This window comes from Cavia porcellus, unplaced genomic scaffold (assembly GCF_034190915.1).
Source record: "Cavia porcellus strain 051 isolate PalLab524CR breed Dunkin Hartley unplaced genomic scaffold, mCavPor4.1 scaffold_13, whole genome shotgun sequence".
NCBI lineage: Eukaryota > Metazoa > Chordata > Mammalia > Rodentia > Caviidae > Cavia > Cavia porcellus.
Window position 1 is genome coordinate 49,057,089 of NW_026947496.1, and position 576,716 is coordinate 49,633,804.

At 40.8% G+C, this 576,716-nt stretch overlaps 4 protein-coding genes, 3 non-coding genes and 1 pseudogene across 17 annotated transcripts; 5 read left to right on the top strand and 3 right to left on the bottom strand.

Moving 5' to 3' along the window:
- The first annotated feature begins 109,737 nt into the window (after window positions 1–109,737).
- Window positions 109,738–180,249, top strand: Aldh1l1 (aldehyde dehydrogenase 1 family member L1). The gene is made up of 24 exons (XM_003473433.5): window positions 109,738–109,887; window positions 111,197–111,313; window positions 125,103–125,255; window positions 127,180–127,414; window positions 128,566–128,731; window positions 130,711–130,812; window positions 131,919–132,008; window positions 132,990–133,127; window positions 142,521–142,646; window positions 147,137–147,228; window positions 155,952–156,099; window positions 156,930–157,049; window positions 158,189–158,316; window positions 160,282–160,432; window positions 161,734–161,804; window positions 164,207–164,312; window positions 165,426–165,513; window positions 169,728–169,821; window positions 172,274–172,373; window positions 173,722–173,820; window positions 174,516–174,681; window positions 176,696–176,801; window positions 178,158–178,357; window positions 179,933–180,249. The coding sequence occupies exons 3-24, from the start codon at window positions 125,129–125,131 to the stop codon at window positions 179,986–179,988; spliced, it is 2,709 nt and encodes a 902-aa protein (XP_003473481.1). The 5' UTR covers window positions 109,738–109,887; window positions 111,197–111,313; window positions 125,103–125,128; the 3' UTR covers window positions 179,989–180,249.
- Window positions 135,642–135,778, top strand: LOC111757928 (small nucleolar RNA SNORA2/SNORA34 family). The gene has a single exon (XR_002792175.1). It is a non-coding gene; the product is annotated as a small nucleolar RNA SNORA2/SNORA34 family (small nucleolar RNA).
- Window positions 180,250–192,629: 12,380 nt separating the features above from the next.
- On the top strand, window positions 192,630–241,514 carry Slc41a3 (solute carrier family 41 member 3). 4 transcript variants are annotated; one of them, XM_005005251.3, is made up of 11 exons: window positions 192,683–192,824; window positions 202,715–203,016; window positions 216,041–216,148; window positions 225,841–225,912; window positions 228,773–228,917; window positions 229,142–229,288; window positions 231,433–231,577; window positions 232,561–232,640; window positions 234,893–235,027; window positions 239,066–239,214; window positions 240,740–241,514. In XM_005005251.3, the coding sequence occupies exons 2-11, from the start codon at window positions 202,747–202,749 to the stop codon at window positions 240,947–240,949; spliced, it is 1,461 nt and encodes a 486-aa protein (XP_005005308.1). In that variant the 5' UTR covers window positions 192,683–192,824; window positions 202,715–202,746; the 3' UTR covers window positions 240,950–241,514. The 4 variants fall into 4 exon arrangements, with proteins under 4 accessions (XP_063116281.1, XP_005005309.1, XP_005005308.1 ...); XM_005005252.4 differs by lacking the exon at window positions 202,715–203,016 and having other exon boundaries at window positions 192,631–192,824; XM_063260212.1 differs by lacking the exon at window positions 225,841–225,912.
- Window positions 241,515–247,810: 6,296 nt separating this feature from the next.
- Window positions 247,811–369,415, top strand: Slc25a26 (solute carrier family 25 member 26). 5 transcript variants are annotated; one of them, XR_010051271.1, is made up of 11 exons: window positions 247,811–247,954; window positions 256,513–256,669; window positions 262,267–262,376; window positions 280,534–280,638; window positions 282,698–282,745; window positions 335,434–335,478; window positions 357,060–357,129; window positions 363,382–363,446; window positions 364,564–364,637; window positions 367,920–368,222; window positions 368,815–369,415. XR_010051271.1 is itself a non-coding variant. In XM_063260214.1 (10 exons), the coding sequence occupies exons 1-10, from the start codon at window positions 247,922–247,924 to the stop codon at window positions 368,930–368,932; spliced, it is 825 nt and encodes a 274-aa protein (XP_063116284.1). In that variant the 5' UTR covers window positions 247,811–247,921; the 3' UTR covers window positions 368,933–369,415. The 5 variants fall into 5 exon arrangements, 3 of the variants coding, with proteins under 3 accessions (XP_063116284.1, XP_063116285.1, XP_063116286.1); XR_010051270.1 differs by lacking the exon at window positions 363,382–363,446; XM_063260214.1 differs by lacking the exon at window positions 367,920–368,222.
- On the bottom strand, window positions 248,057–253,517 carry LOC106028434 (serine/threonine-protein phosphatase 2A catalytic subunit beta isoform-like; annotated as a pseudogene).
- LOC111757903 (U6 spliceosomal RNA) lies at window positions 268,264–268,370 on the bottom strand. The gene has a single exon (XR_002792154.1). It is a non-coding gene; the product is annotated as a U6 spliceosomal RNA (small nuclear RNA).
- LOC111757912 (U6 spliceosomal RNA) lies at window positions 297,623–297,725 on the top strand. Its single transcript, XR_002792162.1, has one exon. It is a non-coding gene; the product is annotated as a U6 spliceosomal RNA (small nuclear RNA).
- Window positions 369,416–369,902: 487 nt separating the features above from the next.
- Window positions 369,903–477,311, bottom strand: Lrig1 (leucine rich repeats and immunoglobulin like domains 1). Of its 4 annotated transcripts, XM_003473434.5 has the most exons (19): window positions 476,529–477,310; window positions 438,239–438,310; window positions 427,907–427,981; window positions 398,203–398,340; window positions 396,116–396,259; window positions 394,339–394,482; window positions 392,221–392,364; window positions 390,782–390,925; window positions 388,591–388,671; window positions 383,124–383,195; window positions 382,259–382,330; window positions 378,809–378,972; window positions 375,860–376,180; window positions 375,015–375,296; window positions 373,886–374,305; window positions 373,357–373,482; window positions 372,378–372,524; window positions 371,533–371,811; window positions 369,903–371,433 (listed from the first exon to the last, which is right to left on the bottom strand). In XM_003473434.5, the coding sequence occupies exons 1-19, from the start codon at window positions 476,744–476,746 to the stop codon at window positions 371,207–371,209; spliced, it is 3,270 nt and encodes a 1,089-aa protein (XP_003473482.1). In that variant the 5' UTR covers window positions 476,747–477,310; the 3' UTR covers window positions 369,903–371,206. The 4 variants fall into 4 exon arrangements, with proteins under 4 accessions (XP_003473482.1, XP_013011788.1, XP_013011789.1 ...); XM_013156334.3 differs by lacking the exon at window positions 388,591–388,671 and having other exon boundaries at window positions 476,529–477,311; XM_013156335.3 differs by lacking the exon at window positions 372,378–372,524 and having other exon boundaries at window positions 476,529–477,311.
- Window positions 477,312–576,716: the final 99,405 nt, after the last annotated feature.

Here is a 576,716-nt window from a genome sequence, read left to right on the forward strand (position 1 = left end):
GCATTCATAGATCACTCCTCCCAGCCACAGCAGATATATACTGGTGAATGTGGAACATTGACGTATTCTAGGCCACTGGAGAGTTCCAGTAAAATTTAAAGGATTCAAGTCACACAAGTATAATTTCTAACCACAACAGAACAAACTTAGAAATTCATAACTGCAAGTCTGAAATTCATAACTGCAAATTCCCAAGTGTCTAAGAAGTAAATAACACAATTTTAAATAACACTTATTTAAGGCCAAAAGGAAATTATAAAATCTTTTAAACTGAATGAAAATATAACATAGTAAAAGTTATGGGATGTTAGCAAAGTAGCAAGAGAGGAAATTTTTAGCAGTAAATGCTTATATTGGAATAGAAAACAGTCTCAAATCAATGTCCTCAGTTTTTACCTTAAGAAACTTATAAATAGAAGAGCAAATTAAACTCAAAGGAAGCTGAAGAAAGAAAGTAATAAAGATCGGATAAAAATAAAATAAAATAAAAAATAGCATGTAGGTAAAACATTTTTCACAATTTCTTGTTTACTTTGTAAGCTCATCTTTCCCCAGCTCCTGAGAGTTGTCATGTTTCATCTCTCAGCTTCTCCTTTTCTGGAAACAAGCCTGCAGACCAGCAAAGAGCTGATTTGAAGGAAGCTGGGATGCTCTGACCCCACCCCCAAATCTGGAATGTCTCTACAGTTAGCAAAATAAGGTCTGGAATCTTCAGACTTCATTCCTTGTTAGCACAAAATTGTAACATGTTATGCTCTGTTTTGCTCCTAATAGAAAAGCTTTCTGTTTGATTTATGGAGAAGCCCTGAGGATGGAAACATTGCACCAGGATGGGGCAGAAAGGAAAGTTCTGGAACATGAAGAGCATGTCCACAGCATTAACTAATTTAACCACAGAACAATATTCTGAGTGGGCTATATTAATAGTCCCTTTGTACAGATGAGGAAATTGAGACCCAAGAAGGCCGAGGAAGTAAAGCCTCACAGGTTTCAGCAAAGTCGGTCCATGATGTGATACTGTGTGAGGCTTGTCTCTATGACTTATCGTCCTTCGCAGGAGCTCTTTCTTTGTCCTTTCATACTCAGCAAGGTGCAGCCTATAGTGCTTCTCCATCCATCCTTGCCCCCAGTCTAGCAGCTAGTTGGTTCCTAGACACATTAAAGATGGAGAATGTTTCACACATTTTCTATAAGGACCACATGTATTTCCTTGAGATTTTGGAAGAACAAAAACCTACTGGATTTATTAATCCACCCATAGAGTCCTACATTAGTCCCCCAAACAGTTGGGGGCTAATCTTAGCCTCCATGCTGCTCAGGTCCTGAGGGATAAGTCACTGCCAGCTACTCAACAAGTGAAGCTCATCAGGTGCAAAGATAGCACAGAGCTCAGAACCTGGATCCAGCTGCAGGTGGGCTGTTGAGGACAGAGGGCAGAGTATTTGAACAGGGGAAGGGGAACCAGAAAGATGGAGACACTCTGAAGTGTAGAGATCTCATGGGACACTGAAGGATTAGGGGAGTTAGGTGAGGCTGACTACTGTGGGGCTGATAGGAAAGAGGCTACAACTGCCAGGTTGCCTTGTGGACACCTGGTAGCCCCCATAAGGATCTGTGCCCACAGTGGGATGAGATGTGAGGGGCACAGCACAGTCTTGTCAGGCACTAGCCTGAGACTGAGTTGTTACAGTAAATACTACAAAGTACCATAGGAAGGGGAACTAAACAGCAGGAATTTATTGCCTCCATTCTGCAGGCTTGTTTCTCCGGAGGCCTCTTTCCTTGTCTTGCAGATGCCATCAAGTCTGTGTCTCTTTCATGCACACAGCCTTCCCTCCGTGGGTGCCTGCATCCTAATCTCTCCTCTTTAGGACACCAGTCATATTGGATGAGGGCCCACCATAGGACCTTATTTTTTTTAAAGTAGGGAAATCTATTGGGGAATAAGAATGGGGAATGGGAATAGCTCCTGAGAGACAACAAAGGTCTGAATCAGTTGCCAAAGAGCTCACTTCTCTGAGCTTTATAGAGCAAAGTCACAAAATAGGTATAACATGGGTAAAAACTATAATCAAGCTGATGTGGTGGCACATGCCTGTATTCCCAATTTAGCAGGTTGAGGCAGGAGGATCATTGCAAATTCGAGACCAGCCTGGGCTACAAAGTGAGTTCAAGGCCAGCCTGACTGCATAGTGAAACCCTGTCTCCAAAAAAAAAAAAAAAAAAACCAACAACAACAACAACAAAAACTATAATCAACTATAATAAGATTACAAGTACAGCTGCTAGAACATTACCCTTGATTGATAACCTATAGTTTTAGTCTTGTTTTTAGTCTTATTGTCTTTAGTGTTAGTCTTACGGGGCAGGAGAAGATGGCCTACCTCTGAGATAATGGTTTATTTATATGGGAAATCTCAAAATTGTGCCAATAATTTTATCTCTTAGGGAAGTATGCAAATCTGGCCTTTGTGACTTTAATCTTCAGACACACCTCTAGCCACAGTTCTGATGTGTTCTCCTTGTCTATGTTGATTCCCTTGGGGACCTCGCCCTGTCTGACTGCCTATAATATTTCTACCTAACTTAGTAGTCTGTAATATTCCACACTCTGAAGCGGCATCCCTCACTTTGGTTAGGGTGGAATGGACAAAGTTTCCATTTAGCTGCTTCAAGCTAAAGGGTCAGTGTAGGGGAGACCATGGTCAGAGGCCTTCTCCAGAGGGCTGATCAAATGAGCTTTGAGTAGTCATATTTCTATTTATTAGCTATGAACTCCCTTCGCAAGGTCACTTTAGTGTATCCCAGTAAAGGGAGTCTGGCACATTTGTTGGTTCCATCCATACGATCACTTGGATTTTGGCAGACTGAATAAATAAATGTTCCAATAAATTAAATCATGTACGAGCAAAACATGAGCAAATAGAATGGAAAAGCAGATTGGGGAAGGGGCCATGTCAGGCATTGTTTTTAAGAGGTTGGAACAGAAATTGTAACGAGCTGACCCTTAGAACTGCCAGTGATTGGAGCCCCTTTTGCATCTAGCTTTTATTACTAGAGTATTGTTTTTATACATCTTTTGGTTATACTTTTCTGATGGGTATTTAAGACCAAATTAAAGACATGTGTTAATTAAAATTAGCTTCTTGTTGTCTACCAAAGTCATTTAAGTCTCCTCAGGCATTATTTTGGGAACCATGTACAGAGCCTCTCAGCTCCTCTGTCAGTGTCAGCTGCCAGGATGGGTCATAGTTTTGTTTAACCATGTTACTTTCTGTGAAATCATGGAGGCTTATCTTTCTGTGGTGACCCTCTTTTTGGGCACAGTGTGCACTCACTGACTCCTGTCCTCTGGGCCCCATCAGTCTCAGGAGGTTGGGTGACTCACCAAAGTTGTAGGATGCTATAGAAAAGATTCCCTAGTGTCCTGGGTCCTCTGACCTCAGTGTGCCAAAGCAAAAATACTGGCTATTCTCTTAGCTGTTACCCTTCTAGTTCTGGTTGTTGAACACCCAGAAGAGAAGATCAATCATTTTAGTATTCCAGTGGGAGCAGTGAGTTTAACTACTATAATTTTATCTGTATATCAAGCACTTTCAAATATAAAGTATAGTCAGTGGATTGTTATTTCCTGCCAATCATGGTTGTTTGAGAATTTGAATCCCCACAGAATGTTAAAAGACAACAATTATAAAATTTTATGGAGAAAACTTGAAATCAAGAGCCACATACTGTATTTCAGCTTGACAACCATGATATTATCTTTGAAACACATTTAAATGTCTGTCTTAGTATAGAATAGTCTTTTCAGTGAATCATCTCCATCTAGTACACAAAGAAACTTTTATATAATTTGTTGTCCTTGAATAGAATGTCATTGAAGAAGCATGTGACAATATCAGGACTGCTCAGTACCTGAGGATTTCTAAGTGTAGTGACACAGACTGTCATTTGACTGGTGGTCTCATGCTGGATTTATGTGCACCTCTTATCACAAGTAGATGGAACACAAGCAAATATTTGAGTCTAAAAAAAGATTATCACCTTAAACAATTCTGGTTTTACATATTAGACGACCTGGGAATCCAGAAGACATAAATACATTTAGTACACATGAGATTAGCAATAATCAGTGTCATAGTTACATACTATCTTTGTTTTTAAATTAGTTTTGTACCATGAGCATCTTTTAATAAGAAAACTTTATTGTTTTAGCCACAGAAAACTTAAAGTTCTGATGATACCAATATAAACATATTATAACAATATGTTTAGCAAAGTTTGTTAAGATGTATCTCCCATAAGACTATGGAAATTCCTGGGGTTCCATTAGTGAATAAAAACGTGAATAAATATTTCCAGGCGGACTCACCATGGGGTGATTAGAATTTTCTAAAGCCTAAGGGGTCCCCATTTGATTATTGTAATAAATTTTTAAATGACTAGTGAAAGGTTATTGTACACAGATAATAATATGCATTGCATTTATAAAACTAGTGTTGATATCATTTTGGTCAGCTGAAAACCCAAGTGGAAGCATGTCTTTAATTCTAATGATGCTTATCTATAAGCCAACTGAAATTGTAGTCATAAACATTTTAAAAACCCCAAAACACAAAAAGAAGAAAAATTGTTGAACTCAAACAAAACAGCAGCAGATGCTGTAACCACTCACAAATTGAACAGATAGACACACGTATGATAATTGCTAATAGAGCAGAGTCCATTCAGATGTACTTGGCAAAGTTGAATTACAATAATTTTTTACAGTTTTTAGGTTTGTAACTACAGCTAGACTATACAGAAGTTTTTGTAAGTCAATTAACAGATCTCTTATAATACAAATCAGAGAATAAAAACCTTTTACACCCATGAAAGCAAAGACAGTCTTTAAGATGGGCCCTCGGCTGATGGCTTATCTGATTGGAATACTCAGCTATTCCAGGCTTCTCATTGCTGTGTTGATAGCCACAGTTGTTTGATGGCCTCCTGTGACTTTTCTCTCAAAAGGGGGCAGACTGTTAAAGGTAATTTTAACTATTTCCAGGGGGATTGTGCTCGGGCCAGGTTGGGTGTGGAAAGAGACTGGGTAACTCTCTTTAGCACTAAGTGTATATTCCAAACAGTTGAGGAAGAAGGCCTGCCATATCTCAGATCTGCCTGCTGTGTATGTTTACCTATGATAGTTTCTTCCCATTTTGAAAAGAAAGGGAAAAAGATGTCCCCATCACTCTTGCTCTGTGTCCAGTCTAAGGCCTCCCTTACACTTCACTCTGTCCAGTGCCAGTGGTGGAGAACTGCAGGTGTGAGGAAGTGGCCAGAGCTGGGTTACACTCTTCCTGTGCACCCGGCCCCCTCCCTCCTGATTCTGTGACCCTTGGACCTTACTTCACTATAGGCTTTCCTTTTCAGAGCCTCGGTTAGCATATCTGACAATAGTGACTGGCCTGGCATGATGTTCTGGAGAAAAATCATGGAAGGAGGCAGTACCCAGACACTGGGGCTGAGCCTATCCTTCAATACCTGTTTCTGTTTAAAGCTGTTATTAAACACATAGAGTGCCCGAGGAATGCTTTGTTCTATCAATGGATTTATCTGTGCTATAAAAACCAGTTAGCATCATTCTTGAGGGGAGAGGGAGGTGAAATGAATTAATATCCTGTTCTGCCTAAAACTGAAAGGCAGATATATTTGGACCAAACCTTTTACATTTATTCTTTGAGAGTTTGATTGAAAGGATTTTCAGTGTCCAAACGGGACACTGTAGCCAGTAAAGCCTTGGAGGCGGAACCAAGAGGCTCTATCTGGAGGTCATCTTCCTGCCCCTAGGAATTTACCTATGGCGCAAAATGAATACCAATGGGCTACCTGTGCATCACTAATGCCCCGGAGGCTCCACCCCAAACCTAAGCTACATGTGTGCCCCCACTCCATATGTCCAACAGAGGCATTGCCAGACCCCAGAGAGAATGCCGGACCCCAGTGGGTCAGAGGGTCTCTCCCTGCATTCTTAAAATAAAGGTCTTTTATATTTCATACTTCTTATCTTTTCAGCCACGCCACAATTCTATCACTGATGATTAAATCTAGACTAGCTTTTTGAAATATGGCTCAAAGATAAGTGAAGGTCAGTTTCACTCTGGAAAGGTCCCAGGGTGGGAAAACTCACCATTCTGGAAACTTGGTCCTGAATCCAGCAGCCACAGAGGACAGAGAATTGCCTTGGACCAAACACTGCTGGAAACTGTTTTATTTCTCAGGGGCAGGACAGTGGAAAAGGGAGAGAAGAGTGACTAAGTATGGCACAAGAACTAAATCCTAACCCTCTCCACGGCAGAGAAACAATTAAGATAAGAACTTTCCCAGGGTGGGTCTCTAATCCTTAGCAAAATATGCCTCCAGAGACAAAAACTATGATTGACTCTAACTGCATTGCCAAGCAGAAAATTAAATGAATAATCAAAGAACCTGAATGACTGCTGTTTAAACTTCTGAGAGTGAAAGAGAAAACGAAAGGACAGATTGGAAGTGTTCCAACTATATTGCTTAGGGCTTACTTTCTAATAAATTAATCAACAAGTCCTGAAATCCCAGCCTGCAAAAAAGATCTGTCATCTCCAGGGACAGATAGAAACAAGTAATAGTCCAGAAAAAATCCTGGCCCTGGGCCCCAGGAGAAAGAGGTCTCTGGAATATTTTAGGATCTCTATCTAGTCACCTAGGCAATTTCTCTCCATTACAATACTGACTAGTCTCTATTAAACTCATTCTGAAAATATGTATCTCCGGGTATCTATAACACATTTAAGAAGCTTACAGTTTAGTCTGTGCTCTTTGTCCAGCAATCACAAATTACATGTTAGTAAAGGCACATTTATCAGGTTTTCCTCTCCCACACATACATGACAGAAAAGAAAGGCTGACTCAAATTTTTTTCACCTTTAGCATATGTAAGGCAGAAGTGTAAATCACTCCTCTAATAGGTGTTCTTGTGTGTTAAAAGCAAACAGTTTTTGTAGTTTGCCTGCGCTTGATCTCCTAGGGGGAGTCCACTTTTGTTTAGAAGGTAGTCTAGTGAGCCAAGGAGTTCCAAAAGCTAATTCCCAGTACACTGGCTTGAAAGGAATTCATTCACATGGAGGTAAGGGTGGGTTTCTTTCTTAACTTAGACCTTCATTGTGGCAAAATTTTCTCAAGAGATCTAGATTATTGTTTTCACTTGTTTCATGACACCATAATGTATCAAGACATATCCGAAGAGGATGTCTATCTTACTAGCAGAGAGAAAAATCTACATCTGTACCTGAATTCTTAATGGAAGTTTAAAAGAGGGCTGTAACAGTGCTGTCTCAGGTCACTCTGGGACGCAGGATACCTAAGGAGATCACTGACAGGGTTTTACCTCTCACCTTAATAAGAAGTACAGGCCAGGATGATAAATAAATGGAGATTTCCTACTGGTTACCCAGTCAGGCTGTCAAAGACTCAGCTTCCACTGAGGAGCATTTGAGTACCTACCGGGAAGATTCCCCAGAAATGGCCCTTCAGTTGCTCTCCCCAGTTTTTATGGGTTCCACGCAATCAGAGATTCATCTCTGGAAAGGAATCCAGGTCCCTCTCTGGCCAACATTCCCACTGGCTTCAGTGAGGAATTAGCCAGAAGGTGCCGAGGAAATCTGTTCCCTGCTTTGAGAGTAGCAGCTGCTATAAGAGAGATTAACTAGCTGGCAGAGTAACCACTGTTTCTTAGAGCTCCATAAGGGACAGATAAAGATTGTGCACAGTGTATTTCTTAGATATAATCCATTTTCCAGTATGTTACAAATTCATATTTTTGGCTAGTATCAAGTCTTCTGGGGGAGCACCAATGTTACCTATCCACAGCACTACTGTCTAAAATAAGGCAATAAGCCATCTTGTAACCATCACACATGGCAAGCAAGAAGTACAAGTAAATTCAGCAACTAGTAAGCCTAAATGCAGCATAAAAACAGGAGTACAAGACCCTGCCTGCAAAAATAAAATGTCCTATAGGGATTTTACTTTAATTTCAGCAGTATTTTAAGACTCCAACTCAGTCACATTTGAGGTGGGATAAGTCTTCAATGTACTATTCAGGCCATAACACACCTTGAAGGTGGCCTCCACAGCGCCTATTGCCAGTGTGACCTCAGTTCATCCTGCCAGACCCTCTCAACAACCCTGAGGAGGTAAAGTAGGAGTCATCGTCCATTTTGCATAACAAAAAGCTAGTTTGCAACTTGACGGACTTGTCCTAGATCTTGGACCATTAGCTGGATGTGGATAACACCATTTCCCAAATTTCATATAAGGTAGTAGCTGTAGGAGTGGTTATGAATCTGTTCAGCAAAAAGTTCAATTTGGCAAATTAAGCACACAATTAAATTACTATATTAAAAAAAATTCCAGGGTTGAGACTATGTCTCAGTGGTAGAGTGCTTGGCCAGCATGCTTGAAGCCCTGGGTTCCATCTCCAGCACCATAAACAAATAAACAAGCAAAACCCTCAAAATCTAACAGCATAAAATAACCATTTATTATTCTCATTGGTTTATGGTCTCCTATATTTATAGAATAGCAGTCATAATACATCTGCTCTGCAATTACTGAAGTCCTACTGAGTTGAAGGCTGCAAGTACCTTGCCACTAGACGTGTCCTTACCCACATTTCTGGTGCCCTCCATGTGGCTTCTTGGCATGGGCTAACTTGAATTTCCTTGTAACTAGCTGCGTTCCATGCAGTCCATGTATGTCTTGGCAAAGCAAGGGGAAGCACACAGAAGTAACATGGTACAGCCTAGAAATGAGGTTCTCTTCCACGGTACTCAGGGTACTCTTGCTAAGTTGCTAAGATCCACCCAACTTCAAGAGGAGAGAGATGATGAATCTACTCCCTTATGGGCACAGCATAGAGTTCTACTGGAGAAGGAGCTTTGTGGGTGAGACATTAGGTGGGCATCTCAGGATATGACACTCATACAATTCTCTTTCCTCAGACTCTCATTTGTTTACTCTAGGGAATCTGGGGTAATGCAGAACACTAATGGCTAATATTCACACAGTATTTGCTCTATATCAGACAAATATCATAGCCTAACAAAGTAAGTGCAGTAGTTTTTTTTTTCCCAGTGTTTATTTTTAGCCAATGTTCTAACTTATTTAAAGGCCTCAATTATTGTACTTAATCAACGATAAGCTTTCGGAAAATCACAAGACCTGACTAGGTCAGCAACCAGCAGAGTCAGTCTGAATGGGACAAGTCCTTTACTTTTCTAAATACTGGTGTTCACATCTATAAGATGAGACTTTTGCACAAGAATATTTTAGGAATGATCCAGGGTGGCCTGCAATTCTTGGGCTCCATTACTTTATGTTCAGAATAAGCTTCTGGTGCTTGTAGGAGATCCTAGCTCAAAAAAAGCCAAATTGGATGTTCCAAGATAGTTAACACTGCTTCCCTTCCCAGCAAATAAACAAACCAACCTTTCAGCCAAAGGTACTGCTTTGAAAGTAGCTGGGCCCAAAGTATTTCTTTCATTTTTATCTCTTTAATGCATATATGGTGTGTACTACCATTCGAATCAGATAGTGTTTCAAATCCTTTTTGAATACCATTTGCAACAAGAAGAGGGAAGAATCTCATGCAGTGAAACCATTTTTGAATGAGACAAGCACTGCCCAGGGTTTTAGACTTGGAGTCTGATGTAGATCATTACCAAAACTTGGGAGTATTTAGACTTTCTCAAGAGGCTCACTAAGTTTCTTGTGGAGTGAATCTTACCACCCAGGAGATTTGCAAACCTAGCCTTCAGATCACAGTGGGACCACAAAAAGCTTTAATTTTATTGTCTTTGCAGGAATTTGTAGCAAGTAGCCCTCTAGCAAATTATGTCAGCGGAATTCTCAGACCATGCTACGTGCAGGCTGAGAAGTGTGGAAGGTAAGCACATGGAACATGGCATGGGTCACATCATGTTCTCAATGACATCACAGCATGATGGTGGCTAAGAGTTTTTAAAAACTCTAAGAGAACAATACCCTTTGTCCAAGAACAGATGGCCTGACTATTGCAACTGGAGTGACAAATAAGATTGTTGAAATTTTACCACAAAAAACCCAAATAAACAGAAATCAAAGAGCTGCCAATCAAGCGTGAGCTTTTCCAGTGAACAAATTGCTGGGACCCAATGCAGCTCCTAAGGTTCTTGGGGTTAAGGACCAGTGAGAGGATGAGAAAAATAAAGAAAAAGACAAAGCTGGGGTCAGGTGGAGCTCTTACTCTCCTGATGGGAAGAAAGGAACTGCTCAACCAGTGCAGCATGTTTATTTATAAGAAGAGTATCAGTTCCAACCCCACTGCCTAGCAACTTGTTTGCCTGGCTGGTCTGGGCCCCCTGTCTTCTCAGTGCTGGAACAACTTGTTTACATAGTTTGTTTTGGTTTCTTTGCTTTTTCTGGGCTGGACTTACTTCAGTCCCACACATGGGATCAATCTCCAGCTTCAACAGCTCTGCTTCCAACACATCCATCTCTTTTGTTGTTGCCCAAGATGGGTGGTCAGTTGAAGCTGGAGGAGCTGTGTTGGAGAGCCGTGTAGATCTTTTACCTTAAGTGCAGTCCAAAGATTTTGTCTCTGCATTCTGCAATTGAAACCCTGTGCAATCCATTAATCTGTTACTGTAGTCAGCTACCAGTGTAGCTGGCAACTACCAAAAGGTATTAGTGATATGAGTTTCTTTTTTAACATATTACTTTAACATTGAGGTGCAAATTTTCTGCAGGATGTTCAAGACCAAGCTAAAGTGAGATCTGTTTTGAATACAATCATTTTTCTTTTTACCTATCAAGGTCAGTTAGGTCTCCTCAGGAATGCCTTGGAACCAGCTATAGTACCTCTTAGTTCTTCTGTTGGTGTCAGCCGTTCAGATGAGTCACGGACATTGCTTGACCAAGTTGCTTTCTGTGAAAGCCTGGGAGATCTTTTCTCCTGGTGACTCTCCTTAAGCACACCACATACTGATGATCATTTTCCTCAGTAGTCTCACAATCCTCTTGATCAGAAAACCAGGGACTCGCTGAGTATAAAATGACATAGCAGAGGTTCTCTCATGTCCTGGGTGCTCATTGACCTTGGAGGGCTAGTGCCACAATACTGGCTGTCCTCTTAGCCTATCTGTCTCTCCAATTGTTGGTTTCTATACCTTGATGGTTGAACATCCAGAAGAAAAGACTGATAATAGTACAATGTAGTAGAGGCATTATCATCTTATCTAAATATCAAACATCTTACAACATAAAACAGAACCATTATTTTTCAACAACCATGGCTGTTTTAACATTTGAATACCTGTAGAATACTAACAAATAGTTACATATTTTACATAGAAAATAAGAAATCAAACTATATATACTACAACATTGTAGCATAAAATCCATGATGACATTTTGTAACACACTTGAATTTTCATTTTGACCTTTTTGGTTAATCATCCCTATCTAATACATAAAAGATTTTACCTAACTGGTTGACATTTAGTGGGATGTAGATTTCATAAGCATTTGTTGAAGGCAGAAGTCTGACTCTCAACCAAAATTTTGTCACCATAAACAATCCCTATTTTACATTTTGGAAAACTAGTATATCTGGAAGCATGAACATATGAATACACCATGAGGTTAACAACAATTATTTGCCATAACCGTATGAAAACCTTTGGATGGGCATTTTTAAAATCAAAAACCTTTTGTATTATTTCTTTTAATGATGACCAATGTGAACATATTACAATAATGTTTATATAACTTTAGTTGGGGATGTCTCACATAAGGCTATGGAGATCATTGGGGCCTCCAATCAATGAACAACAGCTGGTCAAATGTTACCAGGTGGCCATTTTCTTATTCATCAGTTGAAGTCCTGTCCAATAATTCCAACACCAAGAGATTTTTGTTCAAGCATTTTATAATAATTTTTTCCTAAGAAAACTCCAATCATAACATTTAACATTATTTTTGAACAATGAGAGACACTCAAGTTATGATAAGCTACAATGTACATTACATTTACACAACTGACTTTAGCCTCATTTTGACTAACTGGGAACCCAGGTGGAAGCATGTTTTGTAATTCTATAACTCAAATAAATCTTGATTAAATGATCTATAAATGCAAGAGAAAAGGAAAAAGGAAAATTGCTGAGCTCAAAATAAAAGAACAGCTGTTCACAAACAGACAAATGGACAAATAGACAAACATAGATAGACAATCTGTACAGATTCAAACAGATGTGAAACAAATGCAGAGTTGTCAGTGTCCACAAGGACTCTCCAAGTTCCTGGGGGCTATCTCATGGCCCTTTGCTGAACTAGCTCACTTCTTATATCCCGTACCCTCAAGGATGGAACACCTGTCACGTCCAGCACCCCATTCCCTCAGAGCATTTCTCAGGCACCCTGTGCCACTTGGGCACTCCTGTATGGGCACTTGTGCTATTGGCTCCACACATGTGAACAATCACTAGCTCAGTGACTCCACCAACAGCTTAACAGACTGGACAAACAGGCAGATAGATTCATAAGCAGACTGATGAACATCTTACACAATCAGAGAGTACTCAAATATATTTTAGCCAAATTGAATTACACAAATTTCCTTACAATTGTAGAATTTATAATTTTGAATAGACTAGTCAGATTTGCTGTAGGTCAATTAGTAGAGATCTCTTATCAAAGAATTTGAAAAAGACAAAATCTTATCTGTAATTATCATATGGTTTTGGACTTAACATATACTCCTATCATCTATTTGGACCTTTTTTATTTTATTTTTTTGTTACCATCTTGGTTGAATTAAGGTTGGTTCTAGCTTCATCCTTTTCTATCGGTTGTGACATGGTCTCCAAGGCATCACTGTCATAGGACTGAACATCTGCTTCTTGAGAGGTGGAATCAACTCCTTCTCTGGGTATAGGTCCATGATATATATGGACAGCATGCTCTGGCACCCAGATAGGCTGTTCAGCATTCTCTGGAAATATATAAGCATACCTTCTACCCCAGGTGAGTAGTTGACTGGGACCTCTCCATTGTCCAGTATGAAGATCCTTCCAAAGGACCCTTCCTAACCCTCTTTTCTTTACCTGATTAAATTGTCTTTCTGCTGCTGTGATACCACCCTTAGTAGAATTTTAAAAATTAATAGTATATACAGCCAAATGAAGTCTATTAAGAGGTGTAAATGTAGGAAAAGCCTCACCTTTTTGCTTTTGTAATTGAATCTTGAGTGTACAGTATGCATGCTGAACAATTCCTTGACCCTGAGGGCTATAAGGAATTCCTGTAGTAAGGGAAATGTGAAAAGTTTTATAAATCATTTGGAAGGCAGCACTTGTATAAGCCAGGCCATTGTCAGTCTTAAGTGACTGTGGGAGACCTAGGGCACTAAAGACATCCAAACAGTGAACAATGACATGTTAGCCACTTCACCAGTGGGAGCAGAAGCAAAGATAAATCCCGAGAAAGTGTCCACTGAAACATGGACCCAGCATAGGGAGCCAAATTCAGAAATGTGGGCGATATCCACCAGCCAGAGATGATTGACGTGTAACCCTCGGGGATTAACCCCCACAGAAAGTGAAGGAAGATGTATTACACATGAGGAGCATTGTTTAACAACTTGTCTAGCCTGTTCTCAGGTCAAATAGAACTGTTTGCACAAGGCAGAAGCGTTCTGATGGAACATGTCATGGGAGGCAGAGCCTGTTGAATGGCATCTGCGAGAGCAACAGTGACAGTAGCCAGCAGTCTGTCTTTTGCATTGTTTCCCTCGGTGAGAGGTCCTGGTATTTGGGAATGGGAGCATAAATGGCCAATAAAACAGGGAACATGGCATGATTGAATGGCAAGTTGGAGTGTGTGCAATAAGCGAAAAAGATCTTCTTGACTAGTGTGTATTGTAGCAGTTTCAATGTGGCGCATCACACCACAAACATAGGCACTGTCTGAAAAAAGGTTAATTGGAGTGGATGGATGATCTTTCAAGGCCCACATGACAGCTTGTAATTCAGTTTTTTGTGCAGAAGAGAAACCCATATCCTGTATTCGGGAAGAGGAAGGCCATCACATAACCTCCTTTGCCTGATGATGACCCGTCTGTGAAAACAGAGAGAGCTCCTACTATGGGGACTGAACTTATTTTTGAAGGGAAAACAAAGGATATGAGGGAAGCAAATTGAATTAATTTATCTGGAGGATAATGATAATCAGTATTCCCAGGGAAGTTAGCCAGTGCAGATTGCCAAGAGGATGAAAATTGCCATAGCCACTGTTGTTGGACAGAAGAAAAAGAAACAGCGATAGTTTGTACCTCACAACCAAAACGCTGAATAGCACGTGTTTGCCCACGTGCAATCAGTCCTGCCATAGTCTCATAGAAGGGAGTAATGGTTTTGTGTGGGGGATGTGGCATATGAAACCATTGTAAAGGCCCTTGAGACTGCCAAAGCAACCCAATGGGCATAATTGAGTAGGGAAGATAATTAAAAACACGGGCATACCTGGGTCAACTCTAGAAAGCTGGGCACTAGAGAGAGCCAGATTAACCTTATCCAAGGCAACTTTAGCTTCTGATGAGAGTGTCCTTGGAGATGTTAGGGCTGGGTCCCCTTGAGGGTGTCAAAGAGAGGACCTAAATCATGGGTTGTTAGCTTAAGAGCTGGGTGGAGCCAATTAATATTACCAAGTAAAGTCTGAAAATCAGATAAGGTTGCAAGCTGATTAGTTTGAATCTGAATAGTTTGAGGCATAATATGTCTTTGCTGGATGATGTAATCCAAATATGAGAAAGATGCCATGATTTGTGCCTTCTCAGGGGCCACAACTAGGCTGGCACTGTGAAGGGCATTGCCCAATTGGATAAATACTTTGTGCAAAGTGGATAAAGATATGAGCCAATAGTATGTCATCCATGTATTGAGTAAGATAAACAGATGGATAAGCCTGACAGACTGACAAAATAGCTGCAACCACGAACTCAACATAAAGTTGGACTATTTGCCATTCCCTGTGGCAAACAAGACCTTTAGAAAGGGCGCATAGGGGCCTGATGATTAATAGAAGGTAGACTAAAAGCAAAATGTTTCTTATCCTGAGGATGAAGGGGAATAGTAAAAACACAATCTTTTAAATCAATCACCATGAGAGAAAAATGCAAAGGAATAGCTACAGGACTAGGCAATCCTGGTTGAAGAGTTCCCGTAGGTTCCATGGTTTTATTAACATCCTGCGAATCTTTTAATAGTCTCCATTTTCCTGACTTCTTTTTTATTATGAAAATTGGGTTATTCCAAGGGCTCTTACAGGGTTCTAGATCTCCTGCCATCATTTGTTCCTTAACCAGTGAATGAGATGCTACAAACTTCTCCTGAGTAGGGGCCACTGATCAACCCAAACAGGGTCATCAGATATCCAAGTTATCTTGGATGCCATCCATGGGGTCAGAGAAGAGATCAAGGCCCCCCCTAGAAATCTGAAGCTGAATATCCTATGCCAAAATGGTTCCTCTTTGGGTTTATTGTAAGGGGTTCTCTCCTTCTTTGATTATATTTACCAAGCCCTTGAGAGGGGAGAAACCATGTTGTAACATCTGATGAGTCACCAGAGAGTTAGAGCTGACCAGAAATGCCCCGATATCCTGTGACACATCATGACCCCACAGGTTAACTGGTTTAGGGGGGAGGACATAAGGTGAGAAATGTCAACAAGGATCCTCTGCATCCCTCCAGGTTAACAATCTAGCACTTCTACTAGGGTAAGGAACACTGTAGATCTGCAGTTGCCACATCCAGAGGCCAAGCCATTGGCCAGTGCCTTTGGGCAATAACAGAAACATCTGCTCCTGTGTTTACGAGCCCTTTAAATGCCTTTCCTTCAGTGATCACTTCCATCTCAGGGCGATCTTGCTTAATCTGTTGAATCCAATAAGTATTAGAAGACTCAAAACCTTTGGAACCCCTTTGCTTATTTATAGATTTTTCCAATTTCTGTCAAAGGAAGAATAACCAACTGGGCAATATGGGAATCTGGTATGATTTGATCAATATTTTGAGTAGTTTGAACCATAACCTTAATTTCCCCTGTGTAATCAGCATCAATGACACCTGGCAAAACCTGAAGATATTTTAATGTGAGACTGCTGCGACCTAGTACCAGACACCACTGTTCCTTGAGGCAGAGGCCCATAGACTCCAGTAGGAGTAGCTGGGGGCCCCACTTCAGGAGTTAGCATGAATTCAGAGGAAGAACTGAGGTCCAAGCCTCTGCTATCTTTTGTCGCTCGCCAGAAGTCTAAGATGTGCTTGGCAGCAGAGTGAGGCTGGGGAGGAATTGAGGAAAGTGCCCCCATTGTTTGGTGAGGCCGAGGCAGGCCCCATTAGAAGTTTCCTGAAATGGACCGGCCTTCCACATCTATTTTTGATCTACAGTTACTTTTCCAATGATATTCTCCTCCACATCTTGCACAGATCTGAGATTTTATGGAAGAGACAGACACTGGCTGTACTGCCCCATAGGTGCAGCAACAGAACAATTTCAAGCAAGATGTCCTTCCCCTCTGCAATGAGAACAAATAACCCTTTTCCTTAGGCTGTGGGTTTATGAACTGAGTGGCAGTTGCTGCCAAAGCACCCTCTGTACATATAAGGGGCCAACATCTGCACAAATCCAAATCACATCTCAGACAGCGTAGCTTGCTCTTTGTGGCCTCCTAAGACTTCTTTACACCATTTATTTGCATTTTCAAAAGCCAATTGTTGAACTATTAATTTATTCGCTTCTTTGTCACTTACAATTCTCTCACTAGCTTGCAATAAACTTGCAGCAAAATCCTGAAATGATTCCTCTGGACCCCGATGAATAGAAGTCAAATCCAGGGCAGTCTCACCCCTTGAAGGGAGCTCCCTCCAAGCTCTCGTGGCTGCTATTCTAACTTGGTCATACACCTGCATATCAAAAGCAAGCTGACTGCCTGTAGCAGCAAAGACACCTCCCCAATCAACATATCTTTTGCAATAGCTATGTTCTGAGCAATATTGTGTGTGACTTGGTCTGTTCACAATTCAAAAAAATTTCCTTTCTACGACAAATAATCCCTCAGACTTAAACATGTTTTAGCTATGCCTTTCCAATCATTTGGGGCCATAACTTGCTGTCTTAGGAGCTCTATGAAACACAAGGTAAATGGGGTTGTAGAACCATAGGTAGAGGTAGCGTTTTTCAATTCTTTTAATGACTTAAATGGCACAGCTTCATGATGGCATATTACTTGCCCCAGATTATTGGGACTCATAGTTCACAGAAAGACAAGTCTCAAAAATTTTCTCTCATATGTGGAAACTTATAAGAAAAAAAAAAAGGCCTAAAAGAAGGTGGATTGCCAGGGACCAGGAAAGGGGAGAGAAGGGAAGAGGATAAAAGATATGAGGGTGAATGGACACGATCAATGTATATAACATATGGATGTATGGAAATCAAAAACTTCTTGAAACAGAACAGGAGAAAATATTTCAAATCATTTATCTGCAAAAGGGTTACTGACAAATCAATCACAAAAATACCACTTGAGATTTAAAAATAGAGTAAGCCACTCTTGGTAAATGCATGCCTGTAATCCTAGCACATGGGAGGGTGAGGCAGGAAGATCATAAGTTTAAGACCAGCCTGGGCAACTTAATGACTTGGTGAAACCTGTCTCAAAATAAAGGCTAAGGAGGTGGCTTAGTATGAAAGCCCTGGGTTCAATTCCTTGTACCACAAAAAAACAAATAAATAAATAAATAAATAGGTTAATAAGGAATAAAAATTAACAAAGGAGTTAAAGAGACATTGTTGCTCCAAAGATACAAAGAACAAGAAAAGGTCCTCAACACCATTAATTGCTTAGGAAAACACAAGTCAAAGCCGCAGTGCCTCACGTCCACTAAGATGGTTACTGTCAACTCCAAAAAACAGCAAGTGTTGGTGAGGACATGAAGCAACCATAACCCTAGAGTACTGTTAGTTGTTGGTGGAAATGTCAATTAGCTAGCTGCTGTGAAGGTCTGATGGGTCCTTGAAATGTTAAACATAAAATTATTATATGATCCAGCAATTCTATTTCCAGGTATGCACCCAAGAACCAAAAATCTGGACTTGAATTTTTTACCCACCCATATCATAGCAACACTATTTACAAGAGATATGTGACAAAAGCAACCCAGATGTCCTTGCACAGCTGAATCCTGAAACACAAGTCTATCCATACTATGCAATATTATCCAGCCATGAAAGAAAATTCTGAACAAGCCACAGCACATATATGCATTGAGGACATTGTGCCAAGTGAAATAAGCCAGACAGCAAAATGCACAGACCATATGAATTCACTATCTAGAGCAGTCAAATTCTGAGAACAAAAACAGAAAATGACAGAATCATAGCTGTTAGGGCTGGGAGATGGGAGAAAGAACCAAGAGGGAGTTGTTTAGGGGTATAGAGGCTTATTTTGGCAAGTTGAGAGTTCTAAAGATTTGTTTGCACAACAAGAAAAAATCTGAGGCCTTTTTTTTTCTTTTAAGTTTCCACATATGAGAGAAAATTTGTGAGACTTGTCTTTCTGTGATTGGCTTACTTTGGTTAACGTGGTGTCTTCCAGTTTTGTTTTCCCACAAATGACAAGATTCATTCATCTTTATTACTGAATAATACTTCATTGTATATTTATACCATACTTTTTCATTCATCTGTTGACAAAGTAAAGAGACAGGTCCATAGCATTTAATAACAGCTCTGAATGTAGATGGTTTTAACTTTCTGGATTGGAATATTATTGTCCTTTCTTTCATTTTCAGTCTCTGTATGTCTTTATGGTTAATACATTTATTGGAGATAATGTAATGTTGGGTCCTGTTTTTATTAAGTACATTCAGCCAGTTTGTGTCTTTTAATGGAAGAGTTAAGACCACCTACATTCACAGCTGTCATGAAAGGTATGGACTTGCTCTTTCATCTTACAGATTTTTTTCTAGTTGGTCTGAACATTTCCTGTTACTTTCTTCTTGTTTCATTCATCTTTGTGGTTTTATGGATGCTTTGGGGGGTTGATAATGTGGTAGTCCCTATCAGGTGATGGAGGTCTCCAAGGCATTATTGATACTGGCTTTGTTGACTTGAAAGCAGTTCTGATACTTGTACAGAATGTGGGCAGCACCAGCCATAGTTTCTGGAGCTTCTTAGGCTGCTCACCCTAGGGATACAGGGCTTGCTCAAGCCGTGCCCAAATGTCTCTAAAGGTGGATGGCGAGTAGTGGAACCAGAGTTTTGTACTGAGAGTGAGTGGGTAGGAACTGCCTGCTTTGCCACCCTTAATCTTGGTGCCCTTAATCCTGGCACCACATGAAACCACCTGACTTGTTATGCCCCCAGTCTCAGAGGACAGGCTCTGCAATCCTCTGATTCCAGATGGTGGTGTCCTCCACTCCTTTGTTTTTCATTTTGTGTTCCCCACAGCGTAGAATTTCCAGCAAGTTTATGTCAGAGTCCCACCCTGAGCCAAGACTATCATTGAGGCAGTGCAAGGAATGGTGGTGGGGTCCCAGATATGAGAATATGTAGGATTTTCTCATCCCTAATGCAGTACAGATTCAGACAAAAGGTCTGTTTTCAAAATGGCTTCTGGCTGCAGCAGTCTGGAGTTTATTAGCAGATGGTAGTGGACTTCTCTAAACGCAGCCCATTGTGCAGACTCTAGGTTTTATCTGTTTAGGCTGTATGTCTCCAAGGTTCCAACTTCTGAGCCAGCAAAGCCCAGTGAGACTGTTTCACCTTTACCCTTGCAGAGGGAAGAATCCCCCTTCCCTGGCCTTGGGACCATGCTTCAGGTGATAGTTGTGTTTTGTTTTCTCTTACTCTGCTGTTGCATTCCAATGTTTTCCTTTGATTACTCACCTCACATGTAGATGCACATCTGTTCCTTCCATTCTGTTGTATGGAGGAGCCAGCAAGTGTTAGATGATCAACCTGCCATTTTACCACATCAACTTGATCTTACTGCTTTATAGTTGAGGAAAACAAGGCATGGAAAAGTGAATTGACCAATCGTATATTAAAATGCTAATAAGCAGAAGGACCAGGATGTGAATTCAGTCTCTTGTAAGCCTGCATCTGCCATCTTGACTTCTGTATTTGTTGCCCAAGGATAGTGATGAGGGGCTTGCCCAGCTAGAAGTTACACAGTAAAGCTGTACTACATGTTTAATTTAAGAACAAACTGGAATGTGAACCCAAAAATGGATCCAAATGTATGTAAAACTTAGTTAATATATGTGATGGAAAACAGTATTTTAAATAATGGAGCAAGAATAAAGACTGGTCTTTGACCAACACACATCATTTGGAATTAAAAACTGATATCCTATACCATCTTATATAGTAATAAAGTCTCCATTAACTAAGCATAAAAGTAAATAAAACCATTAAAATACTATACATTGAAAAGATTGATTTTTAATATATACATAAAATAGAGGCCTTTATAGCAATACATTCAGAAACTGTAAAAGAAGACAACTAGATTTAACTAACAAAACTTTGAAAATTAAATTTAGGATTAGTCCTCACAAAGTCATTGTCACATAACACAATGTCCTGAGATTGACCCTTAGCACTGCAAAAATAAATTACCAACCAGGAAATAAACATATTTGTATCTCTCTATATATACGTAGTTTTTAGAAACCTGCAAGAAATGAACATCCTCCCAAGTAACAGGCAACAACAATAGTCACCTTTTTTTTTTTTTTTTTTTTTGCACTGGGAATTGAACTCATGACCTCACACTTGCCAGGCAAGTGCTGTGCAAATAGTCAGGTTTTACTATTTTAGAGTGCTGTTTGCATTCCTGGACTAATTTGCGTTCTCAGATCAAGTTTTTGAAGTAGGTTTAATGTTTTTTGAACTTAAGAGATAACAAATCGGAAGCTTATAGAGTACATTAGTCATTCCATTATTATAAGAAATTCCGGAGATGATCAACTTTTAAAGATAAAAAGGTTTTTTGGTTTCTTTTTTGACTCATGGTGTCAGAGGTTTCGGCCCAGGATCTTTGGCCCCTTGCTTTGCACTTTAGCAAAGGAACAGCACATCATGGTGGTACATTTGTGAGGGAAAGTTCTTACTCATGGCTGGGGAGCAAACAAAATGGAGAGACCAGCGTTTCACAATTCTCTCTGAGGGCCTGCCTCCAATGACCTAACAGCCTCTCCCATCAGGCCCCATCTTTTAGTTTCCACTACCTCCCAAGAGGGAGAAGCTGAGTATCAATCTTTTAACACAGGGACCTTTGGGGGAAACCTTCCATGTCTAACCTATAACAGAGTGTAACTGAACTCCCAAAGTCATCCAGCCAGGATCCCAAAATCCAAGCATTAGCCGTCAACACTAGTGCCCCTGTGCTGTAGGTTTCTCATGAATAGATAAAGGCAGGAATCTAAATCGCTAAAACTATAATCTTGACATTTAATATAAATTTAATGTAAACTTAAGAAAAGTTAGCACACATACAAACACGAAGATCTTTTAAGTACCCTCAGACTGAGAAACTTGAAAGACGAGTTATATCTCATGTTGGTGGCACCGTAACATATTAAAAAAATATTACTCAGCAATACTTGTCAAAGCCCTGTAAGAAGAACTTTGTTTAATGACTGTTGTGATAGATGAAGGACCATGACAAGGGAATTGTGCAGTGGGGAGAGAGCCTGAGCTCAACTCTGAATATAGCTTGGGTAAGTGGGAATTTACAGGCAAGGAGCAGAGTGGGGCAGGATCAGTGGATGGAAAATGACTAAGAAGAAACATTAGAAATAAGAGAGATTCTAGCTACGCTGTCCTAAGATTCTTACTTAAAACAAGCCAGTGTGATTATACATCCCTGCGAGTTCATGAAGGGTGAGGAGATCAATCAGATATCTTCAAGGGTCGGATGATGCAGAAGTGTGACATTCCAGCCTAAACTGCATTTTATTAGGGAGTATATAGATGAGCCTTGGCTTGAACCTCTGGGTAAGGCGTGGCAAACAGAAAATCTTTGTCAGGGAAGAGATACAGAGAGCCCTTCCCATCCCCATCATGGTCTGTGAAGTTTATATTTGTCATCTCATGGAAAAGTTATTGGAATTCTAGCAAGTCTATTCCAATCTACTACTTCCAGTGCAACCCATGGTGAGACTTAAGACATATTTATAATTGGGGGAGCCAAGGGTCCTGAGTCCAGCCAGGATGGAAATTTATTGGAATAAAGGCCTTGACCCAGGGCCTAACTCCGGTTTTATTATTTCGTGTAGCTAGAGGATGAGCGACTGTGAGAATGGCAGGAATTACGTGAATACTGTGATCTGGACTAGCTAGGAGGCCTGAGAGCACCTCTGCAATATGCAGAGAGAAGGATATGCAGAGAGACCAATCTGCATAACACAACTGCGGTAGGATTTAATGTGTAGGGGGCCAATGCTTCAGTTCTGATCTGCAAACTCTGCTGCTCTGGGATGTTATAGCCTCTTATCTTGAGGCTTGACCCCAGTTGACAGTCTTGGAGCCATGGTCTCATCCTGCCCACCCAGCTCAACCATATTTGCGGGAGTCACTGAATGGGGAAACCATAACTGCCTCACGTCAAAGATTATGCGTCAGCACCTCAGCTATCCTTATTTACATTACTTTGAGCCAATTGAAGGGAAAAGGAAATTTCTTAGCCAACTCTGTACATATCAGCACATAGAGAAAGGGGCAGGTTTAGCCAAAGTGGAGGTAATTGCTCTTTATTCAAGGACAGTTATCCAGATGGTCCTCCACAAAGATGCCATTACTATGGTTGGCAGACATGTAAACATGTCTGCCTTTCTGGATCAGAAGAAGAGTGATGGGGGGGGGAGGGAGAAGGTGCTGCTTTGAATATTGGCATTGGACATTCAGTTGTGGATGGCTTCTAGCCAAACCAACTCCAAGACTAATCTTACAGCAGTACACAGAGATTGGGTTAAGGACTCAGTTTTTGCCACTTGCTAGAACCTGGAAAGACTTACTTGTGAAAGGAGTTAACAACAGTTAACAATAATTCTGTTGGACTGTAATATTATGTCACTCTTAGATATCAAAACCATGATCTAACGTGTCAGTTTTCTGTCACTGTGAGAAAATACCTGAGAAAATCAATGTGAACAAGGATTTATATGGGCTCATGGTTTCAGACCATTGTCACTTGGCTGTGGTGTTTCTGGACATGTGGTGAGGCAGAAATAACATCATTGTGGGGAGATGTAATGGAGCACAACGGTTTAATGGATGAAGGAGGGCCCAGGGACAAAATATACATACAAAGGCACATCCCATTGGTTACTTCTTCCAATTTGGCTCCACCTCCTTATATTTCCACCACCTCCCAAAAGTGCCATTACACTAGGGACTGAGCCTTTAGCATATAGCGTTTGGAAGACATTTAAGGTGCAAAATATACCATCTTCTATTTAGGATTGGAGTGCAAATGTATGTACATGTATGTATGATGTGCACATAATATGTATATTAATATGTGCACATATGTATATGTACGCATGTATTGTGTTTCCATATGTATCTATAAGAAATATGCATATATTTCTCTATATGGTTTTGTATATGTATCTGAATATATATGAGTCTAGGTATGTGTATCTATGTATGTGCTTATTTGTGTACATGGATGCATGATATATATGAGTCTAGGTATGTGTATCTATGTATGTGCTTATTGTGTACATTTGTGTACATGTCTGTTGTATATGCATGTGTATTTGTGTATGCATCTATGTGCTATTACCTGTGTGTGTATATGTCTGTGTATCTGTATGTATATATGTGTAAATGTGTATGAATGTGTGTATGTGTGTAGATGTGTGTACATCTCTGTGAGTTATGTATTTATGTGTATCTTTGTGTATGAATGATACCTGTGTATGGGTGGGTGTATATCTCTGTATGTTGTGTGTATGTGCATGTATACTTGTGTAGGAGAAGAGTACTAGAGAAGCACTGGAAGCTCTAGAAGAAAAGCACTGAGAAAGAGGTTTCCTCCCAGGGGTAGGACAAAGAGAACAGAAATGTTTGGAGTGAGAGAAGGAGCTGAGTCTTCTCTAGAAAGGCCCTGATGAAGCCCCAAGCCAGATTGCTGTACTCAGCAACAAGGTTGGGTCAGAACGGGGGGGGGGGGGAGGCAAAGGCAACAAAGGGTCAGCTCATGGGCAGAGAGAGGTGCTTGGTTAAAAAGTGACTCGGGCACCCTTTGTACTGGAAGTTTTGCTCTTCCTTCTGCCCCAATATTGACTGGTGTGTGGCTTAATTATTGATGTTCCAAACTTCCTTACAAACCAGTTCTAATTAATAAATGTAGAAGAAATGAGCTACAAAGATGTCTACTAGAAGACTACAGTAATCCTTGCTGCAAGCTAAAGCACTAATGAACATTAAAATTAATGGGCAAGGGCCAGGGATATAGCTCAGCAGCACAGGGCCTGCCTGGCAAGCTTGAAGGCCTGAGTTTAATTCCCAGTATAAAAAAATTAATGGGAAAAAGTTTAAGCAGATTCCAGACCTCTGCAGAGTCTCAAAATATGTAGTAATATTTAGTAATCTCAAAGGAGAAAATAGTACACTTAAAGTGAAGAGTTCTGGCGGGCTCCACCTTAACTAAGAAATCAAGGTTAACATCACCAGACACAATGCCTAGTGACATCATGTACCTACTGATAAGACCATTGAGGTCACTCACATCTGTGGAATTGCCACAGAATTTCTGCACATTCCTGATGCTGGTTTATTCACAAGCAACAGTCAGACATACAAGAAGAGACAGTTCACAGAGTAACAGACTCACCCTCTTTAAAAGTATTATCAGGGCTGAGTCCCTGCAGAATGTGGAAGAAATGAAGGAGACCTGAGAACAGAACATTTATAGAAGTTTCAACAGGTCCAGAAGAGAGAAGGGCATTGGTGGGCACCTGATCACAGCAAATTAAATCTGTCATCAGCTCCCAGGACTGTGTCAAAAGAAGCTCTCAACTATTTTTAGTTTTTTTTTTTTTTAAACTTAAGCTTATTGGTACAATTCAGGTATACATAATGACTACATTCACTATAGGGAATTTGTATCTGTACCATGACATACCTTGATTCCTCCCACCCATTCCCAGCTCCCTTTTTCAAGCTCCTTTCCCTCCCCATTAACAAGGAAGGAAAGGAAAGGGGAAAAAAAATGAGAAAATCAGGATAAAATGAAAACCGAGCTTTGTGAACAAAGCACTCAGCTTGACGATGCATTAGGACTACAAAAGAGGTGACAGAAGGGACAACTAAGCATTGGCCGTGGAGGAGATCTCTGTACTACATTTATAAATCTTTTGTGTAACTAGTGATCTCTACAAGAAACATTTTTAAAAAGTGAGTGCACTTCTAGAGATAGATAAGGAGCAGTGCATGTGTGAATCTGTGTGTGCTCAGTGATCCTTACTGGGATCTGGCCTCAGGTGATGCAGACACACAGCGGCTCATGTGGTGTATGATTGCTTCTGTATGATTCTCCAAAGGGGACCCTGAAGGGCAGGCATGAGCGCCTGGCTAGCTCACCTAAGATCTGACTTATCCCAGAAAGTGTAGTTTCTATGATCAGGTGAAGTGAGGGTTTAGCCAAAGGTCTTATCCCTGTGGACATGTTCTACCCCGTGAACATTTTCCAGATCCCAAGAAGATATCTTTAAAGTAACCTGGCAAAAATGAACCTCCAAACTCCACCCACCCCCCAAATCTGCTCTTACATTCTACTCAACTAAACGAATGGCCCCAAAGCTAGAATCCATCTTGCAGTCTGTTCCCTTAACTCTGCCCTGTTGTTTCTGCCTCCACAATCTATCTGTAAACACACCTGCCCCATATTTCCCCCATTGTCTATTATCCATCCAGCAGACATAAATCTTTAAAACCTCGATTGCATTAGCCCTCCTCTGGTATAGGACTTAGCAACAGTTCGGCCCTTGCCTCCTCACCAGTGTCTGCTCTCTTCCTGCCCATCCCATCACTGTGTAACCACCCACAGGTTCCACCTATACCGTTTTCTGTGCTTCCACTGTGCACCCACCTCATCCTTCCTCACACCTAGACTCATATCCAGGGCATATTTTCAGAGATGTCTCCCCTGCTGGCTCCCTCCCGGTTCTCTTGTGTTCCCCCATCTAATCTTGTTTCCACCATAGCATCCATTGCTGCCTGGCATGATCTTTTCCACTGATTCATATATTTTTTCACCATCTAAAACATCCAGTCCATGAGAACAAGACCTTATCTGTGTCCTGTTTCTATATCCTGAATCTAAAACAGGGCCCGGCACACAGCAGGTGCTCAGCAAACACTTACATAGTTAATTAGCTAAATATCTGCTTTGTTTCCTTAATGCTAGTGCCTCCCTGAGCCACAGAAGTAGGTAGGTGTGACACTCCCAGAGATATTAGGGAATGGAAAGAGATCAATAGGAATATGGTAAAGCAGTGAACCCACTGGAAGGTAAGAGAAGTCATAGATCTAGGCAAGAAATTCTCGAAAAGAACTCCAGTTTCACAAGAAATTTTACAAGAATCACCAAATGGGATTATATCAAATTAAAAATCTACACAGCAAAGGAAACAGCAGAGTAAAGAGACAGTCTGCAGAATGCGAAAAACTTTGCTAGCTATTTCTTGGATAGAGGAATAATATCAAGAATACATAAAGAACTCCAAAAAATTAGATCACCCAAAACAAAAGACACTATCAAAAAAAAATGAGCAAGTGAAATGAATGGACACTTCTCAGAAGAAATACAAATAGCCAACAAACATGATAAAAACGTTCAGCAGCTCAACAGCTGCTAGAGAAATGCAAATTAAGACAACACTATGAATTTGTCCTACAACAGAAAGAATGAAGAAATAAAATAATAAATGCTGGCATGACTGTGGTGAAAAATGAACCCTTCTACATGTTGGTGGGAATGGAAAGGACTACAACCATTATGGAAATCAATATAGAGATTTCTCAAGGAATGAAAATTAGAAATTTCATTTATCCCAGCTATTCCCTTTCTGGGTATCTTCCCAAAAGAGCAAAAGACATTATATTGTAGCAATACATACATATTAATGTTTACAGCAGGACAATTTATAATAGTCAAATCCTGGAAGCACCCTCTATGTTCATCAACAAACTAATAGATAAAGAAAATGTAGTATCTATATACAATGGAATACTGCTTGGCTATAAAGAAGGGTAACTTTGAGACGTGTGTAGGAAAATGAATACACTGGAAAACATAATGTTAAGTAAAATAAATCAGGAACACAAGTTTAAGTATAGTATCTCTCATTTGAGTAAGGTAAAGTGTAAGTAAACAGCAAAGTAAGATTTGATAGATGGAAACAGGGAGATAAATCTTTTGCAAATGGCACGAGGTCAAGAGTTCTAGGACAAGGAGAAGTGGGGAATAAGAAGTAAAAAGATTTAAGATGTGTCACGTACGTGTACCAAATATCCACAGTGACTGTAAATATTATGTATCAAATGTAAGCTATAAATAATAACACTGAAAATGGGGAGCAGGGATCTAGAGATTGAAGCAGGGAGGTGGGTAGGAAGAGGTATACAAAGAACCAAGACATGTTATGTACATGAACCTCTCTCTTAAGAATATAAACTTCATGTGTTGCAAACATGTTATAATAAAATGAAATGTTAAAAGAGTCTTTAGGAGATACTTCATGTATACTACAATGAGGACACCTGGAAGCCCCTGATCCTTCAGCAGCAGCAGAACTCTTCCCAACTGTTAGGAATGCATCAGAGTCAGGTCAGAGACCTCAGCTAGCATTCTTGGGAAGCTAGGCACAGTGAGCCATTAACTAACTCTGGGCCTGGCTGGGCAGTAGATAATTCACTGTATATCCTGACAGGTCTGAAGCAAGAGAAATGAACCAAACAGTGCGGCAGAGAGAGGGCAGTGAGCATAGGAGAGAGGCTCACCCTGGGTGACAAGAATAGATGTTCTGTCTGTTAGCTTTTAGGTCATTTAGGGCATGAAGGGAGTAAATTAGGAAGGAATTTCATCATTGAGGCATCAATCTCCTTTTGTGGAATTCAGAAGTTGTCTTATTGCTGCAATGGCTGGGACAGTGAAACATTTCTTTCATGGCTGGGACCTGTGGGTTCCTCTTGATCAGTTTCCCATGCACAGACCCTCCTAGTGATGCAGTCTGAAGGGGGAAATACAGGCTTTGTAGCAATCTGGAGTTTGTTTTGGCTCTGGACCAGGAAGTGTCCTTATTACTGTAGCTCCAGCAAACTCATAAAAGGAATTGGGGAGGAAATGGACAGATAGGGACTAAAAGAGAGAAGAAAACACATACAACAACTTGCTGGCAAGGATCCACCTGTCCTACCAGAATGAAATCCCTGATGGATGACAGGAGTTGAGCTGCGGTCCCAGGAAGGGCAGGACCTCTTCAAAGCATTCCCTCCTTGATACTCTGGTAGCCCTGGGACTCCAGCCATCTTGCCTGCCAGCCAGAGCTGAAAGGCCTTCTGTCTCCCCCCAGGCTGGGATTGAGAGCCAGTCCCAAGATAATGGAGTAAGCTGAGGGTTCTCTTCAGAACCTTTCCCTCCCTGGGAGAAGAGAGCCTTGATAGGGAGGTGGCCTGATCAGATTCACACAGCCAGCAAGTGGATCCTGTGTCTCCTTGGGCTGGGAACCCAGGGTTCTTTCCGTAGTCCCCTGCCACCAGCTACAGGTCCATCCCATGCCTCCTAGAGGGGTGTATGGGAGCTGCACAGCCACATGAGGGGGGAACTAATGTTATTGGAAACGTAGATGATATTGAAAAGTCAGAAGGAGAATTTTTAATGTGGGAAAATACAATAAAGAATGTTCAAACAACATACTTTAAAAATCTCAAAGCAATGAATAATTTTGTAAAGAAATGTCCAGTATTCAAAGTAACTCAAAATATAAAGATAGCACAGGAGAAATCTCACATTTAAGTCTCAAAGTATTAGTGTTATGGCTTGAATCTTAAATGTCTCCTAAAGGCTATGTGTTGAAGGCTTAGTCACCATGGTACTGTCTGGAGGTGGTGGAACCTTTAGGAGGTGGTGGCTAGTGGAAGTCAGGTCACTGGGGATATGATCTTGTAAGGATGTTGGATTCATCCTACTCTTCCTGCCATAATGTTTTGTCTCACACAGGCCCACGGGGATGGGGCCAAGTAACCACAGACTATAACTGTTAACCAAAATAAACTTTTCCTTCTATTAGTATATTATGTTAGGTATTTTGTCACAGTTATGGAAAGTTGACTAACACAATTAGCAAAGTAAATGTAATAGAATATGAGAAGAATTCACTATCACAAAAATTTAAAAATCTAACCAAAGAATGTAGGCATGGATCATTACATAAAATCCATCTGAGCAGTTCATTAAATTATTGGGCAAAGGAAGAAATAATCACCTGAAAGATTTCCAGTAAATATATCATAAAATATAATACCATATTTAGAATAAAAAGCATTTTCTGATTATGAATGAATGAAAATACTCATAGTAAAACAAAGGGGATTTTATAATAAATAAGAATCACTACCATACTTTGTGGGAAATACTCAAATGAAGTATTGATGTCTTTGGGAATTGAGTGGAAACCATAGATTATGGCCACAGACATGAACATGTGAACATGTATTTGAAATTTTGTACAAATTTTGAAGGGAATTATGGACTGTTTGAAGCCTGTTGTGGCCCTTTGAGGCATCTGAATGCCCTAACATAAGGACCCTCAGTTACAGGCATGTAGATTAGAGAAACAGTAGGTATACATACAGTTCTAGATTTAAGTCCCAGGTCTGTCATCCAGCCTTGTAACTGGGCAAAGTTTACTTCCCCTAAACTTTATGCCTTAGTTTCCTTTCCAGAGGCTCCCAATGGAACCCACTTCACAGGAGGATGAAATAAGTATGTGAAGTTCCTGGGAATATAATAAGTTTGATAAAGTTTAACAATTGGCTGATATTCAAAATAGTAACATTCTTTTCAGAATAAAGTAAACATTCTTAGCTCATCTGTGATTATAACTGCATAAAAAATCCTATTCAATAAAGTGCCCTAGAACATGATTTAAGCTATAAACATTAATACAGAAATGTATATTCTTGCAGGAATCATTTTTAACCTAGAAGGCATTAGAAAAACTGTAAGAACTAACCAGCATTCACTACATTCAACATACTTTCTCTATAAGGGTAGTAATAATAAGATATAAAGGGGGGGCAAATTCGACTCCAATACACCAAAAATTTAGAAATGAACTTAAAAATAAGCATGGATTCTGACCAGGGAAATTGGGGAGTAAAAATAAATGGGATTTATCCAGGTTGGAAAGGAAGAAATAATTCTGTCCCTATTTACAAATTATTTAGCTTCTACATAGAAAAGGAATTCACTAAAAATTACTTAAAATAAACAAGTAAGTTCAGCAATTTTGTAAAATACAAAATGAATACACAAAAATCAGTTGTATTTCTGTGTTTGCAATGAAAAATGTATAAATGAAATTATGAAAACAATTGTTTACCAGGAATAAATGGTTACAAATAACTTTAATAGGCGAAGTATATAAGAACATGGAAAAGCAAAAGTTTCTACTACTAGACTATCACAACACAATACACAGTGCTTCTGTTATCAGATGTGTAGAAATTTCCCTCCATATAATTATTAAGCCATTCTCTAGCAGATTTTCCAGGAGACATCTACTAGCTGTTTTCTAATTCAGTTCAATTTTGATGCTACAAGTCTGGAGATAGTGTCATATTGTATACTTTAAAGGCTCACAAGACAGCTGCCACTTCAGATTACAAGCAGAAGTCTGGGCAACTCTTACTTCTGAATGACTACAAGCAAGGGTTATCAAGATACCCCTCATGGGTTTTATTAGAGCCATTTTCTAGAATAGTGCACAGAATTCAGGGAAATACACTTGCTGATTTATTGTAAAGAACATTACAAAAGATACAGGTGAATAATCCCACGCAAAGAGTGAGGTATGCATAGGGTGAGGTATGTGAGATAGGGCATAGAACTGCTATGCCATCTCCAGGAATGTTGGCATCCAGAATTTTCATCTGTTCAGTTACCTATAACTCCCCAAATCAAATCCTTTTGGATATTTGTGGAGTTTCATTACATAGACATCATTGATTAAATGATTAGTCATAGGTGATTAGTCTAACTTTTAGCCCCTCATTCTCCTCATAGGTTATAAATGTTCTAACTTTAAACTATGTAGAAGAAAACATAGGGATAAATTTTTCATGACTGTAGATTCGATGGTGGATTTTAGATATAACACCAAAAGCTTAAGCAACAACAAAAATAGATTAATTGAACTTTATCAAAATTTAAAAATTTGTATTTCAACGAACACTTCAAAAAATAAACACCAAATGTGTGAAAGTATTTGCAAATCCTGTATCTGATGATGAATTTATATCTAGAATAGAGGAAGGACACAACTCAATAATAAAGATAGCCCAATCAAATGCAACCAAAGAATATAAATAAATGTTTCACCAAAGAAGATATGCAAATTTCCAGTAAGCACATGAAAAGATGCTCAACAGCTCAATATCTTCCAGAATTCTTAACACATGCCTGTCATACCATTACTCAGAAGGCTGAGGCAGGAGGATTGCCTGCAAGTTTGAGGCCACTTATGAGAGCCTGTCTCAAAAAGTGTGGCAGGGAGAGCTTGGGGGCTCAGTGGTAGATGACTTGTTAGAATAAATTTGGATTCAACCTTGGTGTTTAAAAACAACAACAAAAATACCCCAAACCAGACAAACTAAAGACCAACAGATTTTCAACATCTTTAGTCATTAGGGAACTACAAATCAAGATCACTGTGATATATCCACTGGAATGGCTGTAAGCAAAAAGCCAGGTAGTAACCAGCATTATCCAGAATTTAAAGAAATCGAGATTCTCACCAACAAGTGGGGATGTAAAGTGGAGCAGTCACTATGGAAAACAGTATAGCAGTTCTCTAAGAAGTTAAATATAAGTATTACTATTTGATCCAGCAATTCTATTTCCAAAAATTGAAATAGATTTATACAAAACATGAATGTAAATATTTGTAACAGCCTGGTTTATAATAGCCAAGAGGTGAAAACAAATACAATACTCATCAGATGACAAATGGATAAGCAATATGCAGTAGCTTTATATTTGGCCATAAAAAGGAATGAAGTAATGGTATATGTTTTATACATGGTTAAATCTTAGGAAAATCATGCTAAGTTAAAGAAGACAGACACCAAAAGTGACATATAAATCTGTTTATATAAAATATCCAGACGAGGAAGATAAATAGATTGTTGTCTTGGGCTAAGGAAGCTAATAGATTGGATGTGATAAAGTATTAGCTTGGGGTATAAGTTTTCTTATTTAAGAAGATGAAAATGTTCTATATTTGAATGTGGTGATGGTTGCACAACTTTGTGAATATACTCAAAAGAATTGGATTGCATGCTGCTTTAAATGAGTGAGTTGTACAGTATATCAATTGAATCTTAATAAATGTGTTACCAAAAAAATGAAGTAAATGTGCAAAAGTGTAACGAAAACAGTAATAACAAAAGTCAGTGAAGACTATTAAAAAAGAATTAAGTAAATAGTGATTTTTAGTTTCTTGGAAAAGAAGAGTCAACATTTTAAAGATAGCAATTTCTTTCAAATTCATCCATAAGTTCAAGTCCATTCAAAGTTCTAATGGAAGTTATTTGGAATTTGATAAATTTATTCTAAGTTTCATTGAAAGAAATAAATGTTTAAGAATAGTATATACTTTTTATAAATAAAGCAATGAGTGTTGTCTACTTGGATATAAAAACATATTATAAAGGTACAGTGATGAAAATAATCCTGCAGACTGCATGTGAAGACCAACAGTATAAGAGAGAGGAAAGAAACAAGAACTGGCCTCCTGTATATGGTCATGGTGATAAATGTAGCGTTCCAAATTAGTGAGATGGATTATTTGGTAAATAATTGGGCTTATCGGCCCCAATTGTATAGGTCACATTTGTTCCACATGCCATGCATCAAGATAAATTTTAAAAGAAATAAATGTTAAGTTGTGAAAAATAAAACCTTAAGAGAATTAGAAGAAGACATAACAAACTAATTGATAAACTTGGTATTGGAAGTCAATTTTCCGCCAGTTGAAGAGAAGTTAGGTAGGTTTGTTCGCACAAAAACAAAATTTCCACATGACTGGAGGCCTCCAATTTAAATAATGGAATGAAAAAAGGTTTAAATATTTGAATATCTGAGAATACTTTAAGGTCTGGGGTATAAAATATTTTAAAACTCAATAAGAAATAGTTAAATCTACATGGTGCTTAAAAATCATAGATGTAAAAAAACACACAAGTTCAGTTTAGCCTGAGGACATCTTTGTTTGCCATCAGAGATTTTTAAATATAGAAATGTAAACATCTTCAGCAGGGAAGGTACTCTTAAATTTACAATAGGGTGCAGGGTAGTGAATGCTGAATGGATGATCACTGGAGAGGGAACTCAGCAGACATGCTGCAGAGATATGATGACTGTTAGATGCCACTTGACATGCTGCAGAGATATGATGACTGTTAGATGCCACTCTTAGGCATCAGGTTCTCTTCTAGGTCAAAATGAATCCAGGTTCTGGGTGATGACTCAATTTAAAATTTTGTTTTTTTACTTTATGGTGGTGTGACAATATATACTCAATGGAATCCATACTTAGAAATTTTAATTTGGTTGTTTCCTCATGCTAGTGATATTTAGTATGATCCTCTCTGGAGCTGCTCAGCCACAGGAGCTGCAGCTTGCCATCAGCCACCCTGTCACAGGAGCAAACCAATGTTCTATGGTGCACTGTATGCAATAAATTGCATGAGATACGCAACTCAGTAGGCGTTGTGTTATATGATTCTGCCCAACACTAGGCTAATGTGTTTGAGCATGTTTAAGGTAACTAGATTAAGATACGCATTAAATACATTAGGTGTATTAAATGCATTTTCAGCTTAATGATGTTTATAGTGGGTTCACTAAGACAGAACGGTCATAAATTGAGCACCATCTGTATTTTTGAACACAGATTTATCTAGTTATTATCGCTGGGACTTGGAGGGATTAACTAATTTAACATACATAACCCAGGTAGTAGGTGGTAGAATTGGGATTTGGACCCAGCCAGCTTCCTCCAGGAGCTGGCTTTTAACTATTTTCTTAAAGCTGCCATCTGGACTTCCCTCCACCTTGTTTTTCATGCCAGACTTTGAATTTTTTTTTTTGTCTTTTTCATTTTTATCGGTACCAGGGATCGAACTCACGACTGTCTGCTTGCAAGGCAGATGCTTATACCGCTGAGCTAAACCCCCAGCCCCGTTTCTCATGCCAGAAACGAGTGCTTGCTTGAACTCCTGCTTCTCTCCTGCCGCACAGCTAGGTCTGTCCACTGACGGCAGATACCTACAGTACACACCTGACTACACACTGGGTACCCTGCTCGCCCTCTCCAGGCTGCCTGAAGAGCTCTCCAGCTGGTCTCTCCTTCTTCCCTGCCTCCATATTCTGCTTTCCACATAGCAGCCAACAGTGATTTCTTTACAGCACAGATCACATCTGATTACTCCCAGCCTGAAGCCTCCCAGACGCTTCTCACTGCATTTGAAGTCCAGTGCTGCTCTTTGCAATTACACAGCTCCCTTTTAATGTCCAGCCTTAGCGCCACTCAGGCCTTGCACTTCGTTCTGGTCACCTAGGACAGCACAGATGCTTTCCTCCATTCTCCTGCCACCTTATTCCTCCTCACTCTTAGATTGTCAGTTAATGTTTATTTGAAGATACTTTCCCTCAGTATTCTAGGAATGAACCCAGGATGTGGGGCACAGGGACACACTTGATACCTGTCACATCCCAGTGGTTCTCAGTACGACTGTTAGACTTGCTTCCAGCTCTGCTTGCATCCCCCTCAGAGCCCTATTTCTCCCACTGCCAGCTGCCAAGTTCTGTGGAGCACCCAGGCCCATAGTTAGCTTCCTTCTCAGAGGTGTAATTTTACCATCCAGTCCACCATGGTGCTTCATCAACATATCCAATCCCTCAAGGCTCTGAAAATGATGTTTTGTTCATAATTATTTACCAGTAAATCCTGAACTGAGCTGACCTTGTGTAGAGGCAAAACTCTACTCAAATTGACTAAAACTTTCTAGTTGTAATGTATCCTCTTTGGTATGAATATTCATCATAGTTACCTAAAGAATCTTAATATGTTTGATTGTGAGTGCTGCCTCAAGCCCTGGACAGAGTGTTATACAAAATGTGTCTATGGAGTTACCTTCTGAAACATGACTCAGTGTAACGTTTTGACCTCCTGTTTCCCTCTTCCAATGTTGCCTTCTCTCGTCTGCTGTGGTCTACTCCAGCTTTGTCTTTGTGGATTTATACAGAATGCTTCACCTTCTAAGGGTATGGGAGGGAGGAGCTATGCAAATGATTTCAATCTGCTATATTTTATAGGACTGTGTTACTTTAAAAATTTAAAAAGAAGAGTGAGAGATGGAAAGAGGGAGGGAAAGAGGAAAAAAGAGAGAGGGAAAGAGAGAAGAAGCATTTTGATTCATAAATACTCTTGGGAACAGTCCATCCCAATGCCTTGTGGGGGGATCACAGTTTACATTCTAGTGAGTGGGAGGTGGTCATTCTGTGCCTGCAGATATGGCATCCCAATCAGGACCTGTTTATGAGCATCCATCCTGGAATAATAATCTGATTCTAACCAACCAAAATGAGAAATGCATTATTAAACAAAAAAAAGGCACTGTATTTTTCAAAAGTATTATCATAAACAAAGAAAGGCAGAGGAAATGTTCCAGATGACCAAATGTAATACCTAATCTTGAACCTGATCTCACCTTGAAGATAAAAAATACTATACAAAGATATTATTGGACCAATATAAAAAATTGGTATGCTGATAGTAACTGGAGAAAAGAATATGTCAGTGTAAAAGCTACTAAAATCAGAAACCACCCAACGAATACATATTAAAATACCTTATTTTCAGTCAATACACACTGGAAAATATATATAAGGGTAAAGGGCTATAACTGTGCAACTTAACTTCAAATGATTCAGAACAAAACATTATACTATATATGGTGTGTGTATGTGCACACAAGTATTTACAGTATTCTCTTTTATCTATGGGAGATATTCTCCAAGAACCCCAGTAGTACCTGCCTGCACTTGTGGGTAGTACTGAACCCTGTATATACTATGCTTTTCCCATACATACATATCTATGATAAAATTTACAAGTTTGGCACAGTAAGAGACTAACAATAACTAAAGACAAAACAGAACAAGTATAACAATATATTGTAACAAAAGTTATATGATTGTGGTCTTTCTCAAAATATCATATTATAGAGGCTGGGGATTTAGCTCAGTGGCATAAGCACCTGCCTTGCAAGCAGGCGGTCGTGAGTTTGATCCCCGGTACCAATAAAAATGAAAAAGACAAAAGAAAAAAAACATATTATGTTACACTTGCCTTCTTTTGATGACATGAGATGATACAGGGTCCATGCAGTGAGATGAAGTGAGATGAATGATATGCCATCCTGATTAGTAAGATGGCATTTTGGGCTGTCCTGCCACTCCTACATGGGGTGTGAATCATTAATTCATTCAGTACATCCTAATTCTATACTTACCCCCCCCCATTTAGTCACTGATGGTAAATCTTAGTTGCTAACTCAAATATAGGGAGACTGAATGTTAGAGTACTACCTAAAGATTACATAAATACAAACACTGTGATATTGAGTTAGTTGATCTGTTAATCTAGGCCAGTAAGTGACTATTCATTTAAAAACCCTGAACTAAGTGGAAAAATACATATCTAATTATAAGAAGAGATTCATTAGATTGGCTTACATGATTAAAGGTGGACAGTCCCACAAAGGCCATCTGCCAACTGGAGGGCCAGGACAGCCAGTAGCTTCAGCGCGGTGAGGCCTTACCCTCAGAACAAGACAGACCTCCAAAGTAGCCCTAATCTCCAAGGTTGAAGACCTGGAGTGGCTACCAGCACCTGTAGAAGGCTGAAGGAACAAGAGCCTGATGGCCATGAGGGATGGCAGCCGCCAAAAAGGAGCCCACTCAAGAAGAATAGGGTTTGTGCACATGCGGGAGCTTCCCCTCCTTCCACTTCTTTTTCTTCTTCTTTTTCCTTTCCTATTCTACCATTCTTCCCTGTCTTTCATTTGTTTATTTTTGTGGTACTGGGGATTGAACCAAGGATCTTCACACTGAGCTACATCCACACCCTTTTAGATATTTATTTATTGATTGGTTGACTGATTGATTGAGACAAGAGCTTGTTAAGTTACTGTGTTGCCTGAACTTGCTGTCTACTGCCTCATCTTTCCAGGGTGTTGGAGCCACAGGCATGTGCCAGCACACCGGGCAACAACTTCTGTTTTTTATCTCATTCAGGCCTCTAACCTATCATATAGTACCACTGGTGCTCAAGAAGGGTCATCTCCATTCAGTTTGCTAACCCACATGCCAGTTGTCTCTAGAAATATTCCAATAGACACTCAAAAATGTGCTTTACCAGTTTTCTACATGTTTCTCAATCCAGGCAACTTGACAACTAAGATTCCCTGTCAAGGTGACTGATGGTATAATAGTGTGGATGTGCTGGACAAGGGCATCATCCATGCCGCAGGTGGGATGGAGCAGTGTGAGCCAAACTTCCGTCTGGCTACTCAGAATGGTGGGTAGTTTAAAACTTATGAATTGACTATTTCTGGAATTTTTCACTTAATATATTCAGGCCATGTTTGACTGTAGATCACTCAAACTGCCAAGCAAAACTCCAAGTAAGGGAGATGTTTTTTATGCAGTAATTATATATACATTGTTAAGGCAGGGAATAAGGAAAGTGTGCAGAAGGTTAACAATAGATGTCTGTGGGTGAAAAATAAAGGGTGTTGTTTAAACTACATATTCTTTTTCAATTTTTCTATAAATTTGAAATCATTTCCATTTAATCTTAGCTTCTTGTTTTATCATCAATATTTCCTTCTGCAGATTCCATGGTTTTCTAGAATTTTAATGAGATTACTTTGTAAATGCTTTCCATAGTTTACATCTTGTTTTCGTTGTAGGTGATTTCAGCAAATAAGCTCTTTTCTGTAAAAGGAGTTTCCTGCCAGCTTCTTAATGTGGCCTTTGGTGAGCATGTAGTCTCTGTCTCTGCGGATCCAGAATCTTTTCAGAGAGCCTCCCTTCCCCATTTATTCATACTTGAACGAGGCAAGAAGCATCTGGGCCTAGTGCTCGTACAAACAGAGTAACTGGGAGCTCTGGGTTCTCCTCCCTGTATGTCTTCAGCACGTTGCTTGAGTCCATTTCTTGCCAACTTCTTGGCAGCATGGAAAATCTAATGTCCTGAGTCTCTGCTGTTCTTATAATGAGTATAGTGTCTTTCTACAAATGACTTGGTTTATTCTAGCTTGTAACATTGTCTGGGGCTTTCCTTGCTGTTAGGACAGCTATCACCCAGAATGCAGTGCTCCTGGCTCTCATGGACACCATCAGTATGTCACTTGTCATCTCTCAGAGGGCTCTTCTTGGATTTCCAAGGTAGTGCTAGAGCTGGATTGTGGTGTGGGGAAGAAGAAAGGCATAGAACAGTGGAATTTCTGCATGCAACTGGCACACACTGAGCCCAAGGAAGCCTGTCATGGACCATTGAGCAATATTTCTGATTTACAGCACTGTCAGAACTTCACTATGTTTCACAAGAATTATTCCTTCAGTGTTTGGGTAAGGGACATTGTGTCTGGGATTTCTGAAGTTTGCTCTCATAGTTAGTATTAAACTGTCTTTCTTTAAAGAAAAAGCAGTCCCTGGATTCCAGAGAAGAGGAAGGAAGGGAAAGAAAAAGGGAAGAAGGAAGAAAGGGAAAGAGAGAGGGAGGGAAAGCAAGACAAGGAGGTTTGGAGGAAAGAAAACAGCAGGCAGAGGCTGCTGAAAAGAGAAAAAAAATGCCTAACGAGGTTTTAAATTTTTGTCTGTGACCAGACTCCTCTCTAGTGATGTCCTCACCCCAACTTGCTGGCGTGCTCTCTCAGTTGAGCTTCCCATCATACCAGGGTTCACGTGACATTCAGGGATTTTTTCTGGTCTGTTTTAACCCCACAGTGTAGCAGATTGTTAATAATGGACAAAATCGTTGCCAGGCTATTAGTAATTGACTCTCTGTCCCCCAGGAGTGGGGTGCAAGGAGAAGCAGAGAGATTTTCTATCCTCCCATGGCAGGAGTTCCGTGACTGTTAATCAAGGAGACCTTAGCAGGAAGAGCAGGGTTGGGCTGAGGGTGGGACGGGCCCAAGGAATCTGTCATTTTCTGGAGGCATGGGTGGACCAGACTCTGGGCTGAGTTCTGTGGTTGGCAAGGCTTGCAGCGTTTTAGGGGAGAGGACAGCAGGTAGAGACAAAATCTGCATGAGACTTGGGTCAGTCCAAGGCCTGACAGGGATGGTCCCTGGAAAAGGCACCTGAAAAGAATATAAGGAAGGAACGGGTGGTCTGCTGAGTACAGGCAGCAGGCAAGGCCCAGTGAGGAAGGAGTCCTAGAATCACCATCTGGCCTGATGGACAAAGGAGAGGAATCCATCTTTGAAAATGATTCCTTACGATCAGAATGAGGGGAGGACGGTCCCCGACTTGTGTGTCCTGTTCTCCTGCTCTCCACTGTCAGAGCATCCCCACATCCAGCATCACTGCAGCTTAGCACTCATAGGGCAGAGGTTAGTCAGGATTGGAGCCCAGGAGTATCCATGCCTATTGAATGCTTGCTATACGTCAGGCACTATTCTGTGTGTTTCACATTATTATTCTCTCAATGCTCACACATTGCTATTATCCAAGGGCTACTTTAGATACCATTTCATAGAAAAGGAAGTTGAGGCATGGTCAGATCCCTATGAGTTGGCCACCATTATCATCTTTGCTGTGCACCTGGAAGAACCAAGGCACAAAGAGGTTTAGACCTTGTGTGGGAAGTGTAAACTGGGATTTGAATCTAGAGAATGTCCCCCTAGTCCTTGTCCTTGGGCAAGCCTGGCTCAGGAGTTATTCCCAGGGGATCTACCTCCAAAGATCTTGCATATGTGGTGTCCTTATTTTTACCTTCCACTTTAATGCCCCAGTTTCTACAGACCGATTGTTCTGCCTCCTGCACTTGCTCAAGCCTCCTGGTCTTGTCCAGACTTCTTTTCAGTTCTCTCTGATCCCTCATCTCTTCTCACTTGTCCTCACATGCACCCTCAGCCAACCCCTTCTATGGATGCCCTTTGATTATGGCAGTGTCTCCCAAATCTCAGCCATTTCTTTACCAGATTATGCTTTTTCCCCATGTACTTAAATCAACTGTATTATTATGTACTTAACCTTGTTCTTCAAATCAACCTCCTTCTTGAGTATATTTGAAAAGAAATCTTATATCTCTCCTATAAATGGAAAACCAATACTTTTCTAATCAACCTTAAATAAATAGAAAACTATTCACATGTAAAAGACTCACTCAGAATCCCCCTATAACTAGGAACTTTCCATCGTAGTACTATTTCAATTTATACATTTATTTGTGCGGGTGTACAGTCTTTCAGTGATGAATAGAAGCAAAGAAAATAAATAGCCCAAGATGAAGAAAAATACTGAGACAAGTGCATATCATGTCTCTGAAAGGATTCTACTTCAAGTGTAAACAAAAGTCAAAGGCCTCTTCTCATAAGTTGCAGTTTAAATAGACATCTCCAAGTTGGTCATTACCTGCAGTAATATGGGCAGCTTCTCTTGTTCATCTTTTTATTTACTGATGGGTTGCCTTCTCCCTCACTATGACAAATACCTGGGATATTAAAGTTATAAAGAGAAAATGTTTATCTTGGTTCATGGTGTTAGAGGTTGTAGTCTGTGGTCTGTTGCTTTGGGTGAGGCAGTACCTCATGGTAGGAGTTCATGAGGGAAGTGGAGGAGACAGAGATGGGCTCCAGGGCCCCGTACCCCTTCAAGGGCATGCGCCACTCACCTAACTTCCTCCCACTGAGCCCCACTTCCTGAGGTTCCACAGATATATTTCAAACTATATCAAACTCCATTAAGCAAGGGGTTTTGTTTTCTTGAATTTTTTTGGTTGTTTTTGTTTTTGTTTTGATTTTACAGCTACTAGATAAACTTTTACTGCCTGGCTGAACATACACATTTCATCTTTTCCTATATTCTTGAGAAGTCAGGAAGGCACTAGTTAGAGCTACAACAGATTCTATTGTTAATGCAAAGATGAGATTATATTTATCAGAATGACATTTTAAATGTTTTTTGTTTGTTTTTTGGGTTTTTTGTGGTCAAATCCATTCACCTTTTCCCTTACTGTTTCAGCCTTTGGTTTCATGTCTAATAAGCTCTCCCTTCCCCCTAAGATTACATAAATATTCACGGAAATATGCTTCTAATGTTTTTATGGCTTCATGTTACATTTGAATCTTTAATCCATCTAGAATAAGAAACAGAAATCTAACTTTATCTCATTTCAAGAGGCTGGCCATTTGCCCAAACTATTTATTAAAAAAAGCCTATACTTGCTCACTGATTTGAAAGGTCATCTTTTCATCTGTTAAACGTTTGTACAGTTTTAGATTGACACGGAGATTTCCTATTGTGTTTCATTGAATTCTTGCATCAGGATTCACAGTTTAAAAGATCTTAGCATTATCATCTGATAAGGCAAATCTCACTCCATGCCCACTTTGTTTACTTTTCAAATACTTCTTAAGAAAAAATGGACATCTTTATATTAATGTCTTTCTGTCTGGGGCCATGTTATATCTCTCCATTTACTAAATGGTTTATATGTTTCAGGTAAGAGTTGAGGGTTTCTGACTTTAGGTCTTCTGTGTATTACCTTGTTTAGTTTATTCTTAGGAATTTCTAATTTCTTATTGAATTGTGAATGGGATCTTTTTTTCCCCCAATATATTTTGTTACAGCTATTTTGGGGCATTTGGCAAGCCGCAAGGTTTTGTATATTTATTTTATAACTGGCTACTTACTGAATTCTCTTTTCAATTGGAATAGCTTCTCTCCCACTGTGGCTTTCTTTGGATGTTTTACTTCTGTACACTCCTGTGGCACTGGCATTGTGGGAGGAGGCTGGCCCTCTTCACATGGCCTTTATACTGCAGCTTGGGGAAGAGACACTTTGCCTTCCATGAGCATTCAGGAGACCATCTCCAAGCAAAATATTTTTTCCATGAAGGAGCTTGTTTTACGTCAGTTAGTATTTTGGTCGAGAATTACAAAATGTACTTCACAACAAGTTAAAAACACAGCTTTTTAACACCAGACCTTTTCCAACAAGATCAACAACAAATGTGTTACTTTTCTCACACCTTGGACATGTAGGAAAATGTGTACTCAGGGAGCTGGCCTGACGCCCGCCTGGGGAAGGTGCCAGGCTAGATGAATGCTTCGGGCAGAGGCTCGGCTTGCTCTTGTTTGCTGGACTTTGAATAGCTGCTAAGAGTCTCTCCAGAGCTCATGGGCACCCCATGTCCATGGAGCCCAAGCCAGGGCAGCTGGCAGTCTTCACCCAGTGGGACGGCTCATTGTGCAGTGCAGAGAGAGTTGTTTGAGTCTGCCACTATATGCAACTGCTACATGTTTTGTTTGCATCATCTCACTTAGGAGCAATGTAATCTGATGAGGAAAGTGCCACTTGCAGAAGAGGAACTGTAGATGACACATGTTTAAAGCAGTTTCCTCCATGTTTCATGGACATTCAAGGACAGAACTTGTATTTTTATCTCAGTATCTGTATTGCTGAGAACCTATACTCTCAAAAGCAAATGAAAGTGAGGAAAGGAAGCAGCATCAAAGTATTATCACTTTGAAGCCCCTTCAAAACCCTCCTCCAGGAGCCCCAAGGCACTTTGGACCACTTTGAGAGCCAGTTAGTACTTTCAACTCCTGAGAATCTGATCTAGGAACAGAATTTCTGTGTTGGAAGGGTGGGTTCACATGAGCCAGTTAATCAGGACAATGCAAGGAGGATGAAGGTGATGATTAGGGAGAATCAATTCGTGTTTTCAAAGTGACTGCTGTGTGTGGATAAGGTTCTTGGTGCTGGCTCCACCCTACTTTCTGCAGCCTGATGAGGGAGATGCCAACATCATAGTTTCCCACTGAGACAGAGAAAGGAAAAGACTTGCCCAAGATCACATAGCTGGTGGATGGCTTTAGGAGGCTGAGCAGGCAGAGAGACCGGCTAGGTAACTCTCAGTGACTTTCCAACCCTGGGTAGGCAAGGAGGCAGAGATGCTTAGCTAATGTTTTGGCCTGGTGTTTAATGGATCAAGCAGGGCCTGTTAGGGCTCATTCTTTTCTACTCCTTCTTCTATCACTCGGTGAACATTTAAGCATCTGCTCTTTACTCTGCAGGTTAATCCAGGAGGCAAGTCTTAACTAATGTTTGAACAATTATGCAACACTGGTCTGTGCAAAGTGCATTCATCTCTCCTGCTTTTGAAAGAGGGCTTCTGAAGTCTAGACATCCAGTTTTCCTCTGCCCCATCCGATGCCCAGACTACTAACCTTTCTCCCTGCTGTTTCTTCTGCTGAGATTTCTTGCCATGCTCTCCTTTTACTCCCCAGCTCCACATAGATGTCCTTAGAAACACACAGCAGTGCACTTCAACTTTACTTTGGCCAAGGTCAGTAGGATGTAGAATGAAGTCACTTTTTCCCTCTGGTCATTCTCTACCTTTAGGATACAGTTGTACAGCAGCGTCTCTCACTACTTGTCCTAGTCATGTTGGTTATCTGCATCAACCACACTCAGCTTTCCCATGCTGCTGTTCTCTCTTCTCTTTGGGACTTGGCAAGGTTTCATCCATCTCAGTGAGATACACACTGGTATCTCAAGGTGAGGAAGGCATCACGCTCTATCACTGCACATGACAGATCATCTTACCAACCTGGTGTCTACCCAGCCTGACTCCCTCCAACTCCATGGGCCGCTCTGACCACGGGCCAAGCACAGGTGAGATACAGGCCCCATTCTGGGGAAGGCACAGCTCAGTGGGCAAACAAGATCCTCTCAAGGCACAGAAGGACACACACAGTGTCGAGTCAAGTGGCAGGGGACCCAGAGATTTTGGAGGAGTATGAACCTGAGCTAAGGGACATGTGGACCAGGTCCTCCTCAGAGGCAGCTGCTATGTTGTCAAAGGGAGAAGATAAAGTATCAGACAGAAGAAGACATGACTCCTGTGTCTCTTTGAGTCCTAGTTTCCTCATCTGTAAAATAGGAGTGATAGTCCTACCAGGTAGAAGACCAGTAGCCAAAGGACTCAATCTACTTGTGTTGCCCAAAGGCTGCCTGGCTACCTTGATTCCTGCCCCTTTCAGCCTGCAGCGTCATGACTCTTTTTCCCAGCCCCAGCCACAGGGCCTGGGGGAGCGAGTGAGCAGCTTCAGACTTCTTAAGGCCCTAAGTCCCGGGCTACATCTCTAGTCCTCTGTAAAGGGTAAATCCAGCCAGCCGCAGGTGTCTCTCCAGGCAAACTTGGGTGGAGGCCTGGGCCAGGCTGCTCAGCAAACAGCTCATGTACTCTTTGTATTTCAGCTGCTGGGGCCTGTGCCATGGTACACTGGAGAACACACAGCTTGAAGCCCGAGAAGCCCTTCTTTCTTCCTTTTTAATCACTAACTCTGCACTTTGTCCCCCCTTCCCTTGCTTTCAGGAATGTTATGAATGGAATGTATGAATTCCAGCCTGAGTGCACAGCCAGGAATGTACGCCCTGGTGACCTCCTCACTCAGAGCTGCCTCATGGCTCCCAGCTTGTGATCTGGTGATCTAACCCTTTTGTTTGGTACAAACACTTGGAGGAATTCAGCCTGACATCTGCCATGAGAGATTCAGAAGGTGGGCACCTGACAGGTGGTGAGGAGTGTGAGACCAAAAGCACACCTGCTTCCAGGACACCTCTGGGTCATACTCATACTTGTGCCCAGGGGATTTCCCACACAAGTACCCATAGTGCAGGACACACACACAGCAGAGTCTTCACATAAGAACACTAAAGCTGGAACGTATACACACTGGTGTAAGCACACATACGCCAGGCTCTTCACCAACATCTAACTACAATACAGGGCAGCTGTATACACAAAGAAATGTCTGCATACCAAATGCTTACTCACTAGGAACCCTTTACACACACAACATAGCAGTGTACAAACAAAACACAGTAGGTTGTACATCTGCACCAAGGGGTCATATACATACATGCCATAGTCCATACACATAGGCACACACAGTGGAATGTACACATACAAGAGACCCCCCCCCCGCCAATACAACTTCCATCTGCTTGGTAGACAGGTGGATCCATAGATGACCTGAGGTACTGGACACAGTATGCCAGTCTCTGGTTCCCTAAACAGGCCCCAGAGAGGAATATTTTTTATTCCCTCTGAAGTAGTTCCCCAGGCCTAGCTTCATAGGACTGAGCCCCCTATTCCCATGGTGGTGGGCTAGGAAGATATGCACAAAGATGTTGGGAGGGATGGGCAGGTTGGCTCTCTCCTCAGGTACTTGTGTTTGTTCATTGCTGTTTGTTTAAAGACTGCAAGATGTTGCCTGGAGAACTGAAGTGCCAGTAAGGCCCTGGGCATGACCCATAAGGGCTGTCACTTCTCACTCTAGCTCCTGGTTAAGGATGGCTGTTGGCCAGCCCTGGTGTCTATGCCAACTCTAGCACTTCCACAGATTACTCCCTCTAAACACTGTGCTCTCCTGTGGAACAAAGGGTAAACATAAACATACAGGTTTCGTGGGAACCATGTCCTCTTACCAAATCTTGCATCCGTCAGTAAAGATTTCTTTACTGAGTCTCTCCAACAGGCCAGGCACTGAGCCCCTCATATTTTATTTTGGAAAAAATTAGGCCTTCCCTTTCACCAAGCAGTAATTCCTGGAGCTGAGTCCATCTGCCCCTTTTGACTAGTCTGTGAGCCACAACTACCACTCTTTTCCTGCCCTTCTTTATGGTCACCTGATTTGTCTTTTTCAGGCTCTTTCACTATTTGTGTTAAGTCCTAGAATAATTTGCTACAGGAAACCCAGGAGCTAATACCAGGGAGTGTATCATTCAGGATTTACTAGAGAAGCAGATATAACACAAGATATACAAATGAACAAGAAATTACAAAACTGGCTTAAAATGGTCAGCCACAAAGTCAGATGATGGGACATGCAGAGGATGTCTGCACGCTGGAGGTTGAAAGGTCCAGCACAAGGGCTGCGGCTTCCTGCAGTGTCGTGTGTAAGTCTGTATCAGGAGGCTGATGGGTCTATGATGCAACACTGAAGAATCTACAATAGAAGGATGAAGAGTCTGCAATGAAGGATGGAGAGTCTTATGATGAAGGCTGAGGAGTCCCAGGCAGAAGCAGAACTGTATGTGCCATAAGCCAGTAGATAATGTCAGAAGGCCAAGCTGGAGCTCCTCAGAAGAAGCAGCAATCAGTCCGTCCTCCTTTGCCCTTTACTGTGTGCAGGCTGCTCCCCTGGGGTGGGTGTAGCACTCACACCATCTGCCTTCCCCCTTCTTGCACAGGCTGAGGATGTTACAATTAGGGACCCTGGCGCCCTGCTGAATCACTTAGTTAAACTTCTGACCTTCTCAAATTGACACAATGAACAATATCCTAGAATCATAAAGGCTTGCCGTCTATACCCCAGAATGTAGAGCTGCTGAGTCACTTAGATAAGCTTCTGGACTTCTCAAATTGACACAAGGTGTAAACCATAACTGAGAGCTTGCTCCCATACTGCTTAGTTCAGGGTAGCTTAAAAGTGCCAGAGAGATTGGCAGCAACCCAGTACACTAAATCCTTGGACACAGAACTTTTAGTTTGTGTGTATATTTTAAGTGGAAAGAGGCTGAGTATGCAAGTGTAGGGGGACAAACCAATTGAAATGACAATGTGCACAAACTTCAGGTTCCTTATAAATGAATATAGCTTGAAATGTCTCCGAGGCTGAAATTGTGAAGCTCAAGGAAATCACTTCATACATCTGTTCATTATGGCCCCCCACCCGGAGAGACACTGCTGCTGTTCCAGCTGGTAGATACAATTGAGTGGTATGTGTGTGAAAAGAATTCCATTTGTGGAGCTCAGATAAGATAAGAGCCTTAATGTATGTCATTCTTCCTAGATGCATCTCTTAGATGTTCAGCTCTAGAATGCATCAGGCCCTTCTGTTTTTCATTTCAGCATCATCTTTGTCTTTTCTTATTGTATGCTAAGTGACCTCAGACATGGTTCCTTTAGCCCCTAAATCATTTCCACCTTGGGTTCATTGAGTCAGATTTAAAACATCTGTATTTCTGGTCACTAGTATCTATACTTCCATGTTTCAGTTGGCCACTCTTGATTTGTTTTAATAAGAAGATAGTGCACTGAGACCTTCAAAGGATGGCATACCTATTATACGGATGCACAGAATGATGCTGTGGGATGGCCAGCCGCGCTCACTTGCCAGTGGAGTGCAGAAGTGCAAGTTGGGCACTAGGGAAAGCAGCTTAGGAGTGTCAGACTGAGTGTGCCAGAACACAGGTTCTGAAAGAGTAGATACAAGTATGAGTCTGTTCTCTCTTGAAAAGTAGGAAATCATAGGAAGCTGGACGAAGGGAGAGAATTCTGGTATATTATCTGTAGCTTATTGTGGCCCAGGGCCTTGTGCAATCTGGGTAAGTACAAACCCGCATTCTGCTCTTTTGCTGATTCTTCATTCCTGGACTTTCTGCTCCCACAGGCTGCCCCTGCATGGCACACTCCAGTTTACAAAGTTCATCTCTAATATCTCTTCTTAGGAAGATATTAAGGCCTCCATATTCAGATGTTCAATATCCAAGAATTCAACTAACAAAAGATTCAACTAACTATTGAGAATACCTAAGGAGAAAAAATATGTTTGTACTAAACAGGTATACACTGTTTATTCTTGTCATAATTCCCTAAACAATGCAGTATAGCAACTATTTACATGAAATTTATACTCTATTAGGTATTGTAAGTCATCTAGAGGTTGTTTAAAGTATATGGGTAGGTTCTATGCAAATATGATACTTTGTTATATAAGGAACTTGAATGCCTGTGAGTTTTGGTATCCAAGGTGGGAGGGGCTGTCCTGAAACTCTGTGGATAGTGATTGATGACTGTTATAGAGTATTATCATCTGTGTCTTACAGCTGAGAAAACTTGATACCAAAAGATATAAGGGGCTTGCCACGATCAAATACAGTATTGGATTTAGTAAAGGCATTGGAGTTAACTGAAATAAGATGTTGTAAATAAGAGCCAAACCTTACTGGGATGGTCTCAGTTCATTTTGCCTCCTTTGGAGGCAGCTCAGACGGAAAACCACTCCAGGCCTCTGGCTTCTCCTCCTCCTCTGCCTAGCACTAGGGGCCAGGAGGATTCTTTTAAAGATGAGAGATCCTTCACTGCCAGAGAGTTTTAGGAGCCCCAGCTGCATCCCTTCTAATCCTCTCTATTGATAATGACTCTGCTTTCCAGAAAAATCTGCTCTTTTACCCCTGTACTTGTAGTTTTTCATTCCTGGGGATGGAGGCTAAGAAGAAAGAGCTATCTGTGAGGTAAGATGTATCTCAACTTCTCCAGTTCATGAGGAGACTTTTCTTTTCCTTTCCTCTGTCCAAAGATTTGGGAAGATGGTGAGAACACAGAGTCAGAGCATACACATCCTGGGTGGATTCTAGCTCTCCTTGACCTTTGAGAAGGGCCCAGGATGGATATGCATCTTAGTTATTTTTCTCAACAAACAAAATACCCAATACCTAACGTTAAAAGGGGAAAGCTTTGTTTCGCTCACAGTTTGCAGAGGTTTCAATTTGTAATTGGCTAGCTCCAAGACAGAGTGACACATGGCAGAGGGGCAAAAGCTTATGGTAGCAAAAGACATCAAAAGCAGCAAGAGAGAGTGAGATGAGCCTCTTTGTGTCCCTTACATCGTACCCAGTCTACTGGGATTAGGGTAGTGCCAATCCAGTCTGTGGACTGATTCAGCCATCCCAACACCCTTAATCACAACATTGCAGTTCAAATTATTCACACATTCTAAATTCAGTCACCTCCACAAAGGTCCTATGACTGCACGAGGCTTTCAAGGGACATCAAGACACAGACCACAAAAACATAGATATGTTAGGTCTTGAGCCAACCTATTGTAGTTATATAGAGCTGGGAAAAACAGATGCATTAGAATTGCTTTTGGGACAGCACTGTGTTTCTTTGAAAGGAATAATCCTTTTGGGGCTAGGAATCTGCAAGGACTTACTCAGATCCTGAAAGTTGATTCATAAGGATCTTCTAAAGAGAACGAGTTCTCAGAGCATCTCATGGTACATTCTAGTGTGAAACTTGAGAAACCAGAGTAAAATTGAATTGCTCTGCATGAAAGGGGAGTTATAGATGTGAGAAGGAGGAATAGGAGAGCATACTGCCTAAAAGGAATTGAAAAGATCTAATAGTACTAAGGAGATACTTTCAGGCCATCTAAAATTGAAGGCAAAGTGTTCTATATAAACCAATTTCCTTAATCTACAAAACCATCTTCACTCATGCTTCCAACATTTATAGATGACTTTGTTATGTTGAGTTATTCAGTGTAGGTCTGGGCATGAGTGAGTGCCAGCTTTGGAATTTTGTTTAGGGTATGGTAAAGCCTTACAGATCAGTCCACTGCATGAAGTTCAGGCAAGGTTAAATCTTAGGCTGATGTGTTTAGCTGACTTATGCATGCTTTTGTCCTGGTCACACTTTGAAGGAAATTCTATTTCTATTTGCTTTGAGACTTGAATAAATTCCCCTAACCCATTTGAGTCTCAGTTGGAGAGTGTGTTAGTTTCCTATGGCTGTGCTATAATTTGGATATGAAATATCTCCCAAAGGGCCATGTATGGTACATTGTATGGTACCATGTATGGTACATCCCAAAGGCTTGGTGTATGGTACATTTGGGAGATGGTGGAACCTTTAAGAACTAGGGTCTAGTGAGAGGAAGTTTGGTCTTTGGTACCCTTGAAGGAGATACTGGGATCCTGACCTCATCTATCTTGCTTTCTGCTGCCTGGCTTTCATTTGTTGATCATTTTGCTCTGTTATGTACTGCCCACCTTGATGTCCAGCCTCACTATAGTTCCAAAGGCAATAGAGCCAAGTGATCATGAACTGAAACCTCTGAAATGGTAACCAGAATAACCTTTTTTTCCTTAGAAGTATTTTTGGTCATATATTTTGTCACAGTTGACAGAATGCTGAATAATAGGCTCAATAACAAGTCACCAGAAACTTAGCAACTTCAAACAACATAAATTTTTTTCTCTTACAGTTCTGGAGGTTGGATGTATGCACTGAGTCTTCCAGAGCTGAAATCAAGTTGTTGGCAGAGTTTATTATCATCAGTCTCCTGGCCTTTTATAGCTTTTAGAGGCCTCCTGCCTTCCTTGGTGAGTGGCCTCTTCCATGTGCAAATCCAACAATGCCCATCAATTCTTTCTCATATTCTTTTCTCATATTCATTTTTCATATCCAGAGGTCCTGGTAAAAATCTTGGGCCCATGCAGACAACTTAGGATAATTTCCCTATGCTAAGATCACTTGATTAGTAAATATAATGCTATCGAGAGCCTTCATCTCCCTTTGCCATATAACATAACCTACTCATAAATTCAGGGGATTAGGACACAGACATCTTTCAAGGGCAGCTGTTTTTTACAACGCAGGAAGGAGAAGTAAATTAACAACCAAATATTTCTCAAGCAAGGGAAAGTGCAGCCACAGCTCAGAGGGCAGACTCACTGACATTGCACAGAGATTTAAAAAAAAAGGTGGACTGCATCCACTGACTGGTGATGGCCAAAGGCCAGTTAGGAATGACGATACTGTCAGCGGTGACATCGGTGAAGACTCACCTTGACACTAGGAAAGACAACAGTTGGGACACAGACTCAGGCAAAGATATAAGGAAATTATAAATGAACTGGGATTTGGGTTAAATTAAAATAGGAAATGGAGATTAATTTGAGTGACAAATCACATTTAAAATTATAGGGCTAGAAATTGTCCTCACTGCATATAGTTAAGGGTTTAGTTTTTAGAGAAAATTTGTAATTTAAATGTGATCATCTTCTAGCTGCTTTTATTTTGCATTGTCCTGTGTTTTACCTCTGAGATAATCCTGAGTAGTCTTCAAGGCCATCCTTCAAGGGACCCCTGATTAGCCCCAAGGCTGCTCTACTCAACAGCAAGTCCTGAATTTGGGAACATTCAACTTGGGGAACTAGAGGGCTCACTTTCCCTGAAAGGACTATAGAAGGCTGAATTTTGCAGGCCTTTTCTGCTGGATCCTATGCCTGAGAGATTCCATTTTATGAAGGGCTGGTCTGAACCCTTTCTAAAGACTTGTGGCATAGATGGGCCAGACAGGAAGGGTCTGGGGAGGAGAGAGGCCCCCAAAGGAACGCAGATACTTTAGGCCTTGCTGTGGACCCTGTAGATCTTGTGCCCTGCTACAACCTGCCAGAGATAGTGACTCAAGAGGCAGTAGAAAGCTCTGGATATGCTGAGTGTGCACTGGCCTGGGCTCTGAGATGATGCAATTCTGCTGTCTTTTGTGTAACTGAGATGAAATGGTACTAGGGAGGGGCACACATGAGCTTTCCATCATCTGCACATTTAACTGGATCAAAATCAATTATACACAAGAAGAGAGCCTGTGTAATGAGGGGAAGCAGTAAAAGCCCTGTGAACCCAGCAGGGATAGAAGCAAGGAGCAAGGAAGGAGCAGGAACAGAAAGAGGAGCTAAAAGGAGTAGGAAGTGGAGGAAGAATAGGATAAGTGGGTGGAAGAAGACGATGAGCAGAGGGAGGAGGAGGGGAAAAAGTAAGACAGAAGGAGAGGAGCCAGAGAAGGAGGAACAGGTAGAGGAGAAGGGGGAGGGGGATGTAGTGCCCTGGCTAGGTGCTTTGCCCTTTTTAACAACAGCCCCATGGGCAGGGGCCAGGATGGAAACTTGGCACCTCCTGTCCCATAGTAGGTCTCTGTCCTAGATCTCTGCTCTTATCCTGAGGCTTACTTTAGGGTATAAAAATAGGTATGGCTCATGCGACAAGGTCTTGAAATCCATGGCTGAGCTAAACAAACAGTGATCTGATCCAACAGTAGAGGAAAACTCAGTGGTGTTGATTTTTCAAGGCCTGTTGCTGTCAGTGTGATAACTTCAAGCATCTTTTCCATGGGACATTTGACCAATCTTCACTCTTCTCTGCCCTGATCTTAGAACTTGAGTCCTGGCAGAAGACCATGGACCCTGCAAGAAAATTTCAGAACAATCTATTTAGGATCCTTATAGCACCACACTGCTCCCTGCTGGTCAGATCTGTGGGATCTCGCTGAAGGTCATTAGACAGGTGTCTGGTCACCCAGCCTCTGACCTGTCTCGGAAAAGCTTTTTACCTCTCAGCAGATGATGCAGAGATATGCCAGTTAAAGACTCATCTTTTCTTATTTCTCTATTCTTCAGCCTTTGTAGATGTTTACTTTGAGTCGATGAGAAGAGGTAACAGTAATGAGCTGCATAATGATATTTCACATATGTGACTGTGGTCCTGTCACCAGCCTGGGTCTGTGAGGTCCCCAAGGCTGAAACAAGGAAACTTTCCCACCCTTTGAAAAGTTTGTAGTTCAATGACTCCTGTCATGGAAGAAGAGTTTTCAGGATGTGTTATTAAAAGGGGCATGAGCAGGGTTTATTTTAGGATACACTCAGGAGTGGAGTGCAGGTGCTCGGAGTAGATGAAACATTACGAGCTGAAGCAGGAGACAGGAGACAGTTAAGGGATGCCTTCAAGATGGGTGATACGGGATGTCAGGATATAGTGCAAGCCGTCAACGTGTGTTTGAAGTTGAGATATACTGCCCACCAATGCTGCTATTTCCTGAGGATGAAGCACGATTTACACATAGAAAGGACAGTTAAGAGCCGTGATTTATAGGTTTATAGTAAAGGACAATTAGGAATATTTTGTTGAGTGAGTTTCCTGGAAGGGAAAAGACTTGGGTTACTGTTGTGTCTTGAAGCTACACTTTTCCTTAAAAGTACAATGTAAAAATCTTAATTTTCTTGTCTCCTTTCTACTTTATTTAGTTTTTATTTCTTCTATCCTATCTCTTCTGTCTTACCTCAGTCCCATAAGATTATAATAGAGCTGAAAAATTGTATTCTTACTGATACTGGACTTGTCATGACATAGCATCATGCATCATTCTTGGATGTTTGTGGTGCCACTGGTGTAAACAAGCCTATCTTGATGCCAGTCATATCAAAGTATAGTGCATACACTTATGGACAGTGTGTGGTACTTGATCATGATGATACATGACTGTATTATTAGTTTATGTGTTTACTATTCTATACCTTTTATCATTTATTTTAGAGTGTACTCCTACTTTTTAAAAATTTACTATAAGGAGACGGGGATTTAGCTCCATGGCTCAAGCGCTTTCCTGGTAACCATGAAGTTGTGAGTTTGATCCCCAATACCAAAAAAAAAATGTTTACTGTAAAATGGTTATGTGTTCTTCTGGCAACAGCCTCCTACAACTCAACTTTACCACATCTCTTGACGGCATCAAGAGCTCGTATTGAGTGATTGGCCTACACCATCTAGGTTTCAGTAAGTGCACCTTGTGATATTCATACAAGGATGAAGTCCTTGCCATGGAACCTGTGACTGCATTCTCATGGCCTCTGAGTGAGGTGAGAAGGGATCAGCTCCCAGGAAAGATCTGTGGCTGCTGAGAAAATCAAGCACAGTTCCCTCCTTCTGTACTTTGGTTTCTTTTGGTGTTCTTTATGAGAAATTGGGCATTGGTCCTGACTTTGTTGTCTCATTTAGTTTCCCTTCTAGGCCTCAGTTTCATTATCCATAAAATGAAACTCTTAGGCTGGGAAATCTGTGTATTCCACTAGCCTAACATGGTTTCAAATTCTGAGACTAAAAGCAAACAAAAACTTTCCTTATCCCAAAGAAAAGATGCCCAAGTGGTGGCATTTCCATCCATAGGGAGGCAGTTGGGGCACAGGGTTTCTTGAGGCCTCCATTTCCTTTTGATACACTTTAATTTAAAAATATAGATATATTTATAGATTTTTTTGGCTAGTTACACAGGAAATTACTCTCAGCTTTTCCAGTAATCAATAAAAATTCTTGGCCTGTAGTCTCAGCACATGGGACACTGGGCTAGGAGGATGATCACGAGGCCAACCTGGACTACATAGTTAATTCAAGGCCATCCTGAACTACACAGTGAGACTCTGTCCCAGAAAATAAATGTAGATTATGTCATTTATCATTCATCAGATTGACAATAATGAAAAAGTTGATGAGTAATGAGAGTTGCTGAGGGTATAGGAAGAGGAAATTAGGTATTTGTTCACTGAGGATGTGTGTGTAAAGTGGCATAGCAACCTTAAAGGAAATTTGGGAACACCCATCAAATTTAAAGTGTGGGTGGGTGCTTTGCCCTGAGAAATTGTACTTCTGCGAATCTGTCCAGCAGAATAGCTTTCATGTGGGATGTTGAAAATGGTCCACAACGATCGTCCAAGTGCTCTTAGTTACTGGAAAGTGAATTGAGTTCTGTCCAGAGTGAGGGGAGCTAGCTTATGGTGCAGATGGGGACAGATGAGTCATGTCTGCTGTGGGTTACACCCCTCTGCAATGTGACTTTGCTGCTCTGAATGTCAGGGGCTGGGATCGATTTCTCCACACACTTGAGTTGGGACAAGCACAGAAGGACGCACAGAATGCCAGTGTGGCCTTGTGTAAGTCTCAGGGCTTGATCCTTACAGGGGCTTGTGGCTTCTTCCTTCACTGAGAGCCCAGTGCCCACCATGATATACAAAGACAAGGACAGCTTCATTAACCAGTGGACGTTTGGTACCTTTTAGCTATTGTGAATAGTGCTGCTATGAACGTGTGTTTATCTGAGTACATGTGTTTAATTCCCTTGGGTATATGACTACAGGTGAAGTTGGTGAGACATACAATATGCTATGCTTAACTTTTGTAGAGGCCACTGAAGACATTCAGCCCCATTATTCCCATCAACAGTGCATAAGGCATCCAATTTCTCCATATTTTTTCAGCACTTGTAATTTTTCATAAAAATCAAGCCTGCTATGGTTGAACTGTTGTGTCTGTCTAAAATTCATGTTAAATCTTGATCCCAGTGTTATGGTATTAGGAGGCAGAGCCATTGGGAGATGATTAGGTCTTGGGAGTGGATTCCTTGTGAATGGGATTGGTGCCTTTGTAAGAAGCTCTAGAGAGCTGCCTTGCCCTTTCCACAATGGATAGACATGAGAAATGAGCGGCTGTGCATACGTGTCCTTTACCAGACTCCAGATCTGCTGCCACTTTGATCTTGGGTTTCTAAACCACTAGAATTGTGAGAAATAAATTTCTGTTGCTTATATGTCACTTAGATTATGGTATTTTTTATAGCAGCTTGAGCAGACAAAATAATAGCGATACCTAAAAGTGGTACTTCATCATGGTTTTAACTTGGCATTTTCCTAATGTAACTATTGGCCATTTATATATATTTTTGGAAAAATTTTATTTGCCCATTTTGTGTTGAGCTATAAACATTATTTATATGTTTTGGCTACTAACCCTTATCATACATATGATTTACAAATATTTTCTCCTACACATTGTTTTTACCTTTTCTTGAGAGTGTCCCTTGGTGCCCCCAAATTTTTTAATTTTAATAAAACTAAGTTTATGTATTTTTTATTTTGTTGCTTGTGTTTTTGATGTCACAAAAAAGAATGCATAACTCAAGTTTTCTTTTAAGAGCCTTATGTGTTTGTCTTCTATATTTAGATTTTTGTACATGGTTAAGATTATTCTTTCTCTGTTAGATGGTATTAGCACTCTGCTGAAAATCATTTTTCCACAAATAGAAGTTTATTTTTAGGCTCTCAGTTCTGTTCTACTGATTTGTGTGTCCATCCTCATGAGAGTATCAGCACACTGTTTTGATGACTGTTGCTTTGTGGTGTGCTTTGATGTCAGGAAGGGTGAGTCCTTCAACCTTTTTTTTTTTAGGATTATTTTTTATATTCTGGGCCCCCTGCAATTCCATATGAATTTCAAAGTCAGCTTTGCCATTTCTGTATGCAAGATAATTAGAATTTTGACTGGATTTGATTAAATCTGTAAGAGTACTTTAGGTAATGTTGACATCTAAATAATACCTTCCATACATGGACATGATATGCCTATTTATGTATTCTTTCATTTCCTTCAGCAATGTTGGTAGTTTTCATCTTACAAATCTTTCACTTCTTTGGTTAAATCTGATTATTTTATTCTTTTATATGCTATTGTAAGTATAATTATTTTTGTAATTTCTTTTTCAAATTTTTCATTGTTAGTGTACAAAAATAGAATATTTTGCTCTTGTATAGCCTGCACCTCAGCTGAGTTTGCTTATTAACTATTGTAATTTTTCTGGTGAGGTTTTTTGGAATTTTCCAAATACGGGATTATGTCATCTGTTAACAGAGATGGTTTTATGTTTTCCTTTGCTACTTAGATGTTATTTATTTCTTTTTCTTGCTTAATTGTTCTGGCTAGAACTTCTAGTACAACATTGAACAAAGCAAGCATTCAAGGTCGGGTCCTTTTCCCAATCTTAGAAGGAAAGTTTTAAAGTCTTTTTGTTTTTGCATATCATCTTAACTGAGTTTTTCATTTTATACTTATATGGGGGAAATTTTTTTCCAGTTTCTGAGTGTCCTTTTTACTATGAGTGTTAGGTTTCGTTTGACTCTTCACCTGCATTTGTTAAAATGACCACATGATTTCCCTTTCATTCCATTAATGTATTATATTGATTGATTTTTTTTTGTTGTTGAACTGTATTTACATTCCCTAGTAATTTAATAGATAAATATAGCAAAATATCAATCTTCTATTTTCTGAGTGTTTTACTTACTTCCTCATTGCTGGGACAAAATTTATAACACCCACAAGTTAAAAGAGGAAAGATTTATTGTAGCGCACAGTTTGTAGAGATTTCAGTCATAATCAGCTGGCTGTAAGGCAGGATGACATGGTGAAGCAGCACAGCAGAGGAGAAAGAGTTCATAGAATGTAGGCAGGAGGCAGTGAAGCAGCAAACCTACTTTCTCTTTTTATTACCTTCAGACTACAAGCCTGTTGATCGGTGCAACCTGCACCCAGAGTGGGCCTTCCAATCGTTCCCACCCAGAACTATGCTAAACCAATCAGTGAATTAATCTAGTTATCACACAGCCATCGTCCAGTACAGTAAGCCCCTGATCTACGAATGAGCTCCATTCTGAGATGTTTGTAATTTGGATTTGTTCGTAAGCTGACAAAATGAGTCTTATGTAATACACCGGTGAGAGTTGACAACTCAAATGTTCATAAATCAGGGACCTACTGTTTCACACACCCATTGATGCAGCCACCTCCTCAAAACCACGTATATGAACAGTTGAGAATTTGGGGGCAGATCTAGCTATAAGCCATAACATTAATTGAATATAATGCTGAGAAAAGTCATCTTTATCTCAAAATTACCCTCTGTAACTCACATTATCTTAGGCTCCTTTGAATCCTCCTCCTTAACACCTGCAAATATCATTGCATTGGTGTCCTATGCCTTTTTGAAGCAATATCTCTTGCTGAATGTTCACAGTGGCTGTGTTCTTGGGTATTTCCCTTAAAAATAGCTCATCAGACAAGAGTATTCCAGGTCCTTCTTGTCTCAAACAAAGAATTGGATGAGACAAGCCAAAAACAGTGCCAAAAATTTATTTTAAAGCTGAGGGACAAAGGAGTTAAAAAAACCAAAAAAATCAGGGGGGGGGGTGAATAAAAGTGCACCCTGTGTCTAGAAGAGTCAGGCCAGGGAGCTCCTCCTGTCCTCTGATCTTTATGTTGTCCACATCTCGGGGAGCTCAGGAGAAGTTACACATATGAGCCGTGGCTTTTCCTGGGATCTTGTAATTGACAGGTCCCACCTACTTCTCCAGCCAGCTTTCCCATGCCCTGTCTCCAGTGTCAGCAATACCTAGATCTCCTTTACCATATGCATTTCTTGAAACTTTGCTTCTCTCTGAATGCTAGCATGTGAAAATGCCTGCAAGGCAAGTGCTTCAGCTTTAGTACAGAACGGATAAGAGTCTCTAGTATAGTGTAATCTGGTAATGCCATGTTTTCTCAATTATTCTTCCACTAATAGATATTTCCAGGTTTGTTCATTTTTGCCACAGCAAACAATCTTGCAATATTGATGTCTATATCAATAACTTTTATCTCTAATTGCCGTAGACACTCAACAGATGTTGCTCAGTTGCTGCCTCACACTTTCACCAGCACTAATACATAGTGTTCTTTCCCCTGCATTTCCACGCGCAATAGCTCTTTTAAAATAAAATTGCATTGTTATTTTCTTTTTATATTTTCTTGTTTGCATATACGCTTAACCTAAATCTTTTTATGTTTGGTGGTCATTTGCATTTACATGTCTGTAAATCTTCTATTCATATGCTTTACCCATTTTTATATGAGATTGTTCATCCTTATTAACTTTCTGTCTTAGAAATGCAGGTTTTTTTGTCTAATATAAATTTTTTACTCTAGGGGAAATGAGCTTCCGTTTAAAAAAAAATTTGTAACATCACTTGCTAAAATCCAACCAACCAATCAACCAACCAACAAAAGAATTCTTGGTTTCTAGCAGTGATTGAAAGGTTCTTTCTTGCTCCCCAGGGTGTTCATGTAGCACATGCTTTTTTCAAGGAAAAGAGATTTGTCTTGGAAGATATTCTCATATTCACACACTCTCTCTCTTCTTTTAAAATTTTTATTAGATGCTAAGGCTTGAATTCAGGGCCTTGTAAGTACTAAGTATATACTGTACCTCTGAGCTGGGCCCCTAGCCCGAATTATTTTCCTTTTTGTATTTATGTAATTAGTATATTTGGAATTTATTTTTATATATAGTAGGAGAGTCCAATGTGATTGTTTTGCAGGTGGAGAGCCAGTTGTACCAGTACATTCATTAAACATTTCTTCATGTTCCCACCAAGTTGAACCATAAATTCTATATGCTTATATATGTATTGATTCTTTATTGTGTTTCACATATGTGATTCTCTTTCTACACTGTGACGTACTGTGGTTTTATCCTGTGCTTTGGTTCTTAGACAGATCCTCTTATTGCTGCTGATCTTTTTCATAATGTTTTTTTTTTTGGTAGTGGTACTGGGGATCAAACCCACTGGCTTGCACATTCTAGACAAGTGCTCTACCACTGAGCTATGTCACCAGCCCCTTTATAACATTTTGTTGTTGTTTTGTTCTTCTTGGGGGTTATTTCTCCATATAAACTTTAAGATCATATTATCCAATGAGGGAGGAAAACGATGCAAACAGAAACAATACAAAATGATAGGTGCCAATGAAAATGCAGGAGACAGTATAAATGATATTAAAAAACTATTTTCAGAAGTAATAGCAGAAAATTTCCCACACATGGAAAAAGAATCTGATATATAGAAAAGTGAGGCATACAGCACTCCAAATAGCTATAACCAAAATAAATCTACATGCAGTCAGTCATTCAGGAACCCACAGTGAAGTTTACAGTGACTGGAAAGCTGCATTCAGCAACGTGCCCATACCCAGGAACTGTCTCTGAGACTTGTAGGCACAGGAGTCTGCACTTAGGGACCTGCAGTCATCCAGGAACCTTTGCTGAGGTCTGCAGGGATTGGGAGTCTGCACCCAGTGCCCTACCCACATCCAGGAACTATCTCTGAGGCTCACGGGAACTGAGAGTCTGTGCCTAGTGACCTGCAACCATCCAGGAACCCTTGATGAGGCCTGAGTGAACTGAGAGTCCACCCCCAGTGACCTGCCTACATCTGGGAACCATCTCTGAAACCCTCAGGCACCTAGAGTCTGTGCCCAGTGACCTGCAGTAATCTGGGAACCCTCAGTGAGGCCTTCGGGAAGTAGGAGTCTGCCCCCAGTAACCTGCCCACACCCCAGAACCATCTATGAACCCTACAGGGACTGGGAGTCCACACCCAGCGACTCATAGTCATCTGGAAATCCTCAGTGAGACCCGCAGAGACTGGGATTCCATGCCCAGCAACATGTCCACACCCAGGAACCGTCTCTGCAGCCCATGGGGCCTGGGAGTCCATGTACAGTGATGAACAGTGGTCTAGCAACTCTTTGTGAAGCCCACAGGGACAGCAAGTCCGCACGCTGTGACACAACCACAACTAGGAGCCACCTCTGAGGCCCATGAGGACTAGAAGTCTGCATCTAGTGACTCAGAGTCATCCAGGAACCCACAGTGAGGCCTATAGTGGCCCAGTACCACAATGAGGGACTGGAAAGCTGCACCCAGTGACCTGCTCATACCCAGAAGCTATAGGTGAGGCTCTTGGGGACTGAGAAGCTGCATCCAGCAACCCACCCACATCCAGTAAACATCTTTGAAGCCCACAGGGACCAGGAGTCTGCCCTTGGCAGCCCTCAGTGAGGCCTGCTGCCAGCACAGGAAGTGACTAGGACTTGACATTTGGCTTATTTGGAGAAACACAGGAAAATGCCAAAACAAAAGAACAAAATGCAATCTCAAACTTCCAGCCCATCCAGATCAAGTACAGGAGACATAGACATAGATTAAATTGGAAATTACACACCTGCAATTTCTGAAATGATAGACACAGAAACAAAGAAACAACTTCAGGAAGCTGAAAAGGAAATAATATTAGAAGTAATCTCTCAGGTAAAAACAAAAATGATAAACATAGTGAAAGAATTTGTGAGTATATTCAAAGAAGCCATAGGTTAAAAAAAATAGAGGAGCATAGGAAAATGATGGAAATCTTCAGTGAACAATACCAGAAACAATTAGACTACATGAAACAAATTCAAGGAGATGTCCAGAATATGAAAAATTCCATTGAAAGCTGGAAAAATGGCATAAATCAAATCAAAGACAAAAATAAAAACTCTCAGACCTTGGAGACAGGATTGCAGCTAGTGATCATGAAAACAAAGATCTCTTAAAAATAAAAAAGAATCAGGAAATAACAACTCAACAGTTGCAGAAGGATACAAAGAGAAACAATATAGGATTGATAGGTATCCAAAAAAAAGGAGGCAACACAAGTGACATAAAAAGATTATTTGCAGAAGCAATAGCAATTTCCCAAACATGGAAAAAGAACCTGACAAACAGATAATGAGGCATATAAAACTCTAGTTATGCATAACCAAAATAAATCTACACCTCAACATATAAAAATCGAGATCTCAAAAATTAAGCATAAATATTAAGAATATTAAAAGCTGCTAGAGAAAAGAAACAGATCACCTATCAAAGAAAGCCCATCAGAATCACAGAATACTTCTCAACACAAACCATCAAGTTAAGAAAAACATGGAGTGAAATATTTCATGTACTGAAAGAAAACAACTTCCAAGCCAGACTGATGTACCCAGCAAAACTATCTTTCAAAATCAATGGAGAGATAAGATACTTCAATGATGAAAAACAACTGAAGAAATTCATGACCACCATTATACAAAAAATACTGAAAGACATTGTAGAAAGAAATAAAAATGACCACAATCCCAAGAACAACAACAGAAAGAAACCAGCAAGCAAGACATACAATTAAGTAGAGGAGGTAAGTAGGAAACAGCAGAATGGTAACATGGCAAAGATAAGTCAATACACATCAATTATCACCATTAATGTAAATGACCCCAATTCACCAATCAAAAGAAACAGACTGGCAGAGTGCATTAAGAAACAAAATCCAAGAATATACTGTATACAAGAAACACATTTAACTAAAAAAGAAACTCATAGACTGAAAGTCAAAAAATGGAAAACAATACTCCATGTTGACAGGAATCCAGAAAAAAGCAGACGTAAGCTATTCTGTTTACAAACAATGTGAACTTGAAACCAAGAATGAGCAAAAGAGATAAAAGAAGATCACTACGTACTTTTTAGGGGAAAACTTCAAGAGGAAAAGCTAACAATCATGAATGTATATGTACCAAATATGGAAGCACCCAACTATATAAGACAAATATTAATAGACATGAAATATCAAATAAGCAATAATATAATTATAACAGGGACCTTAACAGCCCATTGTCACCAAGAGACAGATCAACTAGACAAAAAATCATCAAAGAAATAACAGAAGTAAATCAAACTTAGGGACAAATGGACTTAGTGGATGTATACAGAGTTTCACCCAACAATATCAAAATACACATTCTTCTCAGCTGCACATGGAACATTCTCTAAAATAGACCATATAATAGTCCATAGAACATGCCTAAGTAAATGCAAAGGAACAAAAATCATCCCATGTACATTATCTGGCCACAGTGCAATGAAATTAGAGATTAATGACTAAACTACAAAAGCTCCATAAACATGTAGAAATTAAATAACACCTTGCTGAACAACCAATGGGTCATAGATGAAATTAAAGAAATTAAACAGTATCTACAATTAAATGAAAATGCAGATGCAAGATACCAGAACCTATGTGACACAATGAAAGTAATCCTAAGAGGGAAATACATAGCAATGAATTGCCACATCAGGAAAACAGAATGAGCATAAGTAAACAACTGAAGTGGCATCTCTAGCTTATAGAAAAATAAAAGCAAGTCAAGACCAAAGCTCAGAGGAGGAAATAATTATAAAGATCAGAGCAGAAAATAATACAAATGAGACTAAGAAAATAAAAGACCTCCTCTCCCTGGTAAGTGGCTGTGGTGTGGCCAGCTGCGGCCCTTCCAGGGGGAGAATCACCAGTGTCTCCTGAGATCTGTGCCATGGTGGAATTTAGGACGCTGGGAAACCAAGCAAGCACCTCCCCTTCCTGGTAAGTGGCTGTGGTGTAGCAGACTGTGGCCCTTCCAGGGGGAGAACTACCAATGTCTCCTAAGATCTGCGCCATGTTGGAACTTAGGATGCTGGGAAACCAAGCAAGCACCTCCCCTCCCTGGTAAGCAGCGGTGGTGTGGCCGGCTGCGGCCCTTCCAGGGGGAGAATCACCAGTGTCTCCTGAGCTCTGTGCCATGGTGGAACTTAGGACGCTGGGAAACCAAGCAAGCAGCTCCCCTCCCTGGTAAGTGGCTGCAGTGTGGCAGACTACAGCCCCTCCAGGGGGAGAACCACCAGTGGCTTCTGAGATCCACACCATGTTGGAACTTAGGACGCTGGGAAACCAAGCAACCAGCCTGCCTCTCTGCTAAGCAATAGTGAACCTACCGGTGCACGGCCTAGAGTCAAATATCCCACTTCCCCTACCCCGCTTCCCCTGTCCCTCCCGTTAGCAAATGGGAACCAGAAATCTGAGCATATCTTGGGAGGTTGACCATAGCAAATAAGGGGGATTTCCTTCTACCATCTCTTTGAAGGCAAATATTTTTATTACTGTTTTGCTCTATTCTGATTAATGGTACTGCTCTATTCAATATTCTGTTTTGATAAGTTCTATAATGTTCTGTATTTCATTTTATTTTGATACACATGATTGAAAGAACAACTATTGTAAAGATAAAGAAATACACTGTGATACCTATTACTGTTTTCCCTGTAACCTGCTGTGAAGTTCTGTACCAATTTCACTACATGGTCTCAGTTGGCTTTATTCTGTCTTGTTCTGTTGTATTTTACTACTTTCAAAATAAATTTAAAAAAATAAAACAAAAAATTAATGCATTGAGGAGTTGATTCTTTGGAAAAATAAACAAAATTGATACACCCTAGCCAACCTTACCAACAAAAAGAAAGAAAAAACTCAAATTCACACACTGAGGAATGAAAATGGTGAAATTACTATAGATCCTGCAGAAATTCAGACCATCAATATTTACTTTGAATTATTTACTCTCATAGGCTGAAAAACACATAATAAATGGACAGATTCCTTGAAATGTATGAATTACCAAAGCTGAATAAAGAAGACATAAAAAATTTGAATAACTCAATATCAGCTACTGAAATGAATATGTAATTAAAAACTTACCAACAAAGAAAAGACCAGGTCCTGATGGATTCACAGCTGAATTCTACAAGAATTTTAGAGAAGATTTAATGCCAGTACTCCTCAAACTCTATAAATTGAAAGTGAAGCAATTCTCCCTGAGTCATTCCTGGAGGCAAGAATTACTCTGATACCTAAATCAAAAAAGAGCCAACCAAAAAGAACTACAGGCCAGTCTCTCTAATGAACATAGATGAAAAAATTCTCAATAAAATACTGGCAAGGAGAATATAACATCATCAGGAAGATTATACATCATGACCAAGTGGGATTTATCCCAGGAATGCAGCGATGGTTCAACATACACAAATCAATAAATGTAACATATACCCTATCAACAGAGATAAACACAAAAATCACATGATCATCTCAATAGATGCAGAAAAGGCTTATAAAAAGCTTATAAAAAGCAGATAAAGTCCAACACTTGTTCATGATAAAAAAAAAAAACCTTAAAGAAAATTGAAATAGATGGTGTCTACCTCAATCTGATAAAGGTTGATCTGAAAAACCAACAGCCAACATCATACTAAATGGACAAATACTGAAAGCTTCCACTCTAAAATCAGGAACAAAACAAGGACATCCACTATCACCACTCCTATTCAGTATAGTTCTGGAAACATCAGCCATAGCAATTAGACAAGAGAGAGAAAAAAGGAATAAGAAAAGGAAAGGAAGAAGTTAAATTACCGCTATTTGCAGATGACATGACATTCTATATAGAAGATCCCAAAAACTCAATCAAAGACTACTTGAGCTAATAAGCAAATTCAGCAGTGTAGCTGGATACAAGGTCAACACTCAAAAATCAAAATACAAACAAACTTACTGAGAGAGAAATTATGGAAAAACACCTATCACAGTACCATCCAAAAAAATGAAATACTTAGGACTCAACCTAACAAAGAATGTAAATGACCTATATGCTGAAAATTATAATAATCTTAAAAAAAGGAGATTGAAGAGGATGTCAGAAAATGGAAAGCTATCCCTTACTCTTACCTAGGAAAAACTAACATAGTAAAAATGGCCATTCTCCCAAAACTGTTATACAGATTTAAGGCAATCCCAATCAAAATACCATTGACATACCTCACAGATCTAGAAAATCACCCCTAAAATTCATTTGAAAACAGAAGAGACCTAGAATAGCAAAGGCAATCCTGGGAAACAAAGGCAAGCCACCAGGCATCAGAGTAAACCAGTCCTGACTTGAAAGTATACTGACTTCCGGGAGAACAGGGTGGACAGATAACAGCAACTACTGGAGGCTCTCTGAAAGACTTGGCTCAGAAGCCAGGAATGGTGCGGACTAAGGAGATATAAGCAGGTGGAGATATGCTCTGCTGACTCAGGAACGAACTGGGCTGAGAGAAACCAACTTGGAATACAGTCCTGGTGCTAAAACAGGAACAGAAAAGCCTCGGTGTGGAGGCTGGACCCCGCGCCATTGGAAGCCGCGATTTGGGTTTCCCGCCGCGCTGCAGCTGGCTGCCTCTACATCGGCTCGGCAAGGAGAGAGATGCGCAGAAGCTCTGAGAACGGCAATCTGCGAACGGAGTCGAAAACAGGACAGGCAGGGAGGCGTGCACTGACTTGTGGTGAGGTGAGTGAGACAAACTGACACTCTACCACAGTTTGACTCCAGCAGAGGACTTTCTGGGCCCAAGCAGTCCTGCGGGAACAGGGCACGGTGGTGACTCCAGCCACACATCCCCCTCTCGGGCGGGATTGGTGAAAAGTGCCTGGCCTACTTGACGCTGCCGGCGGACCTGGTAGGCTGTCCCAACCCAGATCCCAGAGCCTGACAGTGGCCGGGAGGGGAGACGCGTAGGCTGCCTGGTCCGTAACTCCCTGGTGCACAGCGGTGAGCGGGAACACCTAACTGGCGCAATTCGATCAGGCTGTGGCTGACTGGGAGAGAAGCTGGGCCTCTTATATAAGCTTGCATATATAAGGAACAGAGAATATGGGAAGAGGCAGCAACAAGAAAGGCTCCTCGGCCCCCAATTCTGAGAAACAGGCAATAGCGGACAGCGCACCAATAGACATAAAGCACCATATAGAGAGCCTCATAGACCAATTCAGGAATGAAGTTATCAGCGACCTGAAGCTAGAAGTATGCAGAATAGTTAGAGAAATGCTAAGCACCACCCAAGAAAAAATAGATGGTGGAATGGAAGAACAGAAAAAGAGGGGAGAATTGTTTGATGGAGAAAACAGAGAAAGCATAGAATACGTGAAGCAGGTTCAAAGGGACTACCAAGATACTAAGAAGTCTATCCAAGACTGGCATAACAGCTTGAAAGAAACTAAGGACAAACTATCTGAACTGGAGGGCAGATTTGTAATATGGGAGAATGAAATGAAAAACTTCTTAAAAATAACAAAGAAACAAACAGCTATAATACAAAGACAAGAAGATGATAAGAGGATCCATAACTTAAGGATTAAGAACATAAAAGAAGAAGTAGGGACACAAACAAGTGAACTACAAAAGCTACTCACAGAAATAATCCAGGAGAATTTTCCTAATTTAGCAAAAGGTAAAGATACTCAGATGTATGAGGCATACAGGACCCCAGCTACCTACAACCCAAACAGAGCAACACCCAGGCATATAATAATAAAAATTCCAGAAATTCAATACAAGAACAGAATATTAAAAGCTGTCAGAGACAAGAAACAGACCACTTACAAGGGAACACCCATCAGAATTACAGCAGATTTCTCTGCACAAACCATCAAATCACGAAGAGCGTTGGGGGAAATAATTCAAGCTTTGAAAGATAATAATCTCCAGCCAAGATTGAGATATCCTGCACAACTGTCCCTGGAAATTGATGGAAAAACAAGGTGCTTCCAGGATAAAGAGGAACTGGGGGAATTTGCAACCACCAGTTCAACTCTACAGAGAGTATTGCAGGATATTCTAAAAAAAGAAAAATACAAAGAATCCAGAAATAGTGGCGGGGAGGCCACAACGAATGGAGCAGAGAACAAAATGAAGAAGACAAACTGACAGCTACTGACAGAAAAAGAGCTCAACAGAAATGAGGCAGAGAAGATTGGACGATAGGAACAGCTATTTTGGAGAAAATGACATCTTAATAGGTAATACTGATTTAGTATCATCTTGTTTTGAAGTCTCATCTAGCTTTTGCCCTTCTGTCTCCAATGGTCTAAATAGGCTGTATCTTATTGGATTTTATTATGTACGATAGTATAAGCAAAAACCTTTTAAAGACAAGGAGATTATACAGAAACCATTGTTCATTTTCTGTTAGTCGATTCTAAATACTCTGCAATGCTGTCATTCTCTTAAATGGTTTTACATTGTTTTGATATACTTAATGCTACAGTATACGAAGTTGTACTCAAGGATTTCAAGGAAAGAGACAATATGGTAACTACTTTTAGGTCAGGATTATCTGGTGGTGAAACACTATTCTGCTTAAGTGGTTATGTTTTGATCTGCGCTGTTTCGTTGTTATGCTCTCTTTTATCTCAATCTCCACTCCATTATTTACTTTTTTATCTTTATCCTTTTAATTAAAGGGAAAAAATAGCAGGATATATTATAGTAACCCACTTTGACTTTCCATTACCTTGATTTAAAGCCCTGTATTACTCTCACCATCTGGTTTTTAACTGATGTTCCCCTATTCTGCTTTGCTGGATAGTATCAGGTTCGAAAGTTTAGGCATCAGCTGTGAAGATAATGAGATTCATTATAACGCCCATTCTCGTTGACTTTTATCTACTTTTGAAGACCTACAATGTCTCCAATGTTTTGGTTTTGTTGGTTTTATTCTTTACTGTTTTGTTCAATTGTATTATAACTAACGATACAGGCAATTCTATCAGAGATAGCGGGAGGCATTATGGTAACCATTGTTGATCACCTTGTATTATGTTTTTACATTATCTATTATGTCCATCCTTTTGACTTGACCGATTCTGTTCTGTTATGTCACATTTGATTTTACTCTCTTCCAAAAAAGTAATAAGAACCGTGGGAGCAATGAAACCCAAAATGTGTAATAGTCATGGTACAAAAGAGAGGAAAACAAAGTGCTCTAAACTATATAACTGCATGTATATTTAAGTGTATAAGATAGAAAATGATATCACAGAGTTTTATTGGATCATTGACCAGAACTGTTTGCAGTATCATTGATGGAATGTCCACTTTACAAGCTTTAATTTTGTGACTTGAACAATTATTTCTAAGATGACAATATGTAATCCATTAACTAGTGATTTCCTACTGTTCATTTTTTTTTCTGTAAATCTGTATAACTTGTACCCTTTCTCTGCTTTTTTTTTCTTTTCTCCTTAAATAAAATAAAAAAAAAAAAGAAAGTATACTACAAAGCTACTGTGATAAAATCAACAGGGTACCTGCAAAAAAATTAGACTCGATGATCAGTGGAACAGATCAGAAAATGCAGACAGAACTACAAAGATCCTCAGCCACCTTATCTTCGACAAAGGAGCTAAACATGTTCACTGGAAGAATAGCCTCTTTAATAAATGGTGCTGGAAAAACTGACTTTCTAGACTAAAACTAGACTCATATCTATCACCATGCACTAAACTAAAGTAAAAATGAATTGAAAATCTAAGTATTAAAATGGAAACACTAAATCGGAAGACAAGGTAGGTAGAAATCTTGAAGATACAGGGGTAGGCCAAGAGTTAATGAATGAAACACAAACTGCATGGGAAGTACTTCACAGAATCAACAACTGGAATCTCCTCTTATTATGAAGTGTTTGCACATCAAAAGAATCACCAATAGAGTGAAAAGAAAACTCACAGAATGGGGAAAATTTTAGTCAATTGTCAGTCTGACAAAGGATTTATATTGAGAATATATAAAGAATTGAAAAACCCAGGCCTCCCAAATTTAAAGACCAAATCCAAAAATAGGCATCTGAGATGAGCACACAATTCTCAGATGAAGAAATACAAATGGCAAATAAATATATGAAAAAATGTTCAACATCATTGGTCATTTGAGATATGTAAATTAAAACAACACTGAGATTTCATCTCACTTTGGAGAGAATAGCTAACATCAAGAAATTAACCAATAACATATGCTTACAGGGCTGTGGGGAAAAAGGAACACTCCTCCACTGTTGGTGGGAGTGTAGACTGGTATAACTACTGCGGAAATCAGTGTGGATATTCCTCAAAAAACTAGTATTAGAGGTCCCATTCAACTCAGCTATCCCTCTCCTGGGTATTTTCCTCCCAAAATTGAAAATATCATGCCATAGTGATGTATGTGTACCCATGTTTATAGCTGCACAATTTCTAATAGCCAAATCTTGGAAACAACCCAAATTCCCATCAACTGAGGAATGGATAAAAAAGATGTGATCTTTTTATACAATTGAGTATTACTCAGCACTAAAGAAGGATAAACTTGAGGTTTTATAGGTAAATGGATGCAACTAGAGACTATATTCATAAGTGAAATAAACCAGACTTGCATGTATAAATATCGTATTGTTTCTGTAGTGTAATAAAAGAGTAAATATGATCCAAAATGTACAATGGATGTTATAAAAATGAAAGAGTGCTAAAAAAGGAAAAAAGAGTGCTCAAAAAAATAGGGAAAAGGAGAAAAAGAAAGCAAAAGATTATGTATATATATACATATATAGTGTTGTAAATATAGACAAGATAACTGTACTTCTAATCTCTCTTCATCAAGAACCGTTGTGTTTTCATTGTCTGATTGTTTGATTTTTTATGACTAAATCTTGTAATCTGAACAACTACTTTTAAGATAATTTTGAAATATATGAACTGGTGTTAGTTTCCTATTTTTAAAAAATTTTGTATAATTTTTTATCCTTTTTTGTTTGTTTATTTTTAAAATCAGGAAAAATGGGACCAGGGATTTAGCTGGTGTAAGGTGTAAGCAAGCACGAGTTCAATCCCTGGTTTAAAAAAATTAAAAAGTATTTTACGGGAAAGAGTTGTTTTATTTAATGTATCATATTCACTCATCTTAAAATATTTTACTAGAAGTTTGCTGGTTGGCATGCCATAGGTTCTCCACCTCTGGGCTAGGATCCTGAGGGGCTGGCTACAAGGCTACTATACTTGTTTTCCTGTTGTTACAGGCAACTGAGTTAGATAAAAATATTATAGACAGTCAGACAGGGCTGAGCCCTTGAAGGAACCAATGCAGAAGATCAGATATGTGCAACTGTGGGGGAGGCAAGATATCTCTAGCTATGAGCCAGATCTCAAGACAAAAGATCAAACTAATGCACCCACATCCTAAGGATAAACATCAGGGATTGATACTCTAAGTAGGTCTCTATCACCCCGAAGGAGCCAGGAGTCACCTAACCTAATCCCCTACAGGAAGAGTCCCTGCTCTTTAAGCACCACCGCTTGCTACCTGGCTTACTTCCTCATTTATCCTTGATTTAATCAATTTTACTTGAGCAATTATGATCATAATCTTATTGTTTGGCCATAGTTTGTTTTGTATATCTATGAAATGCTTCTACTAATCATCTGTGAAAGACAGATTTTCCTCTTTGTTCTGTGTAACCTTTCTCACTATTTCATGATTAGTAGATTTTAGTGTATCTTTTTATTCTGATAAGACCAGTTATCATATTAGATATCATTTCAGCCCATCACTAGTATTATAATCCCTGTTTTAAACTTGTCTCCAGCTGGGGTGATGGATGCCTGTAATCCCAGCACTCAGGAGGCTGAGGCAGGAGGATCGTCATGATACCGAGGCCAGTCTGAACTACATAGTGAGTTCATGGCCAGTCTATACAACATAGCGTGACCCTGTCTCAAAAGAGAAAGAAAAAATGTGGGGGCTTAACCTCTCTGGGGTGATTTCTTTCCCTTTTTGCAGCATATGATCTATCTGAATATCCCCTAGAAGGTTCAAAGATTCTTTGTTTTTCATCTGAAGTGCAGCAAGTGGTCAAGGTGAATTGGACATCTCACCATGACAGGTTAAAAGTAGAAAGGCCTGGGGCTGGGGATTTAGCTTAACAGCATAAGTGCCTGCCTTGCAAGTGTGTGGTCCTGAGTTCGATCTCCGGTACCCATAAAAAAGAAAAAGACAAAAAAAAAAAAAAAGTACAAAGGCCAAAGTTTGAAACATGTTTGTAAACCTACTAGCAAAGTTGGCCTACCCATTCTTTACATTATTGGATATCTCTAACTGAAAAAGTGACCTGCACTCCAGTAGTCCCTTCTGCCCATGGCACCTCTCTCTTGGCAACTTGAGAAATAGGAGATCAGGGTGGAGCCCTTCCAGGGCTACCCTGGCTGTCAGAAATGATATCTCTTACATTAAATCCCATCAGTGCTTTGGCAATTTGTTTAAGGCAGAAGTTACATGAATTTTTGAAAGGACCTAACCCAAGTTTCATGTGTCACATCCATGTTCATCTCCAAGAATACGATAATAAAACATAGTACTACCATGACTCATGAATTTTTTGTTTGTGAACAGTTTGATTATTAAACAGAACTGTTGGGCAAAATTTTGTTTCTGTTCACAACTCTGCATCAGGTGATTAATGTGACTGTGGCCTTCTTTTTCATACAAACATAAACATGGCCATCTTTTTCAGAATCGTGGGATGAATTAAATTCATGAATCAGGGTACTACTCTACTGAGTTTTCTCTAATCCCCTTTCTTATACTTTTACATTACAAGAAATCAACACATTCAGTGGTCACAGGTTGCTATAAAAATCCTTTATGCAAAGTGATAGAGCATTATGGATGCTGAATCTGTATGTACAGTATTGTAGATACCCGTGACAAATAATATAGACTCCTGGGAAAGGAAGTATTACAAGGTCCATCAGATAGAGACAACCACTCCCCATAATAAGTAAGAAATTTTTCAGATACCTTATCTTCATTTTGGGTCCATGTTTATAATACTAGCAATCAGCAGTGGTCAAAAGGGAAACCTCTACACATAGTAATACCTGCTGGGTGCAAAGCCCAGCACACCATTCATAAAATCTGTGCCATAAACAAAACTCACAGCAAGATTCTGCAGAATTACCACAGTTAGCACAGGCAGGTAAGCCAATCTTATCTGTGTTCGCTCTTCTCTGTGCTCCACTATATATGAGAAAATGAGGAGAAATACAAAGCTTCAATAAAAATGAAGTATATAAGCTCCCACCCTATCATACAAGAAACAGAAAAATGAATGCAACAGCAATTTTCAAGACACTGAACAAAACAGAGTGAAAGTCAGAGGTGAGAAATATATGAGATGGACCCTACTGTGAATCATAATAATCAGGTGGTTGCAGCTGAGCAGGCGGTCCAGACAACTCTGCTCTTAGAAGACGTAGTTCAGAGTTTGGGGAAATCATGATGTGCTGCAATTTGTAAAACAGTGTTGGAAAAAGAGTGCTTTTCTGAGTATTTATGAATACTCATGTGAGAAAACTACCTGTTGGGCTTGTATTTAGATTCCTCTTCAAAACATGTGGTCATAGAGAGTTAGATTAGGGTGTGTGAATGTGGAAAAGAGTGTGATATTGGTATTAGTAATGTAGATAATGGAAGCACCACCCTGGGTGTGGGTGGCTCCAATCTATAGGCTTATAGATTGAATGAAATACAAAGAGAGAGGAAAGGCAGGCTGCTGTCGCTGCTGCTTGCTGTCTCCTGTCATACCATGAACTATTTATCCTCTGTGAAGCCTCTCTGCCAAACTGCCCTGCCTTGGAACAAACTGACTGTGAACTTAAACCTCTACAAACTGTGAACTACAATAAACTTTTCCTTGTAACTTTGGATGTCATCTCAGCAATGAGAAAAGTAACTAAGATAGATTTTGGTACCAGGAGTAAGGTCCTTGCTGTGACTGTATCTGACTGTGTGGTGCAGGAGCCTTTATAACTGGCTCGTGGTAAGAGTTTGGAATGGTTTGGAGATCCCAGCTGAAGAAGCAGCCCTGGCTTTCCTTAAATTTCACTTAATAGGAGATTCTGGTTAGAGTTCCGAAGACCAGAATCCTGATAGAAATGCTGTAAGTAAAGACCAGGTTCAGGATGTTTCAGGTAGGAACAAGGTTTGCACTGCCTATTGACCCCAGAGTCTATCAGTTAGGGTTTTGTAGAAAGCTTGTATGCATTTTACTTGTGTTCAGAGACTTTTCCTGAGCCTGAAATTAAAGGCAACAGGCTAATTAATCTGGCAGGACAAATTTCAAGGCAGTCTAATATTGAGGCAGTGGAATGGCTACTGTGGGGTTTTTTTAGCTATATCTATATTGAAAATCAAGAGCAAAGAACTCAGCAGTATGATTTAAAACATTGTGAGTTTGGCCAGAAAGGAAGCTCCAGTAAAGCTGTCAACTGCATAGATACAGTAGAGGAAAACTTCTGTTGCTGAAAAGGAACAGGACAATAGAAAAGATGGCCTGAAGAGATCACAAGAAATAGCAGGATTCCAGGCTTTGTAGCCTGAGAAGAGAGCCCCAGAGGATCGTGTTCAAGAGTGGTGGCAGCAGAGAGAAGCTTTTCCTTAGGATTGGGCTCAGAGTGGTCAGCAATCCAGGCACTGGGTTCCCCACAACTAAGACAGAAGGAAACCTGGCTACTTCTCCAGCTGGCAACAGACCATGGTGTCATCCTCATGGTGCTGGTTTTAGGTTCATACAGAATTCAAGAATTGTGGAATCAAGAAAGCTTCAACCTAGTTTTCAGAAGAAGAACCGGGAGACCAGCAAGTGTGGTCCTGAGAAGGTAGTGTGTGAAACTGTGAGTATGAAGCTGAAGATGCAGTGGAGACCCCAGAAGGGTGGAGAAACCAGGAACACAGTTTGCCTGAGGAAAGCTAGAACGAGTGAGCAAAGCTAGCCCAAGAGAGAAGTGTGGGAGGTGCAACCATCTGTAGTGCCATCAGGGGTGAAGCAAACGCTTTGGACTTTGCCAAGACTGCCTCAGATGCTGGACAATTAATGTTTGCCCTGTTGGACTGTAGACTAGCTTTGATCCCATTCGTTTCTATTCCCCTTTTGGAATGGGAATGTTTGTCTCATGCCGTTGTATGTTAGACATATTTAATTTTCTTTTTTTTTTTTTTTTTTGTACCAAAGATCGAACTCACAACCTCACACATGTAAGGCAAGCGATTATGCCACTGAGGTAAATCCCCAGCTCTTAATTTTGTTTTCATTTGTACAGGAGTTTGCTGCTAACAGTTTGTCTGGAATCTCAGAGGTGGCTTCAGACTTGTCTTTTCAGCAGTGCAGAAGCTGTTAGGACTTTGTCAGCTTTTGGAGGTGAACTAAATGCCTCTTACATAAAGGGATGTGCATAGTCTTTGGGGGACAAGCAGTGAAATGTTATAGTTTGTATCTAGATGTGCTCCCCACAGCCTCCTGTGATCATAGATGGGACTTTTCAAAGGTGGTTGTAATTAGGGCATGTGTTCCTGGAATTAAGTGTATGATGCTGGGATCAAGGGTGTATGATTGCTAAATTAGTCAATTAATTGTTTTGGTGTAGTTCTGAATGTGGATAATGAGAAAGCACAAAGTGTGATTGTGACTTGCTCTAAGGTATGTAGCCTGGATAAACTATAAGGGACAGTACAAAGGCTGATGGGGTGGCTTGCTGCTTGCTACCTTCTGCTTGCCCTGAAATGTATCTCTTTAGCCATGCCACCCTGTCTTGGAGCAGCCACCTATGAACTGAAACTCTATAAACTGAGCTACAATAAACCTTTCCTCCTTTAACTGTAGGCATCGGGTAGTTTGTCTCAGCAACGAGAAAAGTAAGACAGGGACCAAAGGATGGATAGAGGGGAAAGGGAGAGCAAGGAAAGGGGAAGAACAGAGAATTAAGGATATGTACACATATCAACACCTTGTGATGAATGTGATCACTGAGTACAGCAAACATGTGCTAATTAAAAAGTAAAAAATAAATGTGTGCATTCAGTTATTGTTTTCTTATTTACTTCTCTGTATTTTGAGGCTTCTATTTTGATCAATTAGTCGTGTGGCGGGAGACGTTTCTTGGTTTCAGATCAGTAATAAACTCTTTTGTATACTATTCTTTGTGTCTCACTAACCTGTGTTCCAGCTTCCGGTGTTGCAGATGAGAAGGTAGAAGCGATTCCCATTTATTTTCCCCCATAAGAAGTTTATACTTCCTGTGTTAGTTTTCTACCAGTGTTACAAAATACCGGTGATGATCAATCTCAAAAGAGAAGTTTATTATGGTTCACAGTTTCAGAAGCTTCACTCTGTGGTTGATTGGCCCATGGTGGTTGCTTTTGGGAACAGGCAGAATATCGCAGGAGGAGTATGTGGCAAAGCAAAGTACCTCACCTCATGGTAGCCAGGAAGCAAAAAGAGAGACAAGAATCTCAAAGGGTCCCAATATCCCCTTTGAGAACAAATCCTAACTTCTTTCCACTAGGTCTCACCTCCTAACGTTTCTGCTGCCTTCTGGTAGTGGTAGAGGCTGGAGACCAAGTCTTCAATACATAGCCTTTGGGAGATACTTATGATCTAAATTGTAATGCTTCCTGAAGCCTCATTAATATTTGTCTTTAATCCTGGCATTCTTGAATCCCTCTAGTATATCTGCATCTGCCCACCCAGCAATTTAATGAACTCTTTTAATTTATGGACTCAGAATAGTTTTTAAGGAATAGCAATGGCCTTCCATCACTTATATATGAGACGCTTTGTCTTTCTTTGACTCCTTCTGTTCCTCTTTTACTCACAGGCTAGCTTCTCAGAGTCAAGCAATAGTCAGATGATTGGCTTAACAGCTGACACTCCCAGAGGCTAGTCCCCCCCCCCTCGGCAAAATGATTTTTAGTTGTAGTAATAATTTTAGATTGTAGTCATGATTTTCTTAATTTTTTATTTACTTTTGGAACAGTTTAAAATGAACAAAATTCAATGTTAAACATAGTTTTCAAACTCAGTAAAATATTCGATACATGAACTAAAATTTGTCTTTACCAAACAAAAACATTATATCTTGTGCTTTGTAAGACTGTTTTACTGTTCAGTGTTTATACATAGATCAAAATTCTGATGAGTCATGTGATATAACAATTGAAAGAAGTCAAGTTTCATTTTTTTCTTTATAATCACTATGCTACCATTGTTTGAATTACACTGTGTAAATGCAAGAATATATGGTTTCACAGCAGCAAGAGACAAGAGCCTCATGCAAAGGAGCTGGAGCAATTCCAACCTGTTAAAAACTGAAAAAGAAGCGTGCCAAATGCATTGTGTGTAGCTGAGGCTGAATGTGTTTGGGATCACTGCATAACAGGGAGATTTTTAAATTCACTTCCATGTAGTATTGAAAGTTTTCATAAACTAGTAAAACTGTACTGTTTTTGAAGCATTGATATAAATCATTTTAAAAATCAGTAACTATCCTCCAGTTTTGGTTCTTCCATATAAAGGTCCATATAAAGGTCCCTTTTCACAGTGACAGAAAAGATAAACACTAGGCTTTAAATTCTGAGAGAATTGAAGTTGTAGTTAGCCGTCACTTCAAACCTGAAGAGACAGGTACAGAACAGCATATTATAAGTTTAATTGTACCCCTCCAAAAGTTGTGCTAAAGGCCTAACTCACAGCATCTCAAAATGTGACCTTATTTGGAGGTAAAATGGTAGATATAATTAATTATGATGAAGTTGTATTGGTGTGGAAGTGACCCTTTAATCCATTATGGTTGACATGTGTGTAAGAAAAGAAACACAGAGATGAAGACACATAAGGAAAGAGTCCCATGTGACAGTGGATGCAGAACTTGGAGTGATGCACCACCAGCTAAAGACCACCAAAGACTATAAGCTACCACCATAAGCTAGGTAAAGCTCGCAGATTTCAGAGGAAGCATGTCCCTGCTTATACCTTGATTTACAGATATCTAGCATTTAAACTTGTGAGTTTGTGTTACTTTTATTACTACAACCATCCCATACACAAAGAAACACAGCCAAGTCAGCTTTCCCCAGGCACAGGCTGCTGGAGCTGCAGACCTGCAGAAACATCTACATGGCATGTTGATAAGTTTTTGGAGGCTGAGTGGAGTCTGAGAGTGGAAATCTCTGGGCAAAGTCTCAGTATTTTCCTAGATTTTATCTCCAAGTTACTGATTGTTATGGTGAAAAGCCACAAAATATTACATTGTGCCTGTGACAGAGGTAAGGAATAAGTAACCATTTATAAATACATTCCATATATCCTCCATGATAGTAGCCAACTCTTCGGAAAAGGATGTTGTCAGATGTTTAACTGCCCTATAGGTGATGATCCAGTTCTAACTCTCTTTAGGCTATATCGCCTAAGCCTGGGAGATAAAAAGGGAGGGGGCTTAAAAAAAGTTGTGAAGGTTATAGCCTAAGGTCACTGAGATTTAATCATAAGAATATAAAATGTTTCCTTGTGTCCTTGTCATCAAACTAAGGGGTGGGGTGTTGGCCAGAGTTATATATGAGATTGATATGCAGAGCAAGGGATTTTTGGAACCACAAGCCCAAAACCTCCTGGAATGCATAGTGAGAGGCTACAGGGTCACCAGTCCAAGAAGATCAAACCACATTCCTTTAAAGAATGAATGCTCCAGCGTTTCCCCATATTCCAATTTATCACTTAGATTGGCCCTGTGGCCCAGTTATGTAACATCACCTGGACCTTCCCATCCCTGGTTCTATCAGTAAAAAGCCCCAGAAGCTTCAGTTTGGGGACTGTATGAGACTCTGTTATGCTGAGTCGCATACAGTCCAAACTGTTAAGGGCAGTGCCTCTGGCCCTTCTTGGAGTTTGAAGTAGACACGGACCCTGAGTAGTCACTCACCCTTTGCACTGTGACATGGCTGTGAACAAGGACAATAAGACTCCAGGGTAACATCTGGACTGTAGCTCTAGCAAGGCTCAGAATCTATGTAAGAAGGAGCTTTTAGGGAAATTCAAATATAACTAGAATAAAAACCAAGAACACTAAAAGAATTTGAAAACTCTGGTACCCTTAACTAGAGCAAACATTAAGACTAGTCCAACTGCAAACCAGAATAACATAAAATGTCACGCTAAAATTCTATTCACCTTCATTCAGATTACCCAGCCCATCATGTCTGTTATGGCTTGTCTCTAGATGTCCCAACAAAGCAGACTCATGGAGGTCATAGGTGGGTTTTTTTGGAGGTGGGTGGCTCTAGGATATGCAAATGTGGATTAAGGGTATGATACTGGAATTAAGGATGTGTGGTACTGGATTAGTCCACTATTAGTTCTCGGTGGGTGGCACCACCAAAATGGTTGTGGTCTTGACAAATTAAAAGGCAAAGGGAGGCTTGCTGCGCTTGCTGCCTCCTACCTGCTCTCCCATAAGGTTTTCTCCTCTGTGATGCCCCTCTGTCACGCCACCCTGCCTTAGAGTCAGTGGCTGTGGACTGAAACCTCTACAAACTGCACTGAAATAAACCTTTCCTTCTCTAACTTGTGGGTATTGAGTATTTTTGTCTCAGCACCAAAAAAAGTAACTAAGACACTGGCTTTCAACAACAACAACATAAATCATGAAATATGTTTGAAGAGAAAAAGAAAACACCACAGTCTAAAGGACAAAAAAAAAGATTAGAACCAGACCCAGATGTGACACAGATGTTCAATTAGAGAGTTGGAAATACATTCGAATAAGGTGTCAGGGTCTCTACTGAAAAAAAAATATATAACATATAAGAAAAAGTATGCAGAGAAATGGAGATTTTAAAAATAAAATGCTTGAAATTTTAATCCTGATAGCAGAAATGACAAATGCCTTCAATGGAGTCATAAACTGGACATGACCCATAGGTCAGTAGACACTTCCTGTACTGAAGTACAAAAGGGAAAAAAAGCAGAACAAAGTATTTAACATCTGTGGACAATTACAACAGGTGTAATATGTCATGAGATATTAGAAGAAAGGGAAACAGAACAGGAGAAATACTTGAAGGAACAGTAGCTGAAACTTTGCAAAATTAATGACAGATAGTAAACTACAGATTCAGGAAGCTCAGAAACACCAAGCAGCGTAAGTACCAAAGAATGTATGTGTGTGCCTGTCATACTTAAAATTATAGAGAACCAAAGACAAGGAAAACTTCGAAAGAATCCAAAGGAAAATAAACAACCAAAAGGGGAGAAAGAATTATAACAGATCTCATCATAAACCACACAAAAAGAAGACAGTGAAGTGAGATATTTAAAATAGTGAAGGAAAATTCACTCACCTCGAATTTTATATCAAGCAAAATTATCTTTTAAAGGTAAATTAACATTTTTCCCAGAAAGAACTCATTACCAGCAGATCTGTCCTGCAAGCAATGTTAAAGGAAGTTCTTCAGAGAGAAGGAAAATGATGAAGGTGAGAAACACTGACCTATGAGAAAAACAGGAAAATATTAAATGAAGTTAAACTAAAAATTGTGTTTTTCTTATTCTTCATTGATATAGTAAGTAAACATTCAAAGTACTCATAATCATCTCCTGTATGAGTACAGCATATGAATAAGTGACAGGAGTGGCAGAAATTCTATAAGGGACAGAAGGAAGGAATCAGGAATACTTTGTTGTAAAGTTGTACTACTTGGGAAGCAAAATACTGTTATTTGAAAATACACTTACAGGCATATAGTTCGTATAGTTTGAAAATACACTTAAGGGGGTACAGTTCAGAGGTACAGTGCTTGCCTAACATGAGCAAGACCTTGGGTTTATTCTCTAGCACTGAAACACACATACAGAACAAAAAATATAAATTGTTAATGTATATTGCAAGTTCTAGGACAATGGCTAGTTCTAAAATATGTCGAGAGAAAACGGACTCATACAATATCAGTCACCGGAAGCAGAAAGAAGCTTAAAGAAACAACATGAAATAGAGAACAGCTACATAGTCATATTACTCCAACTACATTAATAATAACTCTAAACGAGAATGGAATAAATGTACAAAAACCTGACATTGTCAGAGTAGATCAAAACAGCCAAATTATATGCTGATTATAAGAAATCCTCATAAAAGTATGTATAGGTGAAAAGAATGGAGAAGGGAATACGGCACAGTAAGGAACCACTTACAGCTTCAAAGTCACAGCAAGACTTTACTCCAAAGTGCCAGGCAACAGGTCTGTGCTGAGGAGAAATGCGTATGCATACTCACCAAAAAGCACACAGAAGAATGCCCCTGGCAGTCATCCCTGCTCAGCCCCAAACAATGCTGTCAGCAGCAGAGGGTGTGAAGACATTGTGGCTCACACTTACAAATGAAAACATAGCCCTAAGAAGGCACCGCATAGATGCTCAAGTCATGCTACAGGAAGAAGCCACACACAAAAGAACAGTTCAGCGTGGTGCAGGCGCTGGCAGAACTAACCTGAGGTGCCACAAAGTCAGGAAAGAGACAACTTGGGCAGGACTCAGCGGGCTTCTGAGAAATGTCACACTGGATTTCTCTGTCTGGGCAAGAGCTCTATAAGGGATGCGCTCATGGCAAGCTGCAGGTCTGCACGAATTCTGCATACCTACTACACGTCATATAGTTTGGGGTTCCTGGACGGACAGGGCCGCTTCCTTGGAGTCACCCGTTTGGAGTTGCGGACGGAGGTTTGGCCACAGCGCCGAGGTCGCGGGCTCCCGGCCCTGCAGGCAGGCGGCGAGGCCATGCTGGGCGGAGCCGGGTCCATGAGCAGGCGAAGCCGCCAGCCGGGCGCCCCTCCCCGGCCCCCTGCGTTTCCGGGGCTCGGTGTTCCCATTCGCGGCGAAACAAAGCTCCTTGTCCTCATTCCTGAGAAGACGGCCCCGCCAGAACTGAAGACGCCCTCGCCATACAGATTAGACCAGCGGCGCGCCGAGTTCTGCTTCGGCGCTCCTGCGCTCAGCCCAAGTTTCACTCCCGCCGGGGGGAACCCGTGGGTGGCGGGAGAGGGGTGCTTTGCAAAGCCCCAGCTGGAAGCAGCTTCAGAGATTCAGGGTGTGATGCGAAGAGGGAGGCGTGGCATGGCTTGGCTTTACAGTTAGCTTGTTTGAGGGGACAGGTCACAAATACCCTACACGTTTAGCAAGTCAAGATGACTAAATTTAAAAGCTGGCTTTAAAAAACTTGCTCCGCCATTCTTTCTGCAGTACTCTGTCCTTGTGCGCCCCCTGCGGGCATGGGTATAGGTGTGCCTCAGGTGTGTGTTACATGTTCACACCAACGCAAAAGAACAGGAAATGAGAGTATAGGAGTACATTCTACTTGTGCTTTTCTCACACAGAAGCAAACATGTGCTGCATGTTCTGTACCTTACCCCTACCGGGTTTTTTTTTTTTTTTTTTTTTTTTTTTTTGCAAGGGGTGGAGAAAAAGGATAACATGGCCTGGAAATCTTGGCCTGTCAGTAATTAGAGAGGTCTCCAATCCTCCATTCTTTGGACAGTTGGTAGTACTCCTGTGTGTACTGGTGGTTGTAATCAAAACTCTCTGGCTTGTGTGTCTGCCATTTTGTATTCCTTGAGGTGTATATGTACAGAAAGCCCCCACAATCCTCCCACTCCATCATGACCAGGTACTCACCTTCATTTAGCTGGACAGTTGTTGCAGATCTTGTGGTCCTGATTTCCTGGCTGTCCTATCCTCTGCACCTATGGGAGACTCCACTTAAGGCAGGACAGGATATGCCCCCATTTACTGACTGAGACAGCCCCTTGGATGGGGCCCATTGTAAGCCTTTAGTTCTCAAGTACTAAACCATATAATGCTTGGAGGAATTCCTCCAGTCCCAATAATTCCAAGTAGCAGTGTGATTCTTTGGATATCCTTGGGCAATGAGGCCCATAAAACAAGATGAGGACCCTGGCCCTGTGCATTGACTGTCAGGGATTCTAGAGATGGTAGTCTGATGTGAGATGTCTACAAGATGCCAGAGACTCAGACCAAGTGTGAAGACATACATGTTGGAGGGGCATAGGAGATGCCCACACCTGCAGGCTGTCTGACCTTTAGCCTCTCTGGTTGATATGGGAGGCCCCTGTTTGACACCCATGTGTGATGCCTTTGTCTTATTCTGTATGAGAAATTAATATCCTTGGCCAGGTTAATATCCTCAGCTGGTAGGTTGTATGATTCAGATGCATGTATATGACTCAAGTATGAAGTCTATTTTCTAACCTACATGTGAATTTCTGTTCTTAGGTCCATGATTGAAGCTGTCTGACAGTCTATTCATTACATCAACATCTGGTACACATTTATCAAATGCTATGGTAAGTTGTACTGTTAATCCCAAGTAGTTAGTGGGGCAAAGCCTCCCTGTCCTATTGATGTGGTCTTACTAATGGAATTCAAACAGTATCAGGAGTTTAAGGACTATCAGTATTTGCATTAGTGCTCTTTCCTGCCTTCCAGGAGAATAGTGCGTTCAGGAATGGCTGATGCTTCAGTCTGGCTTCTGGAATTAAGATGTTATGAACATAGATTCAGCTGAGCTGAGAGAGACATTATTATGAGAAAGAGCAAACCGAGGTTGCTCTATGTTTGGGGCCACTCGTTACTGTAGTGTAGCAGTTAAAGCTAACTGGTGTGGGTACTATCTCCATGCCACACAGTGTGTTATGCATAGAATATACAGCAGTGACCTGACAGACATAGTGTCTGCTCTCAAGGAAGTCAAAGGAATAAATAGTCCCCTGATATGAAAGTTCAGGGAGAAGCTGGTTTAGGGCAACGAAGATCAGGAATTTTGTTTTTCTTTGTATTGCTCTGAGGATTGGTTGCAGGGCCTTCACACTGAGCAACCTGCCCAGACCTTTTTATTTTTATTTTGCCCAGCCAGGCTGGGCTCAAACTTGTTGTCCTACTTCCTCAGTCTCCCAGAGTTAGTATTATGGGCAGTCACTGCCATATGTAGCTAGGAGTGCTGTTTTCAATCTGCTAAGACTGACATGACCATAGGATGTCTACATGGAATTGTCAAGCATATGGTTGGATATAAGAATCTATAGCTCATAAGGCTTAGAGTAAAAATTTGGACCATTTGAAATACAGGTTTTCAGTTAGGAGTCAGGCAGTGAGGAAAGGAAGTAGTTTACACAGCCCGAAAACATAAGCCTTTTGGAAATCCACTAAAGTCCTGGCAGGGTGTGTGGGGAGTTGCAGAAGTCTTGCCATAAAGCATGGAAGGGAATTTAGGCTATTTTTTTTCAGCTAATGAAAAAGAAAGGTCACCAATAATTGGAGAGCTGAGCACACTCAGATTGTAGATCTTTGAAATCATATCTTACTCCCCTGAGAGTACTGTTTCCAAAATTGGGTCTGCATATCACCAGTGGTACACAAGCTGATTTTAGAGAACATTACAAAACACGTGTTATGTTATAGTTGTGTTTTCCTTTCTCAATTACCTCTGCTTATGGCATGTGATACTGGCTTTCCAGCATTTTCAGTGATGATATGTGCACAAAAATTTGAACAATGATAGTGATTTGATTTAAAGAAAAGTTTCAATAATGTATATAATTGTTGTACCAATTTCCCATAAAGATAGGGTACAAATTTACCACAAAGAAGGTGTGACTCAAGTTTGGGAAACCCTGCTAAATGTAATCTTTACTTGCCTAGCATGTGCAAGACCCAGGTTCCATCCTCAGCCCTGAAAAAAATAAATAAAGACAAATCCTACCACAGTACTTAAGGGAGGGAGGTGCAGTGAAGTTAAGCCATCTTGCCAAGGCTCCAACTGGTCAACTGCGCTGGTGGGATTCAAAGCTAAGCCTATGATGATGATCCCTACACACTGAGGCCAGCAAGGAAGAACTTGCCAATTGAGTCAGCAGTAGGATGTGATAGAGAACTCCAGGCTCCCTCTAGTGCCCAGTATCACTGAGCCCAAATGTCTCCCACTTGGAGGGGTTGCCCTACTCCTTAGGATAGAATGTCTTCTCATCCAGCAGCTCATTTTCCAGCAAGATCAGTAAGTACTTTGAGAGCTTTTTGGAAATGGCTGCGACCTGGATGATTTTAATAGTGAATAAAGGGCCAAAGTGTAAATGAGCCATCTGAGAGGACTTGAAAATCAGACCTTCAAGGAGGAAATATTTGAGTTTGGGAGGGGAAGGGAGAAAGTAGTATTGGGAATGCAGGGAATGTTGAACTGTGTCCCTCCTACCTTTTTTTTTTTCATATTTTTTATTTTGAGGCAGTTGTTTAGTCTTAGTTCAAACTCGGGATATTCCTACCTCAGCTGGGAATACAAGACTGCACCACCGTGGCCAGCTTGGTAGGAATTTTGATAGCTTGGAAAAGACTAGAATCAGAATGAAGAGATTTATGAAAAAAAAAAAAAAAAACCATGGTCAAAATGTTTGAATTAAGAGTTTTTCTGTCAATATGTTGAATGAAAAATTATTCAGGAGTAAGATCTAGCCAAGGTTTTATGAAAGCCTAATACTCATCATGGAGATTCCGAGCCATTGAAATATTTTAAGTTCAGTTGCAGATCATTGTAATAAATGAACATCACAATATAAAGAGAGTAATCTGAATTTTTTGATTTCTTAGTCCATATAAAAAATGTTTACATTAAACAATAAGTCTCTTTAGTGTGTAATAATAGCATTGTACCTAGAAAAATTCAACATGACTCTGTCTCATTTTAAAAAATAATGAACGTGTAAGAATTGTGCATATTTCTGCATATACAGGGTGATATTTCAATGCAATTCCTCCCCTCCCTGTATGCACCTACCCATGCTCCAACCAAGTGCAATCTTACCTTTGTCCTACCTCACCCCTTGGATCTGGACTGATCTTAATGACCTGCCTCAACCACAGAATCATGCTAGAAGTAACATTCTGAGGCCAGGTGTATAAGACCATGAGAATCACGACCTAAATGACCTTCTCTTCAAGCACAAAGGAGAAAAACAACAAGCTGTGCTCCTTTGGCAGCATGCAGGCACGCTGGCACATTGCAAATTTTAGGGAAGAATCAACACAGCTGATCCGGTTGTTTACCTGTGCATACTCTATAGCTACCAGGAGGCAAATGTATCTTGTACCTCCCTAATTGCTTGCTCCCATGTCTAAGTAAATGGAAGCTAGGTTAGCCAAACACTCAGCAGGTCTTTATCCATTATACATGAGAAACCCCTGGCACCCTGTCTCAAAATTATCTCTGTCTCTTTGTCTTTCATCCCCATTCACTCCCCAGTAAGGGATAAACTGGTTCCTACCATTAGATGAGTAAGAAACTTTGAAGCTTCCGCTTGCATCTCTGGACAGGCTCATTTTATTTTTTCTTGGAATGCTCCCTCTTTGAGACTAGCTGTCATGCTGTGAGAGGCTGAAGCCATGGAGCCTGCTGAGGTTCCAGGTGACAGCTGGCATTAACTTCCAGCTCTGAAGCTGAGCTGTGTCAGATGTTGAGCCCAGCTGGATCTTGAGATGATTTACATTCCGAGTTAATGACCATATAAGAAACCTAAGGAAAAGTGATTGAAACCAGTGAATCCATAGGTCTATTAGATAATAAATGAGTTATTGCCATGAATCACTGCATTTTAGGAGTGGATTTAAAAGCAGTGATAGATATCTTCTGCTTAGAAGGAGATACCTCACTTTCTCTGGATCCAGTGGCAAACCCCAATTTCACTGGCCAAGAATTGATGTCCATGGACTAAAGAAGTATAGTCTTCTTTAAAAGAGAAGCAGCAAGTATTCTGGAATTATAGTAAGAATAAACAGTGTAAACACAATGATAAGTGATAAATATAATAAAAATCTTTTTACAGTAAAAAAACTACAATATCTGGAAAGAACATTTACTCCTTGGATACTCTAGTTCTTGGTACAATCCCCCAGGGAGGCTGTGAGAGGTTTTATAATGAGCTCATTGGCAGACATTGTGTATTGGGAAATTTCCAGCAAAATTCCAAATAGGCAGACTGCTTTTGCCAGAGGAGGGGAAATGTTCTTCTAAACTGTTAAAAACTCTACTGTGCATGTGCTGTGGTTAGGGTAAAACGGTGAGGCAAGCAGTTAGTGTGGTTGGATTATAAATTAATACATCCTCCTAAGTATGTGCCAAAGCTAAATAAATAAATAAAGTCAGCTGCAAGTGAGAGAAGTGACTCAGTTCTCCTAAGAACAGCTGACAGGGGGCCACCCTGCCAAGCTTTGCTGCTTGCAGTGCCCTCCCTGAGACCTCCCAGGATAGTCAGGCACCCTCAGAACCATGTTCCTGACATAGATTTGCTTGTCTCTCTCTGAACATTCTTTCCTCTAAAAATACATTATTTACATTCATACATTATTTACACCATTACATTCACTAGTGACGTTGGCTACTGTAATGGATTCTTAACCTTTGGGTGAGAGAGTGTGACTAAGGCTACAAATTTTCACTCCCGGGAAACCTCCATTGTGCACAGTACACGCAAATCATTACACATCACTAGTTTTGACTCTATGAATCTTGTCCCTATACCTCAAATTGAGAAAAACTTATAATTTACAAGTGTGCTGGACAAGGGGAGAGGATACATGGGTAAGACAAGGGTAAAAGAAGGGATTTTTAGGATGGAGAAGACTCAGCATGCCTTTGTAGTGACAGATAATAAGCAGATAGGGATGAAGTGGAGAGAGGGCAGGGAATGATGGGAGGAGGCTTGTGAGAGACTGAGAGAGGGTAGGGTCTTGGATGCTAGGGGAGCCCCAGGGAAGGGGAAGGGTGTCTCTTCTTTTTTGTTAAAGGGAAGGAGAAAAAGAGGACCATCTGGGACCTGTGCAGCCCAGGCACAGTCAGCCTCAGGCATTTACATCCTCCATGGGCAAGCACACATAAAGGATAGTATTACAGCAGGGGGCACACCCATCCCACAGATGTCACTGATCATCCACTGTGTGGGAAGCACTTCTTTAGGAGCTGATTCCTGCTCTTGTGGCATTTAACAGGAAGTAGAATTACATTAATAATCTGGACACTTTCAGACATTTCTTGGTGCTTGGAGAACTATATCAGGGGGATAGAATAGAGGACAAGAAGAAACGCTTCACAAAGCCGTGGTCCAGAAAGCCCTTCCCGAGCAGCTGTTTTGCACACTGAGACCTGGGTGAAGTGAGGAGCCAACAGGAGAGCACGGAGTACAGAGGAAACAGCAGAATGAAGCCCTGGAGAGCCGTGGGCTTGGCATCTCATTCCCCACAGAAGGCTTGCTGCCTGCCACAACACAGAACAGATGCTGACAGCCACCACTGAATGAATAAGTATGGAATGGAGGACATGTGCTCTTTGCCATCCTGGACCCAAGCCCTGCATGTGCCTTGATTTTCACTTACCCCGTTCACTCCCTCATTCACCATGTATCAGCTGCATTTGCCTCCTAACTGTTCTTGGAGTTTTTGAGGCCTACTCCTGCCCCCAAGCCGGTGTGGTTTGCCCTTCCTTTGGGGTATGCTTCCCTAGGTGTTCTCTTCCCACAGGTGAACCCATCTTCAGGGGTGCTCCTCCTCAGGCATATGCTTCCCCAGGGGACACTTGTCTTCCTCGCCTTTTTAGGACTCTGCTTAGCTACCCCTGCATTTTTTACTTTCTTCACTGCCTTTTAAAAAACACTATCTCCCTCATCTATCCTATTTTAATTTTCTCTACCTATGGACCTTTGTATGAAATAAATGCTCTGAACCCTTTCCACACACTTTATTTTTTCTTTTTATTTTTTTGAGACAGTCTTGCTAAGTTACCCAGGTTAGACTCTAACTTGTGACACACCTGCCTCAGCCTCCTACTGGTGTGTTTTAAAAGCTATGTTTTTGGTATATCCCTGGCATATCACAGGTACTCAGTATGCCTTATCAAGACTGGTTGGATATGAGTACAAGCATCCCCTTGATGAACTTCTGTACACGGGAACCTCCTCTCTTTCACAGTGAGTACTTATTTCAGTGTTTCTCAAATTTGGTAGCCCATCTGTCACAGCCTGAAGACCTCAATAATGGAAGTTTCTCCCTGGTGCATGTATTAGTGAGAAATCCCTGGACAAACTACAAAGTCCTGTGTACATCAGTGTTGGAGACCACTATGAAGCAGCTCTGAGCAGGATTTAAATTTTACTAATTGGCTCTCTATGTTTATCTGTGAGTCTGACCTAGCCCTCAGCCCCTTGCCTGGCGATGGGAGCTGATTCATAGAAAGGAAACCTCTATGAATCCTGCTCCTGGCTGAGGCCTGTAGTGGCCTGTGAGGCCAGAGATACCTCAAAAGGCATGAGAAGGCCATAGCTGAAGACACCTTGGCTCCAACACTAATTAAGTAAATAGAGTCAGCAGCTAAAGGAATTTCACTCTCACAGTCTCAATCCTACCATAAGTGGTATATCGGAGATAAGGTGGTTCTCCTAAATTGGCTTAATTTACTATTTGGAGAAGTCTTTGAAGTGACTCCCAAGGCCCTGATCATTTCTGGTGCTTTCCTCAGTTTCCCTTCCTTTTGTCCTTGGTCCTAATAAAAGTGGGCTGATCCAGAGAACTCTTTGTCTTAGCCCTCAGAGTCACGAGCGTAACTAAGGGGTTTTGACCTCCTGGAGCCCTGTTTTAAACAGTCATACAAATTGTCTCTTTTTATTTATCCTCCACCGTATACTCATTTGGAAGATTGGGAATGTAGGTCAGGACCCGATACACAAGCGTTCCATTGAAGGGCAACTTCATTGGGGTTTATACCATCTGACCAGTAATGAAATTCACAAATCCACAGTACCAAGTCCATGGCAAACCTACAAATTCTGGAAGCCAGGAGCACCCTCACACCCAGCACAGGAAATCAGGTGCTATAATCAAACTTCCTTTTATTCTTCCTGTTATGGTTTGTATCTGGATGTCCCCTCAAAGCCTTATGCAGTCATAGAAGACAGGCATTTTGAAGACAACTTTTTCTAGAGTTAGTGATTGGTTCATTGTCTAGTGCTGGGGTTGGGAGTGTGACTGCTACACCCACCCTAGCATTTGATACAAGAGAGGCCCTTCCTTTTGCTCTTGTTGCTTTTGCTGTCTTCCACCACCATGAACAGTTACCATTCTGCCATGCCACCCTGCCTTGGAACAGCTGATTATGAGCTGAAACCTCTACAAACTGTGAGGTAAATAGACCTTTCTTCCTTTAACTTTGGGTGTCAGATATATTGCCTCAGCATTGAGAGAAAAGTAACTAAGACACATCCTTTGAGTCCTGCCTACTACAAATGGTGTGCTGGTATTATAGATATCAGGTAAGTCAACAGACATTCATTTCTGGAGCCTACAGTGGAGAAGGAATCATAAAACCAATCAGCTCACAAATGCAATTCATTGGAGACATGGTCCTGCATGTATCTCCTTCTAATTTCTTTTGCTCTCCAATGAGCTTCCTTTGTCCCTGAGAAGAGTAGAACTCAGCAATGCTGTCTTCACAATCAGATATTTTATATTTCACTTATGGATTAATGTTGTAATTTTTAGCTAATTCCTTAAAATTATTATATACTTTTTTCATTTCTTTGCCATTTTGAGTTTTTGGAAAGTATCTAGTATGGTTTGGGTGCCTGGCCCTAAAGTATGTTTGTGAAAGGCTTGGTTCCCGGGATGGTACTATTAGGAGTACTGTGGACCTTTACAAGGAACAGCCTTGTGGGAGGTCCTTAGGTCATAAGGGGATATGCTCTTGAAGGAGACTATGGGACCCTGACCCCTCAGAGTCTGGTTTTTGATTCTGTAAGCCATTTGCGGTGCCATGATGTGCCACCTTTGTAGAGGCCCAAAGAAAAGGGGCTGCCTGATCTTGGACTGAAACCTCTAGAACTATAAACTACATAAACTTTTCTATTTATAGTTAATTCTCTCTAATATTTCATTATGTGATATAAAGGAGGTTGACTAATATACTTGCTCTAATTTTATATTCCAAACCTTCCACTAAATTTCATTTTCCAATTATCTAATGAAATTCCTAGAATCTTTCTTGTTCTCTGATTATTTGAGAAAGTAGTTAAATACAATGTTGCAACTCTAAATTAGAATTGAAAGTTTTAATCTCAACTTTGATAAATTCTGTCTTATTAACAGTGTTCCCTCTAAACTCTGAGTGCTGAGCATACTGCCCACATGACTAATTGTGTAACAGGAGAATTGTTATTCTTGGGTGAAATTAATTCCTAATTTGACATAGTTGTTCAAAATAAGCTTGCTACTTCCTCTCATATCAGGAAGCAAGGAACTTTACTTGGATGTAACTACACTCAGAAGCCTCATTGGAGAGGCTCTTCTGGCCAAAGATGGGACCACTGAATGATAAGAAATAAAGAAAATTAACTGTAATGAATTGAAGACATATGTAAAATTTCATGAATTTCTAATAGTGTTAGCTTTGTGTACTACAGTGAAATACTTGAGGCAATTAACATATAAAGAGAAAAGATTTATTTAACTCACAATTCGAAGGTTCATGGTCTAAAATTGGATAGGTAAGAGGTATTGTTTTGGTCTCTCCTGAGGATTGCAGTTTGTAGCAGGAATGTGTGTCTAAGTGAGCTGTCACGTCTTGAGCCAAAGGTGTATGTGTGTGAGAGAGACAGAGACAGAGACAGATTGAAGAGGTGTCCCCAATGATGTAAAGACTCCCATCAGGTTCCTCCTGTTAAAGGTCCACAGAACCTCCCAATAGCACAACTGTGGGGACTAATATCTGAGCCTTTGTGAAACACTTCCAGTATTCCAGCTGTAGTAATTAGGGTCTTAAATTGGTACCTACCACCTTTGCCATATGCTATTGAAAATTGGATCGTGGATCTAGGCAACCAGCACCAGAGGCCACTAACTTCAAGATGAAAGACAACCAGAGTTATGTGCTCTGCATGAAAGTAATATTTTCGCCACCTCCTAAGAAGTAATAAAAATACACACACACACACACACACACACACACCCTGAATCTTCCCTTAGCCTCTAGCTCTAGCTATCAATTCACAGAAGCATACAAGGAGACATAATTAAATGACAACAAAGCTCTACAGGGAAATCAACTTTGCTTCCTAAATAAATAATTTTCAAAGTGGTGCAATGTGTAAGGCATATGTGTATCTATGTATGAGAAAAAGAGAGAAGGTTAAAAAAGTCTTAACAGTTATATTAATAAACTGCAGCATGTAGACATGATTTGGGCTTACAAATGTATTATATGTAACAGTTGGGATTTGGCACATACAGATGTTTGAAGATAGGTAAGACATTATTAATATTCAAGTGTGAAGATATAATGATACTGTGTTCCTTTTTGTTCAGTCCTGGGCATTGAGCCTACGGCCTTTCCACTGAGCTACACCAGCACCCATTTTATTTTTTATTTTGAGAGAGGGTTTCTATTTTATTTTATTTTATTTTATTTTATTTTATTTTATTTTATTTTAAAGAGATTAAGACAAAAGAGGACATAACAAAGCAGATCAGATCAGAAAAATGTAAGCAACACAGCATTTTACCACAAGACAACCCATAATTAACAGTAACTACCATAATGTCTCTTTCTTTGAAATAGTTGAGCATAACTTCATATATGATATATCAAACATAACAAAATAGTATAAAACCATTCAAGAGAATGAAAGTATTACAGGGCATTCAGAACCAAATAACAGAGAATGAACAATGTCTACTATCTCATTTTCCATAGAAAATTTGTTTATACTATCACACATAATAAAATCCAATAAGATATAATATGATAGAACCAATGGAAACAGAAAAACAAAAGCATGGTAGGACTTCCAAGTAAAATGATATTAAATCAGCACTGGCTATTATACTGTCTTGTTTTCTTCAAAATAGCTCTTCATGCTATCACAGATAATAAAATCAAACAAACCAGGATAAAACCATTCCAACTAATGAATGCAATCATTATAAGGCTTCAAAGCAATGATTCATGATTACTATAAACTCTTACCATTTCTTACACTAGGGAGACCATATGGTATTGATACATGTGAGTTTGATTTATTTCACTTATGAGTATGTTCTCAAGGTGCATCCATTTATTTATAAATATCTCAATGTGATCATTATTTATAGATGAGTAGTACTCCATTGTATAAAATAACACAACTTTTTTATCCATTCCTCAGTTGATAGACACTTAGGCTGTTTAAACCAAGATCTGGCTATTACAAATTGTGCTGCTATAAACATAGGTGCACATATATCACTGTGGTATGATGTTTTTAGTTCTTCTGGGAATATGTCTAGAAGTGGAATAGCTAGGTCGAGTGGGACTTCCAATCCCAGCTTTTTGAGGAATCTCCAGACTGACCTCCACAGTGGTTGTACCAGTCTACACTCCCACCAACAGTGCAGGAGAGTTCCTTTTTCCCCACAGCCTCTCCAGCATTTGTTGTTAGTAGTTTTCTTGATCTTGGCCATTCTTTCTGGAGTGAGATGGAATCTCAGTGTTGTTTTAATTTGCATTTCTCTAATGACCAATGATGTTGAACATTTTTTCATGTATTTATTTGTCATTTGTATTTCTCCATCTGAGAACTGTGTATTCATCTGAGATGCCCATTTATGAATTGGGTCTTGGAATTTTGAGGCTCTTATTTTTTTTTTAATTCTTTATATATTTTAGACAGAAGTCCTTTGTAAGATTTTTTCCCAGTTTGTGGGTTTTCTTTTCACAATGCTGGAGATTTCTTTTGACATGCAGAAACTCTTTAATAAGATGTGATCCTCGTTATTGATTCTGGGAGGTATTTCTCACACGGTTTGATTCCTGTTCATGAATTCTCTACCTGCCCTATGTCTTCAAGATTTTTACCTAATTTGTCTTAGTGTTTCTGTTTTAATATTCAGATCTTTGATCCATTTAGATTTTAGTTTAGTAAATGGTGATAGACATGGGTCTAGTTTTAGTTCTCAGCACCATTTTTTAAAGAGACTGTCATTCTTCCAGTGAACATGTTTGGCCCCTTTATCAGAGATAAGGTGGTTGAGTGTTTTGGTAGTTGTGGTTGTGGCTTCTAATCTGTCCCATTGATCTTCATATCTGTTTTTATTCCAGTACCATATTGATTTTATTACAGTAGATCTGAGGTACAACTTCAAGTCAGGGATTGTGATGCCTCCTGCATTACCTTTGCTGCTTAGAATTTTCTTTGCCATTTTAGGTCTCTTCTGGTTCCAGATTAATTTTAGGAGTGATTTCTCTAGATCGATGAGGTATGTTGATGGTATTTTTATTGGGATTGCATTGAATGTATATAACAGTTTTGGGAGAATGGCCATTTTTACAATATTTATTCTTCCTATCCATGAACATGGGATGTCTTTCCATTTTCTGAGATCCTCTGCAATTTCTTTTTTCAGGGTATTATAATTTTCTCTGTATAGATCTTTTACTTCTTTTGTGAGATTAATTCCTAAGTATTTCATTTTTTTGGTTGCTAGTGTGAAGGGTGTGGCTTCTCTTATTTCTTTCTCAGTGATTTTGTCTTTAGTGTAAAGAAATGCTATTGATTTTTGAGTATTGATTTTGTATCCAGCTACATTGCTGAATTTATTTGTTATGTCTAGGAGTCTTTCAATGGAGTTTTGGGGGTCTTCTATGTAGAGTATCATGTCATCTGCAAATAATGATAATTTAACTTCTTTTTTTTTCTATCTTTACCCCTTTTATTTCTCTCTCTTGTCTAATTGCTCTGGCTAGTATTTCCAGTAATATATTAAATTGGAGTGGTGAAAAGGGACATCCTTGTCTTTTGCCTGATTTTAAGGTAAAGGCCTTCAGTTTTTGGCTATTTAATATGATGCTGGCTGTTTGTTTGTCACAGATGGCCTTTATTATATTTAGATAAAGACCATCTATTCCAATTTTGTGTAAGGTTCTTATCATGAATGAATGTTGGACCTTATCAAAAGCTTTTTCTGCATCTATAGAAATGATCGTGTATGGTAGATTACATTTATTGATTTATATATGTTGAACCATCGCTGCATGCCGGGGATGAATCCCACTTGGTTATGGTGTATAATCTTCTTGATGATTTGCTACATCCTGTTTGCCAATATTTTATTGAGGATTTTTGCATCTATGTTCATTAGGAAGATTGGCCTGTAGTTCTCTTTTTTAGTTGGGTCTTTCTTAGGTTTTGGTACTAGAGCTGTATTTGCTTCCAGGAATGACTTAGGAAGAATTGCTTCCCTTTCTATTTCATTGAAGATTTTGAGTAGTGTCAGCATTAAGTCTTCTTTGTATTTCTTGTAGAATTCTGCACTGAATCCGTCTGGGCCTGGGCTCTTCTTTGTAGGTAAGAACTTAATTACATTTTCAATTTCATTAATAGAAATTGGGTTATTCAGCAATTTTACATCTTCTTGACCCAGCTTTGGTAGTTCATATGTTTCTAGGAATCTGTCCATTTCTTCTGTGTTATCTAACCTATGAGAGTACAGGTTTTTGAAATAGGTGCTGATGATCTTCTGTATTTCCACAGAGTCTGTAGTGATTTCACCTTTTTCATTCCTTATTGCATGAATTTAAGCTTTTTTTTCCTTTTTTAAAAATAAGACTGGCTTGGGGCTTATCAATTTTATTTATTCTTTCAAAGAACCAACTCTTTGATTCATTGATTCTTTGGGTTGTTTTCTTAGTCTCTATTGCATTAATTTCTGCTCTGATTTTTATAATTTCCTCCCTTCTTATGACTTTGGACTTGACTTGCTCTTCTTTTTCTAGATGTTGAGGTGTAGCATCAGGTTGTTTATTTGTATTCATTCTGTTTTTCTGATGTGGGAACTCAGTGCAATAAATTTTCCTCTGAGGAAAGCTTTCATTGCATCCCACAGATTCTGGTAAGTTGTATGTGTATTTTTGTTCGCTTGTAGGTATTGTTTAATTTCTTCTTTAATTTCCCCTGTGACCCACTGATTGCTCAAGTGTATTATTCAATTTCCATGTGTTTCTGAGGTTTTTGCAGTTTCTTTTATCATTAATTTCTAGTTTCATGGCACTATGATCTGATGACATCCATGGGATAATTTCAATTCTTTTGTATTTATTTAAATATGTTCTGTGAGCTAGTATATGGTCTATTTTAGAGAATGTTCCATGTACTGCTGAGAAGAATGTATATTCTGATGTTGTTGGATGGAACACTCTGTATATGTCTATCAAGTCCATTTGCTCACAAGTGTGATTCATTCTGTTATTTCTTTGCTGATTTTCTGTCTGGTTGATCTGTCCCTTGATGTCAATGGTGTGTTAAGGTCTCCTGCTATAATTGTGTTATTGCTAATTTAATTTTTTATTTCTATTAATATGTGCTTTGTATAACTGGGTGTTTTGGAATTTGGTGCATATGTATTTAAGATAGCTATCTCTTCCTCTTGAAGTTTTCCCCTAACCAGTATGTAGTGACCTTCTTTATCCCTTGGGATCATTCTTAGTTTGAAGTTCATATTGTCTGCAAACAGAATAGCTACCCCCACTTTTTTTTTTTAGTTCCTGTTGCATGTAAGATTATTTCCCATCCTTTGACTTTCAGGCTGTGAGTTTCCTTTTGGGTTAGATGGGTTTCTTGCAGACAGCATATGGTTGGATGTTGTTTCTTGATCCATTCTGCCAATCTGTTTCATTTAATTGGTGAATTGAGACCATTTACATTAATGGTTATAACTGTTACATATTGGTGTATTGTTGACATGTTATCTTTCTGCTGTTGCATCTTTATCTTTCCATTCTGTTTAATTGTCTACCTTGCTTAGTGTTTTTTTCCTATGTTTATCTAGACTATCTTCTTTGCAGGGTTGGCTTGGTGATCATGAAGTTCTTCAGCTGTTCTTTGTCATGGAATGATCTTATTTCTCCATTTTGAAGGACAGTTTAGCAGTGTACATCAGTCTAGGTTGGAAATCATTTTCCTTTAGGATCTGAAATACTTCTCTCCATGTTCTTCTTGACCTCATTGTGTTAAGTCTGCTGTGATTCTGATAGGCTTTCCTTTATAAGTAATCTGTCTCTTCTCTCTAACAACTTTTAATATTCTATTTTTCTGTTGGATTTCTGGGATGGTGATTATTATATGTCTGGGTGTAGTTTTAATTTGGTTATGGCTATTTGGAGTTCTATATGCTTCACTAATCCTAATATTAGTTTCCATTCTCATGTTTGGGAAATTTTCAACTATTACTTCTGTAAATAGCCTCTTGATATCATTTGTGTTGTCCCCTTCTTTTTCATTTTTCCCTATCAATCTTACATTGTTTTTCTTTAAATCATCTTGCAGCTGTTGAATTGTTATTTCATGATTCCTTGTTATTTTTAAAAGATCTTTCCTTTCCTGTTCACTGGCTGCAATCTTGTCTTCGAGGTCTGAAATTCTATCTTCACTTTCATTGACGTGGTTTTGACAACTTTCAGTGGAATTTTTGATTTCCTGTATACCTCTTTGAATCTTCTTTATGTTTTCTGTTTCTTATATTGTTCATCCAGGGATTCTATTTCTTTGTTTTGTGTTCCTCTAATTTTTTTAACTGTGTCTTCTTTAAATGTGTTCAGCATCTCTTTCATTACTTTTATTATTTTATTATTTCTTCTTTTACCTGGGAGATTATTTCTAGTTTGAATTCCTTTAAAGCTTCCTGGAGTTGCATCTTTATTTCATTTGCTATTATTTCAGGTGTATTGCATATATTTTCTTCTATGTACATGGCTCCTAGGCTTTCTTGGGATGGACTGGTGGTTTGAGATTGCTTTTTGGTCTTTCATTTTGTCATTTTCCTATATTTCCATGTTTCAAGTGTTGTTCCAAGGCTTCCCCTGGGTGTGTTGGGAATCATCTCCTATTCCCTGGGCTCCTGGGACTGAATGGAGGTTGCTGAGTGTCGTGCAGTCAGGCCCTCAGGCCCTCCCGTGCCACCTCCAGTGTTCCAGGAAGCTGGGCGGGCACCTAACCACTGTAGATGATGGTCCAAAGCCCTCCCTGGGCAAGGACCAATGCCCTGGAACTCACTTCATGTGCCCTCAACTACCCTGATTGAAGAAAGTTGCTGGTCATAATCTAGTTGGGCCGCATAACCTCCCAAGGCTAGTCTAGTGTGGCTGGAAGCTGGGCGGGTCCTTGACCACTGGGAGCTATAATCTTAAACTCTCCCACGGCTGGGGATGGCATGCAGGACTCACCTCAGCCGGCAGCTGAGTTTCCCCGAGACAGGATTTCTCTAAGTCACTGAGTTACCTGGGCTAGGGTTCAACCTATGATCCTCTTGCCTTTGTTTCTCAGAATTCTGGGAATACAGTCATGTACCACTACACCTGGCAAGTGGTTGTTTCTTGAAAATGATTTTAGCCTTCAGAGACACTTACCAAACTATTACAGATGGGATGGCATGATGTCTAGGTTTGCTTGAACGTAATCTAATGCAAATGAATTCCATAGCTTGGGATAAATTTTGGTAGTGGCATCAAAGATGTCAGTTAACTTTGATTTGAAAATGGTCTGGTTTGATTTGAAAATGGCTCTGGACAGTTGTGCTACATGACTAAAATTTATCCTTGTTTTGATAACAAAAACACTTATATAAAAACACATATGTGTTTCAATAAAATTGTCTTATGTGAAAAGAAATTATTTAGATTCCCCATCTGTCAACTTCTAAAGACATCTGTGATGGTTTAAAAGTGAGAAGAGTATTGCTATACAGTAACACAATTCCAGTTTTATAAAATGAGCAATAGTAACCTCAGCTGCCTCCAGGAGATCCAAAGTGGGTGGGTAGGTTATTAACTTTTTCTCTATATATCTTTGGATTGTGTCACATTTTATACTCCGCACATACTAATTTTTAACATTTAGCCTTTTAATATTTTTATATGCAAATATTATGTTAGTTTCCCATTATTGTGGTGAATACCTGATATAATAAACTTTATAAGGGAAAAGATTGAATATTCTGTCCTCACAGTTTTGGAAGTTTCAGTCCATGATCAGTTGCCCCTGTTGTAATGCAAATGATGCAAATGATGGCAGAGCAAAACCATTCACCACATGACTGGAAAACTGAGGAGAGGAAAAAAGAAGCTGTGCTTCTACAACACCCTTCAAGGGCACACTCCCTAGGACCTGAAGACCTCCTGGTAGGATTCACCTCTTAAAGGTTGTGTCACCTCCCAAAAGCACCAAATTGGGAACTATGCCTTTAGCACGTGGGACTTCTGGGAGCATTGCAAATCTGAACTATAGCATAGGGCTTAAGGATATTTTCATTATCAAAGTTTTCTGGCTTTGTTTTCCTATAACCATTTTGACCTTTCTTACTATAGATTGGCTTCATCTGATCTCAAACATCCTATAAATAGAAAAATACAGCATTTACTCTCTGAACTTAGCTTCTTACATTTAATGTGACATTCTTGCATGTACTTTCTTTTTGTTGATAAGTTATAATCAGCTGTATAAATACATCACAGCTGTGGATTTCTCCTCTTGGTGGATACTTAAGTTGTATTCAGTCCTTGGTTATGATGAATGAGGCTTCTATGAACACTTTGCACACTTTTGTTGTGTATATGTCTTTATTTCTCTTGGGGAAAAAAGACTTGAGAGTGGAATGGCTGGGTAATAGAATATATAATTATTTTTTAACAATATAGTTAAAAATAAAGCAAAAGCTACAAGAATTACAAAGGGTGGTTTTGGCCCAGGTACAGGCAAATATTAATTAGAAAGAATGATAAGTACAAAAATATGTGGCCTTCCTGTCATCACCCTCAAATGAGCCCTCTCCCAACCACCTACTTGTGATCCCTCAGAACTGTTATCACTTAGAATTGCTGCACTTCCCAAGCCACTAATTTAGACCCACATGTTCTCATTCAGGCTGTGGATCGTCTGCTCCAACAAGGCCACTCAGCACGATCACTATAATTACTCCCAAATCTTCATTTTCCTTGTCCAGTTTAGATTTTGCTGTCCACAGCCCTTAGACTTTTTTTACTGAAATCATCTAGGCAAATCGCCAGCCTTAAATAAGCCTATGAATCTGTTTACCTTTCTTCAATGCTTGCCCTGTGAGTTTTTGATGCTGCTAGGAAAGCCTCTCAAAACAGTGAAGTTGGTTTCTATTGCAAATTTATGGCCACCCATCTCAAGTAAGCCTCCAGCACTGCCCAATATCTTTGCTTATTTGTCTTGTTCCTAAATTCCATAATGACTACTTAGGCTTCCTTGAATTTCCTCTCTTTTCTCTATCCCACTTCAGCAGGCAGTCTTATGTTATTCTTTAGGGAGCAAAAGAAAATTATGGGATGAGATGTACCATCTTGTACCAACAGGAAACAATATGTAAAGGAAAGCCAGCATCAATCCATTCCTCCACTCACCCACCCACTCATCATTCCACCAATATATCCACCTATCTATCTACACATGCATCCATATGTTCAACTTCCTATCCATTCATACATCCATCCATTGGTGCACCATCCCCTCACTGACCCCTCTAATCTGTCTTCCATCCATCCACCCACCTACCACTCATTCATCCATCTATCCCTTCATTCATACATCTCATTATCTGTTTGTCTTTTCTACTGTTCTCCTGTTGGGAGACTCCTATTTTAGAAGTCTACAAACAGGAGCAGAGCACAGAAGGATGAGAATTGGAACCATGAGTAAGCAGGCTCATGACTTACATGGAGACCACCAGCATTGATTGCTGCAGAGAGGTCAAGATGGAGAAGAACATGTGTATATTAGACCTCACTGTGTCTCATCTTCCTCTTGTCCTTGAGCCTTTGGGATGGTGTTGACTCCCTGCCATTGCTAACCTAAATTGCCTAACCCTTTCTTGTTTACCCTGTTTAGCTCTTCCAACACTGTTGTAATTAGTGCCTCATGTGAAATTCCCTCCATTGCACAACTTGAAGTGAACTCTCTCCTGACTGGGCAGCACCAAGTTAATTTCTGCTTGCTCTGTCCATTTTCTGCTCATCCGATGACACTTGCTTCTCAGAAGTCTGACCTGGAAGACCTGTGTCCATGACCTCGGTTTCTGATGTCCAGATTGTTTTCGCCATTAGGAAGTCCTGAGGGGAGACCAGGGGAGGGAGATGTGTTAGTTAGCTCTCCATATCTGAGATAATTAACTTCTAGAGAGTAAAGGTTTATTTGGGTTCTAAGTTGTGGAGGTTTTGGTCCATGATCAGTTGACCCCATTCTTTTGGGGTGTACTGTAATGAGGTACACGTGACAGAGGGAGCACATGGTGAAGCAAATTACTTACATCACCATTAGGGAGAAAAAGGAAGCAGATGGGATTAGCGTCCCATAATCTCCTTTGCAGATATGTCCTCAATGTTGTAAGGACTTCTCATAAGGTCCCACTTCCCAGAGTTTCCACTACTTGTAACAGCATAAAGCTGGGAGCCAAACCTTTAACAATGGACATTAGAAGGACATTAAAGGTCTAAACTTTAGCAGAAGTAAAAGGAAATGGGGTATTCTCTGGCCCCCCTGTGGCCGCTGTGCCCCTTGACTGTGATCCCTATACAATCTTCTCCTCCTCCAGATTCTTCTAAATGACTCGTGCCCATACCATTCAGGATATCATGTCTCTACTGTCACTGGTCATAGGTTGTGGCTACATTACGTGTCCTAGAGACACTCATTCTGCTCTCTCATCTCCTACTTAACGAGGCTCCCTACCTCTTATTTGCTCCTGAATGATTTCCTTAGGCTCAGTCTCTGTTTTTGCTGTTGCTGATGCTGCTGGTGACAGCAAGCTGCCAAATGTTAGGAAACTTCAACAAAATCCAATGGCTCTTTTATGAGTTTTGAGGCTAAATAGCCTTTCTTGATAGAAGTAAGGTGTAGCTGATAGAAATTAAATTTTACTATTTTGATAAATAATACACATAAAATAAAGTGTCCAATTACATGTCATTAGATACATTCACATCATTGTGTGGCCATTACCCCCATTATTTCCAGAAATTTTCATCTTCCAAAACTGAAACTCTGTCTCCTTTAATACTAATCCTCATTCCTCTTCCCAGGCCCCTGCACCCACCATTCTTCTTTCAGTCTCCATATTATTCCAAGAACCTCATATGAGTAGTCATAATTCTGTTGTTTTTGTGACTGTTTTGTTTTACATAATATGTTTCATTCAGTATAATTTCACTTCCTAGAATTAATCTTAGGTTCCTTTTAGAACTGAATATATTCCATGAAACTGGTTAAAAAATGTTCTTACTTTGTAAGATAAAAAAATTTAGAGCCTAATATCCATTAATAAAATGCTTGTGAAATTGTCCTGGCCCTGCAATGATAAGATCTGGTCACCACTGGATCACAATGCAAATCCATTTTCATTTCTCCAGCTCTTATCATTCTCCACTCCGCTGTGTGCTGAATTATGCTTCTCGTTGTTCCTCAGAAACAATTCATGTCCCCACCTCTACCCACTCATGCATCTATTCTTACTATTGTTTCCATCTAGAATGTCCGATTGTTATGATTGATACGTTGTTCAAACTGATAAGTTTAAGCAAGTCAGCAGGGAGTCAGGGGCCTTACTTTGTAAACATCCCCAACCTGTGCAAGAGGAGGGCACAGAGATTTTGTGATTACACTCTCCCGGCCTGGTGGGCAACCTGTTTACAATGTAAAGGAGGAAAAAAGGCTTGTTCCCCTCCTTTTTGCTCTTGTTGCTTTTGCCATCTTCTTCCACCTTGAAGTGTTGCCCCATGCCACCTGCCTTGGAGCCAGCTAATTATGGCCTGAAACCTCCACAAACTGTGAGCTACATAAATCTTTCCTTCCTTAATTTTGGGTGTCGAGTATTTTGTCCCAGCAGTGAAAGAAAAGTAACCAAGACACTGATTTTTTCCTAATTACATCAGTCTCATTCCCAATAATCCCAGTGAGCCACAGCCTCCTTGTTTTATGTACTGTAGTATTGGGAATTCACCTCAGGGCCTTCACGCTGAACTACATCCAGAGGCGTTTTTACGTTTTTATTTTGGGAAAGGATCTCTAAGTTGTCTGGGCTGAATTTGAATTTAGGGTCATCCTGCCTCATACTCCCAGAGTGCCGAGATTACAAGCATGGGCCACCATACCTTGCTCCAAGCCCTCTTTCTCAACAGCTCTCCTCTGAAAGCTTCTGCTGTGTCTATACTTTTATCTTCCCCTCTAGGACTTAAGTACCTAAAGGGAAGAAAGTGCAAGTGACCCTCCTGAAGTCTCATTTATTCCTGGCAATGAACCCCTGAGATGAGTAGGATGCACATACAAAACAGCAATCCAACATATAAAGACATCGAGCTTCCCCTGAGGCTGGGAAGCCTGGCATAAGAATGATTATGAACTTTGTGATCGTAACTTGAGAAATACTGTTATACATGTACTTTCAAGTCTTTGCATGGGTTCTAGTGTAAGGAATAGAGCTGCATTGCAGATAACTCCTGTTTTTAGTCGTATTTGCCTATATACATATGGGACCCTTTAAAAGAGAAAAATAGAGGAAAACTACCTTAAATTCTAGGTTCCTACTGGGGAGAAATTCTAACAAGTGGGGTGTCAGGTGACATTATATGTGCTTCAACGTAGGTTACAAACATCTGAACAGGGATTCTCAGCAGCTGAGCAAAGTGCAAACTGGCCCCAAATTAAGAAACAAGTTTCAGTTCCTTGACCTGTCTTCTTTGATTTTCCAAAGGCCATAGACCCAGCTAAGTTAATGTTTCTTTTGCAGTATACACAAGGCACCCAGTTATTGAGTTCCCAAAGAACATGCTGAATCATGGTTATACAACAGAAAGAGATCCATCTCTTCAGCTATCTGCTCATCATCTATAAAGCCTTAGGTTACACCAACGCACTCAACTGGCTCTGGATTGGAGCAGTATTCCTTGATCTCTTTACCCATAATCCAGGGCTGGGCAAGACACATTACCTTTCTTGGAGGCAACTCAGCCACCAGTGAGGGTCCTGTAGAAACTTCTGGTGAACAAATCTGTTCATTTTTATTTGCCAAAGATGTCTCTCTTGCATCCCTGAGACAAACTTACAAGTTCAAAATAAAACTGCCTCCCCCCTGAAGAGGGGGGAGAAAATATCATATTGACAGTTGGCAAAAGAAGATTATAGAGTGAGTCATTCAGAGAGTATCATACAGTCCTGGGCACAGAAGAGCTGGCTTCTGCCAGTCTCTGACTTCAAACTTCAGTTTTTCTGTCACTTCTACCACATTTAATTTGTTAGAAGCAAGTAACTACATCCATCCACCCAAAGATCAAGAGGCAAAGAGTAATACCACTTCTTTTTTAAAAAAAATTTTTTTTAAAGAGAATAAAACAAAAGAGAACACAACAAAGCAAATCAGAACAGAACAATGCAAGCAACTTAGCACTTCACAACAAGACAATTGGACATCAATAATAGCTACCATAATGTCTTCTTTCTTCGAAATAGTTGAGTATACCTTCACAAACATTAATATCAAACATAACAAAATAGTATAACCATTAAAAGAAAGAAAACATTACAGGACTTCAAAACCAAATAATAGGAAATGAATAGTGGCTACTATAATATCTCATTTTCCTCAAAGAATTTGTTTATAACATCACACATAATAAAATCAAATAAAATATAATAGGCTAGAACCAATCAAAACAAAAGAACAAAAGCATGGTAGGACTTCAAAACAAGGTGATAGTAAATAAGCAATGGCTTCTATAATGTCTTGTTTTCTTCAAAATAGCTATTCATACCATCACACATAATAAAATAAACAAAACAGAATAAAACTATTCAAACCAATGAATGAAAGCATTATAAGAACTTCAAAGCAATATAATAGGAAGCCAGGATTACCATAAAATAACTCATTATATTCAATATAGCTGTCCCTACAATCAGACAGCATAAAATCTAACAAAATAAGACAGAACAAAGCCAAACCTAACAAAATTCTGTAAACAATGTAAGAGTTCAAGATCAGACAATAAGAAATTGACAGTAGTTACCACCTTTCCCTCCCAGGTGTTTTCTCCCCTTTGCTCTTACATGAACTGTTTTGCTTTTGGATTCCATTAACTCCTTCTGTTTCTTATGATAGGGTTCATGTGTGTGAGTTTGAACTGTTTCAGCCATGAACATGATCTCCAGTTGCGTCCATTTCCTACAGGAGCCTTGAGATAATTCTACTTTATAGCTGGATAGCTTTCTACTGCATGAAAATACCATATCTTTCTTATCCATTCTGCAGTTGATGGGCAAGTTACTCTTGTTTATTGTTGGAATTTTTTTTTGGTCTCCTGTCACATGGAGAAATTGTTTTCTCTCCTTTGATTTTCAGTCTATGAACTTCCTTTTCAGTTAGATGTGTTTCTTGTATACAGTATATCGCTGGATCTTGTTTCTTGATCCATTCTCCCTGTTTCTTTTTATTGCTGAACTGAGGCCTCTACATTAATGGTTACAACCAGAATACATTGGTTTGTCTCTGCCCTATTATCCACCTGATGTTGGCCTTCCACTTTTCCCCTTCATTCAATTGTCTGGCTTGTTTGGTGATCCTCCTCTGCTGCTGTTCCTGGCACCATGGTCATCTTTATCTCTCTCTAGAATATCCTGTAGCACTCTCAGTAGGGTTGGCTTGGTGGTCATGAATTCCTTCAGTTGTTTATCATAGAAGTATCTTATTTTTTCATCAATTTTGAGAGATAGTTTTACTGGGTAGGTCAACCTGGGTTGGAAGTTGTTTTCTTTCAGGATTTGAAACACTTCACTCCAAACTCTTCTTGACTTGATGGTTTGTGTTGACAAGTCTGCTGGGATTCTGATAGGTTTTTCTGTATAGATGATCTGTGTCTTTTCTCTAACAGCTTTTAATATTCTGTTCTTGTGCTGAATTTCTGAAATCTTGATTATTATATGTCTGGGTGTAGATTTACTTTGGGTACGGCTAATTGGAGTCCTATTTGCCTCACTTATTTGCATGTCAGATCCTTTCCCATGTTTGGGAAGTTTTCTTCTCTTACTTCTGTGAATATCCTTTTAATTTCATTTATGTTGACCCCACTTCTTCATTGATACCTATCACTCTCCAATTATGCTTCTTTGCATAATTTAAATTATGCTTCTTTGCATCATCTTGCAGCTGTCGAGTTGTTATTTCCTGATTCCATATTATTTTTAAGAAATCTTTCCTTTCATGATCATTAGCTGCAATACTGTCTTCAAGGTTTGAAAGAATATCTTCAGTCTCTTTCAAGCAGTTTTGCCAGCTTTCGATTGAATTTTTAATTTCCTACATCTTACTTTGAACCTGTTTCATGCATTGCAATTCTTTTCTACATTCATTCAAGGTTTCCATCATTTTCCTATGATCCTCTTTATTGTTTATGTCTTCTTTAGACCTGCTGAACAATTGTTTCAGTACGTCTGTGATTTCTTCTTTTACCTGAGACATTATTTCTGATTTGACTGCTTTTACAATCTCATGAAGTTGTTTCCTTCCTTCAGTTACTATCCTCTCAGAGATTTCAGGTATGTCCATGACCATATCTCCCAGACTTATTCTGTGTGGGCTAGAGGCCTGAGTTTGCCTGTTGCTCCTTTGTCTTGACATTCTCCTGGGTTCCTCCCAGCAAGCTGGTTGTGGTATCCCAGGCATTTCCCATGCTGGCTGCCCCTAGGCAATATAGAGGATGAGACAGCCACCTGGGTTCCTCTAATTCCAGATTTATAGGGAGGTGGCAGGGTGTGGAGCGGGCTTCTCTAGAGCTATGCTGCTACACTGGGGCTTCACTGACAATTAGGGGTGCATGTAGGTGGGGCTGCCTCTCTCAGCCTGTGTGTCTACACTGGGACTCCCACGATGGTGGCAGCCACACAGGGATGTGTTTGTCTGATTCTAGTGGGTGATGGCTATCTGAGGGAACCAAGGGCCTCAAATGGTGGCTTATGGATGCACAGGGCTTACCTGACTGTGCGTCCCTGCTCCTGCTGGCTGCCTGCAGAAAGGAGCCTTTCAGTCGCAGATCCCTGAAGGTGAAGGTGGATCTGCAGTTTCTTTCTGCCCACACTGGCCGCCTGTAGGATGTGGCCTTTTAGTGGTGGCACACAGCAGGCAGAGGTGGTCTGTCTGTCTCTCTTGGCCCATACTGGGTGTGTGGAGGAAAGGGCCTTCAGGTGGCGGCGCCTGACAGGCAGAGGTGGATCTTCTTCTAGTTCTCTCTGCCCATGCTTAGTAATACCACTTCTTAAAGGGAAGAGTGTCAAGAGTTTTTAAACTACCACAGTCCACCTACAAGCCATGAATTATTTACATTTTTCTCACAACCAATAATATGCTCATGCTGCCTAATAGCTACTAAAGGCCACATCCCACAGAATCAGCTCAGTGCCCACAATCTCTACATCTAAACCAGGTTCCAATGTGGATGATACTCCTTGTGTATGTTTCCTTATCTAAATCCTAGATGCTTTCAGTATAAAGTCTTGTGAATTCATGAGATAGGTAATTGTGCTTCCCCACAGCACTCACCTAATATACAATATAATTGTATTGTGAGACTAGCACAGAATAGCTGGTCTAGATGTTCCTGGCCAAAGAGTACAGGGGTAAGAGGCAGGCAGCAGCCACTCGTAAATAGCAATTGTGAAATCCTGCTGTCCAGGTGCTGGAAGTTCCTTAACTGGGAATCATTCCAACTCTGGCACAAAAAGGGATTCTCTATGCTCTAGGTTCTGCCCTTTGGACTCTGTTCTACTCTCCAAGCTGTCCTTTTTTTAAATTCCTGTAAAATGAATCTGGTATCTGCATGTGTGTAGTTTCTTAGCCTACTTCCTTCCAGTAGAATTTGGGGGAGTCTGGAGGTCTCTTCTTTTTGTACAGTCTCTTCCCTTTCCATTCCAACCTGGTACTCTTTGCCAATATAATTATTTTTAAAACGTGTATCTTCTGTGAATCTCATTAAAGTCCACCTCAGACAACTGTCAGACTTATAAATATCTTTGTTAGTCTTTTCCTCTCTTGGACTTTTGATGAGACCACTGGTGACAACTTTCTTGGTTGTCCTATTTTTAGCTTTTTAGAAGCCCTATTTTTAGCTGAATGTCTTCTTCTTTTTTCTTTTTGAAGACATAAAGATTTTATATATCTACCCCCAGATTCATTATTAGATCCTCTTTTCCTGGTATGAGTCCAAATTTGATCTTTGCCTGGAAACCCTTTGTTAATTTTAGCATCATTTGATATCTGGAGGAGCTGAGAATTTTCAGAACTATCAAGTTCTGGTTCTTTTTTATATAACAGAATTTCTTTTGGTTTGTCTCTCTTCCCTCAAATTTAAGTATAAGTAGCAAGAAGTCAGGAGGAACCTTTAACACTCTGCCTGGAAATCTTAGCCAGATCATCCAGTTCATTTGGTACATTTTCTATCTTCCACATTTCTGCAGGAAGTTTTGTGTTTAATCTCTCATGTCCTGCTTGGTGCCCCTAGTGGATGAGTTCCTTTGTGACTTCCTGACATACCTTTTTGATATACCCAGCCACCAGTCTCTTGTTTAGGTAGCTCCTGTCACCTGTCCTCTGCTACCTGTATTCTGACATGGAGGTTCAGATCATACCATTTTCCTACTCCAGATCCCTGGAATTCACTCACTTAGCAAACAAATTATATTGAGCACTTTCTTTATACAAAGTACTACATGGGGTTGGGGAATTCTCAGGAAGCTAAGATAGTCTTTGCCTGCATGCTCCATTGGGGGATATACGTAAATCAAATTATCCAAGAGGTAGTAATAAAACTGTAATGGACAGAGAGTTCATGAAGGAAACTTAGATGCATTTCTGCACTATAAATGGAGGGATCTGTGCTTGAGGGGCTGCAGTGAGAACGGGCTTCTCTGAAGATACGATTTTAGTAGGGACTTTGTGAAGTATGAGAAAGGTAAACAATATGTAGAAAGTTCGTAAATCAGGGTCAGTGCACATGAGGGACATATACATTGTAGCATGAAAGATCTGGGGGCTGAGAGAATAGGGAGGCAGTGCCTGGAACAGGCTGGAGGACTCAGCAGAGATAATTCACTTAGATCCTGCTGTCCATGCTAGCAAATGGATAAAATATGTACATTATGTCACCATAGCTGTATACTATCACAGTGTACTGGGGATACAAGAGTGAATGTATTTTGTAAATTTTCCAGCCTCACATAACTTACAGTCTAATGGAAGAGATAGGAATAAGAGAATATCCAATATATGCAATTAGTGCTGTGAAGGAGGTAAAACAAGGTGATGTGATAGGATTGTGGCTGAGAGACACAGATGATCCCATAATCTGGCCCTAGATTGTGTGATTTGGATCAGCTTGTCTGCTGTGCATCAGATATTTGAGGTATGATAGCTGATTCAGGAGCTGCCCTGTAACAGCTGAGGCTGGAGCAAGCCACATACACTGCAAAGAGGGCCAGGTGGCTAAAGCTCAGGTGGAGAGAGCCATTAAGAGAATGAGGCTTGGAAGAACAGGGGTAGGAAGGGCCTTCCAAGTTAAGGGAGTCACTCGGACAAAGACTTGCAGTCAAGGCCCAGCGTGTGTATTTATCATTCTCTATATTTTTTCTCCTTTCACTGGCCCAGAGAGGACAGATGTCTGATCAAATTCTCCAGGGGAGGGGTCAGTGCACCTGGAATAGGTGAAAGGGTGACTGGAGAAGGGGAGTCATCTGGAGGAAGGGCACTGCACAGGCAGAAATCTAGGACTATTACATAAATTGCTCTTGGATAGTGGATGAATGAAAACTTCCAGGTATGCAGAATTACTAGCACTACTTCAAAACCCTGAGTGGTCTTAGTATCCTGCACCCTCTTCCCCAAATTCCACTGCCTTTGGAGAGTGAACTCGGGACTTCCTGCATGGTAGGCAAGCGCTCTACCTTGGGCTACTCTACCAGCTCTGGCTTGGGGATTCTTGAAGGCGTCACAGCAAGTCCACTAGCCAGGTCTCAGTGAATGCAGGGCTGCAGAACAGGGTGGGCGAGGCGCCTAGCCTCGATTAACCAGCCAAGGCTACCTTCCCCACCCCCATCCAGTGTGACTTTCACTTGCCCTGTGCCCCTCCCCTGCGGGCACTGGCCCGGGCGTGGCCCGCGCCCTCAAGGGGGCGGGCTCCACCTCCTTGTTGCCCGGGACTGCTCTGCGCCTCCTCCAGACCCAGGAGTGCAGCTCACGGAGATTCAGTTCGCCGGCAGCACCTGCACCTCCTGCACCTGGTGAGTCCCACCGTGCCCTGCGAGCAGCTGGACTCCTTTGGGAGGAAGGCTGTCCCAGTAGGAGCCTGCGGGGCACTGGGCGAACTTCCCACGGCGAGGGTTCCCAGCCGGGCCCGCGAGTCTCGCCACGGAGACACTGGGCTTGGAATCTGGGTCCAGGGTTCGTGAAGCAGTCTAAACGACCCAGACACCAAGACGACCTGGATAGGATTAGATCAGGCTAGTGGGGCCCTTTTCTGAGCCTGCACTGTTCTGTGTTATGGGTGTTGGTGGCACAGTTTACAAAAGAGAAACCTGAAACTCAGAGAAAAAGGGACCTGCGAAAGGCAGGGGGGACCATCTGTGGCAGAAGGACAAGCTGTTCCCTGTCCCGTTTTTGCTTACTTTGCAAAGCCCCTCACTCCTTTCTCTGGACTGGCAAATGTCTCCACTGATTGGTCAAATAGGGGGGCCTGGCCTCCTGGTGATTGGAGAGGTCATCCCAGAGCTGCTCAGGGGCCTGGCAGGCATCCAGAGCTCTCAGCGCCCTACCCTGCCTCCCTACTGTGTTGGAGGAGCCCCCCACCGGCACCCCGCATCCTGCAGCTTGCTTTTCTGGTCCTGCTACTGAAAGACAGCCTCCCCTCTTCAGGAGCAGGCGAGCGATTTCGCCAGACACCTCTTTGCCATCTCAGTGGGAAGAATCTGCCCCCTGAACAGGCAAAAACAAAATTTAACAAGTGATCTGGGGGTTAAGAGGCCTGAGTCCTACCTAGCAACTCTTGATCTTGTTCTTCCCTACTTCCCTGCATCTCCCTAATCTAGGGTATCTTCAGCTCTGAACCCTGATTTCTTGTCTGTAAAATTGGAAAGGGTGAAAGTTTATAGTGTCCATCTCCCAAGGTTGCTTGAGAACTACATGGCTGGCATCTGGCTGTCAGAAAGTGGTCTCTGGCCTTCCTACTAGCATTAACTCTTAAAGACAATGATGGAGAGACAACACTGTGGTATCCCTGATAAAGACAAGGAAATTGAAGGCCAGAGATGGTAGATTCACCAGGGACTGAAGTGAAATCTACAGTCTCAGGGACCTGGCCACTCTGCCTTAATTTGTCTCTTCTGCCCAGGTGTGGGAGTCACTTTGGGCAGAGTAAGACCCCAAGGTTGCTGGCTCAGAGAAGGACAAAAGTATCCTCCCTTCCAGGTGCCAGGCCAAACAGATTGATTGCTAGACAGGGGTCACCTTTTAGGTCCTCCAGAGGGATTGGTACACCTTGTGGCTGAATGCCCAGTCACCTTTGCTCTGCCATTAAAGCTGCATTCCTCTTAGGGCTCCAGGACCACACAGCACAACAGATCACCTCCAGAGGCTGTTCCTGCAGCAGCCGCCAGAGAGAAGGGGCTGGAAACTGGACCCCAGGAGCCAGATTTGGGCTGAGTTTTTAAGGTAGGAGGCCTGTGAGGCCCCGGCAGCTACAGCAGTCTCTCGGCAGCCCCAAGCACCACCAGTGAGCCTCTCCAACACAGGAAGGAGGCAAGGCTGGGTGGCCTTTCCCCTGGCCCTTCACCTCCCAGCACCTGCGCCCTCGGGGACCAAAGACCAGCACTGAGGCCCCTCTTACCATTCTTGTCCCTGCCCCAGGACTGTGACAATGGCCTGCTAGGGGCTATATTGACACCCTGACTCTGCTTCTCTGCAGTCAAAGGGTTTGGGGGTGGAGGGGTCGGTGAGAGGAAACCTTTATTTTTCTGCAAATAATAGATATTCAATATATAAAATTAAGAAATGAATAAGTAAAAGAATATCCTAGTAAGAGCAATCATCAGAAAACCCTGAACCCTGAAACGTCTATCCAGTGACTTTTAACATTTCAAGTGAGTCCTTCTAGGCTTTTGTACTGAAAATAAATATACACAGGCAGGCACACGCATGCACACTTAGGCCTTAAAAACTTACAGTGTTTTGTTACCTGTTGCAGTGCTTTGGCTTATATATTCTCAAATAGAGAGTACATTGTCATTGGTAACTGGAATGTACCGTAACATAAAAATGTATGTGCTAGTCCACACATAATTTAGAAGTAAAGTGAAATTGCTGAGTCCGAAGAAATGAACCATTTTTAGAATTTTTATATTTACTGTCAAATTTTCCTCCAAAGAGTTTACTCCAGTTTACTGTCCATTTTCCTGTAACCTAGCTTATATAGATGTTTACATTATTTTCAGAATCTGAAAATTTTATAGGTGAAGTGGAGCTCCTTGTTTTATCTTGTATTTCTTTCATTGTTTATGATTGAACAGTTTTTACTTACATATTGACTAAGTTTTTTCTTTAGGCAAGTTGTTTCAGAGACATGGAAAATCTTCGTGTATGAAAATTTATCACATATTTTAATGTACATTTCACTTTTAAATATTTATTTTTAATATGGCTGGACTATGTTTTGGAGTAAGAGGTAAGCTAAAGAACTAGGTTTATCTCTTTAAATGGATTATTTTTAGAGGAGTTTTATGTTCACAGGGAACTAGTACAGAGTTCCCTTATATTTGGTATGTCTCTCCATCCCTTACCCTATTGTTAATATCTCATGTTAGCTAGAACATTTACTATACTGGATGAACCAGTATCAATACATAATTAAAATCCATATTTCACAGTGGGGTTCACTCTTGGTACTGCATACTGTGCACATTTGGGCAAATGTATGAAGACATGTATCCACTGTTATGTCATAAAGAAAAGTGCCATTGTCCTAAATTCTCTATGTTCCACCTATTCATCTTTCCCTTCAATCCTTGTCAACCACTATTAGTTTTTACTGTCACCCAGTTTAGCCTTTTGCAGAAGAATGTCATATAATTGTAATGACAGTATTTTGCCTTTGGGGTATAACACTAATTTTGTCATCCAAGTACAGATACATGGGTCTGTCAGATCCACATATATTCTTTACAATATGTCTATTGATGAATTGTTAATTTTAATTTTATGAATTTTAACAATGAGTACTTAACAGAAAGAAAATCACAAAACTAAATTACTGAAGGGCTGGGGATTTAGCTCAACTGTGTAAGCGCCTGCCTGGCAAGTGCAAGGTCATGAATTTGATCCCCGGTACCAAAATAAAACAAAACAAAACAAAAATAAAGTACTGAATTTTTAATATTTTGAATATTTATAAAAAACATTAAAATTTTCAACATTAACTGCTTTGTGATGTACTAAGTCTAAAAAAGAACAACAGAAATAAATTCATATATGAACTACAATGAAAATACCAATAGCACTTTACACAAAAATAACCTTTACTTCAGTTAAAGCAGTCTGCACAAATGATAATAGCATGTTCCATGCACACGTCACTTACACAGACAGCACATGTGTTTTAGAACTTTCCTGTGTGGCAGGCAATTCTTGTCGCCTCTTTTCCTGTTTTTCAGAAACTTCCTACTATATTGTAGCAGGAAAATAAAACAAAATATCAAATATTCAGTGAGTACTTAGAATAGACATCAACACTTACACATTAGCTGTTTACTTGCTCACAAAACCTAAAATATAACGTCAAAAATAAAAACTATATAACTACAATATAAACACAAACGAGTCTTCCATAAAAACAAGCTTTGCTTCAACTGTCACACCCAAGGCATTCTTCACACATGACTATTGCATGTTCCATACACAAGTATCACTTACAATGGTAGCATTTATGTTTGTTTTCCTGTGCTTTCTTGTAGGACACAGTTGACATCTTTTCTGTTTTCCTGTTACAGTAGATCTTTGTGATTCTGTTCCTACCTGTTTGCCAGTCAGTTCACCAGTGTGCTTCACAGGTTTTTGCATAGTTCCCGGGGCAGAAACATTTTGTTTTTTTCTCCGCTGTATGAGCTCTAAGAAAATTTCTCCATATTTTGTGCTTGTTATTTTCTTCGTAAGCTATCAAAATATTTATGCCACACACATTTAGGATCAAATAAAACACACCCATTGGCCAGTTGCTTTGTGTTTCAAGTGACAACATAGTTGCTGCATAACTCATCCGCATCTACCCCACTTTTGATTTTGTTGTAGAAAGATTTCATCTCAAGCTTCCATTTTGTAGAGGTCTCACTATCAATATTTCCATCAGGGAGGAATGTTGACATCAGTAGTACCAGTTTGTTTATCTTTGTCCTATATGAGACCTATGTTACATCTTTTTGAAATCCAAAGATTGTGCTATACAATTCTGTGTTTTGCAACTTTTCATTTGGAAATTCTGCTTCATTCCTGTATAGAGTTTCTGTGCTAGTCAACTTGTGCTCTGTTAGCTAATGTAACCAACTGGAAACTGGTAAACCAATTTTTGAATGTCAAATTCCAGTTAGCTTGAGGATAGGAGCAACAAGTCTGTTCACACTACATTTGGTTTATTACTATACAAGTAAGGACCTTATGACTGAGTTCTAAATTGAAAGTGTAATAAGTCTTTGTATCTACAAGGTCATAAATTTTTATGCTGTCTTTTGATGATCACTTTTTAGTAAGTCTTTTACCTTCCTATGATTACTGTGAAAAATCCCTCCTAAGTATAGCAGATTTATGAATGCTTTCAGTTCAGCTAGTGAAATGTCATAATAAGTACATTTTTGAATATGGGTATTGATGCATACAGAATGTTTTACTTGTGTTTCAGCCTTTTGTGTATTTCACTACATCTTGTAGCATTTCATCAGTTACAGTTTTCAACACTGAATGGTAGTGCTGGCTGGCACTCTATCCAATATCACCCCTACCAAGAGCCTCACTATATTTTGGACCTAGTTCTACCATTTGGTTACAATGTTATTTCACAACATTTCAATTACTTAAATAGGTACTCGCATTGCTGTTTTCTTTGTCATCTGAAGAAATGCAAGATCTGTATTCCCTATATCCATATCAGTTGATTTTTTGCCCCATTTCACTGTCACAGAAACTTTGGCTCACATGGCCAGTGTCAAAGTTGTCACCATCATCATAATACACTCACACCACTCTTCTGTTAGGAAACCATTTATTTTACCTTAATGGGTCATCATTTTCTATGCATGAGACCTCCTCCAAAACTTAATCTGGCTTTTCATGTGCATTGTACCGAATAGGATTATTTTTACCAGAAAAATTGAAAGAAAACTTTTTTCTTTTTAAAAAATCTTGAAGTGGTGTGGCTCTTTTGGACTGCTCTGATGTTCAGGTAAAAAAGTTATATGAAGCATAAGGTGGGTATAAATCCCATTTTGCCACTTTTGTATGCATTGACACACCTTACTGTTCATCATACTAAGTGGGTAAAGGTTTGTTTCTTGTATCCCTCAGGAAAAGGTACTGAGATGCACAGCTGGCTACTTATGCTAAACTACAAATTTACATTAGAAAAGTAAGAGATGAGCTCACTGGACCCAGTCTTATGTTTTCAGTATGTCTGTTTTGTAGACCTTAATTATCTACTGATTTGAGTAAATACCTTTAAGAGGATTGCTGGATCTTATGGTAAAAATATGCTGGGGGCTGGGGATTTAGCTCAGCAGCATAAGCGCCTGCCTTGCAAGCAGGCAGTCGTGAGTTCGATCCCTGGTACTGATAAAAATGAAAAAGACAAAAAAAAAAAAATATATATATATATATATATATATATATATATATATATATATGCTTAGTGTTGCAACAGCCTGCCAAAGTGTCTCCCCAAGTGGCTGTACCATTTTCCTGACAGCATGAATGAGAGTTCCTATTGTTCCCCATCCTCACCAACAGTTGATACAGTTAATGTTGTGATTTGGCTGTTCTAATAGGTGTGTAGTGGTATTTTATTGTTGTTTTAATTTGTGTTTTTCTAATGACATGACATCTTTACTTGCCATTTATGTCTTTGATATGTCTGCTAATGTCTTTAGCTTATTTTAATTGAATTTTAAATTTTTTATTGTTGAATTTTAAGAGTAGGTTGTTCTTTCATACATATATCTGTTATTAGTATTTTCTCCTATTTTACAGCTTATTTTTTTAGTCTTTTGTCAGTGTCTTGCAGAGCCACACATTTTAACTTTAGTGAAATCTAGCTTATTAATGCTGTTTCCATGGCTCTTTTAGTGATATATTTTTAAAAGTTATTGCCACATACAAAGTCATCTAGGTTTCTGTAATCTTCAACAAGTTTTATACTTTTATGTTTAAGATTAGGCCTGTGATCCATTTTGACTTAAGTTTTGTAAAAATTGTAAGGTGTCTGACTAAAAGAGTTCCAAAATACTGCATGAACAGTTGAGTGGATTTGAAAGACTTGCCTAGCATACAAGAGGCCCTGGGTTTCATCTCTAGCACCACAAAGCAAAGAAAAAAAAAGGAAAATATAGGACCAAGATCTTTAGCTGATATGACGATTAGGCATTTATAATAATGTCTTACTGTTGGAAACTTTGTAAAGTGTTTTTTATTGCTATTATAATATTCTACAATTACATATATATAAAATAAATACCCCGATCTCACATGGCTGAGGTCACTAAGTGAAAGGCTAAGATAAAAGTGACAGTCCCCAGGAAACCTTTAGCAAATCATTCAGGTGAGAGAGCAGACTAACATGTTTACTAAACAGCTTTAATAATAATCAAGAAAAAAGCATGTATAAAAAAACCAATGCATAAAAAGACCAGCAAGATAGTATTGGCTATAACTAACACAAGAAACACACAGCCTCAGGCTCTCTGGACCTCACCCATCTCTCCGGAGTGTAGAAGCTGCTCGGCCCCACGCTACAAAGGCTCCTGGTACACTTTTTCCCCATTTAAGCCAACTCCCTATACACCCACAGCTTCTGGCTCTGCCTTCAGCTTCTAGAAGCAGCTTGAATATTAACTTCTTCAAGCTGCTGCCAAAGGTACTGGATAATAAAAATAGCTGTGCGGTAAATTAACTCTCACTGGAGCCAACTTTAACCAGTAAGTGGTGGGGGCTCGGGATCATAGGATATGAAATACATATGAATGCACTTGTCCCCTTTGAAAAAGTTAACTGCTCTCTTCTAAATGTTATGTATAAAGAATAGAGACTTGGCTTTGAATGGTGGCATACACTTATGGTCCCAGCTACTTAGGAACTGAGATGGGAGAATAATTTGAGCCCATGAATTTGAAAGACGCCTGGACAGCATACTAAGATCTTATCTCAAAACAGGAGTGGGGAGGAGCAGGAGGAGAGAGGAAGAGAGAGAGAAAGACAGACAGAGAGAGAGAGAGAGAGAGAGAGATAGACAGAGAGGCACAGGGCAGGGAGTGGAAGGGAAGGGAAAGGAAGGAGCTTTTATTTAACCTTCAAACTAATCAGTAAGGAAGAAGCCCCCAAACAATGGAGTTAACAAAATTGCTAGATTCTTTGGATAATAATGAGCTAGCAGGGAGTCAGCTGTGCTCTGAAGTTGACAAATCAAAAAGTAAAAACATAAATATATTATTTTAATTATGATGGTTATTGCCAAAAATGCAATAAGTACTTCTTTCTGAATAATTAGACTAAGATGCCTGTATTTGTGTTGTATTATTCTACACTGGAAAATTTTTAGTGTCCTGATACTATTCTTATTCTTCTTCAGATACATAGTACTTTTAATTATAGAAGGAGACTTACAGCCTCTCTCATGACTTGACGTGGAGGAGAGATTTTTTGCCTTATTTTGCCTCACTTTATATTCCTTTATGTTGCTTCAGTTTTATATTTATGAGTAAAGTAGTTTGGGGAACTGTGCACAGTGGCTACACTGGAATGAACAGAGAGCCTGTGACTACTTTTCCTCTTGTGAATAGCTCAGCGTAGTGATCAAGGATTTATTTCAGTGTACAAGGTGTGATCAAAACATGTTGAATGTTTAAAATTTTTAAGAAAACGATTACAGGAAAGGACACATGAGCATTAGTCTCAAAATACTATCCCTTGTCTCAGACACGCTTGCTCCACCGTTCTTGTCAATTTCTGAAGCAGTTCTGTAAGTCCTCTTTTTTGAGCATCTTTCGTTGCATTGTCGTGGCTGCCTCAATTCCTGATTCAGTTCATAAAACATTTACCTTCGTGGTCATTTTTGTCTTTGGGAAAGAGCTAGAAGTTGCAAGGTGCCAGATCTGGTGAATAATGTAGATAAAGACGCACTGTAAGCTTTTATAAGCCTGCCTTTCTATTGTACCACACTTGGCAGCAGCATTAACTGTATTTTTTTTAATCACACCTCCTAAAGATGTTCACAAAAGAAGACTTCCAGAGCTGCTTCACAGCACAGCAAAAATGATGGGATAAATGCACTCAAAGTGAGAGGGAGTGTTTCGAGAGGAATTCATGGCACAAATGCTCCTTTTCTGTCTGCAGTTTTACAGTCATGGGCAATTGCTTCCCAGGCTCTGCATGTCACTTTGCCGCTTTGTCAGACCCCGTTCCCATGTAACTAGGGCAGAAGGTCCTAGGGATGTAATGGAAAACATTTTAGAGCTTTCAGTGGTACAAACAGCCTGCTGGAGCACTGTTCTAGGGGTAAGAAGGGTCAGGCTACTCTATAAATTGTGACACCCCCACTCCAGGAAGGGGACCATTGCATTCATACCCAACAATCATGTCAATATCTGTTTGCATCTCTCCAAAAGGAAACCTAGCAATTCAGGTTAGCTTTGAACTGCCTCTTCCTGAGCTATCCTCAAAGACTGCCAGAAATCCTTAGACATATTTGAGCAGACCACATTGGTTGTTATGTGGAGAGCGTTCAGATGCCCTCATTGTAAGTTGGTTTTAGCCACCAAATTGTAATGCTACCTTATTTTCCACTTATATCTTCATAGCCCTGACCAGCTTTGTGTCCTTACCAGTTTCAGAAGTGTTGTTCATGTACCGTATGAATATTGGTTGGTGGCTTTAAGGTGGACACTGGGGAAAATCCAGTTTTCTGTGTGGCATCCCAGCCTTCTGGTGGCACTGCTATTTGTTTTTTTAAGTTCATTTTAATTATTTGCATAGCTTATAAAAATGTCCAGCACCAAAGACAATTTTGAGTCAAATCTGTCAATGACAAGAATTTTTTTAAAAAGGAAAACAAATCACACTGTTCTTCTTTTCCACCCTTATACTGCATGTTCTCTTTATTTGCTTCATAAATAAAAAATCACTGTGTGGTAGCAACCAATCCAATCTTTTGGAGACCATTAGGTAGTATAGCCAGGGTAAAAAGCCTGATACTTAAGAAAGTAAAATGTCTGTATCACAAGCAGTCTTCTAATTTTGGTTTCTATTTTTTTTTTAATCTACCCAAGACACTGCTCGCCTTGTAGGTGGCATTCATAAGCTTCTGTTCTTTCAGAGTAAATGTTTTCTACTCATATATATTGCTGTTGGATCAGTATGTGAAGTGGTTTGAAGCAAGAGTTTCCCAAAGGAGCACCTGATTCCACTGGATGTTTTTTGCATAGGGTGTAGTCACCTGCGATTCAGATTTCAGTGTTCTAACTATTTTATACTTTGACAATTTTTAACCCAATAGTTGATATATGTTGACTTTTCTTTTGTAAGTTGTGCAAAGTACCATTTTGTTAGTTACTTTTCTCCCATTGCTGAGACAAAAATACCTGATGCCCAAAATGAAGGAAGGAAAGGTTTATTTAGCTTATAGTTTGTGGAGGATTCATTCCATACTCAGCTGGCTCCAAGGCAGGGTGGTATGGCACTGGGGAAAATGCTTCAAGTGGAAGAAGACAGAAAACCAACAAGAGCAAAATGAGGGGAGAGCAAGCCTCTTTTTTTTCCTTATATTGTAAACAGGCTACATCCCTTGTTGGATGCAACACTCACACCACTAATCCTAGTACTAGACAATGAATCAATCACAAATGCTAGATTCAGCCACCTTTGAAAGACCTGTTGCCCCATGACTGCAAGGGGCTTCAGGGGAACATCCAGATACAAACCACAACAACTATCCTTTGGGATGCTGGACAGAAGCATCCTACAGCTTGCACGCTCACTGAATAGTCTCTATTTTCTTGAGCATTTGCATCCTGAATTCTGAGTTTAAAACTGTCCCTTCACCTCTGTCTCCTCTTAATAGGGAAGGGTAGCAACCTTGATTGTGTGATATAGATGTTTAAAGATATCATTTCACTTATGCTTGATATAGAAGTATAGAAATGTATTGAAGATACAGAAGAGAAAGCATGGCTAACTCTGGCTTAGGACATCAGGGAAGGCAATACAGTGGAAGGAGTGTTTGACCATGTCCCTAATATTCAACATGTATGACAACATGTATTCAACATGTTGGCCCTCTCAGCAAGGGCCAACCACAGCATTTCTGACAGAGAGAACAGTGGAGGCAAAGGCTTGGAGTCATGAAACATGCCTGGTATGAGCAATACAGCCTTATTCAGTATTCCAGGACCCCCTCAGGTAGTAAAATCTGCAGATGCTCGAGACTCTTACATAAAACAATTTAATACCTGCGTATAACTCATGCATATTCTTTTGTACACTTTTATCTCTCTATTGCTTATAATACCTAATACAATTGTGACCATGGAAAAGTGGTTTCTGTCAGAGACTTATTAAGAACACCCCCAACAACAATAATGGAAAGTGATTCTGGAGGGACAAGGCTCTGAGCTACCTGCAAGCAAGAAGTAAAGACTTTGTATGTGACCCTGACCTTGCCTAGTTGCTACTGTAATTGGTCTGTTAAAAGCTACTGGCCCGCAGTCTCTAATAGCATAAAGGACCTGCGTCCAGAATGTGTTGAGAGGCTGGAAACTCACATGGGTACAGGGTGGCTTACAAGTCACTTGACTCTGAGGCTGAGTTCCCTCACTGTATCTTGGAAGGATTTTGATCCTTTCACGGTGCTGTTTTTTTCCTTTTCTAGAGCAGTGGCAGCCTGACATAGTACGAAACCTTCAGCAGCTCTGAGTTCTCAATAGGAGTGAGCAGTCAGCCAGATATCCTGGGGACCTGAGAAGGATGGATGGCAATAGTCACCAGTCTGGATGCTCTCAAGGTCCATTCCATATCCACTCTACACACAAGTGCCACAGATTCCATGACCTGTCCTCTGGAGAGGCCCATTTCACAGGCACTAAAGCTCCAAGCAGTGTTGAAACCCCTACATCAACATCCCTACCTCTGAAAAATGTGTCTTCTGATACAGCCCAATAGCAGCTCTTCATCCTGCAAAGGCCAAAAAATGTAAATGAAGTTAGGTGTATTAGTCAGGTTTCTACTGTGACAAAATACCGGAGAAAAATTAACTTAAAGGAGAGGCTTATTTTAGCTCACGGCTTGAGGATTCACTGCATGGCCAGCTTGTTCCATTATTTCAGGCTTATGTCCAAGCTGATATGATGGTGGGGAGCAGGTTATGGGAGAAAGCTGCTCACCTGATGGCAGCCTGGTAACAGTGAGCTTGCTTTATAACAGTCTGTCCTTACAGACCCATTCAGCTAGGAATTTATAAGTGGATCAAGCCATTCATGAGGTCAGAACCCTCATGATACAACCAGCTCCAGAAGGCCCATCTCTGAGCACAACTACATCTCTGAATGCAAGCTTCTGAGACATAAGCTTTTGGGGGATGTTCAAGATCCAAACCATAGCATCAAACAGGCCAAGTGTTTGCTACATGCCTGGGAGGATTATCACTCCATAAACTTCCAGGGCTGTGATCACCACTGATACCACCAGCAAAACCACATGAGGAAAGCTGAGGAGCACAGACATCTTGTAGGGAACAGATATTATGGTTCAGGAACTGGTGCAAACCCCTGAGGACACTGTGTTCTAAATACCTGCTCCTTTGGGTACCTAGAGAAATGTATGAGGTATAATCAAAAAATACACTAAATGATTAAAATGTAAAAGTGTATTACAATAAAAGTCACCCTCTTCAGCTTTAAACACACTTTATTTCACTTGCTGAAATAGTTTGAAAGTCTTCTTTTGTGAGTTTTTTTAGTTGCATTGTTGTGGCTGCCTTGATATCCTGAATTAATTCAAACTATTTATCTCTTATGGTCATTTTGGCTTTAAGGAAGAGCCAGGTGTCATACAGCATCAAATCCAGTGAATAAGGTGGACTAGGACAGAAGAATGTTTTTACAAGCCTGACCTTCCGTTGAGTGTCACTTAGCAGCAGCATTCACCTTGTTTTTTTGGTCACATCTCACTGACAAAGGAGACTTACAGAAGAGGACTTTCAGAGCTGCTTCAGAAAGTGGCAAGAACAGTAGTATTGTGTGTTTGAAGTGAAATGATAGATATTTTTAGGGGAATTAAAGACAATGTGTCTTTTACTATAAGAAAGTTTTAAAATTTAAGCATTCACTGTATTTTTATCATTTCTTCTATAATTTTTGAATAGTTTTAAAAAAAGAAAAATTAAAACAGAATCATGCATATGTTACATGCTGAATATTTTTGCCTCACCCCTAGCCCCTTCAACTTTGTTGAAATCTTAATCCCTAATGCAAGCATATTTGAGGGTGGGGTTTAGGGATATATATTCAGGGTTAAAATAGGTAATTGAGGGTGGGTTCCCCATGATGGAACTCATGGCCATGTAAGAAGAGAACAGAAATAAAGAGTGCCCAAAGGGAAAGACCATGTGAAGACACTGAGAAGTCAGACAGCAGTCCACAAACCAGGAAGTGGACCTGACCAGATGTTGAATCTTTGGCAGTCTCATTTTGGACTGCCCATCCTCCAGACTGTGCCTGATGCAATTATCTGTTGTTTAAGATATTCAATCTATGTTACACTAGCCTGAGCTGACCAAGAGACTGCATTCCCAGCTTTAGATATTCTGTTATTTTTCATTTTTGTTATCTTTATACTTCAACTTGGGAAGGTTCTATTGATATTTATTCCAGCTCACTCTTTTCCTTAGTGATGCTCAGTCTATTGATGAACCTGTCAAAGGCATTCTTCACATTCGTTATGTTTTTTTTCATTCTTAGAACAAATTCTTGACTTTTGTCTTAGTATTTCCATCACTCTGGTTATGTGACCCCACCTATTCTTGAATATTGCCTATTTATTCTATGAAAGCCCTTACTATATTCACCATAGTTGTTTTCAATTATCCATTCTGCAATGCATCTCTACCATTTCTGACTAAAGTTACAATGTTTGTTTTGTTTTCAAACAGTGTCTGTTTTGAATTGGGTAAAAGATAATTCACTATAATAAAATAAAGCAAGTTGAAAGTTATGTGAGATATAAAATGAACATCTGATAAAAGTCAAGGCTTTTAATGATTATCAAATCAGGAGTAGAAGATAACTTTTAAAATATGCAAGTCTGTTTTAAAACATGGGCAAATATTGTAACAATAGTTTCCTCCTGAGGTCAGAAATAAGACCTCTTCATCATCTGTGTGCAACATTGTAGAGGTTGCATTAACAAAAGAAATAAAAGGCATCAGGATTGGAAAGAGATAACTAGAACTAGTGTCATGACAGACCACTTACAGAATCACAACAGTTGACAAGAGGATTAAAATTTATACATAAATTAAGTCTGGTTAATATGAGGCTAATACACAAAATTGCTTGCATTTCTATATGCTGGTAACAAAAATAAAACTCAATTTTTAAAAATGAAGAACTTTCTTGAGGTATAAAATAGACAAATTTATAGAACCAGAAAATAGATTAGAGGTTACCAGAAAGGTAGTGGTGGTGGAAAATAGGGAGTTGTTGCTTTATGAACAGTTGCTGTTTGAGTCCATAAAAAAAATGTTAAAACAGATTGTGATGTTTGCACACACTGTGTGTGTAAACAGTGCCACTGAACTGTAAATTAAAATGAGTTAATTTACAACTTTCATATGTTTTTACCACTATAACAAAAAATTTTGAGTGATAGTAAATACAAAGATAGTCAAACTACACAAAGAAACAGAATAAAGGTTAGTGATAGTATATATAGGGTTCTTTTTGGTGGAGAAAGAAAGCCCTTTTCAGTTACTAGTGCTGAGTTAATTTGATATCCACATGGAAAAAATATTCCTGAGCTTCTGTCTGTACACAGATGTCTCTTCCAGAGGCTTGTGCATCTCCATGTGAAAAGCAACACAAAGATTTTAGAACACAGAGAATATCATCATGAGCTTGGAGTGAACAGAGATTTCTTAAATGGAGTACAAGAATCACTACTCATAAAAACAGTTTGATAAAAAGAAACCAAATAAACTTTAGGAAGACTTTTCATTAAAAGACAAAGTATAGAATTGGAGAAGATGTTTTCAGTATCTGGCAAAAGGACACATAGTTTTCTTGTTCATTTAAAAACAAAACACCTCCCAAAAAACTTCCTGCAAATAAAAAAGACTACCCCTATCAAAATACTCAACGGACTAAAATGGATGTGATATTATAAAATATAGGTTACATTGTATATGGCCTGACACAGACCTCGTGAAACATGCTTGGAAATTCCCTCATCTATATACCTATGATTTGCACTATTTTCTCTATGTGTGAAGTATGCTCTTTGTCAATAAAGTTTTCCCAAAAATATGTACATTATGGTAAATGAACAGTTTAAAGAATTTAAATAATCAATAGATTAGGGTTTGCAGATATGAATGAGATAAAGGAATAACCAAACTTTGGAGAAATTCACATTGCCTAGCTATGCTCCATTCCAAATGTCCTCTTCCTCTTTAGTCCACCCCAGCAGCACTCCACCCCCTTCCATCAGGCACCCGTGGCTACTGAGGCTGAGATGGGCAGCGCTCTGGACTGTGTTTCCCTTTTGCCCCTTTTGTGGCACCCTGGCTGAGGAATAAGCCAGATTTACAGACTGGAGGCCATTAAGGGAACATGCCATCTTTCGCTTTAATAAATGAAGAAACAGATTTGATGTCATTTGACCTAGGTCACAGAATTGATTATTTATAAAAATATGCTCAGCTGTATGCCAATTTGGAGGGATTTAAGAATAAATTCCCTAATGCTACAGTCACTGTCTGATTCACCTGTCGTGGAGTCTGAGATTTCATGTGTACAGACCCTTTGGGCTAAGTGTGCGGCTCCCATCCCATCATGCCTTCACAGTGGCTGTCTCCCTGCAGTAGCCACATAGGTAGCCAGGGCAGGGCAAGCCAGGTACTGTGAGCTGCCCTCTCTTAAACAAATTCTGGCTTCCTTGAGGCCTATGAGCTCTGCCTAACCCTAGGACCTGATTTCTTCCCCAGGTTCCTGTGAAACTCCCTCTGCTGCCATGAAGATTGCTGTGATCGGGCAGAGCCTGTTTGGCCAGGAAGTTTACTGCCACCTAAGGAAGGAAGGTCATAAGATAGTGGGCGTGTTCACCATCCCAGACAAGGATGGGAAGGCTGACCCCCTGGGTGAGTGAGTGGCTCAGGGTCATGTGAGTGAAGAAGTCTTCAGGATTTTGTTGGGGAGTAATGGCTAGAAAGCATCTTTCCAGCCTGGCGGTCAATTTGGTACTGGTTCATCCTAAATTCTGCACCAGTACCAAATTGACTGCCAAGCTCTTCTGGAATAAAGTGGAGATACCCAGCCCATTTGATTGTGAGGTGGAGTTTATATCCTAAGGAACAACGGTGGAAAAATCCCAGCATGATCCAAAGTCTCCCTCTGAGTTTCTCTGACCCAGCACCCAGACTCTGGAAGGGCTCCCAGGGCAGGGTCACCTGAGTCCAGCACTGTCGAAGGTGGACATCCACCATGTTACCATTAAAGGGATGGGAGGCCCTATTAAAACTCAGAGTGCTCAGCCTACTCTGAAAGTGTCTTAACTCAGGGATTAGGAGTGGATTCTGAGACCTTTTATTTCTGACAAGTTCCTGGGTGATCCTGGTGCTCCTGGTTTCAGGAGGAACATCTTTTGAGTATCACAGGCCAGCATTATTGCCTTTGAGCTGGGAACCCCAGGTTCCCAGGAAGCTAGGGTCTTGGCCAGATGAACAAATTCTCCAGAGTTACTCATTGTCCTTCTCCACCATGACAGAGGCAGGTAGTAGGGCAGGGCTTAAGGACAGAAGACCAGGGTTAGGAGAGCTGGCTTAAAGAAATGGCTAGAAATAGGGAGGTGGCTCATAAGGAATAGTGGGCCTCCCTAGACTGAGCAACAGCCAAGTCCTTGAACTCCTTTTGAGCACAGCTGATGCCAGCCTGGGCTGTGACCCTACCACAGTCTGAGACATGCACACTGACCCTAGACAACCAGTGACACTAGTTGCTGCTCCTGGACCCAGCTCCAGCCTGGTTGAGGCTACCGCTTGATCCTGATCTCTCACCAGGAAGTATCTTACAGAAGTAGTATTTCAATGACCGCAGCAGAATGCCTTTTACCAGTGCAGTCCAGTCTGCTTATGTCATCTCACCCTCCCTTACAGCCACCAATAATCAGACACAGTGCAGAGGAAGGCTGGAGGAAGACTGGAAAGGAGGATTTGGCTAGACCAGGGGAGGGGGCAGGTATACCACATGTTCTCATGGAGAATTGAGTGCCAAGAAGAGTTCATTAGATACTGAAGAATGCAAGGCCAAGAAGACCCTGAAGTACTGGGGGAAAGGGGTTAGCAGCTGACAGAAGCAGCTGCAATTCTGAGCCTGAGACTAAAAGAAGCATCTGTAAGTGCAAAAATGGAAAACTTGGGGTCTGTAATCAGACCTGGGGGGATTCATTGCTCGCCCTGGGCAAGATGAAGGGTCCTGCAGGCTGAGACTGGGCTGTGAGGTACAGACACCTGGGCATGTGTGTGCGCTGAGGCTAGATGTGCAGATACCCAAAACAGCTCAGCCTCTGCACTAGGCAGGGGCCATGACATGTGAGGTGGAGAATTGAGGCTAGGGTGATAGAGGACAGGAACCCCACAGAAAGGACCAAGGCCCTTCCCTCTTTTCTCCCCATATTCTTTCTTTCCTCCAAACAAGGAAGAGCTGATCAAGCAGAAATCCAAGTGTCAGAGTTCCAGGCTCCATCAGACAGCCATGGAAGGGCAGAAAGCCAGTTACTTAGGGGTAGGCATAGTGAAGCCTCAGGAGAGGGGTTGCTGAAGATCTGCTGTCAGGTCCAGCAGTATCTGGAAAAGGGAGCACACCGAGGTCGTCGTGATTAGCAGAAGGCAATGCCTGGGGAGGAGAAGTCCAAAATAGTCACCCTGCCTATCTCCTTTGTTGCTGGCTGGGCAGATGAAAGGCAAGCATAAAGAGTTGGTCCAGAGTCACTTTACTGGGTAGATAGAAATGCTCATGTGTGGATGAGTAGCCGAGAGGGGCTGTTTTTTATGCACTGTCTTACAGGCCTGGAAGCTGAGAAGGATGGAGTTCCTGTGTTTAAGTTCCCCCGATGGCGGGCACGAGGACAGGCTCTACCGGATGTGGTGGCCAAGTACCAGGCTTTGGGTGCTGAGCTCAACGTCCTGCCTTTCTGCAGCCAGTTCATCCCCATGGAGGTCATTGATGCCCCCCTTCACGGCTCCATCATCTACCACCCATCTCTGCTCCCCAGGCACCGCGGAGCTTCAGCCATCAACTGGTAAGATGGGGCAAAAACACTGCAGGCCTGTGTCCTTACAAAACCCCGCGATCTTTCTGAACTGTCATCCTCCTTTACCCTAAGCTATGTCTCAGGGATATGCCTGTCCTGCATGTCAGATGTCATCCATAATACAGATTGGAATGTTCAGAGAGAGTGCTATACAAGACTGGAGACAGGCATAAGAGAGCACTATTCATGTCCTCACAGCTGGAACAGAAAGGGCTACCAGCTTGTACAAGGGCACCTAGGGGGCTACAGAGATGTGCCACCACCCAGCTGGCTGCCTAGAGTCCTGAGCCAAGCTCCACCCACTGTGTTACTCTCAGCTGCACCCTGCACAGAAAGAGAGAGAGATGGAGTGAAAGCAGGGCATGATGGTGCATGCCTGAAATCCCAGCACTTTGGGAGGCTGAGGCAGAAAGATCTCAAGATTGAATCTACCAGGAAATTTAGCAAGACCCCATCTCAAAATTTAATTTGTTTCAAAAGATCTGGGGCTGTAGCTCAGGGCAAAGGTGCTGGGTTCAATCCGCAATAACACATACACATGAGCACACAAAAGATGAAGTGCAGGGGGCTGGGGATTTAGCTCAGCGGCATAAGCACCTGCATTGCAAGCAGGCAGTCGTGAGTTCGATCCCTGGTACCGATAAAAAGGAAAAAGAAAAAAAAAAAAGATGAAGTGCAGGATTACCTACACAAGACAGTTCAAGATAATGAGAAAGGTGAAGAAGACAATAAATGGGCTGGTATGTCAGATGAGTGGCCAGAGAGGCAAGCCATTTGAGCTGCAAATAATAACAATAATAATGCATTTGTATCTCTTCTGGAAACCAGCTTCCCCTATCTTTGATAATATTACTTCATTTCTCTAGGCCTCCATTTCCTTATTTGAAAAATGAGCATACAACGCTTGTTACGTGTGTCATAAGTTACATAAGGCATCAAGAGCTTTAAGCATGGTATCTAGCACATAACTGATATTAGTAAAATATTTCCCTTCATTTGCCCTTCTATGGAACAGGTATGAGTCCTTGGGAACAGAAGAGAACCTGCTGGAGGGTGACAGGGGCCATGAGGCTCCACCTAGGGCTTCCTTTTTGGTGGTCATTCCCCTGAGACTCAGAGTTTCCCTCTTGTACTTCTAGGACCCTCATTCATGGAGATAAGAAAGGGGGCTTTACCATCTTCTGGGCTGATGAAGGTCTGGACACTGGGGACCTTCTGCTTCAGAAGGAATGTGAGGTGCTACCAGATGACACCGTCAGCACTTTGTATAACCGATTCCTCTTCCCTGAAGGCATCAAAGGGATGGTAAGGGCTGGGAGCCATCCATGCCTGCCCTTTCCCCTGATACCCATGCTCACAGGGCCTCTCTATTCTTAGGCACTCTGTCACCTCTGCTTGCCTTTCTTATAAGAAAGCACTTGTTTCGAGCTGACTAGGACTCCTGGATTCTGTAGAAAGAGTGCTTTTACTTTAGGGTTCTACAGGACAAATAATATATTGAATTAAGAGAAACTCTTGGTCACGACTGACAGACTTAACTCTGAAAGCTTTTGCCAGGAGGGTATATTTTTGACTCATTTAATAGATAATAATAAAAGGCAGGAGGGTGTCAATCATGGATGAATCCAAAGCTACATCACCAAGTTTTTATTGTTTTTTCTTCATATTTTAATTCAACTTTTCTGTTCAATTAGTTTCATCTTCAGATTGGCTGTTCCAAATGAGAGGAAAGCTAGTTACTGCTAGCTCGAAGCTTCTAATTCTAGATTCCTAGTGTGGAGAACACACCACAGACAGAACCCATCTGCTTCTGCCCTCGAATTCACGAATGAACAACTAGACAAGACTTTTACTGACTAGTTTGGAATCATGTGGGTTATCCTGATCCAATCACTGCCCAGGGTGATGGGGTCCTCTGATTGGCTGCCACATGTTTTTTGCTGTGGCTAATTGGAGAAAGAAGGTCAATGCAATGGTAGCCCATGGGCTGTTTTCAATGGGAGAGGTTCTGTTTCCAGAGGCAACAGGGCAGGACTATGGAAAGGAAAAGGATGGTTGATGCTGGGGAGTTGTACTTGATATGGCAGGCAGGCTGATCCTGAAATGGTAGAGGAGGCTCTAGAAGTTGTGTGCCTGCATGGGCTGCTGTTGCTTCAGAAGAGTAGGCTGATTGGAGGTGGCCAAAGGCAGGTGATATTTCAGACTTCAAGTATGGGAGGTTTTCAAAAGGAGCACATTTAAACATGGCAATAAGCAAGCATGACAGTTATGTACACATGTCATTACAAGCCAGATGTCATATGTCCCCTAGCTCCTCAGGTCTTATTCAAATCATCTGCCTTTTACATTGTAGTTGTATTAAACTGGATGCATCTGACTATTTTCCCCCATAGAATGGCCTGCTTTCAAAAGTAGTAAGTAAGCATTTAGTATGACAGAAAGAGAGAATATTATTTGCACATCCCACATTAAACAACTCAAATATCTGTGAGAGCTGTACTATCCAATAGAACAGTCACTTGTCATACACTTACAACAATTTCGATTAATTAAAATTAATTATAATTTTAAATTTGGAGCCTGGGGATGTATCCAGTGGGAAAACACTTTCCTCAGTGGGTTTCTATCCCCACCACACACATGCATGCACACACACACACACACACACACACACACACACTCACAATTTCAGTTCATTTTTCTTCAGTAGCTACATTTCAAGTCCCAGTAACTATGCATAGTTCCTGACCACCATAATAGACTGTATAAATATAAAACATGTCCATCACTCCAGAATGTTCCATTGGGCAGCCCTGCTTTAGGCATTTCAGATACTCCAACTCTGTCCCATTCTTGGCACCTCTGCCTCTTCTCTCACAGTGAGTCCTTGGCTCTCCCTTCCCTGAATCCTCCCCTGACCATTTTCCTTTTCCCTTTCCTCTCCGACCTCTACCACACCCACTTTGGGGCTTAGGATCCATTCTCTTTACAAGACTGAGAAGGCTTTAGACAGCACCATGAGAATTCTCTGTGTGTGTGATCCTGTACAGCACTTTGTAGTTTAACCTTGTAATATCACAGAAACTGTAAAATCTTCTATGTGATAGAAAACCATGCATGTTAGAGGTAGTGGGTATATGCGTGTTGTGCAGAGTAGGTTAGATTTGCATGAACTCCACTTGTTCAAGTGGCACATAGTTCTCAGGAGACTGATGTGTCCCAGGCAGGGTTTGGAGGGAAGGGGGGTACCCTGCTAGGGGTGCTAACCAGTAGAGTATCCACAGGTGGAGGCTGTGAGGCTCATCGCAGAGGGCAAAGCCCCCAGACTCCGTCAGCCTGAGGAAGGAGCCACCTATGAGGGAATTCAGAAGAAAGAAACAGCCAAGGTGAGTGTCAGGGCCCCCACCCACCCTGTTTTTTCTCTTGTTGAGACAAAATAGCTGGTGCTCAAAATGAAGCAAGGAGAGGTTTATTTATCTTACAGTTTTTGAGGTTTCAGTCCATATTCAGCTGGTTCCAAGGCAGGGTGAGGGGCAACCATTCATGGCAGCCACAAACAGCAAAAGCAAAAAGGGTAAAAGATGAAAAAACATGCCTTCTTCCCTCTCTTACATTGTACGCTGGCTCCACCCCAGGTGCAACACTCACACCACCAATCCCAATGCTGGACAACGAACCAATCACAATTGGTAGATTCAGCCACCTCCATGACTGCATGAGGCTTGGGGGCCACCTAGATACAAACCATAACACACCTCAAATCCGTGTGTGCCTGAGCTGAGGGCCCAGAGGCAGCCTAGTGAAACTGAGCCAGGGTTCATCCTGAGCCAGAAAGGTTGTAAGTGCTTAAGGCCACAAGAGACAGCAGTCCAGTTGAGGTTGCAGGAGCAGAGTAGGGGAAGGAGGAGGCATGTTAGAACATAAAGTACAAGTAACAGGGGTCCTTCTGGGTTGTTCAGCATTTCTCTTTAGGTCAGATAAAGCTCCCAAGGAGAAGAACCTGGGCCAGAATGAAATATCAGCCTTAAGGCTATCGTGTTCAAGAGACTTGGATGAGACTTGGGAGACCGTTTGTTACTTTGAACAAGAGTCAGAAAGGGAACCTTGAAGGGAGGTCTGATGGCTGCCTCTCTACTTCAGGATTGTGGGGTACTATATGGAGGTTTATGTGGACCTCATACATGAGGAGAAACTAGAGGTTGAACCCTATTGGATGGTCTGGAGCACACTGTGCTTGGGACTCTGTGTAGAACATTGGCTATCTGACAATAACACAACAGTCTTCTCCCAAAGCCATTTTGTAGTCTGCTCAGCCTGTGAGAGACTGAGGATCAGAGAACATCCAGAACCAGGGGCACTAGCTCAGCGATTCAGACTGCTGTCCAGGGAAAAGGCCAGGTCTGCTTACAGATGTGCAGTCCATTCTCCAGAGGTGATAGGGGTGGCAGCCTGTGGAGAAACCAGCTGAACACACATATCCTGCTCCCCACAGATCAACTGGGACCAGCCAGCTGAGGCCATTCACAACTGGATCCGTGGGAATGACAAGGTGCCGGGTGCTTGGACAGAGGCGTGTGGACAGGTGAGTTCACACACTGCCGGAATTCAGTTAGACTGAACTGGTGGTGTGTCCCACTGGCTATACAACTGTCAAATATGTTTGAAGTCTTAGCTATTGTCCATATCCCATCTCCATCTAAATACCCCTAGCCCCTCAGCTCCTCCCAAGGACTAAGACCTGTCCACAGATTAACAGCTAAAGGGTAGGTTTCTTGCATCACTGGAGGCCTCCAGGTACTTGCTGCATCACTGCAATCCAGGTATATTGGGCGTATGGTATATTGAGTCCTCGCCAGAGGCTTGCACAGATCCCAGGCCCAGCTCTGACTTGGGCTTGTCCCCAGCCAGGGCAGGGGAAGCATACTCAGGACCAGAGACTGAGTAGTGGCAGGCTGCATGATGAAGATGGGGACCCTTGGGGTCCTGGGCTCTATAGATGGATCAAGGAGTGACAGGACCATGTGTGAGGTCCTTGCCGAAACTTCAAGGGCAGCCCATCTTCCAGACAACCCAAGGTTGTCCAAACTCCTGATTCCTAGCTGTGTGCTCAGACTGTGCCAGAAGTCTGTGTGCTTCCCTCAACAATGCAGAATGCTCTGTATTGGAGAATGCATCTCCTGACCCCAGTGACCAGCACTTGGTGGCATCCCTATAGCCAATGACCTCATTCCAAATATGTGTTTGGAGTGTGTTTTCCTCTGGTGTCAGTACACCTGGAGTCTGAGGCTATGCCCATTGCCATGGGTCTTAAGAGTAAATACAGAAGTAGTCCTGCTATCATGCCTTCCCAAAGGCCATCTCACCTCCTTCAGGTCTTGTTTGTACTTTGTTTGTGCCCTAAAGAGGAGCAAGGTATTAAGGACCACTCAGTTTTGCATGGCTCTCAGATCACAGGTACCCCCAGCACCCTCTTCATCTTCTTAGCTCTGCATAGCCCTGTCTGAGCAGCTGGCAGCAGGGGCCTTTCTTATCCACCATCTCGTGTTTTTCTTTCTCTTGTTAGAAGCTAACATTTTTCAACTCGACACTGAACACTTCAGGCCTGGTGCCAGAAGGAGAAGATCTGCTCATCCCAGGTGCTCGACGGCCAGGTGTGGTCACCAAAGCAGGACTTATCCTCTTCGGAAATGATGACAAAATGGTAACAGCACTGCTATTGGTCACTTCTGTACACTGTCTCTCCACTCTTGCTCTGGCTGCGTTTTCTGGCTGCTTTCTTGAAGTATTGCCACAGTGCCATGCCACCCTGCCATGGAGCCAACTAATTATGGACTGAAACCTCCACAAACAGTGAAATAAATAACATCTTTCCTTCCTTCATTTTGGATGTCAGGTATTTTGCCCCAGTAATGAGAAAAGTAACCAGGACACACTGTGTGTAGGCTCATGGCACCAACTTTCCTGTCTCTGAACTTGGGCCCCACAGAGAAGCTCCAGGCTACTCTGGCAAAATCAGGAAGAATCAAAATCCAGGAGGAAACAAATGAGTTTTTTTGTGAACATTTTGCCATTAAAATTCATTACAGGGCTTAGAATCTGAGATTTGGCCTCTATTTTATAGATGTAAGTGTAGTGACTGGGTATAAATAATGTAAAAACACAGTCTGATGTAGATAACAGTAAGGTAGTTCATATCCCGAAGGTAACAAAGCTTAGTATCTAGAATATTCCTATTGGTATTTTTACCTTAGAGGCAGACCTGTATGAAAAGCCAACTCTTTATGTGAGGGGTGCTTGAAAGAGTACATTAAAATAGCATAATGTCAATACACAAAGTCAATCTTAAGGACACACCTTTGGAATAGCCAGTGAGACTGGGGTCATGACTTACCATGACTGTAGGCCAAGATGCTATAGGTGCACTTGGAGGGTGCCGGTAGAGGCTGGTATAGTGTTTGGAGCTTCCGTTTGTTTATTTATTTATAGAACATATTTGCAGTACATAATGATTACATTCCGAGGACTTGGTACATGTACATAACACATCTTCATTCTTTTTCTTCCATTCCACTCCCTGCATCACTCTCTTGATCCCCTTCCCATTTGAGAAAGATCTATCTCCTTACTTCTGATATCTGCTTTTTGTTTTGCTCTTTATTTATATTTTGGGTTTCTCATAAAAGAGAATCCACATGATATTTAAATTTGTGTGTATGATGCATTTCACCTAACATTATGGTCTCATTGTCCTGCAAGTAACTCACATTTATCCTTCTTTATGGCCAAGTAACTACCACATTTAATTTATCTGCTCATCTGTTGATGGACATACAAATGGCTTCCAAGATTTAGTTATTATGAATTGTGCTGCTGTAAATACGGGTGTGCATATATCACTATAATATATCTTAAACTCTTTTAGAAAGATACCTAGGAAAAGACTAGCTGGGCTGAATGGAATTTCTATTTTTTGCTTATTCAGTTTCCATAATGGTTATACTAGTTGACATTTCTACTGACAATGTAGAAGGGTTCCTTTTTCACCACAGCCTCACTAGTATTTGTTATTATTTGATTTCTTGACAATAGCCCTTCTTTCTCTGATCCGGCCTGCAGATCAACAAGTTCAGAACTCCTGGAGGGGAAACAGGGATTAAATAAAAGACATGGGGGAGACAAAAAGAGACGAAGGCAAGTTGATGTTAACCCAATCAAGCCTCCGGTTTATTGAGAAAATAATCACACCTTTTATAGGCTAAGGGCGGGAGCTGGGACAGGAAGAGGTTAAACAGATGAATACAACAGGGTTACCATCACATCCGGATAAGTGACGTAAGCAGAAGGGGATTATGGTTAATGTAGGCAGACGCAGTGCCCATAGGAGAGAGAGAGAGAGACATCTAGGCAGCAATGCCTGTCACTCGGCTCCCTACATTTCTCAGGTAAGATGAAATCTCAGTGTTGTTTGAATTTGCATTTCTCTAATGGCCAGCAATGCTGAACATTTTTTCATGGATTTATTGACCAATTGCACTTCTGAGAAGTGTCTTTTCACACCACTTGCCCATTGGGTCTTTTATTTGGGGGCCTTTTTAAAGTTTTTTTTAAATATATTTTAGGTATTAGTCCTCTGTAATACTGGCAAAAAATTTTTTTTCTATTCTGTAGATTGTCTCTTAACTGTTAGTTTTTTTTTTTTTTTGCTCTACAAAATCTTTTAAATTTGATACATTTCAATTTGTTGAATCCTGTGCAAATGGGGTTGTATTAAAAAGTCCTTGTCTACACTTCAAGAGTTTTTCCTATTTTAACTACCGGCGGGTTGTTTCTGTTTTAATATTTAGATCTTTGAAACAGTTTTATTTCAGTTTAGTACATGGTGAGAGATATGAGTCTAGATTTAATCTTCTGCATGTGGATAGTCAGTTCTTCCAGTGTGTGTTTTTGGCCCCTTCGCAAAGATCAAATAATTGATGTGCTTGGGATTGTTTCTGCATCCTTTAGTCAGTTCCATAAATCCACGTCTTCTTTTTTTATCCATTCCATGCTGTTTTTACCACTGTAGTTTTGTAGTATAATTTAAAATTTGGGATTGTGATGCCTCCCACTTTGTTTTTATAGTTGTAGATCCAGTCTGTTTCTATATGAACTTTCCTTTCTGTTTCTATATGAACTTTAGGGTAGTTTTCTCCATTTCTGTAAAGACTGCTATTAATTGGACCTGAACCAAGGCTGACAGTTTTCTGAAGCTGTTGGTTTCAAACAGAAACCTAAATCAGTATCTTTCTGTGATTTATTGGCTATTTCAGAACTTTAAAAATGCAAAGGCCAATTCATTAGAAAGAAACAACTCACCCCCCGCTGAGCCCACCACCACTGGTGGGGTAGAGACACACACTCCACTGTGAGGCTATGATTCCTGAGAGAAGAAGCCACACCCACAGGGTTCCACAACCATGGGGGGGGGGGATCAATGAGCAGCCACCCTGGGAACCTTGGATTGGGGGAACCCAAGTGCCTGTCCCAGTCCCCTGCACCTCAGGATGGGCAGCCAGGATAGGAAACAGCTGGGACTCATCGACTCATTGATTTGGAGGAGCCTGGGAAAATGTCATGATGAAGAAGTAGCATGCAATATTAGACCTCCAGCCCACCCAGAACAAGTCCAGGAGACATAGATACAACAGAAATTAGAAGAGACACACCTGAAATTTCTGAGATGATGGAAACAGAAGTAAAGAAACAATTTAGTGATTGTGTTGTTTGATTGACTTTGAATGCCTGTGTCTTGTCTGAGCATCTAGTTAGAGGATAACAGTGTGCATTATAATGACTGTGGCTGATTTCTTACTGTGTTGTTTTTGAAATCCAGTATTGTTCTCATTGTTTTGTTTTGTTTTATTCTTTATTTTAAAAAAGAATGCTGTTGATATTTTGATTGGGATTGTGTTAACTCTGTATACTGGCTTTGGATGTATGCCCATTTTGATTATATTGGTAGTATTTATCCATAAGCAGTACTATAGTTTTATTGTAGAGGTCTTTCACTTCTTTGGGCTAGTACCTAAATATTTAATTTTTCTTAGTGCTGTGAATGATATTTTCATCCTAATTTCTTTTTTGGTGAATTCATTATTGATGTCAAGAATGTTAATTTTTGTGTGTTGATTTTGTATCCTGCTATGTTGTTGGATTTGGTTACTAATTCTGTAGTCTTTTGGTAGAATTTTTGGGTCTTTTCTATAGAGTACCATATCATGCACAAATAATGACAATTGGACTTTTACCTTTGCTCTACATATCCCTTATTTTTCTCTCTCTTGCCAGTTTGCTCTAGCTAATGTTTTGAATGGTAATGGTGATAGTGGAAATCCTTGTCTTGTTCTTGATTTTAAAGGGAAAGCTTTCATTTTTTTAACCCTTTACTGGGATGTTGGCTATGTGTTTGTCTAAATGGCTTTTATCAGATTGAGATAGGTCTTTCTGTACCTATACAGTGTTTTAATCATGAATAATTATTGAATTTTGTCAAAGGTCTTTTTTTGTATCTGTTGTGATAACCATGTGATTTTTATACTTACTTCTGCTTTTATGATATATTACATTATTGATTTGTGGATGTTGAACCATCCTTGATTCCCTGCAATAAAACTCTACTTATTCATAGTATATAATCTTTCTGATGATTTATTGCATTCTGTTTGCTAGTATCTTGTTGAGGATTTTTGCATCTATATTCATTATGGAAACTGGCCTATTGTTCTATCTTTTGGTTGAATCCTTTTCTGGTTTTGGCATCAGGGTAATACTAACTTTCAGAAATAGCTGTGGGAGTATTCTTTCCCTTTCAGTTTTATTAAAGAGTTTGAGGCACATTGGTATTAGATTTTCCCTGAAGTTCTTGTAAAATATGTCAGTAAATCCATGTGGAGCTGGGCCTTTCTCAGTTAGCAGGTTATTTATTACTGCTTTAATTTCATTGCATGTTATTAGATTATTTGAAGTTTTTGTATCTTCTTGGTTTAGCTTTGCATTCATATGCATCTAGGAATTTATCAATTTCTTTTGAATTCTCCAATTTATTCGTATATAGTTTTCCAAAGTAGTTGCTAATAATCTTCTAGATTTTGGCAGAGTTCATTGTGAATTCACCTTTCTAATTCCTTTTTTTTTTGTCTTTTTCATTTTTATCGGTACCAGGGATCGAACTCACGACTGCCTGCTTGCAAGGCAGGCGCTTATGCCACTGAGCTAAATCCCCAGCCCTCTAATTCCTAATAGCATCAATTTGGGTCTTCATTTTTTCTTAGTTAAGATTGTTTAAGGGTTTATCTATTATTTTGAATAATTAGCTTTTTCATACATGGATTCTTTGGGGGTTTTTTGTTTGTTTGTTTGGTCTCTGTCTCACGGATTTTTATGATTTCTTTCCTTGTATTACGTTTGAGTTTGGATTATTCTTGTTTTTCTAGGAACTTGAGGTGTACTGTTAGGTTATTTATTGGGGCTTACTCTGTTTTCATGAAATGGGCATTCACAGTTGTAAACTTCCCTCTTAGAACTGCTGTTATTGTGTCTCATGAGTTCTGATATGTTGTAGTGGCATTATTGTTTAGTTTTAAGAAATGCCTTATTTCTTTCTTGATTTCCTCTCTTATTCATTATCCCAGAGTTTATTATTTAATTACAATGTGTTTGCATTATTTCTGTGTTTTCTTTTGCCATTGATTTTTAGTTTAGTTTCTTTGCATTATGACCTGATAATATGCATGGTATAATTTCAGTTCTTTTGCATTTACTTATGCATGCTTCCTTGGCTATGTTGTCTTTTTTTAAGAAAAGTTACATGTGCTGCTGAGAAGGATGCTGTTGGGTAGAATGCTTGTAGATATCTATTAAATCCATTTGCTTCATGGTTTGGTTCAATCTGATAGGTCTTTCTTGATTTTTATTTGTGACTGTAGGGCATTAGGGGCTCACCACTATAATTGTGTTTATGTTTATTTGATCTTTTATGCCCAGAAGTATTTATTTTATGAAGTTGAATGCAGCTTTTAAGAATTGGATTTTACTATGATATGTTATGGAGAGGTTCTTTTCCCACCATGATTATTTGAGATTCTACATGTCTCACTTATGTACATGTTAATTTCTTTTCCCATATTTGAAAAGTTTTCTATTTCAGTAAATATGTTTTTTGTGTGTGTCCTTTTTTTTTTTTAACCAAAAAAAGGTAACTGATTTTTCACTAATTCCAGTTAATCTTGGGTTAGTTCTCCTTGCATCATAAAGCAGATGTTGCATTCATTTTTCATGTTCTCTTATTTTAAAGATTTTTCATGTTCTCTCTCATTCACTGCTCATCAACAACAGCCCTGTCTTCTAATTCTAATGCTCTGTCCTCACACTAGCTTCTTTTGGTGCCCATACTTTCAATAAAAATTTCAATTTCCTGAATTTCTGTTTGATATCCTTTTATGGCCTCTAATTTTTTTCTGTGCTAACCATTCATGTTTTGGGTCATTTCATTTAGCTCAGCTCGCTTTTTAGTAGTGTCTTCTATAGACTCATTTTATCATATTACCCGTTCAGTTATGTCTTTTTGAGTTCATCAAGCTCCTTATTGATCTATTTTTGTTACTTCCTCTGTTATCCTTTTGAAAAATTAGGCTATGTGACTTTTGGGCTTTTGATTTTTTTCCCTTTTGATTCTTCATGGAACAACTCTGAGAAAGGAGTTTTGGAGGGATTTTCTTGCTCTGTCTTCTCAAGTTTCTGTTTGTTGTTTGTTATTTGTGCTGAGGCTTGCAAGTTGATTATAGTGAAAAGCTTTGTTGATAGCATGTAGACCTCTTTTGTTAATGTCTGCTTTTCAGCAATGTTCTTTAGGTATGATTATTGGCCTTTGCCTCTGTTCCAGAATCCAGCCACCTTTGCTGATTCTGGAGGAGAAGCTGCAGTGTACTTGGCCCAGTACCCAGTTCTCTGGGAATGTGCCACAGTATCGTTAATGACACAAAGACAGTCTAGATACTGACACACAGAGAAAACCAATTAATAGCAACAACTATGTCATCTTGGCTATAATATTAAAATTGGCAACAGTACTAGCATCAAAGTCAAACTGGATATTAATATACTATATGAAGCAACAATGTACCATCTGTAACCATAGAAAAGAAATCCTTAATCATAGTACAAACACTAAGATAAACCAAATATTGACCTACAGTAAATATCTACTAAATGGAATGACTTTAACCTCATCTAACAATAGAATAGAATTTAACAGTAATAGCATAGAGTTAACTAGTTATCTAAAGATTTATAAATGTAATAGTTATACCAGTAAAAGTAGAGGGGATGGGGAGCTAAAGAATGCAAAATGTAAAATTTTAAAAATCAGTGTAATGTAATCAATGGAGGATGAGAAGGAGGAAAGAAAACTGAGATAGGGGATCCTGTTGTGGAATAAAAGAAAATTAATAGTATTAGAACGATTCTGTTCTGTTATGTCACATTTGGTTTTACTCTCTTCCAAAAAAGCAACAAGAACCGTGGGAGCAATGAAACCCAAAATGTGTAATAGTCACTGTACAAAAGAGAGGAAAAGAAAGTGCTCTAAACTATATAACTGCATGTATATTTAAAAGTATAAGATAGAAAATGATATCACAGAGTTTTATTGGATCATTGAACAGAACTGTTTGCAGTATCATTGGTGGAATGTCCACTCTACAAGCTTTAATTTTGTGACTTGAACAATTATTTCTAAGATGGCAATATGTAATCCATTAACTAGTGATTTCCTACTGCGCATTTTTTTATTCTGTAAATCTGTATAACTTGTACCCCTTCACTGTTTTTTTTTTCTTTCTTTTCTTTTCTCCTTAAATAAAAATTAAAAAAAAAAAAAAAAAAAGAAAATAATCAGAAAAGAACAAATAAGAGAAAGGAAAGTCAGAGCAAAATACAGGAGAAATGAAAGGTAAGAAAGAAAAAGTTAAAAGGAAAAAAACACCAAGCGTCCTCCTGAAAATATATAAATAAATAAATAAATAAATAAATAAAAGAAATAATAAACATTTTAAAGTTAAAAAGATTAAGTTTCTAAAAATTCCTTTTTTTTTTTTTTTTTGGAGGATCAAACTCATGACCTCTCATGCATGCCAGGTAGGCACTTATGCCACTGAACTAACTCCGCAGCCCTCCCCTGTGCTTTTGAATGAACAGTTTCTTTCAAGAATTTGCAGTCCTCTTCTAACTTTAGGACAGAGATTCCTCTGTCCATTCACTGCAGAGTGTGATAACCATCCAAGCTGAGGCATATCCTTATTTACATTGGTAGATAGAAAAACCAATTAGCCCTCTACTCCCTGCTGGATATAGGCTGTTGTGGGGGTCAAGCAGACTGTTGGACCTAATGTCAACACTTGCTTGATCTAGTTTCTCACTATAGAAGACAGGGCCTACTTCTGGACCAAGCTTAAACTTCTCAAGGGAAGTCTCTGTCTAACTCTCACTCTCTCCATAATGGTATCCCTGAGTTGCCTCTAAACTAATCACTTTGGATGGGTAACCCTGGAATTCCCAAAACTACTAGCTAGGTCTGTCCTTTCTCCTTGTGTCTGTTGGCTCTCCAGGCTTGCCTTCTATTCCTAAGCTTTGGCCTTATCCAGGATCAGATTGTTTGGTTACTTCCCCACACTAGTCAAAATGTAGAGCTGACTTGGAACTGGTAGATGATCATGGCTAGACAGGAATTTTCCATGTTATCTCTTGATATGCAGCAGCTTGCTGCATCATCTACTTTTCTGTCTCCAGATGTTGGTTTTGTCCATGATTAAGTTGCTCAGTTGGCTCATCAACTGCTACCCATTCATGGAGAAACAAAACACGGAGCTGGCTCAGAGTTGGCACATGGCCACACCCAGGGTTGCAGAATCCACAGGTGTGGAGTTGGTCAGGAGTCAGCAGCACAGCTTCATGGGGTACTGCTCTATTTGGTCTGTTGGGGGCTTGGAACCTCTTTTTATATATATATATAGCATAGTTTTTTGGTTTTATATTACCAATACTCCAATTTTTAAATTTTGGTTATACTTTCCCACATGGTATTTAAGACCAAGTTAAAGTAAGATCTGGGTTAATTATAGTCAATCTTTCTTTCCATGTATGTTTGTTAAAGTCCATTAAGGCTCCTTAGGGGTTATTTTTGGTGCCATACGCGAAACCTCGTACCACCTCCAAAGCATTTTCAAAGACAGTAGGATGGAGTCAACAGTCGGATGGAGGTGAAGAACCTTGCTTCCTAACTGTCAGGGCATGTGTAGAGTGTGCCATTCATAGAGTACTATTCTTATCAAACAGAGACAGCAGTCTACCATGAGTTCATAGGAAACTGCCACTTTCTTATATGTTCCTAACTCTTAACAAAGATATTTATTGAATAACTACTTATGAGCAAGCAGTTCCCAAATGGTTCCTGTGATTATGTTACTAACTTCAATAAAGCTGAGGCAAATGTAAGAATATTTTACAGCCACTTTCTACAACCATTAATTACAGTTCACATCAGGCATCCAGGCTGACCCTACATCTAAGGCTGGATGTAAGGCTGTCCAGGGCCCTATCTGAAGTGCTGTCCCTAAAGGTGTAAACTAGAGGGCTTGCTAGACTCTTTCTCTGGTCTTTTTATCTTCCCACTTCTGTGTCCCAGACAAGCATCTCCATGGGTTTTCTAGGAGCTGTTGGGTGACTGTTTTCTTAGTTGACTTTCAATGTAGCTCTTCAATTACTTTTTTTATAAGCAAGCATGCTTTTTATAGAAGTAATAAATTTATTATACTTAAAAGCACAGTTAGGGTGGATGACAAAACTGAGAATCAAAGAAGGGCATAAGCTTTGTCATTTTCTCTGCATCCCTAAGAATAGTGTCCTTCTGGCTGTTAGCTCCTCTTGTCTGGGATTCTCTACTCCCTCCTGGTCATGAGGACTGATATCAAAACATGGAATGCCAAGCATGGTACCCTGGTTGAACCACTCTTCTTCTACCTCAGCCTGACACAGAAATGTGAAATCCTTCCTTTTTCAGCTACTTGTGAAGAACATGCAGCTGGAGGATGGCAAGATGATCCCAGCCTCACAGTTCTTCAAGGGAGCAGCCAGTAGTGCCCTCGAGCTGACAGAGGCAGAGCTGGCCATTGCAGAGGCTGTGCGGGTAAGAGGCACTTCTGGGATGCTGTCTGTTGGCCAGGTTGGGCATCGCACATATGCTTTGTAAGTCACAGGACAGGACAAAAGTGGTCCTGCCCTGTTTTGGGGCTTTCTGATGTCCCTGTGCCCTGCCTTCCTTTGTACCCACAACCTGGGATTTCATAAACTGGGTGTCTGACGCTTCTAGCAATTCATTTTTAGTAGTAAACAAATGAAAAAAAAAACCCTCCTGGATTAGTGAGTCAGAGACCTGTCCCATGGCTGTGAAGAGAATGTATGCACTGGAACTTGCTCATAGAAGCTGCCCAGAAGGAGTATCCTGAGCTAGGAGTGGGATCAGGCATACCTGAGAGCCCATCTGCCTTTGCTGTCATGTGATTCTGAAGGTATTTCCCTCTCTGTGATTCAGTCTTTTTAACCTGAATTTCAGTTGGCAGTCACTTCCCAGAGTTTCTTCTTGACTCTTCCTACACCCTCCATCTTCCTCCTCCCCTTGGAGTCATGCGTGATATTGAATCTAATTAAATGGATAATGTTTGGTGCATTTTCAGCCTTTCAGCCTTTTAAATAATCATATATGATGCATTACATCCAGTAAACCCATCCCAAGTGGAAATTCATCAAATGTGCCTAACCTGCTGAACATCCTGGCTTAGTGTATAACACATTGTAAGATGCCAGATATTCCTCTTTGTGTTGGGGACTGATCAGGAACATCATGAGAGAGGCCCAGACTGTGTATTCCAGCCTGCAGGAGATCTAAATTAAAAATTCTATGTATGATTTCTACTGAATGAGTATCACCTTCACTCCATTGTGAAATAGAAAACCTGCAAGTCAAATCTTATAAATTAGAAACCATCTTACTTCCTGTAGAAATAGAGTCCTTCCCAGATGCCAGGCACTGACAATACAACTTGAAACTTCTCACAGGGAAGAGGACCCACCTTAGCCAAGCAGATGAATGAAATAAGTTTGATAAGGTATTCTTAGTAGAATGATGGGGTGGTAAGAAGACTGCAGGTCTTGAGGCTGGAGGTCAGCATTAGAAAGGTGGGCCAGGGAAGGTTCCCCTGAGGGGACTTGGAGCTGAGACCTGGGTGGAGAAAAAATATGTGAGGGGAGCCCTTCATGACAGAAGGAACAGCAAAAGCCAAGGGGTTGGGAGGGTAGGCACTTCCTCATGTTTGGGGAACCATATCTCAGGAGGATATGGAAGCCAGAGTCAGGCCTCAGCTTGTGACTCTGCGTGTCATGACACTGAGTGGGGGTGGGGGGCTCTGCAAGGGCCAGACATGAGGTGCTATGTGATCCTAAAGATACAGAGTATCAGCAACTTCCTTACTGGAAAGCTGAACAATTTTAATATCCATTCTAAAACATTCTTTTTGGGTTGGAGGATGTAGTTTAGTGGTTTGGGTCATGCTAACCTAAGTCCTGTCCATATATTGTTTTCTAATTGATTTGGGGGGGAAGAGTTTTTTTTTCCACTCCTGTTTTGTGTTGTATGAGGCTAAAGCTGCCAACCCCTTTCCCTCCTATATTCTAAAGCTAGTCAGAAACAATAAAGTCAGTCTGCAGAGAAACTGAGAAGACAGATACTAAACATTTTGCTAGCTAGAGATGTAGCTCAGTGCTGTAACATTTACCTAGTAACAGGGGCCCTGAGTTCCATACCTAACACCACAAAAAACATTCAGAAATCCAGTCTTTCCAAAAATGTTTCCAGAAAGCTTCTGTGGCCCTGACTGTGCCTGCTGTGAGGTTACTAAGCCAGCTGGACAAACAGTTCTTTGGAGCTTACAATCATAGGGCACTAGGACTGGGCAGGGAGAATCCATCTGTTTGTAGACCCAAGGACTCTGAGATAAAAGATGTTTCTGTTAAAAAGTTGCTGTGGAACCCTGTGTCTGTGTTTTGGGACTAACAAATTCCACCCTGCAGGATGTTGTACTTAGTAGAGGAGACAACACATGTGAGAACCTTAGGAACTCGGCCCATGTTGCAAACTCTGTACATATTGGAATGAAATTTAAGACTCATAATGAGCAAAGGAGATACAGTGGGCCACCTATAACCTATTGGGTCCCAAGGCCAGAGATCAATGACTATGGATTGACAATGTTTTCTCTCAAAAGTATATATGTGTTGGGCATGTACAGACTTTTTTGTCATTATTCCCTATCAACTACTTACATAACACACTGTATTGGTGTGATAAGTAATCTAGAAATGATTCAAAATACACAAAAGGATACACTTAGGTTGTGTCAGATACCATGCCATTTTATATAAGAGGCTTGATTATCACCAGTTTTTGCATTTTGAGAGTCCTGAGAGTTAATCACCTGTGGACACTGAGGGACAGCTATACTTCTTGAATGTGTAACTATAAAGATCTCAAGACACTTCAGGAATAGTAGCAGCTTCAGTTTTTAAAACTCTGCAGAGTAGGTACTTCTTGTTACTTTTGTGTCCTAGCCAAAGAAACTGACATCTGAGAGGTCGGGCCACAGATGATGAGGGACAATAAGCAAGTGGACTTAATGATTGCCTTCGTTACCCTGCAGGATTGCCCTCACTGCCACGGATCAGACTGTTGTCATGGTGACTCTCAGAGCTCAGAGGGCTGTGTAAGGATGTATGGTCTGCTGATAGGGAGGGTAGCAGGAGACAGCCAAGAGAAGGAGTGAGACACCTACAGCTTCCTGCAGAGGGGCTCACCTGTAACCATACAGCAGAACCCGCCATGTGCCTGTTGTGGCAGAGGGAGGCAGTAGGTAGCATTCTACTCTTTTACTGTCCTGATTCCAGGATCGACATGGAATCCATATGCAGCTTTGGGCAGATGAGGAAAAAAGCTCAAGGGGCTGCCAGCATTTCCACGCTTGTTAGCAGTGGAACTCAACCTGAAGGAGATTGTACCTTGGGTGTATTTGGTGATTCATTCACTGTAGCCTCTCAGAGGTTCCCCTTGCATCTAATAAAGGTCTGTGTATCTCATTCATGCCATCTAGAAGCTATTTCAGGACTAGTGACTTCAGACTCAGATGTCTGAGAAGGGGAGTCCCCGCCTGCAGTGATCAGGGATGGTTTCAGGAAAGAGATAACAAAGTAATTGTTATTACTGAAGCATACCCGGAATTTAAACATGAGCTGGTGGGTAGGAAGGCAAAACCAGCAGGTAAGACAGTCTGGATAGAGAGACAGGCAGAACTCCTGTGTCCACAACAGGTGGCCAAGCGCGGTGCTGGTAGTCACCTGAGGAATGGGAAGGCCAGATCTGTGGCATTTTTCCAGAAAAAAAGAAGCTAGCCATGGAGAGTATTGGTAGTGTGTTAGTAAACTTCCATCTCTGTGCCAAAACACTCAAGAAAGTCATTTTAAAAGGAAAGGGGTTTATTTTGGGTCATAGTTTCAGAGATTTCTGTTCCTGGTTTCTTGGCTCTGTTGCTTTTGAGACTGTGGCAGATCAAACATCATGGCAGAGAACACATGGAAAAGCAAAGATGCTTACCTCGTGCCAGATAAGCAGCAAAAAGGGAGAAAGAGCAAGGGGCCACGGTCTCAATGTTGCCTTCAAGTGCTCATCCCCAGTGATCTAACTTTCTTCTACCGCTCCCCATCCTTAACGTTTCCACATCCTGCAGTAGCGAGAATCTGGCAAGCCTTTAGCATATGAGTCCTTGGGAAACCAGTACACTAGGGGTCTCAAGGACTGGGCCTAGAGTAGTACTTTAGGCCCGCAGCCTGGCCTCACATTCCATCCAGGACAGTGATTGACCAGAGCCTAGAAATCAGCTGGAAGGTACTAGCCTCCTGGCTCCTTCCCTGCCATTCCTAGCTTGTGAGCCTCCTAGCATGAACAGTCATCCCTTCATGACCTGCTGGGTGGCCAAAATTATTGGATGAGTGGGCAGATGCTGACTGCTGAGCATTCACTGGCCTCTCCACACTCATCCACAAGGCCAGTAGGCTGGCGCATGCTTTCTTTCACAGGCCTCAGAGAGTGGGACACTGACCATTTTGCATCTCAAGAAGTACAAAAGCTAGGCCCCTGAGCCAGTCATATTTGGTTCACCTTCACCTCATCCCCATGCTCCAAAACTCACGTCTGTGTCATGCTAGGGACACCAAAATCAGGAGGCCAAGCCAAGCATGAGGTAGATGCTCAGGAGTAGCTGAACCCTGCCCTCCTGGTCCCTAGGCATCTTCCCACTGCCTACACAGCCACAGGGACCCTTGAGAATATGCAGTTGAGGCGAAGTGGGTGTGAGGGCAGCAGCCTGGTTTTCAGAGTGGCTTGGGCTACTGTGCCTTCTGTCTTCCCCCAAAAGTGACCATTTCAGTACTATCCCTTCCCCCGCATCTTGAAGTGGGCAGAAAGGTGAGCCTGCACTCAGCCATCACTGAGTTTATCTGGGGGCTACTGTCATGGAGCAGCACCTGCTCCCAGGTGCCCCAGCTGTGTTCTCACAGAGCCTTGTTTTCCAGAGTGCTTGGAAGAGGATCCTCCCAAATGTCCCGGATGTGGAAGACTCCACGGATTTCTTCAAGTCAGGGGCTGCGTCAGTGGATGTTGTGAGGTAAGGCTAGAGTAAGAGGGGTCCTGTCCCAGGAATCTGTGCTGGGTTATAAATGGTACACAACTTGACTACCAGGGAACAACCATTGTTGTGCTGATGGCTAATGTCAGCCTCGGACCCAGAAAGGGTCTCTCTGCAGCCCCTCAAAGCCTATGGGAGCTGAGACAGCCAGGCAGGAATATCCATCCCAAGATGATTTCTCATTGCCACATGTCATCAGGTTAGGAGGGCTGGCTCTGCTCATAAATGGTTTTTCCAATATGGTAGCCTCAAGGCTTGGATTTCTATGTGGTAGCTCATAGTGCCAGCATCATAGTTAGCTATAAATTCATCATTGGATTCCACTAATGAGTCGGGATCCAGTCACCTCCCAAAAGCCCCACCCATGAGTACATGAGACTTTGAGGGGACATCTAGATATAAACCGTATCTGGATGTTTATGTTAGTTTACTGAGATGTATACACTCAATAAACTTCTTTTCCTTAAACATTACTCAGATTCACATATTTTGTTGTAACAACAGAAAACAGACTAATGTAGTCTTCTTAAAAGTATTAGGTTGCACGGTCCATAAATGCAGGTATCTTTTCATTTATTTAGGCCTTCTATAATTTTTTTTCAGCAATGTTTTGTAATTTCCAGTTCTTAAATAACTTTAAGTACCTTACTTAAATTTATTACCATTTTTATGCTACTATAAGTCAAATGACTTTCTTAATTTTCTTTTAGAAATTCAGACTTTTTCTGTTAGTGCTGGGAATCAAACTCAGTCTCCCACGTATGCTTAGCATGTACTGTACCACTAAGCACAGCTCAGCCCTAAATTTCCTTTTTGGATTGTTCCTTGCTAGTGTACAGAGTCAGAACCAAGTTTTGCATGTTGTTTTGTATCCTGCAACTTTACTGAATTCTTTTATTAGCTTAACATGTCATCTGTAAAAGATAGGACTTTACTTTTTCCTTTACAATTTGGCAGCCCATAATTTCTCGTTGTTGCCTAATCACCTTAGCTATTATTTCTAATATCATGTTGAATAAAAGTGGTGAAAGCAGGCATCCTTATCTTGCTGCCAATCCCACAGAAAGGCTTTCAGTCTTTCACTATTGAGCATGATAAATGCGGGTTTTCATATATGATGTTTATTATATTAAGGATGCTCATTTCTATTCTTAGATTATTCATTTTTATCAAGAACAACTGTTGGATTTTGTCAGATTCTTTTTCTGCATCAATTAGAAAGATCTTCATTCTATTAATATGATGTAGTACAGTGATTTTTTTTATAAATACACCATCCTTGCGTCCTGGAATTAATCCTACTTGGTCATGGTACATAATTCCTTTAATGTATTGCTATTAATTTACTAGTATTTTGTTGAAGAGTTTTACATTTATGTTTATCTGTAGTTTTCTTTTTATTGTAGTGGTTTCTTGTTTCAGTATCAAGTGAATGCTAGCCTCAACAGCTGAGTTGAAAAGTATTCCCTGCTCTTCAAATTTTTTGAAAAGTGTGAAAAATTTTGGTGGCAATTTTCCTTTAAATGTTTGGTAGAATTAGACAGACAAACCGTTCATCCTTGGGCTTTACTGTGTCAGGAGAATTTTAATTTAGTTTTCTTATTAGTTATATATGTATTCATATTTTCTTCACAAGTCAGTTTTGGTAGATAATGTGTTTCTATAAGTTTGTCCATTTTGTCTAGGTTATCAAACTTTTTCCCTTATTGTTTGTTGTAATATTCTCATAATTATTTTTAGTTTTTATAAAATTTTTATGATGCTTTTCTTTCTGATTCTAGTAATATGACTCTTTTCTGTTTTTTTCTGTACTTCAGATACTCCAAATATTTATTAATTTTGTTGATATTTTCAAGGAATCAAATATGAGTTTTGTTAATGTCCATTTTATTTTTTTAGTCTTTTCCATATATTTCTATTCTAATTTTTACTATTTTCCTTTTTGCTAACTTTGAGTTTAGATTGATCTTTTGTATTTTCAGTTCCTTAAGGTGGATAGTTGTGTAACTGACTTAAAGACTTTATTCTTTTGGAAGGTACTTAAAATTTCTCTTTAGTATTACTTTTGCTGCATCTATATCATAATGTTGTGTTTTTGTTTTCCTTTGACTGAAGGAATTGTTCTAATATCCTTTGTGATTTTTTGACCTGTTACTGAAGAGTGAGCTACTAAGCAGACTGTGGTGGCACCTTCCTGTAATCTCAGCTACTTGGGAGGCCAAGGCAGGAGGATTTCAAAGTTGAAGCCAGCCTTCCATTCAGTGAGACCCTGTTTCAGAATTTTAATAAATGGGCTGGAGTTGTATCTTACTGTTAAATGCTTACTTACCTACCATGTTGCAAGACCTTTCCCAGTGCAGGGAAAAGGAAAGACTAAACTAGATTTTCTTTTTCTCTTTTACTCTTTTTCTCTCTCTTTTTTAAAATTTTACGTATTTATTTATTTTGGCACTAGAAATCAACTTGGAACCTCGTGCTTGATAAGGACTGTGCTGCTAAGCTAACTCCCTGGCCCCACTATATATTTGTAGTTATTTCTTAGTTATTACCTTGATATTACAATTAACATTTTATACTTATAGCAACCTAGTTTGGGTAGTACCATTATGGCTTTAGCAGGACTGAAATATTAGGATTAGAATCCTCTACATCTCCATTCCTTCTCCTTTATAGTGTTGTTATCACAGGTAATGTCTTTCTACATTAATATAGATTGAAAATTATTTTAAACAATAACCATTATAGCTGATAGAAAAAAGAGCAGTTATAGACTATAGTAAAATTACAATTGTATTATTGGGTATTTGCTTATATAGTTGCCTTTCCCTGTGTTCTTTTTTCTTATGTCTTCAACTTGCTATCAAAGATCCTTTTATTTCAGCCTGAAAGTCTCCCATGAGCTTTTTTTTTTTTTTTTTTGTACTGGATATTGAACTCCTGACTGCACGCTTACAGGGCAGGAGCTTATGCTGCTGAGCTAAATTCCCGGCCACCCTATGAACAGTTTTTGTAGAGCATGGCTATTAGTAATGAACTCCCACAACATTTGTATGTCTGTTTTTAATTTTTCCTTCATTCTTCAGAGGTAGTTTTTTTGGAGAGGTTGGAAATTTGTTTATTTGTTTGTTTGTTTTTACAGGGGGCAGATAATTAGAAAATGAATCCAGGACTTTTTCACTAAGCTACATCCTCAGCCTTTCTAACTTTTTATTTTGAGACAAAGTCTCATTAAGTCACTACATTATCCAGGCTGGGCAATGTATTTTTGCAGGTCTCCTGCCTCAACCTGAAAAAATAGTTTTGACAAGTATAAAATTCTTTTTTTTTTTCTTTTATAACTTTAAATATGTCTTCCTACTTTCTGGCCTCTAGGGCATTTTAATGGAAATCAGCTCTTAACCTTATTAAGGATTCCTTACATGTCATGTAATTCTCTCTTCCTGCTTTCCAAACCATCTCTGAGTTTCAGCAAGGTGATTGTAATATGTGTCAATATTCCTTTTGAGTTTATCCTGCATCAGTTCATCGGGCTTATTGGATGTGCATATTCATGTGTCTCCTCAGATTGGGGACTTTTAGACCTTCATTTCTTCAGATTTTTCTTCCGGTATTTTCTTTCCTGGAGCTGCTAAAATGAATATCTTGGTGTGTTCTGTGAAGTTTTGTTCATTTTTGTTTCATTCTTTTATCTTTCTGCTTTTTGGACTAGGTAACTTCAGGTTTACTGATCTTTTCTTCTGACTGTTCATATTTGCTGCTGAATGTCTCTAGTGAGTGTTTCAGTTACTGTAGCTGTCAGCACAGAATTTCTGTTTGGTTTTTGTTATAAGGTTCCTCTATTGGTATTCTAATTTTGTTCATACATAAATTTCTTGATTTCCTTTAGTTCTTTGTTCATGGTTTTCTTTAGCTCATTGAACATATTTGAGCCAGTTGATTGAATATCTTTGATTAATAATTCTAATACCTTTTCCTCCTTGGGGATACCTTCTTTCAAATTCTGTTTTTCCTAAAAATGGGCTCTATTTTTCTATTTTCCTCACTTGTTGCTCAAATTTGTTTTTGTTGTTCAGAACTGGACATCCAGAATTTATGCTATGATAATTCTGAAAATCCAATTCTCCCATTTTTTAGAATTGCTCAGTTTTGAAGTTTAGGACTGTCTGTTTGTGATGTATTCCTTGTCATGTGTGGTCACTGATGGTTTTGTTACATTGTTTTTGATATGACAGAGATCTCCCTAAATATCTGACTCTCAAAGGGGAAGAGGAAGAAGGAATTAAATCTCCGAGAAAAGAGAGATTTAAATTGAAATATACAGTGAATATTTAAATTTATAAAAATTTATAATTTTCTTAAAGTACAAGACAAACTGCCATCAGTCGCTGTCAAAATACTCTGCATTGCTTCAAACACACTTGTCTTATTGCTGTTGGCAGTTTATGAAGCAGTTATGGAAGACCTCTTTTGTGAGTGTCTTTATGATGTGTGATCAAAAATACAGTGAATACTGCTGACGAGTGCCCTCCCAGAGAAAGGCAGACTCGTAAGAACATTAAAATATGTTCCCAAACACTTTATTCACCAGATCTGGTACCATGTGACTTCTGGCTCAAAATGACTATGAAAGGTAAACATTTTGAATTGAATCAGAACATCCAGGTAGCCAAGACACATACTCATGCAGAGGACTTCCTGAACTGCTTCAAAAAGTAGCAAGAATGATAAGCTTATTCAAAGCAAAGGGGAGTGTTTTGTGGCAGATGAATGGCAATAGTTTTTTTTTTTAGCATTTATACCGTGTCTTTCATTACATCTCATAGCTTCACTTTAGACTTTGTGCCAGCCTCTCAGCCATTAAATGCAGTATCTGTGTTCAGAACATAGCTGTAGCATTTGGAGAACAAGGTTCTCATTGTTCAGCCTGGCTTCAGCAAGCTGCACCAGGAATGTGCCCAGCATTTTCACTCTCTTCCTGTGGCGCTGGGAAGCGGGTGATTGACACCTCCGGAAAGGCTGAAATTCACTGAACTTACCAACACTTACCAGCCTCTTTAGCATGCTTCCCACGGTTGCTACAACCATTTAATTATAATAAACTGAGTGCAGTGGCGTACCCATGTCATTTTAGCATTCTGGGAGGCTGAGACAGGATGATTGTAAATTGGAGTCCTATCTAGGCAACACTGTGAGACCCTGTCACAAAATTAAAAAGGTAAAGGTCTGGGTAACCCAGCAGAAAAGTGCTTCTGCTTCTATCACCCAGAGTTGCAAACAAACTAACTAAATTAAACTCTCTAAAGTGTTAGATTAAGGTAGCTCTTATTCATTCAATAGTTGTTTGAGAGGAATATATTTTTAGAACTTCCTGCTTTGCTGTCTTCTACCGAGGTGCTTCAGTCAGAGCTTACTAGAGAAACAAACTAAAATGCAAGATATACAAATGCATGAGAATCTCGAGATTGGCTCATACTGACCAACCACAGAATCAGGTGTGGAAAAGTAGAAAAGCTCTGTCTGAGCCATGGAGATCTGAAGGATCCAGTCAAAGGCCTGGAGCTTAGTGTAGTGTCTTGTGTGAGTTTGTGTCAGAAGGCCAAAGGTCTGTGCTGGAGGATAAAGGGTCTGCAGTGGAAACCAGGAGACGATGTCCAAGGTAGAGTTGAAGTCCAAAGCTACTCCAAAGTAACAGAAGCCCGAATCACTTCTTTGTTTTCCTTTTACACCACTCAGGTGATGAGCCTGCCCAGGGTGGGTCTTCTGTCTTCTTCACACCAAGAATCATGCTGACCCAATTTAGCTGAGAATTTTTTACTCACATTGACACCATCAATTAACTATCACAATCTACCTCTTGTCAATTTGACAAGACACATTTCTTGAAACTGTAGTCTCAAGGTACAGAGGCAAGATCATGATTATACCCAACATTTTATAACTATTCTGTGTACAAACAAATGCACTAGTTCTCTCCCCAGAATAGAAGACAAGTTTTCTTTGAGTGATGTTTACTCCTAACTTTCATAGCTTGAACATTATAGATAGGTTTAACAGTACTTAAGAATCAATATTAAGTCTATCAACATAATATTACAGAGAAGTGTATTGGGAGAAAACTATTATACTTACAATCCTCATTTCTATAGCTGATCACAGGGCCATAGCTGGTGTTTAGAACTACTGTCTCTACTGTCTATTCTGTATCATCTTTGCCTTCAGCAAGCATATCAGAAGATCTTGGTTCTTTCCCTTGTGAGGTGACTCATACCTTCATTCCTGAAGGTTCTGGACCACTTGTCATCCTGCCTGGATTGGTTTGTTGTAGTTTCCTATTGACTTTAATAACAAGGCATGATAATAGAAGATGCCCAAAGGGATCTCCTGCACTCCAAGTATATTCTTCCTTTCCTCCACTTTGGAATAATAGTACAATTTTCCCTTGACAGTCTGGGTCAATCACTTCTGAAAACATTATAACTCCCTTTTTAGCTTGTTGACTCAAAGACATGAGAAAACCAAAATGACCAGGAGAAAATCTTGCTTCTAGTTTAGTGTATCACTGTTGTGCTTCATGGTACAAACATTACCACCTTCTGGAGCTAAGACTTCTAAGCCAGCATAGCATGAGATCTTGGAAACAATAATCAAACACTTTGCTAGTGGATCATCAGGGGCAATGGTGAGTAGTAACATTTCCACTTCCACCCTTCATTCCTGGATCCGTGAATCCTGGCTGTGGTGGATACCAATTCAAATCATCTGTAGCCTTTTGAAGAACTTTGGATGGTGAGTAGCATGGTAAGACCAGTGATTTCAATGAGCATGATCCTGTTGCCGAACTTTGGATGGTGAGTAGCATGGTAAGACCAGTGATTTCAATGAGCATGATCCTGTTGCAAAAATCACTTCTTTGGTCCTGAAATGTGTTCTTTGGTCAGTGGCAATGCTGCATGAAATTTCATGATGGAGGATGAGGCATTCTGTGAGTTTGCAGATGCTAGTTTTGGCAGAAGCATTCCATGAAGGGAAGACAAATCCATATCCAGAATCAGTGCCTATGCCAGTAGGAGCAAAATGCTGTCGTTTCCATGGTGGATGTGGTCCAATATAATCAATCTGCCACCAGGCTGCAGGCTGGTCACCCCAGGGAATAGTGGCAAATCATATTCTCAGTGTTGGTCTTTGTTCTTGGTATATTAGACATCAGCAGTGACCTATAACCAAATCTGCCTTGGTGAGTGAGAATCCATGTTGTTGAGCCCATGCATAACCTCCATCCCTGCCACCACAGACATTCTGTTGTGTACAATTAACTTTTAAGAAATGCCAAACTTCTTTACCAAGTTGTATGATCTGCATCTCTACAAGCAGTTCAGGAAAGTTCCAGTTTCTCATTTGTTCTGCATCTTACCAGTGTTTGGTATGGGTATTGATCACCGTCACCATTTCTCAGACAAAATGCTGACATACAAGACATAAACTTTGAAGTGATTTAGCTTGGTTCATGAATGCCTCTGTTTGCAAACAACTCAGTTCTCAAACAAAGTGTTTAACAAAAGTTTGCTTCCATACAGAAACTGTGTATCAGGTGACAGCATCTTCTCCACACAAACACAAGCATAAACACAGCCATCTTCCCCTAAATCATAAAACAAATTCAGTTTGTAAACCAAGACACCAGTGTATTTGTCTCACATTTTCAAAAGTTTCAATTCATAGTGGGCCAAAGATGCAAACACCCTCAGTGACCACTTCTTCCTAATTAATAGTACATCCAGCTATGAACTCATCAATATATTAGTCCTCATGATCCAGTCACTTCCAAATACATGAGACTTTTGAGCACATTTTCAATCTAACCCTTAACAATATAGGAGCTTCTGTTTCTGACTGTGTCTCTATCTCTTTCTCTGTTTGTCTTTATCTGTGTCTCTGTTTTTCTATGTGTCTCTCCCTCTTCCTCTCTTCTGTGATGCTGGGAATCAAACCTAGGACCTCATGCATGCCGAGGATATAGTGTACTCTTGAGCTTCATCCTCAGGCCAGGCTGTTTCATTCTAAACCTCCTAATAAATATGTAACTGCATCTCACTGGGTCTTTAATTTGCATTTCCCTAATAGGTAATGACCTTGAGTATCTTGTTACATTCTTATTTGCTGTCTGTGTTTCTTATTTGGTAAAATGTCTATTCAGTCTTTCGCCTATTTCTAACTGGATCCATTTTCTAGGTTAGAGTTTGGAAAGTTATTTATATATTCTGAACATGAAGTATTTCATCAGATATGTGATTTTGAAATATTTTCTCCCAATCTATGGCTTATCTTTTCATTTTTAAGTGTCTTCTAACATTTTTATTACCTTTCTATTAGTTTTATTAATAGGTGGGTTGTTTCATTGTACTTATTACAAAACAGTAGAGGGTTATTATCATTCCTATTCTATAAATGAAGAAACTAAGATGTAGAGGTTTTAGCTTTTTACCCAGTGTCACAGATTGGTAAGTAATAAGAGAATTTGAAACCTTCTGAGTCCACAGTCTGGGCTCCTAATTCCAATTCTGGGTGGACGACCACATTTGGAATATTGGGATCAAGGCATTGATATGAGTAACTGTGTTCAAAACCACTTCCTCTGCCATTGGACCCACTCGAGTCTCTAAAGACTCTGCCCAAGCTGCCCATGCTCCATCTCTTCTTTCCAGATTGGTTGAGGAAGTGAAGGAGCTGTGTGATGGCCTGGAGTTAGAAAATGAAGATGTTTACATGGCAACCATGTTCGGTGACTTCATCCAGCTCCTAGTGAGGAAGCTGAGAGGGGAGGATGAAGAGGGCGAGTGTGTCATTGACTACGTGAGTCTTGGGCCCCTCTGGATGGGCATGGCATCTGTGGACCCACAGTGATACATAGGGGAGGCTGGACATCCTGGGATCTCCCTGGCGCCCTGGGTAGTCCAAGGTATCAGCAGAAGGTAAACTCAGTAGTGGATATTGATGTCTAGTGCTGAGTCATGAGTCACATTTTGTGTCTCAAGACATAAGACCAAAAGCAAAATGAAACTTTTAGTCTAGTAAGGAAAACAGTTGATCCTATACCTTCAAATTGTATTAGTGAAAGTGTGACAATTAATCCCAAATATAGTTTTTAAAGAAACTCTTTAAAAAAATCTCACTTCACCTGGTATCTTGTTAGACTATCAGCTCCCAACAGAATGAGCTTTGAGATAACTCATTTGGTTGGTGATTTGAAACAGAAGCTGATAACATGCAGGTGGCCAGGGTGGACCCTCGATTGCCCTAGAGATAGTGAATAGGCAAACAATTGATTAACAGATTGGTGGTAGTGGTGGGGCATTCTCAGGAAATCCTGTGTTCAGTATGCAATTGTGGTTTCGAGAAAGGAATGGTGGCGTGGGGGCAGTGTTTCTTGTGGCTCAAAGGACCTTGCCACTTGCAGCACTTCCTACATGCTGAGAATCCCCCAGCCCCATGAAGGGCACTGTATAAGCCTGAGGACTCTGGTCCAGGGAGTACATACCTTTTGTGCTCTCTCCTTATTAACAGCTGTCCCTTAGCACAGTTCCCAAAGCCTCAGCCCCTCATGCACGTGTGTCCCAGTGTGCATAGTTGTCACTGCTCCCGTGTGTGAAAGCCCCACACTGCAGCTGTACCTTCCCTCTCAGGTGGAGAAGGCAGTGAACAAGCTGACTGTCCGAATGCCACACCAGCTCTTCATTGGGGGCACTTTTGTGGATGCTGAGGGTTCCAAAACCTACGATACCATCAACCCAACAGATGGAAGTGTGAGTGTTGGCCCAGAGGCCCCGTCTTGCCTTTTCCCCTCACCTCCTCCTCCCCAACCTGGGTCTCAGCCAAGGCCTCTGGTGGATATGCAGTTTTACAGAGACAGGAATAGAGTGGGAAGATGAGATGGGGGTGTGGGGAAGGCAGGAGGACTACAGAGGGACTTGAATCTGCTACAGACACTGAAAACAGGGTTAAAGCTCTCAGAAGAAATGAGCCATTGACTCTCCTCCCATGCAATAGTGATTCCAGGATGCTAATATTCACATGCCCACCGCCAGGAAATTCTTTACATGGAATCCTGGGTTTTTCAGACTTTCTCGCCTGTGACTCTCTTAATGTCATGACCCAATACATGACTACATCTCACGAGACAAGACTTGCTCTTATGGATGCATACTGATGATCTTCAGTCCTGCCCTGTCCTGTACTGTCTCTCAATCTGTTTCAGAAAACAGAGCACATTCAGAATAGATCATTTGAAAGGGATTTGAAGGAATAGCAGTGTCCAAAGGGATAGACAGGGAACAAGGGCAGATAAGACAGTGTGAGGCCCTGGGACTGGAACATCAGGAACACAGCATGAATGGGGCTGCCTGGAAGGAATGTGGTCCTTGGATGGGAACGCAGTGCTGTTCATGGTGACCAGGAAGGAGATGCCAGCCTTGCTCCTCCCACCCCAACCCCTGCCAGCTCCCCTTGCCAGCTCCAGGGCCCTTGCACTGCAGTGTAAGGGGTACTGTCAGGGCAGAAATGGGGCAGAGGGACAGGGGCAGATCAGAGACTGGCACATGGTCCAGTCACTTCCAGTGTCTCGTCTGTTTCCCTTTAGAGCCTTCTGGCCGGACTCTACAAGTTACTGAATCACGCTCAGCTGACCCTTAGCCTTGTAGGCCTAGCCTGGCTCTCTCACTCCTGTTGGGCTCTGTGGGAAGTGCTCTGAAGGAGGAACACAAACAGACCTTTCCCCTTCATGCATAAGCTCTCCAAGGCCCTTCTTGACCAAGTGTCCCCTTTAAGCCTGCTCATGTGCTTGGGAGTTCTGCCTCCCTGAGGCCTCAGGAGGAGCTACTGGAGCTATGGGGTGTCTCTGTAAACCAACCCCAGGGAGGACTATCATGCTCTGCTCCTACCACAGGTCATCTGCCAGGTGTCCCTGGCTCAGGTCAGTGATGTCGACAAGGCAGTGGCTGCAGCAAAAGACGCCTTTGAGAATGGGCTGTGGAGCAAGATCAGTGCACGGGACCGGGGCCGGCTCCTGTACAGGTAAACGCTCAGCACCCACCTGTAACCATTAAGGCCTTCAACTTGGGACCTGGGGGATCCTTTTCCACAAAAGTCTTGTTTCCTGGGGTCCTGGGAAAGTCAGAGAGAAATGGGCCCTGGGGAAATCATCACCCTAGCCAGACTGACTAGGATGGAAGATCCTATCCTGAGACTCAGAAAATTCTTCTTGGAGGAAGGAACTTAAGCAGGATGGACATCTGCCGACAAAAGTGGCCTTAGGAGAAAGGTGCCAGGTGGAGGTGGGAAGGTGAAGAGAAAGCCTGTGATTCATGTAGGATATAAGCTGGGATTGCCTGGGAAACACAGCTCACAAGATCAGTCCCAACCAGGCAGGCTGGAAAGGCTCCCACAGTATGAAGCTGCTTATGATGTGGTTTCACCTTGACTTGTCACTGGCAGAAGATAGAGCACTTGGTTTGGCCTTGTAGTCAAAATGGCTTTTGTGTCCATTCCAGAAGCTTCAAATGACAGGGTCACCCCACAGCAGAGAACCAGAGAGGAACCTGCATGGCTTGCAAAACTGAATTGAAAATGTGGGATTAGTACAGGCAAAGACTAAGAAATGGAGCGTTCTCAGCCTGCTGAAGTCTCCAGGCCTCTTGGAGAACCAATCAGTTGTGGGGAGGCACTGGCTAGTGACAAATGGTTCCCAGAGCTGGAGATCAGGCAAAACTACAACTTTAACACCCAGGAATCTTGTGGGAGCCTTCCAGGTACACAGTGAGCTTGTTCACAGAGTATCCCCCCCCCCAAGATACTCTGCTGCCATCTGGTGGCATATGTCTTCATAATGCCTACCAACCACAATGACAGTGCAGTGGGCTCTGTGTGGCTCCACGTGGAGACTGGGTGGGAAAGTGATTAAAGAGCCTTCGAGTGCCCAAGTGTTTGAGTCCCTGTCCTAGGAAAGTTCCTGGTGCCCTGGGAGGAGGTGTGCCCAGGGCTGGCCCTGCTGCATCTTAGCAAGACAGAGGCTGGGTTAAAATGCCTTGGGGAGAAAAGTGGGGCAGGATCTCCTAGGGCCGTGGCTGCAGAGTACCCCTGGTACAATGCAGTATGGCTCCCAGAGATCCTGAAGCAAGAGGTCTGACTTACCGGAGCATCTGGGTAAGGCTAGAGGAGAAGGGAAGGAAGGATGAGAGTTCTAGAGCACTAGAATAAACTGGGGACAGGACCTCGGGGCAGATCAACCAGACAGAATTATGGCTAAACCCCCAGTGTGTTAAGCAGCTGTAGGGCACCTTTGAGGGTTCTGGTGGCTGTGGAGAAGAGGAGACCTTAGATATATTAGGTTGCATGATATCTGTGTGCAGTGGGTAGAAACAGGCCAGCCAGTTTTGGTAACATAATTGACTCTGGACCCACATTCCTGTCTGCAAGATTAAGGCTGCTCTAGATCTCTGATCCCCACCTGTCCCCTTCTAACTTGCCCCCTTAATAGTTAGAACTTCCCAGCAGTGAGGTGGGAACCGTAACTTCCAAGCTGCCCTTAGCAGTTTGTCTTTCAGAAGCCTGGGAGGACAACAGGACAGCAGAGAGACAGGTTCACAGTAGACTGCATAAAGGCACACATGCTTTCTTGTAGTTGAAGCTGTCCAAAGGATAGCCTCTTGAAATGGAGATTTTTCTCTGTCTGCAGCAAGTGCAGTGTAATTTGGCAGGGGGAGGGGCATTATAAAGTAGTCAGTCCACAAATATTTCAGGAAAGGAAGCCAGAAGGGGAAGAGAAAGTTGAGAGGGAGAGAGGGACTGGATGATGCCAATTCAGTAAAGTGAATGTTATTAGCCCATGTACAGATGAAGAAACCGAGCTCAGTTTGTCTTGAATGTGGTGGACCTGGGAGTGGCGTGGTGGGTGGGACCACTGATTCTATGAAGAAGGAACTTGGAAGACTGTGCCAGGCCTTGAACCCAACTCCTACTCCTTCTCTTGTCCTTCTGCAGACTGGCAGATCTCATGGAGGAGCACCAGGAAGAGCTAGCCACCATTGAGGCCCTGGATGCAGGTGCTGTCTACACACTAGCTCTGAAGACTCATGTGGGCATGTCTATCCAGACCTTTCGCTACTTTGCTGGCTGGTGCGACAAGATCCAGGTGAGGCCTGGGCTTAGCCCATAGTGACAGTGCTTACGTGGGCAGGCTCGTAGAGAGGAACCTCCAAGGGTCATGGACCTGCCTGCACACTGTGAATCATGATAGATAGCTTAAAACAACACTCACCTGTTAGTTCAAGTTTCTGCAGGTGGAAATTCCAGGGGACTCAATAACAGGGTTTCACCAATATATTAGCCAGCTTTACATTGTTATGTGAAATACTTGATATAACCAACTTATAAAGAGAAAAGCCATATTTTGGCTTATGGTTTTGGTTCTAATCCATAGTTGGTGTGGTTGCTTCGGGACCTCTGGTAAGGTAACACGGCAAACCAGGAAACGAAAAGAGAGTTGGAGGAGCCACGATCCCACAGTCTCCTTCAAGGGGCACACGCCCACTCCTCCCACCCCCCAGCTCCTAAAGCTTCTGCCACTTTCCAATAGCATTGCCCTTAGGACCAAGCCTTTTTAACACATGAGCCTTTGGAGAGCATTCCGGATCCAAACTATAGCAGCAAGGGAAGGTGTGAGCTGCTCTGGGACATATCATGAGGATCTGGGACAGAGCTTACTTCTGTTAGCAATCTCTGTCGGGAAAGTTTATCCAGACCAAGTTCAATTCTCTGTGGCTTCAAGGCCCAGATCCTTGATGGCTGCTGCCAGAGGTCCTTTGAGTTTCTTTAACACCCTTTACCACTCACTGGAGAAAGTATTTTGCTTCCCTGGGAGCTGTGGTTTCTATTCTAGGCCTCATTGCCTATCCCAAGGTCCACTGGAACACATATCACTGAAGGAGGGGCTCACAGTGCTTCTGGCATGCCTGAGCTGCTCTCCTGTCCACCAGGGGCTGAAGAGGACAAGATATGGCATGACCAGAGGGCTGCCTGCCCCTCATTCTGCCGTCCTGTCACATCCCACTGGAGCGTCCACTCCCTGGACATCCTGTGTTAATTCAGCTGCTTACAGCTGCAGGGCCATCCTAATCTCTGAGCAGACACTCATCTTTTCTTTGCCCAGAAATCAAAGATAAAGGCTCTTCCCTACCAGGACCAGCTTCCTGCCTCAGGGCTGCGTTTGCTAGGCTCAAAGTGGAGCCAGAACTTTACCCATTCTGGCTGTCTGCCCTGTCATTTCTCAGAATGTGTAAACTGATACCTTTGGCCTCCTATCCAGCTGTGTAGTTGAGGAGTTAGTACTTGAATAAGACCTTGTTTCTTCTGGGCCCCAGCGGGATCATCTTCCCAAAGGGAAAGGGGGAAGAGCCACCCCCACTCCCAGTAATGCCCCTGTGCTTCTTCCAGGGCTGCACCATCCCTATCAACCAAGCCAGACCCAACCGCAACCTGACCTTGACCAAGAAAGAGCCTGTTGGGTGAGTCCCTTTCCAGGGCAAGGTATAGCTGTGTGGATACTTTTCAAGCATGTATGTACTCTAATCACATGCCAGCCCATGGAGAGCTCATTAACACTCCTCCCACTTAGTTTGCTTGTTATCTTATATGTAAATTATCTCTAGTAAAACCTTCACTGACACACTCAGCAGAGTGTTTAATTAGTTTTCTAGGCATCTCTTGATCCAGTCAAGTTGACAACTGAGATTCACCATTAAAGTCAAACCACAGATACCAGAATAAGCCAAGCAGGAAAAATACAAATGTAACCCAAACAGACATCTGAGTAGGGCCTGGGAAAATGCACATTACAACCAAAAATTAAGCACCTCCTCTCCAGAAGGCCCCACTGCAGAGGTACAGAGAAGAGCCTACCCATCTACTATGGGGGAGGCAGGTCCACCCTGCTAGAGGCAACTTGGCAGTGAGCATTTAGGATCAGCATCTGAAGTTTCAGTAGCTTATCCACACATATGCACGAATATGAGCTCACCCAGGAACCTGTACACTGGCCCCAACATCCACCAGAGCTGAAAGGCTCTACTGAGGAAAATTGCTTCATCTGCCATTCTCCCAGAGCACTGTGCTGAGCACAGAGGAGGAACAGATTCATGGGGCAAGGCTGAGCTGCAGGGGAGGAGCGGGGAGGAGCCCTCAGATCCACAGGATGGCTTGTCTCACTGGATGAGCAGAACCCACAAGGTCTTCCCCTGAGAAAGGCCACTGATAAAAATAGGTGGGGCAGCAAGGTTAGTGAAAGATCAGTTTTTGGGGCAGCTTGAGGGGGATGTATCCACCTGGTCCTGGGTCCCACACCTCTACTAACAAGGTAGGCTCTGTAGACTCCCACTCCAGAGCTGCTCTATCTTTCTCCTGATTGACAGATGTTTGAGTCTGTTCAAGCTGCTACAACAGAAAACTACAAATAGAGTGACTCAATCAGTAGAAAATTATTGGCTCACAGTTTTGGCAGGTGAAGTCTGAGATCAAGTTGTCGATTAGGTTGTTTTGAGAACTCGGGGAGAATGTCTTTCAGGCCTGATATCTAGGATATGCTAGTTTTCTATTACTATAACAAAATATGTTAGTTTTCTATTACTATAACAAAATACTCAGATAATTACTACAACAAAGTACTCAGATAATCAACTTAATAAGGGAGGCTTATTTTGGCTCATGTCTTCAGACATTTGAATCCATAGTTGCTTGGCCTTATTGCGTGGAGCCTGTGTTGGCATAATATACAGCATGTGGCAAAGGAGGCCTCTGTGTCATGCTAGTTGCCATGCAAAGAAAGGCAATACGAATCCAAGTTCCAGTATCTCTTTGAAAGGCACTACTCCCCTGATGACCTGACGTCCTCCCACAAGACCCCACATCTTAAAGATTCAATCATCTCTCCAGAGTCAGAGGCTCACAACCAAACTGTACTTACGTGAGGATTGTGCTCATATGAGACTTGATGGGACATACAAGAGCAAGGCTATAACATGGTGATTTTCTGGCCTTCTTTGTCATTCCTTGGTTCACAGAAGTGTCACCCCAATCTCTAGTTTCATACCCACTTGGTGTTCCGTACAGAGTCTTCACATGACTTTCTTCCATAAGGACAGCAGTCATGTTGGATTAGGGGCCTTCCCACTCCACTGTGACTTTGCCTTTGTTTGTTTCTCTCCATCAACCCTATTTCCAAACAAAGTCACAGTTTTCAGTCTGGATGTTAAGACTCCAACACATGAATTTGTTAAGGGACTCTGATGTGTTTTCTTGTTTGGAGCTCTCTGAAGCCCACATCTCACTCTGACCAGTCACCACACCCCACTTCCCTGGGAATGTTCAATAACCCCATACTCTTCTCCCTGCTGCCTGCCCTGTCCCTCTGGGCCTGCTGAGTGTATAGGATTAGGCATGCCTGCACCAGCTCCAGCCCAGCCCTTGCAGGATATACAACATTCATACCTAGACAGTGTACCTGCTGGCCCTCAGGTCTGTGATCCCAGAATCCTGCATATGAGACACATGTGCCCTCTGTGTCCCAAGGTGGCACTAACACTGGGCACTATTGCTTCATGTATACAAATCCCATCAGGGCTCCCACAGTGGTCTTGTCTTCTCCTCCCATGGACTGACCTCATCAGAAACTGACCAGTGTCCTACACCACTGTTCCAGTTAGAGAGAGAGTTACTGTTGGACTCAAGCACACTCCTTCATCAGGGATGGAAAGGGCAGGATGATCCATCTCCGACAAGACTGTTGGTGCCTTGTCAGGATTCTGGCTTTGAGAGCAGAGGCCAGGACCTGAGAGAAGAGAAAAGAAAGTAAGTCTGTTGTGGGAATGTGGGCTGAGGAGAGGGACAAAGGCCTGTTTCTTTCATCTGACAGGGTCTGTGGCATTGTCATTCCCTGGAATTATCCCTTGATGATGCTGTCCTGGAAGACAGCTGCCTGCCTAGCTGCTGGGAACACTGTGGTGATCAAGCCTGCCCAGGTGAGTAGGGGTCCATTGGGCAGGGTCTGCAGGCATTCTCTGAACAGGAAAGCAGGATGGAGTGGGATTTGTGGCCCCTCCAGCCCTTCCCAGGGAGGCTGCTTTATCATGGGATATGGCAGTGGTCAACTATGCAGACCATGGGTGAGAACCCCCCATAACCTGTTTCCTCATCTGTTGCTGATAACCTTCCCTCCACTGCCTGCCTCCCAGGGTCATAGGAGAAACTGCAGGGAAGATGTCCATATATTGTAGATACTCTCCAGTTTCTGTGAAGCGCTCTCGCCCAAGGGTATTAACAAAATCACTAACAATAGTTGACATTTCCAGCACTGTAATACATATAACAAATTATCTAGTAATTTCCATAGCTTGACTTATTTAAGCATTGGAATAAACTCGCACGAAGACCTTAACCTAATTGCTTCATTGTAGAATGCGGGGGAGGACACTGACAGATTAAGGTCATTGTGTCCAGTAGGATCGTTCTTACTTGTCCATTGACCTTAGGTTCCCTCCACCCTGCAAAAAGGAAAGAACACCCTGACAAGGTCTAAGACCTTCTGAGCCAGCTCCCATAGATTCAGCCCTCAGCAGTGGGTTTGTGAGGGCTGGGGGGTGACCTAACCTTGACCAGGAAAGATATCTGGGCTAGAAATGTTCAGAAGCCAGAAGAAGGAATGTGGGGGCACAGGGCAGGGGATGAAGGGCCAGAACATGACCTCCCTTTTGGTTTGCAGAAGTGAAACAATAATCAAAGTTTCAGATTCAGGGACAGCCGAGTGCACTGGAACTTCAGGAGGGCACCTGGTGCCAAGGCAGTAGCCACCTCACCAGATGCTCTCATCTCTATTCTAATGCTGGGAGTTCTCAGAGGAGAGGCTGGTGTGAGCTGGGGCCTTCCGAGGCTTGGGCCCTGCTAGGAAGAGAAGCTAGGACAGCCCTTCCTCCAGTTGGAGCTGGGCGGGAAGCTAAGTGGGTTGGCGATCCCTCCTATGGTTGGTCTTCCTGATGCCCTAATCCATCCCTGCTTCCACTGGGGCTAAAGAGAGAGGAAGGCACGGCCTGCATCTATATTCCTCTTTACTCAGACTTCTCTTTGTCCCTTCTCAGGTGACACCACTCACAGCCTTGAAGTTTGCAGAGCTGACAGTGAAGGCTGGCATTCCCAAGGGTGTGGTCAACATCCTCCCAGGATCTGGTGAGAGCTGCAGCTGGGCACAGGGCTGAGGCTCCAGAGAAGTATAGATGCATGTAGTCAGGCGGGCCCGCTGGTTAATGTGAGCTCCACAACAGCTTGGTGGATCCCCTCCTCTTCTTTTGGTACTCCCATTATGCATACATCGGCACAATTAATGGTGTTCTATTTTTCTCAGGAGCTGCATTTCAATTTTTTGCTATTTGCCTTTACTTTTCTATTTTTGTGTCTCTCAAACTGTCTTCAAATTCACTAATTCTTCTGTCAGTTTATATCTTCTACCAAACCCTTTATTTTTCACATTATTGTACTTTTTTAATTCCAAAATTTCTATCTGGCTATTTAAAAAGTCTATCTCTCTATTGGTACTATCTACTTGATGAGACTGTCATTGTAGCTTTGTTTAAATAGAGTTTCCTTTATAATATTTTATAATGGCTGCTTAAAGTCTTTATCTGTTAATATAACATCTAGACCCACTATCAGGCAGTTTGTATTATGTTGCCTGCTTTTTATTCCTTTAATGATGACTTACACTTTCTTCTTTATTTTCATGTCTTGTATTCCTTTTTTAAAAACTGAGTAACAGGCAATATATTGCAATAAATCTGAATACTGATTTTCTTTCTCCTCTTTCAGGCTTGCTTTTGTTACTGCAATTATTTTTTATTTGTTTAGTGACTTGGTTAGACATTTTAATGACATTTATGCCCCCTGCAGTGTGTAGCTTCTTACGCCACTCTTCAGAGGGCAAATCCTTGGCATACACACAGTCACCATAGGATGGCAGCAGTTTTAGCAGGACTCTGACTGTTTGCCCTGGTTTCTGGTCAACTTTCTGCCAACTTCAGTTATCACATCTTGCTGTTCAGTTGCAGTAATTATGAGCCAGTTGCTCTGTTATTTCTAACAATGCTCTAAGTCATAAATTACTGTAAAATTTGGGCCTCTTTGCAAGGTATAGGTTCAACGTCAACCTTCAAGGTTGGTTCTTACCCCAAAAGGATTCCTCCTTCCCTGCTCTGTAATAAACTGTCTGACCTACAGTTTATTTAACTATTCTCATAGAGCTAATAGCCTCCTCTGAATTACTCACCCAAATTGCCACTGTTTTGTAGAGTAGGGGTTAATATCAAGATACAAATTTCGAGAGGTTATGATCTAACTCATAACAGCCTGTAAAAACAAAATCTGCTTTCTACCTGGGGCAGTAGCACATGCCTATAACTTCAACTACTCAGGAAGCTGAGTCAGGATGATCACAAGTTCAAGGCCAGCCTGGGGAATTTAGGGAATACCTTATAACAAAAAGGTCTACATCAGGAAAAAAATGTGTATAAATATTTTAATTCTAAATTTACCGTGAGATTAATGCAAGTTGCTTTGGGGCTCTAAAATATGACAGGTGCTCAAAGTGGACATTTATTAGTATATACAAAATTTTGGTGGACAATGTGTGTATACCTTTCATAAATATTTCTTGTTGTTGTCGTTGGGAAGAAACTTTAATGTCCCAGATAACTGCTGCCTCCCAGACCACCCAGTACCAAGTTTCCACACTGGACTGGTACATTTTCTACAGACTGTGCACCTGCACTGACAAATTATTATCCAAAGTCCATAGTTTACATGAGAATTCACTCTTGTTGCTCTATATACTATGGATTTGGACAAATATATAATGACATGTTTGCATATTATGGTATCAGGCTGTATTTTTACTGTCGTAAATGTGCTTTGTCCTTTCTTCCTACTAACCCCTGGAAACCACCTATCATTTTTTATTGTCACATAGTTTTGCCCTTTTCAGAGAGTCATATAGTTGGAATCATACAATTCAGATTGGCTTCTTTCTCTTTGCAATATACATTTAAATTTCCTTCATGTCGCTTCATGGCTTAATGACTCATTTATTTTTAGTGCTGAAAAATAATCCACTGATTGGTTATGCCAGAGTTTATCCATTTACTTACTGATGGACATCTTGGTTGCTTATGAGTTTTGGCAGCTATGAATAACCTGCCATAAGCAATGTGCAGATTTTTATATAAACAAGTTTTCAGCTCACGGGAATAAATCCAAAGCGCACAGTTGGTGAATATATAGTGAAAGTATTAGTTTTATAAAAAATTGCCTAATTGTCTTCCAAAATAGCTGCACCATTTTGCATTTCCACCAACAATACCCATGAGTTCCTTTGTTCTACATCCTTGCCAGCACTTGTTACCAGTGTTCTGTGTTTTGGCCATTCTAATAAGTATGAAGTAATGCCTCGTTGTTGTTTTAAGTTGCATTTCCCTAATGACAAATGATACTGAGCACTTTTGATATGCTTACTTGCCGTCTGTTTATCTTCTTTGGTAAGGCGTCTATTCATATCTTTTGCCTTTTTTTGGTCTTTTTCCTTTTTATCGGTACTGGGGATCGAACTCATGACTGCCTGCTTGCAAGGCAGGCGCTTATGCCACTGAGCTAAATCCCTTTTGCCTTATTTTTAATGGGTGGTTTTCTTGTTACTGAGTTTTAAGAGTTCTTTATTTTATATGTCTTGGACAGAAGTCCTTTATAAGTATTTATATCTTTACAAATATTTTCCCCCATAAATAGAGGTTTAATAGGAGTGGTAGATTAGAATTAGTAACAAAATAATTGGTAGAACATCAACTTGATACAATGGGAGGATGCAAGGATCTCATTCCAGACATACCAAACCAGAAAATAATCTTTCAGGTACACCTGAGCATGTGAGTTTTATAAGTCTGCAGGCAGAGAGGAGCAGTGGAAATGGGCAGATGGTTGCTCCCCCGGGTGATTCACAGAATGGGGAAGGAAAGTGTCAAGTCTTAAACAAACTGGCTGCAGGGAGAGATTGTTTACTGGAATGGAGTGCCCTGGAGGAGGAACAGAGCTAAGGGAAGATTAAGAGTCCAGTTTCAAACATGTTGAATTTGAGAACCTATAAGCCATCCAAGTGCAGGTGCCGAATGGGCAGAGAATGATAAATAGATCAAGATTCTAGAGAAGCTTGGTCAGAGATGTAGATTTAGGAGATGACATACCTGAAGATGACATTTGAAGACCTGGCTGAGATCAGCTGAGGAAGCCCTCTGAACTGAGGAGAGGAGATGAATGCCCAGAATGGACCTAGGGATGCAGGGTATTTTAAGGTTAAGTAAGCACAGGAGATGGAAAAAGAACAGTTGGAGAAGAAGCAAACTAGGAGAACAAGAGTCAGAAAGCCACTAAGGAAGAAGCCTTAAGAGGGGAGAGTTTATGTGAAGTTTAGATGCAGTGATTTCTGGGACGCTCACCTTGAAGTCTCACTGAAAGAGACCTGATACATGCAGAGGAACTGGCCATCCTGAGAGCAGGATGAAGGTCCATCAATGGAATGGGAGGGCACGAAGGTATGGGACAGGAGTCAGAGCATCCCAAGCAGGAAGAGTCCATGTATCAAGGCTCTCCATGGCCAGCTGCACCCAGGGCCTGGGCCTTTTGGAATATATAATGTTCAGGACACCACATTCTCCCTTGAACTCAACTAGACATCCTTGAATGCCTGCTAAACCCCTTGAAGAGCCAGTGAGCTCAGCATTTTTCAGATACTTACTTGCCATCTGTATATCTTCTTTGGTGAGGTCTGCTTAGCTTATAGTGTTTCCCCAATAGGTAGAAAGCCACATGGCAGTGTACAGGTTTGGAAGGGCTATCATACAAAGTACCACAGACTGGGGACTTAAGCATGAGAAAGTTTTTGTTATAGTCCGGGAGGCTGGAAGTCCAAGGTGCTGGTAGAGTTGCTTTTTTGTAAGGCTTATTTCCTTGGCTTGTGCATACTGTCTTCTCCTCGTGTCCTCCCATGGTCATCCCTCTGTTTTTACCTAAGCATCTTAATCTCCTTTCCTTTTCAGCACACCAGTTATACTAGGACAGGGTACCCTAATGAGCTCATTTTAACTTAATTATGCTGTTAAAGACTCTGTCTTCAAATAGAGTCATGGTCTGAAGTACTGGGAGGTCCAGACTTCAAAATTTGAATTTGAGAGGACACAGTTCACCCCTCACAGGGACCAAGACCCAGTGAGCTTCAAGTACAAGGACACTAAACATGCAAGGAGCTCAGCAGAGAGCTGAACGGGAGGGACTGGTGGCAGGGCTTGTGCATTCTCTGAAACCATTAGGGCCACCCTGACCTCCCCACCCACTTGCACCTGCAGGCTCGCTGGTCGGCCAGAGACTCTCAGACCATCCTGATGTGAGGAAAATTGGGTTCACAGGCTCCACCGAAGTGGGAAAGCACATCATGAAGAGGTAAGTGGATGGGGGTAGGAAGAGGGAGAGAGGCCACAGTGTCTGGACACAGACAATGCTATCACATGAGATAGGTTCAGCTTCTCAAACTTTAGTGTGCACAGCTATCCACAGTGGCCATGTTCAGTTCAAATGCTCGCTCAGTGTGTCTGTTTTCCCCAGACCCTTAGGGAGACTTAGAGGCTGCACTGAAGAACCCACTGCGGGTCCCACAGAGCTCACAGTCCCTATACTGTTGTGTACTTAAAGTGGGGCCCATCTGAATTGAGATGTGCTATGGGTGTAATTTCAAAAACAACACACACAGAAAGGTAAAATATTCATAATCTCTAGTATAGGTGACAAGTTGAAATTGCAGTATTTTTGATCAGTTATATGAAATATTATTACAAGCTGGCTCTCTATCTATGCCTGCAGGTTCCACATCCACACATTCAAACAACTACAGATTGGGAATATTCCGCGGAAAAATGTATTAAACATATAAGGCTTTCTTTCTTGTTATTATTCCCTAACCAATACAGTATAGAAGATTTTTACATAAAATTTACATTGTACAGTCATATGTGAGTACTTGACTGCTTTGAAACTCACTGCACTTGGTACTCAGAACATTTTGATGCAAAAATTTAGTCCCAATACTCATGGTGATTTGTTTGGTATTTTACTCACAAGCTGAAACTTAGTGTCAATTGCTCATAACATGCAACCTTTTCCAAGCAAAACGATTTATTTGATACTTGTCATTTTTTTTTGTCTTTTTTTTCATTTTTATCGGTACCAGGGATCGAACTCAGGACTGCCTGCTTGCAAGGCAGGCGCTTATGCCACTGAGCTCAATCCCCAGCGATACTTGTACCTATTGCACCTCCCAGAACCAATGAGTATCAGGGGTACCACTGTATTAGTTATTATAAGTAAATGAAAGACGATTTCAAATGTATGGGAGGATATATGCTGACCATATGCAACTATAGTATTATGTCATTTTATTTAAAGAGACTTAAGCATCCAAGTTAAGCATCCAAGAATTTTCGTAACCACAGGGTTCCTGTAACCATTTCTAAAGATCCCAAGGGACAATTATGTTTGGATTAAAATTACCCAGTTTCTTTTCCATTTTCTTTTGATGAGGCTACCAATAAAAATTTTCCATTACACACATGTATAGTATTTGAGGCTTTTACTGTACGTCCAAGGACAGAACCCATTTGGAATATCCATTTAATTCTCATCCCTTAGACTTCATCCTTGAACTAACTGGGGGCTGCTTATTCCTGAGTCTGTTACTAATTCATGATATGACCTGGGCCAAACCCAGGCCTCAGTTTCCCCACAAGCTTCATGAAGGTCATTTCCTAGGCTCAGTGATTCTGGCCTATACTTCTGATGAGCTTGGAGAGTTAGGCAGGCCTACACCACAAGGTGGCTACTGTAGCCCTAGGAAAGCTGTCTCCATCTTCACCCTTGTTCCACTGCAGCTTAATTTCTAGGGCTGAGTTTCAGCATCTGCTCTGCGCTTAGAGTGATGGATGCAAACAAGAGAGCTAGGAGCTGCGCTGAGCACTCTAGGCTGCAGGCTCCCTGACACCTTCCTCTAAGCACACATGACTGCTTGTCTCTGTTTCTGCTTTAAGAGTCACCTAAAGGTCACCATGTGACATTCTAGGACAGTCCAGCTCTGTGTGACAGTTCCATAGAGACTGCTCTTGTATTAAGATCTTCTCTTATGTCTCCCAAAGCAGAGTCTGGTACCCTTTAGTAGCCCTGGTCCAGTCCCCACCTGAAGGGGTTGCAGTCCCTGATCCCACCCATGCCCCCCATAGCTCCACCTGCTACTGCAGCCTGGCTCCTATGCTAATGTACTATTACCTCATTTAACCCCTTTTTGCTTCAGAATCCACCACAAATGTGAGCCTTCAGGGCCAGAAAAGGCTGATGTTGCGGGCTGTGCAGATGGGGGCTGCTCCAATTCATTTTGAGCAGCCTACAATAGGACAGGCCTGCTGCAGAGCAAGCCTCAGGTAGCTGTGGGAGAGAAGGCTGACAGACAGATGAAGGGGTGTGGAAATGGGCAGTAACTCATAAGGGTGTCATAAGAACCACATGAGCTGCCATGAGGCTTGAATTCTAGTTGGTGAGGTCAGATGTAGATACATAGTGAAGCAAAGAGGAGCTGGTAGATACATAGGAAGGTCAAGTGGTTGTGTATGAAGCTATCAGAGAGGCACCCCTGGGAAGAAAACATTGTAGCAGGGGCCTGAGGGAAGTAAGAAATCCAAGGTGCAAGCATCTTAAGGGAAAACAGACCAGAAGATGAGGACAGGGGCAGTGAGAGCTAGCCTCATCTTTCCGTGTCAGTGGAATAAAAAAGTGGCTGAGGGTGGGGTTGGAGTGAAGTCTTGTTCTCCAGTCTTGTTCTTTGTGGTGTAGTACGCTTTGTTCCTTTCAGCTGTGCCATAAGTAACGTGAAGAAGGTTTCCCTGGAGCTGGGTGGGAAGTCACCCCTCATCATCTTTGCTGACTGTGACCTCAACAAGGCTGTGCAGATGGTAAAAGTTGGGCCTTGGGATGGAGTGGAAGGTTGGATGGGGACAAATGGAGGGATATGGACAGCCAAGGGTTCCAAGGACGGGGGAGATGGGAGAACCTTTCTCTGACAACAAAGTTCCATCATTAGTTTAGCCTCAATGGACGTGAGCTCATTATGTCACCATAAACATAGCATAGCAGGAAGGGGACTTAAGTGTTTCAAAACAAATTCTCCAAGAGGTTTCATAGCCATCACGACCATTGGAAGCAGATGCATAAGTTGAACATAGGATCCAGGTTCTATCTGGAGAAAGTGTGGTTTCCTTTTCTATCTGAAAGGAAAGAACCTGAGCATGACCCTGAGCATGACCCTGAGCATGACCCTGCTGATGGTGGTGACTTCTATGCTGGAAACCATGTGCACAGACACTTGGCTTCACCACTGACTCACTGAATGACCATGGGCAAGTTGCTTCATCCTGCTGGGCTTGTGTGCTCCTACTTGTGTGAGGGGGCCAGGATGCCACCCACTTCCTACTGCTGCTGCAGGGATTGACATCTGCAGGGCTTAGAACAGTGACTGTGCGTGGCACCTACCCAGGAAATGTGGGGTCTCTTCTTTCCATTAATGTTGTCATTTCTGTGCCTTGGTCTTCTCTCCCCTGCTCTCCTGCAAGAGCAGATATGAACAGCCACTTTCAACCAGATGCTCAAATAAGCACCTCCACTAGCCCCTAAGTCCCACTAAGGCCAATGCTATTGGCCTCTAAGTAGGCCTGAACCCTGTTACAAGATGACAATACCAGCTTCAGGGGAGGTGGGCTAGCCCTGGTCTTCCTTCCTCCCATGGCCTCTCTCAGAGGGCTGGCCAGATTTCTGGAAGCCTGTTCTGAGAGTGTTTGTTCTGAACTCCTAGCAGGGATCCCCAGGCCTGACTGCCCTTCCCTGGCCTTACTCAAGCGAAGCTTGTCATTGCCTCTGCCCAACTCTCAATGCAGTCACCCTTCTTCTACCTCCCACACACACTGCCTAGCATCTCTCCAGTCAGCTCCCAGGTGCGCTAAAGTTCACTCTCTTGTCCTCTCTCATCTACTGTGTGGACAGTGGCCTCATCCTTCAGCAATGGGACTGAGGGTCCAATTTTATCTCCTTCTCATGGCATGACTTGCCTTCGTGTCCAACTTCCCATACTGTCACCTCTGAGGATTGAATAGGACACCTGCACCAATGCTAGCTGAGCCTGCCTGCAGGAAGACAACAGGACACAGGCACACCTCCCCTTCCAATGAGATGGGTGACAACTCTGCTAGAGCTACAGCAGGAGCCCTGGAGGGCTTTTAACCCAATATTTTTGTCCATTCTCTGAAGGGGATGAGCTCTGTCTTCTTCAACAAAGGGGAGAACTGCATTGCAGCAGGGCGTCTCTTTGTAGAGAACTCTATCCATGACCAGTTCGTGCAGAAAGTGGTAAGTCCTGCCCCAAGGTCTCAGAGCTGTCATTCAATAGGATCATAGCCTGGGGAGATGGAGGGGGGTCAGAGGAGGAGAAGTATAGCTGAGTGTAGTGGGCCTAGGCCATTCTCTGATTGGGCACCAGCTACCGGAGTCAGGGAACTTGTAGGGGTACTGAGTCTTCACTAGTTTGCATCAGTTCATCAAGAAACTGGAACCCCCATGGCATAAATTGACATAACCAAAAATTGTTGTCATAATTGAAAAGGGCCTGTAAGCCAGAGGTGTGGCTCAGTGGTAGAGCACTTGCCTGATGCACACATGATCCTAGAGTCCCTAGGACAAATAGTTCCTGAAGATCTGTGTAGCTGGAGGCAGGACTAATATCAGCTACCCCCACCATGGTCACGGACACCTGCTCCTCTCTTCTGGTTAGCCTCACCCCTGCACACCTCTACCCCACTGCCCATCTGTCATTAGGCTTGGAGCTCCCTCCAGAGACTTTTATACCTTTCCACATATAAGACATCTGGGGTTTCAGCTTAGAATGTGGATTTGGATCTAGAATTGAAAAACTTTAAGAGTTGGAATATACTATCTTCAGAGATCTGTAGTAGATACAAAAATGCAAATGTAGGAGATGGACCAGGTGATGTCACAACAGAAACAGGTGGCATCTGAGCTAGACCTGACTGAAGTATCTTCTGCAGGTGGAAGAGGTGAAGAAGATGAAGATTGGCAATCCTCTTGACAGAGACACCAACCACGGGCCACAGAACCACCAAGCCCACCTAACAAAGCTGCTGGAATATTGCCAGCGTGGCACAAAAGAGGGGGCCACGCTGGTCTATGGTGGGAATCAAGTACCTCGGCCAGGTCGGTCAGAGCATTCCCAGCTCACTTGGGTAAACTGAGGCAACCAGTACCATGGCCTCTGATTGCTGGCCCAACTCTTGCTGGAAATTACTAATAGCCGGGTACCTCACATCTCCAGGCCATAGGCCCCAAATGGATGCTTAGCTGGGCTGGGCCTTGGCTCTTTGGATACCTGCTAGATCCAGATGTGGGACTAGTGAAGGAGGAACTGTAAACACTATTTGGGGCTGGGTTTAATCTGTACTGTATGGACTTTGATTTGCCATTGTTATAAGTGTCCTTATAATTCTCTCTTCCCATGGCTTCTGTGACACATGAGCTCAGGATTGTCTCTTTGGTTGTTACTTTTCAGCTGTGGCTCTTTGGCAGAAACTCCATTTGCATCTGCCCCTTTGATGCGTATGTGTCCCCAGGTCCATCCCCAGGTCTGTCCTTAGCTTTTTGTGTCTCCGAAGGCAAATCTGTTGCCTGGAGAGCTTCATCCCCTGCACTGGCTCATGTCCTATCTATACGTAAGTCTCAAACTTCCACCCCATCCCAGGCTCCTGAGCACACAGCCAGCTGTCAGATCAACACCACCATCTGCTGTCTTCAGGAACTTCAAATGTAGGAGTCATCATAGTAGCCAATGTGACTCCAGAGACACACACACCTGCTTCTCTAGACTCCTCTCTGGTCAAGTCACCTGTGCCAGGGAGCAGGAGCCACAGGATGGGCCCTGTGGGCTCCTTCCGCTTGCACTGCCTGCGCCATGGGAATGGGTGGCCTATCTGTCTTCTCTATCCGCTCCTACATGCCTCATCATAAACCTTGAACAATTTCTCAGTTAATTGGTGGCATGGAGAGGGCAGGAAAGAAATAGAAATCCCAGCATCTTTTCTCATGACTATTTTTTGACTATTTTTATGACTTTTAAATTAATTTTTATGACTATTTTAAATTAATTTCTGGTTCTGTTAAATGTGGGTGTGTTCCAGAACCTTGCTTCTGCATCCCCACCACTTTGCACTGGCTTTCTGTATTTGGCTTCGTGGAAGCCATCAGAGCAGTCTCCTGAGCTCAAAAACTCCAACTAACCCTTTACTTACACAATTGCAAGCATGCCGGTTATCTCTCTCCAGTCTTCAAACACTTCAGCAAGGACCCCTCCTTCTGCAGTGGCAAATTCACACTTTTTGTCTGTGTACCCAAATGCTTCTCATGTTCTCTTGCCCTCTGTGCCCCCAGACAGGAATTCCTGAAGCCAGGGACGGCATCACTAGGGTTCTAGCAGGGCTTGTGGGTCTGTGGAAGAAAGTATAATGAAGACACAGAGCAGGGCAAGAGACAGTGTAATCCCCAGAAACCAGGAACAAGACCTCCATCACCTAACCTAAAGGAACTCAAGGAGGGCAGAGAGTTTCTGAAACCCAGTGAAGAGCACACTCAACTGGAAGGCAGAAGACAGGGAAGCCTGGGCCTAATGTCAGGACCCAGAGCAACCTAGGGTACAGAGGAAGTGGGGAGGGGCAGGTGGAGAAATAGGCCACCTTGTATTTATGCAATCCAGTGCTCTAGTGCCTGATAGCCAGCAGTGCATAATTGTTGAGTGAATATTTGGCATTCCTTATAAACCATTAAGCATTTCTACACAATTCACATCTTAAAAATTGTAATTAATGTTAAAACATTATTTATAAATCTACTAAAATACATAGGCCAGAGATATAGCTCAGTGACACAAGCACTTGCCTGGAAAGTACAAGGTAATGAGTTTGATCTCCAGTACCCACCTCCCCCCAAATACAGTCATATGCTGCATTTAGTTCAAAGGGTTGTGAGGGTCACATAATATGGTAGGAAGTCCACTCACAGATGTTGGCATTCATCGATCGCATAGATGCCACAACATTCCATTTCCAGAGTGAGACAGCTGCACAGTGGCTGGTGTGACCCCGGCCCTGGCCATGAGCAGGATGCTGGACCAGTCAGGTACTGCACCCGCCTGCATGCCACAAGCTTGTCTCCCCTGCAGGTTTCTTCTTTGAGCCAACTGTTTTCACGGACGTGGAGGACCACATGTTCATAGCCAAGGAAGAGTCCTTTGGGCCCATCATGATCATCTCTCGGTTTGCTGATGGGTAGGAAATCTGCTTACATTCCTCGAGGGGCTGATTCTTTTCTGTGCATTACTGGGGGTTTTGTATGAGCTTTAGGAGGTGGCCATGGACATCCAAGAAAATTCGGACAGGGAAGAATCTAGGAACACAGCCTGTGCTGGAGGCTTCCTTAGCCACTGAGGGCCCGATCCCTTGTGAGGTGCCCTTGGTGATGAGGAAGGCTTCCGGTCTCACTTTAAGCAACAGTCATTTTCCTGCTGTCCCGTCCTCTCCTGTCCCTGTGTGCCTCCCTGAATGTGTCTGTTAGCTTCTGTTCTGGCGGCATATTGCCCTGCACTAAGCCATCCCTAAACTGAGTGGCTGAGAATAGCAACAGTAATCTGTTCTCCTGTGAATCTGCAGTTTGGTCAGGGTTGGGTGGATGAACCCATCACTGCCCTGTGCCATTTCTAAACGGCTGTGCCCATCTTGGCTCAGGGCCTCCCTGCAGGCTGTCTTTGGCCTGGCACCCGACTCCAGAGACCAGTTAGAGACTGCAAGGCCCCTCACCATCTGCCCTCAGAACCTGCAGAGCGTCTCTTCCACCACATCCTAGCAGCCCTTCGGGGCTGACCCGAGTTAGTGGGAAGGAATAGCCCCGCATTTGCAGTGGCAGGTGCAGCAGCAGTTCGAACGCCCTCTGCCATCCCCAGCTTCTTCTCTGGCTGTGGTTGTTCAGGCTGAGCAAATTGCAGAATGGCACCTCATCCTGAGCTTTACTGCCACACCACTGAAATTGTCAGTATCGGCTGATTTCATTACAACAGCAGCCATTACTGCCACCTACAGATAGTCAACAGGTTTTCAGTCTCCGCTGTCCGGTGAATGCCCAACCTGAGGGCTCACCTTTGCCTTCCCATGTGTGGTGGGCTCTGTCCCAGTAACCCCAGGGTCCTGGGCGGTCAACTCTTTGAAATTCTGTCCCTGCTTGTTCACGTCCTTCCCTTTCCCCTCCCTTCCTTTTCCTCCTTTTTTCCTCCCTCTCTCCTTTCATTTTTGAGATGAGGTCTTGCTGTTCTTCCCAGACTGATCTTCAAATCTTGGGCTCAAGCAAACCTCTTCCCTCAGCCTACTGAGTAGCTGGACTGTAAGTGTACGTCACCACACCCAGCTCTCCTCCTCACTGACATTCTCTGTCCTTCTCTATTCTGCCCTCTGTCTCCTCAGATCTATTTTAGCCCTAGCACTTTTTCACCTTTTTAGACCTTGTGTGGCAAGGAACTTGGAGTGGGCTTGGCTCAGCTTTGGGGGAAGAGACGCTGGTCTTTCTTCATCTTGTGTCCAGGGCTGAGCCCTCTCTGAAACTTCTCTCAGGGAGTTCTTGGGTTTTCTCCACAGGGATGTGGACACAGTGCTGTCTCGGGCCAATGCTACAGAATTTGGCCTTGCCTCTGGAGTCTTCACCCGGGATATAAACAAGGCCCTGTATGTAAGCGACAAGCTTGAAGCAGGCACTGTGTTTGTCAACACATACAACAAGACTGATGTGGCTGCTCCCTTTGGAGGATTCAAGCAATCTGGATTTGGCAAAGATTTGGGTAACCTAATCCTGCCTGCAGGGTTGCTTTTAAATATTCATTCAATGAACTTCTGTCACTGAGTGCCAGGCCCTTCCCAGGTGCTGGGTGTCACCCTGAACAGTGTGACTAGGTGATTACTTCTTACTTGGCAGAGATAAGCAATAGTTTAGTTGGTGAATGAGATATTGTGAAACAAGACTGCTAAGGAGAGGGCAGGAAACATAACCTGGGACTAGACTCTACTGAGGGGACCCATGTATGGAGGAGACATTGCTCCAAGACCTGCATGATGAGGTGGAGTCAGCCATAAACCTGGAGGTCCAGGGATGTGTTTAAAGCAGAGGGAACCAATTTTGGTCTCGGAGCTGCAGAGAGGGCTGAGTAGTTGGTGTGTGTGAGGGCAGGGAGGACAGGAGGCCTGAAAGGCAGCAGTGCCCTCATGGGGAGCCCTAGAGGCCATGGTCAGGACCCAGTTTTAGCCTCAAAAGAAAAGGGAGCTGCAGGTACTAATGAATGTTCTCAGTCGTCCAGGGTAGGGATGATATCACTAAGGGGCTCCAGCTCACACAGGCCAAGCCCGTGCCCCACATACTGGGAGGAGCGAGCATGGCTCAGCATCGATCATTCTTTCCCTGGGCTGCTCATTCTACTGTCTCCCACCTGCCACTGTGGAAGCTGACAGCTGGGGACTAGAGTCGGACGGGCAAGGCTGGCAAGGTCTGAGGCAAGCCAAGTGCTAAGGGGCCATGGCTTCTCTCCTCAGACTCCTGTGCCTCTCAGGATTGCAGGGAGGATCAAACTGAGACTGGAATCCTAGGGTGCTGTTTGAAAGCTCCCATCTTTCAGGCCCTGCAGGAGCCCCAGGTGCCTCAATTTCCCACTTCAAGCCCAACACATGTGCACAGTCACCTGTGTCAGGGCACATACATGCAGATCAGATGTGCCCACTGTCCTCGTTGGCTGCCTCCTCTGCCTCTTTCCATGACACCTTCCTGAATAAGAATCCACAAAGCCCATCACCATCCAGGAATTGCTGTGGATGCCCAAGGATAAGATCATGGTCACATTGGACCCTTTTCCCAGAGATACAGAGTAATGCACAGCAGCAGCTTTTGGGGGAGCACCACTCCTGGGGGCAGCTACAACTGATGGGGAGCTCTCAGGCAGCTCAGGACCACACACATTGTCGTGGGACTGAGATGCACCAGCCACAAAGTAATGTCAAGTTTCAGAGTCCTCCAGAGACCCGCAGAGCCTCCCCTTCCCCAGCCAAGGCTTGATCTGGAGGTAACAGTGGCAGCAATGGGGAGGAAGTGAGCCACCAGGAAATACAAAGACAGTCTCTCTCAGCTTCCCTCCCCCACTTTCCCCTAGCACAGTGGATCAGGAGCTGCACTAGGTTCTAGAACAGTTATTCCAGATTGAGTTTGCAGCCATACCTGCACTTGAATCCTGGCCCTGCATACCTAAGCATCACTTTCTCAGTCGTGAGTAGAGTGAGCCATCGTCACCCCCATGCGGTTGTTTCTGGGACACCATGAGATAGTACATGCATTGCATCTAAAACAATGTGCTGCCCCATTTATCTTACAGGAGAGGCAGCCCTGAATGAATACCTGCGGATCAAGACAGTCACTTTCGAGTACTGAAGAAGGATCTCTGCAAGAAAGAAGACCAAGTCTCCATGGTGTTCCTCATCCTGCACAACCCCGACCTGCCTCCTTAGGGAAGACCAAGGTGTCCCCTACTATCTGAGGTGCACAGCCTCCCCCCACCCTCCAGCAGCCACTAAAGCCCACCCACCTGTTGCCCCATCTGCACCATTTGGGAGATACTATGAGAAATCAGAAGTGGCCCATGCAGACAGAGGAATGGGCCACAGGGAAAATAAAGGTTCTGAGTAGAGGCAACCTCCTCCATGTGTCTCCACTCTGTCTAGAGTACTCCTGAGAGCCCCGTAGTCACCCTGAGCCCTCAGCAAAAGCCGTGTTGCGTGGACTTGGGAGAGCCAGACTACCTATGAGCTCATGGAAGGAAATGCATGTAATCACTCAGGCCTCCACAAAGCAGGTATTGAAACATAGCAATGCCCTCCATGGAGCCTGGCACCAGTCTGGGTTCTAGGGCTCTGAGTAGCCATACAGAGCAGCAATTGTCATTCTCCACTGAGCTTTAAGAAGGTCTTTGAAGCCAGGCAAAGTGGTACATGCCTGTAATGCTTGCATTTTGTAAAGCTAAGGCAGGAGGGTCACAAATTCAAGTACTACCTAGGCAACTTAGTGAGACCCCCATCTCAAAATAAGAGGGATGACCCCCAGGAAATATAGGAAGACACACATTTGGGGGGTAGAAAGCCTGGACTATGTTGCAGCTCAGTGACTGCAGAATTCCCTGCCTGGTATCTCAGACCTGAGGCAGTGCTCTTACATTTGTCCTGTTCCTTGAGGCTCCCTCTTAGCTCTTGCAGAGCCTCTGTCTTTCTTATACCCTCGTCCATGGGAGCCAAGGCCTCCCTCCTGCATCCCCATGCTGTAGGTCCCAAACACTGCAATGCAACCCATCCACTGTTACCTCACTTTCTCCCACATATTTACTCTGCTGTGCATTGCTATGATGAGGCTGCAACTTCTCATAAGATATGTGTGTGTGTGTGTGTGTGTGTGTGTGTGTGTGTGTGTGTGTATGCTGGGGATCAAATCTAAGAATACTCCATAACTGAGCTACATCCTTAGCCCCTCTTATTTTGAGATGGGGTCTCATTAAGTTGCCTAGGTAGTACTTGAATTTGTGGTCCTTCACCTGTAGCTTAGAAGTGCCAGGATTACAGTGCCAGCTTCATAGATCTTCTTAAAGGTCAATTAAATATGACATTTCCATTCTGTGTGGCTTCTCAGAGCCCCAAAATCCAAACCCATGCCACAGGGGCATCATGTAATCTGTTTCCCACCTACCTCTGAGCAGGGGCCAGATCACCCCACTGAGGGTTCCAGGCTTGTCCAGGCTCAGTTCATTTTGCTCACAGAGGGTAATAAATGAACCTTTCAGGCTCTTTACTACCTCAGAGTTGATATATCCTGGGATGGCTGATGATAGATACAGCTTCTTTGCTGGAAGGAAGTCTTTTCTTTTGCTTCTGCATAAGTGGACTTGCCTTAGCATGGAACAGTGCACCTCAGTTGTTCCTTTCCTAGACTCTGGTCGTTGAGCCTCAAACACACCAGAACTGACATCCAAAGGAACGTAGCTTCCCTAGGCACTGGGCAAGTCCTATCACTCTCTTCCCAGCCAGAGGTAGAAGCCTATCAGAATCCCCATGGGGCCAACCCCAGCTTCCTGTAAGCATCCCTTCATGGCAGAAGAGTGGACAAAAGCCTTAATACAAGCCCATTCAGACCCAAACAGAGGAGAGAAGATGCTTCCTCAGACAAATGAACAAAGAGCTTGGTCTTAGCTGGGATGCCCCACTGCAGTTGTACTTGGGATCTCTGGTTTAGATGCACAAAATCATACTTCTAGATTCTAATCTCTTCCCCTTCAAGAATTTCCTGGAGACTATAAAATGTAGGAATGTTAGTTATGACCTATTTTCATTTTCTTTGTTCCCTGCTTAAGTCATAGGACCATCACATTTTACCTGGGCATGTGGCTGCCCAGGAGAAAGACAAGATTTCCAAGCCTCATTTACCTCCAAGTGGCATGAAGCCAAGTTCCAGTCAACAGAAAGTGAGTGGACACGATCAGTGCACCTTCTGACACAAATGCTTCAGAAGGGCCTCATGCTGTTGCCCTGGGCTAGCTGGAAGCAGGCTCAGTGGACATGGCAGAGAACATCTTCTAACCCTGCTGGTATGGGCAGCACCATGGGGTGTGGGGGATAAAGGAAGCTTTAATCCCCAACATCACAGTGGTGCATCTCTTCCAGAGGTGACTTACTATCAGACTGTCAATATGATAGGTAATTTTATCACTGATTTTTTGTGATTTTAAAATGAATTCATGTTTCACCATGTTAAGAGAGGGTTTAAGGTAGTTTAAAAATGAAATACAAAAGCTGGGCATAGTAGTATTCACTTATAGTTCTGTTGTTTGGGAGATTGAGGTGGAAGTATTGCTGGAGCTCAGATGTTCGGGTCCAACCTAAGCACCATAGTGAGACCCTGCCTCTTGCAAGTACAAAAATGTGCATACACACACATACACATACCCACCATGCACATACACACATGTGAATTGGAGCCCAAGGCAAAGTGGTAGTGAGATGAAATCAGGAGAGAGGTAATTATCAGAACTACTAACTGTGGGCTGCAGGTGTAGCTTAATGGTGGAACACTTGCCTATCACACATGAGGCCCTGTGTCAGTTCCCAGAACCACAAAAAAAAAAAAAAAAAAAAAAAAAAAATTGTGGGAAAAATATACTTAGCATAAAATTGACCATATTAACCTTTTTTGTTTGTTTGAATTTTTTTTTTTTTAGACAGAGTCTTGCTATGTAGTTTAGGCTGGCCTTGAACTCACTATGTAGCCCAGGCTTGCCTTGAACTTGTGGCAATCCTCCAGCCTCTACTTCCTGAGTGCTGGAATTACAAACATGTGACCCATGCCAGGATCTTATTTTTACATATGCAGTCCTGATGTCATTAAATACCACTAAAGTCATCTCCCCAGTTTATCGTCTTGTAAATTTCAAACACAAGCATAGAATTTTAGTGTTCATGGCAAATGAGGTGAGCCTCAGCAATGGACAGCTGAGATTTCACTTTCAGCTCAGGAAGTAAAAGACATTTTACAAGTTAAAATCTCCCATCCTTTTACTATATGACTTTTAGTGTGATACAGAAGGGATGGGATATTTAGCTCAGTTATTAGAGTGCTTTCCTAGCATGCATGAGTCCCTGGGTTCGGCCTCTATCACCTTACAAAAATAACTTTTATAATTCCTCCAATGATCTAATTCGAGGTTATTGTTTTACATAAGGATTAATATATTCCATAAATATATTTAATGCATGCACCACATGTTCTGTGGTCCTGTATTGACATTTCTTTGTCTTCTTCATATACTGTTATCCTCCAAACATGAACATAACCCAGGCCGCTGGGCCTTTTGCAGGGCATTGGGAAGAAAAATCCATATCCTGTGAGGGAACTGGGCTTTCTCACATACCCTGAAATTGGCTGGCTTCAAATCCTTTTTCCTTTGCCAGCTCCTTCTCAGTGTGCAGTCAGCTAAACCTATCTTTAGTGTCAGGGTCAATTTCCTTAGGTCTTTCGGATCAGGTGCTGAGGGGAGTTCCCAGCTGTTCCTGAGGAGTGCAGCAAGCCAGGCCCACAGGAGCAATGGAAGCTGGGTGCACATGAGCTGGGACAAGGCTCTGCTAGGTCCAGGAAGCTGCTCCTGACATTCCCACCTGCCTCCAGAGGCCACTGTAAAATCCAAGCTGGAGGAAGCCATAAGTCCTACCGGCTATTGCCTTTAGGCAGTTTGGGAGTGGAAGTCTTGTGGTGGAGGGTTTTCTAATTAGGCAGGGGTGCACCTAGACTTCTATGTCTGACACTGCCAGACACTGGTAGACAAGCCTGTTTTTCATCTGAAAAGAGCAATCGAAATGCATGTTTTGCCTGCTTCTTAGGCCTGTCATCATGATGTAATGTAGATATGAGCATGTGTTCAAAGTCCAAGTAAAGTGCAAGTTACTGGCACCATTGAACCATGAAATGTATGCTCATCCTCATGGTTTTGTCAATTACAGGTTGGTTCCTAATGATAGTGTTGCCTTCCTTCCTGATGGCTCTAAGTCAGAATGTATTAAGGCTTCATCATTGGGGCCTGGGGTTGGGTGAGACAGTGAACTGCACCAATTAGGATCCACTGATTTTGCAGGATTCACAGTAATGTTGAACACCTCCCTGTGTATGAGAATTGCATTGCAGCTGGACAGGCTGTGGGGATGACTCTATATCAGCTCTGGGTTATCCAGGATGCCAAGTGGGGAACACCAAGGGGCAGCCCCAAGGGCCCTTGAGATGTCTTTGGAATCATCAAAACTAACATTCCTTGGTATTTTACTGTTTTGTATGTAAATTTTATATTATAAATTTAATATCAAAGAACAGATAATTCACAGAGCAGTTTTTGTTTGTTTGTTTGTTTGTTTGTTTTTGGTGCTGAAGATTGAACCCAGGGCCATATGCATGCTAAGCATATGCTGCACCGGTGAGCTACATTCAACCCCAACTAGTATTTTCATCATAATGGAATTAACCAGAGATGTTCCTTCCTTAAACCCATGTTCATTAATTCTTTTATTCACCAGTTAGCTTGTTCAGGAGAGGTACCCCGATGTCATAGAAAGTAAAGTCTTTAGACTCAAGCAGAGTTTGAATCCTTGCTGACCACTGAAGGCAGTATGGCCTTGGGCAAGTCCAGTAACTGTTCTGTACCTCCTCTATGACAAGGGCACACATGTCTCCTAGAAGCATCCCTTACCTGGATATATTTAAATATTCCTGCTCCCCTCCTTCAAGTGGGATATCTCTGAAGCTCCCTGAAGGACTGAGCTCCAGGCACCCACAGTGGTAACTTCCTTGAATGTGAAATGTTATTGGCTGTCTTTTCTTTCTTTCTTTGTCTTACTACTTCATTCCTTGACCAATGTTGTCTCCCAAGAAAACTACTTACTACTTACTATTACTGTTCTCTCTCATTGTCTCCTGTCTCCTTCATTTGTTTTCTTACTCTATCCATATTGTCCAACCTAAAGCAAGAATCTGATGTGTATCTGCCTTTCAATCATTGTGACAAAATACTTGAGATGAACGACTTAAAAGAAAGGGCTATGCTTTCCGAGGATTTCATCCTTGGTCACTTGGCTTCAAGCCCTTGGGCTTGTGATGAGATAGCACACCACAGTGGGGGGCACATGTAGAGCAAAGCTGCTCATCTCACGGTGGCCAGGAAACAAAGAGTAAGGAAATACCTCATTTGAAAGTATGCCCCCAAAGACTAACTCCTTTCTAGTAGGCCCATGCCTCTGAAAAGTTTTGCCCCTTCCTAAAGTGCCACAGGCTGGCTACCAAACCTTCAACACATGGACATGTAGAGGTATATTAGGCACTTTTTGCTCAGAGGCAAAATGCTCTGTATCCACAATTTAAAAAGAGGTGTTTATTTTGGCTCACAGTTTTGGTGGATTCAGTCCCTGTCAGCTGGTTCCAAGGCAGAAACAGCATGGAAGAAGGAAAGCTGTCTACCACATGGTGGCCAGGAAGCAGAGAAAAAAAGGGAAGACCCTGGGATGAGAATACATCTTGCCAGGGAAGGATCCAGTGTGGCTGACTAGAGGAGGAATTGTATCAGATTACTCAGAGAAGATTCATTGAACACAAGGTACTTTGAAGTGGGGGAGGGGTTTATACCCTGACATAGAATATTAATTTGAAAGATGATACATGCAGATCAAGCCAAGTATTAGATAGTTAAAAGGGTGAAATGTTCCTGCTACAGCTGATCTGCACCACTCCAAGGCCCTCACTTCTCCAGGGGACGGCTGTCATGAGCCCATCCCACATAGCCCAAGGGAATAAATGAGCACTGCATAGGCTAGACTTCTGCATGTTCTGGCATCTTGTCATTATCATCCCCCTCTAACACTTGACTCTGCATATAGACCCATTTGCCTCAGCATCCACCTTCAAACAGTGGAGAATGCTGAATCTCTGTAGAATCCTCCCCAGTGCTTTCCTCCGGCACCTACCACTAGCTCTGGTCAGAGAGAGGAGTTTGGGTAGAGAGTCTCTAAGCCAAGTCAGGATAATGTGGCAGACTCTGCCTCCTGACTGACGGAAGTATTCCTGAGATCTGCTCAGGTTAGCAGTGCAATGGGAAAGACGGGACAGTGATGAGGCTGCCTGCAGTCACACCAAGAGAACTGTGTGGATGCTCAGGCTTTATGGCATAGCGGTCACGTGGTTCAAGTGTCTGGGTGCTGTCTGGTTTTTTTTTTTTTTTTTTTTTGGTTACTGTACTTTTTTTCCTTTTCTTTATTTGCTTTGATTTACTTACTCTCTCCCTCCCTCCCTTTCTTCCCTCCCTCCCTTATTTCCCTCCCTCCTCTTCTCCCTATTCCTTTTCTTTGATACTAGCTATTGTGACAATACTATTTGCTTACTTTTTTATTGTTTCTCTCACTTTTAAATTTCTTCTTTTGAGGTTTTTTTCACTTATATTCTGCTCTCCCAGTCATTCTCATCTTCTCTCATGTTAACTTTTTATTCTCTGCTCGTTTATTTCTTTGTGTGCTCCTCTCTATTTTACCTAGCATCTTGTCTTCCCTTGTCTCCTCTTTACCATACAGGAGCACAAATATATGAACAGATCTTTACAACCTCATGACTTTCCTAAATCCCAAATCACACATCTCTCCACATACATCCTGCCCCTGTTCCCACAAATATCTTCTTAAAATTCTTATCACTAATCCTTAATTGTAACTATTGTAAACACAACCTGGCCATCTATCTATTTTACTAGATATTATTTATTCTATTTCTTCTATCGGCTTAATACTCCTCTTCCCCCAGCCTTCTATATCTTTGCTTCCCTTCTACTTCCACATTGCAGACTGCTGACAACAATGTAGGAAGGCATATATGCTATATTCTGAAAAACGATATTGAAGAAAACATCAGAAAATGAAAAGATATCCTTATTCCTGGACAGACAGAACCAATATTGTCCAAAGGACCATCCTCCTGAAAATGATGCATAGATTCAACACAATCCCAATCAAAATACCAACAGCATTCTTCACAGAAGAAAACAATCCTACATAGAAAAAAATTCTAAAATTCACGTGGATCTAGAAGAGACTCAAAATAGCAAAATCCTAGGCAACAAGCATGAAGCCGGAGACATCACAATAATTGAATTCAAGTTATACTACAAAACCACAGTAACAAAAGCAGCATGACACATACACAAAAACAGAAATATGAACCAATGGGACAAAATAGAGGATGCAGAAGCAACCCCAGATTCATTTAGCTATTTTATCTTTGATAAAAGGACCAAAAACATATTTTGGAGGAAGGTATTCTATTTAGCAAATGGTGCTGGAAAAACTGGCTATCCATATGCAGAAGACCGAAACTGGGCCAATATCTAAACTGAATATTAAAACAGAAACACTTAACTTACTGGCTGATAAAATAGATAAAACTGTTGAAGTTGTAGGTGTGGGCAAGGACTTTCTGAACAGAACTCCAGTTGCACAAGAAACAACAGAAAGAATCAACAAATGAGATTATGTAAAATTTTGAAACTTCTGCTCAGCAATGAAACAATCTGTGGAGTGAAGTGACAACCTACAGAATGGGAAAAATTGTGCCAGCTATTCATCATACAGAAAACTAATATTTAGGAAATATAAAGAACTAAAAAATTATAATCCTCAAAGTAAAAGACCCAATCAAAAGATGAGCAACTGAAATAAATAGACACTTCTCAGAAGAAGTGCAAATGGCCAATAAATATATGAAAACAATATACAATTTTGGTCATTAGAGAAATGCAAATTAAAACAACATTGAAATTTCATCTTATACCAGAAGGAACGGCTATCATCAAGAAATCAAATAATAACAAGTGTTGACATGGCTTTTTGTGGAAAAAATAACTCTTATACATTGTTGATGGAAATGTAAACTAGTATGATCATTGTGGAAATCAGTATGGAGATTTTTCAAAAAGCTAAAAATAAAAATTCCATTTGACTCAGATATTTCCCTTCCCAAAAGAGCTGAAGATATCACATTATAGTGATACATGTATCCCATTGTTTATAGGAGCACAGTTCATAATAGCTAAATCTTGGGAATAGCTAATATATCCATCAACAGATGAACAGCTAAATAAAATGTGGTATTTATACACAGTGGAATAGTACCAAGCTATAAAGAAAGTATAAATTTGAGACTTTTGTAGGAAAATGGATGCACCTTGAAGACATAAGATTATGTTAATAAATCAGACACACAAACATAAACATTGTATATTTTTTCTCATTTGAGTTATCCATATATAAACAAAAAGCAAACTAAAAGATTGATAAAAGGAAACAGAAGGATAGATCTTTTACAAAGGGGAAGAAGACAAAAATACCAAGCATAGGGAAAGGGAGAAAAGGGGAAAGGAACATAAAAATATTTAAAATGCATCAGGTACATGTATCATCTATCCACAGTGAATGTAATCAATATTGCAAATATTGCAAACATGAACAAAATAATAACAGTAATCATGGAAATAGGGAAAGGGCAACCAGAGAAGGTGAGAGGGATATGAGTAGGGAGGAGAAGGGGAATAAAAAGAATCATGTTAAGTGTGTATATCCACTACCTAAAATGAATGTAACTATCAGGTACTGAAAACATACTAATAAAATAAAATCTATTTTTTAAAAATTTTATTTAAAGAAAGACTAAACAAAACAGAAAATAGGTAGAAATAATACATACATTCAGAGAAAAAAAATAAACAGTAAGAAATCACTAGTTGATGTTTACATATTGTCGTTTTACAAAGAGTTGTTCAAGATACAAAAATGGAACATGTAAAGTGGGAATTCAAACAGAGAGACTGCAAACAGTTCTGTTCAACTGTCCAACAAAAACTTAGTAACATGGTTGTCAATCCTATACACTTAAACATACATGCAGTTATCCATATCTTCATTTATGTTTAGATTAAACAAAATAAAGCAGGTTAAAATCATTCTGAACAAAGAATAATAGTATTGCTGGATTTCACATCATGACACTCTGTGATCAGCACTGCGTACTGTAGTGTCTTTTTTTAAAAATTTGATTTAAAGAAAGACTGAACAAAACAGAAAATGGGTAGAAAAAATACATAATTTCAAAGAAAAAATAAACTAAGAAATCACTAATTGATGATTACAGATTGTCTTCTTACAAACAGTTATTCAAGATACTAAAGTGGAGCATATAAAGTGGGGTTTCAAACAGTGAGACTGCAACCAGTTAAACTATGCAACAAAACTTAGAAATATGGTTATCAGTCCTATACACAAACATACATACAGTTATTCATATCTTCAATTATATTGAGATTGAACAAACCCAAGCAGTCTAATATCACTCTGAACAAAGAAAAATACTATTGCTGGGTTTCACATTATGACACTCCAGAATCATCACTGGGTATTTTAGTGTTTCTTTTAATAAAATTAAATCTATAAAAAGTAAATTAAGCATAAAAAAAGAGAACGTATCTTTCCATGTCATGCCCCCAGTGAACTCCCCTTCCAACCAGACCCTACCTCCAACATGAGATGGGGGACATTTTGGATCTAAACCATAACAGTATCTTGTAACATGTTGGGAATCCAAGGATGAATGAAAGTCTCTTGCCTTGGGGAATTCATAGCCTGAAAAGCAGTAACATCTAACTTTCTATAATAGTTCCCCCTTGTTTCAAGACTGCCCATGAATTTCTGAAACCTCAGATAATACAGAACCTTAGAGAAAATGCTTTTCTTATACACACCTATGACAAAATTTAATTTATGAATTAGCCACAGTAAAAGATTAACAACAGTAGTTAATAAAATAGAAAAAATATAACACTCTATAATAGAGTTGTTTAAAACTTACAAACTATTTCTGGAAATTTCCAATTAGTCTTTTTTGGATTGGTATTCACTATGGAAAGTGAGACAGAAGAAAATGATAGATTCTTGCATAGTACATAGCAAGCGTACTAGGAGGGTGAGAGAAAAGAGGTCCACAAAAGTGTGTTTTACTTCCTGGGGATGATGGTTCTGGTCAATCTTGAAGGAAGCGCGATGCCGCTGTGAAGGAAAACACCTCACCAGCACCTGTTGCCTCTGAAGGGAAAGCTGGAGTGGCAGCTCAGGGGCTGGACTATTTGTTGTATAAAGAAGCTAAGGGCCCTAAACTTCAAAGTCTCTTGTGTGGTCAGTCTCGTGGATCAGGCCATGCTCTATCACTCCTTCAGCAGCCATCACAGCCAAGCTATGTGAGGCGAGGGCAGGACTTGGTCTTTGTATAGGAGCCCCGCTTCCTGGAAATAGAGAGGCAGAAGGAAAGAAGGCTAGGTTCAGGCAGCCCTGAGGTAGGGATGCTGCCACCAAACTGAAGATCATTTGAAGAAGATGAGGATAGGCCAAAAATGCAAGGTGGACATTGTATAGGCAGAGAACTGGGACAGATGTGAGGAAAGGTGTGAGCTGGGTCAGGCCTGCACGGATGCCCACATCAGTCTCTCTGCCTGGCCCTCCTTTCCCCCTCCCTCACCTCCCATAGGTTTATCCAGGTACCTGGAATTATTTCTCTACCAATAGTTTGCAGCAAGCATATATGGAACACTCGCTGTGTACGAGGCACTGTGCAGAAACTCTGCATGGATTGCTCCATATGAAGCAGGCACTCAGGTTATAACCACTCTATGAGTAAGAAACTTGATAACTTAGCGTCAAGTCATGGTGAAAATATAAATCCCCCAAGACTCCATAACAAAATACCAAAGACTTGGTGGCTTAGACATAAACACTTGTCTTTTTGCAATTCAGGAGGCTGGAAGTCTGCCATAGTTTGGGTCTGAAATGTCCTTGCCAAAACCTATCAGTTAAATGTCTTATCTCCAGATTGGAACTTTTGGAAGATAGTAGAACTTCTAAGGGATGGACTTAGTGGAAGGACTTTTGGTCACTCTTAAGGGATGGTCTCTTTTTTGTGGCCCAGCCATGAAGTGCATTGTTTTGCTTTTACTATGTGCTCTTATTATGACTGCTGCTTTACTATGGGCTCAAAGAGAATGAATCAACCAATCATGGATTGAAACCTCCAGAACTGTGATCCAGAATTAATCTTTTCTCTTTATAACTGATTATCTCAGGTATTTTATTACAACAGTAGAAAGTTGACTAACAGAGAGTCCAAGATCAAGGTGCCCAGATGATTGTTTCTGCTAAGGTTTCCCTTCCTGTCTCACAGACATTCATTTTCTTGCTCTGTGTTCCTCTGGGCACACACACAGAGAATTCTCTCATCCTTGACGTTCAGGGTTACGGCTTTGACACTTCGTATGGCCTGTGAGTGAGAGGGAGAGTAGCGCCCCGGCTAGTTTTCAGGAGCTGTTACACACTGCCTGTCAATTTACCAAGATCTCAAGAACTGAGCCCCTGCCTCAGTTTTGCTGTTTAGTTCAGTTGGTTGCCCTCTTTTGTGGTGTCATTCGTCTCCTGCTGGGGTCAACTGTTACCATTTATCATTGCACTTCTGCCAGTTTATTTTTCTTGCATTAGAGTTAAGAAATTGAGATGTATCCTGTACCCATACCTAACTCTATTGAAACTAGACATGGCCTCACGCTGTCTCACAAACTGTATGCTTAAATATGTAAAAGTTATAAATAAAACTAACAAACTGTTAAAAGTTTGCTCTGTTCTCTGGCTTTGACTAGGGTGCCTTCATAGCACTCTGGCAGACCATGTTCACATGCAGAGTTCTTGGACCCCTGGGAGCTCTGTGAGGCCCTGTAAACAGCTACCTAGCTTTGCCCAGACTGTTAGTGATTGAAACTGTTGATCTGGCACAACATCCTAGAAACGGAGTTTGGAGTCATTGGGAAATCTGAGGCCTTGGACAGCTGGCTGGAACACAAAGTCTAAGGCAAGGATCTGGCTCCCATTGGGCATGACCCCTGGTTCCATGGGGGAGAGCAGAGCTGAAAGAGAGCCAGAGAGGACCCCTGGAAGCCCAGGGGCCTGCGGAAATGTGTAGGCAATACTGATACCAGGTGCAGATAAAAAAGGCTGCAGGTTCAGGTACAAAGAATTAGGCAAGCACATGTATATGTGTCCTAACCGGGAGAATATCTGCGTTTGACATGCAAAGTTGTCTTTTGTTGAAATAATGGAATGGAATGTTTTCCTAGGTCTTCTGAAAACGACCTTTGAGTCAGTCAGAGAAAACTGAAGAGGCCTGGTAATTGTTTTCTTAGGTGTGATGATAGCATTACAGCATGTTTAAAAAACCTACCTCATGGTAACTATACTCAAGTATGTAAAGGAAAATATTTCTGCTTAGACTATTTAAAATTATTCCAGGAATAAAGCAATGGTATGTCTGGGGTAAAGGACTCAGATTTCAAAAAGCGGGAGCAGCATTACGCGAACCTTTCCGAAAGCCGGCGTAGGGGCGTGGCTGGTTGCGGCGGCCCCGCCCCGTCGTGCGGCCCCGCCCCCAAGGTTCAGACGGGCGCCGCCCCCGAGGTCCGGGCCCTGAGGCCCCGCGGAGGGGCGGCGCCCGGCCGGGGCGGGGCTGGGTTCTGTGGCCCGGTCCTTCCCGCTTCCTTCTCGCGGCGGGGCGCTCAGCTCGCGGCCGGCCGGCGGGCGCTCTGTAGCTGCTGTTTCCATGACGCCCTCCCGAAGGAGCACCGGGTAAGCGCGGCCCAGAGCCGGACTGGCTGCCCTGGGTTATAGAGCGGAGAGGAAACGGGATGGGGGCTGGGGTGCGCGTGCCCTAAGAAGCTCCCTGAGCGGGAGGTCTGCGGAAGGTGTTTGGGTGCCCCCATGGCGGGGTCCCGCCGGCGCTGGGTTGGGGACCCAGAGGGCGTTCGGGTTGGGCGAGGCGCGCCGGGGGCACAGGCGAGAGGTGAACAGGAAATGGGGTAAACCGCAGGGTCCGGGGGGTGCGGGGGCGGCACACCTGGGGATCAGAGGTGGTTTCCTAGCGCAGACCAGGGCAAGACGGGTGTGTGTAGGGGTTCTGCTTCCTAGGGACCCGTCAGGCTGGCTTCCCGTACCCAGGTATCAGATTTATGCCTGTCTCCATCCTCTTCCTTCAGTCATTTTCAAAGCCAGAGCACTTAGGCCTGAATTACTTGTAGATATGCGTTGCCTCCCCTGCAGCCTCCCGTAGCTCCCTAGCACCCCGTAAATACTCGCTGCGGTAATGAAGGTCCCTGCTAGACCCCTCGACACGCAGGGCAACTGTCCTGCAGTGCCTCTCTCGTGCAGTGATACTGGAGAGCCGGCGAGGGTATGTCTTCAGAAGCCCACTCTGTTAATTAATATTTTAAACCTGTATTTCTCAGACTGCTTCCCTTTACCTCATGTAAAAATGCAGATTTTTCAGCCTGTCCCAGACCTTGTACACCCTGTGAGTCTTGCCACGCTTGTCAGTAACCAGCCTCCACGTTATTTTGAGGCTGGCATCATTTAAAATCCATTGATGTGTAAAACACTAGAGCAACGAGGAGTCTGAACTGGGAGTTGGGACAAGCCAGATGGCCAGTGATGAAAATACCAGCGTTCTGCCTTATTTGAGGGTGACACAGTCCAAGTACCCCAATGAATGCCAAAAGCCTTGACTAGTACGTATCCCAATAGGTATTGTTTGCTATGCATGCACACCCATGATAAAGTTTAATTTATAAGCTAGGCAAAAGAAGAGATTAGCAACAACTACTAATAAAATAGAACAGTTTTAACAATGTGCTGTAATTAAATTGTGAGAATCACTACTCTTGATTTTGGGATGGTAGGGAAAAAAAGGGTACCTTTAAAATAAACACTGCCATATTATGGTAATTGTAGAGATGCTGGATGGTGAGTGTATCACGTTGCTCAGGACTTAAAATGTCTGAGTTCTTTCTGGAATTTCTCATTATTGAAACCTTAGTGAAATCAGATAAGGTAGGACTTCTGTACTCCACTGACTTGTCACAACCTTCTACAATAGGTCATACTAACCCTATCGGCAGATGAGACAGTAGAGCTATAACTTCTCCAGGGTCACACATTCGAAGAGCAGGCACTGATATTCTAACCCCTAGGTCCAGCTCTAGTATGTTTCCACTAGGGTGGTCATGCCATTGCTGGATGTGGTGGCACATGCCTATAATTCCAGCATCAGGGGTGGCTTTGGCAGGAGGATCATTTCAAGGCTACCCTGAGTAACTTAATGGGATTTTGTTTCTTGTTTCATTAAAAGAAAAAAAGAAAATTAAAAAGGGCTGGAGATGTAGCTCAGTGCAAAGGCCCTGGGTTTAATCCCCAGTAGTACTGCAAAAACAAGTAACATTTGAACACATTCTCTCTACAGAACACTCCACAATTTCCCATAAAGTGGTGGGGCAGCTACTACAGCCCTTATTCAGCAAGGGGCACAGAGTGGGTGAGAATGAGATGTTCACCACGGGCTTGCCCTGGACCCAGGTGACTTTTCTTGTGTCCAGGGGTTTCCCTAATCAGGCCAGTCTTTGGGCACTTGCATTCATGCATATGGGTTGAGGATGATGAAGCCTGAATAGTCACTGTCAAGATGCCATAGGCAGAAGCAGACAAGAGACCTGGAATGAGGCTGTCTGTTCCTTTCTTGGGACCATCCTGAGGTGAGAAGAGGTGTTTACAGTTCATTGTAATTTGCAGGTCCCCTGTCCTAGCTCCTGGGTATTTCTCTTGCTGAGTTTGGTTTCCTCCTTGTATTGTTTCTCCAGTAATTTTTCTGTTTCCTGCAGATTTGTAGGTGTTTGTTTTTTGCATTCTCATCCTGTATCTTACCTGTTGGTTCCAAATTTTCTCTTAGATTTGCTTGCTTTCAAATTTTCTTGCAAGGCTTTGTCCCATAGGGTAATTAAACTTTGATGCACTTGCAAATTCCCCTGACCCTGGTCTCTCGTGGTCATTGTTCTTAATGTATTTTGTTTTATTTGTTCCCCTACCCTAGACTTTAGAGGTTTCAAGGTTGGAATTCCTGCTTTGGGGTCTCATTGCACACTGCTTGTGTGCCCAGGATGTCCTAGCCCAGTCCTGCCAACAGAGGGAGCCTGTTCATAGGACTCCGCGATCTGGGTTCCTTGACAGAGCCCTTCTCTCTAACTGTGTAGCACTGGGTTCAGCGTGGTAACCTATTACTGCACAACAACATTTTGACATTTTATTGAGGGCCTACTTTAAAAAAAAAGTCCATCCTTTTTATTTACACAGATAATAAAACACACATTTCTCAAATTTCCCAGACATTTACAACTGGTTGCTTTTTTTCTTTTACTATAAATGATGCTTTATTTTTCCCAGATGTTTAAGAATTCATTATGTGTAAGTAAAACTCTTCTGAACATTTAATTAGAACCATAAATGTAATATATCTAGCTGGTGTTTTTCAGTATGTACACAATAATTATAGTGAATGCATTATTAATTAGTTCATTTTCACTAAAACTAGTTACAAAAACTCAAATACCACAGTTCTGAAAACATATGTGGTTGGCCCTGTATATCTGCAGGTTTTGCATCCATAGATTCAGCCAACCTCAGATCAAAAATATTAGACCAAACACCAAGAGAAATAGTGTGTCTGTATGGAGCATGTAGACTTTTCCCTTTATGATTAACTGAACAATACGTTTTAACTGTATAACATTGGCATCATTAGGTATTGTAATTAATCTAGAGATGATCTAAAACAGTATAATGAATCTAGGGCACATATGTTACGGTATTTTTTATTTTTATTTTAAGACAAAAGATGTTATTGTATAAGTTGTTTTTCTAAATTAAATTTTCTAAACTAAATTTTGAATCTCAGGATTCAAGATTAATTGTAGTGTTGGTACTTTGCACTGTTTAATTTGGGTTACAGTTGGGTACTCATCTCTAGCAGGTTTGCCATCACTGCTCTAAACCATAAGGGAGGCTGTTCACACATTCTGAGCAAATCCTACAGCATTTTAGGTCAGGAGGATGTTAGTGTCCACAGGGACTAATGTCTTATAGATCCCCAGGTATGATTGTATTCATTGTCTTTATGACTGTTAGTCTATGCTAGTGTTATTTTTCTTAATTTTGCTACTATTTTTCACCTTTTTAGAGTTTTATGATTCTTCCCAAACTTAAGAGAAGAGGCAATAGCTAGCCAAAAGTGATAGCATATACCTATAATCTCTGCACTCCAGGAAGCTGAGACAGGAGCTGAGACTCTCTGGGAAGCTGGCACAAATTTGAGCCCAGCCTTGGAAAAACTTAGCAAAACTTAGTGACTTAGCAAAACTTGTGTCCAAAAAAAAAACCCCAAAAGGCAGTAAGTGCCTCCGAACAGCTTAAGGCATCTCAGTTATCCTAGGGTGACTCTGGGCTTGGGGGTATGAAGGTAAGACCTGGCTGTGTCATTCAGGGTAAACTCCAACCTGTGTGTTTTCAAGCTGATCCTAAGTTTTGGCTGATACACCATGAGACTTTTGGATTTAAAATTCGATTGTTTTTCTTGCACCTTGGAATCTGTTGGCAGTGAGAGAGTCCTCTAGTATGGCTGGTGACAACCACCTCCTTGTCCTAACCTAATTCTTTAGTATATTTAGAAACTCATTTGTGTCTTATCTGAATCACAATACATTTATGGGGCCATCCAGAGGGTTGTTTCTTTTTTTAACTTTTATTTTTGAAAAAAATTTTTTGAGACAGTTTTTGCTATGTTGCCAAGTTAACCACTGAACTCCTGGGCTCAAATGACCCTCCTGCTGTAATGGCTGGGATGTAGGCGTGTTCTTAGAAAACAGTTGGGGCTCTCTTTTTTTTGAAGGGATGCCCCTTTTTAATTGGTTATCTTGTCTGACCGTGTGTACTCATCAGCTGCTGACACTTCTGCCTGGTTGTTCTATGACTGTCAGGGCTGGTTGAGTTTTCCCGTTCTGCTGGCCTGGTTTCTACTTTTCCAGCATTGTTTTTGCTCAACTACTTGCTCCTGCTTTATAGCCACTGACTTATCTCCTTGTGAAGTGACATAGATATAACACAATCAACAAAATACTGTCCCTGGCAATGAAGTCCGATCCATCTTACTAAAATCAGTAAAGCAAGTTTTCAGTAATTGGCTATATTTTTTCTTTTATTGATTTGGTGTGCTTTTTTAGTTAAAGCATTTTTTATAGACTTTATATGTCAATAAACCATTTATGATGGTTTACCCATTTATGCATCATAAATGGTTAACCCATTTATGATAAAACTTGAAACTTTTTCAATTTTTTTTTAAATTTTTACAATGAAATTCATATATGTTACCTCGAAAAATTAAGGGACAAGAATTTGAAGAGAAAACATTTTATTATGTTCTATTGGTATGGGTGTTCCAAAAGGCTTTAAAAAGTTATTTTTAACTTCTGTCTTTCCCTTTTCTTTTTTTTATGGGTTAGACATGGAAACTAGATCTTTGTGAATGCTAGGCAAGGTTGGTACTGCTGAGCTACACCAGCTCAACTATTTTTCTTTTGATAGTCTAATGAACTCATAACCTTTTACAAACTTAGCTTGTAATAATTACAGTTTGTATTTATTATTTGATGTTGAAGTTGACACTGTTGTTCGGTGGTGATCTGTTTAAATCTTTTCCTTTGTCTTTTTAGCTGCTTTTCTATCACCCTAGAAGCATCTTATTTTCTGGCAACAAAAACATGCTCCAGAATCATTTTAATTTTTTTCTTGCTTCAAATTACTGGGTTCATTATTGTCTAGGGATTCTGGTTCTGAGTAGTAGTATAGACAAAAATCTGGGTCCCCGAGACATAAGGGGCATCTCCCAAGTGGAAAAAGGCCCATGCTTTGTACTATTTTTAGAAGTGTCCATGTCAGGGCTGGAAAATATATTGTGCATTTTTTTTTAAGGTTAGGATTCACATTGATTTTTAGCCATTTTGATATACCCCCCTTTCATTTGAGCACATGGTGTTGTGAGTAACTAACCTTTTTGTCCCACGTTGGCAGTCCCTGTTCTCTCTTCTGTCCACCTTAGAGAAGATCTGGTTGGGCTACTCAGAAGCTAGAGCTACAGAGCTAGAACTTAGCAGTTAACTTTCAACGCCTCACAGAGCAGTATAAGACAACAGAGATTCACCATTTCTCAATGTTCTGTGGGTTTCTGGAACATATCTTTAGCTCCAGATGCTTGGAGCGTCTCGTGCTTTAGCCATACCTTACAGGAAACACACACTCCTTGCTTGGCCTATGAGGCCCTGTTTATTTGGCCTTGCTTCCTGTCCTGCCATTTCTGTCACTTTCCATGTGTTGACACCTAAGCCTCTGCCTGTCCTTCCTGGGAAGCAAACATGACCCTACCACTCTCTACTGACCCCTTGCCCAGACCTTGGTACTTGTTCTCTCTACCTGAAGGGTTTTTTCCCAGATTTATCCACAATTGGCATCATTTTTATCAGTGAGGAGTTAGTGAAATTGTCACCCTCTATTTTAGGGCTTTCTTTAATCGTGCATTCAAACCATCCCTTCCACCTTTCCCAAAGTAGTTAATTTTTTTTCATACTTGTATTATTTTGTACATGTATTTGTTTACTTATTTCTGTTACTGCCTCTGGAATGTAAAATTCTGAGGGTAAGACCTTTTTGTCTGACTTTTCCCAGAATTTTTAATACCTAGAGTGTGGACAACATGAAACAAAGAAATGGAATATAGTTTGTTGGATCAATGACAAATCAGGTATTCTCAGTATGCAGAGATGATAGTAGATCACAACTGGTTTTGCTTGTAAATGTAAATTATTTAAAAGATAAAAAGCATACAGTCATTGGAAGAAAGTGTAAACAATGTAAATGTGTATAAAATAGAAAGGAAGTAGGTGTGGTAGCATGTACCTGTAATCCTAGTACACTGGGAGGCTAAGGCAGGAGGATCACAAGTTTGAGTTTAGCCTGGGCAATTTAGTAATAATAAGGGCTGAGAGTGTAGCTCAGTGAAAAAGCCCTGAGTTCAATCCCTAGTACTGTCAAAATAAATTCATTAACTTAAAAATCTCAAAGGATTTTATCTTGGTACCTTGTGCCTCTTTCTCTACATCCCTTTGTGTGATGTTTACTGGCTGAGTAGATGCTGGTGCCTTTTATGGGAAGAGGCTGGGAGAGACATAACTAGGAAGATCGAGAGTCATCTGGGAGGCTGAGGCAAGAGAATCAAATATTTTGGGTCTACCCTGGCAGCTTAACAACTTTGTGAGACCCTTTCTCAAGAAGTAGTTTAAGTGGAGGTGTAGGTTTGTGTGAATGTCCTGGGTTCAATCCCCAGTTCTGAATGAGAGCCTCTCTGTTGGACTAGGGGTGTTTCAGGTACATCATAGCACCTGAGTAGGAAGTTGGCCCTCCAAATCTACATGTCAGATGAGGTCACAGCTGGAGGTATAAATCTGGGAGCTGATAGCATACCCTTGTCACTTAAGGCCACAGGCCTGATGCAATCAAGGAATAGGCTATGGTCAGGAGAGAGGAGTACCAGTCTGGAGTGCCAGTGTTGGTACATAAGGGCGAAGTAGTGCCAAGAAAAGCTGGAGCAGGAGCTCCCAGTGAGGTAGGAAAGTGAAGTAGTACCTATAAGCCCAGGAGGTCCTCGGGCTGAGATATGGGATTTCTAGGGAATATGAATTTCAGATAAATGGCAAGTCTCGATTTAGCATTTATATGTGCTAAGTGGTAGTTAAGTCTGATAGTCTGACTACTCTAAGCCAGAGGAAAGGGTCTTAAGACCACTTGTGTAAGAAGAGCACTATTCCTGTAACCTTTATACTGCTGTGCTGGTAGGAAGTAGCACCAAAAGAGCATTCTAATGTAGGGAGGAAGGTGGATTTTTTTTTTTACAATACTGGATATTAATCCAAGGTTCTCTATCATTGAGCTCATCCATGGCCTTTTTTAACTTGAAATTTTGAGACAGAGTCTGGCTGAGTTGCTGGATAGGACTTCACATTACAGTCCTCCTGGCTCAGCCTCTCTCATTGCTGGAATTACAGGCATATGTTGTGATGCCAAGTGTAGGCAGAATGTTTTATGGGGCCCTAGCAGGACGGTCCCACTAGATTTACAAGCTGGGGTGATCTAAGTGGGCCTGATTTCAAAAGTGGGGTCACAGTGCTTGTTCTTAAGAAAGGACCTGCAGTCATGTAAGCAGTCTTGACTTTGACAAGTAAGTGAGAAGAAGCAGGGGCCAAAGTCAGGTACAAGTGAAGACTGGGCAGAGCTCCTCACAACTAGGTGATGAGTGAGGAGGTGACAGTTGGGGAGGGCCACTTGGGGAAGTCTTGCATTTGGCTGAGAAATCCAGTGCATCAAGTTCTGGAGGTGCATCAGATGTGGCAAGTGAGTGACAGCTGGCCTGATCCAGAGCAGTTTGTGTTGAGAGGAGAGACCAGAGCCTGCCTGGACACTTGAGCACAGAAGGGTGGCAAAGACACACAGTAGGGAAGAGTCTTTGTATAGTTTTTCCCTGAAGGGGAAAAGGACACTCAAGGTCAAGGCCTGGATTTAGAGACAAATCCTTCCACTCACTCCAGCTCTTGTGAAATGATCCCATGATCCCCACATGTGGATGGCAGAAACGAAGGGAGTAGGAAAAGAGGGACCAGGAGAGGGAGTTGCTCTCTTGGTCCTCTGTAACCTCTGCTGTTTCTCCATAAAGGGGACAGAAATAATATAATCTTCCTGGTATCTTATGAGGATTGAAGAAATACCACATATGGTATCTATCACTAGCTGTGACTAATATTTCCTGAAGACATTTGCCTCTGCAGTGGCCCAGGTGCTCCAGCCCCACCCGCTAAGGGCCTTTCTGTCCAAGGGTCCAGGCAGCCCCATAGATAAGCAGCGAGAGTGCACGAGGGCTGTTGACAGCTCTGGGTGGTACTGGTCCTCCTGCTAACTGTGGGGTGGGATCATCTTCTCTCTCTCTCCATTATCTCCCACCTCCACAGCTGGCCCCCAGTGTGGGACTGACTCAGCTTGCCAGGATGCTGGGATGATTGTGACACAAAGTTTTGAAAAGAGATTAGTAAGGCTGGAGGCTTGAGAATGAAAAAAACCACTGGGAAGGTGGAGCAGAGCTCCTCCAGGAGGAATGACTGAATGCCATGCAGCTCTTGTTTGTAGAGCTTGGGTAGCATAGATTCTGTGCAGTGGGCCTGGTGAGAGGAGGGCAGCTGTTCTCAGCCCCGAGTTGTGGGTTGCCTGAGCCCAGTAGGAAGGTGGAGTTCCACAGTAAGAAGTGTGTCTAACGTTGGTCTTCATTGTTTATTACATCTGTGTGCCAAGCTGACCCTTTCTGGGTCCAGTGCTCCATGCTGCCTGGATGGGTGGTTGGGGACTGTCCCTGCCTTGCAGGGTGCCCACTTAAGCCATGTGGCCTCTCACCACACAGAAACATGAGGGTGGGAGTTGGCTCTAATGTCTTCAGCTCCTGGCTGCTGCAATTAACACACTTAGAAGCAGGCCCCATGCTGAGTTCTTCCTCATCTCCTGCTTATGCAAACTCTCCAGAGGAGTGAGAGCTTAGGACCTTCTCAGAAGACACTCCCTGAGCAAGTGCCCACCTCTGGATATGAGCCCTATACACTGAGGCCTTCTAGGTTCCCAGGCTTGTTGAACATTCTTCAAACCTGTGCAAGAAATGTCTTTCCTCAGCTTTTCCTGTTGAGCCTTTTCATTAATCTGTTGTTTACCTAGTTGTTGGTCACTGTGGAAGCCAGGAAGTACCAGTGATTGTGTCTCCCAGGACACAGACTTTTGCACTAAGCGATCGTCAACTCAGGTGCAGTTTTCAGGGATCTCTATCTGCAGTCAGTAAAGATGGTTCTTTGGGAGTGGGAAAGAGGTCTAACTCTATCCCAAGTCCTCTGTCCTACTGTTTCTCCCCCTAGTTATGCGTTAACTTTTCAAAGCCATAGGTAGTACAGCCGAGGCATGTTAGAATGTCACCAGTGTTACAGACATTATAATGTTGCAGTTCTTCCTGAGATTCAGAAATTTTTGAGTAGCCATTCCTTGGATTACTGTAAGCCTTTAAGCCTCTGATTAATTCCCAGAGTTCTGGAAAAGGTAAGGCTATCATTCTTTATACCTAGCTATATATTGTAGCACTTGTATTGAGTGAGCATGTTAGGCAAATGCTGTAACAGTGAGCTACACCCCTGCAGACTGGTTTTGCCCAGGCTGAGTTCAAACATTTAATTTTCTTGCCTCAGCCTCCCTAGTGGCAGAGATTAGATTACAGGTGTGCACCATTGCATCCAGCTTTTATTCTCCATTTTTGGAGACTCCTGTCCAGCCATATTAGTGTTCTCTGGCACAGGTTGTGCTTTTCTTTCTCACATGTGTATATGAAATTACAAACTTCTGTAGGGTACAGGAGACCATATAGGGAGGCCTCCAGTAAGGGAATGTGGATTGGTTGACATGGCACTAGCTTCTGCCTTTGCAGGAGGCCCAAGGGGGTCAGGGAGTTGGTGCGTGCTGGGAGTTGTAAGTTCTGCAGTCCAACCTTGTTGCTTTGTATCTCCCAGGTTAGGGCTACCAGGGACTGAGCTGTGTGCAGATGGAAGGGACAGAGACCCGACAGAGGAGGCTGGAAGGCTACGACAGGTCAGAGGAACCGGGGACAGCTCCCTCCCTCAGCACAGAAAGACTCCCTGAGACCTCAAAAGATGGATGTCTGGAAGTCCCTGAGAGCCAGGTGGCCCCCAAACCATTGGAGGCAGAGCCCAGCGGAGAGACTGCCTTGATCATTGGCCTTCAGGTGTTGGTGCCTTTCGTATTTGCAGGTCTCGGACTGTCCTGGGCTGGCATACTTTTGAACCATTTTCAGGTAAGAGGAACTCAGTGGGGTTGGGGGCTACTGTCCAATGCCAGCCTAACATGTAGGCAGCTGTACCTTGGGTCCAGCCTGAAAGACAAGGGGAAATTCTCAGTAAATACAATTTTTTTTCTATATTGGACAAAATTCTTCTAATTACAAATGACAGACACTGTATTAACCCAAGTTAAGTTAAAAAAGACAGTTTGGCAGCTCATACAATTTTGGATTTTAGGCATGGCGTAATTCTATTGTACATATATACCAAAATTTATTTGATCATTTCTTTTCTGAAGTATTTTTAAGTTTAACAACTGTATTAGTCTACTCAGGCTACTCTGACAAACTACCACACACTGGGACATAATCAACAGAAAGGTATTTACTCAGAGGTCCTGACACCCTTCATCAAAGTGTACCCTTTCCAAAGGAAACAGTGTCATCTCGCAAGATTGTCTTTGTGATCTAATCCTATCTGCTTTGCTTCTGTTGATCAGAAGCAGGATACCATTTCTGGCCCACACTGTGAGGGGATCAGTTGCATAAAAATGTCAATAACAAGAGGTAGAGAGGGGGCAGTGGTGGGTGTTGTCAAAGGATGTTACCCACTGTGTTCATTATAATGTGATTTGTATTACTTACGAATGAGCAAGATTGAGTGCCTTTTAGAGTTTTTGCCATATGGAATGGTTTGACCCCTCAGAAACGGTTTTCTTTTTTCTTTTTTAAGTAGTAAAAATGCAACAGGACAAGACAGAACAAAGCCAATTGAGACAATGCAGTGAAATTGGTACAGGATTTCACAGTAGGATACTGGAATAGTAGTAATATGTACTATGGTATATCTTTTTAACTTCACAATAGTTGTCCAGTCAATTAGGTATAGCAAAATCAAACCAAAAATAGAACATATAAAACCAATTGAGAATATTGAATAGAGCAAAAGAAACATAACGAAACAGTAAAAACAGGTTGTTGCCTTCAAACAGAAGATAGAAGGAAATCCCCCATATTTGCTGTGCATATGGTCATCCTCCCAAGAGATGCTGAGACATCTATCCCCAGTAGCTATGGGGAGAAGCGGCAGGTGGAGGAAGGGTGCTTGATTTTCAGCCCAAGTGGCAGTAGGCTCACAGCTAATGGTTCTCCTCCAGGCCCATGCTGCAGGTGCTTACCAAGAGGGTGGGTGAATAAGTTGCCTAAGTCCCTCCATGGCCGGATCTCAGGAGTTCTGATTCTCCTCCTGGCCCATGTTGCAGGCACTTACCAAGAGGGCAGGTGAATAAGTTGCCTAAGTCCCTCCATGGCAGAAATGGTTTTCAAGGGAACAAATAGGAGTGGCTGTTGATTCCACTTTGGAGCGATCCTAGGACCTTTAGGAAAAGGGACCCATTTGAAGTGGATCACTTTGCAAGTGAAAGCATAAATGGGCATGAGTAAAATTTGTCCATAAGGAATACATATCCTCCAGAACCCAAGAAACATCCAGGGATGTGGGACATGTATTAATGTTGTGGATACAGAGAAAGTGAATCGTTCCTGCTTTACAGTCAGGATTGGAGTGGTACCCAGTTCAGTAGGTAAGTTTCAGAAGTTTAACCCTGGTTGCAAGGGTTCACTGCCAATGGAGTGATGACTTGCTCTCTTCCTGTGGATCCTCCATGAGCTATCTGTATACCATTTATGAAAGGGTCCAGTGAACCTCCCTGGAGGAGGTTGTCATCAAGGTATGTCCTGCCTGTGCTTCTGGAGAAAGGTGCGTGTGGTTAGGATCTTGTCTGCAAAAATTGTGTTTGATGACAGCAGAAGTCAGTTCCCCATGGAGAATCTGGAAAGGAATGATATCCCTTTGCAAGTGAAGGTTACCCATGGCTGAGAGACTGTTGAATGGCACAGACCAGAACATATTAACCATATCTACAACAGCAGAACATTAACAGTTGTTGACTGGCAGTAATTTCAGTACGTGTTTTTAGGAGTGGGGGGCCTCATAATGGATAGAACCACTTTAAGGTTGTGGTCATCCACTGTGAGGCCTTTTTCATTTTTTCCTGATTTAGGAGCAGGCCAAATTGGACTATTTTAAGGAGAAACAATAGGAAAATAATTCTTCCTTAAGTTTTGGAAAGTAAGTTTCACTCTTTGAAGGTCCTATTTTAATTGATAAGCTGAGTTCAGTGTTTTAACTGGGAAATAGGTAAGATCCAAGGGGTCTCATCTGTCTAATCAATCTTTAAGTTCAGCTAGGTGTCGTAGTGCCAGGAGCACCTGCCAGACACAGGCTGCACACTATATTATAGCCAGGAAAAATGGTTCTTGTGGCAGCGAGAAAGCTATAGAGTGAGAGGAGATGATAGTATTCAAAGAGAGACAAAAAATATGAACAGAGCTAGCTCAAGTTCAAGTCCACAGCAATGGGCAAGTCTGTCTCAGGAGGTCTTTGCCATGTCAGGAACCAGTTAGCAAAAAGAACATCATTAGAGCTGACCAGGTACCTTGGGTCATGTTTGGCTCATCTGTTCATAATGTCAGGTTGTTATGATCACTTCTTTTTGCCCTTCTGGGAGGGAGAGTTATGGGGATGGAACAGCAACCAGCACTGGAAGTGAGCAACAGCAGTTTCTTAGTTCTGCCTCTCAGCCTGAAGAGGAGGACACCACACCCTACACTGGGTTGCATAGGAGGCCACACTCAAGAGTGAAGTGTGCACAAGTTAGGGAACAAGTATCAGGAGCTGGCCAGTCTCTCAATCCCCTGGACAAGTGAATGGTGAAAGACAACAGACAAAAGCAATGTGGTATACAGGGGTCCATGAATGTCAGAGTTTTCATGACTAAAACCCTGACTTCTCCCAAAATGAACACTATTTATTGAGTAACACATTATGGGGCGTGCAGATAATTGGAAGCAATAGTTAAGGCAAAAATGAGCAGGGTCTTAAGAAAGCAAACCAAAGACATTCCAAACAGTAAATCTTTGTTTAATGAGAGTGCTGTTTTATCTCTAAGTTTGGTAGTTACTGCATTGGAAATCCAAATGAGAGTCAGTGTCCTCAGGCAGTATATCTTGCCTGTGTCTCAGTGTCACAGGGCACTATAGGCCACTACTATGACTATCTTACTTTTGTGTGCTAGCCCCTGGCTCTACAGGGAGTGTCATGCTGGCCTGGGACAGACTCATAAGTTAATATAAAAAAGCCAGTTGATTAATTGTAAAGCCTTCTCAGCGCCACCTCAGTGTGATCTTCAGACAAGACTGTGTAGGAACAGAGCTGTGAGTCGTGGTTCCTGCAGGAGGATGTGATTGGCCTGTTTGAGTCGTTATGCAGGGTAGCAGAAACTGAGGTCTGATATGCAGAGACACAGGCACAGTGCCTGAGCCCCTTGATAAGGAGTGCTGTTTTGGTAGGGACCTTATCCATGGCAGCAGAATGGAGACAAGAGCTTGCATTTAGGTCACTTGAAGTTCTTCGGGTTCCCCTAGATGGCAGGACACAACACATCATCCTAGTTGCTTTCAGCCTTATGACACTAATGAACAATAGTTGCCAAAATGCCTTTGTTGTCTTCAAAAATAACTGCAGATAGCACCTTCGGACATACTAAAAATTGAACAGAAAAGGATAACATAGAAACAAAAACAAAACAACAAATGCAGTGAAGAACCTCAAAACAAGCCAGTAGTAAATACATAATGGCTTCCATAGCATGTCTTGCTTTGCTGCTCATGCCATCAGAGTTAACATAGACAAAACAAAAGAGAATAAATCTAATCCTCCAAAAGAAAAAAAAAAAAACCAATGAAAATGATATGGTTTCTGGTGGGGGAATCTCCTTCCTGTAGGTCCTGGTTCTCTCCCTCTACAGCTTGTGAATGGCACTGACTCATAGACAGAGGCTTGCGTCTGCTATCCCCATGCCTGCAGCAGCCCGCACATGGAGCTGGTATCCAGGGGGGCATCTCCTCCCATGGGGCCTGGTTCTCTCTCTCTGTAGCCTCGAGTGGCACTGACTCACGGAGAGAGGCTTTGGAAAGGATATATCATTGGAAGTATTCAGCAGCCAGAGAAGCTGGCTGGCCTCAAGGGCTTCTATCCTAAACCAGGTGATTCCGTGAACCCAGTTGACTCCTATAGCACTTTTCTCAAAAAATACCCCACCATGTCAGCCTGTGTCTCAAGCATGGCTCATCCACTCAGGAAGCTGAGGCAGGAAGATGACGAATTGGAGGCCATCCTTATCTACATAGTGAATTTGGAGCCAACCTCAGCTTTATAGTCTCTGACTCAGAAAAAAAAGATGCAGGAAGGAGGGAACCATTTCTCTCAGCCTCTTAACTGCTTCCAGCCTATATTTGAATGAACTGATCCAAACCACAGGTAATGAATGGGCTGCAGCCGGGGTTGGCAGGGCTCATCAGTACAGGGAAGGTGGCAGATCATGCTGGGGTTGGGGTTCAAGCTCCTCCAGGGCTAACTCACGCTGGAATTTTGCACAGAACTTCTTTGTGGCCTACCTTTTCTTATCTGTAAAAACCCGATACTGTACTTTCTGTGAATAAACAGCTTGGGGATATTTTGAGAGTCCAGAGATTGGCTGAGTATGAAAGGGCTATGAGAAATACAGTTTGCTTCACAAAGGGAACTGCAAAGTGTGCCTGCCTACCTTCCGTTCTCCTGCCCTCCTTCCCTCCTGTCCAGCTCCTTTTTTTCTTTCCTTCCTTACTCCCTTCTTTTTCCTCCTCCTTTTTCCTCCTTTTCCCATCCTTTCTCCTTCCCCTCTCTTTTTTCTTCCTCTCTCCCTTTCTTTTTTCTTTCCTGGGTTACTGAGTGCTTGCTTGCAGTTAAGCTTGCTGTGCTCCCATCATTCAGTAGGTTTTCTTTAGAGTGATTATCATCATAATTCCATTTTCATAGTCCTGATTATCTACCATCCTGGAAAACTAAACATGTCTGTTTGTCACCCTGATGCTTAGACAGGATCTAGCTGATTATACTGTGAGTACTAAGGTAAGGTGTTGAGTAAATCAAGGAGTGATTTGCTCTGCTCTGAAGATTGCAGCTTGCAGTGAGGCAGCCAGACCTTCTTCTCAGGATGGGAGAGAGACATGCTTGCAGTCATGTTGTGGAACCTGCTGCAGAGGTTCCAAGAAAAATGTAACACAAGACTGTGTGGCAGAGAGAGAGAGAGACAGACAGACACAGGTCAGAGGAATGTGTCTTTCCAAATTGTGATGGGCTCTACATCTCTGTTAGGTTGTAAAGTGACAGCTGCTGTAGATGTTCAAGTATGTAACCTCCTTACACTGTTTATGTGGGTTTTTCCTAAGGAGAACATGCTTTGGTTTGGGTGGGAGATGGATTAGAGGCTATCATGATGGAGATGGTGTCCATACACTAGAACAGATGTGGGAGAATTTGCACACTAGTAAGTCAGACGTGGAGTTAAGCAGATGTTGGATGGTCAGAGTAAGGCTTGTGTTTTGATGGAACATTCATTGAGATAGGAAGCTTGATGGAGGTGAGCTTGGAGGAATTGATGCTGAAAGACTGGTTGTGTTTGAGGTATACTTGTCCCTCTCCATAAGAGATTCAGAATAATAGTCTGAAGCAGAGGGAAAGTCGTAGCCAGAGGGAAACTTTTTGAAAGTTGTTGGGTATGAGTGGGACGATCAGAAATGAGCAGAGATACATTTCCCATAGGTCCCAGTTGTTCATTGCTATGTGGCAAAAGCACAACAAATTGTGGTAGCTTGTTGAAAGCCTGTTGTTCAGTTTGATCATGAATCTGAAACTTGGATGAGTCTCCATAAGATAGCAGCCAAGAGGCAGCTGAGGAGTGGTAGATTGCTGCTGGCTGTTGGCTGGGACTACAGCTGGGGCTGTCAGCCACACCACCTGCACGTAGTCTTTCCGTGTGACCATCCCAAGAGAGGGGAAGTGGGAGCTGTCAGTTTCTTAGGATCCAGAAAGTGCTTGACACAGTGGCTATTCCCCTACACTGGTCAAATAGTCATGAAATGAAGCGGGGATGGGGAGACAGAGATGCCAACTCCCAGTGGGGAAAGTGTGAAAGCTTGGGTCCTAGGAGAGGGTTAAAAATATGTGAGATCAGTGAGTATGAATATGTGAAAAGTGTGACTGAAGCATGGTGAGAGGGACATCAGGGGCTTAGAGGGAACCAGTTAGTGGAAGAGCTTTCCTGGTTACAGAGAGAGACAGAGAGAATAAGGTTGGGGAGTGGATGATGCCTGGGGCTCCAGGTGAAGGTGGTTTGGAATTGAACATGGGACAGACTCCCTAATGGTGGGGAATGAGGCAAGATGCCTGAGAGGTTGCTAGTTTGGGAACATGAGCAGGAGTGAGTCCTAGATCGCATGGGTAGCCCTGGATGAGTAAATGTGTGTCTGACAGTCAGCTTCAGGTTGCCTCTGATGGCTGTGACCTCAGTTCATGCTCCATCTAGCTGTTGGACCTGGGTGTTCTTTTGGATGGATGCACAGAGGATGTGCCAAGCAGTAGAATCGCTGAGAATCCATGGTGGCTTCCTGCCCAGCCTCATCCCCTTCTCTGGTGGTTAGTCAGGCAGAGTCTGCCCTTTCTAGCTGGAGAAAGTAAGGTCACTTTGGAAGCACACTGACAAGGCCTCTAGGCCTTTGAAGGGCAACAGAGCTACATTTCTTCTGTGAACAAACAAATTCTTTCTATGCCCATCAGCCCCCCGGACAGTGGTTGAAGTGGCCACAGATGTGGGTGGCTTCCTTTTTGGTGGCTTGCAGAGTCCTTAACCTTGAGGATTAAAACTCTTGTAGTATAGCCCAAGGAATGAGGCCTTTTGACTGAGATCCCTGCAGCCAAGGACAGAGTATCACATGTGTGGAGGAGGCAGGAGACCTTCGCGTGAGCACTCACCAGGGCCTGGCCCACATGGGCTCTGTCTCTGTCCAGCCTGACCAGCGTGACCAGGCTGCTGGACACAGTCAAGGTCACCGCAGAGGAACAGTGAGCCTTTCTGGCAGAGTGAGCTCCCAGCTGACATGCAGCCACTGTGAGGGAACCTGACCTGCACGGAGTAGTCAGCAAGAGCTGGCGGTCTCCAGATGAGGCTGTGAGCCACACTGGCCTTTGTCCCTTACTTGTTTGCTCCGGCCCTTGGCCGAGAGGCCTCCAGGGAACCTGCATCAGGCTCAGGTCACCTGGAAACTTCCTGGGAATCCTCTTTTTTTGTGCGGGAGAGGAAAGAGGACAGCAGGCACCAAGCTCGGACTTCTTGCTTCTGGAGATGTGGATGACATCTTGATCATGGTGGTCACCCAGCTGAACCTGGAGTTTCGATTTCAGGGCAAGAAGCTGCGAGGTTTCAGCTGTGAGCTCACCCGGTCCCCGCATGGGGTCTTCCCTGAGACGGTCTTCACCACGATGTGCCAAGTCACGGTGCCCATACTGCTCTCTGGCTTGGGCATGATGGCTGCCGGCCTGATAATGAACATTGTCCAAGTGCGTTCTGGGCATCAGAGAGGTAGCGGGAACAGGGTGGAGGCAGAATCAGGGACTCCTGGCACCACAGATGGTGTAGGCCAGGGATACATGGGGCTTACCTTGGTGGCCTCACTTCTCAGTGTCCTCTCAGTGGATTTTGGTGGGAGGGTCCACTGAGCACCTCATGTCCAAGTCACAGAGCCATGAGGATTCTGATAGTGATCTTCCCTAAGGAGCGTCTGTATAATTCCGGTTGGTCTAGGAGCTGAGCCTCCTTTCTGCAGGGAATGTAGGCTTCTCGGGTGGGGGTCTACACTCAGTGCATGGGATATTTAGTCTCTTTCTGCCTACAATTTCACCATCTGTAAAGTAGTGATCATAGCTGTCTCACAGATTTATGAAATAAATGACTGGGTGCATGTGTGTTGTCCCCATGGAGTGGGGTGACAGGCACAGGCAAAACTGGGGCAAGCCCCATGAGATTCTTGGGGAAGGACAAGGCTCAGAGCCTGGCAGAGATGCCTAGGCAAATGAGGAGTGTGGTGTTCACCATCTGGAAATGGAGTTTGCTGAAAGACTTTTGCGCTTCGTGTTCTGCGTGTATTCTGAGTTTAGTCCCGATAACATGTTTGGATGACTGAGGGGTTTTGCTCTCTGTGTACTCCCAACATTTATCCAGAATTAGTGTATTATTTTCCTTTAGAACAAAGAACAGATGTAAGTGATGGAGGAAGGATGCTTGTAAAATTTGCAGTCAGCATTTTGTTTCATATCAGACTATTTTCTTTGTACATATAAACCTGAATGTGTTGGGTTGTGTTTTTTACCCATTTATTGTGTGTGTGTGTGTGTGTGTGTGCTGGGGATAGAAACCAGAGTATTGTGTTTGTGTGTATGTACTGTTACCACTGAACTACATCCTCTGCCCAAGCACTGCTTTTTAGTCTGTAAATTTGACTTTAACCACAAGGACATCCAAGATGATGTCCCCTGTTCCTCAGTATCCACAGCATCTCCTAGTAGTGGCTGCCCACTGTCTCTTTGTATGCCTCTGAGCTGGAGCGGGATGGTCCGTATCACTCAATCCGCCTGACCTCAGAGTGTTGACTTGCGACTCCTCTGGCAGCTTCCTCCTATACACCCCAGGATATGGGACATGAGGCCCTCTTGGTGCTGGGGCTACTCACTGTTGCAGAGCTTGTGCTTCTTTGGCTTGTAACGTAGATACCCATCTCTTATTGATGGCTTTAGCTCTGTAGGTACCATGAGAGGTTGTTACCCCTTTCCCTAAGACCACCCTGCTGATACTCCTGCCCCAACTCTTCCCTTCTTGACCTTTTTCACAGTGTCCTAGTGTGGGACTGGTTTTTAAACTCCTCCATTTCTAACCCATCCACAGCCCCTCCTGGCAAGGACCTTAGATTGCAGCTCAGGAACACGCCCTCTTCTTGGTGCCTCTTTTGCTGTAGCCTGGAGGGTGTTTGTCATTTGGGAGAACTGGGCAGGGAGTGGATACAGTGAGTAGGAGGAGAGAACACTTCCTTCATCCTCCAGGAGGGCAGAGATATGCAGAGGGAGCAGCACAGACTTAATTAGACCCTAAAGGCTACTGTAGCAATTTCCAAGGTGTCATGGAAGAAGCAAGCATTCCAGGCCAAGGACTGTGTGTGCAAAGATAAGGATAAATGAGAGTGTGCATTATGAATATTGAGGACCATTGGGTGACCTCTGTTGTGGGCACATGCCCCATGTGACCCCAGTCTAAGTCCTGAGCATGCTGTACCCCTAACAGTTCTTACACACCCTCCCTATTTTTATTTTTTTATTTTTCCTTTTTTATCGGTACCGGGGATCAAACTCATGACTGCCTGCTTACAAGGCAGGTGCTTATGCCGCTGAGCTAAATCCCCAGCCCCACACCCTCCCTATTTTCACCTCTCCTTTGCCTTCCAGTGCTATGGCTAGTTGTGGTCCTAGTGAGGCATGATGCTGCTTGCCACATTCTTGCTTATGTTTCTGGGGCATATATGGACTTGTGTGGGGGGTGGAATTGGCAGTGTATGGTTATAAATGGTTGAGTGACCTGGTCATAGTTGTGTGACAAAACTCACCAGTGTCAAAGATGCTTGGAGGAGGAACTTTGGGGCAGTAAGGAGAACAGGGAGGTTGTGGATATAATTTATAGAGTCCCCTGAATGCTAGAACCAAAGTATTGTGGATTTCAGTCCCCCAGTAACTGCACAAATGTCTTTTAAAGTGTGGCTGTAGAGGGCAGTGGTGGAATTTTAGAATTATGACAACTTGAGTGTCAAATTGGACATGAAACATTTAAGTCATGGCTGGCAGAGCAAGAAGGACCCTGGAATTGCAGGAGGTAGAGCTGCCAGAAGGACCTCTGTGGGAAAAGCCAAAGTTTACAGATCTTAAGTTTGAGGTAACCATGTGACATTAATTATGCAGGCCACAGTGGACGAGGCAGGAGTGACATTGGGGCACTGCCATATGCCCAGGACATCTGTTGATAGATTTGTTTGTGGCTGGAAATAATAGAAAACTCACATCCAAACAACTGGGAACAAGGAAACTTCTTATTGCTACAGAGCACATTGGAGATAGGGCACCTCCAGAACTGTCACTTTCCTGGATGAACAAGGACTTGGCGTTTTTCCACTTTATCATTTGTATTAGTCTGTTAGGGCTGCTGTAGCGAAGCACCACAGACCAACTGGCTTAAATAATGAAAGCTATGATTACAATTATTAATGCATATAGGTACTGGAAGTCTGAGATCAAAGTATCTGCAGGGTTGGTTTTTTGAGTTTTAAACTACTATCTTCTCCCTGTGTTCTGACATGGTTGTGCTCAGTGAGATAAAAATCTCTTCTTGTAAGGACACTGGTCATGTTGGATAAGGGCCCAACTGTAGGACTCCATTATAACTTACTCATTTCTTTAACTGTCTCTAAAAACATAATTACGTTTTGAGGTACCAGGGCTTAGGGGTTTGACATTACAAATTTTGGAGAAAGGATACAGTTTAGCCAGTGCTAGTTTGTTGACTTGGTACAGAATAACATCTTTCATGGATATGTGATACCCGGTATGACCAGGCATGAATTTGTAAGTCTCGTGGCCAGAATCATTTCACAACTTCTTTCCTATGGCAGCTGGCCTCCAGCAGGCCGGATGGGACCACAGGGAGTCTAGATTCGTGGCGATGTGGAGAAGGTGATGGTGGCTGTTGGGGAAATAATGCCAAGTGTGCAATGGGAGGTAACTCATACCTTGGAAGGGAGAGGGTGTGAAAGAAAAGAAAGCAGAAGATGAAGCATTAGAACATCCAGTCTTAAAAGATCAAGAGGAGGGAAAGGAGCCCACATTGGAGGCCAAGATGGAATCATTAGAGAGGTCAGCATAGAACTAGGAGGGCAGAGGGAGAGGGTTCAGAGGTCAGCCTTTTGTAGGAGCTTCATCCATGTTGGGAGAAAGGACAGTGCCTTCCCACAGAGGAATCAGTACTAGAGTTGTGGGGTTCATCATCCGAAAGTTACTGCTATCCTTAGGGACAGCGACATGGCCAACCTTGGCCAGCACAGCATGGAGTTTTGAGAAGTGAGAATGGAACATGTTCAGAAGTTGGTGGCACTGGGAAAGAGCCCAGGCAGGGGAGGTAAAGATGAGAACAAGTTTTTTCTGACTGGCATTGGTGGGTACTTAGTCTAGTGTGTGTGTGGGGACAGCATGCATTCGGTGCAAGGGGAAGACATAATAGCCTGCAAGAAGTGTGCACATAAATGGCCCTAATCTGGTCTAGCCTATTTCATAAATGCTCTTAATTTGCAGAGGAAGTAGATGAGGGCCTGGGTGGGCTAGCCAGCCCTAGCCCAGTGGGACATGTACTTGGTGATGGTCACCATGCCATATGCTACAGGATGTCAAGACTGATAGGACAGCTGCAAATAGGCCTGGGGCCAGATGCTGCCAGGAGCACAGGGAGGGCATTGGCGCAGTGCTGATAAGGGCTACACCGCCTTCTTGGAGACACTGTTTGCTTCTGAAGTTTTGAGACCTTAGGACTCTTATCAGAGCGGTGTCTTCAAAGCTTTGTAGATAATGTAGAGAGAGAAGTTGAAGAAGGAGCCAAAAGTGGGGTACCTTCCTTGATCAAAGAGCGGAAAGGGGCTTTTAAAGGATCTGACTAAAACCCCTCTATCCAATCCATGCCTGTGAGGTCCGGAGCTGCTTGGAGATGGCTCTCCTGCTCCCTCTAGAGGTGAAGTGGATTTGGGCTTGAAATCTGCACCTCCTGTGTCCTTGCTGCCGAAGTAGGAATTTGTCTTTAGACCCAGAATTCTAAGACCCGAGTAGCTGCTTGTGTAGGGGACACATATATCTGTAGATACCAGGAAAAAAAAATAAATTAATCAGCTAAGTTGGGATATTGAAATTTGATTCTGGGAGACTGAGATAGAAGAACAGAAAGTTCTAGCGCAGCAAGGGCAAATTAGCAGCATAGCCAGACTCTGTCACAAAATCTTTAAGAATGAGCTGGGCATGGTGGCACATGCCTGTAATTCCAGCACTCAAGAGTCTGAAGCAGAAGAGTCACTGCAAGTTCTAGGCCATCCTGAACTAAATAGTGAGACACTTTCTCAAAAAACAAAACAAAAGAGAACTGTGTGGTTGGAGCTCAGTACAAAGTCCCAGTGTGTGCATACACACACACACGGTTAATTCCAGAGAACAGTCTGGTTATATGTTAAACAGATAAGAATTGTTTTAAACTCTGTACATAAATTTTTTTATTTTCCAGTTTTCTTGAAACTTGCATCCCTTTTGTTCTTTTTAGCTTTTCTTTTTTTCTGTTTTATGGAGACATAAAGTCTCTATTAAACAGATTTTTCTGTTTTGAAAAATTCAGAGTTCAGTATGTTGCTCCTAATTGATAACTTATACTCTGTCTTAGTGCCAGGAAGCAGAAGGAGGCAGGGCCTGGGGCAGCCTAGAAATCATTCTCTGACAAAGGCTCTGCCACTCCACTGTCCCAACTGGTCTTACCAGGTGTTACCAGGTCTCCTAATCTATGTGAAATTTCTTAACTCTGAAATTGATGACTCATTTGTACTTCTATAAAACTTTGTATTGTGCAAAAAATTTCCATACTATTTGAACAACTACTGTAGCATGTTTGAATGCTGGATAGGACCTGTGCGCCTCTAGCCAGGAACCACCCCCAGTGTTCTGGATTCCTGAGAACAGAGGCATAGAAGGACTTGCTTGAGATCATGAGTGCTGATTTGATAGTATGAAAAATTTCATGGCTTTCTTGTTATTTTGTGTTTAAAGTTATTTGAGATACTATTTAGTCTTCATTTAATTTAATTTAATTTAATGTATTTATTTTTGGTACCAGGGATTGAACCAATGACTGCATGCTTGCACTTATACCACTGAGCTAAATCCCTGGCCCTGGTCTTGTTCATTTTATAAGGATTCTGAAGACTTTTCCAGACCTGTGAAGATTCTGTGTGTACATTTATCTCCTCCTTTCTCTTCCAGCACTGGCCTGTGTTTGTGGAGGTTAAAGGCCTTTTGACATTGGTTCCACCCCTAGTGGGCCTGAAGGGGAACCTGGAGATGACGCTGGCGTCACGGCTCTCCACAGCTGTAAGTTGACAGCAGGCATTTCAAGCCACCTGTTGTGGGAGATGACATAGTCCCAACACCTGTCTGTCTTCAGTAGCTCATAGATAGATGGACTAGAGCCTTCAAGAAGATAAGTGTTTGTTACCTCATGGAGCTGTTCCTGGTCACCTGCCTCTGTCTGTCACCCTGTTTTTCCATGGTCAGATAGAACTGTGAATGAGGGAGCAGGCCTGGGAACCCTTCATTTCTCCTTTAACCCCAGGGTTGCTTGGTTCATTGTGTTCCTGTGACCCCAACTCTACAGGTTGCCTGCTCCTGTATACCTTTCTGTACCCTGGGCCCAGGTCCCCCACATGTGATCATTTCATGGCTTCCTTGTTATTTCATCATTTTGTTACTTAAAGGTATTTGAGGTACTCCCTCAGGAGCCTCTATGAGTAGTGCTCTAAGGGAGCATTTTGTAGAGAAGACGAGAAGGGTTTAAATGGCCCAAATCACTGACCTCCCTTAGCAAGCTGTCCCAATGGGACTGTACTCTGGGCTGTGTAGTCAGCACAATTCCTAGCCTTGCTGCTTTTTCTCATCCCTTCTCAGTTATCCCCAGGGATTGGAATTCTTTTCCTCTTGTTATGCAGAATGGTTTCTTGCTTTCTCTGGTGCCCATGTTGTATACTGTGTGTGAAAAAAAAGACTGGCCAGCAGAGTCATACTGTGTTTCAGTGCCTAGGAAGAGAGCCTGGTAGCTAAGGTGCAGATTGCTGGGGAAGGGGTTTGGCTGGGTATGAAGCTGGAGAGTTAGGGTGTGGGCAGCTTCACAGTGGCCCCAGGTTACCCAGGCTCCCATCCCTTTATATGGGAAAAAGAGTTACTTTACATGGGAAAAGGATCTTTGCAAATATGATTAAATGGAGGACCTTGGGATGAGTGGTTCTCTTGAATTACCCAGATAAACCCAGTATAATCACAGGAGTCCTTCCAAAGGGATGCAGAGGGACATTTTGGGCAGAAAAGGAAAAGATGGTATAATAGAAGCAGAATCAGAGAAAAAGGTGCTATGGAATTCACTGGCTTTAGTGGAGGAGAAGCCACAAGCCAAGAGACACAGTTGTGTGTGCTGCACAAAGCCAGAAAATAGATTCTACCCTGAGCTTCCAGGGCTCAATAAGACTCATTTCAGTCCCCTCACCAACGTGACTATGAGAAGAGAAATTTCGGTGGCTTTAAGCAGATATGTTAGAACAGCAAGAAGAAAGCAACACAAGGGGCTGGAGATTTAGCTCAGCGGCATAAGCGCCTGCCTTGCAAGCAGGCAGTCATGAGTTCGATCCCTGGTACCGATAAAAAGGAAAAGGACCAAAAAAAAGAAAAGAAAGCAACACAGTGGGTCAGAGCATATGAGAGCCTTATAGGTCATTGCAACATTTTAAGCATCTAGGTCCATGATTTAGACCCACAACCACACATACGTGCACTTATATGTGTACACACATATACGTATGTACATGTGCGCATTATTATTTTGGGCTGTGCTTAGGATGAAAAACATCTTAAATATAATCTCTTTCAGGGAGATTTTAAGAGCTACATTTCTATTTAATGATGTTTAACTGTATTTTAAACCTTCTAAACCATGATCATATCTTAGTGTTATAATCCTTTTAAAATATATGAAGCATGGCGGGCAAAAGACTGTTAATGTAATTGATTATAATTGTCTAAGGAGAACAGTTTATAATAGTCTAAGGAGAACAGACACATTATCACAGGAGAAGCTTCAAAAACCATTCAGTACTTTAGCATTTTAAAAATTACTATATGAAGATATAAGTTCATGCAATAAAAATCCACAAAATTCTAACAAAAAAGTACATGTGTATAATTGTGATCTGAGTGGAGATACAGACCGTTTCTCTCTCCCCAGAAAATTCTCATTTCCTTTTGAAGTCTAGTCTTCTTTTGTCTGCATCCTGCCTACTTCTGATTTAGCTTTTACTCTATAGATTTGTCTTCAACACTCATTCATGATTTAAAAACCACTCTTACCATGAATTCAGGGTCATTCTGGAATACATAATGAATTTTATAAATTCTCATTAAAAATGTATGAGATGTCCAGTGTTTTCTGAATCTTTGTCAGTATTTGGCATCATTACTATTTTGTATGTTATGAATTTTAATGTAGCATTATACATGCATGCAATACATATCTGATACATATACATATCTGATCACATATCTGATCTTGGTCTTAATTTGCATTTCCCTGAGGAATGTGATATTGACCTTCTCTTTATGTGCTTATTGGCCAGCCATTCATGTATCATATTCCGTAAAGTGTCCATTTGTGTATTTTCTCATTCCAGACTGGTTTTTTTTCCCTTTTGTTTTGATTTGCAGTACTAGAGATTGAATCCAAGGCTTTCACCGTAAACCATATTCCCAGATCTCTGTTTCTTTTATTGTATTTTTAAATTTTGAGACAGGGTCTCACTAAATTGCTGAGTTTCCTAGGCGGGGCTCAGTTTGCATTTTGCATTCCTCCTGCCTCAGCTTTCCAGATTACTGGGTTACAGGCATGCGCCTGGCTTGAGTTGGAGTTTTACCTCTTAAATTTTGAGAGTTCTTTATCAGATAATGTGGTTTGAAAATTTTTTCTTCCAATCTATGGCTTATAGCTTCACCCTCTTAACAGGACCATTAAAAAATTTAATTGTGGTGAAATACACATAATGTTAAATTTATTATTGTAACAATGATTTGAAAAATTTTTTCCCATTTCACAAGTTAATTTTTCACTTTATTGTATTCTTACATGTACAGAAGTTTTTAATTTTTCATACAGTTCATTTATTTCTACTTCTATTGCATTATATTCATATTGTTATAGAAATATTGACATTTTAGCAAATATAAACACTCATTGTTTAGCAACATAGTTCTGTTCCTGCCACCAGGTCATTAAATGAATTGGTCACTAAATGAGGAATTGTGTATAGAATGCATATTATAATATTCAGTACAAAGAATCAGTCAAAGGAGACTCCAACTTGATGAGTTTGCTTGTATTTGCTTAACTCTTACATGCAGTACTATAATGAAAAACAGAGTGTAAATCTACAGTATTATACTGTACAGTACAATCAGCAAAAATTGCAGTACTGTATAAGATGCACTATTCAAAAAAAGACATTGAAGCTCTATAAACAAGATGTACAGAACCATATGGAAGAAAAAGGTGTTGTAAGTGTGCACAACACGCGTTGGCCATAAGTCTGGCATAAGTCTGAATAGTCATTAGACACGCAGGTCTTTAAGTAAGGAGTGTCTGTAGTAGGTATTCTATTCTGTGAATGTGGTGTGTTTTTCTATTTGCTTGTGTACTTAACTTCTCCAGCAGTACTTTGTAAAAGTAATTGTAAAAGTCTTTTGCCTCTTTAATTCCTGAGTATTTTATTCATTTTGAGGCTATCATTAATGGAATTGTTTTAATTCTTTTTTGAATTGTTCATTGTTAATGAGTAGAAATGTAACTGATTTTGTATCCTGCAACTTTGCTGAGTTTGTTAGTTCCACTGGTGCACACTCATGTGTGTAATCTTAAGAGTTTTCATCCTAATAGTTCAGTTCCAAACAGTATGGCTACTTCCAGCTTGCATAGCTTTCATTTTTTTTTTTTTTGCCTCCTCATTCTAGCTAGGACTTCTATGTAGAATTGAAGTCGCAGCTGGGAATTTGGCTTAGCGGCATAAGCACTTGCCTCGCTGGTGCAAGGTCCTGAGTTCCCCAGTACCAGAATTGAAATGGTAAAAGCAGACATACTTCTCTTGTTCCTTGCCTTCATGTAAAAGTCCCCATCTTTAACCTTTAATACAGTGTTAACTGTGGGATTTTTCCATGGGATCTTCATGATGGTGAGGTAGTTTCCTTCTATTCCTACTTGGTTGGGTGTTATTATCTTAGAATAATTTTGTTAGATGCTTTTTCCTCATTAGTTGAAATGATCATGTGTTTTCTTTAATTCATTTTAATAAGGTGGCATTTTACATTGACTTTCTTATGTTGAACTAAGTCATACCAAGAGTAAATCCTATTGGTCATGGTGTGAAGTCTTTCTGATATACTGTTATATTCAGTTTGTCAGTGTTTTATTGATGATTTTTGTATCGATGTTCCTTAGCAACATGGGTCTTACTTTATCTGTCTGGTTTTGGTATCAGTAACACTGGCCTCAAATAATGAATTTGGAGGTGTTCCTTTCTCTTCAGTTTTTGGGAGAGTTTGTCAAGGGTGGCTATTACTTCTTTTTTTAAGCATTGATAGAATTTCTCAGTATAGCCTGCCTGGTCCTGAGGTTTCTTTGTTGAGAGGTTTATGATTCCTGATTCAATTTCTTACTAGTTATCGACTGGCTCATAATTTTGTATTTCTTCATACTTAAGTATGAAGAACTAAACACACATCAATTGTGTGTTTCTGAGAATTTACCCATTTCAATTAAATTATCTGACTTGTTGACATGTTATTCTTGGTTCTCTCACATATTCCTTTTTATCTGTAGACTTGGTAGCAGTGCTTACATTTTTATTTCTGATTATAGTCTTTTGAATCTTGTCTATTTTTCTTTGTTTATCTGAAGATTTGTAAATGCTAATTCTTCGTTTCACTGATTTTTTTCCCTATTATCTTTCTAATACCACCCTGCTGTAGTCTTTTTATCGTTTTTCCTTCTGCTAACTTTGTGTGATTCTTTTTCTAGTTTAACTGTGAATTTATGTGATTGATTTGGTTTTTCTTATTTTTAGTATAATCGTTTAAAGCTATAAATTTCCCTTTTAAAATTTCACTGCAGCCTATAAGTTGTGATATGTTGGTTTTTGTTTTAATTTGTTTCAAGATATTTTGTTTTTCCTTGTGATTTCTTCATCCTGTTAGTTCCTCAACAATGTGTTTTTTAATTTCTATGTATTTGGAGATTTTTCCCATTGTTCTTCTACAACTAATTTCTAGTTTCATTTTCTGCTGACTGGAAAGTATCAAGCCTGTCATAGTAGCATGTGCTTATAATTCCAGGACTCTAGGTGAGGTAAAAGATCTCAAATTTGACTTCACTGAGCTCAGTGATTTAGTGAGACACTGTCTCAAAATTAAGAAAACATAAATAAGTTATGGGGGTTAGCTCAGGGCTGAAGCCCTGGATTCAAGCCCCAGTAATGAAAAAAAAATATCAAACTAATTAAATATATTAACACTGATTTTTGGTTTAATATATGATCTGTTCTAGAAAATATTCTGCATTCAGTTGATACAAATACTTTACTATTTTTGGATAAAATATTCTTTATGTCTGTTAGGTCTAGTTGGTCTATAATGTGAACGAAATCCTGTGTTTCTTTACTTATCTTCTGTCTAGTTTTTCAGGAGTATTAAAGTCTTCAGCTAGAATTGTCTGTTTCTTCCTTCTGTTCTGTCAGTATTTGCTCCATATTATTTAAAAGCTGTGATGTTTAGTGTATGTATATTTGTAATTTGTAATTATTCCATCTTAGGGACTTGACCCATGTGTTATTCTGTAATTTTCTTTGTCTAATAATGGTTTTTGAGTTAAAATCTGTATTGTCACATGGTATTAAGACCACCACTGCTCTCTTTGATCACTATTTTTATGGAGTATTTTTTTTCTATCCTTTTACTTTCAACTTTTGTATGTCATTAGATGTAAACCGAGTCTCTTATAGACAGCCTCTAGTTAGATTCTTGTTTTTTGTTTTTTAATTCATTTTGCCAATCTATGTCTTTTGATTGGGAAATTTAGACCATTTGCATATAAATTAGTTACTAACAAGAATTTTTATTGCTATTTTTTTTCTGTGTCTTATGCCCTTTTTTTTGGTCTCATATTTCTTCCCTACTGCCTGGCTTTGTGATTAGTTGGTTTTTTTCCTAGTCATGTTTTTATTTCTTTCTCTATATCTCTTTGTTGATAGGCTATAAATATTTTCTTTGTGATTATCCAGGGAATTAATATAAAATCCTAAATTTATATTTTAAAGTGATGCCCATTTAACTTAAATTGCATTTAAAAATGTTACTCTGTTATAGCTGTTCTCTCCTTCTGCTTTGTTATTGATGTCCCAAATTATATCTTGTTGCTGGTTAAAATAGGTTTATAGATTTATAATTATTTTATACTTTTGTTTTTCAAATCTTGTAATACAGTGTGATTATGAACAAAATTATAATAATAGCTTTTATGTATTTACCTTTTCTTTTTTGTTTGTTTGTTTGTTTTGGTTTGGTTTGGGTTTTTTTTCATTACTGTTTATTTGCAGGACTGATCTAGAGAGCTTGCAATGAACCTCATCCCTAGGCCCCTTTTAAAATTTTGAGACAAGGTCTCACTGAGTGGCTCAGGCTTGTCTTGAAATTCTGATCCTTCTGCTTCTGCCTCCTAGAATGTGCCACATGCCCAGCTGAACTTCCTATTTTTATTTGGCTTGAAGTTCTCCGCTGTCATCCTTTCATTTCATTCAACTCAAAGGACTCTCAGCATTCCATATAAGGCATTCAGTAATGCTGAACTCCACAGCTTTTGTTTATAGGGAAGCGTCTTAATTTCTTACTTTTGCAGGATATTTTGCCAGGTGCAGAATTCTTAGTTGACTTTTTTTTTTTCCTTCTAGTGCTTTAACTTGGCCTTTAAATTTCTGCTGAAAATCCTTCAGTAATCTTAAGAATGTCTTGTATGTGATGAATCTATTGTCTCCAGAGAGTCTTAAAATTCTGTTTATCACTGTGAACAATTTGTTTGTGTCTCGGTGTGAGATTCTCTGGTTTTATCCTTCTTTGGGTTCATTCATTGTCTTATATTTCCCTAGCTGTCTCTTTCCTCTGTCTGGGGCAGTTTTTGCCATTATTCCTTCACACAGGCTCCTTGCCCTTTTAACTTCTGGGCTTTGCCCTCCCTCACATCTGTAAGTCCCCAAGCTCCCAGCCTTTTGGTCCTTGCTTCGTCTCTTGGTTTGCCTCCTTTTCCTGTTCATCCATTACTTAGTAATGTGCTTGTGGGTACCAGTGACAAATTTGATGAGCGCTTTCATTCAGAGTAAAATGCCATGAGGTTTGTAGTCAGAGATCTGAATATTTATTTTAGCCATTTTAAAATTGATACAAACAGAATACCTTGAGGAAGGCAAGTGTGCTTAGATTCATAGGTGGAGACAGCAGTCCCTGTCTACTAGTATCCAGGACCCAGGTCAAGCCAGTTAATAGCAAATGTGAGTTAAAACAGCAAACAAGTGCAGTGAACACACAGTCCTGCTGTGGGACATAAGAGAGAAATGAGTCTGTGGCCTCACAGGATCTGCCATAGTTTCCTGTTCCATCTCATCACCTTATTCCTAAGAGGACTCTGAGGTAAGATCCTTCCATCTGCCTGAAGCAGTGTGCGGAGGCCTGGCACCAGTTATGTGATGTTTTGGGCCTGGGCCCTTCTTTGTAGGTAGGGGATAAAAGTGATCATCACATTTGTTAGTAATAGACACATCCTTATGTTTTTTTCCCCTTCAAATTCAGAAACTTAACTGACAAAGTAAAAAGGAGCTAGAAAGAGTCTGGTGTGGTGGTGCATGTCTATAATCCCAGCATTTAGCAGACTGAGGTAGGAAGATTACCATAAACTCGAGACCAGCCTGGGCTACACAGAAAGTTCAAGCCCAGCCTGCATTGCATAGAAGGCCCTGATCCGAAAAACAAAAGTAAAAAGAGCTTCGAGAAAAATATGTATGTATTGAACCATTTGTTGTTTTGATGGCTTTTACCATGCTGTTAGAAGACAACTACCACTTTTAAGGGAGGAAGTCTGATTGTCAGGTTCCTGGCTAAGATCCCCAACTGCCTGTGTGAGGGATATGGCGAAAATAAGAAACAGAGACAGATTTAGTAATGCATGATGAGAAGCTGGGAGGTCAGTGCTTCAGGACGGACAGAAGCCCAGATACTCCATTTATTGAGTGTGTACAATGCAGTGGGTGTATACAATGACAGGAGGGACTAGCGACATCCTGGAAGATTTCAGGTCTGCAGAAAATTCAGAGATTGATGACACTGCAGGCAACCGATAATCCTGGAATGAATCAAGAGGATGGAGATGATCTTTATGCTAAAAATGATCTTATTCTGGAGTGTTCATTTTCATCTTTGTAGTTTTAGTTTAATCTTGGTGGGAGAGGATGGCCCATCCTGAGAGTTGATGGGAATTCTCAGTAGAGTGATACTATGATCCCAGCCCTCCATTTATCCCTTAGGGAAGTATGCAAAATTAGAATTCTTGGTCCCCAACATCTGATTACATTTTTTATACTTTGAGAGAAGAAACATACAATGCATTTCTTAAACAGCTTGATTTTGCAAAGGATGTACAGAGCCAAGTCATTCAGGTAGGGTCAGCTAGAAAGGAGAAAAGGGAATTGTAGGTAATGGGGAGTGCGGTGGATTGCAAACTGATGTCAATTTAAACACCAACTAAATTGAATCAGTGTGATACTGAGTGTTGATGGCCCACCTGAGAACTTTTGCCAGCCTAAAAGGGAGACCTGAAGAGGAAGAGTGCTGTTTTTTGGTGCTATTGGTTCTTTTGTTGCCATTGTCTCTCCTTAAGAAGCTTGCTGAGCTTCTTTCCTGATACAAATTTGGGTGTTCTCATTGTTAAAGGAACTTGGGACCTTGTTGAGAATGGCTGTAGTTCACTTTAGGGGAGCTCTGATCTTACTTTGAGCATCACTTCGTGGCTCTGGAGGGGAAGATGGTGTGCTGTTCAATATCTGGAAGAAGCTTGTCTTGCTGGCTTCCTGATATGAACTTGGCTGTTCTCGTCATCAGAGGAGCTTGGGACCTCATTGTCACTGGGGATGGCTATGGTACTGGTTGTTTCTTTGAGCATTGTTTCCTGGCTCCAGTACAGAATCCTTAACCTACTGGCACAGATCCTTCCTCCCACTGGCACAGACTTTCTAGTTTCCACTGCTGACCTTTGAGCCTTCCCAGTGCAAATCTGTGAAACAGACCTACATGAGTCATTGTTGTGGGCTCTAGGCCTCCAGTTGTACTTATGGGGATGGGCATTGTCATACACTCTGGGTCTTCAGCTCAGGCAGGATGTTGCCAAGGGATCCAGGCCCTGGGCTGGATTCCTTGAGTATTAGTGTATGGACAGATTTCCTGAACTCTTTCTTTTGTATTTAACTCTTGGGTGACAGTTACAAAATAATACTATAAATTATATGTCCTGTATTGTATTGTATTGTATTGTTCTTCTTAAAAACCCCTGACTAAAACAGGGACTGTGGCCCAGTTTCTGCATGTGTGTATCTTTCACAATAAGAAGCCTTAACTTGAGCCCATGTGTGAGCCTGAGAGTTGAACATGGCCTTGAAACCATGGGCAACACATCTGTTCTGCATATGTGCTCACACATGCACATAGAGGGAAGGTCCTTGACACCATTTCCATTCTCAAGGGGACTATGTCTTTACCTTTGTCCTCCAGTCCCCTCAAAATACAGAGCTGCTGTCTAGAAAGCCGAGCAGCCTAATTTGTTCTGAAGTCAGTGAAATGGTATTTCGTGCTTTCTCTCTTGAGAGGCCTTTGCTTTAGGATAGACTGAACTGCTCTGAGTCCAGTCAGACTTACCTTCTGTCCCTTTTTCTGCATCTTAGGCCAACACCGGACAAATTGATGACCCCCAGGAGAAACACAGAATCATCAGCAGTAACCTCGCCCTCATTCAGGTGAATCTCCACTTTGTCACGCTGACACAGCCTCTCCCTCTTTTTGAATCTGCAGCGAGGACCATTCCAGGTAGGAGAGTGGAGGGCTACATGAGTCCTTTGTCTCAGTACTCTGGACTGAACTTTGAAGACATATGATTGTCTGTCCACTTGGCCCCATTCCTGCAGCTGCTTGGGACTCAGCCCTCCTCCAGGGCACTGCACCATCCACCTGAAGGAGATGCCTCTGATGGGACTAAAGATTCTCTCTGCTTGTCTTCTTTCCAAACTAAATTCTTGAAAGAGCCACCTGTACTGGGTTGTTCTCTCTGCAGATACTAAAAGGTTTCTTCTTTTCCCAGTTTTGTCTCAAATGGGTCTTTCCAAAGTCACTGATATTCTATCAATTGATACATCCTGAGTTTTTTCCCATGTGACTTTATTTAACCTATCTGGGGTACATTGGTGGATCTTCCCTGCTTGCCAGTTCCTTGTCAGCCTTTGGGAGATCCTCTTAGCCCTTTGAGTGCTTCATGTTCCTCTCAAACTTATACCTCCTTTTGGGGCTAAGTTCTCATTAAGGGAGAAATGAGCTGCCTGGGAGAACGAAGGCAGGAAGAAGTGAGATTATCTCAAGGGCAAGAAGGAAGGCTGGATGTGGACCCAACTCTAGCAGGTGCTCTATCCTAAAACTTTCTGGGCTTTTTAGGGTGGGAGCAGCCTGTAGTATCAGCAGAAAAGTGGGTTGCTGAAATCAAACAGCCGTTATCTGTCAGCAGCCTTGGGCCAGGCTGTGTGTCCCTGACCATCAGCGACTCTCACCATAACCCTCCTGGATTTAGAGCCCTACATCTAACTGGTATCTTCATCTGCCTGTCTCACAGTCATGCCCAAAATAGCATAGCCAAATTTGACCTCATTATTTTCCCTCTTGAAGTCATCTCTTCTAACTAAAAGCCTCCACTCTGTCCACTGTGACAGTGGACAATTCACTCTAGAAGTCACCTGCTAAAGGACCTCATTCTCTGTAAAATGGGTTGTAGTGAGGTTATGCTAGCATCTATTGAGTACAGGGCTGGAAATAATTTGGGTCCCCCTAACAGCCCATTATGTAAACAAAGGTCCCCAGCATATGGCACTGTTGGGAAGTTGCAGCATAGATCTTTCAGGTGTGCTCTTGGAAGGAAGTGTCAAACCCCAGGCTCCTCCTCACTGTTTTTTGCTTCCTGGCCATGAAATGAGCACTTTCACTTTGCCATGTGCTCCTGCTGTGATGTCCTGCCACAGGGCCAAAGCAATGTGGCCAGTTCGTCATGGTCTAGAATCTCCGAAACTCCAAGCCAAAGTAGACCTTTTTTCTTTATTAACTCATTATTTCTGCCATTTTATTATGGTCAATGGAAAGCTGACTAATGCATGACTATCTCCCATGATTGTCAGCTATGCTTATGACCAGTCCATCCCACTAGTGTCCTCAGCTACTCCCTGCACCCCTCATTGTCACATCGAGCCTCTCTGAGGACTCCACCTCAGAGTCTTGGCTGAATTCAGCCCTGTTCCACCTTCTCCCCTGATTGAAGACTGTAAATCTCTGTGCCCTTCCAACTGCTTCCAGCTTTGTGTGGCCTCCCTAGTGACCTTCCCTGAGTTGATGGCACCTCCTGCCTGGTGCTCCCTCTTATCCTAGTGTGCTACCCTTGTCTCATTCAGCAGCTTCATCTCCAGCCTGCCCCACTCTCCCCACCATGGGCTAAGCAGGGATGTATGTGCACACACCTTGGGTTGTACTTTCCCTGTGTGTGTGTGTGTGTGTGTGTGTGTGTGTGTGTGTGTGTGACTAGTATGAAGTGAAAACCCATTTCTTCCCCAAACATAGCTATTCAGTTTCTGCCACCTGTTTATTCAGTATTCACCCACTCCATAGTGATTTGAAATGCTACCTGTATCATCTTAAAATCTCATATATTATAACTATGTTTTCATATATCAAATTTAAAAGTTTCACATATTCATGGTTGTGTTTTTGGGCTTTCTTCTGTTCTGATGTGTCTATTTCGGTCAGTGCCACACTGCTATTATTACTGTAGATTTAACATAATTTTGGTGGCGAATGTGTCAGAACAACTTATTTGGCATTCTTTATCTACATCATCTTGGCTCTTCTTGCATGTTTACTCATTTTTGTGACATTTAAAGCACTTCGTCAAGTGTCGTGAAAAATCCTGTGGAGACTTTAATTGGAATTACAGAAATTGATTTTGAAACATTTTTCATCTTTAAAAAACTAGTTCTTCTCACCCAAGAACATGGCTAGCTCTTTTTTCTGTCAGCCTTTTTCAGTAACATACACATTCCCATTTAGACACGTTAAGTCAGAAGTTCCAGTGCTGGTGTTCAGATCTGGGCACCTGATGGTGAGGCTCTGCGTGGCCACAGGACTGAGTGCTCTGCAGGCTGGAGAGGGACGGCAGTCTGATAGGATTGTGAGTCAGAGAATCAGAGGACACCAGTGTATAGGGCAGGTGCCAGGAAGGGACAGTCAGAAGACCAAGGCTGAGTGTGTGGGCAGAGGCCTCCAAAGTTGTGAGAGTGGTATCATGAGCAGTGCCCAGGTTCTTCTTGATTGAGGCCAGGATCACAGAGGAGGCTTTTGATTCTGCAGTGGAAGGTAGCATCTAGCAAGGGACTGGAGGGAAGCAGTTTGAAGGGAGGTGCTGGGGGTGTCTTCCAGGAGTGGAGGGCTGTCATCAGATGAGACATGAAGGACAGGAGCCTGTGATGAGCTGCCGCGTCTCCTTACACAAGGAGAGGTACAGCAGAGGGCAGGATTGGCAGTGGGCAGAAGGACCCTATCTTATGTGACTCATTTCTGTCTCAACAGGTGCAGGCCACTGTCGTGGGACTTCTGGCTGCAGTGGCTGTCCTGCTGTTGGGTGCTCTGTCTAGAGAGGAGTTGGATTTGGCCAAGGTGGCATTGCTGTGTGCCAGCAGCGTCCTCACTGCCTTCCTTGCAGCCTTTGCTCTGGGTGAGCAGCGCCCTGTGTGTATACCAGCATCCACCTAGACCCTGGTGTTTTTGTTTGGAAAATCCCTGTTCTGAGTACCCTGTGTCTCAGCTTCTGGAGATATGAGCAGTGGGCACTACCTCCTGGTCCCCTCTCCCAAAACACAGACCCCTAGGCTACTGGGCCTTCTCAGGGCCAATTCCCTACTCTGGACTTACTCTCCTCTCCCTCATCTCTGTTTGCAGGAATGCTGATGGTCTGTATAGTGGTTGGTGCTCGAAAGGTGGGGGTCAACCCAGACAACATCGCCACACCCATTGCAGCCAGCCTGGGTGACCTCATCACACTCTCCATTCTGGCGTTGGTTAGCAGCTTCTTCTATAGACACAAAGGTAGGGAGGGCTTCAGGGAGGAGGGGGTCCCACATTGGTCATCAGCAAGGCTGAGCTGAGTGGGAACTCTGCTACCCAGTCATTGCATTCAGATCAGGCACTGTTCCCATAAAAAGGAACCTAGTGTAGGGTGTTGTAGAACCAGAGGTCCTCTTTCTACAATGGGAAAGCCTGAGGCCATTCAGCTGATTCAGTGTCTTCAGAATATCTTGGTAGAGGGAAAAAGCAGCTCAAGTCAATAGACATGTGGTTATTAATTTCTGCTTTTAGAACAGAGACATTCAAGGAGAACACTCAGGGCCTCAGACTGCTCTGGCCACTTAGATGTGTCCTCCAGTGGGGAGCAGGGACATGTAGTGACAGTTTTTGAAGGCTCTGTCCTACACAATAGGAACATCAAAGCTTTTAATTTTTCAGTTCCCTATGGAACCATTAACACAAGGATTTGAAAAGTTGCCCCATTTTTACATGCTGCTATTTACTGAAGCGCACAAATAACATAGTACAGTACCTGGGACCCTTTCTGTCCTATCTGTGGGGTGATTCCTTGCCTTCCCTCTTGGGTGTTGCTTGCTGCCGGTGATACTTGATTACCAGAGAGAGTCTCAGAGTTTAGTGGGTGACATGAAGATCTGTAGGAATCAAATAAGATGACTTTATTTTACTTTTAAGTGAAACAAAATTTAAAATAAGATTTCTGTAGGAGTTAATTGTTCATACTTGATTTGTAAAATAAATAAGAATTTTAGGTTTCCCCACAGCCCATCTTTCTGATGCCTACTGTCCCGTATGCTTATTTTAACACATGACTTAGGATCTGACATTTAGTCACCATCGTGAACCTATGAACATCTCTCTGTTGCACTCTGGGGGGTCACTGGCCTGGCCTGAAGGGATGTCTTTACTGCCTGAGCAGTGAGTCGACTGTCCCACCTGCCAGGGACAGTGGAGAAGATGCAGCCTCACACAGGAAGTGTGTTACCATTCTGCGGGAAATGTGAGCCAGGCCCTTGATGGTGACTTGTGGGCAATTAAGGAAAAGTTGAACTTCACTTCCAAGTGTCCTGTAAGGAGATGTTTCCTCAGACCACTATGGCCTGAGTGCTTGAGACTTGCTGGGGCTGCCTCCCATCTCCTGGGCTGGCACAAGGACAGTCATGCCCGTCATGAAGTGCTTTGTCTATAGGTATTGTCAGGCACTTGTGGAATGGGCCATGGGTATATAGTATGGGGAAAGAAGGAGGGGAATATTCCTAATGTCACTTTCCACAGGAGTACACAAGACACAAACCATGCCTGTGAACCTCCCAGCATTGGGGCCACCTTGCAAACAGGTTGTGCACACACTCTGAGCCTGCCTCTGGCAGGGTGTAAAGATGGTCCTAGAGAAAGCTGATGGTATTCTGTGCATATGTGAATGGTGAAAGTCATGTACAGAGTACAAAAAAAGGAAGGGAGTGAACACAAAAGGTGCTTCAGTGCACTGAGCATGGGATAGCGTTCAACCAATCCAGACGCCATCCCTCTTCACCAGCTTAGTATATGCATTGCCAGTGATGACATGGTGACATGAGTAGCTGCCAGGCTGCCCTATGAGAGACACGGCAACAAGCACATCACCTTAGATGGACTCAGCCAGGAGAGGGCATCATCATGCACCTGCTTAAGCTTTCCACAGCCCCAGGTATGACTAGCTGCCACTGTGCACCTTGGGCAACCACCTCCTCATGCTTCACTTTGCTCCTGGTGGATAAGCAGTGAGTTGAGCACATGAAATGAGATCGTGCAGGGGAATAGCTGTCATGTGGCCACTGTCCTATAGAGTATTATTCCTTATAGTATTGGCTGATAGGACATTTATGTATGGACACTTATGCTTCTCAGCAAACAACTGAGAAGCAAAGGTAAACTGAAGACAGAGAGAGGTTTTTCCAGTTGCTTAATGGGACAGTGAAGAATCCTTGGAAGGTATCGTAGATTTGTTGATCCTAAATGATGAGAATAGAAGTGGCTCTTCAGGTTTCCCTGTCCTTGGCTCCTTGCCTATTTCTTGCCTGGGAAATCCAGGCCCCACCATGGCCAGTCTGAGCCCTTGAGTGTCAGCCTTGGCTACAGGAGCTGCAAGTATCCCCTTTCTGTTTCAGACACCTGGTATTTGACACCGCTGGTCTGCATTGGCTTCATAACTCTGATCCCCCTGTGGGTCTGCATCGTCAAGCAGAACCCCCCAGTCATGAAGATCCTAAAGTTTGGGTGGTTTCCCATCATTCTTGCCATGGTTATCAGCAGGTGAGCCTGAGTAAGGGACCCTGCACTGCTACTTCCTTTCCCACAACACCCTCAGTCTGGACTGACATGTAGTCTGGGCTCCTGCGTTAACTCCCAGTACTGGAAAGTACCAGCTGTACTCAGTCTTTTTCACAGAAGCTACCCTGTTTACAGTCACCAGCACCAGGGGCCAGGCTGGAAGGTCAGACATATCCTCTGCAGTCCCTGGAACCCTCTGCACTGTAGTGCTAGGGGACACTGGCCTTCATAGTCCAGACCCCTGCTTAGACTGCAGGGCCCCTCATTGTAGCCTTATGGTGACAGCTAATTCTGGTCACTGTCCATACCATGGCTACTGGAGGAATCTGGAGTTCACTGTGGACTTTTAAAACCTTTGGGGGAACCCAGATGTGCTTCACTCCAGTCTCACTGTGAAGGCCTCTTTCCTGCGAGAAGCCTTTGAAGGGGAATCTGAATATTGGGGAAAAGAGACTGTGGCTCACATATCTTGGCTTCCAAAAGGTTCCTGGGCTTCTATTCAAATCAATCTGTCTTCCCCAGAGTTCTCAGAAGTCCAAGAGGTGGGCAAATCTTTGCTGAACTGTAGTGGCTGGCAGCAGCAAGATCTTCTGTAGCAGTCCTGAGAACAGGATCATGAAGTAATTCTGTGCAGGTTGTATTTCCTGCTGAAGCCCAGCTCAGTCAGGAGTCAGGAGCCATCCAGCAAGGGAACTTACCCAGCTGCAATTCTCCTGAAGCCATGCATTTATTGTTTGAGGGGTCATTATTTGAAGGGCCTACTGGAACAGTCAAGATTCAAAATAGGAATGGGAAAACTGGGCACAGAGGAGTCGGGAAGATCCACTAGGTTACAGCAGATGTTCTGTGTAGGAGAAGGCTGGGGCGGGAGGGCAAGCCAGCGGGACCATCTGCAGAGAGAAGACTGGCAAGGCCTCTCTGAATACCAGATCTGCTCACTTGACTGCTGTCTGTTCTCTCCTCAGTTTTGGAGGGCTCATCCTGAGCAAAACCATTTCTAAACACCAGTACAAAGGCATGGCCATATTTACTCCTGTTGTATGCGGTAGGTGGCTGATATGGTTCCCCTGGGATCCCTGGCTTGGGTTAGTCCTTAGGGCCTGATTGGGCCTGAACATCAGTCCAGCACCAGGCTTCAGAGGCAGTTGTGCAGCTGAACCTTGGACAGATCGCTGCCTGTGGAGCAGTTGGAGCTGGTTTGTGTCGGATGAAAGGAGACCTAGGCGGGAAGGTAGTGCACACTATTTTCGTGGGCACCACAAAGACAGGATCTTTCCTGAGAGACATAAATTCCAGGCCTAGAAGGCAGAGTTTAACTCTGGCTTCATAGGCAACTGAAAACTGAATGTGGCCCCTCAGAACTAGGGGGTTTTTAAGGATTCAGTGGTGTCATTGAAACTCAGATGTTTACATATAGAAAGCTGGACTTCTGTCTGCACCTTAAAAATGAAGGCTGTACAATCCTTGGTTTATGTCCTAGACCTGCCCGGAAACAGGACCTGTGTTTCTAGTTTGCCTGGATCCCTACTGCTTCCTGTTGCCCTGCATGTGACTCCATTCCTTAATCACCTTCTATACCCTGTACCCTGTGGGCATCTGAATTGATGATCTCTCATGAAGCTCTGAAAACAGAACCTGCCAGTTAGCAGAACAATGCATGCTCAGTTATTGCTCAGTTTGATTGGTCCCCAAGCCTTGACCTTCTGGGACTGCAGAAATGGGCTTCCCAGTTCCTTGGACAGACCCTGATTATCCACAGCATCCCCTCCCCTACCCCAAGGGTGATGGGGCCTATGCTTCTTGGGTGGCAAGTGCCACCACCCCATGCTTGCATCTGGAAGAACCCCATAGTGACTGTACGTAGTGAGGGCAGCAGATGGCAAGAAGCATAGAATGAGTCAGTGACTCATCTGCCTTTGGAGGCCAGTCAGACAACTTGAGTAGGTTACACAGACAAGACAGTAACTATGTATTAAGGAATGGTGAGGCCTGGGGCAAGCTGCAGATCCCAGCACTAATGTGAAGGGAGTGGTACCTGCCCAGTCCGCTCCAGCCAGGTTGACCTGGTGGGAGAATAGGTCCACACTTGACTTATTAAGAGAAGCCTGGAACCTGGATTAAGAGCATAATTTATAAATATGCTCCCAATTAATTTAAGAGTTTCCCTGACTCTTGTAAAAGTCACTTCTGGGCCAACGAAAATCAATCTGCAGTCATCTGCTGCCTACAGAATGTTTTTGTTCATTTTGTTTCATTTTTTGCACCCCCTAGAACTAGCCAAGTGGTTGGTCCCTGCCTTAGAAGTCACTGTGGCACCTTCCCAGTTAAGCAGAGTTCTCCATGTGGCCGAGGACATAGAAAAGGGTCAAGCCTCAGCCTCTGTCAGCCACCTCCTAAAGGGAACCGTCTCCCAGGCATGCCGTTTCCTTTTCCAGCACCCAGGTCTGCTGCCAGTAAAAGGAGCTCAGCATGGCCTTTGTCAGCTGGGCCAAGTGGCCCTGACAGAGCTTAAAACTTTTTTCACACCTGTGGAAGCCAGGAGGCTCAGCAAGAATTCCAGGGAACAAACATGCTTGACATCTTCTGGGGCTCCTGATTCTGCCTTCCGTTCTGTCAGTGCCCAGCACTCCGTCCTCTCATGACCCTTCAGCTCTGTGAATTTCCCCACAGACAGCCCTCTGTGTACCCACCCAAAGCGTTTATTGATGTGAGCCTCTGTACTAGCAGTGTGGGTTCCCCAGAACGGGACTTGGAACATAGATTAAAGCACAGTAGTGAAAAATGCCTTTGCCTAGAAACACTCAGGCCACGAGCCATGAGAAGTGTTTGTGCTTGTCACACAAGATCACCTCTTCCTGTCACCCTCCGCTGTCAGCCACCATTCCCTCCCTGCCCTTCCCTTTCTTTTTGATTCCTATCTGCTGGTTCCTGTCCACTCCCATGGCCTTGCAGTTTAGTTTCCTGGAGTCACTTGCTGAGTGCTGATGCCTACTCTCCCCTCTCCTCCTTACTCCTTTCCTGGTTTTCCTACCCTTATTTTACCTCCTTTCAACCAACAAGTATTTACTGAGAACTGAGAGCCTGCTTTGCCAGCTTCCCTCACTGTAAGAGGTGCCAGCTGTCAAAGTGATGCCTCACTCAGAGAGCTGAGTGCCAAACAAGATTAGGCGGCAGGAAGGAGATGATACCAGACGCTGACTCAATCTAGGAAAGCTTCCTAGAGAAAGTGAGCTTATGGTAAGAAAACCCAGAGACTAGTGTAAAGAATGAGAACCTAGATCCTTTTTCTCCTTGCAGGTGTGGGTGGTAACTTGGTTGCCATTCAGACCAGCCGGATCTCCACTTACCTGCACATTTGGAGCACTCCTGGGATCCTCCCTCTCCAGATGAAAAAATTTTGGCCTAACCCGTGTTCTATTTTCTGCACCTCAGGTGAGTCTTCCAGAGGCCCTGTGGCCATTTCTTTAAACAAAAATTTGTGTCATTTGAATCTGGGGTTTGCTGCAGTGGCTTCCTGAGGCCAGTCTAACCTCAGCATAGATCACCTTCTAGGCCCCAGCGCCCCTTGTGAGGACTTGACTACCTAGACATATCGGTCTGTCTTTCTGTCATTCATTAAAATACTAAATGCCTACTAAATAAGGAGTCAGGTGACAGTGGTGAAACAGAAACACCTGATTTCTTGCCTTCATGGCGAACCAAGACCAGAAGAGCAAATACAAGTAAAGTAAATGAGCTCATGATTTTAAGTTGTGATGTTTCCCAGAAGACAAAAGCACGGGGTGCAATGAAAAGGAATCAGGATGTATGCTGGGGTTAGGAAGCTCCTCTCTGAGGACTTGGTTGGGAAAAGGGGCTGAGAGTGGAAGAAATAGCCTGAACAAAGGCCTAGAAGCAGGAAGGGGCTTGGTGAGTTTGAGCAACACATGGCCTAGTGACAGCAGAGCATAATGAGCAAGAGGGGATGGAGGAAGTTGAGGCCAAAGAGATAAAGAGGGAGTGCTAGAGGGCCTGAAAGTTTGAGAAAGGAGATGGAATATATTTTTGAGAACTACTGGAAGCCATTGGCGGTGTATTTTTTATCTTTTCAGAATCAGATCTTTTCTCTCACAATATTTTCTTGAATCATTTCCTGTTTTAGGAAATACCTTTATCCATCTTGTAGGAGAGCAGTGATACCTCCAAGAAGGATATTTTTGCTTGCTGTAATATTAAAGCTTGATTTTTACTTCAATACTGGAAGATTTTGCCACTCCCTTCTGACCTCCATAGCTTTGATGACAAATCTGCTATCACTTGGATTGCCTTTGCCACCATGTGAATTGCTTTTGGTGCATTAAGTATGGGAGTATTTCTTCCTTATATTAAGACTTCTTTAGTTTTTAGATGTTGGATGATGATATGGGTTGATGAGGATATCATAGGATTAATTTTATTTGTTGTTTATGGCCTCCTTAGATAGGTACATTTATATCTTTCGCCAAATTTGGAGAATTTTGTACAGTTACTTTTAGTACTTTTTTTTAGCTTCATCTTCTTCTGAAATTTTACTGGCATGAATGTTAATCTTTTGTTATTGTCGCACAAGTTCCTTAGGCTCTGTTTAATTTTTTTTGGTCAGGTTTTTCTCTATTGTTTATAATGGCTAATTTCTATAACTTTGTTCACCGATTCTTCCCTCTGTCACTCTTTATTCTGCTGTTTATTCTATTCATTGAGTTGTTTGGTTTTTCTGGATATTTTTAATTTCTAAAATTTCTGTTTGAGTCTTTGTTTTCTTCTATGACTTTATTTTTTCACTTGTTTCAAGTGTGTGTGGGATTTTGTTTTGAAAGATGTTTATAAAGGCTTCATTAACATGTTCCTGCTGGTTTGAACCTGTGGTGGTCATATGTGACTGTCCTATTGGGCAGCTTATATTGGTGGTATAAATGGATATAATAACTTTTATTGATCTTTTTATTAATGAAATTAATAAAAATCCGCTCAATGCGACAGTCATTCATGTGCCACCAGTGGTTCAAGATGCCTGGCAGAAGAAGTACAGATTATGATGCCTTCGTGAATGTGTTAAGGTCAGCTGTAGGTAATTCTGACATCTGTGTCATCTTAGTTTGTTGTCTGTTGGGTTATTGTTTTTCATCCTCATTGAGATTTTTCTTGCTCTTAGTATGATGTGATTTTAGGTTGAATCTGCATATTTTGGATAAGACTGTGGATCTTATGTAAGTCTTCTATTTTAGCGGACCTGTACGTGGGAAAGGAAACACACTGTTTCCTTGTGGCCAGTCAGGGGTGAGAAGAGAAGCCTCTTATTACTGCCAGGCAGTATGTGAATCTAGGTCACCTACTGGGCCTCCTTTGAGGTCCTAGCCAGCTGGGAGGGAAAGGAACACTTTGTTACTACACCTCACATGGCTGTGACTGACACAGTGGGGGACAAACTTTCTGACTTTCCACTCTGTCTTCTCTGTGTTACCTCAGCCACAGAGAGGAGACCCACATGAAGCCTGGATGGAGAAGGAAGCCCAGATACCCCTGTCAGCCTTTGCCATGGAAGAAGGGTTGCAGCTTTTCCTGTAGTGTTTGGCCAGATAACAGTAGTTACTGCCTAAAAGTTCTCTTCTTTGCTAGGCTATGCTTCTCTTACCCCTTGGCTAAAGAGAGCAGATATTTGTTGACTCGCTGTCTACTGTCATTGGCAATTCTGGGCTGCCAAATTTTATAGGACCTAGTCTGAGATACATAAGACCAAATTAAAAAAACAATCTTCAGGAAACTCACACCATGTTGTTTATTGGTTCCTGAAGTCCCTATCTAGCTTTTCTCTCCATCTTTCAAAATCTTTGTTTGTTTCATGTGTGAAAAAAAGACATTTTATTCATTGTCTATAATTTCTTATTATGAGTAGATTTTGGTCCTCTTATACATTCTTATCTTCTCTCTGTTTCTTATGGTAGGTTTTTAGCTTTTAAGCTACCAATGATTTTTCCTTTCCTCTCCCTTATTTTTTTGACATACATTATATTAACTATGAGGTAAATAGAGACTTTACTGAAACTCTTTCTCTTGAGAAGCCAGTCACATTCATAAGTTGTAGTTTAACATGTTCACAATGGGGCCTTAATTTGTATGTCTCACTGCTGGATGGCTTACACCCCTGTATGGATGTGACTGTCCTAGCAGGCAGCTTTTTATTAATTTTATTGGTAAAATGACTTATAAAAGTGACTAGATCTATTTGTACCACCAGTGGTACAAACATCTGATGGGGACAGTCATACTTGTAACACCAGAGAAATGAGCTGGCAGAAACATGTTAAAACACTGCTTGTGTTGAACAAGAGTGAGTGACATTCATTGGAAAGTCTTAAACTCATAGAGCAGAGAAAAATCTGGGGCTCACTAGCACACACAATTGTGCAAGTAAGGCCAAGGCGAGGCTGCCAAGGTGTCCTGTGAGTATTCTGCCCTCCTTGGGTTACTAACGTGATACCTGGGGGAATTCAGAAATGCCTCTTGACACCTGCAAGCTTTTTTCTACCCTGAACTCTTCACATATTCTTTCCTCTGCCTAGAATGCTCTCTCCCAAATTAGATCTCAATTTAAATATTACCTCCCAGAAGGTGTTCGGACTTGGGGTCTCACCTCTACTCAGATATACGTTGTGTCTTCTATAATTTGAAATGACCTTTGTTTTGAATATTACCTCTCTTCCCAAAAATGTCAACTGCGTGCATGTATTACTGAATGCTTACAAGACCTTGCCAAGGCTGAATGGGACAAGGTTCCTCAAAAGACAGCACATGCTCTAAATCAGATTAAGTGCAAGACACAGAACTGTATAAGATCAGCTTTCAGTGCCTGACCAGAGTCAAGCGTAGAAGAGTACAAAAGATCTGTCTTGCACCAGAGATCAAAGGATTCAGTGAAGACCTGGAGCCCACAGCAGTGTCCCATGCAAGTCTGCATCCGGAGACTGAAGGATCTGAGACAGACTACTGAAGGTCTACATGGGGAGGTTGAAGGGTTGGGGCTGGGAGCTGAAGAATCTTCATCAAAAGCCAAGAGATGACTCCTAAGGCAAAGGGGGAGACTAGAGCTCCTCCAGAGAGAACAGTGGAAACTCCTCCAAGGAAATCAGCTGAAATCCTTCTCACCCACTCTTCTTTTTACGGCTTTTAGACAACAACCTCTCTTAAAGTGGTCTTCCATGGCCTGAACTATGCTGTCTCAATTCAGCTGGGCATTCCGCACTCAAATAGACAATCAGTTATCCACCACAGTGCAACAAGAGACAAGACTGAATTCTCATCTTTTAAAACATGTCAGATAGTAGGTGTTTAGTGAACACTTGTGGAATGAATAGCTGAATAAATGTAGAAGACTTATTGAGAATGACCACTTGCCAAGGTAGCTTCTGCTTCCAGGAAGATCATGCAGTGCTCTTGATTCTGTTTTTTTTTCAGAAATCAATTCCAAGTCGGCCCGAGTCCTGCTCTTTTTAGTGATTCCAGGCCATCTCATTTTCTTCTACATCATCTACCTGGTGGAAGGTCAGTCAGTGACCAACAGCAAGACCTTTATGGTGCTGTATCTGCTAGCAGGCCTGATCCAGGTAAGGAAGACTGCAACAGCAAAGGAGCAGCCTTCATTGGGTGACTTGGCAGGCATGCACTGTCTCCTGTCCTAAGAGAAGTACTGCGTGGAATGGGGTGGGAAAGGGGTTCTACTCTTTCAGGGACCCATTCAACCTGTTCAAGCCATGTGGCCTGCTCTAGATACAGGGTGCAGTATATACTATATACTTCACCCTGTGTGCTGTGTGCACAATGCACTGCACACTTTACAGTGTACCCTGCATACTGTACTCTGCATGCCACTCACTCATCAGAGCAGCTGCCTGAGGATGCAGTGTGTTCCCATGGAGCAGGCTCACCAGTGGGTCCAGTGGTCCATGGTGTCACAGAGGGTGGGTAGATAGGGGACTAGGCTCCTGCCACGGTGCTGCTAAAAAACAAAGTCCTTGTTTAGGGTTAGATGGTGATGAGGACAGTGGGAAAGATTAAACTGGCACCTGTTTCACAGTTGCATTTAGCAGATGGCAATGACTCCAACTAGCTAATATCCCCAGTGGGCCTGAGGCTTCTGAAGGGAGGTCACCAGGCACTGGTGGGCAATTCTTTGGGGGTGTTTTTTTGTACTAAGGACTGGACATTTTCTAACCTTGTCAAGTTTGTGGCATTTGCATTTATAGCATGTTCCTGACCACAAAAGGTAAGCTTGGGCAAGTCCACGCAGTACTCCTAAGTAGTTGCGACATCTAAAAAGGAGCCTAGATAAAGTTCAGAAGGGCCATTGGACACGACCAGGACTGCATGGACCTCCCTTGAAAGCTTTAGGAAGAGCTGATTAAAGCTCCAGGGAAGAAGAGCTCAAGCAAATATGAGTGGAAGTCCCAGCTAGATCCTAGGAGTGGAGCCTGGTATAGCAGAGAATGTCCCAGTTGGTAATTGGCAGCAGATCTGTGTGGCACTTTGGGAGGCTAGCCCATTTGGTGTTGCTGAGGAACTTATTAAAAAAAGAGATTTGGGCCAGGGATTTAGCTCAGCGGTATAAGTGCTTGCTTGGCAAGCATGAGGTCATGAGTTCGATCCCTGGTACCAAGAAAAAGAGAGAGACAGAGATTTATTTGACTCACAGTTCTGGTGGCTGAAGGATCAAAACAGCATGGTGCTGGCATTTGATGATGGCTCCCTTGCCATGACATGTGATGGAGAAAAAGTGGACAGGGAACCAGACATGTTCTGAAAGGGCACGGTTGTGAGTGAAAAAGCAGGAGAGCAGGGAGGAGCCAGGCATACTCTTAAAACAAGGGCCAGACCCACTCCTTTCTGACAGTTTTAATCCACTCATGACCTAATCTTCCACTAGGCCTTACCTCTTAAAGATTCCACCACTTCAGTATTGCCACACTAGGGGTCAAGTTTCTAGCATATATCCAAGTGAAGGCAGACCCCAAAAGAAGCTTGAGGACGGGGCTCCGTGGGGCTGACATGTCTACTTTGGTGTCTCCCCTTGAAACCCAGTTGGTGTTTCTTGGCCTTACTTCACTTTCTTCTGTTTGCTTGCTCTTATGACAGGTGACAATCTTGCTGTACCTGGCGGAAGTGTTGGTTCGGCTGACCTGGTACCAGGCTCTGGATCCTGACAACCACTGTATCCCGTACCTTACTGGGCTGGGGGACCTGCTGGGGACTGGCCTCCTGGCACTCTGCTTCATTATCAGCTGGGTACTGAGGAGCAAAGCAGAACTGGATGGCATCTCAGAACTGGGCCCTGAAGCTCCATGACTGAGCCCAGCAGCTGCAGTGGCTCATAATTTTCCCTCACAACAGGGTACAGAATGCTGTCTCTCCCTTGCCAGTCTTCAGGATAGTTGACAGTCTGCCTCTGCAGTGGCCTCTGACATAACTAAGCAGACTCACACAAACTTGGACTTGGTTTGGTAGCTGAGCCCTGAAACCAGAAACCCTGCTCGTGAGTGTAAATGTGAATTTGCACATGTGTGTGCAAAGCAGTGTTCAGGCCTGAAGATGGCTCAGGAAAGACAGGTCTGGTGTCCGTGTCCTGGTTCATGCCTATGCAGCCCAGATTCAGACGAAGGAAGAGGGAGCTCCTTTGTGTTGCCAGGTTGCAGGACTACACTGTGGCTTAACTGCTGTCTTAACTAGGTTCCAGCTTTCAGCCCTACTATGTGCACCCTCCTCAAGGCAGGCTTTGCATTCCTCTCCTCTGCTCTCAGCATTTAAGTTTGTTGCTGCTTTTTCTTTATTTACCTATTTAATTTTTTTTTAGCACAACTTTCTGTTTAGGTTTCAGTGATCAGATAAGTATAAAATAAAACATGATATTGTACTTGGCCTTTCGTATGCTTAAATATACTTAATACAACCAGGAGACTTGAAGTCTCTGAGAACAACCCCTGGCATTTCTGTAATGTATTTCTAAAACTGTGGTCTCCAGCCTAGAAGCATTAATATTACCAGGAAACTTGCAAAAAGTACAAATTATTAACCCTCCTCCCCAAGATATGCTAATGTTCAGGTGATTCTCATGCACACTCTGAAGAATCACTGTTCCAGAACTCTGTCCTTTATGTTTTATTTATTTCTGATTGACATACAGCATTTGTACATGTTTATGGGGAACATCACGATACTTTGGTTCATATCACCCTTTTTTTTAAAAAGTATGCTCATTTCCTGTTACTCACATCTGATAACGATATTAGCCATGGTTTGAGCTGAGGATTATTACCTTCCTATAGTAAAACAGGCATCTATTCAGGTATCTTAATTCTCCCAAGGTCCTATGACTAGTGAATGGTGGGGTCAGGATTTGAACCTGGGCAGTCTGGATTAGACCCAAGCTATATGTGCAGGAAAGAGGTTTGACCAAGAAGGCAAATAGTTTTCGTTAGGAAAAGGCTTCTGAAGCTGAGCTCCAAGGATGAGTAGTTAATCAGGTATTGCTTCAGGAGGTCTGGAGTCAGGGAGAAGGTGGAAATTAGAGCATTTGAGGAGATGGTCTTTATTATAGCTGAGGATGAGATGAGCAGTGAACCTAGACTCAAGCTTCAGCTTGAGTTCCTGAAAAACTTCCTGACCTGTTAGGGGAGATTGATTCTGCAATGGGGAGACAGAAGACATTACAAAAAAAGAAAATAACCAGAAGAGTAGCGTGTCTTGGAGACCAAAGAGAAAGGGATTATGGAGAGAGATTTATTGAGAGCTAAGAACCAATGTCCATATAGGTGTTTGTTGACTTAAGACAAGGGGTTCCTTGGTGAGAACTACTGAGGACGACTTACAGACCAAGAGAGGGAATGAGGCATGAACTGACTTTATAAAGTGGAAATAAATGTTTTAGTACATTTGACTCTGTAAGAAAGGAGAGAACTTGGGTAGTATGAGGAGCTGCATCAGAACCATAAAGGTTTATTGGGATTAACTCTTGCCACTGAATACAAGAATTTCATTGGCAAGTGTTCCTTTATTTATCTTTGATTTTGCATCTTTTATGCCTCATACTTGGAATCTCTCATAGCTGGGTCTTGTAGGAAATGATATAATTGCTGGAAATGGAATCCAGTTTTTGAAGCCAAAGGCAAACTATAGATCTGAGGTCATGGGGTTGATACTTCTTTGAGACAGGGCAACACTGGAGGTGAGTTCCTCAGTTGACATCATGCAGCTAGCACAATCCTGTCAATTTCTGGAATTTTTCTGGCAGGCTGAGGTCAGCACTGGGCATGAATTTTTCTTTGAGGAAAGATAGTCATGACTATTGATACAGCTTCAACTTTGAAATCATCAAGGATGACTCTGTGTCCAGATTTGAAATCATTAGAAAAAAATCTAGCCATGCAGATAAGGTTGTCAGAATTATCCCTGCTGGAAGACTGAGGCCAACACATGGGATGAATTTTTCTGTAGGGTTAAGGTAATCACACATGCTAAATGCAGCTGAAGGAATCCAGATGATCATCTTAAGGTGAGTACTACAGTGGGACTGAAATCAGTTATCTAGCTGAATCCAACTGCAGTTATCAGGATTGAACTTAAAACTGAGTGAGGTAATTACCAGGTATAAACCCAGTTCTGGAGCTGGGTACCTTAACTGAGATGAAACTTGACTGACATCAGTGTCTGGTGGACCTCATAGTTTGCGTTTTAACAGTGAGGGATAGGGTGTGGATCTGAACCATGGTCAAGGCAAAGATAAACAATTCAAGGTTAAGACATCACAATCAGAGCTTTACCTGCTCTGGATGACAGTGTCAGGTAAAGCTCTCAGTGAAGATGAAAGTCAAGCTGAAGTAGGAGGTTAGGGTGGGGTCAACTAGACAACCAACCAGGCAAAATTTGTTAGAATTCATAAAACCCTATGGTTCACTAGTTGAGTAAGGTGTTTCCTGAATAGAGAAGGCATGTGCAGAACATGGAATCCCAAATGACTTCAAGTTTACAGCTCCTGAGTACTGGTCACAGGGCTAATCAGAACGCACTATTTCTAACCTTTCATTTGAATCTAATACTGGTCCCAGGATCAACCAGAAAATTCTATTCTTAATTCCTTGTTTACAGATGGGCATAACCAACCAAAAGTTACTGTTCCCAGTGGATCCTTTATTTATGTCTCACAAAAAGGACTATTTCGACTTCACAGTTTATAAAATAGCCAGGCCTGGGGTCATTCATCTGTAATCCCAGCGTTTGGGGCTGAGGTAGGAACATTTGAGACCAGGCAGAACTGCGTAGTAAGACTATTTTAAACAAACAAAAACTGTTAAGTAGAAGACATCTCAAGATTCATCAGTTATGGCCTTCATAACTCTAATCTCGCACTATTTGCAGCATTTAACATGAAAAGGATGGAAGCAGGCTGGCTCCACTGCACACCAAACCATCAGGAAGGACTTCTCAGGGAAGAAGGAAGGACAGAGTGAGATGGCCAGTGGAAGACTTAGGCCTTGCTCAAGTCAGTTTCTTGCCTCTCTGGAAGCAGTTGTGAGGACAGCATTCTGTCTGAACAATGTTTCTTTCCTAGTTCAAACCTGTCTGTGGGCACACTCCCATCACCACATCTTATACACCCAGTCCTGAGCACACTGACAAAGATTATAATCCTGGCTTTCATCTTCTCATCCAGCAATAGTCTTGTGTTGCCTTAAAATGCTCCCAGTCCATTCCCTCCACTTCTGGGCCTGGTTCCAAGTCCATTTCTGGCTAAAAATACATCTCATTCTGGCCCTTCTAGTGGAGGCCACCTGTTGCCAGTTTTCCTTTTTTTTTTTTTTTTTCCTTCAGTACTGGGATTGAATCCAGGATCTTAGTATGAGCTGTAGAGCTGCATCTCCAGCTCTTAGGATTTTTTGATACAAAAGTCTTGCTAAAGTCACTGTGAAACACTGGCTTAAGTCTTCATTCTTAAAACTCTCATTGTCATCTCACTCCATATTCTGTCAAATTCCACCTGTGGAAGTGGATCTTCACCCAGTGCTCCCAACTTCCCCTTCAGAGTACATGATTTCTGGAGATGCGTCTGGTCCTGGGATCCTGCAGTCCAGACTCATCTGAGATTCCCCATCATTGGCCTGTTGGGCCTGCCACTCTCTAAGCCTTACTTGATGGTCATCACCTCAGGTAGCCCTCTGACTCCAGACTGTGGGAAGTGACACTTCTTTCCTGCGACACCTCAAATTTTGCCCAAATCCCACCTCACAAAGGGTGCCTGCCAGGGTCTGTTTCATTTCTGATGCCTCTCTGGAAAGTGTATCTTTCCCAGGTAGTGAATATTTTTATGTGAATGTTGAGATGGGGTGGACAAAGAGTAGAAAAGAGACCAGAGAAACTCAGTAAGGGAGAGAGGAGGAAAAGATAAAAAGGATGGCTGCAATAGACTTGTAATAGTAAAAACGTGAATGAGAATGGCCTGAGAAGTAGAGAAAAAGGGGATGGGGCAGAATAAAGAAGGTGGCCTTGCCCAGAAGTAGTACTACTGGGAACAGAAAGATAAATAGAAACTCATTAGATGCTGATGATTAATAGTATTTTGCTGGCAATTAAGTTTCAAAAAATAAATTTGGGGGATACATTCAGACTAGGCTGATAGGAAAGTATGGTAGGCAGAATTCTCAGATGGCCCTCAAGATTCCTACCTCAAATGTATGTGTTTTATGTAATCACTTCCTTTGTGAGCAGGAACGTGAGTATTATGGAATATCGCTATCATGAATATATTGCATTCTATGACAAAAGGTATTTTTGCAAGTAAATAAGGTTAACTTTGAGTTAGTCAAAATACACTATTCTGGGTGGGCCACACTAAATTATATGAATCCTTCAAAGACATAAACAGCTGCAACAAAGATTCTCCTGCTGACTTTGAGGAAGTGAACTACCATGAGGTTTGGGAAAGCATTAAAAATGAGAGTCCGTAAAATGCATGTATTTGCCAAAATTACCTTGGCTGCTGCCTTTCTGCAGAGGCGCTCTCCTGAAAAAGGAATGTATAGAGCTAACTGTTGAAATACGAAGGACTGACCGTTCATTCACCAAGTCACTGTTGTCTGAACACAGTACTTAAGAGACTGAAAAACTAAACATGCAACATTTTCTTGCTTGCTTGCTGAAAGCACCTACTCTCTCAAGCAAGATCCTTCCCCAGAGGATTTCCCTTCATCTTTGGTGCTGTCTCTTGCCTTACTGTGTGGTAATACATTGACTATGCTCATATCTGCTGTAATTTTATAATAAACTTACTTTGATCTTTAATATTATGTGGCTCTTCATGTGGCTGATCCTTGAACTTCTGTGGCCACAAATATGTGACTCTTGCTGCCACGTATGGTTACAGCCTTTGCAAGAAGATAACGTGGCAGGCAGGAGAGGAATAATGTTTTACAGCCAGTATAAAAAAGGTCCTGCGTAGAGAAAACGATATGGGGAAAATGAGGAGACTGTGTCTTACTATGAGCAGAGGACTCAGAGAAGTTATGGCCAAACCAAGTAGGTGATTGTTCAGAATTTGAATCTCATCTAACACCCACAGCTATTCTATTAATGATTTCCAGATGATCTTATCTAGGAGAGAATACAGTTTGTAACAGTGTTATGCAAGATGGATTGAAGAAAGTACAGAAAAGAGCCTGCTAATGCTACTGTGAGTGTTATAAGGGGAGACAGTGAATACAGAAGACAGATTTCCAGTGTTATCTCTGTATGTACTGTAATTTTGGGTTGGTCATTTAACTTTGAAGCATCAGGGTTTTTTGAAATGTGGATGACAGTGGTGCTTACAGGATTGATGTGAAGATTAAGTGAGAAAGTGTCCATCAATCACTTAGCATCACATCTGAGATATAGGGAGCTCCTAATATATATGGAAAATTAGAAGATAAATACAGTAAATATAAAAGCAGGTCCACTCCAGGAAACTTGTTAGGTACTTAATAACATGGGTTTTGAGATACATGTACAGTTACAACATAGCTGTGCATAGTGGCATACACTTGTAACCCAAGCACTTGGGAGGTTGATTCAGGAAGATCATTGCAAGTGATCACTACATAGTACTCAAGGCCAACCTGAACTACACAGTGAGACTCTGTCTCAAAAAAAAAAAAAAAAAGTCAATGTAAAGTAGTAAACATTTAAAAAGTAAATTCTAAAAATTATTCCATTTTATTATTAACACTAATACTGTTTATGAGGGTACAGTGTGGTAATTCAGTACATGCATACAATGCATCACAGTCAAACGAGCAGTTAGCATTTTCATTTCCTTAAATATTTATTCTTTCTCTTGGTAACTTTCAAACTCTTTAGTTCTTTTAAAAATATATAACAGATTGTAAACTAAGTCTCCAGGGTCTTGCAAATGATGGGCACTTATTCTACCACTCATTCATATCCCCAGCCCCTATTTAACTATATTTTTGAAGTTGGCTATTTAACCTCCTTCGATTGCCTCCCTTCATCTCCTTTCTAGTCTCTAATGACCACTATTCTACTCTCTTGAACAAGTAAGTCGTTTTAAGTGAAATAAATGCAAGTAAGAAATGTATGCAGTGTTTCTATTTTACTTAATAAATTTACGACTAAATTGTCTAATAATGAGTTAATTGGCAGAAATTCAGACATTTTGGAGAGCTAATACCAAGATACATCAAAATGAAATAGACTGGATTGTGAACAACAGGAAACCACAAGTGTTGGTTCCTGAAACTAGTCCTGGATCTTCCAGAATATTCACGAGGGTCTCTATTTTGTGATGTAGTTTAGGCTGCCCTTGAACTCACTAACTACCCAGGTTGGTGCCCAATTTGTGGCAATCCTCCTGCCTCAGTCTCAGAGTGCTGGGATTACAGGCAAGCGCCGCCATTCCCAGTTAGGGTTCCTTCTTTTGAATTTACAGGATAGAATTACCTAACTCTCCTTGCCTGACTCCGCTCCTAAAGCCTAGCCGGAAATCCTTTGCTCGCGACCAGCAGCTTACACATCTGAAAACTGGCGGGATGAGTCCGAAGACCCGGTCCTCCCGACACAGTCCCGGCCCGCCCCGTTCCTCCCCCCAGAGGCCCCTCCCCGCCCCGCCCCTAGGAGTTACACGTGCAGTTGTTGTGGTTTTACGTAAAAAAGGACCCGGAAGTAGTCATCATGGGCCCCGCCCCAAAGATGGTGGCGCCTGGAGCGCGGGGCCGTGACTGATTCAGTGTCTGCTCCGTTTCTGATGGTAACCTTGACCGGCTCTGCGGGGAGATGAACCAGCCGGGGTTCATGGTCTCGCTGGTGGTGAGTGAGGGGCAGTGGGTAGTTTCCTCGGAGGGCGGAGGTCCGCCATTGGCGCCTGTGTCGGCTTCTCTGCACTTGTGCTTTCTTCCGGTTCTGCGCGGTTCAGCGTCCCGGGTCACTGACAGGTCTGGGAAAGAGCACGCGGCCGGACCCGGGCAGCCTCGGTGCCTGGTCCCGAACCGTGTCTGACCTGCTACAGATCACAAAGGTGGAACGAGGGCTGCTCAGCTCATTGTCTTTTGCATACTCGTTTATATAAAGAGAGAGGAGCTTTCGTTATACATCATAGTCATTTTAAATTTGAGAATTAAAGAAGTATATGTATAGGAAAAAAAGCCTCACTCAGATCACTTGCAGCCCCTCAGTCCAAGATTACGGTTGTCATTTTGCTATATCTTTTATCTGTTTTAAGACACTGCTGTATCCATCCATTCAGTGTACAGTTAATCTGTTCTGCTCCAAGGTTAGACACTGAGGAACTATTCATGAGCACAGAGAAGTTGCGGAATCGATAGTTTTATTCCTTAGATAAAAATATGGAAGTCAACACGTCCTAGCATGGAAAACTAAAAGCAGGAACAAAAAAAATCCTTTCACATGTTTTGGAACTTTATCAGGTACAACAGAGGATAACTAGGTACAGCAGTGATTGGCTGGCTGTGCTTTCATTGGGGAGCAATGGGCAAAGGCAAATAATAATCGCATAATTTTTGTTTTTGAGATAGGGTCTCACTATGTAGTTCAGGTTGGACTTGAACTCCCAGCAATCCTTCTGCCTCCGCCGCCCGCTGGTATTACAGGCTTGCACCACCACACCTGCCTAAACGCATACTTTTTAAATGCCTCTCAGCGCAGATGAAAGCCCCTTGCATTTATTCACTTAAGTAGCCAATATGTGGATAAAATGGCGAACAAGATAGACCTTCCCACAGGCTCAGGTCTTGGAGACAAAATGGTAAAGAGTATTGGGGTAACTGACAGGTGGGCTATATTCAGGGCATTATGGGAATATATGTAGGAATGGGTACCGTATTCAGGCTTGTGGGGTAGCTTTAAATTTAGTACATATGTATTTAAAAATTTTCGAGACTTGTGTAAGTGATGTCTACAGAGATATAAAAAGATATGTTACCACTTTGAAGAAACTTTCCTGTCTAGCAAGTGAATTAGCAATAGTTTTACCAACTAACATTCCAATGCCAGGAACTGGAATACATTCTTGTATATATTATTCCATTTAATTCTTACAGACAATTGAAATTATACTTTAGTTTTTCAATTAGAACTGGGATACAGAGAAGTTAGATAATTTATGTAAAACCAAATAAGATTCAGTTTTGTGAGTGTTGGTGCTCAGGTTCCAGCCAAGGTGGTACAACATTGGAGGCCACTTTCTTAACTGTTCTAATATGATCTCCGAAAGTCAGCAACTGCAGTAGTTGCAAAACAAAGGTAAGTGCTAGACTTAACAACAGAATACTTTAGAAATGAACTTTATTAAGGTATAATACAGAAAAGTATACTTTTTATTTTTTCCAAGTACAGGTAACTATTTCATGTTATGACAACATACTCCTAGAAGAATCTTAATTATACATTTCAGTAAAATAAAGAGTAATGGATTAAGTGGAAGTCATATTTTGAATCCTTTTTTCGGTTTACACATTTCAGTAAAAGAAAAAGCAATGAATAAAGTGGAAGTCAGCATGTGAATTTTTCTTAAAAAGTAAAACTCTAACTCTGTTAATCCATGACAATTAAACACCATAACTAAAACTTCCAAATAAGCACAAAAAGAGCTACAAAGCAGTTACCCTTTTTGCTTGATCAGTCTAGAGGAAAATAGAAAGAAATAGAAAATACAGTTTACTAGCACCTGCTAGTAAACTTATTAGTTTAACTGATCTAGAACATAATATACTACATTTCAGTCTCAAAAGGTTCTAAATGCTCATTATTACTATGGCACATTTTGGCTCAGATGTGGACTAATACCAAAACAGATCACCATTTGTTACAGGAATAACCGCTGTTGCTTTTTAAATTTTTAAATATATATATTATATATATATATATATATATATATATATATATATTTTTTTTTTTTTTTTAAGCCATTTATACTTACACACACAAAGGCAGTTTTTCCCAGGAGGAATTTATGAGAAGCCATCTAGGGTATACTGGGTAACATGAGGCTCTCCATGATGAGGTGCTAGGTTGTGCTGAAGAAAATATTTTAAGGCATCATCTAATTGCATTTTGCAGCCTGGTTCCTACAATAACAAAATAACAAAAATAATTGAGTGTATTAAATGATCAGGAACCACATCCTGATCATGGCACTAGTCACACCCCATATACTCACATATTCTTGTGAAAACCCTATCTGTTTTTTTTTTTTTTTTTTTTTTTTTTGTCTTTTTCCTTGTTATCGGTACCGGGGATCAAACTCACGACTACCTGCTTACAAGGCAGGCGCTTATGCCGCTGAGCTAAATCCCCAAGCCCCACTCTATCTGTTCTTATGATTGCAACCATTACAAGCTAGTGGACATAAGAAATCAGTTTGAGACCACTGGGATAGTTAAATGTATCAGAAATGTCAAAATGTTTAGCTAGTATCTGTTGGTAAGATACCCCATCCACCACAGTCATCTGCATCTGACCATAATAGAGCACATATTGGGCCTCATGTGGAGTTACCTTGTAAATGATCCAGGACTTTTATATGATACGATATATCTATGGTGGGGAGAGGCCATCATGAAAGAAGATCTATTCTACTAAAGCTTCAACTGAAAGATAATCAAACATCTGTAAAATATTTCCAAACATTTGCATTTCCAAATTGTCATTAACATTCATCACACAAGCCATCTACTTGGGTAATTTGTTGGCTCTGATAATTTCTTCTCAATATTGTAAGGCGTTTTGGATAACACACCTTTAATGCTATAAGAGTCACAGTCTTTGCAGAATAATAGGCTCTGTCTACATAGTGACCCATGAATAGATAGTTATATTTGGGGGATTTTTCACCAATTCTGAAGGGTCTGTAAAGCCATGAATTTGGCCATGTGTATCTCTATACATGTAACAGGATAATGAACCCCTTGCAATTTGATTCTTTTGTTAAAATTTCCTTAGCCTTTTTGCCTGGAATTTGTACTTGTTCAGCATTTGTGCTCATTCAGCTGCCCAACCCACTGGTGCTGCTCTTTGATGAACGCCTTGTTGTCCTTGGTAGCTTGCTCTGTTTCCCTGCTGCCTCTCCCAGCTTTTTTCCAGTGTTATTTGTAGAGGGTTAAATTAGAATCAATGAATGGAAGTTGCAAGAAGTTAGGTTTCCTTTCAGCTAAAGGAAAAGCATTTTATTCCTTCAACACACCATTTAGGGAAACTACTTTTCCTTTCTCATTTTTCTGTTAACTGAAGAGAGGGGATACTTGGAAATTTTTAGTGTGATAATTTAAAATTTTTATTGCACAAACAAAATTTGAGTAAAGTGCCAAAAAAAGAAAGATAAAAGTTAGGCCCAAAGTGATCTCACCTTTGTAAATGATGTATCTGCTAGCTGTTTAAGCAGATACATTGTTTGGCCTCTGCCCTGATACTTGGGATAGAATGCCTCAAATACATGGTTGCAGTCATAAGAAAAGATAGGGTTTTCATAAGAATATGTGAGTATGTGGGGTACCATTGAAAGCTGGTGTTTACATTTAAACAACTTTTACAGTAATTTTCCTCAGAATGCCATTAATTCCTGCAGAATACTCCCACTGACTTTGAACACTCTTACCCCATCCTTCTTGCCACTTTCTGAAGCAGTTCTGGAAGTTCTCTTCTGTGTCTGAGCTGCCTTAACATCCTGAATCCATTCAAAACATACCTTTCGTGATTATTTTGACTTTGTGGATGAGCCAGAAGTCATGTGGTGTCTCATCCAGTGAATAAGGTGATAAAGACGCACTGTAACATCTTTACATTTGGATGGTGCCTGGAAGCAACATTCATGTATTTTTTATGACACTTTATAAAGACAGACAGGAAAAAGAGCCTCCAGAACTGCTTGAGAAAGTGGTGAGAAGGATGGGATGAATTGTTTGAAGCAATCATCTCTTTTGTTTTTTTGCTAGTTAAGTACCCTATATACTCACATATTCTTGTGAAAACCCTATCTGTTCTTATGACTGCAACCATATAATTTGAGGCATTCTATCCCAAGTATCACGGCATTCAAAAGCTATATACTAATCCATTATTAGAATACAACATAATTTATTTAACGTGACCCCTTTAGATAGATTTTTAGGTTGTTTTTAGTTTTTTCAATATTATAAACAAAGCTCTAGCCGATACCTTGTATATTTGTGAACTTATATCTGTGGAGGTGATGTTTAGGAACAAAATAACTAGATCAAAAGGCTTGCCAAATTGTCTTCCAGTAGATTATGTTTCTAGTATGAGTGCTTACGAGTATTCATAATTTTTGTTTTTTTCTAGGGAAATATATATTTTTATTTGATCATCAATAATAGGAAAACATATTTTCATATCTTTATAGCCATTTATGTTTTTCTTTATTTTTTTCTTGTTTCCTTTTAGAAAGCTAGTGCCTTGCTGTGTTGCCCAGGCTAGCCTTGAACTCCTAGGCCCAAGTGCTCCTATAGACAGTCTGTCAAACAGCCAGGATTAGAGAGATATGCCACCATACCTGGTTTATTTATATTTTTCTTTGGGGAGTCACTTAATCTTGTTTTTACTATTTAAAAAATAGTTTTTTAAAGGTTGATCTGCAGTACTTTCTTAATAACTCTTTTCCTAGTCATTGAGAGGCTCCTATGTGCTGATGCAAGGAGCATTGGTAAACAAAATATAGATCTTAGAGTCTAATAGGACAGACATTGAACAAATAGTGCTCAACTGTGTCATTAAAATTTTGATCAGTGCTTGGAGGGAGAGAGAAATAAAGAATTAGGGATTAATCAATCCATTTATAAGGTTAGTGTCCTCGTGATCTGCTTAGCTTTCTGGACCCTACATCTGAACCTTGCTTCACTGGGGATCAGGCCCTCAATGCGTGAGTCTTTAGAGGACGTTTTATTACCTAATTTCCTGTTTCTTTTTTTAAAAATGCTCTTTTATTCACTTCATTTTAAAATTATGAATGAATTCCTATATATAATGTGCAGTAGAAAAATACTATATGAATGTTTAGATAGCATTTTTCTGAATCATTATTTAAGAATGAAGAGAATATCAAAGTACAGATTATTTTAAAATTACATTAGACATTCACATTAGGTTTATGTATTAAAAGTAGGCAAATATTTCATTTACTAACTTTAATTCTATAAAAATGCTTTAAAAAACAAATGTAAAAAATGTCAAAATGTGGCTTTTTCATTTTCCTATATTACTGCTGAACTTTTGCCAAGGAGTGAGAAAGGCTGACTTTATATCCAGGAAGAAAATCCACATTACTGGTTGTTCTCTATTTTTGTGATAGAGTCTCATGGTAGTCACCTAGCCTGTTCTTGAGCTCCTGAACTGAGGTCATGCTCCAGGATATTCTGGCACTGTGGGTACCTGACACACTGCACTTGGAACCTGGTTATTCTTTTAGTATCACTTGCCACTCTCTCAGCACATCTCTTGCTCTTTTAGGTGACATCTTTTTAAATTATGTGCTGAGTGCTGTGTGGCCATTGAAAGTCTTTCATGTCTTTCAAGTTGATTGTGTAGTATTATTAATTATGATAGTATACTGTTCTAGTAAAGTATTTTTAATAATACACCTGTGTTGATTAAAAGTAAGCATTATTGTATTTCTCAGAGTATTTCATTTTTCCAGTTAACTCTTGCAGTGGTTTTATGGAGAAGTAATTATTTGCAAGGTATCAAGCTTTGCACTACTTGAGAATTTTGTGAATTCAAAGGATAGAAATAACTGAATTTGAACTTGCTGTGTATTTGAATAGTACTGATTATTCTTTTCCTGTGGCATTGTTATGGATTAAAAACTGATTAAAAACGACTTAACACCAGTTGAATTAAATCAGCATGGTGCTGAGCATAGATGGCCCACCTGAGGAAAATTGCCAGCATAAACAGAGAGTTGGAAAAGAAGAGAGAGCATTGTGTGTTTCTCTAACTGTTGCTGTTTCTAGTCATTGGTTCTCCTGGAGGAGCTCATCATGACTAGCTTCTTCACTGTGAGGTGTCATTGGAGGAGCCCGGACCTGGTTAGTGAGAGTGGCTGTGGTTCACTTTGGGGGAGCTCTGGTCTTTACATTGAGCATTGCTTCCTGGCTTCAGAGGGGAAGATGTGTGCTGTTTAATCTCCAGGAGAAACTTGTCATGCTGGCTTTCTGGCACGTACTGAACTGTTCTTATCAGAGGAGCTTGGGACCTCCGTGTTACTGAGAATGGCTGTGATACTTTTCAGGACAGCCCTGGTCTTTATTTTGAGCATGAATTTTTGGCTCCAGCATACAACCCTCATTTAGCACAGCTCCTTCACCCTGCTGGCATAGACTTTCTAGCTTCCACTGCTGACCTTTGGGCCTTCCCAGCACAGATCCGTAAAAGAGATTGGTGTGAATCCTTCTCGTGGGCTCTAGACCTGCAGCTAGACTCATGGAAGGCATTGTCATGGGCTCTAGGTTTTCATCTGGACTCATGCAGGACATTGCTGTGGGATTCAGGCCTTTGGATGAATATTCTGGGTCGTTAGTGTTATGGAGAGAATTCCTGCACTTTCTTGTGTTAAACTCCAGGTGACCATCATAAAATAATATTATAAATTCTGTGTCCTGAATCTAATTGTTCTCACAACCCCTGACTACAACAGACATAGAATATATAATTTCTTAGCTTAAATTTTTATATTTTGAAGGGGTAATATATTCATATCATCAGAATTCAGAAGTTAAGAAGTTAGTTAAAATTCCTTTATAAAATTCCATATACTGCATTTTTCTTTGCACATTTTTGCCATCTGCTAATTATAATCTGGTTTTGATTCATATCTGTAAAACGATGCCTTTAGTTACTGTGTATTGACCTCTTTTTTGACACTTTGTGTTGATATTTTCCTGTTTCTTTTTTTAAAAATGTTCTTTTATTCACTTCATTTTAAAATTATGAATGAATTCCTATATATAATGTGCAGTAGAAAAATACTATATGAATGTTTAGATCTGTGATTCCTAAAGTGCAGCTCTAGATGGATAAGGATTATTAGCTGTTTCAAATTAAAGGTCTCAATAAAAAGTCTTAATATAGATTCACTACCAGTTGTTACAAAGACAGAAATGGAACACTGGGTCCAATATAGAAAAGTCACCAATATAAATTCTTTAAAAAGTATTTAGGGTAGCGCATGTTTTATGCCAACTTCTATTATGTATATTTATATTTTCTTGTTATGTGCCTTAAAGTAACTTTGGAAGGATGCAACAAAAAAAATCAATAAAAATGACTTCTTGAATTGTTAGGATACAATACTGTTTTATCTTTTTGATGCCCTGAGGTTTCATTGGCATAAGTCTATGTGCAGTGTTGTGGATTGAATCCTGGGCTTTGTGCTGAGCTACAGCCCATCCCTGTTTTTTTTTTGAGACAAAGTCCCATTAAGATTTTTTCTTTAAAAAGATTTTTTGAGATGTGAATATATTAAAAATTAATTTCAAATATTTTTGACCTTTGGCTTTCGCATTGAGTTACATCCAAAACCCTTTATTTGAAACAGGATTCTGCTAAGTGCTCAGCTGCCCAGGCTGGGCTTGGGCTTCTCATATTCCTGTCTCAGCGTTCCACAGTGGCATGTATCACCAAGTTTTTTTGAAAGTAAGTGGGGCTGGGGATTTAGCTCAGCGGCATAAGTACCTGCCTTGCAAGCAGGCAGTTGTGAGTTCGATCCCCGGTACCGATAAAAATGGAAAAAAAGACAAAAAAAAAAAAAAAATAAAAGTAAGTATAGAATTGAGGATATAACTCAGTAGCACAGGCACTGCCTGGCAAAGTGCAAGGCCCTGAGTTTGATTCCTGGTACCAAAAAAAATTATAGTTTGTTTAAAAAATTATTTAAAAATTACATTTAATACAAAATTTATAGTTTGCAAATGCAGCACAATTATAGTTATTTACCTATGAAAATCTCTGGAGTAAGATAAGATAGTCCTTGGATTATTGTGAAGAAATTCAGACTAAAAGATAAGAGAAATATGTTTGTCTTCAGAAGCAATGCTGATCTGAGAGTCACAAAATCTGTAGGGCTAGGGATTTAGCTTAGTGGTATAAGCACCTGCCTGGCAAATGTGAGGTTGTGAGTTACATCTGTGGTACCAAAAACAAACAAAAAAACACAACAAAGTCTCCTGTGTTAAGGGGTAATACCTGATCCATGGACCTTCACAGGGTTAAAGCCTTTTTTCTTCCTTATTTTAATGCTTATTTTATTGTATTCTTTTTAGTGCTTAATTTATTGTAATCTTTTAGTGCTTATTTTATTGTAATCTTTTTAAAATTTCTTTCCTCCTCTTTTTTTGAAGGCTGGTGGGGTGGCAGGTGCCTCTGTTGACCTGATACTATTTCCTCTGGATACCATTAAAACCAGGCTTCAGAGTCCACAAGGATTTAAAAAGGCTGGTGGTTTTCGTGGCATATATGCTGGTGTACCGTCTACTGCTATTGGATCTTTTCCTAATGGTAAATACTGTATTAATATTTTTCATTGTTATAAAGTCAAGATAGTGGAATTTATTTTCATACTTGTATATATGTGTTGAAGTTTATTTTCTGAATTTAATTTCTCTTTAATTCATTATTTTTGGATATGTAGATTCCATTCCAGTATGCTTGTAATTAAAATGAATGATCTTTAAACAGTGGTTTTGGTGTTGAGTCCCATTCAGAATCCTTAAGACTTTATTTTAATGCCCATTTGATTAGAGCTGTAGTTCTGAAGTTTGTCTGCACATTGGAATTTCTTGGGAAGTTTTTTATGGTAACTTGACACTTATATATGCCCAATCTTTGAGTATAGATTTCACATAAGATTTAGAAAGAGAAAAATAATGTTTCTGTCTTTTTGTTTTATCTCTTTCTCTCCCCCTTCTACCAACAGTCTGTAGAACAGCAAACTATTTTGGGGTTATCCTTGAACTTTTGCATGTCTCAGTACTTTTGTCTCAGTTACTTTTCTCTCATAGGTGAGACAAAATACCCAACACCCAGAGTTAAAGGAGGAAAGGTTTATTTAGCTCACAGTTTGTAGACATTTCAGTCCATAATTGGCTGATTCCAAGGCAGGGTGGCACATGGAAGAGATTCATGGCAGTGGATGGTAGCAAAAACAGACAAAAGCAGCAGAAGAGGGCTGACGAGACTCTTTCTTCCCCTTATGTTCTATTCAGGCTACCCACCTTAGAGCAGGTGTAGCACTCATGCCCTTAATCCTAGCCAGAACTGTGCCAAACCAATCAGTAGACTGATTTACTAATCACACACCCTTAGTGCCAGCATCGTACATTCAGCCACCTCTGGAAAAGCTTTATGTCTGCATGAGGATGTGGGGAGACATCTAGACACAAACTGTAACAGCTCTCAAAAACTTGTTATAACAAGTTCTTACTGACTGCCCACTATGTAAAGCATGGTTTAAGTGTGGGAGAGGGTATGTACTTGAACCAAATTTGTCTGCATTGGAATGACCTGATCATAAGGAGCCTAAGTGCAGATGCCTGTGGCCAGCCTTTAGAGACATGATTTAAGCTGTCAGATGTGTCCTGGGCATTGGCAGTTTTAAAAAATTAAAAAGTGATTTCAGGATGTAAACTAGGCGGAGAACCTTGGAGCTAAGGAATTACCCAAGCATACATCACTAAATCCTTTTGTTTTGGTGACTGGTTTTAAAGATTTTGCCTTCATGTAGACTCAGTTTTCTGCCAATACTTTTCTTTTGCATATTGCACATAAGGATTATTGTGAGTAGGTGTAATATTAAATATAGCATACACTGCTATCATTAAGATCATAGGGCTGTTATGCTTCTCCCAGGAGGTTAGATATAGAATGTGATTTTCTCTGTGTGTGTGTGTGTGTGTGTGTGTACCTGTGTGTGCACATGTGAAAGTGGTGGTGGTCTTGCTTTCCTTTCCTTTTTTTTTTTTGTCTTTTTGAGATGGGGTCTCACTATGCCATTCAGGCTGGCCTTGGGCTCACTTTGTAGCCCAGGCTGGTCTCAAACCTGCAGTGATCCACCTGCCTCAGCCTCCCAAGTGCTGGGATTACAGGAGTGAGGTACTGCACCCGGCTTTACTTTCCTTTTTGACCACTCCCAGAACTAGAAGCTGCAGAGCAATAATTCAGATTGTAGAGATTCAGAAATGATTTTGTCTTTCTACAAATTTTGAATGACACCAAAGTGGAGGTACTGGCTGCTGCTGCCTCCCCTCGTCTTCCTCCTCCTCCTCTTTTTTTGATGATCCTGGACATTGAATCCAGAGACTCTGTACCACTGTGCTACATCTCCAACCTTTTGTTATTGTTGTTGTTTTTAAATTTTGAGATGAGTGTCTCACTGAGTTGCCCAGGTGAGACTTCAATTTGGGATATTCTTGCCTCAGCCTCCCTCAGTGCTGACATGACAGGCATGTGCCTCTGTGCCCAGTTCACTTTGGAGCTTTTCTTTCTTTTACTGTTGGTTAAGGTTCTAGTCTAAAGATAGAACATTGCTGTAATCACAATGGCTGGTGACTTTTGTTAAAGAAAATAAAACAAACAAACAAAAAAGAACTAGAATAAAGCCAATCAGAACAGAACAATGAAAGCAATACAGAATTTCAAATCAAGATAATAGGAAATCAACAATGCCTATCATAATATCTCTTGTTTTCTTCAAAATAGCTATACCATCAAACATAATAAAACCAAACAAAACAGAATAAAACCAATCAAAATAGAGCATTATAGTATTTCAAAACCAGATAAAAGGAGATCAAGAGTGACTACCATTAATATATCTTGTTATCTTCAAAATAGCTACCCATACCATCAGACATAATAAAATCAAACAAAACAAGATAGACTAAAACCAAAAATAACAAAATACTGGAAATTATACAGGAATTCAAAACAAGATAATAGGAAATTATTCCTTTTCAGAGGTTTCCTAGCCTGTAACTTTCACAATATCTATTGTACATTTTGGATCCCACTAACTCCTTCAATTTTTTATGCTAGGGAAATAACACAATGCTCACTCTTTCAAGTCTGAACCATTTTACTCATGAGCATCATCTCAAACTGCATCCATTTACATACACGAGCCTCATGATTATCCTTTACAGCTGAGTATTTCCATTGTATAAAAATACCGTATCTTTCTTAACTATTCTGCGGTTGATGGGCAAGCCATCCCTGCTTTTTTTCTGGTTTCCTGTCACAAGGGACATTGTTTTCTCTCCTTTGACTTTCGGTCTATGAATTTCCTTTCAAGTTAAATGTGTTTCTTGTATATGATGTATCGATGGATCTTGTTTCTTGATCTGCTCTCCCTGTGTTTCTTTTGGCATCTGACTTTTTTGAGAATGGATTCTACAGAGGTGAGTGGTTAGGATGAAGGAGACTGAAGGTCAAAATAAAAAAAATGAAGGGGCCTTGTTCCCTTTTTAGATAAGAATGGAGAGAGAGTGTTGGGAGCCGCGGCCGAGCCCGGTCGCCTTACTTGGCGGACGTGAGGCCTGTAAGAAAGAGCAAAGCCTGAGCTAGATTACCCCTCCCATCGAGTGTGCTAAGATGGCGCTTGTCTCCTGCTTCCTGCTTGGTAAACAACCCGCCCTGTAAGATAGTCTGCCTAGCAACAACTGATGTTAGCCAATCAGCCCGCATCGCGCACTTTGAACTGATTGGCCACTGTAACCCTATAAAAGTGAGTGCCTCTCCCGCCACGAGAGAAGAAGCACGGAAGGAGCCGCGGAGAGCGGACCGGTAGAGGCTTTGGGACAGACTGTAGAGAAGAAGCACGGAAGGAGCCGTGGAGAGCGGACCGGTAGAGGCTTCAGGACAGACTGTAGAGAAGAAGCACGGAAGGAGCCGTGGAGAGCGGACCCGTAGAGGCTTCGGGACAGACTGTAGAGAAGAAGCACGGGAGGAGCCGCGGAGAGCGGACCAACAGAGGCTTCGGCCGGGAGGATTCCCGGGGCAGACTGTGCGGAGAGGGAAAATAAAGAAAGCCCAGCCACTGCCAGATATTGTTGCGTGTTCTTCCTGCCGGCCGGGAGCGACACCGACAAGAGAGCATAGTTTTTTCCATTTTATTTTGGACCAGAAAAGTGCAGGAATTATCCCAGCCTTTCTACTTTGCTTTAACTTGCTCAGAAACTCATTGGAAACTTACAGTACCATCATTTTTTAAAAAATTTTTTAAATTTTATTTTAAAGAGGATAAAACCAAGGAAAATAAAACAATAAAACCAATCAAGATAAACCAGTATAGGTGATACAGGACTTCAGAAACTTACAAAATCAGCAATAGTTACCATAATGCCTCTTGTTGTATTCAAAATAGCTGCAGACACCTTTGGACATAGTAAAAATCGAACAGAACAGAATAAAGCAAAAACAATAAATGCAATAATGGACTTCAAAATAAGCTAATAAATCCAAAATGGCTACCATAATATGTCTTGTTATCTTTTAAATAGCTGCTCATGCCATCAGATTTAGTGTAAACAGGAGAATAAAGCCCAACCCTAGAAAATGATGAAATTGATACGGTTTCTATGTAGGGATCTCCTCCTGGTGAGGCCTGGTTCTTTCCCCCTGTAGTCTGCGAATGGCGTTGACTCATGGAAAGAAGCTTGGGTGTGGTTGCCCCCACTTGAGAAGCGGCCAGGCCAGAGATGAGGCGCTGGTTTCCAGGCAGCAATCACCTCCTCCTGAGGCCTGGTTCTCTCCCCTCTTGGTCCATGAATCAGTATCATCATTTTTAATCGGTGGAGCCGTTTTGGACTCTTATCTATTAGAGCAAGAGTGGGGTTGGAACTTACATTCTTAAGCCCACAAAAATACATAGCAAGTTACATAAGCTTACACTTTTTGACCTGAAAACCCAGGGACTTGACACTTTCTCCTCTTCCCCAGAGTGGGGATGCGGTGGGCATGGAATGCATGTATCTGCAAAGCATACAGCTGACTGCCCTTAGAGATATAGCTGTCCATTAGTGTCCATTAGTGAGTGGACCTGAGTGGGAAGAGCTACATGAAGAATCACACGTAGGACTAAACTGTGTTTGCTATATAACACACTGCCAAATTGGTAATTACCCATCTGTAAACAACGGATCTCCTTATTTGGCCCAGCACATATTTGTTAGCAGCCAAGGATCCTTTATAAGCTTTTATGACTAAAGAACTGATTTTCACTATCAGGCTGTTTTCCTGAGTGTTTCAGACTTGACTCTGATATGTTCTAATGTTCTTCAAAAGATAAATTTGTCATTTCTTTATCTTTTATGCCTAATCATTTATGGCAATGATAAGTAACTTTTTATTAGCAAATTTTAAAGCCCTCGTGCAGTTATGATTAGTTCATGGTGATATAGGTAGCTTTTTTGAGATTTTGATTTCTAGTTTTAATTAAATAGTGATTGGTTTTTTTAAATTGATGTAGTAAAAATAACCATGGTTATTTTGAGTAACCATCAATAAAACATAGCATAGGCTATTTAAGTTAAGATGTGTGTGTGTACACACACATATGTGTGTTTTAACATTTAAAAATCAGTGTAGATGATTGTTTTAGGTCATATGTAATGATAGTTTGGATCATAAAAACCTACATCCTGTTCTAAAAAGTTGATTAACTGAGTGTGGTGGTTCAGGTTTGTGATCCCAGAACTTGGGAGGATGAGACAAGAGGATCACTATGAATTTGAAGGCATCCTGGGCTGTGTAGTGAGTTCATGGGCATCCTGAATTCCCTAGAAAGACCCTGCCTTAAAAAAAACAAAACACAGAACCTACACAATGGTAATAAGTAACTTGCCAGTGAGCATAGGAAATGCTAAGTTAGCTGATAAGCTCTCTCAGGACAGGCAACGTGTTTCTGTATTTTTTTAAGTCCAGGCTTAGGCATATAATGTGGGATGTATAAATTTTGAAATAGAGTCTGACGATAGAAAAAAAAAAGTATGTGTTTATTATCTCTGTTATCTCACAGTTTACATACTGTCAGACTTTTTTGAGAAATAGTTTTATATATATTTTAACTTTGTAAAATACTGGCTTGTTTAAACTTTTAGCTGCTGCATTTTTCCTCACCTATGAATATGTGAAATGGTTTTTGCACATTGATACATCTTCATATTGGATGCCTATGAAACATATGTTGGCTGCCTCTGCGGGAGAAGTGGTAAGTAACAAGTTATATTTATGAAATACCTCAGAAATGCAAATGGTACATACGTTTTTGGTGCAAATATTCATTGTTTAAATTTAAATTCATTTTTAAGTGATATAAGAAGATAGAAATAAATGTATTTTGGGGGTACCATATAATATTTTGATACATGTATACATTGTATTATGTTTAAATCAGGGTAAGCATATTACCTCAATATTTATTTCTTTATGGTGAAATGTATGTCATTAAAAAATTTTTTTTAAATTATGAAAGTCATAAATCTCAAAAATGTAACTGGATTAAACATGACAAATTATAAAAACTAAAGTCTTGCAAGAAAAATGCAGTTGTATGCTATGTGCAAGGGGCAGTTCTAAGTAATAATTACATAGAACAAAGAGATGGGAGAAAAAAATCCTTGTAAATTGTGTTGGTTTTATGTCAACACAACTGAGTTGGAGCTGCTTGTCCCAGGATTTCTTTTACAGGATAGTTTAAAGTTAAGTCATCCACAGAGAGATTGGCAGAAGATTCATAAAGTAGACGGGGAGCAGTGGTTGCATTTGTGCTCCATATGCAGGGCTGGACACTGTTGCAGCTCCTGCCGAGCTCTGTTGGCTCTCTGTGTTGGCCTATGGTGTGTTTGTTTCTTTTCTTTTCTTTTTTTATCAGTACTGGGGATTGAACTCACGACCATGCGCTTGCAAAGCAGGTGCTTATGCTGCTGAGCTAAATCCCCAGCCCCTATATGGTGTGTTTCTTAAGGACCCATCCTTTCCTATAGCTGCTCCAAATTCTGGTCAAGTATGTAGGCTCTGCAGTGAAAGGTGCAAATCTTTACTATAGTTTGCCTCCTACAGGTTGGTGAGAAATAGGTGCAGTGGTACCTTAGTTTACAAACTTATTTGTTCTGTGATTTTGAAAACTCTGGCCAGGTTTGTGCTTGTGTAGTTAAGATGGCTGCTGTCGTGTTTGTCACCTGATGTAGAGTTTGCCAACAAAACAGTGTTTTTCCAAACGTTTCTGTTAGCGAATCAAATTGTTTGCAAACAAAAGCATTTGTGAACTGAGTTACCACTTTTTCTGTTTGAGTTTTCCTTGTTTTTCTCCATTTTATCACCATCTTTCCTTCTTGATTACCTGTCCTCTGGTTTCTGTTCCAACAATGGACACAGAAGCAGCAGTACCATACAAACTGCCTGATCAGCTCCCTTGATTGTTGGTAAATCTCTTTTATAAATCTCTCTTATCAGTACTTACAGTGGTTTTGCCTCTCTTATGAAACTCTAATGAATACAGAAACTGACTGAAATAGAGCTGCTAGAATAATGTTAGTATTGGGCAAAAAAGACTTAAGGCAAAACAAAACAAAACAAAACAGAAAAGACCAGTGTATAATGATACCGGGAACATTTCTCCTGAGAGCTGTAACAAGCCCGGAGCTGTACCAATAACAGTCTCTGATTACATGACAAAATGATAAGGAAAAATCAAACCATAGCCTTATTGAAGAAAGTCACTTCTCTGCCTGAAAGCATTAAGACTTGACAGGCGTAAACTTATAAAGGCCATGGAAGATTTAAATACCACGATGGACTGGTCTAATGGATGTATATAGAATTCTGTGCTCATCAGTTAAAAGTATGCATTTTCAAAAATACTTTGAAAGTTAATAAAAACAACCCCATAGTCTACAAAATGAGCTGCAACAAATGCTACAGAGGCAGTTTTATACAGATCATTTTGAAACAGAAATGGAAACAATTAAAAAAAAAAGCCAGGCTGTCTATACTATGTGTTTAGATCAAAGAAGGAGTCATAATATAAAGAATAAAGCAACATCTTTTTTTTTCTAATTAGAAAAGCAGTGCTGTGTTTACATTAGAAAACTTGGAAAGCCAACTTGGAAAGCCTTTCTCAGATTAATGTAAAAAATAATCACATAGTAGTTTTTTTTCCTGTGTATTTTTATTCTGCTAGGAAATTTGTACAGCAACCTATAAACAGTTTTATAGCCTAACATTATTTGGTTAAGTGAATTGCGATTAAGAAAAAGGGAGATTTGGGGCTGGGGGTTTAGCTCAGCGGCATAAGCGCCTGCCTCGCAGGCAGTCGTGAGTTTGATCCCTGGTACCGATAAAAAAAAAGGAAAAAGACAAAAAAAAGAAAAAGGGAGATCTTAATAGAAAAATAAAAGTAAATATTAATTTTAAGAAGATAATTTTTAAAATAACAATTTTATTGATATATAATTTTTATACCATATAATTTACCCACTAAAAATGTACAGTGCAGTGATTGTTAGTTTACTCACAGTTATGTAACCCTCACAAGTCAACTTTAAAGCATTTTCATTAGCCCGCAAGAAGGCCTGGTCTATTTGCAGTTATTCCCCTCTTCACTGCAACCTTCCCCTGCCTCACAGCCACTGGTCTGTTTTTACTGGTATGAATTTGCCAGTTGACCATTTCATATAAATGGAATTCTGTAATATGTGTTCTTTTGGTGCTTGTTTTCCTTCAGTTGACAGAGTATGTTCCAGATTTGTCCATGGTTGGCGGATGTCAGTCTTTCATTTCCTTTTTTTTCCCTTTTTTTTGCCAAGTATTCCATTACATGGATGTACTAATGTTTTTTGTCTGCTTATCAATGAATGACTTTCAGGTTTTTTCTGCTTTTTGATCATTGTGAGTAATGCTGTTACAAATATTCATGTACGAGTTCTTGTGTGAGCATGCCTTTACTTGTTTTGGGTGTATTGCTGGTCATATGGCGACTCTGTTTTGCTGAATCTTTTGGAACTGACCAGATGTTTGCGAAGTGAATGTCTTTTTGCATTCCCACCATGTGTTCCAGGTTCTCCACATCTTTATCATCATTTGCTGTCTGTCTTTAGTTACAGCTATCTAGTGGCTATTTATCAGTAGCGTACTGATTTGCATTTTTCTAGTAACTAATGATGTCCAGCATCTTTTCACATTCTTAGTGACTTACTTTCATATCTTTTGAGGGGAACTACTTATTCGTGTCCTTTACTGTTTAAAATTATTTTGTCTTTCTGTTACTGAGCTGTAATTGTTTTTTATTTATACCTTCTACATATGTGCAATACAAATCCCTTTTTAGGCACACAATTTCCAATATTTGCTCTTGTTCCTTGTGTTGTCTTTCCACCTTTTACAAATTTTTTGTGGTACTGGTGATTGAACCTAGTGGTGTTGTGTCACTGAACTATATCCTAGCTGTTTTAATTGCTTTGTAGTGCAGAGGATTGAACTCAGGGCCTTTGCACTAAGCTATACCCCTAATCCTTTTTTTTTTTTTTTTTTTTTTTTTTTTTGATACAGGGGCTCATTAAGTTGCCCAGGTGAGAGTCATACTTTTGATTCTCCTGTCTCAGCCTCTCTTCAGTGCTGGAATTTCAGATATCTGCCACTGTGTTTGGCTCAATTTCTTAATAGTGTGTTCTGAAACAAGTTTTTTTTAAAATTTTGATGATGTTTTATTTCTCATATTTAAGAAACTGTTGACTGATTCAAGATCATGAAGGTAAACACTGGGATTTTCTTGGCTTCAAAGTTTTAATGTTTATGTGTGATTTTATTTTTTTTTTTTGGTACCGGATGGGGATCAAACTCACAACTGCTCACTTACAAGGCAGGCACTTAAGCTGCTGAGCTAAATCCCCAGCCCAACTTATGTATGATTTTGATTCATTTTATTTTTGTATGTGGTGTGAGGTTGTGGTTCAGCTTCATTCTCTTGTTTGTGATTATCCAGTTGTACCATTCCTGTTGTTGAAAAGGTGGTTTCTCACAAGTGGATCCTCCTACTAAAAACTAACCCTCAGTTTTATCCCTTCTGTGTGACAGCCCTTATGACTACCTTGACTGTTGTTGCTTTGTAGTAAGTATGGAAATCAGTGTGAGTTTTCCAACTTGGTTATTTTTCAACATTGTTTTGGCTCTTTTATGTCCTTTGTGTTTCTATGTGTCTTTTACAATAATTTGTACATTTCTTCACACAAGGCAGAGGGAGATCTGAAAGGGATTGTTGAATGTATAAATTAATTTAGGGAATATTGCCATCTTAACAATATTGTTTTTCAATTCATGTATACATATGTCTTTCCATTTATTTAGGTCTTCAGTTTCCTTCAACAATGTTTTGTACTTTTTAAAGTGTAAAATTTGATACTTCTGCTAATTTATTCCTTATGTATTTAGGGACTGAGAATTCAACCCAAGACCTTCATTCAGGGCTTCATCTCTATTCATTTTATTTTAGTTTTTAAGACAGGGTCTTGCTAAATTGCCCAAGCTGGCTTTAAACTTTTAATCCGCCTTCTTCAGGCTTCTAGAGTCCTGGGGTTGTGGGCATGTGCCATCATGTGCCCAGCTCCTAATTTATTTTTGATGCTAATTGTAAATTAATTTTTAAATATTTCATCATCAGTTAATTCACTTCTAATGTATAGAAGTAAATTGACCTTGTATCTTGTAACTTTGCTGAACTCATTAATTCTAAAAGTTTTTTCTGGAGCTTTTGGGATATATAAACTCATGCCATCTCATTTCTCCTTATTCCTTTCTAATCTATGTGCCTTGCCCTCCTCCATGCCTAATTGCCTTGGCGAGAGCCCCAGTATGATGTTTATCACCAGTGGTGAGAACAGATGTTCTTGTTCTTGAGGAGAAAGCATTTATTCTTCCTACAGGTGTGATGTTAGATGTGAATTTTCCATAGATATCCTTTATGAGGCTGGAAATTGTCTTCCATCCCTAGTTTATTCTGTGATTTTATTTTAAAGAAATTATCTTTCCAGCACTTCCCAACTCTTCTAAGGAAGCCAGTACTATCTTGCAAAGTACAATCTGATCTCTTATAAATGAGAAAAAGTTCTCAAAATTTGTTGAGAGTTGAAAACTCCTGCTTATTTACAAGAGATCAGATTGTAGTTTCTTTTTGGGGGGGTGTCTTTTGCTGATTTTGATAGCAAGATAGTAATGGCTTCATGAGAGTTGGGAAGTAAGATAATTTGTGAAAAATTATTTTAGGGGTTGTGACTGTTGCTTCACGATAATGTACTTTTCTTGTACTAGGGCCTGCTTTGAGCTGTAGCACTCAGAACAGTAAAAAAAGAAAAGGAAAGGTTATTTTCAGGAAATGAAGTGAATTTTGGTTTTATTAGATGAAAATATATTAGGTTGAATATAGAAAATCCAGGAGAACTGGAACGAGGTAGGAAACAGTCTTAATTCTAAGAAAAGTCTCTTCCTGTTGATATGATAATTTGAATTGTTGAAATTTTTTTTTTTTGGTCTTTTTCCTTTTTATCAATACCAGGGATCGAACTCACGACTGCCTGCTTGCAAGGCAGGTGCTCATGCCACTGAGCTAAATCCCCAGCCCGAATTGTTGAAATTTTGATGATTGACAGGGAAGAAAGGTGACTTCCAGACCTTTTTGGTATTTTCCCATTGTATATATATATGTTTGTATGTCAGTTGATATGCTTTCTGTCTCTTAAACTTTGCAAGAAAATATAAAGTGATAGAATAAGGTAAGGCAAATAGTAGCTGTTAATGCTAAACTTTTTAATTTTTAAAAGACATTGTACATTCTATTACTTGTAATATCTTTAATATTTTTAAGAATTGGATCCTTATAAATGTAATAATGTGTATGAACTGTGGGCAGGGGGGATGGAGAAGGTAGGCATTAGACTTTGGAAATACATATCCATAAAACTGGAGCTAACACACGGTGCTAGGACATTCTTACCACTGTTTCTTTTGGGTATCCAGGATCCGTGAGTGGAAAGACTCAGTGTTAAGTTTATAGTTTCCATGATTCAGGTACATTGATTGAATACTTCTTCTCACATTTCATTTTTTAAAAAATGAAATGCTTCACAAATTTGCACGTCATCCTTGTGCGGGGGCCATGCTAATCTTCTCTGTATTGTTTCAATTTTAGTGTATGTGCTGCCAAAGCGAGCACATAAAATAATTGATTTTAAATTCATTTATGTTGCAAAGTTTATGAAGTTTGTGGAATGTTGGTTTTGTGCTCCAATAATGTTTGAATTTAGTTAAATTTCCTCAAGCTCTGCAAAATGTTTTTTCAAATGCTTCAGGAAATATACATTTCAGCCTCTTCTTGTTTTAGCAGCCTCTTCAGTTTCTTAGAGCATAAACTTTTTGTTTCAGATTCATGCAAATGTGGTTGCTAAAAAGAAGAGAAAGAAATAGGTAAATTTAGAAGAAATAAATTTTCCTGTGTTAAATGAAAAGGAATAGAGGATAGACATTTTTTGTTGCCAGTGGTCAGCACCTTTTTACATTATTGATGGGAATGTAAACTGGTACAACCTCTACAGAAATCAGTATGGCAATTCCTCAAAAAAAAAATAAAATAGAACTAGAAATTCTGTTTGACCCAGCTATTCCCCCTAGAAGGGGAAGACACCCTTCTAGGTGTCTTCCTGAAAGAATTAAAGACATCATAGCCAGGCACGGTGGCACACACCTATAATCCCAACACTTGCGAGGCTGAGGCAGGAGGATCATGATGAGTTCAAGGCCAGTGATGGCTACATAAGCAAGTTCAAGGCCAGCCTGCACTACATAGTAGGATCCTGTTTCAAAAAAAAAAGAAAAAAAAAAGACTGCATTATAGCAATACATGCATATACATATTGTTTATAGCAGCACAGTACATAATAGCTAAATCTTGAAAAAGCCACCTATATGCTATCAACAAACCAATGGTAAAAGAAAATGTAGTATTTTCTTTTACTGTGAAGTATTACTGTGTTATAAACCATGATAAACTTGAATAACTTATAAAAAAATGGATATATCTTAAGACCATAGTGTTAAGTGAAATAAATCAGATGCACAGGCTTAAATATTGCATTGTTTTGCTGATATGAGATACCCAAATTATAAATGAAGAACAAAATAAAAGATAGATAATAGGAAGTAGAGAGGCTAGCTCTTTCTTAAATGGAAAATGAATCAAAAGATGGAGGGAATGGAAAGGGAAGGGAAGGGGAAGGGAAAAGAGGAAAGGAGGATTTGGGTTGTGTTCATATCCCAATTCTACACAAGGAATGTCAACATCATGTATTGCAAACAGATACTAATAAAAGGTAAAACAATGACTGTCGTAATAAAGAGAATATTATAGAAACCTAGGGATAACAAGAAATGATTTAGTGCAATATTCTTTAACACATTTTTAGGTATAAACTTGTCGTGTTGAAGATTCCTTAGAAATAATGCTGTATTTTATTGGTATTGAGAATATCTACAGTTACTTTGTTGCAGCCTGTAAAAGCAACTTGGAAACAAAAGAATGCTGCCAAAATAATATCCGTTCTCTGTAGCTGCAGCTTGATTAAATCTTAATGATGAATCAATATAACTCTAATTACAAGCTTCTACTTATGTTTGCAATTTGGAAAACAGCAAAATCGATCAAATGAGATTTAATATGTAACCACAGCATGATGAGTCCCATTTGTGCCATTTTTATTAGAAGTTTGATGTATCAAATCTCTAAATCCCTACTTCAATTATTTTACATTTCCATTTTCATCACATGTAGTACAAATCCTGAGAGAAACAGACTCTGTAATCAGGTCCGAGGTCAGAGCAGGTTTACTTTAATAGTATGGATGATATAAGATCAGCGTGGCAGCAAGTTTTTTAGGTTTTAAGGTATGATTTTTTTGTACATTATCCCACTTATAGTTTAGTTTATATTATTTTCATAAATGAAAGAGCATTGAAAGATTTTTCATAGCCAACAGCAGCTGCTGCAAATTTAATCTGCCCGGGTGATGCGGAAATATCTTCACATATCTCGGTGCTGCCGGAGTGTCCTTTTCGAGTGTTTTTCAGTCTCATTCTCATTGAGTCTGAGAAAACCAGGCGATTAATGGTATCATGTTTTGTGTGTGTCTTTCTGACAGCTAATGGTGCTTCTCGAAGCGTGGCCAAGAGCACCTACTCCAGAATCAGTTACCTGGGCAGCTGGTCACACATGGTTTTGGAGACAGCACTCACTTGGGGCCCTCCTTGTAACCAAGATCCCTAGATGAGCCTGGTCACCTCTTTTTCCTGGAAGAAAATTCCTGACATCCATATATGAAAGGAGAGAGTTTTATTTTGTCCCATGGTTTTTAGAAGGTTCAATCCATAGTTATCTGGCTGCGCGGCAGATATTTCAGTGTTACAGGAATGTGATTTTCACATAGGGCATCATGTTGAAGAAAAGTATTTTAAACCCTAAGAATGTAATTTGGTCAGCTATGAATACTACATTATAATAAAAAACTGAGTCTTTCTCTCAAAAGACCAAGGTACTGAAGAAAGATATTCTGTGTGAGCCTGGACTTCATCAGTGATAAACCTTTCTTTTATTTTTTTATTTTGAGAATTGCTTTATTAAGATTGGGCTTCTTGGTTGCATGATGAATTAAGTGTACTGTCACAAATTTGCTTGGATTCTTGCATGATTTCTAATATTTGAGTGCCACTTACTAAGAAACAGTAAGTATTGATCCCTGTTTTTGAGAAATGTATAAATAATAAGTTGGATCTGTCTATTGACTAATGAGGGACTTGGATCTGTCTATTGACTAATGAGGGACTGTTGAGGACCTCTGTAAGGAGGCAGCACGATGCGGATTGTGAGCTGTCATTTACATAGATTGAAGTTAGAGCACCGCTTGCCTGTATATTTGCTGTGTGTTTATAGGTTCTTTCTCTCATCTTGAAAACCAGGGCCACTGCTACTGCACTCAATACGTGCAGTGCTCAGCACAGCGCCTGACACAGAGTCTGTTAAATATTGGTTCTTGTCCCATATCATGTAGATTGCTCTGTGTCATATTTTAGGTGTTCATAGTTTGGAGACGGATTCTAGCTCGGAACGTGAAGAAATTTAAATTCCAAGAAGTTTAATGAGTTGCTCAAGATTTCCTAGTTGGGGCTGGGGATTTGGCTCAGTGGCATAAGCACCTGCTTTGCACGCGCGCAGTCGTGAGCTCAATCCTCGGTACCCATAAAAAAAAAAGATTTCCTAGTTAATGTGGACGTAAAACATCATTGCAGAATGATTGGACTGCTGCTTTTACTGCCCAAGCACCTTTGACACCTTTGAATAGAATTCTACTTGTTAAAAATGATAGAAGTACAGATGAAGAGAGTATATTACTTGGATAATATTAAGAATTCAAATCACTCCAGGCTTCTTAAAATAAGAAAAGCCTAGGTTCTTACATTTGTTGTGGTTTTTACAGAAGGCAAAACAATGTGCCCTCCCCACAAGAGGTTCTGGTCCCTGCACCCTGAGAATGGTTACCTGACTTGGTGAAAGGGCTTGACTGATACAACAGAGGGAGAGTGCCTGGGTTATCCAGGTGGGCCTAGTGTAATCAGAGTCTTCCTTCTAAGGGGAAAGTGTTGGGGTGAGAGGGGGAGACCTGAAACTGCTGAGCTGCCAGCTTGAATATGGAAGAAGGGTCCACAAGCCTGAGAATTCTAGAAGCTTGTGGCTTCTAGAAACAAGGGAACTGAAGCTCCCTGCCAGCTACGAAAAGCATGCTGCCTTGATACAGCTCAGTAAACCTATTTGCAATTCTTACCAAAATTATCATAACAAATTACCATTAAGTATGGGGTACTTTATTAGAGCAGCAATAGAAAACTAAATTACCATCAGTCTCCTCCATTTCCAATTTTTTTATTGTAGAAATCTATGTCTGTCTATGAGGCTTTTGTCATCTGTGAAACCATGGCATGTTTCTCTTATGGAAAAGTATAAAAATAAAAAAGACATGTGAGACTTTCCTCCTGGGTTGTATAAAAGTTAACAATTTTACACCCAGGGCCTAGAAGTTGATAGAATTATTTTCATTGGAAACACTTGACTTGATATGTAGCCTGAATTACCAAGGACAGTAGTAGTTTTGACATTCAAGACTAAAACCTAAGAAGAGCTTAATCTTATCTTATGCCTGTTGGATTTTTGTATAAATGAGAATAATATTATAAGAAAGAAATGTTTTATAAACTTATTCTCCAATATAAGTGGATACAATTTGAACTTGCTTTTTTTATTTTTTTATTTTAAAAAAGATTAAGATAAAAGAGGACATAACAACACAGGTCAGAACAGAACAATTTAAACAACATAGGGTTTCACCACAGGATAACCCGACGTAACAGTAGCTACCATAGTGTCTCTTTCCTTGAAATATTTGAGTATACCTTCATATACTATAGTATTAAACAGTGTAAGACCATTCAAGAGAATGAAAGTATTACAGGGTTTTGAGAACCAACTAACAGAAGATGAACAATGGTTTCTATATTATCTCCTTGTCCTTAAAAATTTTTGTTTGTACTATCACATATAAGAAAATCCAAAAAGATACAACATGATAAAACCTATGGAGACAGAAGAACAAAAGCTTGGTGGGACTTCAAAACAAGATGATATTAAATGATCACTAGCTATTATAATGTCTTGTTTTCTTTAAAATAGCTGTTCATTCCACCACAGACAATAAAATCAAACAACCCAGAATAAAACCATTCCAATTAATGAATGAAAACATTGTAAGGCTTCAAAGAAATATAATGAGGAATCATGATTACCACATACTTTTATGTATTCTTACCATTTCTTAGACTAGGGAAACTGTGTATAAATACAATTTGAACTTTCAAGAGGCTAAATTAGGGTTTACAATATTAGTTTGATCAACTGCAATTCCACTAGTTACCAGAAGATGGCAGACTTGACACACAGATAAATTGTACTGTAGTAGATTCTGGTATTCTCAAAACATTAATTAATTAATTTTTGGTTTTTGGTACCGGTGAGTAAACTCAGGGGATGGTTTCACACTGAGCTACATTCACAGCCTTTAAATTTTTTTTCTTTGAGACAGGGTAATAGGTCAGTACATTGCCTGTGTTAGGTTTAAATATGATCCTCCTGCCTCAGTCTGTCGAGTGCTAGGATTACAGGGATGTGAGGCACCAGTGTGATTTTTCATTTTAAATCAAGATTCATCTAGCCTCTCACCCTCTGCTGCAGGCAAGCATGGCCTTGCGGAGCTAGTGACCTCATAAGATTGTAAACTTTAAGCATTGCTACTGATTTTCAGTGATGTTTTTCATGATTTGATTGTGCACTGCAGTGCTAACTCTGCCTGTCACATCTGCACCACACAGCTGGACAGAAACTTGAATGTAGTTTCAGCCTGGTGAGTAAAATGCAAACATTGCCAGTAATATTATCCCAGTGTACCTACATGTTTCTATGTGTCTGTAATGATAGACTTTATTAAGTAAACATGTAAATTTTCTTATTTATTAAACTTGGGCTTGTTATTTTATAAAATAATAAGGTAAAATGTAAAAAGGAAAATTTGTTGCTTATATACATTAACTATATTTTATATATGTCCCCAGACAATTTCTCTTCACTAAATGTGTCCCCAGCCAGCCAAAAGATGGCAATCCACGTTTTAAATGATAATATAGGAAGATGCCCTAGGTATTAATTGGAACCCTTTCTGTTGTAGTCAGGGTTTACAAGGAAAATGATTTAATACAGGACATATGATTTATAGGAAATACTTTGTATTTTTTTTTTTTTTTTTGACAGGATCTCACTCTGAAGTTCAGACTGGCCTTGAGCTCACTTTTTAGCCCAGGCTGGTCTCTTCTTTGCAATAATCCTTCTGCCTCAGCCTCCCAAATGCTGGGATTATCGGTGTGTATCACTGTGCCTGGTTTATAGGATTATTTTGTAAGTCATCAAAAGAGTTAAATGTAAAAGAGTATAGGAGATCCATCCACACACCAGAGTCCCACAGTCTGGCTGAAGGCCTAGATCCCACGGCAATATCCCACACAAGTCCAGCCAAAGATCTAAAGTACTTGGCAATGTCCTCCACAAGTCCAGCTGGAGGCCTAGAGCCCATGGCAATGTCTCATGCAGGTGTGTATCAAGAATCTGCACTGGAAAGGCCCAAAGGTCTGTAGTGGAAGCTAGAAAGTTTGCACCAGCTGGATGAAGGATCTGTACCAGCAGCTTGAGGGATCTACACTGGTGCCAGGAAGTGATGCTCTAAGTAAGGACCAGAACTCCCGCAAAGAGAACCACAGCTATCCTCAGAGACAGCAAGGACCTTAACTTCCTTGATAATGAGAACAGCTGAGTTCTAATCAAGAAAACCTGTGTGACAAACTTCCAGGAGAATCAACAGCACACCGTCTTCCCCTCCAGTTCTCTTTTTAGGGTGTTGGCAACAATCCTCAGTTGGGCCTTCCACACCCAGTGTCATGCTCATTCAGTTCAGCTGGGTGCTACAAATTGACCATTAGTTAATCCACCGCACTTTCCAAAGAAAATTTGGGACTTACAAAAAGAATATGGAATAAAATACACATACTAATAACCAATGCATTTCATCAATCTTCAGTGTTGTGAGTTGTCTCCTTGACCTTGGATTAATTCACCATATTGCATTTGTGAATCCAACATAGATTTTACTCTCTGAATAAGCTTTGATTGCCTCTGTATAGTGTATTAAGTTTACACTGAATTCATTATAGTGTTGCCAAGTGAGACATTAAGAATTCACTAACATTAAACTTTCCAAGTTCATTAGGTAGTATAAATATAGTATACCTCTAGTAAGAAATAATTCTGGAGATAATAATCAAAAGATTTGGGTTTTACCCATGTTTCCTGAGCCAGAGAACTCTCTGAACTTGAAAATCATCTGTTATTTCAGATTGATTTATATATAAATTTGGACACAGTTACTCTCAGAGGAATGCATATAGGTTGATTGAATTTATTATGAAAAAGTTTTAAATCAGGTATTTTTTTGAACTATATTAAAGTAGTTGGGGGAAAGATACAATGTTAACATAAGGTGTGATTTGATCAGTGATTTTGACAAACATTTCCAAAGCAGAAAGGCAGAGTGAGATTGTAAAGCCTTGGCAGACGATGGGTGGGAAGTACAGAACTTGGCTGTGGCAATGAAAGAGCCAGAGAATTAGCCGCGTCTTTCTCTCTCCTTTGTCTCTTCCTTCATTCCTTTTACCTACTGAAGTTTGCTGTGATTTATTCACTTTCAAACACAGTCTTACAATTTTGGTTTTGCATCTTTATGTTTTATTAATAAATACTAAAAGGACACACTAACTCGCTATTGAATACTTTATAATATTCAGAAAAGTTTTTTAATTCCAATTAAAAAACTTTTGGTAACAGTATCAGTATTTCATCAAAAATTTAAGATGCTGTATTGTTGATATTCTAATTAGCCCAACATTGCATTTTGATGTTGATATAAGCTGTGAGTCATGTGTTTTTCCTTATGCAAAGCCTTAGCTGTTTTGTCTTTTGATAGAATTTCAGCATATAAAACATTCTTGGGTTTAATGAAAAGTTCCCCTTTCCTGTGTCATAGGTTCATCCTGAGTCCCAGATGTGTAAAGGCAGGATGCTGGGCAGGGCAGATTTACCAGGACGTCCACAGATGACATTACCGTTATTTCTTTTCATAGAACCACAATCCTGTAAACATGTTTTTGTTCCTGTGCAGTGAAACACACTGTTGTGGCTCAAATTCAAATCTAACAAAGATCAGAGTTAATAGAAAAGCAAATGGAAGGTACTAGAGGAAATGGCGGGAGGAATTACTTTGCAGCCTGTCCCCAGCCCACCATTGCCGTGCCACAGAAGTCAGGAAGCCACGCTGGGTGCTTTGTACTCCTTCCGTTAGTTAGATTGTTTTTCATCTGGGAACCTTTTCAAAGTTTTTCTTCTGCTTCTGTATTTTTAAGAAATCAAAACATAATATTAGGACATGGAGGGTTATGAAGCATGAAGTTCCATAAATATTTATACCAAACGTCAGAAGTGGACAGTTCCTATTTTCTTGACATATTGAGGTCATATTTCACTATTGACCTCTTCAATTGAAAAATACGGAGTTAGTATACCACCTTCTTTTTTATTTATTTATTTATTTTGATTTCTTTAATGAGCTTTGGATGCTGGGATCTGTCCTTTAGTTTCATGTAAGTTTTAGTAGACTATTTTTATATCTTGGTTTAGGTTTCTTAAAGTTCACACTGTTTCAAAAGAAACAATTTATATGTAATTTTAGGCCCAACAGTAAACTTTTTAATCTTTTTTTGGACTTTTATTATTATTACATTAAATAATTGTTTTTTTTTTGGTCAAGGCTATTAAGTAAATTTGCATCTAAAAGCATATTGTAAATTACCCCTTTTATATTTTCTTTTCCCCCTCACTTAAAAATCCTTGGCCTATGACAAACATTTTTATCCTTCAAATTGTTAAAACCTTATGAAGTAATTATACATGGCAATTATGGAGAATTTAGAGGTACAATTAAGCAGAAAAGGGGAAACATCACCTGTAATCTCGCTCTATTTTTCTAGTTTTCATATATGTATAGGCTATTTTATATAAAAAACATTTAAAAATTATGGAATATTGGTAAAGTCATTTCCTTGGTAATGATTGTGTTTTCCTCCTACTAAGAGTTTCATTTGCTTTCTACATGAAATAATGTAAAAAAAAAAATGTAATTTTTCCTCTCAGTTGATTAGTAGGATTGGTACCTATCACCTTCAAGATGCTTGTGGTTTGGTAGAAAGAAAATAATATATTTAAAAATTATGTGGTGTTAAGGTTGCAATGGCATATACCTGTAATTTTAGCACTTTAGGAACCTGAGAGAGGATGATGGAAAATTTGAGTCCTCCTTGGGCAGCTTATCAAGACTGTCTCAAAAAATTAAAAAAAATAGAAACATGGTGAAGGGGATCTAGCTCCATAGTAGAGTGCCCTGGGTTTGATCCTTAGTATCACATACACATGCAGACATGTATAGTGTGAATTAATAGGTATAACATTTCAGGTCAGAGTTTATTTGAGTTTATTTGGGTATCAGCCAGAGGGAGCTCTTTGGAGGTACACAGAAGATATAATTATAGGGAAACTAAGAATTATAGAACCAAGTACCTAACTGGGTACCATAAAGATTTCTGGTCTAACTTAAGTAACAAAAATTTTACATATCATTGTGTAAATGTATATATTTCTATTTGTCAGTTAAACTGACTAAAAGAAAAACTAGAAAACCAGTGAGTTCCAAGAAGGCCAGGGAAGTGCTGACAGGTCTCTTAGGGCTGCGCCCAATCACGGTCTGAAGCCCCTCAGTCGGACCTTCCGCAGGCTGAGCTCTGGCTGAGAGCAAGGTCTGGAGTAAGGTGCTGGGAGCAGCACCCAAGACTGGGATGGGCTGGGCTGCTGCCTCTGGGTCATCCTGTGTTACCCCATGTGGTCAGCCTCTGCCTTCCCCACCCATGGGGAATTATTTCCCTCTGAAATAAGGCCCTTGAGTCCTTGGTATGTGGCCCTCTTTGTGTATAAATTCATCTCTCATTTTTCCCCCCGCAGTGCTTGGTACTGAACACAGGGCCCTGTGAGTGCAGAGCGAGCACTGGACCGCTCCTACTTCTGGGCCACCTCCCGCTGGCAGTACTCTGCTCTTACCGTCTGTGTCTGTAAATCACTTCTGCATTCACTTAGTGTAGGTCCCTTTCTCAGCTGCTTTGTCAGGCAGCTCCCCAGTAATCTTCATACATGCTTTGCTCAAGACTCGGGAGCCTTGTGAGACTGGCTCCCTTGAATGTTAAGGTTTGAGGTTGCCTGCAGTTGAAATTGATCCTATATATTCTAAGAAAAAAAATTCTCTTTTGGAAGGTTGGTAGATCCCGTTAAATTACCTTCTGATTTTCCTTTGCCAACAGAACTGTATAAATGACTGGGTACAGTGGTCCTAACCCTGGCTGAGCCCACATATTCTTAGCCTCCCTAAAAAGCAGTAGCTATATCACATATATATATGTGTGTATATATATATATATATATATATATATATATTTTTTTTTTTTTTTTTTTTTGTCTTTTTCGTTTTTATCGGTACCAAGGATCGAACTCACGACTGCCTGTTTGCAAGGCAGGCGCTTATGCCACTGAGCTAAATCCGCAGCCCCTATATCACATATTTCTAACCAAGTGCAAGGGGATGTCACTGAGAGGATGTCTGGGAAAGAGATGAGCCTGTTTTTGCCTTGAGTACCATGGTATGGTGAGGGATGTTTGAGGAGATAAGTGACATTTCTAACTTGCAAGGTTGCCCTGTGCCAGGGCTCTTGTGCATTTTTTTAAGGCTCTGTGCTGAGTATTGAATTGTGTTGTCACTATACAGCTTGGGATACAAGTAAATGTCACTCACTGACATAAAACATGCTTTATAGTTGATGTTCTGGTGGTTGTATCCAAAAAAGCTGAGTCAGTTATAGATTGACTCAGCACACTGTAAGTCTTTGAATATAGAAGACTGAAAAAGGACTGGGAAAGGACTCCACAGCCACACTGTAGCTCGGCCTGTACCTTAGGAGCAGTGTGGCTGGGATGCTGCCTCTGGCACTGCCCAGTGCTGCCCACCCTGGACCCTGTGTAGCTGGATGCTGCCACTGCAAGTGAGTGCTGACTGTCCCAGCAACTCCAGGACAGCACTGTCCATTGGAAATGTAGGGCATCACGAATGTGATTTTACATTTTCTAGCCACTTTAACAAAGAAAAGGATGATTTTAATGATATTTTATTAAACCTTCTACATCTATTATAACATCCCAATGTGTGAGAAGTATAAAAATTATAAATGGAATTGTACATTACTTTTTCATTCCAGGTTTTCCAAATCAGATGTGTACTTGCAGCACATGTCAGTGGCCCGGGCTGCTTTTGAAGCACTCTGTAGCCTCACAGCCAGTGCCTTGTGGGTCTTTACCACATTGCTCTAGGTTCCGACCCCTTGGCTGCAGGGTCTGATTATCTGCTCACCTAATTGTGGTTCTTCTGCAAGGAGAAGACCAACTGACTGTGTGCTCCCTAACTGAAAACTCCTTGCAGAAGAGTTAGAATTGGGCATCTGGGGAAGGCAGTGCTCACTGTAGTTAATGACTTCTATATTCTGGTCTTGTTTTTCTAGTTTTGTAGCTACATACTCGTTCCTTGGCTGGATATAGCTTCTTGCCGTATGTTGCAGTCTGAAATGTTTATTGTTTGCTTTTGGCATCAGAAGTTTGCCAATGCTTGCTTTGAAAGGGCAGTGTTAGAATTATTTGTCCTAAGGCTGTAGTGGCGAACCTATGTATGAGTCACAGTGAGCACACATCCCTCTCTGTCAGCACATGAGCCAGCCCACCTCAGCAGCTGGATAACAGTTGTTTTTCTAAACTAAAACCTCAGTACCCAGGTTGAATTGTAGTGTTGGTACTTTGCAATAAATAAATGGATTTGGGATTACAGTTTGTATACTTGGTCTCTAAAAGGTTTGCTGTCACTGAGTATGGGCCAGCCAGGATCAGTATCAACTACAATCATGGTGCTGATACCTTGTATCCCTCGCCCAGTCGTGTAATGGAGAGGTCCAGTGCTGGGATGCTGTGGGGTAGAAGGGCAGGGGTATCAGCTGACAGTCAGCCGTGCCTCTACTGACCTGTTACGTTACTTCCTGCCTTTTGGTTCAGTCTTCAATTAAGCAGGATTGGAAGTTTCTGATATGAGCCAGAAGTTGTGGGTGTTGGTGAGTCACGATGAATAAAGGTGCTTCTTTGCCGTCAAGAGGCTAAGTGTGTGTGGAATGACGTGGATGAGGTGGGCGATCTGTAGAGGACCAGGGAGAAAAGCTGGGAGGACAGCAACGCATGTTTCCTTTAAGGGCACAGGTGTCTCCACTGCATGAACATTGCTTCTCTGTAAGACAGTCTTTTTTCTGTCTGTGTCTTAGACTCTGAGTAACTATTTTTACGATTATGTATTCAATATATTAACTGTTGTTATTTTCTTACTATTTTGTTATGAAATTTTGTTTTATTATTTCATAAAGTAAATAGATCTTGTGACATCTTGCATTAAACATGCATATTTTTACTATAAGTTTTGCTGAAGAATAAATGTCAGTTTTTTGTAACAGTAGTTTTCTTTTTAGAATGTAATTAAATTTATATATTTTAGGTTGCCTGCCTGATTCGAGTGCCTTCTGAAGTGGTTAAGCAGAGGGCTCAGGTATCTGCTTCTGCAAGAACATTTCACATTTTCTCTAACATCTTATATGAAGAGGTAAGATGTTGTTCTAGACTTTTTTTGAGGAAGATATTATAGTTGTTAATGCTGTAGCGCTCATCCCAGGAGCACTAGAGGAAGCCTAGAGTGGAATTTAATGTCCAGTTATAGTAACTTTTCTTGCTGTTTATTTTTGCCTTTTCTTTGTTTTGAATTTTTACTTCTGTTTTTAATTCTTTTTCGAATTTCTAAACAGACACATCCTTTGTGCTCCTTCTGTATGTTTCCTGAGTAATAATCTTCCTGTAGTTATTTTAGGGTCCAACATGGGACAAATTATAATAGGAACTAAGATATTTTATTAAGCTATCACTGCAGTATTTCAGGTTCCATGGAAGAGAAATATAATAATGGACAGATAATAGCAGACAACAAAATGTATTAATGTGATTTCTCTTTTTCTGATCAGTGTTAGCTGTGGGTCAGAAATTATTCTTTCTTTCTTCTTAGCCTTGTGATTAGCTGTTTCCATTTTAGGATTTTGTTGTTTTATTTTGTTTTTAGTAGTACTGAGAGATAAACTCAGGGGTGCTCAAATACTGAGCTAAGTCCCCATCCGTTTTTTATTTTTTTATCTTTTGAGACAGGGACTCACTAAATTGTCTGCGCAAGACTCAAACTTCCAATGCTCCTTCAGCCTCCCTTAGTGCTGGAATTTTTCAGGTGTGTGTCACCATGCCTGGCTTCTTATAGTGTTCACAGAAGCTGTGTTTTAAAATTTTTCTTTATTTTGCGGTATGCTGGGGATTGAACTCAGGGATAGTCTACCCCTGAATGACATACTGAACCCCTTTTTATTTTTATTTGAGAGAAGATCTTGCTAATTTGCCCAAGTTGGCCTGGAATTCTCAATCTTCCTATTATAGCCTGTGACTAACTGGGATTATAGGCATGCCCAGATTTTTTTTTTTTGCAGGTGGTGGGCAATGGAGTTGGGGTCAGGATTGGGAATTAAACCCATAGGGCTTTTGCACTAAGCAAAATATACCCAGCTATTCATTTATTTGACTTTATTTTAAAATTTTGAGACAGATTCTTGCAAAGTTGCTTAGATTGGGTTCAAACCTGTGATCCTTTTGCCTCAGAAGTACTAAAATTTTAGGTGTGTCTTGCCACACTTAACTTACTTTCATTTTGTTTTTTGAGATAAGGTCTAACTGTGTTGCCCAGGCTAGCCTTGAACTCCTGGGCCTAACTGATCCTTTTGCTTCAGCTTCTTGAGTCACTGGGACTATGGGCACATGCCACTGCACCTGATGCTTTTTGTTTTTGCTATTGTTGTTTTGTTCTTAATGGGAATTAGTCTGTTCTGTTTGGTTTCTATTTTGGTTTTTGTTTTTGGAATGAGTCTCACTATAAGCCAGGTTGGCCTCAAACTCGTGATGATTGTACCGCCTTAGCCTCCCAAATGCTGGGATTACAGGTGTGCACCACCATGCCAAGCTGGGTTTCAGTCTTACTGAATGCAGGTTTTAGAAAATTTATTCTTCATGGCTGTCACCTAGGTCTGTCACCTCTCATTTGATGATAAGACATTGAATGAGACTAATTCTGTGGAATCGCCATAGAATTGGACTATGTGGATGGTTAAATAGATAAATCAAGATTTGTCTGGAAATATACACTACTGCTTTATTGAGAGATTATTAATGAGCTTCTGGTATAAAAGCTATAAAATTAATTCTCTTTTGTATGGAAGGATAATAGATATTTGTGTACTTTCGCTTTGGAAATATATTTGAAGCACTGCTGTTTTTTTTTTCCAAGAAAAGAAATGGTGAATAACATTAATTACAGCTAAATTAATGTGGAGCCAGTTTTATTTTTTGAGATGTATCCATCTGAAAAGAAGCTAACCTGAGCTTTGAATACTGTAAGCCTATTTAGAACCTTTAACCTCTGTGTAGAACTGTGGTGTGGCTGAGTTATTTCCCAATTCAAATTTTAGAGCAGTCAATTATCCTTGAATATCAGTTAGATATTATATCCAGAATATCATTTAGAAAATCTCCTTGCTATTCTAACTTCTGAACTCGTGACTTTTTGTTTGTTTCAGGGCATCCAAGGATTATATCGAGGCTATAAAAGCACAGTTTTAAGAGAGGTAACTCACTTGACTTCCACTGTTGAACAAAAAATGATATGCTTTTTTCATTAAATTTGTGTTTCTTAACAGTTATAAATTTAGGGGAAACTGGTTTAAAAATCAAAAAGGGAAATTATCACTCTTCTAAACACTGAAGGTATGGCCAACCTTTAGCCTGTGTATTATTACACATGTCTATTTTACAATAAAAAATGTTTTAAAAAGGAAGTTTTGTTAGTGGCATAAAGTAACTATAATATATACCTTATATGTGGCCCAAGATAATTTCTCTTCACTCCGTGAGGCCCGGGTGAGCAAGGTTACACCTGCCTGGTAGTGTTGGCTTCTTACCTCTAAAAGAATGATACAGTGGGTTGCTGGAAGAGCCCTCCCAGTGGTCAGAATGCCTACGTGTTGTGCGGCCTTATTGTTATTCTAGGGTGGGTCTCATAACCAAAATACTACAGAATAGCTACCAAGACTGAGATATCAAGTAATTTACTGTAATGTGGAGAATTAATGTAAAATTGGCAATGAAATAAGCACTTTGGGACAATTGTTTCCAGAGCCTGTATCATGGAGTTATTTGGCTCTATAATAAGGGAGTACAATGAGTTGGGAAGTTTACTGTGGCCTGGAGACCAGCGCTGTGAATAGGTGACTTAGAGTGTAGTGTATTCAGGGACTCAGTGCCTTCTAACTCCACAGCCCTGTGATTATGTGAAGCTTCTCCTTTCCCCTCTCCTTTCCTCTCCCTTCCTCTCCCCACCCCTTCCCTCTCCTCCTCTTTCCTCTTGTCTTTCTTTCCTGAGTGAAAAAGCAAAACTTTACCAGCAGGACGTGATTTTAGTAGACTTAGCATCTTTTAATCTTTGTCTCCTGTAGGACAGACTATTTTGAAGTTTCAAAGGTGAATTTTAGATAGTGAGATACAAGAGAAATCTTTGGTTTGGGACATATTTTTCCATTAAAACACAAGTGAGAACTTATATATGACTCCATTTGAAGTTCCTTAAATAATAAGGCCTTTTTATTTATAAAAATGTTTTAATGTAATTAAAGAGTATCTCAGCTGGCAAAATACTGAGGTTAATTGAAATCTGTCATTTTACTCTCAGTAGTTTTATTTTTAGCTATGGGTTATAGTCTGCCTTATCACATACCACCACTGTTACATGTGATTTAAAGGTTTGGTTTTCACAAGGTAGCTACTGACAGGGCAGCCGTCTGGTTGGTATAGACCTTGAAGAACTTTTGGTGGCAGATCGAATGTTACATAATTAGTTATTTGTGTAAAGATGACCTCTGTCTTTCAGAAATATCACCCATATTGTATCTTTGTTCTGTTTTTATTTTCTGACTTACTAAACTGTTATTTACTCACATTTCACCTAAATGTTACAAAAGGTTGGAGGACTAATAACAAACTTTTCACAAATGTTCTTGAAAGATGTTGAATATATTTTTATTTTAAGAGTACTGATTTTGCATACAAAAAAGATAAAACACATGGTTAAAACTATAGTCTATTCTTTAAAATTTATTTTGACAGATGTCATGCTAGCAATTAATTTATACGTTACAATCCTTGCAAATAGTGTGACCTTATTGAGATGACTTTGTTTACTCAAAATGGCAGAGCTTTGTTGGAAATTTAATTGGGGTCTTCTGCATTGTGCGTATTCATAAAAATTCTTTCAGAACTCATTTTAGTTGATGTATTGCTTTTGTACAGGATTCTCAGGTAGAATGAGAGAGGAGGCATTATTGCTGAATGAAACATAGCTTCTTTTCCAAGTAAGAAAAATAAGAAATGATACATCTGTCTTAAACAAAATTCTTGTATTATAGTTTCGATGCTTACATTATTCTGACACCAATATCAAATCTTTTGCCAAGAACTCATTTGATTGTTTCAATAAGAAAATACGTGAAAGCTTTAGTGAGAATCACTGAGAAACTTAAATATTTACTCTGAGTGCAATTTTTTCTTTAAAATAGTTTTATTTCCATAGCAGTAGCCCATTAGTATGAAATTGAAGTTCGAATTCATGCATTAGAAGACAGATTACTAGTGTTCTTTAGGGTTTTTGAATCCTGTCATACTTTTTTTATCTGCCTTTGATATTTGTGGATACTTGTCCCTTATGTTCTCTTAAAGTGTTTTAGTTACCGTGAATTTTCTACTGAGTCTAATCAAGGTCAACAGATTATACTATTTACCTCAGCCTTTCAGTTTTCATTTTTCTCATGATCTTGGCCAAATTAGATGTGGCCAAGCATCTTGGTGCAGTGGTGTTATTGTAATAAAAGCAGGGAACAAAATCATCGCTGCTGTCATAACCAAGATGATTTCAGGTGGAATATTGGCCAGAAAATTTTGCAGAGAGCAACCTCATAATGTTGGATGTAAATTAGAAAAACTTATATAGAGAAAGAAAGGCAATTTGTTTCAAAAGAAGTGGGAAATAAGTTAAGTTCAGCAGATGTCTTGTCCACAAATTCTTCTCCATAGTCATTTGCAGAGCATTATGTGCTGAATGTTATTCAGAACTTTTCTGCCCTAAAGAATTCACATTCTCTGGGGAAACAAATAGGGAATAATGTTCTTTAGGGTGTAGGGTAGTGACGGCTTCAATTACAAGCACATCCAAGGTGTACCTCAACTTACAGAGGAAGCACTGCTTGAATGGTACTCAACTAGTATTTGTTGCATTAGTAAAAGCAAGTCTTAATTTTAGATCTATCTTAAGCCCATGAGGATGCTTCAACAGAAGCATGGGGTATGGGTAAGGAGGAGAAGTTGAACCTCCCACCTTAGCTGGGTATTTGCCAGGGGACTGGAAAAGGGCACATGGGAAAAGCCCTGGTAAGGGCTTGACTGGCTTGTATCCATAGAGATAAGAGGATAAATTATTGGTATGTGGCTCTTGACTGCACAGATCTGAAGCTGAGAAGCTGATTGGAGCTGTCTCAGGGGTAGGATGTTGCTATTTTAATAACACATGACTCTTGGCTTCCTTTTGGTAGAGGAGAGTAGCCACTAACGGGGTTAGAGGTAGGAGGGGGTAATTCTTTCTGACCCCAATTTTGCTATAAGCTGGCAAGCAGGCCAAACAAATCATTCAGTCTATTGTGTACGTTCATTGTAACCCTTAGTATTTAGGTGCAGAAATCACTGTTCATTGAAAAGTTCACTACAAAAAAATAGAACAGCTTTCCAAATTTGAATACCCTTATCATCCCTGGGCAACAGCATTTCCCTCAATCTGTTGACTGGACACAGCTGCCTTTGAAAATCCGCTTCTTTATTGTCTTTGAAAATCTTCCCAGCTCTTTTGTCTGCCTATTCCATGCCACCCCCACCTCCATCTCTTCTGTTATGGTAGACTCTGGGGTGTCTTTCCAGAAGCTTTCTATCTAGGGGTTGTGTGTCTTATTGTTTGTTAAACTAGTATTTTTGGAAATCATTTTAAGTCACTTCATAAAGAGTACCACTGTTTTGCATAGTACTTCATTATATAAGGGAGCTAGTATTCACTCAGTCCCTGCTCTGTTGGTGGACCTACAAAGATGCTGAACTGCTTAATTTTGTTCATGTGTCATTTTGTTCATGCCTGAGAATATGTGTAAGTTTCAGTCACTTGGTTAGTGGCATGGTCATGTGTAATTTTGATAGGTAACACCAAATGGCCCTTAGTGGGAGTGCCAGCTGATACTTGCCAACAGTGGAGGAGTGCTCTGTTTTCCTTGCCACTCCACTGGGGATGAAAAATTATGTCATTGTAGCTTTATTTATAAGTAAGTTTTGGTGTATTAACATATATCTAAAAATTGTTTTGTTTCCTTTACTGTGTAGTGATTAAGTCATCACAACATTCTTATGAGAATTAAATGAGAAGATTCAGGTAAAGTACTTTCTATAGTGATTGTCACATAGTACCATACGTACTCAAGGAATATGAACTGTGATTACTCATATCCTTGGTAACAAAGCACCTTTGACAGTGAAGGACCATAATGCAATATACAGCTCTGCCCCTTACCAGCTGTCTACTTTTGGCAAGTTACCTAACATTTCTGAGTCCTGTTTGTGCTAAGAACTTTGCATAGACTGAAATCTCATACCAGTCCTCTGAGACAGATATTACAGCAATACCATTTACTAGGAAATTCAGAAATTAAAACAGTTTCTAGGTTGCTAGGTTCTTGAATGTTATTCAAGAAGGTTCTACATTTAATCTTCTACATTTAAATGTGCGAACAGTTTCATGATGAATAACAATTGTGTTGGAGCTGAGTAGTCAAATATTGCATGTAAATTTTCTTAGCTGTAATTCCAATGTTATCCAAATGTCTTATAGAAGGGAATTTCTATAGTTGCAGTAAATTGCATATTATATTTACTGGCTGCTTCTGTAGGAAAAACAGTAGTATCTTAATATAATAATGTAGTTATCCTAACTGTTGGATGAGCTGATCAGAATCACTAATATAAGTGAGTTGGAAAAATTGTATGATTTCTCTTTTGCATCAAATTGATGATTTGTTGCAGCATGTTTTTGAAATAAGATTACCCATTCAGAGTCTTTCTTACTGAGTTACAGTGCTCTATTGTTTTTGAAATATTTTGAAGCAACTGTAGTCTAGAACTTCTATTGTTTACCATCTTAAGTCTGTGTATTACTTTTGCTTTCATAACAGTAAAAAGAAGAAAAGAAAGTTAATATCAATTGAGGATTTTGTATTTCAGTGTGTTAGTGCTGTGTCTTTCTCTCTGTGTGTTTCTGTGAAGTTGTTTTCTTTGATCCCTATCTCTTTGGCTTGTCTTTACATCTCATTTGTGATTTCTCTTCCCATGTAACATAAAAGTTCTTGAAACTATTGGATTTTACTTCTTCATACTATGCACAGGCTTTAGCACAACACTGTCCACATAGTGAGTGCTCAATAAGTCCTTGTGGTTTCCCCATTTCTTTAAGCTTGATTCATTTCCCGTGTTATCACACACCATCATCATTTCAGAATGATGAACACAAAGAGAACAGGCAGGGTTGACACTGTACTGCTGTGATCTTTGCTGTAGATAGGTGATGAAGTACTGTACCAAAAAGTACATAATTTTCTAAAATTTCAATCTTAAACTTTGAAAAGATAGTTTTTGAAATCTGGTTTTATTAAACAGTAAGTGCTATAATAATCCATTTATTTTCTGTGTCTTAGTAATTCTACTGAAAATCCAAGGGGGAAAGTGATTAGGAACTTTTCCAAACTTTTAATATGAAATTGTTTTTCAATTCAAATCCAAGGCAAACATTGAACCCTATTTTAATCCTACATAATTCATTTTATTAACTATGACCAAATAGAACATCTGTTAAAATTCCATAATGTTAGCTTCATGGGAAAAGAAAAAAAATCTGTTTGTTCTTGGAATTTGTCCACTTTTTTGTTGTTGTTGTACAGGCTTTCAGTAAATGTGTAACAAAACATTCTTATTAATGGGAATATTAAACAAATAAAAATGAAATTATCCCTTTAATCACAGAGGTTTATAAAATGAGTCACTTAATGGCATTTATATTATTATAACTACTGTAGAGATGTTTTATGGAGAATGAGGTGTAGTTCATTCAACTAATCCTTTAATGCAAGAACTTAAAATTATAACTCCTCAAATATGAATTTTTAACCTACAGTTTTTTTTACCATCTCTTAAATAAACATTTTAGGAAGAAAAATCTAGTGAAATTAATGTAGAAAAATTATTTTAGCACCATAGTACATATTGTTTTATTCTTTGTTTATATGAAACCAGCTGCTATTTACTTTTCTCGCTCCTTAGACAAAGTTTTGTTTGCATTGTAAAGTTTTAAAAATGCTGCATGTTCTTTAATTTTGGCACATTGGTAGTATTTTGCAGAGGGGGCATCAGTCCCTGTGTACGTGGTTTACTGGGAGGCAAATGTGGTGATGTAAATACAGAAGACAACTTGATAAAGGTGGAAATCCTCACTTCTTCATTTTAAATGCTGTGACCATAAACCATAGTGTTGAAGTAGCTCTTGGTACCTTGTGTTTCTTTTGTTTTAATCCCACGTGGAATATCATCTTCCTTCATCTTTGTGTAGCTTGGGTTGCAGGTAGGCTGCCAAGAGTAGAAAATAGGAGTGCAAATTTTCAGCAATTAAGGGTTATTTTTCTCTTTCTCTTCCTCCTCTTCCCTTTTTCTCTCTTTTGTTTTTCCCCTTTTATAAAAAGGAAATCTGAATGTTGTTAATCTGAGGCTGATGTACTGGTTAACTGACGACCAGGAGAATTCAGTCTCATTTTCTTGTTGGCCAACCTGAATCCTCAAGCTAATGGGCGTATGGTTACAAAGTAGTGGCTGGACTTTTAGGCCGTGGGGCCCTTTCAAGCATGAAGATGGAGAGGGAAGGAGATAGTTCTAGATTTTTCTGTCCTGTTTGTCTGGAAAATGAAATATTCCTCCCTCAGTTGCCTGGGGTTTGGAAAGTTTACTAGGTAGCTTTGTAGTGCAGAAAGAGAAGGCAGGACAGAGGAGCCTGGCATCACTGTTAGTGAGTGGGCCTGCAATGTCTACTGTGTTCTATCTATGCAGCCCCGTTACTGATAATGTCCATGCCCCCAGACAGAAACCGTTTCACACATCTCCAACTCCATCCCATTCTTGGGTATCTTCCTGCTAATAGCCATGAGCACCAGACATTTTGGAATTTAATTGCACTGTGTAAACTATAATGTTCATCTTTATTCCTACCACCTCTTTTCTTTGGGGCACCAATGTGAAAATTCTGCTTTTATTTCAAAGTTATTTTTCATATAGTTTTGACCTTAAAGTTAAAATCTTAGAATATACTTGTATTTATATCATCATTTGTAAACACTTTCTTTAAAAGGTATATAAATGCATTTTTAAATCGAAGTAGTAGCTGATGTTTAGTGAGTGCTTATGGTCATCTAGACACTGTTAATATTTTAATACATTATTTTGTATAATCCTCACAGTGGCCCCAAACAGACCTCTACTTCCTAATAACTGAAGCTTCTGGTTGTAGTTGAGTCAGGATTCACCTGTAACAGGGAGAGAACCAAGGGGTCTAGAGCCCTTGAACTTGTGGTAGCTGTATATTTTGCATTTTATAGCATACAAATTTTCCTGTGGAGGCAAATATTTTAAAGTGACTATTCCATATTTATATCTGTCTTTAGTATTTAAAACTTTAGATATACATTAGTGCCATGAGTAATTAGAAGACATGGGTGTAGAGAATCTGCTATGATAGAACTGCTCATAGTAAAAAAAAAAAAAAAAAAAAAAAAAAAAAAAAAAAAAAAGCCAGTGTTTAGCTCAGTGGTGTAAGTGTCTGCTTGGCAAACGTGAGGTTGTGAGTTCAATCCCCAGTACCAAAACAAACAAACAAAAGAAGACCTGCTCATAGAGAACAGTGTCTTCTAAGTGTGTTATCATCTGGTGTTTGCATGATTGGCTTGTGCCATTCGCCCACATGCCTTTTCTTTGAAGGGGCCTCCTGTGATCACTCGGACTGAGATAGATCTGTGCCAGTGCCAATCCTGCACCTGTTACCCTGGTGTGCACCATTATCTGAAATTATTTACATTTCTTATTTACAAGTTTATCTTCTCTCCTTCTGTTAGAAAGCAGGTGCTTCTTGTGTATTTGTTCCCTGCTGCTAATCTAACACTTAAGACACATAAAATATAGAATGAAAAAACTGAATCATACTTGCTTCTCAGAAGTACACTTAAGATTTTTAATATTTCTGGTTGATATTTGAGCAAACATGAATTTGGTGAAAATTATGGAGTCCTTACTTGATTCCCAGACAAATTAATGATTTTCTGCCAAATAAATGAATTCAGTTTTCTTCTTGACTTTTCTTAATATATTTCCTGGTAATCTTGTACCACCAGCAAATAACCCTTATTTTACTTTTGTAATTTTTAGTTATGATTGCCTACATGAATATTATATATATATGCTTTCTGAAGTAACACAGGGAAATAGTAAACAACTTATTCAGATCTTCAGATGCAAATTATGTCCATTGAATAGAGTTAAGAATTAATTTTGAACTTGTCAGTGCTGTGTTTTACTCTCTGAACAAATACTATCTTATCAGGAGAATTAAGCAACATACTATATTTACATACTGAGAAAACTGAATTGAAATCAAATCTAGAACTTTTATGAGAGGTTCAAGGACAGTAGTAGAAGATAGTGCAGTTACTGAAAATGTTAATCTGTAGGTTTTGATGAGTTAGCTGCAGAACACTTTGGAATCATCTCATGAAAAATAGTTACCTTTAAATACTAATTATGATGATGAATTTACATATATTTTGTAATCTTTAAATTAGTAAGTGGTAAAATACTTTTTTCCGGGTCAGAAGGCTAAAGATTAGAAGAATTAGAAATATAGCTAGGGAGGGCTAGACCTGGAATTTTAAATCAAGCTAATTGGAATTCTAAAGCTTGTATTTTTTATCATTGTTTTATCATTTTCTCATGTCTTTAAGAATTTTTCAGGAAATCATAGTAGAATAAAATGATGGCATATCTGTAAGGCTTGGAGCAGATTTATTGGTGTGAAAGTATGGCACAACTTTTGAGTGTTACAGGATTCCTTTTTGCACTGGGGATTGAACTCAGATTCTTTAAATTCAGCTACATCTCCAGCCCTTTAATTTCCTTTTTATTTTGAGATGCAGGGTCTTACTTAGTTTCCCATGCTGGGCTCAAGCTTGTAATCCTCCTGCCTCATCCTCCCAGAGATGGGGATTATAGGTATACACCATCAGACCCAGCTTTTGAGCAGCCTTAATAAAGGATGGATGAAGAAGGATGCTGAAGTCAATATAATTCTAATTTAAAAGCATTTCAGTGGGACCTGCCAATATAATGGATCACTATTTTAAAAGAAACAGAAATCAGTGAGAAAGAAGGATATTTCTTCTCATTTTTGAAAATGCCCTCCCTGCTTTTTGTTATTGAACATGTGGATGTAAAACTTGTGGTATAGAGTCAGACCCTAGGGGGCACACAATGCCTATGTTTTAGATTTTGATGGGAGTCTCAAAAGAATGCATATACCTGGAAACTCCTAGGTTGCTTACTTGGCATTCATAAACTGGAAAATGAAAATCCAAGCATGATAATGTTTCCTGACCCAAGGTTCTTGAATGCATAAGTTTGTTTTTTTCTTTTGGTGCACACATGCACAGAGTTTATTTAGGTTCTAACTTTTCCACACTTTTACCATGGAAAACTTTAAAGATACCTAAAAGCAGATTTGAAAATGAATCCCTATAATTCCATTTTTGACACACCTATACTCACATCTGCTTCCTGCTCTTCATTAATTTGATACAGATTCTAGGCATTATTTTATCCTGAAATACTTCACTATGAATCTCAAAATGATAGGAATGATAAGTACATTTCACTTAAAAAATGAATCTTACAACAAAAAGATAAATACTACGTGATCTCACATGTGAATCTAAAAGTGTTGAACTTGTAGAAGCAGACGGTAGAATGGTGGTTCCCAGGGTTTGGGAGGGCAGAAGAGGGGCTGATTAAAGTGTATAAACTTTCAGTTGTACGATGAGGATGTTTTGAGTATCTAAAGTATAACAGGGGTGGTAATGGGTGTGTTTTTACATGATATCCATCACACAATGTATACATGTGTCAAATAATCACAATGTATATTTTGTGTGTATATATATACTATATATATACACACAAAATATATATAGTATATATATTATATATATATATAATCTTTGTCAGTTGTTTAAAACTGTGACTGAATGTGCAATTCTCCAGGTATTTCCTCCATGCTACTTATCAGTGACAAAGAGAAGGATTGTAACAGACACCATTAGTAGTAAGATTCAAAGCATGCGTGTCCATTATGGTGTCAAAGAAGAGCATAATGTCACTTCTTTGGTTTTCTAGCCAAACAAATAACTTTAGTGTGATCATGAAAAAACATCATATAAACCCAATGAAGAGATGTACAAAATTGTTGTGACTGGGGTGAACTATCAACTTGATCGCTTTGGAATCAACACCAAGGAATGGAGAAGCATATTTCTGGGTATGTCTGGGTGAGTCACAGAGGTATGATCGTTAGTACTATATGTGGTCTGTGGTCCTTTCCTCTGTGTCACTGTTTCCCTGTTCTACTTCCTGGCCATCAAGAACTCAGCAACTCTGCTCTGCCATGCCTTTTCACCACAGTATTCCTGTCTTGGAGCCAGCTGACCATAGATTGAATCCCCTGAAACCATGAGCCAGATTAAACTTCTCTTAAATTATGAATATCAGGTACTGTGTATTGTTAACAGGAAAGCTGACTAATACAGTTGTCAAGGTCATGAAAAATAAAGATGAAAGAGTTGTCACAAATAGCAAGAGGCTGAGGTGATAACAAGTAAATGCAATATGGTGTACTGGATTAGATCCTGGAACAGGAAGAAGATGCTTAGGGAGAAAACTGGTAAAATTCAAATGGGATCTATAAATAACTAGTACTATTGCAGCAGTACTGTAGCTGGTTTTGATAAGTGTAGTCTGGTTAAAATATCAACCCTAGGGAAGCCCGCTGTAGAGTTTGTTATGAACTCTACTATTCTAGCAACTTTTATAAAAATCTTTAAATTATTTCAAAAACAAAAATTTGAAAGGAGTGCCAGATTTGGACATTATACTTGGGTATATATAATTATTATTTATGATCTTCTAAAGTAATGACAGGTTAAATTTGAATCTTTTTATTTTTAATTTTTTATGAAATCAGTAACAAATCTTACGATACAGAACTTAAGATGAAAAGTAGCAGTCCCTTGTCTATCCCTTTATTCTTTTCCCACTCTAGAGTTCCTCTTTTGAATATACTTGTATTTTTAGTTCTTCTGATTACACTGACATTCATTATAATATATTTAAGCATCGGTTCTTAATTTTCAACTTTGGTTAGCCATCTGTTAAATTTTGGGAATGGGAAAATATGATTTAGCTCACATGATACTTCTTTTCAATCCTTTCTCATCCTAGCATTCCAGATAGATAAATTTCGTTCTTTTGGTTATTTTAGAAACTTTTTAAGTCCTAGTGCCTGCTGGCTTACCTACCTGCTCTCCCACTCCCACGCTTTTTTTTTTTTGTTTGTTTGTTTTTTTTTTTTTGGTGCTGGGCGTTGAACCCGGGGCCTCTGAGACGCTAAGCAAAAACTCTTCTACCAAGCTACACCCTCAGCCCTGTCTATTTTTATGCCATGAACTTTTAGCATCTGAAAGCTTTCTTTTCTCATCATGAGGCTGTAAACTTCCTTTTTTACCTCCTTGCCTGACTTAATTTAATAATTCTGTTTTTTGGAAACACTTTCAGCTATACTTTCACCCCTAGTTGTCAGAATGGCTGACAGTTTGGTCCTATTGTTCACTGAAAATCACTCTATACTTTTCTGTGTTGATTCTAAAAGTTGTGTACCAGTGACCTAGCGTATGTATTATGGAGACTTCATGAGTGATAACCAGGCCAGATAGCATGCTGGGGTTGTGTTGGTGCTGTGTCAGTCTGAAGGGAATGTTTCCAACATCAGAATTAGATAGAATATCTTTTCTTAGACTCTGTCCATTGCTAAAATTTAATCTTATAAATTGAATTTCCTGAATATTTGGGACATGTACTTTTTCTTAAGAGTTTCCAGTGGTTTTTTTTTTTTTTTTTTTTTTTTTTTTTTTTTTTTTTTTTTGGCAGGATTGGGGCTTGCATTTTTGGCCTTAAAAAATATACATTTGTGACAACCTTGAAATCATATAGTCTTTTGTCCTAAGTGTCTTTCTCTTGGGAATCTTGGAGTCCTCCACTCTTCTCTTGCACTCTGGTACCATATACACCCGTCTGATCATCTCTTTGTTGGTTTCAGGAGTTGGGTTTGCTGTTTCCTGAAGGCTGTTGAGCATACAGACCATTGGCTTTCCAGCCAGACTGCCTGGGATCCAGCCACAGCTCACTCTGCCTCTGCTAAGCTTCTGCCTCTAGTGCCTTTTCTCCTTATTTTTGGTGCTTTTTTTTAATCCAGGCTAATAAGTCAGTCTCAAAGCTAATCTCTGTACCTCTTTCTCTCTTCTCCTCTCGCCTTCTCTCTCTTTTTGACTCTGCTTTTCAAAGAGAATGAATGAAACATTTGTTCTAAGTTAGTAGCAGTTATTCTGACACTTAATCACTAAATATTTCAGTATGTGTCTTCTAAGAATCGAATCATGATTCTCGTAACTACTCCATCATACCCAAGAAATTTAATGATGTTGCATTATCTCTTACATGGTCAGTTTTCTGTATTATCCCAGCAGAAAGAGCTTTACAACTTTTATGTCTCTTCAGGATCTGGTAAAGGATCACAGATTGTATTTGGCTGTTAGATTCCCCAAGTTTTTTTCCCATCACATTGACTTTCTTGTAGAGTCCAAGGCACTTACATTATAAAGTCCCATACTGTAGATTTTCTGATTTCTTACGATTTCCTTATGATTAGATTCAAGTTACTTTTATCATGGTTATTTTTGCATGGGTACTATATATATTTATTTATTTTGGTATTCCATACTGCTTCATACCATGAGGAAAAAATAATATCCCCGGAGTTGGTGGAACTGGGTTTAAGCGTTTGAATAAGTTGTTTGATTTTCTGTACACTAAAGATTCAGTTCTCCTTTGTTAGCAAAAAGTAATCTGTGGTTTAATCTTTTGAGACCATGTGATTATTCTGTTTCCCAATAATCTTTCACCTAATAGTTTTACCATCTGTGGATGAGCTGAAACATTTATTACATTAGTATTGCAAAATTGTGATTTTCCTAATGCTATCGCTTTTCTCTGAATTTATTAACTGGGGTTCTTCTGTAAAGAATAACTTTTCTCTTTTATCCCAAGATTTATTTTTACTATTCATATAGACTCATGGATTTTTTTTTACCAGCCTCATTGAGATATAATTTATGTACTACATATAATTAAAAGTGACAGTTTACTGGATTTTAGTGTGTTCACAGATACATGCTACCCATCACTATAGTTATGGATTCTTTTTTATTCAGTAATTATATCTATTACCACACTGTTACTCTTTTTGATACTTAAGTTGTCCTAAATTTGGTCAGTGGGCACGTTGTCAGTCCCACTTCTCTGTCTTTTGACATTTGTTCCGTTTTTCTTTGAAAACCAGCTTTGAGTGGCTGACAGGCTTTTTTTTTTTTTTTTTTGTAGTACCAGGTATCAAACTCATGACCTTGCATTTGCCAAGCGGGTGCTTATGCCACTAAGCTAGATCCCCAGGGCCCCTGAAAGGTTGTTCTAGCTGTGCCTGGAATCTCACTGGCAGATCCTGTAATGAGCTACCTCCCCTAGGAAACCTGCATTTCTTGTAGTGGGAATACTATTTAGAAATCAAGAAGTGAGCCTGTATGATTGTATCTAGGGTCTTTTAGCAGGATGGAAAAAATTTTAATACATATTTCTTCCTTCCTTGTATATATTTCAAGCAAGAAGAAATCATAATTGCTGTCTATTTTTAAAACTAACGTACCGTAACACTGATTCTTTTCTGTTTACAGTGCTATGAATTTTAACATATGCGTGTATTTCTATAACCACTAGAACAGTCAGGATATAGGGTGTTTCTGTCATCCTAAAACTCTCCTGTGCTGTCCCTTTATAGTTCTGCTTCTAACTACTAGCAACCATTGATCTGGTCCCTATTACAATATGGTTTTGTTTTGAGAATATCATTTAAGTGGTTTGTATAATTTATAGCCTTTTTAATTTTTAATTTTTTTGGTACTGGGATTTAACCCAGGGCTTCCTACATGCTAGATAGGTACTCTACTGCTAAACTACATTCTCAGACCTTTTTATTTTATTCTGAGATACAGTCTTGCTAAGTTGTCCAGACTGGCCTTGAATTTGTGTTTCTCTTGCCTTAGCCTCCTATGAAGCTGGGATTATAGGCAGGTCCCACCATACCTGATTTATTCTATAACCTTCTAAGTTGCTGTCTCACAGCATAATGCTTTTAAGATTCATTCCAGTCATTGTGTGCATCAATTATTTGTTCATTTTTATTGAGGAATGGTATTACATTGTTTGGGTGTACAGTGGAATACAAAAATAGGTGTTTATCTGTTCTCTCAGTGAAAGACATTTGAGTTTTTTCCAGTTATTATGAAAAGAATTGATATCAGTAGTTTTATTTAGGTTTTTGTGTGAGCACATATTTTTGTCTTTCTTGGACAGACACTCAGCAAAGGTCATATCCAAGAAATATGTTTGGTCATAAGACAAATATAAGTTTAATTTCATGGGAAACTGCCAGACTCATTTGTGGCCATACAGGTTGCCCTTTACACCAGTAGTGTATGGTCTGCATCCTTGTCAGCACTTGGTAGTGTTACGATTTTTATTTTAGCCATTCTAATAGATCCTGATGTCTCATAATGATTTTAAATTTAATTTCATTTTCCCAGTATCCGATGGTTTTGAACATCTGTTTATATGCTTATTCATCATCTTTATTTTTTTTTTGGTAAAGTATTCATGCAAGTCTTTTCTCTATTTTTTTTAAATTGAGTTTCCTACTGTGCAGTTTTAAAAGCTCTTAGAATGCTTTTTAGAATTTAGAATGCTAGTTTTGGTCAGTTATGTGATTTGTAGGTATCTCCCAGTAATCTGTAGCTTGTAATTTCGTTCTGTTAACAGTATTATTTTGCAAAATAAAAGTTTTGAATTTTTATAAAATTCAACTTTTTTTTTTATAAATTGTTCTTTGACTATAAGAATTTCACTCGCTTGTGCAGCATATATACTAAAATTGGAATGATACAGAGAGGATTAGTATGGCCCCTGTGCATGGATGACATGCAAATTCATGAAGTGTTCCATATTGAAAAAAGAAAAAACTTTGCATAACTCTGAGTCACTAGATTTTCTGCTTTGTTTTCTTCTAAAAGTATTATGTGCTTCTCTTTTACATCTATAACTTATTTTGAGTTGATTTTTAAGACTGGCATGTAGGTAGAAGTTTGTTTTTTGCATGCGAGTGTCCAGTTGTTCCAACAATTTTTTTTTTTTTTTGAAGTGTCTTTTCTCCATCACAATACTTTGTGTCTCTTTTTGGGGGCCACAAGGTCTTGCTGAGTTGCTGCATTGCTCAGTCTGGGCCGGAACCTGCAGTCTTCCTGCTTTAACCTCCCAGAGTGCTGGCCTACAGGTGTATAACAGCGTCCTTGCTATACACCAGACAGTATCTCTGTTTTCTTTTCTTGTTCAAGTATTTGCTTTCATACTTTTGAACAGATTATCTGTGTTGGAAGGTGATGTTTGAAAGATGACATTTCCTAAGGCATTTTCTTTTATTTCATTTTTAATTTATAGGATAGACTAAGAATTACCTCCAGTCTTTTTCTTTTTAACTCAGAGGAGTACTGAGTAAAAAGGTTCCAACAATTATGTGTCTTTACATTTTATCTTCCATTTCTAAATTTTTTTTTTTTTTGGTACCAGGGATCAAACTCATGACCTCTGAGAATGCTATTTTTTTATTACTTATTTTTTATTAGTACATATCTGCCATACCTAATGATCACATTCATCATAGGGAATTTGTATTCATACGTAATATGTCTTAATTCTTTTTTTCTACTCTCTTCTCCCTTCATCTCTTCCGTCCCTCCCTTTCCATTTTTTTCTTCTATTTTTTAGATCCTTTTGCCTTCCTTCCTTTCTCTCTCTGCCCTTTGTGATTCCTCTCCACATTTGAACAAGTTCTTCCTACTTCCCAATATCTATCCTCTGTTTTGCTCTTTATTTAGAATTATGCCTTGAGATGCATCCATTTACCTATAGAATGATTATTTTCTCTTGAGTTAATAATATACTGTTAATGGGTGTGTATCAGTGGATCAGTTCTCCGTCTAATTTTGATTCACATTATAGTGATTATTGACTGGGTATGATGGTACACACCTGTAATCCCAGCAGTCTGAGAGACTTAGGCAGAAAGTGTGAGCGCCCAAGCCCAACCCAGGCAATTTAGTAATTTAGTAAGATCCTGTTTCAAAATTGAAAATTCAAAAGAGGGCTGAGGAGATCTCTCAGTGTAAGGCACTATAATTTTCTTATAGTAACTGGGCCAGTAGGTTTTATTTTTTTAATTATTGTTGTCATACAGTAAAAATAATCTTCATAAAGAAGGAAAAGGTGCTATGTATTTTATTTTATCCATCCACAAACATCTTGGCTTTGAGTTTCCTTCTTCACAATGTCCAGTAATAAAAGACCTAAATCACTTTATATTAGAAACAATATGGAACCCAGATTATTTGACTATTAATCTCTTCCTCTTTTCTCCTCTCTTTTCCCACCTCCTTCCCCTCCTCTTCTTCTAAACTAATTCTAGACTTAAAGAATAAATGTAGAGTTGCATGCTGAGATGAAAATTATGTATTGTTGTATTGTATATTACTGTCATGTATTGTTGTCATGTAAATTATAGTAATGGATAATCATAATATAAACACTGAGTAAAATATTTTTAAAAATCCATTCAGTACCAGTAGTCTCCTCCCACCCCCCCAAATTATGATATTAGATAACTAATATACTGCTTAATATTTAATGACTTGTTTATTGCAGATTTGTAATTGATTATCACAGGTTATGAAAATCTTTGTGGCAAATGTGGGTATGGGACTCAGGTGTGTGAAAGTAAGGGTATATACTACAGTCTTGACTGGTAGGTGTGGATTTCTCTTAGAAGGTCTTAGATGAATTTATTCTCATTGCAACTAAAATGTTAAACATTTTATCAGAGACACCTCACTGATTCCTTGTATTGAGATAAAGTTAGATACAAGTTGAGTCTCAAAAATAATGACTGACTACAGAAAAATAGTTGTTCAATTAATCCCATGCAAATCAAAACCCCAAAATAATATACAACTCATTTCACAACTTAGTATTAAATACATATCACTTGTATTTTAAAGCTTTTTGAGGCATTGTTCAATATATGTGACTTTGTTAGCATGGCTTTTGCAGTTTCTCAAATATGCTAATATGTATGTTTCAAAAACTATTATTTATATTCCATTTCTTAAAATAAAGAATTGGAGTCATCAAAACTGGCAAGCGTTAAGCATGCTAATTAGTTCAACATACTGACCAATTCTCTGAATTGTTAGTTCAAAGAAGAGTGTGGACAGGGATGAAATTAGATTTAAGCATTTTTCACTCTAGTTGTTTTAGGATACCATGCTTGCTTTGATCTGTAAATAACAGATGTTTTTTCATGCATGGTTCAGGATTTTTCAAACATGTTTAAAATTTTGTCTCAGACTCATCATTCTTATCCTCAATTGGATATGCACACTTTTAACGACAGCTACTTTTTTAAGTTTGTTTGATAGTTCAAGCTAGCATGTTTGTGATTTTTCTTAATATGTATAGTATTAACTGTATTTTTAAAAATAAACTGGCATGACATAGTTATTAGGCAGTATGTAAAATTTCATTACTAGTTGCTAAGTATATATTGACTTAATTTAAATGTCAGTTTTAAGAATGAAACTAGAAAACTGAGAATGTATATTTTGTGTATATACATATTTTCAGGTTACATATGCATGCATAGCTGCATACAAAATTACTTGGTATATATGTATATGCGCAGTTATATGCTTTTAGATATTATGTGGTAAAAATTTTTGCTTTTAGATCTTATGTGGTTAAAAATTTTTGTCTTTGTTAGCTAAATATTTGTGTTTAATATCAATATTTAATAACTAGAATTAATGTCAAATGTGGACTGTACAGAAATACTGTTTTTACGTCTTTTTTGGGCTTTGTGTGAGAAAATTTCGGTATTCAAAATACTTTTGTAATGAATGGCATCAGATGAATGGTAGTTGGAATGAGAAGGTAGAAACAACAGGTTAAAAACCGAGATATGTCCCCTCACCCCATGGTACTGGAGCTTTACTATGTCCCTACTCACTCATCCCCATTTTAAAAAATTTTTTGAAATAAAATCTCAGAGTCGAAAGTCATGCTCCAATTTGGGATTCTGCTGTCTGAGCTTCCCAGAGTGCTGGAATTATATGCCACCCTACCTGGTTAAACTGAGAAATAATCTTGTGTCCCTATTTACCACAGTCCCTGATCAAAGGTTTTGGGTGATGTAGCCCCTGCTCCAGCTGACATCAGATGCAAGAAAGTCAGACAGTGTTCTAACTGTGTAAACTCTTATTTATTTATTTTGTTTTTTTGAGACAGGGTCTTGCTTTGTAGTCTAAGCTGGCCTTTAATTCACTGTGTATCTCAGGCTAGCCTTGAACTCCTGGCAGTTCTCTTGCCTCTGCTCCCAAATGCTGGAATTACAGATGCATCACCAACCCCAGCAACTCCCATTTAGAAGTAATATTACAAATAATAATATCTTGCATTAATTTTAGGAGTGAGATACTATTTTGTTTAGTAAAGTTACCTTTGTTGCTGTTGTTCATTAAAGTACATGAGGTTTTACAGTGCATTTCATTTGTGGCTTTCTTTATTAAAATGGTACTGTAGGGGCTGGGGATTTAGCTCAGTGGCATAAGCGCCTGCCTTTAAAGCAGGCAGTCGTGAGTTCGATCCCTGGTACCGATAAAAAGGAAAAAGACAAAAAAAAATGTACTGTAGCAGCAACCTCTTTCCTGTATAAGATATGCTGGAGTTCTAGTTGTAATTATGTGACTTACTGCCTTGTGCCTTCTGACATTGTTTAATCATTACTGTTGATGATTTCTTCATTTTAAAAGTGGTTGGTAAATTATGACCTCTGGGCCAAATGCAGACCACAGCCTGTTTTTGTAATAAAGCTTCATGGCGTGTAGCCCCACTTCTACATTTATGTGTCGTGTGCCTGCTGCTGTACTGCAGTGGCAGAGCTGAATAGTTGTGACAGAGATCAAATAGCTCACAGAGCCTAAACTATGTTCTGGCCTGTCATAGAAAAAATGTGCTGATTAAAGAAGTATCTAATATTTTAATGATTTTGTAATTGGCAACTCATGGAAAATTAGAGTATCAGTTCTTAAAACTTATACCCAGCAATCATGTAAAGCAAGTGAAAATACTGAATAGAAAATATTTAAAATAATACTGCATTAAATTGTTAAATTCTAAATCTGAATTTCAATAAAATTTTAAAACTGAAAAAAGAAAAAAATGTTCTAAATTTTGAAGTAGGTGATCTCTAAGACCCGTGTCCTGTCTACAGTGGATTTCCTTTGTGTCAACTTACCTTTAATTCTAAATTCAAAAATCTTTTATCAGCTTTGCCTCTTAACAAGAAAATGAAAATGTCCACTAGATTATTGGTTTTCAGAATATGATACCTGGAACTTGTTAGAAATGCAGATTCTGAGGCCCCTCGTTCTGTTCAGAAACTCTGAAGAGGGGCCCACAGTTAATTCTTTTTAGACTCTCCAAGTGATGCTGATGCATGGTGAAGTGTGAGTTCAGCGAGAGAGGCTCTTATGGGATAGGGGTGTAGTACAGTACCAGTGCCCTGGCCCAGCACACACAGACAGCCTGGCTTCTATCACAGCATTAAAAGAAATAAACTGTTGGGTATCATTGCAGAAACTTGTGAGGTTTATAGTTGGCCTTTTCTTCTCTGCTAAATACATCTGTCATAAACTGTGAGTTTAAGGAAATATATTAACAAACCCCTGAAAGTAACGTCTATGTTATCTTCAGTGGACAATTTTAACAGAAAAAAAATAATAATAAGTAAACAATGTGATTTATTTCTTCATGAGATTTTCTTTGCTTTGGTAGAACATGACTTGGAATTATCTTAAAACTAATGATTCAAAACAAACAATTTTCACAAGAAGATAATTACCTTGAGAGGTATTTTTTTTTTAAGAAAAATGCTTTAAGATAAGAACATTTAACGAAGCAGTCTGCTTTGACTGGATTTCTTGACCATTTTAAGTGAGATCACTGTGGGGTTGGCTTTATTTTCAATGCTAAAAACCACCAGAAATGAGCACCAATCAAACTACTCATCTCTTTTAAGAAAGATCACAAAACCTGTGCTTTGTATTAAGTCTCAAAGGGAGGAATAGCAGAGTTATACATGTCAAGAAAGCATTACAGGATGACGTTGTTATTTGGAGAATTGCTTTTATCTCTGAGAGATCTCACACCTGCCCCATTTGGCACAGAATGTTTCCATCTCATGAAAAAGTCTTTGCCTTCCCCCAATCCCATGGAACAGTAACAAGGGAAAGTTTGCACATAAAAACTGACTTAAAATAGCCACGTAAAAATTCAGGGTGTATAGGCTCAGCTTTTATTTTGTTAAAAAGGGACATGAATGTTGTCTGTGGTATATTTACTACATTATGTGGTAGGTGTGTGCTTACACATGGATATATAGTTAATTTGGTAGGTGTAAGAGTGTGTGTGTTCATGTTTCCATGTATACGTATACCTGATGCACACAGCGGAGTTTTGATTATACAGTCCTCTCACACTCCATTTGAACTGCATCTAAAATTTTTAATACCTCTCAGTCACTAACACATTTCTGTAGGTCATGTTTGCATGCTAGCTGCTTTTACTTTTCTCCATTATTATTGTGGCAAACATGTAATATGATTCAAGAGGTACAAAATGTGTGTATTGTAATGGTGTATGTATACATGTTTATGTAAGAGTTAAAGGTCTCCTTTGTTGTGATGTTAAATTTTGTGAAGCTGTTCTTCAGAAAAACTGGTTTGGATTTTTAGTTTGTAGGTAATGTTGCTTTTTATTAAACAGTGTGTTTACTTGACTGTCACTGGGGTTGCTTGTATAAAATTCCTCGAGAAGCTTTCTTATGCTGGTAGGTTTTGAAAAGGGGAGTGTTTGTTTGCTTCAGTTTTTCAGGGGGTAGAACTGAGCTTCTTTTTCACATTTTATAGATGACACATTTGGCTATGCTCAGGAAAAATCCAGTTAAAAATAATAGTATTTAATATTTAATAAACTACTAGGCTTTTGAACCATCTGGAACTTCATTTTCTTTGTGCGCAGCATCTGAGTTTCAGCTGTTAGCATTTCTCCTTTGCTCTGGGAAGGGTCAATTGCTTTTAGAGTCTTTGATGCTTGCTGTGTCAGCCCTTTTCATATTTTCAAAATGCCCGTGTAAAAGGGCTTTTCATCCATTCATGCTGATAATTCTTTTGAACTTGAGGTTTGAACCAAACTAATCAAATTTAATTATAGCTCAAATCCCGTTACAGTGAACTCCGATAGACTTTTAGGCTAACTTTTTTCCTTTCTTCTTCTTCTTCTTCTTTTTTTTTTTTTTTTGTTATATTGGAATTCAGCCATTACCAATAGTACATTAAGTGAGTAAGTCATTGACTACAGTTTGGGAGACATTTTATAATAGTTCGATTTTTGTTAAATTGAGATTTATAGGATGATTTGGATATTATTCTTTAAGAGAATAATGAATTGATCCAATTAAAATTTTATATCTCTGTGTAATAATTTAGATGATTTTTCCAATTCATCTTTAACAATTTAAACAATTAAAATTTAAAAGCTTCTTTTTAAAAGAATCTTTCTTAGAGAATCAAATTTTTATTGTTGCTAATTCTTGGTTTTTGTCTGTTTTTAAGATCTGAAATGAAATAATTGATACTTATCTCCTGTGATTTATCCACATTTGCCTTGTATTCTGAGACTGTGTTTTCCTTTTTGCCTCTTCATCAAGAGCCATTTTTTAAAAACAATATTATGTATTTACTGGCGAGAAACTAGGAAATACAAATGTTTAAGACAAACATTTATTAAAGGGAGATAAATTAGTTCTGATACTTTTAGTGCTCCAAAATGATTGTTAACACGTGTATTACATTTTAGTGTATTGTTAAATTCTTTAATCTGTATTTATGTTTCTGTATATGCAGACTTCTTTTTCCAGTACAATTAAAAATTCTCTTAAAATTTTGTTTGGACATTTAAGCAGATTTCGAAGTAGTAGTACTTAAAATACTTTAAGTTTCCTTTCATTTCTAAATAAAATCTACACTTTTTTTTTATAACAATCAGTTTTTACCTGCAGGATTCAAATGTCAGTACTCATTTTTAAGACATTTAATTATGAAATAGAAAATAGGGTTCATAAAAAAAAAGCAAATAGCATAGTTTCATAAAGGTGAAAATTCACTTTTATAATTCAATTCAAAATTGTCATTTTCCCTTGAATTAATTGTAATAAGGGCTCTTGTTTTAAACTGAAAAGAAATGTGAAAGTTAATTTCTATTCTAGCTATTTTAAAATAAAATTTTGCTTGCTAAATTGCTGTCGATTTTGAATACACATGCTTAAAAGAATTTGAGTAATAATGCTGCCATGTGTAGGACAAGTTCACGCCATAAATCTTTGGTTTAGCTTTAGAATTGTTGGCCACGGTTCCCACTCTGCTCAGAGGGCCTGCCAATTCCTATGTGGCTTTTGACTTAAGTGCCAAGGAGTGTGACATCTGCATCTGTTTGTCAGTAGAAACTCAGACTATGATTAGGAAAGTGAAATGTCAGTTAACAAGGACTGATTCCTGATTCCTGGGCCAACATAATTTCTAGAGAGCAGGGGCTAATGTTTTCATTTAGGAAAAAGATGTCCAGTTCTGTCTGTGTCTAGACAGAGTACCCTGGGCATTCCTTTAGTCTTTTCTTAAGTGTTGCCATTAAGAACATTAACAGCAACCTAAATTGATGAAACCTATTTTATCTATAGGTCCAGATGGTGAGAGTTACAGACTAAATGCTTACAGGCGTAAGGTTGAGAATTATATAAGTTGGTAGTTAGGAGCATGAGCTGTGAGCATAATCTGACTGGATTCAAATGTCAGCTCATGTGCTTACCAGCTGTGTGGCCTTCGGCAAGTTATTTAAACTATCTTATCTCATTTTCTTCCTGTCTGTGCTGAATGTTCCATAGTGCTTGAAAGAGCATCAGGGTGGAAAGTGCTCAGGATTTTTTTCCTTCACTAATACATTTAAATATTTTAGTATCATTGTATCTAGCCTCCTCTTTACCATGTTTTATATTATATAGATGCAAATCTTGGGTAACTTGTTAGATGCAGCACTTGGCAGTTTTCTATAGTTTGCAGAGCTGCCCTGTTTAACAAATGAACTATGATAAATATCAGAAAGATGACACATGACATAAGTTATGACTTTTAAGATAAAAATAAATCTGGAGAATACTTTAAAATTTTGCTGTATAAGGTTTAAGAAATTTAAGAGATCTTTGTCACCAAAGCATGGATTTTGTGGTTTTTATTACAAAGTAGGATCACTGGTTAGTTTTTTGAAATTTGTTAGTAGGAAATGGACAGTATTCTAAAAACTAAAGACTTACATTTTTTAATTGAAGTTTCCACGAAGTGCAAGTATTTCAAAATGCTATCCCATCCCCTCAAATAATAATTTTCAGTTTGTTAAGTTTTTTAAGTTTGCATGCCTTTTCTTTAGTGTTCTTATGGTGTTGAAAAATTTAGAGAACCAGTGTCTAAACTCAGGAAAGGAATTCTTGGCCAATAATGAGTGTATCAATGCAATTTTTTCTAGCACTGGGTCCTGCACATGCTAGGAGAAAATGCTCTACTGCTGAGCCACACAAGTGCTAAGACAGATGAGATGATGTTCTTTTTCTCAAGTGGATCAGCATATTTTTCTTCTAAAGTGTTCTGTAAGAGTAGCATAATTTAATAGTGTGAAAACTGGGACTTCTCCTTAGATTTTAAACAACATTAAAAAGTTTATGTGTTAAGGATAGAAAGATTTTTAGATTCATAAATCTGAGTGACTTTTTTCCTCTGGGTGATTTTTGCTTTGCTTCCACTTAGCACTGATACTGGAGCATTTTCTGTGTCCTGGAGGCTGTTAGTGCAGTCGGAGACACCCTCAGGGAGCTTGTGTTTTAAGGAAGGAAGTCAAGAGTTAGACTCTCCTAAACCGGTATTATTTGTAGAGTCAGTGTTAGTGAAGTAGGAAAGACCACTCGATGGCATAGCCTTTTATACAGATTACTGATATAGTAAGAGACTCATTATGCAGTAACTTGAGTCTAAGGTAATTGTTTCTTTTTTTACCCCAAAAGTTGAAAGGTGCCTGAAGCAAGGGAGACTATATGTACCTGAAAGCATCTATTGTGGTTAAGGAAGAAAACATTGTAGGCAAAGGTAGTGTAGTGGAATGTGGTACATCCTTCTGGTGTTTTATCCTACCGGAAAACTTTAGGTGCTTTCCATTAGTTCATTTTTCCTGTGAGTGGGAGACAGTGAACTTAGTTTCTCTGTGAAACAGAGTCAGTTATCTAGCATTCTTGCACCTATAATACTATTTGTTTTTTACAATCAATTTGATTAAATAGAATTAAACTGTTGTCTAGGCTCCCTGTAGCAAGTTTTCTTTGGAACACACACACATACACACACGTGTGTGTGTGTATGTGTGTGTGTGTGTGTGTGTGTATGTGTGTATATGATCAGTATGACATTTTGTATAACTTAAAGGCCTAAACTGAAATCATTGTATCAATGACAGCGACTTACACACACCCACAAATACACACACAGCACACCCTTTCTTTGGGACAACAGCTCACTATGTTGCCTGTCCTGGTCTGGAACTCCTGAGCTCAAGCTATCCTTCCATCTCAGCCTCTTGAGTGGTTTGGGATTATAGGTGTACATGACTGTGCCTGGCTGCAGATAGCAATTTAATCTTTAGTGGGCTTTTAGAGAAACAATAGAGATTTAAAATTTTAATTTAATTAAACTTGAATTATTTAATGATAACTTGTATATAACATTTGACATTTTAACCATATTTAAGTGGATAATTCAGTGAGATTAATTACATTCACAATGTTTTGCAACTGTTACCAGTATTTCCAAGATGTTTTCATCACCCCAAACATACTCTGTAACCATTAAGCAATAATTCCCCTATTCTTCCCTCACCCAAGCCCCTAGTAACTTCTAATCTGCTTTCTGTATGAATTTACCTGTTTTAGATATTTCTTAAAACAAAGGATCATGAAATGTAGATGTTTCTCTTAGCCAGTGTTTTCAAGGTCTAACTATGTTGTATTTCATAACAGAACTTCACTCCTTCTCACTGCTCAATTCATATTCCATTGGGTGGATCCACTACATTGTGTTATTCACATGTTGCTGGTCTCTTGCATTATGTTCAACTTTTGATCATTGTGAATAATATTGCTTTGAATTGTGCTGTGCGAGGATCTGTTTGAGCACCTGCTTTCTGCCTTGTGGGTATATAGTACCTAGAAATCCATTTGGGTCATGCATTAGTTCTATTTTTAACTTTGTGAGGGAGCACCAGGCTGCTGTCCACAGTAGCTGTATCATTTTACAATGCTCATTAGCAGTGTGTGAGTTCCAGTTTCTTGCAAACATTTATTTTCCATTTAAATTATTGTTATAACTATTATAGTAGAAATAAAGTGTTATAAATCACTTAGAGATTTAAAGTAGATTGAGAATAATTTGTTGATGAATGCTTTAAAGTGTTTTAAAAATTACTAACTTACACAATTTAATATTTTATATAATTTCTAATATTTCTAGTAATTTTTAATATTTTATATAATATGTAACTTTATAAAATTTATAGAATTTCTGTGTGTTGCCAATTTGTTTCCTCCCCATTCATATGTTGAAATCATAACCTGCAAGATGATAGTATTAGAATTTGGGGCCTTTTCAGAGTGATTAAGTCATGAGGATGAAGCCTCCCTGGTAGCATTAGTCTCCTTATAACAGAAGTCCAAGAAGACCCTGCCCCTTCTACCTGGTGAAGACACCTGGCTGTGAGCAATGAGATGGCCCTTCCCAGACATCAGACTTGCCAGTATTTTGATATCTTCAACCTACAGAATTTGAGCAATACATTTGGTATGTTCTTAAGCTACTCAGGTTATAGTATTTGTTTTAGCAATCTGAATAGACTAAGAAGATAATTAGAATAATGTTTGTTAGACTTTTAATTTTTTTGGTTTGAAAAGTGACGAATAGATACTGTTTTCTTTCCTTTTTCTTTGGTATCAGGGATCAAACTCGCATGTGCTTGCCAGGCAGGTTCTTATACCACTGAGCTAATTCTCAGCCCCTAGAAAAGTGACAAATAAATGCTAATATTAATCACATGGTTTGAAATACTGTAGTATACATTGTGGAATGGCTAAATAGAGCTAATTAACATGTATTACCACACATGTGTTTTTTGTGGTGGTTTAAAATCTTTAAGTGATTGTCAAGAATATAGTACATTGATAGTACCTCTTACTGTTATCCCTGTGAAGTTCTGTACCAATTTCACTGCATTGTCTCTATTGGCTTTATTCTGTCTTGTTCTATTGCATTTTACTGCCTTCAAAATAAAAAAAGAATATAGTACATTGTTATTAATTTTAGACACCATGTTATATATTTTGATTACGTTCTTCTTGGGGTAAACTCTTCACCCACAAATTAAAGCAGAAAAGGTTTATTTAGGTTCGTACTCTCTAGAAGTTTCAGCGTGTAGTCTGCTGGCTGTGATGGACCTAAGGCAAGGAGGCGTGGTAGAGGAGCATCCCAGAGAGAAACAGTCCGTGACAAATAGGCGGAAAGCAACAGCAGCCAGCCTGCCTTCCATCTTTCCATTTATATCCCATCCAGGCTACAAGCCTTTTGGTTGGTGCCACCCACATTCTGGGTGGGATTTTCAATCACCTATGCTTAGAACAGTAGTAAATCAGGGGCCAAGGATTTAGTTTAGTGGCACAGCGCCCACCTGGCAAGCGTGAGGTCTTGAGTTCAATTTCCAGGACCCCTCCCACAAAAAAGGAACACAAAACCAGTCAGTGGACTAATTGATTTATCACACACTCTTAATCCATACTTACATACCATACATCCAACCATCTTCAAAAAGCCCCACCTATGAGTGCGTGAGTCTTTGGAGGGATGTCTGGGCACAAGTCATAACACTGAACAGTAGATGTCATGAATTTATTTCTCTCATCTAATTGAAATTTTGTATTCTTTGACAGATAAACCCCTCAAGCCTCCTGTCCCTGCCTAATTTCTTGGTAATCACCATTCTACTCTCTGCTTCTGTGAGTTTGACCCTTTCAGGATCCATGTAATGTAAGATCCTGCACTACTGGTCTTTCTATGCCTACCTCATTTCACTTGACATCTCCTGGATTCACTCAAGTTTTTCCACATGACAGAATTTTCTTCCTTTTTAAGGCCGAATAGTATTCATTATACCTATATTCCCTATATTTTTCATTCGTTCTTCCATGGAAGACACTTAGGTTGATTTCATACCTTGTCTTTTTTGAGGATTACTGCAGTGGACACTGGATCCCAATCTGCTATTCAGCATACTCATTTCCTTTAGTGATATACCCAGAAGTAGAATTTCTGGACATGTGGTAGTGCTATTTTTATTTTTTTTAATAAACCTCTATACTGTCTATCATAATGGTTGTACTAATTTACATTCTCACCAACGGTATACAAATTTTCTCTGCATTCTCCCTAACACTTGTTCTCTTTTTTTCTTTTTGATAAGTCATCAAATGAGATGCATTTCCCTGATGGTTAGTGATATTAAGCATTTCATATGCTTTTTGGTTATTTCTTTGTCTTCTTTTGAGAAATGTCTCTTCAAATACTTTACCCTTTTAAAAATGGCATTGTTTTCTTGCTATTGAGTTCTTTGAGTTTTTTGCTATTCTTTTCTTTATTAATATGGTTGTGATACATAATGAATACATTCTTTGTGGGGAATTGGTACATATACATTTTCCCCCACTTTTAAATTTATTTTTATTTTTTGGTATGGGGGATTAAACTCATGATCTTGTGTTTGCCAGGCAGCACTTACGCTGCTGAGCTAAGTCCTCACACCCCCTTTTTAATTGTATGTGTTGGTTATGCAGATTAATGAGTTTCCTTTTAGCTGATTGGTACATGCATATAACATACATTAATTGCCCCTCCTCTCTTGCCTAAATTCCTTAACACACTAAGTTTTCCTATATGAACTTTGAGGGACATGCTTTGCTTTAAAATACAAGGTTGTCAGAAATGAACTTTGAAGATAGTCATGGGACTTAGAGGATTTCGAGATAATTTACTTTAATCTTTAGAATATAGTAAAGGATCTTTCAAGGAAGGAGAAGAGGCCTTTGTTTTAATATCATTAAACTAGTTTGCCGTGTCCTTTAGTTTGTTAAATAGATACTTTATCCTGAAAGATTTAAGCATAATAGTAGTTGAGATGTCATTTAAAGTTTTACATTTTTTTCATTAAACAAGCAATGAGATCCATGTTTTCCAATTTTTGAGATAAAAATAACTATTGCCACGGCTTCAGTCTCATTATAGCTGTGGTGGAGTTTTCCTACTAGGACAAACCCCTTTTTAACCAGAGCTACACTTTTTAGTTTAGGCTTCATAAAGCCCCATGGCTGAAGTTGTGTTGGAGTCAAGCGTCCTGCCTTTAACAGACTCCTAGAACTCTATTTGTTTCCCACAATTTTCTGCATGTTTGTTTCAAACGAACCATAAAATGACTCAGTGCCAACATGTGGTTTTAATAACAAATAAATATGGGCAAATGAATGTTGACTTAGAATTCGAAGTTTTGTACATATGCCATGACTTTAACTTATAAGTCAGTTTATGGCTCAGCTCGCAGCTGTGCAAAATAATTTATCACTTTTTCATTCTAGTCATCCATTATTTGGAATGCATGTTGATTGAAAACCACATATTGTTGATAAACAGTTTTTTGCAAGTTTTCACCATATATTTTAGTCAAATTTTATTAAATGGGAAGAAATTTCCCCCACAGTTCTTTTTTGTCTTGTTTTTTTTTAATTATTATGGTTTATATGAATCACAGTGACAATTTCAAGGTAATTAAATATGATATTGCGTGGCTCACATCTTTGTTTCTATTGAAACAGAGACTTCTGAGTTAGAAATTATTGTAGCGTCTACCTGACATTAGGATGGGGTGTAAATGGAGATTTCTCCTTTCTTCCTTCTGTAGTGGAATATCATGAGTTAGCTGTTCTGTGTAAATGTGTCTGTTTGCTCAGGGGGTTAGAAGTGTGGAAGGTGATGAGCAAAAGAGGGTTAGTAGGGGCCACATTGCGATTGTTTCTATTGCCATGGGCTCACTGCTGTACAGTCCAGTAGAGTCTGGGACTCATTCCCTGCCTGAGGCTCCCCAGTGTTGGGATTATGGGTGTGGCTTCTTTAACAACCTTTCACTAATTTGAAACCATATTTTCCAATGAACTATACAGTAATAAAAATGATATTTGTACAAAAGAATGCACAATATCTAAAATAGTATATTCTTATCAGTTATTAAAGTTCATTTATAACTCCAGTTTTCTTTGGTCTCATAGTTTATGTCTATTAAGGAGAAATAAAGCTCCTTTTCTTTAACTCTGTTAGAGTCAGTGATTGAAGGTCTGAAAATTAAAATGACAAAAGACAGATGAACATAACAAAGAAACTAGATTTAATTATGCACATACATGTACACAGAAGATGCTAAGAAGATGTAATCAAAAGACATGGTTAGAATTTGGGGCTTATGTGAAAGCAGAAGGGTCTTTCTGGGAGAACAACTGATTTCTTAGAGAATGGAAGTTGCACTCCGAAAAAAAAGTCACTTTTTTTGGAAACATAAGTGGTGCTTGGGAGAATAAATGTGAACTACAATAGTTTTATGACAGTGGCTGTTTGGAGGTGATGTAGACTTCTCCAAGAATGGAAGCTTAGAATTACCCTGAGGAAGGGGTTTGTGACAGTGGAATTCTTTTAGGTGAATCTACTTTAAGCAGATAAATGATTTCAGGACCTCTTAGTGTCTTCAGCTCAGAATAATTTTCTTGTCGTAGTGACTCGGATCTCTTCATGTCATAGCACTTTTTTCCCCAAGCCTCTGGGAGTAATATTTTGTCTTTACACCATGATTTTTCCTCTTCAAAACATTTGTTCCGTTTTGAACAAGCAGTTAAAGCAGTTTTATTGAGATGTTATTTTACATATGAAAAATATGTCCACTTAACAGATAGTGTGTTTCGGCATATTTGTACCATCTTATAGCTACATTACTTCAAGTAAGATAGAGATCTAAAACAGGCGTTAGAAAGCTTTGTATATAATGGGCCAGCTAATAAATATTTAAATTTTGCATGTCATACAGTTTCTATTATACCTATTTAGTTCTGGTCTCAGGAGACAATACATAAATGGGTAGGTATGGTTGTCTTCAGTAAAACTGTACCAAGACAGCCTATAGCTCATGATTTTCCATTCCTGGGAAAATAATTTTTTTCATCACTACCAGAAAAGTTCTCTTATGTCACTGTATAATCAGGTTTCTAGCACCAGCCACCCACTGTTCTGCAGTCTAGCACTTCAGACCTGCTGTGTGTGTTCCAGAGGATTTAAAATGTGTGAAATCATGCATACTCCCATTTTCAGTGTCCAGCTTCATACACTAAGCATGTAAGCTTTTAAACTTGTAAAATACCCCTAAGTACCAAACTAGTGTATTCCCAGACTCTTGATATGTTGTGTTTTCACTTTCAATCATTTCTGATGTGTCAGCTTTCACTTAGGGTATCTAAAACCACAAGAAGAAGCAGCCAGATAATGTATAAAGTAGTATTTCTTTTTATTGAACTCTCAGGGTTGAGGTTACAAGGCCATCAGGTAAACTGAATTACAAAGAGGTTGTCAACCGCTCCAGTAAGACGTAGAACCTGGAAACTTTCACCTTTGGCAGAGAGATAGGGATGTGGTGGTCATAGAAGTGGTGTGAATAAAACTGAAATCTTCCTCTGAGAAGCTGGTGTGGTGTATCATAATATCTTAGCATTCCTGAAAGTTTCACTTACCAGTTTACTATTCATTAGCTCATTTCCATGGTATTCAGCCAACCATGTACTTAGAAGGAGGACCTGGAGGCAAAGCAAAAGACCTGAAGGAGGAAGCCTCTTGTACAGAGCATGAAAGTGGATCAAGAGTACCTGGAAAAGTCCATATGCATTGATTACAAGCTTTAGATACAAAAGTACTGAGTACTCACAGATACAAGGCCTGTATCAGCTGCCACTGGGAAACAATTTCAAAATTCATCCAGGTCTCGGAACCTTCGGTGAAATTCAGTGTAAGTCATTTACCTGCTGGTGTCGAGATGGGTAATTCATCTTTTCCTGAGTCCAGGTAAAGGTTGGCTGCTATTAGTAGAAAAAAGTTAAAGCCCTAGTCTTATAATTGCTCTAAGAAAATCCTGGTCTCACACACACACACACACATATATTCATATATATATATATTTTTTTTTTTTTCTTGCTTGCTTCTTTCCTTCCTTCCTTCCTTCCTTTCTTGAACCGGGAATCAGACTCATGACTTACTAGGCGAGTGCTTGAGCCCTGAGCTAAATCTCTGTCTCCCGAGTCTTATAATTATACTACAGAAATTTCATCTGGTATTACGAGAGGGTGAGGAAATGCAACTTTGGTCTTTTGTTTCTTACTTGTTTGAGGGAAATGGTTGATTCCTTATAGAATAACTGGCCAACTTCTGGCTAACAGTGATCTGGAGCCTTTGTTGCAGGACAGACTGACTTTGGTACACTAAGCTAACATTTCTGTTCAGAGTTCAAGCGACAGTGTGTTTTCTTTGAAAGTTGCCTGTTGATATCCTTCGTTAATTTTAAATCTGATTTGTACTTGTTCTTGTATGTACTTAGATGTGCATGAATAATGAGGTATATATTTAGAATATCAGTTCTTTATCACATACCTTATACGTACATATACAAGTGGTATTCATTGCTTTTCAATTTTTTATAGAACTTATATGTTCTATATGGAAGTTTTATATTGTATATAGAGCCCCTCCATCATTATCTCTTATGTTGCTTTTATGAAAAATTCTGTAGTGATTTTTTTCCTCATACGCAATTTCCGTATTCCAAAGTTCCCTGATCATAAGTGTACAGTTGGGTACATTTGCATGCATGTGTGTATTATTGTAACCACCACTCTGACCAAGGTACAAACTTCTCCATGACCCCGGAAGCTCTCTTGGGCCCTTTCCCATTTCATGCTCATGACTCCTCTCCCTAAGAATTAACCACAGTTTTAATTGTCCTTGATGTAGATTAGTTTTATTTTCTGGTCCTTAAACAAACAAGCTCTCACTCTATTATGTCCTTTTTGTTTGTCTTCTTTCAGTCTGAGTTTCAGCTATGTTATTGTATGTATAGTAGGGTGTTCTTTTGTTTTGATTTTAGATTTATTTTGCACATTCCATTGTATGAATGTACCACAATTTGTGTATTATTTCTTCTATTGATGGATATTTAGGTCATTGATAGTTTATGGCTCTTATGAATAAAGCTGTTGTGAACAGTCTTGCATCTGGTTTTTTATTTTGTGTAAGTTTAGATACTCATTTCTCTTGGGTGTGTACATAGGGCAAAACTGCTATGTTGTAAGGTAAGAGACATATGATTAACACTACTCAGCCTTGTCCAGAGTGGTTTGAGTACTCAGAGGTATGTATTCATTTTTCTCTTGTTGTAGACATCCTTTTTGTTTTATATATTTTGAGCATAAATTGTTTTACTTTACTGTCAAACTGTAATATCTAGCGTGAGATGTATTTTGAATAATTGAGTGACAAAACACAGCCTTGAGTAGTATGATAGAAGATCAAGGCCTACTCCCCTACCACATCTCAGTATTCTTTTTTTTTTAATTTTTAAATTTTATTTTAAAAAGGTTAAAACAATAAAACTAATCAAAGCAAACCAGTGTAAGAGACACAGTACTTCAGAATGTTATGAAATCAACAGTAGTTACCATAATGCTGTTTTATGTCTTCAAAATAGCTGCAGATAACTTCAGACATAGTAAAAATCAAACAGAACAAAATAGAATAGAAATAATAAAAACAAAACAATGCAATAAAAGATTTAAAAACAAGGCAGTAGTAATCCAAAATTATTATCATAATATATCTTGCTGTCTTTGAAATAGCTGCTCCTGCCATTGGATTTGACGTAATCAAACAAACCAAAAGAAAATAAAACCCAACCCAGCAAGACAATGGAAATAATCTAGGACTTCAAAACAAGATCATAGGGAGTCAACAATGACTACAACCCTCAGAAGGAGATCCCCCTAGATGCCACACTGGGTACTGCTATCCTTTGAGCCTATGATCAGACCACTAGTCCTAGACCTGCAATGATAGTGAAACATCAAAGCACCTCGGAGATTCAATTGCATTTCACCTCGATAACTATCATTACAGCCTATGTTTCTCCAGATAAGCCAGTTGCTGACGGCAAAGTGGGTTGGGGGGTTGGTACTTCTTGTTTGCCAGCCTGTGCACTCTAAGGGGCTGGGATCTAGCTGATCCAGTCTGCTGGTGGCCCATACATGGTGCTGGTTCCCAGACTGGTGAGCTTGCTTATTGGTATGGCCTTTTCTCTATCCCCGTCTGCGAATGACACTGACTCATGGGGAGAGGCTGTGTCCTGGCTGATGCAGTCTGGCAGTGGGCCATGCATGGCGCTGGTTCCTAGACTGGCCTTACTTCCTGATGTGGCCTTCTTCTCTCTACCCCTGGTCCACAAATGGCTCATATCTCAGTGTTCTTCAAATGTTGTAAAAGCATGCATTCTTTTTCCAGGTTGGTATATTTCTGGTAACAACCGCATTTCAGCTCATGTGAATTCTTAAAAGTAGAGTAGGAATTGTTTACAGGGAAGTTTTGTGGTGATTTTACTTAAGTGTTCTGGCATAGAGGAGATTTTTAAAAAATAAATATATCTTATTGGTTATATTTAAGTGCAAAACGACAAAAGATTTATGTTTTAAGGATATAGGAGGATAGTAGTCTTGTTGATTCTAAGCCCCTCTTAAAAATGAAAATCTGTAAATCACAAATTATTGCATTACAAAAACACTTAGATCTACTCATATATGTTAAGATTAAAGGAGTTACAGCACAATTATATAAGCTTCACAGGCCAGGAAATCATTTGGATTATTATTCCATCTTCAAGTTGAAATTTGATAGCTTCTTAAAAGAGAAGTGATCTGAATACAGCTCTGCATATTACTTTATTCTTTTTTTTTTATTTAAAGAGAAAAACAAAACTAAATGAAGCAAAACAGTAAAAGGCTAGAAGTAATACAGAATTTCAAGAGAAAAAATATACAGTAAGAATTCACCAGTTAATAGATCACATATTGTCATCTTAGAAACAGTTGTCCAGATTACAAAATTAAAGCACACAAAGTGTACATTAATACAGTGAGATAGCAGTCAGTTCTGTTCAATGATCCAAGAAAACTCAGCACATATTACTTTATTCTGTATTCATCTTTAGCTCAGTGAGCCTCAAACTTCAGTGTGCATCATTCTTTAGAGAGAAGACCAAGTATTCTAAACTTTAAGGGCACTTTAAATAAATTATATGCACATTTTAAGATTTAAATAGTGTCTTCCTTTATTTGCTTGGTAGTTGCTCCCTATCCCCCTTTACCATTGAATTTTTCTTCACCTATATCTTGAATAACTTCTTTAACTCTCTGCTTTATCTTGGTCTCCTTTAATGTATGCACAATTCTAGTACAAGTATTTTTCTTAGAATGTTCATATGGTTCCACTTTGTAGGAGACTTAAAGTATATATTCACCAAAAGGAACAGGTAACCAGAAGAAGAGGCAAAAAGTCTAGGTAAAGGCAAATTGTTACACTGTATCCTGTTTGCATATACACGCAGGTGAAATTTCTGAGATCCATGGATGTGTGGATGGATGGGTGTTTGTTAGCTGACTCATTTATAAATGTACACTCAGATTTGCATGTGGCCGGGGCACTATCCTTGGGGGAAACATCTGCAACATGAGAAATAGAGTCCCTGAGCTTTGCTTGTGCCTAGCTCATAACAGGGAGGCTGAGAAGTCTAGGAAGAGAAAATCCTATGTACAAAGACCAGAATAAGACCAGTGCACTCTAGAGCACTGTGGGAAATAAAATGACTTGAAATGAGTAATTCATGCAGGGCCTTCATGTTAACAGATGTTTCCTCCATGGATAATGTCTGTGCTGCTGTTCCTGGAACTGGTTGGAGGTTAACAATTGAATCTAGGACCTTTGTACAGAGCTACAGCCCCTACCACTCCCTTCCTTTATAAAAGTTGCCCTGGATGGGTTCGAATATGGAATCCTCCTGTCTCATCCTACCCAGAGTGTTGGCATTATAGGATGTGGAGCCTTTTATGAAAAAAAAAATTACAATTCTTGTTAATTATTGTTCTAGTTTTTATATCTGTGAATAATTAATGATATTTTATTACTTTAATCTTACAAAGTAAACTTTCATTCTGAGCAGTACTATAACTTTTAAATCCTTAAGACATTAATCATTTTTTTAGTTATTGCTCCTTTATGCTTAGCATATGTCTTTAATTTTTAAAAAGGAAGCTATTTAATTAAAATGTTACCATATTTACAATAAGAAATAAAATTAGCAAATATACTTTCTTATTTAGGATATTTTCCATAGGGACTTTGAAATGATGATTCCCAGTCTTTTGGGTTTTGAAAGATTGATCTTTATTACTTTGAGAAAATGTAGATTTTTCCTTGTAGTTATAATTGTGCTCCAAAGTGCAAATAAAATGAACAATCATCATACGAGCACCTTTCTCCTTTTTATGAGGCTATTTTATTAAACTGTTATTAAATAGTGCACCTTATATACCACCATATTCTCCTGTTGGAACTCTACATTTAAATGACTTTCAAAGTGATCATGTAACACTGTTTTATTTTCAGTGCCTCAAATTATGCCTACTCATAGTTTCTTCCTTTGGCTATCGTTAGGTTAATTTTATTAGAAAATCATATTTTAGTACTTTTTTTAAAAAAAGGCTTCTTTTTAAAAATGTTTTTTATAAAGCCGTGGCTGAAGTAGCAGTGTCAGTTTATCAAATTTTCAAGACAATAGGTGCACATCACTTTGAGTTTGCCATTATTAACGTCTCACATTTGTATATTTGTTAGAGTTATGAGCCAATATTGATACTTTTCCCAATTAATGACCCTTATTTCTAGTGTTAGCCTTTGTGAACAGTGTTGTAGTAAACTTTTCAGATATCTTTAGACCTCATAGATATCCTTAGTGATAGCTTACTTTTGTGTTATTTCTATTATACCTAAAGAATTCTTTAAAAGTAGATGTTTCTAGACTATATTCTTTTAAAGCTAGCAATTCACACACCTACCAGCAATGTATTAGAAGACTTTCCATGTACAGTATTTCTGCCTATGATTTGATGTGTAGAATAGAATTCAGTAGTTATCTTCATGTGTTACAGATCACATGTCCCTCTTAAATTTATTTCTAGATGTTGTCTAGTTTTTGTTAACATTCTGAGTGGAACTCCTCCCAGCTTCCCTGTTGGTATAATCATTTTGAAAAATATTAACTTTCACATTTTCTTTGTAACCACCCACATTGCTTAATTTTTTAATTAAATTCAGAACTATATCAGTAGAAACTTGTGGGTTTTTAAAGATAAAGATCATTTTGGGCTGGAGATTTAGCTCAATGATTTAAGCGCTTGCCTGGCAAGCATGAGGTCATGAGTTCAATCCCCAGTACCAAAAAAAGCAAAGAAAAAGATCACTTTAAAACAGTAATAAGGGGTCTTTCCCTTTCTCCTTTCCTCCCCTGCTTTTCCCATGTTTCTACCAAGTGCTTTGATTTCCTCCTTTTTTTTTTTTTTTTTTTTTTTTTGAGACAGGGTGTCATTAAGTAGTCCATGCTGCCCTTGAATTCACTATGTAGCCTAGGCTGGCCTTGAACTCATAGAAACTCTCCTGCCTCAGCCTCCCTAGTGCTGAGATTATAGGCATGCATGCACCACCATGCCCAATTTGCCTACTGTATTCACCAGCATTTTAAAGGAATGTTGATGAATACTGCTTTTCAGCAGCAGACATCCCTAGCTGGTTTCATATTCTGAATCATATAACTAATATGTTTCTGTTTGATTATGTGAATGTGTTGTGCCTTCTTTTTTAATTTTATTTAAAGAAAGACTAAACAAAACAGAAAATGAATGGAAATAATACATTCAAAGAAGAAATAAACAGTAAGAAATCACTAGTTGATGTTTACATACTGTCCTCTTACAAACAGTTGTTCAAGATACAAAAGTGGAACATATAAAGTGGAAATTCAGACAGCAAGACAGCAAACAGTTCTGTTCAGCTATCCAACAAAAACTTAGTAATCATTATCAATCCTATACACTTAAACATACATGCAGTTACCCATATCTTCATTTATGTTGAGAGTAAACAAACTAAAGCAGGCTAAAATCATTCTGAACAAAGAAGAATAGTATTGCTGGATTTCACATGACACTCTGGGATCAGCACTGGGTACTGTAGTGTCTCTCTTTTTTAAAAATTTTATTTAAACAAAGCCTAAACAAAACAGAAAACGGGTAGAAATAATACATAGTTTCAAAGAAAAAAAATAAACAGTAAGAAATCACTAGTTGATTACAGATTGTCCTCTTACAAATAGTTATTCAAGATATAAAACTGGAGCATATAAAGTGGGGATTCAAACAGTGAGACTGTAATCAGTTCTGTTCAACTATCCAACAAAAACTTAGAAATATGGTTATCAATCCTATACACTGAAACATACATGCAGTTATCTATATCTTCAGTTATGTTGAGATTGAACAAACCCAAGCAGGCTAATATCACTCTGAACAAAGAATAATACTATTGCTGGGTTTCACATTATGACACGCCAGGATCAGCACTGGGTACTTTAGTGTCTCTTTTTCTTCAAAATATTTGTTCATTTCATCATATGTCATAAGATCAGTTCTCATAAACTGTTTATAGATTCTACACATGCATGAGTCTTAACATGTATTTCTATCCTTTCTATATTAGAGGGAGAATCAAAACAAAGCAAGACAAAAGAAAACATATTCCTATAAACACATGAAATGAAAAAGACATATTAAGATGGTTGTACAAGGAGTTCTATCACAGTTCCTGTGTTATCTCTTGTTATCTTCAATAGAATTGGCTATACCATCAGACATAGTATAATTGCGTATATTGGTACGTAACAGTATTAATAAAAGCAGAAGTTTGTATATAATATAAAACTTCAAAAATAGGCAGTTATCAAACCAGAATGTGTATCGTACAGTCTTGTCATCTTCAGTGTAGTTGCCTGTACTCTCAGACTTGATACTGTCAATCATACCAGTTTTGAATAAAATCTGTCAATACCAAACAGCAATCAAACAAACCAGATTTAACTAAGATCAGTCATGATATAATACTATAAGTCATACAGGGCTCCAGATTAAGTTAATAGGAAATTAAAGATGATTACTGTGCTTTATCCTGATGTTTTGGTGATAGCTGTCTGTGCCCTCAAATCTAATGCAAGTAGACAAATTGGGACAGAATAAAATCTATCTAAGCAGAGTGATATGAGTAATGTAGGTTTTAAATCCTGATGCACTATTAACAATATTTGCTGCCATCTTTTTTAAGACTCTCCCTCCCCTTTCACTTCCCCAGAGTACATTGTGCGTTTTTGGGTCTCCCAACACCCTTGGTTTTAAATTGGGGGGGGGGGGTAACCTGCTTTTTGCCTAAGTGGTTCCGAACCTTCTCTCTCCTGGACTTGATCTCTAATTGTATTCCTTTACCTATTAAAGCCTGTCTTTCCTACCTATCCACAAATACTGGTCTAGTTGCCCCTATTACTCTCTGGTTCTCTGTCACATAGAGCATTGTTTTCTCATATTTGATTTTTAGTCCATGTACTCTTTTTCATGTTAATTACATTTCCTATAAACCTCCTGATCTACTCCACATGTGGTTCTTTTTTTTTTTAATTTAGTGTATCTAGGCCATCTATATTGAGGATTATAACCAACCTTCTCTGCCTTATTTCTTTTATGCTCTTTTTTTTGCCATCAGTTGTCTGCTTATCGTCTTCATTCTGTTTTCTGCTCCATTCATTGAGGCCTCTCCGCCACTGTTCCTGGAATCCTAGTACTTTTCTCTCTCTCTGGAATGCCCTGCAATATTCTCTGTAGAGTTGAATTGGTGGCTGTGAATTTCCCAAGTTCCTCTTTGTCTTGGAAGCATCTTGCTTCTCCATTAATTTCTAGAGACAGTTTAGCAGGGTATATCATCTGGGATGGAGGTTATTTTCTTTCAGGGCTTGGAATATTTCACTCCAGGTTCTTCTTGACTTAATGGTTTGTGTCGAGAAGTCTGCCATTCTGATGGGCCTTCCTTTATAGGTGATCTGTTTCTTGTCTCTAACAGCTTTTAATATTCTATTCTTATATTGAATTTCTGGGATTTTGATTATTATATGCCTGGGTATAGCTCTGTTTTGGTTGTAAGTGGCTGGAGTTCTGTATGTCTTATACATCTGAATATCATTTCCTTTTCCTATGTTTGGGAAGTTATCCTTAATTATTTTTGTGAATAGCCTTTGTAGTTCCTTTGTTTGTACCCCTACTTCTTCATTCACATTCTTTATTCTCAAGTTATAGATCCACTTGTCGTCTTCCAGCCTTTGTATTGTTACTGGCTTGTTTCCTTGTTATTTTTAAAAAGTTCTCCCCCCATATTGCAAAACTGTCCTCCAGTTTGGATAATCTATCCTTAGTTTCTTTCAAGCAGGTTTGCCATCTTTCCATAGTTTTTAATTTCCTGGTAATCTCTTTGAATCTGCTTCATGTATTCTATATTTTCTTTATATTCTTCATCAAATGGTTCTCTCCTTTGTTTGAGTTCCTCCCTTCTTCCATCTGTGTATTCTTGAGGGATGCTTAGCATTTCTTTTATTAATCTTCTTATATCTTGCTTTACTTGGCTAAATATTTCACTTTTGAACTTATCTGTGAGGTCCCAAAGATACCTCTTCATGTCCACTGGTGCAGTGTCAGTTATTGCATGTTTGCTGTCCTCTCTCCTTTGTATTTACCTGTCCTGGGTCAGTGTTCTCAGGGTTGGGACCTGGGGACTTTTTCTTGTTGCTTCCTCTTCCCATCTTTTTTGTTTCTTCCAGGAGGCCCCAGTTTCTTTCTCTATTGGTTACAGTTCTTCTGAAGCACACTGGCTTGGTGACCCTTCCCACTGCAGTGTGCTAGTGAGTTGCAGACAGGGGCAGCATATGCTGGCCCTTTCCCTCCAGATCAGTCAAGATGTTACCATCACTGCGTTTGTGTGAGCCACCACCATAGGGAATTGATTTCAGATAACCTTTTGGGTCACAGCCAGGTCACGTGACCCAGGCCAAGCTCATTCCACCAATCCTGTTCGGGAAGGGAACAACTGACTCAAGTCACTGCTGCCCCTTGTACTTGCCAGTCCTGCCCAGTCCCAGAATATTGTCTGCCTGAGCCCCTCTTTCTGTGGAATGGCTCCACTAACCGTTATTCACCACAGATCGATGCAGGCTCCCCACCAACTCAGCTCTCCCTTTGTCTTGCCGACCCCTGACCTCTGTGACTATGCCTCCAGTGAGTCAAAGCAGTGAGACCTCAGACGGCTCGCCAAGTCATCTGCTGTGGCGGGAGCACTGAACCTTTAGCTGTTCCAATAATAGCACCATAACTGTATGTTTGATTGGTTCTTCTCACCTTAGTTTCTTCTTGGGACTAGAGAATTCATCTCTCTCTGTTCAGGACTCCCCACGCTGTATTATGTTGAATTCTAAGTTGACTATCTCAGGGAGCTTCTGTAGCCAGCTGTTATCTATCTGCCATCTTTGCTCAAATCCCCCAGAGAGAACTCATTGGGCTTTCTTTTTAAATCATTGTTTTATAACAGCTTAATGTCCAAAGCAGGGATTTTGTGTTTTTATTTTTTGTTTTGAACCAGTAATCACACTCAAGGCCTTGTCAGGCAAGCACTGTGCTGCTGAGCTACTGTAATTTTTATCTTGAGACAGAATCTCACAGAGTTACTAAATTGCCCATGCTGGGCTTGGAAGGTGTGATCCTCTTACCACCATGTCAGCGTAAAACACTTTTTCTTTTTGCATTTTATTGTATTGTATTTTTTTGGTACCAGGAATCTAACTCAGTACCTCACGCTTGCCAGGCAGGTGCTTTGCCGCTGAGCTATATCTCCTTCCCTCTTTTTGCATTTTACCTTTGAAATGGATATGCCTTAGAGATAAGAGATTTATCTTTACAATTAAAATGATTTCCCAGAGTTAGATTTATAATTAGAGTGGAAGCATTTTCACTTTCTTCTAGTCTGTGAATTCAGTGAAATAGGTACAGATCCATGAAATGTCTACATGGAGAGAAAGCAAGTGTGGACATGCAGAAGGCTTATTTATTATTATTATTTTCTCGTACATCCTTCCTTAGAGGTTTGTCTTATAACTCACTTTTTTGTTTGTTTGTTTGTTTGTTTGTTTGTTTTGGAAATGTAGTCTTGGAGTCTTATATTGCCCAGATGTCCTCAAATTTCTGGGCTTGAGTGATCCTCCAACCTTAATACCTTGTGCTTATCGAACTACATCACAGGGCCCAACTCATTTATTGTTTGATCAGAGTTCCTAGACACTGTGTGGGTAGTACTTCTCCCAAGTATTTGTGCCATCTGTTTTTCAGGGCAGATGATGGATATAGTGTGTGGCATTTCCATCCTTTCCCCAGTGACCTGAGAGCCATTGCTTTGGCTTCTGTGGTACAGATGAGAAATCTGGTGCCTCCGTGAGTTTTCCCTTCTGTTAAGTTACGTTCTTTTGAGATGCATATGGTTTTGTTGTTGTTGTTGCTTTGTTTTTCCCCTTGTAGAGTTCAGAAGTTTGGCAGGATATGTTCCTAGAGTAAGATAAGCTCTTCTGTTTGCAGATGGGTCTTCCTTTGGTCCAAACAAATTTTCTTCTCTTGTATGTTTTATTTTTGTCTCTTCTCTGTCTTTTTAATCTTTCTTCTGCTGAGACAGCTAATCATCTCCCTAAATCTGTTTGTCAAGTCTCTTATCTCTTATCTTTTCTGTCATTATTTTTATTTTGTTGCTTTGAGCTATTTTTTTTCCATTTGATCTTCCAGTCCACAAATTTGAATCTTCACTGTGATCTGTTTTTTCTTTTATTTAGGGTTCATTTGGGAAATTACGTTTTTAAATGCAGGAAGGCTCTACTGTAGTTAAATCTCCTTAACTTCTTTACTATTTTTTTTTTTTAACCTAGACAAGCCTCTTCTCCCTTCATCCTGAGTGATCATTGTCTTTCTGGGTGCTCAGACTTAAATGTTGATGTTTCCATCCTGAACTTCTTGGGGCCCCACTCTGCACTTGCCTTGGTTGATTTCGGGAAGTAAAGATGTGCTGCTCCTCACCTGTGGATCATCAGGTATCTGTTGAGCCAGGGTTATCTTAGATCCTCTTACTTACAGTCCTTGTTCTGACCACGTGCTTAGAGCCTGGAATATTGGAAAAACCCACATGCTCTAGTTCTGTATACTTAAGAGAGCTCTTCCAATATGCTTGACTCCTATTCTACTCTTGGCAGGGTTCTGGCCTGTGTTCTGCCTCAGCAGATAGCTTGAAAAGGACAGTGAAGGTAAAGGGAAGTGACTTCGTGTTACCAGCTTCGGGAGTCTTCTTGGGCCTGGTTTTTTTTTTTTTTAAACTTTCTCATTCCCTTAATAGTTACTGGTGTGTGTTCTTGCCCAGAATAGCTAACATTAGAGAAGAAAGCATTAGATGTAGAAGTTAGAAGACTTCTGAGGCAGACATCACTCTGCTTAACTCTGCTCCTTCGTCTGTAAGAAGGTTGATTATACTTCTCTATGTGTTGCAGTTTGTAGTACCTCTTTGTTCATAGTCCGATCTGGTGCTATGACTTGTTTTGCCAGTGGGTATGGGTGGGAGAGACAGTGTGCCAGTCCTGAACTGAGGCTTCAAGAGGTGGAACAAACTCTGCCAGTCGTCTTGTTTCTGCCTTTTGGCAAATATAGTTTGTTCCTCCAAATGAGATCCTACATGAGAAGACATAAAAGCCACGGCCTGGAGGACAGCCATAGCGACCTGCAGTGATGCATGGTATGACTGGGAGACAGAAGTTTGGCATGCCTGAGATTTGATGATGACTATTTTGTGACAGCAGCAAAACTCTGGTTTAGTTCAGTTTCTTACTCCTCCTTTTATTAGCTGAGGGTAAATTCTTTTTTTTTTTTTTTTTTTTTGAGCCAGAGTCTCACTGTGTATTTCAGGCTGGCCTTGAACTCGTGGTAATCTTCCTGCCTCAGTCTCCTGAGTGCTGGGATTACAGGAGTGTGCCACCACACTGGGCTTCTATATTCTTTTGAAATCTCCATCTGACTTGATAGTTTTGTGTTTTGTTTTGTCTTTCTGAATTATACTAACGAGGACCTTGTGCATACTAGGTAAGTGCTCAACCACTGAGCTATATCCCAGCTATTTTATGTTTTACTTTTGAGACATGGTCTTGCTAAGTTGCCCAGGATGGCTTTGAACTTGTAATATCCTGCCTCAGCCTTTCCAATAGATGGAATTAACAGGCGTGTACCACCATGCTTAGCTCTGTAGTCTTATCTTTCCTAATTTATCTCTTCATTGACTGGTATTCATTAACTACTATTTGTATTTAGGAGCAAGTAGTGATTATTTACAAATTGTCAGATGAGTGCTAACCACACCCCAACTGAGGAAAAAATAAATCGTAAATTTGGGGCAGTGTCTTGAGGCAGGTTATATGATTTATCTATTGCTGTAAACTCTATCCAGAATTATTCTTCTGGAAGCATATTATTTATATATCTTAAAACATTGTTATGACAAATATTTGTATATTATTAGTTAAGTGGAAGGAACATTTTGAGCCAGGAGACTGTGTTGGACCTGGATTCTGCCACCAGCCTTATCTCCTATCTTCTTTTCTCCCCTTGTTTGGCCTTTACTGCATCTGTTCATGTTCTAAACATTTATTGATCATTCTCTTATCCAAGATGCTAGATATGATGGGGAGTAAGCCAAACACTTCCACCCACCTGCCCTCATCAAGCTTACCGTTTTTGCCTCCTTTGTTCCCATACCCCTTCTCCAGCCCACTTTGTTACTTTCTAAATAAACCAATGCTACAATATGCTGCTAGAAGGAAGATGAGTAGTAAGTGGAAAAATCAACTAAACTACATCTGTTAAGGCCATTTTCAACTACAGAAAAAAAAATCTTAAAACAAATTAATTATATTTTGTCTGGGATTAAAGTTGCTTGCAAATCTCAAATAACACATCTGTTTCTTCATTATCTGTAAATGTTTTACCACCTTGACAGAAATTCTCAAATATCACCTTTAACTGTCTGTCTGTTGTTTTCATGGAGAACTTAACACCAGCACTGCATAGTATACTGCTAATCGCCATGCAAATAACTAAAAATGAACTCCATTTACTTATTATGCACCAGAAGGAATTTTCAGGTTTCATTACCAAGAGTTGTCCTAATTTACTGAATGATTATTTTGAGAATTATGGTTCACAGTTCTTCCAAAAATCAGTGAAAATCAATGAACCACTGAAAGAATCAGTGTATATGTGTATATATATATATTATGTTGTCTGTATTTATTTATATGTTAATAGATTTTTTGCCTGTGGGTGCTGGGGATTGAAACCAGGGCTTTGTCACATGGTGGAACACATTTTCTATCTGTGAGCCACAGCTGCAACCCGTGTATCAGTAGATTTTTAAAACACTTTTTCAAGGGTTTTCTTTTTTTTTTTTTTTAAGAATTCCCCCAACTAAAAATATAGTTCCTTGTTAAATTTTAAAGTTTGGGGTACAACATGTTTCTGCTTGTGAAATGATATGTATACAGGTTGAGTACTCCTTATCTGAAATACTTGGAAACAGTGTTTTTGAGTTTTGAAATATTTGCATATTCATAACAAGATATCTTGGGGATAGGACCCAGGTCTAAACATGAAATTCATCATGTGCACATAACCTGAAGGTAATTTTATACAGTTTTTGTACTGCACCTGCGTTTTGACTTTGACCCATCACATGAGGTCAGGTGTGGAATTTTCCACATGTAGCATCGTGTCTGCATTCACAAAGTTTCTAATTTTGCCAGCATTTCAGATGTCAACTTTTTGAATTAGAGGTGCTCAATCTATATTTTGCTCAGTCAGACATAGGTTGGTAATTTGTCATGCCATAATTGTCCTTGTAGACTTCCAGATGTAGGATTACATCTTAAAGCAAGTATTGAACATTAGCTATGAAGTCAGTTGATATCAAATGGTCTATTTTGTGATTTTCATTTTGACTGATTAAATTAAACTTGAGACCTAAAAATTTAATATACATGAATATTAGTACTGGACATTTTCTAAGAATTACAGATGTTGGGGCCTTAGCCTACCATGTTGTTAAGTATGTTCATAAGTAAAATATTTACCATCTGTATGATTACATCTAAAGTGATTTTTAAAATAGTGTATTGGGGGGAAACATGGAAATAAGCCATTAGTAAAGGACAGTAAAATACTGTGCAAGGTCTAGAAGGAAAGATTAAATTAATCAAAATATGGCAGCCATGGGCCAGTAGGAGAAACAGGAAGCCAATTTACCCTTCCTATGAGCCAGCCAGCATGTGGGCTATGAGACAAGAGCAGCTGGGCCTCACACTATCCCCAGTAAGCAACCAGCTAATTCAGAGGAGCACAGACTGAGCTGATAGCAACTGAGATACAAAAACAAGTTAATGCTTGTATCTTTTGATTGACCTTGCATGCCTAAAGCCAATAGTCTGAGCATCTGTTGAAAATAACGGTATGCAATATAACAACTATGGAGGATTTTCTTCTGTCTTGTTTTCGAAATCCAATATTGTTCTCACTGTTTTGCTTTGCTCCATTTTATTGTTTTGTTTTATTCTATGTTTTGTTTTGATGGTTTTATTCTGTTCTGCTTGATTTTATCATGTCTGATGGTATGGACAGCAATTTTGAAGATAACAAGAGGCATTATGGTAGTTATTGTTGATTTTCCATTATCTTGTTTTGAAGTCTTGTATCACTTTCATAGTTTTGCTTTGATTGGCTTTATTCTGTTTTATTTTGTTTGGTTTTATTCTCTTTAAAATAAAAATAAACAGTTGATTAATCATCATGGACATATCTCCCTGGTGATCCTCCTCTGCTATTACTGGAACCATGGTTATCTTTATCTCTCTCTAGAATATCCATCAGCACTCTCAGTAGAGTGGTCATGGATTCCTTCAGTTGTTCTTTGTCATGGAAGTAGCTTATTTTTTACACCAGTTTTGAAAGATAGTTTTTTAGGGTATATCAATCTGGGTTGAAAGTTATTTTCTTTCAGGATTTGAAACACTTTACTCCAAACTCTTCTTGACTTGAGGATTTGCGTTGCTGTGATTCTGATGGGTTTTCCTTTAGAGATGATCTGTTTCTTTTCCCGGCAGCCTTTACTATTCTGTTCTTGTGCTGAATTTCTGAGATCTTGATTATTATATACCTGGGTATAGATTTACTTTGGCTATGGGTAGTTGGAGTTCTGTATGCATGGCTTAACTGCATGCCAGATCCTTTTCCCTGTTTGGGGTGTTTTCTACTATTACTTCTGTAAATAGTCTTTTTATTTCATTTGTGTCAACCCCTGCTTCTTCACTGATACCTGTCACTCTTAAGTTACTTTTCTTTGCATCATCTTGCAGCCATTGAGTTGTTATTTCCTGGTTCCTTGTTATTTTTAAGAGCACTTTCCTTTCACAATTACTAGCTGCCATCCTCTCTTCAAAGTCTGAAAGTCTATCCTCAGTCTCTTTTAAACAGATTTACCAGCTTTCGATTGACTTCTTAATTTCTTGCATCTCTCTTTGAATCTGTTTCATGCACTGTAATTCCTTTCTATATTGTTCGTTCAAGGTTTCCATAATTTTCCTATGCTCAGGAGCATGTTTGTCTGATTCTCCTGGTGGGTGATAACTGCCTGAAGGAAGCAAGGATTTTCCGTGATGGCCTGTAGGTGCATGGGGCTTACCTGGCACTGTGCCCTGACCCACCTGGCTACCTGCAGGAATTGAGCCTTCTGATCAGTTTTACTTCTTTTAAATCCTTATTTTAAAAATTTCTTTTTCATACCTGTTTGCACTGCAGTAGTGACACTTTTTTGGGAGATTTTAGAAGTAGAGTGAAGTACTGATGAAGGCTAATTTTGACATTACCATTATCTTCATTACAAAATAGTGTTATATAACCTATACACTGACATTTACATTGATATACTGGGAGCTACTTCCACCTCGAAAAGATCACCATGATGGGGATTCTGTGGGGTGTATAAAGAAGGAAGTCTAATCATCATATTTATTTATAGTGTACTTAGGCCTTCCTGTGTTTTATGTACTGAGTAGTTGGCAGTATCCTCAGTATTTGGCCCTTGAAGTCTAAAAGATTTACATGGCAGTCGTAAGTCATACTGCTTACTTTCACCTCCTTTTCTCTGTTAGATTTTTTTTTTTTTTTTTTTTTTTTTGTACCAGGGATTGAACTCACGATCATGTGCTTGCAGGTCAGGCGCTTACAGGTTTTGTTTCTTTTAGGTCCATATTGTGTTTTCTTTGGAAACATGTTTTAGGAATTTTTGTATATCTTACTAACCTAAAAAGTAATTCACTTTCAGTATTTCCCCTTTTAGGTTTCTTTTATTAGGTAAACATCTTTTCCTTATGTGCAGTGCAAATAAATGGATTGTACTGTAGTTATTAAATTTTTTTTAAAAAATGCATGGCTATCTTCTCATCACTGAGGAAGGCTGAGGCAGGAGGGTTGAGAGTTGGAGTTCCACCTGGGCAACTTAGCAAGACCTTGTCTCAAGATGAAAAATAACTAGGGATATAGCTCAGTGGTAGGCAGCCCTGGGTTCAATTCCTAGTATCACACACACACACACACACACACACACACACACACACACACACACAAAAGCAAATGTATTTGCTATTGAAAGTATTTAGTGATATGTCAAATACTAGCAGACTAGCTTTGAATGTTCTAATTTGTATTTTTAATTTTTTAGAGTAATAGTCACTGGATATAATGATGCACATCTATAACCCTGGCACCCTGGGAGGCTGAGACAAAGGATCACATATTCAAACATAGCCTAGGCAACATAGCAACTTAGTGACACCCACTCTCAAAATAAAAAAAGAGTTGGAGATATAACTCACTGTGAAATGCCTGGGTTCAGTCCCTAATACTTCTAAACAAATGACAAGCAAAGTTACAGTCATCACTTTGGGACAAATCTTTATGCCTCAACTTCATTTGTGCTGGTTATCACTGAGGTTGGGTGGGAAAAGGCACAGTGCATTTAAGAACAGAACAGCAATACTATCCGTGGGGCACTAGAATGGGAAACCTTAAGTCAAAACAGGAATTTAAAAATTGTCATGCAACAGAGAAAGGACTCCCCTGCGAATCACTTGTGGAGTTGGTTGAATTTGGAGTGGGTCAGCACCTAGACCCCCTGCTCTAAGGCAAAGCTATCTTTTCCATGGTGTTCTTTAAATACCTTGTGATTTGAGATGTTATATACATCCTTTTTTTTTTTATTTTTAAAAAATATCAATGCTGTAGAATTTTTTTTTATTTGTGCCAAATGGGATAACTTTCATAGCTTCTTAAATGTACTTCCTTGCTCTTTAGGCTTCATAGGAGATTCCTGTTTTGTTTATTGCAGCTTCCAGTCAAGTTTTATTTATTTTTAAAAATGTATTACTGGGGCTGGGGATTTAGCTCAGTGGCATAAGCACCTGCTTGGCAAGCGTGAAGTTCAATCCCTGGTACAAAAAAACAAAAAAGTATTGTGATGTGATCTTCCATTTAAATGTAGAATTTTAGAGGTAAATGATAAATTAGAAATCATAACTTTACCTCCCCTCAGTTACATTATAAATCATTTCTCTGTTTATTAAAGGACCATAAAGGTCCAGATACTTATTTCTGGATCACAGAGTTGGAAATATTGATTAGCTTTAAGGATAATCAAGTCTGGTACTTAATGATAGATAAAGCGTGCTTATAATTAGTAATTGTGCTCATCATTAATGATGCTAGTGATGCCCAGCACTTACTTCCTCTGGTTACTACACCCAGGCTTCATTTTATTTTTCTGCCTGCCATCCTCACAGGTGCTGCGCTGTTGAAGTTGCCATGTTTGGTACTAAGTAGAGACTGTGTTGATTTGTAGCAGATTTCCCCCTACATCTGCCTCTTTGATAGTAGCAGGGTTTACTGCCACTCACTTATTAGTACTCTGGGTCTTAATAGCCTTACTCAAACAAAACATGTTAAATGAAGGTGTAAAAACAGGTCACAACAGTGAGCCACTTTGTAACTTTCGGTGCAATAAAATAGGTATGTTGTGTTTTGGAATATAAGACTGCTGAGTGCAGCTATTCATTTTCTTCATCTATAAAACATTTTAGCATAACAGTTTACATCTGTGTGGGGTATAAAATTCACAATCTGAAGAAACATCACTGTTGTGTAACTCCAGCCCAGACTGGGAGGTAGGTCCTCACCAAGGGCTGCGTTCCCTGCAGCCGGGAGAAGTGACTGTGGAGGCGGGTAGCCGTGAGTGCTGGCAGGCTGCCTTATGTGTGTGTGGGACACATTTCTGTAATCACTATTTCACACAATTAATGACAAGTGTGCAACACCATTTTGATTTGAATATCTGAAACATTTTTCAGAAATTTATCTTATGAATGGTATTTCATTACTGGAACCCAGAAATAAATGTAATTATTTAAACATACATCGTACATATAATTATCTTAGATTGTCAGTTTATCTTGTTTTAGAGAGTAAAGTTGAAATTTACTTTTGGCTTACTTTTTAAAATAAGTAACCAGTGGAATAGTTTGGCCATTTCAAATATGTGACTTTTAAATTATCTGTAAACTGAACAAACAATTTAATTAATAACCTTTAATAGAGGAAAATGGGTCACATGTCCTTCTATAGAATTCAAAATCTAATAGCAATATCAAATAAGTTCACATAACATTTAGTACAATTTTATGGGTTATCTTAATCAAGAAGTAAATAATTCTAACAAAGATCACACAATATATTTTACCTTTTTCACCTGATATATGTGAAATATTTACAGTCTTGTAAAACTGTGATATATTAGCATTTGAGAAAAGAAAACATTTTCTATAACCCTGCTTGTTAGTCCTCTTGTGTGCATTTTACCACATACATTTTTAAAAATTTAAAAAAAGTTTTAGAAGCCTGTTGGATAGTCCAACTTTGGTGTTTTGATAATTGAATTGGAAATACATCTGTTTAGTTTCAGAGTGGACAGTGTCAGATGAGTCAGTGTTTTGGTGACCAAGAAGAAAAAAAAGGAAAAGAAAATCTAAACTAAATTTGATCCCTCTTCTGGGACTTTTGGCATTCACAGAAGGAATCTGCTCACTTAGGACAAGGACAAATTTCTCTGAGATCCTAGTTTATCATATTATTCCAGATGGTTGATATTTTTTTTCTCTCACTGCCACTTTGTCTTAGTCACTTTTCTTATCCATGAGTGCACAGTGCTCAACAGCTATAAGAGAGGAGAGGTTTATTTTGGCATGAGGTTTATAGAGGTTTCACTTCATGCTTGCCTGGCTTCAAGGCAGGACTACATGGCAGAGGAGAAATTTTATATCATGGTGACAGAAGCAGAGAGCAAGCCCCGAGGGGAGCCCAGGCGGAGATTTAACCTTCTGTTCTGACTCATCCCTTCTGACCAGGCCCCACCTCCTAACAGCAAGTCAGCACGGAGTACCCCAATCGCCTTGCAGAGGTCCTGCCTAGGGCCACATGAAGCTTTAGGGGGGACATGGAGATTAAAATTGTTAACACACTTCTGAAAAAGTGTCTGTTACACTCAGGGCAATAATTGGTTTTGTCAGGATTAGATGTTGCTGGACTTTAGAGTTCTGAATGCATACAGGTATTTCAGAAGTAACTTAATGTGCCAAATTCTTGTGAAGTTAAGTACTCTTCCCATGTCATATGTAAGGGTACTGGGGCCATGGTGTGCCAAAGGTGCTGTCAGTGTCGCCACAGACCTGCTGGCCCGTGGGGCAGTGACTAGATAATACATAAGCTAATGGGTGGGCCTGCTGCAGTTGAGTCATTTATTTTTTTAGGAAATATGGAGGCCGTTTCTGTTTTAGAATTTCAGAAAATTTAATAGCAAATCCATTGTACTGTCAGTGAATTTATATTCAGATAAATACCATTCAATGTCTCTTCCACCAATCATTGCCCTGAGTGTAGTGAGACAGGGCTGTAAATACCTCAGTCTTAAGGCATGGTGGAGAGCTGTTCAGAAGAGGGTGGTAATAGTACTGGCTGCCTGACACTGTTGTTCAGAGGAATCAGTGAAATAAAATTGTAAAGCCCTGATCATTTTAACCTGTATTATTAGACAACTCACTGTAACTACTTCCTGTGTAAGTCTGTGATCCGCTAGCGGGTCACGGTCACTGAGGTTTTCTGTCTCTGACTGCCCGTGGGCCTCTGTCCCGAGTCAGGCCACTGCTTCCCGTCTGTGTCTGTGTGGAAACCGCCCCGCAGCCTCCCGGCCCAGGACCCGCGCTTCCCGGAGTCCCGCTGCTCACCCTGTTCTCGATGTGGCTCTGCCCCTGCTCTCTTCCCTACGTGCCCCCTACGAACTCCTACCTGCCTTTTCTTTTCTCTCCCCCTCCTTTCCTTTTCCTCTCCTCCTTTTCTTCCCTTTGCTTTGCTCTTCTCTCTTCCCTCCTGTCTGCCTCGGTCTCCCTCTCCTCCCCTCCTCACTTCTCCCCTCCTCTCTGTCTCTCTGTTTTTCACTTGTCCATTCCTCTCCACTTGACTTTTCTTTCCTTCCCTGCCTGCCTCTCTGCCCAGCCTTCAGTTCCTTTTCTCTTCCCTGTTTTCTGCCCCTCTCCTCCCCTCCATACTCCCTCCTCCAACTTCTGTTCCACTTCTTTTTTAAATCCTAGTGCTTTGAGCACTAAGCTCTAGATAAACCTTAACTCCAAAGTCTAAAAGAGTCAAGTCTTTGCATTTCACAGAGAATCACAGCATCATTTTATGTCCTTGGGCTCCAAAAGTTGTGGCAGATTTACAGTTACATTATCTCTTTTTTCTAAATATGTATGCTTACCTATGAATTAGTTATATATAATTATATATATATAATTTGTTATATTTTATATATATATTTGTTATGTATACATGCATATATATTACTAAACAATAATTACAGGTTCTTATAATATGATGCTAGGCAAACACTGACTTTTTAAATTTGTTTAATTTTTTTTCCTCTTCTAATTCCAGATTCCTTTTTCACTGGTCCAGTTTCCCTTGTGGGAGTATTTAAAGGTAAGTTTAAGTACCTAAGTATCTCTGTCACAAATATCACAGTCTGAGTATGGCAAAGAAAAGTACATAATTGACCAGAAGTTTAAAAACTCAAAATAACTTCTGCGTGGCTGTCTTTTTACCCAGTAGAATTTTATTTCACTTCACTTTGTATATGTGTGTTTAGGTAGGGAGTAACACTGAAGAGTAAGGGTGAAAGGAAAGAAAGACAGACCTTGGATAGCAAGACCTGCGGCACAGGTCAGCGTGGATAGGAGGGGGGGCAGCAGGGCCATGGGAGCCTGACTGATCGGTCATCTCTCCTGTTGACCTGCCCACTCCTGCTTTCCTTTACTAGGACTTGGGACTCCCAGTGAAAAGCAGCACAGTGTGGGGGCTTGTGAGTCAATCCTGGGGAGAACCATTTGTTCACAAAGAAACACAATGTAAAAACCTGTGTTCATAATATACATGGATGTTATCTTAGGTTTTCGGTTGTCTGATGCAGTGATACTGAAAATTGTGACTTATGATAGGAATTGTGTGGCTCTTTGCCAACATTCAAAGATGTTGGTTAAGAAAAAAAAGTAAATATTTGGGAATATTTTACACAGTGAGGAAAACTTTGTTTTGTAAAACCTCTGTATGTACACATACATGTGTGTATCTATATTGGCGTGCAGTGTACAATGTATTTCTTGCTGGAATAATGGCCCAAAAAGATTGAAAGTCATTGTTCAAATGAAAACAATTCATAAATGACCAAACCGGAGGCATTTTAATTCAAAAATAAAGGAATTGCACCCATAATTTTGTAGTCATTACTGATGGAGTATTTATATAAAATATCTTTTGAAGAATGTCCTAAAAGTTACTTGGACTCGAAAATAAATGCTTTTGAGGTGATATGCTTAAAGGTTAATAAATTGAGACAAAACATTACTCTTCAACTCTGGAATCTTAAGTATTGAGAAATGTTTCTTACAAGTGATCTGATTTTAAGCAGTAGTGCTGCTCATTTAATGGTTTTTGGGGGTCTTGTGTTTTGTTGATTTTACTTTACCATTTCCTCTGTGGTAGATGGTGAAAATAGATCATTCAGGCAGTGTTTCGGGGTATGATGTGACAGCTATCCAATGAGAAGGTCACATTCCGTTAGCATACCAATTCTCCTTTTTAGTGTGTGACAAAAGAACAATGAAGCCAACAGCTGTCCCACAAACAAGACTCGCTTTATTAGTTCTTCAATAACCAGCATTCACACGGATTCTGCACACTCTGACATCCTGATGCCTAATTCAGTGAAGGAATGTTTTGAGATCCAAAAGCAGAAAAGGCATGGGATTTATTTCTTTCCAATATTAAGGACATTTGCAGAATTCTAGATAGTTAAGAAATGTCTTGAATTTTTCAGAGAAAACAATAATGTTTTATTTTTATGTTTGAATTAAAAGTATTCTACTTTGAGTAACTCTAAATATATGCCCCCATTTTCCATACACATTTCTTCTTTTATGGGTATTTGTTTCAGGATATAATCATCACGTTCCTAATGAAAAGTTAGTGCATGTATATAATACATCTTAATTCTTTTTTTCCCTCCCTAAACCTCCCTTTATCTCTTGGTCTCCTTCCCTTTTGCAAGAAGATCTAGCTTCCTATTTAGTATTGTCTATCTTTTATCTGCTCTTTAATTATGCATATTTTAGGTTGCTCCTATGGGAGAAACCATGCAATGTTAAAGCTGTTCTATCTATTTCACTTCACTTAACATTATGGTCTCAAGGTAAATCCATTTTCCTGCAGATGACTCAGTGGCAGAATAGTGCTCCATTGTGTATAAATGCCACATTTTCTTTATCCATTCATCTACTGATGGATGTACAGACTACTTCTAACATTTAGGCCTTATGAGTTGTGGTGTTGTAAACATAGGTATCACTATAGTATGATGTTTTAACCCTTTCAGGAAGAGATGTAGAAGAAGAAGGGATAAAAGAAGAAGGAATTCAGTGGAATTTTTATTTTTTAGTTTTTGAGGAATCTCCATACTGACGTCCATAGTGGTTGAACTAGTTTACATTCCCACCAACAATAAAGAAGGGCTCCTTTATTGGCAACCTCTGTAGTATTTGTTATTGTTTGATTTCTTGATGATACCTAGTCTTTCTGGAGTAAGGTGGAATCTTAGTGTTGTTTTAATTTGTATCTCTGTAATAGCCAGAAATGCTGAACATTTTTTCACGAATTTATTGGCCATTCGTATTTCTTCTGAGAAGCATCTGTTAATTTCAGTTGTCTTTTTTATTGATTTTATTTTTAGAGCTTAATTATTTTGAATTCTTTATATATTATCATTCCTCTGTTTAGGGTATAATTAACAAAAATTTTTTCATATTCTACTGATTGTGTCTTCACTCCGAGGGTTGTTGTATTTGCCGATCAGAAGCTTCTTAATTTAATATGATCCCATTTGTTGATTCTTGATGTTGTTTGTCATGCAGTTGGGATTCTACTCAGAAAGTCCTGCCTATCTCTGTGTCACTAAGAAAATTTTTACCTATTTTATTTCATAGCAGGTGAGGTGTTATTGTTTTAACATTTAGATTCTTGATTCATTTTGATTTTTGTTCAGTACCTAGTGAGAGATATGGGTCTACATTCAGTCTTCTACATGTGTGTTATGTTTGTGTCTTGAGGTTCCCCCAAAGCCTCATGTAGTCATGGGAGTTATCTTCTAGAGTTTGTTATTGGTTTATGGTCCAGTGCTGGCATTGTTGGTGTGAATGCCACACCCACCCTAGGGTGGATAGACTACATTCAATAAAGGGGCAGAAAGAGTCTTCTCTCATGCTCCTTTTTTGCTATGGTTGCTTTTGCTGTTTTCTACCACCATAAACTGTTAGCCTCTGCCATGAGCCACCCTGCCTTGGAGCCTGCCAAGTATGGACTGAAACTGCCAAAAACTGTGAGCTAAATAAGCTTTTCCTTTCTTAGCTTTGGGTGTCAGTATTTTGTCTTAGCAATAAGAGAAAAGTGATCATAACAAAACTAGTACTGAGAGTGGGATCATTGCTGTGATATTGCCTAGGCTTGTAGCTTAAGAGCCTTGGGAATTAGTTTAGACAGGCTTAGAAAGCCTGGACTAGTGACAGCCCCTATAGGCTGTACACTATATTGGAAACTCTGGTTTGAGGTTGGAAAGTTGTACTGATAGAAATTCTGCCAGTTAAGATGAAGCTCAGCAGGCTTCTATTGAGAAGGACTCCATTGGCTCCTGGAACTCAGGTAGTATATTGTATTTTGGCAGGAAGTTGGTCTGAATTTTGCTTGCATTTAGAGATATTGCCTGGGTGGCAGAAAAATCTCAATGCAGCCTACTGTTGGGATGATAGGATGGTTACTGTTGAGCAATATCTATGTTGGAAATTAGGAACAAAGTGCTACTAGAGTGATGCGAAGGCTAGACGGAAGGCTCCAGTGGAATTGTAGATTGCAAAAATGAAACAGGAGGATGTGGTTGTTGAGAAGAACAGGACAATGGAAAAATGAACTGCAGCCTTTCACCTAAAGGGAAGAGTGTGTTTGAATTGCAGGGGATCTTTGTTTTTTAGTCATTCCATGCCCTTTTAAAAGTTAATGGATAGCAAGGAATGTGATTGTAATAGTTTTTTAAACGTGATTTTAATGTCATTTTTAGATACATTATGTAACCAGGTCAGCATATTGTGGTTTAACTGTGAATTTTGGTCACCCTTTGAATATGTCATTTTTGGTGTGGGAATGAGTGCAGTTAGAATTGTATATATGTAATCATTAAAAAGATTTTTATATTAATGTAAATCTGACTAGACTAAGACATACTAACTTTTTATAAATCTTCAGCTAAAACTGTGGAAATGAGTATAGTTACCAAATTGACCGGGGGTAGACTGTGGTAGATTGAGAACTGGCAGTCAACTTGTAATACCTACCTGAGCTGAATCAGTGTGGTGCTGGGTACAGATGGCCCACCCCGGTACTGTTGCATAAAAAGGTCAACATAAAACATAAAAAGGTCACCTTGAGAGGAAGAAGTAGTGTTGTGTTGCTGATTCTCCTGGTGCTGTTGGTTCTCCTGGTGCTGTTGGTTCTCCGGCTTCCTGGTATGAACTCAGCTGTTCTCCTTGTCAGAGGAGTTCAGGACCTCATCACTGAGGATGGCTGTGGTACTTTTCAAGGGAGCGCTGGTCCTTACTTTGAATGTCACTTCCTGGCTCCAGTGCAGATTCCTCAGTTGATTGTCATGAATCCTTTGTCCTGCTGGCACAGACGTCTTAGCCCCCACCATGGACCTTTGGGCCTTTTCAAGGAAGATCCATGAAGCAGACTTGCATGAGACCTTGTTGTGGGCTCTAGGCTCTAGCTGGACTCGGGAGCACTGTCATGGGCTCCAGCTCTTCAACTGGATTCCTGCAGGACATTGTTAAGGGATCCAGTTCTTCAGCTGGACTCTGTGGGTCTTTAGTGTGTGGACACATGTCCTGCACTTTTTTGTATTTTACTTATTTGGTGATTACTATAAAATAATTCTATAAATTATGTGTCCTATATTAAATTGTTTTCCTTGCAATCCCTGACTACAACAATGTGGGTAGCCAGTTTTCCTAGTACCATTTTAAAGAGGTTATTTTTCCTCCTGCATATTTGTCATCTTTGTCAAGCACATAACAGAATGTGTCTGAAGTTATTTATACATCCTCCATTCTGTTTCACTGATCCACATGTCTGTTTTGTTGCCAGTACCATGCTGTTTTTGTTTGTTTGTCTTATTTTGTTTTAATCACTGTAGCCTTGTAGTATGACCTGAAATCTGGGATTGTAATGCCTTCTAATTTGCTCTTGTTGCCCAGGATTACCTTTGCTCTTCTGGGTCTTCTCTGATTCCATATGAGTTTTACTACTGTTTTCTCTAGTTCCATGAGAAATGCTGTTGGTGTTTTGGTTGGTGTTGCAAATGCTGTTAGTGTGTATTTGTTTTAGCAGTATGTCCGTTTTGACCATATTGGTTCTTTCTATCTAGGGGTAGGGAATATCTTTCTATTTCTGATTCACTGTTTGATCTCCTTTTTCAGAGTACTGTAGTGTTCTTTGTAGAAGTCTTTCACTTCATTGGTTAATTCCTAAGTATTTAATTTTTCTTGATGCTACTGTGAATAGTGTTTTCCTAATTTATCTCTCAGTGAATGCATTATTAGTGTACATGAACACTACTGATTTTTGTGTGTTGATTTTGTATCCTGCTACATAATGGAATTTGGTTATTCAAGGAATATTTTGATGAAATTTTTTGAGTCTTCTATATAGAGGATTATGTCACCTACAGATAATGATAGCTTGGTTTCTTCCCTTTCTATCTGTCTTGGTTACTTTTCTCTTGTTGCTGAGACAAAATACCTGATGACCAAAATTAGGGAAGGAAGGGTTTATTTCTTACAGTTCTTGGAAGTTTCAGTCCATACTCAGCTGGCTGCAAAACAGGGTAGCATGGCTGGAGGGCAGCTGTTCATGGCCACTGCAAACAGCAAGGCAGAAACTTGCAAAAGAGAGAGACACACCTTCTTCCCACCTTTACATTGCATGCTGGCTTCACTCCTGGGTGGGTACAGTATTCATACCACCAATCCTAGTGCCAGACAACAAACCAGTCACAAATGCTAGACTTGGCTATGTCTGTGACTGTATGAGGCTTGAGGGGGCCACTGACATAAACCATGACACTATCCATATCTCTTTCATTTCTTTCTCTTGCCTGATTGCTCTGGTGAGTATTTTGAGTATAGTACTATATTGCACAGCAGTGGCAATAGTGAACATCCTTGTCTTGATACTATTTTAAAGAGAAAACTTTCAGCTTTTCCCCATTAATAAGATACTGCTATTGGTTTGTCATAAATAGTTTATATCATATTGTATAGGGTCCCTCTTAAGTTTTTCAGGGTTTTTATCATTAATAGATGTTTCATTTTGTCAGAGGCTTTTTCTGCATCAATTGAGATGATCATGTGATTTTTTTGTCCTTGCTTCTGTTTATGTGATGTATTACGTTTATTGATTCATGTATGTTGAACCATGCCTGTATCCTACTTGGTCATGAGGTATAGTGTTTTTGATGATTTGTTGCATTGTTTACCTGTTTCTTGGTAAAAATTTTGCGTTTATGTTCATTAGAGAGATTGACCTATAATTCTCTCTCTCTCTTTTTTTTTTTTTTTTTTTTGGTTGGGTAATGCTAGCTTTAAGGAATGCTTTTGGGACTATACCTTTCTTTCAATTTCATTAAAATTTGAGGAGTATTGGCATTAGATCTATCCTGGAGTTCTTATAGAATTCAGTAGTGAATCCATCAAGTCTTGGACTTTTCTTAGGTGATAGTTTTCTTTTTAGTTACTACTTCAGTTTCATTGGCAGTTATTAGATTATTCAGAGATTTTACATCTTCTTGGCTCTGTTTTGATATTTAATATGTATCTAGGAATCTATCCATTTCTTCTGGATTCTCAATTTATTGGAGTATGAATAAAGCAGTTAACTAATAATCTTCATTTCAGCAGCGTCTGTTGTGATTTCAACTTTGTCATTTCAAATTGTTGCGATTTTGGTCTTTTTTTTTTTTTTTTGTAAGATTGGTGTCTTAGTTACTTTTCTTGTTGCTGACACACAACGCCTGACACCCACAAGTTAAAGGAGGAGAGGTGTATGTCAGCTCACAGTTTGTAGACGTTTCAATCTATATTCAGATGGCTTCAAGAGGTTCTATATGCTTCACTTATGTGTATGCTTAATTCTTTCCCCATACTTGGAAAGCTTTGTGTTGCTATTTCTGTAAACAGATTTTTATTTTTATGAAATGTGTGTTGTGCTCTGATTTTTCACTAATTCAGGTTTTTCTTAGTCCCTCTTGTATTGTTTAAGAGCTGTTGGATCCAGTTTTCATGTTCTCTTGTTTTTCATGTTGTGAATAATTGGTCACCAACATTAGTGCTGTCTTCTAAGTTCTCCTACCTGTTCTCATACTGGTTCTTGTGTTGCCCATGTTCAATAGAATTTTTAATCTTCTGAATTTCTGTTTGGTATCTTTTCATGGACTCTTAATTCTTTGCTAAACTGGTCATTCATGTTTTGTTTATTTTGTTTAGCTCAACTAGCCTTTTATTAGTGTTTTCTGTAAACTCCCTCATCATTTTGTTTATTATGTCTATTATCTATTTAGTTCTATTTTCTTTGAGTTTGCCATATACCTTATTGATGTGATTTTTTATCTCTTCTGTTAACCTTTTGAATCCTTTGGCTGTGTGGCTTTTGATTTTGCCCCATGAATCAGCTTTTGGGCAATTGGAAGTTTTTTGAGACATTTTGTTTTCTTGTCTTCCCATGTTCCTAGTGTTCTGAGGGTCTTTTTTTTCTTTGTTTTGTGCTAAGGTTTGTGGGTTGATTATAGTACAGGACTGTTGCTAGCAAAGTGACCTCGTTAGTGCCTACTTTTCAGTAGACACTCACCTTGGAACTTTGCATCTTTCTTTCATTTATTTGAGATGGGAAGCTGCTGTGTATTTGGCCCAGCACCCAATTTTGTCAGAATGTGCCATAGCATTGTTAACACAAGGGCAATCCAGATATTGGCATGCAGAGAAGACCAATTAGTAGTAACAACTATGCCACCTTGGCAATAACAGTAAAATTAGCAAGCATAGTAATGTTAAATATAAATATACAATAAGTGCCATCCCTACTCGTGGAAAAGAACCTATAGTTACAATGCATTATGGTTTGTCTCTAGATGTCCTGTAAAGCCTCATGAGGTCATAGAGCTTTTTTTTTTTTTTTTTTTTTGAGGTGGCTGCATCTAGAGTGTGTGATTGATGTATAGTGCAGTGCTCGAATTCACCTGTGATTGCTGGATCAGTCCCCTGATTGGATCGGCACCACCCTAATCACAGTAGACTGGATACAATATAAGGGACAGAAAGAGGCTCATCTCTCTCCCTTCCTCTGCTGCTCTTTTTCTCCCCCTTGTTGATTTTTCTGTCTTCCACCCCCATAAACTGTGGTCCCTCTGCCATGTATCACCCTGCCTCGGAACCAACCAATTAATGAACTAAAATCTCCACGAACTGTGAGCTAAATAAGTCTTTCTTCGGGTATTTTGTCTCAGCACCAAGGGAAAAGTAAGATATAAGGTAACTACTAAGACAAACAAAATATTGGCATACAGTAGATATATATTAAATGCAGCACCTATGTCTTCACTACTAATTGAATATTATTAGTATAGAGTTAACTATGTAAAGATTCAGAAGCCTCATACTAGTACAGATAGAGGGGAAGGGGAACTTGAGAATGAAAGAAGAAAAATCCTCCATTTTAGGTGACTGGTAGAGTGTGGTGTGTGCATAGACAGGCTTGCTCAGCATAGCAGTTCCAGCACAGGCATATTAAAGATGGGAAAGGGAGCAACAGAGGAAGCATGTGAATGTGCCCACAGTGTATACCTTATACAAACTAAGTTACTACCTGAAATTAAATATAACATGTCACTATGGAAGAAAACTACCTGAAATTAAGAATAAAATACTTCTGTTTCCAGATTACTGATCAAATCCATGTAAATTGCTGATTAAAATTTCAGCAAGAACTAGGGGTACAGTGCAGGAATAGGGTGCTCATCTAGCTTGTATGAGGCCCTGGGTTCAACCTCTAGCACCACAAAAAAGGAAGACAAAGAAAAAAATAATTTCAGCAAAATCACTTTAAAATGAAGCAGGTACTTTTTTTTTCTTTTTTGGTGCTGGAGTATGAAGAAATAGGAATCAATGAGTCAAATAAATAGGTTTGAATTCTTAATTTACATTTTAGAAAATATGAGACGTTATGTAAAAAGAATTAGAATTCCTCAGCATCTTTTCATTCAAATTATAAAGGTAATGCACAACTTTTTTTTTAATTCCTAGGCTATTGAGAAATGTGTATAAGAAGTGTATTAATTAGAAAAAAGTCACATTTTTCATCCTTTTCCCTGAGACTCCTGCAGTAAACAAATGTTTTATAGTTAAGCTATCACAGATGATGGGGAGAAAAGACAGATACACAACTTGTGTGTATTGCATGCTTTAGTCCCAGCTACCCAAGAGATCAAGACAGGTGGATCCATTGAGTCCCGGAGCTGAGGCCCAGGGTGGGTAACATGGGAGGGGAACTGAAGCTGTGGCTCGCTGGTAGAGAACATGCTTAATGTTACTGGGCCCAGCACCAAACAAGAAGATGAGGGAGGGAACCAAGGAGGGAAGGAAGAAGGGGAGGGGTGCGAATGAGAATGAATATAATGTATTGAAAGGCCTGAGAGCAGCTGGGCAAGTGGAGGCTTCTGGAGGCCTGGCTTCCTCTCAGCTCCTCAGTAAGGGCTGTGCAGCCAGTTGCCAGGCATCCGGCTGCAGTTACAGTTGTGAGCCAGGCTCTTAACATCCAGTATATTCCTTCAGTGAGGTGTCGCCATGCCTTATGGGTCCCCTGGTCTAGATATGGAGAGTTGGGGGGTCTTTTGTAAAAATAAGCCAAAACCAAAACAATAAAAAAGAAATGCATGTTGTCTTTTAGGCATTTTCCTCCTATAAATATCATCTACGAAGATAAAATGATTGCTGTGAGTCACATGAATTTTTTCTGGCTGCGTTGCAGTTGAGAAAAGAGGAGTTTTACCCTGTTTGTCTTTTTTTCCTTTTCGTCTTTTTGAAGCAGGATCTCACTGTGCAGTTCAGGCTGGCCTTTAGCTCACTTTGTAGCCCATGCTGGTCTCGAACTTGCAACAATCTCCCCGCTTCAACCTCCCGAGTGCTGGGATTTTACAGGCCTGCGCCACCATGCCCCACACTCCCTTTAGTTTCATCAGATTACTGTATATATGAAGAGCCAGGCACGCTGGCACATGCCTACAATCTTGGGAAACTGAAACAGGAGGATCTCAAATTCAGTCACTCCAGGGAAATTTAGTGAAACTGTGCCTCCAAATAAATAAAAAGAACAACAAACGGGGACTGAGGAGATAGCTCAGTGATCCCAAGTACCACCAAAAACTGTAGACTATACAGATATATGCACTTTAAAAAATGTCTGCTCTTGGCTCCTTTGGAAGTCTAAGACCTGCCAGTATTTGATTTCAAGGGATTCACCTGTACATTTACATAAACATAACTTCCTTTTTAAAAACAGATAGGGTAACAGGGAAGTGTTAGCTTTGTCTTTATTCTTTGGGCTTGCTTACTGGTTCTTTGCAAGCAATCCGGGGCTTCTCTAGTATATTTAGTTCAGTATGCGACATGACCATTGCCAGTCACTGGCTCTCCTTCGCCGCTGGCAGAGCCCACACTAACTCCGGGCTGCCCTCAGCACAGCTCACTGGATGGCTACGTCCAGTCCAGATCAAGTTAAGCCACCGTATGGAACTTATTTGCCATCCCTGATTAATAGGGTTCTATACTGACCTCAGAATATAAATTTGGGATTAGGATGGTTGACCACGACATGTTTTCCTGATTTTTACACAAGGGTAAAATTATCAAGCCCTACTTAACACTGTAGTTATTTATGTTAGTAAGGAGCATTTGCCTCCCTTCTTTGTGTAATGAACTGTGCAGGCGATGAGGAAAGCAGGCACCCCTCCTTTACTTACTCATTTCTGGTGCTGTGGAGGATGGAGGCTGGCTTGTAAGTGTGTCCGCTTCCACACAGAGGGGGCAGGTCAGAGCAGGTCCTTTGATTCATTTTAACTATTTTTGATAGGTGTCTTGTGCATGTGTGTGTGTGTGTGTGTGAGAGAGAGAGAGAGAGACAGACGGACAGACAGAGAGAGAGACAGAAAAAGATACTGGGGATCAAACTCAGGGGTGCTTTACACTGAGCTATAGCCCCAGCTCCATATTTATTTTTAATTTTAAAAAGGTCTTGTGCCAGGGATACAGCTCAACAGGTACAGCACCTCTCTCTTTGTCAAGCCTGAGGTAGTGAATATGATTCCTGGTACCAAAAAACTAAAGCAAAACAAAAATATAGGGTCTTGCTGAGTTTCCTAGGTGTAAGACTTGTGATCCTCCTGCCTCAGCCTCCCAGAGTGCTGGGAGTACAGGTGTGTGCCACCATACCTGACTAATAAACATGTTTTTAAAATGTTTTAATTAACACATAAGAATTCAACATATTTATGGGTACAGTGTGATGATTTGATACCTGTGTCTACTGAATACTGATTGGGGTAATTAGAATATTCATTGTCTGAAATGTCGCTTCTTGGTGATGATAAAGTCTTCCTTCTAGCTTTCTTTTTTTTTTTTTTTTTTTTTTTTTTTTTTTTTTTTTGTCTTTTCGTTTTTATCGGTACTAGGGATCAAACTCATGACTGCACACTTGGAAGGCAGGTGCTTATGCCCCTGAGCTAAATCACTCCTAGCTTTCATTTTTTTTTTTTTTTTAATTTAAGGAGAAAAAGAAAAAAAGCAGAGAAAGGGTACAAGTTATACAGATTTACAGAAAAAAATAAACAGTAGGAAATCACTAGTTAATGGATTACATATTGTTATCTTAGAAATAGTTGTTCAAGTTACAAAATTAAAGCTTATAAAGTGGACATTCCAAGAGTGAGACTGCAGTTCTGTTCAATGATCCAACAAAACTCAGTAATATCATTATCTATCTTATACACTTAAATATACATGCAGTTATATCGTTTAGAGCACTTTCTTTTCCTCTCTTTTGTACAATGACAATTACACATTTTGGGTTTTATTACTCCCACAGTTCTTATTACTTTTTTTTTTGAAGAGAGTAAAACCAAATGTGACATAACAGAACAGAGTCAGTCAAATCAAAAGGATGGACATAATAGATAATGTAAAAGCATAATACAAGGTGATCAACAATGGTTACCATAATGCCTCCCGCTATCTCTAATAGAATTGCCTCTATCATCAGTTATAGTAAAATTGAACGAAACCAACAAAACAAAACATTGGAGACATTACAGGTCTTCAAAAGTAGATAATAGTCAACCAGAATGGGCATCATAATAAATCCCACTATCTTCACAGCTGTTGCCTAAACTTTCGAACCTGGTACTGTCAAGCAAAACAGAATAGAGGAACATCAGTCAAAACAAGATGGTGAGAGCAATACAGGGCTTTAAATCAAGATAATGGAAAGTCAAAGTGAGTTACTATAATATATCCTTCTATTTTTTTATTTATTTTTCCCTTAATTAAAAGGATAAAAATAAGAAAGTAAATAATAAAATGGAGATTGAGATAAAAGAGGGCATAACAGCAAAACAGTGCAGATCAAAACATAACCATTTAAGCAAAATAGTGTTTTACCACAAGATAATCCCGACATAAAAGTGGTTACCATATTGTCTCTTTCCTTGAAATCTTTGAGTATAACTTCTTATACTGTAGCATCAAATATATCAAAATAATGTAAAACCATTTAAGAGAATGACAGTATTACAGGGTATTTAGAATCAACTAACAGAAAATGAATAATGGTTTCTGTATGATCTCCTTGTCTATAAAAGTTTTTGTTTAGACTATCACATATAATAAAATCCAATAAGATACAACCTGTTTAGACCAATGGACACAGAAGAACAAAAGCTTGATGAGACTTCAAAACAAGATGATACTAAGTCAGTATTACCTATTAAGATGTCATTTTCTCCAAAATAGCTGTTCCTATCATCCAATCTTCTCTGCCTCATTTCTGTTCAGCGCTTTTTCTGTCATTAGTTGTCAGTTTGTCTTCATTTTGTTTTCTGCTCCATTCATTGTGGCCTCTCTGCCACTATTTCTGGATTCTTTGTATTTTTTTTTTAAGAATATCCTGCAGTATTCTCTGTAGAGTTGAATTGGTGGTTGCATATTCCCCTAGTTCCTCTTTATCCTGGAAGCACCTTGTTTTTCCATCAATTTCCAGGGATAGTTGTGCAGAATATATCAATCTTGGCTGGAGATTATTATCTTTCAAAGCTTGAATTATTTCTCCCCATGCTCTTTGTGATTTGATGGTTTGTGCCGAGAAGTCTGCTGTAATTCTAATGGGTGTTCCCTTGTAAGTGATCTGTTTTTTGTCTCTGACGGCTTTTAACATTCTGTTCTTGTATTGGATTTCTGGAATTTTGATTATTATATGCCTGGGTATAGCTCTGTTTGGGTTGTAGGTGGCTGGGGTCCTGTATGCTTCATACAACTGAGTATCTTTACCTTTTGCTAAATTAGGAAAATTCTCCTGGATTATTTCTGTGAGTAGCTTTTGTAGTTCATTTGTTTGTGTCCCTACTTCTTCTTTTATGTTCTTAATTCTTAAGTTATAGATCCTCTTATCATCTTCTAGTCTTTGTATTATTGCTGTTTGTTTCTTTGTTATTTTTAAGAAGTTTTTCATTTCATGTTCCCATATTACAAATCTGCCCTCCAGTTCAGATAATCTGTCCTTAGTTTCTTTCAAGCTGTTATGCCGGTTTTCGATAGTTTTTAGTTTCCTGGTAATCTTTTTGAACCTGCTTCACGTATTCTATGCTTTCTCTATTTTCTCCATCAAACAATTCTCCTCTCTTTTTCTGTTCTTCCATTCTACCATCTCTTTTTTCTTGGGTGGTGTTTAGCATTTCTCTAACTATTCTGCTTATGTGTAACTTCAGGTCATTAATAACTTATTCCTGAACTCATCTATGAGGCTCTGGAGATAGCACTTTATATCTATTGCTGCTGTGTCTGCTATTGCCTCCTTCTCAGGATTGGGGGCCGAGGAGCCTTTCTTGTTGCTCCCTCTTCCCATATTCTTTGTTCCTTATATATGCAAGCGTATATAGGAGGTCCAGCTTCCTTCCCTGTCGGCCACAGTCTGATTGAATTGCACCGGCTAGGGGTTCCCGCGCACCGCAGCGCACCAGGAAGTCACAGACCGGGCAGCCTATACAGGCCGCCCCTCCAGGTCAACCTACCTTCAGGCGCTGGGACCTGGGTTGTGCTAGCCTACTGGGTCTCAGCCAGTAGCGTCACATAGGCTAGGCACTGCTCACCAATCCCGCTTGAGAGGGGGATATGTGACTGAAGTCACTACAGCTCCCTGTTCCCGCAAGTCTGCCCAGTCTCAGAATGTCCTCTGTTGGAGTGTCCTAGACCATGGAAGAGTCCCAGTTTCTCTCACTCACCACAGGTCGATACACAGCTCCCTGCCCGTCCTGCTTTCAACTCCATTCACCAATACCCATTCTCAGACCTTTCGCGAGTCTCTCTCCCTGCCGAGCAGATTCAGATGCAGCAGCGCTGGCAGGAAACCCAAATCGTGGCTTCCAATGGCACGGGCTCCAGCTACCACGCTGAGGCTTTATCTGTTCCTGTTATAGCACCAGGATTGCATTCCCAGTTGGTTTCTCTCAGCCCAGTTCGTTCTTGGGTCAGCAGGGCATATCTCCTTACTCTGCACCATTCCTGAATTCTAAGCTGGGTCTTTCAGAGAGCCTCCGTAACTGCTGCTATCTGTCCACCATGTTCTCTGAAGTCCATTTTTAATAAATAATCTTGAAAGCTTGCTCTCTATTTGAACATAACAAGCAAGTGTTCTTTGGGAGATAGAAGTATTAAAAATAATGAAAACTGTTCTCGTTAACCTATAATATCATAAGCATCTTTTATGGCAATTTGTTTTACCATTACTATTACTCAGATATTGAGATATTAAATGAGTGGGACTGTTTTTCCCAAAACTTTGAAAAAAAAATCTGGAGATATCTAAAGCTTAGAAAACCCTAATCAGAATAAATGCTCTCCAGCAACTTGAGACTATACTTATAAGTGAAATAAATTAGACTCTCATTTGTAAATATCATATTGTCTCTGTAGTGTAAAAAATAAATAATAAAAATCTGAAAGAGTAATAAAATCCAAAATGTACAGTAGATATTGTAATAATGAAAGGGAAAGAAAGTGTTTAGAAGGACAGAACTACTAGGATAGGAGAAAGGAAGCAAGGAAAAGATTATATGTATGTTGGTAAACATATATAAATGTATGTATGTATATGTACACTAGATAGACAACTATCCTACTGATCTCTCTCAGTTCATCAAAAAGAAGTCTGTGCTGTCATTATTTGATTGATCACTTTTGTATCTAGATTTTGTAACCTGAACTAGTTCTAAGATAACAATATGCAATATATTAACTAGTGTTAATTCCCCACTTTTTTCTCTTTTTTAAAAGTCTGATTGTTTCCATCCTTTATGTTTTACTTTTAAAAATATAATTAAAATAAAACAAACCTTATCAACACATATCAAGAAAACAAAATGAAAAACCAAAAAACCTAAAGCAATATAAACTATAAAACTTAATTATTTACTAAGAAGACCTTGCATTGTATCCCATTTTGCTTTTGTTCAGGAACTGTATCTTTTCTGATTCAGACTTCTAGTAAATTCTTAACTTTACCACCTCAATTATCTATAGTGCATTGTTCTAAGTATCTTAACCAGCAGAATACTGTACAGTATTGCTTAAAACAAAGTCCAGATGAACCAGACAAAGTTGGTGCTGACACATAACCAACATCAGCCTGTGTACTCTGATTTCTAACTAGCAGTTAGGTATATCCAGTTTTAATTATGAAAACTACCTGTGTGTGAGATGTCCATGTTAGCCTTTTGGCCACTTGATTATATCTCTAGACCCATGATATAATATGCTTTTCAGCTTCAGAACTTAGTTTTAGAAATCTCTTTTAAGCATATTAGTATATGAATATTTCAGAGAGCTGGTTCATCTGACTAATAAAATTATAGAGAGCCAGAGTATTAGTAGTCATGAGAGTATATATGCAAAAGCTGCACAGTAGCTCAATCGTGACAGTGCGGGAGCAAATGCACGAAACTTGTTGCCTGCAGGCTCTGCTCAGTGCCATGCTGGTGGTGCCCTCAGCAGCAAGACCCACACAGGGATGATACCAGGAGCAAACCTACGCTTGAAAACCTCAGCATTGTCTTTTCCCTTGTCTTAGTCATCTAATGTTACTCACTCAGGACTGGGTAGATAATTTTGTACAAAGTTATCACTGCTATATAAAAAGCATGTGGCTTTTTATATAGCAAAATTTCATAATCTTGTGAGACTGGAAGCCACATGAGTGCTTTAAATAGACCAGGGGAAGAAATGCAAAATTATAAATTTTCCTGCATTGGAGCCAGATCGCTAAGCTTCATTTTCTGGTTCATAAGATGATAGTGTGCATTTGGGTGAGTCTTTCGAAGGGACGCGCAAAGCCGTCTTTTTCTGCTTTATTTTGGTAGCAGACACCTGCCCAGGCGTGGCCTCTGGGCACCAGCGCTGAGGTCTGTTTGGGGCAGATTCCCTCATGTGATCACCTCCAGCAGAGGGAAGAATTGTGAAATCAGAACAACCTCGTAATTTTTGTAGTGGCATAATGTAGTAGATATAATGAGTATACCTAGTGGATAAAGAAATGTCATTAATTGAAAAAGGTTGATGCTTTAAAAATTGCATCCCTGTAAATCATAGTTACCATGGTGAGAGTCAGGCGAGGCCTGCAGTTTAGTATTTCAGTCTCCTGCTTCGATTTCTTACTGTGGAAACTGAGTGAAGGTGACATCAGAATTCTACCATTTTTACAGCTCTTCTGTATATCTAACATTATTTTGGGGTAATGTTTTTCTCATTTCCTTATGTTAAGGAAGCTTTAACTGTGGGAGGGAAATTAAAAATATTTCTTTGTGATTGCCAGCCTCATTACTTAAGCTTGACATTTGTCTTTGATGCAAATAAATATCCATAAATGCACCTGAAATTTCACTTTTATTTGAAAAGAAAGTTGGATTGGGATAAGTAGGCAAACACCAGACTAAGGATGGCTTCCTACCTTTTCCCCCACTCTTATATTTATTTTGGAGCAGAGCCTCTACCTTAGGAGTTGAGATTCATCAGGTTTGGGCCCCTTTTTGTTCCTTCCCTCCCTCCCTCCTCTACCTGCCTTAACAGGAGCCATCATTAAATCTTGGTGACAGTGGAAATGTGAATTTAGGTTGAGTAATCATGGCTGTTAAAAATTTGGTTGATATTTGGACAGCTCCTTCAAAATAAGGTCCCATTACAAAGCGACATTTAAACAACTTTATTGATATCAAATGAGTTCATTGACATGAAAACATTTTCTTTAATAGAAATATTTTCTTTGTGTGCTGTCATGTTCCTCCACTAGAGCTGAGCTGTGAATGGCAGTCAGGAATCTGGTAAGGTGGCGTATGTACTGTTCTCCTGTCACCCTCTCCAAGATACTTGACTTGTGGGGAGCCTCAGCTTCCCCCACTCACTCTCCATGTGAACTCAGGCAGGTTGTTTAGCATCTCTTAGCGCTTGCCCTTCACCTGTCCTTGTGAATAATAATATTTTCAAAATTAAATGAGAATCACAGGTATATATATATTCAGTATAATGCCTGGAACATGATATGCAATAAATGGTGACTGGTAATGTCCTTACTAATTATGCACGCTAGTGAATACACTATTTTGTTCTACTCTCCATTCAATGTTAAATGATTTAAGTATCATAACCAGTACTTTTTAGTTTTTTTGTGAATACTTCAGACTTTCTAACCAGTTTTTTTAATTATAGTCTGCCTGCTCATCAAATACATGAGCAAATTTATAATTTTAAAAAGAGTTCTCTAATTTGTAAATAGTACACTTTATCAGTCAGGTTCCTATTGTTGCTTTATGAATTTAAAGTTGTTCCCTAATGAATCATTTATAAATAACAGTCATCTGCTTAAATTAATCTCAACATTACTTTCCCATAAAATTTTTCACATAAAAAATGTCAAAATCATATTTAAGGAAGTTGTTTAGAATGTTGGCACAATATGTGTGTGTATTTTAGTATCATTCTATTAGACACTGCGATCTGTGTATGGAAGAATGTGGGAGTGTTTTGTTTTGTTTTGTGTTGCTATGTAGTTCAGGCTGGATTTGAACTTACTATGTAGCCCAGGCTAGTCTTGAACTCATGGCAGTGTCCTGCCTCAGCCTCCTGAGTGCAGGTGGAAGTATATGTTTTAAAAATACCACTGTAGGGGCTGCGGATTTAGCTCAGCGGCATAAGCACACTGCCTTGCAAGCAAGCGGTCGTGAGTTCAATCCCTGGTACTGATAAAAAAGAAAAAAAAAAAAAAACTACATCACTGTATATGCTGCCAACACAGTGACACCCTGCCAGTGGAAATCAAGCGTTCGTACACCATACTCCAGATCATCTCCTGCATGTCCCAATTCTGCTCACCCGCTGTGTGAGCCTTGCCAAGTTACTTAAAATCTCTGAGCTTAATTTCCTTATCTATAAAATGAAAAAAATCTTAAAAATCACACATGCCTCGCAAGATTCTGGTGAGGATTCCATGAAAATAAAAATATGTATATAGAGACAGAGACAGATAGACAGAGGCAGAGAATATTTAGTACCCTGGACACAGTTCAGTAGAATTATGTATTGTGGTTTCTGCTATAATCATTATTTATATTGTGCTCTGAGTTTGTTGCTGAAGTTTGTCATTTGACTTTAAATGTTTCGTTTGCTCTAGATTTTTTGGTTTCATTTTTCTTAAGGCATTAAGATCTCTTCGTAATGCACAGTGGTTTCTTTCTGTGTCCCAGACTAATTCTGGACAAGTGACAGTGGCTGTCTGCTTCTCTGTGAGCCTGTACCTTTAAATTGCCTTCAGCTTCTGGGTCTGTTGGGATGGTGTCCTGCAGCCACCACACCTTCCCCCTGGGTTACAGCAGGCTCTTTTCTGCCGTGCCCTTCTCCCTTTCCTATCACTCTCTTCTGCCCCTCTGTACCTCCCTCACATATTAGACCTTGTAGCTCTTAATGTTTTTTCCTTGAAACAAAACATAAGTAATAAAATAACAAAGAAAGATTGTTTTCCTTGAGTGCGCAGTGCCTGACACCGAGGAGGTGCTGGGTAATTGCTGGGTTAATGAATCACATGGGGTCTTGGAGTCCTCCCTCCCGTGTGACATGTCATTCACATCTTGTTACTGTTTACTGTTGTTCGTAAACTCAGCATTATTACTTATATTTTAAGCCTGTTTGGAGAACTCCTTAGAAGACATCAGAAGATTAACTGAAGATATCCTGCGCTCATCAGGAACCACCTAGCTATAGCTATGTCTTACATTCCTTCTGGGGCTCCTGTAGGAAGGGGTGGTGTTAAAAGTGACCTTCAGGGCTGGGGGTGTCGCTCAGTGCTGGACTGCATGTGCAGGGTCCTAGTCTCAACCCCCAGCATTAAAGAAAAGGCAGGCAAGAAAACTGAAATAATTCATGAAAAATTTCATGATATTAAAAGTAAAAAAAAAAAAGAATCAGGGTATATCCGTACAGATCAAATTTCCTAAGACAAATATGATCATTATATGTAGCTGAAAGATAGCAATAAACTTAATTTTTGAAAAAACAAAGTTATTCTGCCATTTTCTTATTTTCTCTCTAGAGCTTGTAAGTGCTCTGGGAAAAATGTTTTCCATAAGAAAACAGGTTTATTTGTAAACATTCGAGCATTTTCTGAACATATGCCAGACACTGCATTTAATAACAGCACTGTCTGTCCATCTGTCCATCCATCCACATTTATACAGTGCTACCTCAGTTCACGACTCAGTTCTTTCCACAAGCTAATTGTAAATTGCTTTGAATGAGAACCAAATACAATTTCTCCATAAGGTCAGCGCTGAACCTAACCATTGAATTTGATTTGGTTCTCATCTAACTCAGTTTGCAACCAGAATCATGGCAGAATAATGTTCATGAGCCGAGGTACCGCTGTAATGGTGAAAATTTAAAATCCTGACAATACCAAGTACTGGGAAGTACACAGAAAAACCAGAACTGTTAGACATGTAAAGTTTTACAACCACTTTGGGAAATATTTGGCAGTTTTCGAAAAGGTACCTAGCCATGTGATCTAGCTGCTTCACCTTAGGTACAAATGTTCATTGTGGCTTTATTTGTATTAACTCTAAACTGAAAAATTCTGAATGCCCATCCACAGGTCAGTAAACTTATGACACATTATGAACTATTGGTATCTCCAGTGACATGAGTAAAGCATAAAATAATTCTGAATGGTGCTAGATTAAAAACTAATGTGCAGTTATATTTCCAAAAAAATCTAGAAAAGCCAAACTGCAATAATGTCTTAGTTACTTTCTCATTACTGGGAAACAATAGCCGACACCCACAAGTTAAAGGAGAAAAGGTTTATTTTAGCTCGAAGTGTGTAGAGGTTTTAGTCCGCGGTCAGCTGGCTCCAAGGGAGAGTGGCACATGGCGGAGGAGAACTGGTCCATGGAGGGCAGGCAGAAAGCAGTGAGCCCACCTGCTTTCTTTCCCTTTTTTTCATCCAGGGTATGAGCCTATTGTCGGTGCCACTGTCTTCAGTAAGTTCATCATCCACACCCAGAACTGAGCTAAACCTATCAGTGTCATGCATCATAATCTGCTGACTCCCCACAGCCCCACCTGTGAGCGCTTGAGGCTTTGGGATACTGTCAGCTCAGATTGTTCAGGGATGTAAGGGCGGAAAAGAGGGGTTCCATTGGAACACAAAACTTCACAGTCACGAGTAAGATCATTGTCCTGCTCAAACCGTGATTCATGTGTATGTGTGAAAATGTGTCACTTTTTTTTCATTTGTGTTTGTTTTGAAAATATCAAATTGCATACTTTATTTGAAGGTACTTATCTCAGCAAAGCTAAGCAAAATACCACACAAAACTTGTTGTAGAAAGCCCAGGTAAAACAGAAACAAAAGCAAGCAAACAAAAGCCTAGGTAAAAGTGTGTAACAACAGGAACCAACTCAGTGTTACTGTGAAGACTGTGGCTTTTTAAAGTCCGATTGGAGATTAGATCAATGCCTGACTTATTGGACAGCATTTTTATGTGACTTTCTCTGATCTCCTGTAAACTCTTGATGAGCAACGCACCATTTCTTTGCCATAATTTTGCTCAGTTTGAACTTGGCCACAGCTGGTTGTGTAACGCTCAACTTATGTATTACATAAACTATACCAAAAAAAGTTTTGACAGATTTTAAATTGACATGCAGGGAACAGAATTAACATCCTTCAAACATGTTATTTGGTTAGGTATTTTAAAAGAATTGGATTTAACATACAGTATTCTGGACTGTGAATTATCATTTATATATTTAGAATTATATGGGAAATTAAGATATTTCATTGTCTTAAAGAAATTTTATTTTAATCTGTGTATATGAAATATTCCCTGAAAATTATGTCCTTTGAGTCTCCACTGTTACTGTTGCCCTCGTTTCTTTAACTTATTTTAGAATGCAGTTAAATCCTTGGGAAAATCACTTATGTCATCAGTGAAAAATGCCACCAAAATAGCTTCTCACTTAAGTTCCCATCCCCAGAGCTAACCCACAGGAGGTTCTGATAAATTCAAAGATTTAATAACTCGTATTTTTCTTTCTCTTTACACACAGGCCCTCTGGTCCTGGCGGCAGGATCATGTGGTGGATTCTTGGCAGTCAGCAGTGTGTGGAGCTTTCGCAGGTGCAAAGGATTATATAATACTGGGAAAGACTGAGGGTAGGGGGAGGCGTGTGGATGTGAAAATATTAACTATGCAAAAACAACATTCTTTAGAAATTCCAGGTTGTTTAGATGAAGGGAGCTTCACTAGATGTTTAAAGAAGTATCTTAGAAAAAAAATGCTAAAAAGGTGTCTGCCTGAAAGACAACCAATTTGTTTTTGACAAATTTTTCCTTTTCTTTTTATCTTTATTAAAGCCTTCGCTCAGGCCTGGGATTACCTTATAGATGATTTATAAAGTCCTCCATGGGTAGAGAGGCTGGCTGGTGAGCGGCTTGGTGTGCAGCTGTCTGCCTGGAGCAGTGCTTCAGGCTGTAAGCAATTTCTGCAGAAGGCAATGATTCACTGCTCGGGTGACATGTTTGACAGCGCTGTAGATGAACTGGTGTCAGGAGAGCAGAGGCCACTCCACAGCTTACTGAACACTAAACTGAGCTGTATGGAAAATATGGCCAACCAAACATTTGGGCATTTTTCTGACATTAAAGAGCAGAGTGACAATATGCAATATTATGTTATCCATCACTAAGTCGTATGAATTTTCCAATGAGGTTTTAATGAGACCTCAGATCTTTAAAGAGTTTGATAAATGATATATTTAAAGGCCTAAGAGAGAAATATATTTTATCATTACACCTAATGGCAAATTAGAATTATAGCTGCAATGAAGTAAAGTCAGAATTTTCCAGAAAATTGTGAACTGTTTAGATGCAAAAGTGATAAACTGAAAGGCAGATTGGTTTAAGATGATTGGTTTAAGATTTATTGAAAAATACTTACTTTCCAATTGCTTAATGGTTGTTGGATTTTTTTTGTTGTAGTGATTAGCAAAACAAAACTTACATTTCCATAGGATTCTTTATTAATAATTAAACCCATTTGACTTTGGAAATGATCGTCAGAAATAATTCTTCCTGCCTCTAAATATGACGTCAACTGAGATTGATTATGATGGGGAATTGTTTCCACATGACAGTTAGTCATTAGCTGTGTTAAAGGAGTAGGTGGTCTCCCTCTCCATCTGCAGGGGTCAGGAGTCCTCATTACTTGGCTGCGGCCCTTAAATGAACTGTGCAGTTCTGTTGACTCCTCCTGAGCCCTGGGGACAAAGTAAGCATTATGGAAATTTAGTCATCCTGGATAAGCCACACCTCCCCCTTTTCCTTTTTGCAATACTAGAGATTGAAACCAGGTCCTTGCCCATGCTAGACAAGCGGTCTACCCCTGAGCTATATCCCTAGTCCTTTTTCACTTTTTGTTTTGCCACAAGGTTTCCCTACATTTCCTAGGCTGGCTTTGAACTTGTGATCTTCTGCTTTGACCTCCAAAGTAGCCAGACTGTCAGCTAAAGCCACTTGGTCAGGTTAACAGTGCTTTAAAACTAACATGTGTTAAAATAAGAAGCAGATATTCTGTGGTCATATTCCTTAAAAAGCTAATTCAAGATTTGCTTGAAGAATCTTCATTAGAGCATGTTGAGGACTTCGTTGTCCATTATACTGTAATTCCTTTTCCCAGGTGGTAGCCCTGTATTAAGCGCGTAACACTTGTTATGGGAGGGAGGAAGGAGTCTTGCTATCAGACACGTGCTGTGTGGTAGGCAGTGCTGTCCTGGCCCTCTCAGGGCAGGCGGCTCATGTAGGGGTGCCAGGGGACATGACCTGTGTTCCCAAGGGACCCAGGACACGGCCTGTAGTTGGGGAGGAGGACACCTGAGCCTCATAGCCACCCAGGCTAATCTGTCTGACAGTCAAGGGAAGCAAGTGTCAGGCAAGAAGGAGACTCTGGCGCTTTCCGGAGCACCAGTCAGTTTGCCTGTGACATGTGTAAAACAACCACTCCTTCTAAAAGAATGACTTCAGGGATTGAGCTAGTATATGTGTTAGTACTTTGTAATCTGTGACACTGAGCAACCCAGCCAGGTGTGGTAGCACTCACCTGTAATTCCAGCATTCTGGAGGCTGAGGCAGGAGGATTGCAAGTTCAAGGCCAATTTAGCAACTTAGCAAGACTTTGTCTTGAAAAATAAAAAGTCAAGAGTGTTTTAAAAGGACCAAGAATGTCTCTTAGGGCAGAGGCCTGAGGTTCATCTCCTAGCATCACACACACACAGTAAGCAAAAAGAGACAAGAAAATCCACATTGTGTGAAAATGACACCATCTGAGCCCTGGCTGCAGCCCTGTGTCACATAGTGCAGAGACATGCGGCAGCCACGGGAAGGTCCTGAAGTGCCGCATGTGGCCAGGCAGTGGCCACGCTTGTCTTTGACTTAGAAAGCAGCTTTCTCCTCGCTGTCTTCTTTCTGTGAACTGGCCAGTGTGCGGCCAGTGAGCCGCCCCTGTGCCATCCTGGCACCACTGCCTTCCCAGGCTGGTTTGTAAACTCCTTGGCAAAGATGTACAGAAATGTCTTTGTGAGATTGGAGGTGTTAACGACTTGTCATGTTCAGAAACTCCCTTGGCTTCTGATCAGGGGTTAAACTAGCTTTAAAAATAACAGTTTGCCACCGTTTTCACTTCAAATTTATTTCTAAACATAGAATCACGATGATGTCTGTGCAGTTATAACGTTTGCTACCATAGTTCTATTTGATACATTGTTGTTTTTGATAAATTTTTTCATAGTAAACACTTTCTGTTGTCTAAGAGAGAAGAGGTGGATGAGATAAATTTCTCAATCTCTCTGTGGGCTTGAAATTCTAGAAGAGAGTGAAAGATTATTTGGATCACAGAGGAGAAGGCCTGACACAGGAAAGCACTTTGTGGACATTGCGGCGCATTCTGGAGATCATGCGGAGGGATACACGGGGTCCTCTTATCGCCCTGAGGGGTTGGAAGAAGGGCCAGGGCAGCCATGAAAGAGTGGGCTCCTAGGGCTGGGCATGGGGCTTCCCCACTGCCGCCTTCACACTCTCAGCCACTCACCTGAGGTGACAGCTCCTGACTTAGTGGAGAAAGGTGGCTCCTTTGTCTAGGAGAGGGTCAGGGTTGCATTTGCTTCCCTTGTGTGAGAGATCTTTGATTGTGAAAGTCTAGTTTCCCCTGAATGTGGCCCTCGAGAGGAGTTAGCTTAACATTCCTGATCCCCAGCGGCTGGGAGAGAAGGCGTGGAGTTTCAGTGGGATGCGAGTGCGAGCGCAGCCCGTGTTTGCTGTGCAGGACAGTTGGCTCCTGTCTGATGGCGGGTTCCTTTTATGTATTTATTTTTTACTAGTAGCTTGCAGCTCCCTTAAGTAAAACATAGAAAAGAGCTGTGTTAACTGCAAATCCAGCCCCCACTCTCTCTCCATTCTGTTATTTTCACCAGTCCTTACTGCAGGCTTCTCAGACATTGCAAAGGCTGAGTTAGGGAATCTGATATTTGAAGAACTTCAAATTGATATTTCATTGAATGACATAAAGCAGTTTCTGTCATACTATTAAAATCAGGGCCTATCAGTGCATAGATGTTTCTGTGTTCAACTTTTCTTCCTATTACTTCGGGGAAACAAGGCCCTAAGAGAATACTGGCAGGTATCCACAGCCAAGGGAAGGTAAACCTTTGCCAGTGGCCAAAATAATATCCAAATTGATTAAATGTTCCCGATCAACTTTTAGCCCTTTTAAACTGGCTTAGGAAAGCTGGTGAACATTTTCAAATAGGAAAATGAGTCTTAACAATGAGACAGATTTTAATTTGTCTTATGCTGCATCAAAGTGCTTAGAGCAGTTGGAAAGAGTAACTTTTACAGTCAAGATACATGTGACATTGAGTCCAGCTCCATATTAGCTGCATGGCCCCAAACTAGATATTGCACAGTGGGAACAGTAATGAGACAGTGTCAGTGACGGTTTTGGGTGCATTTCCAGAGTAATTATAACACAGGTATCAGCATCTATCTTTCTCTTCCCTGTTCCTTTTGGAGGAAGAGTTCGTGTTTTTAATTTGGAAAAACTATAGATGTTTGTCTGCATTTTTGAATGTCCACTATGTGCACTGGACTAGAGATAAGAAAAATCATTCTTGGCATGGTACATACCTATAATATCAGTGTTCTCAGAAGCTGGGGCAAGTTGTGTCCTGGCCTGGGCAATTTCAGAACTTAGTCTCAAAATACAAAATAATAAGGACCAGGGATAAAGATCAGTACAAAGGCCCTAGGTCAACCCCAGCCTCTCTCTGCCCACCCCCGCCCTGCCCTGCCACCACACACACACACACACAAAATCACCCATTATCTCTGCCTGCCCAAAAAACAGCAAATTTCTGTGAGGCATCCTGCCAGCCAGGCACTGTCACAGACTCATGCAGTGCCTATGTCACAGGCCTCTGCATCTTCTGAGGATATTGCAGCAACAATGGACCAGTGGCTAAGCACTCTAGGTCTGCAGTTGGGCACACTTACCTTCTACAAACCAGCTCTGTAAGCGTCAGTCATTTCCTCTGCTTGTGGCATGAGAGGTCTCGTAAGTACCAGAGCTGGGGAGTAAGTAATTCACATGTGACTGGTCACCTGATAGAGCAGACATGGAGGCATTGGTCTTCCTGACCACAGAAAAGGGTCCTTTCCAGGCACTCCCGGGTGGACACGGGGCCGGTGAGGGAGTAACCCAATATAGTAACATTCAGAGTAGGAAATTTGGGATGATGTATTTGTTGCCTTTGTTTCGTTTTTTTCTGTGTCTTAGGATTTATATTTTTTTGGATGGCTGTGAAGCTTTCCTGTACCCTATTCTACAATTAAAAATATGTTTGCTCATCTAGAGCAGTGTTTTTAAAATTTAAGAGTAAGATTCCAAAACCAGATCTGCAAAATTTAGGTTTAGCAGGTGTCAGAATTTAGGGAACCCTTGGAAGTTTGAGGCAGGCATTTCACACATTCATCATCCAAAAGGGACTTTTGAAAAGAGATTCTAATACTCATGCTGAAGCTCCTTCACCCTAAGGTGTGTGACATTCGTGGGTAACCAGAATGAACATAAACCCAAAATGAGTGCACCTTTCCAGAAGTCGGTGTCACAAGAAATGCTACCGTATGAAGAGCTTCACTGTAGTGACCTTGTTTCAGCCGTGTTGGTCAGATGGCCTTCTTGTCCATCAGCCATGATGGAGGGAGAGAGGAGCTATTTCCAGAGCATCCTCTACACATGTGTTCTGTTCAGGTTGTGTGGAACTGCTGCTGGTCACAAGCTCCTAGATCCCCGTTAGGGATGATTGTTTCCTAGGGCCTTGGTTCTAAAATTTATGTTTGTTGGAGATTTGCTGAGATTTAGCTCACTGGTATAAGCACCTGTGTGGTGAGCATGTGATGGTAAGTTGGATCCCCAGTACCAAAAAAGAAAAAAAAATTGTTTGTACTATATTAAACAAAATATTGATACAATAATACGTAGTTCATTTTACTAGAAAAAAAAGGCTTTTAGTTGCTGTGCCCGCAGATGTGGACCCTGTTAGAATACGTGAACCGTGTGGCCACTGTGACAGATCAGAAGAACACAGGAAAGCGGGCAGGAAGGCGGGCATGAGCCACAGTGTCTGTTGAAAGCAAGTAAGAAGACACTGAAGACAGCTTGGAAGTGTGACTCTTACCAGCCTGCTGAAATACAGAGAGAGTTATTATTTTGTCTTGAAGGATCCAGCCGTTTATCCCAAAAGCTATGATACATCGACTCTGTCGAGATTGGTTTATGCAGAACAGAAATGACAGATGCACTTGGAGTCACTTTAAAGAATGGTGCCCAGAGAGGCACAGACTCAGAGCTGTGGGCAGCAGCGTGCTGCTCTTGTCTGGCCACATGCACACACGTCCTGGGCATGTCGGATTAGTTCGCTAGTCCAAGAAAGAGCCAAAGATGTTGTAAGCCCTTGTTTTAATACCTGAATCAATAAAGCATTGTCTTTTACTTCTTCTATATGCCATTCTGCATCACTGCAGAAGGATGAAACACAGTAAGTCCCTGACTTATAAACATTCCAGTTGTGAATGTTCACATGTGTACAGCATGAGACTCACTTTGTGGGCTTACGAATGAATCCAGCTTACAAACCTCCCAGAACAGAGCCCATTTGTAAGTGGGGGAGTCACCGTGTATGAATTAAGATTTTGCATTCCTGGATGAGTCAGGTGGACATAATGATGAGTGATTTGGGCAGAACTGCAAGGACTTATCAAGTAAAAAATAAAATTACTGTCTACTCCAGTAAACGTCTTACTTGGGTGTTATATGCACAGGTGGTTTTGCAGCTGTAATCACCACACCTTTGGATGTGGCAAAGACAAGAATTATGTTGGCAAAGGTAAGCGGCAAAATACTATAATGTAGACTATATGTTAGGGCTGGGGCTTGCAGGTATATACGAGTGAATAAAAGTGGCCAGGAATTATTGATAAAGCTAATACAAAAATAGTTTTAGTAATAACTGTGGCAAATGTCTATGCAGCATTTTTCCATTTCAAAATCATTTTCACGTGCATTACATAAACAAGTCTGAGCCTCTACCTGGCAATACTAGTATCAAATCTACAGTTTTTCAGTGACACACCTCAGGCTTGGAAAAGTATATTAGCTTTCTATCATACAGCAACTAAGCTACAGGCCAGTGGTGGCTAATGTGTGCCATGTATATTGCAGTCAACTGCTTGTTATAATTGAAAGCACTTAAAAGGTTCTCCATCACTGCTATAGGCTGTGAACATAGATCATGATTGGCCTTAACCAAATGAGACATAGTTGTTAGAATCATTTGTAACAATTGTTAAAACAATTCTGTTGGTAGATTTGTCTTTCCTTTTTCTTGTACCACAGTAGCTGAATTATAGTAGCTTTTAAGTAAGCTTTGATATTGAGTAGAATAAACTGTCCAGGTTTTTTTTTTATAATTGTTAAAAATTTAAAACTTTCTTTTAAGGCTAGACTAAGTTTTCAAAGAAAGTCACATGAATAATGTTTCTTGACCAAAGCAATTTTTAAAAAGTCCTATCCTTGTGGAAAAGTAGAACAAAAGGTGAGCAGAGTCCTACTATATAGGTGGACAGGACCAAAAACCTAAGACTATGGGTCAGGTTTTAAGTCAACCTAGTATTATTAAATGTGCTTGTATCTTAATTATACCACTTACACTGGTGACACCCTACCCTCCTCAGATCAGCTGATCAGTCTTTCCCAGGTATGTCAGGAACCTGGGTAAGCTCTAAAAAGCAACTTCCCTCTGTGCTAATGGCCAATTCACTGCATGAATGTAAGCACTGAATGTGTTTCTGGGCTGGTGAGAACAGGTCTTGATTTCGGAGCAGCCCTCTGGACTGTTTGAAGCTCTGTTCTGGATGAGGGCATGCATCCGGACCTCTGAGAGCCCAGCTGTAGGTTGAAGAGTGTCAGATGCTAATGGATTTTTCCTTTGTCTGTTCCTGCAGGCCGGGTCCAGCACCGCAGGTGGGAACGTGATCTCTGCCTTGCAAGGGGTCTGGAGGTCACAGGGGCTGACAGGGTAAGGACACGGGACGCGCAGCTGCCTTGCCTTCTCTCCACCAGCTCCTCCTCTTTCAGCCTACTGTGAGATGAACACCTTTCTCCATTTTCTGCTTATGTTCTCATTTGGGCCCTTTATTTGGATTGTACGACATGTTTTATTTGATATTGGATGTGTGAGATAATTAATGACATGCTTTGGAATATTTTGGCCATTCTCACCCATCTTGATGTTTGATGATATTCCCATGTGTGGGCCCCACCCACATCTGGGCCGCAGCATAGACAAAAGAGGTTCTGTTCCACTCTGCAGAAATGCAAGCAGAGGAAGGCTGCACTGTTAGAAGACAGCATTTGTGGCTTGGGCGCTGTTTACTATTATTAACAATTGAGCACAGCCACATGCTGCCTTATGGCAAGGATGTGGTCTGTGTGGACAGGCGATTTTGTTTGTTGGCAGTGGTTTTGTCATTGTGTGCCCGTGAGTGTGCTTACACAGACCTGGACAGGCCAGCCTGGAACACACCCAGGCTGTGAAGGGTGGCCTGCTGCCCCTTGGCTACGATGCTGTCTTGCAGGTTACTATACTGAATGTTGTAGGCCACTCACCTGCATCACAATCTTGGGGACTACCACAGTCTATGTGGTTGTCTTTCACCCACATATTGCTATGTTGTGGGTGCCTACACTTTCAGCATGCCATACGCAGGACACCTCAGCTGAGAATAATTGATCTGTATTATTATAATATCTAATATTATGTATCTATAATATATAATCTGCTGAGTGCCTCAAACTTTTAGCTTCCTTCTGTTAAAAGTTCCCTCTTCAAATATTATTCGAACAGTGCTTTCATAGGGTAACTTTCCAAAGTGCATAAATATTGGAATCTTACAGATAAGGGAAATTTAACTTTCTCTTTGGAATCTTCTACCTGGGATGATCCTGTAAGAGCAAAGCAGTGGGCTCCCTCTGGGCAGGGCAGGGCAGGAAGCCTGGTGCTGGGCTGGCCTGGGTGAGGCTCCAGTGGGCCTCTTCACCTGCTGGTATGCCACTTCTCATCCCATGCTGGCTTGGGTTACTTGATTGGATTTCTGTGTGCCCTGAGTAGTGTGGATTCCAGCTGTTTGACAGTCAAGGAACTTAAAGCAGGGAGGTAAGGCCCAGTTCATGTTTGGGAAGGAAAGCAGCCCTGTCCTTGGCACAGAGTTTCAACTGGAAACCTCCTCTGGAAAGTAGGTAACTTCGGGTGCCGATGGATTGAAACAGGAGTGCGTCTAGTGGACATGACAAACTGAATTTTGAAGTTTTAGAGCATGAGAAGGGAAGAATAGTGGCATTTGTGCTATGAATATGCCAGTCATGGCTGATATCTAGTGAATCTGATTTCTCATATCAGAGGCCCATTCATTTTGGAATCAAGTTTGTACTGAGCAAAGAAATGGAATGAGGGAAAAATGAGCTGTGATGCCAGGTGTAAAGTAGCTGGTAAGATTCTTGTGTTGCAGTGACTGGGCCTTGTGTGCGGAGAGATTGCATGACAGTAGTTTTCTTAGGTCATAAAGGCAATCTGCCAGACTGCATTCTTGTTTCCGTGTAGTTCATGTTAGACTCTATGGAAACTGCTAGCTGAAACTTTGCTGTTGACCTTGGCTTTGTGGAGTACAGGTCAGACTGCAGCCCACCTGCCTTTCTTGAGAAGGTGGTAATGGAGCTGGCACGATCCCTGGGCAAAACCATGGGCTCTGAAAGCTGGTAGAGCAAGAATTACCTGAATGGATCATGGAAAGTCAGTCTTTCCTGACCCAGTTGTGGCATAGACTTCATGTTATAATAAAATTAAGTGCTGCCAGAATTATAAGGCAGAGGAGGGAGGTGTCACGATGAGGCCTTTCTCTGTGCTCTGCCTGCAGTGTTCTCCTGAAAAGGTGAGGGGCTTTTTCCTTAGCTTCTACAAGTCTCATAAGTCTTGGGTTCTAGTTGGCAATACAGGTAGTCCTGAGCAGCATACTCCAGGCAGAAAGGCTGTCATTTAAGATAGGACACTTTTAGTAGCCCCCTTGTTAGTATGGTGAAAGACAAGGAATTTGACCAAAAGGCAAAACAAACAAAAACCCCTGCAGGCCTGGGCAGCTGTCCTCAGTCATGGTCGTAGGCATCCTCCGCCTAGAAGGTGGCTCAGCTGACTTTCTCTGTTTCATGCTCAGGCTGAAAGCCCCTGCTGCTTCCTGACCTCATGCCCCCACACTCCCACACTCATTCCCAGCAGATAGTGCTTCCCGCTTGGTTGTAGATGGCGCTGCCCTCTCATGGTCAGAGCAGGTGGAGATCATTTTGTGTCTCCATGTCCATTTACCAGGCAAAGGCTGTGGACTGCACGCTGTAGGGCAGGCAGATCTCCCCGCTAAATAGAAGTCCCACATGCCCAGTCAGTGCAATGGCAGAGAGCAGATGGGAAGCCTGTGTATTTTCCTTTTTTTTTTTTTTTTTTTGAGAAAGGCTGTCACTGCATAGTTCAGACTGGCCTTGAACTCACTTTGTAGTCGAGTCTGGCCTTGAACTCGTGGGGATCCTCTTGTTTCAGCCTCCTGAGTGTTGGGATTAACACGCCCAGCTCAAGCCTGTGTATTTATGGCTTCTAGATCAACCGGCTTGTTTTTCTTGCCTGTGCCCTTAGTGGTAACAGTGACTGCCGTGAGCTCCCCTGGGTGCCTAGTGCCGTGGGAAATGCTGTACATCTGCGATCTCATCTGATCATGGACACTGATGCACACCCCTGCTTCCTTGCAAGCCTCTGCCTCCAAGTTTGGTTTGGGGCGCTCCCTGTACAAATTACCTTCAGGCTGCAATTATGTCAGTAGCTTCAGTTGTCATCAAGGGAAACCATAAACTGCTTCCATCTGCCTCTCCCCACGGGTAGTGAAGCATGTTAGTGGCAAGAGCTGAATAAGGCTGGCTTTTAGAAATCAGATAGTGAAAGAACTTGTGGCCAATGTGGTCTTCCACAGCAGTTTCTGCTGACCTCATTTTAGCACTCTGCAGGGCAGGACTAGGAAGATCAGCCCATTTTTAGGCCAGAAAGAGTGGCTTCACAGCAGTAATTTACTGGGTTTTGCTCTCCCGGACACTTCATGCAACAACCACGAGCACCATGCTGAGCTGAACAACTCTTTTTTGCTGGAATGTGTGTTTTACTCTGTGTTTTGGTCTGTCAGATTTTCATGTTTATTTTCAGGTAAGAGAGGTTCTTAATTTTATGTGAGGTATTTTCCTTAATGATTAAAATTCATGCTTCCCACAGGTGCTGGTGCTGCATGTGAAGAGCAGTAGCCAGGGGACAGGAGGGGACTGCGAGGGCCGCAGGGACGTCCTTCTGCTTCCCCACTGGCTGCCCCATGACCCCAGATGCACAGCTCCTGGTGGCATCTGAGCCTTTTCAGTTTTCTGCTCTAGCTTTGCCCTGAATGGACTTTTTCATTAGTCTGCCCATTAGCTGTGACTTTAGACATGGTTTCTACTTAGAGAGCACCCTTCTGGTGAGGTGTCAGACATGATGAAAATGTGGATGGGACAGGTCTCCTGCCCTGGCCTCCACAGAAAGCAGGTTAGTGCGCTAGGGCCACCCTTAGTGTGCCCTCCCACGGACTTGCTTTTACATGTGTGCTGTGAATGTTCACTGCTGGTGCCTGTGCCCTGCTCCCTGTCAGCTGTCTACTCTGTGCCCCGCTAAGTGACCAGGGTTATCTGCAGTGAGCACATGTGAACATGGACTTGTACCCAGCCAGGAGAGGGTTGTAATGCTTCTCTTCTCTGCCAGGGATCCAGAGCTGCGCCTAGGCTGTGCAGCCACTCTGTGCCCACTTAGTCCTAATTTGGACTGAAAAAGAAAGGATCCATAGAGACTTGGTTCCTCCTTATGGCATCACATTTGTGAGGTTTTGAGGACAAAATGTGACTGAGTCCCTGGCAGGACCATCAGACTTACTTGCAAGTCTGCTTGTCTCCCCCAGATGACTCCTGAGACCCCTCACTCAGGGTCATCCTGGAATGTACCCTCCAGCTTACTGGATTCAGCCCTTTGACTCCTTTTATCAGGGACATTGATCTGCAGTGTAGGTTGAATTGAACGCTATAGGTTTAAAAATACAACCATTTTTTACACACCATTTTCTTTAAAAAACCTCTTCTTCCCCTAGGTTATTCGCAGGTGTCATCCCCCGAATGGCAGCCATCAGCCTGGGAGGGTTCATCTTTCTGGGTGCTTATGACCAAGCCCGCAGCGTGCTGTTGAGAGTGGGCAGGAGGAGTGGGTGAGGCAGAGGTGCATCCGTGCTGCCTGGGGAAAGGGGGCTGTGCTAAGACCCCGCCTCCCCCGCGTCGTCACTCCGTCCTCAACAGCGTCCTCAACAGCGTAACCGGGCTGCAGCCCAGGCTGCACGGACTGCAACCTTGAGAAACATCAGCCACAGGCAGCCTGGAGTCGGGTCGTCACCTGCAGGGGCCAGAAGGAAACCGTGTCCATGGTAACAGTGTGAACATTCTCCTCAGAATCTCAATAAATGAGTGTGGTGATGCCGAGGCCTAGCTCTTCAGAGCTTTCGTTCAATCAGATCTTTCATTTCCTGCCACCTGATGGTGAATGCAGCAAAAACAAGGGATAGCTAAGGAAAGGGAAGGGAGTTAGGGCAAAATGCTTTGTGTGACTGTTGCTCCCCTGGGTAAATTCCTGTTGTGTAAGGTTTCAGCTTTGTTTAAAAAAAATGAACTACAGGTGCATAGCATGCATTCTTTCTGGAACCAGGCTGCTGTTTTTCATTATTTCACCTCTAAAAACACACGATGGTATTATTTTCCTGAGACGTGTCCATCGACCCCTGTGGTGTGTGAAAGCCAGCCAGCGGTGGCAGGTCCCATGCCTGGGCGGCCCAGCGCATCGGAAAGTGGAGCCTCACGCCACCCTGTCCCTGGCAGGCTGAAGGAGGCCTGGTGCACACTGTGCATGGCATTGCTCCTCTCAGCAGGGTTTGCGGCCTGGAGTTATGAGCTCAACGCTGGAAGCAGGACGGAAGATGGGGAAAGGTCAGCACACTTGGGGATTTGAGGGCCACTAACAAGGTCCAGGTGTAGCCAACAACAGGCGAAATCGCAGGCATCTAGCAGTGATGTCTTCCTTGCAGCAATAGTGCACAATGCTATTTCACTTAAGGGTTTTTGTCCTTTTGGGGGAAAAATATTAAAAGCAAAAAATGACTGCATTTACAACAGAATGACCCCAGCTATACACTGAACATTTATAAATGAACCTTTATTAAAGACACTTCAATGCCACTTGTTAGACACTTCAATATTTTACATGTTTTTAAATGTACATTGTACCAAAATTTCTATAAATAAATAACTTTGTACATAAAAGTAATACTTCCTCTTTCACATTGCCTCTCAGAAGCAGCAAATTCACATATTTTTTGGAAGTAACATTAGTTAACTTGAGAACAAAATTCTAAATGTGCTTACCTTTGGAACAGTGATGACCTCTGACAGTAAAATTTAACATAGGTAACCATTTTGTCAACACCTCCCTTCAGCATTTGGCTAAAGAAACTTGCTCTCTGAGATTTTAAAACCTTGCTTGTTTCAAGGTAATTTTTACTGAATTACACGTTGGCACTCACAAGATGGTTAGCTACAGGTCTCAAAAGTGCAAATATACCCAGGACTGGGGCTAAATCGTGTACAGTCCAAGCCCAGATCCATCTGTGCGAGGGGAACGGTGTGGACAGGCCTGCTCTGGCTCTTCAGTAGAAATAAGCTAGCCCTGAAAAGTGAGAACTTTATCCTTTTCATCCTCTAATGTAATATATTGGCAGAACTAAAACGTCACTATTGAAAAAATCCACAGGTACCAACACCAGCAGCCTTTACCTTAATCAAAAGCTTCAAATAACAATCCAAGGATCCAGAAAAGTCCATATTTGCTTTTATCATAAAATGAACTTCAAAGAAGGAAGAAAGGCAGTGCTTAATTGTGGTGGCTTAACAATTCTCCCCTTAGAGAATGAACTGAAACCTACGGTAAGTAGTTACTCTCTGCAGAGATGAGTGACTTGCACACGGCATGGGCAGTCTGACTGGCACAGGAAGCCAAGGACCTCCCATTCTTCCCAAGCTACTAGAAGTGCTGGGGAGCAAATGTGGTTTTCACCCTAAGTTCCAGCTGTGCATTAAGGCACCAGAACTATTCCCCATCCCCCCCAAATTAAACAACCTGATATGAAAATAATATTGTCAAAATTGTATAATTCTTTTGTTAACCATGCACTAAAAGATTAAAATAGCCTCTGTAAAAGATATATAATATATATGAAATCTCTGAAAACTCTTATGTACAATGGTATCAAATACTTATTCTGCCTTTTGTACACAAATAGCCTCTTGCATTTCTGTGCTTCCGATGCAAGTCCTGTGACTGTTAATCCGCACGGAGTTAAGACTATGTACAGGTCAGTGATGCTGCAGCCCAGCTTCGCATAGCCCCTCCTACCTCTTTCCTGCAAGCCATGGTACGACAAGAGCTGAGGTAGACAAAGCCTAGCTTTTTGGTGCCAACAGCAGTGGTCCCCTCCACTTTCTGGGGAGCTGTCCTGTCAGTGTTGTAGATTCAGGACCAGAGTCACATGCCGTAGGGAGGTGGCCATTGGAAACAAGCAAGTGCTGGGTTTCTGGGAGCTCTGGGCTTCCTGAAGTTAATGTAGATGTAGGCTGTTGGTCTGGGGAGTCTGATCCATGCAATCGTGCTAAAGACCAAGAGGAATCCCCTAGGAGAAAAGACAGGGAAGATCAGACCCTCCAGTCTGACCATTTATGTGGCTCTAATCCACCTGCTAAAGATGCCTCAGAAGACACACAGAAGTTACCTTTTCCATCTGGAGATGCCACAGGCTTTCTCTTCAAGGATGGCAGCATTCTGTCATGGTTACTAGGGTAGAGGGAACCCCTGCAGTCTGTACAGGACACCTCAGAAGTCCCACTGTGAGGGTGCTGGGAAGAATGTTCTTGATGACTGGGCTCCCGGCTATCTTCTGTACTTGGCTGTGCACTGTCTTTGGACACAGGCTGAGGATAGAAGGACTGTTCCTTGGAATAATTGTCCATCTCAGCATTGCAGTCACTACATACAACAGGGCCACTGTGTTCTGAAGGACAGAGCAGAGACAACCATTGTCATCACTGACATCCCCAACTCCACACAAGGCACAGGCTGCTTCTCTCCTTCAGCTATGGAAAGGTGAGCATGATGTTTGTATCACCAACACACATACCTGAGTATACTCACATTCCTCCCCAAAGCATGTTCACAGAAGAGGGCCTAGGCATACTCAGGCTGCTAGTGAATTAAACGTTCCAGGTGTGGTTTTGTACACAGAGAATATGGTCATACTACTTTTAATCATGACAAAAAATGAGGCTCAGAGTCCTTTGAACAATGAGAAATTTAACCTTAAAATATCCCTGGTAAAAAAAAGCACTAAAACTATATTTTGGGGTCTTGTCCCTTAGGTTGCTTGTAAATTTTAGAAATTCATGCTCAGACTTAGGAAACAGTATTCTACAGCTGAAAGGAAGTCAGGCAAGAGCTTCTTGTTTATATACTGAATATCAAATTTAGACACAGTACTGAACCAATGATGTGTCTCTCCCTTTTGTATAGTGAGTACATCAACCAAAATTTGGATTTCAAAAGCAAACTACTTTTTCCTACCCATCTTAGGTGGACCAGGCGTCCCACTGGCTTTCTCCGTCACCTTCCAGGGCTCTTTAATATATCCCACAGAGAGCTTGGGCTGCCTGCATGTGATGGTGTGAATATCGACCTCTGGAAAGAGGCTTGCGTCTCTCAGGCAAACACCTGCAATAGATTCTCCCAGTCAGAAACACTGCTGGTACTTCCTGGAAAGCCTCACACAGGGAATGAATGGACAGGGACACTCAAACAGCCTTTTTTATGAATTTGCTTTTGAGTGGAGGATTATATGCCCCAAGAGGTCCAGCAAGGAGCCTGTTTTCTAATTCTACCCTCCTGGCAGGTAGACTCAGCATTTATAGCCATGTGAAAGTTGTTAGGAGGATAAACCCTTGTGGTTCCAGGCAAGTGCCCAGAATCATCCACCATCTGAAGTTGCTCCCCTTTCTAGAACTTTCTAGAGATTAAAACAGAGAGCAGACCTGGGTATTTCTCTCTCTCTCGTCAGCCATTGGTATCCACAAAGGATTGGTCCAAGGCTCCTCCAAAAGCCAGAGCCGCTCAAGTGTCTTGCATAAAATAGTTTTTGCATAGGATGTATGAGCATCATCCCATATACTTTAAGTCATCTCTAGATTATTCATAATACCTACTAAAATGTAATACTATGTAAATAGTAATTATAGTGTATGTTTAGAGAATGAGAAGAAATGGTCTGTAGATGTTAAGTACAAATATTTTTTTTTAACTGAGTGTTTCATTCTGTGCTTGGTTGAATCCATCCATACTGAAGGAGTGACTGCACAAGCAGTATGCTGGCTATTATTCCCATCAGTCCTACTTTATTCTGATGTAGACCACACTAGACCCAAATAGTGATCACCAGAAGCCATTTCCCGTGCAGTCTGCTGTTTACCAGTGTGCTCCTCTAAAGCCAGAACCTGCCCTGGGCCCACAGTCACCCCAGACCTCTGTTCCACTGTTCTTGAGGCCTTACCATTGCTTTCAGTGTGTCTGTTGGCCTGATGGCCACTCTCTGTCCTGACCACCGTCTCCTGCCGGTCAGAAAGAGTCCCTTGAGAAGAGAGGTAGCTTGGAACATCTGGTGGTACAATAGTTTCATCTGCAGAGATAAGACAATGATACATTAAGGCCATGGTGACAGCAAATGCACATGTACATTTACTCAGAAGCAAGACAGCTCTGGCACTAGGCACCCTGCTGTGCAGTCAGTGCCCGCGTAGAGTGATGAGCTCATAGAAGCACACCACTGTGAGGCTGGAGAGCTAACTGAATTACCAGAGTTGCTCTGTCAGGCACACATATGTTACACTATTCTCAGCTGGTGCACATGCCTAGAGTTAACACTGTCTGTGGCTTAAAGGCTCCACTGTCCAGAGCACCATCATCCCAAAGGGCCTGGGGCTCTGACTACGCTCGAGTTCCTGACCAGCCCTCTGGACCTGGCCTCACCGTCAATGCTGCTCTGCCTCCCCTGGCAGTGAGCTCTGGCAGCAGGGCCTAACCTGTGTTGGTGACGCTGTACTCCTCGCTCTTCCTCCTGGTTTGGTAGATGATGCAAACCCAGACCAGAGACGTCAGGACAATGCTGCACACCACCGCGATGGTGAAGATGCCCACAGTGGTCCCATCCTTCCTGCAGCCTGGGGCAGGCAAAATGCTCAGCTGGCTGTGCGCACGCTCCGTGCCCAGGGCGTTGGACATCTCACACGTGTAGCGGCCCGCATCTTCTGCCACCACATTCTGCACGACCAGCAGCTGGTTGCCGGGCGTGAAGTGGTGCCGCTCAGTGAGGCTCAGTGGGCGATCCCCCTTGAACCAGGTGATGCGGGGTGCAGGGCTCCCAGTCGCTTTGCACTGCAGTGCCACAGTTTCTCCCACAGAGACCACGCGGTCTTCTAAGGGTACTGCCAAAGACGGGGTTTCTGCAAGAGGTCAGTGCAAGTTCATGCCTTTATCCCATGAGCCTCAGTTACTGTAGATCTACTTCCTGTTCTAGACAACCCTCCATATCAGTAAAATGCCCTCTGATATGCATGGTGCCATGCTCTTCAGGGTGCCTTCACAAGGAATAGGTACTGACCTCTTAGCACAGAGCTCTGCTCCTCCCGAACTGTGCTGTGTCCCTCTACCTGACCAGGACTACATGTATCCTGCCATTTCAGAGGTCAATTCTTACTCACTTTGTTATACACCCGAGTCTTATGAAGGTGCTTCATTCATTGGCTATTAGCCCCCCGCCCAAGAAACAGAACTAGAGCAGCGGTGGCAAACCTACGGCATGCATGCCACAGGGGTTGTTCATTGCTGAAAGCTCTCCAAAAAAATCCACACCATCACTGAATACAAGATGGGAACTAAAAAAAAGAAATGTGTTGTGTACATGTGCCTACTCTTCAAGATGAGTTATACATGACGTACTGTAAACATGTACAAGAGAGAGAGACACACAGAGAACAAACTCCTGTTCAAGGAAAATCTTAGAAACTAGCCCCAAACTTAACTCGGTAGAAACAGCCCATCCAGGATCCACAGAGCAGTCTGACAAGCTTCCTTCTGGGTGCTTCTAGTATTTAAATGTGTCTCTCTCTGACATACTCCCTCCTCAACCCCCAAAATGCATCAATAGCACACCTAGGACAGTCAGGGTAGCATTTGCTGAAATGGAGCCAGCCGAGTTCTGGGCAGTGCAGCTGTAAACCCCCGAGTCGTCTATTTTCACATCAGTGATGAAAAACACATCATCATCTGGCATGACATGCATGCGTCGCTCACGCGCAGCAGGGAAATCTGTGCCTCCATCTTTCTGCCAGGCGATCTGGGGGTTAGGGTGGCCAGTGGCGGCACATTCGAGGCGGGCCATGGTACCAGTCCGGATTGCGATGTCATAGGGCATTTTGGTGAATGACGGCAACACTGGAAGACAGTGCATTCAGGGGAAGATATGGGACAGCAGCAGATGCAAAGCCAGGGAAATGCTCCCCAGAGCAGACCTCCCTGCACTGTGCCTGGGTGTCAGCTCACTGCCTCCTCACCCTGGATGCAGCATTCTCACCCCCACGGGCCAGCTTCTCCATCAACCTTCCCTTACTCTCCGGGCTGCTGCTAACTCACTCAAGGGTAAGACCTGGGATGGATCATTCCACCTCATGGTCATCAGCTTGTATACAGAAGTCCCCTAGAAGCAGAGGCCTAAAGCATGCCTCTTTTAACTAGCTACCAGGAAAGAGCCGGGGAAACAAAACTACCTGTTCCATCAAGATAGAATTACAGTGGGAAAACTGACGCATGTTTGTCCCAAGGAAGCTAAGGGGGTGGCCTTTTCTCTTGAAGAAATCTACTTTAGACAGGAACTTATGGGGACCCAAAGAAAACTGGTGTCTCCTTCCTGGTCATCTTTAAATGGGTAATGGTCAGGCCAATCAGGAGTGGGGTCTGTGGGAACCCTGCAGAGAACCACAAAGACAGCACCCTCATACCGTTCACAGTGAGCCTGGCTTTCTGCGAGTAGGTGGAGCCAAAGTGGTTGGTGATGACACACTGGTAGCGGCCCTCATGCCCAAAACTGACACGACGGAGGTGCAGGATGGTGGTGTACTCCATCACCTCTCCATCCTGCGCACGGACGTGGGCGAAGTTCTCCATGTCAGCATTGGCCAGAACCTCGTTGTCCTTCTTCCAAGCAAAGGTCATAGGGGAGCTGCTGCTGCTGGCTGCTGAGCATGTGAACCGGATGTCCTTGCCCACCACGGCTATGGTTGTCTCTGGCTGGGTGATGATCTGTGGCTTTGGGAAGTCATCTGGGGAGGGAAGGGTCAGGTTTAAGGTGGCCAGGCTCTCAGTACACAGGGGACCAGCTGCTGCTCAAGATAGCAAGAAATCGAATCAGAGATGAAGTAGAGATGAGATCCTCCTAAGGCCCTGTCCATCATCACCATAGGTGGGCATCTCAGTACTAAGAGAATTCACACAAAAACTTGTTTATGAAAATTCACATTATTCACAGTATTTAAAGTAGGTACAATCATCTGATGAATGAGTAAATATATATCCATACAAAAGAGTACTACCAGCCATTAAAGAATAAAGTACTAACATATGCTAAAAATTTATGCTAAGTGCTACACATTCAGCTTGGTGGTAATGTGCCTGCGTAGTGTGCACAAGGCCCTGGATTCAAGGCCCAACTTGCGGGGGTAGGGGCAGCAAAATGTGAAAGGGTGGGTATAAATGATCATAGACTCTATGACTGTATTTGAATTAATTGTCCAGATAGTTAAGTCAGAGACATAATACAAATAAGCAGTTGCAAAAGCCTTATAGCAAGAGGGAACAAGGAGCAATTGCTGATGCCCTGGAGATGATGAAAACGTTTTTAAAATTAGTAGTGACAGCACAACTTTGATATTCTAAAGTTATCAAACTATACCTTACAGGGATAAATTTTTGATATTCAAATACATATTTTTTAAATTTTTAGTGCACAATTACACTCATTCATTCATTTAAAGTGCACAATTCTATAGTTTTTAGCACAATTCTATAGTTTTTAGTTACTAACACACAGGTGTAACCATCACCAATCAATTTTAAAACAGAAATTCTGTACTATTTAGCTATTCCTCTTTTTCCTCCTTTCTTCCCCAGCCCTAAACAACCACTAATGTATTTTCCAAGGATTTCCCCATTCTGGACATTTTACACACAGGAAATCATATACTTTGGAGTCTTTTGTGACTATTTTCAATTAGCTTATCATTTTCAGATTTCATCTGTGCCAAAGACTGCCTCTTTTTTAATGCCCAGTAATATCCCAATGAGTGGCAACACCACCTTTTGCTTACTCATTCATAAACTCATGGGCACAGGTTGATCCCACTTACAGTTATTATGAGTAATGCTGCTGTGAACATTTATGCAGACATTTCTCTGAGATTACATGTATATAAATTACTTGTTTCTTATGGACATACCTAGGAGAGACTGATGGAGCACATCGTGACCCCTATTTCTGTGTTTAAGTGAGGGGCTGCTATGGCTACCTTCCAAAGTGACTGAGCCATTTCACTCTCATACCAGCAGTGGGTGTTGAGGTTTCCGGACCGCCTCGCCTGCACCTGTTCCTACTTGGTCTTACACTAGCCATCCTGGTGGGCAGAAAGCACCCACCATTTCCTTTTTAAAGAAACAAATGGGAAACACCCACAGAGTGTGACAGTGATCACCTGCCAAGCATTTACATAATTACCACCACACAGGATGGCTGTCTTCGGGGAAGACTGAAACATGGGGCGGGCCTGACAGATGTAAAACAAACAAGTGTTGCTATCCAGAGTATGCCATGGCCACTGGCTACGTGCTATGTACTCAACAGCCAGCGGGCTCATCTAGAGGGAAAGGCTGCCCCATGACAATAGCAAGGAGGAAGTGGCAGAAAACTTATTTTCAGGGAGATCTAGAAATCATGGTCACAGATTTGAGCAATGCATTGATGAACCATGGCCTGCAGGGCTGCCAACAGAAGTGGTAGCAGTGAAGGTTGTGTGTGTGTGTTAAACACTCATCTATTGCCCCCCACAGGTATACGGACAACTGCAATAGCCAAAAAGCAGGATAGAGAAGTAGGCTCCTGGTGAGGAATGAGAGCAGTGTAGACTGAAATGCAAGAGGGCACAGACCTGACCAGCAGTTCAAGCCGAGTCTGGGAAGCCCTCATCCTGCTTAGGGCAAACACCAGAAACAACTCAGCTTGCTCTTTGAGACTCCCATCTTCTTGGCTGTGAGGCTATGTCACTCCTGTGCAAGATAGCCTATGTGTGTGTTTTCAGCTGGTCAGCCTTCTCTGCATTCTTTGCAATTAAACTGGGCCCTGATCACTCCTGGTCAAAAAGACTGCAAGAGCGACATGCCAACAACCAGAAGGAAGAAAACATCTCAAGCTACCAGTGCAGATTTTAGTGGTCTGGAGAAACAGCAAGAGTGCAAGTCAACATTGAGGAATTATTTTTACAGCAGCAAATGTTCTCCTGAGACCCACTCTTCCTGTGTTTAATCTCTCATTCTTGGGACTGGAAAGAAACACACATTAAAACCCCAGCCTCATACACTGAGTAAATTCACAGCTAAACCAGGCACCAGCACCCTCTTGAAACATTAGAGCTACCTTCCTGTAACTGCCTGCTTTGATTTGTGCAGCTGAGCCCACTGTACTTCCCCTGGTTAAATGCATGTACTCCAAGAACCACATAATAAGGCACCATACAGTAAGTACTGTGTGTGGTTTCAGTGGGAAATAAATTGCATCCAGCAGCTGATGTGTAACCACAGGATGGAGCTGACTTGGAGCCCAAGAATGACTCCCATAATGTAAGTAGTTCCTCCTGGCTGCCTTTCCCTTCGCGGAAAAAGAATGCCAAAGATGGTCTTACCACACACAAAACTCTCTGGTGGTACTGAGAAAATGCTCTGTCCCTTCAGCGACTCTGGGTGGGCACAGATGGCTGTCACAGAGGCCTGCAGCATCCTGCTCACTAGCCATGGGGGCAGCCACTTCAGCTGGCAGTCACACAGGAAGCTCTCACTGTTGATGTGGCTGAAAGAAGAGGAGAAGTTGATGTTTACCGAGTGACCATAAGGTGACTCCTACTACCTACGTAGCAGGACCAATCACCTTCCACAGGCTTCTGGTGCCAGCACCAACACACTACACGGGTATACTTTTCCTCTCGGACTTCTCCAGTAACTGAGAACAGCGGACATAATCTCCTCTGACACGCTCCTCTGACACGCTCCCAGTGATGCGGAGTGCGCACCAGAGCCACAGCACTGTGCAGCAGCCTTACTGTTGTCTGCAGACATTCTCCCGTGTGACCCTGGAGATGCCTTCCAGACTGTCTTGACCTTGGATACACTAAACAGTGGCAGGAACACTTCCCCCTCTCTGGTGTTTCCTTTTCTGATCAGCTACTTGGACTTCCAAACTCAGTCTGAGACTTTGATCTAAATTCTGCAACAAATCCTAAGAGTGCTGTTTTCCTATGTGGCGGTTACTTTTTGACTTGTCAGTGCTGCATGGTTTCTTATGTCTAAGTTGAAGCCTCACCAACATGGACCCTCTTAGTTATCTCTACACTAGCGTTACTAAGGAGGCCAGCAGAATTCAGCTGTTTCCTAAATAGTGCTTTTTAGTTAATTGCCACTGCCCAGAGAGCATGAGAATGCTCAACTTTGGTTTTGTGAGGCTCCAACGAAAACAGAGAATATTTTCTTTTTTCATTTCTCAGCAACTTAGGATAAGCTTTTCAAACAGAAATCAGAATGGCCATCTGAGCAGACATTCCTTCCTGAGGACTCACTAGACAAGAAGTCACCCAGAGGGTCCAGCTGCCCTGATCCTGCAAAACCTCAAGGCTCAAACTCAAGAGCAATGGCTGGTTGATGACAAGAGAAAATACAAGAGAAAACAAACAAACAAACACAGGCATGCCTGAAACAAACCATCTCTGTACCTGGTGACCTAAGGAGGAGGCATGAGAGAGCATAGAAATTTCAAACACATATGCCAGCCACCACGGTCCTTAGACACCAATAAAATAAGCCTGAGGACTGGTGTTCTACTTTACTTTCTTGCCTCCTAATAAGCAGACAAACTGTCAAACTAGTAAATAGCAAGAAAGAATGAAATTTAATCCCAGGCCAACTAAAATAAAATCTACTATTCCATATTCCCAGACAAGCTGTGCAACTTACTAATATTGCAAAGTTCTTTACCAAAAACTGAAATAATTTATCCTAAAGTTTTATAGTAGGGATACAGGCCCATATTATAAGACTGTGCATTTTGTTTGATTAGCAGGTCAAATTCTGCCGAGAGACAATAAGAGCTGTTCTGTTGAGCATCACTGTAGGTAGCAGGAGGACAGTCCCTGCTAACCGTGAGAATATAGACTTCTCTGCATATGTGTAGGTGAGCATCTTGCATCACAGGAATGCACTCTATGTGGTAGCTGGATGGCTGTGCCAGGCACTGGGGACTTCATCAGCCTGGTAGAGACAGAAGAAAGTCTGCCATCAGAAGCACATTGGGCTGTGGTAAAGCAGGATGGCCTGGGCATTGTACAGGGAAGCAATGGACTAAAATGGGTCATCACTGTGACACGTGAGATACCTATTCAGGGACAGGGAATGAGACAGTGGGGAAAACAAATTTAACCTCTACCCTCGATCAGATGTGTGGAAAGGTCTGGGCCTTGTAATCCATTCAGTGTGCCTACTGGGCACAGTTTAGAGAATTTTCCATCTTGGAGAGACCAGGCCCTACAAGAATGGAAAGAGCGATTTCCTATGGAATGAGGCAAAGGCCAAAAAGATGGGAGGGACTGAAGCCAGGCAGTAGGGCAGACAGTGACCTCCTGACTCCCGACCCTGCTAGTTCTTTGACCAGGGTCAGGTTCACTGCCTGGTGAGGACCATGAGCAGCCTTTTCAGGCACTGTCTTCATGGCTCCTGCCTTCAGCCATCTCAATACTTCGTGACACTGTGCATTTTCATGATTCCAACTTACAGTGTGTTTTTAATTATTGCTTGTGGAAAATTACCCTGAGGATGACTAAGTGTACAGGACAACCTGCCCTCATCTGATGGGGTAAGAGAATGACCAAGTGGAATGAATCCATTTCTCCCCTCAAAGGACTGGGCCCAGGCCAGCCACAGCTGGGTATAAGCTTAACTGATGGGAAACCCAGGAAGGAGACCTGGCTCAGCCTCTAGAATCAGGGACAGCAATTTTTTGTTTTGCGAGGGGGTAGAGGCTGTCCAAACTTCTGGAAGGGTCCACTTTCTTCCTCACTAGAAAACTGTCTCATAGGAACCCCAAAAGGAAAACCTTCCTTCCTTCCTTTCCAGACATCCTCAATTCATTTAATCCAATAGTATCTGCAAGTTTCAAAGACAGAATAGTATAAAGAAGTATGTAAAAAGGCTCACATACCACCACACCTATCTTTCACAATCAATGTTTCATTCAGCATGCTTTACCATAGATTCCTATATCCAGCCTTCTAAAATGGTCTGGCATCACCTGCTGCTTTCTTGGGAATAGGAGTTATGGAATTGTTTCTTTCTGTCTTTCCCAGATAGGCAGACGCAGAAGTGCTGAAGCTGAAAGAACAGAGCATTCCACAAGGCCCCAAGATCTCAGAGAGCCTGTTATGAACTCCTGTTGTTAGGTCCTGACCCTTCTAAGCAGTTGGCGGCTTCAAGTTTCTTAACAATTGATCACCTTGAGGCAAGTGTTTGTGTACCTCCCCTCCTCTCAGGAATGTCACCTATCCACTTCAGTTCTCATCACCGTTCTCATCACCTACACTGCACCTGTCTCCCCACTCCCACTTTTCCTGCCCCAACAAGAGTCCACCAGGAGTGGCTTCAGAAATGCAATGAGGCAGGGCACAAGGATGACCAAAACACTTCTGAGCCCCCAAAGCCACACCTGCAGGGAACTGACGTTATAGTTAGAACTTACTGGCTGCAAAATTAGTCACATGTGGCCAAAAGAAAGGCAACTAGGTTCCAACCTAGCTCCGCTAACTCTCAGCCATACCCATTTATTCAGGCATTATTTACAGCTGCTTTCTGCTGAAATGACACAGCTTAGCAGTCATACATAGACCCTACAACCCACAAAGTCCAAAGTACTCTATCCCCCTTTAAGAAAGTCTGCTTTCTTCTGCTCAAGAGTAACAACACTTTTTGCAAAGGACAATTTAGCTTCTGTGCACCTGTAAACAATCACAGCTATTACATGAAGTGACACAACACAATTAAGAGTGTTTCTTATTCTAAAAATCTATTCATGTCAATGGTGGCCATGTACTTACAGCTCTTTAAGATTCTTCATCTTTACAAAGGCATCGAACTGGACAGACCTAATGGCGTTCTCTCCCAGGTTTCTGAAATAGAACACAGTGACTTGTGCAAAGAAACCCTGGACACCCTTCAAGGCAGCCACATGCTTGAGCCAGGACACTTTTCTGGGACCGCCCTGGTGTCTGAGATGACCCACAGATACTACCTAGACTCTAGATAATTCCACTGGAGGTGATTCTCACTTCACATGTGTTGACAGAGCCCATAAAGCAACTTGGGTCAAGACAGCCTTAAGGGCAGCACTGATATTAGGTGGATGCTGCTCAATCAACAGGCAGAATCTTCCCTGACAGAATTAAGGTTGAACCGGATTCAAAGAGGAAATAATCTGAAACCAAACACTAGAAGCATCCACTATAGAAGCAACAGAAACAATCGGGGCTGGCTGTCCTCTTTCTCCTGGGGCCTCAGAGGTGGTCATTCCAGAAGGAAAGACTGTAGTCAGGCCAACTATGTGGCTCATCATGGCTGCTTTAGCAGAGGTACTGACTGCACCAGGTTAAAGAAACCTTGTGGAAGTGACAATGAGAAAGTGCCCACAAAGGAGCATGGTGCAAGGGTAACCGTGCAGCAGGAGAAAGGAAGGTCCTTATCCAAACTCCCGCACACTAATTAGGAGTACAGCAACCAGCCATGTGTTCAATGCCTGTTCTGGTATAGGCAAAACAGAGGCCAAACTTGAAGGTGACTTATAATGAAAAGGAAGCAGCTGGTGCTGGCAAATAGTCTGTTTCTTGATTTATAAAGATACAATTAAATTTTAGCAAATTTCCCTGGGAGCCACCTCTGGCAGGCAAGGTCTGGGAAGGTACTCACAGGTGCTCCAGGCCTTCTAGACCTGAGAACGCTCTCTTAGCCACGGATTTGATCTTGTTTCCAAACAAAGTCCTGCAGTTCCAAACAGAAAAGATCAGAGTTAGGGAGACGGGAGAGGGCTGAGGAAAGAGAATACACAATTAGGGCAGTGCTACCTGTCCATGAGAGGCAGGGGAAAAGCTGACCTGTGTGGAGATTATAGGCCTTCCCCTTTCTGAACTGACATGCTCATCTTTATTAGAATTTCATAGTGATGACAGGCTGGAATTGTATACCCTGCCCAGCCTAGGAAGGCCCATGCAGTGTCAAATGGAAGTCACCTTGCCTAGTATGTGCTATCTTTCTCTAAGGACAACCCCAAAGGGGTGAGCGTGCGGCTAAGCCATGGCCTCTGAACAGACAAAGAACTAGTTACTGTTTAAATTAAGAGAAAGCAGAGCCTGAAAAAGCAATGAAAACTATGGTATCCATTAAAAACTGCCATCCACTTCTAAGAACTGCTTTTTGGGGACAGTGATTCCCCCAAACAGACAAGAAGGGCACGGGAAAATGGGTGTCCATCATGATGGCTCCACAGTTCTTTGCACCAGACACACACCCAAGCATCCAGGTGCAGCTCCATTGAGCTGTGTGCTCCCCTCATGCCCTGCAGATGCCCAATCCTGTGGCTTCTTGAGCAAGGTCCCAGATTATATACAAAGTTCATTAAGTCCCATGCAGTTGGGTTCTCAACAGTCAATCTTCCAGGTTATCTAACACCTGTACCCTTAGGCTGCTGATCCATGAGAAGCAGCCCCTACCTACGGGTGGTTCCAAAACCAGTGGCTCAGAGTTTCTCAGACTCTCAAGTCTGTCTCTGCAGGACACATGGAGAATACAAGGCTGCTTCCACTCTATTCAAAACCTAACTTCCAACATGGAATTACAACGGGTCCATTTTAGCTCTAGAATTGGATTTCAGTTGAAGCTAAGATTGTAGAAGAAAAAATAACGAAATTATAAAACATGGTACTCTATTTTCTATGCATCTTCTACCCTCAGTAAAAGCAGGGAATTGGCCAAGCCCTTTGTGGACCAGACAAGTTATAGATGGGAAAAAGTGCAGCTGTGGATTCCACATTTCCCAACAGGGGAGCCACCAGAGCAGGGATAACAAACAGCTCACTGCAGCACACATGTCATAGGTTTGCCACCATTGCTCTAGGGTGTGCTGGACAGAGAGAATGCAATGCATCAAGTCTCTCTCTGTGGTCTGCGTAATACAATTATGGTCTCTGATGAGAATCCAAAGGCATGCTGCCAACTCCCCTGGCCTCCTGGCACAGGAACCTGTCTGTCAGTGAGCAACCAGTTGAATGGACTCTTCAACTTTAATGTCCCAAGATTAAATAAAAATAAAAGAACTCTCTAAGTGGGCTGAATGCCTGGGAATTCTCAAAATCAACTGGTCTTGGATAGAAACTACCAGGTAACAGGGCACAGGTGGACAAAGAGAAACAAACAAGATCTGCTGGAGAAAGGGAGTTCGGCTCAGTCCCTTCTTGGGAGAAATGATCTAGGAGCTCACTAAGAATCAGGGAAAGATCTGGACTACATGCCAACTCTACCTGCACCTTGCTTAAGATTGTGACCCAAAAGAGAAGCTCCTCCCTAAAAGAAGAAAAATGAAGGAAAGGTGAATGCTAGAAATTAAAAGTAACAGGGCAGCCAAGGTCTTACCCAGCACAGAGGCTAAGCATGGGCCGAACCACAAACGGTACGCAGGGAAGGACCTAGGCCAGAAGCAGTCACGCTCAGAGCAGGTGCAAGGGTGCCTGTTCCCCTGCTTCCAGGGCACCACCGGCCCAAGGGCCAAGGGCAGTCTTGCCACTGCAGGTTCCTGACTCATTTCATCAGAAACAGACTGCTCTGCTTCTCAGGGGTGCCTCCCATCTGCCAGTCCCCAGAAATCACTCTGTTCTGCCCATAGACAAAGCTAGCTCTGTTTCTCGCCTCTTCTAGATGGTGAAGGGCAAACAGACCAAACCACCCCGCTCCTTGACTTTCTCTGAGGCAGCCTACATGGATGTGAAAACAACTGCATCCTGAAAGCATTCACGCAGCCTCACAATATGAAACTTACTTTAAAACAAGTAAACCAAGAGCACAGAAAACCCAGTGGCCTTGCTAACTTAGGCTCTTTAACCATAGACCTAGAAGCAAATAACGAGCAGTGATGTGTCTGAGGGCACTGCCAACTACTACACTTACTCAGATCCCCCCAGGCTGCGCACTGTGTTCCAGGTCCTAGTAAAAATGAACTGAGCTATGCAGTGAAATTGCTCATAAACTAGAGCCAGGAAAAAGCTGGGCTTTATTTCATCCATTAAATATTAGTCATGTTGACCTCTTTTACAATGAGAACAGGCTATTATTTCTAGTGGTGACAATAGCAATAAACCAAACCCTCAAATTCTCAATTGCTCAGGGCCAATCATCTTGCTGGTGGATTAAAAGAGGCCGTTACCTTTTCCTTGGAGACATCTGGGATCTTGGGGACAGTGCTCAGGCTGGTAGGCTATGACAGTTCTAATAAACAGCTGCTAGGTGGATAGAGAGGAAGGATGCTTTGTCCCACAGCTAGGGCTTCCTATGAAGGGACAGTTGGCTTGACTCAGAGCAAAAAAGGAACAAGGGAAGTCACCTCCTAAACCCTTGTATATACCTCCTGACCAATGTGAAAGCAACAGTGCAGGCCCAGGTGCAGCACCATCATGGTCCTTTTTCTCATGCCCTTGGGAGAAGCCATGCCATGTACAACCCCTCCCTTCCCCTGAATCCTCTCTGCAGCCCCGCTCTGCCCACTGTCTTTGGGAGCAACTCTCCAAGCAGGAGCCCAGAAGCTTTGTCCCACAGCCCAGGCTGTACACTTGCTTCACAGATGCCACAGGCGCCCCAAGCTGCTCCATGAAAAGGAATACGAGGGAGCAGCGCCTGCCTCCAGTGGCCCATGCCAGTCACCAAGGTTCTAATTAACTGCCCTCCTCTGGGGTCCAGAGACCCTTTTATCCTCCCTTGTGCTGACTGTGCCCTGATGTGGTGCAAATACAGAAGAAAAGAACAGGCCACATCTAGGGCTGCTCTTGCCACTACCCAAGAACTGTCTGCACTGGCTAAGTTCAGCAGCGGAAAACAGGAAGAGCTGGGCAGCACCACTCAGGATCGTGGAAGGAGGCCTCTCATGGTTCCGCTGCCTGCCTCTCCCCACATCCCGGACACAGCTACCTTTAGGCCTGGTCTCCTGCTCGGCAGAAAGGATCCCAGGTCTTTGACTAGATCCAGAATATGGGCCTCTATACTCTCCAAAGGCCAACCCAGGCCAGATCAGACTCACAGCACCAACTGCGATCTCCACAGCACTGTGGAGGACAGCCCTGCTTTGAGCTACCATGCTGCCCACTGCCCAGAATCCCATGGTCCCAGCCACCTGGATAGGGCAACACAATGTGGTGGCCCAGAATCTCCTGGCAATGTGTCGAGTATACAGACAAGGAGCAGCTGGTTCCCTTGCTAAACATTTACTCAACCCTCACTACCCCCAGAGCAGTGAGCTGAACTGGAGCTGCACACCAGGATCATGTGAAACCATTTACTTTCTTCACTTCCTTTTAAAATGCAAACTTTCACACACCTTCAGGACAGAACAGTACCATAAAGTGGTTGTCACATGCCAAAACCAGTCATCAGATTGTCCCAATCTGTTGTATTTTTGTTTTTTTGTAGTGCTAGAGATTTGAACCCACGGCTTTGTGCCTGCTAGGAAAGTATTCTGCCAATAAACTACATCCCCAGCCACAGGCTATCCCAAATGGACTTTCCCTCTAGCTCTGCCCTTCTGCAATTTTTTAACCCAGGTGGATTATTTCAAATCCAAGTCATAGGCATCATATCATATTCTTTTTTCATCCAAGAAGAAAAGCACTTTCCTTTTGCAATATGACCATGGGATCCTCAAACTTAAACCACGGACTGCTTATTTAAACACATTAAGGGATTTTTGTTACTGTCACAATTTCTCAAATATTGGGAGTCTTGGCCTTCTCCTTCTCAAACACAGAGCCTTCACCTGCAAGATAGTGACTCAGCAGGGTTGAGTAGCTAAGGTAGGAGATCTTCCACTGTAGTGAGTCTCAGTGTGCAGAAAGTACCTCAGTGGAGCCTAGGTCACAACAGAAGGAAAACAGGGTGGGGTATATCCCTGAGCTGCTGATCCACTGCAGCAATGGAAGGAGGAGGACCACCAAGGAACAGAGCAGGTACTCAGGAAGCAGTCAAGCTGACTTATACAGCACAGATTCCAGCAGTTTCAGCGTTTTCTGAGGAAGAACCTCTTGGAAATCACAAAACCCAGGAGCAGTTCTGGGTTCCACTGGCACGACATGTACAACAGAGAACACAGCAGTGCAACCACTGCCCACCCACCAGCTCATCCTGCTGAGGCCAAGAATTGCTGGCTCTGCATTCACAGCTCTGCACTCACAGCTCCCAACTTGGAGCTCCTCTTCTTAACAGGCATGCACCACAGCCCGTGGCTACTTTTGGGTCTTCCCAAACTTACCATGTATGGAATAAGGAGCCAGGAAGTTGGAGGAAGGGGAGCATCATTTTAGGGAAGAGAACAGACAGTACTTTTGACATCCCATCCAAGCATGAGAGACTTAAGAACAAATAATCCTCAGTCACAACAGCTAATTCTTAGTAACCACCTAGCACAAAAGTGTCAAAACGCACATGCTTCAAAACAAAGCTGAATTTACTAAGCTGACTGTCCACACTTCCTGAAGGTCTCAGATTCCTCCAGGGCTTTCAAAATATTTACTTTACTTGGTACTCTGCTCAGCTCCCTGTCATTGGGATGGGCTCGGGAAGATCAATGGCAACTGTCTTCTCACTGTGATCCCCCATTCCTGTGTGTTAATGATCCAAAACATTGAGTTCAGAGTAGCTACTACTATTGTCCTTGGTAATGACTCTATTTGAGATAACATACTGACAGGAGCCTCAACTACATTGCTCAGTGGTAGAATTCTTTCATTGCATGCAGAGGACTCGGTTTGATCTCCACCCCGACCAAAAAAACAAAAAAAACAAACAAACAAAAAAACCTGTCAAGTTACTCAAGATATTTTATAAAATTTGTAGAAATTGAGTGAGATGGCAAAGACCCTCCTTTGTGCAAAGACAATAAAAACTAACATTTTTTCACATGTGCTGTGGAGTGCACCTGAGAAACTTTCCAGGCCACCAAACACCAGGAAGAACCTGGTGTAGGCCCTAAAAACTGGCCTCAACTTCTTTTTCCCACAATAGCAGATCTCAGTAGCACTGCTCTCTGTTGGGGGTCCAGAACAGACAGGCACAGGCTAGCTGCCAGGCTAGCTGCCAGACTAGCCACTCATACCACAGTGGCATGCTGGACAATACTCACAGCTTGCTGAGGCTGTCAAGCCCTGCAAAGGCACCACTGGTGTCCTCTATTGTGCCTGAAATCTCATTGTGGTCCAGATCCCTAGGGAAAAGACAGACTGTGAGCTCAACATCCACTCTTACACATACAGAGGAAACGACCTCACACCCAGGCTTCTACCTCCATGTATATCCTATAAGCCCAGTGTCACATGCAGTCATGAGAAATGGGGCCCTAGGCAGAATCCTGCTTTGCAAACTCTTCAGTGTGGCCTGGATTTCTCAGTCTGCCAACAAAATTGATTCACACCTCAAACAACCCAGCTCTCATGTGCTTCTTCCCAGCAGTTCACACCGGGCCCCAGAGAAGAGAAACACCACAGAAAGCACAGGGACACCATTCTATCTTCTGCCCTCATGGAACCACGTCTGGCCCTGTCTCCTCTCACCTCACAGTACCTTTCTTCTCCAGACTTGGCTATGAATCTGGAGGAAAGAGACGACAAAAGAAGGAGGCCCTGGCCTGGGCCCTACCAACGGTCTTAGGCCACAGCCCATATTCTCACAAGGCCTGCATCGTTCTGTACTCTGAGCCAGCAAGGACATCTGGGTGCTGACTCAGCCATGTGACCTATTTGCCAAGATGAAAGAGATGAGGGAGGCCCATATATCGGGCCAGCTTCTCCAGCAATGTAAGTCCTAAGGCCAATTAGTCAGCCACCTCCCCAGCAAAAAGGGCAGCCACAGAGATGAGATATCATACCTAGAAGCCAGACCCATGTTCTACTGGTTCCAACTTCCCAAAAGCACTTGGCTCCTGCACGTCCCTCTCCTGAGCCGACCCAGACACAGGCAGAGACTAGAAAGGGACCCTGCTCTTGGCTCCCAGGGGATGCTGCCATAGGGAAGGAGTTCTAACTGAAGGATGAAAGACTTACTGTGACTGCTGTTGGAAGGGACTTCTATTATCTTCTACATGAACACCCAGTTGGTCTCTCTTGAGCGTCCTTCTACATGAACACCCTGGCCTCTCTTGAGTGTCCTCAACCTAACCCCTCCCAGCAATGTTACTCAGGCCATGCAAGGGCTTGGTGTCAGACTTTACCAACCCTGCAAAGACTTCACACTGAAGCTTACCCTACCAGCTGCAGTCCCTCCATCCCACTGCACAGGCCTCTCTCTGCAGAGGGCTGTGCTCAGGAAAGCCGCAGAACCCACTATCACTATCTAAAGGAAACTGCATGTCCCTCTGAAGGCTTTATGCTAACAGCTGCTCGGAAACTGCCTGAAGCTGACAACTGTAACATTCTGTAAAAGTCCCAGGAAAGCATTATCCTGTAGTAGTTTCTGACAACTCCATCTAGACATGTAGAGGAACAAGGTATTATTATCTTTGGTTTTTAAAATGACTGCCTAAATGAGGCACAAAGAAAGGATTCTTTATTTCCATTCATCTTGGAAATGAAGCAGCCTGGGCACTAGCTCCCTGAAGAAGCACTAGAGATGAACTATGGTGTTCCATTGGCTCAGAGGGAAACATCTACAGGACTTCAAAACAAAAGTCAAGGCACAATCACAAGGCTCAAGTCAAAGACTGACACCATGACTGGTGCCCTGGAGACAGCCACAGGAGCCCTACATTAACAGTTTCCTAACAATAGGACCCTAGCATCTTACCAAATACAGTTTGAGAATTACTGCTAGTGAGTAACTCTTTAGAGAGCCATCACTCCTCTACAGGCACTGCCCTGGGAGAATGAGTTTTCTGCTCAACCAGTTCTTGTTCAGTTGATTATATAGAAGTTTGAGCTGGGCATGGTGATACACACCTATCATCTTAGCATTCTAGGAGACTGAGGCAGGAGGATCACAGGTACGAGCCCAACCTGGGCAACTTAGCAACTTAGACCTGTTTCAAAAATAAAATAGGGCTAAGGTTGTATCTCAGTTGTGAAGACCATGGGTTCAATTCTCAGTACTGCAGTGAATGAATGAAAACAAAAAATGACTAGCAATGTAACTCAGTGTAAAAAAGTCCTGGTTGTCCCCAGTATTAGGAAAAAAATTGTTTTAATTGAGACTGGGCATAAGCTATGGATCTGATTCTGACTTGATGCCAGTGAGAATGGAATTCCACAAAGCCACTGCTTCACCCTGTTCTGCTTTCCCACCCCGGGCCCCTTCATTCTTTAACTGCAACAGTAAAAGCGTACAGGATTCGCAGGTTCCTGAGTCCCTTGAAGGCACCTTCGGCAATGTGGCTGATGGCATTGTGGCTAAGCCGCAGGATACTCAGGCTGCTCAGCTCGGCCAAGCTCTCTTCATCCAGACGTGTAAGGTTGTTGAAAGACAGAATCCTAAGGAAGGTGCAGGGGGAAAAATGTTACTATTGGGCCTAGGGTTTGCATTCCCCTCTCTTAAACAACAGGGCCACAACTGGCCAGAACTCGGTGGGAAGAGGACATACACGTGCACGCACAGGAATCCTGAAGGTAAAAGTGGCCGTGTAGCTCAAAATCCACAGGGAGCCAACATCTGCATCATCTGACAACTAGAATAGAAGCCAGTGTCTGTTACACTGTGAGTTCACACGAAAGCACACAACCCAAGAACTGAGAGGCTCCAACCCTTCAGGCTTGTGGCCCTGGCTGGTCCTGATCTGAGCTGTGAAAGACCTCTTTCGGCAGATGCCTGACACCAAAGACAAGACTGCAGGGTCTCCACAAAGACAAGGGAACTCCAACTACACTCCTTGCGTCGGCCAGCAGAGGGCACCATGAGCCACAGCCCGAGACCCACATGGGAAGACCCCAACCAAGCCTCCTCCTTATCTGAATGATATCCAAGGCAGTGGGGGTCTTCTCCCACCTCCTCTGTGAGGAGGACAGGAAACATGGCCCTCAGGTCAACAAACCTTCCTCCCTGAACTCAGGTCAACAAACCTTCCTCCCTGAACTCCTGAAACTCCTGGGATGGTGACTTGGCATACCAGTCATTATCTATAGGTGAAACGGGAAATCTGGCTGGGGCGTTTAAAAAAAAAAAAAAAGGTAGAGATTACTAGGTTTTTAAAAGCGGCATGGAGCAACATTCTTTCCCTCTCAGAGAAATGTCATGGTGTCTGTCAATCACAAAGACCTGGCAGCAGATCAAAATCATATTCTCACCTGCAATTAAAAGAATGCAGCTTAAAGGAGACTCGGAAAAGCAACCTTCAGTCAGGCTCTGAAGTTACCTGGCTATGGGGCTAAATGCTAGGACAGGGCAAGGCTTACTTTGGAGGCTTTCAATCCCTCCAAAAGGCACAGAAGTTTCACACAGCCCACCAGCCAAACCAAAAAAAAAAAAAGAACTGGGGACAAAAGCTCCCTGCAGGGTACTACTCCTATAGCCTCAAGTCGTAAAACAGAGGGTGGCAGGGAGAAAACTAAAGGAACTTAGAGTTCTACACCCTGACCATCCCATCTCAGGCCTACCTTCTCTGGGCATCTGTCTTCCTCTCGTACAGGGCTACAGGAGCCGCCAGCTCACTCTATTCTCCACCCCCACCAACTCTACCCTCCTGTGCGGTGGGGTAGGCTGACTGCTTCTGGGTGGTAGGACTCAGGCAGTGTCTCCAAACACTATTAAAACCAAAGCTGAGGATACTCACAGCTCATGCAGCTTCTGGCAGAAGCTCCAGCCGTCCCGGTGAATGCGAGAGATGGCATTGTTGCTGAGGTGTAGCTGGTGCAAGGCTGTGAGGCCATACAGTGAGCCACTGTTCACCTCCACCAGGTTGTTGTACTCCAGGTGCCTGCAATGACAGTCATATGCAGGATGAGGGAGGAGCTTTCATTCATTTATCGAATGAACCCGAAAAAGTTGCGCTGTATCAGTGCCAAGAACAGAACAATACACGAGAGAAGTCTGATAATCTATGTGCACACACACACAGGGGTGGCAGGAGAACCACCAAGGCAGACATAGGAAGATGCCAAGACAGCCTCCAGAGGTTCAGGGACAAGAGGAAGCTCCCTAGAAATGACATTTTAGCAAAATATTAAGTGAACCAAGCAACAAGTGAGCAAGCAGTTCTCAGTAGGGCAAAGCCAGGAAACGAGAGAAAGAAGAAAGGAAAGGAAGCAGCCCATCTTATAGAAGAGGAAAATGAAGTTGACAGAAGTCAAGTAACTTACCTAAGATTCCCCAGCATAGCAAAGAATGAAAGGCCAGAAGTGATCTAAATCTATTTGGCTAACAAAAGTCGGGGCTGTGGACCACTCTATCAGGATACCCAGCTTTAGCTCCAGGGTCAGACAGTGGTATGCTGGTTCAAGAACTTAATTCTTTCCATAATTCTAGTGGCAATAAATCCTAATTTTGCCACTTTGATGGCTTAAAATAGAGATCTTAGACATCTATAAAATAGAGATACTCAACAGCATCAGTATAATAAGGCCATAGGAGGAAAAAAAATAAGAAAATATGTAAGAATGCTAGCACAGTGCTTAGGACTTAGCTTTCAACAACTGTGGGTAAATAGACAGACCCTGCCTTAGGATGGCTCAACTTATGACTTTTCCATTTCATGATGGGTAAAAGTGATACACGTGCAATAGAAACCACACTTGGAATTTTGAATGTGGTATATTTCTTGGACTAGTGCTATGTGACGTGACTGTCTTACAGGACTGGGCTGTGAAAGTGAGTTGCAGGCCTCACAGCCAGCCCATGATCATGACAGGAAACCACTTACTGGTCAGCTAGGGTGTTCTGCACATGAGGTGCAGCAAATGCATTTTCAACTTCCAATGTGTTTATAGGGATGGGACCTGTCAGGTGTGTCTGTATTCTTTACCTTCCTTCCCAAACACAGTGCATCCTTGCCCAGGATCACTGAATCCCAGATAAAATTATATCCTTAATCAAAGCCACTAATTCAAATTCTGCTCCATGTTCATTATTATAAGAGTTTTGAACCAAGGTTTGCTTTTTGTCATCTTTCTATCATTGCTCAAAAAGGAAGAGTAAAGAGAGAATGGACAGTAGATAAAGACTGCTTTTCTTTACTGTGACTTAACTATGCAGATATATTACTTTAGATTAAAAATAAACGCTTAAAAATAGGAGATGTATAACTGCATTTCTGTGCCTTTTTTGTTGTTATTCTAGTAGGCAGGCAGCCCTGCTGTGGTATGCATCTTTTTTAATATTTTGTTTTTATTAAAATATGCAGCATTTATCATTCTTTTTATTTGCTCTGCCTTTCCCCTCTTCCTCCCCATTATACACATCTGGTTAAAGGGAATACTCCCTTGGTAAAAGCTGCACATCTGCACCAAGGGTCTCCATTAAACCAAAAGGCAGAAGAAATGAATCTCCTAGGACAAACTATACATTTTTGGCCCACCTGCACATCACCAAAGACTGTAAAGCCTGGGTGGAGAGAGAGGGAACGTCCTGTAAAGTGTGGGAGTAGAGAGGATATGGGGGAGAGAGTTTGTTCTGCAGATGGAGTTCACTGAGGAAGTAGGGGTGAAGAGCAGAAGGGTTCCCTCCTCCACCTTACCTGCTCTAATGCACCAAAACCTTCTCTAGAATTTCCTTCTCAGCCAGAAAAGCACCCTTAGGTTTGACCCAACACAAAAAGACAGAGTTGGGCTCAGATGAAGGCAGGTTCAGTGGGGTGGTCCTTAAACCCAGTGCTCAGATGGATGAATGTGTGTGGAGTACACACACATACACACAGCACAGAAACCCACCCCAGTCTCGGTCTCCCTATACTTACAGTACGTGCATCTTAGACAACCCCCAGAAGGCGCCATCAGTCAGTCTGCTGATGTTGTTCCGCTGAAGCTTCAGCACCTCCAAGCTGTCAAGTCCCTGGAATGTGAGGCCCTCGATGAGCCGAATCCGATTTCGATTGAGGTCCCTTAAGAGAAGGGGTTAGACAGGTCTGAGCACCTCAAGTGCATTCCAGACAGGCCTGGCTGGAGTTTGCAGCAGTAGGGCAATAGCGGTGAAGGGGTGCCAGGGAGCCAAGATGTTCAACTTGTGCCCCATCCAGCATGCAGCTCCTATTGCTATGGAATGCTGAGGTCACTTTGGAAAGAGCAGCATACAGAACTCCCCAAATCTAACTCTGAGCTGGCCTGGGGTACCTTGAACCTTGAATACTCCACCTGTCTTGCATGAGGGTACAGTGCCATTCATGATTCTGCAGACTGGACATGGCCATGACTTAGGATGTAGACCGCTTGGGTGAGGTCTATTAGCTCAGCAACAGATATCCACACTAGACACCTCAACCCAAGAGAGTCCTAACCACTATCAAATGTCAGTCATGCTTTCTACTGGAAGTACCTGACAGGATCTCTACATACAGAGAGAACTTATTGCCTGTGTCGGGGAAGGTGGTGGTGTGGTGCAGGTTTCGGGGTGGTAGTGGTGGTAAAGCATATCCACTTGGCTTCTAGCCCTTGCATAACAAAACCGTGGCTGACCAAAAAATGCCAGAAAGTTGGGTGGGCTGTACCCATTAGCAGCTCTGGAGCAAGGGCAGAGAACCCAGGGCTAACCTCAAATACTTCCATACTGTCTTTGTAGGAAGCACGACCCTGCTTCCTACAAAGCTCCCTTAGCATCAATAAAATCTTCTCCCTGAACTGAGAAGAGTTAAGCCCAGATCTCCCAGCCAAGGGGAGGTGACATGCCGCAGTAAAGGCTAGGGACCCCCGTTCTGCCACCAGTTGGGCCTTCATCAAGTGTTCTGTCCTGTTTAAACCAAATTTCCAAAATTGGCTTATTTCCTGAAATACACCTTCTACTAAAAATAAGAGGAGAAGGGGGGTTAGGGAGAGAAGGGGAGAGAGAAAAGACAGGGATGTGAGAAAGAAGAGAAATCCAGTACTCTCTCTCTAGCACCCAGGTAGCAGATGGTAATTTGATGGGAGGGATAAAAGTCTTTCACTAGGTTTTGATTAATTAGTTTTTCTTGAATCTAAAATCCCACACCATCCTGGAAGTACAATTAATTGGTTTTGGTTATTGAAAATCTAACTAAATAAATCATTTTAAGAGAAAAAATTAAGTTAACTACCTTGTAAGATTTAGGAGATGAAGACAACCAGCATCTCCTACTGACTATCTGTCAAACTGTTCAAGGAATGCCAGATGTTCTTGTGCCCAAGGTATACATTTTATGGGTTCCTTCAAAAGTGACACTAAAACTTGTGAAATAAATAAGAAACTGAACACACAGCCTAAACATCAGCCAGCATCCACTAACCTCCATTTCATTTTGGAAAATGTCAGCAAGGACAAGTACCTATATATATATACTCAGTGGATCTTTTCACTCAGCAATCTAAGGCAGCCCACCAGCACCAGACCTAGCTCCTGATTTGCTTTTATTAGGTGTTGCCAGTTAGCCATTAATAATAGTTTATGCAGTGCTTCACCAAGGGAGAGTGAGGAAGGGGTTGCATTTAGTATAGAGTCCTTGGGGAAAATGTGGTCCCATAAAATTTGCTAACCTTAATTAAAGTGCAGGTTTCTGTACTCACAGTTGTGTCAGTCTGGGTAATTTGAATGCCTTTACAGGAAGCTGGGTGATCCTGTTTTTGCTCAGACGAAGAGTAAGCAGCGACCGTGACAGACCATCAAATGCTCCTGACTCCAGGGTGCCAATGCGGTTGCTTGCCAGGTTGCTGGAATGATTCAGGGAGAAAATATAGTGCAGCAGGGGGCCTTCCTCATTCTGCTCTAGACACAGGACCCAGCTGGGTCTGAGCTGGGAAAACCCGGTAGGACACACACAGAGAGACAGGTTTCCAATGAGACATTTGTTATCACAAGGCTCTGAAGCCTGTACTGACTCCCACGTAGGAATCAGACAGAGCTTGCAGGACTGTCCAACAAAGGCCTCAAGGCCAGCCTTGTTTCAGCCACAGCACACTACTTCAGGCTGGTAGGGCCAAGAGTCGGGGGGACTGACAGTCACACACCTCACCCAGACCCTCTCACACACCAGTCTGGCCACCCACTGGTATCCTCAGAACCCACTTGCAGTACTCCTTCCTCACCCCTACTGCCCCAGGTTGATGAGAAGAAGCCTAGGAAGCAAAATGAAATTGAGAAGCAAGGTTGGTGCCGATTTAACAAACTGGGGAAGGGAAAAAGTCTTTGGGAGACGAATCTCAATGCATGACTTATATAGCAAGTACATAAAAACCAGTTCAAATAATTTTAAATGCTTCCAAGAAACTCTTGTTAAAGAGAACTGTGCCCAGTCCTTTACCTTCTCATGATGCCTGCACTTACAGGTTAGGTATGTCAGGAATGCCTCCCATGAACACACAGCAAAGACATGCATTGCCGTGAACAACAGAGACGTGTGCATCTCACTGTGTGCAAATTATATCAAGTAACAAAAAGAGAAGGACCAATGTGGTCCTCCTATGAGAAGCTAGACCCAATATCTCTTACTGCCTGTCTCAAACAAAGGCTGGGTGCCTCTTAGCCTGTGTGAAAAGAAAAAAGACTAGAATAAATCTTTCATCATGGGGTGATGGGCAAGGCACCTGTGGGCTCTCCACCAGGCAGAGGCCCAGGACAGGGCACATGAGGATTCTCGGCAAATGGGGCTGGACTGTTTGTTCTTAACACTCCAGATTAGAGAAGAACAGTCTGTGTGATGAAGATATACCAGCCACCAGCTGCCAAGATAGAATGTCCCTCCCACTTTTGAGTAGGGAAAGAAGACTAATTCCGATGAGCAGTTGGTGGTGTGTCCCAAACAATGAAGTGTCAGGTGGCAGCTGGACACCTTTTGAAAGCCCCCATTTAGGATTTAACAAAGGCAAAGGCCTCCTAGTCCCAATTCTAGCACCCTGATGCAGCCAAAGAAAGAAATTACTCCTTTCTCTTGGAAAATTCACTTTCCTGAAAAGATGGGTCATGATGACCTGTAAACCAGCCTTGCAAATGAGTTTCAAAATTACTCACTGCTAATAGGAAAAAGTCTCTTACAGTAGGTATTCAGAGTGTTCTCCAAAGAAACATTTTCCTACAACAAGTAGTAGATTACTTAGGTTTTAAAATTTTTTACCTCTGTCTATTCTCTACTGCACATAAAATGGGGAATTAATATGGGTTAAAGGACAATAAACCTAAAAGGTCCAGAGAACCCACACAACAAAGTCACTGCCCTCCCTAAATAAACTGAATGACTTGTTTTAATGGGGCATGCCACTAGAAAGATCAGCACTGACAAGTTCACAGAGGTCTCCCTCTAATGTGAGTACTCTGACATCCATGTTTTCTCTCCAAGCTTTTCTGGGAGGTAACCCAACAGATAGGAACCAAAATAGGCTTTATGGTACGTTCATGAACAGGCTAATGTTAAGGATCTCTGCCTGCCTCAGCTTCCCCTTGTGTCTGTAATGTCAGAAGAATGCTATGAGACTTGGAAATGCTCTATAAATGGGGCCTTGCTGAGGAAAGCCAAAGAAAGCCTGTACTGTACCCAACGACTGTGCCAGCTGGGGCTGAGAAGCAAAGGAAGTATTCACTCAAGGTCAAACCTGGACACCAGGCAGGCCATTACCTGGCCGGAAAGCAGAAGGGTGGCCCAGGAGGCAGAAGTACTTACAGCTCCCTTAGGCGCAGTCCATGTGGAAAGCAGGTGCTCCGGATTTCTGTGATGTTGTTCAAACCCAGGTCCAACACTTCCAAAGACAAGTATGCCTTCAGCTGACTGCCCTCCACACTGCGAATCTTATTGTGCTGTCTGAAACAAGGAAAGGTGACATGAACATTTCTTTTTATGCAGAACAACTACAAGAAAATAAAACTATGCTCTCCTATTTTTACTAGTTGCTTTATTCTTTAATAAAAATAATAGTTCAGTGGTACACAAAATGTGATCTCCCATTCTTCTTCCCATCAAGTTACCACGTGTTAGCTGGGAGCCAGAGAAAGTGCTCAATTTTATGTCAGGACAAGTTGTCTATCTGCCAGAGTACTGTAACTCAGGTGCTCTGCCCAAGGGCAGGAGCAAAGGTGGTATACAATATCGCTTGAGACCAGAATGATATGCCCAGCACCCAACAATGCACCAACCATAAAGGATGAGTTGGTGCAACCACCAGCTCCAACCCAGCTCCCATCTATACTCTTTGGAACCTAGACCAGTGGCATAACTTTCAGGATTATAGGCATCAGTGTGATCCAATGTAAGAACCTGTTAAACAGCTCACGTTTTACTGACATTGACAGTGCCAGCCATGGAAACAGAGATTTTTTTTTTAAACAATGATAATGATTTAAATGATGATGGCAAAATCTTAACAATCTAATAAGGGAAAGGGAAGCTCACTTTCTAGGTGAAACCAGAATCAAAGCTCTCACCTCTACACTCTTAAAGAATTTGTGCCTTAGTTTTTGCACCAGAAACATGGGACCACAACCTGTCATTCTGCCAGGTGTGTATATCCTGTAGCTGACAGGTGGGGATGGCTGGCTTTCCTGGGTCACACTGAGTGAAGAGAACTGTCCTGGGCCATGCATAAATTATAATAAACATATATAAGTAACAAAATTTCTTTAATTTTTAATATTTGACTATAATGCAGGAGTATCTAAACCATGGACCACAGGCCAGACACACCTGAGGGAATGATTCAAACTGAAACCACACTGAAGCAGCCTCCAATGTTAACCAGTGTCGGTGTTTACTGCTCTGAGAGAGCCACTTTATATCATGACTTATTTGGGTCTTAATCCTTTTTCTGCCAGGCCCACAAGCTAACCAAGCAACCAGCAGTTACTAATAGGAAAAAGGTAGTGAATGCCAATCCAGGTGGGGACTACCCTGCTGTTCTCCCTGGCATTCAAACCACACTGGCACAACTCCAATAGTAGAAACCTGAGAGTGTGTGATGAGGCAGCACTGGCCTCTTGGGTTCCAGATACACATTTGGACCCATTCTTAGCAACAGGGCTGTTCTCCAGCCAGTCAGAATATTCTGGAACACAAATCAAGCAAGCCAGGCATTGCTTACCAAATGGCATCTCTTTTAAACAAACACTTGACCAAATCAGTTCCAAAAAGCATAAACAAGGACCTTATTCCCAGAAGCTCCGGGCTTCTCCTTGATTCCTTTGTGGTTTCCACAAGTCTCCCAGGCCCTCAACTCAAACTCCATTTGCAAGGGCAAAGCTCTGCCCACAGGGAGCCCTCTCAAGAATGGGGAGAACACACCTCCGCACTGCGCTACTTCTTTTGAGTTCTTTAAGTTCTTTAATAAAGATACAGTCTCTTTAGTTTTCTGATTCTAAAATAAGAGGGAAAAACCCTTATTTTGAAGGTTACAGGGAGAAAAAGAACAAGAAATACAGGCAAGAGTGTCGAGACTTTCTCTAGAACTCTGACTACAGTCCCAGAAAGCCAGGCAAAGAGGGTCCAGGGCCAGGCTCTTTCACCCAAAACTGCACAAAGATGGGCCTCACATGCTGAGACTGTGCACAAGCGAAACTCTCGGGATGGTTGTGAAAGCCCTCGTGTGTCTCACACTTCTCTCCCTCCTCTCACCCACATCACCTCAACGCCTTGGTCTTTGCTTTTGTTTTAAACCTTTTATCTTTCATGTCAATACTCAAACTCATCCTGGGCCCCTCCTCTGCACAAAGGACTCATAAGGGAGACAAGGGGATCACACTTTTTATTCTGCCAGGAAGAAGCTGCTGGGACAGGTGCCTGTGACCAGGATGCTTCAGTGAGGGACCAAGCAGGGGAGGCCTCACAGTGTAGTAGGTGAAAGGGCAGCAATTGGAGATAAGCACCAGAGAATATGGGGGTGGGGCCTGCAGATTACAGAGGAGGAGCATCAAAAAGTGATCCTAAGTCTTCTAGTACAGACCTCCACAGAAGGAAGCCAGACTAGAGGTCAATGGCTACACCTTCCATCCTTTAGCTGCAATCTATTCCCAACCTAGAGAAATCCTGTTAATAAAAGTCAGTGGGCAGACAGCTCATACAATAGGAAATATTTACAAACCAAATTACTGATAAGAGACTCATCTCCAGAATGCAGTCAGGAGTTTCTACCTCTGTGGATTTAACCAAGCACAGCCTGAAAGTATTCTAGAAAAAAAACATGTACCTGTACTGAACATGTATGAACATTTTTGTCATTATCCCCTATGAAATACAGTATAACATTTATATAGCACTTATACTGTATTAGATATTAAAATAATTTAGAGATGATTTAAAGTATATGGGAGAGTGAACATAGTTATATGCAAATACTGTGTCATTTTATAGAAGGCACCTGCACATCTATGGATTTTGTTATCTGTGAGGTGTCCCAGATGATTCTACATAAATAACCCTGACAACTCAACAAAGGAAAATAAACACTCTAATTAAAAACTGGGCCAAGAACTTAAATGAATGCTTCTTTAAAGAAGGTATACAAATGGTCAATGAGCATATGAAAAGATATTCAAAATCAGTATTCATCAAGGAAATATAACCAAAAAACTGCTATCGTCTTACATCTTTGGATGACCACTAAAGGAAAACAGAAGTAGCAAGTATAGAGGAGAATTTGGAGAAACAGAAACACGTGTTCACTGCCAGAGGAAATGTAAAAGGATGGGAGGGGGGGACACTGGAGAAAATAGTAAAAGATTCATTAAATTAAACACAGATTCACCGTATGATCCAGCAATTCTACTTTTTAAAAATTGTCAGATCTTTATATTTAAAGATAAATATATTTAATATATTCAGGGATTTTGAAACATAAGTAGGATCTTACAGTAAATAACGTTATAGAATTTGCACCACCCCTTTTTTTAGTATATGTGTGTGGAAATAAACACATTCATGATGGGGAGCAATTCTAGTTAAGCATATTAAAAAAGTAAAAGGAAATCCCAAGGAGACATTTGGTATACCCATGTTCCCAGAAGCATTAATCACACTGTTCAAAAGAGGAAGCAACCCAAATGTCCATCAGCAGAGAATGGGGATGTGCAGTGCATACATACAATGAATATTACTCAGTCTTGCAGAAAGGAAATTCTGTCATGTGCTATTGAAATAACTAAGGGTCTTGAGGATAGTATGCTAAGTGAAATAAGCCAGTCACAAAACCACAAACACTGTCTGATTTCATGTATAGGTGGGATCTGCCACAGTTAACTTCACTCAAACAGAAAGTAGAAAGGCAGCTACCAGAGACTGGGGAAGAGGACAATGGAGAGTTGTGTAATAGACATGGAGTTGTAGTTTTGCAAGATGTAATTCTGAAATCAGTTGCGCATGAATGTACTTAACTATTTGACTCTACAGTTAAATTTTATGTTATGTGTGTTTTACCACAATTTAGTAGTAAAACAAAGGAGTTCACAGGACTTTTCTGCATAAAACAAATGCTGACTCTAGTGGCTCACTTAGGAGTAAAGCCCTACAACAGTCCTCAATGCTAAAGTTATCTGCCACACACCTACCTAACCTCCAACCCCTCCACTTCCTATGACCCCCCAGATATGCCAGCCCTCAGAACCTTTGCACCTGCTGTTCTCCAAGAAATTCACCTGCCTCCAACCCTCACATTTTCCTGTCTTTATTCAAATGTCACCTTCTCAACAAGACTCTCCCTAGCCTCCCTCTTACAGTGCATACATACCCACAAGTGCACACACACACATTTTCTACTCCCTTGTTTGCTACTTTTCTCAGTAGCACTAATTATCATCTAACATACTTTGTAGTTACTTGTTCCTAGTACAACATCTTCTCCCACTATCACATGATAACAGAAAAGGAGAAATGTCTGCCTGCTTTGTTCACTACTATGCCTTCAGCCAGTGGAAGAATGTGAGGCATGGAGTGGATACTCAATAAATATCTGTTGTGTGAATCACGAAGAGTGAATACAGGTTAAACTTACAAAGGCCAAGGGTAGCACAGGTAGCAAGTGAGGCTAACCAGCATTTGTGCAGAAGAAAGCAGAAGAGCTCAGTCAGGAGATCTCAGGAGTAATAGGAGGGAAGACTTCACAAACCTAAATGTACATATAATGGCAGCTCCAAAGAGCCCCAGGGCTCCAAACCACATCTCCAGCTGTCTAGGACACAACTGCCACCATCTGTCCAATGGCTGGTCTCTATGCTCTAACTGCAGCCAAGATCTGGATGAAATCTTCCTAAATGTCCTGTGCTCAGCAGAGCTGACTTGAAAGCTCTATGTTCCTGCCGAACCTGTCGCCTTTCCTTACATGGCAGGAACCACTCTGTGTAGATGTCTGAGGACCCCAGCAATTCCACCCAAGGCCCAGGAAGGTTTACTGTTCTGGAATATGGCACCACACTGTGAAATGTGAGCTGTGGGTACTGCCCTACCTAAGTTCAAATCCCAGGTATGTCACTCACAGTAGTGAATCTGGGGGTATGAAGTTCCTATGTCCCATTGACTGACAAGCTTTGGCATGTAGCAGTAGCGCAAAGAAATGCATTCCTGCTTTTTTTAGTCACATTTGTATCCTCACGGCAGAGCTGAAGGATCCAATTTATAAGGGATACTCTGGAAAGTGAATAAATAAATAAAAGAAAAAACAGACCGTCTAACAGGCAGTCTGGCTCCCATCTCAGAAGCCAAAGCCTTTGAGTTCTCTAAGCCTCACACATGAAATGTGCCTACTCCAGAAGTCAGGAAGTCAAACACAGCCATGGTGACAACTGGGCTGACTTGGGAAGCCACACTTCAAAGCAGGTACCAAGCTGCAACTTATGCAGCCTCAGAGTGGCTCAAGATCCAAAGGACCCCAACTAGATGGATGACATCTTATTCCCACAGCCAAGAGGGGCCGAGGTTTATGCCTATGGCTCAAGAACAGCAGCTCCATCGTTCTAGATATTGACAACTTATCTAAGGAATCCCCTTCTGGATATCCATCCAGACAGGTCAGAGAAAACAGTAGTATTCAGACTCCCACAGGGAGCCCTTCGTGCTCACTGAGAAGACCTATTGGCTGCTACCGTTCAACTTTATGAGAAATTCACTTTTTTAAATGTCATTTACAAACACAGGTACCGTCACATCAGTCACCTATAATCAACTGCCTGGTTCCCAAGAAAGTCTATGCAAATTTCCATAACTTCCAAATCCAGCTCCAAGTGCTCTTTAACAATAGCTGACAAATCACTGAATTCCTCTCATATATGCACTAGGCCCTGTGTGACGTAGCAATAAAATGGCATAGCACTCTAAGAAAGTAGGCCCTGTTATGATCACTACTTAGATGACTGGAAAAACTGAGGCTTAGAGACCTACTGGAACTTGCTCAAGGTCAGAGATGGGAAACAAGAGGAGCTGAGATGCAAACCCAGGGGAATATGACTATCAGTCCACTTAAGAGGCTTTCCTGGCAGAATCGTACAGATATGTTCCCAGATCACAGCCATAAACCTTTAGCAAAGCTGGACCTGGTATGAATGCTAGCTGGCTATTCTTGCTTATCTCCTACTGGTCTGTGTAAAATGGCCTCAGTCAGGTTGCCCAGCTTGTATATCAGCTTCCCTGGATCCTAGATGAGCAGCAAGGATGCACACTGGCCAGTACAAAGACCAAGTTACAGTTCTAATTATGCATGGAAAAAGAATGGTTCCCTCAACATCATATCTTCACAGACCTGTGAGGGCTGAGTCCCTTCATTCCTACCTAGGGCAAGGCTGTAAAGAGACCTTTGGACATTTACAAAAAGGGTAAGGACAATGTGAGCTGAAGGACAGTGCTGTGTTAAGAACACTTCTTATTGGCTTCATCAAAGGAACACTCACAAAACTAGAAACCCTGCACGATGTAGCATTGGGAAAGTGTGTGGTAGCCTCTGGTCACATGGCATCACCTCCATCCAGTGTCAGCTTACCACTCAGCCTGCCCTCCGGGGCCAGGAGAATTTAACACTGCAGAAGTCTATTAAACCACCACCTGTTTAAGACTTCAAAAATAAAATCAGTCTTCAAAGGTAGACAGCAGGCTACAGATGGAGGCATTTGAAACCCACACTTAAAAGTCTTTATCATAAGTGACTGTTCCACTATGGTTCTGTGAAAGCCTGGTTTATAAGGTATTACCATTAGTACTAGAAAAGACCTCATGTCACAGACAAATAGCCAGGAAGCAAGGGTGAGACCAAAGGCAGAAGGGCAAGGTGGGTCAACTGGAATAATTTTTGTTTCCTAAAATTATGAACCTATCATCTACACTAAGTATCAGCAAATTTATTCCATAACGTGCTAAATAATTACTAGTTTAGGCTTCCTGGGTCATATGGTCACTATTACAATAAATCACCTCTGCTGCTGTAGCCCCAAAGCAGCCACAGATCACATGTAAATGATCAGTGCAATTGTATTTCTCTGAATTTTTAACTTACTAAAATAAGCAGTAGGCCAGGATTTATTTTTCCCTATTAATATGGCAACCAGTTTGGGTTTCTGGGGACAGAGACCAGGCGGTAATTCGAGCCCTAAGGCAATTTTAGAAGTGGGTAAACCACTGTTTTTCTGACTTAACCATCTGCAAAATGGGGCTAAATATTTTTCTACTGGAGACCAAAAAATGGACCAGAAAATGGGAGGTCATTTTCTCTTCAGTTTTCTGTATCAGACATCACTAATCACAATCTTTTCTGCCAATGTATTTTCCACTGCTTCAAAAAATGAAACAGAATCCAAGTCTACATTGTTATGCTCCTAAAAAATGATATAGGTTACTCTCTGCAGATGGCAGAGCTAAGCAGGCAAACAGGACGATCTTATGGAGCACAGACATCTACACACTGTCTGCCCTCCCGTTTCTTAGTTCTGCCAATTACTCTGAAACCTTGAAGCTAGCTAACTCACCAGCCCCATCACCGAGGCTGGGATGACCTTTGACTCTTCCAAACTTTATGGGGACTGTCCACTTCTTGAGTATGGACTCTTAACCAGAAATGACTCTACCATCATTTTAGTTATTTAACAAGTTAGCAAAATCCAAGTCCTCTATTTGTCTGGACCTCTGGCTAAAACATATGCATTTACACAATCTAGCCCTGGAATAGAAAATATTCTTTAACATACTTGTTACACACATGCACACACGCATGCACGCCTCGCTTCCATTCCTACTTGCCACCATTCCTCATAGTGATCCTGACAGACACAATCAAACCTAACATCCTGACAGCTCTGATACCCACAGCACTTTGCTTATAATGCTGCTGCTCCACAGCTCTCACTAAGACTGCATCATAGCGCATAACCCACTGCCCACACACAGCAGGCACTCAAAGTTCTGATCAAAATGTCGGAAGAGAGCCAGGGACATAGCTCAGCAGCACAGTGCCTGCCTGGCAAGTGCGAGGTCATGAGTTTGATTCCTGGTACAAAAAAATAAAGTAAAATAAAATAAAATAAAATAAAATAAAATTCAAAATGACTGAAAGGCCAGACACAGTGGCACGAATGTATGATCCTAGCTATCTGGCTGGTTCAGGCAGTAAAATTCCAAGTTCGAGGCCAGCCTGGGCAACTCAGTGAGACTAAAATAAAATTTGAAAAAAGGCTTAGGAGTGTGGTTCAGATGTGAAACACCCTGCGATGAAGGCTTACCAGCAACTACACACCTACCATGTGGGGGATACCATGTGGAATCCAGACAATGTGAGTGCAAAATTCAGTTCAGGGCCCAGCAGCCCTGATGCCTACCCCAAGAACACAATAAAGGTGACAAATTCTCCTTTGTTTAAAAAAAAAAAAATGCAGTATCATCAGGCAGGCCATATGGCCAAGTGTTGGGAGTTGTTTTGTTTGCAAACATTTTCACTAAAGTATAAAAGTTATACTTAAAGTATACAAATTACACATGCAGAGTTCAATTTTTTACAAAGGCACACACCAGCACTGCAAAGAGAATACCATAAACATTCCAGACCTGTCATTCATTCCATCAGGTTCCTAGCTGTTACTCTCCCCAAACAAACAAACAAACAAACAAAACTTCTACTTTCTACCTCCCATGATTAATTCTATTTTTTGTGTATTACATGAAATATAACCTGTGTATACTCTACTGTATCTGTCTACTATCACAACATTATGTTTATGAAATCTACTCAGGTTGTAGCATTTGTGAATTCTTCTCTGTTGCAGTATATTTCTATTGAAGAAAACATATAGCAATTTAGTTTTTCATTCCATTGCTGATGAATACTGATTTATTTCCTGTTTGTGCTACTATAAGAAAATCATAGCTATGCATATGGATGAGTATTGCACAGGTGCCTTTTGGAGCATACATACACTTTTCTGGTAGGCATGCAAAGACCAGGCACAGCACTATTACATAGGTAATCAGCCTCACTAGACACCAGTAGTGTTTCTTTTAAACCAAAGTCCTCAGAGTTGAAATGGAACTGAAAAACTACTTGATCCAACTGCTATTTTCATCTGACCACATTCTCAGTTTTCACCCCTCTCACAAGTTCCCTTTTCTGCATTGCTCCCCACTCCCCACTCTACTGACAATCGTCAAGAATACTGCCTGAGGACACATAACACAGCCAGGTTCAAATCTAGTTTTGTTCAGATGTCCAGCAGAATTATTTTATTGTAAAGAAGAATCTAATGCGCACCAAAATAATGATGATAATAATTCTAAGAGCCAACTAGCAAGAATAACATCAAGACCACTGCTCGTGTGTGAATTTGAAAAGCAAATGTTTAAATGAATGATACAGAAGAGTTTTCCTAAACCAATTTGAAGAAGTTTCTATTCTCAGAATGACAATCAAAAACACCACCCTCACTATCCTGCTTTATGCCTATTCTCTTAAAAATGAAAACTACAACCATCTGTTCCACTGCATAAATTGATAATCTGCTTGAAGAAGCCAGTGTCTCACAAGATACGGCCCAGCCAGGATTATTCGCTGGACAGGAAATGAGAATCAGAATAAGCAGGTCTCTCTCTTGCTCACTCCCTCTTTCCTCTGCTGCTGGTGAATCACCAGTTCCCTGGGGAATTTTGGCAGATTCTCAGTTTGGCTGCAGATGACGTTCCGGATCTGTTTATTCAGGTGGAGATCGGATAAAAAACAAGAGCAGGCCAGTGGCCGGATAAACAGCCTCCGCCAGGCGGGGTCAACCTCTGAAGGCAGGAGTGGGCTGTGTCAGCCAACTTCCCAACCCATTCACTTCCTTTAGGGTCACTGCGCCTTTGGGGTCTTGGGCAGACAGTTCCCATTAACTCCTTGCAGAGAAGACCTGATGTCCCAGTCCCCACGGGAGTGCAAGGTCCCAGGGACTCCACTGCAGCAGCTTCTACTTACTTCTCCCACACATTTGCTTTTGACTATTGAGGTGGATGTTCTAAGTCCAAAATGAAGGAATTTAGGGACAATCAAAAAGTGGCCACCATTGTTCCGTGAAGTCCAAAGTGATGCAGATCATCAAGACCCAATCCAAGCTATCAGAATATTTCCACATTTTCGTTTAATACACACACACACACACACACACACACACACACACACACCCCTATAGAAATAGACATTATTGCATGAAAGAAGCTTACCTGAAAAGACAGTTTTATGATTTCAGGTCTGACATTCTAGGAAAGGTTAAGGCTATGGAAACAGTTTAAAGATCAGTGGTTGTCAGGGAACAGGGTGGAAAAAGAAATGGTTATAGGGTACACAAAAGATTTTCACAGCCACGAAACTTCTGTGATGATGGGTATATGTCATTACACATTAGTCATACCCACAGAACATGCAACACCAAAAATGAACCCTAATGTAAACTGTGGAATATAGTTAGAAATAATTTATCAGTATCAGTTCATCCATGGGTTGTAATCAATGTATTACTCTAAGGTAAAATGTTAGTAATAGGGCAAACATAATCCTAGTGCTCCGGGAGGTGAATCCGGGAACAGCCTGGGAAATCTAGCAGTTTAGTGAGACCCTGTTTTAAAATTAAAATGAAATAAAGGATTGGAGAACTAGCTCAGTGTGAATGCCCCCAGTTCAATCCTCAATACTAAAACAAACAATAGGGCCCATAAAAACAGTGTAAAGACAGAAAAGATAAGGGAGGGAATGTAGTAATTTTGTATTTTCTGCTCAATTTTTTTCTATAAATCTGAAACTACTCTAAAAGTTTATGAATTGAAAACAACTCAGAACTTCCTCAAATATGAAGTAGTCAATAGGATGTATGTTGAATTCTGGCTGGGATTTTCAGCCCATTTTATTTACTGCTATATCCTTGGCACCTGGGTGGCGGGTATGGAATTGAGAATAAAAAAGATGCTTAATTGGGATTGAGTACACAATGAATTGTAACTTTAGTTCAATTTCCTGAAGGTTTCAAGAAAAAAAAAAATGGCATGATACCTTCCTGTTGAAAACTTTTAGGAAAAAAATTATCAAAAGTATATAAAGTTACCTTTCTTTCAGATTGACAATGGAATTGGATTTGAGTTACTTATACACTTCCCAAGTCCCCTTTAACCCCAAACACTGCTGTTCATGGAAGAGCTGGGTCTGCTTACCTGATATTATTCCTAGCCCCAGCCCTAAGAGGAAGCTTCAGCCCTTGAGTTTCATCTCTCAGCGCCTCCCTCCTCCTGCCTTGGAAGTTCCAAGCAGTCATTGCTGATCCAGGGCCTTTTGGTGGAAGCTACATCTGGGCCACATATTCTGATGAGAGAAGCTGAGCCATCTGAACACTGGCAGGGACTTCTCAAGACTTAAGGAGTCCCTTCTGTGCTTGGAGGGAGGGAATTTGTCCTGGCATCTGGGTAGAACAACAAGCTACCAAGTTGAGCCACGACACAGAAAGAACAAGTCACTTCTACCAGCATTCCCATCCATGTACGGGCATCTTTGGATCAGAAAAGCCAGAAGTATTTATTCTTTGTAGTCATGGCAACATGACCACCTCGTGATTACTCAGCTTTACTGCCCCCCTAAAGAGCTGATACATTTTGTTTCCCTTTTCCTAGCGGCCTGTTACCTTTGCACACCTCAGCGCACTAGTAGCATTCCTCTTGGGCACACAGACAATCCCGCACAAGACCTCATCCCTCAAAGATGCCAGCCCAGCCAGGGCATGAGGGAGCCAATGGATCAGCACTGTCCAATTCAGCTAGATCACCAATCCCACACAACCAAAGGTCTGGGAGTATTGTGTAACTGACCTGGCCTCCCCTGAGTACTCATTAGAATATGCCCAAGTCCACTCTTCTCACAACTGACAAGGCTGTATGTCCATGCCTGTTTCACTCTGTTCCTTGAGGAAGGAGGAAAGGATTCCCTCACACAAGCTAGTGGCATGCATTTACCTATACTCCAGGAGCTGAGCTGCTGCTTCTGGCCAAGAAAAGTGGGCAAGGAAGGAGATAGCAGCAACCAAGAATAAGGCAGGGAGAGGACCCCTTAAAGCTAGTAACAAACCCCAATAATCCTGACTAAGGACCTGCAATGAGTTCTTTTCCTTTAAGAAGGCTCACCTCACTGGAAGGGTAGGTGCAAAAGACCCCAATCCTGGGAATGAACAATGATGGTGCCAAATGTGCTTCACACTGCCCCACAGTTCACAAAGGTTGATCAGAAACTAGGGGCGGCGGGGCATCACTAGGAGTCCAAAGCCAGTAGGCTTCATCACTAGACTTCACCATCTAGGACTGGAAAACACAAAATCACCAATGACCATATCCCTGTGGCTGCCATTCTGTGTCAGCTCAGGTAGGGTATACACCCAAGAAAATGTCCAAACCTCTGTGCTGAACCAAAGAGATACACAGATGATCAATGTGCATAAAGCTCTAGGTGGGAGAAAAGGTAAGAAACACTGTGTGGCTCTCTTACATATTATTTTACTGTGTCTGTTGATTAGGTAAATAAATGTACAGGGCAGGTAAGGTAAACTTTAGACCTCAGACTGTGGGACTTGATTCCTGCATGGGGCAGTAGTCCAAGCAGCCTCAGGCTTTCCTCACCTGTTCTCCCCAGGCACATGAGGATACTGCACGTACAGGCCGTCTCCACTGAACCTTGCACCCTAATGTCTCCTGGCAGAAGAGTTTGCTCCAGGTGGTGACAACTTCAAAGGCCCTTTGTAGCTGGAGCCTGGGATGGAGCCCTGGGGCTTTTGCAGCTGCCAGGAAATGGTTCCAATGCCAGAGTTAGCGCACAGGGCACTGGAACCTCTGAGGCAGCTTCCCCTTGCTCCTCTGCCATATAGGAGGCATCCTATTCCTGTTCTTTCCTTCTTAGTAAAAAGGGCAGCGAGCAGCTTTCACACAGGAACATTTTGCTGGTGCTCACTGGCAGCCAGGCTCTCTAGCGTAGTTCCTCACAAGTATGCCCTCATTTAACCCTCCTGACCACCTCAGGAGGGCTATTCTACCGCTTCATTTTACAGATTGAGATGCTGAAATATAGAAGACTAACTAACTTGCTGAAGGTTATAAAGCAAGAAGCAGAGCGGCTGGGACTGGACCCCAAGATGTGAATCCACAGCCTACACATCTTGGGACAGGGAACTGCCTCATGACAGAAGCAAGCAGAAGAATCTGTGGGAGAAAGAGCTTCTCTAGAGCAGGGAGAATTCCCCCCCACACTGAGCCATACCATGTGATGTAACAAGCAGATCTGTCTCTGCAGATGCAGAGTGGGGGCAAATCCTCTTGTGAGCCTCTGTACATCTCTCTTGCATCCCCTTGGAAGGACTACACCCTTGCCCATTCTTCCATGTGGTCCTCCTCGACCCTCAGCCCACAGTATGTCAACATGTAGTTGCTGCAGGGCCCAGCAGATCTCCTTTATATTAAAAATGACTGGGTGATCAGCTTTCCCATTTCTACATTGGTAAGCAGAGGGACTCTTATTTCCTCAGACAATAAGACAGAACTGGTCATTGATTCTCTTGCCCATGCATTGCTGTCCAGCCCAGAATGTCAAACAAAGAACTTCAACACTCAGACTCAGAGATGTTAAGTCCCTAGTTGGGAATCGCCAAGCCAAGTAGAATGTGATCCCAGGGCTATTCTGTGGCGTAACCAAGGCAGAAGCAGCCGGATTAGACTTTCAGGACTAAGAGAGGGGACTGAGAGTGCTGTGGAGCCCCTGAAATTTCCTTGGGGCCACAAAGGACCTTTTGCCTCTCTGCCTGCCACTGGCACATCATTGAGATTCACATGCCAGCTTCCTGACAGCTCTGCAGTTCCAAGCAAAGGAGGAAGCTGTTTCAGCACTTGGCTATATTCTTCAGGACAAGATCCTCCCCACTCTGAGCAATGATACCACTGATATCCTTTAAAAATAAAACCAGGTCTGTTTCCTGTCCCATCTGGAAGACTTCTGACCTCCTGATCACATGGATTTAAGATATCTCTTACCATGAAGTTTCCCAAGTCTTTCAGCATATGATCAGGGAGAGTTAAGGATGTGTATGGGTGGCATTAAGGAGTTACCACCTTATCCTTATCCACCTCAAAGATGATAAGACCTGCCATAAACATCAAAGTGGCATTGCAGCCTGCATTACTGTTGTGCACCCAGAACCACCTGTTCCCACGTTTGTCTGTTCTGTGATCCAACAATACCCAACACTTGTTCTGTTTCTTTCCTGGAACTGCATGCTTTTTCTGCTATTTGAGGCTTTTAAAAACATGTCACCATGGACTTAAATGCAAAAGATAAAACTTCTAGGATAAAACACAAAAGAAAATCTTTTCAATCTAGAACTAGCCAATTAGATTTGATCCTAAAGCATAATTCATAAGAGAAAAAATTAACACATTGTATTTTATCCCCTAAACTAAAAATGTTTATTCTGAGAATGATCCTGTTAAATCAAATGACAAGGTACAGACTGACAGAAAAATTTCAAAACCACACAACCAATAAAGAACTATTTAGAATATGTGAAGAACTCACAGAACTCAAACAGCAAAAAATAAAACACACAGTTAGAAAATGGACAATAGCCATGAATAGACATTTTGCCAAAAAGAACCTGTAGATGGCAAGTGAATACATGATAAAATGTTCAACATCACTGGCTAGAGAAATGTGAACTAAAACCACAATAAGCCATAATTGCATACCTATCAGAAAGGCTAACAAGTGCACCAAGAAATCTGGGCAGAATAAGGAGCAAGTGGATTATTCACATGTTGCTAATATGAATATAAAATGGTACAGCCATTCTGGAAGAGTCCAGTAGTTTTTTAAAATATTGCATACACAGCTATCATGCAACTCATTAAGTGTACTCCTGGGCATTTATTTTAGAGAAATGAAAACCTATGATCACAGTAAAACCTTAAAATGTTTATAACAGTTTTATTCCTAACAGGTTCAACCTAGAAACCACCTAGATCCCTCTCGGTGAATGAGTGGTTAAATAAAGAATATTAAGCCCATGTCATGTATTATGACTCTCAAATAAAATAGAACAAACTCATACAACAACCTACATGAATCTCCAAAGAATACTGAGTGAAAAAAGCCAATCTACAAAACATAAATATATGAATTCACTTAGATAACACTCTTTAAATGGTAAAAAGTATAAATTTGCAAAACAGACTTAGCAGAAAAGAAACAGGTATAACCATAAAAGGGCAACATAAGAGATCTTGGCAGTGATGGAAATGTTTTGTGTCTTGACTATATCAATGTCAGTATCTTAGTTAAGAAGTTTTACAAATATCACCACTGGGGAAACTGGATCAAGGATATGCAAGGGATTTCTCTTATATTTTACAGTTGCATGTCAACCAATAATAAAAGCCTGCACAAGTTCAGAGTACAGTCATCCTGCTACATTATTTGGTCTCTAGTTTATACTTCAAATCCACATGGTATTACTCAGCTCTCAGAGCCAAGCACAGAGCACACAGTGTTCTATGGGACTTTAGAAACCCAGGGATACATATGAACTGTTTACTTTCCACCAGTGGTGAAGAGAAGAGGTTTGACTTCCTGAGGCAAAAGTGCTACTGATAAAGCTTAGGACAGCCAGTGTGGCTTTTGCCAGCCATTGGGACTGGCATCCAGCCCTGTGTCCTCTCCCAGCACCTGACAAGGAGGAGAGATTGCTAGATATCCATACTCCAAAAGTGGCAGGCACAGGCTACCAAACACTATATTCTCAAAATTATCATCTCTAAGACTAGAAGTAATCCATGTAAAGAGTTCTAGGCCTAATCAAGTTTGGGAATGGGTGCATGCATTCTTTGCCACCTCTTGCAGACTTCCACTGCACGCTGACATAGGAAAAGTATTAATGAGAACACCAAGGAAGATATTTCATTTTGCTTCATTTTGCATTAGCTAAATTTGTTAGATTTCAATACCCTTTCTTCATGAACCAGGCAACTCACTCTATATGAAAACAGCACACTTCAGTCTCTCATTAGAGGTCTAATGGCAGTCGAATACACACAATGCAGGGTTCCAAAGGCCTGATGCCAGCTTGCAGATGAAACCACGTGACAGGCCTACAAAGAAGATCCCTGGGGAGTTCCTAACCAAGGTAAAAATAACATTCAAAGGTAAGCATTCAGAGAATAATAGTAATACTTGTCCCTGCGCAGGGTAAGGGTGGGGTGAATTTTACATTCTCCAGGTCAGCTAAAGAAAGTGAATGTAACAGAGCTGTGATGAACTATCTCAGGAACAGCTGCTCTGCTACAACTGCTCAAAATGAGGTTCTAACATGTCCTGCGGTAAGCATTCTGAACTGCTCAACTGCGAGGCATCTCCCTTGCCATAAGGCACCTACTGACATCTCTAATTCCCAACGTTTCCTAATGTAATTTTTGGTTCAGACTATTGTACCCCCCGCCCCATTTTCCCTTAGTCGTAGAGGGAAAAAAGGTGGTGTCTTCTAGTTTGAGCTGGACACCTAGAAGAAATGACAGTAATCCTCCATCTGCACTTCAGGAAAAGCCTTTCCTCTAACCACTTGCTGGCACACGAACAGGTGAGCAAAGATGAGACAGCCTTTCTCAGACACACCTTTGCCAGGGTAAGGGCATTTCTTAAGTAAGCAAACTGAGGCTAAGAAGCTGCTGCCACAAAGCAACAGAATAAGGACTCATAAGCAGACACTGGAACCCCCAGGCTGCACCACTCCCCTTTGCCATTTTGGCTCCAGTGGCAGATGTGACTACTATTTCTCCCCGCTTCACCCTGCAAAGATTTTCAATAAATCAAGGAAAGTAAGTCCCATCTCTGGGCTGAAAAGAGCTCAAAAGACCTGTCCCAAGCTGGTCCTTTCACCATAACAACAAATGCTTAAAATTAACCAATACTGTTCAATGATCCACAGTTATTTAATCTTAAGTTTGCCTATTTACTTACTATATTGTTTTATTTTGTGTGCTAGGGTTGGAATCCAGGGCCCTGTGCATGATAGGCAAGCACTCCACCATTTAGGTGTACTCCCAGCCCTCAAGTTTATTCTTTTATTCATACAGTTTGATATATAGCATGCATGGCTGCTGTGAGAAAAAAAGATGGATGGATATGGTTACCGTATCACTGTCCCTCATCCCATCCCCAAAGACCCACCAAGTACACTGAGTGGCAGAGAAAGATGCAAATGGGATGCATATTTTCTTACACAGGAATATGGCATCACTGTGATCAGAAGAGGGACAGCCATTCCACACCCGTGACAAGATAGGAATAGGACCCACACACACACATAGTCAGTGCAGGATTCTCATTCTATATAGTTTGACGTACAGTTTGAGATAGGACATGACAGGCCAGGCAGAAATGCAGCCAGGATCAGCCGTGAAAGAGTGCGATTTTATCCACAGATGAAGGGAGGTCATGAAAGGGTCTTTCATTCATTTCTTCACCAAATACTTCTGAGATAAAAATAAGCCAGATTTCTCACTGGACAGCAATTGTGGAGTGGGCTGGAATGAGATTAGATGCCACTTTCAGGAGGAAACTGTGCAGAAGAGAAGGGCCAAGTCTGGATAGTTAAGGGCCACATAGCCCAGAGAGGCCCCACATTAGAGACAAATTGCATGTCTCCTATTTGGCAGTGGATCAGGAGGGCTGGCTAGGATTACTTTTGTGGCTCTGTAAAGACTTCCCAACATGGAACACAGGCTTAATCGGCCCCTTTATAGAAACCACAAGCATGTGAGCCACTTTGAGCAAGAACCCAAGGTCCCTCAAGTGGGCCACCAGCAACAACAGTTGTCCACTATAGATCAAAGTCTGTTCAAAGAACAGAGACCCGAGGCCCATGGACATGGAAGCAGCCACAGGTATTCCTAACCCAAGTTAAGTACTACAGATGTAGAAACAGCCTCTTTCCTTATAAATCAGGTAGCAGAAGCCCAAAGAGGAACTGTATTTGTGGAAGATGTTCAGTTCAGGTTGAATCAGGACAAGAGACCAAGCCTGATGCTTGGTCCCCTCTATGTACTACCAAGAGGGCAGCACCCACACACTGCTGAAAGGATGCTTATTCCTCATGCTTAGGATATCCAGCACCTACCACCTCAATACACACTGACCCTGGGCCCAGGCAAGAGGACAGTGAGGAGCCTTCTCCTTCCCAGAGAGAATCACTCAAGACACTCTAACATTCTGCTCTAAATGAGAAAACAACACACCAATGTTCTATACTGAAATGCCTACCATTAGGCACTCTCTGGGTCTCACCAATGTACCAATTCCTCAAGCCTTGTGAGGCCACTGAAATAGGAACAGGGTGAACCTTGACTTATTCAGGAAGCTGAACTGATGGACTCAGCATACAGACATTGCTCCACATTACGGACATCGGTTCTGTACATTGTGGACATCTCCTTGGACCATGGACTGAATCTCTCAGGGCCCAAAGCTATCTTCTAAGGAATAGGATTGTAAAGACAGGCACGGACACCTACTTGGAACCATGCAATTGCTACAGAACCACCCAATCACAATTTGTATTAATACATTTTTGATACTACAACAGAGAGAAGTCAGGCCAGCCTGGCCTACAAAGGAAGCAGGTGGTGAAACGGTTTATCATGGTGGTCAGCAAGGCCACAGACAAGGGACCTGGAGACACTGCACCTCCAGCCCACAATGTCCACTTTTCTTTCTCAACAGGCTAACACTTATTTTCACTTGAACCAAACAATAAGGCAGAGAGATTTAAAAAAAAAAAGTAAATAAATAAACCTTCATTATACATGCAGATAACTATTGCTTTCCACTTATATAAAATATACTTGTAGAAAGTCACATTCTAATGACCCAAGGGGAAATTTTCTTATTTCCAAACATCTAGTTACTCTGAGACTTCTATAAGCATCCAGTTCCAAACACAATCCTCAAAGACTTTCATTATGTAATGATCCAAAACTCAATCTCTACATTACAATTTTGCTATACTGCAAAATAGCTTTTGGTGAAGGAGGAATCCAATAGCTTTGCTTTGCAATATTAAATATAAAGGAAAAAGTATTTTTAAAAACTTGCAATAAGTATGTTTTACCTGTTGTCTCACTACAAAAGGCTTTTTTTCCTACCATAATGGCTCTTATGTGATTTAAGGGTGGAATGTAAATTGGAGTAAGTGGGTTACCTTTGGATTGGTAAGGGATAACCCACATTGAGGAATGAAAGCACAGGTTTGTTCTGCGATCATCAAACGACATGGTGTGACCTAGTCATATCAAACACCCTTCCCCAACACCACAAAAGTCAGTGCCTAGTCCCTTCAAGTGGTAACCAGGAAACCCTAGAATCCTAAGTGCTAAACTGAAGAGCAGTATTTCCTCCACCAAGTCAGAAAAAGGGGGGATAAAAGGAAAAAAAGGTGGAGGAGGGTACTTTAAATGAAAAGTGAAAGAGAGGAGGAGAGAGAAGCACTATCTTTCTTTCATATGCAATTACCCAGCTTATGGTTTCTTAAAACTTTTGGCTGCACACTGAAATGACCTCAAAGTTAAAAAGTAAATGACTCCAATATCTGGGTTCAAGGCTGTTTCTAGCACTAACACACCTGCAACCCGAAGCCTGACTGAATTGCTCTGGGTTTTAAAGTTCTTCAGGTCTTTCTATGAAGCAGCCAAGATAAAAGTCACTGCTTCAACACTTTTTCTGCCTGCTGTGCCTGCCTACCCCAGGTAGAGGGCCAGTCAATAAGAAAAAAGAAAGCAACATAAATTCTAGTGCTATATGCTATAGCTCTTATAAAAAGAATGAATACATGGCAAAGTTAAACACTTAGGCACACACACACATAGGAATTTCTGTATGAACATCATCTGGTTCACGAGTGTGAGCTACAGGAGTATCTGCCAGTAAGATTCGTGTTTAGAGCATATACCCCTGCCTTGATACCAGGCCTCTTGGTTCAGGAAAGAACACTCTGAAACCTTTCAAAGCAGAGATCCAATAGCAGGCCCACCTGGCCCATACATGAGCTCAGTGTACCGCCGTGAGGGTTAATGAGCTGTCCCACACTTGTGCACATGCATTATATCCCAAGCACTGTACCAAGGGTGGAATATCTAGTTAATCCTAACTGTCATGGTGTTGTCCAGTTAATCTTGAGATCATCATTTTATAAGAATATTGAGGCTTGAAAGGGCAAGAGGCAGAGCTCCAAATCTGATTCACAGACACACACTTCTGGCCACCATGTTCCATGAAGCCTGCAGGACACCAGTCAGAGTAAGGTGCATATCTAGCTTTACCTGTCTTTATCCTATGGCTATGTAGGGAAGGAACCCAGGTATCTACAAACTAACTTTCCAGCAGCCCTCTCCCACATTCAAATGCTTCTTAGTGCCCCAGACAATCCTGGTCACAACTAAGCAGGAAGGGGCCCTGGAGAGCACATTGGAGCACAACGGGCTGCAGCCTTCACAGCATACTTTCATCTCTTGGCTGAGGAGCTACAAAGAGAAAACCACAAACTGGCACCTCTATCTCAGCTGTTTGGGTCTGAAAGATGTCCAGGAAGTGAGGACACTGCAGAGGAATCTGCCTTGAAGTGATGTCTTTGAGGGCAGGTCGCCACTATCTGCAAATCTGCTGGCACAATCGAACAAATTTGGGCTCTGCTGCAACCTGACAAGAAGATTACTTTCCTCTGTACACTTAACAGATGGCTGATCATTACTAGCTTGGAATAATCAACTAGCTTGGAAGAGCCAACTTCCCTGTGATTAGGTGAAGGGGGGTGGGCAGTATCAGTCTGATCTATGGGCTGCCCAAAATAAGCTAATCAGGAGGCCAAAAAGACACTTGTAAAGCAAGGACATTTTTGGAGGATGTTTGCTGACTTTTTCTAGGCAAAAGCTTCTCACTCCACACCCCAGAGCAACAAAATAGTTGAACCCATGAGCCTGAAGTGTCCCATGCCTAAGACAATTTGATAATGTCACCACTGGCCAAGATACCGCTGGCCAAGACAAAACCCTTCCAGGTTCCTAGACCCCATACAAGGAGCACAAGCTCCACCCACTTACTAGCTCTGTGACACAGAGCAATGCCTATCAATGTTAATATGCTTCATCAGCTGACTATCACATTGGTTTCACATCTCAACCATGAGATTCGCAACATTTGATATCATTTCTGCACTACAAAAACAGCCACTTTGTATGACTCAATATACTAAGTAAACTATGCTACCTTTACAAACCCTTGCCTCTGCACAAAATGAATCTAGCATTCCTTATATACTGCCCAACAATGACAGGCCTTCTAAAAGAAAGGCCCAGCATAAATGCAAACAGATTTCTTCCACTTGGGCTGTAAAAGTTAAAAATGGCTCCCAGGTGTGAGCAGATATAATAGGCCCTGCCTTCTTCCAAGGTCACCACACAGGTCAAAGTCAAACCAGCCATTTTCGGATTAGGTACATATGCACATGAGTCTTCCCCAGTGGTAACTGGATTACAGAAGCCACCTGCAGGAAATAGGGAGGAGGAGAAGGGGGGGGAGGGGGGAGGGGGAAGAAGGGAAGGGGAAGGGAGGAGGAGAGCGAGGGGGAGGGGAGGGGGAGGAAATGGTCCCAGTCGGAACAAGACTGTTGATACGGGCAGGAGCCAGGCACTTTCACACAGGAGATTGTGCAAGGAGAAAGCAACTCCCAGCTCTGTTTCACAGAGCCCTGGAGGGTTTTCAGTACCCACCACTAGAAGGAGACACACTTCCCCTCCAAGTCCATCCACTGCTTCCCTAGCATTGGGGTTGTTACACTGTATTTGAAGCTTGTGTAGTCATCAAGAAAAATGAGAGGGTGAGGGAGGTGAAGCACCCAACAAAAGAAACTCTCAGCCACAGAGTTTAAGCTACTGAGTTCCCAAAACAGGCAATGACCTCCATGACCATATTCCAATTCCATAGCTATCCCTCTCTTCGGTCCCCCAGCCCTGCAGCTGGGGCTCCCTTCATCTCTCGGCAAATAACTTGCAGATGTACCTCTCATCTGGCTGGCTAACCACCCCACTCTCAAAGAAGGGGTGGGAAGGAAGGGGAAAGAGAAGGAAAATGACAAATCAGGACTGTATGTGTAACTTGGCAGGCTCAAAGGAGGCCACAGAGGCTCCTTTCCCAGCAAAAGATGCACTCTGACAGGGCAAAGGATGTCTGTTCGATAGAATCCCTGGGAAGTTCCTGGGACAGAAAGCTGCTTTCTTTGTAAACTCAGTGTTTAATTTTCTATTCTGGGCTTCACTGGTGGTATCTAGCATCAGATGAAGCTGCAATTCTAAGAACCATGGTTCTACTCTGCCTTCCAACAGAAGTTTGCTGGCTTTCTCAGCAGCCTGCCTGTTAACAAAGGAAAAGCAGGGAGGGCAAATTGGCCCCCAAATGGAACGAGTCTGTCCTTTTAGTATTCCTCTGAATACTCCAAGTTCTCAATGTGTTGGCTGAACATCTAGGGTGTTCCATCTCGTGCCTATAAATTACGCCCACTTGAGGGAGAGGGAGAGAAAGGCAGCTGCAGTACAAGAAGCCTCAGCTGCAACGCTGTATTATTTAAGAAACTTCCTGGCCATACAACCCATTTTAGACACAGTACTAGACAATACTCAGTCCTTGTGTGACAGCTGTCTACTTTACCAATCTTTCTCTGCAGCCACAGAGTTCCTTGAGAACACAAACTTCAGGCCACCTGGACTGTTTGTTTTTACTGGGCTCCATAAGGAGATGGGTTGGCAACCTTGCAGCAGGCACAGTAGCCTCGAAGATAGAAGCTATGGTTTCCTTTGCTTTCTGTATACTTCTTTTGCTTATTGACAACCAGGACTGCAGCCTCCCAATGGCAGAAGGGAAAATGAGAAGAGGTCATACACACTGCAGGTCTTACATACTGATTTTGATTACCTCATTAAGGGAAAGGAGAATTGCCCACTCACCCGTGTGATTGTGTGTGCACGTGCAAGTGCGCATGCATGCACACAGAGTGATTTAATGGAAAAAGAATAAAAAGAATGACTCTCTTTAACTTTCACCTGGAATAAGGAAGTGCCCCACTCAAGAGTCAGGCAAGGATAAAGGCTTATCAGATAGTGGTGGCTGATAATCAGCAGGAAGGAAAAGGTGTTAAATTGACTCCTGACCTCAAATTCAAGCTGTCATGGAGTCACCAGTGCCCATACAGTTGAGATAATGGACAGGTCTCCTACCAGGCTAGGGTCCTCACAGGACTCCATCTCCGTTGGAACTGCTAAAGGTCTTCAGGGAACCTACAGTTGTCACCAATAAATAACAAACTAAGCAAAAACAAATCATAACAGCTATGGGCTTCAACCCCTGATCTGCAGCCAGCTCTAATCTGGCTATGGTACTTGTGCTCAGTGGCTCCTGCCCCAGAACTCTTCCCACAAGTGACTGTTTTACCAGAGCTCTGGAACCCTCTGGTCCCAGACACATGTCAGTCACCACACTGGTGATAGTGTCTAAACAATTTACTATCTCCCAAAGTCCAAGCAGATTAGGAAGAACACTCAGTCTCCTTTTTCAACCCACAGGAGCCCAGGAGCAGTAGCAACTCTTGAGAATGCAGGAACAAAGCAAACACTCCAATCTCAGTCAGAACAGAGACAGGGTCAGCCATCTGTCTCTTCAGGCAACAGGGACGGATGCTCTAGGCTGAGACCCTCAGGGCCACTTTTGAGGGGGAAGCCAGAACCTCCCAAAGGAATGAAGAAGTGTTTTTATCCAGAAGAATCGTAACAACAAAATCTGGGCAAACAGAGTAGAAAGTGAGTACTTCTTTGAAGACTCAGAAAGACAATGCAGCCATGAGACAGCCCTCATTTTTTGTATTTTCTTTTGTTATACTATTTCCAATTATGGCCCTGTTCTCCCTGTACTGTGTGGGAACCAACAGTCCCATTTTAAGCTGCTCAAGAAACAAAAGACATTCATTTAAATTTGGACTGCGCCTTTAGAACATCAACTCTGCCTACAGTATCTTCTCTAAAGTGGCCGGAGTCACTACTAACTCCACACTTTCAAGAGAGAGTGTTTTACAGCCAGAACAAACACAATGCCAGTGACCAGTAAGGTTCAGTTTTACACTGACACCAAACAGACTAGCCTTCCTTTAATAGTAAGGATACTTCAGGTTCCTATGTGGAGGAAGCCCCTCCAAAGCGGCACAGAGACAGATGTCTCCGTACTTTCTAACATCTTTAACTAATGCTCTTCACCTAACATTTGGTAGATGATCCAGTAGGCAATTACTCCCAGGAAGAAGAGAGGAAGAATAGCTTTACCTCAGGAAGCACAGTTACTTCCACCTCACATGTGTACTTACCGCCAAAGCCTACAGGTTCTACCATGCACATACACACAAAGAACACCATCATCTGAGACTACACTCTGCTTTTAAAGACAACCACAACTGAGTATTTGCAGGGATAAACATTCTATACCAAAGAAAATTTTCATGTGGGTTCTTTATTCATCTGTAAATGCTGGCCACCTTTCGGGGACATAACCTGCAGGAAGCTTTAAGGGCAGCTAAATGATGAGAAAGGCAACAGGTCTCAGAGACACAGAATAAATACTGCAACTCACACATGTACACATACATTTTTAGGAATGCCAGCAACAATTTACCACTCAGTATAATTTTACTTGTGCTTCAAGTCTAATTATTGATGGCCCTAGGTCAGGTCTTAAAGCCAAGCCTAATTTTGTGAAGGTGAATTCTATGTCTCTTTCTCCCTTGCCTTTCAGCCAGGTCTCTAAGGGACTCTATTACGCTGCCCAACCCTGCATGGCAGATCATGGCTTCCTCCCCTCCAAGACTTGCTCTTTAATTACATTTTCATGTGAATTGATTTTTGCACTAACAAGCTTATAAAGAAGATAGATTTCCTTCCTCTTTTTTCTAGAGGTTTGCTAGATACTCTTGAGTGAAGCATTCCTATTGATTTTACTTCACCAGCAAATCCATCCAAGAGGGGCTTAGGCTTTGTTGCCTCAGACACTCCAACTCCGTGGCTCCCTTGCTCCGAGTATTGTCACAGATAAGACACCATGTTGCTTTCCTTCCAGATTTTATTCTCCAGAAGTTATAATAAAGGGATATTCCATCCTTCTATATTTAATTGGTTTTTATTTAGCCAAGAGCCACACAAAATAGAATGGCTAGTCAAAACCTTATCAGAGATTTGTAATTCAATTACTAATATGCCAGACTAATACTAATATGCATGTATTACCATAAGAGAAAAAGACTTTCAAAGAAAGGAAGAGACACAGTGAGTGAGGACAGAAAGGAAGAAAACATTTTCAAATAAGGAGCTGCGAGGAAATGGGAAGTAACTGTGTAAGGAAATGAGGTTTAATTTTGGCGTGATAAAAATGATCTGGAATTAGATAGCAGTGATGGTTTATAACACTGAGAATGAATTAAAAGGAGCTGAATTATAATTTAAAGTGTAAATTTATGTTACATTAATTTGACCTCAATATTTTAAAAAGTCTTCCAAGATTAGAAATATTTCATGTTGTTTTCAAACACAACATAAGGGTAGGGAACTGTAAAGCAATTTTACAAAGTCGTAAGTAATTGTGTGCAACTAGTTTTTGTTTAGATTTTCTACCTAATGAGGACATGGATTGGGGAGCATAAAGCACATGGCACAGTAAAACAGTAAGTTCTAAAAAGCACCACACCACCTGGAAGTGAAGTATGGTGACAGTGCAAGGGCCACGTGGGAAGTAAGCTATGATCTCTGTATGGGGACAGAGCCAAAGCCGATTTCCTAGCAGGCTTCACTCCTAGGAAAAAATTAACCCATTTCCACTGCAGCCAATCCTCTCAATGATAAAAACGTAGTAACACCATAAGAAAAATAGAAATTCTTCTTCAACAGAAATGTCATTTATGTATCAGACAAAATTACTGTTGTCGTGGGAATCATAACTTGTGTTTCCTGGACTTCATTTTTTTTTTTTTTTTTACAATCTCTGATGTACAAATCTATTGGCAGATTCTGTTGCTATTTTACAAAAAGCTGCTTCCTTTTCTGAGAACTACTTATGAAATTAGTTCCCTCACTCCAACCCAATCCTATTAAAAGCATTCCTTGAGTTTTATGCTTTCTCTTAAGCACAAATGGCTTCAGAATTATCTTCAGAACATGATGCAAATAAATCTGTCTTGACAAATACTTTAAGCGAATTAGATCCCTTTAATCAGAAAGTATTAACCAATAGAAACTGTGCACCATGACTCCAGTTCCCAAAACTCTGGAAGTCTCTTTTGAAGCCTTGATATTAAAGCCAGGAAAGCAAAACAAAACCTCTTCCCATGTGGCCTTCCCCAGGGTGACACTCAGCAAAGGGGGAATTGGTGCCTGGGAACGCAGGGCACTCCAGCTAAAGAGAGGAAAAGCTTACTTCCAGAGCCAAAGTCCAGAATTACAGGTGTCTGAACTGAAAATCACAAACTGCTGCTTCTGTTAAAAAATACAAATCATCAAAAAAAAAAAAAAAAATCACTAACAGTGGTTACCAGAACAGAGGGGTAATGACGGCTTTTATGACATTATTGCCTCTACTCTCAATTTCTTGGTCACAGAAAGGCTATGAAAGCCATGAGGTTATTTCATCATCTGTTTCAATCCATTCAACAAAAATAAGACAAAACAAAACAAGCAACTTGTTCCACATCACATCTGCACAAGACATAAGTTATATACCTGGGTCCTCACTTTTTCCTGAGGCAGCTATCTATAAACAGGCCTCAAGAAAGTTGTCCTGCTTCCTCTAACTTATATGGCCTCAACAGATATCTGTTCTATTTTCTCTAAACATTTTGGTTTTTTCTGCTCTTCTACCTGCTCTTAAAGGGAAACAAGAACTTGGGGAGGTGGCCAGGCATGCTTGCGCATGCCTGTAATCCCAGCAAGAGGGATTGCTGTGAGTTCAAGGCCAGTCTAGGCTATACAGTGAGTTTGGGCCGGCCTGAACTGTACAGGGAGACCCTATCTAAAAAAAAAAAAAAAAAAAAGGCGGTGGGGGGCCCTGTACATTCTACTTAACTACATTCTCAAGCAATGTGTGAAGGTTTTCACATCACCTTGAGGTAGCAACTGGGCCACAACTGCAAAGGCACAAAAAATACCAGCAAAATATTTGCACTACATGTGATACCTTTTACTTCTTAAATTCTGAAAAGCAACAGACACATAAGAAAAAACATGTTCTACAAAACTTGAAGTGTAACTGTCACGTGGATGGTGGATGGAGATGCCTTTCTTCAGGCAGGATGAAAAGGGTGGTCCTTTTTGCTATAAAGTGATACCCATCTGCTGCCTGCTCTGTTATTTTCTCCCTTGTTCTTTGCATAGCCCACATTGAAAATACAGAAAGGCATGCAAGAGGACAGCAAAATTATCTATAATCCTGCTGTCAAACATCACACTGCTAAACTAACTTTTTGCAGGCACTAAATTCAAACATCTAGTCTAAGAACAGGAAACACAGGCAGCTCAGAGAAAACAAGGATAAAGACCCTTTAGTTCTGTAGTTTCAGGGAAATCACTGAGCAAGTCAGGTGGAGATCAACACCAGGCTAAAGAGGTGGCTGCCAACGCTAACCTGCGTTTTCCAAATGAACCAAAACAGGGAGGGATTTTTTTCTTTCTTTTTCTTCTTCTTCTTTGGCTTTACATATTTCAACACTGTCTAATGGAATAGCAGGAACAAGGCCAAACAGCCCCACTGCTCGTGTCACCAGGAACAAGGAGCAGCAATGTATTTTTAGTCAGAAGAGCAAGGGACAATTCAAAGTGCCATGGGCCCTGCGGGCAAGCACAGGGCCCTCTTGCCTCCAGCACGTGGTGGTCACCTAGCACGCCGCTGCACCAAGTAGAGGAGGTAGAGAGCCGTGCAGGGCATGCGCATCCAGTCTCACTCTACTTCACTGCTTTGCAACACAGAAGATCTTCAGGGGAGGGCACCTTCTTCTCTGGCAATACAAAGCACTTTCTATGGCTCTGGCTTCCTCACCAAAGGAGGACTAAGAAGGAAACCAGCCCTTCTCATACTGTAAAGGGTGAGTGACGCCAGGGACCTTGTTAAATGTAGCTCCTGATGGATGTGGCCTGAGATTCTGCATTTTTCACCAGCCTGGAGCTGATATCACACTGCCACTCTATGATCTGGGGTTTCAGCAGCTAGGAGTCACAAGCACCTTCAAGTGCTCTACTTTATGAACACACAAAGGATTAGCACATTCCTAATTAGCCTCACATAAAGCTAGCTCATTTAATTTGGCCAGCAATTAAACATCTTCCAGATGCTGAACACACAGGCCAAGCAGATCCAAAAAAGAAAGTCAGACCTTTGCCTCTCCATCAAGAGCCACAGCTTTCACAGCAGCACTTCAACAACAAGGTCTGACTCACAAAGCTGTGGCCATTAAAGGTGAAATCTCACCAAGGCCACAGAGCTAGGCAACACTAAGTACCAGGTAGACGCAACAGCCACCACATACTGAATACCCACTTCACAAGATGCCAAAAGCTCCAGGTACATTCCCTCTTCCCAGGAGCCCTGCCCTTACTCTCCCCATATATAAAATGGGTCAGAACACATTTTATAAATAAGATTAAATCATCTGTCCAGGAAATAATGAAACCCAACTCTTAATTCATAGGCTCTCCTATAGCTTCACCAGGCCTTGAAAAGGGTTAAGTGTGAAAGCATGATTTACCAGGCCACAGCACCCAGGGAACACAGGGACAAGTGCCAGCCCAAATCTGAGATCTGTAAGCTAGGCTAGCAGTCTTACTGATAGCACCTTCCTGCCAAATTCCTCCACTCAGACTGAGTCCTGGTGTTGAGAAAAAGATATATACAGTTGAACAACTACTGAACTAGCAAAATAAAAATAAAGTAAAAATATGTAGGGCTGAGGTAGAGACAGGAAATTTAGATGAAGAGGGAGGTGCTGTGCTGGGGAAGCTGCCAATAAAACCTCAAGGTGAGCACTCCGGATGCAGGCCTGGGACATCCGGAGAGCCCTCCGGTTGAGCTTGAAGCCAGTACCTCCACCTCATGGCTGCAGAAAAGGAGCGAGGGCAGGTGCTTCATTTCTAGGAAAAGTATGGGGGAGACACCTTGGAATTGAAGCCAGGGACTTCACAATGAGCCATATCCTCAGTTCTTATTTTGAGACAGGGTCTCACTAATATACCCAGGCTGGGCTTGAACTTAGGATCCTTCTGCCTCCTGTTCCAAGAGTGTTGTGATTATGGATATTTGCCACCATACTCAGGTTAGGAAAAGCTCTTGACAAAGTAAATGATAATATCCCATGGCTTTCCCTCTTTTTTGACTAAGATCCTGTATAATCTTTTTCTATAGTGATACACTGGTTTTGATTCATCTAACACTTGAACATCAAAATCAATTCATCACTTTTATGTTCATTTAGAGATGAGTTTGTCATTATTAACTTACACATTTTCATGTCATTCCAGTTTATTTACCCAAGATACTGCTTAACTGCCTACAAGAAGCAGCCAAATTCTATGCCCATGTGGGCAGTTAAAAGACTTATTTTTCCCAAATTACAGATGGGGCAGAACTTCCAGCTTTTCATTCTATAAATCCCAAAACAGCAAATAAGGCACTTGCCATGATCTTTAGGCCACATAATGAAAGGCTATTCTTTACCAGTGAACACATGAACACAAGTTCTCCTGCCACCAACTTTTGGCAAGATTACACGACAGCCCCACCACACGTCCAGGGTCCTCAGGTGGAACCACTTACAGAGACAGAGAGATGACATGCACTGAAGCAGCACCCAGGGATGGTATTGCAGTCAACTCATTGTTATTGAGGTACCTGTAACAACAAAAAGAAATTAAATCATCTTAGAGCATTTAAATTTGTAATGTGAAATCATATACATATAAAAAAATATTATTGAGTTAGCCACAGTAATATTCTAATGTTAGATAAAAAATAAAGAACATAGATGTGCATTTTTTAAGAGAGAAAAGTCATGTGAGGTCATTAAAAAAACCTAATTTTTCACACCCACAGTAAGAAAGAAACTGAAAGGAAATGTGTCCTATCTCCTCTCTGTGTCTCATCAAGCCCAGAAATCAGAACGCGCAGACAAGGAATAGTGAAAACAGGCCAGGAGGCAAGTACAGGTCAAATGTGCCCCCCAAGACCACCAACCACAATATTCCTAACAGGCTGAGGCAGTGGAGAAAGGGTCTGGGGAGGCGAGATTGTCCCCTCTTGTTCAGATGCTCTACCCTGGCCAAAGGGCACTGGCACAAATAAAAGCTGGAGACCACTTGTTCCCTTGTGTGGTGTTTTGAGGGGCTTGTGACATGTGGGGCCAATTATTTAAATGCCTCATCTGTGAAATAACAAAGGATATGGACTCAGAGACTCATCCATGCTTCCCTGGACTCGGAGGAAGCCTCTGGATGGCCTTCCAGGAAAACAAATACATACACACACACACACGCATGCACACAATTCTGCACAGACATCCTGAAAATCCTCTACCGACAAGAAATTTCTCTCCACTCTTTTCTGACTCAAATACTCTAAATTTGTAATTCCATAGTTAATATCACTTAATGGAAGGGAAAAGCCCACAAACCAAAACACAGCTCTTCTGGCCTGCCCCCAGAGGCTGTACAATCTGGTCTCCTTACATGGACATGTATTTCCAAATCTGGGAAAAGGATCCAAAACTCAGACTTGCAATGTGAGCCCAGAGAGCCTTAAGAAAGCCAAAGCACAAAAAAAAAAAAAAAGAAAGCCAAAGCACAGTGTTTAGGCTTTCTGCCGGGTGATGGGGCTGGAAAGAAACTGTATTCGAGATGCAAAGTCAAGGGATAAAACTGGGTTATCTTGTTCTCTATTTTTTAAAGAGGTACATCTTACATAGAACATCTTATTACTGTGTAAAGATAAGGTCACTGAGGTGACAGCTGTATTCAGACTACAGATAGCATTTGCCTGAACAGAGTAATCTGGCTGTTTGCCATTTTTTAAAGAAATAAGTAAAAGGAAGGAAGGAAGGAAGGAAGGAAAGAAGGAAGGAAGGAAGGAAGGAAGGAAGGAAGGAAGGAAGGAAAGAAAGAAAGAAAGAAAGAAAGAAAGAAAGAAAGAAAGAAAGAAAGAAAGAGAAAAGAAAGAAGAAAGAAACAGCCTAGAATGATCCCATTTACTTTTTCAGTGACAAAGCCAGTTAGGGATGAGGCTTGGCAATTACTGGGCTGTGGGACAGAGAGTGCCTGTTTCAATAGCTTCATAACTGAAGCATCTGGCAGGGAGAAAGCAGATCCCTATCATGTGGCAAATCCTTTCTTCACTTAAGAAGCCCTTGTTTGTGTTGAAATAGGCAATTAATTACTTTAACAGTCTCTTATCTGACTACCCCCTAAATAGACTGTTTCTGCTTCACCTTTTTATCTTTCCCAACCCTGCTGTGATCCATTTGCCATCATGGTATTAAAAGGCTCCATCAGTCAATCTCAACCAATAAATTGCTGTAGTACCCCTCAGTATGGTTATTACTATAAGAGGTCTTCAAGTTTATCAGAACAACTAAACTGAGGTTAGTTGGGGCCTGCTGCCAATATGGCCTATTCAATAATTATTCTTACATTTATTCTAAAATACAAAAGAAGGTCATAATAATAATAGGAGATAACTTATTAATAACTATGTGTTAGGCACAGTTCTAAGAGCTGTGTTCAGTAAGTCCCTGACATATGGACATTCAAGTTGCAAACTTTGAAACTTTGATAGGTATACTCATTTGGCCAGATGTGAATGAATCCAACTTAGAGTATTAACCCATCTTAAGACTTGCATAGAAAACACAAGAAGTATACTTCTCAAATGGAAGTTTGTAAATGCATACATAAAAATGAGAGAGCAATCCCAAACAACTTTAATGATGTATCTCAAGATCAATTCAAATCTGAAACAGAAGAAAAAAAGCTATAAAGATCAGAGTGGAAAATTAATGAAATTGAGACTTTGAAAGTAGAGAAGGGATGAGGGAGGTGAGTTGGGGAGAGAAAGGGGAAGTAAAAAGGATCAAGATGTGATATATACAAGTATAATTTCTGCAAAACACTTTCTATGAACCACAAACATATACAGTACTAATAAAATAAAATGGGGCTGGGGGAGTAGCTCCCAGGAACATATGCATGTCACCAATGAAGAAACTGAAACTTAGGTCACCAATGTTAAATGGCTGTGGCCTAGGGAATGTAGTCCTAAAGTCTAGGTTTTTACTACCTTCTATTTCTTTGTAACTGTAGTAAAAATTCCACATGCACCATGGAATTCCATCATCACAACAATTTCAAGTTAGGTACCAGGGAGCACCACTCTGCTAAATTCTCCAAGTGGGTTTTAGCAACTAGCCTAAAACCACACAACCAAGGAGATAAAGCCACACAACCAAGGAGACACAGCCAAAAACTGAACAGTGAGATTGTAAATCAGAGAAGTGCAACAAGCTAACATGCCAATAAGCATGGGGTAGGCCAGAGAGCTCAGAATCCCTTAGGTAATACTGCAATTGGTTTTTTTTTGCCTGCTTATGATTTGACTTGATTTTGAACCTAAAACAAAGAGTATGGGCTCCTCCACAAGGGAACTTTGGCTGAGGAGCCTGGTCTCAAGCCAGTCCTACTTTACATATGAGAAATAGATCCACCTAATTTCACAGAAATAAGTGAACAGGGAAAAGGGACACAACATTTCAAATCTTGACAGAGCTGCTGGAAGTGGAGCATGCAAAGACAGTGGACCATGGCTAAAGATTAACAGGGCATTGTATGCTTCCACCAACACACTCCAGTGAGCAGGCTCAGTTAGAAATAGCAAGTTTTAATGCTAACAGGGCTGTCTGATTTATGAAGAGGACAGTTGAGGCCCAAAGGAGGAGCTGCTTGGCTAGCCTATTCTAGATTATTTCTACTTAAAAAGAACTGTTGGACTAATGCAAACCTCTATCACTGTTGGCTTCCTCACTGTTCACACTCTCCCCTGCTAAAAAGAGAATGGGGGGCTGGGGATTTAGCTCAGCGGCATAAGCACCTGCCTTGCAAGCAGGCAGTCATGAGTTCGGTCCCCGGTACCGATAAAAACGAAAAAGACAAAAAAAAAAAAAAAAAGAGAGAATGGGATCCTCAGAAGGCAATAGAGACGATCCTCACTCCAAAACTCAAAAAGCTTCTTGCCAGACTGAAATAGAGACTAGTCAAAAATAGCACAGCTGCAGCACTGAGGGAAAAGGCCATTCGCCATATTTAGCAGACTTTTCATGAATATGGAAACTTCAGGGATTAAGGATGGGATCTGATGAAACCTTTTCACTACTTACAGTTATGCAGTTATTCAGTTCTCCACCCCTCATATGCTGTCCTCCTCCACTGTGCTCTCAAGGTACTACCCTAACACACTCAAGTCTACTCTGACACAACGTCCTAAAAATCTTTCTGAAATGTCTGGCTTCTATAACCCTTTTCCCAATGATTCGGGACAAAGTGACTAGGAAGCATCAGAGCATGAATCATGGCCCAACCCTGGAGCTGGAGGACATGTAAGTAAGGTCAATGGAGCTGCATGGATTGCCTGGCTCAAGTGCAGCACCTGGAGGTAGGACCTTTTCCCCTCAATCCTTAAGGTCAGCTAAGACATTCTGGCCCCTCTGCTTTCTACCAAAATTGCCATTTACTTGATTTGGTTCAAGGAAGTATTATATTTAAATGTTTAAGAGTATTTCACAGTGTATCATTATTTACAGTCAATCAAATTTGGCTCACCCAATGAGCAATTTTTCTTGCTGTATTTATTTATAGACTAGCTGATACAGGCACACATTAAAATTTTCAGGCCATTTAAAAAATACATGGAATATATAGTAAAAAATAAATAAATAAAGCTTCTTTATACTTCCATTCCTGCTTCTGCCTGCCTCCTAGAGGAAGCTCTTAGTGCTAGCTATGATAGATTGAGCATGTGTTTTGGTTTTACACAAGTCCTTGAAGATTATAGACTGCTCTGGACTGTTTTTCCATTTTAACGTATCTTGAACATCTTCACAAGTCTTTTATCCAGCTGCAGAGCTATCTTCTGCAGGTATGAATGGTAAAAAAGAACATTTTTATTTATTAATTCTTTTAGCCAATATACTATTGGTAGACAAAATGGTTCTTTTCAGTTTCTTCCAAATATAGAGTTGCAATTAATAAAACTCAAGATTGGTCACAGTCTTGGAACTTTGATTCACTTGGATTCTAACTGGAAGAAAGCTATTAATAGTAGAAACACGAATTCTGGAGAGCCACTTAATAACTGATATTATGCTACTGGAGAACAGGCATACCAAATAATTGCTTCGGCAAGACTTTTGGTAATATAATTTTTATACCAGATGGCCAGATTAAACTTTAATATAATGATATATAGTCCTCTTGTGGTATCCATGGGATCTGGCTCGAGGGCCCCGCGTACTGATACTCAAGGCTATTCAAGTCCCTTACAGAAAAATAAACCCACACACACTTCCTAACTTAATCATCTCTAGATTACTTAGAATACCTAATGTAATGTAAATGCTATGTAAATAGATGCTACACTATATCACTCAGGGAATAAAGGCAAGAAAGACAAATCTGTACTTGTTCATTACAGATGAAATATTTTCAAGTATTTTCAATCTGATGTTGGTTGAATCCATGGATGCTAACTAAACCCACAGATGGGGAGATTGACTGTAGATATTTTAAACTAGCATTGTTATAAATAATCAGGGTGAGCACTGACTATATAGTAGACTATCACAAGCCTGAATACACGCCACCCATTTCAGGAGATACAGCAATCACACTATTTCACAATTGAGGCACAGTTACAAAGTAGCAGAGTAGAACCTTTGAGGTGGGGGTGGGGGTGTAATAGCTTGGATTTTAAAATCAGACAGACCTGATTCTTTAGCATTAATCTCATCTTTTACCAATCAAATGACCTTCAGCATGCCACTGAACCTTGTTGTGCCTTAGTTTTCTCCTTCAAAACATGTAAATAAGAGACATACCAACTTCCCCGAGTTTTGGAGGAATACAAGTGAAATGATTAAACCTTATTTTAGGGTAGGGACAGATACATGTGAAACATGTGAAACTTGAGGCTCAAAACAGTACTCCTCGTTATTTCAGCCTTCCCTCAAACACAACCATTACTACTACTACAGGCACGAACACATGGGTGGGGCAGCAGCCTGAGATGGAGCAGAGTAAACCATAAATACCCAAAAGGCAGGGCTCATGCAAGGTATCCTCACTGCTTTCGGGAACACTTTAGGTCACTGGCCTGGCAAGTGCACATAGCACCCGCGGCAAGCACACATGGCCCAGGCAGCAGTAATGTGATCTGTGCAGTTTTGCAAAGAACTGTATAAATAGCCCTCTTATTATAGAGGAGCTTCGGTGACCAGGACCCTGGGTGGAGGCCTCCCTGGGAGGCTTTCCTCAGAGCTATGGGCTGTGGAGATCGTGTGGCCTAGAAGCAGCTGCACAAGTGTCTCCATGTCCTCCAGGGGCCTCCAAAGGGCTCGCCTTTCTTTTTAACCAGCCCACAATGTTATGTGGTTCTTGGGCCTCCAAAATTAAACCACTGTTAAGCCACCACAATATCCTCTGCCAGCCTGGGGTTTTGCAGACTGCAGGGCTGGGAGAATTGGCTGCTCCCAGGAAACACTTGGGCCCAGCTAATTCTCAAGTTAAGTGTGCCAGCTATTTTTTCCTTTTCTTTCATGTCTTGCACACCTCCCCACCACTCACTCCTGATACTTCTGTCTCCATCATGTAGGAGAATTCATTTAGGAAAAGGAGAGCCTCCTGAATTTCTATCAGTAAAAAGTTTGCTGCTTTGGACACCAAAAACTTATCTCACCATCAACAGAACAGAGAATGACATCAGGGAGAGGAGGAATTCACAGTGTAAGAGGTTCAAGCTGTCTGTCCTCAAGAACATTTACAAACCAACCAACACATCAAGCTCAGTGGGTGCCCAAAATTAGCAAAAGAGAAGGAAATATCATCTAGTAAACCCTTCCCATAGCCAAGGTCCTGTGCATTATTTTTATTTACTAATTCCAGTAATATTGATAATGTATGATTACACCGATGTCATAGAAGAGCAAAATGCTAAGAAGCTAAGTCGCTTACAGACACAAACCCAGAGCCAGAGCTCAAAGAGACAGAACTAGGACTCAAATCCATTTTTGCTTGCTGCCAAAATGAGCATTTCTCCACTTCATTACACTGTATCCATCAAACATCACAAGCTAATATTAAGACAAGACCAGCTATAATTCTGTATTGAGCCATTCCAGAACCAGAGGAAAAAGGGAAAAATCAGTAATAATGATCCTATCTTGATTCAAAAAGATTTTATATTCTCATTACAAGTTTTTTGCATTCATTTTGAATTTTTAAAATATTGCATCTAATAAATATTATTTTAATCACCGAATTTTTGTTGCCCTTATAATTTCTGTGCCTGAGTTGAATGCCTCACTTGTCTGTACCCTCATCTGTGTGTCCCTCTTGATCTTATACCCCTAGCAGCCAGGACAGCACCTGCTACAGAGCAAATAATCACATAAGTTTAAAAAAGCTTGAATGATGCCAAAGGAAATACCCTATTTTAATTCTGTGCAATTCTAAAAGAAACCACTAAGCTCTGCAACCTGCATAAAACATGAATATATTTTAACCACAAGCCTCAAAGACTCAGATCAAAAGAAACCAATGGTTCTCTCACAATGGACTCATCACCTTGGGCCACTATGATGGGAAAAAGTAAGTTCCCCCAAAACTCATGTGACGAAGCTATATGCTGCAGTATCTCAAATGGACCTTATAAAGAGGTGATTAAGTCCTAAGGTTAGACCCCGAGCCAACATGACTGGTATCTCTATAGGGGAAAATAAGGATACATGAATTGACACCAGGGATTCATACACACAGAGGAAAACCACAGGAGGATGAAGCAAGAGGCAACCACCTACAAGCAAAGAGGAGGGACCTCAAAAGAAACCAATCCTATGATAGGACACCATGATCTTGGACTTCCCATATCCAGAACTGCACAAAATAAATTTCTGCTGTTGAAGCCCTGAAGTGTGTCATAATTACTTTTGCTGGCAAACTGACACAGCAACTACCTTCAGATATGCTCCCAGTTTACTCATCTTGTGGGAAAATGATGAACATGTACAAAGAGCTTCCAAAGCCCCTTACAGGCCATGTTCCATTCTATCCGAAAATCTAAACTTTTTTTAAAAAAACAAACATGGACATCAAAAATGCCCATATGAAAATTTGGAGGTGGGGATAGCAAATACAGGTATTTCTGCAAACTATACCAGCTAATAAAATTAAATTTTATCCAAACCAGTCTTTCATGGACTGGGGGTAGAGAGAAGAAAGCCATACAAGGAAACAAGCCTAGGCTGGGAACTAGCTCATGCACGGGCCACCACCAGACTAGCACAGCCAGATCCCAGCCTCTCCCCGTGAGTCAGTGCCATTTGCGGACTGAGGGTACAGAGAAGGCCACACCAGGAAGCAAGCCCCATATCGGAACCAGCAGCACACATAGGTCACTGCTGGACTAGAACAGCCAGATCCCAGCCCCTTCCGCATGCAGGCTAACAGCAAGTACCAACCCCCTCAACCACCACCACCATGACCCCTGCTGGTGCCATGAGGAACTGGCTTATCCAGAGAAATGCAGGCTGTGATGATGGCTATGGAGGTGAAGCAATTGGATGCCTGTGGTGCTTTGGTGTTTCACTAACATTGCAGGTCTCAAGCCAATGGTCTGATCATAGGTTCAGAGGATAGTGGTACACAGTGTGACATCTAGGATCTTCTGAGGGTTGCAGCCATTGTTGATTCCCTATTGTCTTGTTTTGAAGTTCTATATCATTTCCATTGTTTTGTTTGGTTGGATTTTATTTTTTGTTTTGATTATGTCAAATCTGATGGCAAGAACAGCTATTTCAAAGATAACAAGAAATATTATGCTAACAGTTTTGGATTTGCTATTGGCTTGTTTTGAAGTCCTTTATTGCAGTCATTATTTTGTTTTTATTGTTTCTATTCTGTTCTATTTGATTTTTACTATGTCCAAAGTTATCTGCAGCTATTTGGAAGACATCAAGAGGCATTATATTAACTACTGTTGATTTCATAATGTTCTGAAGTACTGTGTCTCTTACACTGGTTTGTTTTGATTGGTTTTGTTTTATTCTCTTTAAAATATTTAATTTTTTAAAAACAAATAAAATTTTACCTAAGCCACCAATAATGGAACCCAATAACTTTTATCCATTACTTTTAATAAAAACGTGTAAAGAACTTACCTAATAATATCTAATAATAATACCTAATAATAGGCTGGGAATTAGGTTCAGAGGCTCAAGGGCCGGCCTGGTAAGCTCAAGGTCATAAATTCAATTCCTGGTACCAAAAAAAACCCACAAAATCCTAATAATAGTAGCACTGGATGGAATGATTTATACAATTCTATGTGTAGTAGTTGTAAATAAAAATTAAAATAGGTCATTCAAAAATTTTAATTTATATGAGAAAGTACTTTAAAATGTAATAGTAGGTAAGACAGATATAAAACCATAATGTACAGTTTATCCTAAAATTTTATGTACAGGTATATATTTTTACTATATATTCATAATCCATATGTACAGATGACACTAGTGGTGATTTTCACTAATCTTCAAACATTTCTACAGTTGCCAATTTTTCTACAGTATAAATCCCTAAGGGATAACATTTCTGATAATCCAAAATCCCTAACAAAAGCAGAATCCTTTGCCATTAAAGAATATTGCAAAATGGCAGCAATGCTTTTCATGCTTATATGCAATGATAATCCTACTTTTGGAGGTAGAGAGAAATGCTGTCCATTCTAGATGCTGTGCCTGATTCCTGAGAAACAGAAGGATGGGCTGGCACCATGTGCCATTGCTGAGTAGGTTGCTCCACATCCCTGCGGACAGTAAGAAAGTCCTAGTCCAGGTATGTCACCCCAGTTAATTCATGAGGCTTCACACAAGGGAGAGGACTCTCCTCCATATCTGATCAATAAGTCTGCCTACTGGATTATAATACACCCTTCATGAGCTGCCTAGAATGAAGAGAAGGTTGCACAGTGAAAGTTAAGTACAGTGTCTATCTCTTATCGATGACCCCCAGTGAACATCTGAACCCACACACAGTACTAAACCTATACATACCTATAATAAAGTTTAGTTTATAAAGCAGGCATAGCAAAAGACTAACAACAACTAATTAGAAAATAGAGGGCCGGGAATTTAGCTCAGCAGCATAAGCACCTGCCTAGCAAGCACATGGTCATAAGTTTGATCTCCCGTACCAAAAAAAAAAAAAAAAGTTGAATGACTAAGGAAAGTAGGACAATTATAACAACATCCTACAATAAAAGTTATGTTAATGTAATTTCTCTCATTCAAAATTGCCTATTGCACGTTCATCCTTATATCTGAACCTTTACAGCCTGTCTTTGGCATATCCAAATTATCAGTAACACTGCTCTTGTGTTTTGAGGTCATCAAAGGTAAAATCTGAGTTATCTGACTACTGTGTTACCATGACAGTTGATCTGATACTCTAAGTGGCTAGTAAGAGACTAAAAGACAGGTAGCATATACAGTGTGAATACAATGGACAAAAAATTCGTGTCCCAGGATGAACAGTGCAAGACTTCATCATACTACTCATAAGTATACAGTTTAAAACTTGAATTGTTTGAACTGAAACTATGAATTGTTTATTTCTGGGATTTTCTATTTAGTATTTTAAGACTGATTGCCCAAGGTTAACTAAAACCAGGGGACAATTATAGTATCATCTGTCATGGTTGGTCCATATGCAAATATCCTTCGCACAGTTTACCCTACCCATTTTGATGAGTGAGAATACTGCAAAAGGAGAAGATTCTCCCCAAGAGTTCTCCATCACCCCACCCCATGGCCCAGAGGTTTGGGGAAGCACTCACACTTCCTGAAGATTTGGCATGTCCTCAAAACCAGCAGGATCAATCTCAGAAAGTTTGTTGTAACTCAGATTCCTGGTAGAGGGAAAGGAAAAACAAAACAACAAAAACGGAATCAATACTTGACAGTGCCCTCAAGATAAAGTTTGCCCCTCCTCCAATACAAGCCCTCTCCCTCATACTTTCCCATCTTATGCATTGTTTTAAGCAACATTATAAATACTGAGATTTACAAATAGTATATGTCTCTTTTCCACTAGTATCCATAAGCAAGACACTCAAACCAAGGCTATTAAATCACCTGAGATCAATAAATGCAAATGGATTTTAATTAATACCTTACTACCTACCAAGTTTTAAAGAAAACTAAAAGGAAATTAGTCTTCTATGCACACTAGAGGAGTGACCTGTCCAAATGCTGTACACCACATCAAGCTCAAGGCTTTTCTTAGTGGCATTTTTAATTGATGTTTTACTAAAGCAATGACATCAAGAAAGAGAAACGAGTGTTGGCCTTCATTGTCTAAAACAATGGTTCTAATTCAGGGGATGACTCTGTCTTCCAGGAGATAGGTGGCATTATCTGGAGGCAATTTTGGTTGAGTGTCTGGTAGGTAAAAGTCAAAGATACTATTAAACATCCTACCATACACATGCATGCAGCTCCCACAACAGAGCAACAACCCGCTCTACATGTCAGTGTCAGCCAGAGACAGAAACCCTGGTCTAAACAAGAACCTAAGATTAAATATTTCTCAGATGCACAAAGTTCAAGAAACTTTTTTTAAAAAATGGACACTATAAGATTCAGAATCATAAGAGTATTTATGAACAATGTGTTCTTACCATCAATAACAAATATTGGGAAGGACAGTCACACAGAGAAGGGAGACAATTGTTAGAAATTTATGTTAACTACAGGCAGAGAAGGCCTGATGTACTCAACCTCAAGATGATAGGACATGATTCATTTGTTCAAAATGACACCTCTCTCACCTTTATGGTGCCCAGCTATGCCATGACCCTAGAGGCTGATAAGGAGCAGGCCTGGCAGGGTTCTATCATCTGAGCCTCTCTGATCACAGCCTCAACGAAGATCATCTTAATCTTTTAAGAAGAAAAGTTGCAGGATGTGATCCAAAGGTGACTCAACTTTTGTACTATAGTCTTGCTCCTTGCCAATCTACCCTAGTCCTGTGTATCCCAGAAAGGTTAGCATTTTTCATCTTGGCTATTAATTCCATTGACATGACTGCCAATTAACAGTACTACTAATCGTGAGTTTAAAGTCTAACTCTTAAAGCATCATGTAAGTGGCAACTATCTCTTAAACTTTCTCTAGAGATTTCAATTAATACTAACCTAGAGCTGATACCCATTTCACAGTGAACTCAAAGACATTCATCTAAATAAAAGTCAAGCTGCACTTGAAACTAATGGCACATCTGTGTTCGCGGCACAGCCTGAATTAAAAGCAATTTGTCTAGAGATTAAGTTACCATAAAAACTGAAGGTGGTAATTTTTTAAACCACATACTGAAGTCAAGTATGAGCTTGCCTGTGCTTGGGGGTATTTATTAACGAGTGTGTAGAAATTAACATGTTAGACCTGGGAAAGAAAATTCACAAGTTGAAAGAATTCCCCAACATCAGAAAAAAAGACTAACCAGACTAAGGTTTTTTTCTATTTTGACTGATTATCATAAAAGGGGGAAAAGGTCAGTATTGTTTCTGAGGCAAAGAAACTGTGAATTATGAGACTGTAACTTGAATCATCATGGGTAATGGGACTGGTTGAGCCAGAGATGACATGAGAGAAATCCTTGAAAGCAAGAGGCTAGCAGGTCAAGCACATCATGTAGCTGGGTAGAAGGATGCTAACCCAGGGACGCCTTGCTGCCCACCTAAAATAGCACTTGCTCCTTGGTTACAGAAACAAGGACAACACAATCTCCTTAGTCTTCCAGAGAGGCTCAATATTTGAATTCTCATGGGAAACCTTTTCGACTCTTTAAAAAAAAAAAAAAAAAAAAAAAAAAGCAAAAAGGTAACACAAGATGAACAGATGAACCAAACAAAATCTGTCTGCCAGCTGCATCTGGTTTGAGGACAGCCAGTTTTTATTCCAATCTGGGCCACTGGCCCTTGAAGCTGTTTATTCAAAGTGATAGAGTGATGGGTTTGTTTCTGGCTGCATACTGGCCAGGGTGGAACTGGACTTCACTGGGTCTTTCGCAATTAACTGATCATCTGTTCTGAACCATCTGAAATGAAATCACTGGCCCCACCCTCTGCCACTGTCTATATTCCTCAGCAACTTAAAATGAAACCTTCTGAAGCCACAATACTTTCTGGTTTGTCTTTCTCTTACAAAGCAGACACATTTATCTATAGTTCAGTAAATGCTGTATAAATTCCGCTTTTTGGATCAGGCTACTTGAAAAAAGGATTTTCCTGGGTAGTAGGATTACTCAGAAGCTGAGTAACATAGGGCTTAATATTGATGCCAGCCACAAAGATGAAGACATTTTAAGTGGAAATGTAGCCTCTTGTCGACATAAAGGCGACTGAATTTCTGAGTTTCAGTGAACTAGAAAAGACACCTATCAACACACACACACTGTTAGGAGACTGACTAGAAAGGACACCTCTTCAGGGAACCTATGAGCAAAACAGAGAGAAGACAGTGTGGGATCACATCCTTGGAATAGTTTCTGTGGAGATGCTCTAGCTTTTAAGTTTGAGAAGTGGTACTGAAACCCAGAACAAGTTATCAAACCTCACATGTTTTATCAGAAAATGAAGAAAATAATTTACTATATTTTCCATAGTACACTAAAAGAACAAAATCCTCACAGTTACTCCCTCATTGGCCTACTTCAAGGAGATAACTCCCAGTATAATTTTTAAAAATATATTGCAGCAAAATGTATACAACATAAAAGCTATTGTTTTAACAATGTTTAAGTATACTATTCAGTGCCATTACTTACACACATTCAGATTATTTTGCCACCATCTACATCAAAAACTTTCTCAGGGCCTGGCATTTAGCTCATCTGCATAAGCACCTGCCTGGTAAGTGCACAGTTGTGAGTTTGATCCCTGGCACCAAAAAAAAAAAAAAAAAAAAAAAAACCTTTCTCAACACCCGAAACTTTCTCAACATTCTGAATTCAAAACTGTACCATCAAACACAAACTCCCAAGTTCTGATGCCCCCAACCTCAGGCAATCACCATTCTACTTCTGTCAATGAATCCAACTTATCTAGGTGCCTCACAAATATGGAATGGTAATATATTTGTCCTGTGTTGGCTTATTTCACTTAACACAATGCCTTCAAGATTCTCCCAGGTTGTTGCATGTGTTATACTTTACATCTTTTGAAAACTAAGTTAACATTTCTTTGTACCTACATGCTATACTTTGTATATTTATTCATCTGTTGACTGATTGTACCTTTAGCCACTATGAATAATACCACGTTTTTCATAAATTAAAAAACAGTAAGGTTTTATTTCCATTGTGTTTACTGACTGCTTATATGTGAACAATTAAAGGAAATAAACTTAGCCCAAGTGCTCAGCAAAAAGGGGTGTAAGTTCTTGTCTCCGATTCTTAGAACATCAAAGGGTTAATCAGTTAGGTCTTTCTTCCAGGTGGCAGCTAACACACACACTCATCTAAAGCATCTCACTTATTTCAAGGAACATGATCACCCCTTCCCAAGCCTGACATCTGAATGGGTCTTCAGTTGAAGGTTTCAGATTCTCCTGTCAAAACAATTCATCTGTCAGCAGGACAGATGCTGTCAAAAGCATTTCTGCACCTTTCAGTAGCAAGGAGCTGGAAAGAAAAGAAACCTTTGGTAATCTAGTTCCTGCCAATTTCAGCTTTCATTAAACATTTTGTCAGCTATTGTCATAACACCAATTTTCCCTATTCTTGCACAAAGGGCACACAGATCCTCAAACAATCGAGCCAGCCATAGATATTCTTTCAGCTAATCTGCTGAAAGATGACCATGCTGCCCATAATTTGCAGAACACTCAACAGCCACTTCTACAGAGAACAGTTCAAGTTTTATCCAGACACATCTGAAAAGCAAACTACCCAACAAGGCCTAACAATGATTTGTTCACTTAAGCATCTCTCTGGAGAAGACCTCTGCCCCAAAGCCCACAAAATCTGAAGACCTTAAGTCGTTCAATAGATGAGAATTCCACACTATTATGTAAACCTAGCCATTAGCCACGTAGCTATTTGTATTCAAGCTCATTCATATTATATAAAATTATAAGTCCAGTTTCTCGGCCACACTATTTCCTGTGTTCAACAGACACATGTGGCTTGTGGCTATCGACTACATGGTATGGTTCACAAAGAGCAACTGTATCACTGTGCTGGATTCTAAATCATGAGGTAATTAACAAATACTTCTAATTCATGAGAACATCAATAAATACTTCAAGCCAAATGGTACCTTTAGGAGAGATTTGTATTTTAAAACTGAATCTCAGAGACCTTGAGTATAGCTAATGATAAAGAATCTACCTAGCATGCATGAAGCCCTAGGTTTGGTTCCTCACAGAGAATATAATAACAAAGGTAATAATAATAATAATAAATATCAAGTTTTGTAATAACTTCAAAGCTTTGTTGGAAAAATGTGGTGAGGGGTATACGCTGATATTAACCCAAGTCCTTTAAGTACACACAGTTCTTAACTATCCCTTTAGGAGTAAGACCTTTGAAAGCTCCAGTCCCTAGGAAGACATCCCTAATAAAAACTGCCCTCACAGTGTAACTCCATTGGCTTAATTGGTATTTACACAATCTGACCAACACCTTCCTGGCTTACAGCCTGAACCACATATTACAAACTTGGCAAATGTTCTTCAAAGCTGGTAAACAATAATTCATTGACTTCTTGGAAGTTGAGGGACAAAAAGTCCCATTTACTTTTGACTAAGCTGTGGTGAGGAAACAACCCCACTTCATTAGATACCATAATCACTAGCAATTCATCCCCAAAAGCAAGCACTGCTCATAGACTACAGCCTTTGCAGGCAAAATCTGTATGAAGAGCACTAAAATTAATGGAAGGAACTAATCCTAAATATGCAACAAGAATTCCCTGAGGAATGAGGTTCTCCTATTCAGTTTGATTTCCAGGGTAAGCCTGTTCCATTACTCAACCCTTGCTGAACTGAGTATCATAGTGGTTTGCGCCTTTTAGATATTTGCCAAGATGAATGGTGCAGCTGGAAAAGAGGTACCAGCAACCCAGAACTCAACTTCTCAGTACCAATGTGTGCCCAGAGTGGCTTGGAAAACCTGGCTTTCAAGATACCATAAGCTCGTCATCTCCTCTTCAGAACCTCAGAACTTGCATTACTTGCTTCACATTAATAAAGGAACTGCTAGTTTCTTAGACCAAGCTGGGAAAAGGTGGCGGGTTCTTTCAAGATTTCAAGGAGTGTGAATGAAGAACACAGGATCTGTTAAGGTCATGTAATCCTCTAAGCTTTTATGGATGTTTCTGTCTTAAAAGCTTTAAGGAATAGCATGTAGATCCATTTTATAAGGTTTTATACAAATAAGAGAATTTTTTAAAAAATCCTATATTATTAGATGTTATTATTTTTTTGTTGTTGTGATGTGGTTTGTCCTCATTAAACAACGCCACAAATGGACAGTCCAATAATACATATTAAAAGCTTATATTAAAAAATGACAAAATTACAACAAACTAGAATCATCCCTCTGGGTATCTTTACCCAAGGATTATCGCTCAAGAGCAAGTTCTACACAGTAAGCAGTTACATGTTCCCTAAACTGACACTTGGTCATGGAACATATCCTGTAAATAACCAAATGAAAAATCACTCAGTTATCAACCCAATATAGACAGCTCATTTTGTAAGCTACTGGTCAATTGTGTTTCCAAAAGTTTTTAATGAGTCACAATTATTTCAATTTCTTTAAATGTTACACAGACCATTTTCTAAGTGAAGGAGGCCTATGTGTAACTCAAAAGAAGAAATAATACATAATACACACTAGCCATATATGGACCGGAAGTCACTGCCTATAGTTATTCCTTAAATCCAACAAACAAATCAGTGTAGGTCTCTGAATTCTAATGCTTAGGACATTAAGTGAAAGCAGCCACTCATGCCTAATTCAGTAACCTCCATGAGGTCATCTACATGCTTCTCTAGCAGTTTATACATTTTGCCCTGTCCTGTGACTAGTGTGATACAACTGCACAACTCTTTCCAATAAAAGCCAAATCTGATAAATAAGTATTTGTCTACAATGTATATTGTGATATAAATTCTCATAGAAGCTGGATAAGATCTACGACCTGAAGGAATTTATAACTTATGGGTCGGGTAGGACTTATGACCAAAGGTTCTCATATGGAAAGGTTCTCATATGGCAAGGGTCTGACAACGGTAGGCCAGAAGTTGCAGATGGGTAGTTTCTGGCCCAAAGTTGGGTTGCAAAGAAACTTGTTTATTTCTCATTGAAATGTTTGCAAAGAACTAGTTACCAAAAGTGGGCTACATTTAGTAAGCACTCCACTGCACACAGACTTCAGCACTCCTCACTGTCTAACTCACTGGTATTATCTACTTGGCTCCTATTTGATCATCCCTAGTTTAGATAACACTGAATCCAAAAGGTATCCAAAGCAGAGAGTACCAGTTGTGATGAGAAAGGTTTATCCAAAAACATAAGACCTAAATTAAGCCTGGAAGAAGAGAATAAAAGCATATTTTCTAAGGAAAAGTCCTTGGAAACATGAACAGGAAAGTAAAATAAGGAATGAAGCCTATGAAATTAAACAAAAGGTTTAAAAAAGAGTCAAGACTGCCCAGAAAGGAAGGGACAAGACACAACAAGTTTAGGACAAAGTCAAGAAGAGTTGCCCCATGTTGCCAGTCTTACAACCTGACAGGCAGTTGAGTCAAGGATTATAAAAACCTTAACAAATCTGAGTGTCAAGTCTTTATGAATGTTCATCTATTAGGACCATTCAAGCTAGTTTCTGTAGGAATACAGTATCTTGTTGTACACGAACTTAAAAGTTTAACCTAAATAATCAAGAAGCCAAAAATGTTTTCTCACTATAGGCAGTCAGCATTTGCTTTCTGCACTATGCCTTAAAACAGGATATTCCACAATTGTTTCTCTTACCAAAATCTTAATTGGCCAAAGAGAAACAAAGTAATTAGGTCCAATGTGGGTTCTATCATTTAAGCTTGTTTCATGAAGGTTGGTACTGGGGGAAAGCCCAGAAACTTCCTGTAACAGTCACTCATTAACATGCTGTATGCATCATTAACCTCCAAAGATTAATTAATTTGATTAAGAACAGAAACTTCAGTTGTGCAGCTGATAGATACTTCATAAGCAAAAGACAACAGGAATTATTGCAGCTTCTTGCCACAGGCCTGACCCACCCACAAACCTGCCACCAACAGAACATCACCATGACCATGGTTTTGCTTTGCAGAGACCGGAAAATGGGGAGGGCAGAGGAGGAGTCAACAGCCTTGTCACACAGGACTCCATAAGAGAAACAAAAACTCATCCTTTCAGAGTCCTTATGTCCTATAAAACTTTCCCAACTCATTACTTGTGCAATAGCCACTCCCTTTTTACCACTTGCCTTACCATTCTGGCTGGAGGTGCTTCACAGTCAAGCACTCCCTGCCCCCAAAGTCGTTTGGCAAGCCAGAGGCACAAACTACATCACTGTGACCAGTTAGGCATCTATCCTGACCCCAAGGAAGGTTTGTGGATGGGTTAGCCCTGTGGCAAGAAGCTGCAGTATTTCCTGTTGCCTTTTGCTCATCTCTGGCCAGTGCTCAGAGGCTAGAGATTCTCCCTGTTAAAGGATGGAAGAGAATTCTTCTAAGTAAAAACAATTATCTGAGGCAAGAAACAGACTTCAGCCTTAGAAGTAGTGAAAACAAATCTGGCAAAAGTAAGAGGAAGTGAGGGATGATTGAAGCTTAAAAACAGACATATTAATTCAGTGGATAAATTTGGAATCCTAGGTTCTTTTCAGAGTTTTGAAAAGTCCAACTTGCCACGGATTACCATTTCCATTCCTATAACATTAATCTTTCCCTTGTAAGCCTACAAATGAGTACTTTCGAGCGATTTGTTTTCCATTGTTGTACCATGGGAAACTAGTAATAAAAGTACCACCACTGCTAAAATGAAAATGTGACACAGCTTTAAAATTCATTAACTTTTGAGTGTACATAAGAAAGACAAGAACAATTCCTATAAACACATCTTTGATTCCATGTGACACACATCAGAATTAACTGTGCAAACTGTGGCACAACTAACACCCGTATGTGATTCAGTGATCAATTTCTTTTTCCAACACAACAGATTATTCTCAACACTAAGTGGTTTCGTACAGTGTGTCTATGCTTAAGAATTCTGTGAGGAATGTCACTTCAAAGAGGATAATACATATGTTAACACAACACGAAAAGTTCTGATCACAAGTAGCTGGGTATGGCAGTACTTCTGAAAGACTTGACACAGGACGATCCCAAATTCAAGCCAGCCTGAGCAAAACCCTGACTAGAAATCTTTTAAAAGTGAAAAGGCTGAGGACATAGCACAGTGTGAAGATCCTGATTCAACTCCCAGTACCACCAAAAAAAAAAAAAAAAAAAAAAAAAAAAAAAAATTACTGATCACAGAAACAGGGTGGCCAAATTCCAATCCTGTCTTTCTGGCAAAAGGTGCAGCCAAGGATTTCACTAAGATAAAGGGATAAGGAAATGCTATACAAGTGACTTTTGATTCTTCAGGAATGAAACCTCTAATAATGCATTATTTCCTCTGAGCACAATAGAGGTAGATTATAACATCAAAACTAACAAACCAAAACCCTCTTCTCTCCATCTCAGACATTATATTCCATTCTAAACCATGTTGCTCAGGAGTTTTCTAGCACCTGGAAATTAGATCAGGGCATTTCATGACTTTATAATCCTCAATTCTGACAATTTATGTCTTACATCCATTCGGTGAAAAATTAGTACATAAACCTTGTGTTACAAAGGTATGCCAAAAGATAAAAAATAAAACTCATGTCTGGACCTATAATGATTAGGGGTTTTGTTCTTCTTGCTTTTAGAGTAGCTAGAATTTAGGTAAATATTTCTGAGTTACAAAGGGAAAATACGTAAGAATTTTCCTATTTCTTCCTCCCCTAAATGGAGGAAGAAGGATATGGAAGTGGTTTGATTTAAACAAACACATTTGTACAAACATCAGCTTACCTTAATGTTCAGCATTTCTTTCTTCCCCCACTCCATAAAAAGCGGGGGAGGGGGGAACCCAGACCACAAATGACCTAAGTGGGTGTAACGATCTTCCCAGGCTGCAGCTGCTCATAAGGAAAGCTCTGCCAGGAAGCCCAATTTTCCAAGGGGATGCTCTGCAGTTGCTATTAGTTTCTATTACTTACTCATGTCCTTACTTTTCAACTGGAATCACAGTTACTTTTCACTAATGTCTATGGTGTCTATCAGTGCCTGTGCAAAGCCCAAGCATCTAGAACCTATAAAATGAATATAAAAAGTCATGTGTATTTGCATTTGTCATGATGCTGTCTGCTGCACATGGATTAAGTGCCAAGGTCCCTTCATTTTCTATGTTTAACATACCTTCCTTACCTGGTTATCTCAAAACTTAAAATTAAAATCCAGACAGCAGAAACCTAGTACTAAATCACCTGAATTTACCCACAATTTTTCAAAAACACATCTGAGACATACAAAAGTATATTCAGCTAAGTAAAGAAAATGCAGAATTTTAAAAAGGTCAGCCACCTGGCCAACAGTTAAGTCACTAAGTTTATTAGCTAGCTTATCAAGGTGGAATCTCATTTTTCTCATTTTTGCATGGGGCTTTTTAAATGTGTGTTATGAAATGATTGGTTGAAGCTAAAAAGCAAACTGTTTCTTTTTACAACAGTAACACATGCAAACACCCTCAACTTAAAAAGATTGGTCTACTACATCGTTTTCTGTATTTCAGAGGTACAAGGCAGTGCAATTTCTCTACTTCTGGTTCCTGAAATGTCTGAGAAGATATGAAATTAAGGTTCTACAACAGCAGAGTATGTTATACAAACTGCCATTAATATGGAATTTCTTTTTCAATGAAATTACAAGTACAAAAAATCAGATGATCTGTGCGACTTCCATCCTTAAATACATTAAATTTCACTAGGTCAAATAAAAAGCTGGCTGTGAAACAATATACTTTTGTTCCTTTTGTTTTCTTACTCATTTACCAAATCCTCTAAAAAAGATGCTTTGCTTTTTCTACATGGTTCATATCTATTCTTCCCTACTGTACTAGATCATTCACTTTTAAAAGAGAAAGCCCCTGCGGCAAATTCTACTTGCTAAACTACACCTTAGCCAAATAATACTGTATCTATAGGACTTGAATCTGATTTTTAGAGCAAATCACAGCATACATGATGCAATAAAAAACCATGGTGAATGTTTATTTTTTATTTTTAATTACAATAAACATGCACTGCTGTTACTCTCCCTCAAAATACTACCCCCTTGCCTCAAGTGCTTTATCCCCATCCTACTTGCAGCTTTCTGAGGCGATCTGGGAAGTCCTCTTTCATGAGTGCCTTTAGTTGCACTATTGTGGCTGCCCTAATGTCCTGAATCAATTCAAAATGTTTACCTTTCATGCTCATTTTGACGTTGAGGGAGAGCCAGAAGTCACATGAGACCAGATTTGGTGAATAAAGATGATGAGAACTGTTATGACTTGTATTATGATGTCAGCCCCCCACCCCCACCAAAAAAAGCGTCCCTAGGGTCATAGGTGAGCATTTTCAGAAGTGGCTGGGTCTGGGTGTGATGCTGGATTGATTTATAGTGCAATGCTAGGCTCAAGTACTACTGGCCCTAAGAAACCTAGTTTAGATATGAAGGCTAGAAAGAGCTGTGGTCATCCCTTGCTTGCTTTGCTACCTTCTGGTCACCATGAACTGCTGCCCCTTTGCCATATGCCACCCTACCTTGGTGCCAGCCAATTGTGGACTGAAATCTCTATGAACTATAAGCCAAATAAACCTCTCCCTCTTTAACTCTGGGTGTCAGGTATTTTCCATCAACAATGAAAAAAGTAACCAACACAAGGATATACTGTAATGTTTTTACAAACTACCTTTTCATAGGATTGTACTCAGTAGTGTTACCATAATTTTGATTACACATTTTAAAGACATTAATGAAAGAAGACTTTCAGAATTGCTTCAGAAAGTGGCAAGAACCATGGAATAAATGTGTTCAAAGTACAGAATAGTATTTTGAGGGGACAGCAATGTGTCTTTTAGTGTAATAAATTAATTTAACATCAATCTTATTTTTAGATCAGCCCTTATAAGTGATTAGAAGTTCCATCAAAAAACAACCATAAGGGCAAAAACAAAAAAAAAAAAAACCTGAAAAAAAAAACAATAATAGGGACTGGGGGTTTAGCACAGCAGCATAAGCACCTGCCTGGCAAGTGTGAGGTCATTCCTAGTACCAAAACAAAACAACAAAAAAAAAAAACCTAAAACAATGGGAAAAAAAACCCGTAAGGTACTCTTCTTGGAGATTCACTTATAGACACAAATTTAAGCAATCCATGTGTATTTCTAGAAACTCTATATCCTTTCTGTGCACTAGGGAGAGACATAAATTACTCAATTCACAGGTTATCTTCACATATGAGCAAGAAATAAAGTCATACTGAACCCCAAAATCAGTGAGGTCAGTGATACTGAGATAGCGGCTCTGTGAACGGTTAGGACTTCCCTGCCTAAAACTTGCAATGTAATGAACCCAAATTCTCCATTTCTGCCATTCACTTTGTCAAAGATACTGTGATCAAATCCAAGTTTGTTAAAGTCTCTGCTCAGCTTGCCCTATATCAAGTGGCTCTAACAAGACTCCTCCAACAGTCAGCAGGCAACCTTGGAAGAACAGAGGAGGCTGATGCTGCACACTTCCCATTAGCAAGATTACCGTCATGAGTCCTCTTCAGTGACAGGGTATCTGTTTTATGCCTGAAACACAGGGTACCGAGGTGTAGGCACTATCCACAATAGGTATCCCAGCTAAGGCTCTGCAAGCTAGCTTTTCTTTCTCCTCACTCCCATACTCAGATCAGAATCCAATCAAAGTAAATAAAATGTGCTCCAATACCAGGCCTGTCTGTCCACAAGGTCACACAAGTGTGAATCAGCAAATCTGAGCTGGCAACAACATTTACTTACAACAAACTCAGCAGTGATCAATAAGCCAAAGCAAGTTCAGATTTGGTTAGTTTTAAGCTTGCACAAGCACAAAGAGAAAACCACCCACTCTCAAATGCAGAGAACTAGTGCGGAAAGCACCTGCACCAACTCGTCAGGGTGGTTTATTAGGTCATGAATGCCTAAGAAAAGATCTTTTATTCCTAGGGGCATGAGACAAATGGCAGGCCTTTCACACTGCTGGTGTCAGTATTTATTCAAGGCCTCGGTATTCGTGATGATATAAGACCAGCACCTTTTCAATTCACTCATTCACATAATTTGCCACTATAAAGCCCCAAAACAGAGATTCATTTACAGCTTAGGTTTCTTCTCTTCCACTGCCATACAAGCAGCTGGTCATAGGACCCACAATCTGTGTTAGAAATAATCCTGGCAGTTTGAGAATAATGTATCCAATGTATTTCAGAACTGTCAATATCAAATGGCATTGGAATTGATGACAATAAAGAGGGAAGGAAAGGAGACAAAGAACCTGCTTTCTTCCTTCCCATGGTATGCATGTTTTCTGCACTGGAAATGAGCAAAGCTTAGACCCTACAATAAAGTAACTGAACCTCAAGAAACACACAGGCATTTCTATGTGTGACTTACGCACATGGCAGAAATTATTTCAGCTACCAACACCCAAACACACAAGAAGCTCTCGGGAAGACCCGTGCTACTTATTAGCGCTGTTTGGCCAGCTGCCACTTTCCTAAACTACTTCCACCACACCTTCTCTTTAGCCCCCTCCACCAGTGACTGTCTCACAACCTCACCCCTAAAAACGGCTAATCACAATTCTCCTTCACAGATAAAAGTCAAAAGAAATAACTAGACTGTTAATATCAACTTTGAGAAGTTCTACTGAACTTTTAAAAACAGCTGTGCAATACCCAGGTTCACAAATAGTTTTCTCATCTTCCTACGACTCAAAGTCCTCAACAGAGGTGACAACACAGAGCTCCTGTAAGTTAGTTCTGATGGATTCTTCCAAGGAGACACACTGCTGTGGAAATCAAAGAACTAGAGAAGGATGGCACTCTCTCTGGTGGGCAATTGAAGAATGTCCCTCAATCTCTCTTGCAAAGTTGCCAGGAAAGTGACATTACACAGATTTCACAGAACAACTTTTTATGACTCACTAAACCTATTCGTATCCCACACACACAATCTTTCCCAACTAGGATAGATTCTTCCTCCCAAATCCCACCATAGGATTCTGAATACTCAATGCAGCCTGATACTGACATCCTACATTCTAGCAGACTGCAAAACACCCCTATCATTTCCTTCCATGCAAAATATGACAGCAAACAACAAGCTACTACTATGAAGCACATGTGGCCCGCAAGGGGCCATACTCCTATCTTCTCTACCTGCTGAGTGACAGCAGGCAAAGAGCCCAAAATGGCAGCAGGTGAAGGTGTGGTTGATTTTTTTCTTATATAAAAATATACATGACATTTAAGCACCCAATATTTCCTCATTTACACTGAAGTTAATAATTCACAAACCAACTAACTTTCATCAAGGATCAAAACTTTAAAGGTTGTTTGTGCAAACACTCCTGTTCTTGCTCTTATTTAACAGCTGGTTTGTTTAAGTGATGGCTTCTGTTGCCATGAGGAGCAGGCAGCACTTGAGAATGTTACTTGTAGAGCCAAACACACCACAACATCCTTTATTTTACCTCTGAGTTCCACAGTATCCAGACTTTCACATTTTTCTCTCAGATAGAACACGCAGATACTCACGGTGGTATAAAAGTATAGCACAAAATAATACTACTTTGCTAAAACATTACGGTGATCATGCTTTCCCATTAGAAAACCATGGAGTAATAGATACGGCAGCATCCAAAAGGTGAACAGCCTAGACCTCAGTCCATACTGTCTCATTACATAAGGAAGAAACCCACTCCAGCTCCCTCTCCCCATGAGACCTTGCTTTCTCTATTTCTCTTTCTTGATCTTACTTAACTTCATTCTCTCTCATTTTTTAAGAAAATGTTATAGCCAGAGCCAGAAACCTATGCCTTCTCCAACCATTGTCTGTGTCTCTACCTCCTGCAGCATAGGAGAATTATCAGTTGTTTCAACCAAAGGAAATTAAGATTAGGGCAGCTGTGGACTAAACTGCTGAACACAGCATGGGTTTCTGAATTACAATAGCAAGGCCTCATAAAGGTTCACTTGAGCCTTGTTTAAAGAGGTTACACATTAACCACCACACACCTCAAGGAAGATCCTATCACCTCCACTACCTCCACACTTTTTATATCATGCCTTTAAAAAGACATTCTGGAAGTTGTTACAGTGGAAATGGAAATGAGTCTGGATCTCGGTTTTTGTTTTTAATAAACAATTAATTTCAGTGAGTACAGGTGGTTCTGAGAAAGAAGCCAGTTCACCCTATTAGGGCAGAAAATAACAGCTAACCCAAAAGAACAGATCTGTAGAACAGCCAGCTTGAGGTTACCTCAACAGGTGCATGCAGGCAAGTATTTCAGACAAGAGGAAAAAGTGTTTTGGATAACACAGCAGCAGCAAAGCCATGGGTCACACACAGTAGGATTGGAAATGAATGAAGGCCTAATTATTAAGCACCTGATGTGTGCTGGGAGTGGGGCTGGGCTCTAGGGTCACACATCAGTCAGGGAAGCTCTGCCTTCAAGGAGTTCACAATCCCAAGGGGACAGCCGTGACTAAGCCAGGAAGCAGGAGGTTTTCTGGAAGACATCCTAGCACAAGACAGCAGCCACTGTCCTCTCTAGGTACCCTGGGATGGCTCTAAGAAGAGGTTAACTGGTGGTGTGGAGTTGGGGATTTGAGACACATCAAGGAGCAGGCACAAGCAAGCCTTGCAATGGGGAGTAGTTTGGCTGCTGAAGAAACAACCCAGTCCTATGTGGGCCTCCGTTCATTCCTAAAACCCCCTAAAGAGAGGCATGGTGGTGCACCCCTGTAATCCTAGGTCTCTGGAGGTTGAGGTAGGAGGAGCACCAGGAGTTCAAGATACCCTGGGCTAAATATAGTTCAAGGCCACAGTGAGCTACATATTGAGACCCTGTCTCTAAAAAGCAAACAAAATGAAACAAAACAAAACCTGATCACAGAAGAAGGCAGAAGGCAGGGAAGTACAAGGACCTAAAAATCACAAAGACTTGCAGCTGAGCTTTTAAAATGTAGCTTCCCACTCCATGATACCACAAATTCTGGCACCAGGATCTATCTAGGAGTTTAAAAATGCCTACTGACTGCCTGGAAGACTGACCAAGTTGTGACCAAGCAGTTATTATGGCACTTGCCTTCAGAAAGCACTGACCAGAAAGCCTCTCATTCAATGGGTCTCCATGGATGTGGCTTTCAACATTCTTTCAAGTTACCTGGCATGTAAATGCAAAGTGCCTTCTTGCAAGCTTATCACCTCCATCCCAGGATCTTGTGTCCACTCAATTCTAAAATGGGACTAAGGAGTAGGAAATTAAAGGCAAAAACCAGAGTTGTATAATCATCTAGATCCAGGCCTGAGTTTCTAAATGCTTACAGAGATTTCAGTACTAACCTCCCTAAGTAATTCAGTGAGCCACTTTCCTTCTGGTTTCTTACTTTAAAAGAAACTCACAAGGTCTCGACTTCTTTTCCCATTAAAAGCCACCACAGCCATAGTTTCCAATTAGTTGTGTCAGCCCACCACCCTGCAGCTGCTCAAGTTCAATACACTGTCCCTCCCCCAGGTTCCGGTCTCCACAGAGCACTTCACACCTCCCTATTGTAAACCTGTCCAAAGCAATTACCCTGCCTGTATTTGGACAGCCTCAGTACTTGCATTTCTGTCTAATTTATGGCTGCAAAGCTCAGATGGCAAAGTCAGGCTTGCCCCGGAGCAGGGGAAATGCAGAAAAAAAAGGTTCAGATCCAGAGATAAATGCATATGCACAGCAAATTTCCTTGAGTCACAGAGATTAAATTTTCCCATTGTCTTAGTGGCAAACTCTGCGATAAACTTCCCTATAGTCTGAAATCTGTGCCTAATTTATGCCTTTCAAAAAAAAGAAACAAAAGTCTGGAGTCTAGATTCACTATAAGAATAACCACTGCTCCTCTCTGCCACATTTACTGTTTCTCTGGGGATAACAAGGGGTCAGCTTACAGACAGTTACCAACTTAGTGTTTTTTTGACTTTATGATAGTTCAACATTCAGTAAAACCCGTATTTGGAATTGTGATTCGGGATGATTTCCCCAGCTAACGATGGATCATTTCTCCTCCTCCCTCCCTCCTCTGCCTCTCCTTTCTTTCTCACTACTAGGCAGAGGCAGCAAGCCTAGCTCTCTGTCAATCACACACGAAAAGGCATGACCAACACTCCATCCTGCACTGTTATGTGACAACACCACTAGGTTAGGTGTATTAAAGGCACTTTCAACTTTTGATAGGTTGTCAGGATAGAACCCCCATCATATGTCAAAGAATATCTGTATTGCCCCTTATATGTCTGCCTGAAGAGCTCAAAGCCTTAAAAACAACTCTTCTCACCTGACAGAGTCAGAACATCATCCCAACCCGGGAAATATCTCGCTGAAATTATACTGTTTTTTTGTTTTGTTTTTTTTTTAAAGTGCTCTCTGCCCACAACTGAAAAAGAAAGCCAAATAACCCAACTAAAACACAGGCAAAGAACATGAGTAGACAAATAATAAGCACAGGAAAAGATGCTCAGGGTCATTCCTAATTAGGGAAATGCAAGTCCAAACCGCTTCAGACCCACCAAAACAGCTAAAATAAAAGACATGTAAGATTGGCAAAATTGGGAAAAACTGGAACTTTCATAAAATTCTGGTCAATGTGCAAAATGGTGTACATACCTGCTTTAGGAAATAGTCTAGCAGCACCTCAAAAAGTTAAAAGAGCTACCTTATATGACTTAGCAATTTCACCGTTAGGTATACACCCAAGAGAATTGAAAATACACAGTCCTGCAAAAACTTATACCCAAATGATTTACAACAGTATTATTCTTAGCAGTCAAGAAGTAGAAACAACCTAAGTATCCACCAACTGATAAATGAACAAAATGTGGTACATCCGAACAACTAAATATTATGCAGACATAAAAAGGAACAAAGGACTGAAATATGCTACACTTGGAGGAACCCTGAAAACATCACACTAAGTGAAAGAAGCTGGCCACAAAAAGTAATGCCCTGTGTGTTCCTGTTAAGTGAAATTCCACAATTGGCAAATTCACAAACACAGAACGCAGGTACTGCCAAGGACTTGGAGGAGGCAGGAGCAAAAAGTGGGAACCACTAATGGGCACAGGATTTTGTTGTATGATGATAAAAATGTTCTGGAAAGAGTGATGATAGTTGTTTATCTTTGAACACACTAAAAACTTAGAATTTCATCACATAAAAGGCTGATGGTAGCTGATATACCTCAAAAAAGTTATTATTAAAAAACAAAGAAAAAACCTCTTGCTACCTTAGGAGGCTCTCAAAATTCCAAATTGAAAATGTTTCCTAGCTATCTCTCAATTACAAACATGCAGAAACAACCTTTTCTTCTAAGTGCCAGAAGATAGGAAAGTACAATTATCTACAGTTAGGGAAGTTTAAAAAAAAAAAGTGATACTACCATTAAAACTCCCCTATCCAATCACCCACTTTTCTGCTTCCTAAATGGTACTACACTCACTACCAAACTCTTCTGCCTTTGAATCTATGAAACATGAATCCCTTAGCTGGAGTTTATCCTCCCACCGAAAACAAATTCTCAGAACTTTGAAAGAGCATTTTTCTTCTTCTTTTGAGTAATTATTTAATAAGGCTGTGGAAAGCAGGGTTCCCAATAGCCAGCCATTCAAAAACTAAGAACAAGCCAGAGGCAGGAAGAAATGTCACCATAACAGGGAGAAAATAAATTAGTTAGATTAAGATTAGGATCTAACCCCTTTCTGTGGTTGGGGCAGGCAGATTTTGAGTAACAGCATGCTATTTATGGAAAAGACCTTCCTGAGGGAAAGCAGGGAGGTGGAGCTGTTTAGCTGTATGTTTCTGTATTATATTAAAATGTACTGTAGTTGATTGAAAACGGAAATAAATAGCCAACAGCTCCCCCTGCATAAGTAGGGTACTTCTTGATTGTCAAAAGCAAATCTTTCTACACTTTAGGGACCACACCACTGCACTGCCTTGGCCAGCAAAGATGTAGTTAATTGGGAGGTCCCAGAATCTATTGGGGCCAGAATGCTATCCAACATCAAAGAAATTCCAGTTGCTCCCCTTGTGCAATAAACTCCTTTCACCCAACATCATTCACACATTCAGAGTACAAAGTTCACTCTGATATTGGTGGCTTTCTCACTTTGTAGCTTTTTTGGCAAGTGCCCCTTGGCCTGGTTGTTCATTAATACATAATCAGAACATTAAAGGCATTGTTTCTCCTTCTAGAGAGGCTGTGGCCAATTTAATAAAGCCGACATTGTCCCTGCAATGAAGGAACCACCTTGAACCTGGCAGAGAATTCAAAGATACACAGGCAGGAGGATATGTGTACTACATGCACATACAGAATTAAGTATTTCACAAGATGTTTTGGATAGTCCCACATGGCAAAGGGGCAAAATGAAAAGTTATCTCACCTCACAAAGCGACCCATTATTTTTTCCCCATATCCTTTCAACACCAAATGTCTCCTCACTTTTAAAATCTTTACAGGAAGTAGTTCATCTTCATGCCTCTGTGTGAAGATGAACACCAAGCTAGAACCACCTGCAAGAATACTACTTCAGGCGCTTTTACTTTTCAAATCAGACACACACAATGACAACTCACTTTCGAAACCATGTTTACTTTGCTGAAAGCCACATTCTAAACACACGCTTGTGTGTAGAAAGGAAGCAGCTTACAGTCCAACCTTGTTTATGTTCCAAATAGGTTTGACAGAAAAACCACATCAATTTGTTTTAAAATAATTTCCATTTGCTGGAAGCTGTTCCTGAAGGGTTCTCAGCCACGCTAATCTGTTCTGATTCCTACCAGCTGTAGGTACCAGGCTCATGGGCCACAGACAGGGTGGATGGGGCGCAGGCAGGCTCGGCTGACTCTGCAGAGTTTGTAAGCAATCTGAATGCCACAAACCATGCACCACTCCCCGCTCTTGAACGAAGACAGGTTAAAGAATACATAAAACATATCCTGATTCAGCGTCAAAACGTACACCATGCTTCCTGGAAGGGTAGCTTTCTATTTATCCCTAAGGTCTCTCAGAAACACAACAGCTCTAGTCCCAAACATATGGATTTGTGCTCAAGTTAGGAGTCCTCAGTTTAGACACCAAAATATTTCATCAGCCTGAGAATCAAATTTTAAACAGGAAGTCAAAAAGGAAACGTCTGTGAATAACTCCAAAACAGCTTTCAGTCTCACCATCCAAAGAAGTGCAGATTAAAGGAATCCAACGTAATTCTTATGTATTAAACTGGTGGTATATGGTTAAAGAAATAAAAACACCTTGTTTGTGAGGCTGTGTGAAAAGCAAGCACAAGATCAAATGTAAACAGGTACACTTTCTTGGAATAAGTAGTGTTTCAAAAATCTTAAGAATTTGCATATTCAGAGCCATCCAGGCTTAATAACAACCTAAAGAAATAAGAAATGTAAAACTTATTCATGTATACAATATAAGGATGTTCAACAAAGAGGGAAAAATATAAATACTCAATACCACAGAAAATGTAATTATGATTTAAACCATATTTTTTTTATTTAAACCTGGGGAAACTACTGATGATATCGAGTCTGCAAACTACATTTTAAAACAGGTATTTAACTGCAGAGATTATTGGAAATCCATACAGCAAAGTGATAATATTTGTCACTGGATAATGAGATCAGTTCTTTTTCTTGTGTAATTTCCTCCTTATTCAATAAAGGCCTAACATTTATCACCAGGTAAATTAGGCAAAGATATGGTAACTAGGCTAACAGGTCAAGAGCATAACGCTTCCTTTATAAGGTCACCCTTCCAATTAGTCCAGCTCAGCAGGTATAAAGTCCTCCCTGGCACAGTCACAGCCTGGAGATCTCAATGACCAATAACACGCTCACAACAGGGTCATAAGTGTGTAACTGTTCTATTGGTAAGCTTTTATCACCCAATGGGTCTACCCCATGTCACCATGATGCAAGAGCCATGCATGTACCACTGGTGATTCAAGCTGGCAAGAACACATTAAAATAGATGTCTAAGGACAAGGTAACCAGGCCAAACACAGCTTTGAAAGTGTCCTTCATTAGCATCTCTGGGAGACTAGCCAAAGGGGATCCACACTGAGCCAGGTCAGCAATATTCCTCTGCCAAGGACACAGATTCCGTATGTTTGAAGATGATGTAGGCGTTGATGCCTCCCTCACACCTGAAGCTCACTTAGAAAGGGGCCAGATTTAGAAGCGGATCTGCCTCAAGCTTCCTGTTGTAGAAGTTTTCTAAATCTGTTATTTCTTTGGCTCTGCCTGCTGAAAGCATGGTAACCTGTGTTGAATATAATTCCCTCCAGTCGAAAAGAAGACATTCCTTCTGCCAGCAGCAGAGAGGCAGAAAAACTATCTAGACCTGTTCATCATTTCCGTCAAAGTAGAGGTCTTAGCAAGAAAGAGCCCAAGCAACCAAAACCAGCTGCCTGGCGAAGGCTCAGCATAAACTGAGCAGAATAACCACAAGGGGAAGGGTGTCTAGACAGCCTCAGTCTATGTGAGCAGCAAACCTCCTCAAAGCAGACTCCACAGTGTGGCTCCAGCAAAAGAGCAGATGAAAAACCATGTCAACAGTTGGGAAATGCACCATGGGCTCCTTGGCCAAACACAACTTAGAAGAGAACTAGAGTCTGGCCCACCTGCCAAGGATAGCCACAGGGGATCCAGCAAGAAAGGAGTGCCCTGAGACCCCATGTGGGAGGTAGGTCACAGGCAGTGCTTCCACTATAAAAAGAATCCGAGTGACACTACTTGGACATGAGAGAAACTAAAAAAACTGCCAGTTTTCAACATGGCAGGTAAACAGTCTGCTGGTCATCTTTTGAACTCAGCTCTGTATTTTCTTCTTTGCATTCTTTTAGGTTTCTCAACATGAATGTTTTGGTAGGGGGTGAAGGAAACTACCAAATAGACAAAGTACATTTTAGAAATATACAACAGATAAACTCTGACAGGTCTAAGTTATTTTACTTCCTTGGAAAAGGTATTTCCATAGGCCTTTTAGAACTATATAAATGCCAGTACTCTTTTCTGTATTATCATTTGTACAGAGCACTGTATGACACCCAGCCTTTGTGCTGGATTCTGCAAAAACAAAAACCTTGCTTGGAGCTTACAGACCAATGGAAGACCCCTGACAGTAATCAAATAACCACCCAAAACATCTGTCCACAGAATCCTCCAGATTCAAACTCAAGTTAAAGTAAATGTCAGCCATGATTTCCAGCGAGAAGAGACATTTAAGATGGATGATTAGGAGCCTGCAAAGCAAAGACAAAAGGGCTTTTCTCAGATCGAGAGAATTGAATGCAAGGTACCCAGGAGACATGAACAATGTAAAGGGTCTTAAAAAAGGGGGTCTTAAAGCAGGGGCTGATGAAGCCAGATAGGACGGCATCCTGAAGCTGGACAGGTGAGTACAGTCAGCAGCAGATGCATTCCCATCTGTGACTCTGCAAAGACCAACCCCACAATGGCTGTGCTGGCAGGGTGAACAGATAAAGAGTAAAAAGCTCTCTACACTCCCTAAGGTCTGCATCACAGAGAACTTTTAAAAAGTTTAATATAAACTGTATAATACAACTCACTGTCACTTTCTCCCCTTTCTTTCTTTTTTTATTCTGCTGCACTCCTTCTTTTAAAGGCAGGGAGGTGGCAATGGGTCGCTGATGGCCACGGCATTCTCCCAAGACCACATGCATCCCCCAGAGCCACCCAGTCCAAGACGTGCCAAGGATTTCAGGCTGAGTATAAACTCCATCAGCAGGCTAAACTGTTTATATGTTCTTGAGTTAAAAATACACCACTTGGGTCAGGGTTAACACCAGGGCCTTATCACCAAGGCTGTTTGTGAGCTGGTTACACAAGGCTGGACTATGACTCGCCCATCTTTTAGAGGTGCCTTGATCTGCAAACTGTCTAATGATACATCAGTGAGATTACAATAAAGCCACCAAATATACACACATTTGAGAAAAACACTTTCCAAACCCAAGGATACTTTACTGTTTATAAATAGTTTACTTTTTTTGATCCCCAGGCATGTAATATTCGCAGTTGCTCCAGAAACCAAAGAAACATGGAATAGGAACACAAACCACAACCTAACAGAAACAATAAACAACAGATGGCAAGACATATGTGCATGCTACCATCTCCTTCACCAAAGAGGCAAACCAAAAATGGATTCTGGCTTACGGGTCTACCAAGGCAGAAACATGCTCTTCAAAATCACATCCAAAACACAATTTATGGAGTACCAGCTGTATGGCCACCACAACTGTGCTACTTGCTTGGAGCAACCAAAGAGCTGAAATACCAGTGACCAGCCTCAGGGAATTCATAGATTTGAAAAAGAGTCAAGAAGAAAAACTAGTCTTGTATAACTTTTCTAGCTACAATAGTGCAGATAGCTAGCTGTAGGTCTGAGTTCTACCAGTGGAAATTGCTAAACCCTGAGCAAGTCATTCAACCACGCTGTAATGCATGTATAAAACATGCATTACAGTGATGGAGCTGGGCATGGTGACACATGCCTGTGATCCCAACACCAAGGAGACTAAGGCAGGAGGATCAACAGGAGTTAAAGGCCAGACTGGACTATGTAGTGAGTGTAACACCAGCCTGAACTGTACAGTGAGACTGTTTCAAAAACAAAGAAAGAAAGAAAAGAAATAGAGGTAGTATATTTTATAGGGCTAAGATGATCATAATATAGATATTTCCTGCTTCAAAAAAATGCAATCTGCTATTACTGCTATAGTAACCTTCCTCACATTTCTGCTATGTGTTATGTCCTATTCCAAAAATTCTTTATTTCATTTTTGTCCTCACATCAAGTTTAGTGAGATAGATACTACAATTACATTAATTTTTTAAAAATTTTATTTAAAAGGAAAAAGAGAAAAAACCAAACAAAGCAGTGTAAGGGTACAATTAATACAGAACTACAAAAAAAAAAAAAAAGTAAGAAATCATCAGTTAATAGATTACAATTATCATGCCAGAGACAGTTGCTCAAGTCACAGTATCAAAGCATACAAAGTGGACATTCAAACAAATTACATTAATTTTACAAAAAGAAAGGTAGGTAAACTGTCGAGATCACCCAAGCAACCAGGTGCCACTCTTACCATTGAGCCATGTAAGAATATGGCCACTGGGGCTGGGGATTTAGCTCAGCGGCATAAGCACCTGCCTTGCAAGCAGGCAGTCGTGGGTTCAATCCCCGGTACTGATAAAAAGGAAAAAAGACGAAAAAAAAAAAAAAAGAACATGGTCACTTCATTCTCATCCTGACATTTGAATCTAGACACAGGAATGAAGGACTTCACAGAGGATGAAGACACAATGTTATCTCCCCTGAAACACATGTACAGCATGCTCTAGGCTTTTCACTGGTGGACAGGACCTAAACTTATTTAAAGAGCTCAAAACAAATGCTTCAATTCAGACTCAGACAAATTTGCCTAACTAGTGATTTTGATCCACTGATCTTTATTACATGTGTTAAAATGACATCTGTCTCAAAACAGAAGGCAAGGGTCTTAATCAGTAAGTATGGCAATCATACTGCTTTCCATATACAGACATGTCTATTTTAAGTATCATGATCTCATGTTCAATCACCCTGCTAATTTCAACTCAATGTTAATTTTTTTAAACTCTGACTAGAATTTTCCAACTACACTGTAACTTTAAGCTTTTGTGTTCCTTCTGCATTTAAAAAGAATGCCATTTCCCGATATATAACTCCCAGATGTAGAATTCACAGATGATTCATCTCACAGAACAAGTGTTCTGAGACATCAGCTCCAAATAGAGGAAAAACTTGGAATTCCCTTCTTCCTCAAAGTAAAAACTTGCCTCAATCTGCTTTGCTCAACAAAGTTTGTTTTCAATTATATTTCCAAATTCTTTTAACAATAACTGCACAGCGTCTGGCACCAACACATCTGATTCTTTGAAGTGGTTCTCAAGCAGAAACTAAAAAATAAGAAGAGGGAAAAGGAAGGGAGGACTGTCCATAACTTTTGGTTTATTCTCTCCAACATACCAAATCAGACAAACCACAAGCTGTGACATCTCACTGAGGCTCCAGGCTGCAAGGCAATACGTACTAAACTGAAGAAAGCCTGAGTTTACTCCTTTACCACTTGCTGGCTGGTAAGAGGGCACAGATGCTCAGCACAAAGAAAACGGCCCTTCTCTCACATCTAAGTTTCATAAACATTGTAAAGTCTTCCATGAAGGTCAATTAGAAATAATTATACTTTAGAGGTAAACCTCAGAACCCCCTGGAGAAAAAAGGAAATGGTGGGATCCTCTCTGCCGTCAAAGAAGGTACCAAGCCCAAAACAGACTACCATGGAGTAATGAACATCATTTTTTGGGATTCCTACACACAAAACTGAACAATCACTGTGGCTCTCAATCAGACACTGAGAATTCTCCAGGAGAGAACTAGTATAAATAAGAAATTAACCAGAAGGAGGTCACATAAATAACAGAAATGACTGATATTGACAAAAGAGAGACTCCTGGAAGAGTGGGATGTCCTTTGGCCTATTTTGATCTCAGAAAGCATGGAAAAATGTCATCTATGGGTCCCAAACGGAGTTTTTTTTTTTAAGTAGTTTTTTTTTAACTACTTATTTTAGTCCTAGAATAGTCTAAATCCTGTTACATTGCTACCACGAAATTCCAAACCATTGTGACTATATTTTATCTGTATCCCCAAAATTCCAAATTCCAAGAATATGTTACAAAACCAGAAAAAAAAAAAATCAAAGTTTACCTTACAAAAAAACATTTTTTTTGTCTTTTTTGAGACAGGGTCTCGCTATGCAGCTCAGGCTGGCCTTGAGCTCACTTTGTAGCCCAGGCTGGTCTCGAACTTGCAATGATCCTCCCACCTCAGCCTTCCGAGGGCTGGGATTACAGGCGTGAGCCACTACGCCGGGCTTACCTTACAAAAATTTACAGGATAAAAGACTCAAAGGACCTGCCTGGCATGGTGGCACAGGCATGCAATCCCAGCATTTGGGAGGCTGAGGCAGGAGGACTGTTACAGGTTCAAGACCATGCTGGGCTACAAAGTGAGCTCAACACCAGCCAGAACTGCATAGCAAGACTCCACAAAAAGACAAACAAACAAACCAAAAGACTCAAAAGAAGAGAAAAGCCAAAGACTTGCCAGAGAAGGCAATGGTAAATTCCATGTAGATGGTAGACATTCAGAATAAAAAGTTAATGCTTTCTAGATTCTGCCCAAATGTTTGAAGGGGTTTAATCACACCAAGAATATTTTCAAGAACAGAGTATAATACAAGAGTAAGGCAAGGTAAACCCTGACAGATGAGTAGATGGACCTCCCCCTATAAAAACAAAAAGGAGGAGGAAGAGGAGAAAAAAACTTCAAAATTTGAGAAACAGGGCTAACGTTTTAGCTCAATGGTACAGCACTAGCTTTGCATGCATAAGGCCCTGGGTTCAATTCCCAGGAACACACACACACACACACACACAAAACTAGATAGAGAAAGAAGCCACTGAGCTTTACATACTAGGCTGCTAAGAGTTTCCACACTGAAAGGTACACATCAAAGACTTCCCTGAAAAAAGAGTGGAAAGCTATTCTGAAATTTGTCATGACATCTGTAGTCAGTGGCAAGCCAGCTAATAAAGGACAATGGGGCATGGGCAGTGCCCTTCTTGTGGCTGTCACTACTAATTTGTTATAGGCTGCTGATTCAATCATTTTAGCAGTTTATCAGCATCACCTATAACTTCACTCAATTGTTCACTGAAGGTCTGCTTTAGAGACACTGCCTGCAGTGGCTCTAAAAAATGATCCTTTAGAAAACACACTTCGCTTTTTTGCTTGTTTTGTTTGTTTTTGTATCAGGAATCGAACTTAAGGCCTTATGCTTGCCAGGCAGGCAATGTGCCACTGAGTTATATCCTGGGCCTTCCTTTTTCAAAAATCTATGCTTTTTTGATAGTCTGCTTTTGAGACAGGATCTCACTAAACTGCTCAGGCTGGCCTCAATCTTGCAATCCTCCTACCTCAGTAACTGGAATAGCTGGGATGATAGGCTTCTGAGCCTAGCTTTAAATCTATGTTCTTAAAATGTTAAAATTAAAGATGTAAAGTTTCCAGGTTTCATAGTTTTCTTCCAGTTTTCTTTTGGCAGAGGAAAAATCAAGACTCACTTATATGAATACCTTGGAGCCTGAAGTATTCAAGATTTCAGATTTGTTCAAATTTTGGAATCTATGCATGAGAATGGGCCCCAAGTCTAAACACGAAATTCATTTATGATTCATATATACTTTATACACATGGCCTGAAGGTGATTTTATATACTGTTTTAAACAGTTTTGTGCATGAAAACAAACTTTCACAGTATGGAATTTTCCACGTGTGGTATCATGTCAGCATTCAAAACTTTTAGAATCTGAAACATTTTAGATTTTGGATTTCAGATTTTCAGATTAGGACTGCTCATTCTGTACTTCAAGAAATATTCGCATCTCTGCACTAACAGCAACAGGCCCACAAAAAAGTCCCTCATTGAGGCTCCCCCAGGCACACCCTTTTTCTTTTTGCTGCTTAGGAATACATCTGAAGATTTTATTCAGAAGCACCAAATATGCAGAGGGTACTTCTAAACACCCTAAATATCCCAAACACGATCTGTTTACTAAATCTTCAGATCCAACGAACAATAAATTAATTCCTTCTTGGCTTCAATTAGGATAGAATCATAAACTTAGCAAAAAAGGAGTCTTAGAAGTCATACATCCCTAAGACACATAGGAAATTAAGTGACCAGTATAAGGTCATACTTCTAATCAACGGAAAGCTAGAACAAATCTGTAAAGTCTCCCGAGACTCAGTCATGAATTCTCCCATTCTACCACAATCTTATCTTCACAACTTTAGAAAATTTATTTTTCCCTGTAGGTCAGTAATTTTTATCCTTCCTTAGTCAGAAACTCCTTTAATAAGCCAAAACTTTGAGATCCTTTCTACCCAGAAAGATGTATTCAGTACCAAGATTTCACATCCAACGCATTTCCCTAGACCCCAAGTAATAATAACTGTATCTGAGGATGGTTAGTCTTTGTTTTAGGACAGCTCAGAATTGAGTAAGGTAAACATTCTAAATATTGTTTTAAATGGACCAGAAGGGAAAAAAATACTCTTATCAGAGTTTCTAATTTTTCTCTCAGGCAAAGTACAGTCCTGGATCAGGCCGAACCACTTATAGCCAAGGGTCCTAGACAAGACACTATAAATGAGAAAATAGAGGAATTTCAGATGAGGCAGCCCTTGATAGCTACAAAATATTTATTGCAGTATGTTCCTGGACCTCCTCTCCTCCTCCAGAGGAGAAAACCTTGTCCCACTTGAGCTGCAGCTTCTGCATTCGTCTCTTGGTTGCATCAACAACCTACTTCCTGGAAGCAATGAGTTCTGGCTGTTTACAAAGTTTTGCAACCACTGAGAGCTGGTGTGCCAGAAACTCATACAAATCCAGGTAGAGGAAGAAAACAGTGGCCATCCACACAAAAATTATAATATAAAGACTAGGATATGTTATTAAAGTAAATGAACACACACACACACAGGAAAGAAGGAAAAGTGGTACTGAATCAAGATACACTGCTGAAGTCAGACAAAAAAATTCTTCCAATTTGTAAAATAGAATTTAAATTCATAGTCACAATTTCTCAATTCTAAGTGTTCTTGCCCATAATTTTTTTCTTAAACGCTTTGTTGTATGCTTGTATTTTTCTAAACAGAGAATTTCCTCTATTTGGTATACAATTAAATATATTTGTTGGATTAGACTTAATAGATTTATGTGTTTAAACTGACCATGTTGGATAGGTTTCAAAATCACTGTATGCTTCATAATTTACCTAGAATTAGAATTTCAGAGACTATGGAAGTCATTTCATAAACCATGAAAGTGAATGAAACTCAGGACTTGTAACTCCCATTCAGATTCTTTTTTTTTTTTTTTTTTTTTTTTTTTTTTTTTTGCATTTAGTTCAGCAGCATAAGCGTCTGCCTTGCAAGCAGGCAGTCATGAGTTCAATCCCTGGTATCAATAAAAAGGAAAAATCCCATTCAGATTCTTAACTAAACTGCTGCTAGCAGGAAATCTGTTCTAAAGGAGCCTTCTCTCAGTCAACAAAGTAACAAACTAGAGAAATTAAATTATGAACTCCACAAAACCAAAACTAACTAAACTATTCAGCAGCTACTTGAGGGATACCATTTTCAAATCTGTGTGATGTTTAAATCAAGCATCAAAGGTTCTAGGAACCTGTTTCTTCGTTTTTGAGGATTTTCTTATAGGGTGTCTTGAATGCTATTTAAAAGACTCAGGCCTCAGAAAGTAAACAACAGTTTCTCAATTCAGACTCATGAGTTAACTATAACCAACAGCTAATTAATTATCCCTCTATTAAACAATAATATCTGAAATGTTTTAAATGATTCACTGTAATTATGTTTGTTGACTAATAGATTCTAATTAACAATAACTTGTTAGGAAAGTCCCAATTATGGGTTATATGAAAAAGAAAACTAATCAAAGTTGCATATTATGGATAAAGAATCCAGGACAAAAGAACTTTCTAAGTACCTCCTACCCTTTGAAAAGAAAAAAAAGAAGGAAAGAAAGAAAAAAAGCCTTGCATTTTGCAAACATTTATAGTAGATTATATACATGTCCAATAAACATTCTGTAAATACATAGCTTATCAAAATTTCCTTTGGAAAAACACTTAAAATAACAAGTTTTTCAGAAGTTGTTCAAATTCCTATTTCTTCAAATTATCCTTTAATGAACAGTATAGCAATGTGAATTGTAAGCCAACAAAGCTATCATTTTCTTTAGAGTCTTTCAGATGAAATGATACATTCTCTTTAAAACACACACACAAAGAAGAGGAAAAAGAAAGTACTGTGATATCGAGACACAGACCCAAGAAGCCAAGCCACAAGTCAATGGTTGCTGAAGCTGGTGACAAGTCCTTAGAGTTCATTACATTATTCGGTCCACTTGTGTAGATGTTTGCCTCTCTCTCTAATCAGAAAAACACCCAATACTAAACAGAATTAATATATGGCTGCACATCAAATATTCTCTTAATTCAGAATTCTTTAAAAATCTTATCTTTCAGATGATTTCACAAGAAGCTATTTGTGCAGCAGGTTTGTTTCCAATTCACTTTCACTAAAGAGAACCCAGTGTGTCAATGTCTTGTTATCGAACCCAAAGTGCCGATACTTGCAGGATACAAAGGCTTTCAAGAAAGGGCACTACAAGATTTAGACCTAAACCAAGATTACCTATCCCCAGTTTAGAAGTGCTCAATCCTTTCCATTGTATCCTAACAGGATATATCATCAAGTAGGTAATCCGGGAGAAGGAATTTATCAAGTGCAATGTGTGCTCTGGGCAAGATAAGGGGTAAATTATTTGAACGGGCAAATTATAAATTAAGAGACCGGGCAAAGGACAGCAGGTTAGGGAGAGGCAACACCTGTTAAATGCTTCATAAAGGGGTTTTAGAAAGTTGCAAGCAGGCAGTCGTGAGTTCGATCTCCGGTACCGATAAAAATGAAAATGAAAAAGACAAAAAAAAGAAAGAAAGTAAAGCTGTGAGGACTTTTGTTTTCTGTTTTTTCAGTTGGCTTTTTTTAAAAAAAGCCCTCCATATCTCTATGCTGCTTCTCAATGTCCAGCTAATTCTGCTTATGGAAGACACTAATTTCATTTATTTTATGCAGATCATAAAAGGTTAGAAATCTGTAGACCACAAAAGTTTGAAGAATAATGAATGCAAAGCACAAAAGAGACAGGCAATGCTCTCTTAAAACTCTCTCAATGCTGTCTTTTGCCAAAACAAACTGAACAAGCTGTGATTGGAACTTTCATCCTAGTTCATAAGGAAATCAAGATGTATTATGGCTTGCAAAGATGAACGGATTGGTTGTTCACACAATGGGCACTACTAGTTATGCTAGATTAAATTGTAATAAAGACGCAAACAATCACAGTCACAGTCGTTCATGTGGGCAAGGCTGTGAATCATGGCCATTCATTGGGAAAAGAACACAGGTACGAGTAAACAAGAATGCAAATACATAGCAAACGGTTTCTCAGATGGCACCTTTGCCAGAATCCTCAAATGATTCTGTGTTCACGGCCTGTGTTGCCCACAAAGTTACCATAAGATTGTACACAGATCAAAACAAAACAAGTTTTCTGCACACTGCCCGGTAATTGTCTCCCCTTCTATCCCCTCCTTCCTCAAGTCTTTCCAAAGAGAAATTTGGTACAGTCAAGATTCCGAGGACCTAAAGTCTGTAACCTAATCCTGATTTGGAATAGCACACCTGCATTCTTCCAAGCTATTGATGAAAGTATTTACATCTTGGTAAAGCTCAGTTTCAATGAAACCCTGGGAAATAATAAGATAAAATGATTACTTTAAGAACTCACTTCTCTGCCTTTTGCCATCCTTCTACTTAAAAGAATAATCCTAAGAAGGCAGAAATATTTGTACAACTGGCACAAATTTAACACTACCTCGATAAGTTTTGCTAATCATATAATTTGCTACAACTTTTTATAGCTTCCTACTTGTTCATTTTTTCTAAGGGCACTTGTAAGAATGTAGCTTGAGTTATGAGCCCTGATATCCTCCCACCCCAAAAGACTCAAACGAAAAAGGTAAATTTTTCCCAGGAAAGCCTTTGTCACAAGGAAATCTGAACTGGACAGCAAATATGAGAGAAAGGATGAGGTAGAGGTACTACATGAGGTAGAGGCCTTAACCTTCAAATTATGCTCTCAAATCACCAACTGGCTCAATCCATATTGAGGACCTGGGTTACACTTAATCTAACTCTGCTGTTACTAGAGCTGTAACACAGAATATTATAATCTTCTTTTTTAGAAATGAAGGAAAGGAGTTTGTCCAAAATCACAAATATAGCTGATGAGTAGAAATCCCAGGAACGGGCCTTAAAAGTAACTTTCAGTTTCCATCATTACTTTCTAGCAATACCTATGGGCTAGGTATAACTAACTCCATAGGGTCAAAAGCAGCAACTCATCTCGTACAACATATCTCCAAGTGAAAACATGAAGAAACTTTCCTTTTCATCCACTGTTTCCGCCAGTCAGTCATTGAATCAGGGACCAGGGAATGAGTGACTAGCAATTGCCTATTTAGAGGACACCAAAAACTCAAGGCAAAAAACAAATATAAAGACCCAGGAAAATAGAGAAAACACTTTTTTAAAAATACAATGACTTTTATAAGCAAATTAAGTGCATGACTGTGCTTCAAAAGACTATGCATAAAGTGCTTGGACAGTCAGGCATGGTGACACATACACGTAATGCCAGCATACAGGAGGCTAAAGCAGAAAGACTGCCATGAGTTCAAGGCCAGCCTGGGCCACAGAGTGAGTTCAAGGCTGGTCTGAATTATACACAATGAAAACCACCTCAAACACCCACACTAATAAAATATTAAATTGCACAAAATATAGTAGCACAGGAACATAAGCATAAAGCCCTTGGATATGAGGACTTCACAAGCATACCCCTTGCTGTAGTCAAGGTTTACAAGGGAAAAGATTTAATGCAGGATACATAATTTATAGAATTATTTTATAATATCTACCCAAAGCGTCAAAGGCAAAAGAGTATGGGAGATCTGCCCACACACTAGAGATCCAAAGAATCCAGTTGAGGGCCTGAATCCCACCACAATCTAGCTGAAGACCTAGGGCCCATGGCAATGTCCTGCACAAGTCCAGCTGGAGGCCTAGAGCCCACGACAACATCTCATGCAAGGCTGTATCAAGGATCTGCATTGAGAAGGCCAAAAGGTCAGTGGTGGAAGCTAGAAAGTCTGCACCAGCAGGGTAAAGCATCTGTGCCAACAGGCTGAGGGATCTGCCCTGGACCCAGGAAGAGACTTTCAAGGTAAGGTCCAGAGCTTCCTGGAAAACAACCACAACCTCCTCAGCAACAGGGAGGACCTGAGCTCCTCCAACAATGAGGACTGCTGAGTTCATATCAGGAAAACTAGCATGACAAGCTTCTCCAGGCAAATCAACAGCAAACCATCTTCCCTTCCAATTCTCTTTTTAAGCAATTGGCAACAACCCTTAGGTGGGCCTTCCACACCCAGTATCCCCAATTCAGTTCAGCTGGGTGTTACAAATTGACCATTAGTTAATCTACCACACCCCTGCATAGGACACAAATTAGCAACTTTCAATTTGAACAGAGAAAAACTCTGTAATTTTCTTTTTTTCTGCAATCTTTATTGATCCATTCATTTTGCCTAATAAAGATAACTATACAACGAGTTCTTTAGCAAAAAATTTCTAAACTCCAGTTACATAATTGGCCAATTAATTTGTCAGTCTAGTCTACCACCCTAAACTCTGCAGCTATATAAATTCCTTGGGCAAAAAAATAAACATAAGTCCCAGAGGTCAAACTATTGTAAAGTTTAACCTCTGGTCTTCAAAGTATTCTTTTTTTGCAGAGGGGATAGAAATAAATATTGTTTCTTACTGAATTCTAGCACTTTAACTTGAAACAAAAGCAGTTCTAAAGTTAAAATCTAGAAAGAACAGACCCTACCGGCTCAGTGTCACTTATGTCATTTAAAACAAACAAAAAACCTAAGGGTCTCTACATTTCCCACAGATAGGAGAATACTCGTTTTGTTTTGTTTTGTTTTGTTTAAGATATTTCCCATTACTTCTCTGGGAATCCTCCTCCACTCTTTTTTCTTCTTGTCTCAAAACAATGCCTTCAACCTCTGCAACTGCATCCACTGCAAACAGCTATGAATATTAACACAGTCCAGAGTCCTATTAGCTTTTAAAAGACCCTCAGGGTTTCAAATTGCAGTTGCTGAGGATAGGGAAGGTCTCCAGTGAGTAAATGTCACTATGCTCATTCAAAGGGGGTTTGCTCATGAAATTTAAAGTTCTTCAACCTATGGGGTAAATCAGAGGAGTCCTTTTTATGTTTTTAAACAAATAAGGAAAAGACAAAAAACAACAACAACAAAGATCCTAGTGCAATCAACATTGTTTAGTGTCACAGCAACTTTCAATTCAATGAGTTCTCTACATTTCCCTTTCCCATGGACGTCATTTTTGAAACTGAAGTCAATTTTAAACAGCCTCTGTTTAGTCTTTCTCCCAGCTCTTCCTTCAGAGCTTTAGCAGGTGCACAGCACTTGTGCCAGGTGCACTGTTAAGATACAAACCCCTAGTGTGCTCTCCCAGCATCCTCATCCACACTGAAAGTGACATGCTGAAAAGGCTTCGCCCCGAGGAGACACCTCCACAGGAAGGGAGAGGCCCTTTCATTGTGAGCATGGTGTCTGATGGTAACAAAGGTCAGCGATAGGCCATCTCACTGTTGAGGGAAGCTGTACAGGGAACCCAAGCACAGTGATTAACCCTGGAGAGCGCCAGACAAGAGTGACCCAGGGTCTCTACCAGCTCTCTCATCTTCCTGAAGATTTGCCCCCACATTTACTCCTACTACAGCCAAAAGTCCAAACTCTGTGAAACCTAGTAAACAAATCTAAGGATGGACAGAGATAAACACTTTTTCAAAGAAAATTCCTTGTAAAAGGGAGTGGGAAAATCTCTGACATATTAAAGTCAAGAGGGATATTGTCCCTATACATAAATTTAGAGTGGATTCATACCAGTTCCTGAGGAAAGGGTTCTTACCACTTCCCAACCTGGCAGTATTCAAAAATTAGGCTTAATGCCTTAAGTTCTTATCAGTGGTACTTAAACAATATGTCTTTCTCTCAAGCAACCAATATTATTTCCCAAGACAATAGTATTTGTGAGAAACCTCCCCACACTCAAAAAAAGATGTCAGAGGACTAGCAAGAAACAAGTCCTCCACCATTAAGAGGCAAGTGAGGGCGGCTTCATACCTTGCTGCAAACAATTCTGAGCTCAAGCCAAGTTCTCTACAACTCTGAGAGCACTTGAACCTTTCATATTTTTCTTTGCCATGACTCCGTGTTTAAAACATTCCCTTAAAGGGTCTGGGGATGTAGACTGGTGGTAGAACACTCGCACAAAGCTATGGGTTCCATTCCCAGCCCAGCTTAATAAATAAAGGATGTTAAAGCTTTGTTGAGCTTATATATAATATGGAGACAGATATATCAGGAAATACCTAAGACCATCCATATAGATCTACTTTTTTTTTTTTTAAGTTTAGGTTCTGGAAGGATTTGATCACCTGATTTGCATAAACAGGATGGAAGTATTTGCCAAATCCTTAATCACAACACCCTGAACACCTGGGTCCTGAAACACAGCTGTAAAATTTAAAAGACAAAGGCCCTCTTTGCTTCACAACTAGGTAATCTTGGTTTGTGCACTTCCTAATGTAACCTAACCAACATTTCTGTGCCAAAACATTCAAGGTTTGGTTAGCCACAGATTTGATATTGCAAACACATAATACAAACAGACCCAGATCCATAAATTCATTTTAATGCAGCCTAGGATGACCACTTTTGGTGTTCTTTTATGAATGTCCCTGCTTTTGAATCCTGGTCATCTTTTCTCCACAGAGAACAAGCATTGTGGGTTTGTTCTTCCTTTAGGGCCAGCCTGGTTGCCTCCCCACTTACAATCCCAAAGGCCAGCAATTAGCGCTCAGAAACTTTAATAAGCCAGCAAAATTTTGTGGCTAAATATCGTATTCAAATTTATACCACAGGTAAGTCTAAGGTAAAGTGTATTTAGTACTTTTTAAATAGTTTCTGAAGCTGTGCTCTCACAGCAAACTGTGTACTAAGAAGTTCAACTACTTCTAAGGTTCTGGGAAGCTGGAATAAGGCTTGGCAGTGCTTGGTACTATTTATGAATGTGCTAGCTGGACCCTGCCAATCTCACCTACGTAATGTGATGGAAGCCACAGTTACAGCTCCACTACTACAAGTTACTATGCTGAATAAGTTGTCGTCAGGCCCTATGAAGAAATTCATTTTACACTGTTAGCTCCAACCCATTTTTTCTATTCATACTACATTTACATTCACTATTAAAAAGTTTTACTTTACTTATGCTAGGCCTAGGAGCAACTCCAAAATTAGATGCACTGTTTACAAAAGAGAAAGAAAAAAAAAAGTTCTGTAAAGCCACAGATCCCCTGCTATCTCAAACCCACAGTCTGAAATTGTTTGAACTGGCTGCAGTAAATCTAGTTCATGGGCTTGTAAACTGGCTCAAAGCATTTTCTAGACACAATGGACTTACAAGGTGTAAACTTACTGAAATTACAAGATATTTCATTATATTATACACAGACTTTCTCCACTCATGTCTTGTCGAATCACAGCCAGAAATATAAACTATATAAATGTTGTTCTGGAAATTTTACATTAGTGTTTTAAATTAAGATCTGAAGATTAGGGAAAAGAACGTATTTGCTTGAAATTTCTTTAATCAGAAGGGCAACCTGGGCTATAGAGCAAGACTGACTTATAAAAAAGGGAAGGAAAGGAAATATAATAGCTACACATATTTTTTCAATGGATAGTCATTTTGTACTGTATAGTGTTGCCACATACTAATCAGAAACCACAATGCTGGAATCTTAAAATCTAATCAGTTAACAACTTAATGAGTATAATCAAATCTCCTGAAGCTCAAAATACCCAGTTTGGTATTTATTGATCATCAAATGCGTGAGTAAACCAGAAAAGACTACAATTTTAAAGGCATTTACGCTGTGTGAAATGTCACTTCTAGGCAAAGGAACGCCTAAAAAATGAGCAGTATGTCCTGCTCCAAAAAACAGCAAAGCAAAGTGGGTCTTGTGACCATAGGAAAGTCTGAATAAAAGGACACTCTGTCCTCTCCCGGAAGTTGCTGCTTGGGAACTAAGTGCCTTCCCCCACAATGCCACTGACACATGGCACTGCAAGTCACTCTTCCAACAGGTGAACACTTGAGAAGTTATTCTGACTCTGCCCACGTGATTCTTAAAAAAAAAAAAAAAAAAACTTAAGTATGTAAAAGAAAACTCATAATTCCACAGACTGCCTCAACTAAATAAAAGCTGCAGAAGGGCATTACTGGGTTCTATCTCCAATACGTGGCACAGTCACTGCCTGTGTAAAACCCATCCTATGACCACTGACTCTCCCTTGGTCGGTAGCCACAGTAGAAACAGAGAAAGCAGAATCGTAGCTAAAGGGTCCCGGCCTGCTTCAAATGCCTACCACTTGCTCCTAGGGCCAAGTTAAAGACAATGTGTCCCATTTTGAGAGGCACAGGATCTTCAAATTTGAGAGAAATTAAAGTTTTCTTCTGCTCCAGGCAGCCAGATACTCAGACCGTATTTTCTAAAATCAAACCAAAGGTGTTGGTTAAAACTGTGTCACCAGTTTTGCTCTTTTTTTTTAACCAGCAAATGTCATGCTTGAGGTTAGAGTACCTTTTCTATGTTTAATGAAGATGTCCAATTGTTCGAAGAGTACACGCAATAGCCTTTTCTGGAAGACACCAACAGTTATACAACGATAGTAATTACTGCTAAGTGTACAGGATTTGACTCATGGACAGATATCGTCAGAAGTAAAAAGATGTTGGCAGAAACAGAATGTCTTTTTTTCCTGCAAAACTCCCAAATGAAGCATCTCACTAACTGCAAATAGGACAAGATCCTGATAGCACAGGAAAGCACCACTTTATGGGTAAACAAACTGCTAAAGTCAGCCAAGTCGCTGGCAGCACCGTTTGCATCAGCACTACTCCAAAACTAATTTGCACCATTTATGGAGGAGAAACTCGAAGGTGGCCCCACCCCACTGGATCTCGAAGCCCCAAAGGGCCCCAACGCAACAGACAGAAAGGAACAGTTCCCTATATGTCGCCCAGGCTGGAAAGAACAGACTTCTAAAAGCATTCACAGATCTCTAAAAAGTATCAAAAACCCCTAAGACGTAGGTCCCCTGGGGAAGGAGGCTTTCTATCCAGGTCCAGAGCCACGTCAGGCCACCACGGTCCTTAGTATTGAGATCCAGCTACAAACATTAATAAATAATTTAAGTGGAACGCCGGGGCCAAGTCTCCTTCATTCATTACTGGAAGCCCCAGAAGCTCAGACACCAAAGAGATGAATTACAGGAGAGGAAAGGAGAAACACCCACAGACCCCACACTTTTGACACTCTGATGCAGACGTTTCCCACCTTCTACACACACACACACACACCCTCTTCACTAAGCCACACATCACCCTCGCCACGTTCTCACCTCCAAATCTCAACTCCCAGTGACCCACACTCTTGACCTTCAGAGCCCCATGAGGCTAACTCACCCACCCTTAAGGTGCACGACCACTCGCCCCCCACTCGGGCACAGCCACCTGATACAGTTTGTCTCCAAATCTCCCGGACCCACGCTGCTCATTCCGAAGCCCACGAGGTACACGCGCTCACCTCCAGATCCCAGACGCAAGCTCTCCCCTCTGCCAACTTCATGCAACTTCACGCACAGAACCCTCTGCACTCCCCTACCCCAAGTGACAGCGCCCCAAGGCGCAGGAAGGACAACACTCACAGGCTTCGCGTCCAGGCGGGCATATCCCCGGGCACAGCGGTCAGCCCGCGCCCGCCGCAGTCCAGCGCGTCCCCGGCGCAAGTGCAGGCGGCCGCGCAGGGGGCCCGCGTGCCTGGCTCAGCGGTCTCCGTCTGGGTCCCGAGCAGCAGCAGCCAAAGCAGGAGCAGGCAGGGCGCGCGGCACGGGGCCCCCGGCGCTCCCCCGGCCGGCCGCGCCATCTTGTCTGGAGCGCGCCGCGAACTCCGGCGCGGGATCTGCGAGGTCCCAGGCGCGCCCGCGGGTCTCCACACCGCGCTAGGTTGCGCGCCGGGGCATAGCCGCCGGCCCAAGCTCCTTCCACGGCAGCGGGCTTCTGGTCGCAGCAAAGCGCCAGGCGGAGGCCGCGAAACACTCGCCCATACGGGCCGGGCCGCCCGCGCTCGTCGCAAACTCCGCAGACCTGGGCAGAGGAATTGGGGCCGCACTCCTACTCCTCCCGCGCGCTCCAGTCCGTTGCGGAGCTCCGGCTCACGACAAGCGCCGCTGCAACCGCCGCCGCAGCCACAGGAGAAGCGCTCAGCTTCGCAGCCGGAGCGTGGCGTCGGCGGGCATCTTCCCCAGCGCTCGCACCGCACAGCTGGAGACCTGGGCTGGACTGCCGACCCGCGTACCTCGCTGTCCGGGCGCCGCGAGCAAAGCACGGAGACCGCACAGCTCCTTTAGCGCAGCTACAGCCCCGCAGACCTCGCGGCCGAACAATCAGCGGCTAGTCGCCCGCCTCTCCACGGTCTAGCCCCGGCCGGTCCCCCAGGCCCCGCCCCCGGCCGCGCGCCCTCACACACCCCTTCGGCAGCCCGCTGGCCCACGTTGGATGCTTTGCAACAGCGGTGCGCCCCGCCCCCTCTCTTTGCTCATTGGCTGCCGTAGTCCACAACGGAAGGTCATTGGGCCGTTTACCGTGAGCCCGCCCCCGCAGCCCGACGGCCGTCCGCCCCCACACCCCTTTCCCACCCAAGGTGTGAAGGGTGGGGGACTGGGAGGAGAAAGAGAGGACCGGCCCCCACCTCATGTTTTTCTTTTTTCTTTTCTCTCTTTCTTTTATTCTTTCTCTCTCTGCCGCTCTTTCTTTTTTTGTTTTTGAAAAGACAAAGTCTTGCAGTGTACCCCTGGCAGGCCTCAAACTCCTGCTGGACTGTAGTGAGCCTCCTGCCTCAGCCTGGTCTATGGGCGTCTGGCTGGTCCTTGACCTCTAAACGGAGACTACAGGTGGTTGGTTGATAGAGAAGGAGAATATGGCCTTGAAAGAGGAGTAAAGATAAGTTCTCTAGGTCTGGGGGAAGAGAGAAAGTAGGTTAGGAAGGAAAGCTTAGCTTTGAAACTGTCTGGCCCCCAGATTTCTTCCCTCCTCCCCCCAGGCTAACAACAAGACCTGAATGACAAACATGCGCCCATTTTCCGGGAACAAAAACAAATGTAAAACAGCACACAGGTCCTCTAGTTATTTTGTTAGGGGTAGCTCCCTTCCTCCTGGCTCAGCCTGGAACTCGTTTTCTGCTCCTGACTTGTTTTTGATATCTTAAATCCAGCAACATGCCCTTGATTACCGAAATCAATAGGTACTGCAGAAACCAAATCTCAGAGTAAAAAGATTAGTAACGAAATTTTTAACTTGGGCTCTTACAGATCGTATTAGTATAATTTATATTATTATATCACTTGTAATTGCTTGAAACAGTAAAGTGCACATGCACACATACTTTAAAAGAAAGCTGGGGGGGGGGGATTAGCACACTGTAGTATGCAGCTATCCCCAGTACACTTTGGTTTTCCCAGTGTCTCACGCCTTCCCAAGTGCGTGCAGCTCCCAACTCTACACATTGTCAGGAAAATTATCAGGTCAAGTCTGCTGAAAAATATTTGCTCCAGTCTATTACGTCTGACTTGTAGTTTATGGAAACAGAGAGGAGGAAATGTTCTTCAGGAAGCAAAAGCAAAAACAATATAAAAAGTTAGAGTTTTGTTTCCTACTTGACACTTTCAAAGGGGCATGCTTTAACTGAGATGTACTAAATGTGTTCAGTTTCCTCAGCCCTAAGAGAGTAGTCACCTCTTGTCACCAAAATTGGGCCTGATTTTCCTAGTCAAGGGATGACCATTGCCTTTCTTCTCATCCCTTCTTCACTGACTTTTCACTCCGTCTTCTGATTCATAATGCTACCAGACAATGATGTTTCATCTCTTTTTCATTTTTTCTTTTGCATGATCTCAGCAGGGATGCCTACAGGAGGCCTGAAATATGTGTGTACATCACTTCAAATAAGCCAGGAAGATTTATTGGAAAAATGTCCATGACTTCTTCTACCAAGTCCTTGAACCATGTTTTATGTTTCACTTATAATCCACATAAACCTATCTGGACAAGAAGAAATATATCATTTTGGATTCATTTTGATGAAAATAATAATAAGCTGAGGGAATGGAATGTAAAGGACTCAAATTGATGAAGTCTTCTATGCTATATCACGGTTTAAGTTTTTGAAGACCAAAGAATTCAAAAGACTAATCTAACATAGAATACTTCATGACCATTTTCTTAACACTGTTGGGTCTGTTACATCAGCACGTGCAACAAAAAATAAATGGAAAGGATTAAATTTCTTAGAATGCTGACTTAAACCGTTTTCTTTCAGGTTGGCCCATTAATAAATATTCTAAAATATTTTTTCAAATACTTACCAGGTACCAGTGTACCTGTGAGATGCTTCTTAGGGAACACAAAGTTCTAGAGAATAAGATTTGAGGACCTGCAAGCTTATTTGCCCACAAACTTAAAGAATCCCCTGTGGCTGGTTACCACGAAGCTAGAGAAAAGGATTCCAAACTGAGGAACACTTAGGGGGACGGGGCGCCTGAGCCTTGGCAGTGCCTCTGTCTACGGCAAAGCATGAAGTCATGTCTGCTCCTCATACCATGTATGGAAGTTTGCCCACATACCAGCAACCTGTGTGTGATTGCAGTGAAAGTGTGGGCTTGGAGAGCTATGATATCTGGCTCAAGGGAGAATAATCTGTGGCCACAACCTAAAATCAGGGAGATGACAATAGCAAAACCAGTTTCTAAGGGCCATTATGTCCCTGTTTATTAATGACCAAATTTTGGTCCTTTAGATACAGAGCAAAAGTTGATTTGGTTATTCTGGATCCTTGTTGCCTTCACAGCCATGTTTATACATTTAGCAACGTTTTCCTTGAATGGATCATCCCATCCAGACATTTTAGATTTACAGTTTGGTAGAGAACAAATGTGATGTGAGGGAGAGGGGGATGGAATCAAATCCCCACTGAGAATCACTGCAGGTCTCTCTTGAGCACAGACACTGCAGCAGTTAATCATCCTAAACCCACCGCGAGAGAGAGGAACACCGGATCACTAAGAACTGGAGAGAGAAGCAAATATCAAGAAGAAAGAGGTTGATCATTGTGGGTTTTTGTAAAAGACAACTTCTAGTGGAATAAATTGCGGCAGTTTGCTAGAGTTCTAAGTGGCGATTATTGATAGTTTTTAAAGAATACTGGGATTCACAGATGCTTTCTAAGTGTTGGAAAAGAGTCTACATTATGTTTAATACATTAAAATAGCATCTGGGATGGAGATGAGAGGGTGGCCTTAGGTTCGTACCACAAAAGAAGAAGAGAAAAGAAAGAACCAGGGCAGTCTTCAGAACACCAGGATTCGAATCAAGCTTTATCAGTACCATAAAGCCTTCGTCGTCTTCCTTTAAAGCCTGTTTTCTCAAATGAGAAGCCAGGCTAATGGTACCTGCTGACCGAGATGCTGAGAAAACTAAAAAAGGATTCATTTTGATAAAGGACACAAATATATTATGAACTGTATAGGGTTATATGCATCTAAAGTTTATTTTTAAATTGTTACTGAATTGTTTAATTCTGAAAAACTAAAATTTTTTGCTCCTCCTGGAGATGGAAAGTCTTAGTAAGTTCTTTTCACCACAGAGATTTCTTTACCAAGAATGCTGCAAAGGGTTAATAATTACCTGTAAAATCCCTGAAGACTTGCAGGGTGATGACAGCCCTCCTTTGAGCCTGTCTTGTATCTCCCTTCCAAGGAAAATAAAACTGTGTACTCATTAACTCCTTCCTCACGGTAATCTTGGCAGTGAGATGGATTAGGGGAGACGTAGAAGAGAAAACTAGTGGGTATGAAGATGGAATATAGAAGAAGAGACAATTTTGAGATCTCTTTGTCCCCTATCGAAACATTTTCCTTTGGTGGTGGTGGTCGATGGAGATGTTTTCTTGTGCAGTCCCTGGCTCTTGAGATATTGGTTAATCCTCACACAGCACCAATCTACAGCAGCTGGATTTTGCAGCAAGACTGGCTGATGCCTGCTGCTTAGCTTCAATCCTTCACAGGCCACTTCTAAGAGCATCTACCAGGGCCCAAACCTCTAGAGACCAAGGTCTAAAACAAACTAGAACTTTTTACTTGTCTTTGCCTTGTGAATTAGCAGTTTTAACTTTACTGGAAGGATTTTTTTTTTAAATCACCAAAAGCTCTGAGCATTTCAAAATCCTGAGATTCAGTGTGAGGTGCCCCTTAGATCTGACAATAATAATGATGGAATGGCCTAAACCATCTCTCATCCTCAATATGCTGCTTTTCCAAATGTTACTTAGAGAAGCACATAAAGTATTAGGAATACAGGAAGAAAAAGTTTATGCTTTACTGCCAGCAACTCAGAAGTAACGCTTCTATGTACACTAAGAACAACATACTTATTATCTTTATGAAGTAGTATGCCTTTTATTTCTCAAAGCAATGTCACATCACAACAACAGCTACCATTTATTGAGCACTTATTGTGTGTTGGTCACTTTTTTATACTTGCTTCGTTTAGTTAGGAGTCAAGAAAAAGGCTTAAGGCCACACAAGTTAGTAAGTGACAGGACACCAACTCTGTGGATGCCAAAGACGTATTATGATATTCAAGGCTCATAAACTTTGGATTTGATGGGTATTTTTTATGGGTTTTTTTGGTTTTTGTTTTCCTAAGATTGAGTCTCACTATGTTGCCCATGCTGGTCTTGAACTCCCAACTTCAGTGATCTTCCCACCTTAGCCTCCCACTGGGATTACACACATGTACCACCACTCCTACTAGCCTCCTAAACTTTGAATATGACAGTCATTATTGTTCCCACTTTATAGAAGAGAAAGCTGAGGTTAATTATCTCAAGGTCACACAGGATCAAAAGTAGTTTTGTTTTGTTTTTCTGTTCTTTTGTTTGATTGAACCGAGGCCTTTGTGCTGAGTTACACCCCAGCCCTTTTAAATTTATTTTTTACATTTTATTTTTAAGACAGGATCTCACTAAGCCACTAAGTTGCCCAGAGTCAGTTGATTCTGAGATCAATGGATTTGCCAATATCTTGTGCTACTTAGGTGTTGAGCAGGAATCCAAATCCACTGCTCACAGCTAACCCACTGCAATCCCTCACCTGTTTCAAGGATGCTCCATTATATTTCCCTTTCATGTTTTTCTTTTCTCTAGACTAGCAATTTATTAAGCTCAGGAGATGTTCAAACCTGTGATCCTTCTGCCTCAGCCTCTTAGAGTGCTGGGATTAATAGATGAGCACCATTTTGCACAGCTATAAATAGACTCAAAATTCCTCCCTCTCACCATTACTCACACTTTATGTTGTGTATGTCTCACGAGATGTATAATAATGCCTCTTTCTCAGAGTTTTCATGAAAATGGACATAATTATTTCCTTTTCCTACCTACTATTAGATTTCCCAATGTCCTGTATGATTCATAAGTTAAAAGTTTTCAAGACAAATATCTTGACCTTTCCCCCACCTTTCAAAGCAGCACTTAAATAATAAGAATGGTTAATAATTTCTGAGGGCTTGCTATATGCTAGGCATTATTTTATATTATGACTTAATTTCAACAAAGTCACACATTAACTCTATGAGGTAGAACTGAGAGGTATAGCTCAGACATAGAGCACTTAACTAGTGCACAAGGCCCTTAGGTTCCATCCTTAGCACCAGAGAACAAACAAAAGGATAATTAATAGATAATTCTATGAATTAGATACCACAGAAGTGTTTAGTTTAGTTTTGTTTGTTGTGTTTTGGTGCACTGGCACTTGTATCCAGGGCATTTACACTGAACTACACTCCCAGCCCTTTTTATTTATTTTTTTAAAACTTTGAGACAGAGTTTCATTAAGTCACTAAATCCCATAGGTTAGGCCCAAAATTGCAATCTGCTTCCTGTTTCAGCCTGCCATATTGCTGAGATTACAGGCATGCACCACTATGCTTAGCTGAAATAATCATTTTTAGTTGAAGTTACTGAGACGCTGAGTTCAATCAACTTGCCAATATCTTGTGCTGCTTAGGTGTTGAGCAGGAATCCAAACCCACTGCTCACAGCTAACCCACTGCAATCCCTCACCCGTTCCAAGGATGCTCCATTACATTTCCCTTTCATGTTTCTGTATTCTCTAGACCAGCAATTTATTAAGCTCAGAAACTGTGTTTTAATCTGATTTTACTATTCCCATTGTCTAGCACCATTTTGGGCACATGATAGGCACAAAAGCAATATTCCTTGAGGCAATATTAGCCTGCTCCTCTAGCAGGGAGACCTGCCAAGCATTCTCTCTTCTGCATTTCATATATGCTCATGATTTAAATCTGTGTCCCCCAAAGACCTTCAGCAATGTGAATCGAACCCCAACCCAGGCCCACTGAATTAGAATCTGCCTTTAAACTAGATCTCTAGGTGATGTAGAGATAGGAAAGCACCAGGCCATCCCCTCTACAATACATACTTACTTCAAGTAATTGTCTCCCTCATTGCTGGGTGACAGACCATGTTCTTTGTACTTTATATATATTTTTATGTACTTGTATGTTTTTACATTTTCCATATTTTCACAGGCTCTTAATAAAATAATTCCAAAAATAAAGGCAAGCATGTGGTTGGCATTATGGCCCCAAACAAGAGCATTCTAAACATCTGCTGCCCATGAGATTTTAGTAAAAATCCTCTCATGCCGTTCAGCTCTCTTTTGCTTTGAGATGCATTCAGGCTAATAAGAAGCATTTGTGAATTTTATGGCTTGCTATATTTATTCCAAAGGGATGATGGGGTTTATGACACAGTTCAAATTTATCATGGACACATAGAGAGATACATATTATATGTTTTTCACTATCATTCCTGTCCATGAGCTACATTCTTCAGATAATCATTCAAATATCCTTATTTCCTGGGGTAGGGGGAACTCTGATCCTCTTTTTAGACTTAGATGCTACAAATCAAAGAAAAGTCTTTGTCTTGTCACCAGACCCTTACACTCCCAACCCAACAAAAATCTCTCACAACTCTTTTTCACTCAAAGTGAAAAAGACTTAGTACCAATGCACTAAACCAAGTGTGTAGATGAATAGCCTGCAGATACAGCCACCAGAAGTTCCTCCTATCAAGAAGTGGACTCTATTTTTCCTCACTTCTTGAATCTGGATTGACCAGATGACATACTCTGACCCATATAATACAGTTGGAGGGATATTGTACCAATTCTCATTTTGGCAACTTTGGCTCTTTCCCAGTTCCTACTCTGAGCATTCATATAAAGTAATTCAGACCAGCCATGGTGGTGCATGCCTATAATCCCAGAATACTGAGAGGCTGATGCAGAAGGATTGCAAGTTCAACCCCAGTCTGGGCAAATTAATGACTTAGTGATATCCTGTCTCAAAATAATGATGATAATGATAATGACAATGACAATGACAATGACAATGAAAATAATAGTGTGAAGAATGTAGCTTAGTGAGAAGACCCTGGTTTAAACCTTGTACTGTAAATCCTCTTATTTGTACTGTAAATCCTCTTAAATATAGAGGTCTGAAGGAATAGAAACCACAAGGAAAGAGAAACTATGTGGAAGTAAATGAAGTGGCCCAACCAACAACCAGCATTATAACCCCAGACCAAAAAACAGAAGCTGTTATGAATCTTTCAGCCCAGTCCAGCCACCAGCTAAAAGCAAATACATAAAAGAATTTGGCTACCAACACATGAGGAAGAATAAGTGATCCTTATGAGTGATCCTTATGAGTCTTGCCTAAATTTCTGATGAACAAAATCATGGCTAGTAAAAACAGACCTCGTTTCAAGCCACTGAATTTGGGGGTGATTTGTTAGGTGGCCATAGATAACTGAGACAACAAAGTGTGCCTAAGTGGATGTGCAATAAAATGTGAGTGGATTTTAAGGAAAGAATAAAGTCTAATCAAGTAAACCTGTCATTAGAAATGTCAACAAAATTAGTGTTATCAGTTGACCTTGACATGTTTGTCAGAGTGCTTGATTGAATGCAGTGTGCCAACTAGCTGATGCTGCTGAACTCAACTTGTTAGGTAATAAATATTCTGGTTCTTCAACAGGCCACAAAAACAAGCTACCTTCTTCCTCTCTTGGAACTAGATATGAGACAAATGCAGACCATCTGCTTGTTTATAAAAGGTAAGTTCTCCCATGTAACCCCATGGCAGTAAGATAAAATAACTTGATTCCAAAAATGAAATAATTGAAATCCTCTTACATTCTTCTTGAAAATCTCAGATAAGGCTTAAAATGTTCATTTTTCATAAAGGGAAAATGGAAATATTTTTTAAACTGCAACGCTATTCATAAAACTGACTTTGATATACAGAGTTGAGGCACGTTTGCTTGGTAGGAAGTGAGAGTGGTAAGTGCTGTATTGCTTAGACACAGATTAGTCCAAGCTCAGCCAAGCCAGCAGCTTCTGCTTACCTTTAAGGTCTGCATAGCTTACTGCTTCCTTGTGTATTATCTTCCACTCTCCTCCAGCTCTAAGTTGTTAGGAGTCTTCATGGTATATGGCATGGGAGAGGGGAAGGTAAATGGAGGGTACGAAACCAAGTTTGCATCAGGGAGTTTATAAATCTTTTGATTCTGTTGACTGCTAGATCCCCAACATCTAGAACAGTACTCAGGAAATATTGTTGAATGGATATATGTCTGAATGAATCAAATGTTTTTGTATGTGAACCTCATGTTCCTATCAAAAATGATAAAAGAGTCCCAGGGAATAGGTCATAGAATCTCAGACTGTCACAAAACAAATGGATCTTTGTGATCATCTGGTGCAGTGGGTCAGTCTGCAACCCAAATGTGCTGGATCAGAAACCTTGGAGGTAGGATCAGTATTCCATGTTTTAACAATAGATGATTTTCATGCACAATACAGTTTAAGATTCATCAATCTAGTCTAAACTCATTTAATAGATCTAGAGAGGGATGAGATGACCTCAAAGATGCACAGTCAGTCAGTAACTGGGAGTAAAACTAGAGTTCACTCTTTTTAGGACCCTCTGGACATCACATAAATGAGGAGCCTGTCTTATGCTAAGTAATGGCTGTTTTTTGAAAGTTGGGGCTTCTACAGAAAAGAGCCTGCTCCTGCAGCTTGAACACAATCAAATCCACTGTGCTCCAGTGTGTCCTAAGAGGTGCTCTCCCATGATGCAGCCCCCAATTCCCTCACGAGAATGTGGGGTTATGAAAGCTAAGAGAAGAAATTGTCAAATCTGTGAAATGATTTTGGAAGGTGCAGGTGAGGAACTAAGAGCCAACCACTAGATTTAGAAATAGATTTATTCCTGGCCTTGATAGAAACTCTTTATGGGAAGCAAAGAGAGCTAAAGCAGGTTGAGTGCTTTACACAGAGAGTATAAGAGAGAAAAATTGAGCATCACAAGTTGTGTTAAACAGGTAGGGAAGTGGGATGATGATTGGAGGAGGAAGTAGAGTTGAAAGTTTGTTTTGTTTTGAGATGGGAAAAATATCGTGAAATTTGTAACAGTTCAAAGAATCTTGTAGAGAACAAGAAAAACCAGGAATGTGCTAGGAAAAGAAAAAGAATGTAAGAACAATGCTCTTGAATAGGCAAGAGAAGACCAGTGGAGAGATGGGCTCTTCCAGGATCATGGAACCTTAAAGAAGCTGAATGGTAGATTTCATGGTGTAGTAAGGTACAGGTAGCCAAAAAGTGGGTGAAAGGAGGTTGCACTTTTTCCCTTTTGATTGCTTCTACTAATCTTAGTGAAATAGAAGGCAATTTCTTTTGTTGAGAAAGAAGGGTAGAGGTGGAAGTGATAGAGGTTGGAGGATCCATAGGCAGACAAGAGATGTGAACTGGGTGTGGTGGTGCAACCATGCAATCCCAGTACTCTGAAAGACTGAGCAGAAAGACCCCAAATTTGAGCCTAGTCTGGACAACTTAGAGAGACACTGTCTCAAAAATTAAAAATAGGAAAAGGACTGGGGATCTGGGAACTTAACTAAGTGTAAAGGCCTTGAGTTCAATCACCAATGCAGAGATAGAGAGAGAAAAAGAGGGAGGAGGAGGAGGAGGAGGAAGAAGAAGAGGAACAGGAAGAGGGGGAGGAGAGGGGAGAGGAAAGTGAGAAGGTATAGTTATATATAATAAGTTTGGTTGTCAAAGGGTTGCTCTGGTCCACAAAGACAAGGTTAGAAATGATCACGGTAAGAAGAGGTTGGGAGAAGAAGGATGTCTGGCATCCAGTAAATAGGATGTTGGGTGGAAATGAAGTCATTGGAGTTGATCAGGTTCAAGATTTGAGAGGCTAGGAAAAAGGAAAGACCATTGATACAGTTACAAAATTACCAGGAGTTATGATAGGAAGAGGACTGAGTGAATGACAGTAGGCCAGGAGTGGAGATCAGTTAACGAGTACCATGGGGAAGCTGGGCTGTAAGGGAGGTGTAGATGGAAAGTTTGAAATCCTGAGATCTAGAGCGGTAGGGGTCTGGGGCAAAAAGGAAGGGGAACAATCTGGAAGTAGCAGTGAGGATCAAGACAAACAACTAAGATCCTAACCCAGTAATAAAAGAGGTGTGAAGGAAAATTAGAGCCATCAGCCTTCAGTTTAAGATAAGTGGGTATTTGCTTAGATAGTCATCAAAACCAGGGGCAAACTTCATAGTCAAGGGCCAGACAGCTAGCGTTTTTTTAGTGGTTTTTTTTTTTTTTTTTTTTTTTTTTTGTCTTTTTCATTTTTATCGGTACCAGGGATCAAACTCACGACCGCACACTTGCAAGGCAGGCATTTATGCTGCTGAGCTAAATCTTCAGCTAGTGTTTTTAGCTTTGTGGGCCATAGTGTCTCTGTGACAATTTTCTACTCTGCTTTTATAGTAGAAAAGCAGCCACAGACAGGAAGAAAAAGACTAGCTAGGAGAGGATCTAATGAAGAACAGAGGAGATGCTTATTTGAGGATCAAAGATAAAAGGGATTGAAATTTAGAATTCTAGTTCCAAGCAGAGTGACCTTGTATAAATGTGGAAATTGTTGACTGCACAATTTAGGGAAAACTATTAACATAAGAACCAAACTGAAGTTCTCCGTAAGGGCAACACTGAACCTGACTATTGAATTTGATTCAGTTCTTGTCCAATTCGCGTTATGATCAGAATGGTGGAAAGAATTAAGTTGGTGAACTGCAGTACCAATGTATTTTCCTTTGAAGTCCTGAAAGGCCAAGTATTTTGCTTAATGTATACTGCTAGTGAATATGTAAACTGAGGTTTGCCTGATTTCCAAGTCTGGATTCCTTCTATTCCCTTTTCCTTTCAAATTGGTTACATGCTTCTCTAAGGATGATCTAGTAAAGCACATATTAAGAAAATTTCTTTTGGAAGCCTAATTAAAAATAATTACATACCTTAAAAGACACTAAAAACATGGCAGGCATGCCAACAAAGACAGTTCTTATTATATCAGTGTCTTTATGGATTTGGATTCTGTTCAGAAAAGCTCAGTCTCAAAAGGTAATTGCTGGCAGCACGCAAAATCCATCAACCCATAACTAACATATGACAATTATTCTAATTGCCTCTAACAACATTTCTATGTTTTTAATTGTAGAGCAATTTGCCAATGGTATCGTTAATTGGCAATTCATATTTTAAATGTGTCAGGGACAATGGGTCCTTATTTTCTTTGAGGTAACCAAAAGCATTAACAGAATTCTAAAAATACATTTTATTCTTTTTTCTGACCCCAGAATTGCCTTCAGACTGCAGCTCCCTCTGGCCAAAGTGTGTTTTCTTGGGGTAATTTAATCTCACGTTAGCACTTCAATATATTTTCCTAACAATTCACATAGACCAGATCCTCGTTTCTCTCTAGACACCCCAAACAGAGTTCCTGCTGACTTCAAAGGGAAAATGGTGGGTGCAGGGAAAAGTAGGAATCTGGTTCCTGGTTCAACAAAGCTCCACACACTATAAAACTTCTCTGGTGTCTTCCTGTGTGTTACAGGCCAATTAATGTATGTGAGGGAAGTCTTTGTAAGAGGCCACTCTGGTAACTTGTGAACTTGCTATAAGCCCAGCAGCTAATATGAAAGCAAGTTTAGTGAACCCAATTCCCATGCAGACCCCTGCATTTGCTCATAGAGAGGGAGTGAGAAGAATAAAGAATAAAAATTCCCCCAAAAGGCAGAAAAGTAATAAAGACAGCCATTGACTGCTCCCAACCCTTTCAATATCCATTTATAGCCCACCCTGGGCCGAACACTGAGCTAAGTACCAAAGATTAAAAAATAATTCATCACCCATGCATTGACCTCCTGTCTCAGTGATCAGTGACACTTTCCTCTGGTGTGTTTGATGGTGGTATGTCTTAAATCTGCAGCTGGCGTAGCTGGACACAGCTCTTCTGTGTGGTGGAAACGTCCCTCTGGATTGCTGACTGTTTCCTGGAGCTCCTGGCTTTTAGTCCTGCCAAGGGACATGGCTTCCCTGTGAGGACATAATGGAGGGGAACTGGAAGGACCAGGTTCCTTTATTTTGTCCCTTACCTCGTCATGGTCATCACCATGACTATGGCCTCTTTAAGTTGTCAGTGATGACTTGGAAGTGAATGATGGAAACTAGAAGACAAAACTTGGAATAATGTCAAACTCTTTATAACTGTTTATATAGACTACTCCCATAGAAAGTCAAAGAAAAGCCATCACCTGGACAGGGGGTGCCAGGCTGGTGTTATTTTTCAGGTCTGGGAACCATCTTTCCAAGACTTTGTCTCCTCGAATACAGTAGAAGTCAAATCTGATTGCAGAGGACCTAGGAAACTTTACCAGAACCAGTTAGAATACCTAGGGCATCAATGTATCATTTTTCTCTTCCTCAAATGATTTGAATTTGCAACTAGGGTTGAAAACCACTGTCCTAAGTTAGATCCTGCCCACCCATCCCTAACCATGGGGCAGGTTGGGGTAGAAATGTCTGTGCAGATCCCAAAGCTGGAATCATTCAGTCTAGAACAGAGTTTGCAAATTGGAGGCCCACCCACAGACTGAATCCGGCCAGCAGATGTGTTTTGTTTGGCCCGCATGGGTTTAAAAACTTGAACTACTTGCCAACATTCATTAATGTGAATATATTACACAAAAATCAGGATATCTAGCTTCTACAGGAACAGGAATATCTAACCATTGTCAGCCTGCATTCCTGTGTGGTAATGATGGACTAACTGGGAATAGTGGCACATATCTGTAATCCCAGTACCCTGAGAGTTTGAGGTAGGAGGATTTTTAAATTTCAGCCCACCCGTGGCAATTTGTGATTTACTGAGATCTTTTTCAAACAAACAAATGAAGGAACAAACAAACAAACAAATAAACATCAAAAGGACGGGAATGCAGCTCAGTGCAAAGGTCTTGAATTTAGTTCTCACTATTGCAAAAACAAAACATTGACTGGATAGAAACCACTCAACCCATAGGTACAACCAGTGTTTTCTAGCTCACCATAGCCCTTACCTTTTCCCTGTTGTCTCACACCAAAGCTGCCTCATTCATTTATCTTCCTGGTCCCTGGAGCACTGACTAGGTAATGGGTGAAAGGGAGAGAGGAGGAGGAAGCACAATACAAGAATTTAAGTGACTTCACAGGCTAACGGTGGAGGTGAACAGAGAGATTTATAGGAAAGGGCTATTTTTCAATATGCGATGTGATCTTCGGAGCCCTTGCCTACAACATGAGATTATTTACTCTAATGATTGCAGAGTAGAAGGAATTTGACACCCAACTCATTCCCATTCTACTCTGTCTCCACTGCTTTGCTCAACCTCAGGCGTGTACCTGCATAGGAAAAAGAAAAATCCCACCCCCGGACTGATGATATACAGTTATCACTGCCTGAGGCCAGGTCACGTTGCCAGGCCAGATGGCCCAGCACCTGTCACCCTGGGGCAGTACTTCTCAACGCCTCCTGGCGGATTCCTTGCCCTACCAGATATTCTAAATCCAGGTCTCTGGAGTTGTAACTTCAGTCATCCACATTTGTAGGCCGAGTGAATTGTACGTACCCCTTCCCCAGTATTAACCATAGCACAGCTAATCACAGATTTAGTGTCTTATCTCATAGAACTGTCACAGAAATGCTTGAATCGGGTTACAGTTGGCCGCTTCACAAATGAGGAAATTGTAACACAAAGTGACTAAGTAACTTTTTTTTTTTTTTTATTTAAGAGGAAAAAGAGAAAAACACAAAACAAACCAAAGTGGTGTAAGGGTACACGTAATACAGAACTACAAAAAAACAAAACAAAACAAATAAACAAAAAAAAAACATAACAGTAAGAAATCACCTGTTAGTATATTACATATTATCATCTTGAAAATAGTTCCTCAAATCACAGTATCAAAGAATACAAGGTGGACATTCAAACAGGTAGACTGCAAACAGCTGTGTTCAATGATCCAAAAACATTGATACAGTCAGCTATTTAACACCCCTAAACACACTTGCTGTTATATCCGTTAGAGCTCTTTTTCTTTCTTTCTTTTTTTTTTTCCCTCTCTTTTTTACAACAAAATTCACGCACTTTGGATTTCATTACTCCTTAGTGCTTATTACTTTTTTTGGGGGGGGGGGAAGAATACAGTCAAATATGGCAAAACAAAGCTGTCAGTCAATACCAAGGATAGACATAGCACCTGATGTAGAACAGAGTACAAGTTTATCAACAATGGTTATCAACGTTGTCCCTTGATTCCTTAAAAAGAATTGTCTATATGACTAAGTAACTTAACTGAAGTCACTTTGCAAGTAAGCAGCACAACTGAGATTCTGATTATCTATTTTAGTTGGTAAAACACTGCATTGAGCAAAAGAAAGCTAAGAGGCAGATTCTTGATTCCCTGAGCCAGGATGTTTAAGGAAGATGGGGTACAGTTTTGTAATTGCACTGATGAATGTGAGGCCTTGCATTCTGCTATTTGGAATTGTTTGGGGTGGGGGTGGAGGCAGATCTGAGAGGAAAACATTACCCATAGCATATTTTAACCAGTTTTTGGATGATAGAAATATCCCATGTCCTATGGCTGGTCTCCTACACCATCTTTCACCAACTCTACCATCTATCTGGACCTTGTGCTGGGACTTAGCTAGCATACATTGCTTCCTTTGTATCAACCTTCTTCCCTTAAATCTGGGGCCAGCTCTTTTTCTCCTTGCCTGGATAGATAAATTTTAGGCTGTGGGGGCCACAAGGTCTTCGTTGCAATTACTTAGCTTTGTTACTGTAGCATGAAAACAGTCATAGACAATAGATAGGTAAACATCTGTGTCCTAATACAACTCTATGGACACTGAAATGTGAATTTCATATAGTTTCTATGTGTTCCAAAATATTTTCTACTTTAAATTCTAATTTTTAAAATATACATACATACATAAAATCCGTTGCTAGGTAGCAGGCTGCCTAAAACTGATGATGGAGGGCTCAGGCCTTGGCTGTTGACCTCCACTCTTCATCATCACACAGGTAGCTCTTTCTCAGGCTTCCCCTTGCACTCAGCACCATCCTCAGCTTCTCAGGGAGGCCTTTCTTTCCTCCTCACCTCAGGTTGCCCTTCCTGTCCTCCTGGTTTCTCCTCTCTCTCATCAGTTTCAATAACGAATACTACTTTTGCTATCTAAGGATTGTCCTGTTCATACATTAGTTTCTTCAATAGTATAGGTTTTGCTCTGCTAGAATGTAAGTTTCAGGAGAGCAAGGAGCTGACTGGCTTGCTTTTTGCTGTACCTTCAGGGTCCATGCAGCAAGTGCCATGTTGGCCAAGTCAGGGGATGAATAACAAGGCAGAGCTTTCCCATCTCCTGTGTCTTGAGAGAAAATATCACCCAGTATTGCTCATTGAAGTTATGGAAGCAAAGCCAAATCTGATTTCTAAAACAGAGTAGCACCTCAAATACATCAATAGGAAGGAAATCAGGATAGCTACCATTAAATAATGTGCATAATTCTTGCACTTAAGTGTACCTATTATTCAGAAAATGAAATTTTTATCTCAGGCAAACTACATTTCCTATGTTGCCTTATGAAAACCTCAAATAATCAGGGTTCATTGTATTTCTTATGTATGTAACTAAGGTAGAAATAGCTCTGCCTGGTGTCACATGACTAATCACAACATTCTGGGAGGATGAAAAAAAAAAAAGAACTGGGAATGTAGTTCAGAGCAAAGGCACCCTGGGTCCAACTCCTGGTACCTTAAAACACACACACACACACACACAACAGCGTAGTCAGGTTGGGACAAAAACCAGCCATTAAGAGGTTGGCATCAGCATGGACCTGAGAGGACAACTCAGGTTATTCTTTTGAGAACAGTGCAGAAGTGGGAAATCTCTGGAGAAGCCCTGCCTAAAGCCTCCTTGCCAGTCAAGCCATGTTTCTCCACTCACAGGAACCTTCCCTTAAACTACACTGCAGAGAGCAGCTATCTGCCCCCACTGGTAAGGACCTGCACAAGGGGATTCTGTCCCAAAGTCAGAATAAATGCTGGTGGCAGTGGAACCCACACTGCAGGGAGGGTCGCCCCATATAGAAGAGGAACAGGACTGAGTCCTGAATGTTCACCAGGCCCCGCTTGGATTTTTTCCCTGTGAACCTCACCACACCTAGCCTCGAACTGAAAGGAGTTCTGTTTAAAAAAAAAAAAAAAAAAAAGTTCAGTACAGCCTGGGAGGCCTGTAGCTGATGGATGTTGGGTATTGAGTCATCTGCAAATACAGTTGACAAAACCAAGGCACAAAGGGCAAAAGTAGCAATGGTCACATAGAAGATTCTAGAGTTAAAATCTGTGTATTTGTCTCACACACAGACCTGGTTCCTTCCAAGCATTAACCATGGTCCATTTATTGTGCGATTACCAACATTACTTAGATTTTGGCTGAGAATCCAAGTGAACCCCAGGACTTCTATGGATACCAAAATCCATGGGTACTTAAATTGCTTACATAAAATGGTATAGCATTTGCCTATTATCACTTACTCACATCCTCATCAATACTTTGAATTATTGCTGGACTATTTACAATACCAAACATACTATGTTACATATGCTATGTAAAAATGTTATAGTGTGTTGCGCAAGGAATACTGACAAGAAAGAATAGTCCATACATGTTTAGTACACTTGACATCTTTTTCAAATATTTTTGATCTAGGTACAACAGATATAAAACCCACAGATGTGAAGGCCAACTCTATAAATTATTACAATGACTCAGAGATTGCTTTCCCCAGGAACTTTAATTGAGCTTCACTGATACTAGTTATAAAGCCATAGACTGGTTGGTGACAGGAGCAGAGAGAGGCAGGAGGACCCCACCGTGTTGGAGCTCTCAGCTGAGAAAAAGGATATGTATGTGTTGAACCATGTATTTAAACATAGATTTGGAATTGGTTTTTTTTTTTTAAACTTAAGTGCCATTACCACTGGACAAATATCAAGTTCCTCTTAGTGACTACCAAAACTAACATGATTGAGAACATAATTTACATCTTTCCTCATTTAATTCTCATAGGCAACAATGAAGTAGGTAATGGTATTGTTCCATTTTGGAGGTGAAACAACTAAGGATCAGAGATGTAAAAGAAATCTGCTGACTCACAGCTGATGAGTGGATAAACTGGAGATCAATTTGGTGGCTGTCTCAAGTCCATACACCTCATCACTAAGTCTCTATTGATGGTGTCCTTCTGGGTTGACAAAAGTCTCTACTAATCATAATTAGAAGAGGGTCCCCCTTCATCTTCCTCATGGGAAGAATGATTTTATTTTTAAAGGTTCATTCCTTTGAGGACACGTAGATCTCCTGGTAAATTAGATGTACCTTTTCTGAGGAATAACACATTATGCTTTTATCCTTTTTGGACTGCTCAGTATCATATTGTTAAGAAGGAACAGCAACAACAAAAGGATCTAGGAAGACAGCATACTTTAGAGAATGACCTTGAAGACTCCCTCCCCAAGCTTGCAACTGTGGCTTCCTAGCTATCTCGCTGTATAGCAGGGGAATGAACAAGGGAGACAGGCATTTCTCAGCATCCTAATTTGATTTCAGGCCAACACTAATATATGTGTTCTCCTCTTCTTGGGCCCCTAACCATGCCTCCTATATTAATCAGCTTTCCATCCCAATAGTGGAATACCTAAGACAATTGACTTATAAAGAGAAAAGGCTTAGTTTGGCTCATGGGTTTAGAGGGTTCAGTCTATGATTGGTCTTTTTGGTTTGGGGGCCTGCAGTGAGGCTGTAATCATGATGGGAGCACAAGACAGAACTGAATTGCTCCCTGCACTATCCAGGGAGCAAAAGAGAGAGTGAGGAGGAGGCTGGGGTCCCATGGTTCTCTACATCTGTGTGTTCCCAAGTAGCCCAAGACCTCCTGCCAGCCCCACCTTTTATAGACTTTGCCACCTCCCAACAGAGCTATAAGTTGAGGACCAAAGCTTAAACACAGGAACTTTTGGGGACATATAAGATCCAAACCATAGCCCGTACCTTACAATAGGATGATCTCAATCAGTTCAGGCTGGTGAATCTTGAGAAGTGAAATAAGCTTACGAAAGCTTAAAATAGCCATTACATGGAAGCCTGTATCCCTAACAAGCTATGATATGAGCAAGATACAAATTAGGCATATCCCGCCACTAAGCTTTGGGGACTCTTTGTTATTGTGGACACCTCACCCTACAAATACTCTTTGCACTCCTTATTGTTAACCCTTTTAGACTGGCCAGTCCTGTGCTTCTGTCCCCTCAAGTCATGTGGCAGTAAAGAGCTTTATATTTATAAATGACTGTAGCAAAATGTATGAAGTAGGGTAGTGTCTTCCCCAAATATACTTTCTAGAACCTCTGATTAGTGTCATTTGGAAGTGGCATCATTACAGATGTAATTAGTTATGCTGAGATCCCACTGGAGTAGGGAAAGCCCTTCATTTGATCGATTGGTGTTCTTGTCAAAAGAAGAGAACTCAGAAACAGATGCAAGCATGGAGAACATCATGTGACAATGGCAGCACAGACTGGACTGATGCATCTACAAGCCAAAGGCTCCCAAAGACCACTGTCCACTGGAAGCTAAGACAAAGGCAAGGAAAAAATTGCCCTTTAGAGCCTTCTGGGACAGTATAGCCTTGCTAACATCCTGATTTCTGACTTCTAATGCATAGGCTATGAGAGAACAAAATTCCACTGTTTTAAGCCATTCAGTGTTTGATCATTTGTTAAGTTGCCCTAGGAAACAAATACCCAAGAAGCCAGTCACCACCCTGCACATTTCTTAGGGACTCCAGGACTGTGTGTGTAGGTGGGACAGGGCACACACCATTGTATAGTGGAAACAAAGAGAGATTCAGGTGTGCCCTGGCTAGAGGCTATTAGCACAGGATGCTGAGGGAAGTGACAGGAGTGGCACATTTCATTGGATTGGCATAGCTTGGCTTTCTTGGACCAAAATATAGAGACCTTGGCTGTCACTAACTGAGTCATTGACTGCTAAGATTGTGCTTTGGCTCTCTAAGGTGGTTGCTAAGAGGTTATGGTCAGAGTTCTGTTGTCCTGGATGGTCCAGTTGTCCATTCTGTCACTCAGTCTAAATTCTTTGGGGCTAGTACCTTTTAAGAAGACATGCCAGATACTTATTAATGTCCCCAATGCATCTAGTGTCCCCTCTTGCATTCTGGACAAGTGCTTTACTATTGAGTTACACCCCCAGCCCTTTTCAATTTTTATTTTGAAATGGTATCTAAAGAAGTTGCTTGGGCTGGCCTTAAACTTGTACTCTTTCTGCCTTAGTCTCCTGAGTAGGTTGAGTGTCATGGTTTACATCTAGAATGTCTTCTAAAAGTCTCTGTGTTCAGAAGTGGAGCTTTGGAAAGTGATTGGGCTATGGGGACATTATATTCGTCAGTGCATTATAACTATTGATTTATTGAAGAGTTTATAGCTAAATATGCTGGTAGGAGGTTGGGCTTTGTCACAACAGGTGGGTCACTGGGAATGTGCCCTGGAGGGGTATATTCTTGCCCATGGCTCCTCTTTTCTTCCTGTACTTTCTGGTTACCATGAGGCATACAACTTTCCACAGAGCCCTTCTACCATGCTGTTGGTGCCATGGAGCCAGCTGACTATACACTAAATCCCCGAAAACTGTGAGCCAAATTAAACCTCTCCTTTAAGTTGAGAGTGTTAGATATTTTGTCCCAGAGACCAAAATGGTGACCAATACCCTGGGATTATAAATGTACATCAGCATGGTAGACATTCCTCCTCTATTTTTTCCTCTATTTCTTCCTTCTCCTTTCCTTCTTTGGGGACGGTGGCTTAAGAAGCCATTAGACAATGAAAATGACAACACGAGCTAACATTTACTGAGTACTTATTATGTGCCACATGTACATGGTGCATTTAATCTTTTCAATAGCTTAAGGGTAAGATATAGCTAGTTCTGGTTTACATATGAGAAGGCCAAAAGCTAAGGAGAATGAACCAATTTACTAGAAAATGGAAGACCTAGGATTGAATCTAGGAGCACTCTTTCTCAGATCTATGTTTTCTTAGTTTTCCTCATTACCTTCTAATAAGTTTCTCCTGATAAAGCTATAATTGCCATAATTATGATGATTACCTTACTACTATTATTAAACATCTTTTTTTATTTTTCTGCAAAACCTTTTCAATGCTCTTCTTACAAAAAAGGTAGTGTTTTTTAATGATCCAATTATGATTAAAATTGGAAGGAATGCTGCTAAGAGCATATTATATATTTAAATTATATACTTAGCAATGCTTTTTAATTTCTAAAAGCTTATACTGTGCAACCTCTGAGCAGAGAGATGATTAATGCCAATGTAGTGGTAAGCTCTTTATTTTGTTATTACAGATTTGAATTTAATTGACTCAGCAAAAGAAACTATTCAGCAGCATTGAAAATCAATGTGAAAGGGGCATCTGTGCAATATGGCCACTCCTAAGCTGGAGGTTGACAGAACGCAGGTGCTTTATTGGAATCCAATTAGAAAGATTGGTCAACTCTACATCGATTATCCATAATTCATGTCATCAACACCACAGAGTTATGCTCAGAATCTGTCCTTTAAAGATTGTGTACCTCTTCAGATCTCACCAGTAGCCTTAAAAGCAGAATCCCAGCCTCAGTTTTTTTTTTTCACTCTGCAGAATGTAAAATGAGGTGTGGTTGCCTTTAGCAAGAAGAGACTGTTAAACGCATTTGTTCATTAGTAAAACTATAATTATCACATACCTGTTATTAGCAAGGCATATGTTAGCCATCATATGGGCTAATAAATGACTCAGACCCTGAAATTCACAGCCTAAGAGAAAACCTAGTGTGGGTGTGTAAGTACCTAGAAAATGATCTGTGGGATTTAAAAGATGTCCACCAGAGCCAGGTATGGTAGATATGATAGTGCATGTTTGTAATCCCAGCTGCTTGGGAGGCCAAAGCAGGACTGTACAAATTTAGGAATAGTGAGATCCTGCCACCCCCAAAAGACTGGCTATATATCTCAGTGAGAAGGCTCTGATTCAATTTCCTGTACCACAAAAATAAATAAATAATAAATACCCACAAATTCTTTGGTCTTTTCCTGTAGGGTGGTGGAACCAATCTCTTTTCCCCCTGAATCTGGCATGTGAGTGGGTTAGGCAATGAGAAGCGTGAGATAACACTATGTCTGGGCCAAGCTTGCCTCTGAAGGGACTGGCTGTTTCTGTGTTGGTCTCCTGGAGAGCCGGGCTTTCAGGTAAAAACGTCTGATCAGGAAACCAAGTCATCCAGAAGCACCAGCCAGGTATGTAGAGAGAGTGAGCAAGAGAGACACCCCTGTCAGTTCACCCAAGGCTCCAGCATTCATAGAACAAAGACAAGTCATCCCTACCTTGTTGTAACCAAAGCATTAATGTGGAGAATCATGAGATATAATAAATTGTAGCTGTAAGTCACTAAGTTCCAGTACTAAGTAATAATTGGTAAGTAGAATATATACTCTTGGAAAAAAGGAGTAAAAAAAAAGTAAATCCAAAGAAAAACTGTTTCCAGTCTTGGTGGAGGGAGGAATCAGGGAAAGATGCAAGGTGGTGATGATATTTGAGTTGAATCTGGAAAATTTGGCTTTAGAAAACAGAAAGAAAAGGATAAAGGAATTACAAGTAGAGCTAATAATGTGGGCAAAAGGCACAGAGGTGATAAATCCGTGTAAGGAAGATTGAGTGGTTCATTTTTTTGGTGAAAGAAATGGTTTGTAGGAGAAAATTATGATGAAATAAATCAAAGAAAGACTTGAAATAAGAATCACATCTCTGAAGGCTTGGAAGGCCAGGATGAGGGTCAGAAGGCAAGAAGGGGCTTTCAACAATCCAGCAGGATAAAGAGATTGGCAAGAAGGGTGCTAGTTAGGAGGATCAAGCAACGTGGGGGCTAGAGGCTCACCCAGATATCTATTTGGAGTCCTGGGAGGACTGAATTGGTTGGCAGAATAATGGCCCATGGGGATGTTTATGTCCTGATCCCTGTAATGTGTGAATAAGTCACAGTAAAAAGGATTTTACAGATGTAAGGAGGTTATGGATCTTGAAATGGGAAGATTATACTGAGAAAGTAAAATGGGAGAAATTTAATCACACATGTCCTTAAACTGGCAAAACCTTCCTAGCTGTGGTCAGGATGTGACCGCCAGAAGCATCAGAAAGATGTGATGTGACAGGGACTTGACCTGCTAGCACGGGCTATGAAGAAGGAAGAAGGGGGCTGCAAAGCCATAGCATATGGCTGTCTGTTGAAGCTGGCAAGTGCCTCAGTTCACTGCTGGCCACAACACTGGAACCTCTACCTAGCCCTGTGAGGGACTGAAATTCACCAGCCACTCACATGAACAAAGGGACAAAATGTCCCTCTAGGAAGGAACTCAGCTCTGCGTGGTCACATTTTAGCCTAGTAAGACTTATCAGACTTCTGATCTCCAGAATTGTGAGATTACAAATTTGTGCTGTTAGCTGCTAAGTCTGTGGATATTTCTTGTAAGTAATGAATACAGATCCAGATAATCAATGATATTCTTTGAATATCACTGAATTAGGGTCTGGAAGCTATGGTTTGTTCCTTCATGAGCTTCGTCTCCCTCTGGGCAATGGTTCTATTTTCATGATCCATGGAAATTTCATGATCCATGTGTTGTGGTTTGTCCTCTAGCCTCTGGGTAATGTGATTAAATTACTTAACCTATCTGAGCTTCAGTTTCTCACCCACTAAGCAAAGAGGCTAAGCAAGAGCACCATCTCCAATGGCTCCAACCTTTCCCTTTTTAAATTTTCCTACCAAGATATGTTTGATAGAGAATACTTCCATCTTTCAGGCACCAGTGGACTTAAACTAGATTTGGTGAATTTTACAGTTCCCTAGAAATAGCATTCTTTCCTCTACCCATCAACAAATCACCTTAGGCTGGGTGTGGTGGTGCACAGCTGTAATTCTAGCACTCTGGGAGACTGAGGCAAGAGGATCAGAAGTTTGAACCCAGCTTGGATAAATTAGTAAGACTCTGTCTCAAAAAAAAAAAAAAAAAAAAAAAAAAAAAAAAAAAAAGGAGGGACTGGGGATTTAGCTCAGCGGCATAAGCGCCTGTCTTGCAAGCAGGCAGTTGTGAGTTCGAGCCCTGGTACCAGTAAAAAAAAAAAAAAGAAAGAAAGAAAAAGAAAAAAGAGTTGAAGATGTAGGTCAGTGCTAAGGCCTTAGATCAGTTCCCAGTACTGCCGGACATAAAGCCATATCAGAATGATATTTTGATAGAAGTAAATATATTTACCCTAATTTTTTGAGCTTACATGGCTTGAAACTTATGTGTTTGTCATAATATTTTACAAAGGAGAAACACAATGACAACCTAATGCATCACAAGAAATATTTATGGTCTATAAGTCCCATCAGTAAATTATTATAATTAGTGCCATGATACTAATAATAGTAGCCAGAAATGCTGAACTACATGTTAGTATGTCTCAGCAATGAAACTGGGCAGCTTTAGGAACTGAAGAATCATCTGAATTATTGAGAGTAAGCCACTTGCAGTTAAGAAGTTAGAAAGAAGGTTATGGGGAAAAATTCTGTTTTTCTAAAACTTAAAAAATGATTATAGGTATGTGCCACTATATCTATTATCTCAGCCCTGTGGAAAGCTGAGATAGGAAAAGCACAAGTCCCAGCTCAGTCTGGGCAATTTAAAGACTTAGTGAGACCCCATCTTAAACCAAACCAAACCAAATCAAACCAAACCAACAACAAAAATAGCCCAAGATGTAGCTAAGGCCCTGGATTCAATTCTGAAAGCTGCAAAAAATAAACAAAACAAACACCACCACCACCACCAAAAACAGAATAACAATACAATAACAACAATAACAAAAACTTAACCCCTGCACTGTATATTAAACTGAAACAATAATATAGCAATTACTATACCTGGAATTATTTAATTAGGAGATGACACACACAGCTCAGCTTGAAGGAACAAGGACCAAGGGCAATCTAGTGACTTTTAATGAATTTTTGTATTGAGTGAGAATGAGCAAACAAGGATGAGAAAATATTGAAATGTTCAGATTTAGAACTATTCCTGGCACAATGTTCAACAGGGTTCAACTCCAGGGTCATTACATAGACTGCCTCATAGGCTAGCCTGCTGCTATTATTGATCAGTCATATAGTTCTAAATCTGAACATTTCAATATTTTCAAGGTAGTTCAATTTGAGTTAGGTATTCTTACCCAAAGCACATGAATTTCCAGAAAAAGAGATGATACAGAGTGGTAGAGAAGCTCTTCCATGAGAGTGATATCAGCGTATGGTTGCAATTGTGGGCTTTTGGAAATACTTGTGTGCATACCCTGTTCTACCACTTGCTGTGAATGTGACTTAGGCCAGTGACACAAGCTATGTGACCATAGTAGCCCTATTTTAAAGTCAAGAGAATCACTATGGCTTCCTCATGCCCCAATGCTCAGACCTATGCGTGGTGAGCAGGAGGGACTCAGCATCAGCCCTCACTATTATAATGACACTACAGAGACCAAGGAACAGCCTGCCACAGTGACTAGCCTGCTTTTCTGTCATGTCTGCTTGGAATACTACTAGGGCTTTATACTTAAATTTCAAATGTGTGTCTATGTTCTTAAATACCTTATTTTGGAATTCTGTATAGTTTGAATGTCCTGTCATTTTCTTCTTTAAATTTTGATCTTTGAAATGTTTAAATTGAGCTAGACTTTTTGAGAGTAGGACTACACTGGGTACTCCTAGTCTAGTTCTTACAGCGAGGAATACATTAGCCATCTGACATCTGGAATGCCCATGTGAGAAGAATTTCTTTCTTATTCTATAGTGTTCTGGGGGTAGAAAACGAACATCAGAGCAAAATATACCAGAAGAAGTGGTGATTTTTTCCCCCCATGCAAATGACACTGTTAGTTCTAAACAGATCACTAGAACAGAAATTAGAACAGCACATCAGTTCCATAGTAGGACTGACTCAAAGTAGTTACCTTGCTTTGGGTCAGCATCAGTGAAATTTCAAGAGGAGAAAAGGCATTGGAGGGGATCCTGTCTTGCTACACATTTCTGTGTGAGCTCAGGCAAGTTACTTGTTCTTTCTGGACATTACGTTTCTCTCCCATGAAGGGAAGAAGATGAACATCTCTAGTCTGAAACATAGGCCACTGTTGGTGTGGGACATGATTCAGGTAATTTTGTTATGCATTTAAAAAGTACTGAAAGATAGATTAAACATATCAGAACTATAACTTCATTGGTATCAATGGTTACAACTATACCCATGCTTAAAAATATTTAAGTTTAGGAGGAAGAGAAAAAGAAGTCACCAAGAAGCAAGGCTCTTCATGTGAATTGATGCCATGCATGGGCCCCTGATGCCAGCCTCTTCAGGAGTGTGGGCTGGAAGACAAGAAGAGCCAACCTCCCCACCTCCCACCATAAGCAACTGGCTGATCTGGAGAAATGCAGCTTACAATAATAGCCATTGAAGTAAAATACAATTTAATTCTTGTAGTGTTTAGTGTTTCACTGATTTTTCAAGTCTATTCAGAGGGTAACAACATGCAATGTAGCATCTACGGGGGATCTCCTTCTGAAGGTGGTAGTCATTGTTAATTCTTTATTATCTTGTTTTGAAGTCCTCTATCATTTTCATTGTTTTGTTGGGTTGGGTTTTATCTGTTTTATTTTGTTATATCTGATGGCATGGGCAGCTGTTTCAAAGATGACAAGATATATTATAGTAGCCAATTTGGATTTACTCTTATCTTGTTTTGAAGTTCATTGTTGCAGTCATTATTTGGTTTTTATTAGTTCTATTATGTTCTGTTTTGATTGATATTTACTATGTCTGAAGGTATTTGCAGCTATTTTGAAGACAATAAGAGACATTATGGTGACCCATTGATGATTTCCTATTGTTTTGAAGTCTTGTGTCACTTATACTGGTTTGTTTTGATTGACTTTATTCTATTTTATTTTGCTTGGTTTTATTCTCTTTAAAATAAAAATTTTAAAAATTTAAGTTTAGAATGAAAAACAAAATCCAATAATAACATTTTGTGTTAGACATTGTTCTGATCTCCTAAAGTATGCATCTCAGCTGATGACTTTGGCTGGTGTGTATTATTTTCTTATTTTCTACATTTAATGGTGCCTTAACCACTAGGCACCATTTAGAACTGCAACAGATTAGCTAATTTCTATAGATACCAAACAACTGCCTTAGAGCACAACTTTAACAGACAAACCAACCAATCTCCAGTCTGCATGGCACCCAGCTCTCTGTATTAAGCCTCCGTCATCTGGGATGCTAGCTTTCAGTCCTAAGTCACTCCAGCACCAACTATCAGACAACTGTGAGTTACTCAAACTATCAGTCCTCCACTGCTCATTTTGTCTACACTGCTTTGCCCATTTCTTTCTATGAAAACACAATAAAGGCTCTGGTCCATGCTTTTGCTTGGGTCCTTGTCCTCCTGAACTGACACTGGGGCTTCTCCGTGTCACCCTGAGTGACATGCCTTTCCCCCTTCTATTGGGAACTGTAATAAATTTTCTTGTTAATGGCAATAGTTGTCTGACCTGATAGCTTCACCATACTGGAATAAAAGGATCTTGGGAGCAGTACAGTGGTGCATGCCTGTAAGCTCAGCATTCTGGGAAGCTGAGACAGAAGGATCACAAATTCAAGCCCAACTTGGGCAGTTTAGTGATTCAGAATTTTTAAAAAAGGTAGCTCAATGTGAAAAACTGTGTTCAATTCCCAACACCAAGAGTGAAAAAAAAATTCTGGAAAACTAGAAGGCAAACCGTTAGACATGGAGAAGAAGATAGAGGATCAGGGGAAGGAGAAGAAATTGAGGGGAGGGTACAGGAATGAAAATAACTAAAACATTACATGTATGTGCTAGAACAGTTTTCATTATTCTCTGTTATAAGTATGTACTCATTTTTTAATTGGGAAGATTTTTTATTTTAAAACGGTAAGCAGAAATATAATTATGTAGGAAACCCTTGTACTTTAATTTTGCTTTCTGACATATCTGGGTTGAAGCACAAGGCAGAAATAGGAGAAAAGGACAATTATTACAAGTAGATGGTCCATCTTTTAAATATCCATGAAGAGTTTTAATATCCATGAAGAGTTTGCTTGATTAGGTATCTTTAGAAAGCACCAAAGCTTATCTGGCTTTTAAATTTCAACTGAACTATCTTGAACTTTAGATTTATCAACAACTCCTTTCCCATTTCACTTTCTCTAAAAACTAAGTATAAAATTGAAATAAAACATTCATATCCCAACTTTAATTGCATTTAATAATTTAAAGCTACTGGATTGTACAGCCTTGTTTAACTATATATAGAGAGCTATTTGCAAAGTTAAGTTATATAGATGTAATTTCTACTTGTTGCTCTAAGCTATGGCAAACCAGAGGCAGGCAGGGAAACTAGTCTAGACCACCAGCCGATTACTGATCAAATCAGTGGAATCACCTGCCTGCTCAGGAGCAGCCAGTGTTAACACTGCTTCTCTGATCTCCTTCCATGTTGGGTTCCTTGGAAAAGTCTTCAGGTGGTTAGAGGTTTGGACTACCCATACATTTTTTAAAAAAAAATCCTGAGTACCTACTTTTAGACTGTGCTGGGATCAAACACAGGGCTTTGAAACATGCTAGGAGGACATTCTGCTGCTGAGCTGCATCACAAGTCCCTGGATACATTTTAAAACACAGTGAGAGAACAATTTTGGACTACTTTTACTAGTTCTGAAGAACTTTTACCCTCTCACTCCGGGACGGCTCTTTCTCTGTTTTATTTTTATTTTATTTTAAAGATAATAAAACCCAACAAAACAAAACAGAGTAAAGCCAATCAAAACAAAGCAGTGAAAGTTGTACAGAACTTTGAAGCAGGATAATAGGAAATTAACAATGGATACTGTAGCGCATCCTATTATCTTCACAAATAGTCCATTCCATCAGACATAATAAAATCAAATAAAAGAAAACAGAATAAAACCAGTTGAAACATAACTTTGAGTAAAGCAAAACAATAAATCTAGAAAAAAATAAAACAGTGAGAACAATATTTGATGTCAAAAACTAGATAGAAGGAAATTTTATTTGCTATATTGGATACTGTCATCCTCCCATTAGATGCATTAGATGCTTAGACTATTGGGCCCAGGTCTGCAAAGTCCATCAAATAATACAAGCATTTAGTTGTTTTTGTGCCTCAGTTGCTATCAACTCAGCCTGTCCTCCTTTCCAGCCCGTTGCTTGGGGACAGAACAGGGCGGGGTGGTGGTGGGGTGTGGTTCCTTTATTCTCAGCCCCTGCTCCAGCGCCCTCATTTGAGAGGCAATCTGGATTCTCTCTTTCTGGGCCCCCCATAGCTTGTGTGGCTTACAGGAAGGCAAATTGGCTTCTTCTTGATTTTGATATACTCCTCTAAGACCGGGCATAGCATCTGCTGATTCACAGGAAGGGCAATCTGGCTTCTCTCTTCCTGGGTCCTGCATGGCTTGCTCCTTTTTTTCTGTTTTAAAGAAATTGGGTATGATGCTATGAGCTTAGAGGGGGATTATGGGGGAGTTGATGAATATTGGCTGTGGGATTAAGAGTGATGATTGCACAGCTTTGTATTAAAAATCACTGAACTAAAAGGGTCCTTTATGGTATGTGCGTTATATCTCAATTTTAAAGAATTGTTCTTTGGGCCACTTTTCCTCTTCTAACTTATATCTGCTCTATAGGAGTCACTAAAGATGCTACGTTCTCCCCCAAAACTATTGCATGGAATGCCTGTGGTTATTATAGTTTTCCTTGCTGAACTTTAAGTACTAGCTTTGCAAGGAAGGGATAAAGAAAAAGAAGCTCTTTGGGAGGCTTTGATGTGCCGCTTATGGAATGTGTCACTTCATACTATCCTGTCTCTCCATCAACATTCAGCCTTGATACCAGAAGTTTCTGGGCTGGACTTAGTTTTAACATTAGCAAAACAAAATCCTAAAATGTGTCATTTTTCTGGAGTGACTTTTCCTATACATTGTCCTTGGGCTCCTAAATAAAAAAATGAAAGTAAGGGCTCTTTCTTTTCCAGGTGAGGCCCTGCTTCTCAAAGATGTAGAGATGAGCTAGGCAATTAAATGAAGTTAAAATTTTACCTGTTTTTCTGAAATGATCTTAAGAGAGAAGACTTTTTCTTAGGCAGAACCTGTGATCTGAAAGAGTTTCAACCCACAAACACCAATCCTAAGGGCCATATTTCCTATATAGGTAGTTTAAGCAGACATTGACTCTTTGAAAGATTAACAGAGAGCTTTGATAGCTGGTTGTGTCAGTTTGTAATTAGCTCCTGGGGAAGGGAAAATCAAACCACTTACTTCTACATATCTGTTCCTATCCTGTCTCTGCTATTTGTTTATCTTCTGCTCTTTCCTTGAAAAGATGCTGCATATATATCCCTTCATGATACAGCCTCCTGATTAAACATTGGTTAACTGTATTAAAGACTGGCAGATAAGACAGGACTCTCCTGAGCCTTCTTTACTTGGGTAAAGAACACGACCAGGCAAAGTAGGAGCTCCATGCAGCACCTCTGGTGAAATTAAGGCAGTATTAATAAGGAGTCAAATGAGGTAGAGTTCAAGGAGGAGTCAAGGGTATTTACTTGCCCCACTCCCACCCCCAGGAGGGACATTCTAGTGCTTTTCAAATCACCTGGGCATCCTGTTAAATCATGGATTCCAATTCAGGGGTCTTGTTGGAGGTTGAAATTTTATATTATAACCAATTTCCCACTGATGTTGATAGGGCTGGCCACAGGCCTCAGTTTGAGCAGCAAAGGATATCTGTGATTTCCTGTGGATCTTTAAAACCTAAACTCAAAAAAATGTCCTGAAAGTTGATATTCTGTGGTTCTTTCTTGTGGGCCCTAGTTAAATATTAATGATAGCAATGATAATTACAAGACAATCATGACTGGCCTTTATGAAGTCTTAGAAAGTACACGGCTAGCTGAGACTAACTATAATTGCTACCATCTCCTAAAAGGACCACCTATGGTTTAGAGACACTAAATAAGTTACCCAAGGTCTCATGGCTGTGTCAGAGACAGGTGAGTTAGGGGATCAAGTGAAGTTAAAGTCTTACCTGTTTTATGAATTGATTGCAGACAGATGACTTTTTCTTAGGCAGAACCTGTGAAAGTTATAGCAGAAACTCAAACACTGTTTGATTGCATAGGTGGGTTCAGAAATATTACTGGTTGAGCATCCCTAACCCAAAAATCTGAATCCTTCCAAAATCTGAACTTTGTTGAATACTAATATGACAGAAGTGGAAAATTTCCTATCTCAAGTGATGGATATCAGAATCATTAAAAATATTGTGCAAGTGAGATGTGGTGGTGTAAATCTGTAACTCCAGCACTTGGGAAGCAGGGGCAAAATAATTGTAAATTTGGATCCCACCTGGGCAACTTGGAGACTTAGTGAGGCCCTGCATCAAAAAAAAAAAAATTTTATATAAAATTATGTCCAGGCTATGTGTCTGACACATAAATAAATTTCATGTTTTCACTTGGATTTCATACCCAAACTACACATTATATGTATGCAAATATTAAAAACAAAAAAAAACACCACTTCCAGTTGTAAGCTTTTCAGATAAGGGTTACTCAGCCTCTGCTGCCTCATTTTCCCTTGTCTCATTTCAGGTTCATTAGGCCCAAATATGTGAAGTTTGTTTGATTTTTGTATTCAAATGGAGAAATTTTCATGCACTGAAGGACTAAACCAATAGTGCACATTTACTCATCAAATCAGACAGAAAATGCCAATGGTGTGTGATACAGAGGCAAACACTCAATGGAGAATGTCTTCAGGCTTAGTCTGCATGGAAGTCAAATGTTCACACTCAGAACTTAGTTTTCACCTTGCAAAGCAAACTCTAGATGAAGAGACTGTTGCCATGATTATATGACATTCAATACTGATGGTGAGGTAATAAAGCTGTAATACATAGTTTGTTCGTTTGCTGTTGTTTTTGAGATAGGTTCTCACTATGTAGTCCAGGCTGTTTTTGAACTCCCTGTGTAGCCCCGACTAGCCTCAAACTCAATGCAATCCTTCTGCCTCAGCCTCCATCACCATACTTGGTCTTATTTTTTGAATTGACATCATGTTATCTAGAACAAACATGAAAATGCTGATTTAGGATGCTAAAAGCATAACTAATGAAAGAAAAAAGCCTGATAAATCAGATTTCACCAAAATTAACAGCTTACATACATCAAATTATACTGTTGAGGTTAAAATAACTTGCCTAACTTGCAGGAGGCCTTGGGTTTGAGCTCTAGCTTTGGGAAGAGAGTACTGTTAAGTGAAAAGATAAATCACACTCAAAGAAAATGTTTATAAATCATCTATCTGATAAAAGAGAGAGCGCACAGATTGTCTTTCTTTATTTCCTCTGGATGCCTGGCTGGGAGCCTTGGCCCAAGGAGAGTATTTGAAAAATAAAATTAATAGGGTTCAATATGTATATTTGTATCTAGAAACTATATACTGTTTTTAGGCACTCAATATTTTAGTCTTAGAACACTAAAAAAATAACTTTCCAAAATGAAAATGGAGATCAAATATTCTGAAAATAGTGCAATAAAGTTAGAAGTGAGTAACAGAAGCATAAAAAAGGCATTTTAGGTGGGTGTGGTGGCTCACACCTACAATCTCAGCACCTTTGAGGCTAAGGCAGGAGGATCATTGTGAGTTCAAGTCAATGTGGGCTGCATAGTGAGTTCAAGGCCAAGCTAAACTACACAGTGAAACCCTGTCTCAAAAACACAACAAAACAAAACAACAAAAAGGAAAGTTTAGAAATAAATAAAAACATTTTCCAAAAAATTACTGAGTCAAAGGGAAAATAAAAATACAATTTCTACCCAGTGTACCAGATGCATTGTAGTCCCAGCTACTCAGGAGGCTGAAGCAGAAGATTGGTTAGAGTTTGAGACTAGCCTGGGCAACATAGGAGGATCCCATCTCTTAAAAAAAAAAGTTACAGTGTAAATGTAAATGAAAAGAGAATTGTTTCAGAAAACCACCAAGCTCAAAGTTAACTCTGAGCAAAATATTGGACCATAGAGTAGTTGTATTTATAATTTTTGGAGGAAATTTAGCAATCATTTGCAGTAAAGAATCACTTATGGTGATCAAGTACAAATTATTCTAGTTAGTTTCTGATAACACTGTTTTAGAAAAAATAAGTCTTCACTCAATGTACAAAGAATATTTATCTCATTTCTGCATCAAACTCACATTTAATAGTGAACTGTGTTCCCATTCCTATTATTTAATATTGTGAATGTTCTGGCCAATGCAAATAAAATATAAAATAAAAATAAGAAAAATGGCATAAAATGCTTATATATAAAAAAAATATAATAGAAGTTATAGTAAGTTGCCTAGATATGGCAGGAATAAAAATTAGCTTTTGGCATGCCAGCATTTATTAGCTAAAAGGTGAAACTGATAATATACATTTCATTCCAAATTAAATAACAACAATCTAGAAATACTTTCAACAAGAAATGTTACAAAAAATAGTTTTCAATAATATAATTACTATAATCAAATGAGTCAGCACATTCATCACCACTCAAGTTACCAATGTGTATGTGCGTGTGTGTGTGTGTGTGTGTGTGTGTGTGTGTATGTGTGTGGTGTGTGTGTATGTGTGTGTGTATATGCACATGTGAATGTGTGTTTAGGAAGGATACTTAACATCTACCCTCTTAGAAAAATTTTAAGTAAACACTACAATTTTATTAACTGTAGTAGCTATACTGTACATTAGTTGGCCAAGAATTTTCATAGTATAACTGTACATTTGCTCCCCTGAGGCCAACATTCCCTCTTTGCTAACTCTGCTCCTTCAGCCCCTGTGAGCCACCTTTCTGCTCTATCCTTTTGAATGTGACTTTTTTAGATTCCACATATTAGTGAGATCATACTTACACAGTATTTGTCTTTTTGAAGCTGGCTTATTTTGTTTATAATAGTATCTTCCAAGTTCATTTGTGTTTTGCAGTACAAGTGGAGTTTCCTTCTTTTTTAAAGGTTGCATAATATCCCATGGTGTATATATTCCATTTTATTTATCCATTCCTTTGTCAATGCATACTAAGGGTGCTTCTGCACCTTGGCAACTATGAATAGTGCAATAAAATGTGCAGGTTTTTGTTTGAGATTCAGATTTCATTTCCTTTTTATCTATAACCCCATGGAAACAACTAGATCACGTAGTAGTTGTATTTGTACTTTTTGAGGAACTTCTATACTGTTTTCCATAATGACTATACCAGCTTACATTCCCACCAACAGTATACAACAAGTGTTCCCTTTTTTCTACGTCTTGCACACTTAGCTTTTGCTTTGTTTTGTTTCTGATAGTAGCCATTCTAACAGGTATGATATAATATCTGATGGTTGTTTTGACTTGTACTTCCCTGACAATTAGTAATGTTGAGCATGTTTTGAATACCTTTTGGTTGTTTGTATGTCTTTGGGAAAATGTCTGCTTTGCTCACTGTTTAATATTTTCTCAATTAAGCTGTATGACTTTCTTATATGTTTTGGACACTAACTCTTATTAGATAAGTAATTTGCAATTTTGTTTTTCATTCTGTAGGTTGTCTTTTCATTTTGCTGATTGTTCCATTGGCAGGGCAGAAGCTCTTTTGTATAAAGGAGTCTCCCATGCTTATTTCTTGTTTTGTTACCTGTGCTTTTGGTGTCATATCTAAAAATCATTTGCAAGTATTTGTTTAGTTATTTATTGCTTGTCTCTTCCACTAGAAAATGCTTCCTGAAAGCAGAAAACACATCTGTTTTGTTGACTGAGGTATCCATATACATGGATCCATAACATAACCTAAATATCCATAAACATAAGCCTAAAACAATGCCTGATACAGAGTAGATGATCAATAAATTGTTAACAAGAAAAGTTAGGTTATCATGTGATTATTTCAATTAACTCTGTGGTTGAGTAGGTGATAAGGGAGCTGCTTATGGATGAGAGACCAGAAGCTAAAATGATCACATGGCTCCATACTCTTTCAACTACCAGACGTACCACAATCTTCATCACTCACTGTTTTGATTAGTCGATAAATGTTTCTTTGAAAAACTTTACTGAGTTATAATTCACACACTATATAATGTACTCATTGAAAGTAAATAATCCAATGGTTTTTTTGAGATTGAGTCTTGTTATGTAGTCAGGCTAGTCTGGAACTCACTTTTTTATTTCAGGCTGACCTTGAAGTTGCATTGATCTTCCTGCCTCAGCCTCCTGAGTGCTGGGATTACAAGTATGCACCACTACATCCAGCTCCAGTGTTTGCTTTTTTTTTTCTTTTTCTTTTTTTCTTTGAATATTCACAGTTGTGCAATCATTACCACAATTTTATAATATCAATACTCTCTAAAGAAACTCCGTATCTTTCAGGCAGTGCCCCTCAATTCCTCCAGCACCCACAATCCAGGCAACAATTAATCTATATGAAGTCTTCAGAGACATGCCAATATATCTATTAAATTATATGTATCGATTGTATGTATCTTCTATACATTACTTGTTGGAATTATTTCTAGATAGTTTATATTTCTTTTGTTATCTTAAATGGAATTCAGTTCTCTGCAGTTATATTAATCATCAATTTGACTATTGAACATTTGAATTATGGATAGTACTGCTGCTTTTTTGACTTTCTTTTTGTTCTTTTGGTACCAAGGATCAAACTTATGACTATGTGTGTGAGGCAGGCAATTGTTTTTGTTTTTGTTTTAACTGCAAGGTGGTTCCTAAGCTGAGAATGTAGCTTAACAGAAAAGTATGAGTTCAGCATGTGTGAGACTCTGATTTCAATCCACAGCACCAAAAAACAAAATAAAGTGTCCCCTAGAACATTTAAAAATATATATGTGACTTTCATTATATTTGTATTGGACAGTGATGTCTAGATAGGACAAATTTATCACATGAGTTTAAAATGTGTGTTTCACTTTGTATTTTGGAGCCAAAATAGTAAAAACTTTTAGAATAAGATATTCCAAAGGGTTAAAATACACACCAGAATCTGAAAGCTTGGTATGTAAAAAAGAATGTAAAATATTTCATTTAGAGTTTTAAATTTTGATTATACATTAAAATAAATTAAACTGGGCCATATAGCTAAGTAATAGTTAAGGATAAAATATGTTAGTAAAATTAATCCCACTTGTGTTTTCTAATTTTGTTTAAAGTCACAAGTAGAATATTCAGTTCCAGATATGATTGGCTCCATATTTCTATTGAACAGCAATGTTCTAGACATCAGATTTATCAGACAAGTTTAAAATGTGTATTTTACTTTGTATTTTGTAGCCTAAATATTAAATCCCTCAGAAAGAAAAATATTTTGAAAAGCAAAGAGAAAGATCACATGACAGGGAAAGATAGAAGATGTATCATGGAAGTTGTTTGTCTTTATGTTCAACTGTCTCACAGCACACACCCTGGCCTGGACCATACTAACAGCACCTATTCTAAACGGGCTTCCTGCTTCTGTCTTTGCCTCTTGGGGATCATCTCTATATGAGTCAAATACTATATCCACAGTGCTAGTCAGATGAGATTATTTCTTAGAAGACTCACAGGGCCTTGGAAAGTCTGACCCAAGTAGTCTATGGGCAAACAGGTACTTAAAAGGTACATAGTTCTCTAGTGTAGAGACTAGAAGGCCAACTCCCCACAAGCACTAGGCAGCTAATGATAATGAAGAAAGCAGACAGAAGAAGGCAACAGGATCAGTGGGAACTGAAGTGCTCTCAAGATCACAGGTCTCATTTAAAGGACGGGATCTTGTGCAGTTTCAGCCAGTTGCTGACAACATATGGGAATGAGGAATTCAGGTTGCCAGAATTCAAGTTTTAAAGAGGAACTAATACAGATGTTTTATGACACCTCTTGATTTTTGGAACACTGTTTATGCCAAACACAACATACTTGGAGTCTTTCCTACAGGAAGCCAATTTATAGCACTGCTCTCTATATGTGTATGTTCCAAATGAGATCAGGCATCTGGATTGGATCTCTCAGTTGTTTGCTGTTCAATGGTTTCTTCGATATCTGCTTGTAGGTCTATGATTTGTTTTCTCAGTAAGTCTGTAAGGTTTTTGTGGTTACAATTCATATTTTCTTTCTCAATGGAAGAGTCGAGCTTGATTAATAATCTTAGTAAATGCTACTATTCCATTCTGTGGTTCTTAAATATCAGTGTGAATCAGCACTACCTCAGTTGTTGTTAATAACACTGATTTAGACTTGCCATAGTGGTACACGCCTGTAATCCCAACCACTGTCTGAAAAGCTGAGGCAGAAAGATTGCAGGTTTGAGCTCAGCCTGGGTAACTCCTGAGACTCCGTGAGACCCTGCCTTAAAATTAAAAATAAAGAGGGAGTGACGATACAGGTCACTGTTTAATGCAGTGACCTCAGCGGGGAAAGAAAACCAAAGACTGATTTTCCTTCAGGAATGATACTCCTCTGTGTATACCCCATGGAAATGAGTACGTATATGCATCAGAAGTAGTATACTAGAAATGTTCAGAGTGGCACTATTACAATAGTCATAAGATGAAATCTGTCTAATTGTCTATTATCAGCTTTAGGATAAATTTGAAAATTGTGATATAGCTATAGTAAAAACAAAATAAAACTGGGCAGCAACAAAACAGACTTGCCTGCTGTGGCAGGCAGACAACAGAGATGACTCTTACAAATATAGTAGTAAACAAAAGAAGGCAGATATCACTGGGCCTGCAGCATGTATTTTGAGTTCTATAAATACAGACAATGGCAAGACCTAATCTATGGGATAGGATAATATTTAGATCAGGCTAATAGTAACTGTTGAAGAACATTTTTGACAAAGGAACATGAGGAGAATCTGGCAATATTCTGTTTCTTGTCCTGGACACTGGTCAGAATTCTTTGAGCTGCACATTTATTTGCACCTTTGTGTATATTGGTAATGCAGTGAAAAGTTAAAATGCTAATTCCAGGGTGCCAGCACAGACTGGTGGCATCACTCTCTTTAATGAAGTTTGGAGTTATCAGCAAGATCCCCTGGCATTTCCATGCAGGTCATTAAGGGACCACACTGTGGGCAACACACTATCCTAGAAGGACATATCTATATTCTTCTTCAAGAGGCTTCTAGCAGCCTCTTGGTCAACTCATTGAGCATCTGCCTCTCCCAGTCTCTTTTGTGGTACAGGCCCTCATTTTACTAGAAGACAAAAGTAACATAAAATTCAGAGCCATTCATGTGTACCTTCAAACAGTGGCACTTGGGGCAAGAGAGACATAGCTCTGATATTGTGCCAGCTTATAAAATATGGCTAAATAAAATTAGATGTTTATGGAGTGACTAATGTGTCAGATCTCTAGGGGAAAATGCCAAGTGTTCACATTGCTGAGTTTCAGTGGACTCTTGGCTTCTGGGGAAGGGGAAAAGAATAGAGGCCAAAGGGATCTGGGGATTTTCCTGGAGATTCTGTGACTGCAGCAGGGCAGGGAAGTACCAGCCCTCCCTGCTCCGGTAGCTGTGCCTCCAAGGCTTGTCGTGGCGAGAAAGCTGCCACTGAGAAGTTTATTCAGGTTCCATACATTCACATTTGAGTTCTTGCATTTATTTCTTGCATCCAGAAATAATGTAAAAGGAAAACCAGAAATTCAACTTTCAGCTTCAGGAAAAGTCATGACTTTGTATCTTGCATGCTTCCTGGCACATAAGAATGCCCAATAAATTCATTTGTTTATTTGTTCAATGTCTGTGTATCCATATGTGCTCTAGGCTGGGTACCAGTGTGAACAGTTGAAAACAAATAGAAATTCCTCCTGCAAGCAGCTTCTTTTCTCAGAGGAGAGAAATGAGAAATCAATCAATGAATAAGTAATAGTATATTCCATAGTGATAAGTGCTTTAGAGAAAAATTCATTAAAGAGGAGGTATAAATGGCTGGAGCTTGAGAAGAGTCACAATTTTACACAAGGATTTTTAAGGGAAGTGTTACCAAAAATCTGGGCAACAATTTGAAGGAGATGAGAGACCAAATCATGTGGCTGTGTAAGGGAAAAGCCTTCCAGGCAGAGGAGCACCAAGGATATGCTTCCTGTGTTTGAGCATGTCCTGGAGGCTGGAAAAACTGATAAGGAGTGAATGGGAAGAGGAAGTAAAAAGGAGATCAGACAAGCTGTGGCACTGATAGGTCACACTGAGGACTCTCACTGAGAGGCAGGAGCCATCGGAAGGCTCCAGGTAAGGCAATGACATGATCAGACCAAGAGTTGATTGATTACAAAGGTCCTTCACAAATGCTGCTCTTTATAAAAACTAGAAAAGAGGAAGAACAGTAACTATTGGTCATATTTTCAAAGGATTATGTCACAAATTAACAGTACAAACTGTGAAAAGCAGGCCTGGGTTCAAATTATGATTGCACATAACTGAGACGTTATCTAAGTTCCAGCCTCAGTTTCACCATCTCTCCAACAGTGACCATCACGCTATTGTGTCCAGTTTAATGTCTAGTACTTGTACTCCCTAAGTGACACTCGTTGCTACCTTTCTGCACTAGAAGGGGTGATAGAGGTTATTCAGCTCACAGGCTCACAGATTCTAAAGATGGTCTTCAGACAGTCACAACATCTGGTGTGCTCTGGCAGACACACAGATCCTTGGGCCAGCACTGTACCCACTGAGTCACTTACTCTGTTGTTTTGGAGCCTTATTTCAATGATTAATAACCTAAAGTGATTGTATCAACAAAGCCAAATAACAGAGAGGTTCAGGGAACTCTGGTAGGTTACATTAACCTCTCAGCCTCGTTTTTCTCATCAGTAAATTGAGAAGAATGATAACACCTACTCTGAGGATAGATGTTGTAAAGTGATGTCTATGAGCCCCACCAGCTCTTCCTGGATCCTACTAAATACTCCATGGACACTAGCTTCTAAGGTTCTTAAAATTACATTGTTCTTACTAAGGTTAATTCATCATGAAAAATAAGATTCATTGGGCTTACTTTATTTTTTCACTCATACAAATCTATAGTTTAGTAAAAGAAAAGTCTTAAGCAAAAGGTACCATCCAAAAGTGATCCTCTAGGTTCCCCAGGGCCACATGTATCACTTACATGGAGAGACACTGGAAGGAAGGACATTTGAAGGATATCAAAGGACAGTTTCAAGGTTGTGTCTCTTGCTGCCACTTCCATTAAGATATGGAGCGGTGTGAAGTCTGTTGTCTGAAACAGAGAAGGGGTTAGATGGGGAGAGAGGCTGACTTTTTCCAGGAAGGGTGAAAATAAACACATTGGTGCCAGGCTCTTGAACATTTACACAAGACAGGAAACTTGTTTCATATAGGACCACTTGTGCCTAGGGAGACTTGGCCAGTTAAAACACTTGTTAAGATGTGGCTCTCTGAGTGTATGAAACAGAACAGATCTCTGTAGAGTTCAAGATTTATGTCACAGGACAGTAGAAGCGCCATTCTGACTACACAACTCATATGGGTTCTGGGCTGTCTTTTCCTGGGTCCTGGCTGTGATTTCTCTGCCTTCTTGGTTAAAGTATTACTTAGATATTTACAAAAAGGCAGCACATATCTGGCTGAGATCCCGTGGAGTTCAGGGCAATCTACTTGTACCAATCCTTGAAATATGCTGAAACACTGATTTTGTTATTAAATAAGTGAACAGAAATTGGAATCAGATGCCATAAAGGGGTTCTACTTTAAGGAAGAGATTAAGTGACTTGTGTGAGGTCCCATTGATATTGGACCAGAGGTCAATTCAAATGCTTTCTGTCAAAGCCTTGTTGTTATTATTCTGCTATTGAATTGTTTGAGTTCCTTGTATATTCTGGGTATTGACCACCTATCAGATGCATAGTTTATGAATATTTTTTCCATCCTCTGAATTATCTTTTCATTCTGCTGATTACATTCTTGCTGTGCTGAATCTTCTTGGTTTGGTGTAAATCCCTTTGTCTCCTTTTTCTTTTGTTGTTCTACTTTTGTATTCTGAAATAAGTTTTGGAGTTCTATTGCACAGGAGTGGTTATGGTCAACAGTATTGTATGGTATAATTCAAAACAGCTAAAGAAGAGTATTTGGAATTTTCTCATCATGAAGAAACAATGAATGTTTGAGATGGTTAACTTAAATACCCTGAGTTGATCATTTCATATATATTTCAGTACATGTATTAATGCACTGAAACATGACACTATACCCAATAAAATGTATAATTACTAGCTGTCTACTTAAAAATAAAGCCCCCCTCCAAAAAAAATAAAGCCCCATTGTGCAGATGTTTGGACAACAGAGAGTTTCAGAGATACAGAGGAAGACAGCCCCTAATAAATGCTACTCCAAAAAGAAGTAGGTAGTGACAGAGAATTTCAAGGTATCTTTCCTGGTAGTGGTTTGACCTAATTTAAAACCACAATGAAACAAAGGTATAAGGAATGCTAGACCAATTGTCTAGATCTACACGTAGCTATGGGAGGCAATCATTAATATTGGGAGAAAGGAGGCAAATTCATCACAAAATTAACTCTTCTGCCATGAGGGTTATACCTATAGTGCGTCTGCTGGCATCAACCACTGTTGTCCCAGGAAGAGGTTGCCTCCACCACCTGACAATGACCCTAAACAAGATGGAATTTGGTAAGAGTGGATAAAGAGAGTACTGCTAATTCAGTTTGCCAACAGTCCACAGAAAATGCCCACTCAACTATCAGTGGCACCACTGAAGGATAACCAGATTTCAGGTAGGATCCAGATATTATACTTGCTCAGCAGACCCCTACATTCATTCCCAGATACAACATTTGTAAATAACAGTTATGAAGATGTGAACATACTTAATATATGCCATAATTTGTTTTAGGCATTTTTATATAACTAACTGATCTTCTAAGGACAATGTGCTATCACCATTTTATAGTGGAAGAAGCTGAAGCAGAGAAGTAAACTCACACTTGATCAGACGTCTGTTTGGCAGCAAGGGTTGGACAGAATGGCTTCATAATTTTCAACCATCATTTATCACCCATGAAGACCCAGGCTAAGAAGTCATTGGTTATCTTTAAGAAGTGTGAATTTACATCATCTTGCCATGAAGGAATTTGTGCAAGAAACAAAAGTCACTTAGCAAATGACTGAGCCTGATTCATTGAACAATATCTGAATCTCAGGAAGGCCATGATGTTTTCTGGTTAACCTAATGTGAACATTTTGTGGGTAAATTATATACCACAGTAGATATAATAATTAAAATGCTTTTGACTAAAAATAACAAGAAAATCATAAGTAATAATTTTCTTAAAAGTAAGGACAACTTTCTTCTACAACAAGGAATCTGAAGACATGTGGTTCTCCATTGGTAGAGTGGCTCCAAGATCCTCAATGTGTTGATGTTTTCTGCCATCATGGTCCTCTGATGGCTCCAACAGTTCCACCCATTACATTTTTATCACATCAAGTATTCTAAGAAGAAAAGAAGGAGGTAGGGATCAAAAGAGTTTTTCTCATCTTCATGCCACTGTTAACTCCTAGGCCGGAATTTCTTAATCCCATTCCTGTTACCATTTTAGGCAAAGACAGTTCTCTGTTGTGGGAGGCTGTCTTGGGCATTGCAGATGCAATGCAGCATCCCTGACCTCTAGCCACTAAGCACTAGGAGCACATCCCTAGTTATGGCAACAAAAATATCTTCTGACATTGCCAAATATCATAAGTGCTCACATGCACGTACGTGTGTGTGTGTGTGTGTGTGTGTGTGTGTGTGTGTGTTGAGACCACTGCCCTACATCAATCATTGGCAAAGAGAAGTGGGAGAGTGATAACTAAGAAGCAGTCATGATTCATCCCTTGGGGCTGGACACCTTGTTGCCTGAAAAGTGTCCTGGGTAACGGAGGAGGGGAACGGTTATAGGCTTGGCTGTCCTTCCCATGTTGCTTTTTTGTTATTCAAACAAATCCTGCATTGGAAATCTAAGGGCAGCATTGGAAGGAGATTTTTTTTTTTCTTCTCCAACCCAAGAAAGCATTCCTGGAGCATGTCAGGAAGAATCAGGTTGCGGGGAGAACTAGCAGTGTTTCCTGAGATCCACGCCATGTTGGAACTTAGGACTCTGGGAAGCCAAGCCAGCACCTCCCCTCCCTGGTAAGCAGAGGCAGGGTGGCAGACTGCAGCCCTTCCAGGGGGAGAACAGCAGTGTCTCCTGAGATCCACGCCATGTTGGAACTGAGGACGCTGTGAAAACAAATGACCATTCTGCCTCCCTGCTTAGCAATAGTGAACCTACTGCTACATGGGCTAGAGTCAAATATCCCACTTCCCGTATCCTCCTTCTCCTCCTCCTCCCCGCCCATTAGCAAGTGGGAACCAGAAATCTGAGCATCTCCTGGGAGGTTGACCATAGCAAATAAGGGGGACTTCCTTCTACCATTTGTTTGAAGGCAAATATTTTTATTACTGTTTTGCTCTTTTCTGATTAATGGTACTGCTCTATTCAATATTCTGTTTTGATAAGTTCTATAGTGTTCTATATTTCATCTCATTTTGATATATGGGATTGAAAGAACAACTATTATAAAGATAACAAAATATACTGTGATACCTATTACTGTTATCCCGGTAACCTGCTGTGAAGTGCTGTACCAATTTCACTGTATGATCTTAGTTGAATTTATTCTAACTTCTTCTGTTGTATACTTTCAAAATAAAAATTAAAAAAAAGAAGAATCAGGTTATAAAAATGAGTATCTCAATGATATCTAATTATCAACTTTGGTGGCCATGGGAAACAATAGGGATTTAGGGGAGCCACTCTTTTTATTTAGAAAACCGACAGCAAATTGCCATTCTTGGAGAACAGGCTTTTTTTCTCTCCTCTCCTCTCCTCTCCTCTCCTCTCCTCTCCTCTCCTCTCCTTTCCTCTCTTCTTTTCTTTCTTTCTCTCTCTCTCTCTCTCTCTCTCTCTCTCTCTCTCTCTCTTTCTTTCTTTCTTTTTTTCTTTCTTCCCCTGCTTCCCTGGCTATAAAAATAAACCTATATTTGTCCAGGGATATTTGGCAAATAAGGATTGCATGTGAAAAATTCCTAAATTTGCCTTGGATTTTATTTTTTTTTTATTTTTTATTTTTTTATTTTTATTTAAGGAGAAAAGAAAAGAAAGAAAAAAAAAACAGTGAAGGGGTACAAGTTATACAGATTTACAGAAGAAAAAAATGCGCAGTAGGAAATCACTAGTTAATGGATTACATATTGCCATCTTAGAAATAATTGTTCAAGTCACAAAATTAAAGCTTGTAGAGTGGACATTCCAACAATGATACTGCAAACAGTTCTGTTCAATGATCCAATAAAACTCTGTGATATCATTTTCTATCTTATACATTTAAATATACATGTAGTTATATAGTTTAGAGCACTTTCTTTTCCTCTCTTTTGTACAGTGACTATTACACATTTTGGGTTTCATTGCTCCCACGGTTCTTATTGCTTTTTTGGAAGAGAGTAAAACCAAATGTGACATAACAGAACAGAATTGGTCAAGTCAAAAGAGTGGATATAATAGATAATATAAAAACATAATACAAGGTGATCAACAATAGTTACCATAATGCCTCCCGCTATTTCTAATAGAATTGCCTATATCATTAGTTGTAATACAATTGAACAAAACAGTAAAGAATAAAACCGACAAAACCAAAACATTGGAGATATTGTAGGTCTTCAAAAGTAGATAAAAGTCAACGAGAATGGGCGTTATAATGAATCTCATTATCTTCTCAGCTGATGCCTAAACTTTCGAACCTGATACTATCCAGCAAAACAGAATAGAGGAACCTCAGTCAAAAACAAGATGGTGAGAGTAATACAGGGCTTCAAATCGAGATAATAGAAAGTCAAAGTGGATTACTATATTATATCCTGCTATATTTTTCCCTTTAATTAAATGGATAAAAATAAAAAAGTAAATAATGGAGTGGAGATTGAGAAAAAAGAGGGCATAACAGCGAAACAGGGCAGATCAAAACATAATCATTTAAGCAGAATAGTGTTTCACCACCAGATATTTCCGACCCAAAAGTAGTTACCATATTGACTCCCTCCCTGAAGTCCTTGAGTACAACTTCATATACTGTAGCATTAAGTATGTCAAAACAATGTAAAACCATTTAAGAGAATGACAGCATTATAGAGTATTTAGAATCGACTAACAGAAAATGAACAATGGTCTCTGTATAATCTCCTTGTCTTTAAAAGGTTTTTGCTTATACTATCGTACATAACAAAATCCAATAAGATACAACCTGTTTAGACCATTGGAGACAGAAGAACAAAAGCTAGATGAGACTTCAAAACAAGATGGTACTAAATCAGCATCATCAAAGCCATACTGTTCATCATCCCCATTGTGAGAATAGTTATCCCAAGGTAAAAATTTTAGTAACAACTAACATGTACTGAACATTTGCTGTGTTCTGGGTACTCTGAAACATTGCAGGAAACAGATAATCACTGGGAAGCAGTGGCCAGGATTCATTTATAGAGGATGAGCCTCAGAAGTTCGATGATTTGTTGCCCACATTGTATAGCCAGTAGGTGCAGCAGCCAAGTTCTGGACTCACAGAGAGCTTGAATCATCATTATTTTTTTTTTTCCTTTGTGCTGGGAATCGAACTCAGGACCTCATGCTTACCAGGCAGACGCTTTGCAGTTGAGCTAAATCCCCAGCCCATTATTACTGTTTTAAAGCTACTTTCAGAAACTAAGGTTATGACTCTCATCAAGTCAGTGTAAAAGAAAGTATTTTATAATTAAACACATACGTTCCAAACAAAAACATCTCAAACTTTCCAAATTGTTTGAAAACCATTGGTAAACACTGTCAAGTTGGCAGGCCAAGGCCATTTTTGTTTTACAATACCTATTTTGAAAATTGAGAGTGTAGCTCAGTGATGAGTGCATGTCTAGAATGCATCAAAGCCTGGGTTCCATCTCCAGCATCACAAAACAAAAACAGAAACAAAAGCAAAAGTAATTTGTCACATATGCAAGACAGAATTTTCTGCTAGAAAACATGACTTAGAGTTAAAGTGTTATGAGGTGTTATTTCTTGTGGTTTTAAAAACTTCTTCAGAAAATAGCTGTCATCAAAGTTGTTTTCTGCATGTTTGTAAACATGTTTAATAAAAATAACAAAAAACTATATGCAAAATTGTTCTAAATGTAGAAGCGTTGGAATCAATTTATGTTTTGGAGGCTTTCACTTAAGAAAACACTTTACTTCTGAGCCAGTACTGTGTATCTTAGGCAAGGGAGTTACTTTTTCATTACTTTTGAAATAGATTTTTTTCCCCACTCTTTTAGCAGTGTGAATGAAGGAATATTGAGAATAGTCAAATAGGAACCTGGCTTTCATTATTAAAGGGAAAACCCAGAGTAAATATGAAACTACTTACATTAAGGCTATGGACTTCAATAAAAGAAAAGAAATCTGTTAGTTTAATACCTACCCCCACAAACCCAGAGGCATAAAACTGCAGAGATTAATTAATTTTGTTTTACTCGGATACTTTATAATGATTCAGCAAAACAAAATTATAAACACTTCATCTCTGAGTAACTTTAAAGTAGGAGCAGATTTGCTCCTATGTCTAAAGCCATCTCGTTCTACAAGAGTCGGCTGTGCTTCAGTGGAAGTTTATCTTGAATTGATTGGAGCAGAGAAACCAACATCTGATATGTGTACAGTTATACTCCCACTCCACCATGTTCTCAGTAAATTTTTCTTCATTGCATTTTTTAAAAAGGTATGATTCAAAGCATTCATCTTGAAAATGAGGCTGATTAAATAAGATTTTAGAGAACTAAAAAAAAAAAAAACAACCCTAAGGGATGTGTGTGTGTGTACAAATGTCCAGCAGCACCAGCATCTGTGGATTTCTTCCATGAACCTCAATGAATATCAAAATCTGTGGATGCTCAAGTCCTTTAGTAAAATGGTGTATTTATATATAACCTAAGTGCATCTCCCATCTACTTTAAATAATCTGTAGGTGACTAACAGTGACTCATACAATGTAAACAATGTAAAGTAATTCAGTGTTATTTGGTATTGTTTAGGGAGTAATCACAAAAAGAAGTCTGTACATGTTCATTATAAGTGTAATTTTTCCCATTTTTTGTTTCCTAAATATTTTCAATCTGTAGTTGGATAAATCCATAAATACAGAATGCACAGAAGTGGAGGGCTGACTCTATGTGTGTATGTTTGTATGTGTGAGTGTATTCCAAGTGTATTCCTGGTAGTTATATTCTATAAAGTTATAACAAACACTGAATTAACAAATATCAAATCACTCCTCCTACCGAACTATTAGGTTAAATTCATGCAAGCCTATGGTTATCGCTAAGAGATTAACATGTAACTTTGATTTACATATCTTTTTTTCAGTTTAAGAATACCTTATTTAATGTATAGTATTGGCTCATTAATTTTGAACTCAAAGCCCAGAACCCTGTATGTAACTGAAGTTTGAATGAAACATCCAACACATGTGTTTTCTCTGAGCAGTATACCACAATCTTCCTCTGTTCAGGAACACAAGACAATATATCAGTTCTACAGTTGTGAGTCATTTTAAACATTGGAATCACAAAGAAAAGAACAAAAATTTGAAAAATGTCGTGCTAACTAGACCATGAAAAAGAATAATTGCTTGCAGTACCAGAGGAGAAGCAAAATGCATAGCATTGCCTTGTTTGACCTTAGCTGGGAACCGAGCACATAGGGTGACTCAGATTTTCACCTCTTTGCATGGGTCTGTGGATGATTACAAAATGCTGCAGGACTGATTTTGAGGTGGACAAATATGTTGAATGTACACAAAAGTGTATCTTTTGGCCAGGCGTGGTGATGCAAGCCTACAATCTTAGCACATTAGGAGGTTATGGCAAAGGAATTTAAAAAGGGATGGGGATGTAGCTCAGTGGGAAAGCTTTGGGTTCAATCCCCAACACCATAATTAATAAAATAAAATTTAAAGATCTACCCCTGTTTACCCCTGTTTACTAATATAAGTGAAGAAAAGCATTTTCTGTATCAGGCCTTCTCATAGAAGCTGAGAGCAGGTAGTTTTCAGCATAGTTTACAGGATTCAGTAAACAATGAAAGGCAGGGACCCTAAGATAATAGGGTCTTTCAAGAGTGCAATAGAAACCACAGGCCTCTTTTTCAAGGCAAATTTGAGGCTTCCAAAGCACATAGTAGGTGTTTGAATGTGAGCAAAGCATGCAACCACCTGTATCTGTTTTCTCAAGTATGAGAAGGATGGATTTTGGAATAGATCACTTTGAGTAGTTCTGAGAACTAAATGAGATAATTCATGTAATCACTAAAAATCCCAAATGTTTCTTGGTGTAACCGAGATTATAGATAGCTCTTTATGAAATGCAGAATGTGAAATGTGCCACCTCGCTATGACATGTTACTTTCTAAAAAGTGAACCTTAATCAAGGTTTTAGAGACAGCCAAGATGGAGGACCAAGTTAAACAGCTCTATGCTAAAATCCAGAAGGGAGGAAGGCAGAGTTTTTTTTCTGCCCAACAAGACAAAGGCATAAGAAAAAATAAAGAAAAGGGAGGAACTATTACAGATTACAGGTTGGGAGGGACATAACCATCAGTGCGGTGTGTGGACAATTCAACCATAAAAAAACACTTTGAGAGAGCCGAGGACACTTCAATACAGGCTATGAGCAAAGCATTTTCAATAATTATTGCTAATTTATTCACTGTGATACTGATACGACAGTTTATAGAAAAGTATCTTTATACTTTAGAAACACATACCAAGGTGTTATAGAGTATAGGACGTGTTGCCAGGGATTTTCATTAAAGTATTACAGAAAGGAAAAGAAAAATGGGAAGGATTTGCAAAAATTGTTTCTAAATTAGTTGCTCAACTAAAATTAGTAATAAATTCCTACACAGTACTTAATGTCTACGTGTAGAGTTTAATTATTTTATGTGGTCATCATTATTTAAAGAATGAACATTATAGTTTCACAGAGAGAGAGAGAGACAGAGAGAGACAGACCGAAAGAGAGAGAGAAAGACAGACAGACGGACAGAGAGAGACAGAGACAGAGGCAAACACATGCCTGGAATCCCAGCACTCTGGGAGGTTGAGGCAGGAGGTCTGCAAGTTCAAGCCCTGTCTGTGTAATTTAGAAACTTGTGAGACCCTGAAAAAGAAAAAAGGCTGGGAAGGGCTAGGATGTCACTCAGTGCAAAGGCTTTGGGTTCAATCCCTGTATCTAAATCAATGAACCAACCAAACAAATAATTATTAAGTGAGCACTCTCGCAGCAGAGATCTGGAACCTCCAGGATGCTCAAGACCTTCTAAGAGATTCATGCTCCAAACTCCTGCTGTAACTGTACTGATAAGCTAAAGTTGAGACTAAAAGCACAGAGGAAGTGTTCCAGGCAGAGGGAACAGCATGTGTGAAGGCTCTACTGAGCCCTGTGCATGTGAAGGTCTGACTCCAGGTGGTTCTGCATGGCTGACTATAGCTCATGGCACATGCCAAGCTTATGGAGCTTGGTTCATAGGAGGGCCCCACTGGCACAGACCAAAGCTTTGAGACCTGGCTCCAAAGCTCTTCACTGTTTGAGACAGGATCTCAATACATAGTTCAGGCTGGCCTTCACATCAGTATGTAGCGTGAGCTGGACTACAGTAATAGACAATCATCCTGCCTTAGTCTCTCCTGAGTTCTGTGATTTATAGGCATGTGCTACCATGCCCAATTTTGGCTCCAAAATTTGTAGCAAAGTAGGACCTTGGCAAGATTTGTAAGGTCTACTTCCATAGTAGCAGGTTCTGCAGATGTTTTGCCTTGTGTTCCTATATACCTAAAATGCTGTTTTTAAAGATAGGTTTAGCAAAGTTATAATAATTATTCCAGTCTATTCCACAGAGAGTCTGCGAGGTCATAAAGTTCCTTATTATAGGCATTTCTGTGTTTGAATTTTGAACCTATGAGGTAGACACAGGGAGTGCTTTTACCTCCAATTTAAAGAGCAGGAAATGAATGTTCCAAAACATCAAGTGTCTTGGTCAGAGTCACCCAGTTAATGAATGGCCAATCCAGGACCTGAAGTTCTATCTCTAGTCACCGTCACCAAATCATTAATCAATCCACTTATTAAAATGGTCATTGATTCCATGATTCTTCCCCAGGCAGTGGCTGAGGTGGCAATCCTGAGAAGGATTTAATCCCCACAATTCTCTACATGGTTGAGTACGATATTCAACAAATAGTAGAAAATCTCATGCCTCTGGGAGGCTGAAGCAGGAGGATTGCAAATTTGAGCCCAGTTTGGGCAGTTTAGCAACGTAGTGAAGCCCTGAGTTCACAATGAAACAAAATGAAACAAAAAAGGAAATACAACTCAGGGTGAAGACTTGGGGTTCAATCCCCAATACAGAAAAAAGGCAAGTAGGATAAAAAATAAAATCACGTAAGACCTGTGTTCTTCTACTACGTTTTGTATTCTTGATTCTTTGCCTTTGCAGATGGCTTTGTAATTCTGGTAGACATGCTGATACTGTATAGTGATAGTGAAATCACAGGTGAGAGGAAGGAATTGTTACCTCCACGGCCCTCCATGACCTGGCCTCAGCCAACCTGTTCTGCTTTGGTTCTATTCCCTTTTTAACTTCATACTCTGATAACAAACAGATGATTGTAGCTCCCAGAGTGTACAGCATCCCTTTGCTTCCTTAGAGTATCCTTACCTTTCTGGCAGATCTGTGGTTGAACACTATGGATCTTTTAAGATCCATTTCAGATATTATCTCCTCCCAGAGGCTGTCCTGGACCCTGAGCTTGCATGGGATTTCTTTATACTCCCCCAGCTGCTTTTACCTCCTTCAACTTACAGTACTAAAATGATCTTGCCCAGATGGTTCCCTAGTTGGGTAGCTTCCTTCCCTGCCCATACTCACTTTTGTATCACAGCATCTAGGGTAGCACTGGGCACAGTTAGTGGAAGGTGTCATAAGAAGTCAGTCAGAGGCTCTAAGCCTCAATGCCCTGATGAAGAAGGCTTCAGAGTTTCAGAGAAGGAATTTTTCTTGAATCCAAATCTCTTCTGCAGCTGTTAGGCCAGTTTTCTTTGTCCACTCCAAGCTTCACTGCCTATGAATTAAAAAAGGAGGAGGAGAAAAGAAAAGGGAGGGGGGGAAAGGGAGGAGGAGGAGCCCACTAATTTGGTTTTATTGGGAATTTTTGTGTTTTAAATAGGAGACTAGGTTTAAACAGTCTGAGCTGCCTCCCTTCTTGCCTCTCTGCACATCTAAAGGAGGCAGAGTAGAGAATGTAGGTCAGTTAACTGAGCTACTCACAGGCAGGGCTAAGCTTGAGAAGCCACTCCCCAAGAAAGGTGCTACTGGCAATTTAGGAGAGGGAAGCAATTCTGAGCCGCTGGCTTGAGGTTAGTCTGGGTTAATAACCATAATTGCTTCTTGCAGTTATTAATAATTTCTAGTAATTTTGAAATGAAGTAATTAATTCGCCCTAGTGAATACAGGTACTTAGTGAGGAATTAGATACCTTGCCTAAGGCATCCTTAGGAAAAGGGTGGGGGAAGTGGTAGTCTAAGGCAGAGACTGCTCTCTGTTCCAAGAAACTCACCTTGAAGATCTGGTTGAGGATGTTATTCCTTACATTGCACACGGTCCTCCGAGGGCTTCAAGGGTTATGGGGATACTTGTAAACAGGAACAGTCATGTTTTTCCTGGATAGTATGAGTCACATGGCTTTCCTGGTTCCCTTCTGATGTTCATTGCTGGAAAGCTCAGAGTCAAATTTGTCACTTGCTTATTTAGATTCTCATGGTGCTCATTTTTGGAACAGCCTGTCTTAGCTCCATTCTTTCTTTCTATTATCTACTTGTTTTGTTTTGTTTTGCCAGACTGGGGTCAAACCCAGGGACTTCACACTGAGTTACATCTCCAGCCCCTTTTTATTTTTTGAGACAAGATCTCACTTTGCTGCCCAGATATGGCTTGAATTTGCAATCTCCCTAGAGTGCTGGGATTATAGTATGTGCCACCAGGCCCAGCTTGTTTCTGTCTACCTGAAACAAATAGGGCTGAAAGCTTGAGGGGTGGGTTCCTTAATGGAAAGAATGGGCCAATAAATGGATCTCAGAGTTGAGTTTTATAGGTTAAAGACAAAGCCTAACAAGACCAAGCCTGGCTCTGTAACAAAAGACCTTTCACACTAAGCAATAGGTTTAAATATGTTGACTTTGATTCACATTAAGAATTAATTTTTATTTTTTACTGTGATGGAGATTGAACACAGGGCCTTGCACATGCTCCTCAGATACTCTACCTTTCAGTAATACAGAATAGGGAGGTTAATTTTGGTATATTAGTACATGCAGATGTCATTTTGATATTTTCAGCCTTGTTACCTTGCTCTTTCTTCCACTCTTTCCTTGATCTCTTCCTGTATCTCTAGAAGTCTACGTGCTAGAATAAATTTATTTTAAAATCTCAGTCTAGAGGCATGTTTCAAAACAAAAACATCGTGAATTAATTCTTCAATGCATGTAAAATACTTTTACTTTCCATTTTAATTCACTTTTTGAAACTATGATTGTAATCCACTGAACTGTTTTTGTGACTCATTAATGAGTACTTATGTGCAGATTAAGCATTAGAGTCCTAAACTGTGGAAGGTTTAGAGGCTGACAAAGCAAAAATTAAACCCCAGTAGTGGCTGAAAGTCCTCTGAGTAGGTCAGGAAAAGGTCCTGGAAAAGCCGACTTTATTGTGCAAACGAAAATGTAAACAGGTTCTATTGTCCTGGAAAAGAGAAGAAAGAACATCTTTTTGTTCTGTTGAGTAGTTTAGCAAAAGCTCTTTCACTCTTTGTTATGGAGAACTTGTCTCCTGGGTGAAGCGAATTTATTTGTGAAAATTGCTTCTAACCCCTTTTTCCCAAGATTGTAATTTTTAGAGAAATCTGGGGCATTTATTATGGCCCCATTAATGGCAAGACTGGGCAATAGAGATCCTAACTTAAATTTACCTTGAGAATATCTGCCCTAATAGTCAGGGTTGACTCCAAGAATTCAGAATTCACAAAGATGGGCTGGTTTGGGCTGAGGATCTGAACTCCCAGGGAACACCAGAGCACAGATATGCTTTGGTGAATGACACATCAATGGAAAAAAGCTGTGACATTAAAGCCCTAACCTTAAAGCCCGGTTGCTGGCCCATAGAAAAGCCAGTACATCAGTCACCAATGCTCCACCCACAAGCTGAGGTGCAGGTCTTCCACAGTGGTCCTAAAGGCTACTGAAAAATGATGGCAGATATAACTGATTATTGTAGAGACTCTCTGGCCAGTGGGAAAGGAGTGACTTTTGGATCATTAAATCTCTCTGTGCAAAGTGATCTCAAAGGAATAAATAGAACATCCTTCAATTAAAGCAAGCATTGACTTTGAAAAACGGAACTAGATCTGAATCCTATGTTTGTAGAGCTGGTACATAGCGGCAGTACATGTGGAATTTCGCGTAGGTCCATGCAGCTGAGCCTGTGTTCTTAAGCACCCTGTCTGTGGTTCTCCAGGTGTGGGGTCCCTAACCAGGAGCATTAGTATCACTGAGGTCTTTTTAAACATGAAAAATCTTAGTCCCCTTCAAGACCTACAGAATCAGATAGAAGAAGGTGGGGCCCAGCAATGCGTTTTCATGAGCCCTGCAGTTGATGTGACTGCATGCTGGTGTCTAACATGTGGTGCTTATTGGTCTCTTCTCCGTCTTCTCTCTTCCTCTCTGTCTCTCTCTTCCTTTCTCTCTTTCTCTCTGTGGGAGTGGAATAGGACTGAACCCAGGGCCTTCACATTGAGCTACATCACTTTTCCCTACCTCCTTTTTATTTTTCATTTTGAAGCAAAGTCTTGCTAAGTTACCCAGGCTAGGCTTGAACTCTTGCCTCAGCCTCCCAGAGTGCTGGAATTACAGGCTTGTGCCATCATGCCAGACCTTGCTCCCTCTCTTGATTACATTGAGAGGTCACGTCAAAGGACTGATCTGTACTGTCTCGATTTTTTTGTACAACGATATGAACTCTAGGGTGTTCACACCACAATGAGACAGGCTAATGAAGTGGCTCTCAGAACATTCCTTGTCATTAAGCAACAGGCAACTGTGCAGTAAAACAATATATAGGTTAAAACAGTTCATGAAGTTAGAAAAGTGAACCCTAAAGCCCCTGCTGAAGAACTGGTGTTTAATTCCAAACTGAAACTCATCCAGGTCGAGAGCATACAAGAAGATAATAGGATGATGGAGGAGATGACAGCAGCCTACAGGGAAGAAGGGACAAGCCAGAGCACAGCTGTGTGGCTCTAGTGAAAGGGGCTGCAGAGATAGTTTGGGGTCACAGTGAGGTGGACCTTGAATAATAGGATTAGATACTAATACTTTATCTACCACTCAAAAAAGATGCATGAGATGTTTTTAGTAAGGGAAAAAGCATGAACACGATTTTGCCAGTTCCCTATGCCTGTCATTGCCTGCTCTTGATCCTTTCCAACAGCCCCATGAGGCACTAACATAATATTCATTTTACAGACGTAGAAACTGAAGGTGGCAGCCTTGAGAAGGTCACCCAAGTAACCAGTGGCACACCTGGATTCAAACCCAGGCAGCAGCGCCAGGACCCAGGCTCAAGCCATTAGCACAGAATTTCTCAGATTATTTTTGGACGGAGGCTGAGTCAGAAATATGAATTATATCATGACTCAATAAACACATAAAAAAGGTTAGATGACCCTGTTTAAGTATGGCATACACTTCGTCTTTTTCCCATTCTATACTCTTCTCTTTCATTTATCAAGAGCTTTTAGTTACGGCTCACTGAGTTGGTTTCACATCCCCACTGGTGTCATAATCCAAATACTGCATGAGAACTTGGTACCTTTTAAAGGAAAAGCAATGGACATGAAATGGCAAGACTAACATAGGGCAGATGTCATTTAAGCATACAGTTTTGGGGAGTAAATGAGAATTTTTCTTTTTCATGGCACTGGGGATTAAATCCAAGGTCTTTGCACTGATGTACATCACCAGTTCTTTTAATTTTTATATGTTGAGACAGGTCTATGTAAGTTACTAAGTTGCCCAGGCTGGGTTTGAATTTATGATCTTTCTGCCTCAGCCTCCCAAAGTGCTGGGTTACTGGTGGCCGGGTGAGAAGTGTTATGGTGAAGCATTTGGGTTGGAGAGAGCAAGCCAGAAAAACAGGAATGGAAAGAGAGCTGTGAGTATTCCAAGAAGAGGAATACACAGTTTCGAGCCTTGAAAAAGGAGCAATTCAGAGAGGAACACCAGGCAAGCACATCTCTACAGAATACTGCACTGGCTCCTGGGCTCTGAGGGATTAAAGCCAGTTTCTGAATCTCGGTACTGTAAGCTATAAAATGGGTTACTAACTGTCTTGACCTGAAGAAGTTGCTGAGAGGCTGCATAGCAATAGAACATGTGCTAAGCTTTGCCTTCAATCACTGTTGACTAGAGCTATGATGCAGTCCCATTAGTGTAAACTTTCCTAGATCCACATGATAAACAGGTGAGACAGCAGGAAGTGCTAGCACATGCCTGTAATCCCATCCCTCTAGAAGGCTGGGGCAGGAGAATTGCAATTTCAAGGCCAGCCTAGACAATTCAGTGACTTTATAAGATTCTGTCTCAAAAATTTAAAGTAAAAAGAAGGTTGGGGCTATAACTCTGTGGAAGGGGTCTGGGTTCATTCCCCTGTACTGAGAAAAGAATTCCCCCAAAATAACAGGTAAAATTACTTTTAATCATGTTTTACCCAAATCAGGATATCTAAGATATTTCAATATGAAGTCCATATAAAATTATTGAGATTTATATATATATATATATATACATATTTTATCACTGACATCTAGTGAATTTTTTCCTCTTATAGCACATGTCAGTTTTGATCGGCCACATTTCGGTTTTCAAAGGCCCCATGTACCCTGTGGCTGTGTCACAGGTGCTGTGGGCCTAGTACATTGAAGTGCTCTAAGCATAATTATTTTAACAGTCATTGTCATCACTGCCATTCAGTGTTGCGCAATGGAATTCAGGACTTTTTTGAGGGTTGTGTAGAGGGCAGCAGAGGGAACCCCACTCCCATGACATCCAGAGTACCTCCACACTGGATTTCCTTGCAGCTGAGCCCACCAGCAAGTTAAGCCACCGAGTCTTGAGGTTTGGCTATATGGGGCCATTGGTGTGAGACAGAGTGTTTGAGCACCCTTTCTTATGTGGCCATGTTTATACTTTTATTTCTGGTATGAATTAATAATTTACTTACAATATTTAATAAAAAACAGACATCACCTCATCAATGTTTAAACCAAAACAGTGCTTGCTATTCACCTTAGTAATTCTGTGAGGCTGTCTGTCTTCTGCTGTTGGATTTGAAGGGTGGTAGGAGGAAGTGGCCTGAAACCTATGGAGTTTTAAGCCAAATAGGTCTTTGGGTCTCAAAGTTTTGACTTTATGTTCAAGAGGGGCCACTAGTGGATTGCCTGTGCAGGCGGATGGTGGGAAGGGGCTGCAGGATCAGGGCTTCCCCTGGGAATGAGGTTACTCTCTGAGGCCCATTGGCCCAGAAGTGTGAATGCCAGCTCCTAGCTCTGTGTAAGACCTTGGCAGTGCTACGGACTTTATGAGCATAGTGTCACGTATTCCTTTCACCTTCACTGTGGAGTGCCCATTCACAGTGGAGAAAGCCATAGCTAAGGGAAGTGAGGTCATCTGCCCGGCTCTGCATGGTTGAGCCTGGTTTCTCCTCAAATGCCTCTTTTCCTAAATACTCTGCCATGCAGGAACAGCCTCTCCTGTTTTTCCTCACCAGAACCACATCCTCTCTGGAGTAGCTTTCTCCTGATTTGGATGCTTGTCTTCTTCCGATCTGATTACTAAGTCCAGTCAAATTCTTATTTGGAAAGGAAAAAACTACCTTCACCTAAGGTAGTTTTTGAGCACCTCTGAGTGCAGCAGCGGAGCTAGGCTGCTGAGCTGTGAGAGTGGCGAGTGGGCAGGAGGTAGGGTTCCAGCCCCGCTCCTTATTCATCAAGACCAGTGGCATCCTGTGTGGAGGAGAAAGAGGACAAGTGTTCTCATGTGCCATCATGAGCTTGTCACGTAGGCATCACTTTGCTCACTGAGCTTCAACCACATTTTCTGCCTTTTCTTGGATTTGCTGAGCTCTTGCCAGACTCTGGGATTTCAAGCTAGCTCTCTTTTCCCAGTCCCAGCTGAGAATATGACCTCCTCTGAGTCACTATTCTGGCCTTCTCACATAAACAGCTTTCTACCATTACCATCTGTGTAGATCTGATCATCTATGATGTGCTCATTTGTTGGTTTATTTGTTAACCACCTGACTTACCAGCAGCATGTAAGTTCTACTAGGGCAGACAACACGTCAGTTTGGTTTGCTGGTAAATTTCTTATATTCAGCATGGTGCTTGGCCTCTGATAAACTCACAGTAAATGTTTCTTGCACCAATGAACAACTCAAGATGGAGCTCTTTCAGTGTCTATGTCCACTGTGTGACCTGGGCTACTTCCTTCTCTCTGGGTCTCTCAGTTACTTCATCTGTAAAATGGCCTCGAGATGACCTTTATGCCTCCTTCTACCTGTGAAATTCCAAAGCACTCTAATCTGACACTGGACACTACCGAGCCCCACCCATCTAGCTATTTTGCCTTTATCACCTAATGATATCTTTAGAAAAGGAGGTGGGAATGTTCTAGTAGAACCTTAATTCCTTTTTGAGCACTTGGGCAATATTCCAATGCTTATAATTGCGTTAGAAAGCAGCAAAGTCACTGAGCTATTGATTTTGGAGTCTCTGCTGGGAAGCCCAAACCCAGAAACTGAAAGCTTGGTATTCTTTTTCTCTTTCTTTTTTTCTCTTTCTTTCTTTCTTTCTTTCTTTCTTTCTTTCTTTCTTTCTTTCTTTCTTTCTTTCTTTCTTTCGGTGGTGATGGTGTAATGTTGTGAGATTACAGACGAGTCCCTGGATCTACAATTCTTTCACCCTATAATAAAGTTGTATTTTTAAATTTTGCTTTTGACTTTAATTGCAGCCAGGCATGAAATGAGAGAATGAGGTGCCGTTGCAGATGAGTGCACATTCAAAACCATTCAAACTCTGCTTGGAAGAGGAGAGGAAAATTAATAATGAGAACAAACAGGCCTTTGGAAGCAGGCTCCCCCTCCTCCATCCTTTGTAGAGTAGAATCCTTCTCACAGAGTCAAGAGAAAAAAGCACCAGAGCAAACAAACCACAGAGGTGCTAATACAATGGCTTCTTTCGGGGTATGCAGATCTAAATAAAGGTCAGACAGTGACACGTCCAGAGTTCGTTTATTCACCCAGCAAACTTTTATTGATCACCTTTCCTGTGCCCAGTTTTGAGCCGGGGATAGGCTGAAATGGTCATGGAGACATAAAGTTCCGTTCCTGACACAGTCATATGGTTAACGACAGTGCTAACTGCGACTCACACTTGTGCTCAGCGCAAGCTAAGAGCATTTAATGAGTTTTTTGCATTTAGTCCTTACAACGTAACTGTCTTTTGGTATTCTAAGGAGACTGGTTCCTGCTAGGACTCCTGCTAGATCAACATCTGAGTATAGCTAAGTCCTTCATATTAAATGACTCCAGATTTGCATATATAAATGATACCTATCCTCCTGTGTACTTTATTTTTTATTTTATATTGATGGTATTTTGTGGTACTGGATGTTGAACCCAGGGCTTTTGAATTTAGCTGCATCCCTAGCCCTTTCTAGTCTTCGAGACAGTGTCTCTTGAAGTTGCTAGGTTGTGTGGGTTGGCAATGAATTTGTAATCCTTCTGCCTCAGCCTCCCTGAGTGCTAGGATTACAGGATCTGTACTTTGAATATTGTTCAGTTTACTTACAATACCTAGTACAACATAAAAGCTATTAAACAGTGGTACTGCATTTTGTTGGGGAGAATGACAGGCAAAAATCCATACATTGACTACAGACAAAACCTTTTTGACTATTTCTATCATTAACTGATTGAATCCACACATAACAGTAGGGTAGAGATCAGGAAACTGAGGCACAGGGAATGAAATGATTATTCAGGACCATGTGACCAATGGATCAGTAAGTAGGGTGAGCTCCTAAGTAATGGAGCTTAGATGTCTTAGAGCCAGTAAGAGACAATGCAGGTAGTTCTAAAATAGTTTGAGAATGATATCTTGGCCAACACAGAAAAGAAACAGGCACAAGTGGCTGAGGAGCATTTGTGAAGGATGTTTTGTCTAAGCTAAGATTTGGAAAGTGGAAAGAAATAGTCAGGCACAGATTGCAGAACATTTGGAAGAGCTGAAAGTGTTTCAGATAGAGTTGGCCAACAGGAAGAGATAAGAGTGTGCCAGGGTAAACAGGGTAAACATGAAGGCTGACTTGAGACCCTGTATAACTCCATGAGATTCATGTCTTAGAGGGATGATGGGTAACTTCTCTATATACAGAACAGACTGCAAGGTTGTTCTGCCCAGGGAAGAGGGACTGATGGTCCAACTTCAGGCTATGGGAAATGGTGAAGAAGAGCAGCATATCAGATAGAGAGCATTTAGGATGTAAAAGTTATAGGACTCTGGGAGGCTGAGGCAGGAGAACTGCAAATGCAAGCCCAGCCTGATCAATTTTGAGGTTTTGAAAGACCCTGTCTCAAAATCAAAAATTTAAAAAAAGGGGTGGAGATGTATTTCAGTGAAAAGGCCCCAGATTCAATCCCTAGTACCAGAAAAAAAATTATAGGACTTTGTGATAATTTAAGTCTCCACTATTCAAATTAGGTAGGTGACTTCAATAAGCAGCTTTAGTTGCCTACAATAACTAACAACTCTCTGCTTCACTTGTGCTATGTCAATGTATGAGAAAATCCAGGTGACCCTCTATCCTGTGCATCATCTGTCTTCTAAGGTCTGCCTATCTAAAAATCTAGGTAGAACACACCTGCGTCGTGTAGCAGACAGCCTTCTAAGCTGCTGTTCTTTATACTGTTTATAAAGTCCCTCTATAAAGTTTTCTGCAAATTTATAAATAGGATCTAGCATTTTGCCTTTTAACTGGTGCTTGAAAGTGATTTAATCTGCCATGTTTTACTTTTGCCTTCATTATAAAAAAGTCAGGGTGAGTTTTTATATTTACAATAAACGTTAGCTGAGGGATTTGACTTGTTTTTCTTTCAACTTATTTTTTTAAATCACTTAATACATGTGTCTTTTAAAATATTCATAGTGGCCTCTAATACTGCTTCAATGAGGTAGAGTCTAAAAAATGAATAAATATACCTTGTCCAAGACAGAGTTCAAAGTTTGGCTTCTAACCTGGCTCCCTCTTTAGCTGTCACAGGCCTGGAATGCCACTGTTGGGTTTAGATGTGTGTGTGTTTGTGTGTGTGGTGCTGGGGTTGAACCCAGGGCTTTATACATGCTAGGTAAGTGCTCTACCATTGAGCCACACCCCAGTCCTGGACCTAGTTTCTGTGCTAGAACAAGGCCTTGAGAGTTACATGCACACTGTTTTGGAAGGCAACTTTTCTGCATCTAGTTTTTCAAAGGTAATGATTATCACATAACAGGGTAGGGTTAGATATAGGAAGGGTATTTAGGTGAAGAGTTGGAGGGAAGGGACACTTTATAAAGACTCAAGATGAACCTAAATAGGCGGCCATGGAAGGACTGGCCACGTGATACTGAATGAGTACAAGAGTCAGTGAGAGGAGAGGATGTGGAAAGCCAGATGTCCAGACAGAGGAAAGTGGAGCAGAGTGTGGCCTGTCTTTTCTGCTCTGCCGTTAACACAGGCAGCCGTGCTGCAGCTAGGACTGACTGATCAAAGAATTCAGAACACCAGGATGTGCATCCCACATGTGGTGATGTCTAGGCAGGTTAGAAAGAGCCCCACTGGCTTTACCCAAATGTCTGTGTCACATTTCTGCTGGTGCTTCGTTCTGTGCATGAAGTCACTGCCACTCAGGGAGTCTTTGTTACACTGTGAGTGTGGTCATCCTCTCCTTTCCACAGTTTTAGTTACCTTCCATCAACTGCGCTCTGAAAATACGAAGTGGAAAATTCCAGAAATAAACAATTCGTACATCTTAAGTAACTTTTATTACATATATTGTTAAAATAGTTGTTTTATTATTAGTTACTGTTCATGCCTTTGCCTGTTTTATAAATTAAACTTCACCACACGTATGGAAAAAAATTGTCTTTAGGTTTTGGTGTTATCCACAGGCACCTCCTGGAGGTTTTGGTAGGCAGTCTCTATGGATAAAGGGAACTCCTGTACCCCCGAATGATGTCACACAATGAGGATGCAATCATAGGGGCGAGGGCCTTTGACCTAGAAAGGACCTTTTGAGATCACAAAGGCAGCCCTCATGCAATAGATGGGGACACTGAGCCACAAAGAGGTTGACTAATCAGCCCAAAGCCATAAGGCCAGTTGGTGGCAAACTTTGGACTAGAATGTAGATCCCTGACCTCTAGTAGAATGCTTTTTTTTATCATCTGATGAGAGGCCAGTGTACATTCTATGGCTTCTGAAGTACCAGGTGAATAAAAGGGAATGAATCTAGGGCAAGCAGTTTTCCACACAAAGGGAGATAAGAGTCAGGCTTTCCAGCCCTGCAGTCCCTCTGTTCTGCCCCTGTGTGGAGAGGAGAGGGCATGTGACTAAACCTGGTCAGTGATAGTTCCCTTGTTTATGTTTGTAGAATGGATCCAGTCAGAGTCCTCCAAAATGGGATGTCTGAGAATCTCACCTCCTCTGTAAAGATTATTTGACCTGGAAATGTAGGAGCCAGCTTTCTCATGACATTTTACAAAGGGTGTCTGAGCCCCCCCCCCCCAAAAAAAAAACAGAATGAGAAGAAGGTAGGGAGAGGAAAGTGTGAGTGTGTGTGTGTGTGTGTGTGTGTGTGTGTGTGTGTGTGTGTGTGTGAATGCAAAAGCAAACAAGCATCTGGAGTAAATAATTTGAGTAACTAGATTCAGCTATGCGTGAACCCGTAGTCTAAGACTTGCAGTTTTCACTTTATGGAAGCCAGTAAAGATCTTTTACTTACTTATTTTTGTTTAAACTAGTTCAAGTTGAGATTCTCTTACTTTTAACTATAAAGATCCCATTTATAACAAGATTTTAATATAAGTTAGCCTACTTGATTTTCTTAACTGCCCTTTGAGATGGATTATTATGGTCTCTGTTTTATGAGTGAAAACTGAGGCTCAGGACTGTATAGTGATTGGTCTATGGTTTTAGAGCTTTATTAAAGCAGGCTGTGTTACTCTTTATAAGATCCTTCTTGTCTCTCTCAGTCTTTATCTCTGTGTCACTCTCTGTGTACTTTTATGCCTCTATGTTCTTGTCTTTGTCTGTCTGTGTCGCTGTCTAACTCTTTCTTTCTCTCTCTTTCCTAACCTGGTAGAGTCTCACTACTCAAAATATAATCCATGTCTTGGCAATGTGGAAGTAAGATAGGAAAGTGGAATCTTACACTTCACCTCCAAAGAATTGAATCAGAATCTACTTGTCCATTAAAGTCCCAGGTGATCTGAATGCATAATAAACTTTGAGGAACGCAGCACCAAGAGCAAAAGTGACTTCAGAGGGGTGGGTTCAGAGGCTTGAGTGGTGGAGACACCAGTTCTATCCCTTTATTACAGGGTTAGGGGCTAATCACCTACCCTTTTTGCTGTCTTCCTGACCTGGAGCATTAGCACATCATTAGTTGCTGAGATAAAGCTAAGGAGATAATCCTGGCCTCTCAAATTGGATCATGTGGCTCTCTGGGTCTAAGCAGGGGACACTCCTTCCACAGGGAGAGGTCGGCTGGTCTCCAGTTCTGTGTGGGCACACTCTGTGCCAGCTGCCCAGCCTGCAGCCTCCTCAGGCCCCAGCCAGCTTCAGCGGGAAGCCCACACGTGAGTGAGTTTCCTCTGTGGTCACTATGTGGTCGGCCGGAAGCCTGTGGTCGGCATGTGGCAACCAAAATAATCCACTACACTAGTGTGAGAAAGCCACAGGAGAGCATAGAGGAAGCGCTGACCCCAGCTCTGCCTCAGGGCTGCAGGGCAACGGGCAAGCATCCTACTGGGGTTAAGCAAGGCCTCAGAGGTCACCGGTGTGTACACGTCTGAGAAGGGTGTTAGAAGACAGTTGGACGGTGACGAAGGAGTACTTCTGTAAACACAGGCTTAAAAGGCCTGAGTCTCTCTCTGTCTGGATTATCTCCCAGCATTGGGGCGGGAATGAAGACACACAGACACATCTTTTCACTCCTGAGGGCTGTCTGCTTCAGCAGAGAACCCAGCCAAGTTCTGACTGAGTCTAATGAAGATCCGTAGCCCTGTGGGGTGGGAATGAATTGTTTCTGGAACTGGTTCCTTGGATTGCTTGGTGCCTTCACCTCAGTTTTTCTTCCATGTTCTTGGAGAAGGGCTGTTCCTGTGCGCCACATGCTCCAGCACCACAGGAAGAAAAGGCTGAGAGTAACCACGCCTCTGACTTGGGAGCACATTTCGCCTCTGATGTCTTTTTCCTGAATGCGTTTCAGCTTTACTCTTCTGATTCTTTCTCTCCCATCTGGTTTCTATCTGATCCAAGCAGCTGTTTTTTCCATTGAAAATAACACACTTACCTCTTTCTTCTTTACATGCCATGTTTTCAGTTCTGAAATGCTTTTTCATATGGACTGAAACACATTGGATTTTTTTCTTCCTCTTCAGGAAAAGAAGTACCTCATATTTTGATTTGGGTATGTGCAAATTCTTTAAACAGACCTGGGGAACAATGTCTCCTCTGCCTCAGATGCCATTCTTTATGCCTATGATGGCCATGCTCTGTGCACAGAAAGACTTGAAGCCATAACTAATATCAGTGCAACACAGTCAGTCTTGTATCATAAATATTTACGAAGATTATAAGACCTCTTTCCATGGTGCAAAGATATGTGCCCTACAAGCATACATGAGTTGGATGTGCTGGACATTTTTGAAAATGAAGACTAAATGACCTTTTATTTATTTTTCCTCCAAATGACAAAATTCCCCGTTGGATTTTAGAGATAGCTGGGAAAACAAAGTCCTAGAATTCTCTCTGCTGATTGAAGAGTAAGGGCATTCCCTTTGCCATTGACATAGAAGAATTTATTCCCATTTTAAGCAATGTTTACATTTATCTAGCTACACTATAGGGAAAGGGATACAGGGAATGTATGAAAAAAGCAAGATTCAATATTCAAGAAAATGGCTATTCAAATGAGATGTGTTGGGATCAGGAGAGTAAAAGCCAGATCCTCCATTTGTCAGGTATGTGATGTTTTTGTGTCCCTAGAGTTCCTTCCAGGGAATACTCCTCTCCTGAGGAGTATGTGGGCAATACTCCTCTCCCGTTCTACATGGAGGCTCCTTAGGTCTTAGTGTCAGTGTTGTGTCTTCAGAGAGATCTTCCCTGCCCACTCCATCAACACAGGCAAGTCGTTGGCTTTGTTTCTTTAATTACAAGGTGCACTAGCTTGTTATGTCTGTGTTTCCTCATTGTCAATCTGTTCTTTTTTGTTTTTATCGGTACCAGGGATCGAACTCACGACTGCCTGCTTGCAAGGCAGGCGCTTATGCCGCTGAGCTAAATCCCCAGCCCTGTCAATCTGTTCTTTTGCCCCATGTAAGTCTTCATAATGAGAGGCATTGTGATCATCTCCTTTCTATTTTCTATTTTTTTTTAAATAGGTGGACTTTATTAAAAAAAAAATCAGGTTTACAGTAAAACTGAGCGGAAAGTACAGAGTCCCCACCTACCTCCTTGCTCTAGTTTCCCTTACTACAGGTTGAGTATCCTTAATCTGAAAATTCAAGATCCAGAATGTTTCAAAATCTGAAACTCTCTGAGCACAGACAGGATGTAACAAGTGGGAAATTCTACACCTGACCTGGAGTGGTGGGTTGCAGTCAAAACACAGGTGCACTGGAAATAGTGTATAAACTTACCTTCAGGTTATGTGTGTAAGTCATACATGAACCATAAGTGAATTTTCTATTTAGATTTGGGTCCCATCCCCAAGATATCTCATTCTATATATGAAAATATTCCAAAATCCAGAAAACTCCAGAATCTGAAACATCTTTGGTTCTCTAAGCACTTTGTAATACTCAGTGTATACTTGTTACAGTGAATACTCAGTGTATTACTTAATTCATTTTTGTATACTTGCTTTATTTTTTTTAAGAGTAGGAAAATTTATTGGAGAAAAGGAAAGAGGAATAGGAATGGGGGAAATGTGAAACAGGAATAGCTCCTGATGGAGAGGACAGTCCTGAATGGGTTGCCAACATCTTGCTTTAGTGTGGTACATTTGTTACACTCAACTGATGAGTCTGACATCTATATATTATTAGGTAGATTTCCTACTTCATCTTGGAGTTCCAACTTGGTGGTGTACATTCCAATGGTTGGATTAACTACTTAATGTCAGGTACTCACTATTATAGAATCATTCAAAAAATTTTACTGACCAACAAAATCCCTCATGCTCCACCTATCCATTGTTCCTTCCCTGCTCCACTTGCAAACCACTAATATTTTTACTGTCTTCATAAGTTTGCCTTTTCCAGAAGGCAGAGAGCTGGAATCATATAATAGGGAGCCATTTCAGAGTGGGTTTTTAATTTTTTTTCACTTAGCACTCCTACCCTAACCACACCATGGAATATTAGTTCTGATAACTTAAAATCTCAGTTGGAGTTTTGCAACTTTAGATATAAATGAGATCCCTCTCAGGACCTGATCTGCTCAAAGGTCTAATGAGACTCACGGATGGGACCTGAGGCCCCTGAACTAAGCCAGCATTGTCAACCATTATTCCCTGGAGATTTTGGAGAACACTTGGTGCTTATTAAAAAGCAGACACTAAGATTCTGACTCATCTGCGGGAAGTATGAGATGAGGCCTACAGTTTTCAAGCATGTAGGTCCCAGAAGTCAACTGGATTAGTTTGCTTAAGCTAATACATGGTATTGTGCTAACGGCTTTCTATGGACTCATTTATTTACTCTTCACACTTACGCAGGAATTAGTGCCTTTACCACACTGATTTCACAGAGAAGAAAGGTGCGTGGAAGTTATGCAGCACACCAAGATGAGGTCACAAGATTCAGGGTTAATGCTGCTGAAGTTGAGCTGGCAGATTGACATCAGAAGCTGTGTTTGCAGTCTCATGGCCATACTACCCTTTATGGGTTATCATTGTTTGCTGACATGGAATCTGGATGCTAAATTTTCTTTTCAGCTTTTTGGTACTCTTCAAAATGTTAAACATAGAATTACCATAGGAGTCAGTAATTCCACTCCATAGGTATACATCCAAGGGAATTAAAACAGGAACTCTGACAGATTTGTATCTCCCTATATTCACAGTATTATTCATAGTGGTCAAAAGGAGAAAACCATTGAAATGCCCACCAGCTTAGGATGAATAAATAAAATGTATTATATTCATACAATGGAATATTATTCAGCCACAAAGAGGAAATACATTGCCATACATGTTACAAAATAGATGCTCTTTGCGAATAAGTGACAAGTGAGAGAAGTCAGACATACAGGCCAAAGTTTGCACAATTCAGTTTATACAAAGTGCTTAGGATAAGCAAAGTCCTATAGACAGGAGGTGAGGTTGAGATTACCAAGGCTTCTGGGAAGGAGGGAATGGAGAGATATTTTTAAATGAACACAGAGTTTCAGTAGGGAACCATGGAAACGTTCTGGAAATAGCAGTAATGGCTGTATAACATGGTGGGTGTAATTAATACCACCAATTTGATACTTAAAAATGGTCACTTTTGCATTATGTATATTTTACTAAAATTGAGAAGGAAAGAGAAGAAAAAAGAAGGGAAGAAAAAACAAAGTAAGAAAGAGACAGAAGTGAAAAAGGAAGATCACCAGCCAAATAAGAAGAAACAGGCGAAACGGCTTTGGACTCAATTCAGATTCTTAGCTCTTGGTATCTCATCCCCATAACTGTCTTCATTATTGTCCATTTTAACATGTACATAGGCACAGCCAGGATAACTTTAAAGGGAAATCCATGACATTTATCTTCCCATATAGAAGGAAAATGCTATTAATGTTAAAAACATAATAAAATATCAAACTTTCGATTCCTGAGCAATATATTCAGTTGGAGAAAGTCCCTTTGATTCCTGCTGGGGGTTACTTCATTGTTGCATAACTATGGTGGGAGTTGTGACGGTCCATTCATAAAGGCACCCCAGTTACTGGCTCTCGCAGACACGTGTGATTGGAAACAGAATGTGCAACCTTGAGCTCCAACATGATGAACCCTTGCCAGGTCAATTGAAAGAACAACTTGCAGGCTGTATCCAGCTAAGGGCTGTGGTTTGAGCAAAGACAAACATTACAGAAAGCAGTTTGTTACTCAATGATGCTGAGGATAAGTAAAGTTCAAAAGAGCTTAGTTTTGTGGTTTTAACCAGATATGGACAACAAAGAATTAATATAGACCAGGCAACAGCATGCATCTAGTTCATCATGGGGGGAACAAATTCAACATGAAGCTTGATGTTTAAAAGACAGGCTCCATGACTCAGAAAAAAGGAGTGGCCTGTGGCTGGTAATGGGAATGACTGCATTGAGAAAGATTACAGTTATATCCTGGTAGAGTTAAGGCTGGGGATAATAAAGCTTATGGTGAATTCTGGTAAATACGCTTCACCATATGCCACTGTGTCTCTAGCTTCTTATACAGAGCATATGCACAGCCTTTCCCCACAATTCAGTTAAAGATACAGTGTGATAATCTTTGAATCACTTTATGGCTTATTGTGAGTGTCAACATCTGGATGGCTAATATGCCAGTTTTGGTGGCATGGATGAGGACAGCTAGTCAGTTTATTTAGGAAACACTTCCCTCTAAAAAAACTATTTAGGTAGGTGTGAATTACTGTATTTTATTGACTTTTAGGCACAGCTCAAAGCTGTTACCTCTCTACAACTGTGGAGTAAGTAGAATAACATTCATCTCTCAAATCTCTCAAGCTCCTCTCTGGCTCTGTGACACAGTGCACACTGCTACCAGCTCTTCCCTCGACACTGCAGTGGCCTCCCAGCTGGGATCCCTGGGTAGAGGCTTAGGGTCCTAAATCCAGTCCCCAGTAAGGGGCCTGAGCAAACTCTTTAAAAATGTAGATTTCAACATCTGTAATCCCAATACTTTGGGAGTCTGAGGGGAAAGAATCACAAATTCACAAGTTCAAGCCCGGCACAGGCAACTTAGTGACTGAGTACTTGTCTCAAAATAAAAAAATACAAAAAGGAACATAACTCAGTGTGAAGGGCCTGGGTTCAATTTCTGGTAGTGTGAGGGAAAAACTAAACAAAAAAGCCCAGTAGATCTCACTATTGTGCGTTGCTGCTTAAAACCCCACAGGGGACAGCCTACCCATTCTTTTCGTGGTGCATTAAGCTGGTGAAGTTCTCTTGGATGTTATCCTGCCTGGTTTTGGTGCCAGCTTGAGCACCAGCCTTGTGCTTTTCTGGCTTTTGCTTGCAAGGGCCACAGTGGCCTTCTTTAGTTCTCTGACTCACTCCACCTCTCCAGCCAGAGCCTTCCCTAACACTGGTCTTTCTGCCTGGAATATCTTTGCCGTTAGTTTTGACTTGGCTGCCTCTTACTTTGGACTCCAACTGATATGTCATTTCCTCAGAGAGGCCTTCCTGGGGCGGTCCATCCAAGTCTTTGTTCTTTCTCTCTCTTTCTCTCTCTCCCTCCTTCCCTCCACTCCTCCCTCTCTCCCTCCCTTTCACTCTCTCTCCTCCCTGAATTATATATTTAATGTTTGCTTTTTTCTACATTATAAGCACAAAAAGGGCAATGTGTATCTTATTTATTAATGCATCTTCAAGATCCAACAGGTGACCTGGTACATAGCAGTTACTCAATAAATACTTGTTGAATGAGGCATATTGAATAATGACACACTCATTTAGAAAGATTTAGGTGGAGATAACTTACAAGTAAACCACACACATTCTTTAGAATTCTGAGTTAATTGTATTAGCGTCCAGATAGCTTATTAAATTCTGAAAACATGATAACAGGAGGACACTAGGCTAATCATTTAACTTTCACTTATATTTAATATAAATTTCCCACACAGATGGGGAGTTATGCCAGCCTTGTAAATGGATTTACAAAATTTGCACTGGTAAAATGCATAAAACATAATTCTACCATTCTGCCCTCCTACCTCTCTCTGCTTTTATTATTCCTCATCATTACCAAGAATCAGTTCAGTATTTGGCAAACACAGGTGTGGAAATGATCTGAAGACACAAGCAGAATTAATATGGAATTCCTCAGCGCTCTCATGGGATTGGGCCTCAGGAAAGCCAGTGTAAAAAGTGGAGCAGAAGATGATAACATTTATTTTCCAACCATTGCTTAATTTTTCTAGATGCACCTTGTGCAGGGCATAATAACCGTTATAAAAAATGGCTCACTTTATTTGCAGAGCTCTCCAAGAATAGGAAACGCCACACTGCATGTGAAGAGTTGGCTAATCCAGGGAAGGATTTAGCAAAGTGGTTGACACTGGCAAATACTCTCTCACACTGTCAGGATTATTAGCATTCGACAATGCTGAAAGGGCCTCTTTCAAAGCTTTGGTCTTGAAATCATTGTTGGTTGAAACCATCTAAAGACTCTTATGACTAAAAGTTTTTGATGAACCAAACTAGTTTCCTTCCCTGTCACTCAGCGGTGCTGTGTGCCCTTTACTACTGCCTCTACCTTTCTCAAAATGTGAATTAGAAAGTAATAAGTAATTATTTCATGGTGACTATGTCTAAAAGGGTTGGGGTGAACTGTAGGGCCCTAGCAATTAGCCAAAGAGCTAAGCCTAGATTTTCTTCTCCTTTCTCTCCCAACCCTCATTATTTGGGTAATTGCATCAATTGTACACTTGGTTTTGCATGTACTGCCAGACTCTAAGCTATGCAAAAAGGGATGTCCTTTAATGATTTCCTTTGAATGACGTTCCATCTAGGGAGGAAGAGGGCCTCTCTTGTTCAAAAACAAAGGAACCACCCATCCACCAAGACCTTTCTTCTCTATTAAGTATCTCTTGAATTTCAAAAGAGGACTTGAAATTTCTCAGTGCCAGCCTTAAGTCAGCTCCAGAGCTGCCGCTTACTTTCTTTGTCCCTTTAAGACCAAAAACACTACACACAGGTCATGAAATAACTGCTCTTATTTTTCTTGGGTTGAAAACAAGACCAGATTTCAACCTCTAATGCTTACCATTTTACAGTAACCAAGCAGTTTATGATAATCAGCTCAAGAATAGACTTCCCTTCCAAACAACGGTGCAGTATATGGCTAGGAGCAGCAACAGCTGTATTTTGCTAGTCAATCCTCATGTTAAAAATTTACAGTTTTAAATTCTGTCACTTGGTTTGCCAACTGTCTCTTCTCGGAGCTGCCCAGTTGTTTCTGAGGTGCCTTGAAGTGGTTTCCTAGCTATTTAAATGCCCTGGATGACAATGTGCCCTTAGAATCGGACTGGAGAATGGAATTCCCTGTTTATATCCCCAAGACTTCTCTTGCTCTCTTTCTTTTAAACATATGCCGAGTCACCACAGAAACTGGAACCAGATTAAAAGAAATGTTGGCTTTTCAGGGGAGTTTGAAAAACGTAAAGCTGGGAGCCGGCTTCCCGCGCTCCCCTTTGGGTCCCTTTCTGTTATGGGATTCATTTGCTCTGGGCCATCAACCAGCCGATTCATCATGCTCCTCCATCAGAGCCTTCAAAGCAAACGCTACAGCTGCTTTTGCCATTTATCAGTGGGAAATAAAAGAGAAAGAGGGGAAAGTAAGGAAAACATATCACCACCTTCCAGGGCCTGTGATAATGGGTGTGAAGAGAGGGTGGAGGGAAAGCTTATCTAATGAAACCCAGAGACTTCCTAGGATGTGAGTTCTGGAACAAAGGCTCAGGACAGAGAGCGAGGCCAGCAGCCAGTCTGCAGGCAAGTCTTGGAGAGAGGCTGCCAGAAACAAAAGGTTTAGTGGGAAACCAGAGGAATGTGCACAAGATGATCTCTACTCTGGAGCGATTTAATACCTACAAATATTTGCAGAAATTTGTTCTCTGTGACCATTCTCCCAGCTGTGCAATGGAACTGAGGTGTTGGGGGTGGGAAGCAAACATTTGACCTTAATGCTCTTTCCTGCAGACCAGGGAAATGACTGATCTAGTCTTTCCCAGTTCTCATTTCCCCAGGGAGCCGTGAAAATCACCTGCCTCATAAACCAGGCTGATGTGTTTTAATCTTGGATTGGTCATACATATTTGCTCTCAGATCTGAGGACCAAAGTAGGGGCTGTGACTGATTCTACCTTGGAATTCAGCCTATATTGTTGTCATCTGTGCAGAAATTAAATCTCAGTCTTTCTCTGTGTCTCTGTCTCTGTTTCTATCTCTGTCTGTCTGTCTTAGTCTCCCCCTCTCCAGTTCTGAGCAGGGAACCAAAGGCCTTCACACCAGACTACCTCCCCAGACCTTTAAAAATTTTTAAATATTTATTTATTTGTAGTACTGGGGATTGAGCCCAAGGCCTTTCTGCTGAGCTTCTTTCCCAACATTTACTTCTTAAATATGTTTTACTTTGAGATGGAGTCTTACTTACTAGCTAAATTGCCCAGGCTGAATTAGAACTTTCTATTCTACTGCCTCATCTTCCCAGAATGCTGGAATTATAGGCATCACCATGTTTGAAAACACTCAATTGTTTTTTGAAGGAAGGGAGAAACACCTTATCAATAATGCAGAATATAACAGTTATCAAAAAGAATGAGAGGATAGACAAACCATGAAGATGGTGTAGATAATGACTTATGTATGACAATGCAGGAGAATTTTATAAATAAGAGCACACATTATATGGTATCATTTATAGGAAATTCTAGAACAGGCAAAGTTATTTTATGGTAGAAAAGAACAATAGTTTCCTCTGAAGGAAATTTTCTGGTAAAGGGCATGAAGGCAGTTTCTACGGATGATGTTAAGATCCTGTATCTTGATAGGTCTTTGGCTTATACAAATGTATTCATGGTCAGTGCTCAGAGAATTTTATACCTAAGATCTGTGCACTTGTGAACATTTAGACAATATTGCTTTGTGTATTTTATTATATGTACATCTTACATGAAGAGTAAAAACAATGTAAATAATATTGAGCTCTAGCCAGTGATATGCTTGCTGAAATATTTGGGTGAAAGTGTATTAATGTCTTCAATTGACTTTGAAATGCATAAAAAATACTAGGAGTTGGTGGATGGCTAGAAGGATAGTTGGTAGGTGGGTATTAACTCAAGGAGGCACAGGAAATAGCAATGGTCACACCTACTGGTGGATGTTAATAACACTTGCTTGTACTTTGTTTTACTTTGACCCTTTTCATAAAATATTGTTTTATTTTGACCCTTTTCAAAAATGTTCTGATACGGAGTAATTTTTACTTATTTTTTTCTCATACTGGGGATTGATTGAACCCAGGGCATTCACTCTGAGTTATATTCCCAGCTCTTTAAGTTTTTAGTTTGAGATAAATTTAAGTCAAATTTAAAATCCTCCTGCTTCATCCTTCCAGACTGCTGGGATTACAGGCATGTGTCACTACACCTGGCTTGCCTAAGGCTTTCTTTGGCTCCCAGAGATATAGTGCCCCAAAATGGCTATTCCAGTGGGCTCAGCCTCCACTAAAAGCAGCCTTCAAGCTATGATTGGTGGGAACTGGAGAGTTATGTCCCAGCTTATCCTTGTTTGGCTTCCACAGGTCTATTTCCCTCTGCTCACTGTGCATTGGGGATAAAATGGGTCTTGATGAGCTTGGTTGCAGAAGTTGGGCTTGGCTAAGATGCTAAATTTTAACCTAGCTTCTAAGTCTGGGGCTCCTCAGAGCAGCATGGACAGTGGCTCTCTGTGGTTGTGGGTTCCACATTGGTGCATTCATATTGGGGAAAAAAAGTTGTGTTGTATCACACATATGCAGGCTTTTCCCCTTTGATTATAAACAATGTAACCTAGCAACAATTTACCCAGTGTTTCCATTGTATTTGGTATTTTAAGTCATCTAGAGATTACTTAAAGTATACAGGAGGATGCATGGAGAGGGGTGATAGGCCAACCCTATGCCATTTTGCATAGGGACATAAATGTCCTCAGATTTTGGTATCTATGACCTGGAACAGATGCCTTAAAAATACTAAGAAATGATGGTTTGATCATCACATTTTTCTCCGCAAGTGCGCAGGCCTTTACTAAGTAGAATCACAGAAAATATGTTCATTTAAAACTACTACTGGCTTCCATTTCACAGCAATAGCTGGCTAATTTAAACTTCTAGTACTAGGTCGCTTTTTTACTTTCTGTGATCTTTCTTTCTTCCTTGGTTTCTTGCTTCTTTTAGGGACTGAATCCAGGGCCCTCACAATGAGCTACATCCCCAGCCTTTTATATATTTTTTATTTTGAGACAGGATCTCTCTCAGTCACTAAATTGCCGAGGCTGGGCTTGAACTTGAAATCCTGCTTCAGCTTCCCACAGTGCTGAAATGATGGTACTGTTCAGTGTGCCAATACGAATATTTTCCTTGAAATTATAAAGAACCAAATAGATGCCAAATAGTGTGGTAGGAGCAAGTTTTTAGTTCATTTGACTAATCACTTCTGAAGGACTCTTACCTTTAAACCACTAAACTAATGCACATGTGTGGTAGAACTAATTCTCTGCATCCTGGCGTTCCTTTTTTTTCACTTGTTACTTATGAAAAACCATTGAAATTTTTTTTAAACAGCGATCAGATGTGAAGAAACCTAGGCCAGGGCAATATTTCCTTGTCTGCCTCTCTCTTACGGTGTCATTTCCCTTCTCCCAGACACAGGAGGCTGTTTGAGAGCGGGTCTCCATGGGTGACTCAGATCAAAACCCTTTTGGTTCAGGAAGCCCAAACACCAAGATATTTTCACGCTGGGATTACTTGTCCAGATGGCTTCAGAGCAATTTTCTTGGCGTGCTCGTAAGAACACAGGCATTTTCAGGGAAACCAGAGAACATAGTAGTGAGAGTGGGGGATGGCAAGCTATAGCTGAGATTTAGAAAAAGTTTTGGATCACACCAAATGGCACTGGCATGTGGAGCTAGAATCAGTCCTTGTTATGTTGGACAGTAGTGTGCTGCTCTCTGCTCAGAGAGTGGCCTTTTCCTCTTACCTGGCTATCCAAACAGAACAGAGAACAGAAGAGCCAGAGGGAAGCTCACATGGCTAGTGGGACAGTAACCCACAGCCCCATCAGCAGGATGTTGCCAGCAATAGCACAGGACACTAAATAAGGTGGAGAAGAGGGCTTGTTAGTGGAGATGTCATTCCGAAGAGCTCTGTTAGACCTGAAAAACCTGCATGGGCAGCTGTATCTCTGATAGCTTCAGCAGTCAGTGTTTGAAAACATAGAAAAATAATCCGGGTGTGGTGGCACACACATGTAATCCCTGCTACTTGGGAGGCTGTGGCAGGAGAATTCCAATTTTGAGGTCATTCTGGACAACTTAGCAACTTAGTGAGAACATGTCTTAAAATAATAAAAAAGATTTGGGTATAACTCAGTGTTGGAGTATCCCTGAGTTCAATTCCCACTGCAAAGAGCAGAAACACCCCCTGCACACACAACACACACACACACACACACACACACACACACACACACACACACATAAATATTGCAGGCTTAAGATTCTGGGTACTGCTGTGAGGAAAGTTTATAGAGGTCTCAAATCAGGTGATTTGTAAGATAGGATGATGATCCAGGTCCCACAAGCCCTTTAATTAACAGTTGAGGGTGAGTGGTGCAGGTGAAAACCAGGACCCACAAACATCCATGACTGTGAACTTCTCACAGGGCCATGTGGCCAGGGACCATGAGTGCCATCAGAAATTAAGTGCAGTGCCTAGGGGACAGCTGGTAGAAACATGTAGTCTTCAGTTCTCTAGCTGCAAGGGAGCCATTTCTGCCAATGACTCCTTGTAATGGTCTATACACAATGAGAAGTTGGTTTATACACAATGGTCTATACAAATGAGAAGTTTAGAAGTTTAAGTGACTCAGCAGGGAGTGAGGGTCTTTACTTTGTAAACATTCTGAGCTGTGCAAGAGAAGGGCATAGAGGTGGTATGATTATTTTCAAACAAATTAGTTACCTTGGGTGGTGGTAGCCTGCTTACAATACAAGGGAGAAGAGGCTTGTTCTCCCCAACTTCTCGCTCTTGTTGCTTTTGCCGTCTTCTGCCACTTTGAAGTGTTGCCCCTGTGTCATACCTCCCTACTTTGAAGCCAGCTGATTATGGACTGAAACCTCCACAAACTGTAACTTAAACAAATCTTTCCTTCCCTTATTTTGAGTGTCAGGTATTTTGTACCCAGCAACAAGAGAAAAGTAAGACATTGCTACACTAAGAAGAGGAAACAGGGGTCAGGATGAGATCTTCCATCCTTGCTGGCATCTTAATTTCAATCCAGGCAGGCCCTGAACAGAGAATCTCACCAGGTACCACAGCAGACCTGTCACCTTCAGGTACTGTGAGAAGCCGGCCATGAGGCCATGTGCCTGTAATACTAGCACTTTGACTGGAAGTGCTACAAATTTGAGTCCAGCCTGAGCACTTGTCTCAATACTTAAAATTAAAGAGAGGGGCTGTGGATGAATAAATATACATGGTTTCATCTGGGGTCATTTGCTTACCAGCACTAGAAGAATAATACATGTGTTGGTAGTGGCACTGATAGCCAGAGGTGGAGATCCTGAGAATGGGGCCTTTTCTTTTTGTTTCTCTGATGAAAAGTTCTGTTTATATTGAACATGTATATTTTCAAACAAATTAGCTACCGTCAGTCTGTTTCCCCACATGAAAAATGAAATTAAAATAATGACTGCTATGAGGCTTAAATGAAATAATGTACATCGAATTCTAAAAATGGCAACTTAATGAGTACTAAAAAAGTAAGAGTTAGCAGCCGCGGCTGTGATTTGTGGAACACTATAGCACGTGTTGTGCACTGTGCAGGGGTTTTGCAGATACTCATCTTCATAGAGACCTTGGAAGACTGGAATTACTGTACCAAGTAATGGACTCTTACTGTACCAAGAGCCCAATTCTCTGAGGCCTTAAATATTTTAAGCTCTATTCACAGTGCAAATGTTGTAACTTCCAATCCTGGTCATGAGGGAAGCAATCACAACTGGTAGGATTCCTGGACTTCTCAGTTTCTCAAAATGGGGTTAAAATGATCTCTAATGCCTTAGCCATGGTCTCTTCTTCATAGAATGCTGACTTCTGCATCCTACTTATTGGGGACCTCCTATTCGCCCTTTAGACCTCAGCTCAAGTAATATTTTCACTTTCGGGCTCAAACCAGACCAAGTGTATCCTGATGCATTCCTCTAATGTCCCTGTCCCTCTCTCATTACATACTAGAACAGTGGCTGTTATCTGGGGCTGTTTTGACTCTGATGTGGTGGGCATTTGTCATTTCTGAGGATACTTTAGGCATCACTAGAGGAAGCAAGTGCTACTGGGATAGTAAGTCCAGGGACACTGCTAAACTTGCCACGGTGGGGCCTCTGGAGTGAAGAACGATGCAGACCCTGTGTCAACAGTGCTGAGGAGGAGAAATTCTGTGCTTCTCAGTTGGCCCATGGAACTGGGGTTACATTTGTATTTGCTGAAGGTCACATCCCCAGGATCTAGGATGATGAACTCAAGAAGGGAAGAGGGATGAATAGAGAATCTCAGGTCAGTCTTACAACTGGTTCTTCACCACTTTCTCAGTTTCAAAACCTGACATTAGTGATAGAGAATGATTTTTCCATTCCATACATTGTGGGAAGAGGGAAAAATATATAGGCAAAATAGTCCTGGATAAAGAAGTTGACTCCTTTACTTTTCAACCCAAGCAGTCTTGACCTCTCCAGTTTTTTTCTGTGTGAGCTGTTTCCTTTTATTTTTTTCAAAACTAATTTATGGACAATGCAGAAATGTAGAAAATGCATATGATCAAAAGGAAAAAAATCCTTTTATCTCAATATAAAAGCCGTTAATATTTTAGAGCATATCCTTGCAGTCCCATAGCTTTAAAAATAACACTTTATACACATAAATGCAAAGGTATTTGTAAGTTACAAGTAATTCCTGAATATCCATTTACTTGTTTGCCAAGTAGTGCTAGTTTCCCACTACTATGCTCATACAGCTAGGCGCAGAAAATCATTTCATGTCCTCATATGGCTTTCCATAGCATCGGCTCCCATGGCTGCATTTTATGAATATCAAATGGCCATTCCTTATTCAACCACTGCTGCACTATCAAATATTTACATTGTCTCTTCCTTTCCTTTCTTCCTCTTCCTTTTCTTCTCCTTTGCTATCATAAACACCACCATCATGAACATCTTTGCGGCTTAACTTCACATATATCCCTATTGTTTCTTGAACATCAGTTTGAACCTCACTGCCTTGGAAATCAGCCACTGTCATTTAATTTAAGTGAGAAGCCAGGCATGGTGGTGCCTGCTTGTTTTCCCAGCACCTGGGAGGCTGTTCTGGGCCAGCCTGGGCTATAACACACAGCCAGCAGTAGACCCCCAATAGACAAGTGAAAATATACAAGTGTTTGCTTGCTCCTGTGAGCACCTCTGGGAAAGTCAAACTAGTAAGGGTTGAGTGACAGAGTGGCCATTCTCACAGGAGACACAGCTATCATGGTGTGTAACCTGCTGGGAAAGGCCAGCCTTTGGCACAGAGAAAATTTACAATCTCTTGTGCAAATTCTTTACTTATTTTTAAGTAGTAGTGAAGATTTTTGACATTCATAGTTAAAAGAGAAAAAGATGTGCTCAGGGACCAATTAAAACAGAAAATGCCAACTGGCTAGGAGTCATCATTCTGTGTATGTAAGGTGGGGAACCAAGTGAAAGCCCTATGTAAACAGCTTATGGAGACAAAAGACAACTTGTTTTCTTTTTCTGCACACTGGAAATTCAGGAAGAACTTGCATCAGATTTTGCAACCTACGTTTGCTAGGGTTTGCATATCACAGCATAACAACTTTACTCCTGAAGCCAGAGCCAGTAATCAGGTTCTTTGATCCAAATGTTAAAGATGGCACCAGCCTAAATCAGGTTGCATTCTGTGAGACAGGGAGCAAAGAGAGTTGGAATGATGATATTCAGGACAACGTGGTATATTTACAGAAATGCCAAGATCATTCTCACTTTTACCTCTGACAATTGCTGGACTCTATGTTGATGGTCTGCACTTGAGGTATTCTCCAGATGAGCAAAGGACAAAAGGAGAAAGAATGGGTTCTAGCAAACACAGAACACACCTTGTAATCCTGGGAGGTAATTCTGGGTCATGTCTTTGGGACATAAGGGGATGAGATGCAGGCAGAAGCTACCTAAGCCAAAGCATTTAAAATCATGTGGTTTTCCAGAGCATAAAGCACAGGAAAGACGCCAGAGGAGGGGAAGAATGTTCTGTTCATCAAACAAAAAGCAAAGCAAATAGTGCAGGTTGGAAAAGAATTGAATGTTTTAATACTGTGCAAAAGAATGGATGATAAATCCACTTAGAATTGATGGGAGCAGCCTTGTGAAGAATCCAAGAAGTTTTGCTCCAAGTCTTGAGAAAGAATAATGTGATCCTTGGCCCCAGAATGGTTCTCTTTTTAAATACGTTTCCTGTAATTTATTTTTAAAGTTGATGAGGATTCCCTGTGTGTTGGGTGGCACAAAGAAAACCTCCCTGGGGTAAAAATGTTTCTGCAGATAACTTGACGTGGGTCAGTGAGAGCTAACTGAATCACTGTTGGTGAGAACTTTTTAAAGTTCAGAATTGTTTGAATCTATTATTTTTCTTTGATACTTCTCATGTGGTTAATCGAGTGTCCTGCATCTATTATTTACTCAAGTTATACTCTCTGACCTAACTATATTCACTGTCTCTCATCATCTGCTTTAGTTCCTTATTGTATTACCATGAGCTAAAATGATCTTCTTTATTTAATTTAATTTTTTTTTAAATATTGAGGATTGAACTCAGGGTCTCTGCACTAAATGCAGCCTTAATCTTTTATAAATTTTTTGAGACAGGTTCTCACAAAGTTGCTAATTTGTCAAGGCTAGGCTTAAACTTTCAATCCTCCGGCCTCAGCCTCCTAGAGTGCTGGGATACAGGTGTGTATTGCCACACTAAACTCATTTTAATTTTTTGCGCTTAATCTGGGACACAAACTGCAAGAGTTTCAAGAGTTCCTGTGTCTTGTTCACATTAATATCTTCTCTACCTGGCACATAGTACAGGTGCTCAGTAAACATTTGCTGATTAAATCAATATGTTTTTATATGACACACTTCTAGGAAGGAAGTCTGTCAGTGTTCCCTGAAGATTCAGTGCCAGCTGACTGGCCTAGAATGATCCTTCTAATTTTTTTCTTTTTTCCTTTTTGAGAACTATGCTGTAGGGCTGCAAATGAAGCTCATAGGAGAGCACTTGCCTAGCATATATGCAGCCCTGGCTTCTACTGGAAACAAATATGGAAGAATAATTTACAAACTATAAAACTCATCCATTTTAGTGTGCAGTTTTGCAAGTTTCCACAAACATGTACAGTCATGTACCTGTCATAATCAAGATGTAGAATAAATCCAGTGCACTACAATTCCCCGTGTTGGCTTCCCCATGACCACCTCCTCTGTCCCTGGCAGCCCTTGATCTGATTTATGTTGATCGAGGGTCTCTGAGCCTTTTGAATCTGTCTTCTTCATAGAGTGTGATGCATTTGAGATCATCTCATTTGCAGGTATCATGATTGTGTTCTTCCATGCTGTGGAGATAGCATGGTTTGTTTCTTCCCTACTTGATGGACATGTCCTCATCTTTTTTAAATTTGAAACAGATGTGCAGAGGTTTCAGGGTCAGGTGAACACAGGATTGTATTCTAGGATCCACAGCCCTGAACTGTGTGACCCTTTGACGTGTCTGTGAAACACTCTGTGACTCAGATCCCTCAGGGAGGACAGTGGGAATAGAGTACATAAATATTTAGGACAAGGTCTGGCCATAATTTGTGCATAATTTGTGTGGGAATGCCAATAATTTTGGAGGGTGATAGGAAAGGTTCTGCTTAAATTTTCTTTGCTCTGATTACCTTGCTAATATTGGATTATTCAGTCCTGTTATTTAACTGGCTAAGAACTTAATTTCTTTAACTGAAAATTTAAGGCATACTGTCTGCTTCCCAGAATCCGTGCGCAGACTGGTGGGCTCATAATATACAGCTATACTAGTGTGCTGTGCTGGGCTCAGAGGAGATGTTTGAGGAAAGGCAGTTGGTACATGCAGGCCTGGGGCATTAGGCTAGTGAAACTCACACGCATCTTTAAGGCTGCACAGGTTAGAAAGCAGAAGCATGGTACGGATGGGAAGTAGAGGATGGGCTCTGAAGTCACAGTGCCTGTTTCTGTTCCCAGTTCTGAGCCTGAACAAGTTACTTAACCTTTCTGTGGCTCAGTGTTCTCATCTGAAGCATGGGGACAGTAAGAATGCTCACAAACAGGTTGCTCTGGGGATTATGTGAGATCATGCATATCGCTTGCTGAGAACACTGCCTGGGGCACAGGGTTCAAAGAATGTCAGTCACCAAGATGCTTCATTTGAAGGTTAGCTATGGAATGCCCCATAGACATTTCTCTAGTATTTTTCTCCAAACATAAATGAACCGAGCCTTGTGACAGTTTGGTAGACGCAGTGGAAGTCAGACTTTCTTTTTTCTGGCTCCAGGACAGGCTTGCCGTGTGACTCTAGATATAGCGATTGCCTTCTCTGTGCACAGGTGCTCCCTTAGGCATGGCAGTCCTGTTATTTAAGTGGCTAGGAGCACAGAGCGAAATGAGGTCCTTTTGACGACGTGTCCAAGGTCTGAGTCATAGCTCTGGTAGACGCTGCAGGGCCAGTATTCATGTGCATAGGTGAAGCAGGAGAGACAGTCTTGCTACTAGGAGTTCAAAGGTAGCCTTGTGACCTAGATCGCTTTTTTTTCCAGGTCAGTCTCTAGTTTGAAGTGATTCTCTGGCTACCAGTTGTCTGTTTTACTTCTTTCTTCTGTGAGCTCCATGAAGGAAAGAGGTAGCTCTTATTTTATTTACCATTTGCCCTCATCAACCTACATAATGCAGCCATTCAAATGAATATGTTGAGTGAATGAACCGTGAATCATGAGCTTGTTCACTTCAAGCACATGCCTTTGTATGTTTTATAGTAATGGGGTCAAGCCCGTGGTCTCCACCCTAAGCTACAAATGCAGCTCTTTTTACTATGTATTTTAAAAAAATTGAGACAGGGTTTCACTAAGTCAACTAAGTTGGGACTGGACCTTGTGATCTTGCCTCTGCCTATCAGAGACCTGGGTTATAGGCCTGTGCCACCACATCCCCTTAAGAGTATGTACGTGGCTTGAAGCAAAGATCTTCAGCTTTCCATAAGTACACTGTGAACTTGGTCCAAGGGTAGTTGTATGTGCAACTACTCTTGATATTGGCAAAGAGCAAGCACATTTTTCTAAGTTGTTACTATGTGCCAGAAATTGTGCCTAGCGAGCAGTGTTCACCCATTCTAGGGTGGGAATTGTAGTCAGTCCCATGTTACAGTCGAGGAGCTGGGAATGCAGTATCCCTCTCTTGGAAATCCTGGGCTGTACCTTGAATAAGTCACACCCCTTGTGAGCCCCTGCCCCTTGTGTGTAAAATCCAGGAATCAGATTAGAGCAAACTTTTAGGCTTTGCAGAGCTGTAAGTCTGAGAGGTCCAGAGAGGAAAATTAAAGCTTACTGGTGAGCAAACTATACATCCCAGATCCCTCTGCCCACCTCGCAGCAGCAGAGCTGGAAGAGAGCTCCACGTCCACTGCCAAAGTTCCATGTCAGATGTGTTTCCTGCCTGGTGCTGTCTCCTGCTCCACCCATACCCGGGGCACCCGAAAGTGCAGGGCACTTTGCTCCCAGGATCCATTCAGTGGAGCCCAGAGCTCTGGGTCTCTCATCCCTCAGTGGGATAATCTTGAGGCATATGTATAACACCCCTACTGGCCTCCAGCAATACTGAGTTCTGGTCTCTTACAGTATTAAACTACTTGATAATGCATTTCCCTCCCTGGTGACCCGGGGATTTAGTTTTCTGCTGAAGCCTTCGCACTGAGCCATAATTTCAGCCCTTTTTTATTTTGAGGGCGTCTCACTTGCTAAGTTGCTAAATTGCCCAGATTGGGCTCCAATTCATAACCCTCCTGCCTCAGCCTCCCAGAGTGTTGGGATTCTGGGCTTGAGGCACCACACCCAGTTTTATTGCTTTTTGTTCTTTCCTTGTTCCATTCTCCCTACGCCCTGCTTTGTGATCACTGGAATCGATTCCAGATAAACTCTGCTTGACTTTGTCTCTGCTATTGGAAGCCACAGATGAAGACCTTGGGTCAAATCATCTGGGGAAACACTTCATGTTTGTTTCTCTCAGATATTCACAAAGTGCATCAGCATAGTCAAGGCTTTGAGAAGTCCTGCTGCAAACCTGTGCATTTTTCTTCAAAACTAGTATGCTTCTTCAAAACTAGTATGCTTTTCCAAACTAGTATGCTCACAATTTTTTTTGTTATCCCTAATAACTTATAAGGTTCTAAGAATCCATGTTTCACAGAATATGCTGAGAAATGTTGGCTGGTGCAGTGGGGGTGCATGCCTCCAATCCTGGCTTTCTAGAAGGCTGAGGCAGAGCCTCTGAAGTTGTAGCCCAAGCCTGGGTTACTAAGCTACTTAGTGAGACTCCATCTCAAAATAAAAACTATACTATATTACATACACTATGCTAAGCTAAACTAAAGGCTGGGGACAAAATATAATGAGAAGGCCCAGGGTTCAATCTCCAGTACCACACACACACACACACACACACACACACACACACACACAAAAGCTGGATAGTCTTAGTGTCTTTCCCCTCATTTTTATCCTGCAAATTGATGGGTGAGTTCAGCAGTCTCAGCTGCCATTTCCTGGCATGTAGCCAGCAATCAGATAACCAGACAGAACTCCCAGGATGGGAGATTGATGTCAGGGCCAGGGACACAGAATTTTCAAAGAAGGCCTCTCCAAAAACCTTCTTTCTCAGAAGAGGTTGCTTCCCTTTTCCTTATAAATGGGGTGGTCAGTCTGCTACTGGGCCAGGAATGTTTGGCTGACCCGCCTGGGAATGCAGCTGCGGGCCTCCTGAGTAGCAGCTCCCTTGCTGATGACGCAGGAGTTCGGATGAGAAAAGCAGGAAATGTTTGCCACCCAGCCGCCTCCCCGCTCTACTAACAAGCAACCATGGGAGAATTTAATTGGCATGGGTCCAGAGGGGCTAATTATTTCCTATGGTGGCATATAGCAAGCACTCAGGGATCCAGGGACTGCAGGGGCCGGTGGATATGCATGCAAGCTTGGGCCTTGGGGTGTACAGCGTTTGAAGGGAGAGCTGGGGAAGGAAGTGTGTGGCCAGCAGCAAATCTATCCTTCGTTCAGCAAAGTCAAGTTGAAGGGACAACATTTGGGATTCTGATATGGGAGATCAGGTTACACTGATCTGAAGGAAATGGTTGAAAATTGTACCATCCTCTAAAATGAAACTGATGAAAAGAATAACAATAATAGTAACATCACTTTCGGAAATTCTTTCCCACACAGCCTCTTTATCCAGAGCTTGATATTCAGCAATTAGTTGAGGTCAAGAGTTCGCAAACTCAGCACTACCTCAGCACTATGGGGCAGGTGGGGCGAGTCTCTGCTGTTGGGACTCCTTGCATTGTAGGGGGTTTAGCAGTATCGGCAGCCTGTGCTCATTAGACGCCAGGAGTGTTTTTTGCCTGTTAATTGTGGCCGCCAATACTGATTCCAGACACTGTATCAGCAACAGAATGGGGGCCAAATTGGGTCACGGATGGCAACCATTTAAAGGGTACATTATTTTCTGTGTTACAGTAGTCAAATTACTTTTAGATGGAGAGGGTTCCCTTGGTGGACTTGGCCACAGTCTGTCAAGCTTAGTGCTTTTGGTTACTTTATGGGTTTGCATTTTTCTCTCTGAAGATGAGGCTCAGAGGGAACCCGTAGTAGACAATCCAATTTACTCTGCAGCAGTTCTTGGACCTTTTGACCTTGGAGGAAGGGTGACAAACTGTCTTGGTTTGCCAGGAGGGAGGGGTTCTCTGGGACATGGAACTTCTGCTGCTAAAATGGGAAAGTCCCAGGCAAACCCAGCCAAGTTGCTGGAATGGGAAGAACATGAGCCCTTTTTGGACAGCCCAATATGCTGAGGTCCTGCCCGGAAAGAACAGATTTCCCAGCAGGGTACTGCTCAGGTGGAAAGGGTAGGCTAAATGAAGGACATGTCTTATCTCTCCAGAATTGCTTGTTTTATACAAGGTCAGGGTGTCCTAAAGAAAGACCATGCATCCCAGGTGGGGTTACACTGTATGACTTTCAAGGGCTCTAAGATATCTGTGAATTCATAAGCTCTTCACAAAAAAGAAAGCAAGAAAATAGCAAGAAAACTCCTAACATTACCTTTAAGACTGTATTTGTATGAAGGTGGATAACCCAGACTGTATTTATTATTCTACAACCATAATTATTACATTTATTTTTCCTTTCTCTCTCCTTCTTCTCTTTCCTTTCTCTCTCCTTCTCCTTTTGTTTCTCTTTTTCTTTGTAGTACTGGAACCCAGGGCCTTTGCACTGAACTATGTCCCCATCCCTTTATTTTTTAAATTTTGAGACCAGATCTTGCTCAGTTGTCAAGGCTATAATTGAACTGGCAATTCTCCTGCTTCAGCCTCCCAAGGTGCTGGGATGACAGTGGTGCACTAATTTCTTCTAATTTTAAAATTAATTAAAATTAAAACTTTCTCATGCTATTTTTTCTTTTCTTTTTTTGGTACTGGGGATGGAACTCATGACCTTGTGCTTGCCAGGCAGGCACTTACGCCACTGAGCAACTCCCTGGCCCCCTCATGACTCTTTAAAAATTTCATTGGCCTGAGGCACTGCGTCTACTCTGCCCAACAGGCAAATTGGCCCTGATTATAGTGCTTGAAAGAGGCTTGGAATGAAGAAAACTTGAAAGCACCAACGTCAGCCATTCCTAATCTGAATGGTCTGCCATGGAAAAGAAAAAGATGTTTTACCTGTCAGTGTTCTCTAACTGAAATTTCACGTTTTCTTCCATTATTGCTATAAGCAGCAAGTCATATCCATTCCGGTGCAGCCTGCTACTCTGTCATCAGCAGAAATGCCAAGCGTCTTCAGAGAACATTATAGTTATGGTAGATGCCTTGAAATGCATCTTCCCTCAATATTTCCTCAAAATTATGATAATTTATTAGACCAGCTGCTAGATCATGCTCTAGATTAGCCGGTCAATTCTACAAGCTTCTTTAGCAACATCGTATTACTTACATGCAGAGTTCATGACTGGGTTTCTTCCCTTACTTCCAACCCTCTGACTTAGCTTTGCTCATCTTACAGAGAAACCCAGGACAAGTTAAAGACCTGCTGGTAAAGGAAAAATCATACCTTGGGGTGCACCAGATGTGCACCAAGAAGGTGTTAATTGGGAATCCGGTGAGCTGGTAGTAGAGATCCAGGGAGGTTGCACTGGTTATTTATTTTGTATTTTTAATTATGGCTTGGCAATTGTCAGAATAGCATCACCCCTTCTCCTGGTGAAGATAGGCTGAGTGTCTCCTTTTGCAAAGCTTCCCCGTGGAAAATTCTACTGCAGTGGTCTTGGGGCAGATCTGAATTCTAGTTCAATGTGTCTGATTAGCTTATTTGTTCTTAACCTTCATTGAACACTTTCATACCTTTTTGTGGAATGCTTGGCAGACACTATGTCATTCAGGCCTCACAATAAGTTCACAGGCAAGGTGCTCTTCTTATTTATGATTTTACATGTGAAGTGACAGAGGAAAACTCAATAGGGCAAGTAAGTCGCCTAAATTCGTATCAATAGCAAGTGGTAGGGTGGATTTGAACTTTTGTTTTCTTTTTTTGTAATTGTATTGGTGGTGATTTTTATTCAATAAAACATTTTTTCCCCCTGTGGTACTGGAGATGGAACCTAGGGCCTTCATACTGAGCTACATCCTCTGCTCTTTTTCTTTGGACAGACTCTTGCTAAATTGCTAGGTTACCCAGGCTGATTTCGAACTTTTGATCCACTTGCCTCAGGCTCCCAGTGTACTGGGATCACAGGCATGTGCCACCATGCCTGGCTAGAATTTTCTTAATTTTAAGGTGGTAGCACATCATATCTTAGATCCATTGGCTGATAGGCAGGTTGAACATAGAAGCTGCCTTGAAGCTATGGTCAGGTAACTTATGAAATGGTGAGTTCTTTGAATTGCAACCCTTGGAGTGGAAGATATCCTCCATCCAAAGCTTGTTGCTCTGATATTCACAGAGGTTAGTGCCAGACAGGTCTTGCATATGGGGTTTTGGAGAAGTACGGAGGTCAGCAGAGAAAATTATCTTCTTATGTTGATACACAGTTCATACACCTTCAGCACACATACCCCTGAATTTTCAGTTAAAAAGAAAGGAGAATAAAATTCACTTTTGTTCTGTTTGGCTAAGTTCAGAACCAAGCCTTCCATTTTTGTAACTTTGAGACAAGTAGCTGATTTTAATGTGGGACACTATAAGCCCATTGGCTTGCCATCGGAATTGCTCCATGCCAGGTCCAGGTCTAGCTCCTCTTGCAGCTACTTTCTGCCACCCAGAAATGCCACTATTGAGTTTAAGCCACTCCACAAGGCACACAGCCTTTGCCACTATCTGTTTATATCCCAAAGAAAGATCTGATGTTGAAAAATACTGAAGCAGAGTAATTGGAGCAAGGAACAAACCATTCCTTGTTTTAAATCAAGTTGTCATAATCCAAAGGCAAGCTCCAACCTTAATAACAAACACCCAGTGTTATGACATTTTACCTTTTCCAACTATGTAGGCACAAATATTGTGTTTAAATTTTAAACTACACAGTTAACATAAAACAGTGCACTTACTTAAATATAGTAAAAATAAAGTTAGTTATGCCAATTTTCTCTCCCTCCTGGGCCTTATTCTTTAAATAGATCATTCGTTCAACAAACGTCTGTTGAATGCTCAGTGTCAGACACTGGGTTTGGCACAGCATACCTCAAAGTGAACCAGAATCAATCACGCTCTAAGCGTGCATGAAAACCAGCAGGGAAACTGTGAGGGTCTCTCTTTCATCCCGTGTGCTTTTCCATCTCTTGCACCAAAGAGATACCAAAATTATCTGCACACTTTTTTATCTTTCTCTGCCAAACCCTGTGTCCCCAGATCCGGCTGTCAGGACTATGAGCTGCAGGGCCTCAAACATCCCACAGTAAAGCCCAACTTACATTTGAAGTGTGATTTTTCAGTAGTTTTATGAACATAGGCTGTGACACACACAAATGACAGTGGAGGAGAGAACAATATTCACAGTCACCCAAGGAAAGACAAAGTGTGTGGTGCTTGGGGACTGGCTTCCTGACTCCATCCCACACTCGGACGGCAATTGGATTTTAACAAGGAGTGGGGTTTGTGGTTTGGGAACTATGGTGTTTTTATTGCCTTGGGTCATATTTGAAATACTTGCAGTTGTTGAAAATAGCGTAATGTTATTTTTTCCCTTGTCTTCAAAACAAACCCAGCAAGCTTTTGTAAGTCATAATAACAAGTATAAAATTGGGACATTGGAAAACCCATGGGCAGAACTTTGGAAAATCCATTCTCCCTCAGGGCAAATGTTTGGATAAGGGTGTAGAGAGTGTCTTGGGGACTCACCTGACCTTGAGTAACTTGGGAGCCTTGGAGAAAGGGGACTGGACTCCAGGAGCAACAGAGTTGGTACCTCCAGCCTAACTCTTCTCCAAAGCCAGGACACAAGTGTGCAGCAGCTTGGGGATTTTCCTTCAGGTCAAGATGTTCTGTGTTTTACACTGGAAATGCCTTTAAAATACAGAAAAAAATTGCAGATAACCATATTTATTTAATACACCAATTTCCAAAACCTATTCCCCAGGACATTGTCCTGCGAGCCCCTTGTCTGGGGCATCTCCCTGCCACGGGCCTCAGGTAGGGCACACACTGAGATATCTGGCCCCAGATACAAGGGTTTTGATTTCTACTTATTATAAAGGTCTGTAGAAAAATAGACAATCAGTTTTTGCCCAGAAAGAAATATGTTTACATATTTAATAGTAAGCATATTTTATCTTCTAGGCCATATTTCAGTAGTTCTATGAAATATAAACTATTTTTTTTTATCTTTTAATTTTGGTCCCAATAATTGAACTCAGGACCTCATGCTTATCAGGCCAGCACTGTGCCACTGAGCTATAACCCTAGCCTGAATGTATGCTATTATTCCTCTGGCTTTATTTTTTATTTTTGGTACAAGTGATTGAACTCATGATCTTGTGCTTACCAGGCAAGCACTTGAGCCACTGAGCTAAATCCCCAACCCCTCTTCTGGCTTTATTAATGGAGAAAACTGATGTATAGAGAGGCAAAATAACTTGCACAAGAGTGCACAGCAGGAGGCCTGTGGCTGGAGTTACAATCTCACCGCTGGCTCCAGGTCAGGGGTGAGCACTCCTAGAGGCTGCTAGTCCCCTGCCTGGGCTTGTCTCTCAAGTCAGGGCTTAAATATACCCATTCTCAGGTATCAGAAAGCCTGAAATCCTGATGAGAAAGGAAGCATTGCATTTAATGGTTTTCCTTCTGATTTTTAGTGTTAAAAAATATGACTCTCAGTTGTATTTGGAACATACACACACAAAAAGAGTAGGTAAGTAAAAAATAATGAAAATATGCTCTCTCATTTTAACTGTACTTCAACTTCTCCTAAAGCGCAAAAGAATAAAAAGAAAAGAGAAACCGTCCTTGATTTGTGACTACTTTTTGAGATTATCTTCTTCAACTTTTAACTTCCCAGTTTTAGGAAGGTAAGAGAAAGAAGATTGAAAAGACAATGAAAAACTGCTTTCAAAGCTACACAGGAAGCAGAACTCAGCAAGTTGCACACTGCTGGGCCCAGCCTGCAGGGCCTGGGTTGGAGTGGAGCTGGGGTCTGGGGAGAAGTGTGTGGAGGGACGGAGGAAGCCTTAGCATCTTGCATCCTGGCATAAAAGGCCAGAGAAGAAAGGCGCCTCTCAATGAATGGTGCTCAGAATGGGCTGGAAACATGGGAAATGGGCCCTGTCCATGAAAAGCCGAGAAAGTGCCTTTTTTGTTAATTCCCTCCCTGTGAGCTGCTCCCCCCTACCCCACTTTGACCCTTCCCCAGCTCATCTTTGGGCCTGGAGAAAAGCCTTCTTGTGTAACCCCATCTGCCTGCTGTGCATCCCCTTCCTTTTATCTCTGCCCAGGCCTGGCAGTTGGGCTGGGGTTTCAGCTGCCAGAAATTTTGGTTTCACATCAAATATTCCCAAGATGGGCATCTGAGAAATGTCAGTTACATCAAAATTGCCTCCTCTAACAAAGACGCCAGAAAAGCTCTCTCCTTAGTAAGGTTGGGAAATAATTCTCTTTTCAAGATCTTGCCAATACAAACTCAGATCCACATTTGGGAAGGTCTGATTTAAAGGGACAGGGAACCACTTTGGTTTTATACCAGAAAAAGACTGATTTTAAATTTAAAGACGGAAAAGTTGTGCTTTGTGTGAGTATGAATGTTGCACTATGACAGTCTCCAGAGAGGGTTTGTGCCTAAGGCTTGATGGGGAACTTTTAGAAGATGGTAAAAAAATTATCAGTGGATGACAGGTGGTGTGGTTGATACAGTCAAGATGATGGGAATGGTGGTGAGAGGACAGAGAATGGGATGAAGAGTTTCACTGAGGCAGTTCATGAATCCACAAGAAACACAGGAGGTGGAACACTCTGAAGTAGAAGGCTGAGCCACTTCTTGTAATTCCTTAGGATACACAGCAGAGAGGCTGGGAGAAAAGAAATATGGAGGAAGTCATCAGAAGCATTAGAGGGAGCTGGTGCAGCCTTTTGTTACCTAATTAGCCCCCAATTTCCAGATTTGTTCCTTGTTAGGCTGATATCTAAGGCTGGAGGTAGAGAGAGGAGGTTGGGAGACCTTGAGGGGCTGAGCCATGGAGGGTGATGTAGAAGACATCAGGGTGGAGGTAACACCAACAGCAAATCCACTGCTATGGTCCGTGTGATCAACCTGAAATTGTAAGCCTCAGATTTGGAGCTGGGTGGAAAGGACCCCTTAACCTTTGGGGCCCAGGCCACACCTATAGACCTCTATTTGTCTCGCCCTCTGTGAAGAATAAGCAAACACCTCTAGTCAGCCTTTTTCCATTTTAACACGGGCTGGAGGCTCCTGGCCAGAGAGACAGAAATGAGATCCAGCGCTTTAGCTACACCTTCTGCCATGACTGCCCGTTGTCCTAGGATTAAGGAGCAGTCCTCCTCATGGCCCAAGTATAGGATGACAGTTTCGATCAACCAGAGCATGTCTTTGAAAATGAAGGAGGGAGCAGTTAAAGGCACTCCAGGGTGGCAGGAACTACCCCAGGAAAATAAGACAAGCTGTCATAGATCCAGGAGGCCCTTTTGGATCTGGTCCCTGCCTAAAGTCTCAGCCTCATTTATGTCCTTTTTCCCTGGGCTCCATCCATGCTGGACTCTCTTTGTCCCCTGTGCGACTCCCACTCTAGGGCCTTGGCACATCCTGCTCTCTGCCAGACTCATTCTCACTCACTCAGTTCACATATGGTGCCTTTCAGCCTTTCCCACAGACCCTTGCTCCACCCTAGGAAGGCCTGTCTGTGTTTCATGGTCCCATGGAGCAGGGGAGAACAGGCAATACATGTACTCACTGCTGAGTAATGTGAACAAGCATGCAAATGAACAACTGAATGGGTATATAAATGGTAATCTCCCTTTGTCTGGTGAGTTTGGGCTGCACAACATAACCAAACCCCATAGACAGGGGTTTATCTTCTTACAGTTCTGGAGGATAGCTATGGGACATTAGGGTTCTAACATGGTGGGGAGCAAAGACAGAGATGGAGACAGAGACAGAAACAGAGAGTATGAATATTTCTCTGCTGTCTCTTTTCACAAGGGCACTGGTCCCAACACGAGGACCCCATCCAGAGGATCTAAGGTAAACCTAATTATTACCCAAAGGCTCTATCTCCAAACCCCATCCAAATACCATCACACTGGAGGTAGGGCTTCAGCAGAGGAATTTTTGGAGGGATACAATTTACTCCATGACACCTTTTGATTCTCTAAATAAACTATATGTAAAATCTACTTACAGACTGATGAATAGTGTAGATCACTATTTTATCAAGTCATTCTTATAATTTTCAAGTCAGAAAGTATTTATTTTTAAATAATTATAGATTCACAGAAAGTTGCAAAAATGATACACAGAGAGGCTCTGTGCTCCTTTTACCCCATTTTCTGCATTTTACATAATTTAGTGTAATATCAAAATCAGGGCATCAGTGATGGTATAATTCCTCACACACTTTGTTTAAGTTTTACCAGTGTTAGCTATACTTTGTATTTATATTATTGTGTGTTTTTTTGTGCTTGTAGTTCTGGACATTTATATAACATGTATACATTTATGTATTAATCACAATCAAGATCCAGGATTGAGTTGGTTGTGATGATACATGGCTGTAATTCCAGTACTGTGGAAAGCTGAGGCAGGAATGTCATAAATTTAAGCCCAGCCTAGGTAATTTAGTGTGAGACCCTGACTCAGTATAAAAAAATAGGATGGGGATGTAGCTCAGTGGGAAGATTGCAAATTCACCTCCAATACTGCCAAAACAAAAACAACGAAGACCTAGGATTTTGTTCCATCACCCCAAGGATCCCCTGAGCTACCCCTTCATAGCAAGACTCACCTGTCTCCTCCTACGCTATTTGTAAGCCCAGGAATCAACCCTTTTGTTTTCGATCTCTGCAGTTTTGAGAAGGGGCTGAAGCGTCGCTCTAGGGCCTACTTCAGGCCCCACTCTTCCCTCTGTGACCAGCTCTGAATGATATCACTCACCAACTAATACAGAAATATTTCAAAGTATTAACCATCTGTCTGTGTTGACATGTATTCATTAAATGGCAGCCCCATGGAGAATTTTGCATTTCAAACAGGCATCGTGTTTCAAATGACACATCCAATTTCTGCCCTAGCAGTTTTTTGAAGTCAAGGTCCTTCTTGTACATCATGTCTTTGGTAAGTAGGCTAGGAGCAGTTTGGTTGAATGAAGGAATGAAGCAATGGGAGCCTATCTTGTGGAAGGCTTGTTGAATCTAAACTGATTTCTCCCTTTCTCCCTTTAGTGTTTTTTTTTGGGGGGGGTGGTGGTGGTGGTGGTAGTAGTGGGCATATTGGGGCTCGTACTCAGGGCCTTTCACATGTTAAGCAAGTGCTCTACCACTGAGCTACATCCCCAGCCTAAACTGATTCACTGAGCCAGAGTTGATGGTTTCCCCTCAAATTCCTTTCCTCCCTTCCTTCCTTCTTCCTTCCTTCCTTTCTTTTTTTTTTCTTTCTTTCTTTCCTTCCTTCCTTCCTTCTTTGCTTCCTTCCTTATCAAGGAAAGGGGACTGTGCCAGCAGCTGCCAGCTTAGATGGCCTGCTTATGGCCTTTACACTGTCTCTTGCCTTCATGACTATCTTGAAATAAGCACAAAAATTATGTAAATTGGCTATAGACTGCTGCAGTTGGAATTTGGGGGGGATGCATATTTCTTTTCCAGTTTTCTGCTCCTCTACCAAGTAAACACATGGAGCTCTAACCTTCCATATGTTTTCCATGCATGTTGAAGATAAACGTTCCAACAGGTTGGGAGCAACAGGTTGTGCCCCCTCCGGCCACCCCTATTCCATCTGAAGCAGGCTGTGGTTCTGAGGCAGAGACAAAACAACCTCCAATGGCATGAGGCTTTCTCAGAAAGTGCTAGATTCCTACCCCTTTGAGTTGTTAGATCTAGAAGTCTTCCTTGACTTTTGGAGCTGGATTAGGTGAAATGTATGGCTTGTACTTTGCAAGGCAGTGACTATACTGAGCTGGAACTGATTGTTTTTTGGTCTGTCATCCTCATTTGATTATAAACTCAAGGAAAACTAGAGACATATCTGTCTTCTTAACCAATGCTTAATCAAGGTAGGTTCTTAGTGTACATTTATTAAACAGATGAATGAATGAGAAAATGACCAGAAATGACATAAAATTATTAATCAGAGCTTCATGACAGTTAAAAAGTCATCTGGACTCGTGATACCATATGTACAAGAATCACCTGAAATCATTGTCACTCATCCTATAACTCAGTATCATGGCACCACATGATAGGATTATGTCCAAAAGATGAGAAGTATAAAACAAAAGAGGACTTTATTCTGAGAACGCGAAGAGAGAGAACCGACACCCCCCAACGGCTGGAGTCCAGCTTTCTCTCTGGCGGACCTGTGGCGTTGGGGGTATATAAGTAGCCTAAGCTTAGGGTAGTGCCCTCAGGCCATTAGAGATGCACAGGTATCTCACTGGCACACGTTTGGCGCCAGGGGCAGATTCCTAAGGGTGGGGGGAGATAGAGTCACAGGTAAATCCCTAGGGGCGGGGGAGATAGGAGCTCCTTGGCTTTACCGGCTACAGTGTCCAGCCTGGACCAAAACCCTTTCAGTTCTTTGAGTGTGTACTAGAATCACCTGGAAGATTTGTTGTCAAACTACAGATTGATGGGCTTTATTTGTAGAGTTTCTAATTTTGTCTGGGATAGGGCCCCAGAGTTTTATTTGCAATAAGTATGTGACACATATTGACATTGCCAGTCTAAGGTCTCACTTTGAGAACAACTTTGATAAAAGAGGGATTGTGCTAAAATTCTATTTCCTTTACTTATATTTACACTGAAGGATTAAAAAAGAAACACTAGTACCACTGCTTGTGATATAAAATTACCATTATTAAAATGTGATTTAAAGAACTTTAGAAACTATCTCTATGACCTTGTGAGAGATGACTGTGCTGGGCCTTTCATCAATGTGGATTCCATCTTTGAAAGGCAAATAGAGGTAAGATAGTGGTAAGATAGAGGTAAAATATTTCCAGTGTAACATGGCTTTGCATACCACCTCATCAGTACTAGCAGAGAGAATGCACAATTTACTTGTTCTATTAAGATATCAGAATCTTTATTTATGAGATGAAGATAGTAAAAGACTCTTTTCAGTGCTGGAAGAAACAGGAAAAAGCCAACACTTACCTTCTCCAAAGCACAGATGAATTGGAATTGAATTAGTTGGTGAGCTGCCCATTGGGTGCCACTATCCACTGTCAAAAATAAATTCACACCATGGCAAGTCTCCTTGAAAGTAGACTGCATATATTATCAATGCTGGGGATTCCTTAATGTTAACAAAAAAAGTTAGTGAATTATTTTCAAGTCCCTCAGAAATCAGGATCTAGTAAAATTATTAAGTCTACAAATGAATAAGAAAAAATCCAGGATGAAGTCATCACAGTTTTAAAAGATAATTACTTGGTTTCCCAAAATAGTGAGTTTGCACAGAAAAGAATATAATATCTTCTGAGAGTATTCAGCTCCTGAATTTTAGATATTGAGAATTTTATTGGAAAATTTATCTCAACTTCTTTGGTTATTGAGCTTTTAGGCAGTAAGAATTTGGCCAGAAATTGATATTTACATAGGTAACGTGAGCCTTTTATAGGCCAGATGCTCAATGAATTATAGCTATAATAGAAAAATTGAATTCAAGAGAAGTTACATGTATAAGATAAATAAATAATATCTAGTTAATTACTTGAGTATTCTTTATAAGAGACCTATAGGAAGCAAGTTATAAGATCCTGGTGACATGGAAAATATTCATCAATGACAATACTTACAAAATCAATTCCTCCTCAAATCCTCCCTTGTTTAGCATCTGTCTTGTTCTTATGTAACAGTCTTGGTTGCCATCTCTTGTGGATGTCCTCCTAGCAAACTATCTGACACATGAAAAAATCTTGAAAGTAGACAGCAAATCTTGTCTATGCCCAGTGTTTCTTAACATTGACAAAAGAGTTTGGAGATCACTTTCATGTCACATAGAAACAGGGATATCATAGAATTAAGTCCACAAATGAAGAAGAAAAAATCCAGAAAAATGAGTTTATCACAGTTTCAAAAGATAATTATTTGGTTGCTCAAGACTGAGAGAGACTTTGAGAAAAGCAATGAAACCCTGAAACAATTGTGTACAACTAACTCATAGTAAAACTGCAGAAGTCAAGCAGAAAGCAATCAAACTTATCACATTATCACTGGCTTTGTCAGAAAATTTATGTCAACGACTACAATTCTTCCTTTTTATAAGAAATAGAAATTATAGTTAATTATAAATAATTACAGATTAGATAAAGATTGTAAATAGTCATTGTAATTATGACCCAAAGAATAAGTTGGCAAACCATAGTGTAAAGCCAGACTCTAGCCCACCACCAGATGCTACCAATAAATATTTACTGGAACACAGTTATACTCATTTATCCCTCATTACTAATGTCTGTGTATATATTACAATGGCAGTTTGGAGCTGTAGGAGCAGAGATCTCTTTGTTCACAAAACCATAAGTATTTCCAATCTGGTCCTTTCAGAAGAACTTGCTGACTCTTGACTTGGTTATTTTTTATTTTGAAGAGAATAAAACCAAAGTAGTCAAAACAAAAGGATGAACATGGTACATGACTTAAAAACAAAACATGAGATCAATAATGGCTACCATAATGCATCTTGTTATCTTCAAAAGAATTGCCCATATCATCAGGCATAATAAAATTGAACAAAACAGTACAGAACAAAACCAATAAAATTGAAACATTGGAGATATTATAGGACTTCAAAAGAAGATCATAGTCAAATCAGAATGGGTATCATAGTGTATTTTATTGTCTTCCAAGTATTTGCCTATACCCTCAGACTTGATACTATCAAACAAAACAGAATAGAATAAAATCAGTCAAAACAAAACAATGAAAGCAATACAGGGCTTCAAATCAAGCTAATAGGAAATTAAAAATGGTTACTATAATATATCCTGCCATCTGTGGAATAGCTGTCCATGCCATCAAATCTATTGCAAGTAGACAAATTGAAACAGAATAAAACCAAACTAAACAGAACAATGAAAACAATATGGGTTTCAAATCATGATAATAGATTAACAATGGCTACTGCCTTCCCTTTTTAGACAATTCCTCTCCTTTTACTTTCATAGGATGTACTGTACATTTTGGATCCCACTAACTCCTTTAGTTTTTATATTAGGAAGGCAGCCCACTATTCAGTGGGCTGAACCCTTTTACCCCTGAGCATGATCTCAAGTTGTATCCACTTGCCTAGAGGAGCCTCAAGGTTTTCTTTCTTTATAGCTGAGTCATTTTCCATTGTATAAAAGTGTCATGGCTTTCTAACCAATCTGCAGCTGATGGGAAGCCACTCCCCCTTTTCTCTGGTTCCCTGTCACATAGAGCATTGTTTTCTCACCTTTGACTTTCAGTCTAAAATTCCCCTTTCAGGTTTTAAATGTATTTCTTGTATAAAACATATTGATGTCCTGATCCACTCTGCCTGTGTTTCTTTTTATTGGTGAATTGAGGCCATCTGTATTACCAATTATGGCCAGCTTTCTCTGCCTCATCTTTGCTCTGCTATTTTTCTGCCATTGGTTGTCTATTTTTCCCCTTCGCTCCACTGTCTGCCCTGTTCAGTGAGCCCCCTCTGCCACTGTTCCTGAAACCATGATCTTTTTTTTTCTCTCTCTCTCTAGAATGTCCTTCAGTATTTTTTGTAGGGTTGGATTGGTGGTCATGAACTCCCCCAGTTCCTATTTGTCATGGAAGAATCTTGTTTCTCCACTAATTTTGAAAGATAGTTTTGCAGGGTACATCAGTTGGGTTGGATGTTATTTTCTTTCAGGACTTGGAATACTTCACTCCAAGTTCTTCTTGATTTGATGGTTGGTGTCAAGAAGTTTGTCGTGATTCTGATGGGTTTTCCTTTATAGGTGATTGTTTCTTTCGTCTGACAGCTTTTAATATTCTGTTGTTGTGTTGTGTGATTATTATATGTCTGGGTATAGATCTATTTTGCTTATTGCTGGCTAGAGTTTTGTATGCCTCACTTATCTGAATATCATTTCATTTTCCTATGCTTGGGAAGTTAGGGGTGGGCCTCAGTCCAAGCAATTTCTTCCAGTCTGCTCCAAATTAGGAGTGGCTGAGTGAAGCTGGCTGCAGTCCTGGCTCTGGGCTTATCCTGCCTGACTCCAAAAAGGCCCCTAGACAGTCACCTACTCCTGTGGGAGGTCTGAGTCCCCTACACTCCCCAGCAGCCAGTGCAGTTCTCTGGTCCACTGCTTCCTTCTGCCACCACGTCTCCCTGGAGAGGCCTTCAGGCTTGCCAGCCACCAGCTTCACTGTGACTGTGCATCCCCTGGTTCCAATACCACTTCTCACACAGTGGTTTCAGCTCTGGGTGAAAGCTCTGCCAGCTACTGTCTTCTTCTGTTTAAGTTTTTTCTTTGTTTTTATTCTCTCTGTAGGCTTCAATTCTCACTCTAGGTTCTTCCTGGGTCGTGGGGATGCACTTCCTTCATTCTTGTCTTCTCCAGAATGCTATGTGCCCGCATCTGGACTGTTTCTCCCAGAGAGGCTGTTTACTCTGCTGCTTTCTGTTCCACCATCTTCCCAGGATCGTTTTTTTTTTTTTTTTTTTAATTAATTTATTTATTTTTTTCTATTTATTTTTATTTTTAAAATATATATTTCTAGTGAAAATGTCCTCCATTACTACTTATAGTAACATTTTGATTTCTGCTTTAAGTTGACTTACTTTAGATGATGGCCATCTCTTTCTTTTTCCCCAAAGTATTTTTTGGACTTGAGGCGTCCTTATAATTCAGAACAAAGCATGAAAGTTCATAGAGATGACTGATTATTGGTCTTCAGAGTAAGAGTCTATGACTCTGGAGTAAAGACTGACTGTGTTTAACCTTTACTTCTGCTTACTAGCTGTGAGTATTCAGCAAGTTCATTGACTTCCCTGGGTCTGAGGCTCCTCCCCATCAACTGGGCATAAGGATATCAACTGTGTCCAGTCAGCAAGCTAAAGCAAGAGAAAGGAGGCCAGATTCCTACCCCTCTCCTGATACAACAAGGTACCCACACAGTGAGAGCTGTTGTCATTTCTCTGTGATATGAAAGATACAGAGTAGCAGTTTACACAGGTGGGTTCTGAGCTCCAGGTTGCTCCAGCATTCTTCCCTGTGTTACTTGCTGTTTCTAGCACTATGGTTTGGAAAAACCCTGCTGGGAGCAGAGGCAAACCCCTCTGAATAAACCAGGCAACACAGCTTAAAAAGTATGGGACCACTTAGGAACTGATCTCTGATTTTTGTGGCACTTCTGTTAGTCAAGCGATGTTGCAGACAACAGCAGTGATAAGGAAACTTCACACTGATCACTCAGGGAGATGCAGCTCAGCATAGCGCACATGTAACTCTTCCCAGATGCTTTGATCACAAGAGAGTGGCACTTTTTTTTTTAATCAGAAAGACAGTGGGATGACAGTGATTGGAATGAGGGTGGCAGCTGGAAGTGGCCAGGGCACTGGTAAGGGACAATGCAGCCTATTTTCCTGCAGGTCTTGCCATAGTTCATAATCTTGCAAAACCAACCCTCCTTCAATTCTCAGCTGACCCCCATGATCCCACCTTCTTCAGTTCACGCCTTTGTTTACTCCTCTGCTCTGTTCTTGGGTATGGTTGCACCCAGCAACTTGTTTCTAACCAATGGAACTGGAAAGGTGATAAGTATCACTTCTGTAAGTAGGTCACGCAAGAGGTGCCAAGTGTGGTGGCACACACCTGCAATCGCAGATCTGGGAAGCCGAGGTAGGAGGATCGCAAGTTTGAGCACAGCTTGGGGAGTTTAGCGATTTAGTGAGACCCGGTCTCAAAAAAACAAAAAAGGTCCAGAAAAGCAGCTCAGTGCATCAACCCTTGGTTCAATCCCCAGTACCAAAAAGGAAAACAAAATATTCAACTTCTCTTTCTTGTTAACAGGTTCTCTGAGCTTCCCTTTTAGCCTGTAACTTTCATGAAAGAAACTACCTCATGTGAGAGTTCCAGGTGTCCAACAACCATTCTTCTGGCCATCAGTTTTCCAGGAAACAAGCCTGCAGACCAACAACCTGCAAGGAACTGAGTCCTGCCAACAACCTTGTGTGTGTGGGGATCCTTTCCCATTTCAGCCTTGGAGGTGACCCCCGTCCTTCTAGACATCTTGATGGTGGCTCACAAAGGACCCTGAAGCAGAGGGCCTGCTCAGATGCCTGACCCCCAGAAGCTGAGAGATAGTAAATATATATAATCTTAAATCTTTGAGTTTTTGGGGTAAGTTGTTACCCAGTGATCAATAGCTCATGCAGATTTCGTCCTTGGTATTGACTTGGGTGTGTGGCTCAGTGGGTCCCTAGTACTGTGGGCAGGGAGTGAGAAGGAGGAGGAGGAGGAGTAGGAAGAGGAGGAGGAAGAAGAGGAAGAGAAAAGGAAAGAGAAGAGAAAGAAGACAGGGAAGAGAAGGAAGAGA

What these genes read in the sequence shown, in the direction of transcription:
- Slc41a3 (XM_005005251.3), top strand. Translation starts at nt 202,747, where the DNA reads ATGGAAGGGACAGAGACCCGACAGAGGAGGCTGGAAGGCTACGACAGG. An exon ending in GTAACCTCGCCCTCATTCAG is followed by an intron (nt 225,913 to 228,772) that starts GTGAATCTCCAC and finishes CTGTCTCAACAG; the next exon opens with GTGCAGGCCACTGTCGTGGG. An exon ending in CCTTGCAGCCTTTGCTCTGG is followed by an intron (nt 228,918 to 229,141) that starts GTGAGCAGCGCC and finishes CTCTGTTTGCAG; the next exon opens with GAATGCTGATGGTCTGTATA.
- Lrig1 (XM_003473434.5), bottom strand. Translation starts at nt 476,746, where the DNA reads ATGGCGCGGCCGGCCGGGGGAGCGCCGGGGGCCCCGTGCCGCGCGCCC. An exon ending in TTACCCAGACTGACACAACT is followed by an intron (nt 394,483 to 396,115) that starts GTGAGTACAGAA and finishes CCTTCTCTTAAG; the next exon opens with GGACCTCAATCGAAATCGGA. An exon ending in TGCTACCCTGACTGTCCTAG is followed by an intron (nt 374,306 to 375,014) that starts GTGTGCTATTGA and finishes GACCTCTTGCAG; the next exon opens with AAACCCCGTCTTTGGCAGTA.
- Aldh1l1 (XM_003473433.5), top strand. Translation starts at nt 125,129, where the DNA reads ATGAAGATTGCTGTGATCGGGCAGAGCCTGTTTGGCCAGGAAGTTTAC. An exon ending in CCATTGCAGAGGCTGTGCGG is followed by an intron (nt 142,647 to 147,136) that starts GTAAGAGGCACT and finishes CTTGTTTTCCAG; the next exon opens with AGTGCTTGGAAGAGGATCCT. An exon ending in GCTGGTGCGACAAGATCCAG is followed by an intron (nt 160,433 to 161,733) that starts GTGAGGCCTGGG and finishes TGCTTCTTCCAG; the next exon opens with GGCTGCACCATCCCTATCAA.
- Slc25a26 (XM_063260214.1), top strand. Translation starts at nt 247,922, where the DNA reads ATGAACCAGCCGGGGTTCATGGTCTCGCTGGTG. An exon ending in AAAGCACAGTTTTAAGAGAG is followed by an intron (nt 282,746 to 335,433) that starts GTAACTCACTTG and finishes TTCTAATTCCAG; the next exon opens with ATTCCTTTTTCACTGGTCCA. An exon ending in AGTGTGTGGAGCTTTCGCAG is followed by an intron (nt 357,130 to 363,381) that starts GTGCAAAGGATT and finishes TTATATGCACAG; the next exon opens with GTGGTTTTGCAGCTGTAATC.